This window comes from Emydura macquarii, unplaced genomic scaffold (assembly GCF_026122565.2).
Source record: "Emydura macquarii macquarii isolate MOO-44397 ecotype Brisbane River unplaced genomic scaffold, CSIRO-AGI_Emac_v2 contig_18, whole genome shotgun sequence".
Lineage (NCBI taxonomy): Eukaryota > Metazoa > Chordata > Testudines > Chelidae > Emydura > Emydura macquarii.
In genome coordinates, this window is record NW_027130155.1 from 270,202 (window position 1) to 783,121 (window position 512,920).

General features: G+C 40.9%; 7 protein-coding genes, 1 long non-coding RNA gene and 1 other non-coding gene across 16 annotated transcripts; 6 read left to right on the forward strand and 3 right to left on the reverse strand.

The window, feature by feature from the left end:
- Nucleotides 1-27,887: 27,887 nt before the first annotated feature.
- KPNA4 (karyopherin subunit alpha 4) lies at nt 27,888-80,716 on the forward strand. The gene is made up of 17 exons (XM_067544037.1): nt 27,888-28,228; nt 35,846-35,890; nt 37,989-38,078; nt 38,163-38,192; nt 38,280-38,332; nt 41,052-41,147; nt 41,329-41,414; nt 45,932-46,018; nt 47,554-47,723; nt 47,828-47,872; nt 52,846-52,977; nt 53,265-53,393; nt 56,563-56,667; nt 58,536-58,607; nt 69,107-69,269; nt 76,997-77,091; nt 78,797-80,716. Exons 1-17 carry the CDS (start codon nt 28,160-28,162, stop codon nt 78,893-78,895), a joined length of 1,566 nt encoding a protein of 521 aa, XP_067400138.1. The 5' UTR covers nt 27,888-28,159; the 3' UTR covers nt 78,896-80,716.
- Nucleotides 54,585-54,900, forward strand: LOC137163236 (small Cajal body-specific RNA 7). Its single transcript, XR_010922678.1, has one exon. It is a non-coding gene; the product is annotated as a small Cajal body-specific RNA 7 (non-coding RNA).
- An 18,148-nt stretch (nt 80,717-98,864) lies between the features above and the next one.
- TRIM59 (tripartite motif containing 59) lies at nt 98,865-133,174 on the forward strand. Of its 2 annotated transcripts, none has more exons than XM_067544728.1 (2): nt 98,865-98,946; nt 130,181-133,174. In XM_067544728.1, exon 2 carries the CDS (start codon nt 130,184-130,186, stop codon nt 131,411-131,413), a length of 1,230 nt encoding a protein of 409 aa, XP_067400829.1. In that variant the 5' UTR covers nt 98,865-98,946; nt 130,181-130,183; the 3' UTR covers nt 131,414-133,174. The 2 variants fall into 2 exon arrangements, with proteins under 2 accessions (XP_067400829.1, XP_067400915.1); XM_067544814.1 differs by lacking the exon at nt 98,865-98,946 and adding an exon at nt 99,510-99,561.
- Nucleotides 133,175-137,382: 4,208 nt separating this feature from the next.
- Nucleotides 137,383-152,965, forward strand: LOC137150835 (uncharacterized). The gene is made up of 4 exons (XR_010919104.1): nt 137,383-137,869; nt 144,435-144,487; nt 147,782-147,876; nt 152,562-152,965. It is a non-coding gene; the product is annotated as an uncharacterized lncRNA (long non-coding RNA).
- SMC4 (structural maintenance of chromosomes 4) lies at nt 143,395-237,453 on the reverse strand. Of its 2 annotated transcripts, none has more exons than XM_067544161.1 (24): nt 237,326-237,453; nt 234,963-235,161; nt 233,554-233,732; nt 232,753-232,944; nt 230,504-230,680; nt 204,421-204,585; nt 198,085-198,212; nt 194,196-194,336; nt 187,188-187,338; nt 181,209-181,373; nt 179,860-180,093; nt 170,881-171,066; nt 168,760-168,921; nt 168,250-168,475; nt 168,072-168,151; nt 162,909-163,061; nt 162,624-162,750; nt 158,935-159,124; nt 157,618-157,762; nt 155,014-155,187; nt 152,855-153,037; nt 147,120-147,352; nt 146,200-146,383; nt 143,395-143,972 (listed from the first exon to the last, which is right to left on the reverse strand). In XM_067544161.1, exons 2-24 carry the CDS (start codon nt 235,093-235,095, stop codon nt 143,796-143,798), a joined length of 3,885 nt encoding a protein of 1,294 aa, XP_067400262.1. In that variant the 5' UTR covers nt 235,096-235,161; nt 237,326-237,453; the 3' UTR covers nt 143,395-143,795. The 2 variants fall into 2 exon arrangements, with proteins under 2 accessions (XP_067400262.1, XP_067400341.1); XM_067544240.1 differs by having other exon boundaries at nt 234,963-235,156; nt 237,326-237,408.
- On the forward strand, nt 236,934-354,338 carry IFT80 (intraflagellar transport 80). Of its 5 annotated transcripts, none has more exons than XM_067544430.1 (21): nt 236,934-237,059; nt 247,459-247,571; nt 248,093-248,316; nt 269,688-269,798; nt 272,189-272,257; nt 287,471-287,580; nt 291,231-291,320; nt 303,603-303,740; nt 317,479-317,658; nt 328,335-328,453; nt 330,144-330,218; nt 331,901-332,064; nt 337,792-337,856; nt 338,807-338,942; nt 339,709-339,856; nt 342,228-342,399; nt 342,805-342,822; nt 345,327-345,416; nt 345,524-345,696; nt 348,483-348,606; nt 353,331-354,338. In XM_067544430.1, the coding sequence occupies exons 2-21, from the start codon at nt 247,537-247,539 to the stop codon at nt 353,445-353,447; spliced, it is 2,358 nt and encodes a 785-aa protein (XP_067400531.1). In that variant the 5' UTR covers nt 236,934-237,059; nt 247,459-247,536; the 3' UTR covers nt 353,448-354,338. The 5 variants fall into 5 exon arrangements, with proteins under 5 accessions (XP_067400531.1, XP_067400467.1, XP_067400735.1 ...); XM_067544366.1 differs by lacking the exon at nt 236,934-237,059 and adding an exon at nt 237,903-238,034; XM_067544634.1 differs by lacking the exon at nt 236,934-237,059 and adding an exon at nt 237,903-238,034 and having other exon boundaries at nt 337,810-337,856.
- A 19,792-nt stretch (nt 354,339-374,130) lies between these two features.
- Nucleotides 374,131-374,739, reverse strand: CUNH3orf80 (chromosome unknown C3orf80 homolog). The gene has a single exon (XM_067529424.1). It carries the CDS (start codon nt 374,737-374,739, stop codon nt 374,131-374,133), a length of 609 nt encoding a protein of 202 aa, XP_067385525.1.
- A 75,292-nt stretch (nt 374,740-450,031) lies between these two features.
- On the forward strand, nt 450,032-470,726 carry LOC137150893 (uncharacterized). The gene is made up of 16 exons (XM_067544980.1): nt 450,032-450,046; nt 452,336-452,364; nt 455,272-455,319; nt 456,132-456,182; nt 456,695-456,724; nt 460,186-460,230; nt 460,325-460,368; nt 460,469-460,518; nt 461,629-461,849; nt 461,937-462,187; nt 463,622-463,756; nt 464,114-464,252; nt 465,572-465,625; nt 466,793-466,873; nt 468,564-468,836; nt 469,505-470,726. The coding sequence occupies exons 10-16, from the start codon at nt 461,951-461,953 to the stop codon at nt 469,522-469,524; spliced, it is 939 nt and encodes a 312-aa protein (XP_067401081.1). The 5' UTR covers nt 450,032-450,046; nt 452,336-452,364; nt 455,272-455,319; nt 456,132-456,182; nt 456,695-456,724; nt 460,186-460,230; nt 460,325-460,368; nt 460,469-460,518; nt 461,629-461,849; nt 461,937-461,950; the 3' UTR covers nt 469,525-470,726.
- Nucleotides 470,727-474,888: 4,162 nt separating this feature from the next.
- IL12A (interleukin 12A) lies at nt 474,889-479,439 on the reverse strand. 2 transcript variants are annotated; one of them, XM_067531252.1, is made up of 6 exons: nt 479,365-479,408; nt 478,996-479,147; nt 476,541-476,648; nt 476,392-476,433; nt 476,185-476,289; nt 474,889-475,403 (listed from the first exon to the last, which is right to left on the reverse strand). In XM_067531252.1, exons 1-6 carry the CDS (start codon nt 479,384-479,386, stop codon nt 475,236-475,238), a joined length of 597 nt encoding a protein of 198 aa, XP_067387353.1. In that variant the 5' UTR covers nt 479,387-479,408; the 3' UTR covers nt 474,889-475,235. The 2 variants fall into 2 exon arrangements, with proteins under 2 accessions (XP_067387353.1, XP_067386602.1); XM_067530501.1 differs by having other exon boundaries at nt 478,996-479,439.
- Nucleotides 479,440-512,920: the final 33,481 nt, after the last annotated feature.

The window sequence follows — 512,920 nt, forward strand, 5'->3', positions numbered from 1 at the left end:
GCAATAACATCTTGGCTCATTAAAAAACATTGGTGCCAAGTCACCAAGGTAAATAAAGGAGGGTTTCTTAACAGAACTTTCTATTAAAACTTATAGTAATGATAGTGAACCAGATCCTGAGTCATATTGAACATCTGCATTTCTACAGACAGAGACTTCAGACCCTTTCAGAGTTTGGCCAAATGCTTTTAAATGCCACTGCAAAAGCTGAATGTCAGGTTTTGACCCAATCATGCAGAGAAATGAGAAACAGAAGCACTCTTTTTTCTGTTATCCTTGGTCATTCAATAAATGTTAAATAAAGAATGTAACATTCTAGATGGAGAGCTTTATGTATTTGTAAGTACATTTGACAAACATTTAATTCTCCCATTGTATAAAGTATTACTATTTACCTTAATCTAATTACACGTTGATTTTATAAATCTTAATCTAGTTCATTAGCCTGAGGACCCTCCCGGGGACATTTGTTCCTTGTTCCTTGCTTTTAATAAGTGAACTGATGTCTCTAATTAGACTAAATGACACACTGAAACTGATTTGAGGAAAATGTCTTGCTTAAAGATTTAGTCAAAGAAAAAGAAATTTTCATGTCATTTGATAGTCTGCAAAGTGAGTAATTCTTTTATGGTTTTTCTATGCTGTACAATACGTAAAGTAATATAGGGAGGGCCAAGTCAGAAAATGCTGCCAACCCAGAAACTTCAGGGTACCCCACTCCACCATGGATAGACTGTAATGCCAGAGTGATACTTACTGCTTGTGCTCCTGTGCCATGTGACTTGGAGCTTGAACGGCATCAAACTAAGATCACTGTGAAGATAATAAATTAATTCTTATGGAGTTTAAGGCTTTGTCTACACTACAAAGATAAGTCGACCTATGTTAGGTCGACTTACAGCCACTGCATTAATTACTGCAGTGGCTGATGTTCACACTAGCCTCCTTAGGTCGGTGGTGTGCGTCCACACAGGAGCACTTCCACTGACCTAAGAGGGGTAGTGTGGGGAGCTGAGTGCTCAGTCTCTCAACTCCATTGGCAGCTCCCGACTGGGAGCCTGCCTGTCCCACAGACTGCCAGGCTTCCAGCAGGCTCCCCCACTCCCTGTTCCCCACCAAGAGCCAGGGGAAGACACCTGGGACTTCTCACCCCTGGGGAGCGGGGTCCAACTCCCCCAACTTCTCTCCCGCTCCCCACCAGGAGCCAGGCAGCCTTGACTTCAGTCATGAAATGATTGTAGAGCAAGGTAGGAAGAGAATTCTGTCTTCCCTTACCCTCCCCTTTCACACCACACCCATTTACTCAAGCTAAGAGTAGGGGAGAGGTTTGAATTCCTAACCTTCTATTGACCAATCGTTAGAGAACTTCCTGGACCTTGAGCACAAAGTCTGTGGTATGAAATTAGGGGATGAAAAATAAGATACCAATGAAAAAATATGAATTATGTTTGTTGGTGTAACAAAGACCACAACACAGCTAAGTAAAATTAATTGTGGGGCTGATTCTGCTATCATTTTCATTATTGTAAATTAGGATTAGCTCCACAGAAGACAATGAAGTTACATCAGTGTAAACACTGTATGAGGCTCTGTCTGCATGGGAAAGTTGCATTAATTTAACTTAAATTTGTTTTTTAAATCAATTCAATTAAAACAGTGCTAAGCCCTGTGTGGTCATTTTATTTTTGTTCGGAGTGGCTTATTTTGGACTAGTTTAAACCTTTTCTCAATTGACTTAAACTAAATTCAGAAAAGCCACTCTTAAATTAAAATAAAAGTGTGCATGCAGAGGGTTACACTGATTTAACTAAATTGGTTTAAATTCACATATTATTTTAAACAAGTGCCACTTTCTCATACACACAAGACCTAAGAGCAGAATCAAGCTCCTTGTCTTTATTTTGATTTATAATGCTTAAATAATACTGATATTTCCTCCATCGTTTCCCCATACTTTCTTTGCATTTCCTGAGACTGATTATCCTCTTACACAGTGTAAATAAGGAGTGACATCATTGGAGTCAGTGGAATTCAGGAGTACAAAACTGGTATACTTAAGAGCAGATTCAGTCACAATCAGGTTCATCAGCTACCTAGTTAGAAATACACACCGGCGGTGACTTTCACCTTAGACCATTATCCCGTAGCCATAAGCTTTTTGCATTACAATCTAATCAAGCTATGATGTTAGAATTCAGTGAGAATTCTGAGGAATGGAATTAGAACTATTCCTGAACTGCAGATATGTCGTACTATTTGCCCACTGTGGTACAGCATAACCTTAACTAGTAAGCTGTCACCTGCAGTTTCCCTATAGATAGCTGTGTTTATTAAGCCATGCAGACAACAACGACCCAAAGAACCAAGAAGAAGAGTGTGTGATTTCTCCCACCACCTACTGAATCACCAGACTCCTCTGTGATTTCCAGAGACAAGGACAACTGAGACTATTCTTGCCAGTAGGCTAGAGTAGCTGCACCAAAACAGTTCTACTGTGACTCCATGGCTTGAGGGAGGATTCCTTTGTCTTTCAATGCTGCTCAGGCTGGCAGACCAACCACTCTCTGTGCAGCACCTTTTTTCATAGTTTTAAATCTCTAAGCAATATTTTCCTTTGGTTTATTTTATTCTGGTTCAGATGAGGTCCTCCTCCCCCGGTTCAATATCTGTAGAAGAGTCTGAATCAGAAAAAAAACTACCTTCTAACTTCCTGTTAACAGCATCTTCATTTATTAAATTGTAAGCAGGGTCTGAGTGAACTCTCCCCCGCTGAGCTAGCTGCAGGGGGAAGGAGCAAAAGGCTTTAGGACCAGACTGTATTTGCATGAGCACACCCACACTGCCTAGGTGCTTAGCATGATGGGACTGCTTTGCCCAAATGGTCATTTTGGCTGATGGTGGGCTACAAATCACTTTAGTGTTAATTGCAGGGGTAATGAAATGTCCCCTTTACTGTATGAACAAATGGCAGCAGAACTGTGCGTAGGCTGCCCTGATGTAAGGGCCTCTCTCATCTGAACAGAAATGGTTAAACAACGGGCTTGGATGCCAGAGCCCTGTGAAAACTGATAGGGAGTGGGGACAGGTATTCCTGCCTGGAAGTGTGGGCTCTGTCTACGAGCCCCAGGCATGGTTTAACCTCCCTCTCCCACTGTTCAAAGTTATTGTTAATTAAGATTCTATTAGGAGTCTTTTGTTTTGTTAAGTGCTTGCTAGAGTTGACATCCTCTACTGTTGGGACAGTGCTCCTGCCTGCTTCAGCACTGAGGTTTCTCCACAACAAACTGACCATTACTGAGCGCTGAAATCACTGAGAGCCAGGTAGAAAGCTCAAGAAACTGACCTGCAGAGGTCAAAGTAGAAGCAGGCAGTAGCAGAAGATGTGCAACAGAGTGGCTAGTGGAGTGACTGACAATGTGGCCAGCATGGTGGCTGGCGGAGTGGCAAACAGTGCAGCAGTGACATCCAACAGGGCAAGCAAGGTGCCTTCTTCCCCCCAGCACCGTGGGAGGTGAACTCCCTCAGATGCATCTCTGAGCTCTAGGTCATCACTGACCAAGGACAGCCACTGTGAGTGGGGGTGTGGGGAAGGAAGAGGCAAAGTACACTACCCAGTGTACTCTGGAGTGGGGGTTTTGCTCAGGGTATTTTGTGTTTATGACTCCTGCTTATGCTGTTTTCCCAAACTAGTGCTGAGTTACTTCCTTCCTTTTATTAAAAGATCTTTCTACACACAGACTCTGTGCTTGCGAGAGGGGGAGTATTGCCTTTTGGAAGTGCCCAAGGGATGGTGTGTAATTTCCCAGGTGACTGGGTGGGGATTCAAGCTGGTTCTATTGTATTGTGGGAAAGGAACCCCTAGATATTGAACCAGACCCTGATTGCTGCCAACTCCACCTGGCAGAAGGGTTACAAAATAAAAAAGGTTAACATTGTCCCTACAGTTGACATCAAGTAAAACACAATGCCACAATTCTGATTTTGATGTAACTCCGTAAATCTGCATGGAAATGTTTGCTCTCCTTATGCACCAATAAGTAACCTTGACAATAGGGAGTGTCAAATATCCGTTGGGGGGGAAAGAAAGCTAGAGAGAGATGAATGAAAATTGTGCTAAGTACAACAAATGTTATACACTGCCTTGCATTTTATTTCCCATTTTTAATTGACTCTAAGTTCAGTGCTTAATTTGTAATGAAGAAGATGCTGGGGCTCAAGCAATTTTTTGTATATTCATAACTGACTCAGCAAGCCCAGAGGTGAAGGGGCTATGAACCGCCAAGCCTAGAGGTGCCAGGGATCAGCCCTGGCAAGCCCTGGCACAAATTAAGGACTGTCTAAGTTGTATAAACAGTTTATGATTTCACCTCTTTTTCCCTTTCCTAACCACCAGAAATACCCTGTCCGACTCTATTATGATGCAGAGATGATGTCAAGGGACTGATTATGCATTATAACATGTATTACAGCATTCAACAGCACAAGCAAGCAGCTCTTTGAAAAGCCCTACCTCACCACACCTTGGGTATCTGTTGATTTGAATGTTGGGCTGATGAACATTCTGGGCTGAGAACCTTGTCAGGTGAGAGAGACTATGGTAAGGAAACAGACAGAAGATGGGAGTATGGAGGGGGCATGGGGAAAGAATATATAGGAGGAGTCTCGTAAGAAAAGGGAAAGTTAAAATTTCAAGATACAGAAGGAATGAGAAGTGAGAGGATAATGAAAGGACTTATATAGAATAAGGTACATGGATTAGAATTGCTGGAGGAAAAAACCCAAGGCTGAGGAAAGAAGTAGAAGGAACCTCCAGGAGTTCCACTCCTGCATATGGCACTAATCCATATATAGTAGTAGAAAATGGGGCCCTGAATTTCTTTCTTTCTTAATTAGTTCACAGGAGCAGAGTGCATAGTTGTTTGTTTCCAGGTTGTTGACATGACATCCTTTCTAGTTTTTTATTAATTATTTAATAAGGACTTGGTCAAATTTCTATTTTAGAAAACTTTCCCTTATATTGAACAATAAGAGCCTGCTGGTGCAAACACTCACGTTGGAACGACATACGTACATGAAGAAAATTACTCATGTACACGTTAGCAGGATTGGATCTAAAATAGCAAAATGCAACATTAGTGGACAGACTGTACAAAATAATAGGAACAGAGTAAATTCATGCAGTAACTTTAAACAATTCTTTATGTTTACAAATAGACTTCATATTATTCAGTGAATGCAGTAAGTTGTATGTAAATAAAAATGATGTTACTGAAAGAAAAACAGTGCAGTAAAAATCACTGATGTTCCATGGAGAGCAGTTTGGAAGCCATTCATGTTTTTAAAATATAACATATAGCACTACTGAACTAGATATGTAAGGATAGCTAAGCACTGGAACAAGCTTCCATGGGAGGTTGTGCAATCCCCATCATTAGAGGTTTTTAAGAAAAGGGCTTAGATGATTTAATGAGTTTCCTTCCAACCCTACATTTCTATAATTATGATTCTGTATTATGCTATGTAGTGCGAGCCATTAGAGTTTGGAAGTTATGATCTTTTCCCTGGATAGAAAGGGCCGAGGGTGGGCTCATCTATCTGCATGTTACAAATAGCCCAAAATAATGATTGTCTGAATAAATGGCAGATTATATGTCCACTTCCCTCTCTCATCTGATACAAAAGAAATTGCAAGGAAATTCCTTAATAAAATGGTGGGAATCCTAGTATAAATGTAATCATATCATAAGAAATATCTATAGGCGAATGTAGCATTTCAGAACAGAGACATCTGGTGGCTGATTAGATGTATTGCAATTAATAGCAATTTCAAAGGGTAAAACAATATAGTATCATTATTTATTTTACTGTAGCACTTAGGAGACCTAGTCATGGACCAGAGACTCATTGTGGTATGGTCTTTGTTTTTAAAATGTTGAAAAAAATTTTAGCCATGAATCTTTCACTAATGCACATGGCTAAAATCTTGCACAGCACTGAGATATTAGGTTTATGCTATCAGGCAATTGTATTAATTTTCATTTAGACATCTGTGAGATTAAGGGAGATCTGCTTTCATATTTGAAATATCTATAATCCTGCTAGTACAGTGAGAAAAATTCTGAATTTCTGTTCCATGGGAAATTCCAACATTTCAACATTTATTTTCATACCTAATGAGAATGAAAAGTTGAAACTTAAGATTTGTTTGTATAATGGGAATTTTGAAAAATGTCAGTTCAGAAGTCAAAATGTTTCATTTCAACATTTTTGATTGAAATGAAATGTTTTGACATTCCAAAATAGAAATGTTTAATTTCAGTTCAATATTAAAACTGAATTTTCCCACAGTGGTGCATTGTCTTAAGGGAGTTGTAGTTTGGACCGTCATTCTCTCCTTTTAGCCAGTCTTCCAAGATGGACTACATCTCTCACAGTGCACCCGGAATGATGTGATTCCCATGAAGCATCTTGCAGCTCAGTCAGAGAGAAATCCACATTGCATAATAGGAGAGGTGGTTGTCAAGGGAGATTGGCCCATATAGAGGATGTTGGCCCAAACTACAAGTCCCATAAGGTGATGTATCATAATAGAGAAATACAGTTTAATGTTTTATTGAATTGATTCAAAACTAAAGGTTTGAAATGAAATATTCTGATTCAGGTCAAACTGATCTAAAATGGAATATTTTGATTTTCCTGACAGAAAATCCAAAATTATGGCACTGTAGAAATTGTATTTTCCATTGGAATGATTTTGCAATGGAAAATTCCCAACCTCTTTTACCTGCTAATGCTTTAGTCAGTTATCAAAACAGAGGGAGGTAGAAGGACGGGTGTTTTTTTTTCTGGTGGATCCATAGATTTGAGAGTTCTGGGTTCTGTGTTCTATTCCTGGCTCTGTGAGAAGCTTCCTATATGACCTTTAAACCTAAATTTTCAAAAAGCGTACCCTTGTGTCTCAATTTTTGAATGACTTGAGATACCTTAACCAAAAGTTGTTCTCTAAAATTAGCCTGTTTATAAAATCTAAACTAATTGTGCTGGTTAGACAATTGATTTAAAGTGTGGATAAGCCTATAAACATGAGGTCTTTGTTATCTCACTTTACCTTACTGATGACATTTGCGGAGCTCAAGAGATACTTTTATTATTACCATTTACCATTATTTTAAACATTTACAGCTGAGATGTTCTCTCTCTAAACATAGAAATGCCACATTTGAATCTGACAAATGAGCAGCTTTGAGAGGAATGTTGCCACCAACAACAAGGAATATAAAACTTATTATTTCTAATGTAGAAAACATGCACAAAATCAAAAACTCTTTGGCTTCACTATGCAGGGCACTTTGTTTTGTTTTTTTTTGCTTTGCAGTTTACCTTTAATCTTTCCTTTGTATATGCATGTTCTGACAAGTACACTCAAGTGAAAACAAAAAATAGATTTTGGTTTTTTTCAGATCTGTGTTTATTTTATTGTAATAGTCATTTTATGTTGTAATGTGACGATTGACTGTGCTTTGTGTGTTTTGTTTAATTATATGTTGAATCTGATTCAGTCACTGGTTTTGTTGGTTCATATTATTATTCTCTTTAGAAAGACAGGTTTGTACTGTAATTGGATGCAGTGTATCTGTGACGACCTGAGAAAATAACATTTTTTAAAGTTCTTGTGAAAAGTATTGTGAAATTATTTGTGCACAAACGAGTATTTTCTCCCTTCCAAATTTTTTCTTCCTCAGCTTGATGCTGCTGTGAAATCGTAATCTGATGTGTATGACAATGTAGTTTGTTGCCAGAGAAGTAACTGCTATTATGTGTGACACATTCAATACTCTAGCTTCAGTGCAGAATCAACAAGCAGGAGGGAAAAACTATTGTTTAATTTAGAGATGGGCTCAAGTGTTGCCAGATTTCTACTGCATTAATAAGCCAAAGTCACTTAAAAAGGTACCCAAAAGTAGCTCAATCAATTTATTGAAACAAAGTTTTATTTATTAACACATTTATCTATAGTACATCAAATAACAAATGAAAGGTTTCATTAGATACCTAGTACAGATTTTATTTTTAAAAAAGGGAATATAATTTTTTAAAGGTTTCTTTACAGACTTTAATCCTGCTACTATAGGAAAGAGTAGAGATTTTAGTAAGCTAAAGCAGTGCACTTAAGATGGAGATGGAAGCTGCAGATTGATATCCATCAAAACAAAGAATATCATGTTGTGATCAAACATTTGGGGATTAAAAATAAAGACAGGGATTTACCAGCTTCAAAAATATTAAAAAGAGGAGAAAAAGGACTAAATATGTTTAAATCACTGCACTTTTAAAAAATTGTCGTATTTGGTTATTTGACTTGACTTAAAACACAAACCTTTCTCTTAGGCTATGTCTACACTGCAGAGTGAAGTTGACTTATTTAAAATCGACTTTCACGCGCTGATTTTTAGAAGTTGTTACAGCGTGTCCACACCACGCTCCCTGCGCCAGGCTCGTGTGTGTCGACATTCAAAGCAGTGCACTGTGGGATGCTATCCCACTGTGCAACTACCTGCGGTGGCTGTTGGGATGAGTTTCATTGTCCCATGATGCAACGCTCCTTCCCCCTCCTTTCTTGCCCCCAAAGAAACAGGAAACTGGTTTTCGTGTCTTTTTTTTTTACTCCGCGCACTCGCCATTACTGCAGAGACATGGAGCCAGCTCAACAGTGTACTATTATTGTGAGCATCACAAATACACAATCACAAATACATCGCGGCTTATCCTTGAGTATTTTCAAAGGAGAGCGACAATGCGAAGCACAGACAACAGCAATGCCACCGAGGCTGCCCTGCTAGAAGCCATCGAGCGGAATTCCTGATTGCTGCAGGCCGTAATGCATCATCTGCAGTTCGTGGAGCGCTGGTTCTGGTCCTGCAAAACAAGCACAGACTGGTGGGACCGCATTGGAGATGATGACCAGTGGCTGCAGAACTTTTGTATGCAAAAGGCCACTTTCCTCAAACTTTGCACGGAGCTGTACTCCTCCCTGAAGCACGTTAATACTCGCTTGAGACAAGCTCTGACGGTGGAGAAATGAATGGCCATCACTCTGTGGAAGCTGGCAACCCCCGATTGTTACCACTTGGTTGGGACTGCGCTCATGCTTCTGCATTACTCTATGATTCTCCCTGTCCATGTCCATGTTCTGGGACAAGGTCAGCCGCCACGCTCGGAGCTCTGTCTCAGCAGCTGCGGAAGCATTCATGAGCTCACCAAACATGTTGTCCCTTGATTTTTTTTTCCTTTTTCTGATCTGCGATAGTCTTTCCACAGCAGTTCTAGAGGGGAGTGCCAAGGCCGAGATGTCTACAGAACGAAAAGAAATGCACAACGTTACCATTGTTAGCCAACACAGAAAACTGAAGCAAATGCAACAATGTATAAAATACTCCCCTTAGCTAAGCCAGACCCGCATTCCATTACGAGCATCTCAGAAGGGTTGGCTCACTGTGCCGTTACAGAGATGGTAAACCAGGGGCACTTTACTCTTCTAGAGAGAGGATTAATTATCTCTAAAAAGCTCATTTCAAATGTGCTGTATGAGAGGGCTGACCAGGCGCCACAGTTTAATTAAGATGACCGTTTTGGGACGAGGTGGCCACAGTGTCGCTGAGGACAGCGAGGGCAGGTTAATAGTCTCATCAGATACCGTGGCAAAATTATTTAAGTGACTCAGCAGCCCAATAAAAAGGGGACTTGAGAGGTACAGGATATCGGCTGTGTAGCTCGGGTACTTTAAACTTGCACCATCTTCCCAAGGTGACCATGAATGATATCAGTTTCCTGAGGGGAAAGGGAAGATTTGCTGCATGCAGCGGGGTACCAGCCTGGGCCTTATGCTGCTATGCTGTGTTCTGCCATGATTCCATCTCACTTGACTGCAGCGTGGCACGGCAAAGTATCCTACCGTGGAGGAGGAAACAAGGCAGTCCTTCCCCGAAACCTTGTGCAAAGGATAACAGATTACCTACATAAAAGTTTCCTTGAAATATCAACAGATGATTCTCGGAGCATATCTCTGCACATAAATAATCTGTTGCAGGAGTATCCCCCCAGTAAAGTTCACTAAACCCCTGAAATCCTCTTTCCCCCCAATTTAAAAGGCCATAACTGCTAAGAAAAAAACCTCACCAGATGTGCCTTCCTCGAGATCATTATTGCTATCCTGAGTGTTGCTGGACTGCTCTGGGGTCAGGAATAGGTCCTGACTGTCTCAGAGAAAGGATACCCCACTCTCCTGCACCCTGCTCTCCTTCTCCTCCTCGTCCACAGAGTCCTCATCATTCTCCCTGGACTGGGATGCAACAGAGGTATCGATGCTGCGTGGCGGGACTGTGGTGGGGTCCCCGCCGAGAATTGCATGCAGCTCCTCGTAGAAGCGGCATGTTGTGGGTGAGGAGCCAGAACGGCTGTTAGCTTCCCTGGCTTTTTGATATGACTGCCGTAGCTCCTTGATTTTCACGCAGCACTGCTGCGCGTCCCTGTTGTGCCCCTTCTCCAACATGCCCTGGGATATCTTCCCATAAATGTCCAAATTTCTTTTGCTGGCTCTGAGCTGAGCCATAACAGACTCCTCACCCCACAGACCGATGAGATCTACGACCTCTGGTTGACTCCATGCTGGAGCGCATTTGGGCTTTGCAGTAGCCATGAGGGGTACAGCGACAAAGCTCTCTCCACGCTGACTGCACAGGAAATGAAAATTCAAATTTTCCCGGGGCATGAAGGGAGGGACCATTTCCGGTTTCTGTGGCCACGTAACAGCAGAGCACAAAGTCCAGAGCGGTCACAATGGGGCATTATGAGATATCTCCTGGAGGCCATTAACGTCGAATAATGTTACACTATGTCTACACTGACGCAAAATCGACCCATGAAATTTGCATTACGTGCTACGCCACTTGCATAGGTGGTTTTATTACGTTGACTTTTGCTGCACTTTAAGGTTTTAAGTTGATGGAACTACCGTGCCAGTGTAGACGCAGGCTTTAGGAGATTGACATAAGTGACGTTATGTCGACCTCTGTCACCAGTGTAGACCAGGCCTAAGGGGCAAAAAAGGAAAATAAAAATGGGTCAGACTGAACTTCTTCCATCCTACTTAAGTATGTATTCCTTTGTATTCTGCTCCCCATATCAGAGTCTGGCTGCACCAATAATGAAGTTGCTCCAGCTTTAGAGAAATGTGTGTTCTTGGTTAGAAAAGGTATGGATGTTCTATTCAGCATGCATAATTGAGGCCTAACTTAATTTAGTCATTTGTCTAACAGCTAGTCATTCTCCTGGTGACACCAATACTTGCTTCCAAAGAACTATCCAAAAATCAGAAGTCTACATTGGCATGTCATTCTATATAAACATACCCTTTGGCAATAAGAATAACATTGGGACTCAATATCACAGACAGTGACCTTTACCACTTCTGCTTTCTCTTTCCTTTATGGCCTAATCTCCATCTTTGATTCCAAAACAAGAAGTGTGTTTGCAGCAGGTTGAGGCCTGGCAGGAACAGGAATTCCACACACCATAAACTAGAACTATCTCACCGAACCAACCAGAGCCTGAAGCTTTTTTGACCACCACCACCACAAAGAAGCAAAATCTCTCTTATTTTCTACTTCTTGGTTACGCGCCCCTTGCTTCTATTATTGAATGAAACAAGCAACTTCTACTTCCCCACTGCATTAATAATGGGCAGTAAAGTAGCCTTAATGAAGGAAACAGGAAAGTAATAAAAACATTAATGTTGCACTTTTGGGAGCCTTACTGTGAACACATCACCATGTTAGTTGTGTCCCTTAAAGGGCTCTGTCATCACATAGTTCTTAAATTAGCTAGGTCTGTTTTAAATGCTCAGCAGACTGGTGAGGACTGGAAGAGAGGGTTTAAAGTGAGCTCAAGGGTAGGAAACTAAAGGCAAGAAGGAGCAGGCCAAGAGGGAACAGGATGGGGTCCAGCACTTTGCTGTACACCGGCAGCCTACTGAACCGCTACAGAGCCCGGCAGATTGTATGGGGGGGGCGGCTGCACACAGGTGCAGGATCTGAGTTTTGATGTGCCCTCTGCCCAGGCTGCCCACGAAACCTTAGTAAGAGTCCTGCTGCTCCGTGCTCTGCCCGGGCTGTCTGGGTAAAGCAGCTTCAGCTAAGGCTTCAGTGAGAGACTGAGCCCATTACCCTCCTGCAAATCCACTGAGCAGCTGTGCTGGAAAGAGCCCTTCAAGCAAGGCAGCAATCCCGACCCTGGGGCAGGGCGGGGGGCAGTGGCCTGCCACCCCCCAGCTCAGCCACAGCTGCTGTGGGCTCACAGCAGCCTCGGCAGTGGGCAACCTGCAGTGAAGCAATGGCCAAGCGAGCCCGCTCTTTTGGTTTCCCTCATATATGTGGTGGGGGAGGGAGCAAAGCCCTCGGGGGGGCTTTCCCTTCTGCCACCTACTGCCACAGGGAGATTCGGTCCTGGAGCAACCAGCAGGGGAACGGGCTCCCTGCAGCATCCTCCTCCCATCGCACATGGGGCAGGATGTGGCCAGGGGGCTGCTCTCCTCAGGGTATGTCTACAGTGCAGAGTGAAGTTGATTTATTTTAAATCAACTTTCACCTGCCAAATTATAGAAGTCGGAGGAGCATGATCACATCATGCTCATTGCGTCGGGGAATTGCGTCCCCACTAGCCATGCTTGGGTCGACAGTCAAAGCAGTGCACCATGAGTAGCTATCCCACAGTGCAACTAGTCGCAGAGGCTTTTGGGAAGGTTGTCATCCTCTCATGATGCAACATACTTCCCCCTACCCCCTTCTAGTCCCAGCTCAAAACAAACAGATGATCTCCTTTTCATGTCATTTCTTCAAACCCTTCAGTCTCTGCCACGCGCATGCCATTGCCTGAGAAGAATGGAGCCCGCTCAGCCCTGCACTATTATTGTGAGCATCACAAACACCTCATGACTTATTCTTCAGTATTTTCAGGAGTGAGTCAGGAGCCACAGCACTGAAAATTGCAAGGTTACAGAGGCCGCCTTGCTATGAGCCATAGAACAAAACAATTCCCGTTTGCTGCAGACTATTACACCCTATCTGCAGTCAGTGGAGTGCCGCTTCCGGTCCCAGGAAACAAACACTGACTGGTGGGATCACATAGTTATGAAGGTGTGGGACGATGAGCAGTGGCTGCAGAACTTTCGAATGCGAAAGGCCACTTTCTTTTAACTTTGCGGAGAGCTCTCTTCAGCCCTGAAATGCATGAATACTTGCTTGAGACCAGCTCTGACAGTGGAGAGAGAGTGGCCATCACCCTGTGGAAGCTAGCGACGTCAGACTGCTGCTGGTCAGATGGGAATCAATTTGGAATTGGTAAATCCACCATGGGAGCAGCTGTGATTCAAGTGTCCAGGCCATTAATAGACTTCTGCTAAGAAGGTAGTGACTTTGGAAAACGTGGAGGACATAGTGGAAGGCTTTTCTGCAATAGAGTTCCCAAACTGTGGCAGGACGATAGATGGCACACACATCGCTATCTTAGCACCGGACCATCTTGCCATCGAGTACATAAACCGAAAGGGATACTTCTCAATAGTGTTGCAGGCCCTAGTGGATCACAGAGAACGCTTCACCAACATCAATGTGAGGTGGCCTGGAAAGGTGCATGACATGCAACTCTTTAGGAACTCAGGTCTGTTCAAAAAGATGCAAGCAGGCACTTTCTTCTCTGACCAAAAATAAATATTGGTGATGTTGAAATGCCAATAGTGATCCTGGGTGATCTTGCCTACACCTTGCTCCCCTGGCTAATGAAGCCCTACATCGGGCACCTGGACAGCGAGAAAGAACATTTAAATAATAGGCTTAGCAAGTGCAGAATGGCAGTAGAATGTGCATTTGGACGTTTAAAAGCGCGCTGGCAAAGTCTGCTTTCTAGGTTAGACCTCAGTGAAAAAAACATCCCAGCAGTTATCTCTGCCTGTTGTGTGCTCCATAATGTCTCTGAGATAAAGGGGGAGAAATTCCCATTGTGGTGGGTTGTGGCAGCAGATAGGCTGGCCGCCAAATTTGAGCAGCCAGATGCCACTGCACCACTGAGAGCCAATCACGGAGCAAGGCACCTCAGGGAAGCATTGAAAAACCGCTTTTGCAATGAGAAACAACAATAATGTGTGTTGTTTATCTGCACTGTGCTTTTACTTTGCATCCTCTACCCATCCTCCACCAAGCCAGTTTTCCCCCTTCCCTTTCATCCACCTTCCAGTCCCTTCTCCGTCCCCCTCCCTTTATTCCCTTCTTATCAATAAACAAACGGTAACGAAATGTGAAGCAGTATGTTCCCCCCAAAGCTTCTCCATCCCCCTCCCATCCATTCTCCCCCACTTCCTCCTCCCTTTATTCCCTTTTTATCAATAAATAAAGATTAATGAATTGGAAAGCAGTACTTTCTTTCTTGGTGATCCTTCACAGAGGGGGGAAATGGAAGAAAATGGAATGTTCTGCATGCATTGTGTGGGGCCAGGGATACAGAGCCCATTTTGGCTGTGCACACATGAAAGAATCACATATTTCCACTCCTTAAAGGCGCTGCCACCTCTTTCTGCTTGCCTCAATCGGCGAGGAGTGCAGCACGTACTGCACCCTGCTCAACCTCCTCCTAGACTGCTTTGGGGTGGAGGCTAGGAAAGAATGTGTTTTGCAGGGGCTGCAGAGGGAGTCTGTCTTGCTGCTGAACTTCTTGAACTCAGCCAGATGCCTCAACATGTCTGACTGATCATGCATTATACGCAGCGTCTCTTCTTGTGTTGAACACTCATACTCCTGGGCTGTCTTCCTGTTGTCTATGTCCATGTTCAGTTTGTCAGATAATGATATTCTCCACTCTCTTAGCTCTGTGTCAGGAGCCACAGAGAAATTCATTAGCTCATTAAACATGTCATCCTGGGTTTTTTTTCCCTGCTTTATCTGAAACAGGCACTCTGCAGGAGTATGAGACAGTGGTTTGTTGAAGGCCACGTTGTCCACTGTGCGGGAGGCAAAGCACAAGGTACCCATTAACTCATCCCATGGACGAAAAGCAATGTAACAATGTAGAAATAAGTCCACTGAACATTCCCAAGGGAAGGCTACAACCGCATACCATTTTCTGACTATCACTGGGATCGGAGTGCTGTTTCAGCCATGGTAAGTAAGGAGCGAGTGCATCTATGTTAGGGAAATCACTGAGGCTCATGCTGCATAAGTCCATGCTCCCTAAAGCAGCATGGATGTTGGACTCCCAATTGATCAGGTTTTTAACAGGAGGTAGAAAGGGTGAGGGGTGGGTACAAGTTAACGTCTCTGGAGTAAAAAAAATAAAATGGGAACCCATTTGCAGATACCCAAGGGCCATAGCAACAACATCCTGCTTAGGGACTTGCAGTGTGCTAAACCAAGGAACATCCCCAGCTGTGCAATAACACGCACTTTAAAAATCTTTCTTGGTTGGCTACTGTAAATGCGCGCCATCTTCTCTAGGTAACCATGAGTGATATCAGCCTGCTGAGAGTCACAGAGGTAGAAAGGGAGGATTTGCTGCAAGCATCTGGCTACAGGCCTGGCCCTTACTGTGCTGTGCTGCTGCGTTCTGCGATGATGACTGCAAAATTAATAACAGAGTGGCAGGGGAAAGTGTCCAATTGCAGTGGAAGAAATAAGGCTGCCCTCCCAAGAAACCTTCTCCAAAGGATTGCAGAGTACCTGCATGAAAGCTTCCTGGAGATATGCATGGAGGATTCTCAGAGCATCTCTGTGCAAATAAATAATCTTTTCCAGGGTGAACCCAATGCTTAAACACACCAAATACAAGGAAACACAGCCCCACCACCACCACCACCACTTTTTCCCGCTGGTACAGGATTCTGGACGGGATATAACCAAAGACATGCAATTTGCAGTACATACTCACTAGATGTGCCTTCCCTAGCATACTGGTCAGTCATGGTTTCCTGCATCTGGGTAGGCTGCTCCTGTGTTGCAAACAGCTCCTGGCTTTCAGGGAGAAGGGATACCATATTCGCCTGCCCCATTTTCCTCATCATCATCCTCTTCCTCGTCCATGGACTCGTCCTCATTCAACCGAGACTCGGATTCCCCTGAGGTATCAGCGCTGCATGATGGCATAGTGGTGGGGTCTCCGCTGGGAATGGCATGCAGCTTCTTGTAAAAGCAGCATGTTTTGGGCAAGGAGCCAGAACATCTGTTAGCTTCCCTAGTTTTCTGATAAGCCTGCCTCAGCTCTTTGATATTAACCCGGCACTGCTGCGCATCCCCATTGTGCCCCTTCTCCAACATGCTGCAAGATATCTTCTCGTAGATATCCAAATTTCTTTTGCTTGCTCAGAGCTGAGCCAGAACAGACTCTTTGCCCCACAGACTGATGAGATCCAAGACCTCAGGTCGACTCCAGGCTGGAGTGCATTTGGGTTGTGCAATCGCCGATCAGCTGTGCTGGCAAATGATCAATTGTGCTGGCAAACTCTCTCCACACTGACGAAACAGGAAACGGGAATTCAAAATTTCCCGGGGCTTGTGGGAAGGAGCTATTTCCTGTTTATGTCGCTGCAGTGCAGCAGACTGTGAATGTGCAGAGTGGTCAGAACAGAGCATTTTGGGATACCTCCCAGAGGCCAATGACATCAATTTATGTTGCGCTCTGCCTACACTGATGCTCATTCAACCCACAGAATTCGACTTCAGCATTATGCCACTTGCAAAAATTAAGTCAAATTTTACTGCGATTTAGGTCGGCAGAACTGACATGCCAGTGGAGATGCATACTTTAGGTATTCAACGTGAGCTGCGTTACATCAACCTCCATGGTCAGTGTAGACCAGGCCCTAGTCTCTCTAGGTGTGTTGAGCATCTTCAGCAGCGGCCACTGAGCTCCCGGGCTCTGCAGCTCCTAGGCAGCTGGGGGATGCAGCTGGGGCAGCCCAAAATGTAGCAGATTACAAGCAAACTAGCCCAAAATACCGCATTCTGTGACTGCTCAAAAATTTTTGCAACTGGCATTGGCAAGTAGCCCAATTCTGTGGCCACAGGAGCAGGTGAGCATCTTCAGATCTTTTTAAAGTCAGTGGGAGTTATGGGACTCAGCACCTGTCAGGATCAGCCTGAAGGTGGGATCTGCATCTAGCCCAAAAGTTAGATCCAGATCCAAATCTGAACATCCATCAATTTGGAGTGTTTGGCTCTGGCTCAGACCTATCTTTAGTTTACAAAGAATTATCTTTGATGAGTAACAAACTGGCAATGAAAATGATGGAAAACACTAGAAAAACTATTTTTAAATCTACATTCAAATGTCATGAACTTTAATGCAGTTATACCTGCTTATGCCAGTAAATATCTGAATTTGGCCTATACTATTCTAAAGATTTCCCTTCTAGGATCTGCTTTATAAAGATAGTAAACATTTTAAACATATATTGAACATAAACTCACCAAAGTCTTTATGAAATTTAAGGTTAACCCAAAAGCCTACATTTTTTTGCTCATAGTGTGACAGAACTAAGTATAGGTAGCATATTTCAAATCTCTAATCAGTCTTTCATCCCTTTACAGCCCTCTACTGAGTTCTATATTTTAGTTCCTTTGGCAAAAATAGACTGTCACCTGAGAGATGCCAGGTCATTGATCCACATCAGGGGATTTAAATTTTTGTTGCATGTAAATTATGAATTTTGGATTTAATCCTGTTTTATGTGTTAAACCCTCTTCAGGGATACAAAAAATAGAGAAATCTTGGGGGGATACAAAATCCTTAGGAACTCAATAGGAAGGAGGAAGCCTGGTGATAGCAATAAAACTAAACTGGTAGTGATAGCAACAGATCAATATCTTGGGTATGTATTGAAACTATGTTCAAGAACATCTTTTAGTGATTTCAGTGTCCTATATAACATAATACAACACTATAAATGGAAAGGCATTGAATCCCACGAGGTTTGGATATTTTAAGATGTTTATTCAATAATTTTTCAGTTTCATGTAATTTATTACTTTGCATGAGCTGCTGGAAGGTGATTTTTGAGCACTCTTCTGACTGACAAAAGGCTGTTTTAAAAAGAAAAAAAATTCTCCCTACTGCTCCTGCCATTAAGCGGTAACCAAGATCCCTGCCCTACCCAAATGGTGGTAGCAGTAGCAGAGATGTGTAAGGTTAGAAAATAAGGTCAGGAAAATGACCTAAAAGGAGAATCTGGCTCAAGCTGTTCAATCAGTATAAGAGAAAAACAAAAACGATGGTGAGGTGGGATTTGTTTTGGTTTGGGTTTTTACCTCCTTCCTGCATCACTGCTGGCACACAGCCCAAAAAGTAGTCTCTTCCATTCTTCTCTATCACTTGGTGTTGCTTCCATCTGCTGTATGGTGTTGAGATCAAGGGTTCTTTCCTCCCTACTAAGGGTTCTTCTTAAAGTTTCTTTTGGGTGCTCTCGTTTCCACACACCAGTTAGTTTCAACTTGATGGCGTCATGTGAGAATCTGCCTTGGCATCCAGAATACATGCCAGAAATACAGCAGAACCCGTTTATCTGGTCTAACTGGGACAGAGGCAAGATAATCAAAACTCCGAATAAACTGGAGAATGGGAAAATGCGATGATGCAGCGCCATCTGGTGGCCACGAGACATCGCCCGCTTCTGGCCCTGGAGTCTTTGTTCGGTAAACGTGGAGAGCTGATTAAGGGAGGGTCAGATAAATGGGGTTCAACTGTATGTCTAGTTCTTCCTTTTGATTCTAGTGGAAACAAGCTGCTGGTTGGTGATTTCTCGGATCTCTTTGTTGGTAATGAAGTCTTTCCGTCCAATGCTCAGGATCTTTCATAGGCACTTATTTTAGAAGGTATCTAGTTTACTAAGTTCTTGGTAGATGGCTTGTTCTCACAACCGCATGTTAGCACTAGCATGAAACTGGGCTGGATTTTATCTATGCTGGTGTCTGTGTCTGCCATAGCTTGGATAATGAAGATGTGTATCAGCAATACAAAAACAGTATAGCATGATGAAACACTACGGGATTCATCCAGGCTAGTAAGGGCTTCGGTCACCTTCTGGCAGGGCGGGCAGGGCAGCCACCCAGCGTGCAAAGCCAGTGGAAGTGGAAAAATGGAGTGAAGCAGGATCAGGGCCAGTGGCATCAACTGGAGCAGAGGGTGCTCAATGCCTCTCCCCCCACAGGATTGGGCCCAGTGATCCCAGCCAGAGCAGGTTCTCTCCGCTGCATGAGGATCATGGTAGGCAGGCAGAGCGCTGAGTGCTGTCAACTGCCTGCCTGAGCAGAGGTATGTGTCAGATGTGTCCCCTGCTTCCTCCCGCTCCTGGCAGCCCACCTGCTGCATAGGGGGTCACTCCGTTCTCACAGCCTCGGTTCCCAGAGCTGGCAGGAGCAAGTCCTCCCCCTGCCAACAGCCACCTGCCCCCAGCGCCTGGGCTGGACTCCAGGCTCACGTGGCTGAGCTCAGACTTTGGGCTGTGTGGCCATGAGCCTGGCAGCTACAGGGCTGGGGCAGGACAGCCATGGAGAGCAAGGCCAGTTTCACTCTGCACGCAGAGAGCATGGAGAGAATGACCCGGTTCCAGTGGCAGATCCCTGGATGGCGAGCGCAGTGTGACTGGATTGCTGAGGGGTAGGTGCCCCAGGGGGATGAGTACTCCAGGGAGCACCTTGGGGAGCATCTCATGGCATCTCATTCCAGGGGGCATCGCCAGCCAGCACTGGCCTCCTTTAGGAGGCAAGAGTGCATCAGGGGCGCAGCACCTGCCCTGCCTGGGGAGTGCCCAGCTGTGCAGAGGCAGGGAGGGAAGCAGGGCAGGGAGGGCGGCCAGGCAGACAGACAGCACCCTGGCTCCCGCAGTGTGGAGAACCAGGGGCCCAAGAGGGCCAGGCAGCTCCTACCAGCTTCCGAACTACCAGCTCCTGGTAGGAGATGACAGTTTGAAAACCTCTGTGCTAAACAGAAGGCAGAAATCAGGGGGGGGACACTTAACTCATGCGCCTCCACCCACCCCCCACATCTCTAGGGGGCATAAATATGCTGCTTACCCTGGGTGCTAAAATGCTTAGTTACAGCTCAGCAACTGATGATGCTGTGTTTGGCTGCTGACAGACCCTCAACATTAAGCTATAAAATTGAAAGCACCAGTCCAATGGTTTGAAAGTTGAGTATGGCAACACATTGGGGTTGCAGTCAGATGGCATGTGACCAGGATTTGTTGCCGAACTTGGTTCATGGGTTGGATCATTATCTTCCTCAGCCCTGGCCAGGTACTGACAAGAAGCATGACATGAACACTGATCCATTGCCCCCAGTTAATTAGATGGCTATTCACAACTAGTGAGCCATATAGTACATGATAACTTTCCTCATAGCCAACATAGACCATCACTTATGCACATCGGGGTCCAGCTACCCATCATTCGAAGCTCAGTCAGGCATCGGTGGAATTTCCGCAAAGCAGATTGGGAAAAATTCTGCGATGCACTGGAACATAGTGTGGTTACCATTCCGGCACATTGTATCCCAGTCAATGAAGCCTATCACCGCTTCCAAGGAACCATTTATAAAGCCGCAGACCCAGCTATACCAGGGGGCTGTCATCCAGTTTTTTACCATCCAACCCTTCTGTTATCAAAGGAAATAAACTAGGAGGAGAGAGAGTCAAGAAAGTAAGAGGATAGGGATGGCAGTTCCCCTATCTTAGGTGTGAGGCAGTGGTAGGGTGGAGTCTCCATCTGAGCAGACATGGAGAGGCATGCTTTTTTGTATATATTAAAGGTTGATATTTTTCAGCCTGAAATTCTTTCACACACAATGTGAGAAGAGCAGAGGATAGCTAAAAAGTCAAATGACAGACTAAAAAACAGGATTTGACTTTAAAAGAAATCTCATGATTTTTGGGGCCAATCACATTTGATTTTTGATTTCTTGAGGTTGGCAATACAGCAATAGGGTCTGTGAGCTGCAGATGCTCCACTGGAAGAAACCCTGAATATTAGTTCTGCTCATACACTGTAGTAGCAGCTACTGCTGGTTACTTGGGCTATGCTCTCTTTTAAATAAAGGTTATTTACCAGAATCCACCCACGACATATCTGGTACCCACCATGGACCAGCAGAGACATCTGTGCTTGGGGCAGTTAGGGGAAAGAAGACAGGCATGTGATGAAAGACACTTGACAAAGGTAATTTACTTTGAAACTATTTTAATTAATATTAGAGACTATGTGTCAAATCCATCCCTGTTGTAATGCCATCATCATCAGCTAAATTACACAAAGGATTAATTTGGTTCAGTAATTTTACATAAGAATATGGAATTCAAATTTTAAAAAATCAATTTAAATAACTATTAATTTTTGTTCTAGAAGATTAAATTCTTATTTATATTTTTAGAATTAAATTTGGAGGGACCAGAGGGTTTGGGTTTAATTTAAAAGCAGATAATTTCTCTAAGAAGCTAAAAAATTAAAATGCATTTCTAGCTCAAATGGTATGACATGCATCATCGGTTGCATCTTCAATTCATATTCCGTCATGTTGCTTCCTTCATGAGTATCCGGACCACAGTAAGAATGGATGGGGGCTAGATTAGCAATGGCAGGAGCTCAAGTGGAAACTCTGTTGCTGTGGTGGGAGCAGATGCTCAGGGTGTACAGCCTTTTCTTTGCAAGCTAGCTGACAACTAGCAGAGAAAATTTGAGCCACTGGTTTAGAATTGGGCAGTGGGGCAACATCAACAGCAAATAACCCAGGAAAGATGACCAACTGCTTTTTGGGAACATTGTTTTTTTTAAATGACCAAAAGCGAGAATCTGGCTCAAATGGTACAGGGGAAAATAAGAAAACAGCAGAAGAGAATGAAGAGGTTTGGTTGAAAGCAAACCCCACCTATAAGGGTGAAATCCTGGAAGCTGTAGCAGCTCAATAATACAGCAGAACCATGATAGTTCCAACAAATGGACATTGGAGGGCAGGTGTGGTACAAAGGGACACCCTGGTATTCAGTGAGTAGAAATCAAGTGGCTTTTTTGTTTTTGTGATTTCTCTAGGTTTAACCCTACAAATTGTGATCATCACATGCATGTGAATCCAGATTAACGCCACTGAAGCTAATCCTCAGTTATAATTATTACACCACTGGGGAAATGTTAGTGTGACACTTTTTGTTCATGATCTATTTCTGCATGGTATGGAATTTGAGCTACACTGTGTTGAGAGTTCTGTTCTGACTTGCCTTGGGAATCATATCTCCACTGGTTCATCAGTCCTGACTTGAGTACATGGCAGACTCCTCTATCCTTCTATTTAATAGGAAACCTTCACCTCCACTTCACTAATGCTTTCTAGAAATACATCACTGATGTTTCCAAACTCACCTGCTTGCTATGGCAGAGCAGATGGGGGGTGAGAGTGCGAATGATAAGGTTGCACACTGTATTTTAGGTCTGATGATGGGGCCAGGGCAAATCAAGTTGCTCTGCAGGAGGCCTGTATTTTACTTGAATTGGCCCTGTTAGTTCTTTTTAGTAGTGCTTCTGGCCTGTTGTGGGGCTGTCCTAGTAAATACATTTTCTTCTTAGAAAACAGTGATCATGGGAATCTTTTTAATATTGTGCCTTGTTATACTATACATAGCTCAATTTGATATATTTACTGTTGTTTTTTGTTATTGGCTGATACCAGCTTTAATTTAGATGTTATTTGATATGGCCTGCTTCAGTAAGACTACTTGGGTTCCAAGACTCAGGGACACTCAGTGTAAAATTAAAACGAATATCTGTGTATATATACCAGATGAAAGATCATAAAACATCCTGCACACAGTCCACTTTTTTTATTCTAGCTATTCCATTTCAAGTCTGAAATGGCATATACAAAATTCTCATTAATCCTGGTGTTTAGCTGCAAAAAACAATCGTCTCAGCTTAAATGTAATATTATGTTTCTTTTATAAAATGAGGGCTAGGATTACTGGATCTGAAAATCCATTTTCAGTAAATCATTTTACATCAATGCACATTTGGAAAAAAAACAATAAACTTGAGCACCTGCTGAAAGTTAGAGGGAGTTAGATCACTCTATGATCTTATCTGAAGGAGGTTTTTAAGACATCGACAACTTGATAATCAACCATTCAGTAATTGCCTACTCAAGTCACAGTGCAAAATCTATAAAATGAACAAGAACTAAACCTACCCATTTGCAAACTTAAAATATCATATTGCCTCTAGAATTAAAAAGTCCACATTTTTATAACTTGACTTTATCAGCTAAAGAAAGTATTTGCATATAATCTAACCTTTTTAAAAAATTGGGCCCTGATTCTCTGATACACTAAGATCCCTTTACACTATTCTTGTGGTGTAAAGGTACCTTAAAGTGGACAGAAACAGTTTTCTGAGAATATCTCCTGTGTAGGAGCACGCCTTTTTAGGCAGTGTATGTGCTGATTTAAGGCTCTACATTGGCACCACTCCTACCCTCAGGGATGGAGATGTGTTGGGGTGTGGCTAGAACATAGTGAACTGTATTGCACTACACTACAGCTATCTGATGTTTTCCAGGACCCATGGCGGGGAGGTGGAATATGGGAAGCAGGGCATAAGCCTGAGTAGCCTTGAGGGTGTTTTACTTACAGGCAGGCTGCTTCATGAGTGAGTAGTGTAGAGCCAGCTGCACTGACCTTTATGCTACGTGAAAGTTGTTTGTCAGCTCATCATCCCCTTTTTTGCTGCTTAAGTAATGCAACCACAGATGATATATGGACTAGGATCTAGTCCTATGTTTCTTTGGGCATTGGCATTTAGAACTCCACTCTTAGGGATAAGTACAAATATATTAAAGCAATAGAGTTTTGTGTTGTCCACACATCACATGAGGCTGGACTATATCATACCTAGTAAACTTGTGTAATATACATATTTTATGTTACACTGTAAACACTTACTTTTAGCCAACTACACCCCTTTGTAGAGAAACTATAATGATATAGTCAGTGCTTGAGCATCTGAGTCTCTGCACTTTTTTGGAAGATGGAACAATGCCAAGAAGCCAACAATTTAAAAGGGAGTCTGCTGTCAATCCTTCAAATCCATAATTTCTTCCAAGTGTTTGGAGAGCTGCAGTGAGGGTAAAATGAAGCCAATGGTGAGGAAGAGTGAGAAACTGCTTGAAGTAATCACTGACTGTGAACTTTTAAGTTTCTTGCTTAGTTACAGTTATTATAGAAGAAGCAGCTGATTGGGCTACTCTTTAACACTATTGCAAACACTATCCATAGTGTCCTCATGAAGAAATACCATAGTAATTGTATCTCTGAGAGCTAGATAAATTAGACTGCAGTTAAATATAATAGACCTGCTTCATCCCTGATGTCTCAATTGAAGTCAGTGGAGTTACAACAGTTGTGACTGTCCTCTGTGAAATATACTCCAAATGATAATGACCAGAAAGACTGATCAAAGACTACTGAAGGACAATCTCCTTTCTAGGCACACACACAATTTAATGGGAGCTAAAATTGTGATTCATGAGAAAATACACTCATAAGAACGTTATGTTAGATCTGATAATTTTAGAAGCTTTGAAAGTTCAGGTCAGGTCTGGATTTGAATGGGAATCCTCCAGGGAACATTAGATTTGTGTTTCTCAATTTTCAAACTGCAACCCACAAAATGAAGCACTGTCTTCCATATCTCACAGTTCTTTGCAAAGTACTGGGGGATTAGGGTCATAGGAAACAACATTGGGTGCTGCAGGGCAATGGAGTGGGAGGACTTTGTGCATGGCTGTTATAGGTTGTTGGTAGTGGTTGAGGGGTGGATGTAGGGCTAATGCTGGATTCAGGGACAGTTCTAGGTGCTGGCTTTTTTCTTCCCACTTTCTCACACTTACAGGTTATTTAGTTCTAGGTCAGAACTGCGTGACGGTGTTGGTGGAAATGTAAAAGAGAGGGGTTGAGCTCTAATGTGTTTGAATGAGAAATGAGAAGGGCAGGACAGCAGCAGGACAAAGGGGGAAGGGAGCAAGCGGTTCTTTCCTCAGACTCTCATTTGTTGTTATAGACCATATAATTTTGCTTTTCCCCCTCCATCAAGGGCCTGACCACTTGTGATCATTAAAATCTCAGGATGTTATCTGTAAGGTATGTGTTAAACCCCAGTACTTTGGCCAGATTTCAACACAGATGATTGCATTCTGCCAAGTAGGGGTCTCAATTGTGCCTTTAAGACACTGACCCACATTGAAGGCTTTTTGGAGCCACACAGCTCCAAGAAATATTCTGCATAGGGCTTCCCAGATCTCCCAGATGCACAAGGGGAGTGACTGGAAGCACTAAAAAGCACATTACCATACAGAATTACTTGTATGTACTTTCTCTTTAAATGATGATGAGACTAATGCCTCGCTGCTATGTTATAGTGGTAACTCTTCTATATTTTGTACAGAAATGGTTAAGATTGCAAAGCTACTTTAATAAACTTCTCTCTTCACTCACTAAAATTCACAGATGTTGGCCTTTTCAATGCACAAATAACTCAGAAACAGCAGAACTTTAAATATACTAACTACATTATCAAGACAGCATGATTGATGTTTTCAGTCTTTTGTTATTCAGTCACACTTTCCATCATATGTTTAGATAACTTTTTCTGTGTTCTGCCCTCCTGGCACACGGTGGGCAATACGAAGCTCAGAAGTGCAGTAAGTCCCTGAATATAGTTGCCAGTGCCATCTTCTCCTCTTCATCATGTCAATGTGTTTGATTACAATAGACATGTTAAGCTAGGACAATTTGAAAGACGGAAGAGACTGAGGGATTTTAAGTGTCACATTGAAACACACCACAAAATCTGTAATCACACTAAGAAGAGGCTTTAAAATCTGCCTGAAAATTTAAACACGAATGAGGGAGTCTTCCTTCAAGGACTTACATAGAACAGGTTATGTGAAAACAGGGAATCATACAAGAAACTCAGCAGCAGAAGCTGCAGCAAAAACAAGGGAGGGACTTTTCAAACTGGCAAAGAAAGAAAAGGCATTTTTACCCATTGACCTTTTCCTATTGCAATGATGCAGCAGCCACATTCTGCTGAAGATGATCATTTAGAAACTTGGTAAAAATAAGTTAGAAGTGAAAACACTGATTCAGGCTTCAGCAAGAAACAGTAACCAGAATACATACCCAGGAATTGTACTCTTTTTGCTAGCCTGTGCAAGACCATGCCACTGTGTCTACACTGCTATTGTTATCTGTGCTAGCTAGATTAAAACTAGCATGGATATGCCCATGTTTAGCCACACCTTTCACCTGCAGTGTCAACATGCCCATGCTATAGAATTAACTCGAATGATCTACCTTCAAGTTACTTCCCTTATGTCAGTCTATCCTGAGAGGCCACATTAGGGAATAACACTGTATGTCTGCACTACAACCTGGGGGTCTGATTCCCAGTCTGGTTAGACATACTTGCACTAGCTCTCATCAGAGCTACCAGTCTAGAACTAGTTGCATAGCTGGGGCAGTGGCAGCACAAGCTAGCCACTCTGAGTATACATCCATGGGGCTCACGGATTTGTATTCAGGATGACTAGCTTATGCTGCCAACTGCCACTCCACTTTGGCTTCACTACTATTTTTAGCCTGCTAGCTCACACAAAAGTGTGCAAGTGTGTGTACGCAAGCTGGGAATCCCCTTCCTGATTTGCAGCATAGGCTTAGCCTTACAAGCTTCAAGCCAGGTGCTGTTCTAAAGTGAAGGAATCAGGTGTTTTCTAGACTGAAGGATTCAAGTCTGCTCCATTTACACCAAAGATTTAATTAACTTTTCATATTACATTATAAAGGTTGCCCGCATACAAAACCTGGTAAGAGATTGAACATTCTTTCCTGGCCCTAGTCACCCAACATGGCTCGGGATATCCACTGACACTACTGTTCCATTTCACACTCATCCCCCTGCAACTGGAGGTAGAGTAGGAGGTCCACATTTGATGGGGCATCTTGGAGATAAAGAGGAGGTGGATTGGGGATCAGGAAGTGACTCGGTGTTGGGGAAAAATAAGAGAGTGAAAGCTGGGGGAGCCCTACCCTGTCATCCCCGAGCGCTGCTGAGTGCAGAGCTGGCAGGGCTAGAATAAGCAGAACCTGCAGCTTTGTTCTGTAACTAAAGACAGTGACAAGTTTTGTAACAGTTAAAAGTAATAGCCCAGCAGCTGCTCACAGCTTGAGCGCCTCCTCCTCCTCCCCAGCGGCGGGCGCAGCGCAGGCTATTGCCTTGCAGGCTGGAGAGGGGGATGCCTTAGCAGCCGCTAGGGTCAGTACAGGGGCCTCAGCCGTGTGGGGCCGGGCCGGGCCGGGGTGATAACGCTGTTGACAACTTTTCGCTGAGTCATCAACGGAAGCAGCTGCTGCTGGGTGGGGGGAGGAGGAGGCACCCCGCGCTCTGAAAACCCGGGGCCAAAATGGCTGCCCGGCTTAAGGGAGAATCCCCGCTGGCTGCTGTGAAAGAAGAACGTGCTACATCTCCCTTCTCGCCCCCCGCACCGCGGCCGCGGCCGATGCCTTCCCCTCCTCCTCCTCCGCCGCCGCCGCCTCGGTCCCCACATCATGCGCCCCGCCACCGGCTCTCAACCGCGCCGCGACACTCCCCTCCGTCCCCACCCCCACTTCAACTTCCTCCCTCCATGCTCTCCTTTCCCATTCGCTGCCGGAGTGTGTCTCCGAGGCCAATCAGCGGGCGCGGCCGGCGGGGCTGGGCGTAGCCTCGGCCGGCTAGATCGAGGCTACCCCCTCTTTTCCCCTCCCCCTCCCGGCTCTCTCCCCTTGCTTGTTACCGGCACATTCCGCCGCCCAGACAGCCCAAGCGAGCTCGCGGCCGGAAGGAAGCCAGGAAGCGCGGAGGCAGCAGGCGCAGCATTAACAGTAGCAGCGGCGGCGCCAGCGGCCTGGTGGCGCAGGCCGCAGAGCGCGGACGGGAAGGAGGGAGTGTGAGCGAGTGAGTGAGTGAGCGAGCGAGCGAGGCAGCGGCGGCGGCGCCGGGCAGGGGATCCCGGCGGGCCCGGGAGGAGGCCGCGCTCCTTCCCTCCTGCCATGGCCGACAACGAGAAACTGGATAACCAACGGCTGAAGAACTTCAAGAACAAAGGCCGCGACCTGGAGGTAGCTCTCAGTGCACCCCGCGGGAAGGGCCCGGCATGGCAGCGGCAGTGGGCCGCCGCGCTCTGGCGTCTCTCCTAATCCCTCGCCCGCCCCCACCGCCTCCCTGCTGGTCCTGCGGCCGCTGAGGGCCTGCTCCGGTGCTGAGGCCTGGGCTGCCGGCCGGGGAGGGAGAGAGAGAGGGAGTGTCTTCCCCTTTCTCCTCACGAGGGAAGGGAAGCTATTGAGATGGGTGGGAAACGGGTTGGGGCCTGCGCTTCCTCAGCCGTGGGCGGGTTGCCTTCCCCTCCCGAGTCCTCACCGCGAACAGCTTTGGTGGCTGCCCGAGTGGGAGTGTCTGCCCCGATAGGACAGTTGACGCCTTTCGCTGTTTCCCTTCCCTGGGTGTCTCCTTTTCCTGTACACCAGGGAGAGGAATTGGGAGGCCGCTGGTGGGTGTGTGTATATGGGGGGGAGAGTAGCGTGCGCTGGCCCGGGAGGGAGGGACCTTTTTCGTCCTTTTCTCTGAAAGAAGCTGATAGTTGGCAACTGGCATGGAGGGACCTTCACTGACTCTCTTAGCCCTTCCTAGGTGTGCGTGTTATGTCTTTGCTTCAGATTTCATGTACTTTATTTTCCTGCTCCTTGTCAACGTGCAATACTTCAGGGAAGACTTCAGCCAGCACGGCAGCCGAGTTGTTCCAATATTTAATGTATTTGTATAGCATCTGCAAGGCAATGTATAGTTAAAATTCAAAATATTATTTATAAACAGCTTGTTGCCCCAACACAGGTGCAGCTACAGCACTAGGGAAACAGTTAAAGTACAGTAAAATATATTTTGTGCAACCTCACATTGGTTTGGCATTGTGTTTTGATTTGTGTCAAGTAGCATTGGACATTACCCATCAATCCATCCCCTTTCCAGATAGCAGTGAAAGTAGTTCTGATTTACAGTGTGGATAACACATTCAGGCTGTAGATTTTCCCAGTTTGAGTAGTGAAGGCCAAAGAAAATCCTACTTGGAAAGTGTCCTGCCATTGATCCTCCTTGTTTAAGCTATGGGAGCTGCTGCATCAATTTCATATGGGTTAGAGACAATTAGTCAAGTAACCCAGTCCTAAGCAAATCAGGGTTTTTTCTTAAAGTAGTCTATATTAAAATCAGCACCTTGAACTCCACCCAGAAACTGCCAGCCAGTTGGCAGCCAGTTAAGATCCCAGAATGCTAGCATAAAACATTATCTGCATAAAATACCACTTAAGTGGGCATCTGTGCTTTGCTGTAACTTCAGTTTCTGAATGGGCTCAACCGGCCCCATTTAAAGCATAATATAATCTAAAATTGAGATGACACAAAGGCATGTGTAAACCTGTATAAAGTCAGCTTTTGAAAGGATGCATTTGCCTCCTTCACTGATTTGGGGGGGACGGGACTCTGCTACCTGGGCATGTAAGAGTAACCCAGGATCCAGTAACATCTAGGTTTTGACCTCAATCAAACATGCCAATATACATTTTTTTAATAATTTTTTGTTTACCTGAAATGTTTGGGAATGTCAGACAGTGAAATAATTGAGTGTAAAGCATGCAGAGAATAAATGATTAGTTTAATATTAAAGGATTCAGATAAATGGGATTCTGTTGCTTTTGTGTAGAAAGTACCTTCCCCATTCACTGGGTGCTCTCCTAATGCTATTTTTTTAAAAAAAGAAGCTAGGTAACACTTCTGGAATTATAATGCGGTTATTGTGAAGGTTTTTATTTCAAACAAACCACACAGAAAAATAATATACAGAAGAGAATGAAATGTATAATTCAGAGTTCCCATACATACTACTACTTCTGATACCTAAACTCTGCATCTTAATGTAGGGTCTCGAAAGTCGTAGTGTACATATGTTAATCCTGAATCCTTGCCACAGAAATTGTAGGCCTTTGGAATTTGGATCACACACACAGATGGAATGTGATAGCCTATTTAGTTTTAGTATATGATGAAATATTAAAGAGACACATCAGTTTAAAGATCACACTCTTGTTGTAAAACTTTTTACCTGTATTTGTTTTAGGTAACCAGTAAGATTACTATGAAAGGAAATAGAGGAAATATTTCTTAGTTTGTTTATTTTAGGCACTTTATAGTCATGTACACTGTTTTTCTTGCATGAGAAAGAAACATTTTAAAATAAGAAAATGTGATCGTAAAACCACATAAGTGGCAGGGAGACTTAGTGATATGTGTTTAATCCTGTACAAAGTTTAAAATGTCTTTTAAAATCACTAGATTTCAGATAGGCTATAAGCCATTAGTGTGGGGTTTTTTATTATTTGCTGTTATTAAAGTAGCCTTGTGCAAAATGAAATCATTGTTAAGCTGTTAAATCTTGTTAAATTTTAGAGAGTGACATCTCTCTAACAAATCTTGGAACATATGCTCAGTACTTAAAATAACTACTGTGGATGATCATTTTTCATACAATAGCTCAGGCTTGTGACTACCATTCGTATTTATTAACTGCTTTATACATCACATTTTTTTCATTATAGCATGAAATGTTGGTAATGTCTGCATTTAGTCAAGTATTTTACTTCAGCAACAGTTGATAATGTGAATGTGTTTTTTGACCCAGTTCATAATGCAAATTTAATATTGCAGTGTTTTTGGCAGAAAAACATTCACTTCACATAGGAAACCAATATTTGATTATTTCCAAGAGTACTCCTGCTAAAGTTAGCTGTTTATCCATTTGTTTCTTTATTGCAGAATTTCACTGTCTTCTTTCTCATAGTAGTACATCCAAAAAAGAGCTCCAAAAGTTTTGTGCAAATTGTACAACTACCTTTGCATTTGTTTCAGTAAATGCCAGATTAATAGGTAATTTTAGAGACCACTAAAGAGTAGCTTTCAGGATATAATAGTTGAAAGAGTAAAGGATAAAAATTATTTGTGATTCAATTTCAAAAGTTTGTGCTTCTGTTGTTCAAAGTCACACATTGGTACAGCTGTTCATCCTCTGTAACCTTAGACTGTGTTTGTTTAATTGGAGAGTTTTAAGTTAGAGGCTGTTCCTACATCTTATGTATAGCATTTTTGTCTTTTAGAAAGACAATAAAGGAAAAGGTATTTTATCATATGGCTTTTAACATGCTGCACTTGAAAATGAAACTTTAAAACGTCTAATTCACATGCTTGCATGTGTGTGTGTATATATATATATGTACACAGCCATGTGCTTATCATACCTATTAACTTCTACAAGTACTACATAAAAATAGTTGGCACTACATCTTTATTTATATTTTGTAAAGTTTTTTAAAGTCCTTCATACATAAGCATGTATATATGGACATGTTGAATTCAAAACATGCAGCTTACATGTTCAGCTGAAGTACTGGTGACTGTAAGGAGTAATGTATGACACTATTATTGTTCAGAGAGCATCTAAAATGCATCTTTGCCCAAATTTTTCCTTATGTGTCTCTTTGTTTCCTCCAGTTATTCTGCTGTCAATGTCATCCTGATCTGTCTTTTCAAAATCAGTACATTGAAAGAGGTCATAATATATATTAGCTCTCATATGTGCATACTGTCTTAGCATTAGCCATATATAATACTAGAATACCATACAAAGTGTAATAAATAGATAATTCCTAAATCTTGAAAAAGCTTATTAAATGTAAAATTGGATCTGTGCAGACAATATTTAAAGTTACAGGAAGAAGTCAGCATTTACAGAAAACTCAAAATTATCACATAGTCTTATTAACAAAACTAAATATACATAGTAAATGTAAAAGCAGCTCACCTCTCTGACTCAAAGCATTTAAAAAACAATAGGCATGTGACCCATGCATCTAGTACAAAAGGCAGGATGACAAGACTGAGGAAGGGGTTATGTACTGGTCTTACCTGGGTGTTTATTTCATTCCTGGTAGATGTGAAGGCAAACACACACAATTTTATATTTAGTTTTGTTAACAAGGCTATGAGTGTGGATGAGATACCATCCTATTCTGTTTCTGGCACTTCCTCTGGATGTAGCTGTATGAGCCTGGAAACCAAACATTAGGTCTTGCCTCACTAATACCACTTTGAGGCTGTCTCTTCCCTAAAAGACTAAACCAATGATACAGAACAAGTTAAACACAAACAGGTCGATGTCTCCATGCTAGTTTTGTTGATTCATGTTTTGAACCCCTGCAGTTTTGTCTCACTATACACTAGCAAAGTTGCATTGCCCTCTAAGTACCTATCCTATGGCAGTTTCCAGAATTGATGGTTTATGGGAAATTTTGAAAAGTCAATAGTTTACTGATGGACAATAATAAAGTAGGTAGAAAAATTTCAACCATTTGTGCTGTTATCACAGAATCCACTGTCCACAATAAACATTAAACTGTTTCAGACTGACTGTAGACAAGACCTGAGAGTCTTTCAATAAGTAACTGGTTAGATCCAAACAGAACTTTAACTTTCTATCTCCTGATGGTGGGAGTGGATGAGCTATTGGACCCTTTGTAATTCTTCCTTTCTTTCCTCCTACAGTGTACAGCACTGTATTTCTTGAATTGGAGGGAATTGTATCTTATTAACTCTCCTAATGAGATCATAGGAAGACTTTGTTGTCCTGAAACCACTAGTTTAAAGCAAGGATGGACAGTTCCTTGGTCTCTTGTCAAGCAGGCTCCAAAATGGCATATTCACCTTGTCAGGCATCAGGTTTTTTTTTCTTCCAAATTGTTTTATACATCTGCCTGTCCAAAAATTCTGTAGCAATGCCAGGTGATATATCTCATGTCATGTATCTTACCCAACTCTTAGGAAAAAGTTTTAGGTTATAGTGAAACATATATTGCTTTTACAGGAATACAAACCATAATCACCTGTATCTGTGTTACATTCATACTTCAAGTCCTTGTCTTCAAAGCTTTGGTAGTTCCTCTTACAGTTAGATCTTTATCTGCTCTTCCTCCTAGCCGTTTCCTTCTCCTTTAACCTTTTTCCATGCTGTTCCTTATGATTGGAAGACTTCAGCTTCTTACGAATAAGTCAACCATCCTATCTTAGTCAATTCTCTCATTTCAAACAGTTCTCAATTCTCCTTTTCTAATTCACTGTAGCAACAAATTGTTAAAGAAACAGCTTGAGATTTCATTATGGGGGGAAAAAACAAAAAACTTGTGTTGTCATTTTTGCTAGATCTTATAAAAATGGTATGTAATAGCTATAGTTAGTGACAGTCAACCTGAAATGAAGTCAAAATTCAGAGCTAAAAGAATCTTCAGGTACTTCATCACACCTAGGTCATCCTGTCAATGTCTGTCTGTAGTTTTACAATCACATTTTCTATTTTTGAGTGTTTCCTCTGTGTCTGTGTGAAAGATCCAAACAAACAGGAAACTAATCACGAAATGTGGTGAAACTGACTGTACAGAAAGTACTGTTAAATGCATACTTTAAACAAACTGAAAATAATTTTTCTCTAATCATTCTATTATAGTAATCTTGGGTGTATTTGTAATATAGCAGTTAGTAAACCATTTTCAGAATGTTTTTTCTAAATTGAATGATTGTTGGTGCTGTTTATTTTAAATTGTTCTTCATGTGTGTGTGTAGTACCTTAACCAAACTTCTTAATAATCTCCTATTCTAATATCTATTTATGCACAAGTATGTGGAGTCTTGAATTTTACTTCAAATATCTGGAAAAATCTGACACAATACACGAATGTGTATTGAACGATATAGACTCCTGTCAAGCCTTTGTGTGTGCTCAGGCTATATCTGTTCTCCTGGAGCCCAGGCCTCAGCTGAGTGCGTATTGTGTAGGTTAAAACATTCCCTGTCTAATAGATGTTGTTACAGAATTTGTTTTTCTTTTTAAAAAAATCTCTATTTTTAGTTTACTAAAATCTTGATAAATCATTAAGGTTGCGTAGTGAAGCATTCAAGTCAGAAAAAGCTAATGCTGCGGTTGCCTGCACAACCTTAACTTTTGCCTCCGGGTGTGCTAGTATTTTAATTACATGATCATTTGCCAGCTGGGTATTAGACAAGGCAAACGTTCTACAGATATAGTAGTATCTGTATGGAAAGGTGTACGTAATAAACAACCCAGAACAGTCCTTTTGATTGCTAAGTTTGGATAAAATATTATTTGCTATTTCCACAATGTGAACTAGAAATAGATCCATTGAATTGATGGATTTGTACTGCTGTAGAATCAGTAACAGTAGGTTTAGGCCATGTGCACAGGCTGGACAATGTACAATGAGTGAAGCATGGATCAATAGAAAGTCGAGTAGTATTTTTGTCTCATTCACTGTGTATCATCCAAGGTGTGTGCGAGGTATTAGTTTCAATGCTATAACTCATCATTAAAACTGCATCATAATGCATATGCACAAGAGGATAGTTAAAGCTGTCCCAACACCTCAACATTTGCATTTCCTGACATTTCAGTGATTCAGTTTGCAACTTAAACTTTCAAAAGTCTGTTATTTAATACAGTTAGTAAATAACAGAAGTACCAAGCACACCAGTTTATAACTATATAAATAATTGTATAAGTATTGTTCTCGGGTGCTGTATTCGCAGCACAACCAAAGCAATTAAGCCTTCTCAGGCCTGGTCTACACCTGAAGCTTAGGTCAATCTAGCTACATCACTCAGGTGTATGAAAAGTTCACAGCCCTGAGAGATGTAATTAAGCTGATCTAAGCCCCAGCATAAACACTAGTCGGAGGATGGAAGAATTCTTCTGTTGACCCAGCTATCTCCTTTCAAGGGGGTGGATTTACTACAGCAATGGAAAAATCTCTTCCCTCACTGAAACAAATGTCTGCAGTACAGCACGCAGTGGTGTAGTTGCAGCACCGTATTGTGCCTCTGTTGTGCTTGTAGTGTAGATATAGCCTCTGATTGTAAATAGAGCTACTTCTTACATCAGTCTTTTTGTCTCAAGAACTGCTGTTCATCTTTACCTGACTCTCTGAGTACAGGTGAATAATTTCAAGTGGTACACACCAGTTTTCACTACTTTAACTTGACGTTAGACTAGCTCTATTAAGATATTCTAGTTTCTCTGAAATAAATGTATTTTGAAAAGCCAAACCTAGAAAGGGCTATACGAATTCTATCTGGAAAATTGTGAAATAAATTGAAAGCATCTGTACAAAATTACCATACTCTTCATTGGTATGTAATGATATTTAGAATAGGTTTTTATTGTTATCATGTTTTCTGGTATAAACAATTCATTCACCTCACTTCCCCCACTATATAATTTATTCCCTTGTTTCCATCTTGTACTTTCCCTGTTGTTGGATAGTCTCTTTATTAGTTTGCATTTGGACCAGTAAGGCTGAAGAAATTTATGCAAGTGTTGTGTATATTATATAATAACAATTTAGTTATTGTATTAAGTAATAGAAACAGAGGTATAGCTATTTATATTTCAAAATAAAATCCCATATTCATGACCCCAAAGTAGTTACTTGGTCTCTATTTACATTTTAAAAAAATTAAAAATGTCTTCTAAAAATAAAATATTTAGAAAGCTGCTGTTGCTCGTTAAGTCACAATGGCTTGGTTCAGATTGGGAGTATGCTGTAATTATTTTATCTTAAACTTTTCAGACTATGAGAAGACAACGAAATGAAGTTGTCGTGGAGTTAAGAAAGGTAAAATGGATTAGTGTTTCTACTAAATATAACTTCTATATATCTCTGGTATTTGAGTAGAATTTACAGAAGTTTTTTTTAGTGTTTGAGGCAGAAACAATCAAAGTGCGTATTTTTTTTTATAGACCATTTCAAAGGAGGTTGTCAAAGGAGGTTATCTCTTTTCAGAGTCTGTGTAGAGACTCTTACTTACATTTTTGGTGTGGAGGGAAGCTTCAAAGTAGATGCTACCAAGTCAGGAACTAAAAATGCACAGTTTTCTATGGATAAATGAATGACTGCAACTTAATTTAAACTAGTTACAAAAGATCTTTAACTCTGAACATTCCCGTTGATGTTGCCTCACTGATAACCAGTCCCTGTATTACCCTTTATTTGCTTCCTGTCCCTAATAACCTTAATCACTGCACTGTTCTCATTAGCCCCATCCCGTCTACTGGGTTTCAGCCAGATAGGTAAAGTAAAGAATTTTGGCTTCTTCCTCGCATGAAGAATTTGGGCTTTAAGGAATACTTCAATCTGTGTTGCTGAAACTGTCCTCTACCAATACTCACTGTGAATCCTGTCCTCACTCCTTGTCTTGTACTTAGGACTTGGATAAGCTTTGGTCCTAATAATGCCCAAGAATTACAATGGACTTTTTTTACTTGTAACTTAGCAAGGATGTTAGCTTTTCATTATCATTTGCAAATTGATAATCAAGCCAAGTCTACTACATGCTTGGGAGAGGACAAAAAAAATACTCAGATGTCCATACTTACCTATAGTGAGGAAGGATCTTCCTGACATTAAATTAACAGTCAGCTATAGCCCTAAGAATACTGAGAAGCAAGGGTTAATCGCTGTAATCCTTCAACATATATTGTTGCCAGTTTAGCAAAATAAAGTCGCCATGGGAGAGATGGTTGGGGCTTATAAATATCACTATCTATAACCTTTTAGTGATAGAAATTGTGTACACTATTTTGTCTTCCCACTTGCCTCGAGTGTTGGGGAAAGGACCAGTGGACCGAACTGGCAAGCGTCACACCCATCTATCAGAGCTGTTAGGGAACCTAGAACTTGGATATGGGGAGGAAGGAAGGATGGCAACAAAATTGGCCTGTTGTTGAGGTGGACAGGTATTAAAAATAAAACTAGTATGAGTATCCCTACAATAAGCTAGTATATGATGGAGAAAAATTAGGAAAGGAATCAGGTTTATTAAATATTTTCAGTGGGTGATAACAGTAAGATTTGAAACCATGAAAAATGCATTAAATTTATTTTAAGTAGCTGCTGTGAAAATAAAGAATGGTTACACAGCCCTGGGATAGTGGAATATGTTTGAAAAGTATGTCACTGAAACCACTAAACTCACTGCATTTAATTTTCTATTAATCTTAAGAGTAGTACATTTTGACTTAAGATTTTTCTCTTCAGAACTCTAAAGATTTATACTCCCTCACTGTCAACATACAGAGTTTTACCTTCTACACCCAGCTTTTGCTTTGTTTAAAATTATTCTAAAATGAACACTATTTTTGTTTTGTTCCAAACTTTACACATTTTGCTCTCACACAGAAAGAGAACACGAAGACTTCCCTCCCAGCATCAAAATCTTTGTGGAAATGCTGCTCAGATTTCTGAGCAAACAGATCAGTAGTCTGGTATCGCAAAATATGCCATGAGTAGACTATGGAACATCATGGGGCTCAAGAGCCTGAAAATACTGATTCAACTGCTGAAAAAACAAAGCTTGGCAAATTAGTATTCCACTTGAAAAGACGTATGCATGGAAATGAATTTAAAATGTCTAAGTGAAAGTTATGGACAAATGAGTTGTATGTAGGTATATACTGGGTCATCATGTCACATAGTAAAATCTTTATTGCTACAGCTGTATATAAAGAGATGGCCATCCTATTCCTCAAAAAGGTGTAAATGGTGAGCACTCTTCTTGGTCACATACTTCCATGCCTGGCTCGAATGTCTGAGCATTAATAGTACCAATAAGAAAACTTTCTTTTAAGATGTGGGTAAAATTAAATGATCTCAGCTTCTGCACAAAAAACCCAAATCAAGCTGCAAAACACAGCAAATTTATTTTTCTTTAAAGAACAAGAGAGATGAACACCTCTTAAAGAGAAGAAATGTACCCCATGAAGATATCTGTGAAGATTCAGATATAGATGGCGACTTCAGAGTGGTAAGAATTAACATGACATAAAGTTTAAAAAATAAACTTTTTAAAAAAAAAAAGCATATCTAACAGTTTTCTCCCCTCCCTCAGCAAAACACCTCATTGGAGGCAATAGTTCAGGTAAAAGTATTTATTTTTCTCTGAACTTTTTTGGCTTCATGACAAATGTAAAATGGCTGTATTCTAAATTATTGATTTTTATTATAGAATGCTTCAAGTGACAACCAGGGTATCCAGTTAAGTGCAGTGCAGGCTGCAAGGTAAGAGCACAGTTTTTTCAGCTTTACTGTTTCTACCCATGCAGTTTAGTGATTTTGAATTAAGGCAGTCATAAATTCTTGCTCTAGAAGAGGGGTGGCCTAAGTGTGACTTGAGGAGCCCTTCACGCTCCCCTTCCCCCCATTCATTGCCTACCAGACTGGTGCGGGGAGCTTGGGGCTTCTACTCTGTAGTGGGGCGAGGAGCTTCTGCCCACTGGGGAGGGGGTTCTCAAAACTTCAGCCTTGCGGGGCATGCCTGCCTAGGCTTTGGGCTTCATCAGAAGTGTGGCTGGAGCCCCAAGCCCTGGCAGGACCTCTTGCAAGGCTAAAGCCCCCAGACCTCCCTCCCCACAGGGCTGAAACCCTTAGCCCTAATGCTTCCCGGCTCTCGAACTTCTGAAGATTGTTGGGTTGCTTGGAGGGTCAGTGAGTTTGACCACCCTTGCTCTAGTACAGTGTTTCTCAACCAGGGATACGCAAAGGTCTTCCAGGGGGTACATCAACTTGTCTAGATGTTTGCCTAATTTTACAATAGGCTACATAAAAAACTTTACTGAAGTCAATACAAACTAAAATTTTATAAACAATAACTTGTTCATACTGTTCTATATGATACACTGAAATGTAAGTACAATATTTATATTCCAATCAATTTATTTTATAATTATATGGTAAAAATGCAAAGTAAAGAATTTTTCGGTGAGTGTGCTGTGACATTTTTGTATTTTTTTTGTCTGATTTTTGTAAGCAAATAGTTTAAGTGAGGTGAAACTTGAGGTACACAAGACAAATCAGATTCCTGAAAGGGGTACAACAGTCTGGAAAGGTTGAGGACCACTGCTCTAGTAGAGAGAATGATGATGTCCTCTTTAAACAAGTTCACCAAATATTAGCGCTACAATAAAACATCCTGTGTATAAACTTTGTGTATAAAACCAAACTAACATAATGTAGATATTATGGTTGAATTCTCTTAAATATTCATGTGAACTCTAGGATTTTAGTAAATGCAGTACTCCTGACTTTCAGAATAAGTTGTGTAAAGATTCTAATTATTGATTACGTCTGTATAAATAGTCATTGGACATAGTTTCCCTTTAATTTAAGTAAGTTGTCTAAGGTGGAAAGGAAGTTCACTCATAAGGAATGTAAATCATTACAAAAGACTGTACCAGATTTCTGACAAGTTAGGCTAATTGACAAATATTTGAAAATACTTTAATGATTTAATAAGTTAATGATATCTTTGAACCTGTTAACAGGTTACTTCTAAGGGCTTGTCTACATGAGAAAGTTGCACCGGTTTAACTCTAGTGTGATTTTTTAAAACCTGTTTAGTTAAACTAGTACAAGCTGTATGGACACGCTTATTTCAGTTTAAACCAAATTAGGAATTTATTTAAAGTGAACTGAAACACGACTGGTTTAAACAGAAATAAGAAAGTTCACATGGTCTTTTGCACTGATTAAATTGGCTTAGAAACCATTTTAATTTAATATAGCGCAACTTTTGCATGTAGACAAGGCCTACAAGCAGAGGTCCCGTTACCGTTAAAATAAAGTGTGGAAGCTATCTAGTTGTTTCTCTTACACTGCTCTGCCACCTTACACAGCATATGAAACTTGGGGGGGGGGGAGGAAGGACGTGATCCACTTGTAATTTCCCAAAACACATGACTAGAGCACATGGTGAGGACAGAGTGTTTGACCAAAAGCGGCTACAAATAACTGGAGTTGACTGATTTTTGGAGCCAGGGCCATTCATTGCCTGAGAGGACAGCAAACAAATTGGTTGCAGTTTTTAAGTAAACCTATACTGTGCTGTATTTTACCATTGAATAGAGTGAATATTGGGGAGGAGGGGTAGGAACTGGGGGTATGTATTGTAATTCATCCTAACATTTATTAATACCTTTTCTGACCGTTTACAAGCTTTTCTGCTCATTTGGCAATGTAAATTTTTACATCTGCAGTAACGTCACACAGATAGATTTAACCATCTTAAAGATTGTTTAATCTTTAAATATTCAAAGCCCCTAACCAGGTTCATATTAAGATATTTTCACTGTGCACTCTGCTTTACTTGCCAATTTAAGGCAGTGGCCACTGGTAGTGGAAGCACCAGCAGTCGGTCACAGCTACTTTCTTGTCAATTATGTCCCTCTCTAATGAGACAGTTTGGTGTAGGCTGGGGCTTGAGGAAAGGAGTGTGCTCCTGATCTTCCCCCAACTTTGTTCTTCTGAAACAGTCCCACTTGGGCTCCCTAGAGGCCTTCACTCAACTCATGGATGTTGAAAAAAGTGGTTGAAGGAGTTAAAGTTCAAGTGGATTTGTACTCCCTCCTTCCTAGCAGCACATGTATTTTGTATCCCCCCACACTGACTCCTTAGTGAGGAAGACAGAGGAAAGCCTGACAGTCCTAGCAAAGCACCTTGCCTACTATCTTCTGCTCCAGCTGGGAAGATAATGCGGGAGAGGGATATATGGATGACTGTCTTACCCCTGTCATGGGTTTACCATGAGAACTGTTGAGTTGAACAACAACTATTTTGTCATACTCTTTAGAGTAGTAATAGAAGAGGCAATGGGATTGGCTAAAGTAGTAGCTAAGTACACAACTTTTTGGTTATGTTAAATTCACTCAGATTTTAAAAAGCCCTATTTGACTTTAGGGGATTTGTCTGCAAATTTCATATTTTCTCCTTTGTTCCTAAACAGGAAGCTTCTTTCCAGTGATCGCAATCCACCAATTGATGACTTAATAAAATCTGGAATATTACCTATTTTAGTGCACTGTCTTGAAAGAGATGACAAGTGAGTGTGTTACTTCTTTAAAAGAAAGTACTGATAGGAAAAAGTTAATTGTTTTGGGAAGACTTCATAAAAATCCTTTAACAAACAATATGTGCAAGTGTCTGTGTTAAGATACTGTATTAGATTCAGGTAGTTTTACTGTATTACAAAACATTTTCTAACTTTACATTTTTATTTGTAGTCCTTCTTTACAGTTTGAAGCTGCATGGGCTTTGACAAACATTGCATCTGGAACCTCTGAACAAACACAGGCTGTAGTTCAATCCAGTAAGTTGATCATTTTTTTAATCATTTCACTTGCACACTGTAATTTCTACAAAAATATGAGGATCAATTGATGAATGAAAGAGCATCTACAACCCTATTTCCCTTTCTCAAGTGTTCACCAATCCACACTACATAGGGCTGGTCCTTTCATGTGATAGCCAGGATGGTTGAAACTGAACTGTCAATCACAGGCACATCGCTGAAGGACCTGCCCAGGAAGTCTCCTGCCAGAAGTTCTACCTCTTCTCTGGCAAGCAGCATCAGTTGAAGCACACATCTGCTTTTGTTCTTCATTTTCTCAGGTTTTAAATTCATTTGGGTTTTCTGATGGTGAGTAATCTCTTGTGGGAACTCATATTATTTTAGCAGAGTTAATTGCTGGTTTTCCAGATTTCAAAATACTATTTTTTAACTACCCCCAAGGGGTTCCCTACCTAATTGTGAAGAGGAAGGGAAAAGGTGAAGTCCAACTCCAGAGGGTGCCTCCTAAGGAATTTACTTCCAAGACCACGATGAAGATAAAATGGTGTCCATGTGTTCAGGAATCTGAAGTTAGGAAGTAATTTTCATACTTAGATTAGAACCCATGCTGCCAAATGAAGCAGAAAATTGTTTTATGGTTCTGTGCCCTACATATTTATTTTAAATCAACTTGAACATCAACTTGTGAGAGCAGGGCTTAGTAGAACTTCTGTAGTGTTGAATTTGGCCAGTAAAATAGTTGTGCTTCTTGAGATTTGAATAATAGAATCACACTCATGTTCAAGCAAGTTTTATAATTGAATCAAATTCACTTCCTGTTCCTCTTAGATCCTCTATATAAATCTTTTCCTTATTTACAATATAAACAGACAAGAAAAAAAACAGTCCCCACAATTAAAACACACAACAGGAAGTATCTAAATATTAAAATCCAGAGATAATGTGATCAAATTTCCACATACTGCAGTATAAATTATCAGTGCTGAACATACTGTATTGTCAGTGGTGTGAAAAGGCATGGGAATCTTTTCCACTTAAGAAATGTAATGTGTGAAAACCCCACATTTAAAAAAAATATTCTTTAAACCCCACATTTAAAAAAAAAAAAAAAAAAATCTTATATATTTAATCAAAATGTAGAATTGAGTCAATAGAGCAGTGACTTCAAACTGGGGTATGCATACCCCTAGGGGTATGTGAGCTCTCTTCAGGGGTACGCGAGGAAAATCCTGTGATTGTGGACAATGCATCGTGTTATCCCTTACAGATTTTTTTTCTGTTTTCATAGGTATATTATGACCCATCTTAGATGGGGATATGCGGTAGACTACATAAGTTGGAAAGGGGTACGCAGCCTAAAAAGTTTGAAAACCACTGCAGTGGGGAAAGTTCTGTGCTTAAAATCTACATTCTGGTTTGAGTGATAAAATTGACATATTAGTTTGATGACTAGGTTGACACAGGCAGGGATAATTCTAATTTAATCTTTAATTTGCTTTATCTTTGATATGAGAAAAAAATGCCTCTTGTTTATTGTGATATGTCTGTGAGCATTTGACATTACCATAATCTGTTCACTGTTGTATTGGTTTTTAAAATACATGGTTAAAATGGATTTTTATTTAAACTTTTTTTAAATACGAATTTTGGAGCAAAATTTAGAGCCACCTTCTTGATCTGGGAAGCTAAGAGATAAGAAAAAGCAAAGAAAATGCTGGAGGGCAATAAAAGCTCTGTCCATAGAAATAATAGAATCATCCTGAATATCGAACTTTAAAGTACTACTTAAGCAAATCCAAGGCAAATATTTCATAGAATTAACCGATGTAAAGATCACAAATCTTAATACGCTTTTTTTACTTTAAGTCTTCAGTTCTTCATCTGAGAGAGTTTGTGTCTGATCAGAGAATGAGTCTGTGCTGTGAAATTGCAGTTGGTTACAAAATTCATTATCCTTCTCTCTTGGGGGCATTGTCAAAGTCCACTGAAATCAGTATAGGACCCTATTGAGTTCAAAGGAGTTGGATTGGGCCTTCAAAGAGCAGGTGTTTTACTCTAATATTTGTACTCTCCCCTCCCGATATACTTACAGCAATCTAGTACAGCAGTAGTATCTAGCTTCTGCTTTTTATGTTACGTAATGATACATTAGAATAATATTATATGAGCTGTATTAAAGCTAACCTTTCAATGGACCGAAAGCCAGGATTGACTCTGGCAGGTCTGATTTTTCTACTGATGGATTTAGATGTGTTTACATTGTTTCTAATTTAGTTTCACTAGAGTATTCCATACCCAAAACGTATGGAAGTATGGCTACTCTCTTGTTTGAATGAAGAAAACAGCCTATTAGCATCTCTCCAAAACTTCTAGTCATTGTAACTGATGAGAGTATTTTTTTTCTCTTATTACACCTTAACATTGCAAATCCTGTTGTTTAATATTGCATAAAGTAGGTCAGGGACTAATAAACATGTTTTAAGAACTAAATTGATATTTGACCCCTTATTATGCATCAGGAAGTACAGTGGTGTGGTGTCTGCTTAGAAAACTAACAATTTGACTCTAAAATCAAATGATAAATTAAACCTTCTCCTATCCCCCCAAAACTAATGTAAATTCATTAAAATCCTACACCCAGTGAATTGGGGACCAAGTAATTAAAGTAAACAAATCCTTCAAAGTTAAGACTAATGCTTCCTCCCAATCAGTCTCTTCTGGGAGCTGGAGGAAGCCATGTCAATTTCAGGCTCAGCTGTGTAATTGACAAGACTGCCCCAGCTGGGAGTCAGTGAAAAAGCTCCTGGAATTCTGGCCCTGACACCCAACAGAGAGCAGAGACCAGCAGCCTTGGCTTCTCCCCACTCCCAGATTGGGAGCAGGGCAAGAAGCCAGGGCTGCTGCAAGCAAGGGTGGTGAGTTACTGGTCCCTGCTGGGAGCAGGGTGAGATGCCTGGACTGCTGGTCTCCACTCTTGGGGCTGGAAGTCAGAGAGCCTCTCCACTTGCTCCCAGCAGGGGCAGCCTTGTCAATTACATGGCTGAGCATGAAATTGACATGGCTGTCCATTCTAGCTCTAACTCAGAACCAATTGTGCAGACTTACAGCAGCCTGGATTTCTCAGCCCGCTCCCAGCTGGGACCAGGAACCAGCGGCCTGGGCTTCGGTTTCTTGTCAGTTTCTCCAGAATGACAGCCCCAGCACTTATGTAAGGGGATGCAGTGTCTACATTAACACTGTGTTGCCCTAACTAAACTAACAAAAGCCCTTTGCCTCTTGTCGAGTGGTTTTGTTTTATCGAAAAAACAGGGCACTTTTGTCAGCAGGGAGATGATTGCAGTGTTTACACTAGGGATATAAAAGCCTAAACGTTTAAACGGCAATCAGCTGTTTAAACATTTTAAACTGGGGTGAAAGGGGAGCGGCAGCTGTGCTTGGCTCAGTTCCCCCCATGAGTGAAGGCAGCTGGGCTCGGCTCGGCTCTCCCCGCTAGTGAGAGCTGGCCCAGCTATGGCTTTGCACGCACAGTGGGTGGGGAGCCACAGCTAGGCAGCTCTTGCTTGTCAGTGAGAAGCTGAGGCCAGCACGGCTCTCCCCCTGCATTTAACTGTTTAAATGTTCTATTTTTAAAACATTTAAACGGATTCTCAATTAAACGAATTTTTACATCCCTAGTGTACTGACAAAACTGTCAAAGCTGACTTTTTTCAGCAAAACACTCTAGTGTAAGCGAGACCTTATTCTTGATGAGCAATTTTTGTTTAAACAGATCAGTCTTCTCTTTTTGCAAGTCATTAATTGACAGTATTTGAAACATCAGAATTTCTTTTGTGGTAATCAGTTGGATAGCCCCTTTTTATCTAAAACTTTCAAGAGGCAGGAAGAGAAGACAGGATATATAGGAGACAGCTTCTGTTGCTATATAAATACTTCTGATAAGAATTTTCAAGATATTGCTCATTAAAGATGCTGAATAAAACTTCTGTTAATAACCAGTGATGGAAAACATATAACTACTTAACGATGTTTAGTGACTTTTTTCAAATTAACTAAATGTGCGTGTTGGGTTGATCTCAAACTGTTGAAATTCCATTTTGGAATGCTTTAGAGATAACTACATAGATAAAATAGTTCAACTTTAATATTGAAATTCAATTATCATTAATATAACTAAATATGGAATTTTAACATGAACCATTTATTAAGATAATTAATTACAATTTAAACTTGTCATACAAAGTTATATAAAAATAACTACCTTAAATCTTTTGCTCTTATTATATTGGTCTGAAGTCCAGACCCTTCTGTGAAAGAATGGTATGAAAGGAAAAGTTGTATTATGATCTATGTTTATACTTGAACATCATCTGGAAAAAGAGTGAAGTCTCATTAACCAGAATAAACACACAGCTGGAGAAAATCTTCACATCATGGGGTAATGGAATGCCAGTTTTTAACTTAAGCGGTAACTATAATAATGAGCACATCATTTTGGAACTAAGACTTTTGAAGTAATGGAATGCTTTATTTTTCAGATGCTGTGCCACTTTTTCTGAGGCTGCTACATTCACCCCATCAAAATGTGTGTGAGCAAGCAGTATGGGCTTTAGGCAATATCATAGGTTTGTGTTACTGTTAATATAAAAATTCAAAAGCTCCTTTTGAAATCAAATTAATAAACTAGTTTGGATTCTGTTATTTCTTAAAAAATTAGAAGTATGCTCAACTACAAGGGCAGTGGGACTGGCTCAAATACATGGTGTTCATTCCCTCAAAATGCCCTGTACTTAACTTCTTTCTGCTTTCTCTATTGCCATTCCTCTAACAAATACATCTTTCAGTCCAGGTACAAGAAAAAGAAAGAATGTCTGGGAAACAAATCACATGCATAATGTTATAATGAAAACTCTCTAAGTTGCCTTTCATTATAAATGCTCTGGAACTCCATCAGAGTTTACATTTCAGTCACCAAAGCTTTCATAGTACAAGTTTAATCTTTCTGGCCAAGCTTTTGGATAACCTAAAACTTTTGTTTAAGTGATCTATCACTGAGATACTCAAATACCATAGTAGAGAGTATAATCTAAAAACTGTCAGCCCCACCATGTCTTAAATTACTGAAATGTAGTGGGTTTGGCTATTGCTTAGTTCGTGACAATAAGCAAAGTTTTAAAAAAAAACTTTTATTCTAGTTTTGCTAAAAACATGATATTTGGACCTGGGAGTGACCTTATTTCCCTGTTAACAATACAGCTGGAATATTACAATGCTGAGGACCATATAAGTATCTATGTAGGTGCAGTACAAATCAAACTGTGGGGATATTATAGTAAACTGAAAATGTTCTATTCAGATTCAAGCAATATGGATCTTGCTCATAAAGCATTTTGTATGGATCAGTAACCTGTTCTGATTAATGGGTCTTCATTATACCTTGAGCTATCAACTGTTCTCATGGTCATTAATTGCTATCTTTTTCATGTGTTTTTAATAATTGTTTATTACCTCTTCAGAATTCAGCAAATCACTTTTTGCTAGCAGAAAGTTTATTTAATGTGATGTGAATCAGAAAGGAGAGCAGTTATTTACTGCATGTTGAATGAGGTTTCTTTTCCAGTCAGTTGTTGGCAACGTCACATTTTGACTAATGGTGTCTGTTGTATATACATCCAAAGACTTAGACAGTTTTACATAGACTTTAATAGTGAAGGGTTTAAACTTACAAAAATGAAGATATGCTGAAAAGCTGACTTTGTCACTTGCCAGGATATTGAACATTGGATGTACTATTCTTTAATAATACATACTGATTTTAGCAATGCAGAGAAGTTACTCATAGTTTCTTGAATACCTTCTACTGAAATTGCTGAACAATTTAGTAATGCCAAACAGTGGGTATTGGGGAAACGGTCTGTTCTGAGATGTTCTCCTTTTGGAGGTGTGTAGAAACCAATGGTATACCCCTGGGACCAGATTTACAGCTGAGCTGAGGCCCAACCTCAGTGCATGCACAAATTGTGCTTGGATATTGGAAGACTAGCCCTTGGGTCATCTAACAACTAGGCGCCCATGCTTATTTAACATTGAAATGTGGTTCTGCAACACCATCCCTTGTAAATAGTTTTTACCTTCATAAAACAACTTAATTTTTACACAGGTGATGGACCCCAGTGTCGAGATTATGTTATTAGTCTTGGAGTGGTGAAACCCCTGCTGTCCTTCATCAGTCCATCTATTCCCATAACGTTCTTAAGGAATGTTACTTGGGTCATGGTCAACTTATGCCGTCACAAAGACCCACCTCCGCCAATGGAAACTATTCAGGAGGTGAAATGAATTATTCATTTATAAATTGAATTAAATTGAACTTGAGTTGATTTGTTGAATGTCTTGAATATTGCTGTTTAATATTAACACTCTCTCCCCCCCAGATCCTTCCGGCCCTCTGTGTTTTAATTCACCACACAGATGTAAATGTGAGTAAAAACATTTTCCACCAATTATTTTGTGACTAGGTATAACTGTATGTTACTTCTAGTAATCTATTACTTAAATATCATTTAGTCATGTCCGTGTACCTGACAACATCTGTGTTTTTTAATATATTTCTGCAAACATTCATAAATAGATATAACGGGCTGAGTGAATATATTACAATCATTGCTTATGGGCACTAGTCATTAGTAATTACAAAAGGTAACTCAAGAGAATAAAAGATGTATCCAGAGTCTGCTCATGCAAACTAATTTGTTTTAGGGTCTAATATTTGGTGCATGCATGCAGATCTCATTAACAAGAGTTACACATGTCTTGTGGGTAGGTCAGTCTTAAGGACTCTATATTGAAGATTTACTTTAATTGTCCATAAGTACAGATGAGTGAATAATTGGCTACCAAACTGAAAAATCATAAGAAAAAAAATTAGTTTGGATTGAACCAGAACTGAAATGTTTAATTTTCTCTCCAAAACAAGAAACCCGAAACAAAATATTTCAGATCTACCACTGCATGGTGTTCCTAGAATTGATTCCCATGACTGGAGCACTCAGCATCTGCTGGGGCTGTCAAGGTCTATGGCTCTGGGGTCAGGGACGCCAGGGTTTCCCAGACTCCTGGGACACTCCATATACAGCTCTGCCCTGGAGCCCCAGATTTTGAGATCCCATCCCATCTTAGGACCTCCTGGCTCTGCAGCAGTGAGCTAGCTCTAGTCAGGTGTCCCAGAGTTTCCACACTCCTTGTTCTATAGAAGGGAGCCTGGAAGTCTTGGCATGGAGAGGCTGCCCTGGAGCTGTGGACTCTGGAAGTGCTGGATCTGGCCCTGGGGCAGTGTGGTTGGTGAGTCTGCTGTAGAGCAGAGAGAATCCTAGCTTCAGCTGGGGCCATGGGAGCTGACACGCTATTCTCTGCAGAGTAGGAAACTTAGCAGCCCCAGCTTTCAGCCGGGCTCTTGGCCTTGCAGGCTCTCTGATGTGGAACTGTATACCCTGGAACACCAACAAGCTTCCAGTGAAAAGCTGTCTGGGTTTGGGCAAAAGAGCAAATGAAGAGGAGTAGTAATTTCTACTATTTCCAGCTACAGACAAATTACTCTTTAAAAGTATTAGAATAAGACTTGTTAAATGTATTGAAATGTCTTACAATATGAGTGCATCGAAACTTGGCTTCATGCTTAAAATAGGCTCTATCGAGTGAAATGTATGCATATTGCTGATTATTAAAATACATATTGGGCCAACCTGATCAATGACGTTCACTACAATTAGAAGTCTAGTGGGCTTATTTAGTAATGTTGAATTGTTTTTCTTGTGAAATTATATTACTAATCAGTTATTTTTTTCATTCTTTATTCAGCTTAATCCTGTTTTGTTTGAATACTTGTACTATAGCTTTCACTGGCATCAAGTGTTTGGTATTAAAGGATGTCCAAAAGTGTATTGAGTAGTATTCTAAATATTTAATGTTTGTATTTATATACCTTGACAAAAGTCAGCATAGCTCTGGTGTTAGGATCTGTTCTATGATACCACTAACATTGAAGCAAGGATCCTTTTGGCTCAGAATCTAAATTGTGAACTACAGTATGAGGGAGAAAGGAATCCAAGAAAGCTGGCTGTATTTTAAAGAAACCTTATTGAGGGCACAGGAACAAACCATCCTGATGTGCAGAAAGAATAGCAAATATGGTAGGCATCCAGCTTGGCTTAACAAAGAAGTCTTTGGTGAACTTAAACACAAAAAAGAAGCTTACAAGAAGTGGAAGCTTGGTCAGATGACTAGGGAGGAGTATAAAAATACTGCTCGAATGTGCAGGAATGAAATGAGGAAGGCCAAAGCACAATTGGAGTTGCAGCTAGCAAGGGACGTGAAGGGGAACAAGAAGGTACAGGTATGTTACCAACAAGAGGAAGATTAGGGAAAGTGTGGGCCCCTTGCAGAATGGGGGAGGCAACCTAGTGACAGAGGATGTGGAGAAAGCTGAGGTACTCAATGCCTTTTTTTGCCTCTGTCTTCACAGACAAGGTCAGCTCCCAGACTGCTGCACTGGGCGGCACAGAATGGGAAGGAAGTGAACATCCCACAGTGCTAAAGGAACAGGTCCAAGACTATTTAGAAAGATTGGACATACACAAGTCCATGGGGCCGGATGCAATGCATCCGAGGGTGCTGAGGGAGTTGACTGATGTGATTTCAGAACTATTGGCTATTATCTTTGAAAGCTCGTGGCAATTGGGGGAGGTCCCTGATGACTGGAAAAAAGCAAATATAGTGCCCATTTTCAAGAAAGGGAGGAAAGAGGAACCGGGGAACTACAGACCGGTCAGCCTCACCTCAATCCCTGGAAAAATCATGGAGCAGGTCCTCAAGGAATCCATTTTAAGGCACTTGGAAGAGAGGAAGGTGATCAGGAACAGTCAACACGGATTCATCAAGGGAAAGTCATGCCTGACCACCCTGGTTGCTTTCTATGAAGAGGTGACTGGCTCTGTGGATGTGGGGAAAGCGGTGGACGTGATATACCTTGACTTTAGCAAAGCTTTTGATACGGTCTCTCACAGTATTCTTATCAGCAAGTTAAGGAAGTATGGGTTGGATGAATGGACTATAAAATGGATAGAGAACTGACTAGAGCATAGGGCTCAACGAGTAGTGATCAATGGCTCCATGTCTAGCTGACAGCCGGTCACAAGCGGAGTGCTCCAGGGGTCGGTCTTGGGGCCGGTTTTGTTCAACATCTTCATTAATGATCTGGAGGATGGGGTAGATTGCACCCTCAGCAAGTTTGCGGATGACACTAAGCTGGGGGGAGTGGTAGATACCCTGGAAGGTAGGGATAGAATACAGAAGGACCTAAACAAAATGGAGGACTGGGCCAAAAGAAATCTAATGAGGTTCAACAAAGAAAAGTGCAGAGTCCTCCACTTAGGAAGGAAGAATCCCATGCACAGCTACAGACTGGGGACCGACGAGCTAGGCAGCAGTTCTGCAGTAAAGGACCTGGGGGTAACAGTGGATAAGAAGCTGGATATGAGTCAGCAGTGTGCCCTGGTTGCCAAGAAGGCTAGTAGCATATTGGGCTGCATTAGGAGGAGCATTGCCAGCAGATCGCGGGAAGTGATCATTCCCCTCTATTCGGCATTGGTGAGGCCGCATTTGGAGTATTGTGTCCAGATTTGGGCCCTCCACTACAACAAAGATGTGGAGAAGTTAGAGAGAGTCCAGCGGAGGGCAATAAAAATGATTAGGGGGCTGGAGCACCGGACTTATGAGGAGAGGCTGAGGGAGCTAGGCTTGTTCAGTCTACAGAAGAGAAGAATGAGGGGGGATTTGATAGCAGCCTTCAACTACCTGAAAGGGGGTTCCAGGGAGGATGGAGCTAGGCTGTTCTCAGTGGTGGCAGATGACAGAACAAGGAGCAACGGTCTCAAGTTGATGTGAGGGAGGTCTAGGTTGGACATTAGGAAAAAGTTTTTCACTAGGAAGGTGGTGAAGCACTGGAATGGGTTACCTAGGGAGGTGGTGGAATCTCCATCTTTAGAGGTTTTTAAGCTGCGGCTTGACAAAACCCTCGCTGGGATTATTTAGCTGAGGTTAGCCATGCTCTGGGCAGGGGGTTGGACTAGATGACCTCCTGAGGTCCCCTCCAACTATGATTCTATGATTATTCTTGGTTAAATGACTGTAACAGTCAGAGAATTGCAATTATAATTTTTTAATGAAGATCTTTTTATATATTTCACCTGTGTTTACTTTTGGTAGACTTAAAGGAAGGTTTGAATGACTCTGATTCTTGTTTACCTTTTGTGTGAATACAAAGGGGTTATTCTAGTGACTTCCCCATATTCTGTTAAATGATATACTGTAGTGACCTATTCCATTGGGTGTCTTATGAGGCTTTGTCTATACAGGAAGATTTTACTGGAAAATACCAGTATGTATATTAGCATAACCCCTTCTGTGAACATTTTTATTCTGGTATATATCCTTTTTTTCTGGTTTAGCTTATGTTGCTTGGGAAGGGGGTCTAAGGCAAACTGAAAAAAAGACAAACTTTTATGTTGGAGTATATCCACTTGATGTTCATTATAACTGTGTCCTTTGTAACTATACCAGTTTAAATTCACACCTTAACTTATTCTGATACAACTGTCCTATGTAGACAAGGCCTCTTCTGTGACTCAAAACTCGTGGAGTTTTCTGAAACTTCTCTACCAACAGATCAGTTCATTTACACTTGTAGCAGCTGAAATGATGCTGAACTTCTTAATTCTCTGAGAATTGCTTAGATTTCTGTAATCATGCATCTGAACTTCTAAAGTCGGCTCTTTTCAGATAAACTGCTTCCAGTGTAAGTTTATATATGCCAGGAAATGCAAGATGTGTTAATATTTTTTATGCAGTTCAGATGTACTACTGAATATGCAAGTGTTATTTTAGCTGGCAATGCAATTGCATCTAGTTTCCACTTAGTTCCTCAAACCCTTAAAATTCTGTGGAGAACCTCTGCTTTGTGAATGAGAGTAGTTAGTTGCCTGTGAAATGTGAGCCATGATTGAATTCCTCATAGATTTTGACCATTATATCCTTAATTAGGGTTATAAATGATATTTTGTCCTATGTTCTAGCTACCAGGAAGGCAGCAGACAAGGGCGGAAGGAACAAATTACAAAGTGGCTGCATTTTAGACTTTTTCAAGTGAATATGTCAAACAGCAGACTACTTTTTCTTCTATTTATAAGATGTGAAAAGACAAAATTCTCTCAATGCAAAAACTCTTACCTTGAGAGAATTACAAAACTAGAAACATTTAAATGAGCTTTAACAATAAGTAAGTCTTGAACAAAAAACTTAACTTTAAATATAATAGCCTTATAACATACGTCTTGGCATGTCTTATTTAGACCTTCTCATCTGATGGGTTTGACACACTGTATTTTTTTAATGTTAGATATTGGTAGATACAGTCTGGGCCCTCTCCTACCTAACGGATGCTGGCAATGAACAGATCCAGATGGTGATAGACTCTGGAATAGTCCCTCATTTGGTTCCCCTTCTCAGCCACCAAGAAGTTAAAGTGCAAGTAAGTTTGGATAGCAGTATCTTAATTTATTTCAAAATATAATACTTTATAACATGAAGTGACTTGCTTTTTTAATTGTTTAGTTATCACTTTGATGATTGACTAAAGGTTTAGCAGCAAACCTTTACTTGTAAAATATTTAGGTTATCAAAATGTCAGTTATCTACTCTGTGGTAACATTTGAATGAGACTATTTTGCTTTCTGGACTATTTTCATGCTTAACTTACGGATAAAAATATAGTTTTTTCTAAATGTTCGAGTCTTTAAATACAGTGTGTTGTTTCAGACTGCTGCACTCAGAGCTGTAGGCAACATTGTTACTGGTACTGATGAACAGACACAAGTAGTTCTGAATTGTGAAGCTCTTTCACACTTCCCAGCACTTCTGACACATCCCAAAGAAAAAATTAATAAGGTATGTAAATTGGTTTTGGGTTTGAAATTTACCCATAGGAATAGATAATTATTTGTTCTGTATTGTAAATATCATTGACCAAATGTCAATATAACTCTGTTTCCCCAAATTCCATAACCTGATGTCTTTGTTGCAATACCAGTTTCTTGCTTAGCAAGCCTTAATTTGGCTATATTTTCCTTTGCTTCTTTAAATAAAGCAGTTTAGTATCCTAAAAGAATCTGAGGAATGATCTACATATCCTTTCCAAATATAGTAATTCTTTGTAATAACTTTATCAATATCAGGGCATTCCAGAATATCATATCAACCAGTATTTATCAATCTATAATCCTAGCAGTGGATTCTTGAGCTTGTATGACATTTGAGCTGTATTTTGTGTGGCAGAGTTGGCTGTTTCCCAGGAAAAATTAGTTTCAGACATGGCACTGGTAAATACTGGTTTAAAGTGGGAAAAAATAATTGCATCAGTGCCCAGCAAGCATAGAATAAATCTTTTAAAACTTTGGATACATTGTTCAAAACTGAGGAATAGGGCTGGTCTGTCCACTGCATCAAAGTTGGTCTTCTGCTACAGAATGTTGCATCGCCAAATGGACCTGGACTGGCAGTTTGCAACTCTGAATGCTTCTGACTGCTTAATGCTTCAATCCTACAGCTCTGTATTATTGTCATTTTCACATAATCAATTTTTTTTTACTTTTGTTTATACAATATTGTAAACTGAAATGAGTTATGACATGTATAACTTCCTTGAGAAAATACCAAAACAAAATGTATACAGATATTCCAGTGTTCAGTATTATAATGGCATTTTAGCATTACTCCCACTGCAATTTAATTTATTTGTAAAACCCTAAATTAATCTACCGTCTTATGTAAGCACAAATTGAATATATAACTAAAACTAATTGTAGTGTTGTGTACATTAATGAACCAATTTTTAAAATAGAAAATGCCTTAAACAGGGACTAACTGTTTTTTCCAGGAGTGGTAAAAATCATGATTTTACCTCGTAAAAACCACTCCGGTAAATACCACGTTATCCCTGTCTGTTAGTGTTATGCTTGTTTACCTATTAAATGAATGATCTTCTGTGCTTACATTAAAAACGAAAAACACTTTAATGCTGTTTTGTGTGTTAATACAAATAACATGCAGACGTGAAATACAGTTGATTAAACTGACACTTGAAAATGATGAAATAGAGGTAAAATTCTGTTTGAATGGTGTGTGTAACTGGAAACATTCTAATTTAACACTTAATTTATACTTTTGAATTAGAAGTTGTTTGAGAGAGAGAATGTACAAGGGCTACAACATGGGGGCACTGATAGATAGTGCTGATTTTGGAGTGCATCTGAGGCATGTTCAAATTTTGGGGAAGGTTTTTGTTTTTGGCAACATTGTCTGTGATTAGAGCCCAAAATAAGCTCACCAGGTGAATTGAGATCCTAAAAATCTCTAGCAGATTCATTGACATAAATGATCCTGTGATCTGATCCAAGAGTTCAGCAGAATGTTAGGTCTGTAAATGTGACTTGCAGATTCTCTGTTCCATGCACTTAAATTGAATAAGCAGCTTCCAGTGACATTGTAGTACTAAGACATGAGTGGAAATGAAGGGTTTAAATAACGTAATCGATGGGTAGACCAGTTACCTAATTAACCATAATAATGATGGCAGCCCTCAGTTTAATGATTTACCTACAAAATTATTGCTTTTGCTCAGCTAATAATAGATTATCTTGAATAAACTTGGCAAAGCATTCTAACCTTTCGTGTCTTAAAGTGGCTTAAATCTTAAAGCTTTGTATGCATTTGTGTCCCAACTTAGGTACATGATGGTTGAGGGTTTGATATTGAAAACTGTATGTGCACTCTTGAACATTTGAGCGTATATTGTATTTCTTGTGACTGTAATCTGGAATCTTCTTTCTTATGGGAGGGGTCTGTAGGGCAGTGTGCAACATAACTGTAACTAATCACATTAGGCACTAAGGTTCATGATCAGTACCTCAGTTGGCTTGGGTGTTGGCATTCTTGAATTTTCTAGCTTTCTTGTAAACATGTTTATACTGTACATACTTAAAGTAAAATCACTGTTTATGAACTAAAATGTCTTCATCTGTATGTGGGCCTGTTCTTGCTCATGTTAAAGACAACAACAAACTCCTGCTGACTTCAGTGGAAGTAGAAGCATAATCACCTTTCCACCGGGTGCATTTTGGACCCAAGTTTGCAACTTGCCTAACAATAGTTGAAACATCTTGTAAAATCAATTAGAATCTTGTAGTACTTTTTAATTAATGTTGGCCTGCCTGTGTTAAATTTTATCCAAGTTTGCAGTTGTGGATTCTACAAGCATTCCACTTTGATTTTTCAGTTGTCAGTTTGTAATGGTTAATCATGCACTGAGGTCTATTATAGATCTTGAGTAACTCTTAGTATTGATATCAGCCTTGGGAAAACTTCACCCAAGCTGAGTATTTTCTTTTTTTTTTTCCTTTGAGCAAAGAAAATATTTGGTTTTATCTTCCTGGTAGTGGTATGTAAATACTAGAGGGCCTTAATCTTAAAAATGTGTGTTTAAATCAGTGAATACACATTTTATGGTTACTTCAGAACAAGGACAAAGAGGAACAGATCTTGCAGGGGGTAAGGAGAAAAGAGTGCCTTTGTCACTGTCGACAAATGAATGCCTTTGTCACTGTTGAACAATGTTGATGTATAGCCTTCTTTGGAGCCTTCCACTGAAAATAATGCTTTTATGAATGGATTTACAGGATATGGAATGAACTGTGAGGGTTCTCTGGGGTTGTGCTATATTTCTAGAGGGGGAAGTGCCAGTTGATCAACAGGTTTAGAGAAGATGGCAATAATCCTGTTTTGGTCTTCCACTGTAAAAATTACCTGAAGTTGATCCAATAACAGATGTTACCTCACCCACCTGGGGTCTCTAGTTGGATTATTGAGATACTTAATGCAACTATATACAGAACTACACTATTTTAAGTCTTTAATTGTATTGATGATTGGGGTCTATGTTTTCAACTTCAGAATTAATGCATTTATTAGATTTGTAAATGCATGAAATCTTTCTGAAATGGAAATAGATAATTCAAATATTTCTCTGTTTTTTAAAGCTTATCTTTTATTCTTCCTGCAGGAAGCCGTATGGTTCCTATCTAACATCACTGCAGGAAACCAGCAGCAAGTTCAGGCGGTGATAGATGCTAACCTTGTTCCAATGATAATACACCTTTTAGATAAGGTTGGATAATACAGACTTAATTCTGTACTGTTGGGTAGAGGAAAAAGGAGGCCTATTATTGAATTTCTGATTATAATTACCTGTAGACTTTATCGTAAATATGTTCCATGTTTTAATTGGATTTAGCTCGGAGTAAAAGCAAATTTGCATATATCACTAGTTAAAGCATAATACTTTAATTAATGCAGGTCTAAATTTCCTTTCATATGTTGTTAAAATGTCTAATCCCTAGGGGAAAGATAGTTTAGAGAAATGACCTTTTGAGAAATATCTTCTTACTACTGTAAATCTCACTGAATTATTTTTTAATAAAGTAATTACAGCCATTCAGAAGTCATTGTGACAAAGTTCTACACTTCCTTGTAGAAGGAAGAGGTGGGAATGAGCCTATACTCAAATGTCTGAGGATTTCAGCAGACTTCATGAGAGTCAAGAATTATTTTAATATTTTTAGTTGAATACTTTCAGGCATTCTATTTAATCTTGATTTTCTTTTGCCTTTTTTCCTTTACTTGGAAGCATTATAAGGAATTCTTCAGTGAAGGCATTTGCAAATCTAATTGTCTCCAGTTGCTTAGGTTGTCATATGTATGTACTCCCAGCAGAGTAATCCCAAATGAATCATGTTCTGGAGTCCTAGACCACAGAACAATTGAGGTCCCATTTAAATCTTTACTGCTGTAATTTAACAAAAGTGTGTATATCTATAATAGAAATAACGATGTGTTTGTGGTAGTTGTCTGCTAGCAGCTCTCCTGGCTGTAGGTATGGAACTCCACATATATGTGCTTTCCCCTGTCTGTGGTGGGGGAAAATCATAGCAGCTGTTAGCAAGCATTCCAGGATACTTTCAGGTCCCATCACCATATCAATCTCTAGTTGCTGGAGGAAAGAGTACTGTAGTGCTGTAGTACGAAGGGTTAAAAATGATAGTTGGGTATGAGTGTGGAATGCCAAGTGCAGGGTCAGTTCTTGTCTTGCCTAGCCTGTTTTTGTTTTTATTTTTCCTAATTTATTTCTAGTCTCCCAATGGCAGGCGGCTAAGGGGATTAATCTCCTGGTGAATGGAGGCCAGGAGAGAATAGGAGGTTACAACACAGGAGGACAAAGTCACAAGTAGGAGGAATAAGGAGTGAGAAGCTCATCATGAGTCTCTTCTAGTAGCATGTAGACTTACGAGCACAGATTTGTAACTTATAGTTGCTACCAATACATTGTACATCCTGAGAACAGAATTCCATTAAGGAAGCATAATTTTCTATTAAATCCAGTATTTTTTGGTGAACTTAATAAACTGACTGAGTATGCTTAAAAGCTCACTGAGACCAAACACTGAATTATAGCTTCTAAAACAATATGGCATATCAAAATTAACAGTGCAATGTCTCTTCATTGCTATATCTGTTACAGGCTGCTGGTATAGGGTGGGAGGGGATAGTGGTACAATTATTTCTTCTCCCCATCCCTTCTACAGCTCTCTGCTCTGGGTCTAAACTGTTTCCCTCTGTCTTGTAACTGAAGGCTGTGCAAATAGGGCAGTGGGCACATAACTATGGTGGGTGAGTAGGAGGTAGAAGAGCAGAAACCAACTCCCCCCTCTCTCTCTCTCACTAGGTCTTAGCACTTTATAAGATTTTTCTGCCTTTTTTTTAACCTCAACCTAAACTAGTGGTTGCACAATCTGGAAGGTACACCCTATTTTTGGAGGTTTTTAAGAACAAGTTAAACAGATGTCAGTAATGGTTTAGGTAAACCTGGGGTCCTGCCTCATTGTAGGGGGGATGGACTAGATGATTTCTCCAGGTCCCTTTCAGTCCCCCTTTTCTGTGATTCTAAATGATGTACAGCCAATTATTATTGTATTTTAGGGTGACTTTGGTACTCAGAAAGAAGCTGCTTGGGCTATAAGCAACTTAACAATCAGTGGAAGAAAAGATCAAGTAAGTAAATCTTTTTCCAAAATTAGTTTACTTCTTACCTTTTCCTTCCTTTAGCATATTTGACGTGTTAAAAGTGGGGGATTGAGTAATTTAAATTATCTGTCAAAATAAGAAACTCTTCAGACTCCTTCTTTAATTGATTTATGGGTGATTAAGGGAAACTGAGATGTAAGAGCATACTCTGGTTTCCATTTTTGGCGTGACCTAAGAATAGAGGTATCAGTGGTGACTAATTTTGAGGGATTAGAATAAAAATTACATTGCACTAAGTGCACGCTAATATCTATCTGAATTGCATTCAGTCTTCGCTAATATTCTTGGGCTGTAAGTACCTGTACTCGTGCTATGAACAAAGAGTACAAAAATAAGTGTGAAAAGCATGCAAGGATGTTTTATTTGCTGTTTTGTTGATGGTCCAAGTTCTGTCATTTCAAGTCATTTGAAATTAATGCGTCAACAGGGTATGCAGATAAATTGGGCAGCAGCTCCAAATTGCAATAAAATCTGGATGCAAAATGTAGATGTTTATGCCCTGCTTCAAAGAGATGAGGCTAAATCTTTTTTTTAACTTTTTTTGGGAGGTTAGAATGTATCAAAATACAACTGTCAGTGGCTTTCATTGTTTAATCAAAATTTAAAACATTACTTTATGCAGCATACTGCATAAATTTAATTTTTATGAATTTTTTTAAACTGAACCTCTATAAGCACTAGTTTCTAGAATATTTTCTTCTTTGAATGCTTGCCACTATCTGTATTCCACTGTGGGTAAGCAAGCACTTGAGCTGGAAAATTTTGAAAGAATTTTGTCCGTTGGTCCCCACGTGTGCCTTGGCTCACCTCATGTTTCTGACCAGGGAGATAAGCAGGTAGCAGACCAGCCATCTCCAGTTCCTTCTCACTGCCACATAGTCCAGGTCAGAACCTCCAGTGTCCAAAGTTTCTGCTTTCTTTATCTGTGAATATATTTAGATTCTGTAAATAGTTTTTATAGTTCTAGACTTATAAAGCTTTTATCAGATAATTTTAGCATTAGTCGCCCTGACCTGGGGACCACCTCCCTCGTACCCTATTTGGGTACTGGACTATGCACAAGACTCCGGGTTTCAACATTTATTTTCCTGCTCGTGATCCTTCTCGGCAATGACCGCCATTGCTGCTTGCACTGCCTCATGGAAGCCCACATCATGGCAAGCCCACTATTTAGCGTTCATTCTCCAGATGTACCCAGGAAGGGTGGGAACTTGACCTTAAGCACCTAATAGAAGAGGCCACAATTGAACCTAGACTAGGGGGCGCACACCCTGTTGGTGTGACTGAGCAAGGAGTGCACTTCCTGCCACAAGATCTGACTCAGGAGTGAAAGAGTCTACTCCCACAGATTCTTTAGCAGGGTCTTATCGGAAGAGCATGGAGCGTTCTCATAAGCATGAGATTATCATCCTCCAAATACACGTTGAACAAGTTCGATTCAGAACTGCCTAAACTATGCAAGTCTGTAAGATCAGCCCAAGAGAATTTCAGACTTCCTAAGTCTGAGATATGACCAGAAAGCCCATGAGTCTAGGGCTCCATTGGCACTGGCCTGTGATCCGGCAGCACCGGTGCCTCCGGTACCCCCAAACACAAACTCTGGGATCTGCCAGCACTGACAAAAATGATTACTGAGAGCATCTGTTATCTGCGGTACCTTTTTTGTCTTCAACAGCTATGGCACAGACTCTCTCTACTGCAGCTCATGCAGACAGGACCCGCTCACTCCAGGAATTGCTCTCCTCCTGAGGACATATTTGCTGTCCCAGATCTGGAGTCTCCCTGTATATTGGGTCCCTCCCTCTTGAGAGAGGTTATAACTTTTGGGAGGAGTCTGTCTCCCATTCCATCTTCATGCTATGATTTCCCTCAAATGGTTCTGTTGATACCACCTTTTGAATGGGAATCAGCTTTCTCCTCATTGGGAGAGTCTGACCAGCTTGATGAACCTTTATTCCTTCCTCCAGGACACAGTTCCCCAGTCACAAGACCTGGAACAGCTTGGGACCAACCTCCATCTTATCACGTGCCTCAGAGCCATTGGTACCCCATGTTATGGGGACCTCCACTGCCCCCCATTTGACCCATTGTGTTGGCCATACTGAGGGCTGTGGGACTAGTACCATCCCACAGAGTCACTTCAGTATGGTAAGGAATCACCCCTTCCCCGCCTTCTGAGAGGACAACCAAACCTGCCTCAGATCCTACTGAGGAGTACACGCCAGATGCAGCGGTTCCACCAAAACTGATGAGATTGTCATCTTTGTCTCCAAATGAGGCAGACAATAGCTTTCCAATCCTCACAGCCCTCTTTTGGGTCAGAAGCCCCATTCTTATAACACCATGAAATTTCAGTTGTAAATATCTAAGACCATGAAACTAATTATTTTTACAATCCTATGACCATGAAATTGACCAAAATGGACTGAATTTGGTAGGGTCCTACTTATGAACAACCCCACAAGAGGCAGATGGTTCAAAAGACCAACTTCTTCACACCTCTGCAACAGATGCCTCATCTCCGTCCCGGCCCTCAGCTGAACATTATTTTTGATAGCAGCTCTCAAGCTCCTATCACTAAGTCCAAAACCTCCTGGCTTCCACACACCATTTGGGGGTCATCTGGCACTCTTTTTCAACACCTGGAGTGGAATAACAGACAAATGAATGCTGAACGTCATTTATTCCGGCTATACGATAGTTTGTCCCTGCCTCTTCTAAAACCCCATTCCCTTTGGGAGGGCCACTCATGAGAATATTCTCAGACAAGAAGTAGAATCTCTCATACAGCAAGAAGCAATAGAATGGGTTCCTCTTCAGTACCGTGAATGGTTTTTACTTGACATAGTTCATAGAACCTAAAAAGAAGGGTGGTTTTGGAGACCTATTGTTGACCTCCATAATCTCATTCGCTTTATTCGCAAATTCCAGTTTTGCATGGTGATGTTGGCATTTATGATTCCATCCCTGGAAAAGAACACTTGGTTTACAGCTCTTGACGTGAAGGACTCTTCTTCGAGTGCTTGCTCATGTCGATTCCAGTTAGGGGTGTGTGTGCCTCATGATTGCCGGAAGGTTTTCCCCCCAGTGGTACCCATAGGGTTGGCTCTGGAGTCCCCTGGAGTCGTGCCTCCATGGCACCCTATATTGGGCTCTGCTGACCCTTCGCCGCCTCTGTTTCTTCTTACAGTCTGTGGTGGTTGACTGGAATCCATTGCCTTTCGCTTTGCAAGGGTCCTCTTCTCCCAGTGTTTCTGTTCCGTCGTCCTGTAAATAGTTAAAGTATTTGGTTAGAATAGTTATAGGCAGATCCCCTTAAGGGATCAGTCATTCTTTCCAGGGGCTGGGGCATGCCTCAGTCCCCTAGATTCAAACCGTGCAAGGCGTGTAAAAAGCCCATGCCAAGGAGTGACCTGTACTCCACATGTCGTAAGTGTCTCGAAGAGGCACACCAGAAAGACTACTGCAAAACTTGCAGTTTTCATCCCCAGACTCTGAAGGACAGGAGCCAGAGGTTAAAGTTCCTTCTCATGGAGGCAGCTCTTCATCCATCTCTGAGCCCATTGGAACCAGGGCCCAGCATGTCTACCTTGATCAGAAGCGCTCTGGCGTTCGTTTGTGACTTTGTGCCGAGAAAGGACTCTGGTTCACGAGACCCTCGGCACCATAAGGCATCACCGGTGCCAAAGATTGCAAGCACTTGGCACTGCTGTCACTCACCTGTTCCCAGAAGGAAGCACAAGAAGACAAATGGGTTGTTCACCTATACCAAAACCATCGGGGTGTAAGAGGTGATAGTGCAGTGTGACCTGTGTCAGGCCACTCATGGCCATAGCACTGTCGATTCCAGCCCTGGAGAGCAGTGTGTTGAGTCCAGCACTGACGAGCCCCCTTTTCCAGGGAGGAGGAGTACATACAGCTACCGTCTATCCCAGAGACCTTTGAAGCAGCCAGGGAGCTCATTGAAAGCATGGTGCTGCAGCTGCTGCAGTCTCACAGAAGGCCACCAGAAACAGCAGCCCTGGTAAAAGGTCGGTACCATCAAAAGGAAAGCCGGCAATGATGTCCCAACAATCATCGCCCTAGCACTGATTTCCAGCACTGAGGGGCCCCACACCACCATGGTCTCCTTGAAGTGAGTCTGGATCTGACTCCAAGGCGGAGTTCTACACTTCGCAGCGGAGCCAGCACTGGGACAGAGGGCAATGCTGGAGCCAGGAGATGGCCTACCCCTTTGCATTGTCATGGCTTCTATAATGGCAGGCCCCATCTCAGTGGTCCTTCTGGATCCATGGGCCTTTCATCAAGCCCAAGGGGCCCACTCTGGATGGTCTCTGTCCTTGTCATCAGGAAGCAGGTATCATCAGGCCAGGTCAAGACTTTTTCTCGACCCAGCATCGATACCATCACCAAGCAGGACCTCGAGCCCAGGCACGGCAACAGCTACGGCATTGGCATCAGTATCGAGCCTGAGATCACAAGCACTGTCGCGAAATGGATCTCGCGGTGCCGGGTGATCCCCTGGGATTGGGAAACAGTCCTGATAAGGGAATCATCATCCTCATCACCGGACGAAGTGGTCACTGGTGCCTCTCCGGTACCAGCAGTGGAGGATAGCAGGGCCCACCACGACCTCCTCCATCGAGTTGACCAAAACCTGGGAATCCAGATTGAGGAAGTCTCTAAGAAGGGGGTGGACGCAATCACGGATGTCCTATCCCCCTCAGGTCTAGCTAGGGAAGCCTTGCCCTTAATAAATATCTATAAGAATATGAAAACATTGTGGTAAATCCCTGCTTCGATAACCCCAACTACCAAGAAAGTCGAGCGGAAGTAGTACTTTGTCCCCTCTAAAGGATATGAGTATCTCTATACTCATCCTGCTCCCAGCTCCCTGGCATTTGTGGGTGCAAACAAAAGGGAGAGACAAGGGAATCAGGGCCCTACACCTAAAGCCAAGGAGGCCAAGAAAATGAACCTCTTTGGCATGGCAGTGATGGCTGCGTTCCTCAGGAAGAGGAGGATTCAGGTCTACCCATACTTGGAAGATAGGTTGATTAAGGGCAACTCCAGACAAGAAGTGGAATCGGACATAGAGTTCATAAAGATGACGTTTGTCAGACTAGGCCTTCTGATCAACAAACAAAAATCAGTCCTGACGCTCGTGCAAAGGATAGAATTTATTGGGGCAGTCATAGACTCAAACCAAGCCAGGACTTTCTTTCCAGAGTCATGATTCCGGAACATTCTGTCCATCAGAGGAGTGGACTCGGCACTCCATGATCGCAGTCAGAAACTGCTTGAGACTGTTGGGTCACTTGGCAGCCTGTACTCAGGTGGTTCAGCATGCCAGACTATGCCTCAGACCTTTTGCAGGCATGCTTGGCATCAGTTTACTGACCATCCCGGGATTGTATAGAGAAGATAATGTCGATCCTGGCACCAGTATTGGACACTCTCCATTGGTGGCTAGACCAGAGCGTGGTATGTGCAGGATTCCCTTTTTCAGGGCCAGCTCCCTCCCTGCACCTCGGACTTGGGCTGGGTGAAGGCGGGGGTCATCTGGGTCAACTAAGGACTCAGTGACTGTGGTCACAGGAAGACCTGTCCACCCACATCAACATGAGGGAATTGAGAATGGTGCAATTTGCCTGTCAAGCCTTCAGGGCCCATTTGGAAGGTAAATACATCGCAGTAAAAACAGACATGACAGCGATATTCTACATAGACAGGTTCGCTCCTCTCTCCTGTGTCAGGAAGCCCTTGACTTCTCACACTTTTGTATAGCCCATGCAATTCACATAGAAGCTTTGTACCTACCGTGGTCCCAGAATGCACTTGCGGACTACCTTTCTTAACTGGTCGGTATCTACCCACGAATGGTCTCTCTGCCCAGATGTGGTGAATGATATCTTCTGAAGGTGGGGAACTCCCCAGATAGACCTGTTTGCGATGATGTGCAACAGAAAATGCTTGCAGTTCTGCTCTTTCCAGAGAGAGGAAGTATACAGCGGTAATACAGTCTGGAGTCAATTTCAGATGCTTTCCTCATTCCCTGGTCAGGATTTCTGTTCTACGCCTTCCCCCTTATGTTTCTAGTGCACAAGGACCTTCTGAAGGTCAAGAAGGACAAGTAGGCAATGATCTTGGTAGCCCTGGCATGACCACACCAGCATTGGTTCACCACACTTCTTGAGCTCTCATTGGAGGCTCCCATCAGTCTTCTGTTTAGTGCTAGACCTGACCACGCAAGATCAGGTCTGCCTTCGTCATCCGAACATGCAATCCCTACACCTCAGAACGTGGAACTTCTGTGGCTGAACAAACAGGAGATGGAGTGTTCAGAGCAGGTCAGAGAGATCCTCCTCGGGAGGAGGAAACCTTTTACTAGGGCTGTCTACCTAGCAAAATGGAAGAGATTCTCCCTTTGGTCCATACAGAAGGGCATTTCTCTGGAGATGTCACCAATACCACTCATCCTGGACTATTTGTTACATCTTAAACATCAGGGGTTATCAATATCTTCAATTAAGATCCACCTAGTTGCGATTTCAGCTTTTCATCCATGGGGTAGCTGACAGTTCAGTTTTCTCAAACCACACAGTAAGGCGCTTCCTCAAAGGTCTCAAGTTGTTTCCTCAACCACACCAGCTGGTTCCCCAATGGGACCTTAACTTGGTGTTGTCTGCATTGATGAAATCACCATTTGAACCATTGGCAACATGCTCTCTTTTGTACCTGTCATGGAAGGTAGCCTTCCTAGTGGGCATTACATCAGCCAAGAGAGTTTCGGAAGTCAAGCATTGACGTCAGAGTCTCCTTATACAGTCGTCTTTTAAGAACAGGGTTTGCCTGCGACTGCATCCAGCCTTCCTCCCGAAGATAGTATTGCAATTTCACTCCAACCAGGACATGTTTCTTCCGGTTCTGTACCCCAAACCACATGCTGGCAGACGTGAACAGACACTTCACTCTCTAGATGTTAGGAGGGCGTTAGCTTTCTATCTCGAAAGAATAAAATAATTCAGGAAGACACTTCAACATTTTGTAGCAGTGATAGATAGAATGAAGGGCCTCCCGGACTTCTCCCAGGGGATCTCATCATGCATCAGGGCCTGCTACAACCTCACAAATGTGTCTGTTCTGGCATTGACAGTCCACTCTACAAAGGCCCAGGTGACCTCAACAGCCTTCCAAACCCAACTCCTGATGCAGGACATTTGTAGGGCAGCAATGTGGTCTTCAGTCCATACTTTTGTGGCACACTATGCCATCACTCACAAGGTCAGAGATGATGCAGCAGTTGGCAGAGCAATTCTGCAATCAGTATCCCATTGAGCTCCAACCCCACCACCTACTGGGCTGTTTGCAAGTCACCTAATTGGAATCGACATGAGCAAGCACTCAAAAAAGAAAAGACGATTACTAATCTTCTGTAACTATTGTTCTTCGAGATGTGTTGCTCATGTGCATTTCAAGACCCATCCATTTACCCTTCTGTCGGAGTCTGCCGACAAGAAAGAACTGAAGAGATGGAGGGTTGGCAGAGCCCTGTATAAGGCGCTCTGCAGGCATGACTCCAGAGGACTACAGAGCCAACCCTACAAGTACTACTGGAGGAAAAGACTTCTGGCAACTGTGAATGGAGGCGCGCACACACACCTAATGGGAATGGACATGAACAACACATCTTGAACAACAAAAGTTACATATGGTTAGTAACCGTCTTTTTCACATGGACATCCACTGCACTCCCAGATGTTTTCTCAGATTCATGGTGGGCTTCAACCCCTTTCAGCAGAGTATTCTCTTTGAGCATTGCAGCCACCCCTAATGTCTTTACCAAGGTGTTCTGTCATAGCAGCCTATATTAGATGTCATGGTTTCACTGTCTTCCCTTACCTCAGTGACTGTTTCCTTGTCACCAGGTCATGTCAAGAGGCCTATGTTATCGACTTTGGTAATGCTGCAACTCCTCTCCTTTTTTCAGTGTAAAACTGAAAAATTCATCCTCACTCCCACAGAGACTTCATCAGTGCGTCCTTAAATTCAATCATAGCAAGGGCTTATCTGCCCTTCCTTACAGGTGTGGCTCCAAACTGGCAGTCTATGAGCACCATAGTGACTGTTCCCACCAAAGTGATAGTCCATGTTAAAGGAAAGAATTCCCACCCCAGGTATGCATCAATGCTCCCTTCCTTGCCTCTGCACTGGACAGGATGATTATTACCAGTGCAACCCTGTTGGGTTGGACAGCCCACATGGACAACCATACAGCACAAGACACCGGGACATCTCAAGGGTCCAGAATGCACATCAATGTTCTAGTACTGCGAGCAGTTCAAACAGCTTGTGATGCTTTTGTCCTGTTCATTAAAGGTCACCATGTCTTCATAATGTAGAAGACAGTTGTGATGTCCAACATCAACAAATAGGGAGAAGTGAGAAGCATCCTCCTATGTGCAGAAGCAGTCAGTCTGTGGAACTGGTGCCTCAATAATCATCTTGCCCTGTCAGCAATCTGCCTTTCAGGAAACCAGAATGTGCTCATGGACTCGCTCTCAGCAGACACTTTGCTGTTCATCACAAGTGGAAGCTACACAACTCTGGTGAACAATTTTTTTTTTCCTTTTTTGGAGGACCACCACCAGGGGCCCATTAGCCTCCCAAACAAACAGGAAATGCAATATATACAGTTCCAGAGGAGTCTTAGCACGATGTTTTACTCCTTCTATGGTCAGACCACCTAAACTATGCCTACCCTCCACAACCACTCCTGCCTCGGGTTTTATGCAGGATTTGGCAGGACGGCATGAGTTATTCTCATTTGCCCCCAACTAGCCAGACAGCTTTAGTTTCCTAACCTCTGACACGTCATGGGTACCAATTGATATTGTACATTTCCTGATTTCCTGATTCAAGGGAATGGCGAGATCAATCATACCAACCCATGTCTGCTTAATCTAAGAGCCCTGTTTTTTGGAGCAATCATGTTCTGAAGCTATAAAGAATATCTTTTCTAATAGTAGGGAGGATTCCACTAGAAAATATTACCTAGCTAAGTGGAATCATTTTTCTGTCTGAGTACATCAGACACATACCACCCCCAGAGACTGCATATATTCCTCTCATTCTGGACTATACTCTTTCCTTAAACACAGCAGGTTTGTTCATCAGCTCCTTATGGATCCAATTGACAGCAATCGGTGCATACAATCCACCTTCACAGGGCTACTCGATCTTCACGTCCCCAGTGACTAGCAGATTCTGGAAAGGCCTAATCAGAACCTTTCAGCTTTTTTTTTTTTTAAAGAAGAAAGAAAAAACAAAAACCCTCTCAATGGGACTTGAGCCTTGTTCTCTCCATACTAAACCTCCTTTTGAACAATTAAATTCTTGCTCTGTATCTCTGATCCATGAAAGTCACGTTCCTAGTAGCCATCACCACAGCCTGCAGAGTTGGCTGAGCTTGGAGCTCTCATGGCAGATTATCCTTACTCTATATTCCATAAGGACACGCATTCTCAGAAGAAAGGCTCCATTCCCTCAGCGTTTGCCTAGCCTTAGTCTTTCACCTACAGAGAACAAAATCAATCAGGAAGTCTCCTGTACTTTGTTACCATAATGGAAACAGTCAGGGGTTAGATTGTATCCTCTCAAAGAATCTCAAAATGGATCTCAGGCAGTATTTTGCTTTGCTATCAGTTATCTAATCTTCCCCCTCCTCTTGAGTTAAGAGCTCATTCTACAAGAGCATAAGCAATGTCTATGGCATCACTTCAAGACATTGCCTCTACCTGACATCTGCAAGACTGCTACATGGAGTTCTGTCTACATGTTTGTGAGACCGTTTCTTGGTACTAGCAGTCCTTCATTCAGCTCTGCTGTCTACAACCTCGAATCCTCCTCCTATTTGAGTACTGCTTGTCAATCACCCACAGTGGAATACACTTAGGACCAGCACTCGAAGAAGAGAAAGTTGCTTACCTTATAGTAATGGAGAGGTTATTTGAGATGTACAGTCCCTCTCTGTATTCCACTACCCACCCTCCTCCTCCTGTGCTTAAGATCTCTGATTCATGGTAGAGAAGGAGCTGGAGAGGCAGTGGGTCCACCCTGCCCTTTATCTCCTGGGTCAGAAGCACAAGGTGAGCCAGGGCACACATGCAGACCAACAGCCACTGCTTTCAAAATGCATCTGCTTCGAGCACATGGAGCATATTTGTACCCACAGTGGAATACAGATAGGGACCACTCATCTTGAAGAGTCTCCAGTTCTATAGTACCTTACAGTATAGTACTATAAGGTAAGCAACTTTTTTATTTAGTGTAGTCTTTCCCTCTTGTCTCTTCTGTCTATTAAAAACAGTTTTTTGTTGCCAGTAGCTCCCCTTTTTCTTGCATCTTTTTACCTCTCACTCATTATTTATCTTTAAATTTTAACTTACGTATATTGTCTTTTCTAGGTGGCATATCTAATTCAACAAAATGTAATTCCTCCCTTTTGCAACTTGTTAACAGTAAAAGATGCTCAAGTTGTACAAGTAGTGCTGGATGGACTAAGTAATATATTAAAAATGGCTGAAGATGAAGCAGAGACCATAGCCAATCTTATAGAAGAGTGTGGAGGTATGATTTTTTTAATAACTAGTTGGTATTACCGTTATTATAACTAATGGTTTGGACACTAACCACAAATATATTCATGGACTTTGCCATTTATTACATCTTTGTCTTACTTTTTGTTTAGCTGTTTGTATCAAATCTCTCATCAAGTTCACTTGCTTAGTGATTTGAGATATTTTGATATGAACTTTTCTATTTGAAGAAACCTTAATTTCAATATACATATGGTGTAAATGACCTAACTATAAAATGTAGTAATAATTTGGGTTATGGATTTGAAGTTTTCCAAAATTGTTTTGCTCTATTTCACAAATTAGTACATAGAGGGTGTCTTTACCTCATGGGCTGTAAATTTAATCAGACTTGATCAAATTATGCCGAAATAAATTTTAAAACAAAATATTAAGTGGTAACTTGCTAACAGCTTAATTGTTTTCAGTATTTAACAGCTGCCATCCTGTCGGAGCTTTCTTTCAGGAAAAGAAACCATGTTAATAATAAATGTTTAATTTAGTTTCCACTGCAAGTTCTATGGAAAACTCCTACCTTGCAGGTAACTTCATTGAGATAAGAGTGTGGTGCTCCTTGAAATAAGAAATGCAAAATCCATGGATGTATAATATGAATAGATGAAGTTCAGGAGGGAACATACTAAAGTGAGAGGTATTTGAGTAACCATATATTATATGTTTAAATAAAATAAACTCTCTGAACTTCTTGATATATTTATATACTTTGTTATGCCTCTATATGCTGGATAGATAGGTATATATTGGATATATTCTACACAGCTGCAGTACAGTATAACTGTCTAGGTCTCACCATAAAATCTGAGTACCTCAAACTTTAATCAGTTTATTTTCCCCAAATCCCTGGGAAGCTTTTACAGTTGGAGAACTGAGGCACACTGAATGAGTTGCCCAAGGCAAGAGTTGCCCACACAAGAAGGCTGTGACAGAGCTGGTAATTTAAACCAGATTCTCAGTCTCAATCGAGTGATTTAACTACAATTCTTTCCTTTCCTAAGACAGCATAAAACCCTCTGCTACTTTTATCTTCATTTACTACTTGTTTGACAAGTATGATTAGTGGAACCCATCGCAGGCTTTTTCTTTCTGTCTGACGTAATTCTGCTGTTAAGGGCCTGTCTACGTGTGTTAAAGTGGATTAAGCTAAACAGGAACAAATGCATTCCAGAATAAGTGTACACACCTGCAGCTAATCAGGAACAATTCCAAGGGTTGACAAGCCCATATATATTGAATTCCATGGGGATATGGTAGTCACAAGGGGGAGAAACTGCCTTTTGCCACTTAATAGATAAAATGGCAAAAAACTCTGCAACTGGCTAATGCAAAGTTAAGGTGCCCAGTGGGAGCTAATGTCCTTCTAAAACATCAAGTTCAGCAAAATTCAAACTTCAGAAAACCAGTAAATATAGAGTTAGGATACATGCTCATGTAACCTTGATTTTGGTCCCCTGGAGCTGGGAATAACCACTGGGATTTATCCACATGCATTGCAGCTGCATTCAATTTGTGAGTTGTAACTGTGCTGAATGGTTTGAAAGGTAGAGACAGTAGATGGGACAATTGGTAAATGTGTGTGAGCTGAGGAGATGGGGATTAGTTTGAGAAGCCTCACTGAGCTGTGGTTGTCACATGAGATCAAGGTTTGCACTTACCCTGTGCATGAGTAAAGGAAAGGGGAGCATATGAACTGTGAGGAGCTCACTGCATCATTTTATTTCAAAATTGTGTAGCTTGTCTTAGGGTACGTGTACACTGGAATAAAGACCCAAGGCATGGCCGCAGCTGGCCTGGGTCAGCTGACTTGGGCTTGGGATGCGGACCCTACCCACTCCTAGAGTCCCAGGCTCCAGCCGAAACATGTATGCACAAATTTTACAGCTCTGCAAGCCTGAGTCAGTGACTGAGACCAGCTGTGGGTGTTTAATTGCTCTGTAGATATACCTCTAGTAGCAAAGGACTGATGGGGCAAGAAGAATCTTGACACAGGAATTTTCAGTAGTCAGGTGGGCTATGAGAGCAGTCTGTGGGTTTATTGATGGGTAAGGAAAAGTATAGATTTAGCTGATATAGTGGTTGTTAAATTTCACAAGTGTGGTACTCTGTCAGGAGTGTAGGCTAAGTATTTGATTGTAGGGCAGGTGCTGGTAGCTGTTTACCTGTAGAGTGAAAAGAGAGAGTGCAAATGTGTTATGGGTATTTTGGGGCATCACGTTAAGGGGGCAGAGTTAAGGTACGCTCCCACATAACCTTAACTCTGTATTTCCTGACTTTCTGAAGTTTGGGTTCTTCAAGTAATTGCATGTCATTTCCATTGTAGGTGTGTATGCACCATGTGCACAGATGTCAGATTTTTTTTCCCCTCAATAGACTTTGCTGGGGGTAGCTTGAGCGCCCTCTGTTGCTGCATGCTGGTATAAGAGATCAGAGCTGCCACCATCCCCATCCAGTTCCATCTTACCAGCAGTGCAAATGCAAATTTGTGCAAATGCAGACTTGATTAATTCAAGTACTTCCCTCATTCTCTGTATATAATTAATTAAGTATAGTTAGTGGTTAGTCAATTTTGGTGGTTTTAGGGCTAGGTTTCCATTTTTGGTCTCTCTTGACCCATTTTCCTCTTTTCAGTATTGGTATCTGAATGATTCCTCAGCACTGGGGCTTAAGTCCTATAGGACTTGAGCAAAGCCTGTTCTAGTCAGTGACTTGCATCTGTCCTGTGTGAAATGCTTAGGAGAATCCCACATCAGTGACAAATGTCTCATCTGTAAAAGTTGCAAGTCCCGCTCAAAAAGAGAAAGAGAGGCATGGCTTAAGTGCTTGCTTATGGAAGCAACACTTCAATCCACATCAGAGGGGTCAGCGCCCCAAGTACACCCTTTTCAGTACGGTGCACCCCAACAGATATCTGCAGTTCCTCGGTCCCATTCCCCTGCATAAAAAAAGAATGACTCAGACTTTTCTCGAGTTCCGCTTCTGTTGCTCTTCTGCGTCAGTAGTAAAGCAAGACAGAGGCAGACACTCCACAAAGTGAGAGGCCATCCCTGGAAGCTTGTCACCTCCAGATCTGTCAAGGCCATTCCCTGAAGGATGTTTGCAGACCCAGCAGCCTGTGCCAATTCCAATCACCCTGGCAGTGCATGCAGCCACAAAAGACTTGCTTAGCTTCTTGGTACTGGCATCACCAACAACAGAAGTTCCCACAGCTGGTGCCAATGCCTGCAGCTTACATCTCATCGCATCTAGATTCTGCAGCACTGTTACCCAAACCTTTGCTGAAGCCTGTCTTGTTGAGAGGAGAGCCTTCTATGATTTCCGCAGTACTACCATCACCAGGCTCAGGCTGTCTCTTCACAGTCCTATCTGCATCAGCCACTCTGTTAGAGGCATCTGACTCTTCCTCAGACTCGGAGGTGAGATCCTCTCTGTCCTGTCCAGGACACAGCACATCTCCCCATCAGAATCGTTGGGACCATGGGCTATCCAGCAACCCCAGCATTGGGCCCTTTCTAAAGGTCAATGGCCCAGACAAGTATGGATCCCAGGCCCATATCACTGGCTATTCTGGTCACTGGGGACCATTGCCCCTCCTGCCAGGTCCTCCCCTCAACTTTCATTGGCGCAGTCATGGCAGGGTGCACCAAAGACACTGGCACAGAGAGCACAAGGCCCTGGTCCCAAGACTAGTACCGAGCAGCCAGAACTCACGCAGGCAGTCTCTCCACCACAGCCATCACTTCAGATGCCAGTTGCATCCTTGTCATCTTTACCAGATGAGGGCATTGAGCTATCAAATTACTCAACATTGCTAGAGGACTATGGAGTTCAGAAAGAGCTTTTAAAAAGAATGGCCTTTATACTTGACATTGCAAATAGGTGGACATCCTGGTGTTGGTGACCCTGGCAAGGGTGGCTTGCCGATTCATTGAAGCCATCCTGGAGCCAGTCAAGGCTCTTCGGGGGAGACAATCTTCCTTGCCGCCGCGTCAGTAATGTCCGTGTCCTTGTCCATAATGTCAGTGTGTGTTCTCATCCCCCCCTTCACGGTGCTGGAGTTTCTGATAGAGATCAAACATGCCTGTTCTCAGCTCTTCACACTAGTGGCAGCACAGTGTTCTTCATGTATGCTTCAAACATATGTATTCTAAACTCTCAACCCAGAGGGGTAAATATTGGCTCAGTTGTGGGATGGTAAGGAGTGGGGCTCAGATCCCACCCCAGAATGACAAGCTTACTCCAGAACCTCGGGCACATGGTGGTCAGACTTCCATGGATGGGCAGCGATCTCCCAGATCCTTGTGCACATAAAGAGGAGGAGGGAGCAGGGCTCATGCATCCCCAGAGAGGCATTGAGTCCCATAGCCAAGCTCATGTGGGGGGAGAAGAGGACCTAGATCAGTGGTTCCCAACTTTTTTGGCTTGAGGATCACAAATACCATTTTTATAACCCTGAAGGGCCACCAGTCTATCAATTCATAAAAAATGTGTTGATGGACCCAGGTGGACTGCTTTGCCATGATCCCTGGTACAATCAGGGGGAGGCGAGAGCTGATCTCCTGTCCCCTTGAGTGCAGCAAGGAGCCTGCATCGGTCTTGTAGCCCCGCAGCAACGCACTCCGCCTGGGTCCTTAGGCAGTGATTCCCTTCTGCAGCCAGTGGGAGGGGAGCAGCGGGCCACTTTGAAAGACCCCGCGGGCCATGGGTTGGGAACCACTACCCTAGATCATGGCACACATGGGTAGGAGAAGGGCTCAGACCCCCCCCCCAGATCCTTATGTATGCATACCAAATTTACCCAAATAAAAAATATCACAGGATCTTTTTAGGGGATAAGGCAACAAGCCCCATTTATTGTGAACACAGAAACTTGGTAAATCAATATTGTGCTTTACTTAGTGAAATAGCATTAATAATGTAAACACTAGGAAAACAGTATTAACATTATATCAATACTACAATTACAGAGACACGTTTCAATTGATGCTTTCATTCACACTCTCACACACTGACAGGCACACACGGACAGGAAGACAGACAAACATATATAGGGATCTTCCAGATGTTATAGTTACCAGCCTCCTGGTGCTCGTGATAGTCACTGGCCAGGTGACCATAGCACGAGGATGAGGAGCAAGGTTCTGCCAATGTGCATCAGTACTCTTAGCTGATGTGGTGATGTTGTAGACCCGAACCTCCAGCCTTCATCTTCTTGTCCCATTTTATAGGGAAAGGACCCCATGTAAGTCTATGGGCTTTTTCATTGTCATGCTGCAACTGCATTCTTGGTGTGATTCTCAATCACCCACATTCTTGCAAGCCTGATCAGATTTTGTCCTTTGAAATGGGCTGGCTCCAAAGTCATCAGGGTGGGTTCCTCTTCGGTCATTTGATCATCTTTGCTTCTTTCTTCTTCCCTCAAGCGTTTTAGGTGAGGCTGGTGTTTTCTTCCTGTCTGTTTCAATATCCTTTACTGAGACCAGTTGTTCAATCACTCTTTCTGTCTACACCCAACTCAATTGCTCAGCCATTCACACTTCAATCACTCAGGGCCAACTCCTAGCTGAAGAACTTGCATATTATTTTTAAAGCAAACATTATTTCATTTTTGCCAGTATCTTTTACAGTTAGGTAGGTATATTGAAAGTGGGTAAATAGTAAAATTAACAGATAAAATGGTCTTAAAACAGATAGATAGACTTATAGAAAGTAAGTGAATATTTAAAAGGGTAAAACAATAAGAGTCAGTTGAGGTTTTAACTTTTGATTAAAGTTACAGTGTGTCAGGCTGAAGTGCCTTTTGGTAGGAACGGGGTGGGGTGTTTGTGGCTCTGTTCTTTCATGTCTTTTTCAAAAACAAGATTTTGGCCAACAGGGTGAATGTGGAGCTGACAGGTGCCCCTGCTCACCCCCAACTCCCTGTCACTTAGCTTCATGTGTCCCTCATCTGATCCACTTACCCCTCTAATTTTTCACTCATCCACATTTATCCATAGCTCCTTGATGCTGTCCCAGAATCCTCACTCCAGTTCCATTCCCCACTGCACCATCCCCTAAAATGCCTCTTCTGTGTGAGCAAGCATTTACATGTCTAATTTTTAATAAGAATACTTTAATTACATTCCTCCAAAATAAACAAGATTTGAATGATTTTTAGCAGTATGCCATCCAACCTTTTTGAAATTTCTTCACAAAGTGGGACTTGAACTGACACTCGCTCAGTTAGTGAGTGTCAAAGAACTACTATTTATCCCCTTAAACTATCCAGCTGGTGTAAAATTTTGAGAGCTAACAGTCATGTTAACTGCACATGCTCAATTATAATCCATTAGATACATGAATAGGTTGTAAAGAAGAGCTCTGTGGAGCTCAGAAGCTTCTCTTTCACCAACAAAGTTGGGCCAATAAAAGGTATTACTTCACTCACCATGTGTGTCTATCATACTTAACGTTGGAATTTGGTTTTGTTATTGGTTTACTGACTTTAGTGCTTTGAAATATTTATGATTAAAGAGTAAGCTTAAACTATCCACCAAAAGCATTAAAAGAAACCTCATTAATTGTATCTTTATACCAAAGACAACCCTTTTGAATGTTTCCTATGACTTTTCTGTAGTTATACTATAAAGCCAATTGTCCCTGCAGGATTTCCAATGAAGCATGATGCACACTACAGATCTGTTTATCTTCCATATAGATTAATTTTATGAAATCCTAATTGGAAAATATTTGTGTCCAGTTCATCCCAGTGGTCTACAACTTAGTATAAATTGCATCAGCAAAATTTAATGACTCATTTTAAAAGATTTCTTTATTTGCACAGATATTTGAGGTGCCTTTGTAGCTAAGATGAACAAAGTGAAGTTTGAGTATGATCTATTGAACTTAATCATTTTGCAGATTTTTCCCTTGATTTTTTTAAATCAAAAAAACATTTTATTTGATAATTCACAGTATAGCATATAGAAACCATTAACTTAGAACTTGTATTATCAGAACTTTTGGATGCAGTCATCTGGATAACAAAACTCTTGTCTTGAGTGTAGTGTCCAGATAAGTTTTAATGAAAAGTAGCAGATTATTCCCATTGTCTTGACCAACATTCTTCTATTTTTACAGAGCCTAGCACACTGTGGGCAATAATAGAAATAGTTCTTTCAGCTGGAAGGGAATTTCTCAGCCTTTACAGTGGTGTAATGAGAGCAAAAATTGTCTATAGGGCACTACAATTCACATTAATTATGTGACTTAATGAGGTCACAAATACTGCTACTGCAGTGACACTGAAAGCTCAGAGAGTAAAATTTGGTTTCTTTGCTTCATGAAGTGAACTGAGATACCTTAAGTACAAAAGGTTTTAATTTTATTGTCCCTCCCAGAATTTTTTAAATATACATATCTTGACTGAGGTTTCATGACCTGTATGGAGTACGGGTAGGTTGTGCTTGACTGTCAAATATAATATAGCATCACCCTATTTATCCAATCTAATTGGGACCAGGGGCCTGATTTGGATAAGCAAAAATCCAGATAATCCAGAGAATGGGAACATGCAATGCTGCAGTGTCATCTAGTGGCCACAAGAGAAATTGCCCACTTTTACCGTTGAGTCCTGGTTATTCAGTTAATTCTGAAAGCCTGATAATGGGGTTCTACTGTATTTTAATACTTCATCCAATTCCATCTCTTGAATATTTCTTAAAGGGCTGGAGAAAATTGAACAGCTACAAAATCATGAAAATGAAGACATCTACAAACTGGCTTATGAGATCATTGATCAGTTCTTCTCTTCAGATGATGTAAGTGTATAGCGGCAGTGAAATCTATTCTTTCAGTCATTTAATCTTTGCTTATAAACATGGCTAAGGAGATCATTACAATAGTTCTTAGATCTGTGAAAGCATTTTAGCATTATTTTTGATTGTCTCTGAGTAACATGGTGTCAGGTTGTGCAGTTTTATTATTCTACTATCAAAGAACATACATCCAAAGCTGCAATATTATCTCTGGTGATACAAATAAATGATTCATGCTCTAAAACAAAACATCTCACTGAAATTACAGTAGAACCTCAAAAATACAAACACCAGAATCACTAACTGACCAGTCAACCAAACACCATGTGAAACCAGAAGTAAGCAATCAGGCAGCAGTGGAAGGAGGGGGGGGGAAAAAAAGCAAATACCTGTACTATACTGTGCTTGTATTGCATCTTAGGCATGCAGAACAGAAGCAGCCTGAGGCCTGCGCTGTTTCCTGTAAGCCCCCTGTCACCCCATCCCACTGGGAGGGGGAATCTGTTTTCACCACCACTCCTTGTTGGATGGTCAGTTCGGAGCCCAAGAAATAAGTTGCCACAGGGAGCTGCTGTGTTGTTGCTGTTGCAGCCAAAATCTGGCCTGGAGCTGGAGTGGAGGAGCTGCTCTCTGGAAGAGTTTTAAGGGGCCATAGCCTCTGCACCAATGCAGTCCAAGCTTTGCCCATGGCTGCACTCCTTGATTCTGAGAGCTCCTCTGGGAGTGCAAGGGGCAGAGGAGGAAGGGGTGCTGGCAGCGGGCTGGCACCAACCCCCTGCCACATGCTGCCTCTGGAATCTGGCGAGCAGTGCACAGAGGAGAGTGAGCCCTGGGAAGAGGTGGCTAAGGGCAGGGGCTTGTTGTGCCATGGGTGTGCCACGGGTGCGGGGTAGGCCCCCCCCCCCCCCCCAATTCAGCTCAAAGGCAAGAAATAGGAATAGGGCAGGGAACTGCTTGCAAACCAGGCAGTGCTGCCAGGTGCCACCTTTCCAGAGATCTCTCCCAGTCTCAGCTGGAAGACACTGACTGCAGGGTACCATAATGTTTTGTTCAGAGTTGCAAACAACTTCCATTCCCGACATGTTTGTATCTTCGAGGTTCTACTGTATAATATTTTCAGTCTTTATCAATAAAATAAAGTAAAAAGACATTAATGTTGACAGCAAGAAAAACAAAATTGGAAGCACCAAATTAGCAGGCTCCATAATTTCAATAATCTCTATTTAACTTTATGCAGCAGCCATTCTAAACAGTGAAATCGCAGGCTAGAATTAGAGTTTAGAGTTTATGAAACATCTAATACCCTTTAATGTCCCCATTACTATTTTTAGTGCGCTAATTGAAGCGGAACTAGCACAGGTCTGTCTACCCAAGCTGCCTCATTAGTTTCAACTTGACTTTTCTAGTCCGAGTAATGTTGCTACATTCTGTTAGACAACTGCCACATTTCACCCTACCCGTCACAGTTTAATTCATATTTTAATTCATTAAGTGCTTTGGGGGTGAAAAGGTATGTAAATGTAGTATGCTGTTGTGGAATATATCTACTACACATAGGCTAAATCAACATCTCTGTATTTTTACATAATTGAGATTTTTAAAGAAAGCTAATCTAGTCTGATAAACAAGCATTAGAATCATCCTATGATGTAAGTTTCAGTTAGTTTGTCTTATCTGTACCCATTCTAAGAGTGTTTTGTTTTTATAGATTGATGAAGATCCTAGCCTTGTTCCAGAGGCAATACAAGGTGGAACATTTGGTTTCAATTCATCTGCCAATGTACCAGCAGAAGGGTTCCAGTTTTAGAGTGATATTTTGGCGGTTAGGTACAATGCAGCACTGAATAAAAAATGGTTTGACCCATCAATCTTGGCTCATGGGATCCGCTGCTGCATTAAATCGGGAAAGAAAATGTGAAGATTTCATTTGGAATCACAGAAAAGCCCAAATGAAGTCAAGATGGCGAGTGGGTGCGAGTGAGAATGAGTGGCAAAATGTAATGAAAAACTTCACACTGAATGCTTATTTAGATTGTTCAAAGAATAAGGGCTACAGGTCAAAGATCTTCAGTGCCTGAGAAGGAACAATGACTTACTAGAGCAACTGGGGGGGGAATGCAGTACTATTATCATCAAGCTTTGTAAGCATAAAAGAGAATAGGATGCCCATATAAGTCCAAGGTAAATGAGCCCAGGCCTTGCTATGAAGCACTGTGTGAATGGACAACATTGAATGAATGTCTGGACTCAGCTGTGGAGCCAGGCTCATGTTTCAAATCTGGGGCTCTTCACTCATGAAGCAGACTCCTAGTCCTGGAGTGGCGTGTGTACGAGAGTATGGTTGTGATGCTGTATGTGAACGCATGCAAGCTTGATTTGCCTTCAGGGGGCTGATAATAAACCTAGTAAATTATCAAAATGAGTTCATAAGTGTTAACTTACACTGGACACACAAATAAAGACCGGTTTAGCAGCAGACTCTGGTTTACTCCTGCAGCCTGTTTTTTTTGTTTTTTTTTTTTTTCTTTTTTCCCTTTTTCTTTTAGTTATTTTTAATTTCTTTCCTGTATGGCTTATTATTAGTTGCTTGTAAAGTCAGAATTTTCAGAAAGGCTTCCCTGTGCATTTGCACCAGATGAATGTTTGATGTTATGAAAAGCTTTCCATATCATCAAAACTAATTTGTGTAGATTTTTGCATGAAAAAAAATCACATTTCCCTCCAAATACTGTGTTGCAGTACACAAGTTGCCATAATAGTAGAAAACAGTAAAATGTAGTAATAAAATCATCATCCTTTTCATTTTCAAAGATAACATAATGATCTCTTTGCATGTGGTAAAATACAGCATAGCTCATTTTTAGATTTTGTTGAGTCCTGTAACCAACTGTTTCCTTTGTGGTAGAATACCGTGCTGTTCAATGTTTCTTGTTTTCAAACTTTGTTTTCTATGAAAATGATATGGAAACTTCTAAAAATGAAATTTGGTGCATATGTACTGCTGAATAAAGACTGAAGAGGTGTGAATAGATGTATAAATCAAGTCCTGGTTTGAACACCTTTAATAATATGCCTAATCTGTCCAATTGTTTTAGACTCTTTTTATCTTAGATGTAGGCAGCCATGAACAATCTATTTTGAGCCACTTTAGAGAGAAAACTTTGTATTTTTAAAACTTGCATAAAAAGCATGCAAGTGTTTTTATAATTGGAATAATGCCTCAGTTTTGAGGTTCTTCACACTAAATTAAAGGTGACATTACAAATTTATACAAAAGGGAACTCTTTATAAGGTGGCTCATTGTAGGAAATGCTGTGCCTTCCCCTTTGAGCACAAGTGTTGCATGAACAACAGTTTGCTATAATAAAACGTACCAGATTAGTCACCATTAGCATCGATATCTACCTTGTGTTTTAAAATCAACTGGCAATTCTGAAACACTGTAGAATGGATAAAGATTATTTTGTGATCATAACTCTTTGGACTAGAGTATTTTTACAGCATTCCTTGTCATCAGAAACATGGTTAAAATTTAAAACTAGAAGCAGCAGAAAACTAGCTTGTGAAATTTATCTAAGTAGAGTGCAGGCTAGGCTGTCTTGGGGAAATAAACGTTAAAACTTTAAAACGTATTATTTGGTGTCTTTTGTATAAACTCAAATTATAGTGAAGAAGTTAAAACATTTGTGTACAAAAGCAGACAAAAATGGTTGGTTTGACAATGTTCATATTATCTGTTACTTCTATACCTTTTTAACCCTTTAATCTGTTTCAGACATACCTCTCAAACTGCCAAAGGCCCAAATGTGGGATGCAATATGGGACACAGACCCAAAGAGAAAAATACGAACACTTATTCATGTAGGGAACTTAAGAATGTGAATAGCTTTCTACAACTTCACTTCCCTGTTTCTTTATTTCCAATAAAAATAATATTCAATAATAGAAGTGAGAAGACACAATTTGTGTAGAACATAAATAGCTTTGGGACTAAAATGAGTGATGCTTGAAATGAACATTTCAGAGGAAGTTTTGGCTTCAGAATTGATCTAAGAAAGTGAGTATAGGAGGGTGTAACTCTTCCATGTATTATATAAATCATACAGTATATTAAGTATGTAATTCCATCGGGTGTTCTGCTAACATTGAGCAGAATTGCATCTTAAATAATAATTCCATCTATTTTATCTTTTTACTTTCAATTGCATACCTAAGTCTTCCCCACAATACACAATTGCCTTTTCAGTTTTCATACAGCCCTTTTCATGGGTAGCTCTAAAATGCTTTACAAAGTAAGGGAATGCAAGCATCTTTATAGTTTTACAGATGGAGAAACTGAGGTATAGAATGACTTGCCTAAGCTCACACTATGGGGGTAGCAGAACTGAAAATAGAACCTGGGTTTCCTGATTCAAAAGCTAGTCCCCTGTTCATTTGGACAATGATGCCTTTCTTGTTTAGTGTTGCAGATTCAGCATGGTAGCCATATCTTTACCTGTAGAGGTATCTGCATTTACTGCCTCTATACCATTGCAGTGGGATTTTTCAAAAGCACCTAAGTGAGTTCAGATCTTTACAGTGGGACTTGGGTACCTTATTTACTTAAGCACTTTTGAAAATTCCACTGTCAGACTTCAAAACATTTGCTGTTTGTGAAATAAAAAGGTTCTATACAAATAAAGGTTTTTTCATAAAACTTCAGTCTGTAAATTATGATTCAGTGACACAGAAATGACTTTTGGAATTAAAATATTAAATTTGTATTTCAAATCAAGTGTACAGAAACTTCTATTAAATTTCTTCACCCTTTTAATGTAGCTTTTTGTTAGAAGACTTTTGTGTTCCTAATACATGGTTTAGTTTACACAGTGTAACTACTTTGGTAAAGAAAGTAAAAACTAAATTATATAGAAAGGCTGTTGGATTACAAAGGACTACATTTTCAAAAGTGAGTTGTATTTATTTTGTGCCCAACATGGGACACTTGGGAGGAAGGAGGACGCTAACTTTCAGAAGAAATTACTGGCTTTTCATAGCATTAATCTTTTTGTACATCTTCCATGCAATATTTTTTAATTAAATCTGAAGTTATCAGCCTATTAGAACGTGCATGTGGTTTAATAGATTTAGTTAATGTACAATTGATTTTTGTAAATCAGTTGTTCTTACAAGCTTTTTTGTAAAAGGTTTAAATTTGTATCAATTACTTCTAGACTGCTGAAAACATCAGCCATGAACTGATTAAGTGGTTAAACTCCAGGAAAATGTACTTTTAAGTTACTTTGCTCCAGGAGCACAAAGGTGACTATTGTATGTTCTAAGTAATACATTAGAGAATAATGGTCAAGATGTTATAAAAGTGGATGCCTAAATTTAGGCTCCTTAGGCTACATAAATAAATGGCTAATACTCAGCACTTTTGGAAGTGAAGTCTATCAGCAGCTCTCACTTATGTTAATCGGAGCTACTGGGACCTCAGCAATTTAAAATCAGGCCACTTAGTAGATGTCTAGATACTAACTTAGGATTTTGCCCGATATCTTTGTACTTGTGTTCTTTCAATGTTAACTTCACATTAGAATTGGGTTTCTTCTATGTCATTCCTCTTCCAGTGTGATACAGAATTATACACTGGATGCTACTATGAAGTTTCTTTACCCCAATTTACTATACTACTTAAGGAAGTTAGGGAGAGGCAGATAAATATCTGACTACATGTTGACTCTTAACAGTAACCAGGGTATTCAAATAGTAATTTTAAATATTAAATATAGCTGGATTGCACCTAACTTACTGAATATATTTGCTTTGGCTGAGGCATTATTAATAGCAACGAATGAGCCTGTCGCTTGAAATGGAGCGACTGTGTCTCCTATTCTCAGTTTTCTGCCTTTCTTAATGCATTCTGTGTTTTCTTTTATTGTATTTAATTTTATTTCTTTTTAGTTTCAACAACCTTCAAGGCTCTAGCCCTATTTCTAGCCTTTGCATCAATCTGAGGAAATTTACATTGAACCAAGTCCAAAGAATAGACTTAGTCATAGTCACTCAACTCCGTAACTGCCAGTGTATCTCCCCAAAGAAAGATTCTCTACTCTGTCCACTCTAATCTCAATGATACAACAAAGCCCACAAATAACTGCAAGGACCTACCTAAAACTCTTGGGGCCCATGTTGGCCTCCACATTCATCATACTTCAAGCAAGGTTGCATCTCAGTTGCCTTCAGATAAGGCTAAGGACTGTGCAAACCCCAAGCAGGCAGTCTTTCCAAATGCATCATAGTACCTCAGAAAGTTCTGGATCTCAGGTGGTGGAAGGACCTACTGAAAGTCTATGTGGGAACCCCATTCTCACATCCCTCACTTTCACAGATCCTCACAGCAGATGCTTCTCTTTTCAGATGGGGGACTCACCACCAAGAGGCCACAGCACGAGATCCTGATCCACATCAACAACATAGAGCTGGTATGCTTGCCAACACTTCCTTCACACCCTGCAGGGCCACATTAATGCTGCCAATTGAGAAGCAATGTATTATATCCACTGTCAGGGCAGAGCAAGATCCCATCCTTATGCATAGATTTGCTTAAACTTTAGAACTAGAATATTCTCAAGAGTTTGCTCAACCTTCACTCTTTCCTGAAGTAGTTTATCTTCAGAGCACCATCCTGGCTGAGACCTGGTTTCTAGATGGTTCTTGAGCATGAAGCTATCCTGTTCAGATAAGGTCCTGTCAATTCTATCTAACGGGAAACCTTGTACTCAAAAAAAAATCTTACCTTTGAAAGTGTAAACACTTCCATTCCTGGTATTCTCTTTACTTTTGTCAAGCATCAAAAGTTCTGCTCTCCATCTCTTTTATTTAAAGATACAAGCTCTATCAGTAAGCTCAGTCAGTATATTTGACCACTATCCTAATCTTCCATTCACACATCAAGGGCTTCTCAGTTTTTGCCCACCTCACTACAGCCAGATTCCTCAAGGGCTAACACAACTTTTTCTTTAAGTGCTTGCTCATATCCATTCCACTATAGGTTTGTGCACGCCTCTGTGCATGGCTACCGGAACATTTTTCCTCCTTAGCAGATCCTGTAGGGCTGGCTCCAGCGCCCCCTGGAGTCCCAGACACATGCTCGGTGTATGAGGTGCTGCCGGCCCTATGCCGCCTCTGTTCCTTCTTTCTGCCTGTGACGGTTACTGGAACTGCCTGTGCTTGCATTGCAGATGCTTAATTCTCCATGTTTTAAACTTTAAACAAGGATTTTTTGTGTTAACTAGTTAGATTAATAACTGTTGTGGTAGTTAGAGACTTTGAGATAGTCTAGCTGAGACTTTACAGGGAGCAGGTATGCTCTGGTGTCGTGGCTTCAAGCCGTGTGCTTTTGTCTGGAAGGCTTTCCCGCTAAGTGACTCCCACTGCCTGTAGCATGGGGGGGAAGCCCTTCATGAGAAGGGAATGGATCGATAAGACTTTCAGACCCCTGGAAAATCCACCTGAAAGCCTGGCTCATGGAGCCCCGAGCCAACCCGCTTCACTGCGGTATCCAGCGTGCCATCAGATACCAACCTGACTTGACACTGTGGAATCACTCGGAGCATGGATACTCCCTCGCACCGTCGGAGCAGGCAGAGTGGAGCACCGATCTGCACCGAGGTCGGATAACGGCGACCCGCTGCCTGCTCCAGCGTCTCCCATACCTCCACAAGAGAGAAGTGGCTGGCATTACGGGGAAGCCCGTGTTGGGACTCCCTGAATGACTCAGGAGATCCCCGGTATGGGGTGGAAGATCTCCTGCAGACCGGTTTCCTAGGGTAGAGTAGGAATGCTCCCCTAGAAGTCATCCCAGGTCACGGTTGCCAGACCGACCTGCATCGAGGCAGAAAGTGAAGTCGCCTGCCTGACACCGGTCTCAACCTCCTGGCACTGGGTGAGGTCTATCCCACTGCTCCGGCAACAAAGAGTTTGCCCGCAAGGACGCGGTGCTTGTCTCTGGTGACCAGGATTGTCTCGGTACTGAGAAATTCACCAGGCGGTGCAGAATCTGGTAGCTGGACGTAGGCTCGGCACCGAAGAGTTGCCACGAACAGTGCTGGTGAGTAGAGGTGCGCTCCAAGGAGTTCGAGTTACCAGAGCATCATCTTGGCACTGAGGACTTACGGTACTGCTTACCCTTTGGTGACTGAGATTGACGCCAATCCGAACTCCGCGATGCCAAGCCTGATTCCGGCGACCGGGTTCCGCATTAGGGACTGCGTGGTGCGGGGTCTTCGTATGGCGACCGGGTTCTGCGCCGCTTCGGTGCGGGCGAACTCCTCGGTGCTGGGGATGTGGAGCAGGAGCTGTCTGAGCATCATCTGGCGGACCTTGACCCGTGCCGCCTCTTGGCCTGCTCCGCCTCCAGCTCCGGGGACTGATGTCGGCACTGAGAGGGAGACTCGAAGCAGGCGAGCTCCACGATGCTGACCTGGAGCGACTGCTGGGGGAGCGTCCTTGCTCTACCCCCGGTGGCCGTCCGGCGGGAGATCTTCCTCCCCATACCGGGGATCTCCACCACCCTTCGGGGGGACTCAAAGCAGGTTTGTCCTGGGACACTGGCTCCTTCTTCCTTGGCGGGGGTGGGGGAGCGGAGGTGGCGTGGCAAGGCCAACAAGGCTTTTGCTGCCTGAAAAGCTTCCGGTGTCAACGGCGTCAGCAGGGGCACTCTCCCACTCCCAGGAGTCGGGGGAGGCTCCCTGCTTGGAGATGCAGGCACTGGAGAGTGCTTCACGGGCCGTGGCCAGTGCATCTCCACACTCGACCCTGCCCATACCGATGGCACAGGAGTGTCTGCGCTCTGCGCGCTGTCTCCTCTTCTTCGGCACCGGGGATGTTGCTTGGTGCTGAGTCGAGTCCGGTGCCGGTGGTGCACTTCGCACCGAGGTGACGATCAGTGCCGTGGAGTGGGATGGCTCAGATGCCGGGCGGAGCATTAGCTCCATGAGCAGGGCTTTTAACTGGATTTCTGTCCTTCTGAGCCCGCGGTTTAAAAGCCCTGCAGATCTTACATTTATCTTTCCTGTGCTCTTCCCCCAGGCACTTAAAGCACCAATCGTGGGGGTTGCTGAGTGGGAAGGCCTTCCCGCAGGAGGCACACAGCTTAAATCCGGGCAACCGGGGCATGGCCCGGCCGCTCAAGTCCCTCAGAGACTTCTTATCTAACTTAACGCTACTTAACAACTACTTAAAACTGATCGAGGGCACAAGCACATCTTATAGTTGAGCAACCACAGGGACAAAATAACTTGAACTCAACTTACAGCAAAGTACATGACCTCTCCCTTTGATTGTGTTAGAGGCATTTGGCAGAAAAAAGGGTTACCTACCTGTACTGTAAATGTTGTTTTCTGAGTTGTGGGTGCTTATGTATGTTCCATTGAGATGTGCACATGCCCAGTTCACTGAAACCAGAGAACTTTGCTTAATAGCACCTGGTTCCTCATAGCCCTTCCATGGCTATTTAAAGGCAGTGCTGTCCTGACCCTTCTCAGTTCCTTCACATCTAATGTCAAGAGTTGAGAATCTGAGACACAGGGGATGGCAGATGGGTCATGAAAAACATAGCCACACCCTTGGAGAACAACATTTATAGTACAGGCAGGTAACTTTTTTCTTCAAATGGTTGCAGATGTGTATTCCACTTAAGCAACTCATAAGTAGTACTGGAAGGAGATGGGGCTCAATGTCTACTTAAACAGCAACTGCAGGACTGCCTTTCCAAAGTTTGTATCTGACCAAGGTTCAGTGGTAATAGTGTCTCGTAAAAGTACGTATAGAAGACCAGGTAGCAGCCCTGCAAATGTCCAGTATAAAAATGTTACTGAGAAATGCAATAGAAACCCCTTGGGCTCTTGCCAAATGAACCACCAGTCTTCATGGAGGGGTGATCTGAACTACCCCATGTCATAGTAATGCAGGAAGTATTCCATCTAGAAATTGTGCAGAGACAGACTGGCTCTTCATCTGATCCACATAAGAGACCGAAAGCTGATGCAATAAATGAAATAATTTTCAGGTAAAATGCCAAAGCATTGTCTCATATTCAATGTACAAAGGTGCTATTCATCTATATTTAATGCAGCTTAGGAAAGAATACAAGTAAATGTATGTTTGATTTAGGTGAAATTGTGAAACTATCTTAGAGAAAGATCTTGGATGTGGCCTTAATGCCTTATTCTTTGAAAAATTGCATATACAGAAGGTGTGGTGTTAAGGTCTGCAGTTCACTTGCTCTCCTTGTGGATGTTATAGCAATAAGAAAGGCTGCCTTTTGTCAAAGGAGGGACAAAGAAGAGGTTGCAAGGGACTCAAATGGGGGTCCCAAGAGGGCAGCCAAAATTGTACTACGCTCTCTCAAAAGCCTCTATCAGAGGTGAAAAGAGACGGACAACTCTTTGTAGAAATCTCACTATCATGGAGTTTGAGGAAAATTTACATCTTTTGGATCAAAGGGCAGAACACCAAGATCAATGCAAAGTGGACCCTCTGTGAGCTGAGAAACAGACCAGAGGATTGAAGATGTAACAGGTAATCCAAAGTGTCCTGAATGCAGGGTAGTCTCACCTGAATTCCCCAGACCAAACTGAAAAATGTTCCCTTGGCCAAATAGGTAGCCTTAGTGGAGAGTTTTCTACTATTAAGCAGAACTCACTAAACTGTTTCTGAACACGGTCCATCCTCCTCATCTAACCAAGCAGCATCTGTGTCACAAGGTGCAGACTGCTAAATGCTGGATGCCAAATTTGACGATGGTGATAAATTAGAAGGTCTGGATAAAGGGGAAGAGATTTGGGTGGTTGAATAGATAGATTAGATTAAGACGGTGAAAGAGTGGTGTTTTAAAAAAATGTACTTGTGGCCGCTGTTTTTAATTTTCATTGTTTTCTGGTGTGTGTTTTTTAAAAAGGAAAGTCTGTCAGCACAAACATTATTTTATAGATCAAAGTGTTTTAATTCCATTCAGAGTTCAAAAAATTTGTTCTACCTGTGTAGAAAAGTGTGTGGCAGCATAGCTTTTATTTTAAGAATTTTAAAATGATAGCTTAGTTTTTGTTTTAAAAATGAAAATTGTAGTTGGTTCTAGTGTGATTTAGCCTGTTTCCACATTTATCTTTTGTATTAAGACTTCTGATGCAAGAGAAAAACAGAGAATTAAATTAACCTCTCTGTAAACCATTCTCAATCTCAGATTATTGCTTGTCTGAATCATTGATCTCATGGGATTCTTTCATAAAGACATAACAAAAATGTGCATGTTAGTTGTGTCCCCTTGGAAAATCTTAAATTACCTACTCTGGCAGAGAAAGCAATTATTATATTATACCATTGTTTTTATACTTTCTCAAGTGTCAGGCAATAAAAGTATTTTAAAATAAAATGGAATATTTAACCTTAGGTGATTATACATTACCACTTTTTATCTTGCATTCCATGTTGCATAAAACCAGCATCTCTAATGGTTTGTTTTCTAATAACAGAAGACTACTTCCTTTCCACTGTCCTCAACAGAGGAAAATACAATCAATCTTCTTTGCTTTTGAGTCTTTTTTTTAAAACAACACCAATGTTAAGAATTCTGACAGTTTGGCAATTTATCTTGCTGCTAGCCCGTATGGAGAAGATTTTTCACTATCAGAAATCAAAACAGAGCAAAAGAACTGTAGTTATAATAGTCTGCATGTGTACTGCATTAAATCATTTAGGCTTTGATTCTGCAAACACTTCTGCAGAAGTATAATTTTACTGACATGAATTGACTTCAGTGGGATTACTCACATGAGCAAAGTAACACCTATGGAAAAGTATTTGCAGAATTGGTCTTTAATCACTAGAATTAGGGTTTTATTTTTGCAAGCACCCAAACGACTGTGTTCCAAAGATTTTCTGGACAATACTTATTGCAACAACGTGGGCCAGATTCATTAAAATGTTAGAATGTTCAAATTTGGTTATTATATTGGGAAGCTCCCAAATAGTTTCCTGATGAACACAAGCAAAAGAAGGGAAATGCCAGTGTTTAATAGTGTGTGTAGCCTACCCAAACCTGAGGAGAATGTAGTAGGACAAGTGAAAGGCATGTCTCTAGTCTCAGGGTTTTGCCTCTGCAGTATTTCAAAGGTAAAGTGGATGTGTCAGAGCTTCTCAAAAAAAGGTCACAAGAACCATTTACAATGGAAAGTGTTAAGCAGCTTAATTATAGGAATTGTTACCAACTCCCCCAATAATAAATATACTACAGTTATACAAAGTATTAGATAAAGAAAGAAAAAAGGATATATACTAGAAAGAAAAACATCTTCCTATCCGTACTTGACAATGGCAGAGTGCCCATAAGCTATATAAACTATAGACACATTTCTCTATACTGCATGTCACCAAATTACTGGCAATAAGGCTGGTCGCAAGACTGCAAATGATTATTTTTTAAAATCATGCATCTGGCTCAAATAGACTTTATGAAAGAAATTTAGTAGCAGAAAATGTGTAAAGTTTACAAACTCCTGCTGGTAGCCAATAAGGTGTGGCTGGTGCCAAAGTAATCTCAGAAGAAGCGCAAAAAATCTAAAAGAATTAACATCACTCCAATAACCACAGTAAGAATTGCTGAAAATTCAGCCTACGTAAAGGTAATTAAATTTCAAGTTTTCTCCCAATCTTCTATATCAATGATTTCCAAGTTTCTATGGCATACTGAATAAGCACAAGACCAGGCTTACTTTTTCCTCAAGATGATAATGTTGCCATACATATTCAATATGAAATCTTTAATTATACATTATCATTTTGTTAACTCTAATGAGCTCTTGGTTTTCATTTCTAAGTTTATAGAAAAGAGCATTGAACAGTTGTTAGATAGTTATATTAGAGTGGTCTAAAAAAATCAACTTTGCCTATCTACACATGCATATCGCTTTATTACTCCACACACAAATGGAGCTTTCTAGTTATCAGTGACTTGTTATATCCACATCACCAATGCCAAATCACAGCATGGGACTGCAGCACAACACTCTAAGTGTAGCTGTTTTTCACACACTTATGACAGTTTAGTAAGATGCTTAGTGCTGGCTGTGCATGGATACACATGGTGTTATGTTAATTTCCTTTCTGTTATTCCAATAGTAAGCAAAATGTTTAAGATTATATCTCTATAACAGAAAGAATATTCAAATCAGCATGTTCCAAGGCAGGGCATTTGGAAATAACATTTGTGGATAGCTGGGCTAGGCTGAGCTGAAGAGAAGTTCTGAAGGTTGATAGGAAAGAGAGAGATTAAAAAGAAAAGAAGTACTTAGAAAGAAGCTAGATGGGACAGACAGAGAAAGGAGGACTAGTTAGAGAAAAATAAAATAGGAAATAAGGAAAAGCAATTGTAGTGAATTTGGACAGGGTAAATAGTTTTACAGTTCTTAGCAGTTACATAGCTATTTATATTATCAAAGTACTGCAGAATATGATTCTAAGTATTATCCCCATTTTACAGAGGAAGGGACAGACAGAGCGATTGTGACATGCCCAAGACCACAAACAAGTCAGTGACAACGGTTTTTTTAGAATTCAGGAGTGCCTGACTTTTGACTTCTATAGGACCAGGATTTAGCACTTGTCTAAGCATTAAAGTTATTCCAAAATAAGAGAGTCCACACATGGAGTGATTTCAGAATAGTTATTCTGCTTTAAATTCATACTCTGTCTTACTTTGGAATAAGAGTGCCGCCTTCTTCTTTAGCTTAATCTACTTCCTGATTGGATTAAACTAATTTGGAAAAAATCACTCTTATTCCAGAATAAGTGTGTCTACACATGGAATTATTTAGGATTAGCTATTCTGGAATAACTCAATATGTATCTGATGAAGGATTTTGACTGAGAATCAGGTCCTCTGGGGTTAATGTGGATCACATTATAGGTCCAAACCTGAACTCTGAATCAGACAAACTTCCCCTTAAAGACTATTGCGTTGCAAGTGTCTGAACTCATGCCAGAATTTGCAACATTAATTAGTAAACACAAGATTTTAATTTCTCCTTCTGTAGTTAAGTTGTAGTATCTGAGGTAGCATCTGAGTCTCCATCTTTTTTACCTTCTACAGTTTCTGATTATGGACCTGTTCCTGCTGAAATCAATTACAAAACTCCCAATGACTTCAAAGAGCTATGAGGTGCTACATTCCCATTGACATCAAAGTTAACAGTTACAAAGTTCCTTGGCTTGAGAGGTTCTATTTTTATGGTTTTAGCAAGAACAGAATTACTGGATGCTACTTTTACAAATGCATACGGGCAATTTTGTATTGTCAATAGTCCAAAACTGAAAATTTTCTGTCTGATTCCAAAAAATGTGAACTTTTTCAACCATTTTCACTTTCATCTAAAAGACATTTTCTGTGAAAAGTTTTGCTGTAAAATTTTCTATCAGCTCTACTATTAAATCAATACATAATGAAAAAACATTAGTAATTTTCATGTTCTCATGTATTAGCTCAATATTGCACTTACTGGATTTCAGACAATGCAGGATAATATTGATACTAAATTCCAAGCAAATTATTTTAACTTCTTAGAAATATTTTCAGTATTTAAAAAATATCAGATTTTGTAATTTTTTAAAATGAAACTACCTATGTCTATTTAGTGCTAGAGGGAAAGTCAGAAATATCTGTTTTATTATTATCAATACCCTTTTATTTAGTCAGTTATTGTGATTGACCTTCCAAAACAACTATGCAAATAGAGGGTCACACTGACTTCAATGAGACCAGAATTTAAGCCCACAGTCCATAAGGGGACTTTTTGTTACAAAATGTTTTGGAAAGAAACTATTCTGTTGTTTAAACTTCAGCTTTAGGTACAGTTTGAATCATCGATTGCTGTATAAAAAAAAGCTTACTGATGTATCTATCCCTCTCAGTTAAGGTTTTATTCATTCTAGGTAGTATGGTATATTTTAAGATATCTTAAAGCTGGGATATGTTTAAGACTATAAAAGAGAGAAAATAATCTTTATTAAATAAAGTGTACACATATATATTTCAAGGCAAATTGATAAAATACTCTTTTAATACTGTTAACATTCAACAAGATGCAGACCTGCCCCTGCTCAATAGCTGGCCCACAGTGCCTGTAGAAGCCCAATCCTCATTAACCACTTGTCGACTTGAAAACCATTACTAACCTAAACCTAAATGAAATTGGGAAGCATCACTCCCATTAAGGACCATTCCCCTATTTTTAGGAGTAGTTTTAAGGCAGTTTTTAAAGATGCCATTTATGGCTATGCTGCATCATTCTTGGAAAGCTGTAATCCTTTTGAGGATCAGTTTTAAGGCACGTTGGTTGAAGTCTTGCTCTCTGGTGAAAAAGGATTCTGATTTTTCAGTTATCCTAATCCCTCCATTCTGGGGGATTACTTTAAGGATGCTTTGTTTGCAGTCTCTTCTTTTGACAAGATGGATTTTCCTGAGTCAGGAGATACTTTATCATGTGGGAGGTTATTTGCTAGATGGTGAGGCAAGGTTTTGCTGTATCAATCTCTTACTGTAGTGTGGAAGGGAGAATGGTATCCCTCCTCCCTGGGCTAAGTAGTAGCTACTTCAGGGGGGAGGGTGATCAGTCTCTTGCAGCAATGAAATAGGAATGTGCCTGGACTGGCAGTCACTCACTGGCTGTATGAAGGGGAGACTCTCTACCATGCGGGGTTCAATGTTGCCCTGTATGAAGGGCAGACCTGCCTCCAGTGGGGATTCAGTTTCTCCCCTTACGAAGAGGAGGCTCCCTGCCATGCGGGGTTCAGTGTCACTATGTCTGAAGGGGAGATCTTCCAGTTGGGGTTCAGTCTCTCCCTGGCTGAAGGGGAGACTCCCTGTGATTCCCGGTTCAGTCTCCCTCTGTATGGTGGGGACACTCCCTGCCGTTCGGGGTTCGGTCTCTCCATATATGAAGCGGAGACTTCCTGACATCCCAGGTTCAGTCTCTCCCTGTATCAAAGCCAGTACCCTTTCCTTTCGGGAGTCAGTCTCTCCCTGCCACTCGGCCCGGCTGTGCTGTGTGTTGTTATCCCCTTCTCCCTCCCGCTTGAAGCTCGGTCTTCCCCTCCTCCGAGCCGTCCCAGGAGCGGGGAGGCCTGCAGCAGATCCCACGCGGGCTGAGGCGCTGCAGCTGAGGCCGGTCGCAGTGGTCGCTAAGGCGCAGGCCAGGATGGAGAGGAAGAAACTCGAGCCCAGGGTCGAGGCGAGGCCGAGGGGCTGTAGTTCCTTCTCAGTTCGGAGTCTGCTTCGTACTAACTGGAAGAGGCAGGAGCACAGCGCCGCCGCGCCAGCAGCGAGCAGGGCGGCCAAACCATGCAGGAGGGGAGCGGCCACTCTGCCCCGCCGCAGCCCCAGGAAGTCTAGCACCAAGGCCCCGCAGCCGCTCAGGATGGCCAGGACGCAGCAGACAGCTATAGAAACCATGAGGATGCCTCCGGCTCGGCCCAGTAGCGGGGAGTGGGGAGCGGGCTCTTTCGGGTGCACGGCCCAGGCCACTCCTAGCACGAACTGGATCCCCCCGCCGCTCACTAAGACCCAGCTGGGGTAGGCCGCGGCCGTGCACATCACCCCGAGGGACAAGCATTGGGCCACGGCTGCTGCCAAACTGCCCTGTCGGCTGCTGCCTGCTACCGGGATCAGTCGACGCCGATCTTTAGAGATCGCCTCGCAATATGCCGCCTCTTCCGCTTCCATGGCGTCCGGGAGCGGGACGATCGAGTGGAATCAATTTCGCAATCCGCAGTGCTGCGCTGCTCCCACAGCCTTTGAAATAACGGGACACCGGCGCAGCGCAATCCGCTCCATTAACCCCAGGAGGAGCTGTGGAGCTTGTGGCCAGGACACAAAGGGCTGTGGCAGTGGGTCACACTCCCCCATGCTCCTCACCGAGACCCACAGCAATCAATCTAGGCAAGGGTTTTCTGGAAATATGAAGTGAGAAAACATTGTTTAACACACACACACACACACACACACACACACACAAAAAAAAAAAAAAAAAGAAGTAGGGATTGGTCCTCCTAAACTGGACGCTGAGGTTCTAAACACCTGAGACAAAAAGAAAAATACATTACAGTTAAAAGTACAATCCTGAAGGCAGATTCTCTTCTTACTTACATCAGTGCAAATCAGAAGTGAATTTAGTTCCCGAATCAGACATACACAGAAGAAAGTTATATCAGGCATTAGAGCTAACACAAGTCAGTCAAGTGGTATATGTTACTGTCACAAATTGTTAAATTCCCTACAAGCTGATAAGATCACTAAAAGTTGCATGGCTGTGGGGTTTATTTTGTTTTTTGTCTTTGGAAATATAAATAAATATAATTTTATCCAATCTGTTTTTTACAAGGAAATATGTTTGTTAATTAGCATACACAACTGCAAACCCATAAGCATCAGATTCTAGGAACTGTAATTGTGGAAACAACAGCAAAAGTAGTCAGTGGTCAACACAGTTGTAACAAAAAATTGGGAACTAATAATATAACAATGAAAATATTTGCCATTTGTATGGTATAATATAATGATGTGGTATAGTTACAGCATCTCTACTGCTACAAACCGGAGCACACACAGGGAGCACTTTCATACATCAAGAGAGTGAAAAAAAAAAGATTTAATTTAAAAACTGCTAGGTGTGCAACACATATGTGTAGTATAAATGTAACTAGATTTAAAAAAAAAAAAAGTATAAATACTGCTAAAAGGAAAATAAATCTTTGCATTTACCGTAGAAGATCTTTCCCATGTATAAGGCATTTTGTTCAGTCCTGTCAGATTTGCTTTTTTGAGAGGTACATAGGCGGAAGCTCCATTATAACCTGAGTTAGCAGGTTAATCAGCAGGCTTTTTTCAGTCACATTTTAAAATTTCTCTGATTGAATCCAATAGTTTGGTGGCTTTTTTAATTAAAAGTATATCAAATACTGGATGGTTCACAGACCATTGATTACATCTAGTTCACAACTGTAATCCAGGCAAAATTGGTAGTGATAAAAAAATTTACGTCAAATCCAGCTCAGATTGGTAGTACCCCAAAATCACTACTACCTGATGATGGAGCAGTAGACTATGTAAAATGAGTTTGGTCATCTCATTAGACAAATGTCTGTATATTACAAAAAAAAAAAAAAAATCTCCATAATTGGCACTATTGGAAGTTTGAGCAGAGACCAAAAATTGAATGGGCCTGAAGAACGACCTAATTGTTCACTAGGTGATCCTAGTCAGAGTTTGGGGTAGTGAGGGGACCTTGTTGTATCAGTTGTGTAGCGGGAAAAAAAGAGGATTTCAGTATGATAACTTTTATAAGCATTATTTCACGTAAGGATAAAAAAGAAAAATAATTCAGTGATTTTGGTTGTCTAATTTTATAACTTCTTTGTGAAATACATAGTCTTGTAGCAGCAGAACTATTGTAGTTAATCTGATGCAGCAAAAGAGGATTTTATCTTTCCAGACATAATTCCAGACATTTCCCAGATGTTTATTTGAGGCCCTTCAAAATACCAGTTTTATGGTATCAGGACAGATATTTAGGTATTTTGAATGATGGGACTATTGTTATTTACAGTGAATATCATGATTTGGTTACTTTTTCAAGGTTACTGTAATAGTAATCTCTGAGAGTATGTATACATTTTTACTCTGACTCAAAAAATTATAAATAAATACAAAATAATCCATTTCATCTGGAAAATGTTCACAACGTTTGGCACTTTGACCTATAAAGTCTTGATGATTATCAGTATAACAGATGGTAGATCACAATGTCAATCAATTAATTCTTTATAATTCATCCACTTTCTGTTATTCTCAGCCTCTGTTTTCCTCACTGGTAGCCAGAAGAGGAGGTGCTCTGTATCCTCTATTTTAATCCCACCACCTTCAAGGGCTTGTCTGGCAGTCACAACCCTTAGGGTTCTGGACTGGGCTCTATTCAAAGCCTTAAAAGACCTCCATAGCCTAATGAACAAGATAATAAAATGAGGTTGAAATCTTGACATTGCTAATACTTGATTTTTATCTTCTGAGTTCCTAAAGACTAGTAAATGATATTATGTCTGATCTTTATCATGTGGAAGCACATGACAAAACTCTTTACTTCCTTGTGTTGAATAAAGATTCACTTATTCAGCAGATAGATCTAACTACTATTTATTAAGGCAAGACAATCAGAGTAGTGATCAAATACTCACAAGTGGGAAGCTCATCAGGACGATCTCATCACACTCACCTCCAGCGTCAACCTCCCTTTGTTACAGAAACTTATAACTTTTTGTTATCTTTTCTTAAACATGTGTATGTCGCTCAGTTCCATGTTAACTCTCCTGCCCTGTCAGTAAGGTTTAATGTTAGTTCAAACCAGTCTTTTCTAGCTTTTTAGTTACTTTGCTTGTTCTCACAAACATGATTGCTCTGCAATTCCTTACACATACAGTTCTACTTATGCTTATACTATAAAACATTATGTAAAACATCTACTTATGCTTATAATGTAAAACATTATCAGAACAGACTTAAAATCCACAGCAGGCTTTTGTCAGGCCTAAATATGCCTTCGCTTTCCAACACCTTGTACTGGTCCTCTGTACAGGAATGCAGTTTATGTAAATTAAAAGCCATCTGGGAAAGGAAAATACTGAATATAAGGCAATAACCCAAAAGGAAATAGAAAGTCCTTTATGTATATGGACTCTATATTATTTTCATTTTTGTTTGCCTTGCATGTCATGACAGATAGTGATTACAGCAAATGTCATTATTAGCTAGTCTAAATTATCTCACTGAATGTAGCTTCAGCAAATTTGTTCACCAGTTTCCAATATCTTACCATAATTGCTTTTCCCCCAATTATGAAAAGTCAGTACAGTGCATAAGTGTACAAGCCCTATAGTAATTTCTCAAACTTCAAGAAGAATTCTAATTGTTGTAAATATAGCTGGTGGCTATACTGATTTTTTTTTCAGTGGACCAATAAGTTTGCGTGATAAATATGAAGAGTTGCACTGTCTGTGGATCTGCAAGAACTGAAGGGCCGTTTCCTATTTTATAAAGGCTCTGGAATGTGATGATCAGGATTCTAGTAATCTCCCATACAATTTTATTTAATTTTATTCCACTAAGTTAAACATTTGTATAGAACATGTAATAGAAGACTGCACAATTACTACTAGTATGAAATGTATATATGTTACATTTATGAGCATACAAAGAACTCCTAAAATACATATCTACTATTCCTATAAGAAATATAGGAATATAGGAACATATGCATCCACTTTGATGCATATGTTCTCTACACTGACAGGTACCAGGACATCATTGCATTCCAGTTCCACAACAGGTTCAGGAAGCAGCAACCCTTTTGCATATACAAAGAGAGTAACGGTATCTTCAAACAACTCAGTTAATGTTGGGATTCAGTTAAAAAACACCATTGTTTTTCAAATCTTCCATTTGCTTGACTCAGCCTTGCTGGCAAATAATGTCTCCCTCCACACCCTCCTCACTCCATTCATCTAAGAATAGCCTTCTCTTAGTTTTCTTTGAAACAATCTCACCATTGTCCGTACAATAGTCTTCTTCTTTGCAGTTCTTGTTGTCTCGAAGAGCCTTCCTGTATATATCTGTCTGACTAGCTCCATTTATACCAAGAATGTTAAGCAATCCATTAATGTTAGCAATGAAAGGAGCACTAGGATAGACTGGCTGCAAACATTTTTATATAAATTTAGGCAATTCTCTCACTGTTAGTCTCACACTAGTGTGTGTGTATATATATATATATATATATATAGACAAGGCTATTGACTTATTATCCCACGCATCTCGAAGCCCACACAGTGGCCAGGGAATCTGTGCCTGATGGGCATCTCCTATCACTCACAGCAAGTCAGGGAGGCTGTCTGGTGGGTATCTCCTACCACTCATGGCAGCCAGGGAAATTCTGCCTGATAGACACTCCTGAGTCAAATCTGGAGTTCCAGGAAAAGACTGAAGCTGAAGGGCAGAAATGTAAATCTTGGATGAAAACCTGACCCCACGGAAGTAAATAGCAGATTTGCCATTGTCCTCAACAGAGCCAGGATTTCACCCCCTGGATCCAAGCAAGAACATAGGTGTGAGCTGTGAATATGTGTAGAACTACACTTAAAATGCCACAGCAGCACAGCTATAACTTCAGTACAGATTACAGACACCACCACCCTCCCATGGGTGTAGGTCATTCATCTCCCCAAGAGGCAGTACCTAGCTAGGTCCGTGGAAGAATTCTTTCATCAGTGTAGGGTTGTCTACACAGGGATTTAAGTCCGCTTCACAATGCCACTTACTGGTGTGGATTTTTCACACCCCTGACAGACATAGTTAAACCCACCGAATTTTCTAGTGTAGACCAGAACTAAATGTGTTGACTTTGTGGACAGACAGCCCTCTGCAGCTATTGCCCTGGCCAGCGCAACTTAAGCTGAAGCTAATAGCCCTTAAAGACTGTCTGCCTGCGATGCTGTTAGTTTAAAAGTAGCAACCGTTCAAACCCATCCACTCCCGCCTCGCCTTTACTTTTGAACTGAACGTTAATCTGCGGCGGTTGGTTGGCTGCCGGGGGTCTCAGCGGCGCATGCGCGGCCCGGGGTTCCGTAGCGCCTCTGCCTGCCTGCTTTCTTCTCGTCTCCTGCCCCGCGGGAGCTTCTGATAGGAAGGGGACGGGGGCGGGGCTTAGTGGCTAGCTGAGGGAGACTGATCGCCTAGAGGGAGGCAGTGGCTGCCCGACGGGATCCTAGGGCGCGGTGAGTTCCTCTCTTACGGCTAACTGGGGGTGGGGAGGCTGGTGGGGGAGGCTGTGTGGCATGTGGCGTTTGTAAAGGATTAACAGGAGGGAAGGACTAAGGTATTGGGGGTTGTGGGGCCCTTAAAGGGGAAGGCACGGATCAGACCGGGGGCTGTAGCCCCTGCCCCCATTGCTCTACCAAGGGCTGGCTATGGACGGGCGTTAGACAGGGTGTTTGTGCCCTGGCAGCGTGGTGTAACTATCTGCTGAGAGTCGGCTGTAGCTTCTTCCTCGTCTCCGGGTGCTGCTAGCAGGACTCCAGCTATCTGGTCTCCAGGGGCTGCCGCTGACTCACTATGTGGGCCACTATGTGGGCGATGTGGGGCACGTCGTTTGCCCTCTCCCTGTCCGTGGGGATAGTGGCTCCCTCACAGGGGCTGCTGTAAACTGTCTGAAGGAAAGTAACTTGTCCTAATAAACGTGCTGAATGTTTGTGAAGGTGTCTTGAGAGTTTTGGCTAAAGGGTGCTGGTACAATGAAGGTATTTTTTTTGCTCACGTTACAATTCAGCTGGGACAGGAAACCACAAGCCTTGCTGATAAGGGATACTTTTGGTGCCTCTGCCTCACAGTGGGTATGTCCTGCTTCTTCTCCCCCTGCTTAATTACAAAAGGACTCCGTGATACCTTATATTCCTGTAGTACTTTTTTAATAATGAAGTGCTTCACAAACTGGACCTCATGGCACTGCCCTGATATGAGTAGTTCATTTGATGTTGCTGTGACAGCTCCTATTGAGTGGGCTGCCAGGCTTTACAGTAGCCCTGCTAAAATGCAGCCAGTTCTGAGGAGGATTGAGAAGGGTTGATGCTTCCTAGTCAGCATGTTTGGGTCCTTTGCACCACTGCAAGATTAGCCTTTTCTTGGAGTTGGAGTAGGGAATAGAGAGAACACCATTCCATTATAGCCAATAGCCCAGTGGTTAAGTCACTCACCTGGGAGTGGGGAGACTTGTCTTCAAATCCCCACTCTGTCTGATTTGGAGTGGGAACTTGAACCCAGGTCTCCCATCTCCCAGTAGAGTGGCCTCATCACTAGGCTATTAGGTGGTCTCTGAATCTGTCTTGTTGAAGCTGTTCCATTTTGTATAATTACTCATTGGGTGAGAGAGATGAAAAATGGCAAGAAATTGACTCTAAAGCTTAGTGGTTAGTGCCCTCACCTGGGATGTGGGCATTTGGCTATTGGGTGTAATGGGATGTACAGGGGAGGGTATGCCTAGTCTGAGAATCCTGCTGGAGCTTAAGAATGAGATAGAGCACTAAGCAGCTTGGCATCAAGATGTAGGCAGTTTTGTGCATGCCCACCAGTAGAAACTTACATGCCTATAGGGTTAGGCAGCAGTTGAGTGGTGGTTTTGTGAATGTCAATGGTACCTAAATGTTGGATTTATGCACATAAGGAGGCAGTTAAAGTCCCTTGTGAACCTAGCCCCTGTCTTACCAGTACACTGATTGCTGGAGTACCCACTAGTGCATCTTGGTTTCAGTATGTGTATTAGAAGATGCTATCTTTTGCTTCACAGTTAGCAAGTTTCCTTAACAATATTTGATGAAGTACTCTTATCAAAAGATCTTAGAGAAAGTCTAAATAAAACTATATCCACCAATTCTTCTTTGTTACTATTCTGTTAGTCCTTGCAAGTTGCAGCAATTTTAAAGAAAAGTTCCACCCTCTTTTGTTAGCCCAGGTATCTAAATTCAAATGCTTATTTATTCCTGGTTGCACCCATTATGTACAAAGTGCATTTCAAATACTGAAGAAAGATTGTGGCTGCTCTGCACTGCAGAACTCACAATTTAAGGACACCCATGTAGATTGAGGAAAGGAGACTGAACGGTTTATATATATGTTTATATAGGTAGTTTATATACCAGTTAATTTGATTCACTGTAAGCAATGTGAAATCGTGGTGCCTGGCATCTTGCTGAAGAGTGGTATCACAAGTGATACCAGCACTGTGGGAAACTTCTTTGAGGCAAAGCTCCAATAGTTTTAGTGAAGGTGAAATAGGGAACAAATTAAGAGATGAAACTGAGTCAGGCTTTTTGAGAATATGCTTAGTTACTTTTTTGCTTAAAAGTGACCTGCAAATGAAGACCACCTTCTGTCTCTCTCTTTATCCCTTTGTGTTTTACAACAGAAATTCAGGTCTTCCCTAGCCTGGAAGATTGTATGGCCTTATCTACACTAGGTATACTTTTGAAAACTTTCTTACCATGACTAACATTAATTCAAAGAATCATAAAAATGTATGGCTGGAAGGGATCTCAAGAAGTCACGAAGTCCACCACCCTACACTGAGACAGGAACAAGTAAACCTAGGCCTTCCCTGACAGGTGTTTATCTAACTTGTTCTTAAAAACCTGCAATGATGGGTGTTCCACAACCTCCCTTGGAAGCCTATTCGAGAGTTTAACTACCCTGGTAGTTTGAACATTTTTCCTAACATCTAACCTAAATCTCCTTTGCTGCAAATTAAGCCCATTGCTTCTTGCCCTACTTTCAGTGGACATGGAGAACAATTGGTCACAGACCTTTTTATATAAGCCCTCAACTTATTGGAAGTCTGTTATCAGGTCCCCCCTCATTTGTCTTTTCACAAGACTATACATGTCCAGTTTTTGTAATCTTTTCTCATAGGTCAGGTTTTCTAAACCTTTTATCATTGTTGTTGTTCTCCTCTGGTCTCTCTCCAATTTATTCACATCTTTCCTAAAGTGTGGCATTCAGATTTGGACACAGTACTCCAAAACATAAGACCTGGTAGTAATGGGGATTTTTAACTGGAAAAGTATTATGGGAAAACACAAAATTTCAAATAAGTTCTTGGAATGTATTGGGAGACAACTTTTTGTTTTAGAAAGTGGAGGAAGAAATGGGCACAGCCATTTTAGACTTGATTAGACCCAAAAGAGGAATCCTTAACAAATCTCAAGATGGAAGACAATTTGGGTGAAAGTGATCATGAAATGACAGATTTCATGATTCTAAGGCAAGGAAGGAGTCAGAGCAGCAGAATCAACATGATGGACTTCAAAAATGCAGACTTTAACACACACAGAACTGGTAGGTAAGGTCCCATTGGAAGAATATCTAAGGAAATATGGAGGTCAGGAGAGCTAACTGTTTCTCAAGGAGATAATATTAAAAGTACAACTGCAAACTATCCCAGTGCTAAGGAAAGATAGAAAGGATAGTAAGAGGCTAATATGGCTAGATCAGGACATCTCTAATGACCTGAAAATCAAAAAGGAATCCTACAAAATGCAGAAATATGGACAAATTGTTAAGGAGGAGTACAAAAGAAAAGCACGAGCATGTGGGGTAAAATCAGAAAGGCTGAGGTACAAAATGAGTTACACCTAGCAAGGGACATAAAAGGCAACAGGAAGAGGTTCTTTAAATGCATTTGGAGGAAGATAAAGATGAAGGAAAGTGTAAGTCCTCTATTTACCAGGGAAGGAGAGCTAATAACTGATGACATCAAGAAGACTGAGGTATTTAATACCTGTTTTGATTCAGTCTGCACTAAAAAGGTTAATGGTACCAGATAACGACACAATTAATATTAACAAGGGGGAAGGAACACAAGTCGAAATAGGGTAAGAATAGGCTAAAGAATATTTAGATAATTTAAATGTATTCAAGTCATCAGGGCCTATTGCAATTCATCTTAGGGCACTTAAGGAATTAGCTGAAGTATCTCAGAACTGTTGGCAATTATCTTTGTGACCTCACCTGTCCTCCATGGGTTCTCAGAAGGCTGGAGAAGGGCAAATATAGTACCTGTCTTTAAAAAAGGGAACAAAGAGGACTTGGGCAATTATAGACCAGTCAGCCTAACTGCAATACCTGAAAGATACAGGAATCAAATTATTAATCAGTCAGTTTGTAAGCACCTAGAGGACAATAGGGTTACAAGGAAGAGCCAGAATGGATTTTATCAAGAATAAATTGTGCCAAACCCAACCTCTTTTCCTTCTTTGCTAGGGTTACTGGCTTGGTGGATAGAGGGGAAGCAGCAGACATGATGTATCTAGATTTTAGTAAGGCTTTTGACACCATCCCATATAACATCCTCAGAAGCAAAGTAGGGAAATGCCATCTAGATGAAATTACTATAAAATGAGGGCATAACGGTTTGAGACTTTACTTAATGAGTAGTTATTGGTAGTTTGCTGTCAAACTGGAGGGAGGTGTCTAGTGAAGTCCTGCAGGGGTCAGTCCTGGGTCCAGTACTATTCAATATTTATCATTAATTATTTGGATAATGGAATGCATTGGAATATGCTGATAAAATTTGCAGATGACACCAAGATGGGAGGGATTGCAAGCACTTTGAAGGACAGGATTAGAATTAAAAATTGACAAATTGTTAATTCAATTAAATTGAAGAATAGGTCTAAGTTCAACAAGATGAAATTCAATAAAGTGTATAGTATTTCTTACTAGGAGAAATAAAATGCACAACTATAAAATGGGGAATAACTGGCAGGGTGGCAGTACTGATGACAAGCGGGGGCGGGGGTGGTTATGAGTCAATATTGTGATCCTGTTGCATCTACTCGGCACTGGTGACCCTGCCATTCAGGTGAATTGCTGTTAGCAACATTGGATCCCTTAATTTAGAGAGACTGCTGGTAACCTTTGTTACTGACACCAGTTCAGCTGAACTGGTGTCAGCCATTGAAAAACTTTTGATTATAGTCCTAATGTGTATGCAAGAGAGACAAGGTGGGTGAGGTAATATCTTTTATTGGACTAACTTGTGTTGGTGAGAGAGAGAAGCTTTTAAGCTACACAGAACTCTTCCTTAGGTCTGGGAAAGGTACTCAGAATGTTACAGCTAAATACAACGTCAAACAGATAGTTTAGCATAAGTAGTTAGCACATATTCTAAAGGACCATTCAAGGTGAAATGACCCGTTTGCACCCCTGTAGTCCTAGGACAAAAACAGGGCTTAGTGGATTACAAATTGTTGTAATAAACAATAAATCCAGTATCTTTACTAAAGCCCTTTGTCCACCCCACCACCAATTCCAGGGAGCAGCAAAGTTCCTTGTCACCTGATGGTCACAACTACGCCTGAGGTGTTCCAGGCAATGAAGAACCTCCTGGTGATCCCAGTGCTGCCCACACCTAGGGAAGGGAGGCCTGCACACCATGAGACAGCTACGCCCTCAGGGAATGCATTAAGACCTCTGCAGCATTCCCCATCACCAAGATGCCTCTCGCCAGTTCGCTAGCAATCACCGGATCTAAGGGGCCAGTCCCCAGAACCGCACTATGAGAGGTCAGGATCCTATTGCCGGTTTCCAGATGCTGTGCGCTACTCCCTATATCAACGGCACCAATCCCCAGAATATCACCGTTACACAAGAGCTCGGTGCTAATCCATGGACTCTAGAAGTAGAGCCCTGGCACCAGATACAACACAATCACAGGGCACCTGACACTCAGGCTGCCGACACTGGAACACTAGCATACAAGAGACACGGCGGAGGGACATTTGGCATCAGCGCCTCTATGGTTGCTTGGGAGTGCCTCCAGATTCGGAGGGACAGGACATAGCCCTTCCAAAAGGACAGCCTTAGAGCTAGATGGCTGGATTCCCTATGTTGCCACCAATGGGTATATGGCCTCAGGGACAGTGGCTCAGTCCATGGCATTTTTAGAACCCATGGAAGTTCCTCCAGACTGCAGTCCCACAGGCTGGCTCGCTCACAGGAACCTTGGTAAGCGAGAGCCTCGCTAGCTCCTGCACAGCACCAAACCTGAGTATGGAGTCTAACTAAGAACGGACTCTCTTGGACAGCCCAACAGGAGCTATCCAAATCAGGGAAGAGGATGCGGCCTCCCCACAATTGCCAGCATCTTCTGCCTCTGCCCAACGAAGTGGTAGAAGGCCCCTCAATGTTGCCCCATTAGATGACTTCAGAGCCCACCAGCAGCTGCTAAAGCACATGGCAACCAGCTTGGGTCTCAAGGTGGAGGAGCTTAAGGAGCTGGTAGATTAACTCTTTGGCATCCTGGCAACAGCAGCCCCATCCAGGATGGCTCTCCTAGTATAGGAGGAGGTAGTGAAGTTGGCAAAGACACTATGACAAACTGCTGCCTGCCCCCCATGTCAAAACAGGCAGAAAAGAAATATGACATGCTGGCCAAGGGGTTCGAGTACCTCTACACCCACGTCTCCCTGGGATCTTTGGTGGTTGCAGCTGCCAGTGAATGCTACAGGCAAAGCCAGATGAGCTCCACTCCAAAAAGTAAAGAGGCCAAGAAGCTAGATTTATTTGATCGCAAAGTTTATTAGACTGCAAGTTTCCAACTAAGGGTGGCTAACCAGCAAGCACCTTTGGGGAGATACCATTTTAACACCTGGCAATCACTGCAAAAATTCTCTGACTTACTATTGCAGGCCTCCAGATAATAGTTCAAGGTGATTCCCTTTGTAGGGAGGCCCTAGCCACCGTTGTCCCTTCCTCCGGAATCAGACGCAGCTGATTTCACGGCCAAGTCTATGGCTTCAACAATATCATGAGGAAAGTGTCTTGTCCAGTCATCTGGTCTCTCGGCAGAGGTCCAACAATCCACTGAGGACCTTCTCTTTGGCAGACAGCCCCGTTTGGTGACCAAACATACTCTAGGCTGCATTAGCTGAAAGATTCGGGGCTTACACTGCACTCCCTGGGACTATATATCCCGTTCTCCACAAGAAGGCACTTTAGGACCCCTTATGAGCCAGTCATCTAGGTAAGGGAAGATCTGTACACCTCAACACCTGAGGTGGGCTGCCATGCACTTGGTGAACATGCGTGGCACTGTAAACAGGCCCGCGAGAAGCACCATGAACTGGTACTCTCGTGCCATTACGAATCGGAGGAATTTTCTGGGGCCCGGGAAGATGGAAATAGGCATTTTTAAAATCGAGGGTGGCATACCAGTCTCCTGGATTCAGAGAAGGCGTTTTCCCCAAGATGTGCCCTACTGGCACATGTGACACCCCCTGACTAGGGTGACCAGATGTTCGTTTTTATAGGGACAATCCCAATGTTTAGGGCTATTTCTTATATAGGGACCTATTACCTACCTATTATTCCCTCTCCCAATTTTTCACATTTGTTATCTGGTCACCCTAATCCCAACTGAGGCGTCTGACAAAAGCATAACAGAGAAACAGGAATTGGGTTGTCTTAGGGGATTCTTTAACTTTCTACTCGTGGGGGAATCTTTTTGTTGTCTGTCTTGTTACAGACATACTTGCTGATATTTATTTTGAAATAAATCATCAAAGTAATTGAAACTGGCATGATTATATTGTGCAATTTTGACAAAAAAATGCAGAATTTTAAAATGTGTGCATAATTTTTTACTACTGATCAAATCTGACCTCCTTTCCTCTGACTTATAATCACTTAAAATCTTTTTGTACTTAATAAATTTGTTTGTTTTACCTAAAACAGTGCATGTGGTTTAAGGTGTGTGGACACTCCATTTGAAGTAACAAGTCAGGTGCATATCTATTTCTTTGCTAAATTGATGAACTGATTATGAGCTTGCATTGTCTAGTGGGCAGCACTGAACATTGTAATTTGGAATTTCCTCGGGTTGCATCTGGGACTGGGATGTTTGCTGGGTCATTCTATTGCAGGAGTGGCCAAACTGTGGCTCGCGAGCCACATGCGGCTCTTTTACATTTAAGGTGTGGCTCACGAAGCCCCTCTTTTCCCCCCATTCACTGCCTACCAGACTGGGTGAGAGGGGAGCTTGGGGCTTCTGACCTGTCTTGGATTAGTGGGCTGGGGGCTTCAGCTCCCTGGGAGGTATGGGTGGCACCTTCCCTGGGACTGAAGCCCTGAGCCTCGATAGGTGCGCCTGGCTCTTGAACATCTAAAGATTATCATATGCAGCTCGGAGGGTCACTAAATTTGGCCACCCCTGTTCTATTGCATAATCCTGTGAGGGAGTGCCAGCCACTCACTGAGTTAGAAGCAGCTTGCTTGCAGGAGGCTGTGTGTGGGCTGACCCAGGAGTGGGGGTTCACACAGCACAGCAAGTGCAAGATGGGTTCCAAGAGTGAGGGATTAGGGTAACATAGCAATACACCAGTCCAGCTTGCAGAAGGGAATGTCACAGGTAGGAGGGGGTTTTATTTCTGTATTGAAGCAGTTTCTCCCAGGGTATTTGGGTGGCCCATTCCATGATGTGATATGCTTCTCTGGTGGAGTGTCCTTATTTAGTGAAGGTGATTTTGAGTGGCTTAAGGTGTATATCTTGGACTTTCTCCTGAGAGCATATTCTGTGGTATCTGAGTGCCTGGTTATAGATAACAGATTTCTTGGTGTGTTTAGGGTGATTACTGGATCTATGAAGGTAGGTGTGGTGATCCATGTGTTTCTTGTATATAGTTGTCTATAGGGTTCCATTGTTGCAGGTGATTGTGGTGTCCAGGACATTGATACTAGTGTGGAAGTGTTCCAGAAAGAGTTTAATGGACAGGTGGTGGTTGTTGAAGTTGTGGTGGAAATCTGTAAGGCAGTTTAAGTCATCTGTCCAGAGGATAATGTGGAGGTAGGTATAGATCTTGCTGGGCATGACTAAACTGTAAATAAAGGTGTGATAGGACAGGTTGTGTGCTGGAGACAGTGTTTTTGGGCTAGTTGAGGTAAATGGGAACACATGAACTGATAAGATTTAAGTGTAGGATCAAGCAGTTGATCCTCACATGATCCGTCCAATGTCCAAAGCAATTAGATTGAAGTATAGATGGTAGTAGCTAGGAAAAAAAATATAAACTGTGTAATGTGTGATGATTTGAATTGTGTTCTGGATAAGCTGATTGGAAAAGGTCTCAGAGGGAATCCCAGCAGTAGACAAAGCCAGGGTGTCTTCAGGATAGACCAGACCTGAATTTCTAGTGTGAAAAATCAAACAGAGGAGTGCCTTAAAAAAGTAAACCGACCATTAAAGCAACATTCAGGTCTCTTTTTATCCTTAACAAAGCAAAAAGATCACAAATCCACCTTTTAAATGCCTACAAATGTTTAAGTTAAAGATTGACCTTCAGACTAATGTTTTCAATAGGAATTATTACATGGCGAGAATCTTTATAAGCATGTTGTAGTTTAAAACAAAGTTTTGGGTTTTTTGTTTTGGGTAAGTATCTAAACTGTAGAGTTAAGATAACTACACTATTAACATTGTGAATGATATGTAATCTTGGCAAAGATTATACGTTTTGAAAACATTAACATGTTGCTTTGGAAGTACAAATTGCAGCAGGCTAATGTTTATATTATCCTAACCTTGTTAAATTTTGAAAATTAACAGTTTAATTTAGCAATATAATATTATGGTGATAGTAGCCCTGTTACTGCTGGCTTCTGTTATAAAGCTGAATGGTATTTAGATCACATCCATCTGCAACTTGGCATGCAAGTTGTTACCCAGATATAATTTTTTTTCTATACAATGGCTTGAGTCATGAATTAGTTAAGTAGTTGATGGACCTTTAGTTGCAAAATGCAGCTTATTTAAAAAAAAAACAAACCTGTTAGACAATCTTTATCTAATTAAACTAAAAGACTTGTTTTAAAAAATAAGTTCTGTGAATTAAACCAGGCTGGCAATCTTGAAACATAGCTATGGGATCTATACAATAACTACTCTTAATTTTTATCTAGGCTGCAATCTTACTACTACAAGATAAAATTATGACCATTTCCTTTATTATGGCCTTCCTGCCAAAGGTGGTGTTACAATTCCATAACAATCAAGTCATTTTCCTGCCAGTCTTCTTCCCAAAACCTCACAAGAACTGCGGAATGACAGCTTCACTTGTTGGATGTTAGGTGTGCCCTTGCCTTTTCTATTAAGAGGACTAAACTCTTCTGCAAATCCACACAACTTTTCATAGTGATAGTGGAAAGGAAGAGACAGCGACATGTGTCAATCCAGAAGGTCTTGTCCTGGATAACCACCTGTATCTGGGCTTGCTACAAGTAAGTGAATGTCCCGCCTCCAGCCATCTTAACTGCTGACTCCAGAAGAGCTTCGGCATCGTTAGCAACATTCTTTGCACAGGTCCAATCCAGGATATCTGCAGAGCCACTACCTGGTCATCCGTGCATATCTTCAGCCTGTCATCCAACAGGTCTGTGGTGACGCCAGTTTCAGAAGAGCAGTGTTACAGTCAGCATGTCCATGAACTCTGAGCTCACCTCTTGGGGTACTGCTTGTGAATCACCTAGCAGGCAACGGACATGAGCAAGCACTTGAAGAAGAAAAAACAGTTACTAACTTCATAATTGTTGTTCTTTGTGAGGTGTTGCTCATGTCCATTCTATGACCTATCCTCCTCCCCCTCTATCAGGGTTAATCAGCAAGGAGGAACTGAGAGGTTGCGGGGCTGATGGTGCCCCTAATACTGGCACATAAGCACGCTGCTCCAGAGGGTGCTAGACCCAACCCCACAGATACTATTGAGGAAAAGAATCTCAAGCAACTGTGCATGTGGCGCATCGTACACCTAGCATGTAATGGAAATAAACAACACATCTTGAAGAACAACAGTTACAAAAGGTTAGGTGTTTGTTTTGTTTTGTTTTTTGTAATATATATATATTTGCCTGGGAAACATTCCAGGGTGTTTCTGTGGTAAAGGGAATTTGGCTCCCTCTGGCTCGTAGGTGTATGACTCTTCAGTTATGAAATAGTTTTGTCATGAACTGAACACAGCCTTACAGGTTGATCTCACTTTTTACTGCTTTAGTTTGTAGCTGTGAACAAACTAGGCAGATTCTTCCCTCAGCTCTGCCAAGGGACCTTAATTTTGACCTGCAACATTATTGATGTTGAAACAAAAATAACATTTAGTACACATTGAATCAAAAATATTTCACAAACACAAGTGCCTGCTACAGCTTCAAATCAGCAAGACTACAAAATAACATAGGCTGTCTTTCTCCAATACAAAAAAGTATTCCTCAGTCTTTAAATAATATTGTATTAAGTTAATTCTGATTATTTATCACCAAAATGCAATGGTGAATATTCTGACTCACTATATCTTCGGAACAAAAAAAAAAAAAAGAAAAGAAAAGAAAAACAACCCCCCACCACATAAAGAAACACCTTCTCTATTGAAAAGCTTTAAGTCATGAACATCAAATAATCCACCACATGTCAACCATCACAGATGTCAAATGATCAGTTACACTGGTCATGCCAATATAGTAATTACCAATACAAAACCAACTACAAATCATGATATTATAAAAAGACTAGAAACACTACATTTGACCAATACATAATTTAATTAACACAATTCCTGATCAGTTTTCCTAATTAAACAAATAGCCATGGAAAAAAGAAAGTCAATGTAGATTTGTGCAGGTGCAGCAGTCCACCAGCATGCTATCAATTGCAGAATTGGAGCCTAAGATGGAGCCCTAATTCAGACTAAAGGTTAGGATAGGTGCTTTTTATAATGCAGCAAAATCTAAATAATTGAACTATGGGAGGAGGTAAATGTGCCACAGTGATTTTCAGTGTTAACATTTTCCTAATTAAGTGTTAATTTTCCTAATAAAACAGTCACAAAGAAGCAGAATAACTTGTTAGAAAAGTTAGTGTTAATGCTATCTTTTGTTATTTAAGTGTATTTTCATTAAATTGGCTGAATGGAAAAAAACAAAACATGTAAATAGTTTGAAATGGAATTTAGAGTAAGCCTAAATTTGTGGTGTAAGTAACATAAGGAAACAAAAAGCAAACAAAAGAAAACTGATCTTATGTTGTTACCCTTTAAACACAGTACTTGTAAATTAGAATCTGTTGTATGCAACAGAACATTTTAATACATTTAATTAATTCAGTAATTTTATAGGAGAATAGTGTGATGTAATAAATAAAATCTGGGTTTATATAAAGTATTATAATTCAGAAGAGCCCTAAATATTTTACAACAATAATCTAAATAAAGGTAATGCAATTACTGGGAAGAGCAGCTCTTAAACAATGTGCTTGGAAATAACTCTCAGCCATGGACATTACAATTATGTTTTATTAGCACCCTGGGATTATATCCTATTTGTAGAAGTACTTATTTTCAAAGCATTGACCCACCTCCCTTCTTTTCACAATTGTGCAAATTTCCCTGTGCTAACTACGATTGTTTACATTAGAAAAGTATGTTTATAACAATATTTTAATGTAATTAGTGTTCTGTCTTTTTTAAAAGCGTTAATCACAGCCAGGGAAATTTTCCAAAACACCTAAGGGTTAGAAGCGCAGATCATAATTAATTTCTTTCCCAGTTGGTTGCTGGTGATGCCAGTCCCTCCTGTTTCCTCTTCTCCTTTTACGTTCTAGTAATCTTTAGTAAAGGCAGGGAGGCTGGCTGCTCATTTTCAGCTTTGCATACAGAACAAGTTGGAAAAGAGAGGTTATTTGGAGTTCTTCAAGATGTGTGGTCCCTTGGGGTACTCACTGAGGATGTGTACGCACCTAAAACTGGAAGATTCTTCAATTGCAGTGTCCGTTAGTCTGTGCTGTGGCTCCTCATGCTCTGAATTGAGAGTATAAGGGGCAGTGCATACCAACCAGTGCTCCAGGTCCACTCTAGAAAAGATCCTAAGCGGAGGGAAAGGAGGGACAGTAATGGGATACCCATTGGGACCACACATCTTAAAGAACTCCAGTTATGGTAAGGTAAGTAACCTTTCTTTTTTATTTGAGTTGTGGTCCCTATGAGTATTCATTATGAATGACTCAAAGGAGAAAGGTAGGAGGAGCTATGTTTCACCTCAGACACTGCAGAGCTGCGGTGCTCAAGAATGCATCTTCAGAAGAAGCCTGCACCAAGGCATAATGTCTGTAAAGGTGTGTACAGAACACTGTTGATATTCTGCAGATTTTTATGAGTGGTATGCCCTGGAGAGAAGTGACAGAAGTAGCTTGTACTCTGATTGAATGAGTCTTCATGCCTTGATGTGGGGAGAAGAGTTTCCACTTGTTCACAACAAAGCAGAATGCAGCCTGAAATCAATTTTTGAGTCTTTGCAGTGAGATTGCTTTCCCCTTTCATCTTTTCAGCTATGGAAACAAATAATCTTGGGGATTTCTCTTGCAGGTAGAAAGCCATGACTCTATGGACATCTAGAGAATGGAGCGTCTTGTTCTTTCTGGTGATATGAGGTTTTGAATGGAAGACAGACGTATGGATAGATTCAGATGGAATTTGGAGAGAACCTTTGGGATGAACATGGGGAATAATTTCAGACACCTTATCCTTATGGAACAATGTGAAGGGAGGGTCTGCCATAAATGCCCCAAACTCACCTTATCTCTTTTGGTAGTGGTGATAGCCATCAGGAAGGCCACTTTCGTAGGCAGGTGGAGAGGAGAGAGAGAAACCAGCCTCTAGCATGCGCAGGAGTCCCATTTTCGGGACCGTCTCCCACCCTGACCCTAGTGACTGATGCTTCGGAAACAGGCTGGGAGGCCTATCTAGGCTACCTCAGGACCGAAGGGGTGTGGTTGCAGGAAGATTTGTCCTCCCACATGAACTTGAGAGAACTAAGAGTGGTATGTCTCACTTGTCAAGCCTTCAAGACTCATTTGAAAGGCAAATGTGTCGTAATAGAGACAGGCAACAAGACAGCTATGTTCTATATAAACAGACAGGGTAGTGTTCGCTCCTCTCTCCTGTGTCAGGAAGCCCTTGACCTCTGGTGCTTTTGCATAAACTACACGATACACGTAAAAGCCTCTTACCTGCCTGGGTCACAGATAGTGCTCGCAGACTACCTCATCAGGTCGATAGCTGCCCATGAGTGGTCTTTTCGCCCAGATGTGCCGAATGACATCTTCCGAAGGTGGAGGATTCACCAGATAGAGCGGTTCATTATGAAGTCCAGCAGAAAGTGCACAATGTTCTGCTCTTTCCAGAACCACAGTCTAGGGTCAATCGCAGATGCTTTCCTCATCCCATGGGTCAGGCACATGTTTTAAGCCTTTCGCCCCCGATACCTCTGGTGCACAAAGTCCTTCTAAAGGTCAGAAAGGACAGGTCGACAATAATCTTGGTATCCCCAGCGTGGCCGTGCTAACATTGGTACACCACGCTTCTTGAGTTGTCAGTGGAGGCCCCTATCAGTCTCTCATTAGTACCAGACCTGATTACTCAGGATCACGGCCACCTTTGTCATCCAAACTTGTAATCCCTACACCTAACAACATGGAAGCTCTGTGGCTGAACCTGCAAGAGGTGGAATGCTTGGAGCAGGTCAGGGAGATCCTTCTGGGAAGTAGAAAGCCCTCCACTAGGGCTATGTACCTAGCAAAATGGAAGAGATTCTCTCTCTGGTCCATGCAAAAAGGTACTCCTCCGGAAATATCACCTATACCTCTTATCCTGGACTACCTGTTACATCTTAAACATCAGGATCTTTCGGTATTATCCATTAAGGTCTACTTAGTGGCAATCTCAGCTTTTCATCCATGGGTGGCTGGCCGGTTGATCTTTGCAAACCATACAGAAAGTCGCTTCCTCAAGGCCCTTGACAGGTTGTTTCCTTAAACACGTCAGACAGTTCCCCAATGAGACCTTAACTTGGTGCTGTCAGCACTGATGAAACCTCCGTTCGAGCCATTGGGAACATGCTCCCTCCTGTATCTGTCGTGGATAGTAGCCTTCTTAGTGGCCATTTTTCGGCCAGAAGGGTTTTGGAGCTCAAAGCCCTGACATCGGAGCCCCATTATATAGTCTTCTTCAAAGATGAGATTCATCTGTGACCACACCCAGTTTTCCTCCTAAAGGTTGTTTCACAGTTCCATTCAAACCAGGACATTTTTCTACCTCAAACCACATGCTAACAGTTGGGAACAGAAACTTCGCTCCCTGGACATTAGGAGGGCATTTTCTTTCTATATTGAAAGAACAAAACCATTCAGGAAGACATCTCAGCTTTTTCTAGCAGTGGCAGATAGAATGAAGGGCCTCTTGGTCTCCTCCCAAAGAATTTTGTCACGGATCATGTCTTGCATCATGGCCTGTTATTATCTGGCAAATGTGCTTGCTCCAGCGCTGACAACCCACTCCAAAAGGGCCCAGGTAACCTCAACAGCTTTCTTAGTTCAAGTCCCAATTCAGGACATTTGTAGGGAAGCAATGTGGTCATCCATCCACCCTTCGCAGCGCACTGTGCCATTACTCACCAAGCCAGAGATGATGCGGCAGTTGGTAGAGCAGTTCTGCAATCAATATCTAGTTGAACTTCGACCCCACTGTCCATGGGGTTGCTTGCGAGTCACCTAATTGGAATCAACATGAGCAAGCACTTGAAGAAGAAAAGACTATTACTAACCTTCTGTAACTGTTGTTCTTCGACATGTGTTGCTCATGTCCATTCCAAGACCCACCTGCCTACTCCTCTGTCAGTCTACCGGCAAGAAGGCACTGAATGGGCAGAGGGTCAGCTGAGCCCTTTATAGGGCACCATGAAGGCATGACTCCAGGAGCTCCAAAGCCGACCATATGGGTACCACTGGGGGAGAATTCTTTCAGCAACTGCACGAGGTGCGCGCACACACACCTAATTGGAATGGACATGAGCAACACATCTAGAGAAACAACAGTTAAAAAAGGTTATTAATGGTCTTTTCTGTTTGTCATAAGCTCTTCCTGCTTAATGACCCTCATGACAGTTATTTAAAGTGTTTAGGGGAAACACGTATGAGGGATAAGTGCAAGATTTGCAAAGGCTTCAGGCCGCAGACTAAGAAAGACAGGGACATTTGCCTGAAAGCCTTGTTAATGGAGGCAGCACTCAGAGAGGCTTCAGAACTCCTCTGCTTGTACTCGGCGCTGAGAACTTCAGTGTCAGTGCAGAGCACCCTGTTGGCACTGAGCCCTTTTCAATGCTGTGCGCCTTCACCAAAGAAGTGGCAAAAGCAGCAAACCGATTAAGGCCAAAGAGAGATAAGAAGGTGGGGTCAGGCAAAGGACGTGTCAGGCCAATCACCTGCTCTAGAGTGGCTAGAGCCAACCTCTCCTCCCAGGGCTACAAGCCCTTTGAGGGAGCCACCCATGGTTCCTGGGAGCAGAAGGGGGCCCCTTCACCTAATGGTGCCCTTGACACTGGAGGCCTTTCAAGTGGCCAGAGACTTGATGGCCCTCCCAGTGCCTCCCACTCTGCTGGCCTTAGCCTTGGCACTGGAGCCAATAAAGGCACCCATCTCCAGGGGTAAACCCACTATGGGGCCTCTGCTGTGGTCAGTTGACAGGCACTGGTCCACAACACCTTGGCCAAGATCTCTGGTGCCATGAAGGTCTCTGCCATTTTGACCCCAGTCTCTAGTACCATGCTCTTGGTTTCCGACCTGGAAGAGGGACTCATTGGCTACGTATCGCCAATCTCATTCTCCCTGGTACTGGTTATTGCCCTTGCGGCTCTGGTCCCCGGTAGTATAGCGATGGTTGCTAGATCCCAGCACCAGTCCTCGGCCCCCTGCGGCCCGACTCCTCATTGCATGCCACTGTCTCGTCACCACTTCCCTCCAACATGGCACTGCTCAGGGCAATCCCATCACTGATCACCATCTCCCAGCACTGCTCCCTGATTCCACACTTCAGCCAACACGAGGAACCATTGTCAACTCCACTATGGTCCCTGAGGGCATAACTGTCCTCCTCGGTGACTGAGGGAGAGTCCAGTCACCAGCCTCAAAAATGCAGGTCAGCAGGCGTACCATTTTTGGTGTTGGCCCAACAGTGGGTGCCTGGCCTCAAGGACAATGGGGGATCCCAGTGGCACCAGGACCCTACTTGCTTCATTCTTCTGCAGCTGTGTGTGGAAAATGATCTGCAGCATTGATCGGCCCGGTGCAGGACCTGGACTCGGGATCTGATACCGACACCAAACCATGGGACCCAGAAGTAGAGACAGCTCTCCTTGAAGAGGAGGAGGTACCACTCCCTCTCTCGGGGTTAACTTTGTCCTCCTCATCTATAGATGAAGTGGTGGCTGGCCTGGATCCCCCAATATTGCCAGATAATTTTTGGGCCCACCAAGAACTTAAAAGAATCGTGTCCAATTTGGGCTTGGAGGCTGAGGTGCTCACAGAGCCTATGGACAGCCTCTTTGACATCCTGGCGGCTGCAGCACCAGCTAAAGTTGCACTGCTGGTGCATGAAGGGGTTCTGAAGGTTGTCAAAGCCCTTTGGCGCAGACCCCATCCTCCATGCTGCCAATATCCAAAAGGACCAAGAAGAAACGTTATATTCTGGCCAAGGGATATGAATACCTGTGCTCCCACCCACCTCCAGATACCTGGTGGTAGCTGTAGCAAATGAGTGGGACAAGCAGGCACAGGTAAGTTTGACACCTAAGAAGAAGGACGCGGAGAAGCTGGACTTGTTTGGAAGAAAGATTTATTCCATATCCGGTCTTCAACTCAGAATCTCCAACCAGTAGGCATTGCTGGGGAGATACAATTATAACATTTGGGACTTTGTAGCCAAATTCAAGGACTCTGCCACAGGACACCAGGCAGCAGTTTGTGTCCATCTTAGAGGAGCACAAGATGGTAGCTAGACCCTCTCTCCAAATAGTGCTGGACGTTACTGATTCTGCAGCCAGGTCAATGATCTAGGCAGTATTCATGTGGCAGTGTTCATGGCTGCAGTCCTTGGGATTATCTCAGAAGGTGCTGCAATCTATACAGGACCTTCCATTGAAGGCAAATGCCCTATTTTCAGAGCAGATTGATAACCAAGCATCATGGCTGAAAGATTCCAGGGACACTTTACAATCCCTTGGCCTGTATATGCTGCAGGAGTCTAGAATATAGTTCTGGTATCCGCAGTCACTGCTTAGATATTTGGGTTAGCTGTGGCAAGGAACTTATAAAAGAAGACAGAGAGAAGGGGTATAAGCACCGCTGTCCCATTTCTTCCTCCTCTGTCGCCTAGTTGGGCCCTGTGCACCAGAGGCACCTGTTCTGAGGGTGCCTCTGAGGACAGTGAGTCAATGTGGCTTCAGGATCCATCCCCTTTCCCCCCCATTTATTTTTTAACTGACCCGTTCCCTTTCCTTGCTGCATGGGCCCAGGTTACATCAGACCGTAGGGTCCTCAACACCATATCAGATGTTTACACTCTGCAGTTGTCTTCAGTACCCCCTCCCATCCCATCTCTCTTCAGGGACCCTTCTCACGAGCAACTTCTTGTTCAGGAGGTGGAAATCCTGCTACAGGTAAGGGCTATGGAGGAAGTTTCTCAAGACATGACAGGGAAAGGGTTTTATTCCTGCTACTTTCTTACATTGAAGGCCAAAGGAGGCCTCAGACCCATGCTGGACCTGTGTCGCCTAAATGGCTAGTTACCTGAGGCATTGAGGGGTGCAAATTTACCCATACGTCGACAACTGGCTCATCAAGGGCAAGTTGCAACCTCAGGTGTAGCATAGCCTCAGTCTCATGAGAGCCACCTGTCAAAATCTGGGCCTGCTCGTGAACAAGCAAAAATCAACTCTGTCCCCTGTTCAGCGGATAGAGTTTATAGGGTTTATCTCTTGACTCCACACAGGCCCAGTTCCTTCTTTTGGAGTCCCAGTCCCAAGTCATGTCAGGTCTCATTGCAGACCTACAATCCCACCCAATCATGACTGCTTGGTCATGCCTCAGACTGCTGGGACACGTGGCAGGTGTGCGCATACGTGGCCCAGCATGCTTGTTTACGTCTCCAACCCCTACAGTCGTGGCTAGCGTTAGTCTATACTCCCAGCCGGCATGGTCTGGACCTTGTAATCACAGTTCCACTGTACGTCCGGTCATCCCTAACTTGGAGGGCAAACCTTTGCTCGGTGTTGCATGGAGTTCCCTTCGAAGGGCTTCCCCCTTGGTAACACTGGTCTCCGATGCTTTGGATCTAGGGTGGGGAGCCCACTTCAACAACCTTAGCACACAGGACTTTGGGCACAGGAGGATCGCTCCCTCCACGTAAATGTCAGGAAGCTCAAGGTGGTACACCTGTCTTGTCAGACATTCCTTCTCTACCTGGCTGACAAAAGAGTCCAGATTCTGATGGACAATACTGCTGCGATGTTTTACATCAACAAGCAAGGCAGGGCTCGGTCATCACCCTTCTGCCAACAGGCTATCTGCTTATGGGATTTCTGCATACAAAATGCTACCCACATTGTAGCTTCACATCTTCTGGGCACCGGGAATGCGCTCATGAACCTTCTCAGCAGGTCCTTTTTGTCTTGTTATGAGTGGTCACTCCACCCAAAGGTCAGCATGATTTTCCAAAGGTAGAGAACTCCCTAAGTGGAGCTGTTCGCGTCCAGACAGAATAGAAAGTGCCACCAGTTCTGCTCCATCTGCGGGCTTGCCAGAGGTTCTCTGTCTGATGCCTTCCTTCTCTCCTGAGCAGGGATGCTGCTGTATGCTTTCCCACTGGTACCACTGGTCCACAGGGTCCTGTTTGAAGATCAAGCGGGACAGGGTGAATGTGATGCTAATAGCCCTGGCGTGGCCGCGACAGCACTGGTTCGGCATCCTGCTGGAACTCTCAACAGCAACCCTGATGGAACTGCCACTTTGGCCAGACCTGTCTGGACCTACTATCTCTGCATCTGACAGCATGGTTGCTGCATGGCTGAATGCAGAGGAGCAGGCTTGCTCAGTGCAAGTTTAGCAGGTTCTCATGGGCAGCAGAAAGCATTCTACCAGACCAAATGGAAGAGGTTTTTCTGTTTGGGCATCAGACCGGAACTTTTTTCCTCACCAAACTTCAATACAGTTTATGTTGGACTACCTGTTACATCTCAAGCATCAAGGCCTAGCCCTTTAATCACTTAAGATTCACCTGGCAGCTATTTCGGCCTTCTATCCTCTGGGGTGAGGTAGATCAGTTTTATCCCAGTATGTGATGATCAGGATCTTTAAAAGGCCGGGAAAGACTTTATTCACAAGTCAGAGTCCTATTCCTCCCTGGAACCTGAATCTAGTCTTTTCAAGGCTCATGCCCTGCCCTGTCGAGCCATTAGCATCCTGCTTTTTGCTGCTCCTCTCTTGAAAGGTTTCCTTCCTGGTGGTGGTCACCTCCGCACGAAGGGTTTCCTAAATCAGAGCTCTCACCTTGAAGCCACCTTTCACATTCTTTTATAAAGACAAAGTCCAGTTGTAACCCCACCGAACCTTCTTACCAAAGGTGGTGTCACAGATCCACAAAATCTAGGATATATTCCTGCCTGTGTTCTTCCTGAAACTGCACAGATCCAGTGAGGAGCATAGGTTGCACACCCTAGATTTAGACGGGCCTTGGCCTTCTACAGCGAAAGGACTAATCCTTCTGAAGGTTGATGCAGCTCTTCGTCGTGGTGGCAGAAAGGAAGAAAGGTCTCCCATATCCTCCCAGAGGATCTCCTCATGGCTAACTGCCTGCGTCCAGTTCTGTTATGAACAAGCAAAAGTGCCTCTGCCAGCAATCACTTGGGAGGGAATGCCCAAGACACGGTGGTGGATTCAGGGTCTTTGTACCCTGATACTCAGCCTGTGGCTAAGATTTTGAGAGAGAGTTGTGTGGCTGGCTTTCCAGAAGGGAGTAGACACACGATTGTCCCCTCGGGTATAAAGTAGGAGGTGACAGAGAGCCCCAAACTCCTGTCCCAGGTTTTCAGGATGCTCATCCTGTGTGCTGGTGGAAATTAACACTGCCTCTTTAAGATGGGAGGATCTAGTTTCCACTGCAGAAGAACATGTCTGTGAGCATTCGAATCAGCTTGCTGGCAGGGGCGAGGGGACATTTCCCCAGGCAGGTAACACAAAGGAATCACCTGGGTTGCTACATCTACAAGCTGCAGACATTCCCAGCCCAAAAAAGAACAAATAACCCTTTAGGAAAAGGGGGTGGGAAAGAATGCACTGCTGGGGGTGAAGACCACCGAGCGACCCCAAGGAAGGAGAGGAACTTTCTACAGGTGTAGTGCTGCAGCTGAGGATGAGATCCACCACCAAGCACCCCAATGAAGGAGAAGGACTTTCTACACATGTATAGTCCTGGAGCTGGGGGACAGAGCCACAAAAGGCCAACTAGCATGCAGGATTCCCCCCCAAACTCTTATCTCACCAGACCCTAAGGCACCAAAATCCCAAAGGTCCAGGCAGGGGAAACACTGGCTGGAAAGAAAGTCTGGGACTAACCACAAGCAAGGGTTCATAAGGGCAAGAAGGGTTAAACCAACCAACTCTGAAACCGGACTGCCTGAACAAAGAGTGTGGTATAATGAACATGCTTGTAAGTGTCCATCTATAACAAATTTGGTACTGATGCTAAACCAGTGGTTCTTGTAACAATTCTTTTGGTGGCCTCAGAGTGTGACCACCAACTATGGCTGGTGGCCGCATTGACAATTTTTCCTAATATACTCTGTTAATGTTAGGAAAATCAAATAAACATGCACATACACATGTTCAAATAATAAGTTCTAGGTTTTGATGCATCAATTGTGTGGCTCAGAATATTAGCAAAAGTTGAGGAGCTCTTTAAATGGAAAGGCTGCCTCACTTGCCCCACTCACCTTTCAAGCCCTTTCAGGTGAGAGGTGAGTGGGGTGCATGAAGAACTGCAGCTCCTGCCAGGTGGCTGGAGGGAGTTACTTGTTCTTCCCTGCAGAGCAGCCAATCTGGCTACAGGTGCAGCAACTGCTCTGAGCCACCTGGCAGGAGGCAGGGAGGGGTCTGCTTTGGGGGGGAAGAACTGCAGCTTAGGGAGGGGGCTCTGGGGGTCACTTGCATGGTTGCAGGGAGGGGAGGATGAGTGGATGAATGCAAGGACCCTGGGGGCAATCGAGTGGCTGGCAGGGAGGGAGGGAGGAAAAGACGGTGGGTGCCAGAAAGGCAGGGAAGGAAGTGGGTGGAAGTCGGGACCCAGAGGCATTGGCGTGGCTGGCAGGGAGAGCGGGGATGGGGGGAGAGGGAGGTGAATGGGAGGAGTCAGACCCGCATGCGGAGGCAATTGAGCGGCTGGCAGGGAAGAAAGGGGAGTGAGTACCGGAAAGGCAGGGAGGGAAGGGGTGGGAGTCGGGACCCCAGGCACTGGCGGACAGCTAGTGACTGGCAGTGAGGGGTGCGGACCCTGAGGCGCACACACGGGGAGGGAAGGCCGCTTACCTTGGCACTACAGTCCAGCGGCGGAAGGTGCTTCTGGGAACTAGGGGCTGGGGGTTATTCACCCTGCGGGGCTGCTCCCAACAAGTCCCGGCTTGTGGTCAAGTGAAACCTGGGTGAGCCGGGTGGATTCTTGTCCCTCCCCAGCTGCTCATGGCTGCACAGAAACCCTCTGGTGGCTGCATTCGGCCACGGTGACCGCATTTGAGAACCATTGTGCTAAACTTTGTCATGGAAATCGGAATACTCATGTTGACCCTTCTAGTTATATGTATTATGCATAGATTTATGGAAAAAGCCTGTGATCCTGCTAAGAATGGCAATCGGGGAAACTGAGGCAAGCTGCCTCATCGCTTTGATGGCTAAATACCAAGAGAACCCCGATATTCTGCCTCTGAATTAGCCAGTGGCTAACCCTCCTGCAGTTCTGTAAGAGGGGAGATGTGACACATTGTACATCCTTATGAGGTGATTTGTTTATCATTCATGTTCACCCTTACAGTGTTACTGTGTATTGTCTGATGCAAAGTATGCCATGTAAGGTGTTTTTAGAATGCTCATGACACACTGAACATTATTGTAGCATGTTTCCTGCAATGTCATACATATGTACAGATATGAAACTGCTGTGTCATATCCCCAAATATGTCTCCCATAGCTTGAATAGATGCCGATGAACACAAAGGTGTGTTTCCACGCCCAGCAGAGGCATGCATAGAGGAACAATGGACTGGCCTAAGCACCTGTGAGCACTTTGGCTCAAGTGGAAGAAATCATGACCATTGCCGGACAGGGCTGATCACCTGACCCCAGGGGTGTTGGGGAAACTGGTTAAAAGCTGAGGCATCTTTGTCACCGGTGGTCTCCCCTGGAATCCTAAACAACACCAAAGACTGAGAATCTACTCACAGTGGGGGAGGGGCGGGAGGTCTGGTTGCAAGAGGCATCGCAACGCCTGTCTGGTAAGCTGAATACAGACTGAACTATTAATCTTAGTTTAGGATGCGAGTTATCTTTTAGTTGATTGTGACTAACTCCTTGACTTAGTAGTAATCTGACTTAGATTCACTTAAAATCTTGCTGTAGTCAATAAACTTATTTGTTTTATCTAAAACAGTGCATGTGAATTGAGTGTTTGCAGAGACTTCACTTAGAGTGACAGAGCTGGTGCATATCAATTTTTTTGATAAATTGATGGACAAATGTAAATGAGCTTGCAGGGTGCAGTGTGTACTACTGAACCCTGTAAGACAGCAATTCCCAGGGTTGCAGCTGGGACTGGGGATGTTTGCTGGGGGTTAATCTCATGAGCGGCTTGCTAGAAGCACTCCTTCATTGGGTCAGGCACTAATTACTCACAGGAGGCTGGGTGTGGGCTGACTCAGGAGTGAGTGGTTTACACAGCAAAGTGGGGTAAATCAGGGCCCAGGAGTGAGGAATTGGGGTGACACAGCTTCACACCAGCCCAGATTGCAGAGGGGGAACATCACACAAGCCTCATCAGCAGCCTTCCTTGCGCAGATGCTGATCCAGGACATTTGCAGAGCTGCTACATGGTCTTCAGTTCATATGTTCATGTCTCATTAGGCTATTACCCAGCAGGCCTGGGACAATGCCAACTTTGGTAGAGCAGTATTGCAAATGGCTCATCCATGAACTCTGAGCTCACATCCAGTGATACTGCTTGTGAGTCACCTACCATGGATTCAACAGGAGCAAGCACTTGAAAAAGAAAAAAATGGTTACTAACTTTTCGTAACTATAGTTCTTTGAGATGTGTTGCTCATGTTCATTCCATGAGCCACCCTCCGTCCCTGCCATCAGAGCTGACAGTGAGAAGGAGCCAAGGGGGTGCAGGGCCGGCGGCCTCCTATATCACTGCATGAGTGCAGGGCTCCACATCTATCACGAAGGCAACAAATCTTCCACAGCCATGCATGAGGGCATGCACACACCTAACATGGAATGGATATGAGCAACACATCTCAAAGAACAACAGTTATGAAAGGTTAGTAACTGTTATTTTCCCACTAGGTGAATGATGTCAGGAGGCTCTGGGGAATCAAGACTCGTTTATCTAGGAGGTCTCTGTTCAAAGTGTAAAACATCTATAATCATGCCTAAAGGCACCAAATGTGGAGCCTTGTGAAGGGTGTCATGTAAGTACAGGCATCCATGTGGCCTCAAAGGACCAGGCAGGATTGAGCTGCTCTCTGTGGGCTCAGTTGAAGTTGGGTGATGAGGTCCCTCATTACAAGGAATCTGTCCTAAGCTTTGGCCCAAGTCAAGTTCAGAGTTGTTCCAATAAAAACTGTAATCTGCAAAGTATTCTTCTCTAAATTTACCTGGTGTTCTGAGAGGCTGAGGATGGAGAGGACTTTCAATTGAACTTCCCAAGATGACCTACCCATGAACAGCAGTCATTGAGATAAGGAAATACTGGACAGCTCTGGTGACACAGGTATGCCGCTACCATGGAGACTACCTTTGTGAAAACTTTTGGGGCTGTCATGAGACCAAAAAACTCTGTAATATGTCTACTGTAAAGTGAAGGAACTTCCTGTGCGCTGCATGAATGTCTACATGAAAATAGGCATCCAGTAAACTCAAATCTGCAAACTGTTTAGGGAGAGGATTAGCTGCCACAGTGGTCATCCTGAATCTCGAATGACATATGAAGACATTCAGTTATCTAAGATCCAGGACGGGGTTTCCAGCCTCTCTCTTCTTCTTGGGAACGAGGAAGCATCTTGAATAGAAACCCTTCCCTTGTCCTATTTGGGTTCTGGAATGTGGGGCCTCTCCCCTAGCCTCAGGGAAGGAGCTACTAAGCCTGGAACTCAACTAAATTAGGGGGATGACAAATGAGAAAACAGGAACAGGCATGAAGATCAAAGAGTTAAACAGAGGGAACTTGAAGGGGACACCAAGTAGAGAACCCCAGACACCTCCCACTGCTCCTCAAAGGTGTCTAAGGAGCTAGTTGATAAGGCCCAGAGAAAAGCAAATATAGTGCCCATCTTCAAAAAAGGGAGGAAAGAGGATCCAGGGAACTACAGACCGGTCAGCCTCACTTCAATCACTGGAAAAATCATGGAGCAGGTCCTTAAGGAATCCATTTTAAGGCACTTGGAAGAGAGGAAGGTGATCAGGAACAGTCAACATGGATTCACCAAGGGAAAGTCATGCCTGACCAGCCTGATTGCTTTCTATGATGAGGTGACTGGCTCTGTGGATGTAGGGAAGGCGGTAGATGTGATATACCTTTACTTTAGCAAAGCTTTTGATACTGACTCTTACAGTATTCTTATTAGCAAGTTAAAGAAGTATGGGTTGGATGAATGGACTATAAAATGGATAGAGAACTGGCTAGAGCATAGGGCTCAACGAGTAGTGATCAATGGCTCCATGTCTAGATGGCAACCGATCACAAGCGGAGTGCCCCAGAGGTCGGTCCTGGGGCCGTTTTTGTTCAACATCTTCATTAATGATCTGGAAGATGGGGTAGATTGCACCCTCAGCAAGTTTGCGGATGACACTAAGCTGGGGGGAATGGTAGATACCCTGGAAGGTAGGGATAGGATACAGAAGGACCTAAACAAACTGGAGGACTGGGCCAAAAGAAATCTAATGAGGTTCAACAAAGAAAAGTGCAGAGTCCTCCACTTAGGAAGGAAAAATCCCATGCACAGCTATAGACTGGGGACCGACGAGCTAGGCAGGAGTTCTGCAGAAAAGGACCTGGGGGTAACAGTGGATAAAAAGCTGGATATGAGTCAGCAGTGTGCCAGGGTTGTCAAGAAGGCTAATAGCACATTGGGCTGCATTAGGGGGAGCATTGCCAGCAGGTCGCGGGAAGTGATTATTCCCCTCTATTTGGCATTGGTAAGGCCGCATTTAGAGTATTGTGTCCAGTTTTGGGCCCCCCAACTACAAAAAGGATGTAGACAAGTTGGAGAGAGTACAGCGGAGGGCAACAAAAATGATTAGGGGCTGGAGCACAGGACTTATGAGGAGAGGCTGAGGGAACTGGGCTTGTTTAGTCTGCAAAAGAGAAGAATGAGGGGGATTTGATAGCGGCCTTTAACTACCTGAAAGGGGGTTCCAGGGAGGATGGGGCTAGGTTGTTCTCGGTGGTGGCAGATGACAGAACAAGGAGCAACGGTCTCAAGTTGCAGTTGTGGAGGTCTAGGTTGGACATTAGGAAAAAGTTTTTCACTAGGAGGGTGGTGAAGTACTGGAATGGGCTTACCTAGGGAGGTGGTGGAATCTCCATATTTAGAGGTTTTTAAGCTGAGGCTTCACAAAGCCCTGGCTGGGATGATATAGCTGAGGTTAGTCCTGCTTTGAGCAGGGGGTTGGACTAGATGACCTCCTGAGGTCCCTTCCAACTCTAATATTCTGATTCTATGATTAACTCTGCCCAGTTGCATGATCAGACAGGAACGGAAATAGGCCTTATAGTCACAGAGCACCACCTCAGCCAACATCCTCTCCCTGGTGGTATAAATGGCCACTTTGGCCAGTGCTAGGAGGAGGTTGATGAGGAGGTCCCATGACTTTGTGGGGCCACCGATGGGGTGTGCATACAAGAACAGGTGTGAGGAGAACTGCAGCCAGAACCTCAGGAAGAGGTTCTGGAGGAACAGGAATAGGGGCAGCAGCCTGGCGCACACCAGGTAACCATGTGCCAGGGTCGCCCTCATGCCACAAAAAGGACAGGTATCGGGACGGGCCTTCCCTTGCATTGAGCAGGCATGGACTCTATAGCTCCAAGCTGGAGAAGGAAGTCTACCGCCTGTCGGAGAAGTCCCTGAAGAGGAATAGAGAAGGTGGTGATGCAGGAATGGAAAGGGATTCTATAGAGTATCCTGGTGGAGATGATCTCTAAGACCCATATATCTGATGTGATGTTGCTACATTGTGAAGAAATGGGCCAGGAAGCCACTGAAAGGGGTGAGGCTATCTGGCTGTGTGAAGACGGGTTGGCAGCTCTCAAAGGTCCCATCAAAATGATTTTTTGGCAGGAGGATGGGAATGATGGGGAAACAACTGCAGGGCATTCCTTCTGCTGCAGTATACCCTCTGGTGTTTCCTCGAAGTTTCATAGGCGCTATGAGGTGAAAGGGCTGAAGAAAAGGATGTTGTCTATATAAAGGTGATTTGGAGTACTTATTCGAAGATGCTGGGGGTGTGTCCCCGAAGGAGCAGAGGGTTGCTCAGGAGTCTTTGGGGGTGTGTAACAACTCATCAATTTTGGCACTGAACAGATTCTTGCACTCAAAGGAGAAGTCATCCACATTAGCTTCAACATCCTTGGAGAAACCCAGATGAGTGAAGCCACATGAACCACCTTATAATAACCAAAATTGTCATGGAGTGGGAAGCCATGTCAGCTGCATCAATGCTGCCTGGAACGACAATCTGGTTATCAGCTTCCCTTCAACAAGAATAGCCTTAAATTGAGGCCTGAGCTTCTATGGGAGCTTGTTAGCAAACTCAGACAATTTATTAAAATGAATAAAGTATTATTTAGACATCAGTGCCTGATAATTCATTACTGGTGGCGGCGGAAGATATCGAGTCGAGGAAGATATCTGTCAGACTTGGTGGGTCTTCAGATGACTGAGGAGCCCAATTCTGGATGCACACATTCTTAGGCAGTGGGGGCATGTTGTTGCGTGAGGGAGTGGGATTCGCAACCACAGGTTGATCTCCTTCTCCTTCCTCCACCGCTGCCATTCTTCCTCAGTGTCGAGTCGTTGGGCCTTGAAGTGGTGCACATCTTGATGGACCTGGTGGGACACACCGAGTGGTCAGCAGCTTGCTCCTCCTAGTCATTGATGTTGATACCTACCTGCTTAAGGGCAACCTTGAGTGTGGCCTTGTACGGTTTCCGTTGGCCACCCTTTGAGTGTGGGCCAATGGCAAGCTGGGAGAAGAGAACCTGGCAAGGGAGGCGATTCTCGGACATCTGGACACAGTGGCCGTCCATCGGAGTTGATTTCTCAAGAGCAAGGCTTCAATGCTGGTGGACGCAGCTTCATGGAGGATGCTCACGCTGATCCGGCGATGCTCCCATTTGACCCCCAGGATTCGATGCATGCACTGCTGCTGGAAGCTCTCAACGGACTTAATGTGGCATTGGTAGACAGTCCAGGTTTCAGTGCAGTAGAGGAGGGTGGTCAGCATGACAGCCTTATAAACCAGGACCTTCGTCAACTTCCGAAGATCTCTGTTTTCGATAATTCATTATATGAAATTATAGGCTGGCAGAAGAAAACTGTCTTCCAAGGCGGTCCAATTTTCTGGCATCCTTGTTGGAAGGAGTGGATCTAGGCTGATGCAATCTGTTGAATTCACTGACTGCCTGGAACACTAAGGAATTTGGGGTGGGATTGGAAAACAAATACTCTGCCCTTTAGATGGAACAAGGTATCTTTTCTGTGTCCTTTTCAGGGTAAAGGTATAGAAGGCTGGAGTGTGCCAAATTATCTTGGCTGTTCCAATACGGTTTAGTTGACTGAAAGTGCCTACTTCCTATGTCCTATTTGTTCAGGAGGATGTCCAGAAGCTTATAGACAGGATCCTGAACCTCCTCCAGGGGACTCTGGAAGAGCCCATGGTCCTCCTCAGGCGGTTCTGAAATTTTTTGTGGTCATCAGATGGCAATGGTGAAGTCAGTTCAACTGCCTCATTAGGAGATGAGGATGAGATAGCTGCAGGTATATTGAATAGGTATGGTTGCTTGGGGCTGTTCTTTCTCCTCATAGCATTCCTCAGGGGGCTGAGGTGCCTTGGAAGGTGATCTCTCACTGAACTCTGCTCAGATCCCTTAAAGTCAGGAGGTCTAAAGTAAGAGTTCCAAGCACCCCTACAAGGGCAGTATATTGGTTCTTATGGTTAGAGGTGGTGCCCTCTGTAGCCATACAAGGTGGGTATCTTTAGTCCTAAACCACATAGTTTATTTTGTGAGTGAGAGGGTGCTCAGGAGACTCTTAAACTCCTGTTGGGGGCAATCTCACGATGCTTGGAGGACCCACTGCATGGGCCTCAAGGCTGCTGGAGGAGCACAAGTGCTTGGATTCTAGGGGTGGAGCTGTTGGTACCAAATCTTATGATACCATGACTGGTAGATGAGACTGGTAAATAGCGCACCAACTGTGTAAGCAACTCTGGGAATTATTGGTTCAGAGAGAGAGTATCGTCAACTCTGGGTCAGTATAAACTGTTAGGTCATAGAGGATGGTATAACCAGGTTAGCAGATGGAGAGTGAGGGGGACTTCAGTCTCTAGGCAAAACTGACAGTGCAGACATGTGTTGAAGCATTGATACCACCTGCTGTGTGTTGGAACCACCAAGTCCTCCTCCTTGTGGTGTGGTACCACTGGTAAACTCAGTGTTTGCTCATTTTTTCTCCCTTGGGGCTGCTATGATTGGGAATCCCCCCCCTTGAGCAGGTGGTGATTTTGTAGTATGCGTGACTTAGTGCCCCCATTACAGCCCATTGTTCCCTGTGACCTTTAGACATGCTCATACTGGGTGTGGAATCTCACCAGACTGAGGGGAGGGTGGGATTTCTCCTGCTTCTGAGGAGGGTGTTCCTTTACCTTCCTCTCATCTCTGCCTGCTAGAGTCCTTAGGCCTGGGATCTAATGATCTAGGGCTAGAAATGGCTAGGTCTGGAGGAACACTACCTGGTGGCTCTGGTCTATGTACAGAGGGCTTAGAAAGTTTAGGGTCAGACTGGGGCCTTATGGGAATACTCCATCAGATGTCTTCGGAGTTGGAATGTGCATGTTTGAGGTGAAAAAGAACAAATCTCACACATGGAGGGAAAGTGATTATATATGCCAGGATCACTAACTGGGAAGACCCAGGGGCAGGCAGTGCAGGACTTGAAGCTCAGGGATCTTGGGCATACTAGGTGTCCCCAAACTGTGAGGGTAATGGAGTGGGGCATTACCTGGAGTTCTGCCACCCCAAAGCTCTTGGTAACTTTACTCTGTGCAAGGGTGTTAGGAAATAAATCAAATGGAGGCACAGCTGTTCAGCCAATAGCTGGGTTGGTAGAAATAGTATAACACGAGTGTTCTTACTTTAAAGCTATACTTTACTTAGGCTCAAGTATTTACACACGTCTGCAACAGGCCCCCAACCCTCAATAAGTACCAAAGTTTGGGGTGGCTTTCAACTGGAAACTGCGATGGCTTTCCGACTGGCCTGATGTTCCAGCTGTCAATGGAATATGCCGAAGCTGTGTCCAAGAACAGATCCCAGAGAGTCCAAACCTATCCCCCCATTTATCCTTGTTAGTAGACAATAATATATCATGAAAAAAACTTGTTGGGCAAGCAGTTTCAAAAGCTAAGCAAGAGGCTGCCTCACAGTACTAATGAGTTCCTGCTGAATCTGCATTTCTTGAGGTCTTGAGAAACATCTCTTAGAGGGCATACATAGATAAGCTTGTTGCTTTTCTCCTAAAACACAGATCAGCACATTCAACAGAGACTTTATCAGGGAAGCGTGCAGGATCAGGCAAAGGTTGAGCAAGAGGCTCCCCTCCTCTCCAGCCTTAATCATGCCAAGACTGCAGAGACCTGTAGAAAGGCCTACTGATTTTGGCTGCTGTTAGCAACAAATACAATAATTAATATTACACTATCAAGTGTTCCCTGGCCCTTTTACTTGGTTATCAAAATCTCCCTGTACAGGAGGAATCTCTTATCCCAAAATTGCCATCTAACTAACTCTATGCTAAAACGAATTACCCAGCTATAAAGTTATTTACCATAATCCTCCTCTCTCTCCTCTCCCCCCGTACAAGGAAAGCAGGAACACTAGGAAAGCTGCAGACACTGAGGAGTAACAGCTAAAGTAACAGTTTAGATCTAGGACATTGGTTGATACATTCCATGTTATTATAGACTGGTCATTACAATTGTAGTGTATCTTAAACCAGTTCATTATAACCTAAGTTGTATAAACGGCTCTTTTTTTTTTTTTTTAATAGGAAATGCATCATTTTGAAGAAGAATTAACTTGTTCCATTTGCTATAGTATATTTGAAGACCCACGTGTACTACCGTGTTCTCACACATTTTGTAGAAATTGTCTGGAAAGTGTTCTTCAGCTGTCAAGCAACTTTTCCATATGGAGACCACTAAGACTTCCACTGAAGTGTCCTAATTGTAGAAGTATTGTTGAAATTCCTCCATCTGGTACTGAATCATTACCTATCAACTTTGCATTAAAGGCTATAATTGAAAAATATCAGCAAGAAGACCACCCAGATGTTGCAATGTGTAGTGAACATTATAGGCAGCCATTAAATGTTTATTGTCTTTTGGACAGAAAATTAGTGTGTGGCCATTGTCTTACAATAGGTAAACATCATGGTCATCCCATAGATGACCTTCAGAGTGCCTACATGAAAGAAAAGGAGACTCCTGGGAAACTCCTTCAGCAATTAACTGATAAACACTGGACTAATGTATGTTTGCTCATTGAAAAGTTGGAAGAACAGAAATCTCACTGTGAAAATAGTGTTCAAGACGATAAGAAAGCTGTATTGCAGTATTTTAAGAAACTTAATGACACACTGGAGCATAAAAAGCAAGCTTTGCTCGCTGCTTTGGATGAAGTTAATGCTCATATTTCTGAGGAATATGCACCCCTTATTGAAAACATGAAAAGAATACGAGAAGAACAGCTTGATTTAATGTCATTGAACACATCTGTTCAAGAAGAGGAGTCTCCACTTATTTTCCTTGAAAAGATAGATGATGTGCGCCAACGTGTAAACACCTTGAAACAAAAGCAACTACCAGATATGAAACCTGTTGAAGTTTATCCACGCATAGGACAGCTGTTGAAGGATGTGTGGTCCAAAAGTGAAATTGGTCAGATTAACAAGATCCTTACTCCAAAAATTAAACTGATTTCAAAAGGGAAGGTATATAACAAAGGCAGTGAGAAGGAAAGAGGACAGTCTAAGGAATTGCTCCAGTCTATAAACCCTCTAACAGTGATGCTAATTTCTATGATGATAGTGATAATTATGATTTCATTTAGCAAACCTGTATTGTCAGTGGTAACTGAAGTAACTTTGATCCATATTTCAGACATCTTGCAGTTTGTTTATCAAGATCTGTGCAACAACTTGCAAGCAGCAATGGAAATGCTATGCCATACATCTAATTTACTGATGGAATTCATGCAGAGAAGTGTTTCTTTTTTTTTCTGAGGGCTTGTCTACACTCACACTTATGCTGGCAAAACTTTTGTCACTCAAGGATGTGAAAAAAACACCGTGCTGAGTGACTTAAGTTTTGCTGGCATAAGTGCAAGTGTAGACAGCGTTCTGTTGGCAGGAGAGCTCTCCTGCTGACATAGTTACCGCCGCTCTTTTAGGTAATTTTATTATGTCGGTGGGAGATCTTTCCCCTGCTGACATAATGTGGCTACGTTTGCTCTTGCTGGCAAAATATATGTCGTTCAGTGTATATGTCGTTCAATATATGTCGTTTTAATCACACCCCTGAGCGACAAAAGTTTTGCCAGCATAGACATGAGTGTAGCCAAGCCCTGAGTATCTGAAATACTGAGATTAGCAGATAGGATAATTATAGAAATCTTCATTATGTTTCAACTATTGTACAAGGCTCCCCCCCCCCCCACCCCCCCAAATGCTATTGAAACAGATCCTTTACAAAACATTTAAAGTGGTTCTCTGAATTTAATACCAGAATCAGTTTACCAGCTCACTCACATCTGCAGAAATATGTGGAGGAGACTGAAAGGATGTATGGGGCAGGGTTATCTTTTAATGCCCCAATTTTTCCATTATCTTTGCCTGTCTTTTGCCTCTACTACCCTGGCCGTTTCTTAATCTTTGCTTTTACTGATCATTATTTAGTTCAATGAGGGCTGGATGATAATTCCTCCTTAAGTAGTATGTACCACTCTTCAGTTGCATTTAAGGGGTCACAGTCCAATACATTGTTCCTTCATCAGTTGCACATGCTGATTTGTAATTTAGATCTTAAAGATACTAAATATAAATCTCTAGGAAAAAATCAAGAGCCAGTCAGAATTGATGCATATTATCTCTAAATAAGCCATATGTTCACAAATACCAACCTGGGAAGGGCAGTTTCACAGACCTTAGCTTCTCAAGTATCTACTACCCAGTCCCTTCTTTAAACTATCTTTGTAGCTAGGGTGTGGATAAACGTACCAGAATTAATAATGGGTGGGGGAGACAAATCCCAGAGTTTGACATGAAAACTGAAATGGGTAAATGGAAGTGTCAAGTCAATCACTGGCTCCAGTGTACAAAAAGTGTATATTAGTGGTTTCACTATAGTGTAGTGGACCTATTATTTTGGTAATTAAATCACGTATGAAAAGACTGGGGTTCATCCTGTTGGTTCCAGGCTATTAGTGGATTGTATTGCTTCAGGTTTCCTTATGTACATCATGTATTTATGTATTAGTGATTTTTGTATCTTTCAAGTAGATGTACTACTCTAAAACTTTTGTGATGATATTCCTTGGTAAAATGAAAGAATAGTCCCAAAAAGTGCTGAATGTGTTCTGCCTTACTAAATACCCTATATGTGCGAGCAAGAAATTCTTAACATGTGAGGTGAAATCCTGCACCAACAGTTGGTAGAACGCCCATTGACTTCAGTGGCGCCAGGACTTCACCAGATTTTTATCTTTTAAAGAAAAAGCTGTAAAAAAAACCCCTTCAAATACAATGTAAATTTATTCTTAAATATTACTGCACATACTTTTAGTTTGAGATCTAGTCTATTTTACTCTGAAACAAAAATGTTGACACCCCTCCTATATAATCAAATTAAGCACAGTATGTTTCATTAGTTAAAATACAGGGGACTGATTGCCCCCACTGATGATTTTTAATAGGTTGATTAATGTACACGTAATAGGGATGATTTCCTAGTAGCACAAGTCTTTAGATTGATATTATGGGAATAACTCAGCACATGCTCCAAAGCATAGGTTAATTCTGATGCCTGTTCTTTAAAAAAAAAAAAAAAAAAATACTGTTTATACTATATTAACATGCAAGACTTTCTGGCAAATGTGTTTTTAGGTGAAAAAAATTCATTTATACTATAATACAGCAACAGTCCTGAGCTGTTGTATATTTTTAAATATTTTAGTGCTGCTTAAACTAAGAGATTAGCATTCATACAGCACTTGACATTTTAAAAGCCCTGTTTTAAAAACTCACAGACAACAGCTGATCCTGTAAAATGACAAGAATCTTCAACGCCCATTGACTTCAGTGGGAGTTGAGGATGGTCAGCATCTCACAGTATTAAGCCCAGAGTTAAATCATTATTAGACTATCACAGTTTTAGGGCTCAAAGCATTTTCAATACCAACCAGGATTGGGCCCTCATTCAATAATGGCTACAATAAAAACAGGTTACTGTAAAATGACACTTTAAAGTGGCAATTCTTGTTCCATACAAGCCAGGGTCAACATACCAACAATTTGTGCACTCACTCTTAAAAGCTCAGGCCTAAAATATAAGGTTTACCACCTTCCCTCTAACCCCCCAAGTGTGTTGTTGCTTTATAACAATTCTAATAGTAGATCTTTGTTTAGAGCTAGAAATGCCTGTGTTGTAGAGTTTACAATCTGAACAAAGCAGCAATATGTTAGGCCAGGAAAAAAGTTTTTTCATTGTCCAGTCAGAAAGTAATGGAAATAACTAACCAGCATAAAGAGGAATCCAATCAATTATATGCAGAAGTTTGGTTCTAAAAAGTTACATTTGAAGTAAAGATAGCAGTAGGTAGAGACTTCTGTTCTGGATGGGAGGTGTTTTTTTTTGTTTTTGTTTTTTTGGACCACTGCGTATGAAGCACAGTTCTGTATTAAAGTATAAAAATTCCTCTAGTCTCAATATGTGGATGATTTTCTTAATTCCTATTAATACTAAGGGGCAGATTCTTAAAGGTATTTAGGCACCTAATGATACAGATAGTCACCTAGTGAGATTTTCAAAAGTACCTCGGGTCATTGAAGATTGGTGCCTAAGTGTCTGTTGTCCACTGAGGCTTCAGTTGGGATCTCTTTCCTCAGAATATCTTGAATTAGTTTCCTGATGTTTTAAATATTTTACAAAAATGTTTATAATGCAGTTTTACTTTTCTAGATGACATGGATTATTTAGAAGATGTCTTTAACGTTTGACTTTCAAAAAATTCAGAATTTGTATTTATTCATGTACTGGATATTTTAATAAATCTATCTTAACAACATATTATGTTGGGGTAGTGGGCACTCCTTATCTCACCACATATAACCAACTTTAACAACACCAGGCTGGAATGGTAGGTTGAACTGATGTCATGAGAGGCGGAAGAATGGTTACTTGCCTCGTAACTGTTGTTCTTTGAGATGTGTTGCTCATGTCCATTCTGAATTAGATGTATGTGCACCACATGCACCGGTGCTGGAAAGTTTTCCCCTAGTGGTATCCAGTGCCCTCTGCAGCAGTGTACATATGTGCCTGTGTATAGGATGCTGCCAGCCTCCCTCCCTCTCTGTTCCTTCTTACTAGAACTCTGACTGAGGGGAAGGACGGTGGGTTGTGGAATGGACATGAGCAACACATCTCAAAGAACAGTTACAAAGTAAATAACCATTCTTCTTTGAGTGCTTGCTCATGTCCATTCTGAATTAGCTGACTTACCAGCAGTACCTCCGGAGGCAGGTAGTCAGTTCATGGATGTGACAATTGTAACACCACTCTGCCAAAGCCAGTGTTGTCTCAAGCTTGCTGCATGATGGCATAGTGGGACATGAAGGTATGTACTAAAGACCGTGTAGTGGCTCTGCAGACGTCCTGTATTGGTACCATGTGCCAGGATAGCCGCTGAAGATGCCTGAGCCCTCGTGGAGTGGACTTACAAGGATGTTGGGGGCATGGCCCCCACCTGCTTATAACAGGCTTGAATGCAGGCTGTGATCCACGACAAGATTTCCTGAGATGACACTGGATGTCCCTTCATTCGGTCAGCAATTGTGACAGAGTTGTGTGGAGCAACAGAAGGCCTGGTCCTGTTCATGTAAAAAGCCAGGGCTCTCCTTACAGTGAGAGAATGGAGACACCTCTCCTCACTGGAGCTGAGACTTTCGACAGAAGACCAATAGAAAGATGTCCTAGTTGACATGGAAGTGGGATACTACCTTTGGCAGGAATGTGGGGTGAGGTCATAGCTGGACCTTGTCTTTGTAAAAGACCATGTATGAAGGCTCTGAGATCAGGGCTTTAATCTCTGAGACTCAGCTCGCTGAGGTAATTGCCACTAGGAACACAGCCTTCCATGACAGGTGCCTGAGGGGGCAGGAAGCCAATGGCTCAAATGGTGGTCCAGTGAGCTGGGAGTGAACGAGGTTCAGATCCCATTGGGGAACTAGGTCTTGAAGTGGAGGGAAAAGCCTCTCTCGGCCTTTGAAGAATCTAGCTGCAATTTTGTGTGAAAAAACTGCCTTGAATTGGAGGATGAAAAGCCGATATTGCCGCTAGGTGCACGAGAAAGCCAAACCTTGTTTCAGGTGGAGCAAATAGTTCATGATCACCTGGATAGGTGATTTTGTTGGCGAGACATTTTGGGGAGCTGCTCAGCAAAGCGCTTCCACTTGGCCAAGTAGGACGCCCTGGTGGAAGGTTTTCTGCTTTCCAACAATCTTCTGAACCTGAGCTAAGCTCTTCCTTGCTTAGCCATGAAGCAGCCACTCTGTCTGGTACAGAGGCCAGGCCTGGGTGGAGCAGCTGACCCTGGTTCTGATAAAGAAGGTCCGGCTGTGAAGGGAGTGTCCAAGAGCTGGCCACTGACAGTCGAGCAGCATCCCAAACCAATGCTGACGCAGCCATGCTGATGCCATCAGGATAACCTGTATTCTGTTTCTCTTGACTATCAGAGATATCGGGGAAAAGCATATATGAGACTGTCCAACTATGACAGGAGAAAGGCATAGGTCAGAGAATCATCGAGTCCCTGGAGGGAGCAAAATTGACTGCATGTCCTGTACTCTTTGGTTGCAAAGAGGTCCACGCAGGAAGTGCCCCACCTTTGGAAGATGAGGTCGGTCACCTCCGGATGGAGTGTCCACTCATGGTGACAGCAAATGGACCTGCTTAGGTGAGACGCTAATGCATTTTTGATCCCAGAAAGGTGTACTGTCTCCAGCTGAATTGTGGCTCAAGGAAAGATCCCATACGCGTAAGGACCTGGTCCTCCCTTACCTGTTGATGTAACACATCGTAGCTGTGTTGTCCGTGAGAACCTGCACAACCTTGTTGGAGAGGTGGAGTAAGAACACCTCGCCGGCTAGTCAGACTGCTCTAAAATCTCTGACATTGATGTGCAGAGCCAGTTTGTCCCTAGTCCAAAGGTGTTGGGTCCTGAGTACACCGAGGTGGGCTCCCCATCCTAGTTCCGAGGCAGCTGAGCCCAATGATATTATTAGCCACAAGGCTGTGAACGTCACTCCTATCAGCACATGATATGGTTTCGTCCACCATGACAGAGAGGTAAGTACGTGGCCCAGTGCTTGACAGGTGGCTCATATGAGCTGGATACTGTGTTGGACTTGCATTCTCGATGGACCCCTTATGAGCCAGTCATCTAGGTAAGGGAAGATCTGTACACCTCGACACCTGAGGTGGGCTGCCATGCACTTGGTGAACATGCGTGGCACTGTAAACAGGCCCACGAGAAGCACCATGAACTGGTACTGTCACATGCCCATTACAAATTGGAAGGATTTTCTGGGGCCTGGGAAGATGGAAATAGGCATTTTTAAAATCGAGAGTGGCATACCAGTCTCCTGGATCCAGAGAAGGGATGATGGCTGCCAGAAAGACCATACAAAACAAACTTCTTGAGATATCTGTTAAGGCATTGTAGGTCCAAGATGGGTTTTAACCTCCCTTTTGCTTTTGGGATCAGAAAGTATTGGGAATAGAAGCCTCTCCCACTGCTCCCACCTGTAAATGGGCCTGTACCTCTTGTATGAGGAGTTGCTCATGAAAAGGGGTGGGAGGGTAGAAGTGAAATGAACTGAAGGGTGTAACCAGTAGCTACCACACTTAGTACCCAGTGGTCCAATGTTATTGTAGCCCAGGCTGGGAGGAAAGGAGCAAGTCAGGAGGAAAATAACAGGGAGTCTGGATCTGGGAGTAGTGGCTGGTAGGTCTCCTTCAGTCATGCCTTCAAAAGTTTCATTTTCCCCCTGGGAGGTGATGGCTGGTGAGTGGCCCTGGCAATGGTTATAACCTCTATTCTTTTTCTTGTAGGGATCCCTCTGATGCTCCCTTCACCCTGCTGTGGCTTAAAGTGCCTTCTTGTGGAGAACGGGATATATAGTCCCAGGGAGTGCAGTGTAAGCGCCAAATCTTTCAGCTAATGCAGCCTAGAGTATGTTTGGTCACCAAACGGGGCTGTCTGCCAAAGGGAAGGTCCTCAGTGGATTGTTGGACCTCTGCCGAGAGACCAGATGACTGGACAAGACACTTTCCTCATGATATTGTGGAAGCCATAGACTTGGCCGTGGAATCAGCTGTGTCTGATTCCCCTTGTAGGGAGGCCCTAGCCACCATTGTCCCTTCCTCCGGAATCACCTTGAACTGTTATCCGGAGGCCTGCAATAGTAAGTCAGAGAATTTTTGCAGTGATTGCTAGATATTAAAATGGTATCTCCCCAAAGGTGCTTACTGGTTAGCCACCCTTAGTTGGAAACTTGCAGTCTAATAAACTTTGCAATCAAATAAATCTAGCTTCTTGGCCTCTTTACTTTTTGGAGTGGAGCTCATCTGGCTTTGCCTGTAGCGTTCACTGGCAGCTGCAACCACCAAAGATCCCAGGGAGACGTGGGTGTAGAGGTACTCGAACGCCTTGGCCAGCATGTCATATTTCTTTTCTGCCTGTTTTAACATGGGGGGCAGGCAGCAGTTTGCCATAGTGTCTTTGCCAACTTCACTACCTCCTCCTATACTAGGAGAGCCACCCTGGATGGGGCTGCTGTTGCCAGGATGCCAACGAGTTAATCTACCAGCTCCTTAAGCTCCTCCACCTTGAGACCCAAGCTGGTTGCCATGTGCTTTAGCAGCTGTTGGTGGGCTCTGAAGTCATCTAATGGGGCAACATTGAGGGGCCTGCTACCACTTCGTTGGGCAGAGGCAGAAGATGCTGGCAATTGTGGGGAGGCCGCATCCTCTTCCCTGATCTGGGTAGCTCCTGTCGGGCTGTACGAGAGAGTCCGTTCTTAGTTAGACTCCATACTCAGGTTTGGTGCTGTGCAGGAGCTAGCGAGGCTCTCGCTTACCAAGGTTCCTGTGAGCGAGCCAGCCTGTGGGACTGCAGTCTGGAGGAACTTCCATGGGTTCTAAAAATGCTATGGACTGAGCCACTGTCCCTGAGGCCATACACCCATTGATGGCAACATAGGGAATCCAGCCATCTAGCTCTAAGGCTGACCTTTTGGAAGGGCTATGTCCTGTCCCTCCGAATCTGGAGGCACTCCCAAGCAACCATAGAGCTGCTGATACCAAATGTCCCTCCGCCGTGTCTCTTGTATGCTAGTGTTCCAGTGTCAGGTGCCTTGTGATTGTGTTGTGTCTGGTGCCAAGGCTTCACTTCTAGAGTCCATGGACTGGCACCGAGGTCTTGGGTAACGGTGATATTCTGGGGATTGGTGCCGTTGATATAGGGAGCAGCACATAGCATCTGGAAACCGGCAATAGGATCCTAACCTCTCACAGTGTGGTTCTGGGGACTGGCCCCTTAGATCCGGTGATTGCTAGTGGGCTGGCGAGTGGCAGCTTGGTGATGGGGAACGCTGCAGAGGTCTTAATGCGTCCCCTGAGGGCGTAGCTGTCTCATGGTGTGCAGGCCTCCCTTCCCTAGGTGTGGGTGACACCGGGATCGCCAAGAGGTTCTTCATCGCCTGGAACACCTCAGGCGTAGTTGTGAGCGTTAGGTAGCAAGGAACGTTGCCACTCCCTGGAATTGGTGGCAGGGCTTGACGCTGGGTTGGTGGATATCCCCTCAGGGCAGTAGTGATACGTGGTCTGACACGGGTCTCACTGATGCCCCTGTACTTTTCTTGGCAAGTTTTGGTGCCAGAGAGTGTCCGCATCCAGCATGGACCTTCCTCTGCCATTTCTTTGGCACCGGAGATGCTAAATGGTGCCAGGAAGGTGATCTGCACCAACGCTGAAGTGCTCGACGCCAGTCTAAGCACCGATTCCATCAGGCTGGCCCTGAGCCTGATGTCCTAATCGTTTTTGGTTTGTTGGTGTAAACTTTTACACTTTTCCTGCAAGTGAACTTCCCCTAAGCACTTCAGGCAGCTCTGATGTGGGTCACTCAATGGCACTGGTTTCTTACATGAGGTGCAGGGTTTAAACCCTGCAGATTGGGGCATAACCTGACTCCGGGTCAATCCCAACTCAAAACTAACACTTACCAACAAGACTAACAATATACACTGCAGACTAAGCAAACCACTGAATTGACGAAGAATTTTCAGGAGAAAGAACGTCCCAGCATCATCACAGGCGGTAAGAAGGAACTGAGAGGAAAGAGGGCTGGGTGGTGCCCTATATACAGCTTCATATGCATGCCGCGGCAGAGGGTGCTAGAGTCAGCCCTCGGATAGTACTAGGAGAAAAACTGCCAGCACTGATGCATTTGGTGCACACATGCCTAATTCAGAATGGACATGATCAAGCACTCTAGGAAGAGCTAATCTTTACTGAAGCAAGTACTTTAACAGTGAGGTTTGCCGATTCCAGTTAGCTTTCCTAAATTCCCCATTCTTCTCTATAGAGTGAATTGGAGGAAGATGCTCTCACTCCTTTGTTTAGAAAATGTTAAAGTACCTGTACTTGATAAAGAGATTAAAGATTCTCTCTGGAGAGGCATAGAATATCTTAATTAGGCCTATTAGCATTAGAGATCCTGAGAATAAAAACATCTGTCTGTTTTGGGCACCAGTTTTATGTCAGACTTTCCAACTCCAGTGGCTCTGAGCTGAAATAACTGCTAGTGAAAGTTCCACGAGAAACCTTGTTTCTACAAATAATTTCTCAGTCAGTGAAGGTACTTTGTAGCCCTCTTTCCGCTGCCAAACTTAGCATGCCTTCAGCTAAGGTCTTTGGTGAAGAAATAATTACATTTGTACCCCTACAAGGCTTTTTCTTGTATAGGAAGCTGTATTGGATTGTACAAGAGCTGTGCTTTGCAGGGAGCCAGGCGAGTCCTATATTTTTGATATTTGATATAGGGGCTACCATTTAATTCCTATACCATTATGAACAGCTCTATAGAGCTGTCTTTTTAAATCTGTTTTTTGCCTTTTCTCTCTTGAAAAGAGCATTACTTAGATATCCCTTTCCCCCTCTTTGAAGATGATTTTTACAGGAGGAAAATGGATGCCAATAGTTGCAGACGAACAAAAAGCCCAACACTTCTCTTTGATTGTGCTTGCCATATAAATGTTCAGCAACACTTCAGGATTTGCTTAAACCTAAAACCTAATGAGTTTATCACTGATTAGAGTGCACTTTATGGTAACCTGCAACTCATCATTTATAGTTTTGAGTGGTTGCATGTGTCTATTCCATGTTAGGTGTGCACAATTGACAGAGGTTTTTTCCCTCAGTTAGCAGTCAAGTCATCTCTAGCGCCCTCTGGGGCTGAGCGCCCATGTGCCAGTATAAGAGGCCTGGCCACTCCTGAACCCTCTCTGTTCCTTCTTGTTGTTTGTAACAGCAAGGCAATTGTCACTGGGTCTGCTGTTTTTTCCTCCATCCCTCTTTTCTTTCGTGGTCTTTAGTTTGTCTTCTTTGTAGTCAAACATGCCCTAGACTCCAGGCTTCAAACCCTGTGCCTCCTGCAGCAAGATCATGCCAGTGAACGACCCACACTCCAGCTGTCTGAAGTGTCTGAAGGAAACTCACATACAAGCATGTCCTTAGTTCTGCCTCCAGTTCAAGCCTCATATGAAGGAGGACAGGGAGGGCTAGGTTAAAGACCATCCTAATTGAAGCTGCATTCCAAAATTGAAGCTAATGATTCCAAAATTGCTTCAACTAGTTCCTTAACAATCCTTAACCATGACTGCTGACTTGAATGCATCCAACTTATCTAAATATTCTTTAACCCATTCTTTCACTATTTCAGCTTGCATTTCTATCCCTCTTCTTGTTAATATTATTTTGCTCCTCAAATTTTGGGGCACCAAAGAAATCCTTGCTGACTTATGCATTGTCACCATTTTCAAAAAGGGAAATAGTTGGCACAGTCAGCCCTATTGAGGTATCGCTTTCCTCTCCATTGCTGGGAAGATTCTTTCTAGAATCTTACTGAATTGTCTGCTCCCTCTCTATTCCGAGTGTGGCTTCAGACCTTCACAAGGCACCACTGACATGATTTTCACAGCCAGGCAGATCCAGGAAAAGTGTCAAGAACACCAGGAGCTGTATGGGATCTTCATTGATCTGATCAAAGCCTTCGACTCTCAACCGTGAGGCTTTGTGCAAAATCATGTCAAAGTCCAAGCAAATTTACCATCATTGTAAGACTCCTCTATGACCAGATGACTATCTCTATCCTGTGCAGTGGCTCTAACTCTGAGTCCTTTGTCATCCGAACTGGTGTAAAGCAAGGTTGTGTACTAGCACCTACTCTTTTCTCCATTTTCCTAGCAGCTATGAAAATGCTAATCCAAAACAGTCTGCCACAGGGCATTGACATCCAGTATCGGACTGATGCCAACCTTTTCTACCTCTCTTGCCTCCATGCCAAAACTAAAGTAACGTCGATAACAATAACTGAATTTCAGTACGCAGGTGATTGTGCTGTAGTTGCATACTCAAAGGAGGATCTACAAACAGCCAGTAACTGCTTCTCAGAAGCTTACAAAAGCCTAGGGCTAACCCTATACATCGGCAAAACAAAAGTTCTCCACCAGCCTGCTCCCAGTCATTCAAAATTGCCTTGCCCTGGTTGCAGAAAAATGACAGAAAAGAAAAGATAGACAATTGTCCTGCAGCAATCGTGGCCCTACCCTGCCTTCAAACACCACTGCAACATCTGCCAGTGAGTCTGCAGATCAAGGATCAGGCTCCTCAGTCACCGAAGGACCCATATAAAATAAAACCTGAGAAAGAGATCATCCTAAACTTGAGGGATTGCTGCTGCTGCTGAATTGTGTTGATTATCTGGTCACCATTATCCTTTAGTGAAGAATGAAGCAAAATCAGTGTTAAACAGTATAGTCTTCTTGACGTCATCAGTTATTAGCCCTCTTTACTTTCTAAATAGAGCACCTACACTTTCCTTCACCTTCCTCTTCCTCCTTATGTATTTAAAGAACCTCTTCTTATTGCCTTTTACGTCTCTTGCTAGGTGTAAATCATTTTGTGACTTACCCTTTCAGCTTTTATCCCTACACAAGCTATTCTTTTGTATTTAAAGAAATGCTGTTACTAAAATAATCATTCTGGCTTGTCACTCCTCCTGCCCCAAGAACCTCCACTGCCAACTTCTGAACATTACCTTAAAGGTACTTAAACTCAGCTCTCCCATTCTTATCTGCCCCCTTCTCTTCAATGGTAGTAGCCTCTATCTCCTGCTTCTCCGGAAAGTATTTTCCTGGCATATTCCCTGCTGCTCCATATTCATGAACCATCCTCCCCAAATCAAACTGCATAGCTGAGTACCCTGTTCCTTTCTTAACACCTGTCTGTGCCACAGTGCCTAAAGTGCATTGTCTAATTATAATGGATAGTTAGTGATTCATTAACCACACTTATCTAATTTTAAAAACTGAAGCCTCTAAATTGTACAACAGCAAATATAATGAAAGCTTGTGTGCTATAACGTCACTACTTTTTTCCTCACCACTTTTCCCCCAAAAAACATATCCCCCTCAGTGTTCTACTTGCACCTGTCATATCTTGTCCATATTTATATTGTAAGGTCTTAGCTGTCTTATTTTAAGTTTATATGGCAGCTATTACAACGGAGCACCAAATCCTTCCTATAATATAAACATAGTGTTTAAATATGCACATTCTTTTCTTAATCACCTAGCTGTGGGAACTGTGAACATCAATCTATCAGTAAGATCTACAGACATCGCTGAATATGATAACTGACAAGTTCTCGTTGAATAAAGCTAACTTTTATTTAAATAAAATACACAGTAAAAAGCTGTTAAAAAATCTACAGGTAGAACCCAAACATTGGTATAAGGGCTACCGAATGGGACTTTAAAATGCAACTTTATATATACTTTTGGAAACAGTTCTGTTATGCTCAAAATAATATAAATTAAGATATCTATAAAAATTAAGTGTAACCAATCAACAAAAAATATTAGCTTTTCTGAAAATCTTGCCTTACTAAACAACTGAAATAATGAAAGTTAAGATATTTACAAAATTTTATGGAAATATAATGAATCACAAAACAAAATCAAGCTAATACAATATAGGTGATCAGCAGAAATACAGTGAAAACGCACATTAGTAATAAGATTTCACTTTCTTCAGAACAGAATTCCATATTCAGCAGCATCCAACAGAGCCAAGTTCAACAAGTCCTTTAGATGCAATAACTTTTGGGTTTGTTGCAACACTCTTTGTTGTATTGTGAGTCTTATAAATTCCAATTAATCTATCTGCAATTTCAAACATGTTATTTCGCAGCGAGATGATGATAAACTGTGCATTTTTTGTTTGCTCCTGTGAAAGAAATAAGTCATTTTATATTAGTTCACAATATTAAAAAACAAAACAAAACTATACTTTGTGAAGTTTGTAGTCATTAAAAAAAGTACAGATAATTTGAAACTCTTATATTTACTACAGCTGTACATTAGAAAAGGACTTCCTTTTAATGTGTGTTACTGTTCAGCAAAAATGTTGATTCTCAGGTACTGACTGTCCAGAAAATCTGTGGATTCAGTAGTTTGGTGCTTGCAATAACATAATCCTATTTCTAGTTATTAAGGGCCAATCCTGCAAATAAATACTTTTGCATATGTGTTACTTCATTCATATGAGTAATTCCACTGAGGTCAACTAATGAGTAAAATTATATTCCTGCATAAACCATTTGGCAGGATCAAAGCCTAAATTATCTAATGCAGTACAGATGCAGACTACTATATCTACAGTTATTTTGCTATTTTTTTATTTCTACAGGGCTTACTTATCAATGATAGTGAAAAGACTTCTCCGGACTGGTTAGCAGCAAGGTAAACTGCCAAACTGTCAGAATTCTTACTGCTTTAAAACTTACAATAAATCTTCTCTGCTTTTGTGTATTTTCCTCTATTGAGGACAGTGGGAAAGAAGTAGTCTTCTGTTATTAGAAGGCAAACTATTTAGAGATGCTGGTTTTGTGCAACATGGAATGGAAGATAAAAAGTGGTACTGTATAATCACCTAAGATAAGATGTTATTTTTATTTTAAAATACTTTACTGCCTGACACTTGAGGAAGCATAAAAACAAAGTAATGGTATAATATAATAGTTTCTTTCTCTTCCTCCAGAGTAGCCAATCTAAGATTTTCTAATGAGACACAATGTGTTAGCCTACACATTTTTGTTATGTCTTTATGAAAAATCCCATGGGATCAAATGTTTCAGACAAGCAATAATCTGAGATCGAGAATGGCTTGCAGAGAGGTCAATTTTATTCTCTCTCAATTTGTTTTCTCTTGTATAAAAAGTCGTAATACAAAAGGAGGTAATGTGCAAGCTTGTCAGGCTAAATCACACTAGAACCAACTACAATTTTAATTTTTAAAAGAAAAACCTAGCTCTAATTTTAAAAATTCTTCTTAAAATAAAAGCTATGCTGCCATACAGAATTTTGTATGCAGGATACAACAAAATTTTCCAACTGTGAATGGAATTAAACACTTTGGTCTATAAAATAATGTTTGTGCTGACAAACTTTCCTTTTTTTAAAGACACACTAGAAACAATCAAAATTAAAAACAATGGACACAAGTAAATTTCTTGAAAGCAGCACTCTGAAGTTAATTAGCTGACCATGAAATGATTACAAAAAGTAATATAAGCAGAGGTGAGTTTTCCATCTCTTTTGCCTACACCATTATCTTAGTCTTAAGGAACGCAGCAAAAGCATTCTAAATCCAAGAGACCCAAATTTTATTTATGAATTAGAGGACAATGATATTTAGAGGTTACAACTCAAAAGACAAATGTAATTAAACCCATAATTTTAGTACTATAAAGTAGAAATAAGTTGCTCAGTTGTCTTAAACACTGGTAATAAGAAAGAGAAGCCTAAGAAAGTCAGACCACAGAGAATGCTGAGTTTAATTTATCCTTTGAAGTGCAACAAAGGGAAAAAGCTCAAATTAATGCAAAAGAAATGGAAACATGAAAACCCTCTTCCCCTATGAAAATAGTGAACTCCACCATGCCATACACCTCATAATTGTCAGACTCTATGGAAGTATCCCAGTAATCCCAGATGCTGAGACTAAATGGAAGTAGTGCACCCCTTATCTTTGGTAAGTAAATTGCAACATTATATACATCCACATTGAAACTGAAAATCTTAACACCCCCCCACCCTCCAAAAAACCCCCAAACAAACCACTAACAAGCCTTAACCCCTTAAAAGTTAGAGACCTGATTTTCAGAAGAGCTCAGCACCCAGGATTGAGAACAATGGGAGTTGCTATATGCTGGCACCATGTCTGAAAATCTGTCCACTTAAATAAGTGTCTAAAAGGTAGCTGTTGGGTGCTCACCTCTTGAAGACCTAACCATAAATATAGGTGGTGTCTATAGTCAAGATCATTATTTCACAATAGTCAAAATTTGGCATTATGTACAGAATTGCTACAAAAGAGCACTGATAAGTTCTAGTAGGGAAGAAACAATTCTAATAAATACTGTAAACTAATTTTTCTATAGAGAAGTACTTACATATATATAAAATGCTACAATTGATACATTTTTAAAATCAAGGGCTGCATCAATCTCATCCATGAAGTAGAGGGGAGTTGGCTTGTAATGATGAAGTGCAAAAACCAAAGCTAGTGAACTAAGAGTCTTCTCTCCTCCTGATAGGTTAAATATCTTTTTCCAGCTTTTTTTTGGTGGCCGTACACTGAAACAATTAAGAGTTGATAAATTAATTCCATTAATATTTATTAGTGTAGAAATTACAATTTTATATGATATAAAAAAATCTTCATGCCTCAATAAGTAATACTCATATTGTCTTAAGCTTCAAATATCCTTTGTAGCAATCATAATATTTCAAAGCATATGAGTAAGTCACCTTTCAGAAGTGCTCTTTGCAATTAATATGGAATGGATCTACAATCAGACTCAATTTATGACACATGGAGCAGAACCCATAATATTACACTTATGTTCTTCAAAACCAGCTAGACACAATCTTATGTGTAGACTGTTACTAAAATGGACAGATTTTCCCAGAAAACCAAATCATTTCACTTCATCTATGTTGGAAATTATGAATTCCTTACAGATTAATGTTCCCTGTCGAAGCTCCAGATCAGCTGGTGTCACTTTACAATTATTTTTTCTTGACAGAGGGAGTGACTTCTCCATACAAGCTACATTACATTGTTCTCTCCTCCAGAAGTTCAACTATTTCGTTTAACTCTGAAACAGGGTAATAAAATACGTCTCTCCTTCCTATCCTCCTCCTAACAGCCATAAAGAAAAGATCACCTTGGTTGGTTCAAAATAACTTTTCCTCCTCTTTAATTCATGTTTTAAAGCTATTCAATGAATAATTAAACCATAAAAATCAGGTTAAAAAGTAAACAATGATTAAAAACATTTTCAGTATTATGACCAAATGTTTGACAAACCTAAACATGATTCCTTCAGAGAAAGGATCCAGACTGTCTACAAGCTCTAATTCAGCATCTCCTCCCAAAGTAAGCATTTGGTAATTTTCCTTTAGTTTACTTGTTATTACATTAAATCCTGCCATAAACTCATTAAGCCTTTGTTTTCTAAGGTCTTCATAAGCCCTTCTAAAGTTGTCTCTCTTATTGGTAATTTCATCCAACTCTGCCACACGCTTCAAATACAGTTCTTCCTGCAGAGGAAAAAAATGGAAACAAATGAAGTTGTTCCTCTACTTAAATGTAATTTAAGACTAAATTACTTCCATTTTTTGAAAGGAAACTATTTACTATTAGTAGTTGATAACCACTTACATTATCACCTTAAAAAATTGCTGTTCTCTATTAATTGTACATTCAGTAACTGAATACTAGATTGTTTAGATACTTTTCTCAAAACCTTTATGAGCAAGGTATTATTAAAAAGAATGGTTACTTACCATACAGTAACTGGTTATTTGAGCTATGTTGTACATATGAATTCCATGCTTAATGCAAATCCACATCTATGTGGAGAGATCAAATTTTTTTCGGCCACCAGTGTCTGTTGGGGTTGTATCTACACCCTTTTGTCTCCCCTACCCCACGAGTATGTAACAGTTTCCATTCTTTTGCCAGTACAGAACTCCACAGGAGGAGGATACATTGGCAGCAGTGAAGGAAGGAAGGATCATATGGAATCAACGTGGACAACACATTTTTATGAACCACAGTTATTGTAAGGAAATAAGTGGTTTTTTGAGTGAATACCCACATGGATTCCACATGGAGTGAATGCCCACATGGAATTCTTGGTGGAAAACAAGTAGTCGTCTTTTTACTTGGAGTTCGGTACTTTAAGCAATGACTACAGGATGATCCTACCAAAATGAGCATCCAATCTGGGAATCTAAATCTAGTAGTGATATGTTGTAACGATATGGATCAAGTTCCATGTAGCTGTCCTATAGATCAGTAAAAAGTTCCAGAGGGCTAGCCTTGTTAGTCTGTATACAGCAAAATCAATGAGAGTTCTGTAGCACCTTAAAGACTAACAAATTTCTGCGGGCATAAGCTTTCGTGGGCTGCAACCTACATGCATCTGATGAAGTGGGTTGCAGCCCACGAAAGCTTATGCCCGCAGAAATTTGTTAGTCTGGAAAGGTTGAGAACCACTGATTTATAGCAAAAACAATGAGAGTCCTACCCCTTTCAGGAGTCTGATTTGTCTTGTGTACCTCAAGTTTCACCTCACTTAAAAACTATTTACTTACAAAAGTATTTATTTACAAAAGTGTCACAGCACACTTACTGAAAAATTGCTTACTTTTCATTTTTACCGTATAATTATAAAATAAATTGATTGGAATATAAATATTGTACTTACATTTCAGTGTATCATATAGAACAGTATGAACAAGTTATTGTTTATAAAATTTTAGTTTGTACTGATTTCAGTTGTGTTTTTTATGTAGCCTATTGTAAAACTAGGCAAATATCTATATGAGTTGATATACCCCCTGGAAGACCTTTGCATACCTCTAGGGGTACGCGTACCCTTGGTTGAGAAACACTGCTATAGATTTAAAAAATAAGTAAATTTTTCAAATGGGCAGCAGCAGCGTTCTGAACTCTTAGGAGTGGAATAAATTCTTAGGGGCCAGGTCAATCTGACCTGGCTAACTCATAACATGTCCTTATACAGTTGGAGACCTATTTAATCTGAGGGAATACTGCCCTACCTGTAACTCTCTCTGGAAAACGCAACAAAGGTTTCTGAATGGCTTTTCTTGTCAATTTAAAAAGATAGTATAAGTTTAGCTTTCCCTGGCATGGAAAGTGAGGCTTGGGAAAGAAAACTAGGAGGTGAATGAATTGGTTGGTATGGAACCCACATCTTTGGGCAGGGCCTCAGAGTGACACTGTCCTTAAGAAACATTGTATAAGAAGGATCCGCCCTGAGGGCCTGAATCTCTCCTACCCTCAGAGCTGATGCACTGGCTACCAACAGGTGGTGAAAGGAACAGATTGGAATAAACGGCTAAACTGGGGCAAGTGGGAAAAGAGATGACAAAGCAACTCTGTTAATATTATACTGAGGTCCCAAGAGGGAGAAGGCTTTTGAGCTGGGAAGGAACTTCAGGAATCTAGCTACAGTAGGGTTAGAAAACAGTGTGGCCTTGGATAGGAAGGTGATTTGCAGATATTGATGCATATCAGTCTAATTGAGACTTTCATGCTTTGAGACAATGTTCTGAACTTCAGCTGAACAGCTTCTTTCAGTGGAAACCATCAAGCCAGCATTCAAGCTGTTGCATGTAAGGAAGCTGTGTCCCAGTGTAGGATCTAAGGCTACAGCTACACTGACAGCGGCAAAGTTGCTGCTGTCAGATCGAGTGCTCTGGATCAACTGAGCGGTCAGTGAAGACCTGCTCAGTCGATCCAGAAATTGACATACTAAGACCACCTTCGCAAGTGGCGTAGTGCTGCGTTGACGGGAACACGGTTTCCGTTGGCACAGTGCAGTAAAGATGGCGCGCAGAAGAGGAGCCCAGAAATCGATGGGAGTTATGCAAGTTTTTTGCGTAGCTTGCGTAACTCCCGTCAACTGCCGCTGAATCCCGGAGGTAAGTGTAGACAGGGTCTGACAATTGTTCTGAGAGACTGCTGGGCAGGGCCAATAAGTTGATTATGCTGGAGAAGATGGGGGCGGTACTGAGAGGTTCATCACACCCAAATACCCATGCTGTGGGTATCATAATAAATCATTCCTGTGTCATGCCCACCTACATCAACCCATCTCCAAAGAATAAGAGAGGTGGCTATGTTAGGGAACCTTGCATTGCACCACCTCTGGAACAAAATCTCTTTTGTTGTTATGGTCAATGGCAAACTTCATTTTGCAAGCTGGAGTTTCCACTGCTGGGAAACTCCACCTTGCAAAAGATGTTCTGTAGAACTGTGACTTTAACAGACCACTTGTGGTTGTTTGAGAAGTACCTGCTGAGTTGATCTGCCAAGATGTTCTCAAGGCTGGGAAGGTACAAAGCCACTGGTGGGATATGATTCAAAATGCACAAATTCCAGAGCTGAATGGCCTCCTGACAAGAGTGGAGACAATTTGTCTTCTGATTATGAAATCTTAAATAATACACAGCTGTAGTATTTTCTGGAGCAGTTGGATTGTGGGTCCATGTTGAGGTATGCTAGCCAAATAGCTTTGAGCTCTAGAAGGTTTATGTGGGAATGAACTTCCAGAGGGGACTGAGGCCCCAAGTTTGAAGATGATCTAGATGAGCTCCCCATCTCTGAGTGGCATTCTGGCAGCAAGACACTGGTGAAGAGAGGATGTTCTGTTCTACATCTGAAGCGGATCTTTCAACTAGTGTGAGAGGGAGAAGACTTCTTGAAGGACTGTGAGCATTGTGTCCATGTTGTACCTGCTGGGTTAATACGCTGATTTCTGCCACCCTTGCATGGAACACAGGTGAAGTCTGGTGAACTGTGTCAAGTAGAGGCATGGGACAGTGCATCCCAAAAGTCTGAGGCATGTTCTTAGTGGTATTTTTAGGTAAGCTTTAAGTTGAATGATGTTAATTATAGTTTGGAAGATCTCAATGACCTGGAATCTAACAGTACTCTTATAAACTCTATGCTTTGAGTTGGAAGAAATGTGGATTTCTCTCTTTTAGACTTTAAGGCCAAAATGGCAAACAGCTCTAAGGTTATTTGAGTTGAATTTGTCACTGTTGATCTTCCTTGAATCAGCTAGTCATTGAGGTATGAGTAGAACTGGATCCTTTGTCTTCTCAGATGATCTGCCACCACTGCCAAGATCAAAGGACAAACTCTGTACCAGCAGTCAGGTCTTCCTACTAGAAAGAAGTTATTCACTTTGTGCAATAACAATAGTTCTTCAAGATGTGTGTCCCTATGGGTGCTCCACTGTAGATGTGTCTATGTCCCTGAGCCGCTGATTCAGTAGCAATGTCAGTTGAGCCCACACATGCACTCTCTCTCCTTGTGCTGTGCCATGAGGTAATCAGTATGTGTGGGCAACTATCTTCAGTTCCCTCTCTATAGCAGAGTCACAATGAGAAGTCCGAAGTACAGGGGAAGAGGGCAGGTAGTGGAACATCCATAGGGACACATCTTGAAAAATCATCGTTACTGCACAAGGTGAGTAACTACTTCTTCTAGTAGTGTCCCTATGGATTCTCCACTGTAAGTGACTGCCAAGCCCTTGGAGGGCTGGGACTTTGGAGTTGGGTTAGTCACAGATGATAATACTGTGAAGCCAAAGATAGCATCAGACTCAGCGTCCCCAGTGATCACATAATGTTCTGCAAAGGTGTGGACTGATGCCCGCATTGCTGCTCTGGAGATCTGAGATGGGAACATTCTTAAAGAAAGTGACAGATGAGGAGATTTATCTTGTGGAATGTGTATGGATCACATCTGGAGGGGTCATGTTATAAATTTGGTAGCGCTGCCTGAAGGAAGATTGTTGTCTTGTTTCCTTCTTTCATGGGGTTGGAACATATAAACCTTATGAGTTGCCCTAGTGTCCTGTAACAAGTGGAGGGTCTCATCCCTTTTGAATTAAAAAGTTCACTGCCCTCAAGTGAAAGTCCTCAGTTGTAAGTCTGGACATTCCTGGAGATTCTAGAGGACTGGAGTCAAACAGACCCTCTCATAGTTACTGATGAGGCTATAGTCTGTGTCATGGTTATAGATATGTTCAGTGCAGCCTGTTGTGAAGTGTAGACTATCAACTATCCCATGGAGAGTATGGTTTTCAGTTCCTCTCAATGTTTCTCTGGAAGTTTGTCCACAAACAGACAGTTTATTCCACTTCAAGTAAACATAATGGGAGAGGATGGCTTGATAATTAGTCACACACATCTGGAGGCTGTTTGGTAAATAAACCTTGTGCCTGAAAAAGTCTAGTTTCTTTCGGTACTTCTTCCTGGGTGTGGATTTGAGAGATCTTTGTTAATTTGACCTTTCATATACAGAGTCCACTACAAACAAACTTGTACTAGGTAGGAATAAGAATATTTAAATACTTTGGAAAGGACCCTGTACCTTTTGTCCACTTGCCTGGATGGGGCCAGTTTTGATGCTAACATATCCTATAGGTTATTTGAAGGCTCCAACAGAGCTTCATTGCATGGTAAGTCTGCCGAACAAGAAAGGGATGCAAGATATCTAGGAGCTTGTGGGACTTCTTCTGCAGCACTTTCCATGGTATGTCCAATGTCTCTACCATGCATTTGAAGTCCTGGTATGCCTTAACGTTATCCACTGAGGCAGGTGTAGATGGGGTTAACTGTCTCATCGGGGAAGATGAGGACAGCGGAGGGCCACTAGTTCTTCTCGTTGTGGCTGTTGTTCCTCATCACTTTTCTTCTGTCTTTTTAGGACCCGAGGCTTACATTAATTCATCTGGATGTGATGGGCTATACTCATACTATCTTTTTGGGGAGAGGAATCCTGCAAGAACATGTAGAAAATTACTCCAAGAAAAATGCCTGATTAGTAGGGTGATGAAGCAGTCCAACAGCAGTGATCAGAGTACTACATGTTGACTGATTCAAGAAATGCCAAATGAAGTAAAGCTATACAAAAAGTTATCCATCTGCTGGAGATAGTGTTAAAGCAATGTAAAGAGATTAAACCTAATGTTATATTAATGATAAATAATAAAGCCTTACCTTTTTATTATATTCTGCAATGGCGCCAAGGTTTGGTTTCATTTCATGACACTGGGCTTCTAAAAGAGCTATTTGATTAGTTAGAATGTCTGGATCCTTAATTGCCTCTAGTTCCTCTTGATTAAGCACTGGAAGCTCTTCAACTAGTTTATCTTTTATGGGATGCAGTGATATTTTTGATATCTAGAATTCAGTTTAGACAGTTAATGAACATCATGTTTATGCTTGATAGTACTAGTTGTCAAAAAAACCTTGAAAATAGCTTTTACTACTAAATAGTACTGATTAAAAACAAAATCAGGTTAAATACACTGGCTCAATACCCCCATAGACCTCCAAAACTAACAATTAAGTATCTCCTGCTTCCACTCACTTTTGGTCACTCTTCAGAGTTTGGGAAAACAGACTCTTTACAATATGCATCAATGGTAAAAAATGCAGTCTTCTACCTTATGATTTTGCTTCTCAAAACATTCATGCAGATTTTCACACGTGTCTTAAGGTTTTTGGGTCTCTAAGGACTGCAGTACTGGGTAAATGTGCAAGCCACCTTGATTACTAGTGGATGTACACTACTCAGAACATTCCAATCAGTTCCTGGATGAGTGACAAGCAGCTAGTCCTAATTGGGGAATGAAGCCTTAGTAAAATATTGATCTTTGTAAGGGGAAAGAAAAATGATTTTTGCATTGTGGTATCTCCAAAAGTAACTTTAAAAGGTCGGGTGTAAATAAGGCTTGTCTAAACACAAAAGTTGCACTGATTTATCTAGTTGTCTTTTAAGTAGGTGTCTTAATCAAATGAAATATTGGAACCAGAGAAATCCCCTATTTGGACACACTTAAAATTAGTTACAGCTATCTTACATTGATTAAACTTCACTTGGTAATTGACCAAGTTCAGCGACATCAATATAAGAGTTTTAAACAGTATAATCACACAGGGATTTGTTCTGGTTTCACTAAATTTATTTAAAATAATTTTACTTCAATCGGTGCAACTTTTGTGTTCAGACAGGCCTTAGGTTTGAATGCCATTTAATTGCTTGAAGAGATGGAGACATGTATCAATCGGGGAAGAAGTCAGGATCTGGAAAGGAAGTGTTTGAGTTGAGATTTGTCTAACAGCATTTCTATATATCCCAACTCTATGCTAAAGAACAAATTTGGACTTTGGTGTTATTAAAATTCATCGTAAACTATCCAACAGACCTGTGACAAGACACTGATCTTTAATGCCCTCCAGAATGATGTTTTTATTCAGCCTATTATTCATATAAGGGAATAAGTGCATGTTCAGCCTATATAGGTAAACTAAGACTACCACTAAATATTTCATGAAAATGCGGAGCAGACTATCAGCCCAAGAAGGCAAGACATAGAATTGGTAGTTTTATTCCCATACAATGAATAATCAGAGTTACTTTCAGTGTTCGGGAAGCATCCCAAAATGCTCATAAGCATCCACCAGTCTAGCATGTTGCCTGCCTCTGGAAGAGACATAAGGATCAAAGAAAAAACTCAAGATGATCACCTTGTGAGCTATGTATTGATTCAGGTCCCTGAGTTCAAGGATGAGCAGGAACCCTTAACTTTTTGCCCTATGAGGAAGTATATGGAATATAAATTCTTCCCCTTCTTTTGTCCATTGCATGGGCTCCATGGATCCAAGTGACATGAGCCGCACCTTCATCAACTTGCACCAAAGTTGGGTGCCTGGGCATAAAACTGGACTGGAATACTTAGTCCAGGTATCTTTTCATCTTAACTCTTGATAGTTTCTGGACAGATGCTAAGTCAATTATAGCTGACAGCATTTTTTCATAAATAAAAGAAAGTGGGGAAGTCAGAGGTAAAGATGCTATGCTGCCCCGTGCATGGTTGTGCTTCTAAAAGAAACAAAGTTAAAAATGAACCCAAGGAAGGAGCAAGCTGATTGAAAAGAATGGTGCCATTTTTATACTTGCTTTTCAGAGCCATTACATTTCAAGGAAATATACAGCTGTACCAACGGTCTTTAAATGTCATTTAAAAAAACCCCAAAACTGTTGGTTACATTCACCCATTTATCAGGAGACAAAGTTGTCATCACACTGAGATTAATCTTTCATGGTTTACAGTTCAAAATATGAAACCAAAATAAAATATTAAATATCTTACCTCTCTTTGCCAATATTTAATTTTTGATTGATGCTCACCAATATGACTGTCTATTTGTTCAATTTTAAGTCTAATATTAAGAGCCTCTTTTTGAAGAGCATGTTCATCATCTTGAATTGCTTTAATCTCTTGAAGTAAATTGCGATGCTCTTCCTGAACCTCTGGTAATGACTCCTAAAGAGACATAACAAAAAATTTGAAGGTGAAGTTAAGTTAGTTGTTTGGGAAGCGTTTGCATTTCCAGTGCTGTAATTTTAAGAAGTTTCTACTATAGTGTGACGCTGGCTGGATTAAGTATATTCAGGAGCTCTGATTACTCCCTTCTACACCAATCTTCCATTGGGAGTGTCATGCTGGCTGGATTGGGGGGGGCATTTATTATGTTGTTTAACATCAATATGTCAAAATCATAGTAATTCATGTGAGATACTGAGCCATGTCAGATACTGTTAGAAAGGCTATAATGTGCTAAGTAAGATGATTATGTTTATGTTCATGTGTTATATACGTAATGGAAGTTATGGATATGTTTGATATATCTTTATTTCAAATTGTGCTATGTCTGGGCGACACCCCAGACAGGATGGCTGCAGCACTAGCCTGCTTAATGGCCCATTAAGGAAACTTACAGGTACAATGGGCCAGGTGGAGAAGCCAGGGATATAGCTGATGAGTCACCAAGACTTATTCATGTGACTCTGGATTCCATCGTATTCCTGTAAATTTCCACAAGCAGCATGGCAAAGGCAAAAAGACATAAAAGGCAGCTGCACCACATCCATTTTGTCTTTAGTCTCCAGCCTACCTCTGGATCAACTCATCCACAACTGAACTGAAGCTGTGAAACAAAGGACTGAGACCCATCCAGGTACTGGATGTATACCAGAGGGACTATACAAGCCTGCAAACTCCACAATCCTACTAGAAACCTGATATATATGGACTTTAAAATCATTTGTATGTATCTGATTGCTTTAATCCTTTAACATTTCTCTTATAGTTTGTTTCTTTCTTTTTATAATAAACCTTTAGTTTTAGTTATTAAAGGATTGGCTGGCAGTGTGGTATTTTGGGTAAGAACTTATATTGATCTGGTACTGTGGCTGACCCTTTGGGGTCAGGAGAAACCTTTTTGGTAAAGAGCATAGAGTTTTAAATAACTGGTCTCTTTACTGGACCTAGTGGCTGACTGGGAGCTGGAGACTGAAATGCAGTAAAAGGGGGCTGTGTATATTTTTATTTTGGCTTCTTGATAACCAGTGTGGGGAATCAGAAGCACTGTCTGTGGCTGGTTGGGAAGTCTGACTTCAGTGTCACCCACCAGTGCTGGGAGAATCAGCTCTCCTTTTACAGCCTGCCCTGACCTTGGCATTTTCAGGTGGCTACCCTAGACACGGATAGGTCACACATAGTCCCCCACAGTTTTAAATAACCACCAGTTAAAGGTCTGAATATACACTGAAGAAACATCTTTGTTAGGGTTTGTTTTAACCTAGCTTCTGAATCTGAATACCACTCTGTGAAAGTATGTCTTAAAATCTGTGTTTGCATTTGAAAGCTGCATTATATGAATTCTGATAAGAGTATGCTTTGGAAGACAGACAACCCCTGTAGCTAGGGATGCTCTCATAGAAGCTGCATTATCCCAGGAACATCAGCCACTCAGGCTGCCTGGCACTTGCTCTCCCACAAACTATGGATGATCAGATAAGGTAGGTGACTGCACTGCAACACTCCCCAACTTCTGACACTGAATGCCTCCCTCCTCTCTCAGGAAAGAGTAGAAAAGACAACACAGCATCTTTTTTGCCAATTTATGCAGCAACTTGAAAGAGGAGAATTATGCTGCTATTTGCACAGCCATGTTATTGTATAATTTACAAGCCTTGGCTTCTAGGTTACCCTTAAACAAACCAAGAGCACTGTTTTCTACATTTTGATTTATTGTTGGCGTTTGTTTTCTCCCATTAAGGCAACCTGTGCTCTATTTAGGTGAATTTTGAAACTAAGAATTCTGCTTTAAGCACCTCAGATCAGAATTCTTGTAAGTTTTGTTGGTTACCTTGATCCATTCTTCTGAGGTGAACATAAAAAGGTAAAAAATTCTACATTTAAATACCTGCCTGAAAACTGGGTCAATAGGACAAAGTTTTGGCTTCCCATCTTTTACAATGGCCATATTTAACATCTGCTTTTGTGTTGGCTCTACAGTAAAGAACACCAGGAACTATAGGCCTCACAAAAGACCCTACCCTTTATTTTACTCAACTATATTTTTGGAGGGTAGGAAGAAGAGTGGAAGATTTTTTATAAGATGAGACATTTCCCAAATATTTTTAAAATGACCAAATTTGAGGCTTAGATATCCTTTTTATGGATATACTTCTTGCTAACTTACAAACCCTTTTTGGTATTACTATGCCTAGACCTTAGATGCCAATGGCTAACAAAATACACTAGCTCCTAGTGAAAAAGTCTGCTCACCAGAAGAATCGGATAAGATTGCAAGCTTCCTTAATTCATAATCTCTACCTGTAGAAAGTTATTGCTCCTGTGAACTACAACCTTTCGGAAGAGGCACAAAGATGGCAATATTATACCTACTTCAGCTTGTTTGCAGTTATTCATAACCTCAGTAGCTTTCTCTTCCAGTGTTGTTAACTCTGCTGTTAGGTCTTTCATTTCCTTTTCATTATCTCCAATTTCCTTCTCAGTGCGAAGAACAGATTCTTCTGATTTTTTCAGGTTTCTGAATAAAGTAGGTATTTAAGATGTACTTATGTAAGTATGCAAATAATTATGGTAAACACTTAAAGATCTGGAGAGCACAATTACTCTTGATTACAAAGAAAAAATGCGCTATATGTAGTCATGAACAGGTAAGGATCACTTTGTTCATTATTTACACTCCAATTCTTACCCCAGGGAAATACTACAATAATAGGGTCTTCTTTCCTGAATCCATACCTACACAAGATGCTTGTAATAGGCTTACTTAATTTGTGTTCTCACTGGGTTAGTGTCTTGACATTTGGTGTATGCATTTGTTATGGATTGCTGAGTATAAAACATATACCCAATTTTAATTTTGTGGGAGAAGTCACTAAAAGATCAGCCTTTTCAGATGTCAGTTGTTCAAGTGTCATTTTGAACTTGCATCTTCAAGTTTTGAATATTCAATCATTATGGACAAATAATTACAGAAAAAACAACCGAGGTTGCTATTTGTATCAGGTAATGAAAAGATGATTGGCTTAACAATTTACAAAAGTGATTTTTCTTTTTTTCTGTGAGGCAGCCATATTTGGTATGAGGACTACCATTGGGAGACATTAATATCTTGAATTCAATCAGATTTTAGCCAAAAAACTGTTGAAAATTAGTGAGTGTGCTGCAGGCCACATCTATTCAAATGGTGAATTATCATCAATTAATATAGATTAAAAAAACTGGTGAAGAGTTTATACAACTCAGCTCCAGTTGGAAGGATGTTTTTATATTCCCATTGAAGGCATTAAAATATTGGCCATAAACTAAACAGTAGACTGGGAATCCGAGAATTTGATTGTAATTGACACTAAAAATGACTCACTTTTGGGGCTATGACACAGGCAGTTCACTTAACCCCTATACTTCAGTTTTTCTTTCTATAATGTGAGTATACTACTAACTGATTTGTTAGGACAGTGGTACTCAATCTTTTGTGTATAACAATCAACCCCATGTTAGAAGAGAGAAATGTTGTGTCCCTCCCAAATCCCTTCCACCTAGCCATAAAGAAAGAGAAGGTGGTCATGACCCCTAAGATGACAAACCTCAGGAATAAGTGATTCATGTTTGTGATGTGATCAAGATAGAAGCATATCATCACTACAGCCTCAGTGTTGATGTGTTTTAACTTGAGCACGTAAGAGTGTTTACCTGTCTGCAGTCTTGATTGCCACCTGGGCTTTCGTAATAGCAGAAGTACATTCATCTATTTCCTTGTTTATCTTATCAAGTTTGTCTTGCTGAGCTTTAAGTTTATGATTATTAATCTCAATTATGAGATTATGTAATCTTTTAACTTCACTTTCCACTTTACTGGCCTTTTCAGCAACACTCTCATAATCTGTCAATACAAAAGTTTGTGAATGAGATGGTCAAACAAAAATGATAATTTTTAATAGCTAGCAGTTTAATATCTTTAACAGGAAAATTTAATTTAAGTTTCAATTAGGTCACAGGTCTATTATTTTCAGTACTAAAACAAACCCACTAAATAAGAGATTTGCCAATATACCTATACCAGCAAGCCTTCCTTGGGTAGACACAGGTTATAATGGCAAAATAGTGCTTTTGCCAGTATGGTTTATATCAGTTCCCTGAACAAAATATACCAGTCAAAATACTTATGCCACTGCAGAAATGTTACAAAAGATCACACCCTTAGCAGACATTACTATACTGGCAAAAGTTTCTAGTGTAGACCTGGCCACAATCCATTACGGCAGTGGTCCTCAAACTTTTGACCCCCTTATCCCTTGGGGTCATGGTTCAGCCAGCACTGCGGCTGGGAGCTGGGCGACAGTTGGGGGGCTGTGGCTGGGGGGTTGTGATTGGGTTTAAGGCTGTTTCTAGGGACTGTGGGGGGGCTCTGTCGGTCAGGAGCCATGTGCTGGGGCTTGGGTGCCACATCTGAGCACTGAGTCCCAGAAATGGTAGGCCAAGGCCGGGCACCATGGCTGAACTCTGCGGCAGGGGCCGGGCCTGAGGCCAGGTGGGCCAAAGCCAGGTGCTGTGGCTAGCGGAGGTGGTGGTGGTGTGAGGCCAGGCACCATGGCAAGGGTTGGGTGCCACAGCTGGGAGTGGGAGCCCAGGGTGGGGACCAAGGCCACAGTCAGGTGCCAATGTCATGGAGGCACCAGCTGGGTGCTGAGGCCAGGCCCAGAGCAGAACGCAGGGCACAGTGGGGCTGGGTGACGCTCCCTCCCTGCCCCCACGTGGGCATGGAACTGGGCCTGGCTGCACCTCCCCCCTCCCAAAGTTCCTTCGGGGTGTACCCCACAGATTGAAGACCTCTGCATTATGTACTTGAATGAATGATGTGGCTCCACAAAACCCTTGTCAAGAAGCTTCCATATAATACCATAAGTATTATCTTCTGCATTCATTTGGCTGTCAAAGTTTGGAAGAGGCTAGCATTGAAAGGGCTAATAATTAACCCTTGTTCAGTAGTTTTTCATATATTTAAACTTTTTTGAACATCAGAAGTACATATCTGGATGCCATAGAATTCTGTGTTGAATAAAAAGCAATTAATTTATGTCCAAAAATTAGGAAGAGTTTTAATAGAACTACGACCCCTACCAAAAAGGAGTTGAACTCAGGTGAAAGAAATGGTACATCTCCCAGAGTCCTTCCACTTTTTCCATCTGCTCTCCCAACCCCTGTGGCCAGAGTCCATAGCCAGCTTTAGAGCTGTCTTCAGTCAACCAACCTAATTTTCAGACAAAAAAGCTCTCCAGCTCCTTCTGATATCTATAATTTCTATATAGAACTCCACCCTAGACGTCCATTCTGATTTTCAGCAACTATATCACTGACCCTCCTTCGCCTAACTTCTCTGATTATGCAACATATCATGGCCCAATTCCCAGCTTCTGTAGTTCTGCTTGCAAGGATAGCTAACCAGTTTTCCAAATCAACTGGCTTTTCTAGCAGGATTAAATACAAAGCCTCACCCAGTCACACATCCTTTGGCCAAACTGGCTGCCCCATAATTTTCTCCAGAGGTCACAACTAATCTGTTAAGAGTTTGAAGAAATCTAAGCAGTCAAAAGCTCTCTCAACATCCAGGTGTATAACTTCACTTTTCCCAAGATGATTGTGGCTTTGTAAAAGTATTGAAGACAGTGATTGAAATGAAAATCAGAAACTATCTTTGTTACAAATGTGGGACCAGGCCCACATGCTGCTTTGGTCTTATGAAAAATCTGCCAATAGTACATCCAACTCCAAGACTCCACTGTCCAAAGTAATGGCTAATAAAGAGACCCTGTGGGAAGTGATAAGAGAACAAGATCCGACAGACTGAAAAAGCTGTTTTGTAAGCCTAGTCAAAAACAAATTCAGATGTTGAGGACCAGTCAGTTCATGAACAGAAGGATATAGATGTGTAAGACCTTTAAAGAACTCTTTACAAGAGGATGGACAAATAAATATCAAGCCTCTTTCAAAACAGTGTGGTATGCTGAGATAGCATAAAAAAAAACCCTTAGCTGTTGCTAATAACAATTTTGTAGTTTTAAAGAGGTCCAACATCACCAGAAACTGGTTCAAGGCCTCTGACCTGAGAGAATCTCCAGAACAGTTTTCACTTAGGTATCAACAGGAGCTCCAGGGCACTAAACCCTTTTGAAAAATCAGGCCCCTTATTTAAGTGCCTACTTAGGAGCCCAATTTTAAGGTATCAATTTTTGGAAATTTTAGCCTAATTTTATAACCAACTTTTCTGGCTACTTAGAAGAAAAACATCCTAGTCACTCTCTGCAAAGGAGTAGAGGCAAATTTTCATGTCTGCAGCAGTTGGCAGATGAAAAAGAACTGAGGGATGGACAGAGGTGGGTATTTATATCCTCAGTCAGTGGAACATATGGATACAAAAATGTGTGCATGCTCCCTTGCTGCCAGTACCACTCAAAAAAATAGAACTGTGGCCATCCGAACAGGAATGTCTCCTATAATGTGGTTCTGTGAAGGCAGTGTCATGAAAGAAAAAGGATTAAAAGAAGAACTGCCCATTTGTTAACATATACTCCTTATTTTATATGAAACAAAAAAGTACATGAAAATGATCATGCTTACTTTGTTTTGTTTCTTCACTTAGAAAAATGATGATGATGAAAGATTCCTATATTTTAATCTATACATTTCTCCATAAATAGCAAAACTGTATAATTTGTATGTATTTTACAGTGAATAGGTCTATACAAAAACAAAAAATAAAATCCAATGATTGAGATTAAGGCAATTCTTTATAAAGTTCTGTATTAAACCACAATTTTTCTAATTCAACTTTGAGTCACTACTGTCCAGGGTTTAAGCATAGTTTGCTAGCTGAAACCTATGATCTGAATTGCTTGTGATGTGCACAGCATCAATTGTATAAAGTGTCATGCATCTGAATTAAAGTAAAAACAACAAAAACATCAAAACAAACATATCTGATTTTTTTATATTAACTTTTGGATTAACAAATTTCAACATTAAGAAATATCAGTAAATATACAAAACAAATTTTGTTTCAACCATTTAAATAAAGTTACCTACAACTAGATTGTGGTGGTAAAGATAATAAAATTTAACCTCTACAAAACCCAATTAATTGTTAATATTTAAAAAGTATGTTTTAATCTAAATGCGATGTGAAAATGAACAACTGAAAATGACAATAAAAAAAGGACTTTACTTAAAAGTGTTCCAGTAAAACACCATTGGAAGAAGTGAAGGTGCCTCAAAGATTTTTTATATCATTGGTCAATCTGAACAAAAGCTATAAAATTCACCCCAATCCTGATAGGTAAGTGGACTTTACTATAGTTTGCACCTAGAATTTAAATAAAACATACCTTTTTTGAAAGTATTAAGGGTTTTTTCTAGCTGTTTCTGTTGTTGTTTGTCAGGAGCAGCAGCAATTACATTAGTCTCAAGTTCTTTAACCTGGACTTTCAAGTGGACTTCTTGTTCTGATAAACTCTACAAAATAAAAGACTTCATTAGAATATTGCACCAAGGAGGAAAGACTTTTCACGTTAGCAAGGGGTATAGGAGCTGTCAAAGGTAATAGAATGGAAATCTACTTTCAGCCTTAACTATGGAGATACTTAGCACTTCTCGGTAATAAACACATTTACCTGGATACTTGCTGTATACTTTTCTAAAGTGTTTCTCATTTCCCGGACACTTAGACGCAATCTTGCTATGGTTTCTTCAAGTTGCACTTTCTCCTCTTGGTACTGCATTGCTTTTATGGTATCCTTTTGCAGCTGAGATTCCATTTTATTGGCCTATAAATATAAATGTTATATAAAAATTATTAATTACAAAATTAATTTATATAGCATCTCTCTTTGAGATTTACAACACAGCAAAACCCATACCCCATAATCTTCTTAAAAAAAAAAAAAAAAAAAAAAAGAAACTGAACACAAGACCTGAGACAACAATTCAGGGAAGAATGAACAAGAAAGGTTTTTGGTGAGGAGATGGAGACTCAGACACTGAAGGCAGCCAAACTAGTGAGAGAAGAGAAAACTGAACAGTTCTTGGCAGGATGTTTGAGAGCACAGAATAGAATTACAAACAGGTGATATTAGAGAAGGTTTGACATGGCCTGGTGCTAGAAGGGTGATGAGAAAATAGTAAAACTATTTAGAAAAGAAGATAGCTCTGAAAGGGAAAAGAATGAAGGCTTGTCTGCACACAGCATTGCACTGATTTGTAATAAAGATGTTATTTTAAGCAGATTAAGTTGAATTGGGACAAGTGACTGTGTGGACATTTATGTCAGTTTAAACCAGGCTTATTTTGGTTTGTCTTAGAGTTAATTAGGAACAGGTTTAAGATAAATCAGAACAAGCATCCCACAAGAGGTTTTGAACAACTATAACTGAACTTGTGGGCAGCACAGGATCTGAGGTAGAAAATGTGCAATAAAGCCAAAGATTAGGATTTAAGCAGCAATCATCTTGGTGTGAGTGTAATAGTGACAGCAGAATAAAACAGATAATATAGAAATTTAAATCCTCTAGATTAAGGGAGCACAAGAGAGGAATTACAGTGAGGGAAAAAGAAAGGGAACCAGAGAATGGCAAATAATGTCTATTTAAGGGCAAACTGAAAAAAACTGCATAGTAATTGTGGCTTTTCAATTGGTTGTCCATATGGATCCCACTCTAGGTGCATGTGCCATGTGTACATGGGGTTCTTGGGCTATGAATGTCCCCACATTCCCTCCATCCAAGGGCAAAAAAGGGAGGAGCGGCTGCAACTGTCCCCATGCTAATTCAGAATCCTACACAGGAGTCCGAAAAAAGTGGGTATGGAAGCCAGGTCATGGGAATCACGCAGATGACATCTGAAACAACCAGTTACTATAAAGATAAGTACAATTTTTTTCTTTAAGTATCTATCTGTGTGGATTCCACTCTAAGTGACTGATCTGTAGTGTCCATATGGATGGTGGAACTGAAGAATCCTGATCACTACTGACTAAACACCACCACCTTACCAAATTTGACATCTGATCTTGTGGACAAGTCAAGGGGATAAGTGTTTAAAAGTAAAGGGCTTACTCCACATAGCTGCCTCGCAGGTTTCAGATATGGGGATGTTCCTGAAGCATGGAGAAGATGTAAATTGCGCTCTAGTAGAGTGATTTATATTTGGAGATGTATATCAGCCATATGACAGATGGGTTATGCAATGTATATCAATTTTGATATTTGCTGGGAGGAGACAATATAACCCTTAGAAGAACCAGAGATAGCAAGAGAAAGACAAGGAGACGGACTGAAATACTTGATCAATGTAATACAACAAAGAACTTGAAATGTCCAAGATGTCGAATTTATCTCCTGGGAAGTAATGGGGTTTTGAAAAAGAAACCCGTGAATAAATAAATTTGATTCCAATGAAAATCTGACACAATTTTGGGAATAAACTCAGGGTGATGGCAATACCACCTCATTTCTGTGGAATGTTGAGTAAGATCAGTCCTGAGAGTTTACAGTTTTCTGACCATTCTGGCTGATGTAATGGCAACTAAAAAGTCTGTCTTGACAGTAAGACAGTATAAAGAACATTTAGAAAGAAGATCAAAAGGGGGGCTTGTAAGGACAATACTGAGGTTCCCCTCTCACTAGTGGGTGAATGCGTAGCAACCCCTCTAGAAATCTAGATATAGAGATGATAAACTGAACCTGGGTACATGAGAGGGTGGCATGTTGATAATGTTGCACGGTGGACTGTGATATAACAGAATGGGAATCCAAACTGTAGTCAAGAATTTTGGGTGTAGGGATCTTCAAGAGGTCCAGGTTGTGCTGGGCAGCCTAAATTGAAATATTTTCCATTTAGAGGACTAACTATTTCTTGTGTAGAATTTGCTACTGTGTAGAAGAACCTCTAATACTTATATATTTTGTTTCTGTTCGGAGGGCTCAACCAGCCAACATCCAGGCTGTTATCCATATTGACCTAACATCTTGATGAAATATCTGACCTCAGTTCTGAAATCATGTTTAGACCATCTGAAAGTGATATGGGAGGCTGAATAGGCATTTTGAGATCTGTCAGTCAGAACTGTTTTGACCAATACAGAGCTATCAGGATCAAAGTAGCTGTATTCTGTCTGACTTTACATTTAACTGTCAGAATATAGGGAATCTGTGGAAATGCATACATGAGATCTTAATCCCATGGTTATGAGGAAGTAGTCCTGTAATGATTCCAGGCTTGTGTCTACCCTGGGATGAGAGGTTGGACTTTTGCATTCTTTTTGGTGGCAAACAAGTCCACTGGTGAAATATAGACTTGATGGAGGTCTTCAGCGATCACTCGTGGTTGGATTGTGCACTCAGGAAGTCTGCTAGGTTATTGCTGACTACTGGAAGATGGAGAACAACATGGGCATTATCCCATCTTGTTGACATCATGCTCACAAGTAGATTGCCTTTTGACACACATGTGATGAGTAGGAACCTCCTTGGTTATATAGTAAATTACAGATATGTCATCTGTGAGAATCTGCACCATGGATTTCTTAGAACAGGTTGGAATGTTACGCAAGCCCATTTGATTGCTTGTAGTTGTAGTATGTTTATGTGAAGAGTCAAGTAGATCCTTTTGAAACCAAGTTCTTTGTATTGTGGTAAAGTCAGGCCAGATGGCTACAAAAAGGTATACCAAGGCCGGTATGTGAGCCCTAGACTGCTAAAGGCCCTTTTCCCTGCAGGCAGAGGAGAGGTTACAGTAGGTCAATTAGAGACACCTGGACCCAATTAAGGACTACTCCAGGTCTACTTAAACCCTGCCTCCCCTAAAGGGCTGGGGGGAAGAGAGAAGGAGAGAAAGAAGCTGTCAGAAGGCTGGTGGTAACAGGAGGAGAGACTCCCCCAGACTAGGAGAAAGCATCTCTCTGCAGCCAGAGAAGGAAAAACCCCGGCCCTGGCCTGCAGGGAAGGCTGGTGCGGCTCTGATCCCCCAGGGCTTTACCACCACGTCTACAGCCCCGTGCAGGAGCCACAGAAAGGTACCTCCCAGGGCCCTGGGATATACACTGCCTGGAGCTACCTGCCCTCCCGTGAGGTTGAAGAGCACCTCTCAGGCCTGAATTCACCTTTGTCGAGGTTTCCCTTTAGTCTCTGCTCATGTCTTTGAAGGATGAGTACAACAGGACTGCTGTCTCAGGTGAGGATTTAGAAGGCAGGTACTTGCCTTTAGGCTTGTCCCCTAGTGCCTGCTCAGGTTGGATTTGGATTGTTGATGCAACCTTTTTGCACATGGTTTCAAACATTTCAGGGAGGAAAAAAAACAACCCTTTGTTGCATTTTTTCCATGTCCTGCCCAAAGCCTGAATTTGGGAGCTCCTCTTCCTCAGTACAGAAGATGGTATCTGAGTCAGAGGACTAATACCTTAGGTATTTTTAATATATCTTTTCCTTTTTGATTCACTTTGCAGGATGTGGTCTTTTGCAGCTTGCTTCATACAGTGTCTTGAGTTCTCTGGATGTCTCAGGGTCCTCCCCCTTGGGGTCCCAATGCATTGCCAGAGTTCTGTGATTCAAAGGTGGGAAAAAGGGGAGATGAGTATGTGCCCTGGTTCTGTCTCCAAGGAACTTAGGATCCATTTTAGGACGTATTTTGGGAGTGAAGGGGTCCTGTTCTGCCCCCTGGGTGGCTGGCTGAAATCTTCCTCATCCACGGAGTCTCTCCCTGTTCTTCTCTGTGTTTCCAGATCATACTTTTCTGTATTGGAGTTGTAGCTTCCTTCAAGGGATCCAGACCCAACATGACTGTCCAACTCAGAGTCCCAAACCCTAATAATGCAAGGGTTGTATAGCTGAGAACATGCAAACTATAGTTTCCCCTCCAAAGATCCTGGAAAAACTGCTTAACAACTGGAACACTATTTAGATTAGCTTGGTATTTGCATGACAGCTCTGCCAAACCTGAGGGTGGATGGTGGGGGTAAGAGGAACCTGGTGCAGAGGTGCTGCAGTTTGGCTCTGGGTGGCTGAGACCAACCCATTGCTAAATAACCAATCCAGGAGAGAAAGGAGTAGAGAGCAGACTTTCTTGCCTGTAAAGAACAGATAAAATAATAAGCTGTAAAAGAAAAGCTGGCAGCAAAGCAAACTGCTACTTGGCTGCTGCTGTGGAGGCAGATCTGGCAGTGGCCCAGAGAAAGTGGCATGGCTAGCATGAGCTGTGCTACTGCTTTTACCTGTATCTGGAAACTGCAGAGTGGCCATACATATCACAATTGTGGGATGCTGAATTGCAAAATTAGAATGTAAATCCAAAAAACTTAAACTTCTGTCTTGGCCTCCCAAGCTTATATTGACTGTTCTCATGCACAGTAGTTCCTTATTTTCAGTCCTTTCCCAGCACTAGTTTCTTCCTTCAATCAATTTCCTAACTATTAAAGATGGGGACTAATAATCTACCAATAAGTAGGCATAAGGTGTCACATATACACATGCACATAAAATCAGCGTAACGTCTACAAACAGTATAACAGTAGAGTAAAAGATAACAAAATTCTTTAAAAGCTAAACTACATTATGCAACTATTAATATGGTTTGAAATATTTTTATATAAATCTCATTAACAGTATCAAGTTTATTCAGTCTTTTCCAGAAAGTTATAGCATAGATTGATAAGTAACATTTAAACAATGTTGATTTCCATCTGCACATTATTTGTATATAAACGGCCTAAAAAAATCAGGACATGTAAATATAGGAGAGGAATTTTGAAGAAACATCTTTTCTATGTGTAATTATGAACTAACCTCTTCTTCTGAAATTTCAACAACAACGGAGGATCCCATTCTCCCCTTCATTATTTTACCTCCACCACCAGTCATTGTTCCTAAAGTAGGATGGGGAAAGAAGTTAGCAAGCTAATTTCAATTTGCTATCCAACAATAAACCCTGAAGATATAAATTTAATTTTGTATTTTTAAATACCTGACTGTTCTATGATCTGCCCTTGCAAAGTTACAACTCTCCATCTTGTGTCTTTTTGGAATGCTACTCTGATAGCCTGATCCAAATTGTTGGCTACTAGAGTATCTCGTAATGCAAAGTAAAAGGCTTGGCGAATCTTCTCATCTTTTACTTTCACCATGTCAAAGAGACGAGGAGTGTTTTCTGGCGTCTGAATTTTATTCATACTTTTTTCCCATGCTCTCATCTACATGGAAGAAAAGAAAACTCAGAATAAGTTAGAACAACATTTTAACACTCTTAAGGTGAACTCTGATGCCCGAGTGTATACCTAACACTATGCTGTTGTCACATTCCTTATAAGAATGCCAGTGGACATTTTAAATGTTACCAAAGAGATCTCTGCTCACTTGCAAGATAAAAAAATCCAAGAGATTGGTTATTACATTAGCATATACAATAAGATATTTGTTCAATACAATGTACAACATAAGGGGAGCCAACAGTATGACTTATTTCCAGAAAACTTACCTTGTCCAAGCCTATAAATGTGGCAATTCCAATTCCTTGACTCTTCAAGAAATTCACACATTCCTGGGCTGTATCAATTGTATCTACAACAATGTAGTCTAAGGCACCGCAAGATGACGAGATAGCAACATCATACTTTTCATCTATAGCTCCCAAGTCTCCCTAGTAATTGACAAATAAAGAGAGAGAAAGAGAGTGTTATGCTGATCAGTATGGTTATTAGCAGTGATGCCCATCTTTTCTAGGTACTAGTGGATAGAAAACAAAAAATATATTAACACAGCCTGAAATGTATGAATTTTATGTATACTTGACATTTTTTCATGTTGTTTTCAGAGTTCAGAATGTTTGTGAAATGTAGAAAGTTAACCTTTATTTAGAACTCACAATGTCATCTGTGCTACAGATCCCTATTTACGTATTTCTAATGTTCCCATTACTAAGATATGGCAGGGGAAATACTTAGTACTTATATAGTAGTACTTATAGTACTTATATACTTTTGTGTTAAATACAATGTACAAATAAAATGTACAGACATCTGATTAATTAAGGAGTATTGATTTATGCTCTAGACTAGTGTTTCTCAATTTCATTCCCACCCCAGAACCTTTGCGCGCCCCTGCCATACCCAAGGAACCCTTGCGCCCCCATGCCATGCCCTCCGCTGAAAAGTCAAGAAAATCTTGCTCTTTTCGGCAGCGCAGTGTAGCCTTGATTCAGCGGCGCAGCCCCATCAGCTGTTCGGAGGCACGCGAGCAGCTGATAGGCGGCCCCATCAGCCGTTCGGCGGAACACCATTTGAGAAACACTTGAGAAACACTGCTCTAGACAGTAAGATAATTAAACACAGAGCATCAGACTCAAGTTTTAGTGAATCAGTGTGGGCTAGTGGATAGACCACTGGTCTGGGACTTGGGTGATCTGGGTTCCATTCCTAGTTCTGCCACGGGTCTGCTGGGTGATCTTTGGCAAATCAGTTCATCTTGGTGCGTTGGTTTCCCATCTGTAAATTGGGGATAATGATATGGTTCAAAGAGCTTTGAGATCGCCGCTAAAAGCACTATAACAAGCTAGATGTTTGTATTTAATCACTGCTCCATCACTTTGGTTCCCTCAAGGTCACAGAGATTTAACCTGCCTCAGTTTCACTACTTCTCAAAAAGAGAGAGAAGCATCCTTTATGAGAGGCTGTATGTCTTATATTATCTTTACAGTGGTTTGAATATATGTACTAATGGAAAATTTATTATCTGACATTTCCCCCCTTGGTATTGACATCTTGCCAACACATTATGAGGGGTGGTGTCTTATTAGAGTTATCAGATGTGTTTTTAATGTCAATCCTACGTGTTAGAAATATTTCTACCATTATTTTAAAATGGCTACACTGATATTCCTGCCCATTATTTGCTGCTGGGAGGAAGCTCTTTTGAAATTGCCAAGTGCTTTAAGACATCTGTTCCATCAAATTGTTTTGTAATTGCGAACAAAATGAATTACAATGTACTCTTTGAACACGTTCCCACCCATTTCCTACCCCACTGCAACCCCCAAAGTAGGGGGCTACTGTGGTGAGTAGAGAGAGGGCATGGTCAGACCACCGTGGGTTCTAGCATAGGCAAGTGGCTTTGGTTATAGCAGACCATAGGCTGCCCTTATGCTAGGTCAGTTGTTAATTGGACCAGACAATCAAGGCCTTGTAACTGGTTTCCTGAAAATCCTCAGTCTTCTGTACTGAGTGGATTTTGATACAAGAATGAATCTAAAACATAATTAAACAAATAAAATACTACATGTTTATAGGATTCCTGACTTTGTTGCACTGAGTTTTGTTTAATAGTTGACAGAACAAGGAGACTGGAATTCTGCTATTGGCTTTTTCACTTCTTCAGTGAGAGATTTTTGTCACAGTCTTTGAGGCTGGCTCCCTGTCTGTTAAATGGGACAAGCTTACATATGTGTGTAAAAAATGCTTTGAGATTCTTGGATATAAGCCCATATAGAGGTGCCAAATATTATATTGCAGAGTTTGTTTACTTATGATAATTCCAATAAGAGCAGTGACACGTGAAGTTAAAAAGCCTGTTTGTTAATGATACATTAATTCTTCAACTTTACCAGTCTTCCATATATTCCAGGAATTTTTCCAGATTTCTTCTGCTGAATTAGAGCATCGAGAACCCTTCCTCGACTGCGATTTATTGCCAAAGAACTTTTTGCTTCTTCTACCTTCTGACGTAGCTCTCGAACATGGTTTTTAATGTCCATTTCCTCTCTTCCAAGTTTCTCAAGCTCATTCTCTTTCTAATGACATTTTAAAAAATTAATATTTGTTTACATGAGGATTATTTCTTTGCAGCTGTAACAAATGTCAGTTAGTGAAATTTCTAAAACTTGCAGACTATTGTACAATACAGTAGTCTATTAGAAACATCTATTATTTTTCTTCTTCCCATAGTTAAAAATTTTTTGTGAAGCATTTTGCTGCGCACATTTCAACATTTAATAAAAACATCCTTTATGGAAGCTATTCTAGCACCATTTGAGAGCACCACTCTCCCCTGCCAATCCCCTTTTCTGGATCAACAATTATTCTCATGTCTGACAGCTGAGCAAGGAGAAAGATGGTACGATTTCATTCTTTGCTGAATTCTGAGCAGATGACACCAGGCATGTTCAGACATGATTTTTTAGTCACTTAATTCCTACCTCCCCACTGACCAAAATATGGTAGTAGTCCTTACTGCGGACCACATCTATATTAAGGTTCAAGTTTAGCCCCTTACAAACAAAAAATAAATGGTAACTTTTAGACAAACTGAAGAATTTTATTCAAAAACTTCCAGGCCTGGGAGAAGTTTAACTTTTGAAAGAGATCATGTTTAGAAAATGTCATCCGAAGACACAAATGTTTCAGGAAGCTGTGTACAGTCAGATTAATATAGTGAATACCATTTTGCAAGCTTAGCTACAGTAGGAACTGTTAGGTGATTGGAATAATTTATGTTATTCCAGTTTTTTTCCCCCAGGACCTTCATTTTCACAAATTATTCTCTCAAAATTTAAGAAGAGAATAAAGTTCAAAACATAGTTTTAAAATTTTGTCCCATTATATGTCCAAGGGGCAATACTATAGCAACTGTTTGGGAGGCAATGACTAAAACAAATGAACAGTATTTTAAAAATGACAAGGTGGGTGAGGTAGTGTCTTTTATTTGATCAACTTCTGTTGGTGAGAGAGAAACTTTTGAGCTTACACAGAGCTCTTTTTTAGGTCTGGGAAACGTACTCAGAGCATCAGAGCTAAATACAAGGTGCAACAAGTTGTTTAGCACAAGTAATTAACACATTTCAAGGGACCATTCAAGATGAAGTTAACAGGCCACTTCACCTTGAATGATTCCTTGAAATATGTATTCACAACTTATATTAAACAACCTCTTCCACCATTTATTTAGCTATGACACTCTGGGTATTGTCAACATTGCAGAAGTTGGTCTAAAAAAAGATATTACTTCACACATCTTGTCTCTAATATCCTGAGACAAACACAGCTACAACAACACTGCATACAACAATAGTGTTTTAATAAACTTTATGAATTCACACATTTAGGCCAAAAATAAAGGATAAATTATCTAGAAGCTTTTTTTTTTTTTTGTCAAGTTACCCTTTGGGCTAAACATCTTCATTTTTGTTTAGGACCCAATAGTAAGTTGTTTTGCAAGCTTTGATAAATTTCTGTTCGGCGCTTTGAGAAAAGTTTTATGCTTCAACTAGTTTCTCAGGTTAAAAAAAGAAAACAAGATGTTTCACAATTCTAACATTTTGTATTGACTTACTGCTTAATGAGATCAAGTATGTGACATGTTTGAAAAATTGTATTTAGAAATAATAAAATTGTGTTAGATACATGTGACTAAATGCATATGAATGTGAGATCATGCTTTTTTCTTCCATTTTACTTTTAAGATAAAGACACACTGCAAAAAGCTGCTACAACAAACTTGAGAATTTAAATGCACAAGTCAGTACCTTCAAAGTTTTAATTCATAGCAATTGTAATACTACTCCATTTATGCATTTTCTATTACTGTATCCTTTGAACAGTACATTTTACATTTTGACCCTGTTTTTAATAAGTTTTAAGATTAGAAATGTTTCCCTAATTTTTAACTCCTTTGAGAAGTTTTAAATGAACAGATCCCTATAATGTATGAAACCCTAACAGTGCATTATAAAGAATCTGAAAATACACCAAAACTAGTAAGAACTGTTGATTTTCATTGTCCAAAGAAGAAAAATGTGAAGAGCAGAATCAGAAATTTGATTAAAATTTTCACGTAGTCTAAGATATTAACAGACTAGGTAGAGAAATTTGTTCACCACATGATTTTAAATTGACACTGTTCCTTATAATATATATGCTTTAAAATACATTTCTAGCCTGAAAAGTGACTGTAAAAGTAGCTTAATAGAGTTTTGTATTTAGAGTATCTGACTTGCAGATACTATTTGCTGAATTTAGAAGCACAATTTGCCATTCCTGAAAACTCACTGAATATGAAACGTCAAACATGTTTGTTCAGATTCAATCACCACCACCACCAATATAAAACATATTTCAGGCTATATTCTTCCTTTAGCAACACTTAATGCATAGCCCATGGGAGACTCCAGATCATTTCCCCATAGCTGTATTGGCTCTTCAGTTTTAATAGGATTTAAAGAAAGGGGAGGTTACTTACTGTAACTGATGGTTTTTCGAGGTGTGGTCCCTATCTAATTTCCATTGTGAGTGTGCACACGCGCCATGCACCAGAGCCGAAATTGATGAGAGCAGTGCTTGTTGATCTGTGTGCATGTGCGTGCCTCCTGAGGTCCACGTGGTCTATTTGAGGCTTCCTGCAGCTGCGCAAGTTTATGCCCCCTGTGACAGGACCAGACCTGATAGTTACAGGAGAGTAGTGGAGGGTATCTATATTAGCCCCAGGATTAACAAATCCTTGTTCTCTGGGTGATTCAGCTGGGGCTACTCCAGGGCAATTAGGCCAGCTGAGGCCAATCAGGGAGCTGGCCCCAGCTGTTAAAAGCCTCCCGGTCAGACAGATGGGGGGCAGGTGAAAGGGAGTTAGGAGGAGGAGAGCGGAGCGGAGCAGAGCTGCTACAGGGCTTGGTAGCAATCGCTGTTGCTATCACAACCCAAAGGTACTGGAGGCAAGGGGGAGCCTGTCCAGGCACGGCCAGGGATCCTAGGCACAGAGGCCTGAGGGAGGACCCCCCCGGTTCCAGGAAGTGGACCATGAGCAGTGGGGCCAAGGACAGGTGACCCAGGGACAGCAGTAGCTCACGGACTAAGCAGTTGAGATTACTCCTCACAGGATCCCTGGGTTGGGGCCCGGGGCAGGCCCGGCCACCTCCCGCTCCCACCCAGCCACATCGCTGCATAGCCGAAAAGGGCACAGGACCCACGGAAGGGCAGGGCAGGCTGCCCTCGCGACACCCCTCAGTTTCCTCTTACTAACAGGCATCGAGCCCTAAGCAGAGGGGCAAAGGGGCGTGACTGGAATCCAGATAGGGATCACACATCTTGAAGAACCATCAGTTACAGTAAGTAACCTCCCTTTCTTCTTTGAGTGATGGTCTATATGTGGATTCCATCATGGGAAGCGTAGCGAGCAGTAATCAATATGGTAGCAGGCCTAGGGCTCCATGCATGCCAGAGTTTGTAGGACTGCATTGCCTACAGGTGCATCTATGGAGGTAGCGTTAGCCAAGGCACAATGAGCCGTGAACGTATGTATGGAGGTCCAATTGCAACTTTGCAGATGTCCTGCCATGGTACGTTGTCAAGAAAGGCTGTTGTGGTCGCCTGCGCCCTTGTAGAGTATGCTCTGACATTTGGTGGAAGTTGGACCTGGCAGAGGGAGCAGCACTCTGAAATGCTGCGAACGATCCAGTGAGATATGCTGGGAAGATAGCACAGGCCCTTTGAAGTGGTCCGCTATTGTAACAGAGTTTTGACAAGGTCCGGAAGGGGCGGGTGTGTTGGAGATAGAAGGCCAGTGCACGTCTGACATGGAGGGAGTGTAGAGTTCTTTCCCCGTTGGAAGAGTGAGGTTTAGGATAGAAGAAAGGGAAGTGAATGACCTGGTTGAGGTGGAATTGGGAGGCTAACTTAGGAAGGAATTTGGGGTGAAGTTGTAGGACGACTTTGTCTTTGTGGAAGATAGTAAAGGGGGAGGTCTGCCATCGTTGCCGGCAGTTTGCTAGACCTCTGAGGAATCTAGTGGAGGTTAGATGACTAAAGATGGAGGCGCCATCCACCGGTGGAAGGAAGGCACTAATGGCCGCTAAATGAACCTTTATAGAGGAGTGGGCTAGGCCTGACCATCTAAGGTGAAGGAGGTAGTCCAGGACAGTTGGTAAACACATGGCTGATGGTTGTCTGAAGTCCATTGAGTAAAGTGTCCCCATTTGGTTTGGTAACAAGCTCTGGTCACAGGACATTGACTGTGTGTGAGTACTTATCATACTGGGGAGGAGCAACCATTATCTACTTGCAAGCTCCATCCAAATACCATGCTGTGAGGTGGAGTGCTGCTGGATTGGGGTGTTGGATGTGGCCTTGTTGTTGAGTGAGTAGGTTTGGTATGTGAGGGAGAAGGACTGGAGGGCAGGTTGACAAGTGCAGGAGATCAGAGTATCTGTCTGGGCCAGGACAAGGCTATGAGTATAACTTGTGCCTGGTCCTGTTTCAGTTTGCAGAGTACCTTGGGAATGAGCAGAATAGGTAGAAAGGCATACTGGATGTCTGGAGTCCATGGGATGAGGAAGGCATCACCTTGTAATCCCTGTCCTAATGCCCCCCTGGAGCAGAAGAGGGGAAGTTTGTTGTTTGTGACTGAGACAAAAAGGTCCCATCAGGAGTACCCCATTGTTGGAAAATGTTCCAGAGAGTGAGGTCGTGAAGTTTCCACTCGTAATTCTAATGGAAGGAGCGGCTCAGCACATCCGCCAGGACGTTGTCTGTACCAGGTAAGTGTGTTGCCTATAGTGTGATGTTGTGCTGCAGGCACCAGTTCCACAGTCAAACTGCTTCTTGGCAAAGGGAGCGGGATCTGGCTCCCTCTTGTTTGTTCACATAGAACACTGTTGACATGTCCATAAGGAGTTGAACATGCTTGCCCTGGAGCAGGGAAAGAAGCTCATGACAGGCACATAGGACCATTCTCATTTTTAGGATATCAATATTCATTTGAACCTCTATGGGGGACCACAACCCTTGAGCTGTGTGGCCCTGCACATGGGCATCCCAACCTGCAAGCGAAGCATCCATCATAAGAATAGTGTCTGGTTTAGATTGGTGGAAGGGGATGCCCACCAAAACTCTGGATGGCTTGTGCCACCATGCCAGGGAGGCTAGGACTTGTGGAGGGAGGGAGACCCATTTGTTCAAGTGGTCCTTCTGCGGGTCGTACACTGTGTGTAGCCAATGTTGGAGGCATCGCATGTAGAGTTGGGCATATGGGGTGACTGAAGTGGACGCTGACATGTGTCCAAAGAGTGAGACACAAAAGACAAACGTGTTCGTGGATGGTGTTGCAACCATGTAATGATGGTTGTGAGGGCAAGGTAATAGTCTCTGGGGAGGAATACTCCCGCTACTTGAGCGTCCAACATAGCTGTGATGAATGGGAGCTTTCTGGTGGAGACGAAGGTAGGTAGATTTGTCCTCGTTGATGCATATGCCGAGGTCAGTGAAGAGGTCTCGTAGAGTCTGGACAGTCACGAGCGGGCAGTCAGATGACCACCAATAACCAGTTGTCTAGGTACGGAAACAGGGAGTGGCCCATGAGGTGCATGTGTGCCACCACAACTATGAAGACCTTCATGAATACCTGTGGTGCAGTGGCTATCCCAAAAGGGAGAACGCAGAACTAGTAATGGCACTGCCCAATTTTGAAGCAGAGAAATTTGCGGTGGGCTGAGTGGATGTCCACATGAAAATAGACATCTTTCATGTCGAGAACTGCGAATCAGGCCCCATGTTTGAGGGAAAGGGTGATTTGAGGTATCATTACCATTTGGAAGCAGAACTTGTGAATAAACTTGTTGAGAGCTCGCAGGTCCAAGATTGGTTGGAGGTCTCCTTTTTCTTCAGTATGAGGAAATAGGGGGAGAAAAGTCACAGTTCTGATAGTTGGGAGGAACTCGTTCTATGGCACCTTTCTGGAGCAATGTATGTCTCCTTGCACAGGAGATGGATCTGAGTTGTGTCCGCATTGGTGGCTCGTGACAGAGAGGAAAGGTGTGGAATTCTATCAAGTAACCTCTTCATACGATGTCTAGGACCCATCAGTCAGTGGTGATCTGGCTCCAATAGTTAAAAAAGGGAGCAAGACGGCCTCTGAATCAAATGGGGAGGCGGGGAACTGATGTAGGGATAGAGAGGGTTTCACAGTTCTCTAGCTGAAAGTCAAGGGTTGTCACGGACATTGGTGAGGGGTAGAGGTAGCAGGTTTCATGGCAGAGGAGTGTTGGGGACATTGTGATAGCTGCCGGCAGCGGTGCTGCGCTCCTGCAGACGTGGAGGATGAGGCTGATAGGCTTGGTAAGTAGGTTGGGATTGGTACTGAGGTCGATACGCTTGCTGATGTTGGAATCTTCTGGGGACTGGGGTATAAAGGCCCAATGACCACAGTGTGGCCCTGGAGTACTTCAAGGAGTGGAGGCTCTTGTCTGTTTTGTTGCTGAACAACTTTTAGTTGTCAAATGGCAGATCTTTAGGGTTGTCTGGATTTCTTTGGGAAACCCAGAGGTTTGTAAACATGAGTCCCGTCTCAGTAAAATCCGGACACTAAGGAGTGAGCTGCTGTATCTGCTGCATCCACTGCCGTGTGAAGGGAGATTTTAGAGACCAATTTGCTTTCCTCGATTAAGCTCTGGAACTCTGCTTGTTTTTCCTCTGGTAGGAAGGGTTGGAATTCTGCTCGCTTGGAATAAGACTGAAAGTCATATTTCGCTAGTATAGCCTGATAGCTGGCTATGCGGAATTGGAGGCCAGCTGATGAATATACCTTGTGGTTGACAAGATCTAACTTTTTTGCGGCCTGTTTTGGGGAAGGTGACTCTGGGGTGCTGCTGCCTCACTCGTTGCACAGTGGCCTGCACCACTAGTGAGTTGGAGGTTGGTGCATGAATAAAAAGTCAGTGTTCTTTGCTGGGACAAAGTACCTTTGTTCCGCGTGTTTGGGTGTTGGAGCGCAGGATGTTGGGGTGTGCCAGATTATTTGTGCTGGCTGTAGGATGGCCCTGTGGATTGGCAACATGACCTTGGATGGCCCCATTGGCTGGAGAATGTCCATGAATTCATCTTGAAATACCATGACTTCTGTCAGCAATTTCAGGGTTGCTGCCATGTGTCTCAGGTGATCCTGGTACTGGCCATGATAATCTGGCAGGGATGTGGATGGCGAGATGATGGCCTTATCTGTCAGTGAGGATGCTCTCGTAGGAGGCCATAGATCCATCAGTCCCGTTGGTTCCATTGGTGCTCTAGTACACCGCTGGTCCTTGGATACAGATACACTGGATACACTTGGATGCAGTATACACTGATAGGGGATGAGAGATTGTTGCCAGGTCGTAGTATGGGTCACATCCCTGCCAGTAAGGCCTCTGGTCCGATCTTATTGCTGGGCCTTTTCGGTATCTGAACCACTATTGTTGTGGTGGCATTTGTAGGGGCGCATAAGAGTATTGGGGTAGGCTGCATGCACATTCCAGGGAGAAATGCAGTTCCGGTTTGGAGGATCAGTCGGAGTCCAACAGCTCTGGTAGTGGCAAGTGGGACCGACTGAGGGTGGTGATACCGGCAGAGCACTGAAATATTGTGGTACTGGTGGGTGGCAAAGCAACAGCGGTTTGTCGGAGAGGGAGCCCATTTAGAACTATGTCTCTCACTGTTTGAGGGGCCTTCCATCGGCCGGAGGAGTTCTGCCATGGGGGTAAGCAGCGATATGCAGCCCAGCATGCGTGGTACTGGGTCCAGTGGGGTTGGCGAACGTCTGTATTCCGCAGGGACTCCAATAGTGGTCAGAGTAGCAGGTTTGTCAATATGTTTTGACTTCTTATCCGCTTTTACCCTTTTGGGCGCCGGAGTCGCCAGGTCCGCACCCAACATCTCACCCAACTGGTCTTGGCTTTGGGAGGGGACATTGCATTTAGAGATGGTCTCTCCCGGGGATCCATCCATGTATCCGTGGCCATGTTTCTTATAGTGCATTTTGGGTCATTGCAGCAGGTGGCATGGGAGTTGCTGGTGCTGTTGGATGCTCCGGCATGTCCAGTGGTGCCACCACCTAGTGTGCATGCAGAACAATTGCTGGAATTATCTTGGGTTCTCGAAGGGAAAGAGAGGCAGATGAAGCACCATGAGACTATGTGGGTCTCATCCAAACGGTATAAACAACTTTGGTGCTCATCACACACCAAGAATGACTGAGGGCATGTGGCGCAGTTCTTAAAACCAGCTTGTCTTGGCATACTCCCCATGAAGAAGGGAGGGACTTTGGATAATTCACTTTTTTTTTAAATAAACTACAACTACAGTCTAACTATATCCAAACTACTAACAAAAAATGTTTCTTTTCTTTTTCTTGCTACACAGGTTTGAAGGAAGAGAAGAGAGATGTCCGACTCTTGCCACACAGAGATAAGAGGAAACTGAGGGGGCGTCAACACGCGCAGCCGCAGGTTGCCTCGTGTGGATCACATGGACCTCAGGAGGTGCGCACGCCCATGTGGGTCAATGAGCACTGCTCTTAACAGTTCTGGCTCTGGCGCATGGCGTGTATATACACTCACAATGGAATCCACATAGGGACCATCATTCGAAGAACTTTTGCTACTACATTAAACAAATATGACTCAGTGTACTTAGGGAGTACAAAGATCTATCATGATGATGGGGTCCATTTTCATGTTTTTCAGAGTGCAACTAAAATTAATCTTTATATAGAGAGACGACAACATAAGAATGAAACAGCTCCTGAATGAGTGATTCTTAAATGAAATATGAATCTCAAGTCTAACCTGCTTTAGTTCCTCTTCAACTTGAGGTAATTTTGTATCTAGCTCTTTGATACCAGCTATCCTTTCCTTAAGGGTTCCTGAAGCAGTCTTTAGAGCCTCTTTTGCTTTATTTAACTGAGAGACAGCTGTATTATGGTGACTGAGGTAGATATCAAGTTCCGATTGGGCTACATCCATCTTAGAACGTGCTTCATTCACTATTTTGCTGATCTCCATAAGTTCTTTTTCTTTGCCCTGTAGAAATGGACAGTACATTAGAAATATTTACAATAAGGAAACGGAAAACTGGTGGGATGACTGAGCTGTGTAAGACAATATATTCTATGCATAGCTGAGAGAGATAAGCAGCAGATGAGAGATAGCATGCTCTTAATCTCTTGAACAGTAAGACGTGGTGAATTTGGCATAAATGGACTCAGTTAAATAAAAACTGGTCCCCTACTCTCATAGTAGAAATCTGAATTGTGAATTTTGATGATAATAAGGAAGAACAAATAAACCATGATCACTGCTAGATATCCATTGCCATCATAACCTGGATTTAGGATCAAGTATTGATCCAAAGAGAAGTAAAACACTGTGCTCTAATTAAAACAGGCTATTTGAGTATGTGATTTGGGCTGTTGTTTTTCCAGCCCAGCTTTATATCAATTATTCAACTGGAAGGAAAAAAAAAACCCAACAAACCTCTAAGGAGATAGATGCTCTTCCTGAATTAAACAGAGAAACTGCATGCAGGTTTTCAAATACAAAGAAGAGTACAAAGATTATATAACATAAAAACAACTATACACCCAGACAAGTTTTAAACAAAAATTACAAAATACTAGATAATTATTGTAGTATCAATTAGGCGTTAAAGTATTTGAAGAGAGATGGTAAAAAAAATTTTGATGGAAGACTTTTCCATTAGAAAATATAGTTTAGCTGAAATCCACACATCATAGGAACATATTTATTTCAACTAAATTTAACAGCAGAAAGTTAAAATGATTAATTTTGGTATGGTAAAAAGTTTCATTTTGACTACAGTAATTTTAATATATATTTATCTTATATGATCACATTTCAACATTATTGAAATAAAGTGAGTCAATGGTTCCAAATTGACAATTTTGGGCATTTCCTTTTTGTTCCAATTCAAAACAAAAACAAATGTTGAAATGCGACAATTTCCCACAGAATGAAAATTCCATTTTCTAACTCGCTCTATATTTGAAGCTAGTGTCAGAGAGAGCAATATTCCTGCACAAAATAGCTCCCTTGAAATATCTTTGAACCATCTAACTCATATTAATGTAAAGTTAACAAAATTAGTCTAAGCTTCGGGACATCAGAATGTTTCAAACCTCTTTCTCTTCCTGAAGCCCTTGTGTTTCCTGTTTAAGGCTATCCATAACTTGTTTCAGTTTTTTTTCTTCTCTCTCTTTTTCCTTTTCAAGAACTTCTTTTTTAGATGTTGCTTCACTGATAGTTGTCTCACTGTTGCCAGGTACACTTTTAAATTGTTCAACCTGGTAAAGAAGAAATTTTTAACTAGTACAAAAATTTTTAACTGGTACAAGAAGGAAAGTTTCTTTTATCTTTAAGTTTTATCTTATACTATGTGGGCAGTGAGGGAAATCTGAGGAAATGTAAACATCTTTGAGCCCTGACATCATGTTAAGACTATCTACTACATCCAGCTTTAGGACTGCAAATACCTTGGTGCTTCAGCAAAGAAATACATGTATAAAGTATCCCTAAGGGGCAGTTTTATTCACTAACATTGCTTTATGTAAGCGAGCAAGAACAACATTTTTTTTAGTTTCACCCTGAAAATTGCTTTTTTGCAGAAGAGACCACTACTCTAGAATTTGAACTGAGGCTCCCTGTCATCTCTTTGGACCTTCAGCTGATTGTCAAGCATTTAATAAGTATCTGCTACCAACAGCCTCACTCAGTTCCAGTCATAGTGGTCTTCTCATTCAAAGAAAGGAAGTGTACATGATATAGTTCCTTTTCCACAAGATCTGATCTGGAATTTGGGCTATACAGAACTGTACTCACCCTATAGTAACTGTCGTTCTTCAGAATGTTATAGTCAGTGTGGATTCCACTATAGGTATGCATGAGCCTCATGCATACAAGATCAGAAAATTCTGTATAGCAATGTCCGTCGGTGCCACCTATGAGCCCTGTGCCTCCTTGTGCTTATGTACAAGGGCATAAAGGATGGAGCAACTGCAGCCCTCTCTCAATTTCCTCACAGTTCAAAGTTCATGTTGCTGAGGGCAATAAAAAATAGGGACAGACAGCAGTTGTGGGACACTTACTACATCTCAAAGTAACATTTCCTTCAAGGGTCAGTGTGGCTCCCACTGCAGGTGATTGACAATATCCTCTCTGGATGGGTGGAATAAGGAGCATTAGTCAAATGACAGAAGAATTGAACATGACATCTGGCCGGGGTGTCTTGTCAAGAGCTTTACATTTAACAAAGGTCAGTGGATTGTTCCATGTTGCTGCTTTGCAGATCTCAGATATTTGCATATTTTTAAGCAAGCTGAAGATACTGCCTGTGCCCTAGTGGAACATGAGTTGACATTCAGAGGGAGAGGTTCACCTGCTATTTGATAGCAGGTGGAAATACACTGTGTAATCCACTTAGAGTCTCTGTGACAAGATGGCTTTGCCTTTTGATATGCTAGACATAGCCACAAAGACAGGGAGACAGCTTAAAAGGCTCTTAAGATAATAGAGGAGGATTCTTGCAATGTCCTATATATGTAGCTTCTTTTTTCCTCCGGCCTCAAGTGTGATTTTCTGAAGTAGACTAGCGGGTTAATTTATTGATTCTGGTGAAAGTGTGAGACTATCTGAGGGATGAACATAGGGTGTAGTCTCAACAGCACTATGTCTCTATGAAAAGAATGTATATGGAGGTCTGTACTGGAGCATGATACACAGATACTGCTGCAAGGTGGACCTAGAGAGAAAAAGATGCCACTCCACTATGCTTTGAGTGCAGCATGCAGTAGACTATCTTTTGGTTTGGGGGCCTCTATGGGGTCTAAGATTATGGTAAGGTATCCAAATGGAGAACCTTTCCATTTGGAGAAGTAGGGCTTCCTAGTAATGGCTTTCTGGTCTGTATGATAATTTCTTGAACCTGTCAGGAGCAGAATCTGTCAGAAGTACACTGAACCAGCCAACATCCAAACCATGAGGTGCAATGACTGGATCTGGGTGCAGTATCTGACCTGGGGTTTGAAATATTCTGTCTGCACAGACTGGGGCATGGATGGGAGGCTGAACTGGACATTTGCAATAGATTTGACAGACAAAATTGCTTTGGTCAGAAAGAGGGATCATGATCAATGTGGCCTTATCCCATCTGATCTAGGATATTAACGAGTTGATCAGGGGAATTGGTGGAACATTTCAGTAGGCATGCATCTGACAAGAAACCCATACTCAACTTTTCTGGAGCAGAAGTTTGGGGATTTGATGTTGAAGAGTGGGAATATTGATTCTAACCATTCTAGGTCAGTTTCTGCACATCTGTTTAAAAAGTCTGCCACGTTGCTGGTGACTCCTGGAAGGTGCGGAGCCAAAGCTTGTGCTGATGATACCATGTCCATAGCATGATGGCTTCTTGGCAGAGAAGGAATAATGAATGAACATCACTTTGCTTGTTTACTCAGTGCACTGCAGATGTGTTGTCCATCAAGATCTGCACTGTGGCTTTCTGCAAAACAAGTGAGAATGCTATGCAGGCTAATCTGATGTCCCCGAGCTCCATGATGTTCACAAGGAGTTTCAAGTTATCCCCCAAATCTGCAGATGGCTCCCCAATCAGTCCCTAATGAGTGTCATTGACTGGGAAGGAAAAGAAAATGGAACCCCCTTTTGCAAGTTCTCGGAGTCTAGCAACCAATTCAGTTCTTACATGACTTGCAGCAGGATTGTGAGTCTCCTTCTCATCTAGTGTTTGGATGGGCAGTACACAGACTTTAGTCATAGTTGTAGAATCTGCAGGAGAAGCCTGGTACATGCTGAAACGTGTCCTACTATTCCCAAACAGGTATGCATCACTGTCATTTGATTTTTTGCCATCAAATGGAAAGACTGGAATTTGGTATGCTTTTGCTGATTGAGACTTGATCACAGCTTCTGTGAACTCGATTGTCTGTGACAGGATGAGTTTCTCATAATTCACAAGAAATCCTAGTTGGGAGAACAGGGAAAGGACAAACTCTATGGCTGTTGCAGTCTCCTGCTGGTACCTTCCTCTGATCACTCAGTCACCTAGTATAGTACAGGTAGATTTACTAGAGGAAGACAGGAGAAATCCCAGAGGACTGGAAAAGGGCAAATATAGTACTTATCTATAAAAAAGGGGAAAAAGGACAATCCAAGGAATTATAGACCAATCACCTTAACTTTAGCACTAGGAAAGATGACAAAAACAAACAATCACATTTAGAAGCACCAAGAAGATAAGGTGATAACTAACTGTCAACATGGATTTGTCAAGAACAAATCATGTCAAAGAAGGATATTAGCTTGATTTGACAAGGTAATAATGATTGTAGATAGGGGAAAGCAGTAGATGTGCTATATCACAACTTCAGTAAAGCTTTTGATACTGTCTCACATGACCTTCTCATAAACAAATTAGGAACTATAGCCTAGACGAACCTAATATAAGGTGAGTGCACAACTAGTTGAAAAAACGCACTTAAAGAGTAGTTATTGATGATTCACAGTCAAGCTGGAAGGACAGATTGAGTGGGGTCCTGCAGGGATATGTCCTGGATCCAGTTCTATTCAATATTGTCATGAATGATTTGGATAATGGTATACAGAGTATACTTATAAAGTTTGCAGATGATACTAAGCTGGGAGGCACTTCAAGTGCTTTGGAGGACATACTAGAATTCAAGATTATCTTGGCAAACTGGAGAAATGGTGTGATATAAATAGGACGAAATTCAATTAGGACAAATACAAAGTACTACACTTAGGAAGGAATAATCAATTGTACAAATACAAAATGGGAAATTACTACCTAGGAAGGAGTACTGCAGACAAGGATCTGGGGATTATAGTCTATCACAAACCAAATATGAGTCTACAATGTAATACTGTTGGAAAAAAGTGAACATCATTCTGGGATGTATTAAGCAGAAGTGTTATAAGAAAGACACAATTAGTAATTCTTCCACTCCACTCAGCACGGGTTAGGGCCCATCTGGAGTACTGTGTTCAGTTCTGGGCACCACCCTTAGGGAAATAAGTGGACAAATTGGAGAAAGTCCAGAGGAGATAAAAAAATGATTAAAGGTCTAGAAAATATGGCCTGTGAGGAAAGATTGAAAAAACTGGGTTTGTTTAGTCTGGAGAGGAGTAGACTGGGGTGGGCGATAAGACATGATTAACAGTCTTCAAGTATGTAAAATATTAGAGAGAAGGGTTATAACTTGTTCTCTTTATTCAATGAGGACAGGACAAGAAGTAATGGGCTTAAATTGCAGCAAGGGATAATCACATTAGATATTAGGAAAAGCTTCCTATCTGTAAAGGTACTTGAGCACTAGAACAAATTACTTATGGAAATTGCAGAATCTCTGTCATTGGAGGTTTCTAAAAACAGGTTAGACAAACACACCTAATCCTGCCTCAGTGCAGGGGATTGGACTAGATGACCTATAAAAGATCCTTCAAATCCTACATTTCTATTAATGTCCTATCTAATTAAAATGAGTTGCTACCACTGCTAGGCATTTTGTGAACACACATTGTCTGAAAGGCAGTACCTTGAATTGTAGTGATTGAGCTTCACTGTGAATCTTAGTGCATCCTGTGGGCTGACTGGATAGCTATATGGAACTAAACATTCTGCAAGCAGAAAGCCAGAAACTAGTCTTGAGCTTGAGATATGTATGTATTTGAGTCTTCTCAGATCTCCTCAAAGACAACTAGCATACTAAGCATCTGTCCTAAATGTAACTCTCACCCAAGCAGAAGAGGCACTATGAGTCCATTATGTTGAAATATCCTGTACAGGGGGATCCAACCATCAGAAGCCAGCCCAGGTCAGTCATGCTACCATAGATGGCAAGAGGGATATGAGGGAAGCTGCAGCCACACCACTCTTTATACCCTTGTATGGGATCATAAAGAGGCACAGGAAACTTGTGCACTACAGTAGGATCCACAGTGACACACACTCGAGGAAGATTTAGCATTTCCCTAGATAACCCTGTGAAAGAACAGCAGTCCACATGCTAAACTGGTGGTCTCCATCAGAGAACAGTAGTCTTGATCCTTTAGAAATATATTTTTAATGTTAATTTTGGCCATGTATGGACTTCAACCAACACACTCTTTTTTCTTCTTTTTCACAGATATCACTGCCATATTTGGGTAATTTTGTATATTAGTCATGGAGGGGATAGTATGTGTTGCAGAATAACTGCCTGAAGAGGTTGTTACTTCTTCAAGAATAGCAGCATGATTTTTTTAAAAATTACTCTTATTAATATTATTATATAGAATAAGCAGCCTCATTAAATCCACACTCAGTTCTGCTACATTCTGAATACATGTGAAACCAGGGAGTTCTGCTCTTATCAGATATAAACTAGCAAACCTCTAGTGAATGGTGGCAGCGTTAAACCCTTCTGTACTCTCTTTGCTGTGTGTGGATCTATTGGCAACTTCCACCAATAACTGAGATCAGGAGTCTGTTTCTCTTTAATAAGTCAATGATATCATAGGTACCTAACTTACAAAGAAGTGCAACTTCCTGCACTTAGTTACTGGAGTTAAAATTCACAGCGGGAGGAGAAACACAAAATTTGTATTGCCTGAAGTGATCCACCTGGTGACCAGGACAGGGAAACATATTTTTAAACATGGATAGATATTTGAGCAGGAAAGGGAAAAAGGAAGTTAAACTACTACACTTGGTACAACAGAAAGGATGTTTAGTTTTCTTTAACTGTGACTTGATTGTTGCCAAACAGTTTGGCAATCAACCTGGTAGTTGGGTCCACTTGAGAGGCAGGCATGAGGCTCAAGAAAATGACCTAATTCCTCAAAAGCTGACTTGCAAAACAAAAAAGATTTGATATTATGAGCTTCATTCTCCACTTGCTTTAAATGCTAGACAAGATTTCAATTTCTAGTGTAAAACAAATTTTAAAACATTTCAGGCCTTCTTTGTATTATAAAGCAGCAAAAATGTCTTTTGTAGATTATCTTAAAAATATTCCAATCAAGAACAGATAAACAATTACATATTTTGACGATAGTAACAGTTGCAAGTTTCATAAATATACCTTTTCTTTATCCTTTTCAAGCTGCTTCTGAAGTTTTTTAGCTTTGCTTTTGGCATGTTTTAGTTTCTCCCTTACTTTAACATCCTGCAAATCCAGCTGAGTAAATTTCTCTTTGTTTTCATCTATGAACTTTATAATTTTATTGAGTTTTCTAAAAAGAGAAAAAGTCAGTCAGTCACTTTCTTATTAAAATCATTTTCAGCAAAAATTGGTTTAGCTAATGTGAACTTCTCTGAGGCCTTGAATTGAATTGAGGTGCTGTTCACTTTTTATAAAAACATCCAGCAAAAGCAGTGCGCAGCTGTGGAAAGCAACAATTTTCTCCAATATAATACTCATATGGCTAGCAATGCTCACTGATGAGTTCTCACGATCTCATGAGATAGAACGGAGCAAGATGCTGTAAACAGAATATAGACTAAGTACCGGTAGCCTCATACACCCATTATGTAGCCTAATCAATTCTTCCACTGTTCCAAAATTGGATATAGAAAAATCATAATGAAAGTAAAAAAACAGATGTTGAACTGCTATGTACATGTAACAATTCCCAGTCTGAATAGAAAAAGCAAATGCAAAAATAAGTATGCTAGCTACACTGGACACATGGACCACAGTCCCTATAAAAAAACCCCACTCAGTTCAAAGACCATTTTCAGAAGACTGGGAGGGGATCTGATTGCTAACTATGCATATCACCACCTACTGATTAAAATGTGTATTTTAAAAATACATCCAGTCTTGATTTAAAGACTCACAAGTGATTTGAGAATTTACCAGATCTCTCATAAAGATATTCCACTGGTGCATTACCCTTCCTGTTAACATTTTTGCATCTTATTCGCAGTTTGAGTGTCTGATTTCAAGTTCCAGCCACTAGATCTTATTATGGCTTTTTCTGCTAGACAAAAGAGCCCACTTAAAGGATATCTGAATGACATTACTGTCTGGAAAACCGCTGCATTTAGATCCCATTCTCCTGAATTGAGCACTTCTGCAAATCAACCAGCTTAAAGTCCCTTTAAGGGAGTCTTACTAATTCATGATTGAGTGAATGAATGAAGGTCCTCACCATCTCTTGACTGCTGAAGTGCACAAAGGTAGAATTATTATCCCACATCCCAGAAGGCAGGAATCTCTAGGTGGTGTATTTGCTCAGGCAAAACTCCATAAACTCTTACTCCCGTGAATTGGCCTATTGTCTCCAACGGGACTAGGGGGGAAGTGTGTTTATGGGATTGGGCCCTGCAAAAAGTCTTACTTATTTAAACCCAGACTTCATCTGGACAATGAAACTAACGTGCACATGCAGCTGTACATGCAAAAATACACATGCAGTTGTCTGAGTTGCACAGGGTTGCGTATACATGCTGGGTAATTGTGCAAATACATGGAGCCTCCACAAAGTTCGTTGCAATTTAGAATTTGAGATAAAAACTTGTTATGCACTTGTTCCGCAACTACTGTTCTTTGAGATGTGTTGCACATGTCAATTTCATCTTGGTAACAGAGTGCATGGGCCCGCGCATGGTTGTCAAAAATGTTCCCCCCTCTTCGGTAGCTGTCGCTGCCACACATCCTTACAAGTAGGTACAAAGGGCAGAGCCACACCTGACACCCCTCAGTTCCTTCGTGCTGGAAACTCCGATGCAAAGGGGTAGGAAGGTGAGTCATTGAGTGGACATGTGCTACACACTTCAAAGCACAACAGGTACGGAACAGGTTGGTAAGAAATGGTTACTCATCCCAGGCAGTAACTGGTTCTTCAAGATCTGTCCCTTTCCGGGTGCTCCAAGATAGGTGCACTTGCGCATACTATACCTTTGATCGGAGACCTCTCAGAGCTGTGTCTGTTTGGCCCACATAAGTGTTATTCTGTTTTGTACTCCATGCTGTTATATAGCACTGTGTAGGTGAACCACTTTCAGTTCCCTCTCTCCACAGCAGACAACTACAAAGCAGTGAGGAAGGAGGGTGGATAGTAGAGCACCCATAAGGACACACATCTTGAAGAACCACAGGTTGAGTAACCATTTCTTCTTCTTCGAATAGTGTTCCTATGGGTGCTCCACTTTAGATGACTACCGAGCAGTTCCTTTTAAGTAGGAGGGAGTTTTGGAGTACAGTCCAGTATTGAAGAAAGTATAGCCGAGCCAAATGCTGTACCACAGGCTGAGTCATGAGTTATTGCATAGCGCTCAGCAAAGGTATGTACAGAGGTCCAAGTCGCAGTTTTACATATTCCAAAGATAGGAACATATTTGAGAGAGGTTATAGAAGGGGAAATAGATCTTGTAGAGTGAGTGTGTGTCTCCAAAGGTGCTTGGAGATTACAAAATTCGTAGCAACTGCTAACTGCAGACTCTTGTGATCTGTCTGCAATCAAGACAAATAATTTGGGGGTCTTTCTGAAAAGTTATATTGACAATCCCTTGGAGATTGAGGATGATTGCCTTCAATAAAATAGCTAATTATCACTGATGGAGCCACAGGTGGCTAATGAAACCGATCTGGGATCCACAGATCTTGTCACAGTTGGGGCAGACATTTCCTGGTGGATGGGGCAGATCTGGACTGTGGAGTCAGGCTGCGGCACATTCTTTCCTCCTTTCCCATTTCCTGTTGTCTTGTTGGACCTTGAAATACTGGGATCCTTGCCACAAGATCCTTTTCCATTTTAGGTGGTCAATGGCTTGGGTTTCCCATGAGTTTGTCAATATTGCACTTCTTCATGTTGGCTTTGAGGGTGTTTTTTAAGCACTTTTTTTGCCCACCGCTTGTACACTGGCCATGGCTCAGTTGTGAGAGCATGACCTGCCTCAGGAGTCAATTATCTGGCATACAAAGTATGTGACCAGCCCAACAAAGTTGGTGGCAGATAATCATAGCTTCAATGCTAGAGGTTTTGGCTTGGGACAGAACACTGATGATGTTGCACCAGTCACTCACTTGATTCAGAAGAACTTGCAGAGGTTTCTTTGTTGATCTGAATTAGAGAAGCAGAACCCTGATGATTTGGAGCCTTTTGGTGGAGTACTTTAGGGTTTTTTTTGGTGTTGAGTGTGAGGCCAAGTTGGTTGTAGGCCTCAGAAAAAACATTGAATATTTTTTGAAGATCTTCTTCCAAGTAGGCACATAGAGCACAGTCATCCGCATACTGGAGTTCAATGACTGATAAGTGATAGACTATCTTGGACGGGAGGCATTTGAGGTAGAGTAGCTTGCCGTTAATTCTGTCAATTTGGATGTCAAATCCAGAAGGAAGCTTGTCAGCAATTAGGATGATGACAACAAGGAAAACGAAGAAATGGGCTGGAGCAATAACACAGCCTTGCTTGTCTCCTGTCATGACTAGGAAGGGGTCCATTTCAGATCCACTGCTAACAACTGTCACAGACATGTTGTGGAGGAGTTAGAGGATGGCAACAAATATTGGCGAACATCTAAATCTCCACATAGCCTCACAATTGATGGAGTTGAATGCTTTCGTGAGGTCGATGAACGCCATGTACCGAGGTGATTGCTGTTCATGGCACCTTTCCTAAAGTTGGAGGGCAGTGAAGATCGTGTCAGTGATACCTCGAGATGGATCTGAATCTACATTGCAATTCTGGGAGGATTTCCTTGGCAAGCGGGAGCAGGTGGTTGTGAACTCTGGCGAGAATCTTTCCAGAGGTGGATAAGAGAGTGATTCCTGTCATGACAGAAGGCCAGGGCTCTCCTGACATTATGTGGGGGTAACAATGCCGCCTCTTTGCCTAGATGAGGTTTAGGATGGAAGGAAGATTAGGAGATGAATGGGTTGATTAATATGGAATTCTGAAGGTATTTATGATAAAAAGTTAGGGTGTGGTTGTACTGTGACCCTGTCTTTGAAAGATATTGTGAAAAGGGAGATATGCCATAAGGGGCCTTATTTCCCCAACTCATCGAGGAATCAGGGGGAACACATACAGCAGACCTGACAACCAGGGAAGGTGAAGGACATCCCCCAAGGATCTGGAGCACAGCTGGGCACATTTCTTGTATTCCGCGATGGTGACCAGGTCTATTGGAGGGATGCCCCATTGTTGAAATATGTGGTGAAGTATGATGTAAACTATCTCCCACTTGCGATTTTCAGAGAAGTGCCCATTGAGTGTGTCCCACAGTCACATTCTGAACTCCTGGGATGTAAGTTGCAATCAGATCGTCATCACAGCATGTGCACCTATTCCAAACCTTGACAGCTTCAGCGCAGAGGGAGGGGGATCTTGCCCCTCCTTGCTGGTTGATATAGAACATGCATAATATGTTGTCTGTCATGAACTTTATATGTTTGCCCCAATTAGTGGTAGAAACTGGAGACAAACGTATCTGACTGAGTTCCAGGAGGTTGATATGCAGAGTGGTCCACCTGAAATGTCCACCTGCCCTAGGACATATGGGTGTCTAGATGGGCTCCACGGCCCCAATAGGGATGCACGCGTCGTTATGATAACTGCTAAGGGAAGACACGTGAAAGGGATTCCTGAACAAACATTCTGAGGGTATTACCACCAACTGAGAGATTCCTTTATGAAGGAGTGTAGTTATGGCTGTTTATTTACTGAACAGACACAGTCTGAGCTACCCCTGAAGGCATCGCATTCAGCCGTGTGTGGTTTTTAATAGAAGTACCATCTGTCATATGCCCCAACAGCTGAAGACCGTTCTTGTCTGGAGTTTGAGGGCTTATTTGGATTGTATTGATTATATTGGATAGGGCCACAGATCTGTGCATTGGGAGGTAGGCTCTTGCCACTACTGAACAGAGATGAGCACCTATGAATTCTAACTTTTGCACAGGGGTTAAGGTGGACTTTTGAATATTCTATAACAAACCCAATTTGATAAAGAAGTCTATGGCTTCACAAATTGCTCATGAAGTTACGTCCAGGGAGCAACTTTTCAGAAGCCAATCATCCAGAATTCCTTTTCTGCAGTGGTATGTTGCTAGTACTGACATGACCTTTGAAAAGACCTTTGGGTAGATGATAGGCCAAAAGGGAGCACCCTGTACTGAAAATGGTCCTGCCCAATAGTAAAACATAGGAATCTTTTGTGGGATGGATTGATTACTATATATAAAAATATGTATCTGGAAGGTTGAGAACAAAATTTCCTTGGTTCAGTGATGGAATTATTGATGTCTAAGTGTGTCTTTACAAAGGTGTTGAGTAGCCTTAAATCTAAGATGGGTCTTCAGCTGCTGTTCTTTTTTGGAACCAGGAAATACCAGGCAAGATCTCTGCACTGTCTGGGACCCATTAAACTTTCTCTTTCAGGTAGGTGTATATAGCTACAGAGAATGTAAAGTGACTCTGGAGTCCTTCAGTGTGTGCAGCGATTCATTTTGTACTGTCAGTGAACAGTTTAAATGCTATCAAAAGGAAAAAGTCTTCCACTGTATTCTGGACCTCCATTGGAAGGTGAAGACAAGAGGCCATTCTTGTAAGTACCACCCTAGAAATCAAATAAGCGGCAATATCAGCAGCATCAAAAGAGGCCTGCAAAGATGTTCTGGCAAGTAGTTGGCCTTCTGCAATAACTGATTGGAAATGCTCTCTGTGGTTTGCTGGTAGATGTTGTTCAATAAAGGAGTTCAGCTTGGTATAATTTGTATAGTTGTACTTCACCATTAATACCTGGTAGTTGGAAATTCTAAATTGTAAAGCGTCTGATGAATATGATTTTCTATACTGAACAGGCTGAAGAGTTCATGATCTTTATCATAGGGCATGGTGATTCCTTCCATGTTCGTTAACTGCCTAAACCACTAAGGAGTTAGGAGAGGGATGAGAAAATAAAAATTCTGAGTTCTTAGAGGGGACATAATATTTTTTATCCGCTTTCTTGCACATAGACAGAATTGATGCTAGGATGTGCCAGATGACCTTTGTATGTCCAGGAGGATCTCGTTAACAGGCAGGGCGATGTGGACAGATGAAGCTGTATGAAGGATGTCAAGCAACATATGATGTGGTTCTTTAACTTCTACAAGAGGGATCTGCAAAGAATCTGTGACCTTCTTAATAAGGTCCTGGAATTATTTAAAATCATCAGCCAGGGAGGGTGGAGGTCGCATGATTACTTCATCTGGAGGTAAAAAAGAGATGTTGGAGGGTGGAGAGATTTCTTCATTAGCCCTAGCTTCCTTTTCCTCAAAGTTTTCTTCCTGAGTTCCCAATCTCCTGGAGAGGGAGGGTGATGAAAGCTGTCTATCTCTGTGTTTGGTGGTGGATGAGGCCCTAGAAAATTGGTGGCGATAGGACACCCAAAGATCACAGTATGATCATGGAGGTGGTACATATGGCATGGGTAGAGTCATCCATGAGTGCTCGTACCAGTGAGATGGTGGTTGTAGATGTCTCTCATGAGTGAGATCAACTTTCTGGATCAACTGGAAAAGAGCCTCAATAGGGATGGAGTAGAGAACCTTGGACAGATATGTGAGAGACCAATGCAAGATCATTATCAGAATCCTCCTCTTCCAAGGGTATGTCTACACTGTGGGCTCTGCAGCGATCGATGCAGCGGGATAGATTGAGCGGGTTGTGTAGACCCGCTCAACCAATGGGAAATGAGCTCTCTGGTCGATGCCATTAGTCCACCTCCCCGAAAGGAGTAAGACTCTGTTGACGGGAGGGCAGATCCTGTCGACGCAGCACCATGTAGACGCTATTTTATATAGCTTGTGTATCTCCCATCGACTGCCGGTGGCAGTATGGACCAGCTCCAAGTCACTCTGTGGCTGGTCATTCAACTCCCACCAACCCTAATTGGAAGTATGAAAGTGCAGCATGAGGACTTAAGAACTTACTGACCTCTCAGATGACCACTAATTCAGACTGAGTACAAAAGACCACTTGGTATGGAAGAGTCAAAACAGAAGAAGTGACAAAACAGTTTGTTTTCTGAACACAAAGTTTTATGTGCACAAAATACGAAAGGTGTTATTATAGTTTGGGAGCTAATAGAAGTACTTACTTTTCTATATCTTTCAAAGATTTATTCTTAACTTTCATTTCATCAGCAAGTTTACTACTCTTCTCATTAACATCTTTAGTGTCTTCGTGAATTTTTGTCTTTTGTGTTTCCATTTCAGTTATCCGCTTCTGCATCTCATAACTAGAGGAAATACATATATTTGACATGCTTGAGGATTACAAAAAAGACACTGGGATCAAATTTATTAGAACTTAAAAAAAAAATTGATTTGGTAGTTTTGGAATCCCACAATTACAACAAATCGTAAATGTAAAAAGATTCAGTCTTCCTGCTAATCATTGCTAGATAAATGCAATTTAAATGCCTTTAACAAATCCAAAGATAAACAAATCCAAAGATTTTAGTTAAGAAAATGTAAATAATTTCAGGCTTGTCTATATGGTGGAGTAATGCGCCCTACAGAGGCGTAATTTCTAAAATGCACTAATGTATTGCTCATTAATTGGTCCATGTAGACCCTACTGGTGCGTACTAAAATTTTGCTAGTGCACTTTAACATAATGCAGTACTATGTTAAAGCATGCTAGGGAACCTTGAGTGCACACCAGTAGGGCCTACATGAACCAATTAATGTGCAACATGTTAGTGTGCTTTAGTAATCATACCTCCTGTAAGGCACGTTGCTGCTTGACGTAGACAATCTTAGTATCCATTTAAAATATTTAGTTTCTCTTTAAAGTAGGAGGTTGGCCATAGGAAGTCTGTCAGCCAAACTACTTTACTTTGGGTGGGGAAAAAACGGATGAGAGAAAAAAAAGTTGAGTAAAAGCAAGCTAGTAACCAAGTTTTTTTGGTGTCAACACGAACCATTGCCATTTGAAAGTATTGTATAATAATTTTTAACTTAATACTTAGCATAAATGGGAACAAGGCACTCATTTTACTTAGCATGCTTTTAAATTTGAACTATACAGTTGAAATTTTGAGTGTTCATGGAGATTCATACAGACAAAAATATTTACAACTGTAAATATGGAGATAGGGAGGCTAAAAAACGGTTACCTACCTTTTTCATAATTGTTGTTCTTTGAGATGTGTTCCTTATGTCCATTCCAAGTAGGTATGTTCACACCGCATACATAGTCATCAGAAGATTTTTCACCCACCAGTACCTGTCAGGTCAGTGCAGGTAGCCCCTGTAGTGGCACTTCCATGGCATTGCATTTAGGGCCCTACTGACCTGCTGCCTCCTCAGTTCTTTCTTGCCAGAAGGCTCCAACAGACGGGAAGGTGGGTGGGTGGGTCTTTGAATTAACATGAGCAACACATCTCAAAGAACAACAGTTAAGAAAAGATAGGCAGGTTTTTTTCTTCGAGTGCTTGCTGATGTCAATTCGAAATAGGTGACTCCCAAGCTGACTCAAGGTGGTGGTGGGGTTGGAGCTCATGGAATCGCTGACTGAAGCATGGCTCTCCTGGACTGCTGAGTGATGGCTTAATGTGCTGTGAATGTGTAGACTGATAACCAGGTTGTGGCCCTGCAGATTTCCTGTATGGGGAGCTACGCCAGGCAAGCTGACAAGGAAGCCTGTGCCCTAGTAGAGTGCATTGTGAGTGCTGGGGCTGGCACCTTAACCAGGTCATAGCATGTCCAGATACAGGAGATGATCCATGATAAAATCCTCTGGGATGACACTGGGAGACCTTTCATCCTATCTAAGTGATGAAGAGTTAGTTTGATTTATTAAAGGGCCTGGTCCTCTGTATACAGAAGGCTAGCACCCTCATAATATCTAGGGAATAGAGGCTTCTCTGCCTGTTATTGGTATGTGGTTTTGGGAAGAATAGTGGGAGGAAGATATCGTGGATCGTGTGGAACTGGGATACCACCTTAGGGAGGAAGGCAGGGTGGGGTTGCACCTGGACATTGTCCTTGTAAAACACTGTATATGGGGGGTCTGAATATCTGACCCTTCTGAATGAGGTAATCACGACCAGGAATGCCACCTTCCACGAGAGATAAAGAAGTGAACATGACGCTAAGGGCTCAAAGGTGGGATGGGCCCATTGGTGACTACCAAATTTAAATCCCATGCTGGCACTGAACGGAGAGCATGAGGATTGCACCTATCCAGACCCTTGTGAAACCACGTCATCAGTGGATCAACGAAGACTGAACCCCCGTTCGTACCCGGGTGAAATGCAGGGATCACTGCCAGGTGCACCTTTATAGATGATATTGCCAGCCCTAGTTGTTTTAAGTGTAGCAGAGTCCAAGATGAAAGGCAGCAGTGCTTGCAATATGTCGTCTAAATGAAGTTCCTGCTACCGCCTTAACAGGAAATGACGATGATGCCCTGGGTGGGACCAGATCTTCCTTTCCTAGAGGGACATGAGACTCCCTTGTGGCATCCAGCTCGGTTCAGGGATCCCCGCTGGTACCAGTCTCCTCACCATCTTTGGTGCCGCGGTCATCTCTTTCGGTTCCATGGGGGGATAGTCAGGACACAGATGGTTGTGGGGCCCTTTCTTGAGAAGCGACTGAGTAGGATCACCTGGAAGAGGACCCTTGGGCCTGATAGTACATCCATGGGGTCCAGAAGGGCCATTGCACAGGCATCTGGCACTGTGCTGGCCAAGGTCACATGAAGGAGTTCTGCCCCTTATTCTGTCTACAGCTGTGCCTGTGTGAACAGTGCCAGCTGTGCCTGAAGATGTAGGATTCTTCCTGTGAGCCAGATGACTGTGACTCTTGAGTGCGGGGACCATGGTGGTGCTGATTGTGACAGGATCAGGGAGCAGTACTAGGGAGAGGGTGAGTGGTGCCTCATTATGGCTGTTTGCCTCTAGACAGCACAGCACTCTGCTGTGGTGCCGGAGCACTTATCTCCTGCTTCTCCATTCTGGCAGGGGACTGCTGTGCCATCATGACTGTCAGGTCCCTGGCTGCCTCAAATATGTCTGGAGTGGAGGAGTGCAATTCTCCCACATGTCTCGCCCTGTCGGGTGAGTCCATCGGCACCAGACTCAACAGTACTCCTTGTGGGGCCAAAGTCAATGGTGCTGGCCCCAGTGGGGAAGGTGCCAAGTGCCCCGTCACAGGACAAATATGGTTATTGTCTTTCCCTGCAGCCCTCACAGTAGGTGAGTGCCCTCTCTCTGGTCTTTTCTGCCTTTTGTGTGGAACTGGGGAGTGGGAACAGTGATGGGTCTTCTGTATCAGGGAGTGCCAAGGGTCCTTTGGTGTTGGATCCTTCTTGTGCACCATAGCCTCCTTTAAAGAGGCTGATGCACTCTGAACTGAGGTTCTAGGTGCAGCATCTGAATGGCTCGGCTGAGGGTGGAGAGCTGCCTCCATGAGAAAGTACTCAAGTCTGACACTCCTGTCTTTTTTGGTCCTTGGATGGAAACCCCTGCAAATCTTACACCAGTCAGCCTGATGGGTTTCCCCTAGACACTTCAGTCAGGATTCATGGGGCTCACCCATGGGTATAGGTTGTGGCAGGTCCCACACAGTTTGAAACCTTGGGAACAAGGCATGCCCTGGTTCCAAGGAGTAATGGGGGGGAGGTTCCTTCAAATAGTCTTATCTAACTAAAAACTCTACTATAATTATTTACAGGTTGATGAGTTTCTAAAACTAAAGGAAAACTTGTCGATGGGAGAAGGTCCAATAACCATCGGTGTAGGTGGTAAGAAAGAACTGAGGAGGCAGTGGGTCAGCAGGGCCCTAAATACAGCGCCATGGAGGTGCCACTCCAGGGGGCACCTGCACTGATCCAAGGGGTATTGCTAGAGGAAAAACCTTCTGAAGACTGTGCATGTGGCATGCACACACCTACTTGGAATCGACATGAGCAAGCACTCGAAGAACAACTAGTAACTGCAACACCAACATCAAAAGTTCAGAAAGGAAAGTGTTACTTACATGTAATACTGGCAAATACGATTCTTTTCCTTAAACATTTTGTTTTCCAAAGAAAGAAATTCAATGGCTTTGTTTCTCTCTCCTTCTAAAGCATCCTTTTCTTTCTCCACCATTTTAACTCTGTTCAACTAGAAAAGTTAAATACAACATCTAAGTCAACTCAAATTCTAACAGCACATCAGAGAAAGAATAATGAACAGTGAGAAAACTGATCACACTATATATGGTGGCCAATTTAGATCATACACTGGAAAAAAATCTCTTCCGAAATTAACTTTACAACACAATTTAAGATTGTGAGCTTTTGAAGAAAGGATTTACTATATAGCACAATGGCACACAAACCTATTTGGGGATTCTAGGTAATAATGTAAGACAAACAGCAACATGTCTGTCTAACCCAGGGAATTTTACAAAAAAGTCCCACCAGGATATAGAAGGCTTTATAAGAAAGACATGGAACCAGACTTTTTTTTAAAACAAGGGCTCCCACTTGTGCTAACATCAGTTCAGTCAAACCAAAAGGTAGTGCAGGTGGGAATTTTATTTTTTATTTTTAATTCCTAATGTAGACAGCTAAAGTGTGTTATCTTTGCTATATCTATTGCTCTTGAAGAACAATTTTTTAAGTAGTCCCTTTTCAATGTAGGATCTTATATGCCATCATTGTTTTAATATAGACAACTTCCTAACTATTTAAGTAAACTTTCTTTCTTCTTAGTCTGCAATGAGTGTAATTACTTAATTAGTTTGGTATCAAGAATTTGCGAGGGAAAGCCAAGTCAAATACTCTAACTTAACATTGTCTATAGTTATGAAAGTGGTTAAATTCTGTAGTTATACTGTTGAGGAAGCAAGTTCCACAGTATGTCCAGCTCCCATGAATGTTTCATCTTCTACACTTGCAAACCTTCATTGTTTCAATGGAATACTTCTCAACCTTTTTCACTCCATAACTGCTGTGGAGTTTCCTGCTTCTCTCCTAACAATACAGGAAATGTGGGACAGTGAAGACTCCTTGATAACATAAGAGCTGCAAACAGATGAGAATCAATCCTGTACTTGAAAGAAACTGCTACTTACCTCTATTCTGCTGTACTCCAAGACGTGTTTTGCCCTTGCATATTCCACTCCAGGTGTGTGTGCATCCAGTGCACTTGAGCTACAGATTCTCATCAGCAGTATTGTCAGAGCTTGTCTTCCAACCAACGCATACAGGGTGGGGCCATCTCTATCCCCTCTTAATTTCTTTGCACTGGAGTCTTGATGACATTAGACTCCGAGTAGTGGGGGATGATGGGATGTGGACCAAGTATATGTGCACTACGTATCTCACAGAACCACAGTTACTGTACAGATAAGTAGCCATTTCTTCTTCCTTCTGCACATATATATTCTATGTTAGCCAATTTCCAAGCAGCAGTCCAACGGTAACAGGAACTCAGAAAATATTTAATTTTTCCAAAGTTGGTGTCTCTGCTGGACACTTTGCCAATCTCATAATGCTGTCTGAATGTGTGACTAGAGGATCACTTTACTGCTCTGCAGATATCCATAACAGGGACATTACTGAGGAAGGCTGCTGAAGTGGCTTGGGCCCTTGTAGAATAAGCAGTAATTCTTTGGTGGTGTGATGTTTGCAAGCTCCTAACAGGTTCATGTACAGAAAGAAATCTTATTAGGTAACCTCTGGGCAGTGAACACTTGTCCTCTGATTCTTTCAGCGTAAGACACGAAGACTGGGGGAGGATCTAAAAAACACAGTCCTGTCAATGTAGAATGAGAGTGCCCTGTGCACATCCAAAGCTTGCAACATCTCCTTATACTTATGGATGTCCAGTTTAGAAAAGATCAGTAGATCTACCACCTGATTTAGAGGGAATTCTGACACCCTTTTTGATATGTGGTGGTGGTAGCTGTGTTGATCCCAGCATATTAGTGTTTGATAGGAATTTCAGATGAGGTTGTAAGGATGCTTTATCTTTAAATTATACATGGTAGACCTGCCATCAAAGCCTGCAACTCTCCCATTCTCCTAGCAGATGTGAACACTAAGAATGCTGTTTAAGCAGACAAATGAAAAAGGGAGCAGGTGGAGAAGGCTCAAAGAGTGGTCCCATAAGCAGTGATAAGACCAGGTTAAAGTCCCAAGGTGAAAGTAGAAGTCACTAACTGTAACTGGAGGTTCTTCGAGATCTGTGGTCCCTATCTGTATTCCACACGTGGGGTATGCATGACATGTGGCCAAGTCTGGAAATTCTTCAAAGCAGTTTCCATTGACTTACATGCACACAGTAGCTCTCCTTGTGCTTACGACCCAGGGAACAAGAGGCAGTGTAAGTCGATGCCTCTCCAGTTCCTCTTTTTTACCGCAAATATAACAGGATCCAAAACAGAGGGAATGAGGGCAGGTAGTGGAATACAGATAGGAACCACACATCTTGAAGATCCTCCAGTTACAGTAAGTAACCATTACTTCTCTGAGTGATGATCTATGTGTATTCCACACATGGGTGATGGCAAGCAGTATTCAGACTGGAGGTGGATGCAAGAAATCTGGTAGCAAAGATGCTTGCAATACTGCTGATTCCACCACAGGCAAGGCATGAACTAGAGCAGCGGTTCTCAACCGGTGGTACGCGTACCACTGGTGGTACTTACCAGAGGGCTGGGTGGTACGCGCGGCGCTGAATCCGCCACCGCCAGATGGGCCCTCCCACCCACCCTTGCGAAACTCTGTCGCCGAAAATGGGGAAACGGCAGAAGGGTTTTGGCGGCGGGTATTGTTTCCGCCGCGAAACCCCGCCGCCCGTCTCTCCCCGCCGCCGCGAAACCCCGCTGGAAATCCCTCCCGCCGCCACCGCGAAACCCCGCCGCAAGTCCCCTCCCTTTTTTTTCCCTGAGTGGTACTCGGGTCGGGTACAGTCGGGTCAAGTGGTACTTGACCGGACTGTACCTGGCCCGAGTGGTACTCAGGAAAAAAAGGTTGAGAACCGTTGAACTAGAGCATAGTGTGTTGCAAACATGTGAATCGAACTCTAGGTGGCCTTTTTGCAGATGTTGCGCAATGGGAATGTCTAGTAAGGATGCTGTGGAAGCTTGTGCTTGTGTGGAGTGAGCTGTGACATGCCCAGGGAGAGGAATATTTGCTATCTTACAGCACTCTAAGATGCATTGCAAGACCCACTTGGAAATCCTCTGGGAGGATATGGCTTGCCCAAGCAATCTCTCTGCTAAGGTGATAAAGAGTCTCGGTGATTTCCTAGTGGGGTTGGTTCTTCGCAGGTAGAACGCCACATGACGGCAGACATCAAAGGAGTTAAGTCTCTTGTCTTCAGAAGAAGTGAGAGGTTTCAGGAAAAATAGAGATAAGTGTTGTTTGATTGATATGGAACTCAATCTCGGAGACAAACTTGAGGTCAAAGAGAAACCTTTTCTTTGTGAAACATTGTATAGAGGGTGCACCCTGATGGCTCCGAGCTCGCTTTACCTCGTAGCTGAGATGATAGCTACTAAGAACGTCATCTTTGTAGACTGGTGGACCATGATACAAGTCACCCTGGGTTTGAAAGGCAGATTAGCAAACTTGGACAGGACGAATTTACAGTCCTCTTGAGGGATAGGTTTTAGCACTGGTTAGATGGTCCTGATCAGGCCCGTCATGAATCGTCCTGTAGCTGGTTGAGTAAACACAGTGCGTCCTTCCACCAGAAGGAAGAAAGCACTAATTGTTGCTAGGTGTACTCTTAGCAAACTAATAAAGAGACCTGAAGTCTTCAGGGACAAGAAATAGTCTAGAATAACCAGGATCATTATAATTAAGGATACGATTTAATCATGGAGGTCCAGGAAGTCACAGATTCCATGACTTTACTGGACCACCGTGACTTCTCTTCAGCAGCTTTGGCTGGAGCCATACGCCCCAGATCTATGGCTGAAGCTAGGCTGTGTTTCCTCCCCTTCCCCAGGGCTGGAGCTATGCCCCCCCGTAGCGGTAGGGCTGGAGATAGGACTGTACCCCCATAGCACAGTGGGGCTGGAGCTATCAGTCCCCCCTATCGGGCTCCAGATGTCATTCCTCTCACCCCCCTTATTATTAGTAAAAGTCTCAGACAGGTCATGGCTTGTGAATTTTTATTTATTGCCATGACTTTTGCTAAAAGTAACCATGCCAAGTTCTACTTATAATACCTGGAGAATGTTGGTGTAGTCATGCCTAGGCTGGAAAACATCTCCACTTGGCCAGAGAGCAGTAGTAGTAGACACTTTTCTATTCTGGTTAAGGATTATTTGAACAGGGGTCGAACATGAGTGTTCTATTTCTGACACCCAGCCAATAGCCAGGCCATGAAGTAGAGTCAATCCAGAATGGGAAGACTGGTCTTCCCCCTGTCCTGATTTAGGAGATCCAGAAACTGGAGGATCCTGATTGGTGGGCAATCAGAGATTGTTAGACGTTCCGTGAACCAGAATGATCTGAACAATAGGGTGGTAGGAGAATGATGTTGGCTTTGTCCCAGCATATCTTCCCTATGACATGCAGAAGCCAGGGAATGGGAGACAAGGCACATCTGAAGCTGTTTATCCAGGATATCAGCAGAGCATCACCTTAGGAGTCACAACCCACGGCTCCCTTGGAGTAATACAGGGGAAGCATTCTGTTGGCTTGGGATGCAAAAAGGTCTAATAGTGGAGTACCTCACTATGTAAATTACTCACTTAGTTCTGTGTCGTGAGCTTCCCACTTGTTTATTGGGAAGCTTCTGCTTAATTTGTCTGCCAGGGAGATATGAATACCGGGAATATGAATGCCTGTATACTGATGTGATTTCTGATGCATCAGTTCCAAAGTCTGATGGCTTCTTGGCAGAAGGGATAGGATCTTATTCCTTCCTGTTTGTTTATATAAACCACCATGGTGATATTGTCCAACATTATCTGTATATGGAGTGAGCTTATAATAGGAAGAAAGGCCTTGCATGCACAGCAGCCTGTCCCAAGTTCCAGTAAGTTTATATGTAGTCTGGTCTCTTTTGGGAAACCAAGTGCCCTAAGCAGTGTGGCTGTCCAGGTGAGACCACCACTGCAGCAGGGAGGCATCCCATCACAATGGCTGCCCTAGGGATGGGAGGGGTGAAGGGAACTCCTATCATGATCTTTTCCAGGTTCAACCACCAAGTTAGGGAGGTGACAAATCTGGCATGAACAGCCACCCTGGAGTTGATGTGGTCCTTGTGTGGTCAATAACTCAAGTGGAACCCAGCGTGTAAGTGGAATTTGGCTAAAGGAGTCACAGTGAGAGGCACTCATACATGGTCCATGGGTGATGTGCGGAATCAGGTTGCCCATTGCATGAAACCTTTGAGGGGAGGAATGCTCTCGCAGAAACCGAGTCCACCCTTGCCTTTGTAAAGCTTATTGACCTTGTGGGTAATGAAGCAGACTCTTCTTAATTTATGTGAATTCCCGGGGCTGTTAAAAGTTGTATGAGATATCATCACCAACTTGACCTCCTGATGAGCCAATCGTTCAAGAATGGGAAGGACTCGAAAGTGGAAGTGTTCCTAGCCTTCCATACAATGCAGGAACATCCTGTGTGACGGGTGAATGTTTATAGATGTTAGCCGTTGAGCATCCATACTATGAGGCAGAGACTGCATGGAGTGGGGTGCAGCACCTGACAGTAATGCTGTGATATATAATGGAGGACTAGTAACAGAATGGAGGTTGGATCAAAGGGTCTGCAGGTCCAAGTACTAATACTATCTCTACCAAGCTGGGGCTATGAGATATCATCATGGTGTGTTCTTGTTTTAGCTTTCTGATTATTTTGGGAATCTGTTGATTGGAGGGTTTTCTTACTGGAGCTCCAATCCCTAGTTGAGTAGAAATGAATCTTTCACATAGCTTGGCTATGACCAGCAATAGAACAGAAGCAGCTGCATTTGTCATCATCTCTGGTTTCAAACCAGTTTGTATTGGGAAATCCTCATCTCTGGAAGACTGACCACACTACCTTATTCTCCAGAGACCGATCATGATTTCCAATGAACTTCCTGCTGAGATGATTTTTTTAAAATTGGTGTATAAGACAGAATAGGTGTGACCTCTGTAGCATAAACAAGTAATCAAACAATTTCAGTTTCCCTACACTGTTCTAGGAAATCAATCTTAAAATAAAAATTAAAGATTCTCCACCGAACAAAAACCCTTACATAGTCATGAGGAAAAAATTACCTTTATGCTTTCACAATTGCTTTTCTGAAATAAAGTTCCAGAAGTTAAGGATTTTTTTTCTATATTTGACTTTGAGTGTGAACACTCATGAGGACTTACCTTCTCTCCTCTCTGCTCATTTAACATCTCAACTCTGCGACACAGAACTTGAATGGGATCTTTTAACCGTTCTGATCCTATTATGTCTTCTAAGTATTCAAGCATACCTTCATCATGTTCATTCTGGCCTTTTGGTTTCATCATTGCAATCTGTTCGACTTCCCCCTTTAAAAAAAAATTCATCTAGATTCTATAACTCTTAGGGGTTTGGGGGTTGGTTTTTTTTTACTAAGATTTCTCTCAAAGAGAAAAAAGGTACTGGGATGCAGAGAACAAGAAGATCTTTACTATTCTAAGTCACTTAATGTGACAAATCAGATGTTCTAAATTACAACATTGTAAGGCAGTAGTCAGAACTAGCTAGTCACAATACCCATATGTCTAGTGGGGCAATTATGAACATAGTGAAATATTTTCTCCCTCCAAAGATACTATGGTGATGGTGTGAGAAAAAAAATCTGTCCTCCATAGCCCACTATCCAAATTAAACTTCATCTCTTCATAAAGCTTCAAATGTACTTTTCCCCAGCCTAAGAGAGAGGGGGGAAAAAAACAAACCAAAAAACCCACAACCCCATATACTTCAAGACAATTTTATTTAAATAAAAAAAGTATTTAAGGTTGTTTGACCAGGAGTTGGAGCCCTAATTAAGAGTAGTATTTTGGGCAAAATGTCTCCAAAGCAGTGTTCTGGCTGAACCTTTGGATTGGGTCACTTGAACCTTTTTGGTGTCCAATTGAACTTCATCATTGAAAAGTAACAACAAAAAGCCCTGTTAAATATTTGTTAACTTTCCCTACCATATTTACTTCTTCCAGCACAGAATTATCTTTGAATGTATATACAACAGAAAATTCTACTACTAAATTATACTAAAACAGCAGTTGATCTAATTTTTTTTAATATTAAAAGGTAGAATAGGAAATGAGTTGTAACAGAAATGTAAAAATTTGATGTGGTGACAAAACTATATTTTGCTGTTGCTGGGGTAAACTGGAGCAAATTTTATTTTTTTAAAACCAACTACATGTTTCACTATATGCCTGGAACAAAGTGGTGTTACATCTTCCAATTCCATTCATATTATAGCATAATATCCAGTCTTAATTTATACACCGTAAAGTAACAAAACTTAGATATGGAGTAGTAGGTTTATATTGAATACATTTATTATTTATATTGCAGCAGTGCCAAAAGCCCTACTCATGGATAAGGACCCCATTGTCCTAGGCATTGCACAAACAAACCAAAAAGAGATCTTTGCCCCAGACAGTATACAATCAAAGACAAGAAACAGATAAATATAGACGGATGGTAGAATGCAAGAAAACAGTAAGATGATATTTGTCTGCACAAAAAATTGGCTGAGGTGATTTCAGAGCCATTGGCTATTATCTTTGAAAGCTCGCAGCAACAGGGGGAGGTCCCTGAGGACTGGAAAGAAGCAAATATAGTGCCTATCTTCAAAAAAGGGAGGAAAGAGGATCCAGGGAACTACAGACCAATCAGCCTCACTTCCATCCCTGGAAAAATCATGGAACAGGTCCTTAAGGAATCCATTTTAAAGCACTTGGAAGAAAGGAAGGATCCAGGGAACTACAGACCAATCAGCCTCACTTCCATCCCTGGAAAAATCATGGAACAGGTCCTTAAGGAATCCATTTTAAAGCACTTGGAAGAAAGGAAGGTGATCAGGAACAGTCAACACGGATTCACCAAGGGAAAGTCATGCCTGACCAACCTGATTGCTTTCTATGGCTCTGTGGATATAGGGAAGGCGGTGGATGTGATATACCTTGACTTTAGCAAAGCTTTTGATACTGTCTCTCACAGTATTCTTATCAGCAAGTTAAAGAAGTATGGGTTGGATGAATGGACTATAAAATGGATAGAGAACTGGCTAGAGCATAGGGCTCAACGAGTAGTGATCAATGGCTCCATGTCTAGCTGGCAACCGGTTACAAGCGGAGTGCCCCAGGGGTCGGTCCTGGGGCTGGTTTTATTCAACATCTTCATTAATGATCTGGAGGATGGGGTAGATTGTACCCTCAGCAAGTTTGCGGACGACACTAAGCTGGGGGGAGTGGTAGATACCCTGGAAGATAGGGATAGGATACAGAAGGACCTAAACAAACTGGAGGACTGGGCCAAAAGAAATCTAATGAGGTTCAACAAAGAAAAGTGCAGAGTCCTCCACTTAGGAAGGAAGAATCCCATGCACAGCTATAGACTGGGGACCGACGAGCTAGGCAGCAGCTCTGCAGAAAAGGACCTGGGGGTAACAGTGGATAAAAAGCTGGATATGAGTCAGCAGTGTGCCCTGGTTGTCAAGAAGGCTAATGGCATATTGGGCTGCATTAGGAGGGGCATTGCCAGCAGATCATGTGAAGTGATTATTCCCCTCTATTCGGCATTGGTGAGGCGCATTTAGAATATTGTGTCCAGTTTTGGGTCCCCCACTACAAAAAGGATGTGGACAAGTTGGAGAGAGTACAGCGGAGGGCAACAAAAATGATTAGGGGGCTGGAGCACAGGACTTATGAGGAGAGGCTGAGGGAACTGGGCTTGTTTAGTCTGCAAAAGAGAAGAATGAGGGGGGATTTGATAGCGGCCTTTAACTACCTGAAAGGGGGTTCCAGGGAGGATGGGGCTAGGTTGTTCTCGGTGGTGGCAGATGACAGAACAAGGAGCAACGGCCTCAAGTTGCAGTTGTGGAGGTCTAGGTTGGACATTAGGAAAAAGTTTTTCACTAGGAGGGTGGTGAAGCACTGGAATGGGTTACCTAGAAAGGTGGTGGAATCTCCACCTTTAAAGGTTTTTAAGCTGAGGCTTGACAAAGCCCTCGCTGGGATGATATAGCTGAGGTTAGTCCTGCTTTAAGTAGGGGGTTGGACTAGATGACCTCCTGAGGTCCTTTCCAACTCTAACATTCTATGATTCTATTCTATAAGCAATAGTCTCAGTGCACCAGCAACCTAACAGTTCTCACAAGTTTTCTGTAGGCATCACAGCAGTTTGAAGGATGATGAGATTACTTTGTGGAGGTTTATGGGGAGCTCCTTTCCATGCATGAAGGGCAGCATAGGAGAAAACACAAAAGTACTTTTTGAAAAATGTAACAAGAAGGTGATGGAGGCTAGCATCACAGACCAAACAGAGGTGGGAGTTGACATTTTGATTCTGAATGAGAGAAAATGGGTATGATGAAGATAAGCCATGAATAGCCTTGATAGTAAAGAAAGGTAAGATTATGTTTGATGTGATAGAGAAAGGGGAAAGGGGAGGGATGTAAAGAGAAGGGTACCAGTTCAGATCAACGGGTAGAAGAATGATCCTTTTAGCAGCATGCTGACTGGGTGTGAGCAGGGCAAAACTGTATGTCAAGACCAGAGAAAAGGATGTAGCAGTAATCAAAACATGAGATAATGAGAGCCTGGACAAGAGTTTTAGCTATGTGGAAGGATAGGAAAGGCCATATCTTAGAGATTGTTATACAGCAAAAGTCTGCAATATTTCGACACACCTTGGACGTGAGGATCAAGAGGGAGTCAAAGTATACTTAGATTAAGGGCCTGATTAACAGGCAGGATTGAAGTGTTGTCCACATGGATCGAAAAAGGATGTAGGATGATTAAGCCTGTTTTAGCCATGTTTGAGCTTAAACTGATGGCTAGATATCCACAATGAGATGTCAGAGAAGCAGGTCAAGATTTTAGTTCGGCTAGAATGGAAAAAATTTCTTACTGATAATTTCCTTTCTGCTAGAACTGTCTCCCAAATTTCTGGACATCTGGGCTGCTCACCTCTACAGCTCATGGGAGTGGATCAAAGATTTGGCTCTATGTGCTCTTTCTATAACTTCCTTGCTTCTGTCTGCTGACAGATGAGTTATTCCAAAGCAGTGAAAAAACATGTATAATGAATATTCCAGAAGTAACAAAGTAACTATGTCCAGTAGACAAAACAGTCAAGAAAGCATCAGGTTAAATATAAGCGGTGCTCCATTTGTGAGACAGCATTCTCAGGCTCAGCAGATGGTGAGTTGTGCTCAGCCAGTAGACCGTAAATGCATTAGATCTTGGGGCATAAATTGGACAGGAATATGGGACTACCTACCCATCAGGGCAGGTGTGATTCCAACATGGAAAAATGGACAGGAAGAGCAGAGTAGGGAAAGCCTCTAAAGACTAGGAAGGCTACATCCAGCCTGGGAAATCTGTCGCACAAATAGAGCACTGCTTGGATTTCACACAAGCTTTCTTGGCTGCTCTATCATGCCTATATAGGGGCAGAATAACTGGCAGGGAGACTGCAGCAGAAGTTCAGGGTGAATTAAAACATCAGACTGCTTAAGACTGCTTTCCTCCATAAAGGAGGAAAGAAGCCTGAAATAGAGAAACTGCTTGCTGCTGCCCCCTAAAAAAAAGAGCGTGTGTGTGTGTATGGCAGAAATAAAAGGAGCAGCATAACTGCCAACTAACCGCTGCCACAGAGGCAGAGAATCTGGTGGCAAGGAGGAGCAAAGGGTACATTGCCAGGCCGTGTGGTGCCAGATCTTTGATCCAACTCCGTGAACTGCAGCATGGAAGGGAGCAGCCCAGACCTCCAGAATTGTGTGAGATACTGTGCTGCAGAAAGAGACAGGTCTAAATCAGACATAGATCTGAGAGTCATTAGCCTAGAGATGGTGGTTGAATTTGTATTTGCAGATGAGGGTATTCAGAGATAAGATGCAGAGGGAGAAGAAAAGGGGACCAAGGAGAGAGTCCACTGGAACTCTGTCAAAGTTGAAGGGAGGATGACAAGGATCCTCTGAAGGACTGCTTATAGAGGTAGGAGAACCAGGAGAAAGCCATGGTAGGACAAGATTTTAATGGCCAACTGTGTAGAAGGTGTTCAACACATCAAAGAGGATGAAGATGGAGTACTTGTTCTGAACATTGGCTAGGAAGAGGTCAGAGACTTTGGGGAGAGCGGTTTCATTTACTTATTTGGTATATGATGCCACCTAGTGGCCTCACTTCTCTCACTAGAAAATATGCAAGCCCTGTGCAGTTGAGCAGAAGAGAAACAACATTCTAGAGCCACATCTTATTAATTTTATGTCCTGTATACTTATTCTTCCTGCACAAAAAGCTCTACATTAAATTTTGAGTTGAATGTAGGAGGCTTTTTATTTTTTTTACTTTAAAGCTATAAAAAAAGTGAATACATACAAACTTCATGGCTGTTTTTGGACTTTAATTAGACCAACTATTAAAACCTATTGACATTAGTATTTATTAAAGTTATACAAAATAAATCAGTCCCATTTCTATAAGCTGTCACAGTACATAACCTTATTACTAGAGCATATGTATACTAAAATGCAAATATTTTCTAATTAGCACAGTTGAACTGGGCTATAGTTCTCATTGCCCACTAAATTAATAGAATGATTGGTCTGTTTACACATTAAGATAAAAAAGACATTTCTGTTACTACTTTAATTCAAGTGTTTAGTGCTTTCATTCAACAGATTTTTCCAGCAGCTTTACTAAAGGCACTTTAAAAGTTAAGTATGCGTTGTATAATTTCAAGATAGCTGTTACACAGTTTGACCATGTATCCCTGCCCCATGCTCAAGTCTGTCTAGAGGGAAAGCACATAACTAGGTCTGTTTTTTCAACAGGTTGCTTCATCTTAGGAAAACATTTCAAGGTATTACTTCCTAAATTTACATCTGCAGTTAGATTTCACTCTCCATATTAGGATGGATCTGTTCATATCATGGATGTACAAGAGACCAAAACAAACCTATTACAACTAGAACACTTTTGTGGTGTTTTGGTAAGATATTTTTCTTGATCCTATGCCAGGTCATTACCATGTATTAGAACAGGAAAGCATATTGTGAAGTTACGTACTCTGTCCCTATCTATAAAAAGATATGGACGGGCCATAGGGAAACCTCATTACTGTTAAATCAATTTCCCCCTTCCCCAAATAGTCTTACATTTGAAAAAGCCAACAAATATTTAGCTGGACTATTAACACTCAACCCAGTTATCAACAAGTCTAGCTCATTTCAGGAGCAAATGTGCCAACATGCAAAAGATGGCAGCCACACCTTTGAAAAAAAATCTACTCTTTTTAGTGAAAGTAACACCTAAAATGACTAACAGAATAGAGAAAGATGTGCTTGTAGCTTACTGTTAGCATTTGATAATACTTAGAATAGTGAATTTAACTATTTTCTTGATTTCCAACTGCACTTCTTGTCTCATGCTCTAGCATGACACCACCAATCATGCTGTTCTGAGGGAGCTATCACATGCTTGTCCATATCTTGAAAGAATAATTTACAAGAAACAATACCAGCAAAAGTGAAACCAAAGAGACAACAGGCACACATATTTAGAGAGGAAGAGGAGAACCATAAGCTTAAGCATATCTGGTGTAGCTTTTGTGCCTGGAGAAGTAGAAAAACACCCTTAATTTAATTTTAAAATACTAGGATATACTATTTAAAGGAGTGCCCAATCACTAATGTAAAATAGGGGGCAGGGTAGCATCTGGGTCAGGAAATTATATATAAGGAGGTTTGGGAGGCAGGGTGAGGCCTGGGTGGGAAGACTCCAGAACCAGAAGGCCTGTCGGCGTGCTCCTATTGCCACTGTCCTGTATAAGGGGCAGAAAACTGGGAGAGAACCCAGGAGAGATGTGGTACTTTCAATAAGTTCAGTGTGGTCAGACATAGTGTTGGTCATTTGTTTGGACCATTTGAACTCTAGTAAGTGACTCGGGGGGTAAGCCTCAGAGCCTTCCATTCTGAAGGAAAACAGACTGATGAATAGCCTGAGGCAGTGGAGCCAGAACCTTTTAAGTCATGGTATCAAACTTTATTTTGTGATTAGAGGTCTCCATGTTAATAAGTTACCCTGTGACATGGGTGTTATTTGCCTAAGTGTTAGAGAAGAATTTTTGAGTCACCCAGAGAAGGGAAAGCTGAGGGTGGGGCATCTGCAGGGGTCATACCAAGTGGGGCACTCAGAGGCTGAGCCCAAATGTCTACGCTGCAATCAAACAGCCCATTAGCCTGAGTCAGCTGGCACAGGCCTGCTGCAGGTATCTAAATGTAGTGTAGACATACCCTCGGTATTAGGGAATCAAGTCCAGTCTTCAAAAAAGACGGTTACTCACTTTGTAACTGTTGTTCTTTGAGATGTGTTGCTCATGTCCATTTCATTCTAAGTGTGTGCATGCCTCCTTGCACGGTAATTGGAATTTTTTTCCCTTCACCAGTACCCAGTACCAGAAGCAGCCTGAGCCCTAGGTGTGTGAGCCTTACTACATATGTACAAGCCCCCATATGGCCCAGCAGCTGTAGACACCATCTGGCAGCCATGATGGTGGAGACGAACAATAATGTGACACGGCTTCAAAGCGAGTCTGGGGCTGGAACACCATGGTCCGCATGGAGTCCAGAATGGCTCCAATTAATTCTATGTTGATTTTTGTTCATTTATTAACAGACCCAGACAGTGGCAGGTGGTACATACAAGTTCCAGAGTATTTTGGACCTGAGACTGAGACCTGCCTTTGATCAGCCAGTTGTCTAGGTACAGATAAATCTGCACGCCTTGGCATCTTAGGTGTGTGAACATTACCACTTTGTAAACACACTAGGGGCAGACAAGAGGCCAAAGAGTAACGCTGTAAATTGGTAATGGGAGTGGGCCACGACAAAGTGGAGAAAACGCCTGTGGCCGGTAAAAATTGCGATGTGGAAATATGCGTCCTGTAGGTCGAGGGTGGCATACTGGTCTCCTGGATCCAGAGAGGGAACGATGGAGGCTAGTGAGACCATACTGAACTTCAGTCTCAGATATTTGTTGAGACGACGCAGGTCTAGAATGGGCCTACAACCCCCTTTCACCTTGGGAATAAGGAAGTACTGGGAATAAAATCCTTTCCCCTTCACGTCCAGCGGGACCTCCTCTATAGCCCCTAAACTGCTCGTGAGAGGGATCCCTCAAGTGGAATGGGGAGAGAGGGTTGTGAGGTGGGGGGAATGAAAACTGCAGGGCACATCCCGCTGAGATTATGCCAAGAACTTAACGGTCCGATGTAATCATGGCCCACTTGGACAGGAAGGGAGCAAATCAGTTGAGGAATGGACGGGAGGGGGAGGATCCTGTCCCCAGTGGGCCCGGAGGGTGCACACGAGTCGGCTTCGGAGGAGTACTCGGACCCCCAGGAGGGGACATCGTCAGCAGGGAGATTCTGTGCCAGTTCAGTCCTTGTCGTCTTCCCCAGACAAGGCAGTTGCAACATCATCGTCTGCATCCCTGGACGATTTTCAGGCCTCTCAGGAGCTCCTTAAAACGGTGGCCTCGAATTTAGGTTTGGAGACAAAGGAGCTCAAGGAGACCTCAGATAGACTCTGATGTGCTGGCAGTGGTGGCCCAGGTTGCCCTGCCTGTGCACAAAGGGGTACTCAAGGTGGTGAAAGTCCTTTGGCAGACACCACTGTCTGTGGCCCGAACATCAAAGAGGGCAGAGAAAAAGTACTATGTTCCTGCTAAGGGATTTGAATCTCTCTTCACCCACCGCTCCCCGGGTTCCCTGGTGGTGGTGGTCGCCAATGAGCGCAATAGGCAGGGCCAGCCTAGCTCAACTCCCAAAGACAAGGACAACAAAAAACTGGACCTTTTTGGGAGAAAAATGTATTGGACAGCAAGACTGCATTTTGCATTGATAATCAGCAGGCACTTGTGGGCAGGTACTACTACAATCTTTGGGACTCCCTCAGACTTTGCCACCATCCTTGAGGAGGGTAGCACGGTGGCTAGGGTGGCCCTAGAGGCAGCTTCTGATGTGGTGGACTCAGCCGGGAGGGCCAATGGCCTTGACTACTTGCATGCGTCACTACACGTGGCTGCAGTCTTCCAGGTTGTTGCAGGAGGTGCAGCAATCCATTCAGTACCTCCCTTTTGACGGATCTGCCCTTTTCTCAGACCAGACTGACACCAAGCTACACAGTCAGAAGGATTCGAGGACCTCACTGCGTTCCTTGGGCCTTTATGTGCTCCAGATCTCGAGGCGTCAGTTCCGCTCTCAACAGCAGCAGCAGAGATATCAGCCTCCTTGTTTTGCCCCCTATAGGCTAAAGGACAGAGATGGGGGGTCTAGGAGGCGCGGGTGACTGCGGAGCCCGCCCCAGCCGGGGCCAGCTAAGCGCTCCCACAGTCAGCACCAATTCTTTTGAAGGTGCACCTGACGACAGCATTCCAGTCCCTAATATGGCCACTGCGCCAGCCACTGGCCCTGGGACCAAGCAGGAGCTGCAGAGCAGGAAGCTTGCTCCTGAGTCCTTGGGGGTTAGCGGTGCCCCAATCGGGTAGCAGGGTGCCTGTCCTCCCTTGAGGAAACGAACTCACTGCTGGACGACCATGGGGGGGCAGCAGCTGCCTCACTTGCAGTGCGGTGCCGCGGGGTGGAGGAGCAGCTCCCCGACCTCCTAATATCATGGCGCTCCCATGAATGCCCCCTCGGTGTGGGAGAGCACAAGGACGATAACCGGCAGTGCCGCTTGCCCGACCAATGCTGGGCTGCTGCATGCTCCGAGGATGAGTGGGACTGGTGCCATGTCAAAGATCAGCGCCTGGGGACTGACTTGCTGCATCCTTTGCCTTTAGGCGATGGATCCCTTTCCGGCAACTAGGTTCTGTGCCGTGCTGGTATGGGAGAACTCTTCAGTGCCGGGGAACGGGAACGGTGCTGACTCCCCTCCGGAGAACGGCTGCGTGAGCATGAGCGGGATCAGTGACATCGTCCAGAGCGTGAGGCCCTCGGTGCCGGAGACTGCAACTGGTGCCACAAGGAAGTCGGCGACCGTTTCTGGTGGTGATATTCCACCACCAAGGAATGCCCCAGAGATGGGGATTGGGAGCACCTACTCGGGGATCGGTGCCGTGACATTGACTCCCTGTGCAGTGACCTGGTCTTTGGGGACGGGCGCCTCTGTTTATGGGAGCGGTGCAGCCATTGCAGGGAACTCATTGCGGGCTTCCCCCTGGAGACTGGAGCCTTCTCCTTCAACGGCACTGGTGGCCGAGGAGAAGGTGGTAAAGGCAGGGCCATCAAGTTCCTCATGGCCTGGAACACCTCTGGCATTGATAGCACCATAAGCTGAAGGGGTCCCCCTTCTGCTCCCAGGAGATAGAGGTGGCTCTCTTATTGGGATCGCACTTCCCTGATAGGTCCCCCTATAGGTGCTCTACTGTAGGTGTGTCTCACCATCATGTTGTATATTCCCAGTAGGCAGGTTGCTGATATTAGGATATTATGGGAGATGCACCAGTTCCATAGTTTTAGTGTGTCTCTGCACAGGGAATGAGACCTGGTACCTCTCTGTTGGTCTATGCAATATATGCAGACCATGTTGTCTGTCATGACCCTTGTGTGCATCTTTAATCAGCGGGAGGAAGTGAGCACATACGCTCGACTGCTCTGAACTCGAGCAAATTGATGCGAAGCATGCCTCTCTGTTGGGGGCCATCTGCATGCACATCTCAGTGGTCGCACAACACAGGGCAGATGGTCCCAGTTTACAGAGGAGAGGCTGAGATGGCTGCCAAGTGAACTTTAATAGATGAGCGCACCAGACTTAATGCTTGAGGTTGAGCAGGTAGTTCAATATGGACTGCAGAGAAGATCAGGATGGGGAGAGATTCCATGCAGAGGTCCAAACTGTGAAGCGTTTCCGCTTAGCCAGGTAGGTAGCCCTGGTGGAAGACTTTCTACTGTCTAGCAAGACCTGTTGAACATGTTACAAGCAGGCCTGCTCTTTGAGGTTCAGCCACACAGCAAGCAAACAGCCAGGTGCAGGGAGGCAAGATTCAGGTGAAGCAATCTACCATGGTCATGTGAGATTAGGTCTGGGTGGAGTGGGAGTGAGTGGTGCTGCCACCAAGAGGTCCAGGAGAGTGCCGAAATGATGCTGGTGTGGCCATGCCGGTGCTATTAGGATGACTTTTGTCTTGTCCTGTTTGAACTTTAAGAGAACTCTGTGAACCCAGGGAATCGGAGGGAAGGCATACAATAGATGATCTGCCTACAAGATCAGGAAGGCATCAGAAAGGGAGTCCTTAATATACCCACACAGCAAACAGAACTGATGGCATTTCCTGTTCTATCTGGTGGCAAACAGGTTCACCTGGGGAGGCCCCCACCTCTGGAAGATAACACTGATGACCTCCGGGTACAGAGACCTCTTGTGGTGAGAGGAGATGGCTCTGCTGAGGTGATTCGCCAGCATGTTGCAGGCTCCTGAGAGATGCGCCACTTCAAGGTGAAGGGCACGTTCCACGCAGAAGTTGTATGGTCCTAAGACCACCTGGCAGAGGGCCAAAGATTGAACCCTTCGCTGCCTGCTGATGTAAAACATGGATGTGGTGGTGTCTGTTAGACCTGCATCACCAAGCCCAATATCCAGGAAAGGAACCCCTTGCAGGCTAAGTGTATTACCTTGAGCTCCCTGACAGTTATATGTAGGGAGAGTTCCTCTTGGGACCAGAGGCCCTGGGTCCTGAAGTTGTCAAGGTGGGCTCTCCTCCCTAGGTCTGATGCGTCCGCGACTAAGGCTACCAGTGGTTGAGGGGCAGCAAAGGTTACCCCTTCATTAATGATCCTGGGTCTTTCCACCAGGTCAGTGAAACAAGGAACGGAGGCAGGACTGTGAGCACTGAGTCTATGCTGTATCTGCTTGAGGAGTAGACTGATGCCAGCCACCTCTGGAAAGGCCACCTGAGGCACAGCCTTGCATACCGTACTATGTAAGTACATGCCGCCATGGGTCCCAATAGTTGATGCAGACCCGAGCTGTCATTATTGGGTAAGCCTTGACCTTGGATATCAGATCCAACATAGTCCAGAGACGAGCCTCCAGCAGAAAGGCACTGGCTTGGATCAAGTCAAGCACTGCCCCGATGAATTCTATTCTCTGAACCAGGATCAGATTTGACTTTTGCTCATTTAATCAGCAGGCCCAAAGCCTGGAAGATGGTGCCATACTGAGCATGGGCAAGTCCAGCATGTCGGACACCGAGAGATCTGTCATGCACCGGAAATCCGGCAGGGCAGATGAAGTCAGTACTGGTAGTGAACGTCGGTACCGAGAGGCTTGCACCGATGGAGTTGTAGATGCGGACCTAGCCCGTTAGTGCCATACGCACCAGCCTCAGTGTGACATCCGTGCCGAGGTAGCCGTCCCTGGGCTAGATCATCTCTGGCTTTCATGCTCCTATGGTACCAGTACTTCTTTGCCCGTGCCCACCAAGTCTTTGGGCACATTGACTAGCTCAGTACTGCACGTGTCCTGAGTACCAGCATTAGGCGGCTTAGGCACCATTAGTACTGATGAAGCCAGAGATTGTTTCCAGCTTAAATCAGGGCTCACAGCCGGGACTTAGACATTTTCTTAGCAGCCTTAATTGAGTGGCTCATCTTTTTGGGATCACCTGTCTTCAAAGTAGAAGATTGCAGTGAGAGTTCTCACCAGGGTCGACTCCATGAGCAGGAGTTTCAGCCTTAACTCTGTATTTCCTGGAACTGGGTTTTAGTGCGGACACCAACCACACCCTTTGTGGATTTGTACTTTTCTCCCAGGCAGAGAGCACACTGCGAGTGCCCATCAATCACTGGGATAGATTCCTTGCTACTAAGGCACTTTTTGGAGAGCCATGCATACGCTTGTCCAGGGGGTCCCTCACCCAGGGTTGGCAGAAGGCAAACCCTTTCTCCTCTTTTTTTTTTTTTATTTAGCATGGGTCAACAAAAAAACAAACAAGGTAACAAAGGAAAAAAGCTTCAAGGGAAGCTAAAATTAACAAAACTAAAGGGAGTTAATGATCCGTGAACTAACAGCTCTGAGCTCTAGGCAGGGGTAGTTGAGAAAGAACTGAGGAGGGAATGCCCACACAGGATGAGTAGCTCTTGGCAGGCAGGAACCAGTGCATGCGAGGACAAGGACGAACTGCTATCAAAGATCTCTAATCAGCCACATGGGTGTGTAGATGCGCCTACAGTGGAGCATCCATAGGGACATTACTAGGGACTTTCCCAGCCTAAGATACTTTCCCAGCCTCAAACAGCTTGCAATAAAAGGCCTGGTCCACACCAGAGTTTTGATGACAAAAGCTAATTTTTGTGGACAGAACAGTGCTAGTGTATACACTGCACTCATCCCCCTACAGATAAAACTGCCCTGTTTTTCGACAAAATAAAACCATCTCGACAAGAGGTGTAGGGCTTTTGTCAGCATAGCTAGGGTGACACAGTGTCAATGTAGACACTGCGTCATCTTACATTGGTGATGGGGCTGTTATTCTTGTCAATTCCACCACTCCACTGGAGTAGTGAAATTGACAAGAAAGCCCAAACCCTAAGTGGCTGGTTCCACTCCTGGCTGGGAGTGGGGGGAGAAGTCTGGGCTGCTGCAAGCCTGGATTGGGGAAGCTGCAGTAGCTTCTCTGCCTGCCTCCCAGCTGGGCAGCCTTGTCAATTTCACAGCTGAGCCATGAAATTGAAAAGGCTGCCTGGGTGGAGAAGAAGGGGCAAGAAGCCCCAGGCTGCTTTCCCCTGAGAATAGAGAGGAGGGAAGCCCATGGTGGCTTTCCCTGGCTCCTGATGGGGAATGGGGATGCGAGAAGCCCGGGGCTGGCTCCTGGTGGGAATGGGGAGAACAGCCACCCTGGGAGCCAGCTTGTAGGGCTCCTAGCAGGGAGCTGAAAACCCAATCTCACAGCTGACACTGCCTCTCTTAGGTCAGTAGAAGTGCTCCTGGTGAGGATGCACTCTATCGACCTAAGGAGGGTAGCATGGACATCAGCAACTGCAGTGTTTTGTCAACTTAGCTTTTGCGTGTAGACAAGGCCTATGATGGACAAGACAAACCAAAGAGAGAGACACTAAACTATACTTTTGATAAGTGAGGTTGAGGAAAATTAACAGTGAGAAGAATCTAGGAAGGTGTCCAGAGAGAAACAGGTTTAAAGGAAGAAAGCTGTCAAACTAGTTCACATGTAGGGAGAGAAAAGCATGACAGAAGGCCCAAAGCCAATAGTGGGAGAAAGTGGAAGAAAGGAAGCAGCAGGACAACAGGATTAGGAGAAAGAGGAGAAACAAAATTGGGTGTGGGGAAACTAGAAGGAAGTGAGAACAGTGATGTAGGTGGGGACAAAATTATACGCAAAGCCTCAGAATCAAGGATGAGGAGATAGAGTTTGATCTAGAAAGAGCCAGGAAGCCAGTTTCTTCAGATTATAAGGCAAGTGGTGAGTAAAGGTCTAGGTTGATGTTGCTGAAAAAGATTACTTTAGCTATGGCATTGTGGAAAGAGAGAAGTTATAACAATCAAGGCAAATGATAATCAAAATATGGAAAAAATATTTTAAGTAGTGAGGGTACTGACAATGGCAACTGATCTGGACTTTGCCAATATATACATATGGCCATTTACCCCCAAATTGGATTACTGCAATATGAAGCACAAAGCACTGCCCCCCAAAAAATAGCAGCTGTGTGTTGTGTGGAACATAGAATCATAGAATATTCGAGTTGGAAGGGACCTCAGGAAGTCATCTAGTCCAACCCCTTCTCAAAGGATCCAAAGCCTGCAATAGCTCTCCATTCAATTCAGGGTGCAATTAAAAAAAGATATAACTATTGCTATTTAAAATCCTAAATTGGTCTGTGTTCTAGCTAGTCAAGAAACTACCCCAGTGAACCTTAAAATCAGTTTGTGACTTTGTTTATAGTTCTAAGATTTAAGCTAGAGACAGGCCATTGGCTCAAATTTGCTTTCCCTTTTCTTCTAACAGAGCCCAATTTGTAGGCTTTCCAGACAGTATAAAAAAATCTGTCCACACAGTGTTTTGCTTAATGGGATGGATTATGTATCCTCTTATAGTAGACTGAGTTTGATGTCAGTCATCTAATTTTGTCTTTTTAAAATGTATGCACATGTACCCAGATTTGATGGTTTAAGATGAGGGAGTGGTATTTTTTCCAAAGAAATACTGGCACTATTAAAAAGACTATGGTGGCTACAAAAATCTTTGAAAAACTTATACATGTTGGTGGTTAAAGGGAAACACTCATGCAGTGTACACCCTGAGTTTAGTTTTAATAAAGAAATAAATTAAGACAAAAATACAAAGTGTTTTTTTTAAAAACAGAAGCATGAAGAGCTACTAATAACGTAACATGGCTACATAGAGATAGGCAGACACTATTGCTCTATTGAAGAGTCTTTCTCCATGAGTTTTCCAGGTATGATTATAAGAAATCACATTTGCTATAAACTGGATGTATGAGTACTTGTGTATTCTTTTGAAGCGAATTTCTCCATGGGTCCATAAAAGTGCTGTTCATACAGCAGGATGGTAGGAGTTCTTGTTTCAATGGAGACAGTTACAACTGTCATGGAGGGGAGGTCATGTGGAAACAGTACTACAAAGGTATCTTCCATCCTGTTATACCAGGCAAAAAAAGCTAAATTAAATATAAGCTATCAGTGATTTAAAAAGAGGGATGAAAAGAGAATTACAAAATTATGCCTAAAGGTAAGTATTACAAACCCAGGAAGTTCAGAGTTTAGGTTAAACTTAGTGTTTGGATTTATTTATTTTTTAAAACGCATGGAAGTGTACAGTTAAGGCCCCAAAAGAACCATAACTGCCCTGGAGTGCTGACATGAAGGAACAAATGAAAACCGACCCTAAAAAACAGTTTTATTTAATCGAGAACCACAATCACTAAATGCCATGAAACTGTAGTCACGTAGTTATTGCATATTACAGGGGTTGCCAAACTGTGGCTTGTGAGCCGCATGCACCTCTTTTATAGTTAAAGTGCGGCTCGCAGAGATGCCTATGCCCCCCCATTCTCTGCCTACCAAACTGGGGTGGTGGTCTCAAGGGGGATCAGTTAGTTTGGGGACCCTAGCATATTACTACTAATGGGGCAAAGTTAAGGCTGTATGAGTGCCTTAACCGCATATTCCTGTGAAATTAATAGCTTATATATAGGTTTGGCAGAATTATATTTTTTAAAATATAATTTTAATGAATACTGATGTTTAGTTTTAAACATTATTATTTTCACAGTTGCTCAAAATTATGGGATTTAAGCATTTTTCAATTTTTATCTATTTAAATTTTCACAGTTCTGGGAAATTATGGTGGTCAGACAATTTAACAACTGACATTGAGATTCAAGAAATTAAAGCTTTGTAACCATTAAAACACAAATTACACATGTCAAAATATACAATGTGATTTTCCTTCACTAAGTTCTAAAGCAGCATCTTACTTTGCATATCTGTAAATTTTGATCAATGGAAAAATATTTTTGTCAGCTGTGTGAGAATGGTGAAATACCTTTGGTGACATTTACCAATAAAAATCTAATTCTCCAAGTCCACTTACATGGCAATATAGACCTTACATAAAACTTAAATTTATATTTTAAGCAGATCTCATCTTCATAGGCTATAAAACAACTTTTCTTCATTAAGATGAAGATTCCAGAAGATAAGTTCTTTGACCATAAGAGTTCCAAAATAAAAAGTTGGCAATAATTTGGCTAGTTCTATAAAGACACTGGAGGTGAAGAAACTGAATGTAAGTTTGAACTTATTTTTAATTTTACTGATGGATGATTGTTGAGTGATTTGTCATTGCTAGGGTTTGTTTTTTTAGTCAACTATTTTTATTTTGAAACTTTATAAAGTGATTACGTCAAAGACCTCTTCACCTGGCAAAGACCTTGCCAGATTTCTCAAAAGTGGTTTAATGTATCTGGATTTTTTTTTAATTTTTTGTGTCAGTCACAGGCTCAGTCATTGTAATAACTAAGACACTGAATATTTTAAAAATTGCTGATTCAAGTGGAACTTTTCCAAGTTGATGCTTGCTAAAAGATCATCTAATTCAAACCAGATTTGCAGAATAAGCAAAGTTTTCAAGACATAAGAATTGAAGCGAAGGCACAGAGGCCTCACCCTTCAGGTCAGCAAGCTATCTGATGAACGACGGATATTCCAGAATCTTCAAAGACTCATCATTTTGGGGAGAAGGCATGACATCAACATACCTCCAGTCTCTGAAGCACTGTACTAGCAGAATACCACAGTCTGATTCCTTGACTGCAGTTCAAGCTTCTACTCAGAGTCCAAAATACTGCAAAAACTGAAGAGCTTGTAAACCCTTGTTATCGTAAGTACCTTTTTTTTTTTCCCCTTATTTTGATTTTGTTTGTTTAACTTGTTGATGTTTCAACCTATTTATTTTTAGGATGTGGAAGTGTGGCTGTGTGCACACGTTTAGTATGAGCATCCTCAAAGTTCACATGGGGAAGGCACCTGTAAGAAATATACCCATTTAAACTGCCCTAAATATTATCTCTAAGTTATTTTAGAGCATGTTTTGTGTTTAAAAGTCTTGAGAGACAAAGTAGTCATCTGTAACTTCTGGCAAACAAATATTGTCAAATTTCTGCTCTTAATTTATACTTTTTTTTTCCTGGGGGCTGGAGGAGAGTGGGAAGAAACAGTTAGTACCACTACATAATGGAATTCTGAGGAAGCTTTATAGCTGGCTCTGAGGTTGTGGCCCAGATATTAGATAATTTGGTTTTAGTATTAAGCAATTTACACATTCAAATTATATATTAAGATTGACTTTGATTAGAAATCACACAAAGAATATGACCAAACAGCTACCTTAAAATTGGTATAAGGATTGATTACTTTAGGTATTCATTTTATTAAAATTCAATCCAAAATTAATCCAATTTGTTTGCTCCAATTTGATAGTTGTGATGCTTTATTGTTTATTTTAATATTCATAGATAAGCTCTAAGTGTTTAAACAATTTTGTTAAAAGATACCATGTCACATTTCTCTCAGTAGGCAGGGTGGGTCCAGGATTGAGTGGATACCAACTGGACAACCTAAGAGCCTGACCAACTCCACATAGTCAGTCTTTGGTTCTCACATTCCCACGGATCACTATATTTCAATTTTTTTTAAGTTTACCCTTACTGCTCAATTTCCTGAGTTTGTAATACCTGGTTTTGGTGTACTTACACTGCCCTGAATTTATTTTTAACCCTTAATATTGGGGATATGTATTCTCATCTTAGCTTCAACAGGTAGTTTTCTACTTGGCAATTACTCAGTTTTATTAAAGTTATATAAAATTTACTGCCGCATATAAATTAGATTAGAAGAAAGATAATTGATAAAATAACCTCTATTACAGTGATTGCATTTAATGAGTTGAGCTATTGGCCTAGCTCCATCTACTAGTATACAATCATGATAAATTTATCTTAATTACACCTAATTTCTTCAGTATAGTCTTTGCACAACACTTTAATGCATTAACTACATGAAAAGGTGAAGAGTGTGTTTGCACTAAGACAATTCAGAACAAAAACGATCTGAAAATTAGCACTACAGTTCTTATAAGGACCTATTTATAATGAATTGTAACTCAAACTAAGATGTATTTGTAAAAGTCTGAATTCACTCTGTACTCATGTTTTTCTTCATGTGTAAGATATAGTAGACTGACATTCTCCTTAAAGTTCAATACTCTATGGCATTGTAACCAGTATCTCCATAATGGCCAGTAACCATGCTAATCCACTGACTGTGAGTGAACTAAATAATTATTTTCTTGCTAGCAAGACATTTATATAGTGGGTTTGCATCATCACATGCTAGGTGTATTGATTTTTCAAAAAAATTTAAATTCCTTTAAAAAGGTCTGCTTAATATAAAAAAAAATGAGAACTGTTCAATGCAGGGACTACGGTGTGGGACTCCAGTTGCCCTGTGAAGGAAAAGTGACTTTTTAATTTGATTGATCAAAAGAGTGGCCTCCCCTTTTCAGTTCTTGTATGAGAATGTTAGGGCTTGTCTACACTACCACTTTTGCCAGTGTAAATTATGTTGTCTCAGGGGTGTGAAAAAAAACCCAAACCCTGGGCAACATAACTTACATTGATAGAAGTGTCAGTGTGGACAGCGCTATGTCAGCGGTAGAACATTGCTCATAGAGGTGGTTTTATTATGGCAACAGGAGAGCTCTCTCCATCAGCATAGAGTGGCTACACGAGCGATCTTACAGCGATGCAGCTGCATTGGTACAGCTGTGTCACTGTAAGCTCTGTAGTGTAGACATGGCCTTAATATGGCGGGTTAGACAAGCTGCCTATTTACAGCAGAGTTTCTAGTGGTGCATCTCCCTTGGAGTATCAAGCACAGTAGAGCTAAGATAAGGATGAGGGATATTAAACCTCAGTTTGTGGGATAAATTTATATGCAGCTGAGTCATGACATTTCACCCACAGCAAGAGGAGATATTGATTGAAGCTGACATTTTGAGATACACTAGAGCTAGAAGACATGTTGCCTACCTAAAGGCTTTAAATTTGTAGACAAATTGAAATAAAGCCTTAGATGATGCAATTACTAGTCTTGGCTGTAGTTTTTTGCAATAGCCAGTACAAGTTATGTTAGGACTGAGGTGAAATAGGCAAGAAGGTGAGAATTGGCAGGCCACAACATAGCATTCATATTATCTGATGCAGCTATCTTAAAAATGATAAGATCTGGCCCTTTGGCTTTCACTGGTCCAGGCAAAGTCTCAAGCCAGTGTAATTTTCAATTCCTGAATCCAACGCTGGCCACTGTTACAGAGATGTCATACCAGATTGTTCATCTAATTCCATTTTGTATGTTCCTACAAATGGACTGAGACCACAGCTTCATCTGATAAAAGGTCCCCAAGGAGCTGCAAAACATTAATGCCTATCAAATGATAGCTTGCACACTCCCGGTGTTGTTTCATATCCACTCCTGTTTGTAGTTCTTCTTCCACTATGATGTTTATTGAGCTAGAAAGAAATGCCTTCATATCTAGTTTTCTTTATTTCTTCATGGTAACTGACTTTTAAATGGGGATGGGGAATGAAGAGGTGAGGTGAAGGAAGGAAGAAAGAAAAGGTATTAATGCTAAAAATGTAAATACTGGATATGTTTTTCAAAATGGAGTTTTATAATGGCAGCCACATTTGACCTTTACTGTTCAGCACACATCATATTCAACTGAGATGCTTTTTTCAAGCAAAAAAGCTCTAACCAAGAAACTGAATTCCACAGAATTTTCAGGTCACACATTATGCACCTGATAAGCAATGCTATCTTATTCTCCCCTATATTATTGCAAAGTAGTCTATCACACTTCTCTCATTGCTCTAAGTTTATACCCTTACAAATCTATTATTTTTCCAGTCCCATCCCTATTGGTGCCTCTGCTCAGCTCTCTTGCAGTTATATCCCATTTTCTAGCCTGCAATTTCTCCACATGTGCCAAAATAGGAAAAATTCACTTGGTGAAACCATCCTTATAATTTCTGTCTGTACATCCCCAGAAAAATAAAAGCATCACTAAGTGTGCGTTGAGAAAGATAATCAATAATATAACACAGTGGATAATTTAACTACATACTGCAGTCCTATAACTATCTTAGATGCATATTTTGAGAATTTTAGTCCAAATGTTTGGTAGATGCACATATATAGGAAACTTTCAATGACACCCTAATTGTCCAAAGCTGAGAAATTCCAAATTAACCTACTACACTACTAGCTGAACTTTGTTTAGGATAATTATGTGTCCATAAAGCAGTAGTGCTCCAATTTAAGAGTTATCTTTGTAAGCTGTTATTTACACATATTTTGACTGTAATTTTGGAAGCTCTCTCAAGAACATCCTGTTCAGCTCTGTGCTAAATATGATTCCTTAAGTCAGAGTCTTTAGTTTTTAAATTCAAATCAGAGATTGACAAATCTCAAGAAAATGCAACATTTGATTGTATAATTTATTTTTAAAAAATCAGTCTAAGATAAAACAATTACAAATACTAATCCTTCTCCATTAGTTCCTAATAAATAGTTAGATGAGATTCAAAATGTACAGTCTGTCTACACCCGTGGTTAATCAGACACACTTAATACAAACTCACAAAACAAACCCACCACTTTTCCCAAGAGTATTCAATAAATTTACTAATTACAAAGAGTAACACTGTAAGCAAATGAAGATTTTATGATTTGCAAAGTCAGATTCTGAACAAATTCAATAAAAAGTATCAGATGACACTCCCTAAATATAACTGAGAATTCTCTTTGCACCTTAGACTTTAAATCAGACAATATACAATAGGCATGTGTGTTAAACTTCAGAAAGTCAGATTTCTCAAACCACAAAACATTTGGGGTTTTGGGTTTTTGTTTGTTTGTTTGGGGTTTTTTTTTTGAGAAATGTTTATCTGATTTGGAAGTCTACTGAAAGATTCAGTGACCTCTAAATAACAACATTAGGTTTTAGAATACTTGGAAGAAAGAAAAGAGGCACCACAATCATCATATCACACTACACTGGGTTCACTTCAGCATGAAGCATAACACTAACACAGCAGCAGCAAAAACTACTTTTAGTACTTACGTGAATAAAGCTGTGTATTGCTTCTGAGCATTTTACATATAGGAATTGAATTTTAATATGGATTAAAACAAATGCAATAAAGAAATTATGTAAAATTAATCCTACCCGCTGCTCAGAAACTTGTCCTAAAAGTGAAAAAAAGACTCCAACAACCCTGTTTCCTTATTGGAAATAAAACTGCTCCCCCAACCACTGACCACTGCTTCTCCCAACCCACTAAAAAGAATTATTCCTAAATATTTCCATAGGCCAACAGGTAAAAGGAAATTCTAATGTATTAAACTTTTGCTGGCAGCACACTGTCTTGACTATCCATAAGACAAAAATATCTTGCCATTGGCTAAAATACTTATTAGTACATTGCAAAATGTTGTTCCAATCGGTTATAATAGAACGATAGGGACTGTACTTTTTCTTTAAAATTACTTAAAGGTTACCAGAAAATGTTAGAATTAAAACCCTACCAAGATTAGAATTGTATATTTTAAATAATCAGCATAAAAGGATATATTCAGCACATAAGGCTTTTTTCTTTAAGGTAGGTTGAAAGTTAAGGATAGCTGGTTCCTACTCTGACTTCTCAAGAAATCCTACTTTCTACTAAAATCAGAATTTTAGAACATATTGGAAGTCTCACAGTATTTTACTTTTAATACTTCTTCATTTTAGTAGAAATTAAGATTATTCTGGAAAGTAACTGAATAGGAGTCAACTATCTATTGTAGGGCTGGATTTTTCCACTATTCTTTAGAGGAGAGTAAAGTTAATGATATACCTCTTATCTTGAAGACATTTAGCAGAATTGTAATCATAATAGGATTCGCCCTCCCCCTCACTTGCTGATCACATTCAAGAGTCTTTGCCAATCCCTGGGAAGTCTCTGATCTTGACAGATCTCTAGATGTCCTTCCATTTAGTTAGTATTCCTTTTAGTCACATCTATCATCATTCCATCAAAAAATAAACAAACAAGCTGGCCCCCTGAACTCAATACTTATCCCTGTCTGGAGGAGCCACTGTTGAGCAACAAAAAGCATAACCACCTCCTCCATGAGTTTGGCCTGTTGTAGCCAGAGCATCAAAGACAAATTAACTCAATTCTTGTTCTATGTATACATTCATAGCATTGCCATTGTAAACAAGATTTTAAAAAAATAACCTTAGTTTATTTGGTGCCATTTACAGATTGTAACCATTTTACACCACAATTGCAGTAACATTTTAACATGTGATCTTAAACCCAGCTGCAAGATGCTAGACATTTCTACAATATGATATGCTTTTATTATAAGCATTACAATGACAAATTTCATTTTTATTGTAGTTTTAGATAGCCTCTGGCATATTTGAAAGGTATACCTGGACAATTTTAAGTGCTTACCTCCAAAATGCTAATATTTTATAGCAGTTAATTTTATTAAAAATCTAAAATATGTGGTGCTGACGTTTAGGTAACATTTTCCTCTATTTAAATGTTGCTAATTTTCCATTTTAACTGAAGCCAGTCTTTAAACAGTTTTCAAAGGTTTAAAACCAAAATATATTTGTCAAGTCCAGTTTTAGAGGGAGAATAATTTTACAACAAAGCTTTTAGATCCTGTTAGAGGGTGTAATACCTAAGTAACATTTTTTATCAGGGCTCTTTATTGTAAATGGCACTGCTTCTGTTCCCCCTCCCCCAAAAAATCACAGGATAATGTGCAGAATGTAAAAAGGGTTCTGTGAAGACTGTAGACAGAGCTGCTATTTTAGAAATTGTGCTTCAAGTGTGTTCAGAATAGCAAACAACAGTAAGTGGACTTGATCGAGAGAACCATCCTAATTCACTTATAGTTTGACAAAAATTTTCAAATTTAGGTGCCAAAAGTCAGGCAGCTAAATCCATTAGTAAAGAGAGAGAGAGAAGAAAATGAAGTAGAAATAGTGGTAGTCCAAAAGGTAAGTATTTTTTCCACCGAGGAATACTGAATGCAGTAATTAAGTACTGAATAATTAAAACTCTAATTACTAGATGTTTATACAAACTTCTCAGTCCACAGCTTAACTTTCACCTTTATCAATGAGGACAGTAGTATATATCCTAAATTTACACACTGGCCCACACCCCATAATTAAAAATGGAATTGGGCCTTCTCCTCAGAATGAGCACAACATTCTTGATATACACTATTTATTTTGTCAGGGTTTGAGATATTCACCACTTAAAATTGGACTTGGAAAAAAACCTTTTAATTTAAACCTTTGCAAAAAACAAGGATATATTAAGTCTGGGTTCAGTTATATAACAGAAAAGTAGCAACACTTAAGTGGTAATGTTATTTATTGATTCTTAAATTACAGCATCACACACATGAAGTGCTTAATCATGTGGAGAGCCATATTTAAAAAAGTCCTTGCAACAAAGTAGTTATGCTAATCCTCTTTATATTTACACAAATATTTTAGCTATAATCCCCAGCACTCAAATATTCAAGACTGCCACATTACCCCATTGACAGTTATCAGTTCACATGCCCTTTGAGTCAGCTAATCATCAGCATCCACTTGAAGAGCTCTACAGACATTTGCACAGAGACATGGACTTGCTTCTTCAGAAAGACTATTTGTATAGAAATCTGGTACATCTTCCTCTGCACAGTTAACAATAGTACTTCACCCACACATGGCCAAAGGAGGAGTAGGAGAGAAGAAAGGGCAGAAGGCAGCAGTGATGGGCCTAATGTGGGTTATACAACATTCACTCTCTTTCCCATCATCAGATACATAGTGGGACTCACATGCGGAGACTCCCTTCTAAAAAATTAATTTTGGTAGTCCCATAATACGTGAGTTTTCACTACTTCTGAAAATCCTTCTTTTTGGGGGGTGGGGGGTGGAGGGTTTGCTTGGTTTTTTTTTTTTTTGTTTGTTTTTTTTGCGGGGTGTGGGGGTTGACAGGGGAAGGAGGGAGAGGGGAAGGGAAGCCACCTACATTAAAAAGAAGTATGCTTGGCAGCAGGATTCTTTCCCTGATATTTTCCTGCCCTCATCCTAGTAGTGGAGAAAACATCTTATTTTTTCTTCTAAAACTGAGCTGATTTTTTTGTTGTTTTTGAAGAGAAAATATTTTGTACTTCTATTGTACTATTCTATTCTACTTAGAAACTTCAACAGAAGCAATATTAAAAATAATACAGTTCTTGTCAGTTAATTTTCACCTCTGCTGAGGGCACATCTTTACTTATCTATCTACAAGGCTAGGAAGAGCCAAAGCTAATTAATATGGAGATTCAAAAAATATACCTGTCTTTTGGGAGGTGGTGATTATAGGAAAGACTGAGAGAATAAGGAAAGTTGAACAAACGAAATGACTTAGTTAGTTTGTTTTTTGGTGGATGGGTAAAACTGGAAGCTCCTTTGACAAAAGTGATAGACCTGATGAAAAGTATGTAGTCAACTATAAAAGCCTCAAGTTGCTCCCTGAAATTCAATTACATACTAACTAAGCCATGAAGTCTCAGAACAGATTCCTGACCCACTATAATTCAATAAAAGTCAATCATTTTATATTAGATCATTTCTAAACTTGTGTAAGTCTGCAAAATAACTTGCCAATTTTTTTTTTAAAAACTAGAGTATATTGTTTACTTTTTCTTACATATATAACTCAACCTACATTTTAAATATTGTTGTTTACATATTCTAAACACCCAATTATTAAGTTGGGAACACCTGGATGCTTTCCTGCAACTTTTGTCTCAAATGGTGAATGTAGGATACCAGCCATTTCATCTTTGAACCAGGCAGTGAAAACAAGAGAGTTACAGGAATGGCAAATTCTCTATAAAAAATGTTTTTAAAAAGATCGAATGAGGTTTGCTGTGAGCTTTAATTATTTAATTGTGCAAGGCTGATTTATGTACCCAAATACTTCATTCAAGAAGTGTATTTTTTAAAACTCCATCTTCTCAGTTGTCAAACAAGTGTAAATAATAGTGTGCTTAAAGTGACAATAGGATTGTGCTGCTTTCAGTCTGTATATACTAGCTAATTTCAATACGTATGTACTATTGAAGTAAAAGCATTTCAATGTCATAAAACACTATGTAGACAAACCTAATAATTTCACGTTTGAGTTAACTCAGAATTGACGCATCTTATCTAAAGGATAAACAAGTTGCTGAATCTCTGCCACGCTTAAGCAGCACAATAATATTGGGGTTTAAGATTTACTTTACTACACCAATATTTATGTGCTGCTAGGGCGGAACAAGTATAGCAATTCTTCTATTCATCCAAATTTCAGGAACACACTCAGCAGTACAAACCTTTATACTAGAAGTATCTTCAACCGTTTCTCTTCCTTAAATTTCTAAAGCAGCAAATAATGATTCGCATTTTTGCTAGAGCATGCAAACCATGATGTGCTGCTAGAGTACTTTAAGGCCTCAAATACAAGACTCAGAGAACCTTGACAGATTTACTTTGTTAGGAGTCTAAGAAAAGTTAAATTTTCAGACTCACAACTAATCAGACTTACCTGTAAAATTAAGAATCTGTTATGATCCAGGTCAATTCCGTGGCTTCGAAGCAGAATACCAACATCTTTGAATGTTTTCTTCTTCCCACTGATGTGGTAGACAGAAGAATTATCTCTGTAGGCAGTTCTAGATACATAGAAATTGCTGTTGGGAATGACTTCGTAATCATCCCCTTCCTGTTTTGAGGAAAAAACAAAACCAGAAAAACAATTGTTAGTATTAACTCACAGACTTACTTCAGATTTCACCATTAAGTGCAATTTTACCCTCATGCTCACGCTTTTACAAGGCAACTGTACCCTAGTTCCCAGTTCTATTGAAGCATATAATAAATCTGAGAGCACATACACCTCACTAAACAGGCAGTGTTTTTGCTTCCAAAAACAGTCTGGAAAACAGCATAGAAGCACTCTATATAGTTTAAACTGAGTGGGCCTTAATTTTATGCTTCTCCCACCTCTTACCCCAGCTACTGCTTTAAAAGACCATACTCTCTGCTTAGCATCTAATATAGATTTTTTTTCTTGCTACACTCTCCACCATATCAAAAAGAAAAATCCTACTTCAGATTCAAAAGAGCTGCTACATTTTTTAATCTCTGTACTAGGAAGCCCTGGCTGTTTTAACATAATTGCTGTCTTATTTTTTAATAATTTAGTGTCTTTTTTTTTTTTTTTTTTTGCAAGGCTAGGGAAGAGTTGTTACTTCAGCTAAGTGACTCTGAAACCATTATACAAATAAAAGATACAAAAAAAAAAGGGACAATAAAAACAGACATTTTTTTATATATGTAATGTTTTTTTAGCTGGTCAAGAGATCTTTGCTTTACCTGAAAGCAATAGCTGCAATCAACGAACATCACATTTTATTTTTAAAAAGGAAGTTTTAAAGAAACATGCATCAGTTCTGAAATTTAAGAAATTGATCTACCACTTTTCTTGAATAACCCCCAAAAGCAAAAATCAACTTTATCATATCCATTCAGAAGTTGTTTCACTTCATGAAATTAGCTTTTAAGTATTACACAGATACAAATAAAAGCCACAATAAATTTAATTATTGGAACAGGCTAGTATAATACAAATACCAGTCAAAATGTTATTTGTATTTAAATATAATTTAATGCAGACAAACAGTGCTTCAACTAAAATGCATGAAGAGTCTGTTTTTACTATACCCTGGGCTAGAATTATATATTCTGGTAATCTATTAACTAAAGCTTGACTTTCAAGAAGATTTTTATGATTTACATCAGAAAAAAACTTACATTTTACCTTATTTCTTCAATTGCATGCACACAAAGATCCCAAACAACATTTATTGGGCAATTAAGTTAGTATTTGAGCAATGTTGAACAATTTATTGAAAAATAAATTTCCTTCAAGCTGTAAGTAACAATAAATCAACAATACTATGCAAAAATTTGCTCTAAGTAAAGTGGAAAGCAAAATAGATGTTTTGAATTCTACTTCCCCTCCCACCCTCCCCAAACATACACCCAATTCAGCCAAAATGAAGGTCACATCGAAATCTTATCCCTAAATATATACTTAGGCTTTTAGGTGAAAGTCCTGTGATTGTTTAAATTGATAATGTATGTACTGTAAAGTAAATAGTGTGTATATACTATTAAAACTTGAACTTTAAGCTATTGTAAGTTGATATTGAAGTAGAAAATATGTAAGGCTGATGGGTGTAAAAAATTCAGTTTTTATCCTCATATCTTTTAAAAAAAAATCCATAGTGCATGTTACAATTTAGAACACATTGTATCTGTTCTTAGGCCTATAAAAAAACCCAGTATCAATTAAATCAGTAGCATGAAACCCTAAAAAAGTATCTAAAAGGAACATTTCTAATATAACGTGACACTAGAATAAGAAGATTTAGTATTTCTAAACAACTCTAAAAATAATGTAATACCAAACACTAGTCATCCAGAAGTTCTAATGAAAATTATCTACTCAAAATAGAAATTAAGCACTATAAAGAAACAGATCTCCTTGAAGTTATGTACTTTTTCAGCCAGTTAGTTTGAACTGGTATCGTACTTCATAAAGGTAAACCGATCACATGGGCAAGATTTCCATCCTAAGATAGTTCCATATTAAGAAAGACAGTAAAATGTTAAATTTCCAAATCCTTAAAAAAAAAAAAAAAAAAAGAAAAAAAAAAAGCCCACAAAAAGCAAAAACCAGCCTGATCATTTAAAACCAAAAAAACCACAAAAAACCAGAAGAATACGTACCTTGTCAATGATCTTTTGAAAGTGAACTTCCACTGTACAACTCTGGATATTCTTGTGTTCATCAGAATTATGGATCAGCACAGAAAGCTTTTTAGATCTGATTTTTTGTGCCCGATACCCAAATACAAAAAGCATTGAATCAATGACATTGGATTTTCCACTGCCATTTGGTCCAATAATACAAGAAAAACGCTGTATAACAGAAAGAAACAACATTCAAATTTACAATAGACACTTGCCAATTCGCTTAATCTACTTCATTTGTGGACAGCTGAAAATACTGTTATTTCTAGTGCAGGAAATTGCAGACTATTGGGACGCTTAGTTTTTACTGCTAAGGGTGGGGTGGGGTGGAGGAATACAACCTATTCAAAACACACCTCGGGTTAGCTCAGATTTCTAAGTTTTATCCTGTAGACTCAAAGCTATATTGTACCCAGTAAGAATGGCTTACAAAGAAACAAGTTCATAATTAACCACATAATTGTTTTCTTGTATTTGTGATTTAACTCCTAAACAGTTGTTCAGTAAATCAAATAAAGCAAATATATATGCTTAAGTTGTGGTTTACTTCTAATTCAAGCATGGCACAGTATCAAAAACTTACACTCTGTCTATAAGTAACCTATTGTCCTTTAAATAAAATAGAGTATCATCATTAAAGTAATTCTCACTCTTCCACTTTAAATATTTAAAATAAGAAGTTATTTGTGGATAAATTGTGTTCACAGTACTGTAAAGAGTACTAGAGACACAACAAATCTTACTTCAGTTTAGAAGTTATTTAAAATAGAAAAATACCTTATGAAAAGGTCCCAGAATTTGCTCCCCTGCGTAGGATTTGAAGTTTTGGTTTACAATATGAGTTATCATGAGGCGAGGAGCTCCAGCTTCATTGGTCATTGCTGGAGGTGGGGGAGGAGAGATGCTACTCAAAATCTCTTCTAAACTTCGATTATCAAGTAATCCATTTGAGGCTGCTAAAAACATCCAAAATAAGAAGAAAGAAAACTATATAATCTCTCAATGACTAGAGACCTTCTAAATGCCTAATTCAAGTAGAAAAAGTAGGAAAATTTGCTTCTACACAGACAAGGAATCTATACTTTCTCTTTAAATTACTAAAACTGAACGTAACTGGAGTTAAAGCACCTTTCTTCCGAGGAGCTAAATTTTTAGAACGTAGACACTTAAGATGCCCGATCCGTTCACTAGTGGGTTTACTCTTTCATTACATAATTCTTAGTCTAACACTTTACAAGACAGTGTGGAATTACAATAGCCACAACCGTTACATTAAAAAGCCTACAAATCCCAACAAATGGGCAAAGTCTTCCTAATTAATAACTGGACAGCCACATTTCAGGCGTGCTCACACACACTGTAAGGAGGAGGAGATTGGGGATTGCTGAACAATGCCCTGAAAACTGTAATGACAGCACAACTTACTCTTGAAAGGCAGGAAGTTTGTTACGAAAACAAACTGGCCCTGTGGATTTCAATTATAGTTTTAAGTAAAACAGCTTTTCAACTGTTAAAAGCAACTTTTTATTCAAGTAGACAACTCTGACATCACTTTCCACATATTAACTGTTTATCAAACATCTTAGTTTAACAACAACACATACATGGCTACCTAAAAGGACAGTCACAAGCCTTTCTACAGATATTTCCAGCAAAAAATCAACTCTAGTACAAGTTTAATACATAACGAGTAATTCCCTAAAAGTAATTTGTTTAAAGAAGAATTTAAATATCACATACTGCCACTTATTTCAGCCCCAGAAATACTATGTTGCTGGATGCATCTGTAGCTAAAGTAATCCAGCTATTCTATCACAATCGGAAGTACTAGACAACGTAGCAAGAATATGAAATCTAGGCTTAGTTGGAAGAAAAATCACCTACCAACAGCATTTTTACCTAAACTAAAACACTGATGCAAATCCTTTAACTCTTTCAAAGCCATATTTGCAGTTCTAAAATCAGATTTAAATTCAATTTGTCAGAATAAAAAGTTACAGTATCCCTTCTTAGAAAGAAAGAAAGAAAGAAAGAAAGAAAGAAAGAAAGAAAGAAAGAAAGAAAGAAAGAAAGAAAGAAGCTGAATTTGCACTGGAGTAGCCTTAAGTTCAGCAAGATACTATCACCAAGATATACCTTCACTAAATTGACATGCATAGTACATCAGAATCATAATAAACACATACCTTGCTGAGATGCTTCACTGATGCATGTATCAGCTTCTTTTTCCACTTCCATATCAGTGGTGGATGCCTCCAATGAAGGCTCTTTGCCTTTATGACAGGCTGCAGTGGAGGTTTTGGTGCTCTTGCTTGGCATGATTTCTGTTGGCTGTTCCCCTCCGATTCCAAGCAATCAAACTACCCAAGGGATATGTCTCCTTTGCTAACACAAACAAGAAAAACCCCATGACCCAAGTGCTGGGCGTATCACCCGTTAAGGGCTTAGAACTGTGCATGTGTGTCCAAATGACTAATAATAAAGTGAAATCCACATGAATTTTGAAGATAGGATCAGGATTTCAAACAGAAACTAAAATATAGCCTTTAGTCACCATATTTTAAAGTCCCTTAAAATGGTAGCTTTATCTCCGTAGCTTTTAGATATTAGTAGGACAGATCCATCCATTGAAACCTATCATTCAGACACATTCTGATATGGCAGCCTTAAAACATAACAGCTATATTCAGATAAAGAATAATTATGATGTTGCTGAAAAGTGTCACTTTAGTAATAAACAAACTGAATGAACATCCCAAGCAGATATGTACTTGAAGGAGCACTTTTATATACACACCTAAGATTTTCTAACAACTATTTTCAGTAACCCAATTTAGTAATACTCAAATACTATTTCCAATGTCTAGAAAGTCTCTTGTCCAAAGGATATTAAACTAAACTGTATGTCTTCCAAAAATATAGCTAAATGCTCACTATTGTTCTTCAGATCATGTTCAACACTTAAAGACAGCACCAAACAAAGCAAATTAAGTTTCAGAAGTAGATTTGATGTTAAATCAAGAAAAAACAGTACAAAAGGCCATCACTTAGCATGTACAGCAGTTGCCAAAAAAGCAAGAATAGAAAGCAACTCAGGAGAAAGATGGAAAGCAAGAAGCCTGAAGTAGTAAAATGTTCTCCCTGAAGAGTCTAAGACTCTAAATTATTCCATTACAGTAAATGGTGAATTTAACTTGGAGAAGAAAAAAAGACACGAGAAAGTTTACTTCTCACAAGATAAAAAACTGACATGGTTAGAAAGTCATCTTACAATGGGTGCCAATCATTTGAGGAGTCCTTCACTTGGGAAAATGGGGGTGACAGGGAGAGAGAACGGGAGAATTCGTTTTAAGGCAATTTGAATATATACCCGTTATGAAGGGTTCCACAATAGCTGTTTAAAAAAAAAAAAGACTACGTTCACAGGATTTTTTTTTTAACGGTAACTCATCTTGAACAGGGTAGTCAACCATAAAAAAATAGATTGAAAATAGATTTAAGAGAGTCATTAACAATGTAACTATTTATCACCAGCTTTTAAATCTTAGTCTCCCTCACACCTAGGTCACCTCGCCAAGCGTGAATCACGTACCAGTTACTCCCGGACCATCTAATAAATGTTTATGTCCAAACCCACCGCCCAGAAAAAGTAAAATCAAAGGTGTTTGTTTCTTAAAAGCAACACTTACAGACCTGCTGCCAAGTGTCAGTCTCATTGCAACAGGGGAGAAATTGTTTGTTTTAAAGACTCCCTCATTGGAAGAGATTCAATTTGAGGAAAATAACTGATGTCAGCGACGAGAGATTGTGTTGCGCCTTTCTCAGATTTTTTTTTTTGAATAACTAGTCATCCTAAAGCTCCCCACAGCCTCTTGGTCTGGGTCTTTAGGGGTTTCCCTGGGGTATAACTGTCAGAAGTACTTAAAAATGCTATTACAAAACCGTCCCTAGGCTGTAGACAGATTAAAATCGGGCCTCTGAAATTCTCAACTTGTTACTGTGCCTCCCCTCCAGTGATTGGTGTCTGATGAATGGGTCCCCATAGGTCCATAAGGATACAACGGGGAATCCGCTCTCTCCCATAGGTTGCAATGGACCCCCACCCATGATTCACTAGATATAATGCTGGTGGTGATGGTAGGATCGCCGCCCGAAGAGACAGAATCACACCACCCGCGTCTACGGGTGAGGAGGGAGTGCCGCTCCCTCCTCGGGATTCGGGAAGGTTACAATGGTGTGATGGTACGGCAGTTGGACAGTCGCCCCACCCCGCGGAATTGCAGGTTAGAGAAGTGGGGGAGGGGAGAAAAGGAGGGGGGAAAGAAAATCCACCGCCCCCTGCTCCCCACCCGCCTGGGCAGCTTACGTAGGGAAATTAGCAGCTACCCCCCTGGCAGGCTCCATGGGGAGGTCCCCCAGCTCCGGTTACAGGGAAAGGGAGCCCCCCAGCTCCACCTGTCCCCAGACAAATTACTAGCCACTTTACTCGAAGCGCTGCTTGCCGAGCTGTCCCAGGCTTCGCAATCATGTCAGCAGGCAGAGCTGGTACCTTGGCCGCGGACTAGGCGGCGGGCTGTCCCGGCAAGACTCCGGGTGAGGCTGGCTCTGGAGAATCCGGCTCCTGCCTGCTGCAGCTTGGCGGCTTCTACACTCGAAAATGGCGCCCAAACTCCAAACTCGAACCGAAATTCGTTAGAAACGCGCGGAGCATGCTGGGTAAGGAGGGGGATGGCCTCCCACAGGTTTGAAAGGAGGAAAAAAAATTCTCCGTCGCCATATTGTTTTCCGTTACTGCGCGGACCGGGGCTAAAAAAAATAAATAAATGATGTAAATTGTTTTGGTAATTGTTAACGTATAGCAAAAGAAAAGAAGGTTACTTAAAGGTTCCTACGCGGGGAAAAAAAATCCCTATTAATTTAATTGAGACCGTGGGTCAGTGGGAGGGGCTCGGTTGCTTGGTAACGGATTCAGGGGTGATGGCGGACGAAACTACAAAACGAATAAATATTTTTTTAAATTTTAAAATATAAAATGACAGTAAATATATTTTTAAAAGATTAACAGGCCGGTCAGATGACGTCAGTGATTTATGTCACCTGGCTTGGGGGGAAGGCGGGGTTGGTTAGGTGGAGTGGGGAGTAAGGAGGAAGTCTCGCGCGGAGATAAGTGTAGGAAATCTCGCGGGAAGTAGCTATAGAGACGGTGCAGCTTCCCTCTGAGTTGGTTTACTGACAGGGCGGAGAGGACTGAGAGATTAGTAAGTGGTTTCGATGTTCTCCCTCTCCCCGAATCAGGGGTCCTAGGGGTACCCTTAACTGGGGAGGAGGAAGCTTGTGTTAAATCTGTGAGGGGCTGGGGAGCTGCCTGCAGCCGGGAGCTATCACACCCCGAGCGGCAGCGACAGGGTCCTGCCTGGAAAGGGGTCTCGGCGCCCATCTGCTCTTAGAGTGAGACTTGTACCCCTAGACCGACCAGCTGCCTTGGACAGGTAAACTGCCAAAGGGGGAACTGGAGGGGCTTCCCCCTGTAACCTGTTCTGGGGGAGTGGGAGGATGAGGGGGTAGCCCTTTACTATTGTAATGCAAGTGAAGTCTGGCAACCTAGAATTTCCCTGGGGAAACCAGGAGGTGGAGAGCCTGGTCAAGGAATTGCTGATGGAAACTCTAGCCCAAGTCTGTGTTGGGGCTCCCCCACTATAATCTTCCTTGAGGGAAGGGAAGGGCAGGGTTGTTGGTCCCGCTAACTTTTCTGGAGGGAGTGTGATGAAAGGTATTCCCTACTGTAATCTTTTCTGGGGATGGGTCCCATGGTAACTTGCCCAAGGGAAAATTGAGATATGTGACTGGAGGGAGGGGCATGAATGGAAGAGACTTTGAATGTGGGGAGGTGAGTGGGTGAGCAGAAGTGGGTGGTGGGATTCAGAGAAGTATAGGAGTTGATTGAAGATATTGGAGACTGTCACAGGGCTCTGGGGGTGGCGAGACTAGGGATTGTGCAGGAAATGGGGATGCATTGGGGAGAGCCACGTTCTGTGCTACAGCATTGGTGCATCAGTCCCCGCAGCACTGCTTTGTCAAAATAGAAGGGAACTAAGACAGCAGCATTATGCAGAGGGACTGGTCTCTCACCCTACAGATCCTTCATATGCATCCCTGTTTCCCTTGCCATAAACCTTCCAATGGTCCTATTCAAGTCCCCTGTAACTTACGGTACTCGTTTTCTTGCCCTTCCTCCTGCCTGTCTCACAATCATTCTTGCTCATGCTTAATTCCCCAGTGCACTCTGCAACTGCTTCATAGGCAACCAGGTGATAGGAGGGGAGTTGGGGTACTTAACAAGGATAATGAGGGACATAAGAAGATGAGTTGGCTTGGGGAAGCAGAGAATTTTGGGGAGTCAATGTAAGAGAAATGGAATGTGTTGAAGAGTGGAACTAAAGGGATATGTGAGGGGATGCAGGTGAGATATTATAGGTACAGAACTGCCTGTGGTGTAATGAAGGAGTGAAGTTGTGCATTGGGGCAGGAGTGTGGGGAGGAAGTATGTGACCCACTGAGGTCTGTAGTGGGGACTAGGGTGGGTAATACAGATCAGTGCTGGTAGCTATCTCTGTGAATAATGGTATTAATACATGCCTCTTTCTAAAAAACCAAAACAAAAATATGGTTAATTTAGAGTTCAGGTTGCTCAAACGCAAATCCCACAAATATCAAGGAAAGTACTGGTTAAGGCAATATTCATTCATCTTTATTAATGCCTACGATGATATTATTCAAATGCAGTCAGACTTATCACTTCCACTACAAAAACTCCCTTGCTTGATTATTTAGAGAGAGATAATGCAATATGGCTGTCTTAAAAAATCAAAGGCTTTCATAAATCCATGGAGGCTCTTTATTTAGAGCGCTGTCACATATTTTGACCTAATATACAGGGATGCACAAAGCTGGCACAATTTAAGGACCCTATTCTGAGAGGCACTCCTACTTTGTCCTCTCCCCTTCAAGTACCTCATGGGATTAGGCCCTGAACTAGTGAGATTTTGCAATATCGTGACCCAGATTTTAAACATCTGATTGACACTAATCCTTTATCACAAAGGGGAGAGGCTGTAAAACTATCCAACTAATAGCTTAGGCCGGAGCCCTTGAATCATGCTCATGTTCCAAACTTTGACACCAGCTAGTGATTCTCTGTAAACATAAGTGCATAAAGTGTTATTTGAACATGGAAAAGCATAAGGCTGGAGACTTTAGATTTTTTTATTATAAAGATTACATTTTGAATGAGAAATAATGTGAACTAATGAAGTGCTGCCTTCCTGGTTCTGCAAATAAGCAGCCTAAAATAGTTCACAGGTGTGAACTCCCCTATTCATCTTTAGCAGACACCTTTAGCTAATGTGGAGGTCCATCGTTGAATGCAGAGGGGGATATTGAGATGGACAGCAGTAGTGTTGCTGGTGAGGAAAGAAGAGTTCAAGCCCACCTCTCCCCTCCATTAAAATCTTCTTCATCCTTGTCTACAGTGTTGGAGGAAAGATAAGATGTGTTCCCCCTTCTCTGTTCCAAAAGCAAAAGCTCTAAGCCTTTTAAGATATTCTTTATTGTTTATATACTTCAACATTTGCATACGTGTGGGCCAAATTCAAAGTTGTAGTGACTAACAGTGACATTTGAATGTTGTTCACTGCCCTTTGTGAAAGGATTTGGTGGTCTCAGCTCAGTTCCTAATGAATAGAGAGGTGTCCATAGTACTATTTGCAATGGTGGGTATTATGATAACTGACATCTATTTTTTTTTAAGAGAGACAAGTTAGGTGAGATCTTTTATTGGACCAACTTTTGTTGATAAGAGAGACCACCAGCTTTTGATCTTACACAGAGCTCTTTTTCAGGTCTGAGAAATTGAGGTTAGGTCTACACTACCACTTATATCGGTATAATTTATGTCATTCGGGGGTGTGAAGAAGTCATCTTCCTGAGCGACATAAATTACATTGACCTAAGCATCACTGGACAGCGCTATGTTGGCAGGAGCGTTTCTCCTGCAGACATAGCTACCACCTCTCATTGGGATGGATTAATTAAGCGGCTTAGATTAGCTACACTAGAGAGTTTACAGCAGTGCAGCTGCACTGCTGCAGCGTTAGTGAAGACACACCTAGCTGACAGGAAAGCTTCTCCCATTGGTGCAGTTAATCCACCTCCCCAAGAGGCAGTAGCTATGTTGGCAGGAGAAGCTCTCCGGTTGACATAGCACTGCCTACTTGCAGGGTTGGGTGGTAAAACTACATTACTCAGGGTGTGGATTTGTGGTGTGGAATCCACACCCCTGAGCGACATAGTTATACCAATGAAAGTGCAATATAGACCTGGCCTTACTCAGGTCTACACTACGATCTTAAATCGACCTATGTTAGAGTATAGCTACTGCAGTAATTACATCCTCACCAGGAGCACTTCCACAGACTGAAGAGGGTGCTGTGAGGGGGGTTGAGAGCCAGGATTCAGCTCTGTACAGCTCCCCACTAGGAGCCCAGCTGCCCCCTGGTTCTCACCTCCCCACAGCTGCCCAGCAATTCTTGCTGCCTGCAGGGAGATCCATGACTAGATCAGTTGGTTGCCATGCTCCCAGCAGGGAGCTGGGACCTTGGGGAGCAGCAGGGCACCCAGTGGGGAGCTGGGAGCCCAAGCTAGAAGCTGGGCTAGCAGCCTGGCTTGGAGCTGGGCTGTGGAGCTGTGAAATTGACAAAACAGCCAACAGCCTATGTAAAGAACAGTGTCTACAAAAACACTGTGTTGCCCGAAGTACTGCCTCTCATGGAAGGGGAGTTATGTCAGTGTAGTAGGACACGTACATCAGTGGGACAAGGCTGTAATATGTACACTGACATAATTAGGTCAATGCAAGCTGCTTTGAGTGGGTCTAACTGTATAGTGTAGATCAGGTCTCAGAGAGTCACAGCTAAATACAAGATGGAACAGTTTGACAAATCTAGTTAACACCTAATTCAAGGGACCATTCAAGGTGAAGTTAAAACCCCTCCAGTCATAGGATGGAAGGGAGAGTAGAGGGAAAAAAACAGGGAGCGGGGAGAGGTTGTTAGTGGGTTTGTAATAATCCATAAATCCAGTGTCTGTGTTCAGTCCATGATATTTAGCATCTAGCAGAGTTATGAATTTAAGCTCCCAGGCTAGTCTCTTGACACCATTACGCAGGTTTTTTTTTGAGGATTGATAGATTAGATATAGAGCGATTGCTTTGTGTGAAGATTTCAAGAGGTGATTAATTGTCTTTTATCATTTTCTTGAGTTTATTTGAACGTTTAGTGATTGTCTGGTTTCTTTCCTCAACCCCATCCTCTGACCTTCAAACAATCCCCCAACCTCTCCAAACTCTTCATCATCAGAAGCAAGCTGCCTGCAGACTAGGACACATCAACTCAAAGTGGCACTAGACCCTGCCAGAACAACAGTCTGCAGACATGTCTGCACTACTGTAATGATCAGCACCCCAATAGCAACTATGTGGATGTCTCTAATATCCTGGGACTGACATGGCTACAACGACACTGCATACAATCTTCTTTTTTTGGTCAGTCTGAACAGCAAGTGGAAAGATTGAATGGACTATGTATGAGCTGCTCTTTGAGCCATTGACTACTATGAAAATTTACCCATTGCTGACAACAGGTGCAACTGGATCAGAGCTGAGCACTGTTTAACCGTACTTGTAGATAAGGACAATCCATGTTTAGAACAGTTTAAGACAGTTCAGCACCAGTTCAGCTGCATGCAGTGCTTTCACCTGTTGTCAATGGTGGGTCATTTTGTAACATAGACAGAATTCTTATGTCCAGATTAAATTCAATGGCAGAATGAGGCATTTGTCCTGCAGCAACTATGCTTTGAAATATTCTTAGAACAGGTAGTCTTGAGAGTTGCCAATCAAGCACTGTTATGATTATTTTAAAGCCAGTTTAGAACTACATATTTAAAAATCTATTTGAAATATTAATTGTCTTAAAAATTAAAACAATACAAAACCATTATGAAGAGGATATTTTTCTGTTTAATACCAGAGCAGGGGGACGAAATGAAAGAAAAAGTGACTAATTAAATGTCCATTCAAAACTTTAATAAAAAATTAACAATTAAAAAACCCCAAAACAAACAGCAACTGAGGTATAGGTCCAGAAAGGTAAAATGTAAGGAGCAGAGAACCAGACACTAGCTGTGTATCCAAATAAATGTAAGGTATTCTATTAAGGCTGGGAGATTTTTTTTTTTTTATTAAATTAAATGTGGCATAAGCATACCAAGTCTTCCTTTTTTAAAGTTATTCCATAAATAGTTAACATTTTGTCAATGAAAAAACAAAAACCGCAGTCCTGTTAAATGTAAACATTATTTGGATTTTGCTGTTGCATTCTGTTTTGGAATTGATGGCCCAGATACATGCGTTGTATTTGTCCAGTGGATAATTAATTCTTGGGGATATGTATCCCATAATAGCAGTACCTTTGTTCAGCAACTTATAATACCATCCTTTAAAAATCCTGTATTGATTCAGAGATCCAGTTCAAAGTTCAGCACAAGCTTAGGCCTTTTTAAACACTTCTTAGCAGCATCCCTCCAAGTTGTTAGGATGGGGGTGTGGAAACTATTCATATGCTCCCAAGTGTGGCTGAATTTGGACATTTAAAAATAAAATACTTTACTATGTTTATTTTGGAATAGTATTGAACTAAATTTAAGGTAAGGATGAGGAATTTCAAGGAACAGGGTTCTTGAGGTGTAGAAAATGAATGAATGCATGGTGGGACTATATCTCTTTAGAGCCTTGGAGGAAACACTGCATAATAATTCTTTGGCATATTGTAGTTTCTATGTTGGAGGAATCGCTGAAGGTTAGAGGCTGTGAATATTCTCACCTCAGGGGGCACATGTCCATTAATTAATGGGAATTATGCATATTGAGGAACTTTTCTGATGTAGTCTTTTGTAAATACTTTCTACTTCATTGTGATATCATATGTTTTGTATTTGCCATTTTCTATTTCATTGCAAAATAATCCACAAATGTAAACTGTTCCAAACTGTGTACTTAAACTTTATGTGGAGGAGTTAGTATTACTATTTTGGCTTTGATTGAGGCACAACTGTAATACTGTAGTTGCATGTAAAGAAGATTAACATTGTCCATTGGGAATAACTAGGGTGTTTAATAAGAAATATATTTATTTAAATTGTCTTAAAAAAACTGCATTAAAAGAACATGAAGGTTACAAAGCCATGTACTCAAAAGTTAGAAAATGTTAGAAGAATTAACGTTTCCCAGGCAGTCTTTAATTACATTATTACGTACCATTTTTTTTTTCACAAGACATCAATGAGATGTTTGTTTGTAGGACTCCTACCTCATTTGTTGCAGCAGGTGGAAGTTGTATAGCAGGGTTCTCAAGCTTTTTTTTTTTTTTTTTTTTTCCTGGGACTTCCTTTGAAAATATTTCAGGCTGTGATGAATCCCCCTGCCCTCCCCCAAAGTGACAAACCCCGCTGGTCATCCCATCCTTACTTCTGCGCTGCTGCTGGGGCCGATGTTGCCTTCAGAGCAGCCAGCCAGCAGCCAATGCTCTCTAGCCACCCAGCTCTGAAGGTCTCCGGCTATCATGCACAGGGCTGAAAGCCATAGCTATGGCTTGTGTGGGGACTGACAGCTCATGACCCCCTCGCAACGCCCTGAGGGGTCCCGACCCCCAGTTTGGGAACCCCTGGTGAATAGTGAATGAAGCAGGAGATCAAGAGGAAAAGAAAAGATGATCTCATGGTTGAAGCTGTTGAATGTCCTCTTGGAGAACGATTCTATCCATGCCTCTGCCACAGAGTTCCTGTGTGGTGCTGGCCTTATCCACTTAAACCAAACTTCTCACAAGCAGTGATTGTGTGCTGCTGTGTTCTTTTCATTTTTGGGGTCTCAAAATGAAAGCTGAGGCCAGATTTGCAGAAGTGCTGAGCACTTCAGCTACAATTGAGGTTGATTGGAGCTGTGCTTTAAACATATAAAATACTATAATAATTCTAGGAAACCTGAAAAATCAGTTTATAGGTGTCTCTAGTTGGGTACCCAAAGTGAGTGGACAGTTTTGGCCTTAATCTTTGTGCTTCAGTTCTCCAGCTGCAAAATAGGGATAATACCACCAAATTTCACAGGAACGTTGTGAAAATAAATTCAGTAATATTTGTGAAGCATAAGGATACTAGGTGAAAGCACCATGGAAACACCCATGAGAAAATTAATTTGTGTTCTGTGTAAGGTTTGCATGGTGTATGTTAATTAAAGCCTGGGGCCAGACACTGAATGAGGCGGATAAAAAGAAATATTGAATAACTACCCATTTGCTGAATGAGGTAAGTACATATTCATGTAGTTAGACTATTTCATAGGCCCAAGGGGGCTGAATTAAGGTTGCATGAGCAGTGTTTGTTCTGGCATTTCCTAACTTTTGAGTACCTGGTTTTGCCATCTTGTTTTTGTTGTGTGTGGGTTTTTTTTTTTTTTTTTGTAATTTGTTTTATAAAAAAGAAACACACAAATTCTATCATGTGCAATCATATTAACCCCAAGTTAGGTTATCTGTAGGGTTTGAACCTTTAGATCCACAAAACCAATTTCTTCCATTTTGAGCTCACTGAGTAACATAGCAAGCTGTCATCCTCTGTGGAACAGCCTCTAGATGGTCAGGAGACACTTGGTCAGTGGGTTTTACAGCTTGCTTATGGCAGAAGAATGTAGAGACTCAGGTTCCTAGAATCAATTGCTTATTCTGAAAGGTAGTATTCTTTAGTGGTTATAGATCCTTATACTGTCAACAGAGGGGGACAGTGACAGACTGTCACCTTGCCCTGGCTCATGTCCCTGTCCCCTTCCCTTCCTATCATTCCTGTCCACCATTATCCTGCTCCAGCTCCTGTCCCTTTTCCCTCTGCTCCTATCCACCCCCTCACATCAGTTCCTGTCCATCTCTGCTTCCTCTCTCCATCCTCTGGGTCCTACAACCCCTTGTCCTGGCACCCCACTCCTCTCCTATTCCTCACCCATCTGCATTTCAGCCAGGCTGGTTCTTCCTACTCCCCAGTGCCTGGGCACCAGCTGGGTGAGCATTGAGTTGATCTCCCTGCTCTCATATCTAGTGCATGTTGCCACAGCGGCCTCGGAATCCAGGAAGAGCAATTGCAGGGAAACCTCTGTTCAGTCTCTGTAGCCCTGTGATAGAACATGTTCAGTTGCTCTGTGGGGATGGTGTGTGCTCAGAGCAGATAGAGTCTGGCACCTATACTCTGAAGATTCCAACAAGAGTCTGCTGAGTTTGTGCAAATTGAGATTTTTTTTGAGGTTCATAACTTTATCAAATTTGGATGAACTTTCATGGAGATGGCAAAAGGAACATCTGACACCAGGGTGGTACCCCATCAACCCCCCGGCCAAATGTCAAGCCCTTGCTCCAAAGAATGGTGGTGGTAAAGCTTCTGGACAAAATGTTTGTAGTATTTTTTTAAACATGGACAAAATAATGTATTTTTCTCCAAATTTCATTCTTGGAAATGGTTGAACAGTTCTAGCTGAAACTTCCTTTTAAAAAAAAAAAATTAGTCTGAAGCAGAAACCTAGCATGGGAAATTTCAGCTAAAATGATTAAAGTTTGGCAAAGTTATAAGCAACTGAAAACAAGGGTCTTACAATGCGAAGCTTCAGGATGCATTACCAGCTTCATCTATAATTATCTTTATACTGTAATGGCAGGGCATGAATATCTTTATACTCTGACTGATTTCTCTCTCTTATTTTTCTTTTGATACTGCATTTAGGGATGATATTTTCTAAGATGGTCTATGATTTAAACTGTTCATAAAGGGTACCCGGCTAACCCATTGTCAGTATACTCTAGAGGTCTGCAGAATTTCAACATCAACTATTACAGCTAAGCAGTTTTAGCATCACTTGTTCTTGAAATAGTTTAGTGTCCACATTAATCGTCCCAGTTTGCTCATTGTAGATGCACACAGCACTTCCTCCTACGAGCATTGCCCCTGCACATAGTGGTATCTATGACATAATTCTGAACATAGCTCTCTTGAGCACGTGAATAGCATGGAAGAAAACTTGTACTTGGTAGTATATTATATGTTACACATGCAATACGTGCATATTTTGATCATCAATTAGTATAAATTAACATAGCCCACTTGAAGTCAATAGAGCTATGTTAATTTAAACCAACGGGACCTCTGGTCCAAAATATGTAATATATAATAATTATATCAGAGAGAGTCTTAAACCATTTTCTTCAGCAGTCTTAGTTTGTTCCAATTATTGATTTTTAGTTATTCTGTCCTGCCCTTGGAAAGATGCAGATGCCACAGCTAGTCATGAACTACCAGCAAAACTGCTGCCTGTAGATGCCAGCCATGTCCTTCTTTGACTTCCTGTTCTTCTTTGGTCAGTAACGTCATATACATTGGTTCCCTATGCCTAGTTAAAGACTTGTTGTGAATTATATTACTCGTCTTCATTAGAGAACATGTACAATATTAATTGCTTTTAAACATTTTATTTTAGGTATTGGTATTTTGCTTTTTAATGGTGGTTACTCATGACACTTTTTAAACTCTTTACAGCTGTAACCTATCCAGTGAAAAAACATCTTTTAGTCTTTTTAATGCGTCATCTGGACTAGCAAAACCAAGAAATTTGGAATGAGGCTGAAGACGTCACTCCTAAAGGAACCAAAACATATCCTTTGTCAATTTGTCTGCAATAAGATTAACAAACAATAGCACCAAAAAAGCTGTATGCTTCCCTAATACCACCCTGTTCCTCTTAAATGAGTTTCTTCATAGCTCATATTATAGTGCTATAATGAAAACCAAAATCTGACCAAATGTGTTTTGACTTCTGTATTTTGACACCGAGGCCCTCCTCTAGATGGAGCCTAAGCTTTTATCTGTGTTTAATAGATGTGCAATTTAAGTGATCTGATACTGTATGTACTCTTAAAGCCACATACTCTCTAATTCCTTTTTTGCTCTTTATTTTCTTTCTGCTGCCTCTTGACACAAAGAAAAGTAATACAATGTAAAGATATTGCATAAAGAAAAATAACTTATGCATATAGATCTTAAATAGCGAAAATTAAAGATTTTTTTAAAAAATTTTTTCTTTATCACTTTATTTTTACAATACTTAGAGAAGAGGTATATTCTAAGCTTACTGTAAGTAACCAAAAATTCAAGACTTCCTTAATTCAATTTCACATAAAGAATTAGTTAGCTGTGTGGGTTGGACGACAGCTGATGAGCTATATTCATGCAGTGATGATCACCACATCATGAAATGGAACTTGTTAACTAGTGAGACAACTCAAGTAGTGAAGCTTCCTGATGATATCTACCCCATAGATCTTCATTGGTTTCCCAAAGCTATAGGTGGAAAGAAGCAACCCCAAGCTGAGAGTTTTGTACTCACAAGTTCTGATGGTAAGTGTTCCTTAAAATACGTAATCTTTATAAAATCCCAGTAATAAATGCTTATGCAACTCTCAAATTCCAAATTGTTTGCTATCATAATGTGTAATAAAACCAAATTAAAATATAGCAAAACTGTACTGATTTTAAAACTAATTATTTTTACAAAATAACTACTTTTATAATTTTTCCAAGATTACATTATGCCTAATGTGATTGAAAAATACTAGTTACATCCCTTTTTGTATAGGATCAAATTCTGTGATCCTTAATTGAGCAAAATGTTTTCTTTCTGTAGTTCATAAATTCATTGCTTTGTATTTGTGCATATCTATATGGATGTAGAATGTTGGGTTATAACTAATTATTACAATTTTTTGGAAGGAGTATTAAACTTCAGGATTTAAACCAATTTATAACCTGCGCCCTGAATTGGTTTCTAATAGTTATCTCACAACTGTCTGCTGCAGGGTTCTTAACCTTTCTCTAAAGCATTTGGTTCTGGCCACTGTCAGATCCAGGATAGTGGACTGGATGGATCTTGGGTCTGATCCAATATGACAACTCCTATGTGTGGGGTTTGTAATTTTGTTTCCTCTTATTCCTTAAAGAGATTTGATCTTAACCCTGCAATACATTAGCCAGTCCTTGTACCTGTATGAAGCTCTACGCAGCTGCAGGGGCCTGCCCACATACACTGCAGAATCATGGCATTAAGGGGGAAATATGATGATCTTACTAGAAATTTTTTTCCTTGTTTTTTCCCTCACTGTATTCCAGTGAGTGATCAAAGGAAAAGTTTTGGTGCAGAAACCTAATTCTTTAACTTTCCTCAGTAATGAAAATCTGCTGTGAGGTAGCCCATCCAGGAAGGACTGTGTTCATCTCTTTGTTGCTGCTCATACCTGTTATCCAATGTGCTGGCAGAAGCAGCAATCAAGTGAAACTGAAGGAATTCAAAGGAGACTACACTGTGATTGCAAACTGGCAGAGGAAAATATTTTTAAGTAATCAGTATAACCTCCATTTTGCTCAGATTCAGCGGTTCTTCATCCATGAGCTGATCTCATCCAAATGTGGGCCATCTTGGTGGTAGTTATAGAAAGTATAGGTAGACTTGTGTGTCATTTGCATATTGTTGGCACTTAAATCTATGCCATCTTATCACCTCTCCTAGTGGTGACGTAGATATTGAACAAGACCAGAGAAATAAACTGATCCTTGTGTGGGCCTCCACAAATGAGTAGTCTGGTGTCAGAGTTGCAGTTTCTCATCATTGCCTTTTGGGTATGTCCTTCCAGGAAGGATTCATACCATTTTAGTATTTTTCTCTGGACCCCTGCCCAGTCTTTCAAGCAGTACAGCAGTATCTTATGGTCAACAGTGTCAAATGCTTCGGAGAAGTTTCAGGAGGATGAGCAAGGAGGTCTGCCCCACCATCTATTACCAACAGGAAATCCTCCATCACTCCCACTAAAGCTATTTCTGTCCTTTATTCTAGCCTGAATCCACAATGTCAGGAGTAGTATCCAAGCTCCAATTAGATGAGCTTGTGAGTCTTTGGCTAGTTTCTTGTGAACTTACTCAGGAATAGTTGTTTTGATACTAGGCAGTAACTGGCTTGATCTGCCGTATCCAGCGTGAGTTTCTTCAGTGGTGGTTGAACTTAATGCATGTTTGAAGAAGGAAGGGAAAGTTGCTTCCTTGGATGAGACAGTGGCTGCTTGAGTCAGAAGTGGAACCAATTAGCCATGATCCCTTTGCTGACCCTCTAATTTATTAAAATTTTAATAAGTATCCCAACACTCAATTTTCCACTCTGAGAAATACAATCTTTTTCCCCTTTACCGCTGGACAACTGTATTTCTCATAAAGCAAAATAGTTTTGAGTTCTGCAGTGCTGTGTGGCTGTGGCAGATCACAAAACCCCCTGCTGTTTCTCCTCTTCTTCCTTCTCACCTTCCTCCATATAGGAGCAAAGGTCAACGCCAGCCAATCATTATTGCCTAATGGTGGTGTCACCTGGTGATCTCCTCATACAGGCAGGAACTTGTGAGGTCTGAGCAGGCTCAAGTGGCCCAGAGCGGATAGCAGTGCTCCCTTTGGCCTCCCTAGGGGGGTGCAGGCCTGGAGCAAATCACACTGTGTAGGCCCCTCTTAACATTTTTATACTGGTAAAATCTGGGGCTGTCATAGTTGTCAATTTCACTGCTCAACTAGAACAGTGAAATTGACAAGTAAGTCTGCAGGTAGAGCCCAGCCCCAGGACTGAGCAAGCTGCTGGGCTCTCCGCTTGGCTTTCTGGGCACCAGGCTTTGAGCTGGGGAGGAGGGCTGCCACCTGGGCAAGTTGCAGGTGGCTGCCGCCTGCCTGCCAACCCTGGAGGTGGGCGACTACCACCTCCTCTGAGCTGGAGGAGGCTTCCGCACAGGCTGGGACCCAGGGATGTGGGCAGGCAGTGGGCAGCTGCTGTCTATCTTCAAGCCAAGGCGTGGGAGGCTGTCTCAGCTCAGAGCTGGGGTGTGGGTAGCATCCACCCAGCTGCATACCCAGCTTGCAGGGTGCAGGAGTTTGCTGCTGGGCTCCTACCTGGGAGCTGAGACCGGGCAGGACATGGGTGGCTGCCGCCCAGCTTCCCAAAAAGCCAGTGGCTTCTGCCCGGCGTCCCAAAAAGCCGGCAGCTGCTGCCCAGTTTCCCAGGACCGGGTGGCTGCTGTCCACCTCTCAGCTAGGACGTGGGACTGGGCGGGAAGTGGGCGCTGCCGCCTGGTTTCCCCAGAAGTCGGCGGCTGCCACACACCTTCCGTTCACTGGGTTTTTCGCCGTGTACCCCCAGGGGTACACATACCACAGGTTGAGAAACTATCGACTAGATGACCTCCTGAGGTCCCTTCCATCCCTAGTCCTCTATAATTCTAAGACCTATTGAGGAGTGAATGGACTGAATTTAGGGAAAGAAAGCAGTCTGTTTGTTGGGTGGTATATGAGGATTGGAGTCATGTAACTTGAAGTCTTCCCAAATGCGCATATTCTTTTCAACCAAGTGGGATGACAGTTCTTTATAGTGTGTGGTGCCAGGCTTTGCTGTGGACTGTATGCAATCGTGGTTAATGAAGAGTTTTGCTATGTGTGGAAGAGTGCACTCCCCACAGGTGCACCCCCTCCACCCTGATTGCTGAGCATAGGATAACAGTTCATTTGTTGCTTAGTACCTCCTACCAAAAGTTGCACTGACCCTCCTATAATCTCTCTTCTTGTGTCTTGGCCCTCTAAAGTCTGACTTTAAAGTCTGACTTTCTGGGGTATCAACAATCCCACACAGACAGTCCCATTTGATACTGGTTATCAGTATGAAGTCTTCTGCCCTTCCAATGTTTCTCTTCCATTCCACTCTTCTGTCAGATTACTGGCCCCAGAGTTTCTCCCTGGAGTATTTTACCTAAACTCAAAAGCGAGGAGGAAAATATTAAAAGTGACTTTCCCTTTCCCTGGTCTTGAATTTTTAATCCATCCTGGGTCTTCACCCAGCTCTCTGTTCTGAAGAAGACTGTCTACCTGGAGTCTTTCTCCTAGTCTGGATCCTCACTCCAGTATGCCTCCAAGGCCATCTGCCTGTGCATTGATCTTTCAGGCTCTCTTCAGGAATCTGCAACCCTGATATCCTGTCCCATCAGATCCAGGGTGTAAACACCCTCCTGAAACACCTCTGCTCTCTCTTACTCAGTGGAGGACTACTGGTTTCTGTGTCTCTGTCTAAGCTGCTTTCTACTATAAGCTTTTACTCTTTATATAAACAGACCAACTTATCTTCAGTTGGGTCTGGCCCATGCTCCAGGTGCAATCAGATGTGTTAATTGGCCTCTCATGCACACATTAACCCTTCCACTGCCTGTGTGGGGTAAACACCCCATCACACTACCCTGCATAGCTTCTATAGAGGTTGCAAAGAAAGTTCTCTTGGTATAGGCTCAAACACAAAAAACATTTCTCCCGAGTCTATCTGTTTCAACCATTTATTTTCTGTTATTTGCTGTTGAGTTACTATCTCCCTCTGTTCATCTGGTGCAGTGGTCAGAAAATCAAGGAGTTTTTTGTGGACAGTAGGGAGACTCTAGCCTCCACAGTCAATCTGCTGGCCATTTGAAGGCCAGTGTGTCGATTGTTGAGACTAGAGTAATTTTATGAAGATGCACCAGATCCTCAAATCCTTGACGTGTAGAGAGTGCGCCTGTCCTTTAACATATTTTCAAATTTGATGGTATCCAGGAGTTACCCTCAACTTCTTGTATTGGAGAACTTGAGGTTCTTTCTACTATGTTATACTGAACTTGTAGAGACCATTGATGAAATGGTCTGAAATAATGTGGAGCCTTTAAAATTTGCCTTAGTATCATTTGTTACAGAGGCTAGAGCCATTGAGCTTTTGTGGTATGTTCTTGACACTGAGCTTGCTTGTATCCTCTTTGTTTTAGTAGTTTCATATACCCTACATCCAGTCCCAACCAAGTCAGGATTAATATGATGACCCCACACCCTTTCAGGTTATTGCATCCTCCTTTAACTTTACACTTCCAGTTTGAGGTACAGTGATGCATGGAAACTTTTGAAGCATCTGTAGTATTTAGGACAATCTGAAGGTTTGAATGAGATCCAGATGCTCTAAACATCTTGGGGATGGGGAGGGAGGGAGATGATATCCCCGCCCCCATGCCCACAGGCTGCTATTAGATCATAGTGTCTCATAATTTGCTAGGAGTGTGGCTTGAGCCTGCCCTTTTAGTTTAGAGAACAGCAACAACTCTAGGGCAGAAACAGTCCTTCTTGTAGCTAAGATAATGTGTCTGCCCCAGTCCCTAAAACCATTTTATCTGCAGTGAAGGAAATATGGTTACATCCAAATTGCATCCTACCTTCTTGTAAGAAGATGGAGACAAATGTTTTGTACAAGGGGTTGCTTTGTTTTTTATCCCACCCTTCACATGATACTCTCTGGTGCTTGATAAGAAAAATAAGCAGCACTCTCCCTTTCAACCACCACCTCCCCATCACACCTGTCAACTTCTTAAATTTTTGTGTGGCATTATTATTAATGTGTATTATTAATTGTGTGGCATTATTATTAATAATTCACTTGTTAAGCACCATTGCTATATACAATACAATATGGACAGTCCCAGTCACAAGGAGCTTATAATCTAAAATACAGAGGTCAGATAAGAGAGATCCAGAGGATGGTGATAACTTGCAACATTTGTTGTGGGCTTTTATTTTCTTCTAAATTCAGATGGAAATAGAGATGGTTTAGCATTTGTTAGCTTTGCCTAAGAGAGAGCGGTTATGCTTCTGGTTTTATATTTGACTTAACTGACTTCAGATTTTGTCAGTGCCGGTCCTAAGCTGGTTACAGGGTTTCTTTGTTGAGCAAAGTAAGATACTCTCAGAGAGAGACTGTTCTGTTGTACTGCTCTGGTTTGGGAGGTAAGGGACTTGACAATAGAATCCAGGATGCCTGCATGGCAGTGAAGAGCATAAACACTTGGGTACTAGACTAACCAGGATAGAAATTGCTAAAATGCAACTGATATTTCAATTATACATCAGTGAATTAGTGAATCTGTCTTTGATGAGAACTTTTATGTGGTCAGTACAGAATATAGTTTATAGAAATGCAGCATCTTAGAATGAGAACCAAGTCCAGGGTAGTATATTGGATGTAAACAGTTAAATTTACAAGAGTAACTGGTATTATTCCTACCAACGTATTTAAACTGAATGCATGATTATGGGAATCAGGATTCTTCCTGACCATCTTGCATTTTCTACAGTCTCCCAAACAGAGACATTCTTCAGAATCCTCATAAACTGGGCTGGAATTCTATACTTGAACTTTAGCACTTTTTCTTTCACTGTGGGTGTATGAGATCTGAGGGGTAGTTTGTCTGGATTTTTTTAGCCTGCTGATCATTCCATCTCCCTCTCTTTTCCTTTCCTCTCCCTATGGTTTCAGAACTTTGTGCAGAAATGAGGTACTTAAAATCTGAAATTTATTAAGCATGTAAAGAATGAAATTTCTCTCTAGTGGCCCTTATAGTCACTTAGCTATTTTGCAAGTTTGGTAGTACTTGCAAGATCTACTAGGGCTCAGTACAAAATTTTTGTTATGAGCATTTATTTCTTAAAATTGCTTGATGTGTCAAACCAAAATGTACAGTTCTGAGTATATAGCAAAGCATGAAGGTCCCAGTCCTGCAGACTTATGCATGTGCTTAACTTTGTACACTGGTGAGAATCACACTGTCAATGGGATGACTGCAGTGTGTAAAATTAAGCAAGCACATAAGCCTAAAAATTCAGTAATATGAAGATATATACTGTTCCCTATTTGTTGCTGTCAGTGTGTTTCAAAAAAATTGATGATTATTAAATCAGATTGATTACTAAAAATAAAAACAAAAAACTAAACCCCCAAACATTCTGTTTTGGGCATTGTACATATAGAAAGGCCACTGTTATATTTTAATCTCTTCCTAATATATTTATTGGGGCATCCCACGTATTAACATAGTTACTTAACAAGTCATGCTAAGTCATGCCTCATGGTACAAGGTGGGAAACAATTTTTCTTTCTATTTCCTCTCTTCTTCTGATTCACTTAATTTTGAAAACATCTTTCAGAACAAAGTTTAATTTTTAGTCTGGGGAGGGGAAAACAATACAAAGGAACCATTAGATTTTTCTGTGAAATTTTTAGAATAATAAACTTGGTGCTTGAAATGCCAGTCTTTGAGCAAATGTTTTATTTCTTAATTGTTCCATCTTTATAGAAATCAATATAATCTAGCATGGAGTATCACTGGTTATCCTTCACACCAAAGATGACATAAGACTGTAATGTACTTTTTTAAATCTCTTACCAAATACTTTCATATCACTAAAATGTGGTAATCCAGAGAACTTCATGCTTGGAGTAGATCTCTTTAGAGAACCAAGTGGTCAAAATGCCCAGCTATATAGACCAGCTATATGGATGAATCCAAAAACATCAGTTACTGGTTTGATTGATGATTTGATGTCTCAGGTTTTCATATAACAATAGAAAACTCCAAGAAAAAAACATTGTCAGATGATCAGATATAGTTGAGGCTATATGCAGAACACTAGAGGCAAGTACACATCATGAAAGAACAAAGTAAAATGTGACCATGATTACACATATACCTATAAATGTTTGGCTGAAGTTCCAAGTTTATTCTAATAACTTCGGAAAATGGAGTCCCAGAAACACTTTACCCAAGGTATTCATTTTGAATAATGAGCATTTTCCAAGGTACTGACTATTCTGAATTATCAGAAGCTGGGTCAGATTGGGTCCTTTGTCAGGTGTCTTTAATATATACAGATTGATATGTAACAGTCATTTTAAAAAAATTTGGTAGTGTGCACACTGAAAACAGCACAATGGAATTCCTATGTAGCGTTAGGCATTTAGATGGATACTAATGCGTTTTTCAGGGCACCACTAGATCATCAATCAAACTTTTAAATATTCACCCTCTGTGTACGTAAACCAAAGGAATGCCTCTTACATGATAGTAAACCAATATTAATTTTATTTATGGCATTAATATTGCAACCAGAAACCCCATGGGTACAAAAAAGATTTATGAATGCATCCTGCACTCTTTACAGCAAGGGAGAAAGTAAAATGTTCTCTTGATAGCTCTCCTGACCACATATATAATAAATGGACCTTAGGCCCCTTGAGAATATTTAAACATCATAGTGGCTACTATAAGTCAACAGTTAATCAAATTAATAGTAATAACAAATTTCTTGTAAACTAAAACAGTACTATAGTATTTTACTGAGTTAACAGCTACTACTGATACATTTAAAATCGGTCACTTTGGCAGTCAGCTTACACACAATACAGTGTTTATTTTATTTATTGTTTTTTGTTTGGTTGGTTTTTTGGTGCTCATCACCATACTGTCTGAACACCTCACAAATGTGAATGAATTTATTCTCTCATCCCCTTCCTGAGATAGGGAAGAATTATCCACATTTTACACATTGGGAATTGAAGTAGAGAAAGAGAGAGAGCGCCTAATTTTTCAGAAATGCTCTGAATCCAAAATTCAGAGGAAACTGCCTATGCTCAGCTCCCCTGAAACTTTTTTAAAATGTCTGATCCAGAGGCAGAGATGCTTTCCATTGTGTACAACTGGAAAGTGATGTGCATAAGGTGTTGTATGAGGTCCATATAAATGGAGGAATAAATCCAGGATTTCCTGATTCCCAGTGTTATGGAAGACTATTTTTCCACTCTACATTTAACTGAAATGTAACACAGATAAATTATAGGCAGAGTTGTTATGATTGCTCAACATTTCCCATTATAATATCCTGTTTTCGTTTGTTATAACTTTGCTGAACTTTAACTATCCAACCTGAAATTACTCATTCCAGGTGTCTGCCTCACCTAAATTTTTGGGAGAAATTTTCCAGCTACAATGGTCAATCAGAACGGAGAATAAAATTGGGGAAAACACATCATTTACCCATGTGAAATATATATAATGTATAGAAATAAATAATCTTGCTCACTAAATGAGGTGGGTCCTGAGGATAAACTAGCACATGGGATCATATAATTGGTCTGTATCGTAATGCATATACACAAAAGAGCTCAACTAAGGTTTCATGGTCAATCTTAATTCTAGCATTTCCCAATTTTTGAGCACTTGACTCTGAAACATTGATGTTCTTTTAACTTAGTTCTTTTCTTTTTTGTAGACTAATTGGCTGAGCTTGTGAAGGCCTTAAACACAGAAATGCCATCAACTTGAGTGTCTGTCTGTATGTAATGTGATAACTTTTAAATGCTGCATCTGATCAATTTCAAAACTTCAGGGAATGTTTAAGGTATCAGTGGCCAGAACTCTGTCTTACTTTCCCCAAAAAACAATAAATAAAAGGGGGAAATTGGGGGACAAGTGAACCCTCTGCCAGCTCTTTAGCACAGCCATAGCCTCAAACTCCTCTGCAATTGTCTATAGATCAAACTATTTGGTTGCATCCATTAATATCTTCCAGCATAAAAATACTTGTCTCACCTCTGCCTGTCCTTCCAGTAGAGTTTAACACGTTGGCATCCTGAATGTCTTATCCCCCAGACAAGAATAATGTGTGAAGGAGTAAGATGGGGACCATAGTATAGGAAAGGGGCACACAATGCCTGGTGGTGATATGGAGACCGTAGAACCCTGATATGGAGGCAAAGGGTTGAGGCAGAGCCCCTGGTATGGGAGGGACTGAAGGACTCTGCTATGGGGTCACATAGAACCTTTATCTTGCGGGTGGGGGAAATGGGAGACCCTGAAGTAGGGGGCACACAGAACCTCTGGTATGAGGTTGAAGGAGGGGATGGAGTGCAGGTGGGAAGTGGGAATGGTGGTGCACATACAGCAGCCACTATAGGAGGGGAATGGAGGCACCAGTATGGAAAGAGGGGAAAATGGGGGAGAGGAGGGTGAGACACAGAACTCTGTCAGATTGTTTTGTGGGGAGTTTCAGAGAGTACCTGCAGAAAAGGTGGTTAGGAAGGTATCATTTGGGGGTGGGGGGTGAGGAGAAGGGAAATGAAGGGATACAAGAAGCTCCTGATGCGTGCAATAGGCTTGGACTGCAGAAGCTGTAGGGTGTACCCATAGTTTAGCCATTCCAGCTTTTTTTTTAGCTTTGTTGTAATAGTTTTTTGTGTTCGTTTTTTTTGTTTTGTTTTTGTTTTTTGTTTTTTTTGTTTTGTTTTGTTTGTTTTTGTTTTTTTATTCTGTAGATCGGGGTTGGCCAAACTTATTGACCCTCTGAGCCGCATACGATGATCTTCAGACGTTCAGGAGCTGGGGCCCGCCTGCTGGGGCTCAGAGCTTCAGCCCCACTCCTTCTGAAACCCTGAGCCCTGAAAGGTGCGCCTCATGGGGCTGAAGCCCCAAGACCCCTACCCCTCTGGCAGAAGCCCCTAACCCCACCATCCTGCCACAGGACATGATGCAATCCTGCAATTTTTCTGAATATCCTCAACACCCAATTGATTTAATTGGTTGATAACTCTTGGCAATTTACCAAGTCCAGTGGAAGCTGAATATCATGTTTTTACTGGGTCAGATTAATTTCTGGTGGAATTACACTAGAAGTAAACTATAACCTTTTGGTTTTAATTCCGAGTTACATGTCTGTCTCTTGCGATATAACTCTAAGTTTATTTTTTACTTAAGTGGATGTTCTTGTCATCATGTTGCTTTCCAAAATTAAAGAAAACATAAATTTAAAAAATTGATCATAAGGCAGTAATTCACAAAGCTCATAAGGACAGCTGTTTTTTCACCTAATTTATGTTATACCGGTGATGATGATATCATTTAACAATAAGTCAACGTTTAAGAGTGGCTTATGATAGCTAATGAACAAAACAGACAGTGTTCATGTTCAATATTTGAATAGGCTGTTAATCTCCAATTCGAAAACCCTCCAGCAATGCAAAGCACCATTAAGTTTAAGGATATTTCTAGCTTCATTACATAATAAAACCAAAAAAAGGACCAGTATTTTACATATCTGAAGACTTAATGTAAGGCTGCAGTTGAGTCACTTCCATCTACTCCAGTGCTGCGCAAACTTTTCCAGTCACCCCCCCTTACCATTAACAGAATCTGTCCGCACCCCCAATTACTGCACAGCCAAGGCTTCCTCAGCAGTAGTTGTTTTCATCTGCATTAGGAACATATAGAAAAATGAAAGACAAAAGACATTGTTCATTGAAATTTGCCTTTTTATATATATTACACACACAACTATGTTAAAAGAACACTATTAAGGTTGAAAAGTCAAGCACTCAGAATTTAGGAAATGCCAGTGTTAGGCTGTCTGTGTGATCTTAATTTGGTCTCCTCCTGCATATGCAGTATGATAGTCTTTAATTACATGATTACATGCTATTTAATTTTTTCCACAGGACCTCTGCCTCATTCAGGGCCTGCTCTCATGATGAATTAGGATTGTATAGTGAAGGAAACTGTTGTCTGTAGGACCTCTGCTTTATTAGTTGCAGAAGTTAGAAGGTATGTAGTGAAAGAGGTAGGAGACTACAGGAAGAGAAAGGATGGTCTCATGATGAAGGCGATTCAATGCTTCTTTGTAAAATTGGATTCTATCCCTGCAACAGAGTTCCTATGTGATTGACTAAGTCACTGAAACCAAGTGTTTCACAGGTGGTCACTAATTGTGTTCCTTATATTTTGGGGGGGATACCTGATTTGAGACCTTGGGGTCTGATTTGCAGATATTCTGAGCACTCATAGATACAACAGAAATCAATAGGAGCTGTGCTTTGAATATATTAGGGACTATATAATTCTAAGTACTGTAAAAATCAGGTCCTAGGTGTCTCAACCGGGGCACCCACAATTAGTTAATACTTTTGACCTTAATCTTTCTGTTTCAGCTCCCCAAATGTAAAATGGGGATAATGATACATAGCGATTTCATACGGGTGTTAAAATAAACTGATTAATATTTGTGAAGCACTCAGGTACTATAGTGATGATGAGCAGCACCATAGAAAAGTGTGTGAAGAAGTTGATGATTCAATTTTCAGAACAGGGTTGGAATAGTGTGTAGTAAATAAGGTATGGGACTACTTTGTTGTATGTGGGGGGGGGGGGAAACAAAATATTGAACAGTTGCATCTTAATGGAGCATCCATTCTGTGTACTAAATGAGGCAGGGGTTCTGTGGAAAAAATAAAAGCCAGAAGGGACCATTGTGATAATCTGCTCTGACATCTTTCACAACATAGGCCACAGGGCTTCGCTCAATTCCTATTTGAACTAGAGCATGTCTTTCAGAAAAATGTAGCTGAGGTCTTGCCTGACGTGTAATTAATACATGGATGGAGGCTTCATTTCTTGGAGGATAGAATTAGGGAGCTAAACAGATCATTAGGCTGAAAACAGAATGTTTTTGCTAAATAAGATAAGTAAATAGGTCAGTAGGCTAAAAAGACTATGTCTGAACTAGCTAAGAAAAGTGGGAGAACATCCAAGGAACAAAGGACAAAATAAGTTAAAGAATAGGATCAGGGCAATGAGTAGGTCAAGCATAGATAATGCATGGACAGAGCATGCACTGAATGGATTGGTTCCTGCAAAGTAACCATGCCAATCCAAAAAGGTGTGATCCAAATGTAATGAGATGTGTAATGTATATAAAGGGAGAGGGTTTTTGTGTAACTTTGGAGTTGTGATGTACCCTGCATCCTCCCTCCCCTACTTTTGAGTCTGATCAACTGAGCGTAGTGATGCTGTAAGCCAAATAAAGGTACCTGAGTGACTAAGTCTGGAGTCAAACTGAGTTTTTTTTCGGAAGCCAAATGAAAAAAGTCTTGGAGGGAATCCCAACAAACATCCAAACTTGATTTAAAATTTGTAATGGAGGATCCACCGTAGCTCTTAGTAGGTTGTTCCACTACTTAATTACCTTGTTGGTTGTTTGTTTTTAAAATTGTGCCATATTTCTACTCTAAATTTGTCTAGCTTCAATCTTCTAGCCATTGATTCTTTTTATACCTTTTGTCTACTAGAATGAAGAGCCCTCTATTATCAAACATTTTGTTCTTCATGTAGTTATTTATAGATTGCGATTAAATCACCCTTTGACCTTCTCTTTGTTAAACCTAAATAAAGTGAACTCCTTGAGTCTCTCATTATACAAGACGTTTTCCAATCCTTAATCATTCTTCAATCAGAACTGGACATGGTATTTCAGTTGTGGTTGCACTAGTGCCAAATACAGAGCCAAATATAAGCTCTCTAATCCTACTCAATATCCTGTCTTCACACATTCAAGGATTATATTACCCTTCTAAAAAAAGCATTGTACTGGGAGCTTATGATCAGCTGATTATTCACCATGACCTCAATGTTGGGGTTTTTTGGTTTGTTTGGTTTTTTTCCCCCCTCCCCAGAGTTACTGCTTTCCAGGGTAGAGTTCCCCTTCTTGTAAATATGGCCTTGGTTCCCAAATGTATGACTTTACAACTATGTTGGCGTGCATAATGTTTGATGGTGTCCAGCTTGCCAAGTGATCCAGATCATTTTGTGTCAGTGACCCGTTCTTTTCATTATTTACCAGTTTTTTCATTAGCACATTTTATCAGTAATTTTTTTCCGTGTAGTTGATAAATAGCATAGAGCCAAAAACAGATTCCTGTAGGACTCTCAGAAACACACCCACTTGATGATGACACCCCATTTACAAATTACATTTGAGACCTATCTGTAAGCCAATTTTTTCATCTGTTTAATGTGTGCCATGTTAATTGTGTATTGTTCCTTACTCCCTCCCGCACGAAGCTTTCAGTAGTTTGCCTCCCTCCTGGCTCCTTGTCCAATTTGTTCCCCTCTCCCACTCGCCTTCAGTCATCCCCCACACCCACCTTCTCCAGCCCCACTGACTCCTGGTCCCTGACTTCCCAGCTTCCTGTCCCAGTCTACTCCCACCATATCCCCATGTCTGATTTTTATCCCCTCTGCATTTGAATCGGACAGTTTCTACTGCTGCAGTTTGGGCCCCATGGGGGATCATTGAAAGTCCAGGAGAGACAAACTCCCTGCTCTTAATTCCTGTGCCTGGCCTGCAACAGCCCAGAACTGCAGTTACAGGGAGAGTACTGTTCAAATCTGGGCTTAAGCATTCTCAGTAGAGATGGAATCTTAGGGAATTTAGCTGCAAAGTCTATTGGGCATGTGTGAATTGTGAGTTCTCAAAGGTTTATAACTTGGTTAGATTTGGGTGGATTTTCACAGGAACAACAAAAGGTACATTACTGACAAAAAGTCCACCCCACTGTCAGATTTCTTGTCCCTGCTCCAAAGCATGGGGGCGCTAGACTTCTTCAAAGAAAAGGTATCTGGAATTTAACATGAGCAAAATCCTTTTTCCTAGCTTCATTCTCGGAAACAGCTGAACCATTTGTTAAAGAATTAAAAAATCAACCTGAGGTAGACACTTAACACGAAAATTTTAATCCAAATGGTTAAAGTTTGGCAAAGTTTTATAAGCAACTCAGAACATGGTCTGATAGTGGGAAGTGTCGGGGTGATCCTAATAATAGGTGGTACTACCGGCCTCACTTAATATAAACTTTTTTTTTTCCCTGGGCTAAATCACATCAACTTCTGTATCACTATCTTAACCCTAAAAATATAGCCTGTGGCTGTACCCTTAGAAAAATGTCAAGCTCTGTCTTAAAGTGATTTATAGTATTTCTGCAGCTCCTTTGGCAATCATTTCTAAAGTAAATCCAACCTTTATCTAAAGAATTCTGAGTTTCTTAGGGGTAGTACCCTAGTTAACTTCAATTTTACGGTCTTTGGTCATCAGTTGATGATCTTAAATAGGTTGGGATCCATAAAGGAAATGGAAAAAAAATAGATTTTATATACCTCTATAAGATGTTGCCTTTCATCCTCAGTCCTCCAACCAAATTTACTTAGACATGACAAAGCATTCATTATAACCAAACCCTACAAATCCTGATTTCTTTGATTTAATTTTTTTCAATGTCTCTTGTGTACCATCATGATGAGAACTGCAACTTACATTGCAAATGAAGCATTAATTATAAAGGAATCTGTGAAATAGGTCAGGGTCAAAATTGAACATATCTAGGAATTGCTGATCTCCAAACAGTAAGTATCTCTTTATTTTGAAAGTTGGCAATTATATCAGTGAGATAATAAAGATAATCCATCCTATTTATAGGATCCATTAAAAAATGTAGAAATGTCACTTGTTTTTGCAGCATTTTATTTGGCATGATTTCTGGCATGATTATTGTGGATCCTACAAATATAATAGTTTTCCTTTAGCATCTCAGTGATATAGTAATGGATTTTTAAAATATATGTACAAGGGTAAGGTTTTGCAGCATTTTAAAAAGTCAGTTCTCTCATGTATACCACAGAAACCCCATTCACATGAAAGAAGACAAGAGTTTGGCCCTCTGTTTCTAGAGAAAGAAAACTTATATTAATACTACATAATTTCTGCCAAATCACTCAGCTGTACTCAGTGGTTCGGATTTAAAAAGTCAGCTTTTACCAATAGTTAATTTTGCTCTCTCAGATATCACACGTTATCTTCTTTTTGTATATCTCCTTCCATAACTATGTGATTAGAAATCAGTATCCACATTCACACACAACAAGGGTACAACTTTAGCGCTGTTTCTATTCTAGAATGTAATGGTGTGTTACTGAGCTAGTTGGATAGAAGCAGTATAAGCAAAATCGGCTGTTAGTCAACACCCGCCATATTGATTCAATTTAAAAACTCTTGCACTTGCCTGGCACCATGCTAGGGCCATTTAAATTTTTTGCAATACCTTCTGGGTGCCTATCCCACAGTTCTTGGAACAGCTCCTTGAAGCACTGGATTCTGAGAGATTGAGATTTAAGGGAACCCAGGGAATTGTGTAAATTGAAGTGAAACTCCTGTAATCCCACAGGAAAAATCCCTGATTTCCCTAGAGTCACTGGTGTGAATGTAAAAACACATTTACAATGGCAGAAGAACTGTTGTACAGATGTAAACTGCACCATGTGTTTAAAATCAGTTACAAAAATTGTAGTTGTAGTATACACAGGCCCTTTGGGCTAAATCTTCCTTTTAGATGTTTAGGGGCCACTCCCATAATTCAATGAGAGCTGTGTACATATGATGTCAAACTTTGTTTATTGGATTGATCACTGGATTTACTGTGAATCTGTGTTGATTGGCTCATGGATTTTATTCTTCGATTTCTTAACTAATGAATTTCCTTAAGCCGCTGTCTAAGTCATTGAGTTTGTTGTGGTTATGTTCCCCCATTTATGCTGTTCTTCTCTATCCTCAGTCACAGGCACACTATACTCCTTTTAGATAAACAAAGGTATTTTTATATAGTCCACGGCAGCACACCACTTGGTACCTTTCTCTAAAATTAACTCTAATTAACCCCATTGCTTTCTAGATTTTAATAGGGGAAAAATTATATTGGTGAAGTGTTTCAAATTTTACAAATATGAAATAATTTTGATCTAGTTAACAAGTGAGGAATAGATGCACAAAAATTCACCTTCAGTAGGCTAATAGTCAAGTATTAGCATATGAATGTTTGCAAAAGGAAAGACTGGAATTCAAAGTGGAAACAAAATTGTTTGAAAGATTTAATCTTTACTCACCAAGATCTGTGTCCATGCTGCTTTAATGAGTTTATGGTGTGCAAACAACCAAGCTTTCTTCCACAATGGGAAAATGTTGGAGCAGCACATTCCATCTTTGGCTTTGCTGGATAAAGCACAACATAAGACAGCCCCAGTATCTGGAGCCTCTGCTTCGCATCAGAGAATGCCCTTTTTTTTCTTTCCCCCTCTCCCTCCTGCGAAAGCACAGGCACATAACTGGGAGAAAAGCCAGCTTCAGAGTCTTTAAAAGTAATTTTCATACAATCCTGGGAATTACCACCTCAGCTACTTTCTTCAGTGGTGACTTTATACACAGAGGTAAAGTGATTGATATAAGATGGTGCATTTAGGAAATATATTAATCTCTAGGAGATTTATTAGTCATTTCTTTGAGAACTGTTTTTTTAATTCTCCTGTCATCTAACTGTTGCCGAGCAGTTAGTTTCTAATTGAATTAACAATCTTTGTTTCAAACTGCATTGCTGGAATAGACTATATTTCACTAAGTACAATTGTGCCCATCTACGTCTATCTCCAAATTTTTTTGATTTATGATTTAGGCATTAGCTTTCCTTTAAATGTAGAGAATGACTTAAAAGGTAACATTTTATAGTTGACAGTTGTGGTTATTGTATAAGATACTAGACTATTATAAAAAACTGTATATTCCATTGTTAAAGTCTGTATATTTATCTTGGTATTTTGATTACAAAAATATAAAATTTGGTCCCATTAGAATCCTTTTATAAAAAGAAATCCAGATATGAAGTATTCTATGTCAAATTAAATGTGCACAATCCCACTTTGAGCTAGCAGAAAACCAAAAGTAATATTTCATAGCTAGAATTCCAATAAAGAACTATATTTCACAATACCACTACCCAACAATGAATTTAACTGCCCTGAAATTAAGTTGCAAGTTTAAAAAAACCTCTCAAATGTTTTTACTATAACACAAAATCTTTAATACTGGCTGAAAACCTGCAAACTCAGGGCATTGGTAATAGAATATATATCCTTTAACTTCTACTGCATGTTGCCCATGTAGCTGTCTGGAATGTGAGCGTAGATTGGCATCATGTCCTCATCACTAACTCTATTCCCCACAATATCTACAATTCCAGAAGACAGAATGTATGTTTCATCCACTCTGTGTTTTGAAACATTTTTCATACAGAATGGATAGAAAAGGGTAAGTAGGTGACTATCTTTCTTGTAGGGTATGAAATGTGGCTAGCAATTTAGCTTCATTTTTCAGATTTGTTTGTCGTTCAGGGCACAACAAACCTGGGTGCAGCCAGTTTGCTTTCTTGCAAGTTTGATACTGCTCCCATTCAGGTCAATTGGAAAAAGTCCCATTGACCTGAATGGTGCTAGATCAAGTCCTACATCAAAATTGGGTATCTTTTATGCTTTCACTTGATTACATGGTTCAGATTTCACGGAAAGGGCAAATTTTCAATTCTGTACATGATTTCTCCAGTACACAATTAAGTTTATTTATCTTCATAAAATAATTTCCCTTGACAATTAGTGTTAAATTGTCCATCCTCAAAATCTCTCTAACCAGTTGATCTTGCAGTGTAACTGGGATTTTTTGTGGATTATGTACTATAGGATCTGTAGTGGTATTCACTTTAATGTGTTAGGGAGTTACATGAGGAATGCAAGATTAAATACATCCTTGTATTTTTATTTTAGGCCATCTGGATTACCAGATGTTAAATAGTACAGTACTAGATCTGGAAGCTTTCCACTGTCATTACCAAGTTAATCAAATCACTATAGTATTGCTGTATTTATGGTGAGGCATTGTAAATATTTTGTATTCTTGTTGTGATTATGTAATTTGCTGTATGTATCTTGCACAGCCAGTGCTTTACCATGACCAAATAATTTCTGGGTGGTGTGTTTGCAGGGGTTTCAAGTCTTGTTTTGTGGGTATTCTAGTAACTTTACATTCAGCCTGCTGATGCTTACATATGAACATATGGTGTAGTTCCTGCTGCAACTCTTGCTACTGTTGGTCATACTGGAGTGATTGTCTCCATGAAAATGCTATCTGTGCTGTATTGTAAGGCTGGTCTTCCAGTCTATATATTCTTTTGGATTTGCACATTTCTGCATAACTTCCTTTAATATTTGTGAAAAATCTGTCCTTTTGCTGTCAATTCATCTGACTTGTAGGGAAAGTGGATTTTTAACATTGGATTGGAAGAATCACTTGAGAATAAACAGCAAGAAATAGTCTCGCAGGAAGTATGCTTGTTGGCTTTATATAGGTCCTTTTCTTTTCTAATGTCCATGATTTTAAGAAAAAAGTGAACACACAAAAGGCCTGATAGATGTTTTATATGTGATTTTTGTCATCTTCTAACAGTGTTTAATGCCTAAAATCAAATAGAGACTTTCCATAATATTGTGGAAATCAACAGCACTTGATTCCTGTTGTTTGCTCACTAAAAAACCAGGGTTTTCTGATAGACCTTTCAAAGTGGTTTTTTTATTTTATTTTATTTATTTATTTTTTGGTCTTTGTTACTGACTTTTATTTAAAGACTGAAAAATGTTTGTCCAGTCCAATATGTAAAATAAAGCATGGGAAAGCTGTGACTGTGATTAAACACATTTCAGGCTTGTTATAACACAAACAACTTAAACTTTGTTGTTGTGGTTACCATGATGTTATCAGCTGCGTTCATGTGTGTATTGCCTTCTAGGCAGTTCACAGTTAACTGTGCAAACACTTGTACGTGTGAGATTGTATGTACATATTCATGTGGTCATGATATCCATAGAATAAATTCCTTTTTTTTATGCAAGCATGCAATGAACTGCATTTATTTTCCACCTTTTGACCACCTCATTTGAACTCTGCCCACAAATCCATCTCTGCTGGAACTACATGCAACATTCCAAACCTCTGAGAAGCTGTCCAACAGCTTCTACTGGTATTTACTTTATGGGGGGGAAATCCCACAAAAAATTACACTTGCTGTATTCAGTCCTTGACCAGGGACAGTCTTAAAGTCTGGTGTCTCATTACTTCCTAATGATAGAAATATATGCTATGCTATACTGCTGCAATTTGTGATAGATACAGTATTGTTATCTAGCTCAGGTGGCTTGTGGCATTCAAAATTATAACACCCTGTTACCCCCATGTAAAGATCTTTAACAATCTGATAAACTTGTCACGTTGAGATCTGGACATAGAAACTCAGGCAGCCCTCTTGTTGCAAGCAGGGGTAAATACAAAATAGTGCCAGGACATGAAAAAATACACAAAAAATGGCTAAAATAACTTTCCCACCTAGAGAAATTGCTTCTGCTGGTCCTGTTCTTGGGGGGGGGAAAGTGCAATAAGACCTAGACTTATGTAGAAAACAGTGATCGTTGAGGTCATGTTTATGCCCTCTTACAATATAAATGATTAGTTTAAGGTTATTATTTAAGAGATTGGAACCTCAGCCTCCTTCAGTTGTTCCTATTGCCCCAGACAGCAGGTCTCAAAATGTAGCTAAATAGAGCAAACATTTCAGGATAGTTTGTTCCTGCTCTTATTTTTTTTTCTTTTCTTTTTATTTGTATTAGCTGTAGTACTATATAGATATTTTTAAAATATAGTTTAGTGTTAGTTTAATGTTAAGGTACTTAGCTCTGGATCATTGTGTAGTTCTAAGTCTGTTATTGTTCAAGCTGTTGCATGACTCCAAGTCCTCCTTTGTCTGATCTTTGATCTAGTTTGAAGTTGATCTTCCTCATGGCATGCCTGGGTAAAAATTCTGGATTAAACAGCATGTATCATTTGGAAAGAAATGATTTTTTGTGAAAATGTTTGCGCTTTTGTTGAAGCCAGGAGTAGTGTTGCTACTGCCTTCAGTGGAAGTGAGCCAAAAATGTCCAGAACAGACCAACATTTTTTAAAACTTTAATTCCTCAGAGGAAGGCACTCTCCAGCACGACGGTCAGTTTGTACTAGCTTTTACCCTTTGGTGCTGTGTGGACTTTCAAATGTATAAGAGGGGGATCAGAAGTAGGAATTCCTTGGCTTGAGGCTTTTTTGACTTTGTGTTAATTCCATATGTATTATAGTTTTTGGGCAGTGAAATGGCACAAATTTATTCAGGTTATTCAAGTCCAGAGAAAACTGATAGAAACTTCAGAGGGACCTAACCAACCTAGGTGAATGTGAAGCACGGTGGCATATGCAGTTCAATGTTAATAAATGCAAAGTAATGCACATTGGAGAAAAAAATGTAAACTACTCATACATCGTACAGGGTGCTAAATTAATTGCATCAAGAGAGGAAAAGGCTTGGGCTTCAGTATGGGCAGCTAAATGAAGACCTTGGCTTAGTGTACAGTAGTGATAGGGGGGAAAAACAACAAGCTGTTGGAATCTGTAAGAAATGGGATGGAGAATAATTTGGGTAATATTATAATGCCATTATATAAATTAGTTGTGCAGCCTCAACTAGAATACCACATGTAGTCCTGGTCACCCTATTTCAAAAAAAGATATTATAGAATTAGAAAAGGCTGACTGAAGTGAACAGGGATGTATGAAGAGTGAAAGTGAAAAGACGGATCGTTTACCTTAAAAAGGAGGAAATAAAAGGGGACAAGATAAAATAATGAATGCTCTAGAGAAGATAGGGAGATTAGAAACTCCCACTCTTTCTCAATTCAAGAACAAAGGGGCATTCAATTAAATTTAAAAGTGGCAATTTAAAAACTGATTAAAGGAAATACTTTTTCAAAAAAGGTAGCAAGATTCAAAAAGGGATTAGACGTGTGGATATCAAGAATATTCAGTGTTATAGTAAATGCTCCCCTAAATTTTTAAGAGTTAGTAAATCTCATGCTTCTGTTTTTAAACCAGTTTAGCAATTAGGGAGTAGGAGGTGTCTTGTGCTTTTCATCCAGTGCTGGACACATGGAGACAGGATACTAGACTACATGGCAGTTCCTATGAAATATTGGGGTTTAACCAACATATGTGAATAATTTTTAAAACTGTGGAGGACAAGATGCTATGGTAATGGGCACCATACATAAATAAGATATCTAATTTTCTAACTTAACTTTGTTTAGGCAAATTCCATTTGATTTCAAAGATTGGAAGAGTGGAAAAAAGTATAGAGGCTCACTGTGGAGCTGTACTTGCAGGAAGATGGAATTATGAAGGAACAGCATTGGTTACAGGTAAGAGTTTTTCCTTAAAGAACTAAAGATAGAAATTAAAACGATAAAAAGGCCTTTGCAAGAGAGAACATAATTTAAAGATAACACGTTGATATGCTAAATAGCTTCACTGAAGGGCACCATGCACATACACCACTTACGTTTTAGGACTTTTGTACAGGGCCACTTAGTACGTGTCAAGCCAGGATGTAAATCTACAGCATACTAGTCTGCCACATACTAAGTGGCTCTGTGGACCCTTCTGCAGTGCACAAAAAGTACTATAGTTCACTTTGACTTGCTCCTATTTCTGTGGTAACGGGATCCATATATCCACTTAGTGCACGGGAGGCTAGTGTACTGTAAATTCACACCTGAGCTTGCTGTGCACTAAATTGTCTTATGGACAAGAACTTAAGTTATTAAACAATATAATATATGGAATGTAAATAACTATTTCCTCTGGGGGATTAATCCAATAGAATTTGTGAAGGGGCAACTTTGAGGTGAATCCTTGATATTTATTTAGAAGCTGCAGATTGAAATTTCATAACCTTTATTGCAGGCACACCAAATTTGGATAGATATAACTGAATCTCTGAGTCTGCAGACAAGAGTCCTAGCATTAAATTTTTAAGTGGCAAAAAAAGAGTAGTGATCCAAGAATGGGGCCACTATATTGTTGATTTTAATAAATTTAACTGAATGAATCAATTAATAAATTCAAAAATCAGAACAATGATTTACAGTTAAGGTACTGTTCTCTTGGTTAATGGATACTTATGCAGTGATAGCTAATCAATACCACTGAAAAGAATTAATTCTGATTGTATTTTTATGCATCAGGCAATCAAATAATTATTGAAAATGTAAAATATGTTTTAATATACAAATGTTAAAATTTGTATTTTTACTTACACTTTTTTGTTTAATTTTTTTACGTATGAAATTAGATAAACAGCACTTTCGTTGGCTGGTTTACATTCTAGCTAGTTACTGTAATATATATTAAACGTATAATGTGTGTGCACACATACATATATTAGTGACTAATCTAGTAAACATTGCCTAAGTGTTTCTGCTTTAAACCCATTTTGAGTTGCTCAGCTTCCTGAGACTTTTCACTTTTTGAGACTGAAATTGTTCAGATGTTGGACTCTGCTCACATTGAATCTCTCTGATTTTTGGAAATGTAAGCAAAAAAGAGTTCAGCTGTTTTGAGTAGAAAGAAAGTTTAAAATAAAAGCTCTTTCCCCTCTACCCTTCTCACCCCCACACGCAACCCCCCCCCCCCCAAAAAAAACAACAGTCCTCAAGTGCTCAAACAAAAAGAAAGAAGAAAGTTCTTTAACTGTTTTTTTGCATAGTTCAAAAGCCAAATCTATTGTAAGCAGAAAACTGAAATTTGGCAGATAAATAGTCCTCATGAGGGAGAAGTGACTTTGAGTGTTCTGGTGATAATTAAAAATGTACAGCACAGTTCTATTTTCAAAGTCTCCTAACTAAGCTAGTTGAAAATAAATGATTTACCACTTTAACACTTCAAATGAAGGTAGACTGAACTGTGTGTGTACAAACTTTGCTGCATAGTGAATATGTCCATAATGAAGGTGCACATTGAACGAGGAAATGCTCCAAAAGATTCCAACTTCCTACTTTAAGATTTTTGAGTGTGTGCAATTTAATCATGAAAATTAAGCTTTCAGAGTTGAAAGTTTCTATTATCTTCATTCTCAAATTTCACCATTCACCAAGTATAAATCACTAGTTTAACTTCTAAGGCCTGGTCCTACTCTCTTTCAATCTACAACTTAAGGTCATCAGGTTTGGGTTATTGAACTGTAAATGAGCAGTAGTACTAGCAATAGTACTAGGGCAGGGGTGGCCAACCAGTCAGAGACGAAGAGCCAAGAAAAAACTATAGATACCGCAGAGCCACATTTACCTTACCCTCCGCGGAAAATTCACGCTGATCCGTCAATTTCAGCGGCAGCTTGTCAATTTCACTTTGGCGCCCCATACAATGCGCAGGGCAAAGAGCCGCAAAGAGCCACATGCAAAGAGCCGCGTGTGGCTCGCGAGTCGCATTTGTATGAGCAAAGAGCCGCGTGCGGCTCGCAGGCTGCGGGTTGGCCACCCCTGTACTAGGGGATGTGGAGCTAGGGGAGAATTGGGTGATTATTGGCCCTCCCTTCCCATAAGCGGTGTCAGGCAAAAAGACCATAGGATTCTGGGTGGAGGAGACGCTGTGATGACAGCAACAGAAAGCAGTTTAAATATATTTTCCATAAGACATTTTCTGTCTAAGTAGCAACTAAATAAATAACCCTAAATGTACTTAAGTTTAAAATTGTCATGTAGTTTAAACTTTTTGAGATTTGAAAGAAACGTGATGACTTTGTTATTTACAGTTGGTGAAGATGGACAAATAAAAATCTGGTCTAAAAGTGGAATGCTGAGATCCACTTTAGCACAGCAAGGTAAGTTATTTCCTTAAAGCTCTTTTACACGTTTAATTTCTGCTGTATATAATATATTCTAGTGCATTCCCCGAAGTCTGGTGGTAGTTGCTTGAATCAGGATATTCGGGCCTGACTCAATTTCCATTAAAATCAAAAGGAACTTTTCTGTTGATTTCACTAGAAGTTAGGTCAGGTTAGTATTCTTTGAGAGGCAAGCCTTCTTTGAAAGCCTCTCCCATCTGAAAATTGTTGGCTTTGGGTTGGCAAGTACAGATTCTAGGTTTGCATATGGATCCTGTTCCAAAACATACTTCAGGAAATGTATCGGCTACAAAAGTTGTCAATTCAAATTATGACAGGAGGCTAATGAATGAAGTTTGAAAAGTTTTATCTTTAAGAATAGGTCATTACAAAAATCAAAATATTTGTAACAAGTCAGAAAATATTAAATCTACTTTAAGTGAATTGCAAACTTATAACTTGAATAGTATTTGCATGTCCTAAAATGTAAAATATTAATTTTCTGTCTCCCTAATTTGTATGTTGCTGACAGAAAGTTTAGGTCAGGGGTAGTCAATTATTTTTTGTCAAGGTCCAAATTTCTTTGTCAAGGTATAGTTAAGGACCAGACTCCAGAAAATATAATAAAAAAGAACAGTGATAATAATAAGTAAATAAAAAGATTTTGGAGACCGATCAAAAGTGTCTGGTGGTCCAGATTTGGCCTGCAGTTCTCCTATTGACTACCCTGGTATAGATAATAGTAAAGGTATATAACAGGTACTGTAAAGCTCAAAGATAGTCTAAAATCACCTTACTCTCAGGACCCTGCTTTTAATGAAATTATGCAGCTGCCCAAATGACCAAATAATTTATCTTTTTGTCGGGTTGCTCTATTCCTTGCCACACAAGTCTAAAAAAAAAGTTGAGATTTTTTTCCCTGCTCTCAAGCATAATTAATTAACATTTTGCCCGTGTGATGTATACCTCTCCTCCATGACTGTATTTAGTGTTTATCCCAGACTAGCAAGTGATATTTTTGTATGAGAACCTGTTTTATGCCAAAATATTGGTAGCAAATGACTGACTTTTAAAAACATAATTATATTTATTGTCTATTAAAATAAGCTATTAAACTTTTAAATTCAGGACTTGTGTGATGTTTTACATCTTCAAAGTGCTGTACACATGTTAACAAATCAAACTTCAAGCAACATTGGCCAAAATTCATTATTCTAGAAATTTTCTACATCATTATAGATGCACAGCAACATATTGGAGGGAAATGAATGGTATTAACAGCCAAGCAGAAAAAACAGACTCCACAGTTCTTTCACCACTCTGGGGAGCACACTAACTCCTGCTGAAAACACTTTATTTAATGAAGCAAATAAAATACTTTTATTAGAAAAATAAAACAGCATTCAAAGAAGAATAATACATTCAAATAATTATTTGTTCAATTTTAAACTGAATCATCTAAAAGTTGTAGAGTAGTGAGCAAGATAAAGCCACTGAAAATGGCATTTAATTGCTACATATAACTTTTACTAAGGAGATAAATGAAAATTTGTACTTGTCTCTTCACTTTCTAGTGCTCTTGGTTTGGCAACTTCCAGGAGCACAGACTTTATTTTTATATAGGCATTCAAATAATACTTCGCATTTTTATGTTGTAATTTTTATCCATGGATCTCAAAGTGCTTTTCGGACATTAATTATTTAAGCCTTATAAAACTCTTACAAAGTAACCAAGTATAGTTGTCTCCATTTATCAGATCAGTGACATGAGGCACAGTGAGGTTATACTATGAACCAACTGTAGGTCTGAGAATAGAATCCAGAAGTGGTATCTAGTTCTCTGTGCTAAACACTGAATTATGTGACCAAATTATTCAAACCCAGGCTCAAATAAAGAGGCCTCTGTCGAGTACTACTTGATTACTAGAGAGCTCAATTATATTTCAGAAACAGTAGAAAAATAGGACTAAATTCAGCCCTAACATAAGCAGGCACAACTCTCATCACATTCCCATTCGCCTATTGTGCAGTATATTGTATATTCTAAGAAGTTTTTGAGTTACCTAATCTGCAATTTGGAATGTTCGTATGTCTATTTTATCATTTTTATAGTTACAGAACAAGTATAGCTATCACAAAAAAATTAGTGTTATGCCTATCTTGAAATTAGACACTTGACTATAAATAACACAGTTCAACGTCATTTGCTCTTGCTAATAAATAAGTTGATAAATTAACATTTTAAGTTATTTTTCAAAGAGCCTTTTTTTAATAAAGAAACAAAGCTGGTAAGTCAGTTCCGTCCATTCATAAGTGCTATATCTATTTTGCACAAATGAAATTTGTCAGGAGGAATCACTGTTGTCTTAAACACAGCTCACAGAGAAAAGACATCAGCATGCTTAAAGTTACCTCAGTTCACGTATTAATGTATCTATTTTCAGCATGATGTCTTGCCTGTTAGATGGATCAACTCTAATTTCAGGTCCATCAGATACTCAAAGTAAAAATAAATGAGGAAAAAATATGAAGAAGCAACTATGATATTTAGATTCACCATATATTCTGACCAAATCTTTCTGACAAAATATAAAGAAATGTTCATCCTTTTTCTCTTTTGAATTAAAAACTGTATCAGGTACACTTATTGGTCAGGCTAGTTCTCTATCTTATGCTGCATTAGATGGATTAAAACTCTCTGTATTTGTCCTGATGCTTTGAGACACTTGTTTTCACTTTGGATCTGCTATATGAATTTCCCATGCAGGAACAAAAGTTATTTTGGAGCAAAGGGAAAGGAAGGTATGGACCTCCAAACATACTGATGTTCATTATAGAGGTGCTTAGTTTATCTTTTAAATACTTGTCTTAGGACATGCTTGTGTATGCTTTGTTAGGTGTGCATGATTCTGAAAATTTGAAAATCTGAAATATTTTCAAAGGGCTGTTTGCTTCATCCACTGCAGCATGAAAAGAGATCTATTTACAAATTCTCTCCAGTTTTGGTAATGAACCATAATAGATTTCAGTGACTGAAAACTAAAATTAGAGCATATTTACTGAGTAGATGAATCTCCAGGATTTCAACAACTGGCTGAGAGATGACATTTCATGCATGTAGGTATCACATGTTGGTCCAGAATACTTTGCCAGCGCATTTTTATATTCTTGGCTTATCACACACTACCTTTGTGTATGCTGAAGAAAATACTTTTGTTTATGTATCTTGTCTGCTGATTTCATAATGGAAACATGAGTACTCAGTCATTATTTTGAGATTACTTATTTCCCCAAAGCTATGGAAGGTTTGCCTTTCCATCACAGTTGTGGAGTGGTTAGAAACTGGATTACTGACTGGATGTGTTATAACCTAGTGTTGTGGTATAGAATAATACATCTGGATACATGTTCCTATGCTTTTAAAGGCCCAGACGTGAGATACTGGCTTTTAAAATATAGGACAAATTACCAAATGAATATAGAAGAGGAAGCTTGAAATGTGGGATTAATTTCTTTAATCTGTCTAATTTCTGTAATTTTAGACTAACTTTAAAAAAAAAAAAAAAATCCTTTAAAGACTCTCAATTTCTGATCTCAATAAAATGAGAAGAAAACAGGTTTAAAAATATATTTGAATCTAAAATGAATATTGTACAGCTGAGCAGTAGTTTGGGACACAGAAAGCTGGCATTTCTGTTTGAATTTCCCAACAAATTAGATTGCTCAGAACTCCCTCAGAAGGGAAAAGAAGTCTCATCTTAAAGAGAAATAATTAAAACATACAAACCTTTGCCCTACCTTGTTCACTAGCTGCTTGACGTAGAACAAAGAGTTATTCTTCAAGTGGTTGCAGACATGTATTCCATTAATTTGTGGATGTGCCCAGAACATCAAAGTTGGAGAATTTTGCCAAGCACTACCCATAGGGGCACCATTCATTCTCCTCCCCTTGTAGCTTCTCCCATGACTATATAAGGGTAGTGCTCTTCAACCCGCGTCTATTGCTTTTCACTGCCTGTAGCTAGATGCAGAGTGCTTAGTATGATCTTTCCTGACATTTGTCTTCACAGTTTTTTGTGACATTCTTTGTATATAGTTAATACCCTTAGTTGGTTAGTTAGTATTATCTAATAGTTAGGTAGTTTCTCACTGTGGGATGTCCTCACTGGGATTTAAACATTGCTCTTTATATGGGGCAGCTATTATTATCCCCAATAATGATCCCCACACTAGATGTTTGTTGTGTCTTGGAGAAGGACACGTTAGAGGAAGGTGCTCCATTTGAAAGTCCTTGAAAAAGATGATACAAGTGGCTAGCGACCTAAGATTAAAGCAACAACTTCTTGAGCAGGCAATGAGCCCTGCCTTGGCACCAGAGACCTCTGTGGAGAGTCAGGCAGGCCCTTCAAAGAACACCTGAGCCTGTACGGACCGAGCTTGAAGTAGTAACCCAGAAGGAAGAGGGACTGCTCCTCTTCATCAGGCCACCCAAGAAAAAGAAGACGCAAAGGAGACTGGGACTGTTCCAGAGGTTGAGAAGAATCTTCTTCCCCATCTAAAAAAAGTACCAACTGTCACCAGGAGTCTTTTGGTACATGGGATAGAGTGGGGCCATCAACCAACCCTCCAGGACCAAGGCCTGATCAGTGGGAACCAGTGCCATTGCCTCTGGTACTGGTGCCCACTGACAGTGTCAGTTTGTACTCTGACTGCAGCAGCAGATTTGCTGTGCTTGTCTGTTCCTGACTCATCACTCATTCAGGGCCATCCATCTACAGTGGCATCATCCTCTGCTCCCCCAGATTTGGTGGCAAATTTATTGTCATTACTGACACAGTAATCAACACTGTAGTTTACCCTTTGTGCAGGGGTGTTGTTAACTTCCTGCTCGGCACTGAGGGCGCGTTGACACGCATAGAATCTTCAGCACTGATGCTCACTGTGACAATGTTTGTATCTGCTGGCCCTTGACCAGCTTCATTTTCAGTACTAGTGCCTCTTTTAGGACCCAGGATAAGGTCAAGGCAGGCACCAGTATTCAAGGAATAGTCAACCGTTTCTTTGGTACCGATGGTATCATTGGGTTGAGCCATGGATGACGCTGGACCCTTAGTAGTCACATCAGGAGTGGCCTCACCACTACCACCAAGCTATTTGAAAAGATTCTCATAGTTGAGCTCAGAGGCATCTCACTCCCCTTGCCCATCTTGCTCTTGATCTTGAAGGTCATCAAGACACAGCAGGGCTCATAGTCTGTACTGGGATTGGTACCATTCCCACAGTAGAAATGAGGGTTCCTAGCCTAGTTCTTTTTGGCAGTTGATGCCATATCCTTGTCTGCAGTGCCCTCTGTGGAATCCCTGGGACATGCCTCGTTTAGCAAGTCTCTGTCATCTGCTCACTCTAGATCAAGGTTGCTTGTACCTCTGGTAAGCTTACCCTTTGGAATCACCAGTCCTACAGCCACCAGCATAGGGGGCTCCCTCTGCAATAGGGTATCTTGAATCTTTGGGTCAGCTAGAGTCCACAAGATTATCATGAGATTCCATTGGTCCTAACTACATTTTCCTCCTCCTCATCAGATGATGCAGCAATACCCCAGTCCTCGTATCCAGTATCAGAAGATTTCAGATCATATCAGGATCTGCTCAGACAGAGGGTGTCGGCCTTAAGTGTTCAGCCCAATTTATATAGTAAAACATTCATAAATTGTAGAATATCTTCTAGCCATCTTCTTTGGAGAGTTCCTCTGCCTATAAATGAAGCAAGACTAGAGCCTGCTAAATTTCTATAGAATACGCTGGCTTAATTGATGCCCACAGCTAAGCACACTGGCAAAAGATACTATCACAGAATTGTAGGACTAGAAGGGACCTTGAGAGGATTTCCCATCTAGTGCCCTGCGCTCAAGGCAGGATTAATTATTTACACCATCTCTGACAGGTGTTTGTCTAACCTGCTCTTAAAGTTCTCAAATGATAGAGATTCCAAAGCCTCCCTGGGCAATTTATTCCAGTGCTTAACTACCATGACAGTTATGAAATTTTTCCTAATATCCAATCTAAATCACCCTTGCTGCAATTAAAGCCCATTGCTGCTTCTCTTGTCTTCAGAGGTTAATGAGAACAATTTTTCTCCTTCCTCCTCGTAACGATGTTTTTGGACGTGAAAACTGTTATGTCTCCCCTCAGTCTTCTCTTCTCCAGACTAAACAAACCCATTTTTTTCAGTCTTTCCCATTTTGTATGCATGCAACTGATTTGTTTTTCTTTGAGTAGTATCCCTGTGGGTGCTCCACTCTAGCTGTCGGCGCATCCTCACATCCTTCATCGGAGATTTCTGACAGCGATGCTCGCTCGGGTTGCGTGTGTGCTGTCCCCATCTTGCAGCGCCGTTGTCGCCCTTTTCGGCACGCGCAACCTGACCTGCTCAGTTCCTTCTCAACCTTTCACAGTCCAAGTCTAAGCCCGTGACAGTTCTTACTTAGCTCGTCAAATAGTTAAATAGTAGTTAGTTATAGTGTTAGTCTAAGTAATTAGTGTACTTACCTTCTCCGTCTACCTAATATTTAAAAAAAGAAACTTTTTTTGTTTTTGCCCTCATAGAGTAAGATAGTTTTCTTCTTTTCTCCTCAGGGAACTTTACATTATGCCTGGTTCACCAGGTTTTAAAAGATGCATGTCTTGCAGAGACGTGACCCCAGCATCTAATTGACATTCCCAATGTGTCCGATGCTTGGGTGAAGGGGACACAACCCAGAAATGTGCCCACTGTAAGAATTTCAAAACCAAAAGAGACAGGGACCGCTGACTGAAGCTCATCCTTATGGAAAAGTCGCTGAGACCCTCCTCTGACCCAGGTCAGGAAAATCCCTCTTCAGAGGGAAAATCATCCAGAAAAGACCTCGCCTAGGACTGAGTCGGCTAAGAGAAAGAGCTCGCCAGCCAAAGCAGGTACAAGACTTAGTACCGATGAGGCCATAGATTCCTTGGGTACACTTTGTGCCACGGCACCGAAGGACTCCCAACATCCTGGTGCAGAGTCAAGAGGCAAAAGTAAACAGCCCTTCTCCACCCTGGTACTGACAAAACATACAGCTCACAGACCTACCTCCTCTAATTAAAACATCAGCCTCCCCAATGACAGCAACGGCACGAACAATGCTCATGGCACCAACTGCAGCACTGATACATGGCACGATGCTGACATCAAACAAGGCACTGACAACACGACCGATAACAACCGTGATGTCATTGACACTGTTGGTACGGACAAGAGTGTAGGAACCGATCTGTACCTCGACATCAGCCTCAAGTGTGGCACCAACACAGACAATGGCACCAACAATGGCACCATCATCATCATTACCACGAAAATGTACTGAGAAATGACACCACTGCCAACAGGGGGAGGTGATATTGACATCCTCACCTCAGTCACAGTTGTATGGCACAGATACATCTCCAATGTGCTTTGCTTATGAGGAGTCCCTCTCCCAAATTCCACATTCATGTGGGGATGAGGAGGAAGGAAAAGAAGTGGTATTTTCCTCCCAATACTCTTCTTCTGCTAGACCTGCCATTCAGACAGCTAGATACAGGTCTCGCTCTAGACATCACACACAATGGTATGGACCACCATGGTTTGGGCCACCCATCCTGTATCACATGCAATGGCCAAGTTGGGATAATTGGTCTAACTACACCAGGGCTTATAGCAAACCTCCAGTAACCCATGGGGACAGACTGACATTATCCACAAGGTCTGCTCCATCAATTTCTGGACCACCAGGAACCACAAAAGAGGGAGGAAAGCATACAGCAGAATACATCACCACTTGCACACAACTAGTATTCCTCTCCAGATGAGGTGATAATCCCTTCACCACCTAGTACTGCAGATGATTTTATGCAGTTCCAGGAGTGGTTTAAAAGAGTGGCTGAAAATTTGGAAATCCTACTCCAGGAAGTCACTGAAACCCACCGCAAATTACTGCGAATCCAACAGACTTCAGCCTCGTCTAAAATCAACGATGCATTAATGGAATGAGCCAATATTATCTGGCAAACACTGGCCACTATATTGGAAATATAAAAATGCACCAGCTATGGCATCCTGGATGTATGAATATTAGAAATAGAGCTTACAAATAAACCAGTGACAAAATTATGGACTTTTCTACCCTTCACCCTGTTACCAAGAATGAACTGTTGCTAACCCCTCCCCATCCCAAAACCTCCTTGTAATTTCCCTTACCTTCTCCTTTCTCAAAAGGCAGGGAGAATAGTTGAGCCTTCCAGTGTGCCCAGAACGTCAAAACATTCAAACTCTGTCAGACCAAGTTCTAGGTATTAGTGAGTTACAGCCATAAAATAATTGTTGTTTAAAGTGAGGTTAGGCTAGTTTTAATCCCAAGTACGGTGTAATTTATAGTTAGTTTCTTGGGGGGAAATAGTAAAATATTTGTACCAGTTTATCCCTTTCCCCCTAGGCTTATTTCCTAGCTCCAACCCATGATTGATCATTTTGCCACACGGTGGGAGCTGACAGTTCTGGAGAGGCTGCTCTGAGATAGATACTGTCCCCTTCTCCAAACCCTGAGTGATAGCATGGAAGAGGAGCTACTTGGTGGAGAAATAAAAGGCCATAGGGACTGCTCTCAAAGGCAGAGGTGCTATTCTTTGTTTGCAGGGAGGTGGAGGAGATGAGAGAGATCGCTAGGGTTGGAGATTAGCTCCTAACCAGGATTTCAGCTGGGATGTGAAGCTGGACCACTTAGATGAGAAAAAAATAAAAATATATTTTGTATTTTTTTCCTCAAGGAAATACCAAAATTATTATATTACTGCCCAGGAACTTCATAACTTTTCAAAATGTAGTTGGAGAGCAGTACCCCTTAAGGGCTGATTAGAGATAGCTTTGTGTTATACATCAATCTTTTTCACTGTTTCAGAGAAGAGAATTCAGATATCCAGCTCTTCCTCACTTTTGAAAGAACTTTTGAATGTTCTTCATCCCTGTTCTAAGATAGGCATTCCTCCTGAAATTGGGATGTTTCTACAGATTAACCTTACACCATGTTTGTATATACTTCCTTTCTAGAGTATCTTAATGACAGCCATATTTTGCCATTAATTTCATGCAAGTTAATCATACATAAAGAAGACAAAGGTTTAATATGTAACTACAGTGATAAAATGTTTTTAACATATGTTTTACTATATTCTTTTATATATACTGATCAGCTGATTTGCACTGTTAAACTTTTAACAGGCCTGGTTCAACAAGGTACTTAACCACATACCTAGGTTAACCCAAGCAGGCATGCCTAGTGAAATCAGGCTACTCATGTGCTTAAATACTTTGCTGAATTGGGGCCAGACGGACAGACCTAGTTGTTAGCATGGCTTTGTCAACTAAACTTTGATCTATGATACAGGCATCTGGATATTTTTTAACTTACTTTAAAACAATATAGTTTAGAAGTGCGAGTGTGACAAGCTGCAAAATATTTATTTTTATAAATATTTCTTAAAATAGTTCCCTTTATAATGACTATAAAATATTGTTGATTTTGTATTTGGAATTTCTTGCATTTGTAGTCTATTTCAGTTAAGACACCCAACTAAGTTTTGTTTTTCAGTCTTTGTATACTGAGATCATGTGACCGTTTGACATTTTTTAAGAAACCACATGCACCTGGGGTTGGGTTAAATGTCAGACCCTTATCTCTCTCTAAAACAAATTATCTAAATCCTTTCAACCTGTCGAAGACATTTTTAACCACAGGAGTAAAGGCAAAAAATGTGTTTCAATTGTTTTAAGGAAGTTCATAGCTCAAATATAATGTTTTTTTCATATTTACAGTGCAAAAAGTAAGATAAGCTAACAAACCTTTGACATCTATTTTTATAAATTATTTTGCAATACACACATTTTCATATTTCTCAATTGATACCATGTAAAAATGCCAGATGTCACTTTTTCATGTTTGTTTGTTTATACATTTTCAAGTCTAGTAACTTTCAGTGTTCTAAAGCTTGCAAAGCAAGAGCCAAATTCTGTTCTGAAATATGCATGTTTAACTTCATTGACTTTGTTGAGAGTTGCATGTATGTCTGAGGGTAGAACTGGGCCCCACTGAATGACTATCTTACCTTTCTTTTACTTCTGCTTTCAGGAGTGCATTTGATTTAGGGCTAGCTCCTGCAAGGCATGGCATCCCCTTCAGCATCCACCTTATAGGATCAGGAGCCTATAGAATATTCTAAATTGACTGAAAGCTGATTCTGTTCCCTCAGATTTGATTGGGAACTTGTTAGGACGCTATGTTAATTAAAATATTAACTAAGTAATTATATTATGTTTGTTGTGTTAAATTTTACCTTTTAGGTTATCATAAGAACTGCCATAGTGGTTCAGACCAATGGTCCACCTAGCTCAGTATTTTGACTCCAAAAATGGCCAGTAGATCTTATGGGAGAGTGTACAGAACAGGGCAGTTGGAGTGATTCCACCTCTGTCTTCTTTTCCCAGCTTCTGGCAGTCAGAGGTTTAAGGTTGCCCTGAGCATGGGAGTTACATCCCTGACCATCTTGGCTAATAGCCGTTAATGGCCCTATCCTTCATGAGCTTTTCTAGCTTTTTTTTAGTCCAGTTATACATTTGTCCATCACAACATCCCATGAGTTCCATAGGTAAATTGTATATTGTGTGGAAAAAGTACTTCCTCTTGTTTGTATTAAACCCTGCTGCCTATGAATTTCATCCAGTGACCCCTGGTTTTTGTACGAGTGCTATTTATCCTTTACAACATTTTCCCACACTATTCATGATTTTATAGACCTCTGTCATATCCCCCCTTAATTGTCTCTTTTCTGAGATGACAGCGATAATCTTTTAGTCTCTCCTCATACCATTGATCATCTTTGTCGCCATTCTCTGAACCTTTTGCAGTTTCACTATGCTTTTTGAGATGGGGTGACCAGAACTGGACACAAGATTGAAGATGTGGGTGCACCATCGATTTTACAGTGGCACTATATTTTCTGTCTTTTTCCTAATAGTTCCTAACATTCTGATAGCCTTTCTGATTGCTGCTGCACACTGAACTGAAGTTTTCAGAGAATTATCCATGAGATTCCAAGATATTTTTTATTTTTTGAGTAGTAACCTATTACATATGTGTAGTTGGGATTATTTTTTCCAATGTGCATTACTTTGCATTTACCAATATTGAATTTCATCTTCCATTTTGTTGCTCATCACCTAGTTTTGTGAGATCCCCCTTTAACTCTTCACCGTCAGCTTTGGACTTAACTATTTTGAATAATTTTGTCATCTTCTATCATCTCATTAAAAGATGGTAGAATTATCATTGCTTAAAAATTGTCCCCATTTCCTTCACTTGTTATTGCCCTTGATCACGATACTCTCCCCCCAGAAACAAAAACCCTTACTAAGGAATTTCCATTATTCCACTTCATGTTTCTGACCCAGAATCTGAGAAATTAACTTTTACCTTAGGATTGTATCTGAATTTCAATTTACAGATAAGTATCAAATAGATAAAGTGAGATATAATGTGAGCAGATTGAGACAACATGATGGTTAAAATGTAAGTCAACTCTTGTGGTGGAACGATAGAATATTCTTTTTATTTTAAGCAAAGTTGGTTGTGACACCTGTTGTTAAGGCTGCCTGACTCTTTCCATTGCTCATTTTCTTGCATGTCGTCCATTCTAGCATCTGTGCTCCTACCGTGTTCCATTCACATTCTTGCATTCCACTGAAATCACCGAGAAACAGATTGATGTACCTGGTATTTCAGGCAGTATTAAGATGCATTTTTGCTGACATTTCTTGCAGTGTAAAGTACAGTCGTACTCTGGGGCAAATCTTCACTGCAGTTAGCCTGGGCTTGCCTAGCATGGGTTGAGCATCCCAGCTGCAAAGTCTACCCCCCACGCCCCCCAGACCCATGTTACTGAATCTATAGTGGTGATGTAATAGTCCATGTGCTGGGATGGATTACTAGTGGGATGTCCTATAATTCTTAGCAATGCATTAAATGGGCCTGCTCTATTAATTCATTTGCAGGCTGTGCGCTCTCTCTCTGTTGACTAGCATGTGATGCTGTATGTGGCAGTGACATGAGAACAATATTTCATGTAAATAACTTGCAAGTGGAATCACTCATTATTAATTCAGACAGTTCTGAAGGCAGAACAAACAGATTTGGTGGCAAGAACTTTTAATGAGAATGTCATTAAGGAATTCAGTCCGCAAACCACAAAGTGATTTGTAGAACACTTGACTGACTTCTTTGCCTCTCCATTTCTTTCCTGTTCACTAAATATAAAAATGTCTTACTGATATCACTCTACAGCTTTAATAGAAGACTGCTGTCTGTTTCTGGCCAGCTGTTAGCACAGGAGAAGGATTACTTGGACAGCATTTTTGTTCGAGAACTGAGAGAGTGCAGCAGAAATGGAGCAGGCAAATGCAGGGGTAAAAGCATTTCCTTGTAGAGAGAAAAAATCTACATACAAGGGCTGCTTGATGTTAGGATGAAAGAGGACCCCAGATATTATGGGTAAAATTTTCAAAAGCCACTTAAAACTCTCTAAATCACTCAGCGCCTAAGTCACTTTTAAATATGGGACTCTTAAGTCAGTTAGGTACTTTTGAAAATTTAACTCAGTAAGTATGCTAACGTTTTTCTTCACTTTCACATTTTGCACTTTTACCCATGGTGAAAATGGTGGGAGTGCTATTAAGAACAGGTGACTTACATTTTAACCATCATGTTGTCTCAATCTGCTCACATTTTACCTCACTTTATCTGTTTATTTACTTAGCTGTAAATTGAAATTCAGGTACAATCCTGAGGTGAATATGATTCTCTGAGATTCTGGATCAGAAACATGAAGTGAAATAATGGCACTTCCTTCAAAATGTAGGTGAAAAAATCAATAGTTGTTAATGAATCTGTCAGAATTGGTCTTTTTTCTGAGTTTCCTGACCCCGTTTTGCCAATGCAGCTTTCAAAGGGAAGGCCTCATCTCTATCAGTAAAATCATTAGGATTGGTAGCTGAAAGCAAACCCTTGCAGTAAACATTGTATTCCCCTTTGAAAGATTATAAGAAGGGAGTTCCCATGACAGATAACCAGAGCGCCTTGATGTGTATTTATTACAGAGTTGACATCCTTGCACTCCATGTATTCACTTTCTTGTTGTATTGATGCTATGCTGAAACTTGGTGTCCATTTCTGCAAAGTTTTATATGAGAGGAACCAAACAGAGGAATGCTTTGATTCTGCCTTTTCAGAGAAGATGAATCCTATCTAGATTTATAGCAGTTCCACTTTCGATACATATTTTTGGATTTTTCTGCAAAAAAATTTCTCCTCCCCACTAGAGGGGAGATATCTGTGGCGCTTGAAGAAAATAAAATGCTTTCACCAGTGAGTCCACACTTACTCATTTTGTAGATTCCTCTTCAATTGTAAGTTAGTATGGTGTTTTCATTTTCTGAGTTAGTAGTCTGATCAGAACAGAGTTAGTTTGATACACTATAGCTGACTGCAGTATCAATAATATGTTTAAACACTTGATAAAGAATAATGCAGGGGTACCAGGATATTATCAATAATGGAATACAAAGTTTTTCATGTCTGTCTGTGGTTCAACTTCACCAGGTTAGTAACTGAAAGTGGTTGTCATCTGATGGTTGTACATTGGCTTATGAGGAATGAATTGTTAGTTCAACCTCTGATAGGTGTCCATGTCACTTTTAGCTCTAAATGGCACCCTTGAAGTCAGCCTTATCAAAGGCCAAAGATTAAATGGATATGAAAATTGAACTGTTTTAATCACTTTTGTATACATAATACATATGGATAAATGCAGTCCCTGCTTCTTTTCTGAGTTTAAACATGACATGACAAGTACTGACAAATAATGAGGTTTGAGAAGGAGGGCACAGGATACAATAATAAGATTAAGTTGTTGCTTTGGTTAGCCATGTTCCCATGTGACAGTTCTGCATTTTATAAAATGTTTTTTGTTGGTTTTAAACTATAGTATCTGTTTTGGACTGTAGAGTCTATTTTATATTATTTATTGACTACCTAAAGGAAGTTGTGGTGGGAGGATACTTCTCATCTGCCAGATATGATCCACACTGATCAGATCCAGATCACTGGTTGGGGTGATTATAGGAGAGCTTACAGTGCCACTATCCAACCTATACCTATTCTGTGGAAATACATTGAAGTTTCAATCTTCAGGGTCATGAGTCTGGTGTCTTTCACCAGCAGTGAATTCACTTAATTTTTAAAAAAATAACCCTGATGCAGTGCCATATAGGTTGTTAAATATTTTAAAATCAAGATCTATGTCCTTGCGAGGTCAATGATTAACATAATTCATTTAAAATGAAATCCTGGTCCCGTTGATTTCAATGGACATCTTGCCACTAATTTCAGTCTTGCCAGATTTTCACCATCAATGTTTATATTTCTATATATAGTGGGACTTGTAGCCTCCTCAGGATCTAGAACGATTTCCTTATATGTCGATAGCACCACTGCTTCTGTGTGTTTTTTGCCGTGTATTGGAAGCCACTAAAGATGGCCAGAGCTGCTGTTAAGTTAGTGGTGGGAATAAAGCATGGTCTTCTCCCACTCCTTTTACCTGGGGGACAGTTTTCTCTCTCCCACATCAACCAGGTAGCAGTCATCTATAATCTCTTCCCATGGCTGCAGTTAGCCCAGCTGATGGGAGCACAGAGAGAATTCTCTGAAGAGCTGCTGGCTGGAAAGAAAAAAGTGGAGAGGTGTAATTATTTTATAAGGTCCCTGCTTTCATCTTTTAAAGACTTTTAAGAGTCAGCTTACTGGATTCATCTTCACTCCTGTAGCCACCTAGTAGAATTGCCAACAGGAGCAGGTAGGTTTGCCTTGTTAAATTGTGCTATTTAGCACCACAGCTGTTCTTAAATATCAGTAAACTGTTTAGTAAATATATTGGAATTATTTCTGCTAGCAGTATGAAAACAGCTGTTTTTGTCTCTCCAATATATAAAAATTCCAAATGTTTGAATAGCATTTTGTTTTACTAATCGGTTTTAAGTGCCTTTAACAGTTTCTGCATGTGTTTTTCAAATAATCTTTATAAGATACAATTTTTCTCTACCTTTCTATAGGAACACCAGTCTACTCAATAGCATGGGGCCCTGATTCAGAAAAGGTTCTCTATTCATCAGGAAAGCAGCTGATTATTAAACCTCTTCAGCCAAATGCTAAAGTTTTACAGGTATCATTGATATAAAATTTACATATCAGGCTTCAGGGATATTTTACTAATAAAATAGTTTAATATAATTTATACAACTAAAGCACCACACAATTTAGTTTGGGCAGCATTTTAAAACTAGAATTAAGTAAAAACTAGAAATAATAAAGACTAGGGCTCTGATCCTGCAAGGAAGTCAGTGGGATTACTCACAGTTCCTAAAGTAATGCTTGCATATAAATCTGCAGGATTGAGGCCTGGAATTACAAATGTGCTGCAAAACAAGACTGAAATTTACTGGTGAAGATATGTTGTGAAGTTTTCATACCATACTTTCCTTGGGCCATTGATATATGTCCTTTATTTAGTCAAAATTCAAAATGCATCTTAAAAGTAATATTATCATAGGTTGAACTGGTGCACTGCCTGTTATTAAGGTTGAATGCTGCTTTCCATTATAAGATTGTTTTCAGTTGCTTATAGATTTGCCAAACTTTAATCATTTGGGCTAAAATTTTTGGAAATTTTCAGCCAAAACTGTTCGGCCATTTCTGGCTAGGGAAAATGTTGTTTTTGTCCATATTGAAAAATATTGGTAACCTTTTCTTTGAGATACTTCAGTATCCACTTGTTTTGGAGCAAGGACTTGAAATTTGGCTAGCAGTGGCCTTTTTGTCAGGCATATGCCTTTTGCTATCCTTGTGAAGATCTGTCCAAATATGGCTGAGTTATAAGCATTTGAAAAATAGCATTTTGCACATACTCACTCAAGACCTGCTTAAACTTCATAGGTAAATTCCCTGAAACTTCTGTCTGCACCCAGCATGTCCTGTCTGACCAGGACTCTCCCTACAATTGTGCGCAAAGCCAGGCATGGTAACTGAAAGCCGGGAGCTCATTGTCCTCCTTCTGGACGCAGGCACTATAGAGCAGCGGTTCTCAAATTGGAGACAGGGCATGAGATGGGTCAGGGATGTAGGTGCAAAATGTTTTTTGCGAAAAATAATAATACATATAGTAATTGTATTTATACTGATTGCACTAGTGACTAAGGCCTATAGATGGTGCTGTGTACTGTATTTGACAGATTTATCATGTTTGCTGCATGGAGGGGCTATGCATGTGGGGGGGTGAATGTGGACAGGGTGTTACAGGGAGGGATGATGGGGAAGGGCTGGGACTCGTGCATGTGCAGGGATCCAAGGGAGAACCCTGGCAGCTCAGAGGTTTGGCAATGGTGCAAGCTGAGCAGACAGCAGAGGTAGCTGCTGAGGTGCGCCCGGGTGAAGGGTCTGGAGCAGTGGTTCCCAACCTGTGGCCCAGGGGCCAAAAGTGGCCTGTAGGGTCTTTCAAAATGGCCTGCTGCTTCTCTCCCACTGGCTGCAAAAGGGATCTGCTGCCTAAGGACCTAGGTGTAGAGCACGTTACCACAGGGCTTCAAGACCAGTGCAGATTCCTTGCTGCAGCCAAGGGGATGGGAGATCAGCGCTCCCTTCCCCCTGCCTGTACCACTTTGTCGTGCTCCACCTGGGTTCCTAGGCGCTGGGGGCACTGCTGGAGCCAGAGGGAGGGGAGCACTGATCTCCCGTCCCCCTAGCTGCAGAAGGGAGCCATGGCCTAGGGACCCAGATAGAGCACATGGGGCTACAGGATATGTATGGTTCACTACTGCAGCCGGGGGTGGGCAGTCAGCGAGGACTTCTTGCGTCTGGCTACATAGGGAGAAAAGAAGACTGCTGGCGAAGTCTAGTGGCTCTTCATGGTTGTAAAAATAACTGTGGTCCTTGAGCCAAAAAGGTTGGGAACCACTGGTCTGGAGGGTCAGGCAGGCACGGGAAGTGTCCCCGGTCCTGGGGCTGGTTCAGGGGTGTGGCTGGGGGCAGATGGGCTCAGGGGAGGGGGCAGGGCATGTAGATGCTTTATTTTATTACCACTTCCTGCAGGCTGGGGGGCTGCGGGCCCTGCGCACCTGGGGTGAAGACTGGGAAGGGAAGCCAGGGCAGAGATACCTCTTTGGGTGCAGCCGAGGCCCTGCCCCCCTGTCTCCAGCACCTACCTTGCCAGAAAAAGCCCACCCTAGCTGCTAGAGCATGGCCCAGGCAGGGCAGACACCACCACCCCTCATGTGTGTCTTGCAGCGCTGGCCAAACAGCCCCCCCATTCCTCAGCACAGCCAGCTCCCCACTAGGGGAGCGCTCCATGGCAGAGAAGTAGTAGTTGCAGCCACACACCCTGGGGAGTCCCGCAACTTCCCCACTTGCCCGGGTTGTGCAACTGCTGCTGTTGATGTCAGCTGTTATGGATATATATGTAGGCCCTAGTTTTTTTTCTGAAAGAAGAAAGAGGGTTCTGGGGAATGGGGGTGGGGGCACAACTGTTATATAAAAGTTCACGGGGGGGGGGGGATACCTCCATTTAAAAAGTTTGAGAACTGCTGATGTAGAGGAGGAAACTGCTTAATTCAAATGCAGAAGAGAGAAGATCCAGTCTTGTGGGGGAGGGAATAGATAGCAACCAGGAGCCAAGAGGAGAAACTGGGACTAGAGGCTGACTGGAAGGGGGGAGAGGGGGGGGGAAGAACTGGAAGTGGCAGGAGAAATGAGACTGGCTGAGCAAGGAGACTAGTTTACTGTTTAATGTACAGTTATATTTGCTGTAAAAACAGGGTATGGAGAGTGGAGACTGTAGTTATTTTGTCATTAGAGTTATGGAAACACCAAAAAGTCCCAGTCAGCATCAAGGCCCCATTATGAACTTGCATTATGTATTATGTTCAGCAGATTTCTCCAATAATTGACTGCCATCACTTCCTCTGCAGGGAGAAAAAGCTAGCATAGCTACTGAATAGTTTTCTCCAAATATAGGGAGCAGATATTTTAATACTAATTTATTATTGCTTGTCACAACTTTTGAGCATCATGTTAAAAGCTATTTCGCTAGTAAGATCAGTAATTTAGCCAGTTTTAGGACTCAAGAATCTATAGGGTATAAACAGTTATGTAGCATTTACCTCATATATGAATATATTTCATGTTAATATTCTCTATAAAGCTGTGTACTGATAGAAGGAAGCAGTAAAAATGAGTGAAAATGATATCTTTTTTTTAAGTGTGGGGACACAAATGGCTATTTAAAGAGAGTTTTAAAAATAGAAATAGATCCAGATTTAAAAAGATGAAAGAATAGATGTAAGCAGCCGTTGAAAAAATAGAATTAGGGAGAGCCTGTTTAGAATAATAGTAACAAGCAGAGGTTTAAAATAACCCCTCCATCCCCCCAGGAATTTCAAATAAAAAACAGGCTCCTTTTTTATTATTATGATTTAAAAAAAGAAGGAAGGAAGGAAGATGCAAAGGCTTTAAAATTAAATTTTAAAAAAAAAATCCTATTGTAGTTTTGGAACATTCAAATTGTGGAGATTCTTAGACATGCTATAAGTGTATAATCTCATTAGTTACCCTTGTCCTCACTCCCCCTTATTATGTGTTACCTTAAATTAAATTGTAAATCTCTGCAGAGGAGACCATGTCTTCCCTGTTCGTACAGTGCTAAGGCACAATTGGAACCTGATCCTGACTGGGACCTATAAATGCTACCAGAATAAAAAATAATAAAAATAATAGTAAAAGCAATTGCTAGATTTAAACTTAATTTATTTCTTTTCATGTCAGTGGAAAGCCCATGATGGAGTTATTTTAAAACTTGATTGGAATTCAGTCAATGACCTTATTCTGTCTGCTGGTGAAGACTGTAAATATAAGGTGTGTATTGTTTAATTTTAATTACAGTGGATTAAATTATTTTAACTAGCAACTGAGTATACTAGGCACTACTGACTTTCTCCAACCTTCATAAGACCTTTCAAACTCAGTCAATTATGTAGAAAAATTACAGTGCAATTAGAAGTCTTTCCATTTTCAAGAAATGGCAACTACACTGAACTACATTCCTAGCACATATTAACATAGTACTATTTCAAATGGCATTATATCAGTGCTCTCTAGGTACCTTTTAGACTGCAACAGCGGGGTTTACATGGAGCAGTTAAAGCACAAAACTTCAGAAGCACCATACAATTTACACCCCTCTAATGTGCATTTCTGCACCAAGTAGACAAGCCCTAGCTGCTGAAGGAATATTAAGACTTAAATATGAACTGAGAAAAGTAAAGAAATTAGTTAAGGGGGAAACATAGTTTGTCCTCTTACCTAAATTCAGGTGGGTTCCTTAGGAAAATTGTATAGATGGCACACTGTTGTGTATCACTAATAGAGGGCACATTTTATGTTCCCCTCCCTTAGTTACTTTAATTAGTTGATATCTGAATTCTAACATTCTCTTATGTGTTGTGATTTAAAAAAAAATATTTAAATTATATACTCTTTATGTTTAAATCTGTCAAAGTATTGCATACTATGAATGGACTCCGTACTAATCTATTAATTACAATGTCCATTCTCATCCCCTCGGTGGAATAAGGGAATTTACTGTGATCCCTCTGCATCATGCTGTTGCAGGGCAAGGTGTGCCACCTGCAAATAATCTGCCCAGACCAGGCAAATAGCCTGGAATTAATAAGAGGCCAAGGATAATCTTTAACAGAGACCCTCTGCCCCTGCTGTTGCTGTGACCTCATAAGCCTTCAAAAGCCACTAACCCTTCCTCATTCAGGTTTCCTGCCAGCATAGCTCCAGTAGAGATACTTTCCCAGGAAAGACATGCTCTATGACATGGTTTGCTCCAGATCCCTGGGAGGAGGAATATGTGGCCTTAGGATTCCTATGAGGGTGATTGATGTTCATTTTATCCCCGTTCCAGTCATGTTCCAAGCCAACTCACACCTTCCCAGTTTCTCTCAAGTTCTCCTCTACCTTCTGCACAGACCTGGGGGTCCTGTAGTGAATCTACTGCAGGGTCTGTAGACTGGGGAACTGTGAGCAGATGAAGGGTATGGTAGCAGAGACAGGGGAAGAGGAGATCTGCATGTTGGTGACCCCTCCATGTGAACCTTAGAGAGTATGGACTGGGCCAGTAGATTTTAATTACTCTGGTTTTATTTTTTAAATGTTCTACATTTTTTTTCATAAACCTACTGTACAGCAAAATAAAAACTCTTTGAGAGCTTGCTCATGTTGATTCCATTCTAGGTGTGTGAGTGCCCACATACAGTTACCAGAATTTTTTTCCTTTAGCAGTATCTCTAGGGCCGGGTATGGTACCCTGTGGAGCCCCGTACTCATGCTACAGTATATGAGGTGCCACCAGCCCAGCACCCTCTTAGTTCCTTCTTTTCGCCCATGACGGTTGCTGGAACCCATCTTTCTCTCTTGCAATTGCTAAAGGTAAACTAACCACTTGCAGTTAGTTCGGTTTTCAAGTTTTGTAGAATAGTTGTAGTGCTTAGTTTGTAGTTAGTGTTTGTGGTCCGGTTAAGGACTTTACCCCATAGTGGGACATGCCCTGTTCCCTGGGGTTCAAACATTGCACGACCTGCAACAAGCTCCTCCCACTCAGTGACCTCCATGACAATTGTCTGAAGTGTCTGGGGGAAGAGCACAGAAAGGACAAGTGTAAAATTTGTAAGGGCTTCAGACCCAGGATGAAGAAAGACAGGAAGATCCGACTGAAGGCCCTGCTTATGGAGGCAGCACTGAGACCGGTCTCTGAACCCTCCCATGCTGACTCGGTACCGAGCATGTCAGCCTCAGTGCAGAGTGCCTCCACTGGCACCAAGCTCTTTGCGGCGCCACGCCTCTTCTCCATTCCCAGAGAAGAGACAGAAGAAGCAACACGCAGAGAGAGGCCGTTCTATGGCACCAAAGAGGTTGAAAATGGGGTACTAGGCGCAGGACTCTTGTTGGGCCAGCTGCCCGAGTCGGGACACCAAACTCAAGGGTCTCCGACTAGAACACCTACCCCCTTGAAGGAGTCACGTCCGATTCTGATGAATGTAAGAGGGCCCCTCCCGTTAACCATCCCATCAACACCAGAGGCATTTTAGGCTGCAAGGGACCTGATGGCCCTACCACTGCCTCTGACCCTGAAGCTCCCTCCAGAGCCAGATAGCGGGAAGGCCCTGTTGTCACAGGGGAAACCGGCAATGGGCCCCCTCTGATATTCAAACCATTTGGCATCACCAGGACCACAGTCAGCACCGTAAAGGAGGTCTCCATCCTCACAGCATCAGTTGCCAAGATTGCTTTCGCCATCTCGCATTGAGACGCTCACCCTGATCTGAGCAGCAGTGATTTCGCTCTCTGCAGCACCGGTCCTTGACACCGTGGCACCAGACTAGGAAATCCTAGCACCAGTCCTCAGTGTCCTTATCCCCAGCACCGCATCAGCACCTGTCAAGGCACTGCCATTTCCGGGGCTCAAGACACTGGTCTTCCTCCCAATGATGCCGCTCCCTGGTGCCATATTGCAGCCGCATGGAGGCACTTATAGCTCCTCCGTGATCCCCACAGGAGGAGTCCTATTCTTTGGATTCAGGGGGGACTACCCCCATATTAGCCCCTATCAGCAACAGGAGGCACAATGGGCTGGGGCAAGCCTCCCACCCATAGGCTGGCCTCAGGGACAGTGGCTGGTGCAATGGCCTTTGGAGCCTGTGGGAATTCCTGATGGTACCAGGTCCCCAATTGTACCATTCCTCAGGGAAGTTCTCTGTGATACCAGTGGCCCAGGAGGAGGCTCAGGACTTGGCATTGGACCATGGCACCAAGCCCTGAGAGCCCGTGTCAGCCCAGGTGCAGAAGGAAGTTTTGCCCCCTCTCGCCCCCCCCTATTTCTGCCATCCTCCTCCTCATCCCCGGACAAGGCATTCACCAGCACAGAGCCCTCAGTCCTGTTAGATGACTTCAGGGGTCACCAGGAGCTTCTGAAGAGGGTGGCTTCCAACTTGGGCCTAGAGGCATAGGAGATCAAGGACTCATCAGACACCCTTTGATGTATTGGCAGCTGCAGCGCTGACCTGGGTTGCTTTGTCCATAGACGAGGAGGTGGTCAGGGTCCTGTGGCAGACACCATCTTTGCTGTCACGAACATCTAAACGGGCCAAAAAGAAGTACTATGTCCCAGCTAAGGGATTTGAGTACCCCTTTACACACCCGCCCTCAGGATCTCTAGTTGTGGTAGCAGCCAATGAGAGGGATAGGTATGGTCAGCCGAGTTGCACTCTGAAAAATAAAGATTCAAAGAAGCTGGACTTGTTTGGCTGCAAAATTTATTCCATGGCCAGCCTCCAGTTTCTAATTGCCAACCAGCAGGCTCAGCTAGGTAGTTACAATTTCAACCTTAGGAACTTACTATCAAGGTTTGCTGAGGTGCTGTTGCAGGAAGAACAAGAAATGTAGTCTTTTCTGTTCGCTTCCTGGAGCCGGTGAAGGGTCGTTGTCCAATGCTTTTCTCCTCTCATGGACAGGAAACGTTTGTGTATGCCTCCCCACCATGGCTCCCATGTGGCCGAAACAACATTGGTTCAGCACTTTGCTGGAACTCTCAACTGCCCGCCCTGCTGGAACTGCCTCATTGGCAAAATCTGTTGTCACAGAATACTGGACAACTCCTATAACCGGACCTGGTATCCCTACACCTGACAGTGTAGAGGCTGAATGGTTGAATACAGATGAGCGGGCGCATTCGTCTCAGGTCCAGCAGGTTCTAATGGGCAGCAGAAAACCCACTACCAGAGCATCTTGTCTGGCAAAGTGGAAGAGATTTTCCTGCTGGGCATGGAGTCAGAATATCCCATCTCTTCAGACCTTAATACAGTCTATGCTGGACTGTGACCTGGCCGTGCCTAGGGTAGACCACCTGAAAATGCCAAGGTCAGGGCAGCCTGCAAAAAGAGAGCAGATTCTCCCAGCACTGGTAGGTAACACTTTAGTTAGACTTCCCAACCAACCACAAACAGTGCTTCTGATTCCCCAAACTGATTATCAAGAAGCTAAAACAGAAAGTACACAGCCCCCTTATTGCATTTCAGTCTCAGGCTCCCAATCTTCCAGTAGGTCAGTAAAGAGATAAGTTATTTAAAACTCTATGGTCTTTACCAAAAAGGTTCTCCTGATCCCCAAAGGATCAGCCACATTACCAGATCAATATAAGTTTGGATTTTATCCAAAATTGCCAGCCAATCATTTAGTAACTAAAGCTAGAAGATTATTATATAAAACTAGAAGATTATTATAACAGGAAAGAAACAAACAAGTTGAGGAGTGTTACAATGATTAAAGCAATTAGATACATACAAATGATTTAAAAGTCCATATATATCAGATTTTCAGTAGAACTGTGGAGTCTGCAGGCTTGTATAGTCTCTCTGATCTACATCCGGTATCTGGATGGGTTTCAGTCCATTGTTTCACAGCTTTGATTGTGTAGATGAGTTGATTCAGAGATAGGAAGCAGGATTGAAGACAGACGAAAGACAATCTGGATGTGATGCAGCTGCCTTTTATGTCGCTTTGCCATGCTGCTTGTAGAAATTTACAGAAATAACATGGAGTCACATGGTCACATGAGTAAGTCCCCTAGTGACTCATAAGGTGTAGCCCCTGGGTTCTTTCCCTGGGCTTATTGTATCTTTGAGTTCCCTTAATGGGTAATTAAGCAGTTTATTGCTGTTGCCATCCTGTCTGGGGTGTCGCCTAGAACATAGCACAATTTGAAATACAGATATGCCTTACATATTTATAATCCATATTACAAATATGATACATACACACAAAAAATATCATCGTTAGCAAATGTAACCTTTCTAATGGTACCTGACATGGCATATCTCATATGAATTGATGTAATTTTTACATATTGATGTTAAATAATATCATAAATTGTCCCCCTAATCCAGCCAGTATCACATGGACTACTTATTATATCTCAAGGGACAGGGCCTAGCAATTTCATCAATAAAGGTTCACCTGGCAGCCATTTCCACCTTTCACCTCCCAGTCCAAGGGAAATCAGTGTTTCTTCTTCGAGTGCTTGCTCATGTCCATTCCACTATAGGTGAGTGCATGCCTCTGTGCACGGTTTCCAGAACTTTTTTCCCCTTAGCAGATCCCGTAGGGCAGGCTCCAGCGCCTCTTGGAGCCCCACGCACATGCCGCAGTATATGAGGCACTGCCGGCCCTATGCCCCCTCAGTTCCTTCCTTCCGCCCATGACGGTTGCTGGAACTAGCCTTGCTCTCAGCAAGTACTATTCCCCTTCTTTGAACTTGTTTGTTATTCTAAGTAGTTTAGTTAGTTAAGTAGTTGTTAAGTGTTGTTAAAAGGAGTAGTTAGAGATAAGGCAAGTCCCTGTGGGGACTTAGAGCGGCCAGGTTATGCCCCGGTTGCCAGGATTCAAGTTGTTTGCCTCCTGCGGGAAGGCCTTCCTGCTCAGCGACCCCCCCCCCCCCCTCACCACCCCGCAACTGCTGCCTTAAGTGCTTGGGGGAGGCAAACATAAAAGAAAAGTGCAAGATCTGCAAGGCTTTTAAACCGAGGACTCAGAAATACTGAGAGATCCAGTTAAAAGCCCTGCTGATGGAGGCAGCGCTCCGCCCAGCGTCCGAGCTGGCCCACTCCACCTCGGCACCGGCCTCGGCTTGGCACCTGGGCAAAGCTCACTTCAAACCGTTGGGTCCTTGGGATAGTCTCGGGGGGCTATGCCCAACAGTTTACATCTACTGGAGGCTAGGGAGACCATGCGAAACCTGATCGTTTGACATATTTGTTCAGACGACACAAGTCTCATATGGATCTCAGACCCTCCTTTGCCTTGAGGATGAGAAAGTACCTCAAATAGAGCCTCTTCCCCCTTGAGGGACCATTTCCACCACTCCTATGTTGAGGAGGGTGTCCACTTCCTGCAAAAGGAGTTGGGAGTGAGGAACGATGAGGCAGATCACCTCAGCAGGTCGTTTCTACCTCGCCGTGACTGGTCATTGCACCCAGAGATGGTGGTTATGATCTTCCAGAAGTGGGGTGTTCCCCAACTAGATCTATTTGCGTCGGCCTGGAACGCAAAGTTCCCACGGTTCTGCTCGCTCCAGGGTCGCGAGACTGGGTCCATTTCCAATGCGTTCCTTATCGACTGGACGGGGACCCTCATGTACGCGTTCCCACCCATTCCGCTCCTGCCCAAGGTCCTGCTGAAAATAAAGAGGGACAGGACAGATGTTATACTCATCATTCCAGCCTCGCCGAGACAGCACTGGTTCAGCATGCTGCTGGACCTTTTGATCGCCCCATCCCTGGAGCTCCCGAGGCTGCTCGACCTTCTGTCCCAGGACCACGGTCACCTACTGCACCCGGACCTGGACTCCCTGCACCTCACGGCCTGGAGGCTCTGTGGCTGATGGAGGAGGAGAGAGCCTACTCGGTGCAAGTCCAACAAGTCCTGCTTGGCAGCAGGAAACCTTCCACACAGGTCGTGTACCGGGCTAAGTGGAAATTGTTTACCTCTTCGGCGGAGTCTTAGGGCATCCCGCCCAGCTTTTCTCCTGTACAGGCTATCCTGGAGTACCTGTTCCAGCTAAAGCTCCAGGGTCTGGCGCTAGCCTCTCTGAAGGTTCACCGGTGGCCATTTTGGCCTTCCATCAGCTGCTAGAGGGGAGATCCCTGTTCTCCCATCCCATATCGGTCAGGTTCCTCAAGGGGGTGGAGAGGATTTATCCGCAGGTCCGTGACCCGGTGTCTCCCTGGGATCTCAACCTGGTTCTCTCGAGACTCACAGGGCCCCCCTTTGAACCCATGGCTTCATGCCCTCTGCTCATGCTTTCATGGAAGGTAGCCTTCCTGGTGGCCATTGTTACACTTATGAAATAAACAGCAGGATCTTATTCAGGGGACAAGGCAGTATGCCGCATTTATTATGAATACAGAAAATATTTTAAAAGAGCCATTGCCTAAAAAACACCCCCTTCCTCCCCACACACACACAGAGTTCTGCAGGAGGGATATAATTACCAGCCTCTGTGTTGCTTGAGCTGAATCACTGGCCAGGTGACTCAGACACGAGGATGGAGCCAGGCTCTGTCGGTCGTGACACAATGTTCCTTTGGGCTCATTATGCAAACCCCAAGTCCAGGTTTCTTCTCCCCATTTTTATTTTTATCCATCCCCATTCAGGTCTATGGATTTTGTCATGTCAGATAGTCTCCTTGTTTGATGTAATCATCAATTACGTTTGATATTGCAAGTGTGACAGCTTTCCCATTCTTCTTTCATTCCTGTTTCACACTTTGTCTTGTTCCTATCCTTGGGTGTTAACTCCCTTGTTTTCCGAGGTTATCTTGATCTTCGGCCATCTGGGTTGTAAAAGTTCTTTAAACAAAAGCATCTTCTCTCCCTCCTGACCTTGGAGGCTGAGAATCATTATCTCAGCAATTACTTTCTCACCGTTTTAGCTCAGTAGACTCAGACTTCATTCACTCCTCATTCATACTTACTAAAAATCATTACGTTCTTATCCCATTACATTGGTACATTATCTTATACTTACTTACTAACATAATAACATCCTTATACCTACACCAATTTCATTAATACCAATTTTACTAAAAGGAAATAAAAGAAATCTTATCTGCCCTCTCATTGCCCCATGATTTACACATCTACCACATTCCTAATACGCATTGGGCACTTTACTTCACTTGTAAATTATCACAATTAGATTTCAGGATGTTCCCAAACATTCATATGTAGATCTTCACAAACAGGGCCCCAATGTGTCATAAATGTTAAATCACAAAATGTTTAGGCAGGATGTTCCCACTCATATGTTCAAGCAGTCAATTATCATAGTGGAGCGAGGGGTGGCATGAACAAACAATCAATGTGTCTGGAACATCCCTATCTATAATGTCTAGTTTTGCTCTTTTTCACTGTGAGGATTAACCCTTAAGCTTCAAATACATATCCATGCTCTGGGCCTTCTCTGGTTCAGGTCTATGTCACAGTTCTGGGGCCTACACCATTACCTCAGCTAGGAGGGCCTCCAAGATTAGGGCCTTGACCTCAGAGCCCCCTTATACAGTATTGTATAAGGATATGGTGCAGTTGAGGCCACATCCAGCTTTCCCGCCCAAGGTGGTTTCCCAATTTCATTGTAATCAAGATATTTTTCTCCCCGTGTTTTTTCCCAAACCGCACGGACCGGAGGAGGAGAGGAGATGGCATTTGCTGGACGTGAGACGAGCCCTGGCCTTCTACATCGAGTGTACAAAGCCGTTCTGGAAATCAACGCAGCTCTTCGTCACAGTGGCCGACCAGATGACAGGCTCACCTGTTTCCACCCAGCGCATCTCCTTGTGGTTTACGTCTTGCATCAAGTTCTGCTACAAGCAGGCAAGGGTGCTGCTTCCGGGACCCATCACAGCGCACTCAACCAGAGCTCAAGCCTCATCTGCGGCCTTCTTGGAGAGAGTACCCCTGCAGGACATCTGCAAAGCTGCAACCTGGTCGTCGGTGCATACCTTCATGTCCCACTACTCCATCGTTCAGCAGGCGAGAGAGGACGCAGGATTCGTCAGAGCGGTGCAGAGGGCAGCTCACTGGTAACTCCTACCCACCTCCAAGGTATTGCTTGTTTGTTAGTCACCTATAGTGGAATGGACATGAGCAAGCACTCGAAGAAGAAAACAAGGGTACGTACCAGTAACTGATGTTCTTCGAGATGTGTTGCTCATGTCCATTCCACAACCACCCCCCTGCCCGCTACCCCCCTGTCCCTGCTGCCGGAGTTGGCAGAAATAGGGGACTGAGGGGGCGTAGGGCTGGCAGTGCCTCATATATCGCGGCATGTGTGCAGGGCTCCAGGGGGCACTGGAACCGGCCCTACAGCATCTGCTAAGGGGAAAAAAGTTCTGGGAACCATGCATGGAGGCATGCACTCACCTATAGTGGAATGGACATGAACAACACATCTCGAAGAATACCAGTTACTGGTACGTAACCTTGTTTTTCCCACCACATGATGGCCAGATTCCTTAAAGGCCTGGAGAGACTTTACCCCCAGATCCAAGACCCGCTATCTTCCTGGGATCTAAACTCGGTTCTGTCGAAGCTATCCAACCTTCAAATCTCTAGCAACTTGCCCCTTATTGCTTCTTTTCTGGAAAGTGGCTCTCCTGATGGCTATCACTTTGGTACACAGAGTTTCTGAGATAAGAGCGCTCACCTCAGGACTGCTGTACACAATTTTCTGTAAGGATACAGTCCAGCTGCAGCCTCATCCAGCTTTCCTGCCCAAGATAGTATGCCACTTTCACAACAACCAAGACATATTCCTGCTGGTGTTCTATCCTAAACTGCATTATTCTAGTGAGAAGTGTAAATGGCATATCCTCGATGTTAGACAGGCATTAGCTTCTATATTGAAAGGACTAAACCCTTTCATAGGACCACACAACTTTTCATTGCAGTGGTGGAAAGGATGAAGGGATTACCTGTTTCCTCTCAGAGGATCTCCTCATGGATATCTTCCTGCATTAGGCTCTGCTATGAGCAGGTGAACTTACTTCCACCGAAGATAGTCACGGCCCATTCCACCAGAGCCCAAGCCTCCTCAGCAGCCTTCTTGGTGCAGGTCCTGAAACAAAACATTTGTAGAGCTGCTAGCAGGGCCTCGGTACATAGCTTTGCATCCCACTACGCCATTGTCCAGCAGGCTTGGGATGACACCAGCTTCAGAAGGGCAGTGCTGCAGATGGCACATTCATCTCCACCATTGGAGTTGACGGCAAGTAGGAACTGAGAGGACACAGGTCCAGAAGCGCCTCGTATACTATGGCATGAGTGTGGGGGTCCAGAGCTGGCCCTACGGATAGACTCATGGACTGTAAGATCAGAAGGGACTAATATGATCATCTAGTCTGACCTCCTGCACAATGCAGGCCACAGAACCTAACCCACCCACTCCTGTAATAAACCTTTAACCTATGACTGCATTAGTAAAGTCCTCAAATCATGGTTTAAAGACTTCAAGGTACACAGAGTCCACCTGCAAGTGAGCCATGCCCATGCTACAGAGGAAGGCAAAAAAAACCCCAGAGCCTTTGCCAATCTGCCCTGGGGGAACATTCCTTCCCGACCCCAAATATGGTGATCAATTAAACCCTGAGCATGTGGGCAAGACTCACCAGCCAGACACCCAAGAAAGAATTCTCTGTAATAACTCCGAACCCACCCCCATCAAATGTCCCTTTACAGGCCACTGGTATATCTATCACCAGTAGTCAAAGATCAGTCCATTGCCAAACTAGGCTATCCCATCATACCATTCCCTCCATAAATATATCAAGCTAAGTTTTGAAGCCAGCTGGGTTTTTTTGCCCCCACTGCTCCCCTTGGAAGGCTATTCCAAAACCTCACTCCTGTGATGTTTAGAAACCTATGTCTAATTTCAACTTTAAGCTTCCTGATGGCCAGTTTATATTCATTAGTTCTTGTGTCCACATTGGCACTGAACTTAAATAATTCCTCTCCCTCCCTGGTATTTATCCCTTTGACGTATTTATAGAGAGCAGTCATATCTTCCTTCAACCTCCTTTTGGGGACCTGCGGTGTCTGCGGTGTCTGCCACTGCGGTGTCTGCCCCTGGTACTCCTGCTCCCCACCACCCCCCCAGAGGGGGTAGTGGGGGAGAGCGGGAAACTGGCCTGCAGACCACCCCCCCACACATGGGGCGCTGCTGCCAACAGTCGGGGGAGGGGCAAATACAAGTATTGGCCCCCGGGCACTGGAGACCCATGGTACGCAACTGCATGTCAGTCTAAGATCTGTTTTGGAAATCGCTTTAAACCTGTGTAAAGTGTTATTTTTATCACTTAACTAGTTATGTATAATAACTTAATTTGTACTTACTTTGATTATTTAATAGAAAAAACTCATCAAGATGACAACTTTTATAAACTTTTAAGTTGCTTTATTCATTAATAATGTGTTCTTGTTGGTATTCTACTGGCACTAGCATTGGAGGATTTCCAAATTACAAATAATCTTGAGAACCTCATTATTATTTTTCTTCATAAAAAAGTTGATAATGTTTCAGCAGTAAGAGTCTTATACTTACTTCACATTCACATGAACAGCTTGGGAAACAAGATAGAAATATATACCTTTCACATGTCCCTCATTTCAAAAGACATCACTCATTTTAGTCCCAAAGTAACCTATGTTCCACACAAATTTGGCATCCCCTCAGTTGTTTTGATGGAAAATGTTTACATCAAAAATAAAGACTCATGAAACTGAGGTAACAGTTACTTTGCATAACAGGAGTTAATTCCATAGCATTTGAAGTTTTTTTCATGAATAATTTCTTCTATACCTCAGTTTGGGTCATTGTCTCATACACACACTCTCCCCTTTGAACCTTGGCAAGAGAATATAAAGCCATAAAGATTCTGTTCAGTGTCCTCTGACTTGACTTGCTGACTGGCTGTTGATAGTTGATGTGCATGCCATTTTATATTTGATATTACTATACAAATAGAATGATCGAAAGTATTAAGGAAACATACAGGTCTAGGAAAAAACATACAATAATGCACCAAGAAACAGCTAGTTAATAGTGCAGAATACAGATATCAATATATTATTTCCCATATTTTTAGCAAAACAAATCCAACTTCAGATAAAAATTATTTTTGTGCTGGTTTTCCAAGTAGATGGAGGAGAATGCATTAGAATAACTTAGAAATAGGAATCTGATTCTACAAAGCATTTGTTGTACAATCCTGAGAGACGATACACAAAAGAAGAGCCCAACCTTGCATTCCAAACTTGACTTCAGTGGGAGACTTGGGCATATAAAGTATGCAGGATTGGGCCCAGCTATTATGTTGTGTGTGTATAAATAGACTGTAAAAACACAAACACACACAAAAACCCAACTGTTAAATGCATTAGATACCTTTTTTTTTAAAGTAGCAATTTGTTTAAAAATAAACATATTTCTACAACTTAACGTGTTCAGCTGGGGAAATACCTCTAAAATAAGAAGGCTATGTCCAAAATAAATTCAAACCATAATTTATTTTTTCTTTCGGAGGTGTGGGATAGTTATGGTCGTCTACTGTACAGCTCTCAGCCTCATGATTATCCTATAACTTCTGTTGCCTGGGCTCCGGATGGAGAATTATTTGCTGTGGGGTCTTTTCATACTTTACGCCTATGTGATAAAACTGGGGTAAGTAACCGCTAGGACAAAGAACAGATATAGTGTTGTGCAAATTTATGAAAATATAGTAAATATTCCAGAGAACATATATGTATAAACATATATTTTCATTTGTAGAGAATAGTCCTGGCTTTTTAGTATCTTTGCTGTGGGTGCTTCTGGCTGAGTGATTGTCTACTTTGTCTGTTTGATGTATTTGTTTCTTTGTTTAATGGTGCCTTATGAACAATTTACAGTTTTGTGGAGGGTCAACCTGTTCTATAGTATTTTATCCTTCAGAATACCATTCTTTCCTGACACCTTTGGTTATTGCATCTTCATTATTTTATGCTTCATAATTATATTTTGCAGATTCTTTACCAGATCAGTGTGTAATTCTTATTATTCATCCTTTAAAGATATCATCTACACTGGAGTTTCACTATGGTTTCTCATTCTTCCATAGCTAGACAGAGCAGAAGTCTAGCTAAAAGTGTTTTGCCTCACAGAATCCGTGATTGTAGTAATAGTCAGCATGTGGAAGTTCTCCCTCACCCCAAACACTTGTGTATCCATCAGCTACCACTGCTTCAGCCTCTAGAACCTTCTAACCATTACCTTTCAATTGTGGTCAGAGACTGAGATCTCTGAAGGTTCTGTCCCCAGACTTTTATCAGACACCGTTGTCCGATTTTTTTACTTTGTTTTTCTCTCCAGGTATTTTGTTCTTGTTGTTAGTCTCCTGTTAAAACTTAATTTAATTCAGTTTCATGTTGCTGCTTTGGAATTTTAGACTATGTAGCTCCAGAGCACTGACGAACAAGATTGTCTCTGTGGATCTGCAACTTTTTGTTCAGACTTCTTGTCAGCCCATCGTATTGCATCAAACCTCAATGTGTTGGGATTCTTATTGTCTTACTCCCTCTCTCTTTTCTTGGTGATGCTTTATCATTTCACTTAGTTTGACTCTTCAATGATTGTAGTATTTTGTGTCATTTTCATCAGAATACATTTTGATTTTCTTCACAGTGCACTCTACAGTTGCTTTGGTACACTCTTCCAACACATGAGCACATTCTGCCAGTGCTTTGAGTTTTTGGCAAACTGATTTGGAAGTTTAGACACTTATTTGGCACTTCAGACACTTTTCACGCATTTCTTTATTTCAGCAAGCCAAATCCTAGAGGAGGGAAGAAGCTTAAAGAAATGTCAATTGGGCCAAAGGATGTCAATCATAAATGCGCATGACTTCTGCATCTTCTGCCTTTCAGTTGAATACAATATGTATAAATGTGCGGTGTGCCTTGAAATGTTACCTAGAGTCATCAAGTTTCCTGAGGAAGACACACAATCCCTCCTGTAGGCACCCTTGAGAGACTCCCTTTTGCCTGTTCTGCAGTTAGCTCCAGAGGCTTGCTCCTTCAAGCCGAGCATTCGGAGTCTTTGTTGATCCCGTTCTTATCAACACAGACACACCTTTCCCATAACTACAGCAGATCCACTTCACCAGTTGTCTTGAAGTGAATTGCGCTATCTGCATTGAAGCAGAGTTCTCTGAAATATACTAATGATTTGCTCTTAGTATATTGATGCACCAAGATGCTAGTGCTGAAATTAAATTGTTTTGTTGAGGCATTTCCTCTACAAAAGTATTTGAGCATAGGTAGTACAAAGAGAGGGACATTAACCCTTTGATAGATCTCTGCTATAGTCCTTGATGCCAAGCAAATCTGAATCAAAATCACCATATTCACCTCTCTGTTCTGTGCTGCATTTTTAGAATCTGGATAGAAGCAGTATGTGATGACTAAATTACTCTGATCCTTCAGATTTGAAGCTGAGGATGGCTTGCCTTTTCTTGCTGCTTGTTTGTATTTTATTATCTATCTTGTTTTAAGAAATCCCTTGAGCTATTTTCTCTTCATGAACAAGAATCTGGTGGTGATTATCTTTAAAGAAAGGAAAATTGATCACCTGTAATTCTGCCTCATTGAAGATATTATCTGACAATATTCTTTCTCTCTCTCACATACCACCCCCCTGCCTCCTCTCAGATTCTGGTGTATTTTTTTTAGAAGAGTTTTTTTTTTATTTTTGTTTTGTTAAATTGTGGGTGTTTTTGTCATTGTATTGATACCATTTTTTTTTCTAACTTGGTTTATTTTGGGAAGCTCTTGTTTCCCATGCAATTTAGGAACTCACTGGAAGGTTCTGGAGGCTGAGTTAGTGTGTGGGGTTGGTCAACGTGTGGAGTGGAGATGAACTAGTATGCAGGCCTCCAGTACCACTGCTGTAGGGGTAAAAAATTTGTTAAGCTCAGGAAGTTCTGCCCTGTTTGTTGCTGGGAGCAAGACCCAAGAGTGAGACTCCTATAAGATGATTTCTTAAAAGAAGCCGAATTCCAGGTAAGAAATATTCTGTCCTCTCTAAAAATATTGTCACCATTCTCAGATTTCATCCAGATTGCATACTTGCCCCAAAGAATCCATAGTAGACTAAAGTTTCAGTAATTTTTAAAAAATGTAGGTTTGCAAATTATGTATTTTAATGGTTTTCCCAATACAACTTGTTCTTTTTAAGGAATGTAGATCCTGGTATGCAGCTTTCCTGTTTACCTATAGGCTCTTGCTTGGTCAAAAATACTTTAATTATATTTGAATAAAATATTCTTAGGAGTAGGTATAATACATAAGATTAAGAAACTTGTTATAATTGTACAATGTTATTTATATTAAGCCTTAACACAACTTGTTTTTTTCTATTTCTAATTTTGAACAGAACATTTATTTTATCTATCATTAGAACAAGTAATTGAAAGGTATGTTGTACAAGCACAAATATGGGATTAAGAATGCTAAGGGGTAGGCATGTTGAATCAAGCAATGAATAGGACAAGTGGCTTTTTTCTTATTCTAAAAATGTATCGTAATCTAAGGCATATAGAAAGCAACACTGCTAAGACGTTCTGATGTTTTATTTTCTTTAACTGCTTTGACCCATACTATATGATAGCCTGGAGGATGAATCAGTTAGAGGATTTCTTCAGAACTCAGTAGGGTTGAATATACTCACTGGCAACTGCAAAGACTTCATGGCCAAATTTTGTTGGTTTGGTTTGATATTGAAAAAATGTATCAGTTTATTTCATTTCCTTCCTCAGAAAATACTGCGTTTTACTGTTTATAATAATTTTTAAAATCTGTGACCATGACACAATACAATATTCTACAAGCCTAGCTTTAGAAACAGACTGGTTTATTATTGTTTAAAAAATGGTGTCACTTAATATCAGTACCAATTTGAGAATGATCAGTTAGATGTGGCAAGAAGCTAAATTCATTTAATAAACACAGACCATCTTTGCTAGTGGCAGACATGTATTTGACCTGACCAGAAGCTTTCTTAATGGTTGCTGCTAAATGAAAAATAATGTTTAGTATTAAAAATTAAACTTGCTGATTAATAAATATTTATATGAATCAAGCAGCAGAATTTTTCATCTGTTAAATTCTTCCATGTTTCTACCAGTGATTTAGTGTTAACATTTTACTTTATGGTATTTATGCTATATAAATGCTCTTTGAATTTAAAATATAAAAATACTATACAAACTGAAAAATTTGTATGCATACACACTAAAAGATCAAACCTGGTCCCTCCTAAACACACTGGATTACTTGAAAGTGGACATCGTGTACCATGTTTTCAGCGAACGGCCTCCATTTTTATCTTGTACATATCAGGTATAAATAAATCTGATTAAGATCAATCTACACATTATAATCTTTATTATTAATTATTAATATATACACAAATGGTTACGGCTAGGCAGGAAATTTGATCCAATGATAATTGACTTATTCTATTTAATATACAGGAGCTAATAGATTCTCTGAGGAATATAAATAAGATGCTAAGATTTAAATTCTCAGATCAGATGAGTTACGTCTTACTTTTTATTTTAAGCTAGGGCCTTGTCTACACTTAAATGTTGCTGTTTTAACTGTTTCATCATAATTGAAGCAAACAAACTCCGCTAATTTGGACATAGTCATACAGTAAAAGTACTTAGACCTTGTCTACACTAGAAAGAGTTCTTGTGTTGATATAGTTTATACCAGTTCCCTGAACAAAATAAGCTGTACTAGCAAAAGCTCTTTTTTGCTCATCTATCTGCATCTAAACTAGGGCTTTTGGTGAGATTCCCCCACTTACCTCACCCCAATCCTAACAGTCATAGCTATGCCAACAAAACTTTTTAAGTATCATTTGTCCACACGTGAAAATTAATCTGGAATAAGGTACAGTGTGAATTTTAAATGGGTTAACTGTTCCTAATTAACTCCATGTGTTTACACTCTTTTTCTGCAATAAGAGTGCCATATTGTGAATTAGCTTAATTCACTGTGATTAAGTTAATTTGGAATAAGGCACACTTATTCCAGAATTAGAGCCTCCACACATGGAGTTGATCAGGAATAGTTATTCCAGAATAATTCCCTGTGTAGACAAGACCTAAGTCCAAGATCCTCAAATGTATTTAGGCACCTAACTCCTATTGATTTCAGTGGAAGTTAGGAGCTTAAATACTTTTGAAAATTTGGGCCTAAGTGTCAGCTTCTGTTACCTGGACGAAATATTAGGTGATAACATGACTTCCCAAACGTTGAGAGGGCTTTCCAGTCATGTTAAGTTAATTCCATTGAACTAACTTCATTGAGAAAATATGACTTATTTTTTCTGAGAGAGGGTGAGATATGTTAGCCTGCATTTTAACAGGGCTTTTTTGTTGGGTTAAGATAACTTGTTTGAGCAAGCACAATTTAAAAACCTCTTTTGTTTGTCAAGACTTAGGAAGAGGTTCAAACAGAATAATAGTAACCAACGGGTTCAAAATTAAAAAAAAAAAAAAAAAAAGGCAGAAATAAGTGGAGATTTTATTTATTTAAAAAAAAAAAAAGAGAGAGAGAGAGAGAGAGAGAGAGGAAGAAAAGAAAATGCCAAAAGCTTTAAAATTAAATAAACCAAAAAAAAAAAAAATCCTGTTATTGGGAATATCCTTTGTATCATGAGAAGAGCTTGTTCTCTTACTGGCAAGGTGGATTGATTTTGTAAATTAAGCTGATTTTAAATCATTGATTTAAATTACCAAGAGAAAATCATTGATTTAAATCAAGTTTCCTACTGATACTTCACATATTTCTTAAACAATGGTGCAAATCTGATCACTAAACATGTTAATTTACAACTCAGTACAGCATTTTACAACATCTAGGGAGGATATACTTTGTAATTTTTTTAGATAACTTGATTTTTATTAATTTAGAAAATAGTACATAATACTCATTACCTGTCAAACTGTAGATGCAGCAGCAGTACATTAGGAATGGTAAGAACTAAATCACACACACAAACATAATAGCACTTATATTTTATTAAACTAAATCTTAAATGTTTCACGTTTGCAATAGCAGCAGTCTGCTGGCTGACAGCTGTCCTTAAACTTTTTTTTTTTTTTAATGCTCAAATTTCATTAACAGACAAGTCATCACAACAATAAACGTACACTGTCCTTAAAACTTCTACAACTAGCTCTTATCCTCCCCACTCCCACTGTCAATTTTATTCATAGACAAACAGAAATACGAGTTTTCCTACTTTTTCAACTCCCAGTAGATTTCTTAGCTTTGAGTGAATAATACCAAACTATGAAAATATTTTCTCTGTGCCTACATTTTATTTTATTCCTGGAGGAGATGTACTTAAGTCTTTGGCTAAAAGATGCATTAAATGGGCACTGCAGCCATATGTTATTAAGGAGCATCCTTCCGTTTCTTCTTCTAAGTATCTTCTTATCTTTTCCACGTTTGCAGCATTGTCTGTGAAAAAACTGCGCACATGACAGTTGAATTTTTGTTCACAGTTTATTACAGCTTTTATTGCCACTTCTTTTAAATATTCTGTTGTGTGGGCATTTCCCAATGTATCTATTGTTTCTGAAAGATATGCAACCCCATCTTCTATTGTCACATAGGCACATATTACTGGATCATTGTGTACATTGCTCCACCTATCGAGGCTTAAACTGGCAAATTCGCCCCCCCCCCCCCCCCCAAGTATTTCTTGCACACTGTTCAAGTTCCTTCTCATACACTGTATTTAGTAACCTTTCACCAATGTCTGCTCTACTGGGTGCAGTGTAGCCTGGTCATAAAGACTCAACATATCAATGAAGTGTTTATTGTTAACAATGCGAAAAGGAGAATTTGTGGCATAAATGAACCGAGCAATCTTTTCATCTATGGTGTCTTGTTGTATTTGCTGGTTCTTACTACAAACCCATCCATGGTGGTGGTTTTACTGGATGATTGAAATCTTTTGCTTGCTACTGATACTTTGTTGTCTGAAATACATTTAGTTGCAGCACTGCTGCTAAAAGTACCAACGGATGACTCTGAAGTTGTTGCAGAGAAACAGTCACAGTCAAAGTCTCTTATGCCTAAATGGAATCCTGAAATAAAATTCAAAAAAGATTTTGAATAGTCATTCTTCTCACTCTATTATTCAGTTAATCATTTACATTTTTTTTCAGCAAGCATGCAAATCTGTTTCCAAATTACCAAAAAAGTTAAGACTGACTGCACTTAGAGTGCACTTAATTTTGGAGTAAGCCCCATGGAACTCACTGGCACTTCTGTTTTTTGAGAAAACAAGTATAGAATGGGGTTTCCTTTGGAAAGCTGAGTTATGCTGAAGTAAAATAGAGAATAGACTTATGGCATCACCATTATGGTCTGTGGCCATGATGTTCCAAAATAAGGGGACATGTATTATGTAATATAAAATAAGAAAACGACACTCAGTGGCAACTAGCAATTCTAGATTTCTCTTACTGCAGCTTTCTGTACCATATACTTGGGTGATCGATTCTAAACCTAGTTAACTAATTAAACAAACCATAAGGATTAGCTAAGATAAACGTTTTTTTCCCTAGTAACATCCAACATAGCAAACAGCTTGGGAATTTACTTGTTAAATCACACTTATACTAAAAGGCATAGAGTCTTGAAGAGGGGCCATGCAGAGCAGTTTGTTTACATACAAAGTGATGTCCCATGAATCCTCCTGAGAGATCTTGACAAAACTTCCAAGGAGATACCCTGCAATCCTCTCCCAAAGGTTTCTCAGGATGGCAGTCTTATTTCTTCCTCTGCTTAGGATACTTTCCATGCCAGTCAGAAGTAACTTCGGCAGGCTCCATTGCAGTACACAGGCTAACAGCATATGGGCCCGGGCAGCTTTAGGACGCCAGCAGAAGCTGTGCTCTCTGTGCCTTTGTTACCTTCAGGAGTGAGAGATCCACTAAAATCACAACCAGCTGTGGAAAATGGTGCCACAGCCCTATATTCATAGTTTCATGCAACCAAACAATTCCCTCCATTTCTCTGGCTCCTGGTGAGCTATACTCATTTCCTCAAGCTGTGCACCTTGCCTGATCAGGCTGCGCTGGAAGAACCAGTGTTCATGGTTTTTCATCTGAGAATCTTTGTCCTGGACAAAGCCCTTGACTGAAAGAATTGTAGCTATGACATAGAATCTAAAGGAAAGAGTTGGAGTAAGAGAAAAGTGGAACTCAGGATTTTGTCTCACAGAGATCTGAATTTGGTAATATTAAAACACATCTATATGTATCAGCAAGGATTGGAATCAATTTCCAGTATAACACTATAGAAAACCGATTTCTTAGGGTTTCTACTTTGATGTAATTGACAGTAAGCTTTGGCACTATTAAAATGTTGTTAGAAAGTTTTAACTGTGTACACACAGTAGCCACTTCTTAACGTCTCCATTACATTACCTTTTTAAAATGTGTGGACGGTCATGTTGAATAAAGTGAAATCAAATTCACAAAAGGAAGACAAGTGGGAAGATTCAGCAACAGCTATCTATTAGGAATCAGCCAGCTATCCATTAGGAAAATCTGCCTGAGCCACAAGTCACAAACAATACATATACAGAAAAAGGTACCATCAGCCAAAAAGATATTCAACAAGTAATAAAATAAACTTTATTTACAGTAGAGTGTGTGTATGCACGTGCATGCAGCTAAAATCCTCTGAATAAACAGTAAGTAAACAATATCAAAATATCTAAAATGAAATATAGCCCAATCCCCAATAAGGGTAAATTAATCACTAGTGAAAAAAACTGAATAACTAAAGGACATTTCCCAAAACAAACACATAGATACTTTCAAAATTATTAAAAAGGAAATCTGTCCATCATAGCTAGCCCTTGCTTATATTCATAAAAATACATAGGAACAGACCGATGCAGTTTATTTGATCTCGGTGCTTCATTTTCAAGTCTTGCACAAATGGTTGTATTCGCCTCTTTCATTCTCTGAAGCACTGAACAAGAATCCTCTCTTTGGATCATATGGATGTAATCAATTTCTAGTAATTAGGGTGGTGGGGAACCCACTAGTGGATCTTGGTTTTTCCTGCTTTCTATTTCTATATTACTGTGAGTAGTGTGACATGATTGGTATTGTCTAGGAAGTGTGTAAAGCCACAGAAAGTCACCCACCAGGCAGGAATGAACATTTTAAGCATTGTTCTCTGTTTAAGGGATCAGATTCTTAAAAGTCCAGCAAAACAGAAGAAACAAGTTATTTCTATTCAACTCATTACTGCAGATATGTTTACTTTTGAATATTACTGTTTAGCATCAATGATCTTAGAGCATGCATAGGAGCAGAGGCAGACAGTGTATACAGCTTCAATATAGAATAGTAGGCAAAATCTCTTTTATATGTCAGCCACATTACTTTCCTTCAGTTATGAATGCACAACAGCTTCCCCAGAAGTTTTCTTAAAGTGACGAAATTAATCTACTTTGCCACTTATTGTTTGTAACTTACTTTTTATACATAAAACTGATGAAGCATAGAAGCAGGTAATAAGGAAGAGAAAAGAAAGCAAAGAATATATATGAAAGTATTTAATTAAATTATGTCACATAACTAAATGCATATGCTAGAGAAGGGTTAATGATATGTATATCTCCTGATGGTTCCCTGAGGAGCAATTTGCTGATACAGCTCCATTACATCAGACACAATAAAAATGTCTGTGTTGACCAGTAAAGCTAGGTCTGGTTCTCTTCAAACACTATCACTCTGGTGGTATGTGACTCATTCTCCCTTCTCCCCCAGTGCTAGTGTGGCTAATTCTTTAGCAACTATTTACATTTAAATGTCAGGGAAAAAACTTGCATAAAGAAGCAAGACTTTTGGAGGCTAACCTAATAAATTATTGTTATTGGCTGCTGGACAGTAGATAGCATCTGGCTTTAGCTACTGTAAATGTCTTTAAGAAACAAAGAGTTGTGTAGTAAACCAGGTATAAAGTCAGTCTTCTGTAAAACAAAACTGGCTACATTAAAATGTCAACATAACCCATTAGCATGGTATCTCCTGACCAAGAATACAATTGTCCATTTTTCTCCTATCAAAATTAGTTCAATCTTATTTAAAATACATTCTAATAAAGAATCAGACTGTTGTCTAACAAGAAAAATCTAGGAGGAACTGAATGTCAAAAACATTTTTAAAAAATCTACAGCAATAAAGTTGCATGTCTCAGCAAAATAAAAAATAAAGTAAAAATCCAATGTTTTAAAATCTCCTCTTTCATATTAATAAATTCATCTTTTTAAAATGAAACTACCTGTATTAGTTCTGTTAAGTTGGAAGAATTAACTCATGAAGTTTTTCGATTTGGTGTCCCTGCTCTTTCTCTGAATTTATTAGTAATCATGGGATGGGATTCTCAGCTATTGCATCCAGATTTCCCAGTGAGTTATATTGCTAGCCAATCCCTTTCAGAGTGGCACAATTTGATTTACTAGAACTGAGTGGATGGGGCCCCAGTGTAACTTTTGGAAGAAAGCTAATGCATTTGAATCAGCTACAGAAGTGATACTCATTGTGAAGAGCCACATTGTCTCATACTCTAAATTTAATAATGAATATGGGAAAGTTAGTCTTGGTTGTACTCAGGTTCTAATGCTTATGCGGATTTCTCTGGATGCTAGGAGATCATTAGCTTGCCTCCTCCAAGAAAAGTTGTAGACTTTTAGTAAGTAACCTAAAACCAGATCATAAGAACTGGCATCAATTGTTGGGGCTGAGGTCTGTCCAATATTTGGGAAGGCAGTGAAGACCCTCTTTAGTTTACTCTTCCTTTGACTATCCTGTGTCATGGAATACCTTCCTCCCCCTTTGGTTAAAAAGGTATTGAATCCACCTGAAGAATTTCCTTACCCCAAAATCTATGCATGCTGCCTATTCAGTTCATTGATACTTTCAGACTGGATTGAGAAACCAAAAAAGGAACCAGATGTAGATTCATGTGTAGCTGTATTATAAACTTCATTTTCATGTAGTCATATTTTTACACTTACATTTTAAAAAAACATTCCTATGGGGGTGATGGATAGAAGTGTGTATTAAAAGGTGTTTCACACATACCTTAGGCACCAATTTGTTTTGGTCAGTCCAAATAAACTGATTTATAATCCTTGTAGCCTGGAAGTTATAGTTAATTAGATAAGTAGTGAGAGGATTGTTTTACTCCTCTTTACCTTCAAAGAGACTTATTTTTTTTACTGGCAGAGCATGCCTGGCTCATGAGATGTCAAATGTTCTTTCCTGCTGAGAGGCTGTACCTATAAGGATCAACCAGTCTAAGTATATCTGTTGCTAGGGGGAATCTTGTGTCTCCCAGAAGTGCAACTTCGGCCTGGCCCTCAAGTCCATGGCAAGGAAAAACTGGGAGATTAAACTCAGACTGCTAATAATGGAAGGCTCCCCAAAGCCAGCTTCTGAGTCAGGTTAGAAGATCCCCCTCCCCTGACCCCTGTACATATGTTTCTGGACAGAACCAGCACCCCTTCTACCTCAGCTCAGGCTTGCCGACTTTGGAGGCTTCAGGGAAAGCTTCCAGAAAGAGAAGCACAGTCTCTCCCCCTAAGGAGCAAACTCTGAAAAAATCCCATTTTCTCAGTGATTTTTATAGAACTGTCTTGAACACTGTGGACTTGGCCCCAAATTATAGAAAACAAATTAATTCATTCTTTTAAATGGTTCAGTCACCAAATAAATACTCCTTAAAGGTGAACAAGACTTTGGTGTCTGTGCCACCCCCTTTATTTGCACTAGCAAAGGAGATACTAGTCAGAAAAATTAGAGCTAATACAAATATACCTGTCAAATAATATCAAAATTGTGGTGAAAAGAACAAGGGAAATGATAGAAGCATGCTTTAGGGGGAAAAAACCCTCTCTATATCTTCTACATATATAATTTGGCTACAGTGAAGGGCTAAATCCTGTCCCTGCATCCCCCATTACACTGAAAATACTGCATTCCCACTAGGCAAGCTAGGCAGGATTTGGAGAATACAGCAATGTGCAGGAAGCAAGTCAGGGAATGAAATGGTGAGCCAAAAGATTGTCACTTATAGATCCTCCAGCTTTACATTCTGCCCCAGGGCTGTATAAGGCACATTCAGGGTTTCTTGAACCCTTCATATGCAGTATTCTCTTTGAAGCTGCTCCATAGCCTATGAGGAGAGATTCCTCCTCCTCTGATCCCCTAGGATATTTGCATAACACTTGAACCAGCTATTTGGGTAGTACAAATGATTATTTGATCCTAAATAGATTTTTTTGTGCATTGTAAGCAAACAACAAAGCAAATCAAAGAATGTTAAGAGCTGACTGCTGTTCCAGTGTTTGCTGGGTCCATATTACAAAACCTAATTAATAAACTTTAAATAAATATAGACAGCATAAAGCAGCAGTATGAGATGGAAGAAAATATGTTAGGCCATAAAATCTTTGGAGATTTTGCAGTCACTTTTCATAGAAACATATTCTTCTAGAAGTCAGCCAAATGGGCATTCGCTTCTGATGAAACTTCTATTAACAAGGTGTGTAAGCAAAAATATGGCATTTTACTTGCTGTTTGAATTTCTAGTGCCTTAGGAAAATGATTTCATTGCTTTTTTCTAATGGAAAACTAAATCCTGAAGTATGTTGTTTGGCATGTGGCCATGCCACATCAGGCTGTGATCTCATTAGATCACTTAAAATAAGCCAAGTCAAGCATGGTCACTTCTTGGATTGGGAAACCTCTGAGGTGCCCTGGGAAGTTAGTGGCTCAGTAATGAACCAGTGCTGTACTATGCCATTATAATGATAGAAAGAACTGTGCAGCTGGATGTTTTGTCTTTGAAAGGAGCTGTAAAACTGCCTGTCCTTACCACTTGTGTTGGCTGTATTTTAGTGAAGAGTGACGTGATCTCTGAATATGTAGCTTGTTTTTTAAAATCAGTTTTCAAAGTTGGAGCACTTTGGGATCTTCGGATAAAAAGTGTTATACAAATGTCAGCTATTTCTGAAGTTTTAACTTTTTTATAATTTAATAAAAACTAAATTTAAAAAAAATTAAATTGTATATAAGAATTATTGAGAAACATCTTATTTTCATGAGAACATAGGAATTGCCGGAACTGATCGAACCAGTGGTCCATCTACTCCAGTATTACGCTTTTTGATAGTGGCCAGTACCAGCTGTGTCAGAAGAAGGTGTAAGAAACATCATAGATGACAATTTATGAAATAACCTAACCTTAGGGGAAAAATAATTCCTAACTGCTGTCAGTAAGAGGCTGCTTTGTGCTTTAAGGCATCATTTCCCAAACTTTTGAAAGTTGATGCCCCTATCAAGGAAAATGAAACCAATTACATTCCCCTTCATCCTGGACATGTGTTATTTAAGGCTTACCTAAAATGACTAGTCACTCAGTAGACTGGGTAGATCTTCATAATGATATTTCCTTTCTTTCATTGCATGCTTTGAGCAGTAAGATATTTCACAAAGTTGATATTAAAGTATCATCCTTGGCATCTGAGCTAATACCCATTGAAATGAACAGGGCAGTTGACACCTCAAGAGCTATTGTTTCAGGCACTGTGTAAATTTAGGCAGATATCACTACATCAGTTTCACTCAGGTCATGTTTTCAAGGTTTACTTTACAACCATAGCTGTTTCAGACTGACTTAAAAGCTGAGATTTTAGAGAAAAATAGAGAGGCTTGAACATGCCTTTTGTGGTACTTCAGATCCTCTGCCTTACAGGGGTCATGCTCCACATTTTAAAAAAAATACTGCCGAAAAGCATGGGTCATTATATTCCTTCTAAAATGGTTTTAATCCTATCTAATTTAACAGTGGATGTTCTCATTATTCCTTTTTGGAATCCTACTAAGCTCTTGGTCTCAGTTATATTTTGTAGTAGTGAATTCCACAAGTTAAAAGTTATAGATCTTGGATCCTATATTCATGAGTCAGTCATGCATCTGTTTTCCTTTTTATGCATTGGGTCAGCTCTTGGTGTATAGTCCATTTCCATACAATGCCAAAATATATTTAGGCTGCATAATATTCTGTTTAATATACTTGAAATGTTGTGGGCCTTTTACCTGTATTTGGTTCTTTTGTCTCTATACCTCCTGTCTTCATCATCTTACTAATAAACAGACCTCTTTATGATACCTGCAAAAATAAGAAACTCATTTAATTGATTAGTCTATTAGTACAATTTAAATACGTGCATTCATTTGTTTAGTGCAATATTTGTGCATAAAAAGTTCAAAGAAAGTATTAAGATTGCTTTTTTTTTTTTTTTTTTTTATTAGTGGTCATATGCTTTAGAGAAACCAAATACTGGCAGTATATTTAATATTGCTTGGTCTGTTGATGGCACTCAAATAGCTGGAGCTTGTGGAAATGGACACGTGATTTTTGCCCATGTTGTGGAGCAACGCTGGGAGTGGAAGAACTTTGAAATAACATTAACTAAAAGAAGAACTATGGAGGTATGGGTTACAAATTCAGCAAAGTTGAATTTCAGGAATGTTTATGTAAGGCTCATACTTTTAACTCATTAGAGACAAATAATAGTGACTGGACAATTTTTGCAGAGTATAAACAACAGGATTGAATATCTCTGAGTTATGAAATGGCAAGAATGATCAAGTGGTATCTGAGTATGTTTGAGTATACAATCACATGATCCAGAACTACATCAGCCTCTTGGTTCACTTAAGTATCACAGATCAGTGCTCCCCAGCAGCTTGTTTTTAGGTGAGGTGGGGGCACGGATAATGGATCTGTTTCATAGTCATAGGTCTTGTTTACATCAGAAATAATATTACAGTAATTACCAATAAAGGTGCAGCTGCACTGGTAGTAGTACTGGTATAAGTAATAATGTAGATAGGACTGAGTAGCATGTCTACACTAGTGTGTTGCCATGGTTACAGCTGCACCATTGCTGGCTGTTGCTATAGTATGTGTACTAATTTTTCTATTGTAAATGTACCTGTAATGAATGGAACTGTCGTCTTGGATTTCCAGATCAAGAGGCAACTGACAGCTGATCACAATCATAAAGAGTTTTAGTGTTCTTTGCTGCACTGCTCCACCATATTACAGTCCCAAGTTCAAATATTCCAAAGCTAGGAAAATTTGTCAAATATCTTTTAAGGGGCTTGTTTCTACTATGTCCTAGTGAGGACTTAAGGAAGGAAAGTATGGAAAATTGAGACTAGGAATCCAGATTTGAAAATTTCAAAGTTAGGTTGTTAATACCAAGACCTAAAAAAAAGCCCTAAATCCACATTTTAGGCACCTATCTGATTTTCAAAAGTTCTGAGCACTCAGCAGTTCCCACTGACATCCGTGAGAGCTGCTGGATGATCAGTACTGTTAGAAATGAAACAGGTCCCTAACTGTGGTTTATAGAGTTCAAATTTAGGCTCCTGTTTTTTAAAATCTTGGCCTGAATCTACAATTAGGCACCTAAATATCTCTTGAGTGAATACAGAAATTTGAATTTTTACTTGCTAATTTGTCTTTTGTGTTCCCAGACATTGACTCATAACATCCTACCCAGTCAACACTGGAGTAATACAGACTTTTTGTTGTTACAGGTTTTTCCAATTACACATTTGGTATTAAGAGTTCAGGCCATCATTTTCAAACTTGGGTGCCTCTAATTAGGCTCCTAAATTCACAATTAATCACCTAAATATCTTTTAATCTGCATTTTTTAATGTTGAATATGTAATTGGGAAAACTTGTAACAACAGAAAGTCTTTATTACCCCTCTGTCCACTGGATGGGACATCAGGAATTAATGTCTGGGAACTCAAAAGACAAATTAACAGGACAAAATTCATATTTCTGCATTCATTCCCAGACACTTACTTGTAACAGATGGATTCCGTCTAGCAACCTCTAGGGATTTTGTATATATAAACACTTGGTAAATATAGCAAACCCTGATCCAGGATGTGTATTTATTTTATTTTACATAGTTGTTAAAAGTTGCCTATACAAGAGGTCTAGGCAACCTTAACTATTGCTACATGCTATGACAACAAATGACATGGATTGAGACAGCATTTGTGAGCATGTCATTATAGATCTTTTTAGGAGCTATGTGAGTGGCCACTGGATCTTGGTGGTAACTGTATTAAGCCTTTGTTTTATAGTAGGCTGTAGATCTGAAGAAGTCCAAGACCACCTGCCCCTATCAGTAGGACAGTATCTATAATACCATGGTTTGAAGATATCACCCTTCTGGGTGAATTATTTGCATAGTGATCTTTTTTCTGTTATGTTTCATTCTCTCAATTTCTTAATGGGCCTATGATTTTTTGATCAGGACTACTAATTATGAATTATCAATCCTAACTAGCATTTACTTCTCTAACAGGAAAGATCTGAATCTGATTGGAACTCTCCTGACAGCCCTCACTTCCAAGATGTTAGGATTCTCAGCATAACATCCTAAGTGCTAAATGAGACACACACACACACCCCCCCCCGCAATGGGTTCTCTGTCCTGACAGGCTAGAATCCATAATTTAAATAAATCTATTCCACGACTGAGAAGTCAACCCTCTTTCCTTCCACCATGTCAAAGAATTCAATACTGTAGAAGTTGGGGAGACCAGTTGCTCTACATTTCCCAGAAACTGTGCCTTGTTGAAGAACGTTATCTGTTTCTGGCATGTATCTTGGCCTAGAGGGCCATTTCTATGCATGATTTCAGGAGACTCATTAAGAATAATCACTCTCTCAGAGAGTATATTTTCCTAGCTTTGACTCTAATGATGTTTGGCAATTCTTAGGTTTCTATAAAAGTATACTGGATCAGCTAGTGGGCCATCTAGTCTGGTATACTGTCTCTGACTGATCCATACAAGATGCTTTAGGTTAGGAGATGGTTCAAGAAACCCCATAGTGGAAAATAATGGAATAACCTGCCCATAGGGAAGTTTGTTTCTAACTCCCATCACGTAATAGTTGAGTTATGCTCCTGAAGAATGAGGATTTATATGTCTCATTTAAAATATACATATAATATCTTGTCTAATTTAATTGTGGATTTTCTTATTATGCATATAAATATCCGATCGTTTGTCAAGCCCTAACAAATTTTTGTCCTCAATGGTATTGTGTGGCAGTGAGCTTCACAAGTTAATTGTGTGCTGTATTAAAAAAAAATCCTTTTTATCAGTTTTAAATGTGCTACCTTTCAGTTTCAATGTATATCACCTTGTTCTTATAAGTGGTGTGGTGTTGGAGAACCATCTGTTATTAAAGTTGTCCAACACGTCCCATTATAAGACTCTTTTCATTTGCTTAATTTGAACCATTTGTGCTGAAGTATTCCACACTAGGTGTCTACCTCAGGCTGAAATTTTTTGGAATATTTCCACTAAAATGGTTCATCCATTTCCAAGAAGGATGTTAGGAAGAAATACATTCTTTTGCCCGTATTAAAAAAAAAATGCTTGTGACATTTTTTTAACAGCTTTCACATACCCTTGCTTTGGAGAAGAGACTCACAGCTCCTACATGTAACAAGTCATCTCCATTGAGCAAAAAACTTACTGTCACCAAGTGGCTGTCCCCTGTAAATGAAGTAGTTCTAGTTCTTTTTCAAGTGCTTGCTCATGTCGATTCCATTGTAGTTGCATGCACACCCCCATGCATGGTTACGGGAATTTTTTTCCCCTTAGCAGTACCCGTAGGGTTGGCTACAGCATCCTCTGGAGTCCCACGCACATGCCACGGTATATTAGGCACCACCTAATTAGGCCCCCTCAGTTCCTTCTTTCCACCATTGATGGTTACTGGAACCACGTTCATTGCTTGCTTCTGCAAGTGCCTTTTAGCGTTTTAGCCTCTTAGTCAAGTATTCTTAAGTAGTTGTTAAGTAGAAGTAGTTAGTGAATTATAGTAAATAGTTGTTAATAGTTTAGTAGTTAAGATTTAGTCCCCTTAGGGACCTCTGCCTGATAACGGGGCATGCCCTGTAAGTCTTGCAGCAAGCCCTTCCTGCTTAGCGATCCCCACGATGGTTGTTTAAAGTGCCTGGGGGAGTCACACAGGAGGGACAAGTGCCGCATTTGTAAGGTGTTCAGACCAAGGATGCAGAAGGAGAGAGATATTCGTCAGAAGGCCTTATTGATGAATGCCGCTTTAAGACCTGCCTCGGCGCCGTCTCGCTCTTTGTCGGTGCCAAGCACCGTGCCGGTGCTGAGCACCCCTCCGGCACCGGAACCTCCATGGCACCGATCTTCTGCTTCACCTTTGAAGAAGAAGCAACGTTCAGAGAGGGGCTGCTCCTCCGCACCTAAGAAATCCAGGGATGCAGGGTCAAGCACCGGACCATCTCAGGGCCAACAGGCCAAGCAGACTCTGCAGAAGCAAGGTTGGCTGCCTGGGGCCCTAGGTCCTCCAAGTGAGCCTCCTCCAACTCCAGGGAGTGGAAGAGGGCCTCCACAGATTGTGGTGCTGTCGACGCAGGACCAGGGACCTAATGGCACTGCCCTTGTCCCCGACGCCTATGTCCCAGATAGAGCAAGGGAAAGGAAAGACTCCAGTGTCGAAAGGAAAGCCCCCAATGGCACTCCCCCGATAGCTGCACTCCTCTCTGGAGTCCTGGCATGCCTCCTTGCATCCCAGGTCATCAGGGAGAATATCTTCTCCATCCCTGCACTGGTCCCTGAGGGTGCGCTCACAGTCTCCGGGCAGACCGTCAGGGAGAAAGAGCCAATGGCGCAGGCCCTTAGTGGATTCGACTTGGCACTGGTCTTGGTCGATGACCACTAAAATGTCGGGCACCATTCTAGATCGAGGTCTGGTAGACGTTCACCATCGGGGAGTCAGCACCAATCACTTTCCCCAGCACCGTAAAGTTTGCCCGTGTGTTCACAGTGCAGAACCCGGTAGCTGGCACCAGGACATTGCCATAAGGAGGAGTGGCGATTGCATCGATCCCCGGCACCGGGGCACTCACCTGCGGCGCATCGATGTTCCTGATCTTTCTCCCACTGGAGGGCTTCTCTGACTTGGCACCATAAAGAACTTTATCACCAGTCACCGGCCTCACGCTCCCCATCACCGAGGCATTGGTCATCAGAGCACCAGAGGTCTTGGGAGACCAGATACCACTCCCACTCCCCCACAGCACCGCTCCACAGGATGTGTCAGGCTCTGGCCGGCGTTGGTCGCCAGGAAGTGAGTCTGGCTCCCCATGGGAGCACAAGCCTTGGCTCCTCCTCCCAGCCAGCCCCGTCAACAGAGGGGGCAAGATCAAGGCTCCTCCTCAACTGCACCAGGATGGCCTCAGGGACAGTGACCAACCCAATGGCCCCTTTGGAATTCCTGGGGGTTCCCTGTGGCCACAGGGCCCTTCTCCCTCCAGTCATCAGGGAAACAGTCTGCAGCCCCAGCACCCCCAGCCAAGAGTCACTGCCCGATCTTGGAGGCAGAGTCAGACCCGTTGGAGGAGACATCTATGGCAGTTCCACAGCAGCCGGGGGAAATGCCAGCACCTCCTGTGCAGGGCCAGACTTCCTCCTCCCCAGTTGAGGCGGTCACCACGGGATCATCAGTCCCCCTGGATGACTTCCGTGCCCACCGAGAGCTCGTCAAGAGGGTCGCCTTGAACTTGGGCCTAGAGACAGAGGAGCTCGAAGAAACATCAGACAACCTCTTTGATGTGCTGGCAGCTGCAGTGCCAGCCCAGGTCGCCCTGCCAGTCCACGAAGGGGTTCTCAAGATGGTTAAGACCTTGTGGCAAACGTCATCTTCTTTGCCACCAATGTCTAAAATGGTGGAGCAGAAGTACTACGTCCCTGCTAAAGGGTTCAAGTACTTGTTCACACACCCTTCTGTGAGCTCCCTGGTAGTGGTGGCTGCCAATGAGAGAGAGAGACAGGGGCAACCTGGCACAACTCCCAAAAACAAAGACCGCAAGAAACTTGATCTGTTTGGGAGAAAATCTTATTCTATGGTGAGCCTGCAATTCCGGCTCGCTAACCAGCAGGCGCTGTTAGGGAGGTATAATTATAATCTCTGGAACTCCCTGAAGCGCTTCAGTGAGGCCCTGCTCCAGGAGCAGGCACCATACTTTTGCCCTCCTCCAGGAGGGTGGTAGACAATGGCTAGGGCTGCCTTACAGGTGGTGTCGGATGCAACTGACTCGGCTGCCAGTTTGATGGCCTCTGCGATTTCCATACACCGGTGCTCGTGGTTACAGTCATCTGGTCTCTCTCAGGAGGTGCAGTAATTGATCCAGGATCTGCCGTTCAAAGGACTCAAAGGCCATGTTTCACTCATTGGGTCTTTATATGCAGCAGTCCTCAAGGAGGCAGTCCCGCCCGCAGCAGCAGCCAAGGTACCAAGCCCAGTGCTTTGGGACCTATCAGAGAAGGGACAGAGGCAGAAGTTTTAGGCAGCGCAGATTGGGCCTGCCTTCCTCCGCGGCCAATCAGCCGACCCACTCCTGGTGCTCTAGTGGCCAGCACCAATCGTTTTGATGGTGTGCCCAAAGATGACCTTCCAGACTCACATCAGGATCCTGCTTCCCTGCCATTTTGGAACCGGCTTGCCCCTTTCCTCCCCGTATCATGAACCCGTATAACTTCGGACCATTGGGTTTTAGGGACCATTGCAGGGGGCTATACTCTGCAGTTTTCTTCCCCACTCCATGAACCACCCCCCATCCCCGTCCCTCTTCAGGGACCCCTCTCATGAGCAACTCTTTATGCAAGAGGTAGAGAACCTTCTCAGACTGGGAACTGTGGAGGAGCTTCTGGCAGACAGGAGAGGAAGAGGTTTTTATTCCCGCTACTTCCTTATTCCCAAGGCAAAGGGGGGTCTCAGGCCTATCTTGGACCTCTGGGGGTTAAAGAGGTACATCAAAAAATTGAAGTGCCGCATGGTCTCCCTACCCTCTGTCATCCCCTCCTTGGATCCAGAAGACCGGTATGCCACCCTCGACCTGAAGGACGCATATTTTCATATCTCGATAGTCCCCAGACACGGGCACTTCCTCCGGTTTGTGGTAGGAGGTTTCTATTACCAGTTTATGGCCCTACCCTTTGGCCTGTCCTCTGTCCCAAGGGTCTTTACAAAGGGCATGGCAGTGGTGGCTGCATATCTCAGGTGCCGAGGAGTTCAGATTTACCCCATCTAGATGACTGGCTCATCAGAGGCAGGGCACAGGCACAGGTCCAAGTCAGTTTGGATGTAGTTCGGATTCCATTTGCTGACCTAGCCCCCTCGGTGACTCTTGTATTGGATGCATCAAACTTGGGGTGGGGGGTGCACATCCTCTTGGGTCACAGCATGCAGGAGACCTGGTCAAGGAAGGACATGGGGCTGCACATAAATATGAGGGAGCTCAGGGCAATCCGCCTGGCATGCAAAGTATTCCTTTCTTTCCTGAGAGGCAAGGTGGTCCAGATTCTGATGGACAACACTGCTGCGATGTATTATATCAACAGGCAGGGCGGGGCCCGCTCCCCAGCCCTCTGTCAGGAGGCGGTGAGCCTGTGGAACCTAGTCATAGGGCACAATATTTCCCTGGTGGGGCTTCACACCTTCCTGGTATCAGGAACACCACAGCAGACTGCCTCAGCAGGACATTCATACCTTGCCATGAGTGGTCTCTCCATCCATCGGTAGCCGATATGATTTTCCAGAGATGGGGCTTTCCCCAAGTGGATCTCTTCACTTTCAGGATCAACAGGAAATACAGTCAGTTTTGCTTCATTTGAGGACTAGATGACGGAGCACTGTCAGACACCGTTCTGCTACCATGGTCGGGGAGGCTTCTGTACGCTTTTTCTCCCATTCTGTTGATTCATAGGGTCCTGTTAAAAATCAAATGAGAAAAGGTGACTGTCCTTCTTCTAGCACCCGCGTGGCCCAAGCAGCACTGGTTCACGACGCTTCTGGAGCTGTCAGTTGCTCCCCCCCTCCCCCGGAGCTGCCGCGTTGGCACAACCTGCTTTCCCAGGATGGGGGCGCCTTCTGCACTCAGACCTGGAGTCCATGCACCTGATTGTGTGGAGGCTGAGCGGCTGAGCCTAGAGGAATGGCTTGCTCGTCTCAGGTGCAGGATATACTAATAGGTAGCGGGAAACATTGCACCAGGGTGTCTCATTTAGCCAAGTGGAAGAGATTTGCTTGCTTGGCCGCAGCCCAGTCGGTCATGCCCCACAAGGAATCAATCCAGACAGTGTTGGATTACCTTTTGCACCTTAAGCTCCAGGGCCTAGCCACTGCTTCGTTGAAGGTGCATCTGGCTGACATATCAGCCTTCCATCCACCCATTCAAGGGAGGTCAGTCTTCTCTCACGTCATGGCGGTTAGGTTCTTGAAGGGTATAGAGAGACTTTACCCCCGGGCTAGGGATCTGTTACCCCTCCTGGGACATGAACTTAGTTCTCTCCAGGCTCACGGGGACACCGTTCGAGCCTTTAGCTACCTGCTCCCTATTTTCACTCTCGTGGAAGGTGGCCTTCCTAGTGGCCATCACTTCGGCTAGGAGGGTATTGGCAATTAGGACACTTACCTCGGAGATGGCTTACACGGTCTTCTATAAGGACAAGAACCAGCTGAGGCTCCACCTGGCCTTTCTCCCCAAGGTGGTGTCACAATTCCATGCCAGTCAGGACATTTTCCTGCCTATATTCTTTCCGAAGCCACATGCCTCAGAGAAAGAAAGGAGATGGCACACGCTGGATGTGTACAGAGTCCTGGCTTTTTACATCGAGAGGACGAAACCGTTTTTTAAGTCAACGCAGCTGTTCATGGTGGTGGATGACAGGATGAAGGGCTTACCTGTCTCTTCTCAGCGGATCTCTTCTTGGATAACCACCCGCATTAGGTTCTGCTACAAGCAGGTGAAGGTTCTCCTTCCGGGTAGAGTTACAGCTCACTCTACTAGAGCGCAGGTCTCATCCGTGGCATTCTTGGTGCAAGTGCCTATTCAGGACATATTCAAAGCTGCTACATGGTCGTCAGTGCACACCTTTACGTCCCACTATGCCATTGTTCAGCAGGCAAGGGACGATGCCAGCTTCGGCAGAGTGGTGCTCATCTCTGAACTCCGAACCCGCCTCCAAGGTACTGCTTGTGAGTCACCTATGATGGAATCAACATGAGCAAGCACTCAAAGAAGAAAAAACGGTTATTCACCTTATAACTGTTGTTTATCAAGATGTGTTGCTCATGTCCATTCTATGATGCACCCCCTGTCCCCGCTGTCGGAGTTGATGGCAAGAAGGAACTGAGGAGGCATAGGGGCAGTGGCGCCTAATATACCATGGCATGTGTGCAGGACTCCAGGGGGTGCCAAAGCCAGCCCTATGGGTACTTCTAAGGGGAAAAAAATTCCAGTAACCGTGCACGGGGATGCACATGCACCTATGATGGAATGGACATAAGCAACATATCTCAAAGACCAACAGTTACAAGGTGAGTAACTGTCTTTTCTTCTATGCCAGGTCAGGTGCTCCCATTTGACCATTCAATAGGGCAGGGCAGTGTATGGGGGCTATAAAGGATTAGGGAGAGATCTAATGAGTTAGGGAGTCCCAGTGAGTCAGAGCAGACTGATACAGCCAGAGGCAGATGAGAGCTGCCAGAGACTAGGGGTACTGAAAGAGGTCCTAGAAGGAAGCAGAACATGTTCCTGGGGAAGACTGAAAGCAAGGAAAGCATCAAGAGGAATTTGCTGGCTCTAAACTGGAGAGCTAGAGCCAAGGGCTGGAGAGGGCTGAAGGCAGGGGAGCAACTAAATCGCCAAGACCAGGGAGCTAGACCATGAGAAGGCCAGGTAGAGTGACAGATGCTCCCTTGGCAAGGATGCTCTGCAGCAGAGAGGCCACTCTGAACAGCAGAGTTTCTGTCGAGTTGGAAGGACTAGGGTGGCTATCATGGTACAAGGACAGGAGAAAGCTGACAGTGTGCCCGGGCATGGTCAAAGGCGTTGATGAATGGGGCATCAAGGGACAAGATGTGTTGAGTTTTATTGACTATTCACATTGGGGTGAAAAATGGACTATGTTTGTAACTTTTGCTTAGAGACTGAATAAACTCTGTTTGGTAATAAACTGGCCCTAAAGAAGAGAAGTATTTAAGCAAGAAGGTCTGAAGTAGATTTACTGGGGACTCTGAAAGGGTAAACTGAGGAAGGCATGCTTGTCATGTCTCAACCTGCTGCAGGAGGGTTTTCTAGGCAGGACTCCCTTATGACACCTATATTAAAAGAACATTATTAAGATTGCAAAGTCAAACACTCAAAAGTTGGGGAAATGCCAGAATTAAGGTTGCCTGTGCAATTAAAATTTGGCTGTCTTGTGCATATGCATGATAAAAATAGTATGTGATCAGGTAATTCAACTGTGGGTATATTTACACATAAACTAGCAGCCCAAGTATAGTCTAGGTTCCCATGTACTTGAGTGGCTAGTCCATGTTGAAGCCTGTGCCACCATATTTACGCTATTATAGTTAGACTGAGGCTAGCATGGGTATGCCTACCCTTCTACAATCACCCCTTTACTTGCAGTATGTTTAAAGTTTGGCGAATTTATAAACTGAAAATGGGATCATATAATGGGAAGTGTGAGGCAACCTTAATAATAGAGGGTACTATCAACCCTGTCTATAATAATGTGTTTATAGCTAGCATATTAAAACTAAACAATACCAACATTTTCAGTTTTTCCTTGTAAGGAAGTTTATCCAAGTCTCTTAATTTTTGTTTCTCCACACTGAATCTTTTGTATCACTGCTATAATTTTTTTGAGATAGGGTGACCAAAACTAATCACAGGATTCTAGGTGAGGATGTACCATTGATTTAAGTGATGGCATTGGGAAGACAGATCCATTTTTTACAAGTCAGGTTTTTGAACATGAAAACAAATTAGCAGGTAAAAACCTCATACTTAATGCGATTCTTTTAATTTCAAATGTAAGTTAATAGGAGCTTTTATTGATTTATTCGTTATTGTTTTTCTTTAAAACTTCCTGTTCATACATATATAGTTACATTGTACTGTAAATGCATAATACCAGCCCTCTGTTTATGAAAATTAAGAATGAGTATAATTTTACCCTTTGTTTTCTGATCCATAATTTTCATTTTTTTTTAACCATAAACCCTTTTTAATTAGGTCCGTAATGTTATTAATGATGCAGTGGATTTACTTGAATTCCGTGACAGAGTCATTAAGGCCTCTTTGAACTATGGGCATTTAGTTGTTTCAACTTCTCTTCAGTGTTATGTGTTCTCGTAAGTAATTTGAATAAATGTATTTGATCCATTCAATCATTGTGAGAATTCAGAAGGAGCTTGATTTAAAGTACAGTAGGTTATACATGGTTTGATTTTGAAAACATCAAATCTTTTTATAGAAATGTCATGGAACCCACCTATATATACACTAATGTATATTTTCATAGTTGCATAAGGAATTACCATAATGCATTCCAGTGGTGGAGCCAGGTTTTATAACCAGGAGGGCAGTGGATCATTGGTTGAAGACCAAACCCACCCTGCATTCACCTGGCAGTGGAAGTTCCTGTTCTGCGGGGTTGGGCTCAGCTCCCCACTCTTGGCATTGTGACCTGGAACACAGGGTCGCAATACCTTTCAGGTTTGGTCTGGCCATTACTCCAACATGGTGGAAGGGTGTCTGGGCCAAATTTGAGTGAGTGACTTTGTGATGTAGTGCACAAGGTCACATCACCACGTGGCTCCATGCACTATGTTGCAATGCCCAGAGCAGGGAGGTAAGTCCAGGCCTGGTGAGACAGGAGCTGCTGCTGCTGCCAGGTGAGTGAGTACTGGGCTTGCTTCACAACCCTCTGTAAAAGTCATGTCATACACATCCTTCAGTCAATTGCATAATATGCTTGAAAAGATGCCACACGTATACCTCACGGCTGCCACAGGTTACACTCCCTTTTTTCCCCATTAGCTCTACCACTGCTGAGTTCTACTAACATGAATGAAAGTTGCACAAATAAATCCTATCTTATTATTTGAAAATGTACCCCATGTGCCAGATCCTCAGCTGGTATAAATTGTCAGTGCTCTGTTGATTTCAGTTGAACTATGGCAATTCACACAAGTTGATGATCTGGCAAGTGGAGTTTAAAAAAAAAAAAGTTGATAAATACGTTTTATGGGAAATTATTCTTACTCTTCAAATATCTAAATATGGGCAGGCAATTGCTCACCTCTGGAGCTGCCAGTTTGACCCATTTGCGCTGGTTACTGCTTTGGTCATGTTGATTTTTGCTCAGAGCCCAGGACGACATACAAGCTGTTTCTTGGATGCCATTACTTTTGCTCTGCATATTGGCCAGCAGGGTCTTTAAAACTAGGTTTGATTGTTTATAAGGGATGACAAAGAACTCAATCATGTCATGTCCATAACATAGTTCACCAGTCATAGTTGCTGAAATCTAAAGCTAATACCTAAATGTTGTTTCCCTGCTCAGCAATATGATTATTGTTGAACCACAGTCCAAGCATAAATTCATGTAGGAGTAAAGCCTGTGACCAGTGTGACAGCTGTGGAAGACTCTGAACAAATTAAACTGATGTGGCTCAACAGTGTGTAGGAGGGCAGGAGTAGAGTGAGGTGGTGTATGCCTTACAAGCCATGAAGCACAGTACTCTAAGGGCTCTGTGCACCCTGTGCATTAGATGTTTAGGAAGCAGGAGGGAAGATGTGCAGGGTCAGTGGTCATAGCTGCATGATCCAGTTACCAAACTCCTAAGATGAGATTTTCAAAGGTAAGAAATGGTGATTAGATATCCATGACTTTCAATGGGAATTGTATAACTATCATTCATACCTTTGAAAATCTTCCCCTATAGCAATAAGAGGAGATTTTCGAAGATAAAAATTTATTTTCATTACTTTGTGCATTTTAGAAAAGTTAATTAATTCTAATCTTAATACTATTTTTAGTACAAAGAACTGGAACACACCACTTATCTTTGACCTCAAGGAAGGAACAGTTAGTTTAATTCTACAAGCAGAAAGGTATTTATTTTTATAATGAACAAGACTAGTTTGTCTGGGTTTTTTTGCTAAAATGTACATCTGTAAAACTGTTGTGGGGGTGTAAAATATATAGTATTGCTAAGTAGTGGATGAAGTCACATTGTGTAACTAAAAGATCCTGTTGCTATATAGTATCTATGATATAATCCCAGAACTGAATCTCTTCATACATTACATGTGTACTGTATCATTATACTTCTCTTTTATTTACAATGGAAAGTAAATAATCTTCAGCTGTTACACTAACACATTTGGTTTTGATCTATTTGTTTGTTGAAGTGGAACATATTATGTAGAAATAATCTTTACTACAAGCTGGTCCTCTAGTTATTTTTATAAAATGGTCAACTGTGCTGAATAAAAGTAAAATGCACGTATAGTATTTATATGTAATATTTATATATGCATGAAATGGCTGTATTTCCCCCATTTTAAATGTTTATGTGGTTACCTACCTTAAAATCATTTACCAAAGAGACCTTTTGCATGTAGCTCTGCAGAGAACCAGCATTGTTTTGAAGAATAAGACTGGGAATCGGGAATACCTGAGTTCTAATTTTAGCCTTGCCTCTAATTTGCTGTATGGCCTTGGACAGATAACTTAAGCCCAAATTTTGAAAAGCATACATTATTTTTGAGTGCCCAAGTTTAAACACTTGGGATCTGATTTTCAGAGGTATTGTACTCTTACTACTCCAAATATAGTAAATGCAGGCATTTCTGAAGATCAGGCCCCAGATCCGAAGTTAGGCACCTAAATTTGGAAGGCACTTTTGAAAATTTGAGGGCAGATCCTCGGTTGGTGTGAATAGTCATAGCTCTGGAAGTCAATACAAAATTTTTGGGAAATAACTCTTCCCTTGCAAATATCTATATGAGCAGGCAATGGCTCCCATTGACGTCAGTAGAGCTATCACCATTTACATCAGCTGAGGATTTGCCTTTTGGCCTTTAGCCTTTCTATTTGAATTTTCTGCATCTGTAAAATATGGATAATACCAACTTCTGTCAGTAATTGTTATTCATTATTATTTAAATGCTACATAAATACTAGTTCAGGAACATAAACATTGAAAGAGGCCACTTCTTTATAGGGAAAGGAAGCTTAATAAATTGAGGTTGGGATTAATTAAAGAAAATGTCTTCTAAGTACAGTATCTACAGTTCATCTGCCTTCCATGAGAGTTTAGTCATGGTGACAAAACATACAGGAAGATTTTTAAAATGGCAAATTTTACCCATTACTCTAAACCCATTTCTAAATATTATACACACAGTGAGCACCCCTTGCAGCTCCCAAACTTCTGTGAGCACTTTTGTGTAGGGGGCTCAAAATCATAGTGTTTTCAAACTTCCTATAGAGAGGTGCTTTATCATCAAGATATGTATATATATATAAGAGTGTAAATCTATAGAAGATACTATTTTAAATAAATTATAGTAGATTTCCCATAGCTAATTAAAATCCTTATATTTGAAAGACAATGTTGACATTAAAAATGAGTGCAGAACTTTCAGAAAATAGAGTACCAATTTAAGGTTTATAAATTGTGTAGTGTACCCAGAAAATACTTGCAGTATTTTAGACAGTTATCTTAAAATTGCTGAATCTTTCTACCACCCTCCACTACAACTAGTCAAATGATTTACATTGTCTGCAGGCATTTTCTTCTTATAGATGGTGGAGGGATCTATTTATATTCCTATGAAGGACGATTCATTTCATCTCCAAAATTTCCAGGAATGAGAACAGATATATTAAATGCCCAAACTGTATCTCTGAGTAATGATACTCTAGCAATAAAAGACAAAACTGATGAAAAAGGTATGTTTACAGTTTGACTTTTCCACTTTGGCTAGCGAGTTACTTGCAGAAGTGTTAAAAAGCTGATAATTACATGTGCATTTGATATCTTTCATTCATACGTAGCACATTCATGTGTTGAAAATTAAGCATGAAACAGAAATAATGATTTTCCATATTAATTTTGAAATTTGTTTGGTTTTTGAAGTACAACTGATTTTGCATTAGTTCCTAGAGGACAGTATTTTTGTATGGGGGAAAAGCATGTTTCTTCCACATCCTTCCACTCTCCAGGAGTCATTTGCAATGAAAACCATTTCTCATTCTCAGGCATGGTTCACTATAGAAAAACCTATGTTATTGTTTTCCCTATTGCCTACTGAACTCAAGAGCCAGCGGTATATAATAATTTTGATGGATTGTAGCATTCAGTTATTCTTTGTTTTTGTTAACTTTTTTCAGCATTGTTAGTTTTATGTGCAGCTTTTATGGGGTTAGTTGTGACTCAGCGGTGTTCTCCTTCAGTGAAATATTTATTTATAATTGTTTGCAATCTTTTACAGAATGTGTTTTAATTCCTAACACTCTGTCACAAACTCTTTCATTCTCTTCAGATGAGCAAACATAAATTTCAGACATCTCTTTTGTGTTAACAAAGATTTTGAGGAGATCTGCCTGCTTCATTCATCTTTCTTTTAACCACAGAAGGGACTATATGGTTGTCTCCTCCTCTGTTGAATTTATTAGTCTACTTGATAAGGAATAAAGAATACTGATTCAGAGGCAGAGTACTTTTTCTATAGTTATTCATCAGTCATTGACAGCAATTATGTGCTGTAATCAATGTGTTTTGTGGCAAAAAATGCTACTAAGATGCGTGGGGGGGAGGGGTGCTCTAGCTTGCTATTACTATTTTGATTAACCATTTTGAGCTCCATTTGCTGCACTGGCGAGTCACCAGTTTGATTCTGGCCCAGTCCTATACTTATCCACACTTATCTAGTGAGCTCGGCCTTTTATGATGTTGGGGGCTGGCATGATCACTAAACTTTGTTTGGGGTCCAGAAGGAATTTGTCCCATGTGACAAAGTTCACAAAGTATTGTGTGGGTTTTTTACCTTCTATCCAACACCTCTGAGGTCTTGTTTTGGAGTTTTAAATTACATTGTTGTGACTTTGGCAGGTTCCAGTGCAGTTGGTGGGTTTAAAAGTGTCTGATATGAGGTCCCTCTAACCTAATGTGCTGTTTAGCCATGGGTTCTGAGCACGATATTGCATGATAACAGGATACCCCTCCTTGTCTCATGTAGCTCCCTTCATCTCATTTCTCCTACCTTTTGTGTGGAGGAGGGGAGTGGGTTGGGGCTCTGGCTTTCAACCAGAGTCCCTGAGTAGGTCTAAAAGTGGAGGGGGGGCTTTGCCTCATACCTGCCCTCAGGTCTGTATAACCCAGAGCTGTTGGTGCCCAGCTGAAGTCCACATGAGAAGAGCCTTGCCAGGAAGCTGGGGAGAATGCTCCCCCTTGGTCATGGGTTTTAATAAAGTTGCAGCCTCCACATTTAACCATATTTGGGCATACATGTCTAATTGTTTCTGTCTTCACATCAACATAACATTTAAACATTTTAAAAGGAACTGCAAGTTGATGTGGCATGAGTGTATGGCTCTCAAAATGCAAAATCTGACCATTCCATGGCATATTTAAAGGGACAGCATTGTATATGTCACTCACTGGTTGCTAAAGATTTTGTTCAGTAATGTCCTTTTCAAGCTTATTCATTTGTATCAGAAAGTTGTAGCAATTATCACTTATTCAAAAAGTGAAATCTGCACTGCTTTTATTTCAGAGTCTGACAGTTATTAGGGTAGATTTGGGTAAGAGAAGAATATCAGCCTTCCTTCCTATAGCCTATTTTATACACATTGCAAACATGGTCCATCTCTTTCATCCCAATCGATCAGTCCCATTATATTGACTGTACGCTTCAGATTGGCAGCTTTGATGTCTGCATGTCTTCATTATTTTCTCTGCTCTGTGATCTTGCTGACAAATGCTTCATTGATAGCTTGTCATCACAGAGTTATGGCTTTTGGACTTAGCAGGTGTTTCATTTACAGGGCATATAAATGTTCTGGTACTCTAAGGATGATTTATCTAGTTGCAGACACAGTAGTGTCTTGTCATTACTTCAGGGTGAAGTTGTGCTAGACTATACCTACAATTTCACAAGAGTGTATTTTCTATAACAAGAGGGTGGTCACATATGCATGAAAGACATTGAATTGTTAAAATGGACAGTCAAGAAAGTGTTCTTGCTTTTTAATTAGTATGGTTAGGGAATTCCCTGCCAGCAATCTCAACTGCCATTAGATTAACCTGCACAAGCAGTCCCTTTTCCCAGACATGATGAATTTGGTTTTCAACAGCGAGTTCAGCTTTAGACTTCCTTATCTTGCAGATAAGCAGCAAATTTACCTTCTTTTGCTGTAAGGGAAGTAACTCAGAGTGAAGTACTAGTGCAAAGGACAAGAAAAGGTCCTGACAATGCTCAGCAGTGAGTTAAACTCCATAATAATGATTGCACAGTGAATTACTCAGAATAAAAGCTGCAACTTCAATTACATGAAGATTAAAGTGTCTATGAACATTTAAAGCAGCACTCCCCCAAGACAGAGAAAAGTGGGGGGACTCTCCCTCTACTTTTAGGTGAGGGGGAGTTGTGCTCCTTCACATTGCTTAGTTTAACCTCCAATTGTAGATCTTTATCTTTTGTGTGGCAATAAACAATTTATTCCATTGCAAACCATTATTTACTGTGTATCAATATAATTTTATTACCTATTTTATTTCTTTTATGAAAGTATGCTTTGGGAGAAAGTAACCTTTAGAAGCAGGATATTAAAGATGTAACTTTTTTTATGTAAAAATTAAAATGGATTTTCATTAGTAAATCTCACATTTCACTATAAATTATTCAGAGAGAAGCACTGACTGACAATAAATTATACATATATAGAGGAAAGATACATTTTACTTCTGAGATAACATTTTCTTCATTTTATTATACCGTACATATAAAGAAACTTCATTTTATTGCTGTACTAATATCTTTGGTACAGGAGGGATAAATTATGACTTCTGTTATGAGTATTTTTAAATATACAGGTTTTGTATAAATAATGTATCCATAAATATCATATGTTATCTCTTCACACACACATACACGTGCTTTTGAGGGCACTCTCACAAGTTCCTCTTCTGTTGCTCCTTTCACCCTATCCATCTCCACTGAGAAAAGAGGAAGAACCAGGAGTACAGATGTCTCCAAACCAATGCTGCAGGCCCATTTTGCAAGTCTTGCCAGACAGTTCTGAGCTGGAGCTTCTCTTAGCATACGTACAACATGCCTTAGGTGGCAAATGACCAGGATTCATCACCGAATTTGGTCCTCTGGTTGGATCATTAGCTTCCATGGCCTGGGCTGTGTATTGACTGAGAGTGCAACATAAACGCTGATCTATGTCACTTTCAGTGCATCAGAGGAGGAGTCTGTAGATCCTGTGCTGCTGGCTGATCTCAATCAGGAACAGTCAGTTCTAAAGAGGATTAGCCCAGTGGTGGTTCCAGTAAGTGCAGTGGAAAAGGATGCCCTCTTTAGGGGAAAACCCCATTAGAGGTGTGTAATAGTCTTACAGAAGGCCAGCACAGGGAAAGCCAGAAACCCTGGGCCCAGAGATTGTTGCTTTTCTCAAAGAGGCCTTTCCTCTTAAGCCCACTATAGAGGGGATCCCCTTTCCTCTCCCATATAAGAAGGTGAAATGTGTAGCTTCAGATGGTACAGCTTGCTTAGTCAGATCCTTTTCTGTTTTCTAGGAGCCCTTTGTCAGTGGCTCAAAAAGAGGGTCCTGGCCCATTGCAGTGATAACCCTTCCTCCTGCTCAAACAGACTTGGAGGAGGATGAAGAACCTGTTCTCAGAACCAGATGCAGACCTTTCTGGCTCCTCCAAGTGGTTTCTTCACAAGAATGGAATATCTTCATTAAATATATAGACTGTTATGGAAAAGGAGGACATAGCCATCCTCTTTTTCTGGATGTTTTCAAGTGAGAGAAAACCTTTCAGTTAAAAAAATAGGCTTTAAATGCTTGTAAAGAATTGTAGGGATTTTCCAGAAATTAATGTGGATTTTCCTAAAACACAAAGCATTACAGATTGGGGCATGGTATTCATGATGAATAGGTAAACATTTTGGTCCTCAGTCTGGGTATAGTAGTTTGTACAAAGCTCTCTTAATTTCATTTTCTACAGCCATTATGATAGCAACAGTATTGGTTTGTATAACAAGATCAAGAATTAAGGTCATGTAGACAACCATGCACAGAAATGACAGCAAAACACCTCCTAAGTAATAACTCATTTTTGTTTGCATGTTTAACCAGCTGTGGAGAATAACAACTGTACACAACCCTTTCTTTCTCCTCTGCAAGTGCAACCAATGACCTCAGGAGAACACCTGTTCTCATAACCTTTTTCCTCTACTAGTGTAACCAACAACCTCAAACCAACATCCTGTATCCTGAAAGAAACCCACAATAACATATTATTCATACATTAACAGCGCCATCCTTTGGAATAAAAATATTCATACATCACAGGGTTCAGACATCAACATACAAGTTACAAGGGCAGTGGAATGTGATGTAATCAAACCTCTGAGATGTCTCTGACATTATTAACAATCTTCCTGTGTTGAATTTTTGCTGAATCATGTACAATTTTACAGAAAATGTTCATAACAGACAGATACTATTTCCTCACTAGCTTTGAGTAGCCCAGACCACATCTGTCAGAATATTTGTAAGCTTGTTCTTCTTTTCTCCCTCTTTGGGAGCCATTTGGCCAAACCAGAAGTACAGGTTATACACAAGCAAAGTATCTAGAAATTTAGATAGAATACAAAAGTATAAAACCCAAACCCATATCATGTAGCATTTATGCCAATTTATGATAATGCAAGGTTGTGGCAGGTAGGAGGTTTCCAGACCACAAAGCAGCTGTAACGTCCCTTCATCAGAGTGGTTGCACCAATGAGCAGCTTCTTTAAAAAAAAAAAAAAAAAAAAAAAAGTCTAGTCCATTTTCTTGCAAAAAGACCCTGGAAAACATAAATGGATGGATTTCTGGCAGGGGTAGGAGTGTGTGGAAATGATGGATTTTTTTGGGGAGGAGAGGCATGAATGTTTTACAAAGTTGCATGTAGCTCTAAGGCACAAGTCAGATCCAAAACATTAATTTCTCCATGCACCTGTATCATCTAGTAATTAATATAATTGTTAGAGTAATGTCAATTAGTTAATATAATTATTAGATTAATGATGGGTGAACTATGACAGAAATGTCAAAATTGAAAATCTCCCTGAATGAGTATGCTATATTTCAACATAGTGGCTAAAATAAGCATTCTGATAAGAAATATAGGTCAAACTGAGATTTTTCCTGTATTCAGCAGCACATAATGAATAAGTGTACCAGCTTTTAAGATTTTAGTTCACTTGACAATATAGAAAATAGATGTTCAGATCAGTCAATTGCCCTGTAATAAGCAGCCGTATTATATTAGATAGTACAACAGAGAGCTTAGAAAATCAATGGAAAGTTTCACAAGGAGATAGCTAATGCACAGAAATGTTGAAATCTAACAAATATGGTATATTACATTATTTAACACTACATGTTTTATTTTTTGAGTTATCTACCTGTTTGAAGCTTTGTCTGGGAAGCCATTAGGTGATGGGAAGCCTCTTACCCACAAGGTAATGTAAATACTATAATTTCACCTTTCAAAGTGTATATTTATATTAATAATCTAGAAGAACAGAGTAACTGTGGTTTAATATGATACTTAATAGAAAACATTCTGACAAATCTAATTATTTTATAGTACAGCACAAATTAGACTGATGTATATACTGTGTTGACATCCATAATTGTAGAATACAGATTGGAAACCTTGACTTTATATAATTGTTATATTTCTCACACCCCAAGAGATCAAAGTGAGCTTCAGGAGAATCTTGGAGGAATACTGCTAAGGGAGAACTGTGTTCTGTCATCTGTTGCAGTGAAACTGACCACTTTAATTCCCTCTATTCTCACTACAAAGCCACTTACTTAGCACCTGCCTATCTCAACACTGAAGTCATTTGCACTATTTTTTCTGCTGTCTGGAGAGAGGAAAGAAGAAATGGTGCTGTTGGTCTCCATGCTCAATATTTGTCTTCTCTTGAAGATTGGTTAAAGAGAAGACCTAATCTTGGAGACATAACCTTGTTTCTTCTTTCTTCCTGGCGGTACAAGAAAGGGCTTGTTGGCAATGGAGTAATTTTCATGCACCGCTGTAGTGGGAGGATTTTTGAGCAAGAGGCAAAAGTGCTCATTCTCGTTCTTTATGCTGCCTTATATTTATTTTTCCTTCAGACTTTCAAGAGACTCACCAAGCCTTAGTTCTCCTGCAATGTAACAGATTATGCTGGCTATGGATTATTATATAAACCTCGTAAGAAATTAACTTCTGTAATGCTTTATACTTACATAAAATAGCTCTAGAACTATGACATACATAACAGGAATTTTAAAAAATCCAGTTGTTGAACAGTAAAAATGTGTCACATTTTTTAGTGGATCATCAGTTTCTTTTAACATGATTCCTCCTATGTGGATCTATCTGGCATAAAGAATCAAGTGTTTTATGTTTGTATTTTAGACAGAGATCACCGAAATTGCCCTAGATCAGAAGGGACTTACAAATGAAAGAAAAATTGCTTTTATTGATAAAAACAGAGATCTTTATATTACTTCCGTGAAGAGATTTGGGAAAGAACAGAAAGTTATCAAAATTGGTAAGAACCAAGACAAAATTACATTAATCTACATTCTAGTAGCACAGGTATTTTATCTACAACAGGAGTATTGGAAGCTTTATCTGATTAATGTAAAACTTGACTTGAAAGAATACAGGGAAATATGTTGTAGGGTACAATCCTGCTGTGGCTCCTTGGGATGGATAAAATGAACTAATATAATTTCCATCTCTAACTTCTGTGGTATCCAGCCACACTGAATAAACACATTACCTGGGAATTTTTTTATTATGCTCAGCAGTCAAATAGGTAAATGGTGACATTTAAACTAAAATTGAAATTCTGGAGAAAGTGATGTAGTCATCCAATAATTGCCCAAACTGTATTCTGGCCACTCTTATTCATTTTGAACTTTGCTCTCAAAAATACAATATGTGAACTGCTTCTATAGTTTGTGCAGAAACAGTTAAAGAATAGACAGTGCGCTCAGACTTGTGCATGGTTCTGATAATAACAGTTGACAGATAAAGCAGTAAACAAAACTGAGTTATTTTGCTTCACATATGTTAGAAACGGGGAAATAAATGTTAGAAAAAGACAGAATAGGGAAAATTACTTACTATGATTAAAGTGTTTAAGAATAAATTGCAACTCATGCAGAAATAAATATAAAACCTTGCTTTTTTAAGTAGTTGACGACCCTTAAGGATCACACTTATTGGTAGCAAAATTCCAAGAATGTTTACATTTTTGGTGTATATTGTGCATGTGCAAATACATAATATTTGTTTATCTTTAAATTAAGGAACAATGGCACACACTTTGGCTTGGAATGACACATCCAACATACTTTGTGGACTCCAAGATACTCGTTTTTCAGTCTGGTACTATCCTAATACAGTTTATGTAGATAAAGACCTTCTGCCAAAAACACTATATGAAAAAGATGCAAGGTAATGTATATTTTCACTCAGAATAATATTACTGAATATTTTTAAATACTGTATTGAATTTTGAACTCAAATAATTCTTTACACAGAAGAGTGTTAATTTACCCATTTGAAATAGATGACACAATTGCTACCAGAAATGTAACCATAGGTGTTAGCCATTATGTACTAGAAAGCTTTTTAAAAAAAGAATAAATTATAACTGACTGAGGCAGAACACTTAAGCACCTGAAAAGGCATGGACTTAAACATGTGCTTTAAAGTGCATAAGTGCATTGGGGTCATAGTGCATATTATTGTGGGATTCACATTGCCTTCATTTGGACTATTCACAATAGTCAGTGTTTGCAGAATCAGGCCCTTAGATCACAAATCAGTAACCAAATACATGTGGGAAAGATCTTTTTAAAAAATGTATCTATACGTATAGTTCTTTTAACATTCATGGTTTTCCACAACAGTGCTAGACTTCAGCATCAGCATGGTAAACAAGGCCCTAAATGCAATACATCACTTAATAAAACAGGGCATATGAAGGGTTCTGGAGCATGTAGCCTGCCTTAGATTTTCCCAGACCTCCTGTAAGAAGTATTTTAAATTTTCCAGCTTTGTGACTTATTCATCAAAAATTGCTTTGTACTGGTGGTTTCTAATAAATAATCCTTTGCGCTTCTATAGAAGCTTCTGTTCAAGATTTAAAAATGCATCACCCTAATAATTCTCCCATCTCAAGAGAAAAGTAGCACATATCTTCATTTTACAAATGGGAGAATTGAGACAGTGACATTAAGTGATTTGTCCAAAGTCATAATGGCAAAGCCAGATATAGTACCCAAGTCTCTTGATTCCAGGTGCTATGCTCTTACCATTATATAATGTTCCTCCTTTTTTAATAAATAATTCAGTTAGGTTAAAAGATTTGGTTTTTTTAAATTACTTCAATATTTTGATCCAAGTTCATTCTGGATAACAACTGAAAATATTGTAACTATCCCCACTGCAGGATGTCACAACGAATAGTGTGATACACCAGTCCACTCTAGATGTTTTGGTACTATGAGCTCAGAAGCAAGCACTGTAGCAACCACTAGCCTATAGAAACCCTAGCCCTAAGTTGGTTCCCATCAAACACTCATATATGTTAGGTAATGGTGGTTCCTTTATTAGGGCTGCGAGGATCTAAGAGGTGCACATACGCTAAGCACAGTTGCTTTGACAATTATATGAAGGATAAACCAACAGTTCCTAATTTAGCCCCCAGCACAGTGTAATGAGATAAAAAGTCTTGCTGGGACCACTGCACACTGTTGTCCTGACTTCAGACTGAGGCCTTGTGACCTCCTGTAGTTATTGCTAGCCCCTTTCAGGAGGCTATAGCTCTGCCCAGCTCTCAGCCTTCCTGTACAAGCTACCAGGTTGCTTGCTTCCCAGCTTCTCTCCTCAGTCAGCTACCAGATTGTTGTCTCTGGCATGTTGCTCTTGCTTTCACTCAGCCTCCAGATCTCTTGATTCTAGTTCCCTCTGAGCTCTGGTTATATTTCTTTCTTGTGCTGGAAGGATTATTGAGCCCTTTACAGGATGAATTTTTAATTGGGTAACACATTAATGAGCCCGCGGACTCATTGCAATATATTTTGCCCAGAACTAATGTAAAAGACAAAAATACTTTTTTTCTAGGGTACGATCACATAAGTACAAAAGCTCAAATCTTAATCAGATTTTTCTCTAAGAACCTTTTTCCTTTATTGTTTTGAAAAACATAGTTTGATATGTTTCAACATTTCTGTATTGTCAGTGAAAAATATCAAACTATTTTTATTTTTCCACGAAACATTCATAATCACCTAAGTATAACATTGGGGGGTTTTCAAATCACTTTCTGCAGTCTTTGGGGGTAGCTCTGCAAAATATTAAAAAACCAGAATCCACTGAGAAGCACAGTTCACTGTTTTCCTCGTCTTACAATAATCCTTGATATACAATCACTCTTACGCTCCCCAAAGTACTTTTTTTTGCTATATTTGTACATGCAATTTCAACAGTTAAATGTGCAAATCAGGTATTTTTGCAAATACCCAAATTGTATTTCCACGGTAGTTGCACATGACCGTGTACACGTGCCATTTTGCATCTAGCCACTAAATTTTGCCTTTTAAAAGTCTGACCAAAAGTTCTTTTAAATTTAAATTCAAATTCCATTGTACATATCTGTTTAGTTGAATTTGGATGTTTCTGTTGTTTGAAAGTAAAATTAAGAAAAATGTACCAATAACTTATCTAATTTGAAAATTTGAAAGCTAATTGTTTTAAACTCTAACCATTATTTTCAATGAGAAAAAAATGTAACGTGCTTTATCTGACTGTCTTTCAACAGTGAATTTAGCAAAAATCCCCAGATAGTTCGTTTTGTGGGAAATCAAGTAACAATAAGAAGAGCAGATGGCTCACTTATTCATCTCAATATATCACCTTATCCAGCTATTCTTCATGAGTATGTTAGCAGTTCAAAATGGGAAGATGCAGTCAGATTGTGTCGCTTTGTTAAGGTAATTTTTAATACTCTACAGTGTACTCATAAATAACATTTGTTGCGTTTTTATTTATATTTTCAAGTATTATTTGGTAATGATAATTATATATGTAAATGTTCTAAAGTATTCTCTTTCTTCAAGCTGTTTCTTTACCTTTATAGTTTTTTCTTATTATTTTAGGGCTGATCCTGAAAACACTTACACATGTGATTAACTGTACTCGTGCAAATAGTCAAAATGACTTGAATGGGACTATTCACAAAAGTAGAGTTAGTAATGAACATAAATGTCTGGCGTAGACCTTTACGTAGCCAATTTTGTTAAAATGTTCTGTTCCCCATATAGTTATCTACAATCCTTTTTTAAAAAAATTTCTTCCCTTTCATTTTCTTTTTCCTCACTTCCTTTCTGATAATTTAGACAACATCAGCAAATGAGGTAAGTGTGGTAGTAGTAGTAGATTTTTTATAAAGGCATTTTTCCTCCCCCCATTAAAACTTATAAAGGAATTTTATCTTCTTATAATTTTATCTTCTTATATATGACTATCATGATTTATAAGCAGAATTGTATCTCAAAACTGTTTTCTCTATTTTCTGGATTATTTGGATTGAGCGGTCAATATACATATTGAGCTAATTTGGGATATAGTGTAATGTTTACACTGAGTTGTTTCCCTTACCTGAAGGTGGATAAAAAATTTATTTTCCAGTATTTGGCGGTTGGGAATTGGCATTTATAATTTCAAATGTAGTACTAATTGAAATTACATTGAGTAATTTCAGTGATATGCTTCTTAAGAGACTGGGACTACTATTTGCACCTTGCTCGTAACTTTTTTTAAAAAAATAACTGGAAAGCACACACATACATATGACATCTATATTTAGTGGTAATATTTATAATATCATTTCCACATAATTACAGTTATAGCTTAATTGTCAGAGTTTTTTTTGGCATTCATAATTTTTCATGAATTTTACTATCTTCAGGGCTGGATTGCATTCAATTACTTTAGGGATACTTAAAAAATAAATTGATTAAAAGTTGCAAAGTTCTTTCATTCCTGCTTCCTCTGGCTATCACCCCTTCTCACCTTCCTTCTCCCTTTCATCAGTCTTTCCTCAGCTGCCCTAATCTGCCTACAGGTGAGCAAGACAAGGTGGATGAAGTGATATCGTTTATTGGTGAAAGAGACGAGCTTTGGAGCTTACACAGCTTGAGAAGAGTTCTCTGTAAACTCAGAAGCTTTTCTCTTTCACCAACAGAACTGGGTCCAAAATTACCTCATGCACCTTATCTCTCTAATATTCTGGGACCAACAATACTACCACAAAACTGCTTACCAGAGATGAGCAAACTTTTTCTACCAATAATAGCTTAAATATAGTTTATTTATTTACATTGTGTTTCCAAACTTGAATTGAGGGGGGATTTGGAATTGTCTTGACAAACAATGTGATCAAAAATACCTCTCAGTTATTCTGAGGACAAGTACTCTGTTGATTTTTAAGGTGGTGTGATGGGATGTCTGGTTGTATAACTGTGCATAGTGATGCAGAGCTATTTTGTGGACTCTGACTCACCCTGGTAACCAGATCAGATGGATAAAATTAGTATCAGCCCAATAGTACAAAAGTTTCAGAGCCCTTCTGAGGGAAGAAAGAACTAGGGTAGACACGGAAGAGTCCTATCGGGAAACATCCTAGAAACAAACCATCTCAGACAGAAACTCAGGCCAAGGTTTATGTTTGTTGTTTTTAAGTTAATAAAGGAAAAGTGTAAGAAGGATGTAAGGCCCTGATCATGCAAACACTTAGGATAACATTACACACTTTACTGAACTCAGTGGGACTACTCAGGTTTGTAAAGTTACGTGTAGAAGTATTTGCACAAAAGGGCTGAGCATTAAGTTTGGGCAATATCTAATGTATGTGCACTCTGTGTTTTAAGTAGTTTGCACTCTGACTGCTTCTAAGGGCCCGTCTACACTAGTGTAAAAGGTATTTTTAAAAGGTATTAGAGAATATGTTTTAATTAACATGTTAAACTCAATTTCTTCCTAGGCTTTACCTGGACCAGCTAATGTATTTAAAATTATATCTGTCCTCTCTAGACTAGGATGTCAAAATGTGTTAATTAACATGTTAGCTAACATGTTTTAATAATATACCTTTTTATACTACTAGTGTGATCAGGCTCTAAGAGTGAAGTGAAAGGAAAGGATAAGAAGGATAAAAACCAGTGAGAATGTTTAGGATTTTCCTCAACATTTTTTATGACTATATTTCTACTGACTCTTCAATAAAACTACAGTCATAAAATTGAAATAAAGAAAAACAAAAGTGTTATAAAATTCTCATAATTACAAATAGCTTTTTAAAAATGAGCAGCCTTTTCTGGAAATCTACTCCAATACCATAGGTGCAAAGAGAAAAGAGAACTTTTTAAAACTATTTTCTTCTCATTGATTTGTTAGCCTATTTGTTTTGCTATCTGGTTTTTTTCTTTCTCCTTCATTCACATATGTGATTATATATTCAGATACTGTTATATTGAGAAATAACAGTACAGTGATTACACATATCCTTGAAGTCCAGCTCAAAGTCATTGTTAGCAGGTCAGAGTACAGGAATTTTCATATTGCATAGTTATTGAGAAGTAACCATACAGAGATTATGATAGAGAGTGAGAGGGAGGCGGGGCTGCATAACTGAGATAAATTATATAGTTATGGATCAGTATATCATTTTCAGTGGCTGAACCTCATTCTTGCACCTTGGCTGAGAAAAACTGCATTTTCCATATAAAATAAAATTATAATATAATTTTATAATATAAATATAATATAAAATTATAAATTTTATAATTATAAGTAAAATATAATTGTATAATATAAAATTTAAAGATGTTTTAGAATGTTTCTTTTGTCTTATTTTTAGGATCAAACAATGTGGGCATGCTTAGCTGCTATGGCAGTTGCTAATAAGGATATGACAACAGCAGAAATAGCCTACGCATCGATCGGTGATGTAAGTAGATGAGATTTAACTATTTTTTAACCAAATGACTGCAACACTCATTTTATTAGTTTATTTCTCTAGTTAAACCTCATACTTTTTTTTTTTTTTTTTAACAGATTGACAAAGTTCAGTACATCAACTCTATCAAAGAACTTCCATCAAAAGAATCAAGAATGGCTCATATGCTGCTGTTCAGTGGAAATATACAAGATGCTGAAATGCTGCTTCTTCAAGCAGGCCTGACTTACCAAGCTATTCAAATCAATATTCACCTTTTTAATTGGGATAGGTAGTATTTCTTTCAACATACTGTAGCTGTTACCATTAATAATCTTACTGAGATTAAGTTGTAAATGTTTAGAGAATTAGCCACTTACTGATCTATTAACCGTAGTTGCCTGGACCCTGAGAAACACTGAGTTAAATCATATCATGACAATATATAAAAGAAATAAAATCACTGAAATGTTAGAACATATGTATCTGCTATATTGAAGGTGATATGTCAGTGTTTCCATGTACTGCCCTATGATAATGGTCTCCAGCACACCCAGAGATACTTCTGAAAGGTATTTTAACTTTTTCATGACTCTGGACACACACAGTTAATGTGCACTCAACAAATTAAAACTTTTGAAATATCTTCTTGCTTAAAGTAGTTGCACGACAATGCTGTTGTCATTACATCACTGGAAGAAAATCTGAGTTTTATGAATTTTTGTTTTTAAATAAAGAATTTAACTTTTCATCATGAGTATGCCCAGGGAAGTAAATCTCACTCCAGAATTGTTTGGGATCTACATGTCCAAGAGATCCTGCAGGAGCTGCTGCTGCTACAAGGAGAAAAGAGTCTGGCTCCAAAGGATGCTTCGCTTCCCTCTCTAATTGATGGATGGGGAGAGCAGAGAGTCTGCAAGGGTGGGGAAAGCTGCCAAGTCCTCATCTTATTGCAGAAAGTTCCTGCTGCTAGCAGGGAGTAAGGGAAATGGCAGATAGCTTCTTTTAAATCTACTTGCCTGCCTCCCTTGCTGATTAGAGAGACAATGTGAGTGAGGTGATATCTTTTATTGGACCAACTTCTGTTGGTGAGAGAGACACGCTTTCAAGCCACACAGAGCTCTTCTTCAGGTCTGGGAAAAGGTACTTCTAGCATCATAGCAAAATGCAAGGTGGAACAGATTGTTTAGCATAAGTAGTTAGCACACATTGAAAGGGACCAATTAAGGTAGAACTACCTTGCATTTTGCAGTGACACTAGGAGTACCTTTCCCAGACCAGAAGAAGAGCTCTATGTGATTCCATAGCTTGTCTCTACCAACAACAGAAGGTGATCCAATAAAAGATACTACCTCACCCATCTTGTCTCTCTAATATCCTGGGACGAACATGACTACAACTATACTCCCTTACTGATTGTCTGCGGCCTCCTACATCCTCAACTTTCTCAATTCTGAAAGTTCTTCCCCAGCTGTCTGAGTGTTTCAGAATAAGCAAAAGAATGGGGCTCTAAAAATGTTCTCTTCCCACAACTGGAATTGGGGAATAGTTTAGAAAGAACTCCCCCACCAGCATGGAAACCATCTTCCCTGATCATGACAACTATATGTTTAGACCCCTTACTATTAATTGGGCAGAACCCCCAATCTGTCCTTACCTGGACTGGCTGTGAGTACAAAATCAGAGGGCCTTTTAAAAATGTGATACTTAATGTCCCTATAGAGAGGAGACTGGATCTCTCTGTATGCCAACTTCTTAACAAATTTAGAAAAAATGCTTATTTAGTTCTAAGTTCAAACTCTCATGCCACATTTGTTCAGCATCCAAATAATCATTTGAAAGTTAAAGATAAATAGAGTTTGGCTACCCTCAAATAAAGTGGAAGTAGTATCTCCTAAATGTAATGGGAAAAATTTGCCTTCCTTACAGCTTTAGATTTGGGTAGCATTTTAACTTGTAAAAGACTCATGGTCTAAATAGTGCTTCAAACATGTACTCTTGGTTGTGGTTGCTTAAAGTAATTAATATAGTTTGGGTACATCTGTCTATGAAAATAATATGTAAATGCAGCATTAGCAAAATTCCTATAATTTCCTTTCTGTGTCATCATTTAACACTGTTATTTTTAACAGGGATGGGAGTTCAAATATTATGAACTGTTTGATTCCCAATGCAAAGCCTTATTTGATGTTGACTTTAATTTCAGTTTAATGTTGTGCATTTTGAGTACTTAAATGAAGGTAGAATGAGAAACTAGCAAACCACCTTTCAAACTGAATTATGTTTTCTTTTGGAAATGTACTTTATGGGGAACCACTTTATGGGAAAAACAATTAAAGTATGTTACCCACTGGGCTTCATTAATGCTAAGAATTACATGTAGATTAATTTATAAACTATTGGTGCTTGAAGTATAATCTATGCTATGTATTCATAAGTCATTCTGTCCCATCCAAATTATCTTGTTTTTTCTGACAAGCAAATATCGATCTGTGTTTTGGTGGTGTTGTCAAGAATGTCTCACCTGAAAAACAATGCATAAAACATTTCTAAGATATTTAAATTTAATTTTGTATCACTCCAAGGAAAACAAACATAAACATAGACGTATCATAATCATGATGACACTTCCCATTTTAGGGTGTTCTAAAAGTGTTTACGTGTTCTCTCCAAGAGCTACAAGGTTCTTTTTTAATTCAGAGCTATAATAATTTCACTAAAAGTTAATTTTTTTACCCTTTCCTACTGAAAGTTATATAGTCAAAGGTAAAAGAGTGTGTTTTTTCAATTTCTTACAAAAAATTCTTGTTGTCACATTTCTATAATGTGATTAGGTTGCCAACAGAAAAATGTTAATTATTTCTCATATGTACATCACAAAGTGCTGTCTGTGAGGAAAAATTGGTTACTCTCATCCTCTTATGGTTAACACTAATGCAAAATTGCTTGACACCTTTCATCAGGAAGATCAGCCTCTAGCATGATCACTGTATAGGTATCTTTTTGTAAAACCAAAGTGATTGTAATTGTGTTAGTATTTTTTTCAGCCATGACAAGCCCATTTTTGTTTTGTTCCAGGGCACTGGAACTAGCAGTGAAGCACAAGACACATGTTGACACGGTTCTGGGTTATCGACAAAAGTTCCTGGAGGACTTTGGTAAAAAAGAAACCAATAAGCGATTTTTGCAGTATGCAGGAGGTGTAAGTATTCTGTGGAAACTTAGATCTACATTTTCAGAAGCTCAGTTTACATTTTGTGGGCACAATTTGTGCAAAAAATATTGCTCCCACATTTTTGCTTCAATGCAGTTGTGGATGTAAATCTTGATTGTTACACACCTGTTTATCTGACAGTAAGTACAAATTAATAGCTTGATATATAACTAACAACATTTGTGAATGCTATGTATTTGGGGGCACAAAGTAAGTCTGCATAAATTTTGCATTCTGAAAACACATGGGGGCTTTTATTTTCGGGCACAAATTTTATCCACAAATTGACTTGGGTTGAAAATGTACCTTTTAATGTCTTCAATAACACACTATGAATATTAATGGTAACAGTCAGTAAGGTTATCCAATCATGAACTGCTATGTTGTAAAAATATTAACTTGAGTTGATTGTGTAATATTTCATATATTTTTAAGTCCAGGAAGAGGGACTATTATAATCAAAAACTTGCTGGGAGTGTAAAGTGGGAAACAGTCACAAATCCACACAATTTAGACTTAATCAATTTTTTGCCTTTATTTATAAACTTTCAAACAGAATTATTGTCATCTATAGTGTCTGAACATATATTTATGCCTGATAATAAGATAAGACAGGACAGATAGGGGCCCAAGTTACTGAGTTTCAGGGTACGGGAAGCCCTTCTCTACTTCATGATAGTCATCTCAGCCTCTGATCTCTGGTCTGGGCCTTCAGTCTCAGTCCTTCAGTTTCTGGTCCAGTATTTCTCCGATTTGGGTCTTGTTCACTTGGATTCCTATACATTTCCACATTGCAGATTTATTAGCTTTTCTCCAATCAGCATTAAGCATTGTCTAACATAATCTGTACAATATGCATACACAAGCTTCAGTTTATACAAATTCTGCTGTTTGTACTATTTTTGTCATTATGCTTTCATGTCACCTCACTTTTATTTTTCCCGGTAAAGAGACTTTTAGCATTACATTTGTGTATTTATGATACTAATTAACTTTCTTTTATTCCACCATAATAACAAAACATTACCTTTGTCCTGTGAACAGTAAACATTATCTAAGCAAGTCTTGTAAGTGGAAAAATTGGCAAAACACCACAAGTATTACCTCAGCCAAAATTATTCACTATCCATAGTTATAAACTATTAAATGGGAAAAATAATGGTTTGGCTATTTTAGCAATTCTTCATCCTTATATTTCAATATCATAATTCAGGATATATGTATTATCATAACCTCTAGATTTTATTTGAACTGGGAAGTTATGGTGACATTTAATGTCAACATTTTTTATCTTCTCCAAACATGGATTTTCAGGGGACTTTCTACTCAAAATCCAGCATCATGTTTGTAAATTATTAAAAGGCCATGTCCGTAATTTTGTTCATTGTATTGTCAAGGTGCTTTTCATTTTAAGTTAGTTCAGGATTTTTTTGTATTTAATTGTTTCCCAACAAGCTAAAAGGTTATACTTCAAGTGTCCTCTACATAATTCCAGTGAATGGGATGCAGTGACAGTGGAACTCAGACAGTGGAATCTTTTGTTAGCAGTGCCTGCTGCTGGTGCACTGTCATGCCCCTTCCTGGCCCTCTCCTCACTGTTCCTGAATGATCTGAGACCCAGGCTATAGAAGGAGTCACAGCTCAGTTGCTTCTAGCTCAGGGGTGGCCAACCCACAGCTCGTGAGCCGCATGTGGCTCTTTGCTCCTCTGAATGTGGCTCTTTGCAGCTCTTGGCTCTGAAATTGACAAGCAGTGGAAGAGGGGAAAGTGAAATTGACAAGCAGCTGTGGAGGGGAAAGTGAAATTGACTTGTTGGGGGAGGGTAAGAGAGGAGGGTAGCTTGTCAATGGAGAAGTGAAATTGACAAGCTGCCACCGAAAAAGAGGGATCAGCGCAAATTGTCGGTGGAGGGTAAGGAAAATGTGGCTCTTAGCATTATCAATAGCTATTTTTTCGGCTCCTAGTCTCTGACTGGTTGGCCACTCCTGTTCTAGCTGCTGCAGCTGACAGATCAGGAACTCCATCTGAGTTCTTGGCCCAAATTCTTTGCTTGGGTAGTGCCTACTGTGCTTTTAGCATAGATTTATCTTAGTTTCCTGGTGTAAAGAATTAGCTTTTAGCATTTCAGTGGTTAGGTTTTATTTCTTTAACAAACAAATCAAATTTTTGGGTAGTTGTTCGTACAACTTTGGTTCCCCTATGAGAATCCAGTGGCAGATCCAAACATCAAGAAACTGAGTTTTAAGGAGTGGGCCTCTTGCCCTGCAATCTTTCTCACATCAGATGCTCACATAAGATGCCAGCTTGCCTTGGAAAGGAATATTCTCCTTCAAGATGCTCATTCTGCAGTACTTTCACTCTAAAGACTTAGAAAGAGAGGCAGAACAGACTATAGGCACTGCCATGCAGGAGGTTTTGGCAGCCAAGCCCTCTGGATCCAGAACATCTCTTGGATCCATGAGTGAAGATGGACCAGATTTGGCCTGTGATGCTTATGGGGAGAACTGGCAGCAGAGACCTCTGCAGAAGATACTGTCTTCAGTTCCAAGCTCCAAGAAGCTTATGGTACTTAAAAGGATTCTAACCCATCGGATCTGAAACAAGCAGAGAAAGACCTTGTCAGTGACGGCCTCAGAGCCAGTCCAGGAAAGCAACCCCCTCGGATTCGGGAACTTTGGTGCTGGAAAAAGACTCTCTGCTCAAAAAGGCCTCTTTTAGGAGAGCCAAAGTGCACTTGAGGGATGTTCCAGGTCAGTCTTCTACAGATCCTAGAATGGCAGATCCTAAATCAAAACCAAAAGAATCTGGCTGTCTAACAAAGCAGATGGCTGTCATTTCAGATGCATCAGATCTACTTCTCTATTTTCAAGTCTCCTTGGCAGCTGACCATGACAGTGGTAGCTCAAAGCAACCAGGTGAATCTGCAACTTCAACGTAAGGAAGATACTGGAGTACCAGCAAGAAGCATATTGCACTAATTTCAGCTAGAGATTACCATAGTGCAGTTTAGGAGTATTGAGAATGAAATCCACTGGGGCCATCATGAAGTCTACTAGGAGCTTTGCTGTTGCTATCAATTTCATGTGAAAGGGACTTTGACATTATAGAGATGGTCATAAGAATGAAACCCTAAGATAGATAGATAGATAGATTAGATAAACCATTGTCAAATGGAGTTGAAGTAAAATGGCCTTGGGAGGATGGAGAAAGGAGAATAAGTAGACTGCTTACCTTTTTGGCTGTGTAACTGAATACAATTTATGTAAAATTGCTGTACACATTTTAATAGCTCATTCTGAAATGCATTCTAAAAATACCCAGCTTTTGGACATCTGCGTCATTCCCACTTCCACATGGGACTGGAAGAGATGCAAAAGGGCAAGAAGAGTGGCTTGAATTGGCTGCTTAGCCTGAGGATCTCTGAAAAGGCTTTACTAAAACACAACAGATCTGAGCCCTCTTCAGTGTCATCATGCTCCACTGCGGTGCCAGATCTATTGGCTTCCAAGTCACCGTTGTACTTTTTGATACCTGTGTTGAGAGTGGAGAGGGCTATATGACCTGAAGAGAGAGTTAAGATTCCTTCTAGTAGCATTAGTTAATACACATTTTAATAGAATTACGGCAACCAAAGTATAGAGAATATTTCTCTGAGATCAGCTGCCTTGTGACACCTACAGTATTGCCAATTGCCCTTTTTCCATATAGTCTGTCTGGTGCGAAGCCTCCTGTGAAATGCACACAGTCAACAATGTAGGTTAGTTCAGAGATTTGTTAATGCAAATCAAGATGCTGTAGCTCAGTCTGAAATAGAGAATTGATGTCCTGATTGATAGATGGGCATAAATATATAAAAAAGAGTAATTAAAAATGAACAGTTCCTGAAGAGACAAAATAATACCAGAAGGACAGTCCTCAAGTTCATACAAGTGCTTGAAAAACCTAGAGAACAGAATAGCATGATAGTTCTGACAATGCAGGCAAAATCAGTTGAGCTGCATTACAGGCAAATATGAACAGAGTGCCAATTTTGACGGAGGATAAGAAATTACTTACCCATCCAAGAGCCACCATGAAACTTGTTCCTCTATTCAGTATTCATAGTTTCACTGAAATAGGACACTGCCACAGGATGATGTTTTTCTGCCGCTAGAGAAATGCCAATAGAAAACTTGAAACATTTATCATCAAAGCAGAATTGAAATATCTACAATGTTATTTCTGTTATATCAAATGACAATGTAGATGCCATCAATTTGCTTGATGGACTTTGGTGTAGTAGAGAGAAGTTGCTCAATGTACCATGAGTAAGTGGCTTCATTCTGACTGATATGACAAATAGATTTAATTCATTTTTAAACTGGATGAAGTCCAGTAGGCTCATCTAAGTTTATTTCCATTGTTGAATATTTTCTCACCAGATATGAGATTTTACTATTTGTTGAAAAGTATCAAATTTGTTTCATTTCAAAGGCAGGAATCTCTGATAGTATCCTGTTCATTAGATCTTGACTGTGGCAGAGAGCCTCCAATTGGTACACACATGTAACTTCCATTAGCATTAATGGTAGTTATATGTTTGCATCAAGAGGAGACCTATATAATGACAGAGCAGATCACTTTGTGACTTGTACCTTCATACTGTTGTTCGTTAATACGTATTTAATATAATGTTAGTTAACACCTACCTACTATCTTTCCTGTCCTTACAGCTGGAAGTTGATTGGGACAAAATCAAGGCCAAAATAGAGATGGAAATTGCTAAAGAGAGAGAACGAGCAGCAGCAGCCACTCCAACAGTCAGAGCCAGTGTAACCATACAGCACTAAATACAATGCTGGGCATATTAAATAGCTGTTTCAGTAGACAATTGCTATATCCGTATACTGATAAATCTGAGGATTAACGTTTTCCAGGGTGTGGGTTATGGAAACCAGATTTCTGAAATTAGTACAGTTCTTGCTAATGCCTTAAATTGTATTTAGGTATGTATTTAGGTACCTACTTTAGGCACCTAATGTGAAAAATGTGAGCCTAAGTTGATAAATGGCAAAGGAATATTTTACTTGCAGTTACGTAGGTTAATGCATGACAGCCCAGTCCCAGTGCTGAAATATTTTCAGATAACTTCAGCACCTGAGAAACATTGTGTTTTTATCAATAACAAAAAAAGTGTAGCTGTTGGATAAAAACTTTTAAATGTTAAATGAATTATTTCATAATAATCTAAAATACTATGTAACATACTTTGAATTTTGTTTGAATTAGCAGAAAAGTCAATTTTCTGAAAATGATTGGCAACAGTGTAATCTGAGTTTCCTTAATGGTTAGAATGTCCCATCCATTTAAAAGAAAAACTTTTCATGTTTGCACTAGGTCCAGTTCACTTGATTGTGTATTGGAGTTAGACATATGCCATTTCACCAAAATATTCTTTTCTCTCTTTCCTGTTGAAATAATAGAGGATGCATGCATACTGATCTGCATGATCTCTTTGCAATATCGGGACATTAATATATTACTGGTTATTAAAGGACGTTAATGTTCTGTGTAACATTTCTTTCACATATGAACACTAAAAATTGTGTGTGTTCTGTGAGAATCTTTACCTGGTTTAATATTTGTTTTGTAAATCATTATGTGGCAAATACCAATTTTCTGCATATTCTATAACTTTCTTAATAAAAAATTAAAATAAAGTTCTTTTTATATCAATTAGATGATGTATCTCATTGATTTTACCATCCCTTTAAATAAAAAAGGCAATTCAATCTGAGTACCTACAATCCATATAAAAGTTCCAATCCTCCAATGTGCTGGGCATCTCCTGCAGAATGAACCACCTTAACTTGGGTGTGACTCGCAAGTGGCACTTAGCACTTGCAGGAATGAGCCCAAAATATCAGTCATAGCAAATGTTTAATGTTAAATTTATTGCTTTATAAAAAGTGTTCACCCACAGGTGACAGGTGTTTATCATTTTCCTGTGTGAGTTCATTCAAGAGCATAGTGATTATCCAATGGACTAAATGCCTGAATAAAACTATGTGGGTGACACCAAACAATCACTATGCTCTCAAGTGAACTCACACAGGAAAATAAGACAAAACACCCTGTGGGTGAACATTCTATATCTATATCACTCTATATCTAACCTATCAGTCCTCATCCTCAAAGGAACACAACTTTCAAAAGACAAGCCTGGGATCTTAAATTCATGGACTGAATGGAGACAGTGGATTTATGACTTATTACAACAATTTATAACCCACTAACAAGCCCCATCAGCTGCTTCCACCCGTTTTTTATTCCCGCAGTGACTGGAGGGGTGTTAATGGACCACTTCACCTCAAATGGTTCCTTTAGCATAGGTAGTTAACATGTACTTAAACACTCTGTTCCACCTTGTATTGAGCTGTGACACTCTGAGTATGTTTTCCAGATTTGAACTTTCACAGAGCTCTTCCTCAGAAGTGTGTCTCTCTCTCAAATAGAAGGTGGTCCAATAAAAGATATTACATCACTCACCTTGTCTCTCTAGTATCCTGAAATCAACATAGCTACAACACTGCATATGTTTCTGTTCACTTACCGTATTAGTGTTATTCTTAGAATCATGTTTCCAAAATGCATATTGATGTTTATGAATCCAGAATTTACTTTCTGGGAATATTCTCCAATATTTATTTGTTTTGTTGAATATGCCTGTCATCAAACTCATGCACAGCACGAATATTACAGTAAATATACAAGAGCACAAATACAATCAAAGCAAATTAATTTAAAAACTTACAAATATGAATGGACTGTTTCTGCAGTATTTACTCAGCTCTACCCACATGCTAGTAACTGGACTAAGACCACAAACTCATTTTGCATTGGCAATTGGACAGCTGGTATCAGCTTTTGGTAACTTAGAGGTGAAAGCTTCTGTATTCTATTACCAATCCACAGAGCCATCCAGTCCTCTACTGCAAACATTTAGCAGTATCAATTTATGGGACTGCCAAACTCTCAGAAGGGCTTTAGATATTCCAGGAGGCAATGTGAACACATTCCTTTGTTTTACTGACCTGGTAAATCATTTATTAAGTCTTGGTGTATAGCAAACTGTGATTCTTGGCCAGAATCCATTCCTTGATGCTGCTTATCTAAAAGGTTTTTTGTTTTTTGGGTTTTTTTCACACATTGCAGCTGCAATTCTAAGAGCTCTGCCTTCTATCCAGTGCAAGATGCTTTTGTACTGAAACTGTGCACAGTATCTTTTGACTTGTATTTCTGAGGTTTTTAAAGGCTGTATATTGCCCTTGTCCTTATCTATTTTTAGGCACAACACCAGTGCATTTAACCATATCTTGTATACTGAATAGCAAAGAAACCATAGTTAAGTACAGAAGCTGAAAAAAAAAATCTTTAAAGCAAACTACAGAAAGCTTGCCTACAACAGAACCTCACTAATCTGCACTAATGAAGGATTCTCAGGGTGGATTAGTGAGATTTGCATATTACCAAGTGCCAGGATAGACCCAAGAAAACTTTTGTCCCACTTCCTGTTGGGTGTGTCATATTACTTTTTGCCCCAACCTTGATATCATGTAATTTCCAGAATCAGAATGAAGGTAATTTATAATAGATTACTGATGGGTTACTGTCCTAAACTGAATAGCCTAAAAATACCCATTCCAAAAATAAATATCTGCCTGTTAGGAAATTATTTCACATTTTGCTGACATCTTTGAGAAGCAGAGGTGGATACAACTGATGTATAACTGTTTTATTCAGCGTTGTGATTGATTAGCTTTTCAGACGTAACCACAATTTTGCCTTAGCAGTATAAGCACTGTAGTGATCCTTAAGTACTTTGTGATATTGATCTCAGCAAGTCAATATTTGTTTACATACACAAAGTGATTAAAATTAATAAATGTGAGGTATATAATATATCTTTGAAAGGGAAAAGTTGTCTAATGCTGATGTTTAAAAGCCACAGGTCAGTTATGAAAGTAATTTACCAAGAAGGTTAAGTGTCTTATAGCAGTGGTGGCATTATTTCTTAGTTTCAAATGTCATAAAAATTGTATTTAGCTATTATTGCACATGTGCTTGAAAATTTTGCATGAAAATGACCCAGAATTGGTATTTGTTTGGTTTTTTATTCCTGCAGTGTAAAAATGGAGAAACCAGAATGGTCTGCCTGTGTAATGTTAGTATTCTGCACTGCAAGATCCCTTTATAAGTCCGAATCTTGGTATATGATCCCCTGGCTAGAACAGGCTGGAAGAGACAGAGAAAGCACAGTCAGTCCTTTGGGGAAGGAATGTCTGTTGATGCTAAACAGCAGCCACTGTGGCCAGCTAAGGAAAGCTGTTGATAGACTCCAAAGGGCTTTAAGAATGGTGATTGTGAGGTGCAGTTTGGAAATATAAATGGATTGTTCCTAAGAACTTGCATCAGGGATTCGGAGGTAATGTTTTAAACGTGGTTTACATCAGAGATCTGATCTGCCAGATTTAACGTAGGAGTAAATTTGTGGCTCTAGATGACATGATTTTGGTAATTGCAGGTAATGCAAAAGGCTAAAGAAATACCCTTTATTTTTTCTCCTAGCTTAACTCTTTTCATAGTTCATTTAATACTCAGTGATTACAGTTTATTTGAAGAATTTATATAGCTATGTTAAACTGTATGACTTACCTTTCAGTCTTTTGATGATATTGATATTATGTTGGGAAATAGATCATTTTAAAAATAGGAATACCCTGTGGTACACATCCTCTCTGTTTTTAAGCATAAACATGATTAATCATATTAATTAAATTAATACACTCATGTATGTGAAGGAGAGTTATCAGTGACAGTGGTTTGAAAGAAGCCATCCTTCCAGGAGAGGAAAAACAAGGAAATAATTTCATTTCCTATTACCAAAGTTATTAGAAGTCTAAGATCTATCCTGAAGTATAAGGAACTTAAGGCTTGATCCTGCTCCTATTCAAGTCAATGTAAAAACTCCAGTTGATTTGAATACTGCAGACTAAAGCCCTTAATAATTTGGCATGAAAACTATATTTGAGATATCCTATGTAAGGCCATCCTTCATTACTGTAATATGATAGAACTAATGTACTTGTAAGAGGCCCCATGCACCAGGGATGTACAAGTAAATGACATTTGTAATAGGAACATAGCACTTCCATTCTAGAATGCTGCTTGCAGTAGTTAACAGATAATGCTAGAGGGAGATCACAAGTATAGCATGTGGGAAGAGGAATAGTCGGAGCACAGGTCCAGGAGCCAGAAACCCCAGGCTTTGGTAGAGATTTCATCTGTGTCCTTGCATAAATCACCTAGCCTTTCTGCCTCAGTTTCCTCTTCTGCAAATGAGAATATTAATAGTATTTATCTATCTCGCAGAGTAATTCTGAGGATTACATTATTATCTAATGTTCATATTGATATTCATATTGAACTTTGATGGGGAAAAGTGTGGTAAATACTAATTATTATTGATTATAATTATAAGCAAATCCAAAATTTAACACCTAGCTCTTGTATAGCACTTTTCACCCATAGAGCTCAAAGTCCTTTACAATGGAGTTCAGTATCATCCTCATTTTACAGATGAGGAAACTGAGACCTACAGAGGAGAAATGACTTATTTGAGGTTACCCAACAGACCAGTGCCAAGGTCAGGAATAGAGTCCCAGTCCAGTGCTCTATTCACTAGACTACATATAGCTCTGATGGGCTCATTTTAGTCCCTAGTGGAAACCAATATATGTCACAAAAGCACTGAAATGCTTAGGGATTAGATTTTCAAAGCAGGACACAGGATTTTAGCGGCTTATAGAATCATAGAATATTAGAGTTGGAAGGGACCACAGGAGGTCATCTAGTCCAACCCCCTGCTCAAAGCAGGACTAACCTCAGCTATATCATCCCAACCAGGGCTTTGTCAACCCTCAGCTTAAAAACCTCTAAGGATGGAGATTCCACCACCTCCCTAGGTAACCCATTCCAGTGCTTCACCACCCTCCTAGTAAAAAACTTTTTCCTCCCGCCCTGCAACTTGAGACCGTTGCTCCTCACACTGAGTTTAATAAAAATGGTGCAGCTATAACTTGGGCAATGGTTTGATAACTAACGATGAGTATTTCATTTCAGTATATGGGTACACTAGGACAGCTGTGGGGGAAACATCACATGATCTGCTTGAACAGTTCCAGGGTTTCATCCAAACTGATCAACTTCCATTTTTAATACAGCTAAAATTCACCTTCCTTTGTACATAACAAAAAGTATTCTGGAATTTCCTGAGACTTTTAGTCTTCGCTGTTTCTTCAGAAAAGTATGTGGATTCTAATGAATAGTGAAGGGAAATATTGATGATAGGTTCTCTCTTACCAGTTTTCCCTTCTATCTGGATATAAAATTATAACAAGTATTTCTGATTCCAAAAGAAGCAAAATGAGAACCAAAATGTTGTGTTCCACTGACAGATTCTCAAGAATTTCAGGCCCTACAAAAGTTGTTATATATACTGGATTGTTTTTAAATAAGTAAAACAATTCAAGACATGTGTCATATTGGAATAATGCCAGCCTTTTGTGTCCTTTGAAGCATAAAGAAAATCTGCCTGAAAAGTAATATAATCCTGGTATATTTACTTTGGACAGCTCCAGTGAAACGATAAACTCTCTCGCTATATAATGTTTAATACAAAAATAAGTTGAGCATTTTCCTCATTTATATTTAATAAATGTATCACTCTTTCAAAATATAAAATAATCAGTAACAGCATTGTTCCCCTCCTTCAGCTAGAGCTGGAGGGTTGGGATTTGCTGGGCAGCCACAGTGCTCAGCCAATCCCAATGGTCCCACATGGTCCTTGACTCTGATGAGTTTGATTGGCAGGGTCAAGATTTGCAAGTCCCAGTTAAGTGTTCACATTGTGACCCTGCCATAAAAGGGGCCTCCAGTTCCTTCATACCTGTTGCTGTTCTTTTGCTTTTGTTCACCTAATATACCACATGGTCAAGATGCACTAGACCACAGTGCAGTATTTTGCCGCAGCTTTACGGTTGTGTAATTCCTTTAGATACCAAAATGGATAAGGGCCTTAAAAATTGGTATTTATAGTCACATTTCACCTGACTTCCATTTGTGTAAATAAGATCAGAATTGAGCCCTATACCTTCCACCCTTCCAAGTCTAACGTGCAAACACAGGTTCTAAAATACATGTCATGAAACCAAAATGATGGATGGACACAATAAAAATAAATAGCAGAGAAGGAATATCAAAATGGTGTATGGCAAATTTTTGTCATGTAGTTTTTTGTAACCTCAGTTCCATAATTTATTGTTTAATAATAATATCTAGCTCTTATATAGTGCTTTTCATCAGGAGGTCTCACAAAGGAGGTGAGTTATCATTATGCTAGTTTTAATAGATGGAAAATTGAGGCATAGAGACGTGAAGAGACTTGCCTATGGTCATCCAACAGTCCAATGGCATAGCTGGAAATAGAACCCAGGACTCCTGAGTCTTTGTCCAGTGCTTTAACCACTAATAAGCTGCAGTAATATTAAAACAAGGTTGTAGAAGCTCTCTGTTAGTTGCCGATGAAATTGGGTATACAATGCCCATGCTTATCAGCAGATACAGCAAGAGTTGCTGGAGGTAGAGGTGTTGAAATAATTTTAATCTCTTCCACCCGCCTCCATTTCAAAGACCCCTCATTTGACTTCTGCTGGCTGTAGGATTGCTCTGAGTTCCCACTAGAACTTCTGATGGAGATATCAAATAGGGTAAAATTAACCCCTGTGCAGAGGACATGCACAGAGCCTGTGCACTGGTTAAGGGCGGTTTTTGGGGGAGGGAAGTGGGGCTGAAGTAGTACTTGGGCCTTGAGCAGAACCCTGCAAAGGTGTGAATTTCACCCATATCACTAATGAATGCTGAGAACTAGATTATGAAACTGAAACAGGAGAAGAAAAACAACAAAACATCTGGACACCACTATCCTGGGAAAGAAAGTAAACAAACAGGAGATACTTTGTACACTTATACATAACATTGTAACCCAGAGAATTTAAAGGAAAATCAAGGAAATTGCAGCAGTAAATTTCACTCTGCATATGTACCAAGGGGTGGCTGAACAGTTCCATGAGCTTCTGTGAGGAGCTTTGGGATCTGCATATGAATAGTAAACTCTTTTGGTTGATGAAGTAGAATAGGTGAATAGAGCAGAGCATGGTGGGGCTAGTGTGATTACCAGAGAGCAGGCCCCGTAGAGTATAACATAGATACAATCTGATATAACAAAGGCCGAAAAGTTGCACTCTCACAAAATCAGATCTCCCAAACTTGTAATCAGTACAACAGACTCTCCAAATCCTTACAAAATTAGTTCTAGGTATTAACTTTAGTGATGCATTACATATGTTGTTATAGATTACAATTAATTGTTGGACTTGACAGGAAAGCAAACACTGGATGACAATGTAAGCAATAATCTGAATTTCTAGTTTGTGTTTTATATTAGAATCGCTATTATTTGTATTTACATTAGAATCTCTATTTACATTAGAATCTCTATTATTCGTATTTTAACTAGATATTCCACATAAATCAAGAGAAGAGTAGAATTGGGACTATCCTGAAGTACTAGAAATGCTTTTAATCTCATAGGGTCAGATTCTTGTGCCCTCCTGTTTAGTGGTACCATGCTCCATGAGTCATTCCACTGAAGCCACTACTACTAAACTGAAGCGGAGTATTCTAATTTGTCTCAAAGGAAGAGAGGTAACAATCTCGCCCATATATGGACCTGCAACTGTGCTATATACTGTTAATTAGTACGTCAGTTTGTTGCATGTGTGTCCACTAACGTAATGCCCACAGTGGGTTAAAACAAATTCATGTGTTAAAACAAATTATTGGGTGGATGCTGCCAGACTACTCCTGGTAACAAGGGCCTCTACAGGGGATATAATGGGATATAAATATATCCCTTCCCCTTCCCCTCCTCCTTCTGGTCAGGAGGAAGGGCAATGCAATGACCTCCTGATCCAGCTCCAACTGCTTCCTGTCTGTCCCTGTAAACTTTTTCCCTTCTCCCAGCTGCTGTAAGGGAGCCCTTAAAGGACCAATGCCACTTTTCTTCCAACCAGCTGACCAAAGATTCACTTCACATGAAGGTTGCAGTGGGCACATTTTATCTTCCTAATGGATTTATCCAATAGTCCTGCTTTTTGAGAGGATGAATTAACTTCAACGCTTTGATTTAAAGTTTGTTTAATAATACAGTTGTAAAAGTTGAGTGGCTTTTCACACACCCAGACAATCTGCCTTTCTAAATACCGCTTGCCTGTCAAAATGAACATTAAATAAGAATTGAAATGCATTTATTTATAAAGCCAATCATTTCATTGACTGGTCTATTCTTCCTGCACTATACACACGGCATATTAGTTTTAGGGGCCCAATTCCATATCTTTTATGCATTTGATCCCACTTAGTGAGAATTTTGCTTGTGCAGGGAGTTTAAGATTAGGTCCAAACAGGAATAATGTACATCTGTCAAAAGCAATAATGGGTCATTAAGTTACTAATGAAAAGAAATCAGATATAATAAAAAAAGACCTGAATTTCTTAAGACTCAGTTTCCAAAGGTGGCTGCATATAAAAGTACTGTAGGTCTGAGTTGCCTTTCTTCATGAAGCAGTATAGACCATTTTCTAGGGTGACTCTAAGTATGTTAGAGTTTCATTGAGGAATATCTGGCAAGAATTAGAAGACGGGTCTCATATAGCTATTTACCAGATTGGGTTCCTGAGATATGGACAGAATTCTCAAACCAGCTGAGAGATGACGTGACATATGAGGGCTGAACTTTTTTTTTAATTTGGAACTCTGAGATGTAACAATAATGAATGCTTTGCTTACCTAAGACCTTCCATTTCAGGATCTTAAAAAGTGTTATCAACTCTAATTAATAATGCTCACAACAATTTTATAAGGTTGATTTTTCAGATTGAAGAAGTTTAAGAGACTTGCTCTAATTCACATAACTAAGTCTAATGGCAGGAACTTGGATTACTGAAAAGGTCTTCTGTGTTGTGTGCAAAGTGGATTTTATTCACATACAGTATTCTAGAGCAAAAGAGAAAAATTGCCTGTGATTCAGACCTAATGACCAGTCTGAAATATGGTGCACAAACACTGATGGATTTAATAAATCATATGTACCTGTATCTGTAAGTAAACCATACTGACCACCTTTATAGCTTGTCAACATTGTTGAAAGAGGCGTTTATGCCTGTTAAATATCTCAGTGATGCCTGAGAAACTAAGAAACACAGATTTTGCTTTATATCATTAATAATAATAATTTGGATTAATATAGTATATTTCAGTTTTAGGATCTCAACTAACCTGTCTACTTGTCTGTCTCTGTCCTTAGACTGAGCTGCTAGGAGCAATAACTGTTCTTGAATGTCTGGAAAATGCTAATTTATTATGAGCGCTACCATCAATAAATCATGATATCAAGGTACTTTACACACTAATTAAGCCTCAGAACACACCTCAGGGTATGATTCCTATTTTTACATATAGATAAACTGAGGCGCTGAGCAGATAAGCAACAGACACAATAGGTCAGTAGCAGAGCCCAGTGCAGAACACAAAAGTCCTGATTCCCAGGTCTCTGTCCTAACCACTGCCACTCTTATTTCTGTACTAGTATTAAGAAAGATGAATATGTTTTTGCTAAGGGATGTGACTTCTTATTTGGACCCTGGTTTGCTGTATTTATTTATTTAATTTAATTGTTGAGCACTACCATCTTTTCATGGTATCATATGGCAGATAACAGAACAACAGCTCCTGCCCTGAAGAGCTAGAGACACACAGATAGAAAAACCCAGAGGATGGCAGTAATTTGGTTTTTGTGTTTTTAAATAAACTGGCTCCTGGAGATGGTATTAGAGTGAGGGTGGGTCATGTTTGTTGGCCTCTTCATAAATTTACTCTCTTAATTTTAAATAACTAAAGACCATAAATGGGGTGGCCAAAGTTATGGGATTGGAAGAAAATACTCAGCCCCATGCAGGAGCCTTAAGTGTCTGCACAGCATTGAGAACCACTCAGCCAATTATTTTTACTCTAGCTATGGGTTTTCAAAGACAATCTGCATGACACTGTTCCAGTTCTTCCCTACTATCACTGCTTCACTAGGGCATAGACCCAATACCTCAATTTCACTGTTACATTATGTCTGAATTTTTGGAAAGCAGGTTGCCACAAGGATGAACAGCTGGAGAATAGGGCAATACTGCACCATGTCAGGATGGTGCTGCAATGCAGATGTGGAGATGAGGATGTTGAAGACAGTGGCACTACTCATATAGGCCACTATTGAATATAGGCTGCAGGACTCATCTCTCCAAAACCTGACTGATCTGGTGTAAGAAGCAGGAATCAGGAAAAATTCCCCAAATCAGGGCCTGTTGGACCAGTCAATTATTTTTGTGCTGAAGCTTTTAAACTAAAGGAGAACAAAACGTAGTTCTATATTTCCTTTTGTTTTGGTGGGGGGGTTTTCTGGTTAGGTGGGGTTTTTTTTTTTTGTTTTTTTTTGCCTCTTCTGGTTTCTAGAACAACTGTAGTAGGAACAGGAAGGATGCACACTACAATGCTGAAGTAATTAGCTCTACTGTCAGTTTGTTTTAATGACAGGAAACTGGTTTCTGAAACAATTATGGAGGCCATTTCAGATTTTAGCTGTGTATTATTTCTCTCAGGATATTGATACTGTTTCAGGTGTGCAGGTCATCTAAGATTCTGGCTGTGCTGGCTCTTTAAAAAAGCATACATCTCCTCTAAATGGTCTTATATAATAGATACATTAATTATCTCCTCTAAATGGTCTTATATAATAGATACATTAATTAACATAAGGAGAGCGGGGGGAGGGGAGTTGATCCTTGATGTAGTGTGATGTAGCGCTGTTTGTAGCTTCTAACCACAAACCATAAACAATAGGAGGTACCTGGGAAGGTTAAATTAGAAAAGCTATCGAGTGAGAGTGATATCAGAAAGCAATTTTTACCTAAAGTTCTCATAAATAATTAAATAGATTCACTCTTTTAAAGCTTTACTGGATGGACAAGAAATCTTCTAGACAGAAGTCTAAGGCCCAGTCCTATAGTCCTCATACCCCTAATACCATTAGTGTGTAAACAAGAAGTCAGATCCAATCTTCATGGACCTGCTCCCAGTAGCAAAACTCCCAATTACTTCGATCCTTTGTCCAGCGGTAGTCCCACTGAAGTCCATGGGATTACTCTCCTGTGCAATGGCTGAAGTAATGAGCCCTATAAAAGTTATTCAGTGTCAGGCTATGTCTACACTGGAGACCTTACAGTGGCACAGTTGTACCGCTGCAGGTGCACCAGTGTAAGATCTCCTGTGTATCCGTGCTATGCTGATGGGAGAGAGCTCTCCTGCTGGCATGATTAAACCAACCCCAACGAGCGGTGGCGGCATAGCTCTGTCCACACTGGCACTTTGGTCGGTGAAACATGGGTGTTTTTTTCACACTCTTGACCGACAAAAGTTTTGCCAACAAAAATGCTAGTGTAGACAAAGCCTTAGTCTTAGAAAGGAAAGGGGCAATGCATTCTGGATTGAGATCGGGAGATCTGGGCTGGGAGTCAAATAGTCCTGAATTCTAAACTCAGCTCTGCCATTATCTTGCTGCATGGCCTTGGGCAAGTTACTTCACCTCTCTATTCCCTCATCTGTAAAATCAGGCTAACAGCTCTTAACGACTTATCTCACAGGAGTCTTGTGAAAATTAGTTAATCATACAGCTCTGCAAACATGTAGAGTGCTATTTAAATACTAAATATTAGTGGATTTACTAATCTTACTTTTACTCCCACTGGTGTCAGTGGATGTTTTGCATTGATTTCATTGGTGGCAGGATGCTTCCCCTGGAGCCTCGATCCAGCTCGTTGTTAGATGTATACATCTGTAATGTATAAATTCTGAAGTAAACTGTCAGTTTAACAAAGAGGAAAACTCAAATTGCATCTTTTTAAAAAAGCAGAAAATGCAAGTGTTAGTTGCAAACAAAACAGAAAAAGTCTAGGGTTAAATGCAATAACATATATAGAAATAAAGGCAAAGTTTAAAATAATTTGGGAAGAGTTAAAAATAAAAATAAAACAAAGTTTAAAAAAAAAAAAAAAGCTGAAAAACTGGAACTAAAAAGACATGTGTCTAACCCTCTGATGACCATGATCCTGATCCGGCAAAGACTTTTACACATGCTTCACTTTATGCACTGTGAGTAATCCCACTGAAGTCAGTAGTCACAGTACATTGGCATGTGCTTTACAGAATCAGACATTTGTATGTATGTCCTATTCCATTCTTCTCCTTTCTGCCTGATCTTTGTCTCTTTGGTTTGTAAGCTATTTAGGATAAAAACTTGTAATAGTAAAAGTAGCCACTGGAGTCATTCTCTTCCTATGTGTTTGTTCATCACCTAGTATAATGTGACCCACAATGTGACTGGAGTGTTTGAGCACTGCCACAATTTTATAGATTTGTGGATTTTACCTGAAGTCCAATAAATGACATATTGAGATATGTCTCAAAAAGACTAAGGCCCTGATCCTGCAGTTGACTGCGGACAGGTGCAGGGGTGCATACACACATACAATCATCTGCAGGATCAACCCCAAAACAGTTTGCTATGGAATACACACAAAGAGATGATACAGAATGTTCATGAAGCAATTAATGAGGCAAATTCTGCTCTGGTCAGCACAACAAAGCTTATGCACCCCTTAAGTCCTGCTTAAGCAGTGGGTAGGCCTTGCTGTGCTGACCCTCTACATAAGGGCGAATTTCACCCAGTTACACTAATACATAACATAATGGGAAGCAAATTTGGCCCACTAAGTTGTGTTGATTTCATTTGCCTTATTACGCTTTGGAATATTCAATACAAGCAAGATAAAATGCTGACATCTCTTCAAAACAAATGGTGTTCCTGACAAATGCTGATGACAAATCCTGGAAATAGGAAAAAAGCATTACAATGAAATAAAGACAGTTCCTTATAACCTTTGTATTTCATAATGGATATTTCAGCAAGTAAACTTTGAGAGGTTCAATTATTTATTTTGTGAAATTAAAGATACCACTGGTAATATTTAATAATTACTGTAAAATGAACTGATACTTCCTGTCTCCATAAAGTACCATTTGTGTTGAGTAGGTATAATTAAAGATGACATTGCAATTAGTGGAACCTGAAATGTGCATTTGATTCGTATCTAAATTTAAAGATAACTCAGTAACTTATTTATTCAGCAATTACCAAAATAAACTGGTTAACCACTTTTCTGATGATGTGCTCTTAATTCTGTCAGAAAATTAAGTGTACCAAAACATTCTCCACATTAAAAAATATTTTACTTTGTAAGTCCTAAAGAAATGTTTGCTTGGAACTAGCTGTATATAAAATCATACATTTCCAATGTATATTTTTGGTGCTTCACTTCTATCAAGAGTTGACTGATGCAACAAAGCTTAAAACAATGAAATAGAAATTAGCTGTTTTTTAACTTAAGGGCATTAACCCACTTATGAATTTTTTGTAAATTGTACTAATTGCTTCATATAATTGATGAAAGTATAAAGGCTGGATAGCATGGTTGAAATAACAAACTAACGTCTTTCTTTGCACAGAACTAGACAACGTGTCTGGAATGATTAGACAATGTGGAAGTATAAACAATATTTATTATATTTGATCATTTGCATATATTTTATAAAGGATTCTGCAAGAAAGCTTTTACTTCATATAGTGAAACAGATGCAGCAATTGGGATTTTGCAGTAAAAGTCAACTGTTCAGAAATATTCTGATCTTTTCCAAAAGAACTTTTTTCTTTCAGATTAATCAGATATTCATATTAAGAGACAGCACTCCAAACATAAAGGATTCTGTTAACTGTAATCTTCTCCACACACTGTAAATGTACTTTTGGAACTACTCCAAGTACTAGCTTCAAGATGAAAATGAAAAGATGCTTTTTGCATTTGTTTTCCTAGGCATTTTGAGCCTGATCCTGCCAGGTGCTGAGCCCCCTCAACTCTGATTGACTTCTGTAGCAATTGAGAACACAGAACCAGCCCTATAGCAGTTGCATAATAAGCAGTAGTTGATCACCAATTTAAGATCAAATTAGACATGCTAGGCCAAATTCAACACTGGTGTCACTTAGGCTAGTTGTGCGTGTGGCTTTTTTAGAGAGAGAGAGAGAGAGAGAGAGAGAGAGTGTGTGTGTGTGTGTGAGAGAGAGAGATCACTGCTCACTTTGACCATTAAAGCTGCAAATTAAGTGGGTTACTGTATTTTACAGTAAATCAGGGGATATATTTTAGAGGGGAAAGTTGCTCATTTTTTTCCCCAGCAAATTTAGGTCTGGTGAAAAGCATCGGAATAGCAGCTCTGAAAACTGAAGTCCTCTGTGCACAGAACAGGTACAGTGCAGACAAAGCTGATTAAGTTTCAGGCTTGCTCTTGAGTGACCACATGAAAGGGTGAGATGTTAGGTCAGTCTTCTATGTCTATTCAGTCCTTGACATCTCTACAGAGACTGTCATCAAAAGTGCCAATTAGTGTCAACTGTGATAGTGATTTATTGTATTTGATTTTTTTACTGAAGACATCTGTTCACTAGGAAGTGGAGTAAAACTATCATTTCATTTCATGGAGACCACACTGATCATCATTTGGTAACAACCACTCAGTCTAGACTACAACCTAGAGGTGGATGGTTAATTTTTAAATATATTTTTTTCTTTTACCATCCATCTCACATGAGCTAAGTATTTAGGTCAAGGCAACTGAGGGAAAGATAATCTTCTATGCAAACACTGGAGTGTATGGTTAAGTCCTACAGTTCTTTCTCTTGGCTACCACCTAGTAAAATCTGTATGAGGCACGATCTACATATAGATGCCACCACTGAAAAAATGGTCTTTCGTGTAAGACTTCTCTTTTTGACGAACAAACTTTTAAACCACCATGGGGTGGAGGGAGGAGGATTGTGCCCCACAGAGCCACATGGCAATCTCCCACGTACAAAGGAGGATTGCTCCTTTCACAAACCCTGCAATAGATTCCCAAAGCTGGCCCATGGATCTACACCAGGAAAGGGACAGAATTGGGTAGACCAACAGAACCGAGAGCATGCTGGGGGAGGAGAGGAGCACACACTCTAGAGCAGTGGTTCTTAACCTTTCCAAACTACTGTACCCCTGAAGCCTGAGTCCCACCCCCACGGGGCTGAGGCATGTAACTTAGTTTCATGGCGCCCCTGTGGCTCCAGGCAATTACCTTCCTTGCCACCCCCAATACCAGCTCTGCACTTGCGACCCCTCTAAAACTCCAGGTTAAGAAACACTGCTGTAGAGATTAGGCAGAAGGAGTAATAGGAGCCCCTCTGGGGCAGGCATAGGCATCCTGCTTTCAGATAGTAGGGTGGTGGCATGGGGCCTCCACATGGATGGCCTTAGCCTTCCATGGATCCCAAGGAATTCACAGGGCTTGGAAGTATGCTCTGTGGCCTGTTCTCCAGTAAGCCAATCCCATCAGGTTTGTCTGATCAAGCCCTATACATTTGCTATCACATACATTTTCAAGAAGAAGGTTCAAATTCTGCTTGCCTTACTCTCACGAGTAGTCCTTTAGAAAGAAGTCCCATAGACTCCAATGGGATTACCTAAGTAGGGAAAGCAAACAAGATTTGGTTTCAGATTTCCCAGTAACTGGCTGTGATTAATAAGAAAATCCAAGAAAAATCATCAAGCAAGTTACATGCAAACAAAAATCTGAAAGCAAAAAATACATCTCTATTTAAACTTGGGCATATTTTAGAAATTGAGGATAAAAAGTTGCATTATGTGATTTTTAGAGCCTAAATAGTGGGACTTGTTTAATATCTTTATCTGGACAAAAAGAGGGGAGGGAGTCATATTTATCTTTAAAAAATTATTGGGACCAGCTTTTACATCATGTAAAATTTTGTATTGAGATTTAAAGTTCTGCTGTTTTAAATGAGTCCATCCTTATAATTTTCTAAAACTTCAGTTGTATATTCCTGACAGGCACTTCTAACAGAATGTCTTTTAATTCTGGTGCATTAGCCAAGTTGGATTGAAATAGCAAAAGCTTTTTGGTGAGAACCTGAACTGCAGATCAAACATATGTGAGTACATACCCTAACTGCGCCTCCATAGAGTAAAGGTTCAGTTCTGTTCCTATTGAAAAGAATGGGAGTTTGGCTGCTGACTTTAATGGGATCAGAATTGAGTCTAGTCATTTCTTTTCTACACACACAGACATCAGGCTGCCCTGTACGCTTTACTCAGGATAACTCTCCCACTGACTTCTATTAAGCTATACAGAATGAATCTTTGAAAAATAGTATTAATGACCAAATCATTATATTCCTTGAGAATGCAAAAGTAACGCTGACTGTGCCCCAAATATTTAAATCTTTTCTAATAAATGGGAATTTTGCTTCAGTGATGACCAAAATATCGTGCTTTAAGGTTTTCAGTAGTTTAGCTGGAAAAAACATAGTGCAAATCTCAGAGGTTAATATTTCATCTGAAACACTGGGCTTGCTTTAATTTTATATGAAAACTTAAAGATCATAGTAGAATTTAATATTTTTTATTAATATTTTAATCTTCTGAATATTTTCTGCTTTTGAAAACTACCCCTGGATATAAAACATAAAATACAATGGAAATTTTCTGATTCCCTTCAAGATGGAAAACAGGGATAAATTTTTCCAGATTTTGCATATTTTTAAAAAATGGATGACTAAACAATGCTGCATTTCTTGCGTTCCTTCCACATATAGGTATTCCCATTCATATCACACAAGTAACTTGATGTGAGAGGGGATTGCAGAATTTGGCCCAGCCTTGTAAATTGTAATCATGTCGATATTTTCCTTGTTTGTCTTTCTCATAACTGTTAAACTACTAACAAAGGCACTTTAACGTAAGGACTAATCCTAACAGTGCTGCAGCCTTTAATAATTCTTACTAAGAAACTGACCCTACCCCTATCGAAGTCAGTAAGATTCCTGCCATTGACCAGTATGAACAGGACTGAGCCCTTACTGAAGATTTTTTTTCATTTATTTTATATTCTTTGCAATCCTTATTTCTTTTTAGGATCTTCTCTACCTCCATGTCATGGAAAAGGTTGACTTCAATGGGAATAGAACTGGGCTCTGAACACAGGTATCATGATCTTATTGTTAATTGTAGTATCTTGGGACATCTTCCTTTGCTTAGCATTATCAAACAGGAGCGAAGAAATGATTAAAAGCCTTTGCAAATATTTCTAGTAAATATTTGAAAGAGAAATGCAATTTTAAATATAAATATTCAAAACAAGTTCTTACCCTATCTAGAAAGCCTTTCTTGCATTTGTGCTCAGTTAAAATGTAAAATAAGGCAACATGTGGCAAGGTTCTAGGCAGCCAGTTCTGCATTGGTGTAAGAGCTGACTCTGCAAGCACCTGATCAGATGAGAGAATTAAGGGCAGCACATTCCTACAGCTGTGGTTGGAAGTGACAGAAGCTTCTTTCCAGATATTAATAATACTAATAATAATACATGCTTCTTATATAGTGCTTTTCATCAATAGCTGTGAGAGCACTTTATGAAGGAGGCCAGTATCATTATCCTCATTTTATAGCTGGGGAAACTGAGGCACAGAGACATAGTGACTTGCCCAAGGTCACCCAGAAGGCCAGTAGCAGTGCCAGGAATAGAAACCAGAATTCCTCTGTGCACTAGGCCACAGTTATTAACATGTATGTGGATAATATACAAATATATGATGGAGATATTTCCATTGCTGCTGTTTCTTTGTTTTATACACCATTATTCTGTTGATGACATAACTCATGAGTTCATAAAAGCTGAGCAGTTTTTTCAGAGTATTCTTCTCCAGCATATTTCAACTTTATTTTGCTTCACAACTTTTTTCTAAAGCAGTTTGTCTTGAAACCAGTGGCAGAAAAATGTGTTATACAGTGACTAACCTTTCATGGAATTTATCTTCACTCATGAGGGATGCTTCATTTGTGGAGTTATTCCTCCTTTCTCTGCTCATGGGGATAAATGTCATAAATAACATTACATCTGGTATAGATCTTAATATATCACCTCCATGCTCATTTGAAAGATGCTCTGCAGAAGGAAACAATTTATATTCTATGTACTTGGGGTTTTGGTTTTCTTTCCTTTTTTTTTTTTTTTTTTTAAAATAGGATGACTATATCATTAACTAGTGACTGAGCCACAAATCCACAGAAGTCTGATCCAGCTCTAATTGGAGCCCAAGGAATTTTACCACTGACTTAAATGAGAGCAAGATAGAGCCCAAGATCTTAGTGAGGACAAAAAAATAATTTTGTGTATAACGTAGAGAGAAGAAGTATTTTGTAAAATGTTTTGCAGGGCATTTTTCAAGTAGGCAGAATATGTGTGACTCTGTGTGACTGCTGCAGGATGAATGAATAGGCCAAGTCCTGCATTCCTTTTGCTCTCAGAACTATCATTGCCATCAGTGGGACTTTTGGGGCGATCAAGAAGGCAAGATCAGTCCCAATTCGTATTATTATTAGTTTTCACATATCCTGTGAATTACATTCTGCTAGCTATACAGATTTTGCAAAATGTAATGACATTTCTATAACGAATATGCACGTGTTGTAAACATGTCTCAAATTATAGCACATGCATATGGATGCTGCAAAGGTTAGGATCTAGTGCTACAACCAACCAAAACCCAGTATTTTCCTCATTAACATGTGAAATTAACATGTTATCAAAACACTCATGATATCACAAACTTTCTTTTCACTTTCTTACTTTCCAACTTATTTCATTATTTTCTCTTTCTATTTCTTTTTGCTATAAACCTGTTCTGTCCTTCCCTCAGGATCAACCAGGAAGAAGAACTGAATTGAAAATTCAGATCCAAACATATACACACAATCTCTTCCCTATATTAAAGGGAAAGGGAATTATGCTGACGGCTCAACTTAATATTTTATTGACAAACGCAAGAAAATAAGTGACTAGCAGCAGTAGATGAGGCCTAGTCAGTCCTTAACAGGAAGTGCACTCACCACTGGAATTATTGCTTAATTATAAACTCTACAAATAAAAGAAAACAAATGGAGAACGTAATTACTTTTTATGGGCTTGGAGTGGTATTGCACCTTATCAGGGATAAGGTGTTCTCTTTACAATATTGAGCTTTTTCTTGCAGATAAAGACCTGTACAGTAACCAAATGGACTTCATTTTCACTGCTGTGTGAGGTTTATAATGAAATGGAACATGCACCAGGTAGAGATCATGTCTTTCTCCCTGTTGATATACACTTAGTACAAGGGGAACCCGATCCTGATTGGGGCTAAGGGTGCTATTGCAATACCAAGATTAAATAGTAACAGCAATCACTGGGATTGTGAAGTTATCGTTTGCACTCACTTCTTTGGGATGCCCGGTCAGCAGGCTGCTTTGTTCTACTACTTATAAATTGCACATCCCAAGCTTCTGAATCGAAATAATATTACTTTATGGTGCATGTGTTTACCCTCACCCCCTAAGCCTACTCTTTCCTTAGGGCAGAGTAACTGATCTTGCAGGATTTGCAGAAATGACAGGGGAGGCTGTTAAAAAGCTCTTGCCCCCCCAGCCCTGGAGCAGAAACGCTGAGTTTGCGACAGAGTAAATCACATTTTATCCCTTTCAAGGTTTTAATCTGCCTGAAGAAGGGAGCAACAAACAAGTTATTCATGTGAGAAACCAAAACCGATTTTTAGCATCAGGTTTGTCTAACCCAGGGGTTCTCAACCCCCCAGCAGCTGCAGCATACGTGACCTCCTCAGGGCCATACAGGTAGCATATATATTGTGTGGCCTTGTGACCCATATAACACACAGAGAGCTGCATATGCAGCCCACAATGGTAAACAGGTGAGAACCCCTGGTCTAATGTAATGCCTAATACCCAGGAAACAGGACCGATGCCCTAGTAACCAGGCACTTACGATATATCAGTTAATAAAGGACAGGAAGGCCGGGGTGGGGGGAGAGAGGGCTGCGGCTGCTGCACGTTGCTTCCTTGAGCGAACTGAACCCGTATAAGAAGTTGGGGAGGAGAAGGGAAGTTTCCTGGGTCTCCTGCCCCACAGCTCTCAGCAGCCGCCAGGCTGTCTGCTTTGCAAGGGGAAGGGAAGGTACAAAGCGTGGAAGTCCTTGCTGCCATGCTGCAGTGTGTGTCTGTGCCTCTGAGCGGCACTGGGCCAATGCCTCCCCGCTGGGCACCTTGGCTCCCCTGTGTCCCCCCGTGGGGACCTGCAGCTCCGGGAGGGGGGTGGGGGGGCTCAGCTCCAGGGGGCTCTGCCTCCCGCCCTCTCTGGCTCTCTGCTGGCGGCAGTGGCCAGGCTGGAGACAGGCAGGACGATCTCTTTGGGGCTCTCCTGCTGCAGCCGCATGGACTCTTCGTAGGTGGGTAAATACTTCACCTCCTCGTAGCTGGGCAGCTGCAGGAAGACCGGGGAGCTCAGCGGCAGCAGCGGCGGCTCCTGCTCGCCCGGGCAGCGGCTGCTGCTGCCGCTGCTGCTGTCCAGCAGCGAGTCCTGCGAGGTGGCCGCCGTGGCGTTGAGCAGGGAGCCGGGGGAGTCCTGGCGCTGCGGCCGGTTGTAGCGGCGGGGGCTGGGGCAGATGATGCGCTGCAGGAAGTAGCCGATGGCGAAGAGCACCAGCAGGATGAGCAGCCCCGAGAGCTTCCGCACGAACCAGCCCACGTTGTCCAGGAAGGTGTGGAAGGGCAGCTTGCAGCACTTGATCTCCGCGTGGGTGACATTGCCGTAGTCGCAGCAGCTCTCCCGCTCGCCGCAGGTCAGCGCCCCGCAGCGCCAGGTGCCCTGGCAGGGCTGCCAGAGCAGAGCAGCCCCCAGCAGCAGCAGCTCCTCGGAGAGACGCTGCAACATCCTCCCCGCCCCGCAGGAGCCCGGCTCGCTCGCTCCCAGGCAGACAGAGGGGGGAGCGGGGGGGGCTCACTTGGGGGCCACCGGCCACCTCCCATCTCCAGGGCTGGGCAGCAGCTGGCCAAGAAGCCCTCCGGCCTGACCCCCTAGCCCAGCCCGCGCGGCGGCTGCTGCTGCTGCTGCTGCTGGTGCTGGAGGTCTGTGCGCGTCCGGAGTGCAAAGGCAGCTGGCAGCGCTCCGGGCTGGACGAGAGAGGGGAGCAGAGCCGGCCCCGCGCGCTGCAGAGTCCCGCCAGCCGCTGCCGACGCGGGAAGGGTTAATGGACCAGGCCGCGCTGCACGTTGACTGTGCAGCACTTTAATCTTTATTAATATAGCTGTCGTCCCGTTCCTCTGTCAAACAGACAGCGCTTGCTTTGTAGGTTTCTCTGCTTAAGTGATTGGATTTCCCTGGGACCGTTATTTAAATTTACTTGCTGCTGGGATTCGCTTACCATATTTCTGGTTTTATTTCTGATTAAAAATTCATGATAACCATTTAGCTGATGTTAATGGGCTTAATGCAGCTCCTCTTCCATTAGGGACTTTGGAGGCAGTGATTTATTGGCTGGGTTCCTGCACAGTGCAGCCAGGCTGGTGTCTTCTTTGGAGGGAGATAAATACCAGGGTCACCGTTTCTTTCTGGACCACAAGAGAAGCATATGATCCAGTCAACTATTTCTCAGCCATCCCTTAGATTGCCAAGTCCAGTTCTGTCAAAGGGGGTTGGTTTCACATAGGCAGTAACCTTGGATAACAGAGACCGCGTAGGCAGACATCAATTCACTTTGCCAGTAACATGTCAGATCACAAACATTTCTATGACAGTAAATTGTAATGGGCACAAGAGTCTGATTGTGCCAAAAGATCAAACAGTCAGAAGAGCTTGGCTGTTAAGGGTGAGAATTCATATTCAAACACAAAACCCAATCTACTGGCAAAGAGAACACCGTAAATTAACACCGGAAACAGTGGGGGGTGATTCAGGTGACTCACTTAGGTTGTAAAACTGGCAGAGAGGTACTACCCCTCTGGGGAGGCTTAGGTATACTGGTTCAAACTTGGTTTTCAGAAACCAACAGAAAAGAAAGGGCTTTTGGCATTAAAAGTTGTTTAGTAGGACACTGCAGGTGGAGGTGGGAAGATTTCTTTCTTTCTTTCTCATCTCAGTTGGGACTCAGTTTATCCCTTGGAGCATGAGACTCGAAAATCCTTGTAATGTTTCTTTTGGCTACTGTAATTGTAGATGCTGTGAAAGAAGTGACACTGATCTGTAATAATTTGTAAATACTGTATGTAACTGGGTTAGTGCGATAAGTGCTGTATGGCTATCCTGGGTTATGCATATATTGGTTTAGTTTAATAGTAGTGCTGTGGAGAAGCCAGCAGAAAGCCAACACAGTGGCTCCAGGTAAGCAACCTTCCAGTAACAGATCGGGGCTCATTAAGAGACAGTGCCTGAGCTGTTAAGTTGTGAGGATAGCAGGTGCCAGCTGAGTTACAAGGCTTGTTTTGCCCTGCTGGAAGCCCATAAATCAAAAGGACTGTAAACAGCTAAAAAAACCTATGGAGAGTGGGGGGAACAGTTCTCAGGGAGCTGTTCAGGGGGAAACAGACTTGCCCAGAAACGGACCCAGCTGGAGCGTTTGAACTGTTTAGGCCATCCTATGCTTACAGGCAGATGGTAAGCCTTTATGTAAGACAGATGTGGGTGCAGCCTGTTTATTGTTTTAAAATCCTTTTTCTCGTATGTTATGCTATGTTCCTACTGTTAAGGTTGAACAATACTGTGCTTCAAGAAGTCTGTTTGGGGTCACTGTGTTCACCGGGAAGAACCACAGATGGTGAACCCAGTTAGGTCTGCTGGATGAGTACAGTTGAACCACAAACTGCTGCAGCTCAGGACCAGGTCTAAGAGTGAGAGAACCATTGGTTTCTACTCCAGAAAAGGTAAGAGCATGAGGCCTATCATTTGTGGGGGGTGCACTCAGAGAGACCAGGAAAGGGTCAAAGGTGCAACTAGGCCTGTAACTGTAATGGATACTAACTTTATTCATAAGCATCTAATCCTAAAAACAACCAATTCTTGCTAAACTATTAGTCTGAATGTCAACTGGTGGCAGTGAGTTCCAGCCCCAGGGGATGCTGCAAAAGGACTAGGCCCTTGACAGTCCTTGTGTAGAAGCTCCTCCCTTCCCATAGCTCTGATCATTTTTATTGCTGATCTTAGCTAATATAGTTCCATTAACCTTTATTTTGCTAGCTTGAGGAGACATTCCTGTGAGGGACATGTTATAACTGGTAAAGGTACAGCAGTTCTCATAGTATTTTCAAGGAAATGGAGTATTGCAATCCATGTTTGTAGTGATGGCTGTTGAAAGATAGGTACTTTCCAGGCAGTATATACTCTACAACTCCTTATCTTATTTTACAGAAGTCCTAAATACAGCCAGCAATGTAAACTATGCATGTGTTGCAGGGAATTTAGGATTTGTAGGCTACTTCTTTGCCCTCCGTGGAGTAACTTCTTCCTCTGCTGTTGGGGATACAGAGTCCCTTCTACTGGGGAAAAGGTGCTAGACATTTGCACACAACTTAAAGAGATGCCAGGTTTATATCTATCTCCTATTACTGTGCCAATAATGTGATATGTCTCTCTGGAGTGCATTGGTATAACAGATGCATATTCTAGCTAGCTTGAAGTTATAGGAATCATCCTGTGAGTCTCTCTTCGATAGCTTTGGTGTGATGCCAAAAGAATTATATAGCTGTGGGCTGCATACCAGACATATGGGCCAAATTCATCCCAGATGTAATTCCACAGAAATCACTAGTTACACCAGAGATGCCCTTGGCACATAAAATTAATGTAAACTCTTTGCAGCATCAGATATTGACTGGTGTGATCTGATGCCCCAAAGATTATATGCAATGAAGAGTAATCAAAAGACCTACGCCGGTGGTGTAATGGGATGATTGGTACTTTTAAACCGCGGTGGTGGTTTTTGCACCTATTGTTCAGCTTTTTTTAAAACAAGTGAGACAAAGCAGACTGATCCTAGGCTCGCCTCTGCAAATTCGGATCCTGTCTCTGCAAACCTGTGGATGAAAAGTTGAGCCCACGCGGCGCCCCATAGAAAGAAGTTGGGCTCTATGCAGGCACGGCAGTTTTGTCATGCATTATAAACTGCAGGATGGAAACCTACTGTATCTATTGCTTTATTTGGATATACTATCCAGCAATAAAAGCTCACCCTTCTCTCTCTTGTTTACTGGTTGTTACCAGCTGAACTGCAAAATTCCTCCTTCAGCTGACTCGGTTAAATGTAGGCTCTTCTGGGTGATGGAAAAACGTACCAATATGAAACATGGCAAAAAATGACCAATACTTTTCAGTTTGGCTTCCTTCTTTCTAATTGTCAAATTTTATACACAAGCAGCTAACCAACAATCTACATTACTGTCATTTGTACTCCACTGGTTTCCTCTGTTTGTCCTGGTTACTTGTACTCTACTGGTTACTTTCTTTGTCCTAGTTACTGATTTCACTGTTGATTTTCTGTAACAGATACTCCTGTCTTCATCTCTGTGTTTGAGTGCTCATATGTCAGTCATATCTATTTAGCTTTCTGAGACTCTCAGGAACAAAAATAGTAAGCAAAGAGTCTCAACAGCAATACTTCGTGGTAGAGGATGTGTATAAAATACAAATGGAAGGCTCGCTCCGGGCAAGGAATGATTGGAAGAGATGAAAAATGTTGCCTGATTCTGACTGAGCTAATCATCATGGTATGTGCTGCTACAGTAACTTTGTGTTCCCCTTCACTACTTCCAGTTATTTGAATGATATTTATTTTAAGTATTTGAAGAGCATTTATTGCTGCTGAAAGGTGCTAGATCAAGAACTCTGTAGAATAATGGGCGTTATTCACAAACCAGAAAGAGCATGGACTATGGTAGCGAGGTTCTCCACACTGCTCTATTTACAAGCCTCAGTCCTGTTCTGAAGGAACTGCTTTTATAAGGAGAGGTTAGATCATTCTCCATATCACCCAAGCTTTGGCCTCTCCGTTAGAACAGAATGGCAGTTGTGATAGACATTTGTTCACTGGTAACCAGACTACGATCACCAACTCATTTCACATAGACTGTTGAACAGCCTTCAAATGGCAGTGACTTTGGCCCACAACTGACCATGGCCAAGTTTGAGCTGGTAAATGAGAGCTGGAAGGCTCTCTCCCCCATTAAGAAACCCCTGAGCCTTCCAATCCTAATGAACAGAAGTATTTTTATTGTGGATATGAATATCATATATGGCGGATTACTCTGTTCCTGTTTCATTTTATTGAGTTGAAGTTACCATCATGTATCTCACACTTGTGCCTTGAGTTTCACTCATGCATTCCTTCTTCATCAACCATGTCTAGCCATTTGGAATCCCAGTGAATACTGAGGTATATCCCACATGTCTGCATTTAGAATATCTGAGTGAATGATTAATACTGAGCATAACAACATTGTCTGCATTATCACTAACATTTTATTAATTGATAAACTAATGCCATTCAAATCTGTCACATTGGCTATTGTGGGATGTGCCAGATTCCTCTAGCGCAGCCATGATTGGCCTCCCATTGTCAGGTGTGCATTGTTGATCATACGGATTGAAATTAATGCAGACAACATGTTACTGTTTATTTTGTTTAACTTGTGCATTCAATGTTGGGTGGACAGACTGGGAGGGTTTGGTCACATTTATGTGTCTTTCACACGTGTATACATAGTCATCTACATCCCAGCCATATCTGTACTGTACTGGTGCAAATTAATTTCTTCTCTGAATAATGTGTACAGTGTGCACTATGACTCAGACTGTGGATAAAAGCTTTGGCAAAAACATCATAACACCCATGCTGACATTTATAGTTAATGTTTGTATTTAATTCTGGCTCAGACTCCTTTGAACTAAGTCAATTAATGCTGGAAAATATTACTGAACCTGTCCATTTAAAGTCAGAAATCTCAAGGAAGTAGAAAGAAAATACCATGAAATTGTCTGGTAATAAGGAATTTGTTTACACTCCATTACTGGAAATTAAAAATAAGCATTTATCATCAGCAATACTTTTTTGAGACAACAAAAGAGGCCTATCTCTGCCTGTATATGAAGGCTGAAAGCAGTGAAGTGAAAAGCTAATTGTTTTTCAGAGATGCCACTGTTCCATTCGATTTATAATTTATCTTACAGTGCACTGGCACAGAGATCAGTAAGAGTGAAGTTCTGAAGGTTTTCTGTTGCATTGTGCTGGAAGTGTTCCTTAAATGTGGTATCCTAGAGCAGAAGTGCCCAAACTGTGATCCATGCAGCATATATTGATGGGCTGCAGGTAGCTGGCTGCTTGCGTGGTGCTCTTTCCTCTGTTGCTAAATCTCATTCAAAGAAGCTAATAAGACAGGTATACTTTTCTGATATTATCCTTCCATGTAAGCAATAGCTGTGGTTGCTGTAGGGATGTTTGATTGCCAGCGGGAAAGGAGCTCTGTTCAAACATGAGTGGGAGGGGAAATGTCCAGGAGACTCTCTCTGCTAAGATGTTTAAAATCCCCTATTCTACAGCATAACAAAACACTTGGGGTTAGATTGTGCCCTGAGTGGCTGAGCAATAGGAGACAGAGAGAGGGCACAAGAAGCCATCTCTTGCCTACAGCTCAGTGCAGGAGCCAGGCACAATCTCAGTCCACGTGCTCCCAGCATACATGGACTGAGGACATGCAGCACAGACATTGGCACTAGAAACCCAACAAGGAGTAGGGATAGGCAAAGTTAGGATCATGGCTTCATCCCCTTCCTTCAGTGATCAGCAGAGCTGGGCTTGCATGCGGAGGGGAACATGATGTGCCCTATCAAAGGCTGTTGCCTCGCAGCCGTCTCTGCAGTACCCACCCTAGTACTTCTGGAGGCATTATGTCGGCCTCAGGCACAAAGCCTCCAGGAGCTGCTTCCAGTGCACAGTCATCACCTCACCAGCTCAGACAGGAGCTTCAAGCCACAAGCCAAGTCCTAAAGTATAAAGGAACCATGAGTAATTTATAAGGGCCAGATCTTACCCGACAAATGTGATGCTTTTCTTGATACAACTCCATTAGTGGCTAAAGAGAATGAGGTTAAGGGCCCAATCCTGCAAAGCCTTACCTCGTGGAAATTGTGCCTGCGTATGATAGGGCTGAATATTGTGAATTTATTCAAGGGCATTAAAGAAATTGTATTAATTTCCATTGCACTAGCACCAGATTTTTCACCAGAACCAAAGACTTCAAACAACATTGGGTCCCATTTTGCTAGGCGCCACACAAACACTTCTACAGCTAACGACAAGCTGCTGTTCAGATCATTTATTTATATTTTATATTATGGGAAATTACTTTTTACTTTATTTACTAGGAGATCAATCCTGTTCCCATTGAAATCAAAAAGATTTTTGCTGTTGAAATCAATGGAAGCAGCTTGGTCTCAACTGTATACATATACATCTTTATAATAATAGTGTATTATCTGGATGGAAATCAGTTTTCATGTTATTGAAGTGAAGTTTAAGAATTTCAGTATCATATATGTGGTTCAGTGCTAACAGAGCAAAAATTAGAAAGCAAGCCATATATGGGACCAGGAGAAGAGAATGGTACATTTATAACTGAAGATGGAAGAAAAGGCTCAGCACTTTTCTAGGAGCACATACTTGGAATATGAAACATCATATTATTAAGAGAGAGTGAGATTCATTTATTATTACATTTCAAAGATACAGCTAGCAAATTACATATATTTATTCATTTACAACTGTGCTTATTATGTTAAATATAATACTTAGCAATTAAAATGATCAATTTTCTTTGTAAACAATGACTATTTAATCCTTTCAACATCATTGTGTGGTATAGCAGGTAAGTAAATATACCCATTTTATAAGGAAGAAATGAATGATGCAAGACAGAGAGCAAGATGGGATTAGAGCTCAGCAGGGTCTGGCGCTCAGCCCTTAGCCCAATCAACTAGACCACACTAACCTCATCAGATACGCATCTTGTTTATATGAGAGTTCCAAGGAGAAAGCATTTGCCACAGACTTCTGGGGTAACTCATGTAATATTTTATATAAAATACAATGGAAATTCAACATCAATGAGCAATGCTAAACCTACCTATCTATCCGGTAATACAATATAATATTTAAACAACATTTCTGATAAACTACATCTCCATAATCATAGTATTATAAAATATTGAAGCCTGTTAATAGGCCATTAAAACTAACATTTTGGCAAGCTCTCTAGAGTGTGCCAAATGTACGGTGTTTACAATTACAAGATTTTTGGATCAACACTAAGCCCTGATACTTAAAAGGAGGAATAAATGGGTTGGAATAAACAGAAAAATGTGATAAGAATGGCAAATCTGAATCAGGCACATAGAGAGAATTTTAAACCAGCTGCTCTTAATTCTGTTTTATTTAAACAGTAAAAGGCTTCCACAGTGGTCTTCCTCAGTCCCATAATCACTGGTAGAGCTCCCTAAAAATAAGACTCAAAACCAGCCACATTTAATAAAGGCAACAAGTTAATACTAAACTGAAGGGCTAAGCTAGCAATCCTTATTAGTCCAATCATCTAGATAATTAATTATCCTTATTGCACTGATAAGGGTAACTGTATCTGCCTAATAGCTCTTATAAGCCTTGAGCGAAATTCTGTAATCACACTCATGCAGTTAATGCACTTACTTCACATTTACACTAGTGTTAATGTGAACAGAATTTGTCCCTGTTTTTACTGAGTGTTAAAATTGCAATGAGCATTGCATCTTTGAAAACTTTACTTTTAAGTTGCTGTGCCACTCAATGAACTAAGGACTGTGAGTCAGCCCCTTCACAGCAATAAGTGGCAGGAGGCTTATTATTTTCAAACCAATCTTTTTTCGTCAAAAAATGCTGATTTGGTGACAGCAAAATGCTTCATGAATTTTTGTCAATTTCACCCAATTGTTTGTGGGTTTTTTTAAAAAATAAAAGCCCCCCAAACTCAAAATAAGTAAAAATGTTTCATTTTGATATTTTTTAAATTAAACATTATTTTTGGGTCAAAATGACTTTTCAATAGAAATTGCTTCAAATTTTATTTTATTTTTAATGGAAAAAATATTAAAATAGTGTAAAATCGAAATAAGATGTTTTGCTTTGGGTTGAAGCTTTATGTTTGAACTAAATGATTTTTGTTTCTTTTTTTTAAATGTTTTATCTGCCAAAAATTGAAATATAAAAATGTTTTAGGGTTGATCTAAAAGTACTTTTTCCAGAACTGCCAGCAAACTGAAAGACCTATTATTTGCACAGGTCTAATTTTCAATCTTTTCATTTCTAAGAAAAAGTATTGTTAAAATAAGATTACACTTTTTCCTATTAGTTAAAAGAATTTTCATACACATTGATAATTGTGCTGTGACCTCACAGCAATCTGTGAAAGTAGTGCAAACATATGGAAGGTCACTGCTTAAATAATGATGTAACAGGCTGGCGGTATTTGTCTGAATACCTCACCCTGCTCACGGGTGATGATCCTGGGGGAAAATGTTGTCAGTTTTGCTGACTCACTGTTTCAGATATCTTGATACCTCCACGTGGGGATATGATGGAAGTGGCAGTGGATTCCCAAAGGAGACATAAGGTGTGGGCTGACCAGTACTTGGAGAGGAATATTGTGAACAGACAAATCTGGAGAGAAGGTTTGGTCTGGAATTTATGTTCCTTTTATGAATAAAACCAAACCCCAGTATCCACAGCAACTTGAGTGGACTATATTTAGTGGGGGAGAGAAAGGGGTGAAGATACCTCTTTGCAAACAAAAATAACACAAGTTTGAGAATTGAGCTTTGACTTGGTGTGCACATACATCAAAACCAACCGGGAAAACATTGGGTTTAAACCTTGCAATTTACTATGCAGAGATATGTTAAACAGGCCAGACTAAAACCAGTTAGTTACATCTATATTAAAGCCCAAAATCAACTGTTTTAAACCTTCATAAATAATGATCCATAACACTGAAAGCTTTTACAAATCAATAAAAGTGGCTATCAAAGTATGACAAGCATCCTCAATAAATATCAGTACATTCTGAAAGCTGTATTCTGTTCAGATCAAAACACAATTGTCTTGTTTCAGGAGACCATGACTGTTTAAATATTGGAGTATTTATATATATCGATCACTCTTGCAAGTATTTTTGACAGGTAAGATAATGAAACAATAGAGCAAACAGTTATATGAGTAGCAATAGAGGGGCAGTCCAAGAAACTTTCCACATAGTAATTACTTTTCACGTTGATCAAGAAAGATTAATGAGATCATAAATGGGCTGGGACATAATTATAGACATTAGGGATTGTAACTAGTTATTCTGATTGTCAGGATACCTTATATTACAGCCATTTAATTTTGGTTATATATCCACACATCTAAATTAAATAATAATTAATTGCCTGCAAGACTTCACACTTTGTCCTGTGGCTCTCTTAGATCTCGAAGCTAAGCAAGGTTGGTCCTGGTCAATGGCAAAAAGGAAGCTAGCCAAGCAAAGTCTACAGATAGCTGCTGCCGGATCTGATGCTTCCAATTGGGTAGGCATCATACCCTATTACATCAGTATTGAACTAATGGTGTTAGATGGCACTCTACTGCTGGAAGTGCTGTCTCACAGCTACAGTGTAGCGCTCAGAGTTTCACCAAAGGACCATTGAATATCCCATTATGCTTTTTTGCAAGAATTAAAGTGTTAAACCCCAGCATCTTGATTACATTCTGCCTACTTACTCCGTCTCCCCTGCACAATTGTAATTTGAGTCGTCTATGATATTCCTCTGCACTTCCTGACCTAAACTGTTGTTTGCTGTTAAACAGCAACTGTTTCCCCCCCCCTCCCCAAGCAATTTCTAACAAACCAGGGAAGCCCCTTAAATGTAGATGATCCTTCTATTAAAAATGTACAAAAGGACCAGAAGGATTCAAGTATTAAAGTAATTGTATAGTCAGTGACTCAAAATGGCAATCAATGTGGAGTTTTGTCTATACTAGGACTCCCCTTGGTGCCACCCAGCACAGCATCCTTGGAAATAGAAAATTTTAGAAAAACTAGTGTAAACATGGGTTAGTGATGACTGGGATGGTATAACAGCAGCTAGGTTGTTCTGCTGACCCATCTTATTAGCTAACTTAGAGGGTTCAATCTGAGCTGTGCTGATTTGCTGTCAGTGGTACTCCCAGAGTTACAGTATGGCTTCAGACCACCACAAGGCACCACTGACATGATTTTCGCATCTAGGCAGATCCAAGAAAAATACCAAGAACATCAGGAGCTGTATATGGCCTTTATTGATCTGATCAAAGCCTTCGATTCTGTCAACCATGAAGCTCTGTAGAAAATCATGTCAAAGTTTGGTTGTCCAAGTAAATTTATCACCACTGTAAGACTCCTCCATGACCATATGACAGCCTCCATCCTGTGCAGTGGCTCTACCTTTGAGCCTTTTGTCATCCAAACTGATGTAAAGCAAGATTTTGTACTTGCATCCACTCTGTTCTCCATTTTCCCAGCAGCTATGAAAATGCTAATCCAAGACCATCTGCCATGGGGCATTGGTATCCAATATTGGACAGACAACAACCTCTTTAACCTCTCTCACTTTCGTGCCAGAACTAAAGTAACATCGGCAATAATAACCGAACTCCAGTATGCAGAAGAATGTGCTGTAGCTGCACAAACAGCCCTTAATTACTTCTCTGAATCTTACAAAAGCTAAGGGCTAACTCTGAACATCAGCAAAACGAAAGTCCTCCACCAGCCTGCTCCTGGTCAATCATCAGACCAAGCAAGGAAGATCTACATTGACAGAAAGGAACTGAAAAATGTAGAACACTTTGCCTAGCTTGGTAGCCATCTCTCACAGAGGGCAAATATAGATGTTGAAATTCAGCACAGAATCTGCTGTGCCAGCCTTGTCTTTGGTAGATTGTCTTGCCTGGTGTTCAATAACCATGTTATTAGAACACACACTAGACTCTTAGTTTACAAAGTGGTGGTAATTCTGAGGGAGATACTGGGTGATGTCTGATGCGCACCTACCAAAACAAGTGTTGTGGCCCAACTCACCAAAGGAGAAAGGAAACAGGAAGGCCAAAAAAAAAAAACACAACTCTCCTCTGTGGCTGCGAGCAATTGCATAGCAATTGTGGCCCAGCCCTGCCTTCCAACACCACCTGTAACATCTGCCAATGAGTCTGCAATTCAAGGATCGGAATTCTCAGTCACCAAAGGACCCACATAAAACAAAACCTGTGAAAGAGATCATCCTTGACCACAAGGGATCGCCGCTGCTGATGGTACATTTTATTAATCCAGCCTGAATACAAAGGAAGATGGCGTGCTGTCTGAGAAGAGAAATCTAGAGCTGAATACTCCTGAGGGAAGAGTTCTAGGAATAGCCACGCCTGGGGGCAAGGTTTGAGTAAGAGGCTGTTTGTTTTGTGTTCACTTGTGAATAAAATCAAATCTTAGGAAAAGGAGAGTTTTGGACCTATACAGCATGCACTGGCTGTTTTAAAGTAACGTGAGAATGTCACCACCTCACAAACGGGAATGCATCACTTTGTCTGCACATAGCTATTCTATGCTAAAACATCCTACTGTTTTGTTTCCCTGCCCTGCTTCCCCTGCTTGTTTGTTTCATCCACCTGTTATCTCTTGTTCTTGAGACTGCAATCTCCTTGGGGAAAAGACTTATTTGCTATGTATGTACAGTGCTAGCACAGCCGATTCCTCACCTGGCAGACTCCCTTAGGTGCTGCTGCAAGTAAATGATAAAAACTGGGCGTAGTCTGTCCTTTACTTATCAAAGACTAGGTCAGTGGGTTACGTCTAAACGATCTAGGGATCTGAAAATCAAATAAAAATGAGTATTTGCCACATGCAATGGGGAGAGGTTATACTCTCCTCCTCCTTCAGGTATGTCTGCACAAGAACTGGCTAATTTCCAGCTCAGAGAGATGTAGGCATACAAGCTTCAATCAAGCTAGCATGCTAAAATACCAGTGTGGCCACAGTGGCACAGATGGCATGATAGGCTACCTGCCCTGACTACAGTCTTGTCTGAGACCCTAGGTATGTACTCAGGTGGTTAGATCTAGCACTGCCACAGCTACACTGATACTTTTAGCACACTAGTTGGATTGAAGCTAGTGCATGTACATCTACCCAAGCTGCAAACTATCCTGGCAGCTCCAGTGCAGACAATACCCCATATGGGAGTGCAATTCCCTACAAGAACCAGCCTGCCCCTAATCTGACAAGCCAAATTATACTGGGGCAAGTACCAATTCCCCAGCAAGAGGCAAAACTAATGTAAGATTTGGCTTTTGCACAATGCATTTGTATTCATTTTGGATTTTTTTATCTGAAATTGGGATCAGTATAAATGAATAATGTCCCTCCCCCACAACAGCCAGCCAAAAGCTAGGTGAAGGTCTGACTAGGTGCCTAGTAGGTCTTGCAGGACTGAGACAATCCTCCTACTCAGTAAACCTGCTTTCTTTCCCATCCAAAAAGTTCACAAGGAACTTTGCACAATCCCCAAATTCTGCCTGGTGGTAGGAGACTTCTCCAAACCATTTGTGTTTCTTAGTGATTGTGGCTTTGACAGACTCAAAACTAAGAAAAAAAACCAAATACCTTATGGAGAGACATCTTCTGGCATCCTCATCAGTGCATAAATCCCACATCAGTGCTTCAGTCTATCATCTTCCCTTCTTATGTTACAGCCTGCAATCTCACCTTCTCCAGCATTTGGATGATCAAGTAGAGGATTAGCATAATTCCTGGTGACCACTGGGCTGACTAAATTGTTGGTTGGGGTCATTTACATGACTATTGCAAGCAAGATTTAGTCCAATGCCACTAGATATTTGTCATGACATGATGAACTGTCATCACTGAAGAAACTTCAGCCTCCATTTAATTTGCGCTTCAGGTTGGTTGCAGAGCACATAGCCTTGAAATACTGTAGATTTCCCTCCAGTGTAAGAATTGATTTCAGACCTGAAACCTAATGTGGAACAACTGAATAATTCAAATGGATGTTTAATCCAGGGTCTCTCTTGAGTAAACGAGAAGCTGTATAATTGCTTTGGGATATGAATAGTGACACCTGACCCTGCCTAGAATGTATATAACAACACTTTTTATGGACTCTTAGAAATACAGTGCATTCAAGCAGGAATGTTCCTGGTGGAGAGCTATTATAATAAGTTGGTGCACCAAAGATTCTCAGAGTAGCTCAGTCTGAATGAATGATTATTAGCCACTGCATTTTAGCCTCCCCAATATGAAATCTACTATTTTTAGAATTTGTGAGGAACAAACTTTGTGGCTGCCAAAAGTCTCTCATAAATTCTGAGGCCTTGGTGAGTGCTTTACGGGAATGTACTTTAGAAGTTCAGTTTCTTTAGTTCTATAGGTGATGCACAATTATTGATCCTGAAAATGAACACTAAAGAAACAGATTGATTCTTTTGAAGTAAGCAAATCATTAAATATTTGACTTTCAGATCTTTAGAATAGTTTCAAAGGAGTTGACTTGGCAAAAAACAGTATGTTTTATGTTGCTCTTAATCCCTCCCACCATTAGAATTAGTGTAACACTGATCTCATTCTCACAGGAGAATATTACTAAATATTTTTCTAGTATTATGATGCTTCATGTCTGGCTTTTCTTTGATACATTTTCCCAAAAATGTCTAACTTAAAAAAATATTAACCAGGAGTTTTCCTTTCTTTGGGTCCGATACTGATCTCCTCACTCAGAGTGAGTAGCACCCTCCATTAGTAGTGTCATACTTCACATGAGATTTCATGTAGAGTAAGGCACAATTCTGTATGAATAAGAGTACGATAATCTGGCTCTCTGTGATGTCTGAAACAGCCTTGGCCATATCCGCTTTAATGGCATTCTGTTTAATGGCAGAAATACACTCTGCAGTGTTTGAGCTGCTTCATAGTAATTAAGGAACAAATTATTTAGCTGCTGAAATCTATTTCAGAAGCATATCTAAGCACTTAACTTTATAATGCAGCATTTGATATTGCATGACATTTAAGTACAATTCTGTTATGGGATTGCTAAGAGAATGAGCACGCAGCCATATGGGCTGTATCACTGGGGTTTTATGTAGAGTGTGACTGAACGCATCTTTGTAAATCATCATGCATGCTTATGATATTAATATGCAAGTCTGAAATAATAATTAATAGCACACAAGCTAATTGCCTTTGGGTTTGTTAATATTCCAGTGTAATATCCCCAAGACTGTTTTGCAGTGTACTCGTTTAATGTCCATTTACAGGATCAATCGTGTATCCCTTATAGACAAAAACGGTTTCTTTCCCATCAGCTGATACCTTCCAATGGTCCTGGGGTAAGCTACAAGAAGAAGAAAAAGGAAGGGGGCCCAGATCCTCAAAGGTATTTAGAGGCTTAACTCCAGTTGATTTCAGTGGGAGTTAGATGCCTAAATACCTTTGAACATCTGGGCCCGAGTGATTTGTCCAAGGTCACATAATGGATCAATGAAAAAGCTGGAAACAGAACTGAACTCAGGAGTCCTGACTCCAAATCTACTGTGCTTTCCTTTCGTGTGCTTAAATATATAGTGGTCCTGTAATCAAAACTATATTTTTCTTAACAGGCATGACACAGCAGCTGATCCAGCACTCTGATCACTGCAGCTTCAATTAGTCACCCCACCCACACCTGAAAATGGGAACTGTGCCAAATTGATAGATTGAGGATAGGCTGAAGCAAGTTAAAAGCTACTTACCTCTTTAACTCAGAAGGTATGAGATCACAGGAAGAGCATGCAAATGGGAGAGAGAGAAAGTGAAAGAGCTGTAGGCTGGTAGAGCCAAGGCTACAGAAATTCTCTCTCCTGCTGGGTTCAGGAGCCTTGGAGGCCCAGGTCACTGTTAAAGCTGATGCACAATCTGTAAAGATGGTAGAAATGAACTTTGTAAATATAGCACTGGATGTTTTACCTGAAGAAAGTCTTCAAATTTCTTGTCTGGAAAGAGGTTTTGTGGGGATCTGGCATGAGGGTTTGGCAGCCTGGACAGTGGAGGAGACCCTGCAGTGGCTGGTAAAACAGCCAGAGGAGCTTCAGAAGACCCTGCAAAGCTTCCAATAGGCTCATCACCTGGAGAGGCAGATGGTGCAGCAAAATGGTCTGCAGGACTTCATCAGAAAACAAGTTCTTGTGCAGCAGCAGCTATTGCAGAAAGTGGTGAGTCCTATGGCAGGGAATGGTGATGGCGCACAGCCCCAGGGCTCTGTAAAATGGGTTCAGTGGAGGACTCCAATGCATTCCTGGACACCTTTGAGGTGCAGGCTGGGACAGGGAAACCTAGGCCCTAAGGCTGGCTCCATAGCTGTCCAGAAAAGCTGATGTAGCCTGTATGCCCAGGAATGATGAGCAGGCCATAGACTATGAGGGGGTCAAGGTGGCCATCCTAGATAGAGTTGGCCTATCCACTGAGATGTACCACAAAAAATTCTGAGGCACAAGGTGGGAGGGATGGTACAGTGCTGGGCTTTTGACTTTTGGGTGAAAGTGGCTGAAATTGGATACCCAAATGGTGCGGGAGATCATGGACATTCTGATTTTGGATCAGTTCCTCCAAAGCCTCAACAAGAATATATGGGTGTGGGTTAGACTGCATTAACCCGTCACTCTGGATGCTGTGGTAAAATTGATAGAGGAGTTCACAGAGGCAGACCTCCCCATGAGAGACGGCTGGCTCCAGAGAGGACTGGAACTAGGGAGGAAGTTTGGGGTGGGAGGGGGACACAGCTGCCAAGGGCATGGAGAGGAAGAAGGACGAGCCCAGAGGAGCCCTGGCTGGGCCTTGACCCATGACATGTTTCCAGTGTGGGTGTCAAGGACACATGAAAACAGACTGTCTGTAGATGGATTATGGTTTTTCTGACTTTTGTGGCTGGGCTCGCACTGGAGGAAAGGACAAAGGAAATAAATTATCCACCATTTCCATAATGGTGGAGAAGAAACACCAGAGTGACTTGTTAGACATGGCTTCCACTTGCTCCCTGATCTAGAGGGAGTTGGTGAAACCCCGCTGGCTGGCTCCAGAGGCAAATGGAAGGATAGTGTCCAGGGGGATAAAGTGCTGGCCTATGGCAGAGGTACCTTTGGAAGTCTGGGGGAGGTTTACATGGAAACAATTTGGGGTAGTGGACAGCCTGCCCTACCCTGTTGTGATGGGCATTGATTGGAGCCCCTTCCCATTAGAGAAACCAGGTGGTCTCCAAGCAGTTTGTCTAGAAAAGAGACTGGAATGGGCTGATGCCCTGTCACAACAGGAATCCAAACATTTTGTCAAAATAAAAAAAACCATGGTCATTTGAAGGTTTTTTTGCTTTCATAATTGAAGACACTTTTTCCTTTGCTTGAAGCTATTATAAAACAAGAAAATCCATAATTAGATTTTTTTCACATTGCTCAGTGTGAAAAATACTAAATTATTTGAATTAAATCACAAATTTGAAAGCCGTTACTTTATACTTTGCAAGCACATCTCAGATTCAGCTGCAACTCAAAACCTTAAGAAATGAGAAGATGACTCTGCATATGTAAAAAAGAGCCATTACCTCACAGTGCAAAAATCTCCAGTGCCAGCAAATATTTTCTTGTAGACTGTTTAAAAAGAGAGACTCAAATACTCATGCATGATTGTGATTCTTTCCCGGAGTAGGTCATTTCTTCTGCTTAACGAGTTTGAATGTTGTCCAGAAGCAAAATGTATTTGATTCAAATAAATTAAAAGTGGAAATATTGCAATAAAATTATACCAATAGTAAGTGTGTTGTCAGAGTTCCCAGATTTCAATCAATTGCTATACTGTAGTTAACATATTCAATCTTCCTCCTGCTGAGTATAATTGTTAGAAAGATTTGATCATTGTTCCCCCCCACCCTTGTTATAACTACAACTCTGTTAGGGCATGATGTAAAGCCCACTGAAGTCAAAGGGAAGACTCCTGTTGATTTTCATTTTGGATCAGACAGTTAATGTTAAAAATAATAGACATAGCTGTAGTTTCTTGTCATGTAATAATGAAGATTTACTTTTCTGAGCCTAAATTACATCAATTCCTAAAAATGATTTTGGGGATTATAACCTTGACTCACTGAAGCATTCATGCACGTGCTTAACTTCAAACTTCGTAGCTTCAATGAGACCTATTTCAGATTTGCTGAACTGAGGTTTGAGGATCTCTAAAAAATTATTGCTTTTGTGGATTAGCAATTAAAAAATATATAAATGCTTAAAAATCAAAATTCACTAGCAACTAAAAGTTAATAAAAAAAACCGTCCCAGTTGGAAAGATCGCTGCAGTAGTCTGGAGTAATCAAAAAACTATTTTTTTTTTTTACAGGGGGCAAAATTTTTCTAAACCGCAGTCTGAGTTAGTCATGCACTTTCTCAAGAGGCAGTAATGACATAGTCATGACTTTCTAAGAGATGATTTAATTTCACTGTTATTTACAACTTAACCCAAAAGCCCAGCCTTTTCCTATTATTTGTGGTTAAATATAGAAACAGCTTCTTTCCCATTCCTTTTTCTTTTTGCCACCCACACAAAGTGCATGAGTCAGAAGCCATAAGAATGAGTAGTTCCCATCTGGCTAGGCCACTGGTTGGCAGTCGTGTTGACTCTGCTGATTACATTCACACTTCTCAAGGTCACCTCAAACATTAGGAGGTGAAATAATGTCTGTCTGGGGGAAAAAAAGGGGGGGGGGATGCGGAGGGGGTTTATGTCCAAATCTCTGAAAGTGAGAGTAGGAAATAAAAAAAATAGGGGTGTACAGAGGGCTGTGCCCAACATAATAAGGTATTTTGGACACACATATGCAAATAAATACATGCTAGGTACACTTCTTCCACTGTTCATTTTCCAAATCTTAAATTAATTCACTTTGCTGAAATTAATTCACTTTACTCCTCTTTGTGTTTGTGTGTTTGCTTGCCTCCAGTGTTCTAGCAAATGACCTTTGCCATTCTGACTTTCAACAAATTAATTATATACCTAACCCTTTCACCAGCTCCTTGCTTTTCTAAAGGGATATGAATTTCACCCCACATATGAAGACATCAGTAGGAGTTCTGTGCAAAGAGGGCAAAGAATCACAGGCCCCCAACTCTGCAAAGGAAGGGCAACTGGATGTGTACATTTATCCTTCTAATCTGCTCTTTGAGATTAAAAATGGCTTCTTTTTTTTAGTGATTAATTTAACTGTGGAATGATGGGTTTCTGGTTTGAAAGTAATGGTTACTGAACATCTCTGGTGGAAATCCCATAACTAGACTGACTTTCTTAGCTACAAATTCATTCTCTCCTTCATTTCTGCTATCTTTTCCACTTTTCTGTAAGGATTCCATAGGGCTCTGTCCTTGATCCTTTTCTCTTTTTCTGCTTACACCTTATCTCTGGGTAATCTTGTCCACAAATGCAAATTCAACTACCATCTTTCTGCTGATGACTCAGATCTATCTCTGTACTGTACACCTGGCTTCTTCTGACCAAACAAAAATCTCATCCTGTCTCTGACATCTCCTCATGGTTGTCTAGCTATCAGCTCAAGCTCTACATGACTAAAATAGAGTTCTTATTCTGCCTGTCCCCACTACCACCTTTCTCAATAGTTGTGGACAACATCACCCCTCCTGCCTGTCATTCAGTCCCCTAACCTGGGTGACATCTTCAGCTCAGACTTCTCTCTAGGTTCTCACATCCATGCCGTCTAAATATTGCAAATTATTTCTGCATATTATCTCTAAAATATGGTCTTTCCTATCTCACAGCTAAAACTCTCATCAACTCAAACATCCTTTTCTCTGGACTTGACAAATGCAATCTTGGCCCACTTGTAGCCATTCAGAATGCTCCTGCAAAGATCAATCTCCTGGTCCATTGCTTTGAACATGTCATCCCTCTCTTTGCATCCCCTTCTCTATCATATCAGATAAAGCTGATTCTTTTCATTGTCAGGGCCCTTCATAGTCAATCTCCACCCCATCCCTATAATCTCTTATTCTCTATCAAGATGTTGACTACTGCCTCTGATCAGCCTATACTGCCAACTTCCATCTCCCACTTGTTAAATTTTCAAATAAGCACCTTTCTGCGTTCTCCCATGCTGCCCCCCATGCTCGAGAAGAGCTTCCCATAAACATCCACAAAACTATCTCGTTATCCACCTTAAAATTCTCATTTGCAGTGATGCCTACAGAACAAAACTCAGGTGTTTGGCTGTTGGGGTGATATCACTGTCTGTGATGCTGACCAATATTGTCTTATTGTTTCCTTGTAAATGCCCCATCTATCTATCTGTATCCATTTCTCTCATATGTTATACTTAGCTTGTAAACTTTTTGAGGCAGGGACCATCTTTTTGTTCTGTGTTTGTACACTACCTAGCACAATGGTGCCCTGGTCCATGGCTAGGGCTCTGAGGCATTATGGATAGGAATCACAAAGGCACTTGGGTGCCTACACCCCGGACTTAGGCACCAGACTAAGGACTTGTTCACACTTACCCGGAAATTCGGCGGCAGTTGACGGGAGTTACGCAAACCATGCGGAGTAGTTTGCATAACTCCCGTCGACGGCTTCTGCGTGCTCTTCTTATTGCGCTGAGCAGCTCAGCACTATGCTAGTTGAGGGGGTGGACTTATTCAGTCAACTCCCTCATCGATTGAGCAGGTCTCACCGACCGCTCAATTGATCATGAAAGATCGATCTGGGGTGGCGAATTTGCCGCCGCCTGTGTAAACATAGCCTAAGTCCCAGAGCAATTTATGAACCAGGGGAAAATAGGCATTTGCCCACTAATCTTATATGTGGGACCTGATCCAGGTCCATGCCTCCAGGCATGTTGCTGGAGTGTATCCCATCCAAAATCTATGTCTTTTTTTTTTTAGCCCAGTTGTCACCTCAGATGTGGGAGATCTAGTTTTAATTTTCCCACTCTGTATGATGGGGAGAGGGGAGAAACCCTGCTTAAATCCTATCTCACAGGAGGCTTCGCTAACCCCTCACCTATGGGATATTCTGATATGAGGCTCCATCAGTCTCTTCTTTTGAAGCCATTGCACTGTGAATTAAATACTAAGTCATTGGGCCAGAGAGAGATAACAAGTGAGAAGACTCTAAGGCTGATGATTAGGGCACACACCTGTGTTGGGGGGACACCCAAGATCCAGTCCCTCTGCTCCAATGACTCTTTAGTTTAAGTCCCCTTTGTGAGTCTAGCCCTACGGTAATATGTGTAATGCTACTGATTTTAGCTTACATGGTAGCTCTGTATGTCCAGTTGAAAAGGTGGCATGTACAAGTCTCACAACAGCATGTGGGCTTGTCCTCTGTGCCAAGGTCAGGGCCTGTTGTGGAAGTAAATTATCCCTTGGCATTTTTTTTGGAAAGGATAGGGAATGACATGAATATTCTGGCCAATCTCCCCATATCTATAAATGACCTATCCTAATGTCCCACCCTGTACATGTGAGTTTCCTTTGCATGCAAGCTCCTTCTAGTCCTTGTGCAAAACAATTTACAAAACCAAAAACAATGCAAATCTCACAAATGCACGCATATTTAACCTGTATTTTCTATCACATCTTCATAACACCATAACCATGACCAAGATTTTGTAGTTATTTCTCAGTAACTGCACTGTGTGATTGCTTATACTCAGTTCGGCTCATGATGCTTGTGAACCAGTTGGAGTGCAGGGATTTGTACTCATTGTACAGCTATTTCTCAATTGAAGGGCTGAGCACATTTCTTTACACTGTTGCTAACCTATGTGATCTGACTGGCACCTGCACTCAGAGGATCTGATTGGGAGAGAGGCTGAATACCCTGCCCATCAATTGCTTTCAGTGGTAACTGTGAGTGCTTAGCACTACTCAGGACCAACTCCTTAGTTCTCAAGCTGTTTTACAGCAACAAAAATGCTGTTTTAGGCTTTGATCCAGCAAAGCATTTAAGCCTGTGCTCAACTTTAAGCACATAAATAGTCCCATGGAAGTCAATGGTATCACTCTCCTGTTTAAATATATGCATGTGCTTAAGTGCTTTGGTGAATCAGGGCCTTGGCCTCTCATTCTCTTCCTTTCTATGTAGCAGAAAAACTCCAAAATGTGCCTTAAAATACGAGGGAAAGTTTGTTTTGAAGGGCTTTTGACTCATTTCCCTGCTTCTCTCTCCATTCTTATCCCTCATTTCCTTCTCTCCAGAACAGGGAGCGTTGAGCTTTGCAGCAGCTGTCCCTCACAATTCTGCCTCAAAAAATCATGTAAACACAGTTAGATTGCTGTTATTTTGGAATGGGGCAGGGGGGAAGAGGGGGCAGGGGCAGAGGCAGAGGCAGAGGCAGAGGCAGAGGGAGGGAAGAGAAGAGGATGAGGTGGGGAGAAGCTGAAAGGAAGAGACAAAAAGTTTTTGAAATGTCTATTTTAAGCATTGAGTTTATTTGCCTTAAATAACACTGGCCTTCAGACTTGCAGTCTATTCAGCTCAGGACACAATTATTACCTTGTAAACAGGAAGCCCTCTCTAGTTATCCTTACAATAACAAACATCTTGTTTTGCTTTATTGCTTAATTGCTTCAACTGGTCAAAACAAATTGCAAGACATTGTCTGGGTTTAATTAAGTACTTGCAGGATTAGTCACACCTGTGCAAATATATGTACCTAGACCAAACAAATATCACATCATAAGCAGCCTCCTTCCTTCCTTCAGTTCAGTTCCAGCAACTGTAAGATAAAAACACTAGGGCTAACATTGTTGTGGTTAGCTATTTTTGCCATTTTTCCACCAGACCCTGATGTACAGCCACATGAGTGATCGTTGTTGGATTTATTTTAAGCAAACCTTTAAGTGCTGTGCATAGGCGTAAAAGGGCAAATAATCGGCAGGGTGCCTGGGGAATTGGCTACATAGTTCCTATTCACCAAAAATAAACTCTAAATTAACACAATTTGTGTCTAAATTGCTACAGTTTACATTGCAAATGTATCCCTTTTTATAGTGAGCAAAGGTACTCAGCAATGCTGCAAACCTCTGTCAATCCTACTTTCAGCCGCCATATATCAGCCACCCATCTAATTGTATTTCATTATTGCAGTAACATCAGAATGAGCTGGCACATAACTGTAAGGTTCCTGAATCAAGGCAGGTCAATAAAAGGCATAGACATTTATCAACCTTTTGCCTGACATTCTAACGGCTGATGGAACAAAATATTGAAACAATAATTAACTGTTCATAAAGATTTCCTTCAGAGAGCAGAATTGCTATTTCTATTTTACCTTCTTTCTTGACATCTGTGCAATAGCCATCTGAGCAATTTAGGAAAGGGAAGTGCAGATCAGATCTCAGAATATATAGCTTCAAATACACATTGTTGCACAGTTACACTATTCTCTAAGGAACGCAAAAACATGTAAATACTTTAAAAATCTGGCCCTTTGTTTTCATCTTTTTGTGAAATGTCTCAAGACCATGAATCTTCAATGCCTGCTGTACCACCCTGCCATTGTTTTAAATGCACAGCCATGCACAAGGGTGCAAAGAGCATTTCCACGTTTGCTTTGCCACCAATCGCATGGATGAAGCAAAATAATCAGTCACCATGATAATCTCTTCTGCAGTCACTTGTTGCAATTTGCTTTACACTTTCCCCTGGGTTTAAGGTCATCATTTTCCAATCCATTTTTGTCAATTTCTGATTTATCTTAAATGCCACATGTGCATCTCACAAAATACTTTTTTGATATAAAATTTCTACTTCTGTGTATAGTGGCCCTTATCCTGGTCCCATTGAATTCAGTGGCTACATTCCTGTTGGTTTAGGTTTGGGCCCAGAATTAGGAAACAGAGGTAAAGAATTTTTATTGTTACCTACAATATTATTATTTATTTGTGTATTACAATAGTGCCTAAGAGCCCTTGTCATGGACTAGGATCCCATTGTGCTAGATACTGTACAAAAATATGACCGGTATTATTATATTTGTCAGTTATCATAAAACCAGTATTTCTTTAATATAATAATACATTTTGTTGTATTATGTGTACTGCTCACTATCTTATTGGGCTGCTGCTAAATTCACTGGCCATGTTATTGTTGCTGGCTTTTCTGCAGCTCATGGAGATCTCATCTATACTGCAATATTTTGACAAACTAAATAGCATTATTAGCCCCAGCAAGCATAGTGTCTACACACACACACACACACACACAATTGCTACAAATATTCCAAAGCATTAGGGCCCCCCCTTTTTTTAAGCCCTGCTGTTAGCAGGTTTAAATACATTGTACTTGGCCCTTGTTAGCTCCATAACTGTCAGTGGTTCTAGTGTCTCTAAAGACTTTTCAACACTGTTTTTTGTTGTGTTTTTGTTTTGTTTTTTTGGTGGTTTTTGCAGTAATGTAGCTAGGTTTTAAAACGGGGGCAAACTGCATGAGTGCAAGTCACTTCTTACACCGGTGCAGCGTGTTTACACCATAGCAGTGTTTTACATGGGTACTGCTACATTGGAGAAGCTAGCACACTGGAACCTAGCTGGAGGGGGAGACAAGCTCCACAGCAAAAGGTGCAGCCTAATTTTTCTCTCCAACCTTGCTCAGGGTGGATCATCAGGTTACAAGTCAGCCCTTAGTATGTGTGAGCTGCCATTTTACTGATTATTTCCTAGGATGAAATGAAATCAATTTGTGACAAATTGCTACTAAGTATTTATATACAATATACCCTATGGTCTTTCTGTGCTATTTGTGGTGAGCTTTATTACTTACTAAAATGTGTTTATATTGTATGTACATATATCTCTCAAATAAATTATAGTTCATGGTACCTAATTAAGAACAATATTTTAATGAGTAATAGAATTTACGATTGAAACATCGGTGATGATCTCAAGCTGTTCCAATAATCTGAAATGTAGATTGGTGCTTTGTATGTCTTCATTTATTGACCTGATCCTGTAACATGTTACTTATGTAAGTAGGCTTGACTCAAGGAGGCTATTCACACAAGTAAGGCTGTCTCCCATGGAGAAAGTTTTGCAGTATTGGGGTCCTGTATTGGAAGAATGTTAAGATAGTGGCAGTTTCTATTGTAACTGAAATTAAAATGATGATAGCATTTTAAAATATGTGGAATATTGCTAGAAGCTATGAGTTACTAGGCAAGCTGATCAACATCATAAGGAATTTATATGATGGAAGTAGATGCACAGTAAGATTGGCTGCAGGCCTGGGTGAATGGTTTGGTATTTTGACTGGAGTTAGACAAGGATGGATGTTTATCACCAATGCTCTTTGCATTAGCAATAGACTGGGTGATTCAGTGAGCAACAAAGCAGAAATGAGTTGTACAACTGGACTTTGCTGACCACATTGCTTTACTACTATGTATGATGTGGAACAGTGATTGTCCTTACATCAGAGGAAGCTGCAAAAATTAGATTGAAAAAAGATGAAATTGAAAAAGAAGATGAAAATTGAAAGAAGATGTAGATGAAACCTTCACAATTTTAGTTAGGAGACAGCAGATATGAAGGTGTACATGGATGGGAAAGAAATCAAACTAGCAATGTTCTGCTAGCAGGGGACTGTGGTGACATTTGAAGATGGCTGCAATAAAGATCTTCATATGAGACTAGAAAAAGCAAACACCACTTTTGGAAGGATAAATGACATCTGGCCAAAGAGAGATTTCCATACCAAGCTAAAGACAAGGTTATACCATGTGATTGTACTGAGCATGCTACTGTACAGAGCAAAGACTCAATGACAGTGGCTAACAAAAATAAATTGGAGGCTGCTCATCACAGGTGGCTGAGGAAGATATTACACACTTCTTGGAAAGACAAAATAACAAATGTGAGAGTAAGATTGCTGACAGAGCAGGACATGTTAGTAAATATCAAAGAAAGTAAGTTCAGGTAGTTGGGACATGTTCATTGTATGAACGATGGAAGGCATGGTAAGCAAGCATTGAATTGGGTACCTGAGGGAAGAAAGAGAAAGCAGGGAAGGCCAAAGAATAACCGGCAGACAGTGACAGAGGATACTGAATGTGCTGCCTTCACCTGGGAAGAAATACTACCACTAGTGAGCAACTGTAATCAACAGAGGAACTGGATTGCCCAAGGGTGGAAGTAAGGTACAAGGTGAGTTGATTTTAACACATTTTTGACAATTATATGAAGTTTATTTTAATTTTTTTAAAATAAACTAGTTTAATATTGGTTACTTGTCTTCCATCAAAATCTTTTATTGGACCAACTTCTGCTGGTGAGAGAGAGAAGCTTTGAGCTTACAAAGAGCCCTTGAAAGCTTGTCTCTCTCATCAACAGAAATTGGTCCAATGAAAGATATTACTTCACCCACCTTGTCTCTCTAATATCCTGGGACCGACACAGCTACAACACTGCAGACAAGTAACCAGTGTAGGAGTGGAAGATATGATGGTTCCCAAATGGAAATCTCTGTGGTTTTTAAAATTTGCTTTTCATTTGAATTTGGTGCTTCATAAGTTGAGACTTCAATTATTGAAATCCTACTCTCTGAAAAGGGGGCAATTAAACTTTTCCAACACTCTTAGTGCAGTGCTGTTAAAAGATTCAATATACACCTTAAGTTATACAAATGAATGGATTCTGTAGGAGGTATGATTAATGCTCTACTCAGTCAGAAGACATTACACCTAGACAAACCTTGGCTTGCATTTATATATGTGGGAGATTTCTGGAATCTAAGAAAACAAAAATCACAAACTCATCATCCACTAATAAACGTTTCTTCCGCCAGAGAAACCTCAGGAATTTGAAACAGTCTTCTGTAAGGGGAAAATTTTAAAAGCCAACTGTTAACTTTTTCTTTCCCGTGAAGTCCCCATGACATGTAATTTTTCTATTGTCCTTCCCAGGGTCTTCAGGATTCTTTACAGTGAACTCAGATATTCTGCCAAAAATCAAGAGACTGATTTTATAACAACTGAATTACACAGAGCTTTAGAACACTGTTTGCTTGACATTGTAGTGTTGTTTGCATTAGCACCCAAAGCACTCGTCCTGGGAAAGTGGAAAGTTCAGAGTGGAGCTTCAAAGGACACGATACTAGTCGGTGTTGTTATGAGCTGGGTGAAGCCTTGTTATAGATTGAGTGGAAACCTTACTGGGTGATGAACACACCCATCAATTAATCAGAAGTCCCTCACCTAAGACCAAGGGTCTTGTGAACTATCGAGGAGTTTGGAGTGGGTGAGCAGAAGGCTTTTGCTGAGTATTGTTTGTGTGCATGTACAGGGCATTTGTGTGGGAGGAGAGAAAAGAGACTGGGAGGTAAAAAGCAAGAAACTCAAGCACAGTGTGATCCTGGAAAAAAGATAGAGATTGATCTTTTGCATCTGTTGGCTAAAGAGGTGTGGGGCTGTAAGCTAAGAAACTGGTCCTTTTGTTCTGGGTTCCTCCTGCATTTGGAGAAGCAGGACTTTACAAGGAATGTACCAAATAAACAAGATTGTGAGAAAGAAATACCTGACTGTCACTAATTTCTACTCCCAACTGGAACATCCCCAAGGCCCCAAACTTCAACAAACCGCTTGGGATGACTGTAGCCTTTTTTTTTTTTTTTTTTTTTGCACTACTACAACAAATGAAGAGATTTGAAATATTACCTGGCTAATGGCTAGACTCTAACCATGCCAGGTTTCCATGTGCTTTTCTTTTGAAGTATATTAATGAGAAGTCCTGTGGTGTCTAAATCTCATGCCAGGTCATACATGAGACTCCTGTAATTTATATGTCTAAATGTTTTCAGGACAACATCCTTTTCCTTGAATCCAAGATGAGGATGTTCAATGTTTTGCAGACCAGCAGGGAGTGTAGAGAAAATGTGTATTAACAACAGGGTGTGTAATTGTTAGATATAGGCACTTAAGAATTTCAGGGTATCAGAAAAAACAGCAACATATAACTACTGTGCTAACCTTGTTCTCTCTCACCCACTGGAAGAGGATGGCTGTTTCTTATGGTTCCTTTATATATGAGAATATCAGAAGTTTGCAGAAATAAAGAATGTAAATTCACTTATGCTATATTGTATAAAGTACATTGATATTCACCATAAGCATCTGGTCTGAGAGGAGGGATTGGGCAGTGGTGAGGGTACTAACCTGAGACTCAAACAGCCCAGGTTCAATTAACTGTTTCACCACTGCATGTCTGGGTGAACTTGGGCATGTCACCTAGTTTCTGTGTCTCAGGTCCACATCTCTAAAATGGGGATAAAAGCACATCCTTCCTTCACGTGGGTGTTGGGAGGATAAATATATTAACGACTGGGAGATGCTCAGATACTATGGTGATGGGAGCAACATAAGTACCTGAGGCCTATAGTTTCTGATTTAAGGAAGTGGTCAGTCTGGCAATGTCTGTTCTGATCGAGTAGACTTGAAAGTAAGTGGCAAATGAAAGGGCAAAATTCAAGGCCAAATTTAGTATGTAGGAAGGTGCTAGGCCACCCAAAGTTCTTTACCTAGCCCCAAACCATGTACAGGATCAGCGTGTAAGCTTCCCCCAGCGTGCCCTGCTAATGAGCCTTTATCCTCCTAAAGGAACGGTTTTGAGGGGTGAAAGGGCAGCTCAGTGGCCAGGCCCAAGTCTTTAGCCTCTCCTGACACTTAGCATAGGTGCCAGTGGTCCTTATGATGTTGACACCATTCCACAAGAAATGACAGTGAGGCCACCAAATAGCTGTCAGAGGGTAACAACTACATTCACTATGCAGTGTTCAGTGATCAATCAGTACTTAAGGGATGTGCAAGAGATCTGCTTTACTCTGTGTCCATTTCCAAGTGGCTACGAATGACTACAGCTTCACAGCACTCCATGCAGGCTCTGCACAATTCCTAGTACCACAACTTCTGGCACTTAAATCAGTGACCTGTAGGGAAAAGGCTGGTTGTCCCCTTAGCAATTCCTTAAATCAGCCAGTGTCCTCTTCTAACTGGTGTACTGTATTTTTTTTTAAAACCTCCTCTGACCAGAGATTGTCCATAAGATCTATATGTACCCTTCAAACACAGATGACAACCTCAGAAGTGCACAGCCCATGTCATGAATACTTTAAATGGAAACACAGCAGGAGGTGGGGGGAGGAGAAGCATAGAAGTGGAAATGGGCTGTTTATAGTTCAGGGGGAAAACGTCTGTCCATGTTGTCTCAAAAATAAACAAAAGAGAGGATGTAGAAATGTAGAGGGGATGAAGCTGAATTTCCTTAGTGGTTTAAAATCCAAATCTGGAGGGAGTGTCAGAAAAAACACATACAATTTAGGAACATATTTAATGGGGTGGGGAGTCACCCTCCTCCCCACCCCCTGCCATCTCCTCCTCCTTTTTGCCTTTCATTTTCAGGTTTCCTACTTTGTCAGGTGTCTTGGGCCTCTGCTATCGCTCCTGCCATTTCCTGGTGCCTGCATTGGCTGGTCTTAAGGCAGCACTTCCTGTTTGGCTACAGTTGCTGTTTCTGGTAGGGCAGATTTTTTTTCCCTTTCTTGTCTCCTGTATCTACCAATCCCCTTCTGTTTTCTTCTTGTTTTTCTCTCTTCTGTTTTCAACGTCTTCTCTCTGGTTATTGCTTTACTCTATTGTGTTTCCCATCTCTTAGCTCTGTGACAAATAGCAAGCACGCAGTAGAGTGAAGGGCTAACTTTTATTTAAAACAAACAAGTATAAGACCTTTATTGCACCTGATTTTATTTCTTCATGAAAAGTGACCGTTAAACACTTTATCTGCTGAGGGAAACACCACTGAGTACAATAAGATGGGTTGTTTACATTTTAAATGGCATTTTCATTCTGTATCTGGAGTGACTCAGCATATCCTGGATTTCAGAGCCAATTTGCAGGGAATTAAGTTTTAACTCTACATTTCTTTTATTTAAGAAATTAACTAAAAGCATAAAGTATGTATGCATGTGAGGGAACTTATTGTAAGAGAAAAAGTCAATTAATAGAAACCCAAATAAAATAAATATATTTACTTATTATTTCTCTCTTTGAAGGTAGAGTATTAAATTTGTTCAGATAAGAAAGATATGTGTTTATAACATTCTTCAGAATAGTCACTTTTTAAAAGTAAACCCTTTGGGCTTTTCTACTTGTAGATGAAAGAGATCCATTAATAAAAGAAAATGGAACATTGATTTTTAGCCCTGATTATATCAGCTACCACTACAAAATGCTTTTTTTTTTTTTTTTTTTTTTTAAGGAAATAAAAATCCACCTTACTTAAATCTTTTTATATTTCCTCACAAATGAACTTAATTTGTAAATAATTGATAACATCCACAAAGTGGTGTTTTGCTTTGCTGATGTAGTTCAGCACCAGCCACTTGGCAAAAATCTAAGCAAAAACTAAGTGCGGATTTTTTAAAGTCCTTAAATAGAAAACTATGCCTTGTTGTATGATTATATGACTTCCCAATATCCGGATCTCTGACGTAATGTCCTGCATAAGAAGCCAGTGACCCTGATGCCACTTTGGATGCAAGTTAAAGGAACAGTGGATAGTGATGCTGTTTGTTATGTGAAGTTAGAAGAATATTACTGAGTAGAAAAATGTGTGGAAGCCACATGTAACTTCTGAATAGTAATGAATTATTGCCCTCTACTGGGCATGATTAGAAATTAAATCATCGCTGCCCAGCTGCGTTATTTGCTATGACAGCATCATGGGGGCCCAACCAAGATCAACGACACATTGTTCTAGGCATGGTATAAAAACACAATGAGAGACAGTCCCTGCCTTGAGGAGCTTGCAATTGAAATTGACAAGAGAAGTAAAGGGTGGGAGGGAAACAACTTAACTTACATCTTACTTTACCTTTTACCTCTGTTGGCATCTTAGCTAAAAACACTGTCTGATCATTCTGAATACTCCTAAGATGAGATTTTTTTTTAAATCAGGAAGTATAAGCAATCTTTAAAGGTTTTGAATTGTGAAAGAGATAGTAGATAAGTATATAGAGGCAAATGGTAATTGGGATCAAATACAACAAGGTAGATTGTGCCAGACGAACCTGATCTCCTTCTTTGAGAAGATAACTGATTTTGTTAGACAAAGGAAATGCAGAAGATCTAATCTACCTGGATTTCAGTAAGGTATTTGATACAGTTCCATGTGGGACATTAGTTAAATTGGAGAAGATGGAGATTAATATGAGAATTGAAAGGTGGATAAGGAACTGATTAAAGGGAAAACTACAACAGCGCATACTGAAAGGTGAACGGTCAGGCTGGAGGGAGGTTACTAGTGTAGTTACTCAGGGATCGGTCTTGGGACCAATGTTATTTAATGTTTTATTACTTGGCACAAAAAGTGAGTGTGCGCTAATAAAATTTGTGATTGACACAAAGTTGGGAGGTATTACCAATATGGAGAAGGACCAGAATATTATACAAGAAGATCTGGATGACCTTATGAACTGTAGTAATAGAAATGGGATGAAATTTAATAGTGAAAAGTGCAAGGTCATGCATTGAGGGACTAACAACAAGAATTTTTGCTATAAGCACACTTATAAAAGAGACAGAGGAGGAGAAAAGACCTGGTTGATTGACGACTCTGTCATCCCATGATTAACCAATGTGATGCAGCCATGAAAAAAGCTAATGCAGTCCTAGGGTGCATCAGGAAAGGTATTTCCAGTAGATACTGGGAGGTGTTAGTACCATTATACAAGATGCCAGAGACACCTCATCTGAAATACTGTTTGCAATTCTGGTCTGCCATGTTTAAGAAAGATGAATTCAAACAGGAACAGATACAGAGAAGGGCTACTAGGATGAACCAAGAAATGGAAAACCTACCTCATGAGAGGATACTCAGAGCTTGGCTTGTTTAGCCCAAATGAAGGCTGAGGGGAGATATGATGCTCTTTATAAATACAGCAATAGCAGGGAGGGAGAGGAATTATTTAAGTTAAGTGCCAACGTGGACACAGGACCTAATGGATAGAAACTGGCCATGAATAAGTTTAGGCTTGAAATTAGGTGGAGGTTTCTAACCATCAGAGGAGTGAAGTTCTAGAACAGCCTTCCAAGGGGAGCAGTGCAGGCAGAAAACCTAGCTAGCTTCAAGACTGAGCTTGATAAGTTTATGGAGTGGGTGGTATGATAGGATAGCCTACAATGGCATATGGCCCATTGGCAACGGCCAGTAGCAAAAATCCCCAATGGCCAAAGACAGGACACTAGAAGGGGAGGGCTCTGAATTACTACAGAGAATTCTTTCCCAGGTATCCGCCTGGTGCGTCTTTCCCACATGCTCAGGGTCTAACTAAATGCCATATTTGGGGTCAGGAAGGAATTTTCCCCCAGCTCAGATTGGCAGACACCCTGGGATATTTTTTTTTTTTGCCCTCCTCTGTAGCATGGGGTACAGGTCACTTGCAGGTTTAAACTAGTGTAAATGGTGAATTCTCTGTGACTTTAAACCATGATTTGAGGACTTCATAACTCAGTCAGAAGTTAGATGTCTATTACAGGAGTGGGTGGGTGAGGTTCTGTGACCTGCAATGCGCAGGAGGTCAGACCATATGATCACTATGGTCCCTTCTGCTCTTAAAGTCTGAGTTTGGTTTCCTTTGGAAGTACAGTAAACATTGGCTCTCTGGTATTTGGGTGCTTTTCACTTCCAATTAATAGAATTTAAGGTCAGAATGGACCCTTATGATAGTCTAGTCTGACCACCTTCAAAACACAGGCCATAGAAATTCACCCAGTAATTCCTGCATCCAGCCCACAACTTCTAATTGAGTGACAGAATATTTTTTAAAAAAAGCCATCCAGTCTTGATTTAAAGATTTAATTTGATGAAAAGATACACCACATCCTTAGATAAGTTGTTACAATGATTAATTTGCCACCACTGTTAAGTGCTCACTTTATTTCCAGTCTAAATTTTTCTAGCTTCAACTTCCAGTTACCATTGTTGTGTGTCAGCAAAATTAAAGGCTCTTCTATTTTAAAAAATCCACCTCTGCATTTCACATAGCCACAGAAAGTGCAGAATTCACAAAAATTTTGTCTCTATGTGGTGATAGTTGTTTTTATACTTTCCATAGGAATCTGTTCTTGGCTCACTGTTATTGAATATCTTTGTAAGTAATTTGAAAAAGTATATTATAATTGCTGGTAAAGTTTGCAGATATTGGATAGCAGTTGGCTAAGTATAAATTCCTGTGGAACCCCACTAGAAATACCCCCATTTGATGATGACTGTCCACTAACAATTACTTTGAGATCTATAAGTTTACATTTTTAAAAACTGGCTATGTACTACATTGATGTGTATAGAGCAGTCTCAGCTTGTCTTAATTTTCACTGAAACAATGGCTTTCCCCATTTGTGTTTTAGTAAACACATTAATAGCCAAATTTAGATTTGTTAAAACAAGGTTTTATAAAATCAAAGATTAATAGACAATTTCAGTGCATTTTTCAAAGATTCCAAAATTCAAAGATTTTTTTTTTTAAAACCAGCTTTAAGAATGGAGACCATCTAGAAGCGCCTGTTCCTTCATCCACTGAGGTCATTGGGAGCATCAGACGTTTAGTACTCAAACCATTTATATAGGTGCCCAAATATGGATATAGGTGCCTAATTTTAAGTATGCCAGTTTGAAAACATTGGCCCTATAGTCCATAAATCTCAGAAATAAGTATTTCCACTCTTCAGACTGCCATTTTTCTGCTGATTTATTTTGTCTTTAACTTCTTTACATAGGCCAAATCCTAGGAAGAGCTGAGTGTCTCAATTTCCATTGAAGCCAGCAGCAAAACTCCCATTGACTTCAAGGGGAGTGTAGCGGATTGCTGGGTGGTCTTCCCCTGCCGCAACAGGACTCACAGGCTTCACCCGGTGAAATCACCTGTACATGTTTATTTACAGTGTATCGGTACAGACTCCATTCACGAACCAGGCCCACTTGGCCCTGAGGCTTTGGGCTGCTCAGCCTCTCTTGGCCAGGAAGCGAACTAAAGTGCAAGTGTTCTACCCTCCTCCCTGGCCACGCCTCTCTCTGGTTTCTCCCTGACTGGGTTATAAGCACCCTGCAGCTAGGGGGACAGCTGTTTCCCCCTTGCCTCATTAGGCACATTCTTGGCTTCTTCTCATCAACCCCTTCAGCTATGGGTTTCTTCCCTGCCAGCTGAGGTGCTGCTGGCCCACTTTACCCCAGCACCAGCAGCTGGGTTCAAGGGTGGGGAGGGGCAGAAGCACAGAGGGGACCTAACCCCTTCCACTCTGCCACACACCTCCCCCCTTTAATGAACCGCCAGGTTCAACCAACCCCTCCCTCTCTTTGGCCTAACATACTGGCCAGCCCAAGAAGGTTCCCTTTTTCCTTCCTGGTGTTGCACAGGGTCTTCTGTAGGGTGTTGGTCCCTCTTCTAGTGGCACTTCCTCTGGGGTGGGTTTCCTCACCACTCACCCGGTATAGGCATGCTTCCCCTAAATACTCCTTGTCCCCACAGATCCAGCATCCTGCCCCCCCTCTGGGATGCTCCTTTCCCTGACTCCCCAAGTTCCCCTGCTGGGGCTCTGGAGTGTCCAGGCACTCTATCATCTTGGATACTACCGGCTCTAGGGGAGTCACCTCTGCGGGACTCAGCTGGTCCAGGCACGGTTTCCACCGGTGCCCCTTTTTCCCCCCCAGAGGCCCAGCATTCCCCGACCTTGGCAGATTGCACAGGGTCTGGGTTACTTGTCCTCTCCTCCTGGCTCCTTCCCCTCTCCCTCAGGTTCCATGGGGCATCTTTCCTTTCCCTCTTCCTGCTTGTGTCTACGGTTTTTCTTCTTGTTTGGTGAGGTCCTGTGCCTCTGTCTTCCCACTTCCTCTTTGAGGGGTCTCCTATCTGCCCTCCTGACCACCTGGGAGGCGGTTCCCAATCCTTTCCAATCAAGACTGGGTAGGGCAACTTGGCGACTTCTCCACCAGTTGCCACGTAAAGTGCCCTTCGGCTTCCAGAAGCACTTGCACCAATGGATATCTTTTGGTATCCCCATGGACACACCTGAGGTGTACCTCAGCCCTTGGGACCATCCAGTGTCTCTTTACCAGCCCCCTCCGAACCAGCGTCTGGGTGGAGGCGGGGTCCACTAACCCCTACTGGGGTCTTTTCCCCACCCAAATGGGTATGGTGTCCAACGGCCATACCTTTGGCCTCCCCCTGCCCTTCAGTCCACCCACAAAAGGCTGCCAGTCCACACTCCATCTTGGGGCAGTCCTACTTCTTATGACCAGGGCGGCCACACTGCCAGCAAGTTAACTCCCGGCTTCTGCCGCCCCACGGGTTTGGGCCCCTTCTTGGGTGCAGGTTCTGGGAGCCTCCCCCCTGGTCCTGCTCCTTTGGTGAGCTTTCCTGCTCTCCTGGGCGCCTCAGCCTCCACATACTCCTCCGTCAGCCTAAGCGCATTGGCTGTTCAGCTCGGCTGATGCTGCTGGACCCAGACCCATACGGTTTCTGGTAAGCTTAGAAGGAATTGTTCCAGAACCACTGCATCCAGCATTTCCTCCACTGTCTGGGTGGCTGGCCTCAACCACCAGGTGGCCCAGTTCGTTAACCACTGGGCAAACACCTGGGGCCACAGGCTTTCAGTCCACTTGGCCACCCGAAACTTCTGGCGGTACTGCTTCACTGAGAGTCCAACTCGATCCAGGATGGCAGCTTTTACTACGTCGTAATCCCTGGCTTGGGCCTCATCTCCCAAATAGGGGCGAGGTGCAGGGCCCAGGTTGCCCTCTCCCAGCCTGCCGCTGTAGCCACTCTCTCAAAAGTCCCACAAAATGCATCAGAGTCATCCATGGGGCCCATTTTGCACAGTCCCCAGCCTCCTGCCCTGGCGCCGTCTCCATTCATGGGACTCACCACTCACTGTAGCAGCTGTTCCTGGATGACTGCTTGTTCCTTGAGGAACTCCTGGAGGCTTTACTGCTGGTTGGCCTGCCAGGTCATCTGGGTCTGTCGTTCCGCCTGTTGGGTCTGCTGCATTTCCTGCAGGTTTGTTAGCAGCCACTTCAGGGTCTCCTCCATTGTAATGGCCACTCTCTGCAATGGCTCTGAAAGAAGGTCCTGGACAAGCCCCCACTTGTAGTAGATTGCCAAGGGCCCTGGGCCTCTCCAGATCCTCTGGGTGGTCTTATCCCTCTGCAATAACAGGACTTGCAGGCTTCACCCAGTGCAATCACCCATGCTTGTTTATTTACAGTGTAGAAGTACAGACTCTACTCCCGAACCAGTCCCAGTTGGCCCTGAGGTTATGGACTGCTCACCCTCTCTTGGCCAGGAGGCAAACTAAAGTGCATGGCTTCTACCCTCCTCTTGGGCCATACCTCTCTCTAGTTTCTCCCTGGCTGTGTTATATGCACCCTGCAGCTAGGGGGACAGCTGTTCCCCCTTGCCTCATTAGGCACATTCCTGGCTTCTTCTCATCAGCCACTGCAACTGTGTGGGTTTCCTCCGTGCCATCCGGGTCTCTGCCAGTCCACTTTACCCCAGCCCTAGCAGCTGGGTTTGGGGGGCACAGGCACGGGGGGGACCTAACTCCCCCCACTCTGCTACAGGGAGAAACATCAGGATTCTGTTTTTTCTATTTATTTTCTCTTCCACTCCTCCTTTCACTCTTTCCTGCTTGATACTCTCTTCCTTCCTCCTTTCCCCCTTTAGATACCAACTTAAGGAAGCCTATAAACTGGAATAATGAACCCATGGGGTCAGAACTATGGTATGTAATCACTTTGCTTATTATACTAATATAAGTTAGATTTAGTTCATGAACATAAAGTTTTGATATTATAATATGGTAATAGAATATTTTTCTTGTATCTTCTCATTTTCTATTCCTAAAATAATAGCCTGGGGGAGAGGGGAATTAATAGTTTTCTGTTTGGATTTTATCATTCTCTTGAAGTACTAGCAACCCAAATATTATAGCATTGTGCTAGGGCTTTAGAATCATAAAGTGAAATTGACTAGTTTATTTTTATTCTGAATACTGAGATAAATGAATTTTATAGCTAGCAAATGTCATTACTTGTGGAAAAACAAATTAGATGTTTTTAAATTCTCACAGAATTTTTATATCTCCTCAGATTATTAATAATATGGGAGGGAAACTTTATTTGTTAAATCTGACTTTTAAAATAGCAATGACCCTGTCGTTTGCACCTAGTACAAGGGTAGCACTAGTACAAGTTGGGAGCTGATAAAGAGTCCTTGGAAACTATTGGTTCCAGCATGAAGTGTCCCATCTTTTTTCCAGAGGAAAGCCATTTGGATCAGAATGGAGCATTGCATGCTGGGGTATTTTGGTGCCAATTCTGTAAATGGTTTAACACCATTGACTGTAGTGGGACTGCTTACTTGGTTAAAATGAAGCACACATACAATTGTTTGTAGGATCAGGGGCACTGTCTGAATGGGCTACTTCTTTATTAAACAGAAGGTGGCTGCAATGTGCTTCATTTCATGCAAATAAATGCTCTTCTCCTATATGGAGCTGAGAGTCTTCAAAGCTTATTGAAGATAGTTGAGGGAGCCCTCACCTCATAGGATAAGATGTTAAATGCAGCCCTTAGGTTCCTGACAAGTTGCCAATGTGCGCCTCCGTCCCCCTCCCCCAGTTGGGCTAAGTCTGGGCACTCCAGATTTAGGAAATCCACAAAGTGCAGATTACTGGTAAGATATTTCACAAAGAAACCTCAGGCGTTTTTAGGATATATTGAATCAATACCAAGTCACGGATTGTGTGAAGGAACTCTCTGTACTAAACAACCTTGTGAAATTTTTGATGACAAATTAATACTGTGTACTTTATATGCAGAAGTGTTTTTTCTAAGTTATTCTGACCATGAATTTTCTTTAATTCCCACACCATAGGATAGCATCCTGCAAAAATTAATGTAAAAGAACAGTTTTATTTAAAAGCAGAGGAGTGCATCTGAAACTAGAAATCTTCACATTGTTTTTCCTCTTATAATTTCAAAATAGCTAAAACGATTAGAGTAAAATATGTAAAAAAATAAAAACATTGCTACTCGGTTGAGACAAGCATTTTTCTTTTTGAGTCTAGCTCAGATTTGTGCATCAGAGCTATAAAACTATCAGCCAAAGGCTGCAGTATGGAGATGCTGACAGACCACTTACTATAGCAATACAAATAATGTGTGTATTCTAATCCTATGTCTTTAAAAGAAACATTCTTAATAGAAAGCCCTTTTTCTCAATTCATTATGATTCCTAGGCATCCAGTGTAGCAAACTCCACTCCCATTAATACAGTGTGATGACCTTTTGAAGCCATCCAGGCTGAATTTCACTAGATGTAAGAATAGAGACAGTTCTTCTTTGGAACTACAACACAAAGAGCTAAGTCATTTCACAATACTGAGCCCTGTGCAGTACTGACTGATGAGAACTTGTTTAAAACTAGCCTCCAAGGGCCAGATTTTTGAAGGTCTTTTGACAGCTACAGATGCATATAGCTGTCTAGTGGAACTTCCAGAAGTGCCAACGTGCCTGACTTCCACTGATTTCAATGGACCACACTTTGATCCATATAATGTCTGGTCTTTATGAGTGGCCTGCTTAAAACCAAACATAATTACAGTCTCTGAGGTCTGGGGAATGCTGGGGCTGTTCCCCGGGGACCTGGAATGTGCAATCCAGCCCACAGGTGGCAGGGAAAAGAAAGGTCCATGTCCCTCTCCAGTCCATGCCAGCTTATGAAGGGGTGTAACTGCTTGGTGGGGGCAACTTTGGAAGGAATTCTCCCTTAGCTCCTCCACAGGTGATGTGGCTCCAAACTGCTCCTTTACCCTGGGCTGTGTTAGTCTCCTAAGAACTGCTGAGCATCACAACTCCCACTGAAGCCTTGACTCAGTGTTGTGCATGCTTGGCACCTCTCTGGATTTGGCCCTCTTTAAAGAAATGTCCCACTCAATGAAAAGCGAGAACAAAAGAGATACCTACTGAAAAGCAAGAGACGTGAAATTGCAAAAATGGAGCTGAACCAACCAAATGAAGGAAGAAAGAAAGATGTTGAAATGTCTGTAACTTGTGTAATGTGTATGCTGCTGGTCTCTGAGAAAACCATTCTTTATGTGATGAAAGTATCTGGGTCCCAAGAGGACAACAATACTGTTTCATCTGAACCATTGAGCACAGGGAAGCTTGATCCTGCATGGAGCCTGATGTGGAGAACAGCCGTTGGCTATACCAGGTAGTCTTTATGCAGAGTGCTTTGCAGCAACCATCCCATTATATGAGTGGGCCATAACATGACAAGTGAAGCATGAGTGACCCCCCATGGCAGTGCACAGTAGCACAGGGAGTCCCCCCTCTTTCTCATTGTCAGGTCTCTAGTTTTCAGGCATTGCTCCCTGTTTTTTTTTTCAGATAGGTGTGCACCGAAAAGCCATACTATCTATATAAACAAGTCTTGTCAGCTTTGCTCTGTTTGACCTTCTCACTACCTACAGAGCTTTCCTTACTAATGCATTCAGCAGTTTTTGCTGTTCTTTGATATTCTCAAAGGGAGAGTAGATTAGAGCTTTCCTGAAAATTTGCATTGCTCTGCAAGAAGGACCAAGAAACACTAGAAGAGAGGTGGAAAAAAGACAAAAGGATCAAAGCAAAGTTGGGATGAAAGGGAAGGAGAAATGGAAGGGAAGTGAGAAGAAAGTGAGGCTAGTGGACAGGAAATAACAGGCGGAAGAAGATATTATGTAGATTAAGGATTATTTTCTCCTATCGCTTCCATCTCGGGAGGCAAAATTTCAAGCATGAGGCTACATAATGATATGCAAGAAAGAATGAAAAAATATGGGATTTTAAACTAAGCTTGTGTTTTGCTATACAGATTGTAATTCTAATTAAAATCTGAAAGCCAGCCACAGTATCAAATCCTGTAAAATGACAGTCAGAAAAACTTGTATTGTGAGTTGTCGGTAACTAAATGCTATGGTGATGAGCTCACTATATGTAAGTATATATTGGTGGTCTTCTGTAAAGTAGTAACAGATGTTGGGGTCTTGTGAGTCTGTTTGCCACTGGAAGAGAAATCAATGACATGGACTTTGGTTATATTCTTAGTGTAACTTGTTTTATTTAAACATCCACCAGTTCTGGGACAGAGGTGGTCACAAATGGTATGCAAGCAATTTCCTATTTCAGGGATATCAGCCCAAACACCAGCAACTTGGTTCCCAAGTTGTAACTCTGTCTCAAGAGTTCACTTTAGTTAATGAGATTAACAAGAGAGCAAACTCCCTTACTGCTTTCCACAGCAGTCCTAAAGAAACTGCAACAGAAAACCAGTAACAACACAGCATTTTTTCTAAGACTTAAAAACGTGCTCACATTCTAAGCGTATGTCTACACAGCAAAAGTGGTGCATGGACTAGCCTATCTGAGTTAGCTTGAATCCAGTTAGCATGGGTAACAATAGCAACGCAGATAGCACAGTGTGGGTTTCCGCATTAGTAGTAGAAGTCCAGCACAGACCATGGGTATGTACTCTGCTCTCTAGCTTTGTCAAAAACCCATGCTGTGCTATCTTAACTGTTACCGGTAACTGCGCTAAAGCTAGCTCAGGTAGGCTAACCTGTGCACAGCTTTTGCTATGTAGATGTACCCTAAGAAAAATAACTTGAAGACTGTGTAACAGCTCCATCTTGTGACTCCTACGATAACAGTATAGACACATACATGAACAGACACCCCAAGAGAAATAATCTTCTGTTACTTGTTTGGTCACATTTTATATTAAGGATATATTTATAATCCTCTTATAAGAGGTTGTAACAGCTAAACAGCTGTTATAAGATGTTACAGATAGGAATAATATGTGTTATATGGTTATAAGCACATTATCCTTACACCTTAGCAATTATAAACTGTAGTTATAAGAACCTATTGATCTGTTGGATTCTATAACAATCTAGAACCATTGATATACCATTTATTAAAACATTTATTAATCATTTTAACCCTCTATAAACTATTTATAATGGAACCTTAACATAAAGTATGACCACTTCTTTACTGTGTGAATCTAATCATGCAGGATGGCATCTCGTCAGCCTGACTGTGTAAAGATTTCCCTCTCACTTTGGGGATAAGTACTGATTTCCCTGCAGTCCTCTTCCTGAAGCCCTTCTATCATGGAAAGGGTCCCATTCATGAATAAGAGATTCTACCCAGTTCTTGTAACTATTCATGACCCCCTAATATTCTATGGGACATTAGGATGTTCTGCTTCTTGTGAAGCTTAGGATGTGGTGCATGGATTGTCTAAGGGGGAGCTAATCAGTACTCTCAGTTGAAAGCCTACTTATGACACCTTATGACACAGGCTGTTCATCACAGGTAAGTAAGAATTAAGATTTTGTGCCATGGAGGAACTGATTCCCTGTGTATTCCTTGATTGTTAGGGCTGCATCCCTAGACTCTGCAAGATTTCCAGCTCTCTCTTCTGAAAACATCCAAAAACTCCTTATCTTTGTAACCTTCCTCCAAGGGGAAACTCCATAAGCAAAAACCTTGCAGAGATTCCAGTGCTTATTCTTCTTCAGGATAGTCTGTTAGGAGGGTGGGGGACAATCAGGCTCACTCTAATACCTTCAGAGGCTTTCATTAGTTACATTTTATTTATTTATTTCAACCGCTGTGGAATAGTTAACTTATGCACACCCATCAGTATTGGCATCAATACTCATGTAAGCATGCTGTGCATCAACTCCCCAACTGAAAATAGCTTAGCATGCTCATTTCCCAATACAGAAAGTGAATGCATTGACTAGAAAAGTTGTCCTAGAAGGATGTATGCTGGCACATTTAATTAAGCATATACAGATTTCTGAGTGAAACTTTTGGGACTATTTTATCTAAATCTTTTTTTTTTTTTTCCCTGTCTCCTATATGAGGAAGCCAGGCCAGGTTACAGTTGTACTAAAGGTGTGGCACGTAGCAGGGTTGCTAAGAGACTAGCTAGTCTTTTATATTTGTCCTGTATCCCAGTTTTCTGAGTCTAATTCCTTCTCAAAAGAACACCTCTTTGTCTGTAGCATCTGAAAGAATAGAAAACATGGGGGACTGATTCTTTTCTTGTAGTGGTGTAAATCAGGAGTAACATCATTAAATCAATGGAGTTACACTGGTGTAAAGTAGATGTGTGATCAGAATCAGGACTACAGTCTCTGCCTTGGGGAGCTTGCCATTTAAAGGGCCCAATCCTGCAAAGGGACAGCATGCAGAGGCCCATTTAAACCATTTTATGGGTTAACAAACAAAACCAACGGGACTTTGCATGAGAATAAAGCCCTTGGGTGGATTGATTTGTGGGAGGTGGAGCAGAATTAATTTTGAAGGGGAATGGTTTTACTGGATCAATTTTTTAGGGTATTTCTACATTTCGAGGGCAGGTGCAAGTGGAGCACAAGTACGCATGCCCTTGATACTTTTAATCTATACAACGATAGTGGAAACATGGCAGCACAGCACCATCCTTCCCTGTCCCTCTTCAGGGACCCCTCTCACAAGCACCTTCTCGTGCAGGAGGTGCAAGCACTCTTACAAGTGGGTGTGGTGGAAGAGGTCCCACAAGATCTAAGGGGAAAAGGATTTTACTCCTGTTATTTCTTAATTCCAAAAGTAAAAGGAGGAGTGAAGCCAATCCTAGATCTAAGAGGCCTCAACAGGTATCTCAGGAAGTTGAAGTTTCAGATGGTTTCCCTTGCTACCATTATCCCCTCACTGGATCCAGGTGACTGGTACGCCGCCCTTGACCTAAAGGACGCCTACTTTCGTATCTCAATCTTCCCACAACGCAGGAGGCTCCTGCAGTTCATGGTAGGAACTCACCACTATCAATTCACTGTACTTCCCTTCGGCCTCTCAACTGCACCAAGGGTCTTCACCAAATGCGTGGCGTCCCACCTCCAGCAAAGAGGGAGGTGCAGATTTTCCTTTACCTGGATGATTGGCTCATTAAGGGCAGGTCAAGATCTCAAATCTAGGACAGCATCACTATCATCCAGGGCACTTGTCAAGAACTGGGCCTGCTGATAAACGAGCAGAAAGCAATGTTCGTCCCCAGTCCAAAGGATAGAATTTATTGGGGTTGTTCTGGATTTACCAGGGCCAGGGCACTCCTACTGGAGGGAAGGTTACTGACAATGTTGGAGATTATAGCCCGCTTCTCAACCCACCCTCTCACCACGGCGAGCGTATGCCTCAGCCTGCTGGGCTACATGGCAGCCTGCACTTATGTGGTGCAGCACGCCAGACTGCACTTCCGACCTCTCCAGATGTGGATGGCATCAGTGTATTCCCCAGCCAGACATCACCTAGATAAGGTATTCACGGTCCCTCCACAGATACTTACCTCTCTGGAGTGATGGACAAGACCGCATCAAGTGCTCTCAGGAATACCCTTCAAGATCCCTCAACCAATGGTATCGCTGATCTCAGATGCCTCGGACTTAGGTTGGGGAGCTCCCCTGGGGCTCCTCAGAACCCAGGACACCTGGACTGCAAAGGAGTTGGTGTTGCATCTCAATGTCAGGGAACTCAGGGCAATTCGTCTAGCCTGCATGGTTTTCCTGCCGCAGTTCTCAGGCAAGATGGTGCAAGTACTCATGGACAACACAGCCTTGGTGTACTATATCAATAGGTAAGGCGGGGCCCAGTCCCCAGCCCTGTGCCAAGAGGCCATACGTTTATGGGACTTTTGTGTCTCTCACAACATTCATTTGGAGGTGGTGAATCTCCCGGGGGTCAGCAACACTTTAGCGGACTACCTTGGCAGGTGTTTTTGCTCTCACCTGAGTGGGCAGCTGAACAGGGGGCCTCCCCAATGGAGACCTCAGTCCCAATGATCCTGGACTACTTGCTCCACTTGAAGCAGGAAGGATTGGCTTTCTTATCCATTAAGGTTCACCTAGTAGTCATATTGGCGTTTTACCCTCCTGTGAATCGTAGAACAATTTTCTTGCATGAGATGATGTCCAGATTCCTTAAGGGACTGGAGAGGCTCTTCCCACTGATGGGGGACCCGACTCCCCAATGAGATCTGAATCTGGTCCTCTCCAGGCATACTGGGCCTCCATTTGAGTTCCTAGCCTTGTGTTCCCTTATGCACCTATCCTGGAAGGTTGTATTCCTGGTGGCTGTTACATCAAAGCATGGTGAGTTTCAGAGATTAGGGCATTGAGCCCAGAGCCTCCCTATACTACGTTTTATAAAGACAAGGTTCAACTATGCTCACACCTGGCCTTTTTGCCAAAGGTGGTCTCTCACTTTCACCTCAACCAGGATATATTCCTGCCAGTCTTCTGTCCCAAGTCTCACAACTCCAGTGAGGAGAGGCACCTGCATACCATCAATGTTAGAAGAGCCGTAGCATTTTATATTGAGAGGACCAAACCCTTCCATCGCGCTACACAACTCTTTATTGTGATTGCGGACCAGATGAAGGGGCTGCTGGTGTCTTCACAGCAGATTTCTAAATGGATCATGACTTGTATCCGGACTTGTTACGAGCAAGCGGGAGTGTCACCTCCAACGTCTTTGACGGCCCACTTGACAAGGGCCCAGGCATCAGCAGCAGCCTTTCCAGGAGCATGTGCCAATTCAGAACATCTGCAGGTACATACCTTCGTGTCCCACTATTCCATAATGCAGCAAGCTCAAGATGATGCTGGCTTTGGCAGAGCGGTGCTTCAATCATCATGTCTATGAATTCCTGCCTGCCTCCAGGGACACTGCTGGTGAGTCACCTAATTGGGAATGGACATAAGGAAGCACTCAAAGAAGAGAGAACGGTTACTTACCTTGTAATTGTTGTTGTTCGAGATGTGTTGCTCATGTCCATTCCACACCCTCCTTCCTTCCCCTCTATCGGAGTTCCGGCAAGAAGGAACTGAGAGGGAGGGGGGGCTGGCAGCGCCTATATGTGGGTACATGTGTGCGTCACTTCAGGAGGTGCTAGAACCGGTCCTATGGATATCACTAGGGGAAAAATTTACGGCACCGGTGCACGTGGCGCACACACACCCTTAACTGGGAATGGACATGAGCAACACATCTCGAAGAACAACAGTTATAATGTAAGTAACTGTTCTATGTCCCACCTCAGACTTCTCTTCTACAGACTAAATAAACCCACTTTTTCAATCTTTCTTCATAGGTCATGTTTTCTAGACCTTTAATCATTTTTGTTGCTCTCCTCTGGACTTTCTCCAATTTTTCCACATCTTTCCTGAAATGTGGTGCCCAGAACTGAACAGCATACTCCAACTGAGGCCTAATCAGCGCAGAGTAGAGTGGAAGAATTACATCTCATGTTTTGCTTATAACACTCCTTCTAATACATCCTAGAATTATGTTTGCATTTTTTTGCAACAGTGTTACACTGGTAACTCATATTTAGCTTGTGGTCGATTATGATCCCCAGATCCATTTCTGCAGTACTTTTTCCTAGGCAGTCATTTTTCATTTTGTATGTGTGCAACTGATTGTTCCTTCCCAAGTGAGTACTTTGCATTTGTCCTTATTGAATTTCATCCTATTTTCTTCAGACCATTTCTCCAGTTTGTCCTGATCATTTTGAATTTTAATCCTATCCTCCAAAGCACTTGCAATGCCTCCCAGCTTGGTATCATCCACAAATTTTAAGTGTACTCTATGCTGTTATCTAAGTCATTGATGAAAATATTGAACAGAATCAGACCCAGAACTGATCCCTTCAGGACCCCACTCAATAAGCCCCTCCAACATGACTGTGATAACTGTCTCTGATAACTACTCTCTGGGAATGGTTTTCCAACCAGTCATGCACACACCTTATAGTAGCTCCATCTAGGTTGTATATCCCTAGTTTGCTTAAGAGAAGATCATGCAAGACAGTATCAAAAGCCTTACTAAATCAAGATATATTACATCTGTCCCTTTTCCCCCATCCACAAGGCTTGTCACCCTGTCAAAGAAAGATATTAGGTTGGTTTGATGCTATTTGTTCTTGACAAATCCATGCTGACAGTTACTTATCACCTTATTATCTTCTAGGTGTTTGCAAATTGGTTGCTTAATTATTTGCTCCATTATCTTTACAGGTACTGAAGTTAAACTGACTGGTCTGTAATTCCCTGGGTTGTCCTTATTCGCCTTTTTATAGATTGGCACTATATTTGTTCTTTTCCAGTCCTCTGGAATATCTCCCGTCTTCCATGACTATTCAAAGATAATCGCTTTGGATCAGATATCTCCTTAGTCAGCTCTTTGAGTATTCTAGGATATATCTCATTAGGCCCTGGTGACTTAAAGACCTATAACTTGTCTAAGTAATTTATAACTTGTTTTCTTTTGTCCTCCTGACCCCAAATGGGGAGTGTGTGAAATTCCTGCTAAAGATACTAAAGGGGGGAACTGGCCTACAGCTCCTCCCTGAAGATGCCAGGGATGGATATTTTTGGGAACTACAGGTCACTGGTCTTCCCTGCAAGAAGAGAATGGCAGGTAAGGAGACCACCTGTTGGGAGAAGGGAGGTCATCTGAGGAGAGCCAAGGCTAAGGTTCTGGCTATTTACCTGATCGGGAAACTGAGAGATTCACTTTAAAATTGCCTCAAACTCCTCAAGATGTGCACCTAATACCTCCCTCCTCCCTGGGGGCAGCCATGGGTGTGACTTGTCAACATGGGTTACAGGTCCCAATATTATTAGCTTAAGTGTTGCCTGTTCCAAACAAAGTCGTGATCTCTCCTTTGTGTTTGTGGAGCTTTGTCTTGAGCACCAAGGGGGTTAGCTATTTAAAAGTTGACACGCTGGTGTGCACCTGAAAATTGACTCAAGTATGTAAAATGCCTTTTTAATGTTCCTGCACAGATTGAGGTGATCAATGGCTTTCATAAGGAGAGGCAAAACTGGGCATACAGCATCCTGTGACTATATCAGCAACATCATACAAAACTGGGTGGAGCATAGGCAGAACTACAAATCAATCATACAGTTTCCAGTGGCTAGTGATGAGCTTTTTGGATTGAAGGATAGCAATTTATTTTTACAACAAAACCACCTAGGTTCCTTATGCACCCTCTCTCTGGAACGAGACACATGCACTTCCCCTATAGCATCATTTATTGATCAAAGCAATTTAATGTGGCAGAGACACAATGAAAGAGAGGCACAATAAAATGGAATCAGTCTCAAAAGCAGGATACCTGGTAAGACGATAGAGGGCAGAATGGACCATAATAAGCTGAAAGCTGGTATCAAATAACTCTAAAAAGAATGTAAACAAAAGTCTTTGTAAGAAACCATTTTGGTCATAGCTCACCTTGAATTAATATGCACAAATATGTTGTGTAACAATACGAATAAGAAAGCTATAGAATTGGAAATTTACTGTACTACAGTTGCTCACTAGTTCCTTTCAGGTGAAGGGATTATGTACAGTACTATAAATAAAGTACTTTTTAGCTGCATTAAGATCTTGCCTAATTCAAGAAACAAGAACTCTAGGAGAGCCTAATTTTGTAGTATAGTAAGGATGACAGGGCTAGCACTTCAGGAATTTATCAAAATAGTTTAAAGATATGCTGATTAACAGGGATTTTTAAATGTACGATATATTAGGAAGTAAAACAAATATCAGCCCTAGGAAGATTAGCTACATTCTACTTTCTATAATATGTTGAGTATAGTTAATTCAGATTTGTATTTAATTGCAAATGAGTCACATTTAAAGTACAATGACTTACTTGTTGTTCAAATGAAAGGATAATAGCTTTCTGTACAAAAAGATTTGACAGGACGTTGTAACATACTGTACCAAACAGATAGTTTAAGCCCAAATCTTAAATTTGGTAAAGAAGGGTTTTACAAACTCCCTTATGAACGCAAATATTCATATTTTTGAAAGTATTTGAATAAGTGTTCTTTTAATAAATTCAAAGACATTGTGGTTTTTTTCTTTTCTTTATTTGAATTTAAATAATCCGCATACAGTTCTGGAAATGCATATGCTGTAGCATTCTGATAGTGTATGGAAAACGGACATACTTTCTGCTTATTGCCTAATTGACCACTCTAGTTTATCTGTTCAAATAATCAATGGGCAAAATGTAAACAAACATCTTAAATGTTGAAAAGTGAAATATTACAGTTCTAATAATCTAAGGTGTTTTTAGTAACTGAATCTTGGAGAGTGCTATAGAAATTTTTCAGTGAATGTACATTTGATTAACACACACTGGCATTAGTTTTTTGTTCCCATTGATAGCTTTCAAATACGTTTATTGACAGACGCTACTATTAATAATCTAACGCTTTATTTGGAGAAGGGAGAAAGGATTAGTGTATTCTAGGTGTGATTAAATGTGGGTTTTCCTTAGGCTACTTCCAGGAACCAAGCATTCTTGTACAACTATCATGCATGCGTCTTTACTTCAAGAACTAGCACCCATAATGAGCAAATGCCATTAAATTTGCCCATAAAACATCTTTAGTTTTGAGTGCTGCCTTTTGAAAAAAGATGTTAATGCGTCAGGGTATTTACTAAGGAATTTTACTATAGATTCTGGTCCTGATTCACCTCTGCTTTATTCCAGTTTAACAGTTGTGTAAGTCTATTGAAACAAGTAATTTCATTGGTGTAAAACTGGAATAATGCAGTGGCAGAATCAGGCCTTCTAAGTTAAAAGACTTAAGCATCCAGGTTTTGGACTTAGTGTTGGCATTTTTAGGAAAATACTATAGCTGTATGGTACCTTTAAAAACAATTATTTGGAGCTGCCCTGGGATAATTAATTCTGTATGTTGGCCTGGCTATTGAGATGTTTATTGTATGAATATATTGGTTTAGCTTGATAGGGGGCTATGTGGAAAAACAGGCAAGAAAGAATAGAATGACTCAAGATAGCCAGCTTTCAGCAAACACTCAAGTTATTAAGGGACAAAGCCAGAACTATTAGCATTGATAATTTTACCTTCATAATTCAGCTAATTTACAGAACTGGTTTTGACCAGGGAAGGAAAAGACTTGCAAAGATTGAGGAACAAATAACTGCATCAAGGGCTTTAAAGAGGGACATTCTCTCAGAGAGCATTTGTTGGGCACCAGGTTGACAAACAAGAGTTCACTGCTGGTGTCTGGAGAAGCTAGGCCTGCCGGAGTCACCATCCAAGGCCCCTGTTTGAGGAGCTTCTATACCTTGTCAGAGGTGATCTGATTACACAGAGCTCTATGGTACTGTATACTGGTTTTGATGGACTACAGAGCCCATGATACAGTGGTGGGCACCCTCTGAGTCTGAAATGGGCTTCCTGAGGAGAGGCTGCTGCAGTGCTGGTGATGGCTCCATTTTGGGCTGGGAGCTAGAACTGAGGGGAACTGCTCCCTGTGAGCCGAGGAAAAGTTATGATGGAGCCCTGTGGTGATTGCCAGGATTGAATACACCTGCCTGGGGTTAAGACTCCACTGCAGTTGGCTACTTGTTAGAGAGGAGCCCTAGCTCACGAACTCCCTCTCCACAGCTAGGCATTGAGAATGGAAGTCAGAGACGGTCGGTTGTGCAGATTTGAATTTGGCTCAGATGACTGAGGAGCAAGTGAGTTACTCAGGGCTCTGGGTTGAAGAGGCACTATTAAGATTTGGTGTGGCTGCATAAAGTTGAAGAAGAAAAATGTCAGAATCGGGGCTATAGCTCTCTGAGGGCTTGTCTTCATGTACAGCAGTAGAGCTGCGCTGTTGTATCACTTTAGTGAAGGCGCTCCTATGCCAACAGGAAAGCTTCTTCTGTCGGTGTAGCTAAGCCACCTCCTTGAGAGACAATAGCTACATAGGTCCTGGAACTAGGGGTGCTGCTGCACTCTCTGGCTTGAAGTGGTTTCCATCATAAACAGGGTTTACAATTTGGTTCAATGGCTCTCAGCAACCCCCCTATACAAATTGTTCCAGCAACACTGAGTAGCAATGTCAAAGGGAAAAGTTCTCCCATTGACATAGCGCTGTCTACTCAGGGGGTTAGGTCGGTATAACCCTGAGCGACGTAATTATACTGATATGGGTCCGTACTGTAGAGCTGGCCTAAGACAACATTTCCAGCTAGGACTGTGCAATCGAAAATGGTCACAATACAAAATTGCTTCACCCTCTTTGTTTCATCTGGACTGCCTTTGGCAGATTTAGAGTGCTGGCTTAAGCTCCTGCTCAGCAATAAGCCAATGCAACAGAGGGCCTAGGACTATAAACTTAAGGGAGAGTGCACACTCAGGGATGTGGTGGATCTTTTTATAATGCTATGAGTGTTGGGTAGGTGCAAGTTGCTGTTGAAAGCTCCAGCTATTTAACTGAAACCATTGCAGTGCCACCTCCTGACCTGGTACAGTTATAACAACTTAACCTATAGGAATCTCTGCTGGGTAACTTTTAAGTAGAGTTGTGTTGTTTCTATTTTGGGTGTTTGTTGCCGGTGTAAGATCCATTATTTAGATTTTTGTTCCTGGAGGCAACTGAGGTGTACACACAAGTGTATACAGTGTCTGTCCAGGTGGAGTCACTGTCAACTATAAATATTCGTATGAGTAAGAGGACTACTGCAGAGAGGTGACTAGAGGATTCCCACCTAATTCCCCATCTGAGCTAGGACTCCCCGCCCCAGGATCTACATTATCCTTAATGATGTAAGGTGCCAGGCTATAGTGAAGAGTTGCCTGCTCCAGAGTAATCTAGGAAGGAAAAGGTAAAATAGACATATATGTAGACTACTATCTAAAAATCCTTTCCTCCCTCCCCCGCAAAATGTTATGTTCCTACTGCTAAGGTAAACCATACTTTTATGCTAAGAAGGCTGTCTGATCCCTGTATATCACTGGTCAAACTCCTGAAGGGAAGAACTGCAGATGCCCAAATTCAGTAGGATCTGCTGGGTAAGAATTGTTGATAAACAGGATACTGTAGCCCTGGGCCCAGTCTTTGAGTAGAAGAATTGTAAAATTTTGCTCTAGGGTAGGTAAAGGCATGAGGGCCTGAGGTGTGCTCAGAGAGACCAAAAAGGGGACAAAGTAGAGTTGCCAACCCTCCAGGATTGTCCCAGTTTTCAGGAATTAAAGATTAAACTTTAATGAAAGATTGTCATGTGATGAATACGTCCAGCCAAAACTGGAATCCTAGGACAAAGGAGCAACTAGTCCTGGAACCGTGACACTTTGTAAAACAACTAACATTTCCTTAATTTGGAGTCATAATTTTCCATTTATTCATGATAACAAGCTTCTTATCTGTAGACTTTTCAAATGGTTGGCTGAGTGAAATGGTTGCAGTTTTTTTCCTTTCACTTTGTTAAAACATTATGAGAGAAACTGTTTTCCTTTAACTTTGAATGTTTTATGCAAATATTAAGGATCCAGATTCTCCGGTGGTGTAAATTGGCATAGCTCCATTGACTTCAGTGGAGCTACCATGGTTAATTATACCAATCTGGTCCAAGATTCCTACAGAGCTGCTAACTCCAGTCATATTTTACATCCTGAATATTTTGTGATATATATATATATATATATATACACACACTTAAAAACATATAGCCCAAGCAGAGAGCTTGTAGGATCAGGCTGCTAAGTAACACTGAATCAAGCTACACATAGAATAAGAAATACAGGAACAGAAAATACTACGTAGGTGGAAATAGGAAGCTTAAGTTCTGCACTTGCTAACTTATTAAGACATTAGCAGCGCAAGGTAAAACAATTGAGTGTTATTGTTTTTAAAATGTAGTTTTAAAGTGCCAGATTGTGCCTGACCTACGATGGGTTCACAGTGCAGAGGAGGGTGCAAGGAAATATCCTCTTTGCCCTCATGCACAGCTCACATAAGGGCCAGACAAAATTGCAGTCTCTTCTCGTCCTTAAGGTCCATCTACATGTCAAGTTTCAGTTTCAGACCTCAGATGTTCTTGACATAGTGTTGACCAAAAGAAATATGCTTAGAATATTTTCAGATCAGGAAAGTGTATTTATTTATTTATTATCCCTTCCTGACTCAGAACCAGCTGAAGGGATAGAGCTCACCTTTAAATAGTCATCCCTGAATAGATACCAAGCATGCAAAGCTTCAGACAAATCACTGATTTGAATAGGTGATAACAGGGGCTAACATTGTGCAGCTCTAGTCTACAATCATTTAGGCTGCTCCATGCAGAGCCCTGGAGAAAAATACATAAAATATTATAATGAAATCACTTTATAAAAATCAGCAATGCAGCCTCATCTGGAATACTGTGCATGCAGTGCTGGACACCCCATCTCAGAAAGGATATTGCTGAATTAGAGAGGATTTAGAAAAGGGTGACAAGAATGATCAAAGATGACAGAAAACTCATATGAAAGGAGAGGAGACATTAGCATCTAAAATAATGCATGGTCTAGAGAAGGGGATTTTCAATGTAAATAAAGGTGGCAAATTCAAAGCTCATAAGAGAAAATACTTTCTCATACAATGCGTAATTAGACTGTAGAACTTGTTGCCACAATAAGTCATTAAAGCCAAGTATTTAGCAAGATTCAAAAAGAGATTAGACATTTATATGAATATTAAGAATATCCAAAATTATTATAATTAACTATAACAAACTTTTTTGGAAGGGATGTTAAGTCTCATGCTTCAGGACTTAAGCCAGTCTCTATTAGAGACAAGACCAATGGGAGGGGATATATTATCCACCCCTCTCCCCCATCTGTCTAATGTGGGATTCTTACTTTGTGCTCTGAAGCATTTGGAATCAGGCCACTGTTAGAGACAGCTTTCCAGATTAGATGTATATTGGTTCTGATCCAGTATGGCAATTTCTGTGTTTCACTGAAATCAGTGGGGCTCTGTGTGGGTGCCAGGGACTGCCCACATGAAGCTTGATGCTGGATTGGGGCCTTAGACTTGACAATTGAGACTATGTGCCAGGCCAGTACAACATTTCAATGGTACTACTCATGTGTTTAAAGGTAAGCACGTAGCATCATAGAACTGTAGGACTAGAAGGGTCCTCAAGAGGTCTTCAGGTCCAGTCCCCTACACTCAAGGCACGACTAGTATTAGCTAGACCATCCATGACAGGTGTTTGTCTAACCTGATCTTAAAAATCTTCAATAATGGAAATTCCACCACCTTCCTAGGCAATTTATTCCATTGCTTAACTACCCTGACAGTTAGGAAGTTTTCCCTAATGTCCAACCTAAACTCCCTTGTTGCAGTTTAAGCCTGTTGGTTCTTGTCCTATCCTCAGAATAATTGATGAAGATATTGAACAGAATCGGACCCAGGACAGATTGTTGTGGGACCCCACTCAATATGCCCTTCTAGCTTCACTGTGAACCGCTAATAACTACTCTCTGGGAAGTTATTATAGTAGCTTATATAGCTCCATTTAAGTTTTATTTCCTTAGTTTGTTTATGAGATGGTTGTGCAACACAATATCAAAAGCCATACTAAAGTCAAGATATACCACATCTACCGCTTTCCCCACATCCACAAAACTTGTTACTCTGTCAAAGAATAATTAACTGCTTTGCTGAATCAGGGTCTTTAATAGAAGTAACTGGATACTTTTGTCTTTCAAAGTACAGAGGAAACATATCACTCAAAGTAACATTAGTGTTGGTTATGTTACTTTAAATGGCGTGTTTCAGCCTGGAAGAAAGCATTTTGAAAACACTACAATATTGTATTGCAGTTGCCCCAAACATTGTGGTAACACTTGTGAACTGTAGTGTTTCAGACCATTACTGAACAATGCTTAATAAGGGAGTTCTCTCTTTTCCAGTTGTGAATCCATGAAAATAGGAAATGCTATAAGATAAATCTTCTATGATTCTTCAAAGGCTGATTTAAAATAAATGTTTTTTTAATCTAGCCTGAGGTCTTTCTGTGAGAAACAAAACCACTGAAATCCACTGCATTCCTTTTTGTTTCTCACTTCCCTTTCTTTCCTACTGTTTTGTTCTTGCTTTTTAAAAACATTTACTTCCTACAGTAGGCTGGTAACATTTATTTTCACTTGCAGGAAATTGACATACAAACTAGTATCTGTGTTTATCTCTTTGAGGTGGGCAGTCCTGAATTCTTTTTGTTTTAAACTAAACTCATTAGTACAAATTATTGTGGGTAGAGTGGCTTGTTCCTTGGGATTCCCTTGGCAATTTAGTAGTGTTTTTAATTTCTTGCGGAACCAAATCTTTGTGTATCACTTTGATAATGTTTTTCTCATTAAAATACATTTTTATTTTTGATGGGATCCATGCATGTTTTTCCTCATCCATGGAGATTTTGTAAATATTAGTGGTAGCCCAGTCATTGTGTTGGGTTTCAGAGGACTTTGTCTTTTTATTGAGAGGAGATATGGATTTTCAGGTTTTATAGGTTATTTATTGATTGATTGATTGATTGTGCCTGGATGTTTTACTCAAGTATCAGGGTCCCATTGCACTAGGTACTGGACAAATAATAAAAAGTTGCCTCCAAGAGAGAGCTCACAATCCAGGTTTCTGACATAATACCATGACCAAATGGAGGTGAAAGGACAAGGTAGCAATAAAAGGAGCAACATTTTGCATAAATTCCTCCCATCTCAGTCAACAGGACAGAAATTTGGTGGGTGTGAACTGATCACTTTGCAAAACGTTAGGAGCAAGTTCACTTACACCCAGCTCGTCTTTTTATTTGTCTTTGTGTTCTGGCCAGACTTCTAAACAGTAAGAAGTAGAGACTGGCATTGAAAGAAACAGCAAAACAGTTACCTAGCTTTGACCGAAGAACATGTAGGGTGTCATAACCAGACTCTTGATTGTAGGCTGTACGCATGCCAGCGTTTTCTGGGGCAAATTATGGATTAATGTAAAGCAGGAGGGGATGATCTTGCAATTCAGGCACAAGCCAGGGAGTTAAACTATTCCCAGCTCTGGTGCACACTTACAGTGTGTGACTTTGGCAAGCCTCAGTTTCTCAGCTTGTATAACAGAAATAAATAATACTCTCCTTGTAGGAGTTTTATGAGGGCATGTTAATTAGTGAATATGTGTAAAGTGTATCGAAAGCCTTAGTTTTAAAGTGCTATATGACTATGATAATATTATATCTCTACTCACTCTAGCAACCAATTCTTCTTAGAATGTAGGTGTTTTTGCAAATTTCCATCATAATGGAATGTGTCTGGGGGTGGCAGTGAGTGAGATTGGTGCTTAGGAATATATTTATTGTCATCAGTACTTATGTGATGGGTGACCAGTGGGGTGTGTGGTGAACCTGCTGGGGGTGAATCTGCTGCACATCTTTTCTGCCTGCTCAAGAGAGTGAGAGGTCATCAGCTGGGAAGATTCAGTGCCAACTGGGGGGACAGTTAGGATGCATGGGTGAAACATAGACAAAGCTCCTGGGAGGAGTGTGCTGTTGGAATCCACTGAATATTAGGCCCCATAGACTCGTAGAGTGCATCTACATGGCAATAAAATACCTGCAACTGACTTGGGCTGTGGGGCTATAAAATTTCAGTGTAAACATTGAGGCTCAGACTTGAAGCCCAGGTTCAGGGACCTTCCAGCCTAAGTCTAATGTCTCTGATGCAATGTTATAGCCTTGTAGCCTGGTCCAGCCACAGGTATTTCATTGTAGTGCAGTCATACCCTTAGAAGCTGCAGTGCTTGCAGTGCTTTCTGGAGCATCTGGCATGCTACCAGGGTCTATTTGGAGACAAAAACTAGTACTACAGCACTGTAGAGACCCATGAAAGACTGTACACCTATATTTGATTGGATTCCTTATTATTCTGTGGGCGGAATGCAGATGAGATAGTCAAAGGTGCATAAATGCAGTTTATCACATGACTCTGCAATTGATCAAATTTCTGGGGGGTGTGAGATGTATTTACACACACACTACAATATAGAATACATGCCCAGTTATTATAAACAGAGGGCTCTATAAATATATGGGAGTTACAGTAGATTTCTTACAATTTTATTATTTATCATAAAATTGTATTGGTTTTCTCAAAGCAATGAAAATAAAATAACTGATAGGTCTCAAAAATATAACTGTAAAAAGGGGAATCAAGCAGGTCTGTTTTCAGTAGTCCCACAGTGATCAGTTCTTGGCCCTACACTATTTAACATCTTTCTTAATGACAGGGAAGAAAACATAAAATCATCATTGATAAAGTTTGCAGATGACACAAAAATTGGAGGCATGGTAAACAGTGAAGAGGACAGGTCACTGATTCAAAGCAGTCTAGATTGTTTGCTTGCACCCAGTTTACCAATGTGTTTTTAATACATCTAAATGTAAATGTGTACACCTGGGAACAAAGAATCTGGGAACAAAGAACATAGGCCATACTTCCAGGAGGGGGGACTCTACCTCGGGAAGCAGTGACTCGAGTGATTTGGGGTTTGTGGTCAGTTGAACATGAGCTCTCAGTGTGATGCTGTGGCCAAAAGATCTAATGTGATCTATAAACAGGAGAATCTTGAGTAAGAATAGAGAGATTATTTTACCTCTGTATTTGGTACTGGTGCAACCCCTGCTGGAATATTGTGTCTAGTTCTGATGCCCACAATTCAAGAAGGATGTTGATAAATTGGAGAGGGTTCAGAGAAGAGCTACAAGAACGATTAAATGATTAGAAAACAGGCCTTATAGTGATAGACTGAAGGAGCTCCATCTATTGATCTTACTAAAGAGAAAGTTAAGGGGTGACTTGATTACAGTCTATATGTACATACATGGAGAACAAATATTTAATAATAGGCTTATCAACCTAGCAGAGATAGCTAGAACATGAACCAATGGCTGGAAGCTGAAACTAGACAAATTCAGCCTGGAAATAAGGTGTAAATTTTTAATGGTGAGATTAATTAACCATTGGAACAATTTGTAAAAGGTTGTTGTAAATTTTTCCATCACTGACCATTATTAAATCAAGATTGGATGTTTTTCTAAAAGACCAGGCAAATTGGCTGAAACTATAGTAAAGAACAGAATTATCAGACTCATAAATGAACACAGTTTGTTGGGTAAGAGTCAATATGGCTTTTGTAAAGGGAAATCATGCCTCACCAATCTAATGGAATTCTTTGAGAGGGTCAACAACCATGTGGATAAAGGTGATCCAGTGGATATAGCGTTCTTAGATTTTCAGAAAGCCTTTGACAAGGTCCCTCACCAAAGGCTCTTAAACAAAGTAAACTGTCATGGGATAACAGGGAAGGTCCTGGATCAGTAACTGATTAAAAGATAGGAAACAAAGAGCAGGAATAAATGGTCAGTTTTCAGAATGGAGAGAGGTAAATAGTGGTGTCCCCTAGGGATCTGTACTGGGACCAGGAGTGCTCAACATATTCATAAATGATCTGGAAAAAGTGTTAAAACAGACAGGTGGCAAAATTTGCAGATGATACAAAACTACTCAAGATAGGTAAGTCCAAAGCAGACTGCAAAGAGTTACAAGGGGATCTCTCAGAACTGGGTGACTGGGCAACAAAATGGCAGATGAAAATTCAGTGTTGATAACTACAAAGCAGGGCCGTTTTAAGACCTTCGTAGGCCCGAGGCACACTTGCCTTTGTAGGCACCCCGACCAAAATAACTAATTTGATTTTAATCTATTAATATAGTTTTTAAAATAAAAATAAAAAATTATATATAAAATTTTTTTTCCGTAGGCCCTGAAAGTTTTGTAGGCCCTAGGCAATGTGCCTATTGTGCCTAATGGATAATATGGCCCTGCTACAAAGTAATGCACATTGGAAAACATAATCCCAACTATACATATAAAATGATGGGATCTAAATTAGCTGTTACCACTCAAGAAAGATCTTGGAGTCATTGTGAATAGTTCTCTGAAAACATCCACTCAACGTGCAGTGGCAGTCAAAAAAGCGAACAGAATGTTGGGAATCATTAGGAAAGGGATAGATAATAAGAAAGAAAATATCATATTGATATTTTATAAATCCATGGTATACCCACATCTTGAATACTGCGAGCAGATATGGTTGCCCCATCTCAAAAAAGATATATTGAAATTGGAAAAGATACAAAAAGGGGCAACAAAAATTATTAGGGGTATGGAACAGCTTCCATATGAAGAAGATTAAAAAGACTGGGACTTCTCAGCTTGGAAAAGAGACAACTAAGGGGGGATATGGTAGAGATCTATAAAATCATGACTGTTGTGGAGAAAGTAAATAAGGAAGTGTTATTTACTCCTTCTTCTAACACAAGAAGGCAGGGTCACCAAATAAAATTAATAGGCTGCAGGTTTAAAATTAACAAAAGGAAGTATTTCTTCACCCGATGCACAGTCAACCAGTGGAACTCCTTGCAAGAGGATGTTGTGAAGGCCAAGACTATAACAGGGTTAAAAAAAAGAACAAGATAAGTTCATGGAGGATAGGCTCATCAATGGGTATTAGCCAGGATAGACATGGATGCAAAACCATGCTCTGAAATGTCTCCAGCCTCTTTTGCCAGAAGCTGGGAATGGGCGACAGGATGGATCACTTGATTACCTGTTCTGTTCATTCCCTCTGAAACACCTGGCATTGGCCACTGTTAGAAGACATGATACTGGGCTAGAGGAACCATGAGTCTGACTCAGTATATTCTTATAGGATACACTCTAGGAATTATTTTGGGGAAGTTCTATGGCCTGTGCTATGCAGGAGTTCAGATGAGATGATCACAATGGTCTCTTCTGGCATTAGAATCTATGAATGCATTTATAGCACCTTGGTAAGGTTTCATTTGAATACATTATCAGAGCTTTGCTGGATACAGAATAAAAATAGTTGATCTTGTCAGCTATAACAGCCTCATTTATACTACTCAGTTCTTTCCTCTGATGCTTACTTATTGAGCTCAGTCTATAAAATTACAAAGAACTTGTGAACCTCCACTCCTGTCTCTTTGTTTAAGCTACTTGTAATAGTATTTCCCTGTCAAACATCTGTTAATGTGGCAACACTATAAATCCCTAATGAGGTGAATTCATATTTCCTTTTAGCATTATTATTTATTCTGACTTTTTGACATTAATTAGTAAACTAATATGAAAAGAAAGTTTTAGGGACAAGTTCTGATACCTTTTCTCATGTTGTATAGAATCTTGCTTTGCAAGCAGTTTCGTTGACTTCAGTGGTACTATCTGTGGAGTAAGGTGTGACAGTTTGGAAAATCTCTCTGTATAGCATGTGAATTCTGGTTGATGTGATGAAGTTGTTATAGAATTGCTGTCTCAGTGTATGCCTCTATATGAATGTGGAACCCACCAAATGCTGACATGGGCTGAAGCATGTACCTATCATCTGAGGTACAGTGGAGAGTCATTAATCTTAATGACTGTACACTGACTGAGCCATTGGAGATTTGCTGGAGCTGGGAGAAGCTACTTCTCCAACTTGTCTGCAGTGGGTGGTAAATGGAGGGTGAAAAAATGCCAGCAGCAGAACAAAGGAACCAGGTGCTGGTAGGGGAACATATAAACTCAAGAGACTACCTGAGACAGGAATAAGAAGCTTTGAGTAGGAAGGTGAAGAGACTGGCAGGCTTCCGTAGGCTTTCCTGTTTAACTGCAGACCAGCCAAGGTCAGAGAAAGCTAGCTGGCCTAAAGAGAGGCTCCATGTTTCCAAAGGGAAGTCGTAAACTGGAGAGGAGGATCCTGGACACCCTGGAGTACTCTGCTCAAGTCCAGAGAACTTTTCAGAGTGATGAGGAGTCAGAGGCAGGGAAATGTGTACAAGTGTGTTTATTTTGTCTAGATCTGTGCATCTCATGTGCTGTTAAGTGAAGAACAATGGTACTTTAAAACCATGTGCCAAATCTGTCTGTGTCTCTGTTGGCTTATATTATCATGTACCTCTGAAGAGGAGAGCTGTAAACACAGAGTGCCCATGCAGCTGGAGTTCTGGGAGATGGTGTGTTTAAGCCGAGAGGGACAGCTGAGTGGTCAGCACTGGTCCCAGGGGTACGCAGTTGGACTGTGGGGTCTCCACGCTCAGGAGGAAGTGCTAGACAGAGGATGTGCACCTAGTGTTCCTAGAGACCACAAAGCAACAGCAGTGCCTGGATCTGTTCAGACTATGGAGGCTTAAAGGGGCCCAGTGAGGTCAATCCCCTCATGGCATTCTGGTAAGTGTTCAACAGGAGGCGCTCAACTAGATCTGTGACACTATGTATTTCCTTCCCTTTAGCGTCTTTCCTTCAATCTCGTTTGTCTTCCCTCCTGTTTCCATATTTTAACTTTGGTTTTGTTCAATATCTGCTTTCCTTTTCCCCTTTCTCCATCGTCCTTGTTCCCTTTCTTCCCTTACATTCTTTCATTATTTCTCATCTTGCTGATCATTCTACCCCTCTTCTTCTCCAGTCCCAGTCTGTTGAGTTCTCCTTTCTTTCTCACATCCTTAATCTCTCTGTCACTATTTTATTTCCTCACATTTCCCTACTTCCTTCTGCTCTGCCCAACAATTATTATTCACTCACTGCTTCCCCCACATCTCACCTACCTGTCACTAGCTGAATTAATCCTACACTCTCTTATTGCCCATTCCCGTCATCCACACCACATGCTCCGGGATTCCCTCCTTCAGGCCAGAATTCAGCTAATATTGTAACAAGATGGCTTCTTCACTGATAACCCACTAGTATCTTTTAAGCAGTTTATTGTCCAGACTTAAGTCAAATCAACACAAACACAGTTCCCCAACTCTCCCCATCTATAGCAACCATGGTTTATTCCCCCTTTAGTTCTCCAGTTTCTGCTGCCTCCCCTCTCAGGGAATTCAGGCAGTCCTCGTGCTTTGGGGCTCCCTGTTCCCAGGCAGCGAGAGCCCCATGTCTACTCTCTCTGCACTTTTCCTGACTGGCTCTCAGTCCCACCCTTTAAGTCCAGGTGCCCTCTTTTAAAGCTCCAGGGGGGTCAGCTGACCAGTCAAAGGACACTGGTTCTGCTTCCTTTTAAAGGGCCAGTGTCACCCTGTGACTAATAAAGTATTCAAATTCCTCTCTTTAGGGTTACTATGCCAATCTGTTTAATAGATGTTCTGCCACTTTGCATGAAAGCCTGTGCTTTAGTGCCCTGGGGAAGGAAAGGAAATAAGATCTCAGCAGGCCTGCTGATGCGGGGGCGGGGCGGGGCAATGGTCCAGGGGCTCAGCAATTCTTAAGAGGGCCTGGTGATTTTAAAAGGGATGTGGGCCATGGGTGGTGGGGTGAAAGCTTCCCCCAGGGGAGGCTAATTCCCTTCCCACCTCTTCTGACCATGGCCCCTGCCCTCAGTCCACCCCTGCTCTGTTCCAGGCCCCACCCCACTCGCTACTGCATCTCTCCCCACCAGCCCACTTCTAGCTTGGCCCCCCTCCTCCCTTCCACACCCCTCTTTCTCTGCTTGGCCCTCCCTGCAGCCGAATCCCCCTCCCTGCTTAGCCCCCCCGCTGCGTGTGTGTCTCCTCTCCTTCCCCACTTGCCCCCCCCCGCCCCTGCTTGCTGCGTCCCTCTTTCTCCCCCCCACCTCCCCGCTCATGCCCTCCAGCTATTGCTCACCACCTGGGGGAAGGGGGAGTGTGGAAGAGAGGAGCAGTTCCAACCAATGAGGGGGGGAGCAACGTGACTGGGGGGGGGGGGGTGGACTGTGGGCAGGGTTGCGTATGAAAGGGGTGGGCGGGACTGCTGTCGGTGGAATTGCCCAGAATTGCTGTCGGTGGGCCTGGATCTCAGTATCAGCATACATTATTCAAATATTAACTTGTAGTAATCTCTGTGTACCAAGCAGTACAAATACCATACCTGGAGAGAAAGAAGGAACAAATTACCCTGACAACAAGAGAATTAGAATATTCAGCAGCAGAGACTGACATCCAATAAATATAGGTTGATATGAACAAAAACTAGACTTCTGCTGGTGTGTAGCCAGATCAGTGGCCATCTCTCCAATGAAAGCTGATACTACATTTCCCTGGGGAGTGGCAGAACACCAAGCCTTTCATTTATATTCTCCCTCATACAGGGTTAAACTCAGAGCTCAAGGAACTATATATATGTAGCCCAAGTATAAAATACACTTGCCCGTGCATGTATTACTTTGCCTGGAGCAACATGTTTCTCATACAAATGAAAAAGATCAGTACAATATGTTTTAAATTCAGATCAAATGTTATTACAAACATAATGCTTCTTTGTAACAAACTACATACCCGTTTTGCTTAAGCCTAGTATTTGGATGAATTGTGGGGGGCACGGAGTGATGCTGATAATCAAAGTTGCCCAATACTTTCTATTTTAAGATGCTGTTTTCAGTTGTTTGTAACTTTGCCAGACTTTAACCATCTGGGATGAAGATTACAGCCTTCTACTCTCATCAACCACTCGGTTAGCTCAAGTGGTTTGAGGACTATGCTGTGGATCTTAAGTGCCTAACACCGCTGATTATCCAGAGTGAGATGGCAATAGGACATGATGACATTTTTATCTTAAGTTTTTTAAAAAACAGAAAATTACATTTAAAAACCTGTGTTAAAAGAACATTCAGGTTGCAAAGTCAAATGCTCTAAAATTAGGAAAATTCCCATGCATCAGCAAGTGCAGTGTGGAAAAAATTGTATGGGATCATGTAATTCAAAACTGTATCATACTACAGACGCATGATAGGGGCAACCTTAATTCTGCCATTACCTATCTTTTGAGTGGTTGACTTTGCAACCTTAATATTCTTTTAATGTATGGTGGGTCTTTTTGTTTGTTTTGATATTTTGGGTGTCTTTCTATAGTACACACAGTTGCAGAAGTTGCACGTTCTCAACATGTGTTTTGGCCTCTGTTTTTATACTTCTCTTTTGGTAGCAGGTTTTCTGCTACTACATATAATAAATTATCAGGGGCTTGAAGTCAACAGAAATTTTTACCTCCTTTTGGTCCTATCATGTAATCTTGGAACACCTAAAAATTGTATTGATATAGCAGAGCAGAATTTTGGCCCTCTGCATGCAAGAAATAGTGGAATACTTTAAGACAGAAGTCAGTTACATCAAGGTAAGTCCAGAGGAACTCCATTGGCTTCAGTATAGTTTATTAGCATATTTTTAATTTTTAAAAAAGTTTTCTATATCGAGGGGAAAAAAGCAATTCCTGTGGAAGTGATTTCAGGGTGCCTGTCTCATGACTTCTGAATGAATAGGGTTGAAAATACTGAGAATTATGTGGCCTTTTAAATAAAATGTTAGGTGAGAAGTTGAGCTCGCAAATCTTTATGGGATCCCAGTGAAAATATAGCAAATATGAAAACTGTATGTAGTTTATTAAACATATACTAGTGTTTTCAAAATAGTTTATAATAGCGCTCCAAATGCTTCCAACCCTCTCTACCCACTTGTGTGGAGTGGGGAATACTAAATGAATGATACCAGCTAAAAGCCTAGACCCAAGCTTTTAGGATGCTGCTCAAAATTGTAAGGGGAAGTTTTACTCCTATGCATGGGCATGTAGGCCAGGCTATAATCTAGCCCTTAGTAAAGACAGTGGGAGTATAACTAGAAATAATTGTATTAAATAGATAAAGAGAAAATTTAGGCTGAATACCTGAAATATCTTTCTGACAGTAAGACCCTTTACATTGTTCAGTCCTAAGAGATATTGAAAACTAGACTGGGAAAAAATTAGAAAATGTTCTGTAGAGAACTGTCCTACAGTGGCTGGGAGAGAGCTGGATTAGACATTTTAAGGAGACTTTTCCTTCTCTAATTTCTATAAGCAAAGAGGTAATTAACTTTTCCTGTATGTAACAAATATACGTGCCATGGCTCCAGAAACATGTTGGAACCGCCATAGTTAATTCATTTGAACTCTCCTCCATTCCAGACTTCTCCAATGTATGCAGTAGGTGCAGCTTTTAATCAGTTTTAGCACTTTCACAACCATTAAAACATCCAAGCATCTAAACTGTGGCGGTGACAAAATCAATAATAAAAGTGACAAAGTTTGTGGCAGGAAACTAGTGGTGCTTTGATAATGCAAAACTCTTTCAGAGGATAATGCTGGCTTTAAACAGAAAATGTTGACTCGGTCCTGGCTCTCAATATTTCCGGCATGGCAGCTTTCTCAAAACTACTGTTCTTCTCGTCAATTGGCCTCAGTTGGATAATTTTTCCCAGACTGTAGTCTGGTAGTATCCATAATGTGCTAGGCCAGGGCACTTAGTAGATCCGGCTTCTGTTTTCTGCTTTCTACGTCAGCCTGAGCAAGTCGCTTAGTCTCTGTGCCTTCGTTCCCCATCAGTAAAACAGCATGTCTCTGCCTCAGGAGTGTTGTGAGAATAAATACAGTAAGATTATGAAGTGCTCAGATCAATGGTACTGAAATGCTCTGGAAGGTTGTTCTGGTGCTTTTGTTGAGAGGCAGAACAGCAGTCTTTTTTTTTTTTTTTGGTAGCACTGGAGCACTGGCTCAGGTACTAAAGGAACAGGGCCATATACGTACCTATAATAATACCTAATTCTTATATAAGGCTTTGCATCAGTAGCTGCACTTTACGAAGGAGGTTGGTCTCATTATCCCCAGTCTAGATGTGGGGAAACTGAGGCACACAGCAGCAACTTGCCTGCGGTCTCCCAGCAGGTAGAGCCAAGACTAGAACCTGGAGCTCCTGAGTTCTAGCTCAGCAGGTGCTCTCCTACGGTGTTGGGAGTGCTCCCAGCCAGGCGGCAGGGGAGTGATGCAGAGCCAACTGTGACACTGGGATCTGCCCCGGACTTGGAGGTAAAACCGCTTCTGCCCAGCGGGAGGGTGGCGGGCGCTAGGCCCACCTCCCTGAGCGGCTCGTGCCGGGTCTCTGCATTGCTGCTGCCAGCTCCCGTCCGGGGATTCCCCCGCGTCTCTGGGGCTCAGTCCTGCCTCCGACTGCAGCATTTCCCCCTCCCACCCTCCCTTCTCCCGCGTGGCTAGGGCCGGGGCGCCTGGTCCCCGCCGCAGGAGTGGCCGGGCGGGGGATGCGCGTTCTCTCCGAGGCTCCCGTTCTGTCTCCCATCCCCCACCCCGCGCGCTGAGCCGCGCATCCGCTCGTTTGCAGCTGCAGCAGCGACCGCCTCGGCGAGCCGTGGGCACCCCACGTACGGCAAAGCGAAGCGGCCCGGCCGGCCACGATGACCAGCGACCAGGCGTGTCCGCAGGTGCAGGGCAGGTGAGCGGGCGGCGGCACCCTGGGGCTGAGCGTGCGGAGGGGGGGGGGGGTCGGGGGCGCGGCGTGCAGCTGGATGCCGGGGGACGGGCAGCCCTGGCGCTCCTGGCCGCGGGAGCTGGGGGCAGCAGCCTGGGCACCAGGGACAAAGAGCGCCGACCGCGGGCGCCGCGTTGTCGCCCCGCTAGCTGCCGGGCGGCCTCTGCTGCAGGGAGGGCGGCCGACTCGAGCCAGCGCGCGGGAACTGGAAGCCCGGGCGGTCCCCGGGGGGCGGGGGAGGGGGAGGAAGAGGTCGCCGCACAGCAACAACAAAAGGCGCCATTGCTGGGCACGGCACGGGCAGCGGAGGCTGCGCCGGGCACAGGTGCTGGGCGTGCAGGAGCAGGGGGCCGCGCTCCCACGGGCAGTGGCAGTGTCGCTGTGTGCTGCTGCGGGCCGTCACGGGCCCCGTCCTCCACTGAAGCCCCGGGAAGCTGTGGGAGTAGCCGCGAGACAGACAGATGCAGCGTTGCCTCCGCCCCCCCCCCCCCCCCAGGTGTCAGCCTGAGTGCAGCGGCATGGGGGACAGATGGGCAAGCGCTGCCCCAGGCCGCCGCGCGTAGAGGAAGGGGCTGATAGCACGTACTGCGTCGGGTCTCCTCCTGCTGCCCGCCCAGAGCCGCTGCTGGCATCTCAAGGCAGAGCACAGCTCTCAAACACAGCACAAGAGACTTCCCGTGTGACCTTGGGCATGTCACTTAACCTCCCCTTTGCCTCAGTTCCCCATCTGTAAAGTGGGGATAATAGCACTTCCCTATGGGGGGAGGCAGATAGATGCTCAGATCCTAAAGTGCTGGGCATTATATAAGAACACAGTTAAATAGAAGATGGATATGGATTTTGGCAGGGAAGGCAGAAATACAGGCGCTTCTATATCACTTTGCCAAAGTTAATTTTTCAGAAATTCAGATCTATTTCTTCTGAGATGAAGGACACAAACTAAATGCAGAACCAGATGAAGTTTCTGATCCAAACATTTATTTTTCATTATCTGATTTTTAAAAAAATTAACAGAAAAATTTGGGGAAAAACCATCAAAATGTGTGTGTGCATGGAGGTTGCTTGTGATCCAGATTTTTGACTAGCCCCAAAATTATGTAAGGTTTATACATTGCCAAAGAAAGTTACAAATTTTCCCTCTAAAACAGTTTCAGCCATTGTAGTTGTTCAGTAATATATATAATTCTCAAATGTATTTATTTTTCAGCATATAAAAATGCACTTATCTAATGGCTCCTAAATGCACATACAAAAATGAAAACTATAAACAACTATAACAAAGGCAAACAAAATAACCCTCCCCCACCACCCCAAGTTCTATATTCTCTCTAAGAATATTCTTCTCCCTAGGCATAGTAAGTATGAATACACAGATCAGCCTTGCAAATATTACGATTTGGGGTTTCTTTCTGTGCTCTTCTATACTAACTTTTTTCTTATATTAATAAAAATGTTTCTCAAAAAAAAAGAATGCCCTGTTTCCTGACGTTTATGTCTAGGGACTGCTAATGAAAGGATCTCAGCTGCCATTGAAGGACTTTAGTGATGTCTAGTTTGTTTTGGAAAACATAAGAATGAGTGTTTGCAGTAGTATTAACTTAAACAATTTAGAGGCATAAATGTTTAGCTTTGCCTGCAATTTTGTAACCACTGTTTAAACTGTCTGCAAAACTGTTTCAGTCTGTTCCAGTAGCAGCCAGAGGATCAGAATAATAATCCTTTGGCTCATTTTTTGAGCACACTGAGATACATGAGGTTGCCCCTGTAGAATTATTTCTGAAACCCCTTTCCTCAAAATAGTAAATGGCTGGTTTTGGGTAACAATCCAATATCTTAAGTTGCATCTCATTTTTCTGTTTGTTTAATTTTTTCCTGCCACATTTTTCACTGGAGCATATTTCAACTGAAAGGAGGTGGAGAGAAAATAAAAAGCAAAAAATGGAAACTTTCCAACGAAGTTCCAGTGCTCAGAATCCCAAAATGTATGTTAGTAGTTGATGGGTAGTGGAATGTGAAAACCCCATTGACCATCTTTAAGGTCTTAGGAAGAAACAATTTTACCTTGTAATAAAGAATCAAGGCTAGGTAAAGGTGCTGCGGGGGACTACTAATGATTGTAGCTAAATGCCTTGTATTTATTGCCCCGGTTAATTGTACCCATTGCACCAGGTAAGCAAAAGTAGTAGCAAGCAGTCCTGATCTGCTGAATTCCAAACACAGGCCTGGCTGAGAGAGGAGAGGAAGGAAGGGAATGAAAGTAGTTGGTCCTGTGGCATCTTGAGTTGAAAAAGGCCACCACTGCCTATAGCCTCTCTCCTGGTTCCCAGGATATATCTAACAGCAACTTCTTTGCTAATAAAAGCACAAGCAGAAGGGATTTTTCTGCTTAGTGTGAAGATAAAATTAAAGTCAATTATACAGTCTCATTTACCTATTTATCATTCCACCCAAAAACTAACACACAGAAATAACTTAGAGTTTAAAGTTTGAAAGCTGCTTATTACATTCAAATGTTTACTTGTACTTGTAGAACGTTTTTACTCAACTATATCTGCTTTGAGAAAAGAACGGAGACCAATCTAAATGCCTTGGGACAAAATGCCTAGGACACATTTTCAATAAAATACTGATGTATAACATTTTAGATTGATCCTGCCCTTTATTTTTCTGATTATATAGTACACCTATCAGAATTCTTTAGGGCGTGTTGTGATGGAAAGTTTAATAATGTTTAGCCACTAAGTGACGGGGTGTGAAGAATACTGCAGCACATCTGTACTGAGTGCTGGAGATAGTCTAGATGCTTTTTTTACAGTAAAGTTATCGTTACTAATGTCCATTTTGCCTCTGCGTGACTAATCTGACATGGTGTCAGAAGACAAACAATAGACACTGCAGAATTTTGTCAAAATGCCAAAGTTCCATGCACCAGAGAGCTTCAGCTTTAATAGATCATCGGATTGGCCTGATTGGAAGGAGCACTTTGCATGTTTCCGCATCACAACTAAACTCCACGAGGAGAATGGGGAGGTGCAATGTAGTTCCGTCATCTATGCCATGGGCAAGGAAGCTGAACATATCTTTAAATCCTGTGCCTTTGTAGAAGAGAACCCGAAGAACAATTATGCTGTGCTGGTGGTTGTTTATGAACATTTTATACCTCACTGTAATGTTGTTTATGAGTGAGCATGTTTCTACCAGCATGTCCAAAAATGTGGGGAGTCTGGATTAATTTATAAAAGACTTGTATGGCATGGCAGAAAACTGTGACTTTGGACACAAAAAAGGAAGAGCACATTAGAGACTGAGTAGTGATTGGCATTTTAGATAAGGGACTTTCAGAGAAACTGCAAGTGAAGAGATATTTAACCCTTCACACAGCAATAGAAATGGCAAGGCCACTGGAAATAATTAAAAATCAAAACAGAGACCAGTGGCCACCAGAAAGAAACCTAGAGGAAGTGACTTACAAACAGAATCATAATAGGAGATATAACACAGCTGCAAAAAACAATTGTAATAAATCCTCAAAGCAACGTGGGTTAAGCCCCAGGCAAAATCGAACACTTTTCAGACTAGATGCACAAAATGTGGGAAAGATCACAGTCCAAAATGAGATTGCCCCACTAAAGCAACCAAATGCTGTAAATCCACAAAAATTGGACGTTTTGCCACTGTCTGCCACATAAAGGCAATATGGAAAGTGACTGCTAAGGGTACATGTATATAGCAAGTGTCATTGAGTCTCAGAGCCCAGGTTGACAGATTTGGGTTTACAAGGCTCGGGCTATGGCACTAAAAATAGCTGTGTGCCATTTGGACTTGGGCTGAAGCCTAGAAAGGGTGGTGGGCTTCAGAGCCCAAGCTTCAGCCTGAGCCCGAATGTCTACTGGTGCCCCCCATCCCCAGTACGTTATGAAGGGACGACCTGGCGTCCCCCTAGGCCGCGGGCTGAGGCCACCTGGTCTGAGCCAGCGCCGGGCTGCGGGGCTGGAGCGTCAGGAGTGACAAGTGCGGGGGGGGCGGTGCCAGATCGACCCTTTGCGATGGGCAGGGGGCGCCAGCCCCTCCAGTGCCCCCTGCCCCCTCTGCATCATGAAGGGCTGGCCCAGCACACTGCCCACCACACCCTAGGCCAGGGGGTGTGGCTGCCTCCTCCGAGGTGGCATCGGGCTGCGGGCCTGGAGTGGCGAGTAAGTGCGGGGCACCAGTCTGGGCCTTCACAATGGGCGGGGGGCTCAGGAGGCTGTGGGGCAGCTGCTCCTGTGCCCCCCACCTATGCGTCGTGAAGGGCAGGCCTGGGCCCCACCCCCCAGGCCAGAAGGTGAGGCTGCCCCTGTCCAAGCCAGCACCGGGCTGCGGGACTGGAGCGGGAGAGGCGGGTGCCACATGGCAGGTAAGTGCGGGGAGGGAGGATGGCGGAGCCAAGCCTGCATTTGCGACCCCCCCACCCAAGCCTCATGCCCCCACTCCCCCGCAGGTACAGATCCCTCCCTCCCCGGGGCAGCTGGGGGGTGGCAATGGGACCCCTCCTGCCCTGTGTCAGGGAAGAGGAGAGGAGGCAGCGCAAATGCAGGCTTGGCTCCCGGGTGCCGGAGACCCACGGTATGGCACTGTTGGACAATTTTCCTCAGCAACAACAGACAGACAAAAGCTTTAATTTTAATGTGTATATGATTAGAGAATTGGTGGCTGACAATCTCCATTTACTTAGTGTAGTTGCCATGATAGGTCTAGTGAGAAAGGTGGAAGAAACTGATGGAATATTTGGTGACACTAAACTTTTAAAGGCAATCCAGTAGAAATAACCTTAAGAGACAGTGCTGAACCATATGGCATACATATGCCCTGCAGAATTCCTATCCCATTACTTCATAAAGTAGAAACTGAGTTAAAGAGTATGGAATAGAATGGCATAATTGAGAAACTCTCTGAATCCTCTACATGGTACACACAGATGATATGTATTATGTGGAAAAATGGGAATATACAAATCTATGTGGATTGTAAGAGACTTAATGAAGCAGTAGTGAGAGAAAAATATATCCTTGCAATACTAGAAGAATTCCACCCTAAAGGGGCAGGAGATACTCTATTTTCCAAGCTAGATGCCTCAAGTGGTTTCTGGCAAATTCCTTTAGTCAAAGAGAGTGCTAAATAGACTACATTCATTACACTGTTTGGGAGATTTTGCTTTCAAAGATTACCTTGTGGGATTACCAGCGCTCCTGAAATTTTCCAAAGAAAGATGGCAGAGCTGCTTAAAAACATAAATGGGGTTGTTGTTTTTATGGATGACGTTTTAGTATATAGGTCTTCAATGGACCAACATGACAAAATCCGCAATAAAGTTCTGAGCTTTATCAGTGAACTCAACTGTTCTAATTTTAATGTTCTATGATGTAAACAAACGCTCAGTGGTCTGTGCTGATCAGTAGCTATGGGCTTGGTGATGTATTATTGCAGCTACATGATTCTGAGTGGAAGCTGGTTGCCTTCTTCTCTTGTACACTTATAGAAGCAGAAAAACAAAATGAGCAGATTGAAAAGTGCCTGGCCAATGTATGGGCATAAGAGAATGTCTACAGCTATCTATGTGGGTTGAGTTCCTTTGAAGTTATAATTGACCATAAACCCTTTTCGATGGAAAAGTATCAAGCACCGCTGAGATGCCAGTGTCTTTTGATTAGGTTAATGTGATTTAACTCAATCGATGAATATGTTTCTGGTAAAAATCTGGTAATAGCAGACATGCTGTCACTGAAGCTTAGCAGTTCACTCAAACACCTGTGAACTAGAGGAAGATATAAAGCCTTATTTAGATGCTGTAGAAGCTTGCAGACCAGCATAAGGTGGGAGACTATAGCTGCTACAAAAATGAACCTTGATAAATAAACAGCTTCAAGGAGTTTTTAGTTACATTCTGGCAGGATGGCCCAAGTATTTAAAGAACACTATGGCTGTGGCAAGAGTCTGTTTTGATCTATGTGCACAGTTAAGTGAGTCCAGTGGATTAATGATTAAAGGCAATATCATTGTCATCCCAAAAACTTTGAGTGAAGAAATTGCAGACCTTATCCATAAAGGACAAAAAGCACTAACTAAATGTTGGGAACAGACCAATCACTCAGTGTGGTGGCCTGGAATCATAAGAACATGAATAATAAAGTATCTTCATGCAGACATTGCAGAAATAACAATCCAACACAATATAAAGAGCCTCTAATAACAATATCTCTACCAGACAGACCCTGGAAGAGCCTAGCAGATTTATGCTAATTCAAAGGATAACATTACCTAGTTGTAGTGGGTTTATTCTTCTAAATATATTGGAAATAATACATTGGAAAAATACGTTTTGGAAAAGATGTTACAGTGTTATTGAGAAATTAAAGAGCACATTTGCCCATTTTGGTATTCCAGAACAACAGCTGGCAGACTACAGACCACAATTCACCACATCTGAATGTTAGTCATTTTAAACAAAATATGATTTTGAACACATCACTAAGCGCCTGCATTACCCATAAGCAAATGAAGAGGCTGCTTGGATGTACAGACAGCCAAGAAAATATTGAAACAGGAAGATCCATTCCTTACTCTTCTGAGATACTGATCAACACTGTTAGTAGCTACTGGCTACAGCCCAGTCCAACTTCTAACAAAAAGGCATCTCAGGACTACTGTTCCAACCCTGGAAAAAAATCTAGTCCCAAAGTAACCAGACCCGAGAAGAGTACCAAAATGGATCAAAAGGCAAAGAAAGCTTATCAACACTTTTCTAACCAACATAACTCAGTTGGAGAATTGCCTGATCTAGAACTTGGTGACCAGGTGTATGTTGAAAAGGATGGAGAACTCCAGCTGTTGTAAAAAAGAGAATGCATAGCCCAGTGTCACGCTGTCTGGATTGGCTCACGACTGTGAGTGCCAACCCTCAGGGCAGACTGTCAAAAAAGCAGGCAGAAACTCCAAACTGACTGTATGTTCTATAATTAGGTTTCACCATCCCACTAACAAGAGTGAACTCCTTAAACACTAAAATAGTCTTACCATAGAGTCACAGACAGACCACTTAGGCATTCCAGTCTATCTTGCCACCCAAGCAAGCTAGACTATGTGATAGATGGTCACTTTACAGTAAAAATCAGAGTAATATTCAAGTTACTCCCGTTCTCAAAAGACCAGTCACTTACCGCAGATGTGGTTTTTAATAAGTTCACCACAAATCAGAAGTATGTTTACTTGTAGCTACCTTAAAAATAGTTGGTCCATCGTTTTATTTTCTTAGTTTCTTGCATGCTGAGTATAACACAAAATATTGCACACATTTGTATTACAGAGGTGTATATATACATATATGTATCAGACATGCTTTGAGTAATAAGCTTTCTACTGAAAGAAACCTTCTAAAGACTCTACGGGAGTTTTCTTCCCTCAGCACCAAAAATTTTTATTTTTTTAAAACTAAATGTTACATTTTACAATTAAATTTTATATTTTGATGCAATTTTCCAAAAATCCCAATGACAGGAAGAAACCGGAATGTGTTTTAATGAGAAAATAGGTTATAATTGGGAAGGAACAGCTAACAATTGTATATATACAGCTATGCACTGTTTATGATGCCTACCTATAACTATAAACAGTAACTGGCATATACCAAAATTGGCAGTAAATAGAAAGTGGCATAAAGGCATATTGAGCTATCTGGTTGTATATTAACAGACTTGGTTAATTTTAATCTTATCTCTACGAAATTAAGGGACATATGTAACTTAATTACAAGGGCCTGATCTTTCAAGACTTACTTAGACAAAAAACTGTTGAAGAATTTGTCTGATTCAATATATATTTTGATTTGTATTTTCATCAGCTTTAAATCTGTCACTTTCTCTAGCATGTGAAGAGGGTGGAAGGAACATAGAAATAATCTAAACACATTTGTATAAGTAATAAAAAAAAAATAGATCCTGCAAGTAATCAGCACCCACTTGCCTGGTGAGGCCTGGCTGAGGCCTTCGCACTACTCCCTCTATCCCCCTACTGGCTGAGAATGGCCCTGCCTCTACACTGGTCCCAGATGGCTCAGTCCTGGAGAGGTGGGTGGGGCCTTGCAGGTGGTGGGCAGCAGAGACTGCTCAGAGCCAGAACAGACCTCTGGGATGTGACTCCCAAGAGCCTGCCCGGCCTGGCCGCACTCATCACCCAGCAGCCCTATCCAGCCCACATGGTGGATCCTGGTTGCAGGGTGGTGAGCCCCCTACAGGTGAGTGGGAACTGCTGGATGGGACCTACTCACACAGCCAGGCCTAGGTGCTGCACTGCCCTGGGCGAGGGGCCAGACCTGGCCATGTGGATGTGTTAGATGGGTCCATAATGGGCCTTTTCCGAGTGTGGGCCCGGTGTGACAGCGCCATTGGTGCCATAATAAACCTGTTTCCATGTACACTCATATCTAGAGCTCCATGTTTTTTGCAAAATCTAAATAACACAAAATAAAACTAAAAACAATGTATAAAAGGAAATAAAACGAAAAAGTAATCTTGCAGCAAGGTGAGCTCCTGCCTGTATAAAAATGTGTAAAATGCAAGAACAAAAAATTCCCCAAAAATAAAACAAAAAATTATAAAAAATAAAAACAGTTTCAGAGGCTCTACCTATGTCACTAGATCAGCTGAGCAAGACTGCCTAGTCTGTTGTCTTAGGGAAGCCTGTGCCAAGGTCCATCAAGTATATTTGGCAGTTAGACAAATTGGTATTAAAGCTACAGAGGGATCCTAAGGCCAGTGCCAGCTGTTAAGACAACCGTCCAAAGCCATAAGATTGATGATTCTGTAGCTGTAAAAATGTGTAGAACAACTGCAGGTGATGGATATACTCTTCTCCAAGGTCCCCTATAACTGAAGATTTGCTTTATCTCAACTAGTAGTGGAGGATGATGCAGGAGTTTTAGACTTCCCTGCATCAGGGCAAGTACTCTTGGTCTTGAGAAGAAGAAACTGATGTGTGACACATAATTTTTGGGTATCCCATAAATGGAGTCTCTCTGCTTGGATCTTGACAATCCCTATCACACTCACAGCACGATAGCCCTGTGCAAGCACTTGTTCATTGGTTTGCTGCTTGTGCTTTATAACATGGAATCAGGCCCATACGTGAGTTTGGAGTTTCTTAACAGTTGTTGATAATATTTATCATTTGGTGCAATGACAAAAGCAACACAGTTGTTCTATCAAAATATCTTAGTGAGGCAAGCATAAAAATCAGCACCTGTAAGGGATTGGTTAGCAGAATGCAGAAAGCTTAATGAACACATTGGGACAGGGAAATCACTGCATTCCGTACTTCAATTTGAATACTGACTCTCAGAATTAAGGGAATAGTATTTAGGTTGTTGAGTCTTAAATTTGCATAATCAGAGAGTTGTTTCATTTTGTAGCACTATCTATAAGGGAGCCAGTGTGACTGTATGTTTCTGTGATACTTGAACCCGAAATTCACTGTGAGGCACACTGTGAACAAATCATAAAATCATAGGACTGAATAGGACCTCACGAAGTCATCTAGTCCAGTCCCCTGTACTTATGGCAGGACCAAGCATTATTTAGATCATCTCTGACAGGTGTTTGTCTAATCTGTCTTAAAAATCTTCAATGATGGAAATTCCACAACCTCCCTGGGCAATTTATTCCTTTGCTTAACTAGCCTGAGAGTTAGGAAGTTTTTCCTAATGTCCAACCTAAACCTCCCTTGTTACAATTTAAGCCCATTGATTCTTGTCCTATCCTCAGAGGTTAATGAGAAAAATTTTTCTCCCCCCCTCCTTATAACAACCTTTTATGTACTTGAAAACTGTTATCATGTCCCCCCTTCAGTCTTCTCCAGATAAAACAAACCCAATTTTTTCAATCTTTCCTCATATTTTCTAAACCTTTAATCATTATTGTTGCTCTCCTCTGGACTTTCTCCAGTTTGTCAACGTCTTTCCTGAAATGCGGCACCCAGAACTGGACACAGTACTCCAGTTGAGGCCTAATCAGTGTGGAGAAGAGCAGAAGAATTACTTCTCATGTCTTGCTTACAACACTCCTGCTAATACATCCCAGAATGATGTTTGCTTTTTTGCAACAGTGTTACGCTGTTGACTCATTTAGCTTGTGATCCATTATGACCCCCAGATCCCTTTCTGCAGTACTCTTTCTTAGGGAGTCATTTCTCATTTTGTATGTGTGCAGCTGATTGTTCCTTCCTAAGTGGAGTACTTTGCATTTATCCTTATTGGATTTCAGTGTACATACAGTATTGTTTTCATAGTGTTAATACATCAATTTGTTTTTGTGTGTCTTACTCTTTTTCATATATACCGTTGGTAAAAAATATTAATTGTTTTTTGCAATTTAAAAAAAAATCCTTTGTTTTGATATTTTCTCTGAAAAATTTTGGGGTTTGGTTTCTTGTCTCCCCCAACCTATTTCTCTCTTTCTTCTTCCTCCTTTTTCTTCTGTTCCCCATTGTTTATTTATAGTGACAAAAGAGAATAAGGGAGGCAAAAAAGAAGAGAAAGGATGCAGAAAGTAAATGAAAAATTAAAAGCTAAAAAATTTCAAACAAAATGGAATTTTTTCATGAAAATTTTCATTTAAAAAAAAGGCCATTCTTTAAAACTGTTTTCAAATGGGAAAATTGACCAATTCTGTTACTGAGCTGTACTGCAAGCAGTGATTGTAAAAAGACAAAAACAAAATGGCACCACATTACAAAATTTAGGTAAGTGCTATCAAAAGAAACAAGAAGTTGAAGACACTGAGCCTCCCTCTCTATTGCCTTCCCTTCCTTTATTTCCTCACCACACCAGAAACTGGGGAAGAAATACTAAAGTAGCTTGGGCTGAAGTGATACAAGGCATTAGTGAGAAGAAATTATACAGTACAGAAGGTGAATGACCAAGGTATTAAATAGTGTTAATGATAATTCATGTTATAGATGAATGGTATAAGAAAACAGTAGGAAAAAGGCAGATGGTCAAGTTAAGTAGACGTGAACATAGAAATTAAAACACCTGTTGTTGTGTAATTACTAAAGAAGATCTAATAAGTGGTTGAAATTAAAGGAAAGAAAATGTGGTAAGTATAAAGAAAAAGAGAATAAAAATGAACTTCAGACCATAAATTTGACTGATTACAATGAGGATTTAGTTTATGCCAGAATGTTATGCCAGATTCAAGGTTTTTCTCACACTGATACTGCTGAAATCAGTGGGGTTGTACTGGTGTTACTGAGAGGAAAATTTAATGCTGATTACACATTAGTTCAGCAGTGGGTTGCCATATATTAGTGGTATTGTATTGCCTGGCATTTTCTTGTGTTTTCAAGGGGTGTGGTGGCACAATAGATTAATGCATTAGCCTTTCACCCTCAAAGACCTTGTCCAATTCACCTTGAGATACCATAAATGGTCCTGGTTTTCAGAAAGTGCAAAATCAGGCATCTTGGATTGAGCATACAAAAGTTCAGACACTTTACATCACTAGTCGCTTTTAAAATTTTTTGCCTTGATTTCTTAGATTACACACAAAATTGAGTTTGTATCCTCATCTAGTCTTTATTGGATTTTGGTCCATATTACATATTTTCATATAGTTGGACATCTGAACAAAAGAAAGTCCTTGTGGGAGTTTTGCAACTAATTTCAGTGAGACCAGAATTTCACCCCAGGTTTTTTTATAGGATACACATTGAAAGTCAGAACTATTGTGTGTGAAGTGCTGCTTGTTCTTCTCTTTTAGGAGCTTGAAACAAATACTTTAAAAATACTTGTTTGTACTTTGAAACAGTCTTCATCATTTCATTACATTTCATGTGATTTTGATGTATTTTTAACTTATTGGGATATAGAAGTATGGATACCAAGTAAAGCATTGAAAAAGTAACATAGCTTTAGACTCTGACACTGCAAACATTCATGCGTATGAATAACTTTATATGTTGTTTGCAGTGTTGTTTTAGCCGTGTTGGTTCCAGAATATTAATGAGACAAGGTGAGTGAGATAATATCTCTATGTAAGCTCGAAAGCTTGTCTCTTTCACCAAGAGAAGTTGGTAGAATAAAAGATATTACCTCACCCACATTGTCTCTCTAATTTTATACATGTGAGTACTCAGATTGAGTTCAATGGGTTGACTCATATGCATGGACTGGCAAACTCTTGTGCTCATGTTTAAGTAGTTTCTTTGAAGGTAAGTGAGTAGTTCTGTTGAAGTTAATGGGGCTACTCATGGTTAAGCATGTCTTTGAGTGTTTGCAGGATTAGGGTCTTAGCTTATAATACATTTGCTGTCCTTTGGATGCCCCAACAAATAATTACATTGTGTTCTGAGTTGGCTTTTCCCAATATATTAGATGGCTACATTCTGCCATTTTGTATGCCAATTCATAATAGCTCAGTAAAAATATTTTTTTAAAGAAATTATTTTATACTATGAAAGTTATTATTAAAGGACAGTAAGTATTTTTGACCTGGATTGGGTTACCTCATAATCCTTTACACTTTTTTCCTTCATAATAATCATCACCCACAGCTAGTTGTTCCTTTTACTGTCTTAATGTCTGATCCTGCAAATCCTTACTCACAAGAATAGACCTTACTTATGCGGCATTCCCCCAGTGAGACTACTCACACAGAGTCATTAAGTTTAAGGCCAGAAGGGACCACAAGATCATCAGATTTGACCTCCTATATATCACAGGCCACTAAACACTACCCAGCCACCCTGACATCAAACTAACAACCAGAGTTAGAACAAAGTATTATAGTCCATAGCAGGCTAAATTATTGTGTAAGGGTTTGTAAGATCAAGTCCAACATCAGAATTACTCTTCAGATTTTGTGGGTACTTATCTAGTTATTTTTCATTTTGATTTTTGGGTTTACATTTAATACTTAAATACTATGTAGTGCTCATGTTGTAGGCCAGTCACTTGTTGGTTGTAGTAATAATATGGCAAAATGTGAACATACAGTTTATTACTGACATACTTGTCATTTTGTCTTACAGTGGTGATGTTTCCTCTTTAGAAGCAAAAGGTACAGTAACTTTTCAAAATATACAATAGTTTCAAATGGATTTATCATCTGATTAACCAGACTACATTAATTTTGTAACTCATTAGTCTCATGAATAAGAATTCGTGGGAATTTGTTTGTTTTCTATTATGATGATATTTTTCTCAGATCTGTCATGTATTCCTTTCATGTTACTTATACAAAGTATAAAAATATCAAGTTAAGAGGAAAGGTAATTATGTATTTAAATTCAGTATAGTGGCTTTTGTCTAACTTCTATGTATCACATTTAAAGCACAGATTATTCATATAGTGCCAAACACTGTAGTTACTGAGTGTTTTTGTGTGAGATAAGGTACCCTGAATTTGACTTACAGCGCGCTTACAATTTCAATTATAGTAAATGTGTAAAAAGGGACTATGGCAGAAAAAGCCTAAAATTATGGTAGCTACAGTAAAGGCAGGATGATTGGTGCAGATGCCCTTATACATCTAACTTCTTGTATGCTCTTAATGACCCAGTGTGAACTGAGTTCCTTTGTTTAATGCACACCTTCATTTTATTCCCATATTGCCCAGTTCTGTGTTATACAGGAAGTCAGATTAGATGATCACAGTGGTCCCTTCTGGGCTTGGAATCTCCGAATAGCTTCCTCCCTTTGTTAGATGTCTATGGTAAGGAGTAGGGGAATCTGTAATTCTGCTGTTATGGCACAGGTCTGGCTATGAAATAAGAGTGAGTGACCTCCCCCAGAATGATTCTAGGTGATTATGCATCACCTTCTCTGTACACTAGCTGGCAGGCATGCTGATGGAGGGGATGATCACCACCTTTCCTTCCTCCTGGAGCTGTAATATGCCACTTCTCACTGGTCTTCAGCATCTAGAATTGAGAGCCCCAAATTTTCTACTAGTAACAAACCTTGCTTTTTCTGATGGCATAATGTTGTGCTTTTCTTGAGCCACTGGATTGGCAGAATTTCAAAGGGTATATTCAGTAGCAAATAAATCTTTAAAAGGAGAGTCAAGTTAGCACTATAGGTATCAATTTACAGGGTAAATTATAGGCAGTAGCCCAAATTCTCTGCTACTTTGAGACTAAGAGAAAGTCTCCAAATAACTAAAGTCACAACTGCAAGTTTTTCACTTCCTGATTGTTTTTAGTTGTCCCTTGAGGCAAATTATCTTTATGAGAGGAAAAAGGAATGGGTAGAGTTAGAATAGCAAGGACAGCAGCATAAATTACTAAACTATGGAGTCTGGGAGAGAAGGAAATAGGAATTTACTGTAATTCTTTCAATAATTCTCTCAGTAATTCATCCATAGATTTACTCTCTCCAAATATCATGAGCCATCTGATCCGGTTATGGCCAGATGTTGTGCCAAAAGAGGCATAATGTATGCCTATATTCCCTCCTTTAAACACACACCATGCCATAGGATGAAAAGTGCCATACTTTCAAAATAAAAAACTGAGACACTGACAACATTTTTTAGGATTACAAAATTTCTACAAAAGAGCACTCTTTTTCTAATGTGTGCTGATGTTGCTACTGCCAGCTTCTAATTCAGCAGCAACAGGTGTGTATTTCTCAAGTGGGAGGATGCTTTTCAGTAATCTGGTGTTCTGAATAAGTTTATCATGAAACACTGGACAAGTGTCATTAATAACCATTTTGAGCAAAAGATTGATTTTCATAAAGTCATTTAACATTTTTCTGAACTCCAAACTCTATTCATCACAGTGAATACTGTTTCTGGTAAAACAGAGCATATTTTTGAAGAGAAACATTTTGTAGTTATTAAAAAAACAAAGCATTTTGACTGATGAAATGAAAAGTGAAGACATTTTGGGTGTCCCAAAAGAAATTCTTGGGACATAAGGACATCATTTTAAAAACCAGGACTGTCCTGGTAAAATAGAACATGTGGCCCCTTTATGTAAGATTACGCTATCATGTATTCCCATCTCCAGATAAGTCATATGTAGATGATACACGATCAGAGTTAAAGCTGTTTGTGGAACTTTAACTTAGCATTTTCTGGCTTTCAGACATTATTTTTATAACTATAACATTCTGATTAAGCTTTCTTCTCACAATATATTTACAATCTTAGCTCTATCTTGCCAAAGTTGTGGTGTTCTTTGTTTTGTTTTGTTTCTATCTAGGTTAATCAGAAAATCAGAAAATTATGTGGAGTCACAATAATTTTCTAAATAAAGAAATCACTACTTTTACACTTCCATTCACATTTAGAAATGGACAAATACTATAAATATAGTAGTCTTTGAAGGAAAACAATTGATATTTGGACAAAAGTATCTTAATATAAATTTGTGTGGGTTTAATTTTGCACTCAGCTGTCCATGGTCCTGGTCCATGACTGGTATTCCTAGGTGCTACTACAATACAAATAATAAATAATAATAGTGATAATAACCAAGTAATTTAGTGCTATTTTATAATCAAGTTGACAGAAACATTCATGAGTTTTAAGTTTTTGCCAGATAATGGCAAACAAGAAATCTGCAAAAAATAAGCAATATAATTGCCCAAGCAAAGCAAGTCCTACACTCAACTTGGTGATCCTGGCATGAGGGAGGAGGGAATGGGGAGCACACAGTCTCTGGCATGGTGGGGAAGGAGGAATGGGAGACACAAAATCCTTGGCATGAGGGAGGAGGATGGTAGGGAGTCCCTGAAATAGAGAGGGATGGGATGGTGCAAGTACAGGGAGGAGCCCCTGGTGTGTGCAGTGAGCTTGGCCTGCAGGAGCTATGAAGTATGCAGCCCCTAGTGGTAATATTTTGTAGGTCTAGGCCCATGGACTACTGTTTGTGTATATTTGAAAACGTTATCCATTCTTTCATTTTTCTTGTGAAACATACCTGTTTAATCCCCAGTTCTATTTCTTTTTCCAAAGTAGAAAATTACAGCACTAAAGAAGATGACTCTGATCAAGAATGTAAATCAGGTAAGCAGTGAAGTATTATTCTTATCAAAGCTGAAAGTCTTATTGAAGAATCCATTGAAAACTGCAACCAGATAATCCAAATAATACTGTCTCCCTTTGAGTGTGGGAAATTTTACATTTTGTTTGACACCTAACTTCACATGACAGGCCTGACCATTCCGGTCCTTTTTAAAAGCATCTAAATAAAGTCTATCATGTCACTGAAGTGTTAGGTAGATAAAGGGAGGAATTTCTCATGATGTTTTGATAGAGTAAGCCTACGATATTATCATTTTTATGCTCACTCTTTAAATTGTGTTTGTTTCTTAGCAATGTTTTCTCATCAGCTTGCACTTTTAAAAGTAAGGTAATGAAACCTTTTGAAACACATTCACTGTCTATGGATCAAATCATGGCTGGTCTGTGCAGATATGCTAGATAGGGGAGAGAGTGCATGGAATTCTTCCCCGAGTATGCCTGCTGTGGGCCAGATATAGTTTAGATGTATGAACTGGGGGCTTTATGTTATGGGGCTAGAGGTGGTCTCTCAGGTAGGCAGGTCCCAGACTGTTCAGGGCTTTATATGTCATATCCAAGACCTTAAACTCTATTCATAAACCGATAGGAAGTCAGTGCAGATTCTGGAGCATCGGTGTCATATACTTCCAACAAGAAAGCCTCCTCAATAAGGGCTGCTGCATTTCTCTCACTCTCTCTCTTACGTATATAACTTGTTGCCCCATCTGATCTACTTAAATATCTACATTTATGTTTTGCTTATCTGTGAAGCTATTTAATTATTACCATTGCTAATGGGATGTAATTTTATTAAGGACATGACAGTTCTGAAAATAACTCTGAAAGTAGCTCGGAAAGTGAGTCAGGTGAGTATTATGTTGCACTATATGTATTTTCTCTCACTCTTTTAAGCTTTTAGATTGATCTTAAATTATTAAAACATGGCTGTTTATGTAAATAATTTCAACCCAGTTGCTTACCAGTTGCATGAACAGTTAGTGATTAGATGTTGAGAAGCTGAATAGTATCTTATGTGCCCAAGTTATTCTCATGGTCATTCATCAGTGAGGATTTAAGCAGAAAAGTAAATAAAAAAAAAGCTGAAGTTGTTTTATTCTAGACACAATACATGTTGAAATCATTTTTTGTATCACAATAGTAGTCCTAAGCAACAAAAGGTCATAAATACACTTAAAAATTGGCAGTGCAAGTGGCAAAACAGGATGGACAGAACAAGAATTACAGGAAGTGATTGCTATTGGTGAAAGACATGCTTGTGTTGATGTATGTGTATTATATTACCAGCAGTGTATTTATATCTCATAGAAGTTGATAATACCATTTGTATTTAAATAATTAGAAGGCTTTTTGTCTGCAGATACTGAGGATCCAGATATAAAAAATTCAGGTGAGTGTATATATTTTTGTCCTTATATCTGTTGCCATAAAAGAATAAGATCTAAAAGGGATTCTTACAATAATTTACAGGGGGCAATGGAATAAAAGAGCAAGCAAATGACTGAGTGCTGATACAATGTGTAACATAGCCTAATTTTAAGCATTTCTTCCTATTAACTCCCTTCCCCCAAATTAATAAAGAGCCCAGTTAAGAATTTATATTGTGTGCTTGTGCACTCACACCATGTTTATTTATACATAAATAAATACATAATTTCAAATTACTTTGTAAATGCAATGTTAAAAGTGCACAGTTAGGAACCAAAATTCAGGAAATGCCAAAGTTACTGTACTCCCTTGCATGTAATCATTGCAAATAGCTATGGGACAAATTAATCTCAGGTGTAACATTTTTGAGTAAAAGAGAGTTTGCTCAAAAATGGATTCAGCTCACAGTCTTTAATTATATGTTCACATACTGGTTTTCAGATAACACAGTATAACAGCATGTTTTCCAAACCAAATATATACACACACACCTAAGACAGTGTGATCATGTAATTAAAAACTCTCACAGCCTGATTCTGCAATCCTTCCTCCTGGTGAGTTATCTTAATGGCACTACTAATGTGAGTATCCGCAACTCAACATGATTAAAGGTTGCAGAATCAGGTCAGAGATGCATATTATAGGCAGAACTGGTAGTGCCACCTATAGTTAAGGTAGCCTTACACTTCCCATTATGAGACCCTGTTTTTAAAAAATTGCCAAATTTTAATGATTCAGACTGATATTTTCCATGCTGAGTGTCTGCCTCAGGCTGAAGCATTTTGCAAAGTTCCAGCAAAAATGGTCCAGCTGTTTCCAAAAACAATATTAGGGAAAAAGACATTGTTTTACCCATGTTTAAAGAGAAAAATTCTTACAACCATTTCATTGAGAAGCTCTAGTGCATCTATGGTTTGGAGCTGGGACTAGAAATTTGGCATGGAAAATCACCCTTTTGCCATCCAAATGAAAAAGTGCCTCAATTTAGCCAAGTTATAAGCCTTTAAAAATCTCACTTCACACATACTCAGTAGAGATTTGTTAGAATTTGGCAGTTCAATTCTCTGAAGATTCTGTTTACACTGATCATGCTGCAACACCTCACAGCCCTTACCTGTGACTAAATGGGGCATGCGCCATCCCCACACAGCAACTCAGTATTCTCCAGCCTTGGATGCAGAGGCTGAGCAGGATTTTTCTTGCCATTCCTGCTCCCAGATGACACGGGCTGCTGTAACACTGGGCACCAGAAATGAGAGCGGAGAGAGTCTCTTCTGTGCTGTCATGGTTTCCCTGCTGGAAACCAGGGAGCGAGGAGGGGGAAGCAACTTGAGTGAAAAGCAGAAGGGACAAGAGCTGGACCAGGGTGGGGCAGAAGGAGTAAATAGGGACAAGGAGCTTGGGGGTAGCGTGAGGGAGAAAGATTGGGACTCACTAGGGAAGGAGATGGGGGACTGAGGTCAGACAAAGTGCCAGTGGTAGAATAGCTGGGCAAAGATAGTGGGACAAAAAGCCCAGGGTTGGAAGATTGGGACTGGCTGGACAAGGAGACTGGAACTGGGATGAGGAGTCTTGAGGGGTGGAGACTGGGACTGGCCAAGTAATGAGAATGGGACTGGGTCGGGTCAAGAGGCTGGGTGGGATAAGGAGGAAACTGAGATGGGGCGCTGAGGAGAGAGGCAGAACTGGCACAGGGACAGGAGGGGACATGGGCAAAAGGAGTCAGGTTTTGGGGGAACAGGAGCAAAAGGGTCTATCACTGCATCACTCCGCTCAGCATTTCTCTGCTGTCAGCCAATATCTAGGAAACCCACTGGCAAAGTGTGTGTCTGATCCCCATCTGCTGCTGAGCCTCTTAGATGACAACCTATTACAGCTATCTGTCAGGCCTGACCTTAGCAATAGGCAAGGTAGGCAATTGCCTAAGGTGTCAAAATGTAAAGCCACCCTCCTCCTGCCCGATCCCAGCACGGAGCTGTCACCCTGGTGGCAGCCGCCCGCCTCCCACCCGGTCCCAGTGCACAGCTGGCACCCTGGTGGCAGCCGCCCTTCTCCCGTCTGGTCCCAGGGTGCAGCTGGCACCCTGGTGGCAGCCGCCCGCCTCCCACCCGGTCCCGGTGCACAACTAGCACCCTGGTGGCAGCCGCCCTTCTCCTGGCTGGTCTTTGCCTCCAGCCAGGAGGTGGGCTGCAGCCACCCACCTCCTGTCTGTCCTGGCGCACAGCCAGGAGCCCAGCAGCAGCCCCAGCATTCCAGGAAATGGGCGGCAGCCATCCCTGTCCCCACTAGCAGTGGGCCGCAGCTGCGTCCCCTGCAAGAGCCAGGCTCAAGGTGACCCTGGCTTTCTTGTTAATTTAATTGATGAATGATAGTCCTAAACTGCTGCAAATACTCACATTTTTCTACTTGGGGGTGAGGTGGGGGGGTTATTTTGGCTAGGGAAACAGCATATGTAAAGCCAGCACTGCTATCTGTTACTCTGTTAACTCAATGGCAAGGTCTGTGCTGTAGATCTAAAAGTTCCTATCCTACTGATGAACATGTAGGTGTCAGTATGATTCCACATGCTGATTCCAATTTCTGTTTTTAAAGACTAAAATATTACACACACGCACAAAAACTGCGTGAAAATAATGTTAAGATTGTAAAGTCAAACACTGAAACGTTAGGAGATACCAGAATTAAGGTGGCCTGGGCTTTCTTGTGCATACGCATTGTGATAGAGTCTCTGTGCCCACTTGCATAGGACCCTGAAATCTGTTCATTACTGGAGTGGGGACTTTTTTACATTCTTAGATATTAAGGCCATAAGGGACCATTGCGATTACCTAATCTCGCCTCATGAATGACATAGGCCATAGATTTAACCCAATGATTTCTGCATCTAAGCCAGCAGCTTGTGGTTGAACCACAAAATTCAACAGAAAGGCAACACTTAAATGTAGGTGACCATGTGCCTTGGACAGTTAAGACAGAAATACAGTATAGATTAAAGAGTTTTTTATTATTATTTACATTTAAATCAGACTTTGTGAATCTCATGGGGCTGCTTCTATGATCTTAACTGAAATAAAGGAAATGAGTTAGCTGGTGAAGAAAGGGAATAATAGCTTAATTTTTTTTTTTTAGGCAGTTGAAGTCAGTGAGGTTGTGCCAGTGCACATGTGAGCAAAAATTTGCCCAAGGGGCTGATGGATTTGATAAATTGTGTATTTCTGCAAAATATCACTGGATTAAGCAATGGAAAAAACTAGAATCAAAGGGAGGTTAGATGTTTAGAGCTGATGGAAGGGTATTAAAAAGATCATCCTCACCTTTATTTTATGCAAAAGCTTTGAATAGGGCCCATTTAAGGTTAAGCATAGTTCACTATACATAATTGTATATGAAATCTGTATTTTATAAAAGTAATCTTTTTAATAGATGAAGAATTGGAAAAGAACCAATTGCTGCTACCTGTTGAATCAGGTATGAATGGATCTTGTTGAAATTGTTCATCTGATAATTTTTAATAATTTTTCTTTTTAAAGAGTTGATTTTGTGCCTCTCTTTTTTCATTTAGAGGTTAATAGCCAATTGTGCTGTGAACGTGGCAAGACTGAACATGTACGTTTTTAAAATCCACATTAGAATTTGTGTTAGAATTTTGCAAATTGTAATATTGCAAAATTTGTGTTTCACCAAATTTATTCATTTATACGTACAGAATCAAAAAGAACAAGTGACCCCCAGAAGACTTTCCAGAGGACAATTTTGGTAGGTATTGTATAATGTAATTGGAGTATGCTTACATTGTCCAGAACAAAATGTTTCTCTCTTCAGACGAATTACATAGGAGATTGATTTGCCTTGTGTGTCCTGCTCAGTAACATGTTCATAATTGTAAGTGAAGATGCCTCAAAATCCATTAATAATAAACAGTTCATTACTGTCATCAGTACTGGCTTCTGGGCCCAATCCAGCAAAGCTTAACTTTAAATATGTGGGCAGTCCCATTGAAGAAATTAAAGTTAAAAATGTGCTTAAATCCTTTGCTAGACTAAGGTTTCTGTAAGGTGTCTTGTTCTATAATTCCCTTTTTTCACCTGAACTTGGCTAGAGGGTTATGTCCTTTCCATTTGGATGTCTACCTTGCCACAATTATTCATGTATTTCTCACCTCTGGATTGGATTACTGTAGTGTGCTCTATTTGGGATTAGTTCTGAATATCACTTGGAGTATATCTACACAGCAGCCGGGAGGGTGATTCCCAGCATGAGCAGACAGATGTGCTAGCACTGCTTGAACTAGTGTGCTAAAAATACTGTGGCCACGGTGGCATGAGTGGCAACTCAGGCGAGCTGTCTGTGCCACTGAGTCCACACTTCCGTTTTAAGCACACTACCTCGAGCAGACCTAGTGTGTGTGTGTGTCTTCGTGCATGGGGAATCACCCTCCTAGTTGCTGTGTAGACATAGCCTCAGAAACTTCAGCTAATGTCTGGTCCAACTTCTATTGACGTCAATAGGAGTTGATTTCAGCTCATAGTGTGGGAAGCAGCTCTCTGCTTTATCTGTGTTTCATGATCTGCACTGGCTTGGACTTCCTCCAACTGCATTCATTTAGCAGACATGCTACAAAAAAACAACCCAAACCTAGGTTTAATCTAAAAAAAAAGTAAAAAAATAAAAATATTTTTATGTGCTATTTTCCATACTTTTTGTTTGTTAGTAGGGTTCTGTTCTTGGTGGGGAGAAAAACCTCAAACGAAAGAGTCCTTTTTAGAATAAATTATCTCATATGAATCATTTTTAAACAAATAACATTACTTGATAATTAATATGTAATGAAAGCTAAGCTTGATTTGTTACATTTGTCCAATACAGGTTGAAGCTGGAGGCAGAGGGAACTTACCAATGTACTGTTACAGGCTTGATTTTTGATGTAACCAAGGCTGTTGTAATCAAATATACTGTTTTGTCTTGGAGCAAATATGCTGATTATGTTAAAAAACCATGGATTGTTGGTGGCCCTATATTTGATGTCAGTTGTGACTCAGCCTCTGTTCTTACTTCCATTCAATTCCCACATTCCCTCAGCTTAAATGGTAAGTACTATATGTTGAGTTTAACAAATGTAGCTATCTATTGCTATTTGTTATAAGAAATGTTAATGTTTTGGTATCTTTTTGCAGATCATGAATCTGACATGACATTCAAAGTTTTACATATTAAAAGTACTGGTCCAGCATTTGAGCCTTCTGCTGATTATTCAGTGACACATGTCAAATGGCATGTGAGTTCTCTCTCTCCAGTAGGACCGGTCATTCAAACACAAGAGTCAGTACATTACGATGGGGCTGTAATTTTATACAAAGTTGTCGATAATCACCCTTCCTTATCATTTCGTGTGTATGTAGCGACAAATAATGATTCATTTATAAAGGTAAGGTCTGTTTTTTTAATGTACAGCATCAAATCCAATATAAATATGCCTAAATGTTGATCATTAAAATGTTTACATTGTCATGTAGTTTGGGCCTCAGATCTGACGTACATCAAAGTTATAAAGTGGTCATGGAGTTGTAGTCATAGAGAGTCTGCTCTTCCAGTAGAGTGTCTCGCATGCAAAGGTCTAGAAGTCATTGGGAATTCCATGCATGGCGTGCTTGCAGGATCACGATGAGGACCAGAATAGTTCAACTCCCAGACTAGCTCATTCTCTGTCACTCACTCTCATTGTTTGTGACAGAATTGATCTTTGAACTGCCCCATGTAACATAATAGGCGAGAGAATATTTGAAGGTTACTGAAGAGTAGACACCTGGCAGGACTGACTCTGATCAACATTCAGCATTGTGATGCTGTTTGGAAGGGACTGACAATAGGCCTGCTCCTTGTTTTATTCAATATTTTACCATGTAATCCCAGAGGATAAATATGAAGTCAACATGTCAGCAATTAGAACCTAGTCCTGCAAAGTATTGGGCATCCTCATTTCCCAGGGAAGTTTTCTCAGTGACAGTGGAAAGTGATCAGCACCTCAGAGGATAGGGTCCAATGAAACTGGAGAAGATAGAAGAATGTTTTTCTGGTGGTTCCTTGCTAATGAATGCTTTTGTGAATATGTATATTGCTTTTTTGTAAGTCTTGATGTGTGGAAAGGTGCATATGTGTTAAAAAGGATATTAGTAATGAGTAAAAATGAAAGTTGTGGGTAACACTTTAAAAAACCCTTATAGACAATCACATTACAGTAGAACCTCAGAGTTACAAACACCAGAGTTACGAACTGACCAATCAACTACACACTTCATTTGGAGCCGGAAGTATACAATCAAGCACCACACAGACAGAGGGCGGAAAAAAAGTCAAATACAGTATAGTACTATGTTAAATGTAAACTCTTAAAAAAATAAAGGAAAAGCTGCATTTTTCTTCTGCATAGTAAAATATCAAAGCTATATTAAATCAATATTCAGTCGCAAACTTATGAAAGAACAACCATAATGTTTTGTTCAGTGTTGTTCAGAGGTGTTTGTAACTCTGAGGTTCTACTGTAATTATTTGCATAATGGGATGTCATCCAAATGCAGTGGCCTGCTGATATGCACAGGATGAAGGTTCCATCAGTATATGATGGGGATGGGTCTGGGTGCATTGGGCACATAAACCTGTCCAGCTGTGAGTGAGAATACATCCCGTGCTCTGCAAATGTTGGATTTGACCATTTACTTTCCAAGAAAAAGTATCGCCATCCATTAAAAATACTGGGGATAGAGAAAACCACAAGGAAGTTTAGAAGCACATCATCGTTTGTGAAATTCTTTAATTTGTTGACCAGGATGAGTATCAAGTAAAATGTATTTTTAAATTTTAGGATATCTCTAAAGCAGTAAAACATTCTGGTAAGAAATTCATCAAAATTGACAAGCCCCCTGTTTGTCAAAAACGATTACAAGATGGAAAGATATACAGATTAATTAGTGAACCAGAAGCTGAAATAACTCCTGAGGTATGTTCTTTATGAATACATAAATTGGACTGTCAATGTGTATTTGGCAGCTCAGCTGCAAACATTTTTCAAAAAATGCATATTTAATCATTTATACTCCTCATAAGTTAAGGGCAGGCCAGACAGGTCAGTGTAAATGAATTCCAACACATTTGTTTATTATCATTACAGGAAGGCTAAACCCTTAGAAACTCTAAAACTATAGGGTTGAATCCAGGCCCCCATGAAGTCACTGGCAAAACCTCACTCCAGATCTATGCAACAACTTTTCCAAAAGCTGCCTTTTTATGCTTAAGCTGTTTTAATGCTTAGAGTAAATGCTTTAGCTTTTTAAAAAACTTGATTTACATTTTTTAGGAAATTGAATTTGTTGATGGCTCTCTCTTAAAATTAAAAAGTTATATTGAAGTCTACTTGGAGCAACCTGTGGAGTTTACATTATCTTTGATTGAACAGGAATCTGATAAAATTGTCTGGAAAGCAAAACTAAGAGAATGTGAGTATTGTGTGTGTTTGACTGAGCTATAATTTGTTTCTGCTGGAAACTTGTGTAAGTTTGGATCAAATTCTGCTTCCATTGAGGTCACGATATCTGGAGCTGAAAGTGCCAAAACACCAGGAAAAGACACCATAGCTGTAATCCTTGTGGCTAGGACAGAGGCAGGGACTATTGGAAAATATTATAATGTAATTATTTATTATTATATACATAATAAAATATTATATAATATAAAATCTCAACATTTTATAACTTTTATTTTTTGGGTTTACACATGTGCTTCTGCAGAAGTGCAGTTATGAGGGAATAAGATCATTACAATCTCAGAAATTAGAATGGCAAAATATATTTTCAATTTGGTTAATAATAGACATCTGAAAAAGAGCAAAGGCCTGAATATATATTTACATGAGTGTAGTATAAATATGAATTTACCTAAATCCTCAGTAGAAGTAGAGCATTGAGTCCTGTGATTTAGTGTTATGGTAAATGGTGGAACTTTACCATGCAAAATATTTATTTATTTGTATAGTTGATATTACCCAAAGTTCCAGATAATTAAGACTGAAAAATGCCTAACAATCAATTTAAAATAAATATTAATACAATACAGAGTTTTGTGACTTTAGATCTAGTGATATAATAAGAGTAATATTGTACTTTGTCATTTTCCAAAATGTTTCTTCTCTGCTTTACCCAAGGAGATAGATCTTCTAACAAGTTGCTATTCATTATGAAAATCTGTAGGGATGTGCATGGATCTTGGTAATGAAATAAATACATGATAGCATAGATATTAGGATATTTGGGAACTGTGTTTCAAAAAAGATTTAGTTCATGAATGTTATGTAAATATCACGTTATGCTGAATTAGAATAACACTATAGCAGAACCTTGCTTATTCACACTACTGACTGAGAATCTGTTACAGATGGTCAGATTTAGGCAAGAGTCTGATACAAAGCCTATACAAACTTCTATGGGTTTGGATCAGGCTGTTTATCAATTGACCAAACAGTAAAAATTGAAATAATTCACATTGCAGAGTAGAAAGTTAATTTATTTTGGCAAGGGAGGTTGAATTCTAATTATTAAAGATAATAAATTGTATTATACAGGCTGTGAATTATTTGATAAAAGTAACAAAATCATAGCAAAATGAGATCTTATTACAGTACCCTACTGTTAAATTTTTGTTCATCTCTGGAAGCAGCTAATAATTTTTCTGTGTGTGAGAATTATTGGATTTGTGGATTAGCAGTGAGAATTATTACAGTACTTTTCATTTATTCCAGAAAACATTTATATTTTACTAGGTGACTGGATACTACATGAACAGAACAAGAATGAGCAGAAAAGAAACACAATCAGTAAGTTATTTAAAAGAACAGTGTACTACATTATTTATTTTCTTTACAACACAGTTGTGTGTGTAGGGTTCTTCCCTCTTGGGGTTAGGGCACCCCCTTCCAGCGGTGGCAGGGAGTCGGTAAGTCGGCCAGATGTTTGTCAGGGCAGCTTGACTTGCAGCCATGTAACTGCCCAATTAGCACTTCCCATCTCTACCAGAGGCCCAGCACACCGCCCATCAGCAGGGATCCTGGACCTTGGTTCGGGTGCACACCAACAGTCTGTGACTCTGACCTCTCAGGGTGTGGGGGTTGATCAATGAAACAGTCTGTGGCCTGCAGCCTCCTGGCTAGAGCAAGCAATCATTAAATAGTCTCTGGGGCTCCAGCCCCTCTAGGTGGGGTGGAGTAAGCAAACAGTCTATGGTCCACAGCCTCCTGGCTGGAGCAGGCAACCACTAAACAGTCTTGACTTGCTCCGGCCTAAGGTTTCATGTCTGGCCAGCCCCCAAGTGTGGGGTGGAGAAGGGGGCCCTGGGCCCACCCAGCTCCATTGGGTCCCAGTCCAGGGCCCTAGCTGTGGCAGGTGATCCCACCACAGGATCAACAGGGAAGAAGGCAGTTGGTGCCTCGCAGCCCAGCAGCACAACTGGACCAATGTCTGGTTTCACTGGGCTAATTCCTACCAGTTCCTGTGGGTTTTGTGCCATCGCAGCCTGGCTCTGGCTCGCAGGCTTGTGGTCGGGCGGCCCTTCCTCCAGTCTCTCCCAGATGTCTTCTGTCTCCTGGAGCAGTAGATTGTTGGTCTTTTCTGCAGTTGGTCCTGAACCTCACTGAGGGCTTGGCTCTCTGGGATAGCTGTCTCCCTCCTTCTGTGGTCCAGCTGCAACTGAGTTGCACGGCCCTACTCTTATACTTCCTGCAGGGGATGGGGGTGGGACGAAGTTAGCTATGAATTATGTTGCCAACCCTCCAGGATTGTCCTGGAGTCTCCAGGAATTATGATTGTCATGTGATGAAACCTCCAGAAATACCTCCAACCAAAATTGGCAGCCCTACCTGTGCCTCCCAAGGAAAGTTAACCCCCTCTGCACTGGAGAGAGGCCACTCGGCCTCACTACATGCTGATAAAGCACAAGAGAAGAATGTATGATACAAAAGAAGTAAAATCAGTTATCTGCTCTTTAGGTAACAGAAGACGGAAATCAAGCAACAGTCTTTCTGAAGAAGAATTTTCTAATAAAAGGCTAAAGGGCAGAGATATTTCAGGTAAAAAATTTCTGTGTGATTTAAAAACGTTTTGTTTATGGTTAATTTTTATCCTATTTATTTATTTCTTAGAGCTAAATGTTAAATTGGCCTCCACAAATCTGACCACAGAATTTATGGGGACAGAAACCTGCATTTGTGAGTGCAGAAGGCATCACTATTCCTGATTTATAGGAGTAAATGTTTGCTTGTATATCCATAGGTTGATGCTGTAAATTAGATGAGTGCATACATAAAGACAAAAGAGCTGCTTTTGAAGAATTTTTGCTATAGTGCTGCATTTTTTTCCCCAGAAGAACTTCCAACCCACAATTCCAAAAGTTCAGCTCCCATTCAGTCACTTAAAATTAGTAGCCTGATTTTTCTGAAGGCCTCAGCTCCCAGTAGCTTCCATTGAGAAGTCAATGGGACTCAAGCACATGCTTATATAATTTGTGAATTAGGACCTTAAGTCAATTGCCTTCAATATCAGATGCACCTGCTGCTGCTGGATATGCTTACAGATAACAGGTTGCATGAGTAATACTAGATGTCTCTAAGAATCTTAGCTTTATTTTTCTTCCAAACATGTTGCTAAAATTCAGCCTTACTGGCTTTCCTAATGGCTACTCTGATCTGAAATTATAGACACGATGGGGTTTATTACCAAAATGTCATACAGAGGAATATCATATTACAGTAGACACTATTCAAAATTGTACATTTGGATCCTAGTTTGTGTTTACAATTTCATATATGCAAAGTTTTATCTCAGAACTTTACATTACAATTTTAACCCCTGCCTTACAGTGTTTGAATTCTGTCCAGGAAAGGAATACACTTTTTGCTTCCAGTACCTATTTTGCATGGTCATCTCATCCAAAGAAAATAATTATAATGTTTGAATAAGGTGATATTCAGGAGGTGCAGAAAGAATCAGGTTTCATTTGCATGTAAACAATGATAGGTTCTATACATATTTCTGTGTGGTGGCTTTTAGCCACTAGAGAGAGCTATTTAATCATTTTAAAACCTCATTTATTTTATAAAATGATCCCATTGAAAGAGAAATCTGATTAGACCATTGAGGTTCTGACTAGACAGATATAAACATGCAGGTTGTGACTTCCTACTAAAGTAATTATTATAAAGGTATAATAATGATCATTCTCTGTAATCAGTAGCACATTTTAAGATAGACTGTTATATTAGGTACCTACACTTTTCAGGTGATTGAAGGAAATTGGCTTGCAGTTTAATGCTGCACATGGATCTGAAGTGTCTGGGTATTTTGTATAACAGCATATCTAGATGTTTCAGGCTTGTGCAGTTTTGCTACTCGACAAGTAGCCTTTTATGATTAGAAAAGCTATTCAAGTCCTGCACACAAAAACTAAATTTAAGATATTTTTGTGAGCTAGGACATCTTGCACTTTTTCTTCAGGTGACTTTTCATCACTCCTGACTCTTACTTTGTCTTGTCAGTTCCAATATTGCCTGGTAAGCCAGTAACTCAGTACAATTTTCATTAGTCGGCATTATAGCAGCATCAATAAATGAAGTGAAAATGCAGCTTTAGTTCACTAACTAATATAATCACCTTCATTGTATGTCTCCATGTTGCGATGTATGAAAATAATAGGATTATTTCATTAGAAACCTAATGAAAATAGTAATGTTGGAGCTGATTTGTATCCCATATGTTTTTTAGATGGAACTAAAGCTAAAACTACATTAACTGATCAGCAGCTGATGACTCTTGCAAAGAAGATGGGTAAAGATTGGAAAGAAATTGCCATTGAATGTCTTAAGTTAGAAATGAAAGATATTCATCAGATTCAGGCAAAGGAAGAAGAGGTTAATGTTTATAAATTCATGATGTTGCACAAGTGGAGGGAAGGTGAACAGAATAACGGAACTGCACAAAATTTGTATGACAGTCTTAAGGATCATGTGTCATATGAAATAATACAAATACTGGAAGGTAAACATCACCTTTTCTTTATACTTGATTATGTAATTGTGTTTCAGACATGCTTCTGGTCTCAGCATCAGAGAATTCACTAGATATCCTAATATATAATTGTATTGTGTAAATAAAATATGAGGTTTTCCCTCTTAATGTTTATTTATATGTTTTTCATTCTACTTTATAATATTTTATACTTGCTTTTCGAATCTGATATAAATAAAAAATATTTTGGAGTGACTAATACTTAGAACAGTTGATATAGCTCCATGTCAGTCAAAATCAACAACCCTTATAAACCCAAGCAAAATCTTGTTTTTATTATGGAGCTCAGTGCAGAAATATCTGTACCTAGATACTTTAGTCACGTTGAAGGTGCATCTTTACACAAGCTTATTGTGGCCTTGATCGTGCAAACACTTCTGTACGTACTTAAGTTTACACACATTGATTTCAGTGGGATTACTCTTATTTATAAATTCAAGCATGTGCAGGACTGTTGGAGACCTGGGGCCTACATTAATCTAGAGAAAGTCTTTCTGAATGGGAAAATTAGCTTAAAATTATATTTGTACAGTGTCATAAGATTTTTATATGCATTTATTATTATTACTTAACAATTCTATTGCCGTAGCACCTAGAGACTAATTAATATATATGTGTGTGTATATTCATTTCCTCAGGGTTTTTAGAGCAGACGTAAGTTCATGAAGAAACAACTAAAAGGAGAACTCTCAGGAACATTCAGCTGCATAATGGTTTAAACTTTTCATACTGTTTAAATGTGATTTAATTGTGGACTCTACAGTTTGGAGCTCAGGAGACCAGTTATGAAGATACAAGCCATAAGTAATCTTTGGAAAAATTAAGACACATAACTTTGGGAAAGAAATGTGAATTGAATTTTGCACCAATATAAATGAATTTAACATTTTCAGGAGTAATTTTTCAAATGTTTGGATACCAGTCATATTAACAGTGTAGTTAACACTGAAGAAGCTATCCTAATGCAATTTGAATCTCCCACTGACTTCATGTCTCCTTTGAACCATTCTTGCTAGGTTGCTGAGCACCCTCATGTGAAGTGCAGAGCAATCTCAACCCCCTTGAAAACACCTCACCCTTTCCACCTATTTGACAGTCATGTTTAAGCATTTTTATCCAGTTCTATGGGTGATTTCCACAGAGATTAGAAATGGTTTGGGGGCCTCATTACAGTACCTTTCATCATCACCTATAAAATAATACTGCTAATTTCACTGGGTACAAAACATTTCTCTGTACATACATTCAGAAGCCCAGGATGGGTTGCCATGTACATGGTACATAAACCCTACATGATATTGCAGTTACATGATCATTGTGTGTGTTTGTGTATACTGCCTCTTTGCTAGGCTGGGCTTGTGTTTATTCAAAAGTGAAACACTAGTTTCAATGTAGCATCAATACGAACTAAAGGCAGCTTTAGTTTTTCTCTGGCAAGGCCATGTTGGCTCCATGTATCTATAGCTGATCACACATTTCTTATAAGATGAGTCTGTATGTTATACAGATTTTTGTTATATTATAATCAGTGTAGAATTAAATGTATTTTTAGTGTTGGGGTTTTTTTTTACTGTTTTTAACTTAAATTGAACATTAAAATGTGGGCTAGAAATAGAAAATTTACTGAAGGAAACAGAAAAGTAAAGACCAATAGATAATTCAGCAGACAGAAAACACATTTATAAGTTTTTAAGCTTTTAAAATACTGGTATCTATTAAACAGAACAGCTTCCTTGCAGGCAAGATTGTTGTCTAGTTTTAAGGGCTTCTGTGGATGTTTCTGTATCCTCTGCCTTTGAATGTGTACTGGTTATGTGTGCTTTTTAAAATAGGAATAAAAATTGAGAAAACCTAAACCTATCTGCTTTGGAATTTTGAGTTTTTAATCTTTATTCCACAGATAAAATATAATTTAATGATATCACATGCTGATTTTATATCAGCATTCATCTTTTACAACCCTCTACCAGTTCACTGTTGGATGAAATACTATTTACTCTTATGCATATTCTTTTGTTTAGGGGTCTTTGTATTCATGGTGATCTCATAAATTCTGTTTCATGCTTCTGAAAATGTGTATCTCTATAGTGCTATGTCCACCAAATAGGGTAATGGATCCTTTTAGTAATGGATCTTACCCATAGCCTTTTTGTGTGTGTTAGGTCTGTTAGTTTACTGTATGTCTTGGTCAAGTCTCTGCAGAACTTTCTGTAAAGTCCTGGAATATCTCCTCCACATTATAGACCATGACTTTGAAACCACCAATGGTGTGGAGCCAGCCCACATTTTATAACTAACCCAGTGAATTCCAGGACAAAGCAGTGGGAGTCTAGTCAGGATGCACTGAATATTCACATTGAATAGACATGATGAATAGAGGTTATGCCCCCAATAACCATAGAGCTAACTATGCCATGCATGAATGGAATTCTGCTACTCTGTGGCAGCGGTCACCCTCCCCATGACCTCCGAAGGCTCTCCACTAGCCCAAGGATTTCCTTGAAGAAGGAGTAGGTAGAGAATGACTGAGCCCAGGAGCTGTGGGCTGATTGGAGCAGAGGGGCATTTATTATCTGGCTCCCTGACCCCTAGACCTAGTGGAACTTGGGGCAGGAATGTCATAACACTGGAATACTATGTTTCTGCTGCTGCCATTCTGTGATTTGGAATCCCTTCTGAGGGGAGTTCCAGGAGTTTCTACTAACTGCAGAATCCCTGATTGTGCTGCCAGAGAGTGAGAAGCAGTGTTGGTAGCCCCTAACACCATGCTCTGGTCTCCTGCTGATCTCTTAGGACCTGTTCTGAGCCACAGAAATACATGGGGCTCAAAGGCTAGTCCTGTAGCCTCTTCGATGTGTGTGTGTCTGTGTGTGTGTGTGTGAAACCCTGTTCCCTCCAGTGGAATGAGTGAGGAGAGATCTCCTACAGGGGAACTTCAAGCCCTCTCACATTTAGGCCCTCCCACAGGCTTTACTGCAGCAGGGACAGTCACTTTGTAGCTATGTTCCTCAGTATTGAGTGTCAGTGCCTTGCTGTCTCCCTGGTCAATGGGAGTTCTTTAAATCATGTACATTACTTTTGGTTCCCTTCTTTGAGCTTTTTTGGTTGGTGGCAGATTTCTCTGTTTTCTTGGTGGGAGATCATGTCAGTGGCTGAACACGGATGCGCCCATGTGAAGGAGAGTCATTATGATCGGATTTTAACCTGACAATGCTTGTCCTGATTGTTGCTTAAACTGCAGTTTATATGTTCCAAAGTTGCTTTATAAGGGCTTATCTCCATTTGGCAATACAGTGATAAAACGTCCTTGACTCTGTGACTACACATATATGAGACCAATCAGACAATGCACTTCAGGAAATTCTGCAGCCACTGATACTAAAATCACATCTAATATATTTGATTTTTGGAGCATGTTAAATTACTGCTCATAATCTGTTTTTCTGTAATTGTGTAACGCCATTGAGCTCATAACATTTTGGAAAATGATTCCCTAATTTATCTCTGTTAATATTGATTTATGTTCAAATAAGACTGAATGCAATGAACGTGGTGAATTACAAAACAAGGCACTTTAGAAAATTGTTTTATTTGGAGAATATTTATACTTTATTTTCTTGTGTCATTGCTTCCTAGCTTCTTCATGAATGTAACAAACCCTCCTGTTTAAAGGTAAACTGCTGTGTATAGAATGTAAACAATATGAACCTACTCCATCTAATTGCAAAGAAGGTTAAGGTCCCAATACTACAGTGGAGTTCAGCATGGGTACAGGGGAATGACTGTTAATTGAAATGATCTTTAACCTTCAAATGTTACCACACTGGATTATTTAAGATGGCTCCAGTGAGGCTACCTGTTTGGCCAAGTGCTACCTAATGAGAATGAGAAAGGAGACTGCCTTATTTATATGAAAGACTGTGACAGTATCAGACATTTTTGTGAATTTTTTATAAAAATATTATTTAATGTTTATTGAATACTAAGATTTTACAAAAAAAACAGCTGATTTCCTTCATGAGATGACATTACATATGGGTACTGAATTTCCGATTATACATAAATTGGAGCTGCTTTTCAATTATGTTAAATATTAAGCTCTCAGGGAGCCTATAAAGGTACACAACCCTGACTTCCTCCCATCTTTATTCCATACCAGGCCATACCACGATCATGTCTCCAGGAGCTTTATACCAAAAATATGCAGTGTCACCAGCCACAGTACTGAATGCACTGCAACTTCAGAGACTATAATAGTGGCAGCAGTGAGGCACTGGTCGTAATGTATCAAGTAATTTCCTTCACACTGTACCATGAAGCAAAGTCTGTTCCTGAATGATGAAAGTCCGAGGAAGCTATTTGTAATTTATCCTGTCCATCTCTGGTATTAGGGGGATCTTTTTCAATGGTTAAAAGAAGGGTATTGTCTGTCTCCACATTTAAAATCAAGACCACAGCAGGCTACATCCCACTCAGAGGGGATAAGCTGGTATCAGCTTTTAGTTAGTCGGGTAGTTAAATAATTAGTTTAATAACATACTTTATAGAATTGAATTATTATAGTATTAAATATGTACTTAAATATTAAATACACAGTGTGAAATCCTGGCCCCCATTGAAGACAACGAGCTTTTTTCCCCCTAGCATAGCATGTGTAATCCCATTTTAAGTAGGAATGACATACTTTTGAGTGTAATATGAAGAAAAACACTGGAAATGCAATATGATGTATTTTCTCTAATCAATATTCATGTGATACTAAAAGGAATATATAAAACGATTAGTAAATAAACACTATGTACTAGTGAGTCCACGGAAAGGACCTTCATTTCCATCATAGTAGCATGACAATAACAAATATGGTACCCGTTGAACTAATGCCGAACAGTTGGGCTAATTCTAAAATTTACAACAGTATGAATGTCTGTTCTGTGGTGTCGATGCATTTCCTCTCCTGCCCTCCCCCAGGCAGGAAGGAGTTGTAAATGGCTACACTCAAATATGGAGGGAACAAGAATTCGACCTCTGCGGAAGGAGAGGTAAATCCTTGGTTACATTTCTGTAATGAAACATTGTCCAGTGAAATTTGACTCAAGCTTTAGGTTTGGTTAAAAAACAAAAACTAGCTGATACCATAACTAAATTCAACAGAAATGCTTCTATTACTAATATTTTTATTGCTTTTTTTCCTAAAAATGAATTTAAATTCTTCAGTGGCCTTTGCAACCCAAACATTGGGGCATTGTACTAGGGCCTGAAAACTTGACAATTTCTTTTACTAGAGGGCTCTTTAATTCAACAGGCAAAGGCATAGCAGTGACCAAAGTTCACATAGGAAATCAATTGTATATTTTTAACAGTGAATGTTAAGAACCGTTGGAAGAGATTATCCAAAGATATGGTAAATTCTCCATCGCTTAGTGTGTCTAAATCAAAACTGAAGCCTTTTTAAAAAATATGCTTTAGTTCCATTGGTAAATTACCTGGATTACTAGTTAAATTCTATGACCTGTTGTATTATGCAGGAGGTTAAACTAGATCATAATGATCTCTTCTGGCCTTAAATATTTATTGTATAGTATTAATTATAGAATGTTTTTGCCATTGACTTCAGTGGGACCAGGATTTCATTCTATGAATCTATTACATTGACTGGAAAACTATAAACCATGCAACTGAGTAGTCTACTTCCATTGTCTTGTCTGAAAGTATACATCCAATATAAATAATGAAAACAAAATTAGATTTTTTTTCCAGTATTAATCTTGGATGCTCCCAGTGATATACAGTTTACAAGCAAATATTTAAATATATTTTAAAAACACAATTGCAAATGTGACAGTGTCCCTTTTAGATGGATTTAATTCATAAATGAGACCAAAGTTGATTATACAAATTATAAATTTATTAAACAATAAATAAGTTAGGAATATTATAAATAGGTTTCAATTTATATAATAATTTTATAAAAACTTACAACTGTATAAATAAATAATTCAAGATAAGTTATACTTCAGTGTTTGGTATGTTGAGAACATGTTGGTACAATATAGCTTATTTTTTCTAGAAATGTTAAGAATTAACATCTTAGCTTAAAAGACACGGATAGTAATTTGCTCAAGACAACTTGGATCATAACAAATTTTGTAAAATATTATTCTGCTTAATCCTTGAAAAGTTTTTGTAGAAATATTACCATATTCTTAAATTCAGGTCCCAATCCTGGAAGCCCTCTGTGTGTACAAGTTCCACTGACTTCAGTGAGCGTTCTGCACACAGAAGTCTTTCAGAAAGAAGAACCTAGTATATGTTTTCCTCAGATACAAAAATAGTTTTGATTCAATGTTTTATAGAAAGAGGTTTCAGTGATTATGATGAACTTCCAGGCGAATTCAAGTAGTTCATCATCCTGTTTATGGTCACAGTGCGAATTCTGAAAGCATGGAGAACACTACATAATCTCATTCTGTCTTTGAAAGAGGCTGATCCTGTGTTTGTAGATGGTGGCTCCACATTCTCACTGTTAATTTGCATAGCCTAAAAAAAAAAAAAAAGTGGGTTGGTCAGACAGTTTAACCATGTTTAGAGTAGAAATATACATCAGTCTTTGAATATGCATAAAATGTTTAGCTTAAATTTTTAATTTAAACTATTAAAAATAAAACGTTTTATGTAAAGGTAAACTATGATAGTAATAATGACAATTTATATAGTTAAGGCCCAAACCTGTACTACTTATGCAGGCAAACATGCCTAATGATGTAATAGTTTTTTCCCTACTGAGGAATGGAGGTTTGGGCCTTTAAAGGATTATCAGGGAGAGCTGATTTGACAGCTGTTAGCATCTCCAATGTATCTGGATATATATGTTATTAAAAAGGCAATTATTTTCCAGTAGGAATATGATTGCCACCAACTATTAGAATTTGTTAATAATAAGCATGTTACATGTGTTCCCTATTTCTTATTAATATATATTAATTATTTACCCAAATCCAGTCTTATCTCACACAGACAAAGACATCTCATGGTACAGATGGGAGACGTAAAGTAAGATACCAGTTAAAAAAACAAAATTTCACTACTGGTATGTTTACTGTATTTTAATACAGTAATATGCAGTATCAAAGTAAGAACTCATTTATACAGAGATGAGAAACTTTCTTCAGTCTTATAAAAAAAATCACAGTCAATTTTGTAAATGGTCAGATTCCACAGTAGCTTATTATTTGGGAAACTACAGAAAGAATCACATAGACCAGAGCTCCATTTAATAATATAAAATAAATCTTTTAGGCAATTTAAAGGAAAAACATACCTCTATCATTTTGTCAATAGTAGCCAGCATCTTCTGGTTATTGAAATTCTTGAACTCTGCCCTGTAAGCCTTCAGATCTTCACTGATACGTTGCAGGCACTCAATCTGCAGAAGGTACACGGATTAAGAAATATTGGAGAGTGCTCTTATGCTTTAAAGACAAACAAAAAGCAAATGATTTTCTCTTTTGAGAGACTGGCAATTTACCTTATCAAAATCAGCTCTTCCCAGTGCTGGACAATTTCCAGTCTGAAAATCAAAGACACCATGAATATGACCATTCTGTATCACTGTGATGAATTACATGATGGTTCCATATAAACATGATGAAACTTGATTTTTATTTATTGCAATACCTTTGGCTCTTCTGGCATACAAGCCTTAATTGTGTTGATTTTATTCTTAGTGATATCTTCAAGATCAACCTCTTCAAGGGTACATTCAAATCCTAGCGTGCCAAGCTCCTATGTAAACAAAAGGGACATTGATTGAATCATGGCACAGAATGCTGCAGGGCATTGTTTATAAGCAAAAATATACTGGATAGTAAGTGATTTGTGGCAACTGAAGGTGCTTCAGCAACCTCCTTGTATATCCTCACACCTATAAATTCTGGTTAACCAAAGGAGATAGCAAATATACATGCTCTAAAACCAAAGTCAAAGGAAACGTTGCCATCATTTTCTCTGGGAGCAAGATCAGGTTGTAAATAGTTTTATATTTTGTCTGTGTTGCAGTGGATTACATTGCCTCCATTATGCTAAAGTTCTAAATCATTCTAAGAGGATGAATCTGCACTCAGAACATTATATACCAAAGCTTACAATTTAAAAATTACTTAAAAAAAAAAAAAAAGAGAAAGACAAATAACAGTTACATGGACAAGTGGCATTGCCCAATGGCCAACCATGAATGACCCTTTGACTCGCTGAGGTGATGGAACTATTTAGTTTCTTCGCCTCTCTACCTTAAGCCTGTGCTTATGCCAGAGAATTTTAGAAACAAATTCCTCTTAGTACTACAACCAGTTCAACTGTGCCAGGGAGATGGTAAAAAAAGGAGAGCAACATATACAGCTAAAAGGACATGGGACAGGAAAAGATGCCTCCTCCAACCCACAGTGTTCTTAGATAATGCAAGAGGATTATCAGACTGGGGTGTTTGAACTCTAACCAGCTGCTATCACACTACCTGTTTGTCCAGTGGACTGCATGTTTGTGGCAAATTTTACAGGAGATAGTGACTACATATGAATTAACCAAATTGAACAGGGGTTGGAAAAAATCTCTCACACAGGACAGATAAGGAAAAAATAAAAGCAAACACTAGAAAGACACAGATCAGAGGGAGGCAGTGTGTGTGACCAACAGACAGAGATATGTGTCTGTCAGGCTGAAAGACGGGAAGAAGTTGTCTTGAGAAAATGTAAGGTATTTTCTTTATTAATTGTAATTAAGCCTAAAGTGCCTATTTAGGTTAACTTTTACTGAGTAGAATACTGGATATGTGATGCAGACCATCTCTTTTGCCTTAATCTGATTTTCTCTCTGCTTTAAAAAAAAACTTAGGCTGTTATGTGAAATTCCCAAATAAATTGTCATAGAAAGGAAAAAAAGAACTTTAAACCACCAAGAAATAATGAAGGGAGGACAGCTGGCGTCAACCCCTGTACTGGGTTCAGCAATACACATGCTTACCAACAAGCAATTCATACTAACATATCTATCACCTCTGAATTTGTCCCAGTTGATTTAAACCCTGCACCACTGGAATATGATCAGTCAAGTTTATTTTCAGGCAAGGATTAATTGACAGTATATATAACACATATGAAAGGACAAAACAAACTATAAAATAAAATAATAAAATAAAATCATAAAAAAAGGATTGGAAGCACAAATGAAAATTAAGTATGAAACAACAAACAAGAAAAAAATGGTAAGGAAATTAAGGACAAACTATTACAGTTCTCTGGAAATACCAAAAAAATGAATATGGTTAAAAACAGGCATAGAAATTTGACTAGTTGAAGCAAACAAAAAATAAAACCAAATAGGCACACAATTCTGAAGAGACAAATGTAGGGCTATACACAGGTTGGGAAATAAAACCTCTTACAGCCCCTTCCATTTGAGTACTCAAACACTCTTTTGGAAACATATAAAATCAACACCCCTAGGAGGCAGGTATGTATTATTTTCCCTATTTTAAAAATTGAAAAAACATGAAGATGAGTCTGTGCACTATGCATCAAAAACTCCCAACTCACGGTCAGGGTCACGAACCATGATCAATGTCCTACCATGCTTTTTATTTGTTGTGTAGATGGGACTTCTTAACCTAGCCACATCTAACAAAGGTGCAGGGAACTGTTAGATTTGTAATATAAATGGGGCCAAGCAATTTGCCTAAAATTATAGCGCACATCCAGGGCATAACCACCATAGAATTACTCCTATCCCTTCTACCCAGCTTTTCATAGTGCACCAGTCACCGGGGGTATCTGACCCTTTCACCACAAGTCCATTCTTACTCCCCTGCACAATACCGTGAATCTGGCCAAACACATTCAGGTACAGACACAAAGCTACATTTGCCTCCCCTTTGGTGCCTTTAGTTTGCATATTTGACAGCACTCCCACTTTTTCCTCAGTAGTTAGTCCCAGCAGCTCTGATTTAACCCTGGCGACAGGTACTGTTTTACTTGGGTTTACTTCGGTAGACTGAGGACGAGCAGGTTCGCTTAAAAAGTAACCATGTGTTTTCAAACGGCCCCAGGACGGATGGGAAGACTTGGCAAGAAAGACAAACCTTCAGCCGGTGCAGCGCCTCGTTCGCCACGGCGACCAAGGATTTAGAAACATTCAGGCAGTCGTTCAGATTGGGCCTCGGGGAAGGCAGCGGCGAGGTCGCTGCCCAGCCCGGCAGGCTGAGGCAGAGGAGCGTCACGACGAGGCAGGCACCTGAAACGAAGAACGGCCGCGCGTTAACCTGGGAGGGAGCGAAATGGCCAGGGCCAGGGCCCAGGAACAACACGGCCGCACGTGCTCCCTCTGCTCCCCGCTCCCTGCCCGGAGCCTTTCGCAACTCAGAGCGCACGGGGCCGCGGCGTGCGCCCCTGCTGGCGCGGTCCATGCGCTGCCAGGCTGGGCCGCTGCGGGGCACTGGTCGGTCACTCACTGGGACTGCTGCGCTTCGCCATGCCGACTAGTGGCGGTGCTGGTCTGCTGGTGCCGGAGCGCTGTTTGAGGCGGCTGGCGGCAGCGGCGTTTTATAGCCGAAGGTTCACCCGGGCTAGGCTAGGACTTTCCCTCCTCCCTCTTTCTCTACATCAGCTGCTCGGTCAAAGCTGAAACCCTGGGACGCGGCCGGTTCTCGGGTTTCCTCCGGGAGGCAGCGACCCCGGGCCAGTCATCCCGAGAGAGCGCACGGGCCTGGCCGCTGGCCCCTCGCCGGCACGCAGGGAATCCCGAGAGGCGCGGGGACTCCGGCGCCACGCCTGGGGCGGGTTGGGGCCCTGGGCACCAGGAGAGAGGCCGAGGGGACTTTGCCATTGCCACGGGCCCCGGCCCGGCCTTCTTTGCCTGAGTGGTCCCTTGTCCCTAGAAAGATTGCCCTGCTGCACTTGCGTGCGGGGCCCACTGGCCAGGGAGTAGCATGGCCTTAGAAACAAGCTGGGGGCCGAGTGAAGCATGGGCAGGCTGTAGTGAGCAAATCCCAGGGCTGGGAGTCAGCAATTCAATGCCCAGCTCTGCCAGGACTCGCTGGGTAACCATTGGTGAGTCACGTCACTCTTCCCTGCCTCAGTTTCCCCATGTGAAAACGTGATAATAATAGTTCCCCCACCTCACACTAGGAGACTCAGTGCATCTACCTTTATGATGTGCTTTGAGATCCTTTGGTTAGAGGTGCTGTAGAAATCTAAAGTATTATAATAGGATGTCACTTTGATGAAACATGATAATCCGATACAGCTTCATCACGATTGTGATGTGATGTGCAGACACAGCATCATACACAAGGAGTTTATCCTGCCAGTCTGCAAGAGAATTAATGTGACAGTGTTGCAATATGTCAAAGAATAAAGTGTGGGGGGGAGGGATCAGCATTCAAGTCACACTCCCCATCAGTACCTGGCCCAAGCCGGAAAAGCTAATGATCCAAGCAGCGGACCAAATTCAGTGATGAATCCTGGTCATGGTGATGAATCCTGGTCATCCTGAGGCATGTTGCGCATATGCTAAGAGGAAGAAGTGAATAAAGTGTCGGGCCAACATAGATACAGGTTAGTGTAGTTTTCCAAAATACGTCTTGCAGTTAAATCAGGATGTTAATGAAGAAATGGAATCATCAAGAAATATGCTAGGCCTTCCTTTTCTTTTTTGCACTCCACAAGCAGCAAAGCAAAAATATTAGCTGAAGCAGAACATAATTTAACTCCCTGTAATGCACTAAATACATAAATCTCCCTCCCTAGGTCTAAATAGTCTCTGCTTTTATGATATGACCACTTTGTAAAAGGTAAGCAATGGTGAAGCACTTCTGTTGTTTTCTTTTGCTGGCTACTACTCAGCCTGGAACCCTTCATCCACATGTTGGAGCATTTCGTAGTGATAGATACATTTTTTAAAACATTCAAATCTATTTTAGCATTTGGACCAGTGCCAGACACTGTAATATCTGGAAAAAGGTCTGGGGACAAAACTGCTTGTATTATTGCATCATAATGTTGTGTCATGAATTGGTTCAAATGTCATTATGCGTGCAGGATGATATTAGCATGTAAGGAGAGACAAACAAATATGATAAGCAAACTTCCTTTTGTTGTAGATAGAAGGCATATTCTAGTAGTTAATGTACAGTATTGGAAGTCAGGAGATCTAGTTGCTATAGACTGTCATTTTTTCTTGCTGTGTGGTGTTGGGAAGTCACTTAACATTTTTGTGATTCAATTTGCTCATCTTTGAAATGGAGATAATGCTTCTCTACATCCTATGGGTGCTTTGACACTTAAATCATTAAATCTTTGCAAAGCACTTTGAAATCCTAGCATTGGATCCTTTGTTTATAATCTCATTGCATTGTCTCATATAATGTCCTTCAATAACGGCTATCATATTAAAGGGGAAATATAAACAAATTAGGAACTGGTAAGGGCCCCATTCTTCTCCTATTGACTGCAGTTGGAACATTGGTCCCTAAATATGTAATGTACTATATGCAAAGGACGAACATTACTAATATTTTTTCTAAAGTGTGAATGCATAAGAAATAGCAGCAACCTGCACTTTCTGGTATAAAAGGCAAAAAACAAATTTGTTTAGTATAAAATAGTTACAGAAATCTTGGGGAGCGGGGATGACAGTCATTTATAATATATGTAGAATAATCTTTTAAAAGACATTTTGCTCATTGCACTCTTGGATTATCTACTACAAACGGAATAGTAATGATTAATTGCCATATATAATGTGTAGCGCTAAAAATATGAAGCAAATTTATTCTCAAAAAGTAATCTAAAATTATTTATTTTATATGTAAATCGAGCAAAAACAATTATATGCAATAGTTGGAGGGCACTGGTCTAACAACAGATCATGCAATTGGATCATATTAGGTATGGGATCATCTTTTGGTTTAAAAAGTTCTAGGGGCAAGCAAATAAAATTCTTAGAGCTTCTTACAGTATTATAACAGGCTCTGCAGCGTCACTTAAAGAGATTTTTCTCAATTAAATTGCTTTGGGGCATGAAATCAGAAAAGCTCTTACAGCTAGGCTTTAGATGTTAGGCCTTAGAGCATCTTTGCCTGGAAAGTTCCTGGTTGATGTCCTGAAATCCTGTGGTGTAATGCCCTGGTAAACTGTTTATTCTTCGTCTCATGTTTTATGGTCCTAAAATCTCAAGCCGCAGGGTGTTAGCCAATCACCTGTAAGGACATAGTTTCTCAACTTGTGGTATGCGTACCCCTGGGGTTATGCAAGACACAGGCAGGGGGTACTGGGGGAAAAACACAGTGAAGGAGAGGTGGGCAGCAGCTGCCAACTTCTGGGGAAGCCGGGGGGCAGCAGCCCACTTCCCATCCGGTCCCAGCTGGGAGGTGGGCAGCAGCTGCCGGCTTTTGGGGAAGGCGTGCAGCACCCGCCCGCTTCTCATCCAGTCCGAGCTCCCAGCTGGGAAGTGAGTGGCAGCCGCCGGCTCTTGGGGGAGGTGGGTGGCAGCCGCCCGCTTCCTGCCAGGTCCCAGCTCTGAGCTGGGAGGCAGGCGGCAGCCGCTAGCTTCTGGGGAAGGTGAGCAGCAGCCCCCTGCTTCCCACCAGGTCCCAGCTCCCAGGTGGGAGCTCAGTGGCAGCCTCCTGCACCTTATGAGCTGGGCTCGCAGCTGAGTGGCAGCACCGTGCCCTGGCTCCAAGCCAAGGGACAGCCTCCAGTGCCCTGGCTTGAAGATGGGCAGCAGCCGCCTGCCCACATCCCTGGGTCCCAGCCAATGCGGAAGCCTTCTCTGCCCCAGCTCGGATTGGGTGGCAGTCGCCCACCTCCCGGGCTAGCAGCCAGGCGGCAGCCACCTGCAACTTGCCCAGGTGGCAGCCCCAGTCCCTGGCTCAAAGCCCAGTGCCCAGAAAACTTGTCAATTTCACTGCTCTGTGACAGCCCCAGATTTTAGCAGTTATCCTCTTTTCCTGCCTCTCTCTCTCTCACACGCTCCTTCCCTGTCTCTCTCTCACCCCTTCCTCCTCTCAAATCTATGGCAAAACATTTGGCATGGCACTTTATATTCCCCAACATTGGCATGCCGTTCAAAGCCTCCTAGCTTTGTCCAACATCACCTCTAGCCCAGGTACATTCTTGAGTTGTGCACCTCTAGTGTAAAGGTGGTAACCCTACCCACACTAGATCTGACAGCTGTCATATCATGGCCTTATATACTCAGCCCTTCTTCCAATATATGGTTCACATTAGTCTGTTTAATATAAAATCCTGTGGAAAATTGAGTGTTGGGGTACTTATTAAAATTTTCAGAAGTTAGGGGGTACTTGCTTCTTAAAAGGTTGAGAAACACTGCTGTAGGGGATCAAGAAGGGATTTCCCCCCACTTCCTATATATTCTTTTTTTATTTTCTTTCCTCTGAAGGAAATCTGGAAATCTGTCCAGAAGGAAATCTGGACAGGACAGAAGTCTGTGCTATTCTGTATTGCCTTTGCATAGTCATTTACCTGTGTAAAGTGAGGGTGTAAAATGATATCAAACCAAAATGTGTGTTTTACACCTACTTTACACAGGTGCAAGTGGGTTCACAAGTTGCTAGGCAATGGAGAATGAGGCCCCAAATTTCCATAGATCCCTGCGTAGTGATTTTGTGTGTGTGGAGGGAGTTATAGCCCCTATCACATAACCCAGATGTTAGAATACATCAGTGTAAAGATTGCAGAGATGTTTTGTGCTCTGCCTTCAGATTGGGGAATGTATTACAATCCCTGCCAGCCCCAAAGTAGTTTTCTTCACAAAACCCATTTACTTGGGTTTATGTAGAAGGAACTGGGGTTGTAATGAGTTGCACCCCAGCCAGTGGAGATATGAGGAATAGCCAAGAACTAGTGGCTGCTTTTTGAACGAAACAAAAACAACCCTCCCTTCCCCCCAACAAATTGTTAAATGATAAGCCAAAAGCAGGCACCACAGTAGGCAGATACTATGGAAATCTGCAGCTTGACCATCATCTGCAGTTTCAGCACTAGCATATTGTGCTTCCTTTGCACTTTCCCACAATTCATGGCTGTAGCTTGGTATAATTTTTATTTAAAAAATGTAATGGAGGAGGAATAAAAATACCCAAATAAAATGTGCAAATAATAATCTTTTTCAGTTTTGTTTCTGATTATCAAAAGCTCAGGAAACTTACAGTGATACAGTGTCATGGACTATGAAAAAGCACAGCTGTATAGCTTGTATGATCACATAATGTTTTAATATTAGATTATATTATATATGTGTCACTCTCTCGATATGTATAGCTTTGTCATCTCTTGGCTTTGAGAATTTTTGGTCCAATCCTGTCTTCAGTGATGTCAATGGGAGTTTTGTTATTGACTTCAATGGGAGCAGAATGAATCAAGAGTTTTAACAAGTTTTATATTGAATTTCCAGATCCATATTATTATTTTAATTGACATCTTATTTCCCATAATGTGCCTGTGGTATGTGTAGAGACTAGCTTTGCTAGAATACAAATACTGTATAATTTTCCAGTTTTACTGTGTATTTTCCACTTTTTGGCAAGTCATTAAGGTTGTGGGCTGTGGTTTTAATTTAGTTAGGAAACTTTTTCTTGCATAGAAGTGAAACAGGTTTTGGAAATCTGCATGAGTGTGTGTTCTTGAAAAGGCATTTATTAGGCTCTCCAGGTTTCTCTGCATGATGAAAGTAAGATATAATGTTGTCTTCAGTAATAATGCATGAGATTTCTCATTAGATGGAGCTGTGCCAGTTCACCCTGGCAAATAATGTGGACAATGACTGATTGCTTAGGCATTCCTTTGCCACACTTCTTGTATGTGTAACTCCTCAACAAAAAATACGTTTCACTTGACTAAAAAGAACAGTATTTTGCCCAATTACATGTAGAGGTCTGGTCTTCTCAGGTTTTAGGTCTTGATCATACCACAGAGATCTGTGCATGGAAGGGACACTTTGTGTGTGATCCTCCCCCTCCCATATGGAGAGAAGGCTCAGCTTCTTCCTTGTCAGCCCCATGTCCCACAGGGATTTCCCCGCCAGGACAATCAGGCCCTTAGCCATTCTTATATGAAGGAAAGCAGTACCAAATAAGAATACACACACACACCAGTTGATCTTTTGTGGTAATTGATTCTAAACAATCATTTGCTCTATTTTTCACTTCTAGCTATGTGCAGTTAGCTACAGCATCATATGCAGTAGAGAACAGTGCAAGGCTGACTTTGAAGGGAGTATCTTGAGAATTCATGGATCTGGCAGCAAAGGGTACTGAAGAGCAGTGCTGTGCACACTCTGCTCTGGCAATGCATTTTTGCCTCATGCTTAGTTCATTTTTTGTATAAGCAATTGTCTCTTTTAGCAGAAGGTCTGTATTATCTGGTTTATGTTAAGTGTGGTCTAATAGCTAGAGCAGGGGAGTCAGAGGTAGGACTTCTGGGTTCCATTCCTAACTCTGCCAGCAGTTTGTAGTGTGATCTTGGCAAAATCACGTAGCCTTTTAATGCCTCGGTTTAGCCATATGTAAAATGGAAATAATTATACTTCCCTTGGGTGTACTGTGAGTTTGCTTAATGAGTGGCTAAAACAGTTTACAATCCTCATATTATTAATGTTTTATATTTTATTTTGATTTTAATACTTTATTTTTATTATAGTGGCATCCAAAAAGGGAAAAACACAGTCCCAGTTTCAAGAGCTTACAATCTAAAATCACATATATTGAATATATCATATCATATATGTCTTGCCAATTGGTCATTTCATCAGGCAAAAGAAAGGCTATGAAGCCAGAATGATGATCAGAAACATTCTCATGAGTCAAGGCCCGAAATGTAGATAGATACCCGTATTACAGAGGGTTGAATATATTTTTAAAGAAAGATACAATTTTAATAGGATGTGAGATGTGATCATTCTGTGGTCAGCAGATAGATATCAAGCTATAACAATCCAGTGATCAAAGAAGAGAGGTCTTGCTCTTGATTACACTGGTGTCAATAAAGCAATACTTTCAAACATTGAAAAAGAAACAAAAAATAATAATAAAAAAGAAAGCCAAATAGAAGAGACCAAAGAATAAGTTTAGTTTTGAAGACTGGATTTGTAAATGATGAGAAAAAGGATCTTCTCTACCCACACTCTTCTAAAAAGTTAGGCAGTTCCTGGAAATATACTATGACATAACACAAATTTGGTGCTTAGGAGTGTGGTTATTGCTGGTCATCTTATGAATAGGAAACTAATTTCTTGCTCTTTAATTCTCTGGTTTAGATCAGGTGTTTCTCAAATAGGGCAACTGTGGCCGCATGCAGCCACCAGCTGATTTTTTTGCCTCCAAAGCATGAGCAAAGATTGGGGAGGAGGGGGAGGCAAAGCAGAGGCCCTTTCCCGCAGTCCCCAGCTGTTGCTCCTGAATAACTGTTACCATCGGCAGTGAGATGTACCGCTTTGGTGTTTGCACTGATGGTGTCAGCAGGGATTGGCGCCCTGCACCATGTAACCTCCGCGGAGCCTCCGGGCAGCACCTCTGGAGACACATACGGCTGGTGAGTGCGGTGCGCAAGGTCTTGACAGTGGAGGCAGCTGCAGCGTTTGCTCTACAGGGCGCTCCCCTTGTTAGCTCACCTGCTCCCGCCAGGCTGGGATATGGAGAGCCTGGGATGCCGCAGGCAGCCAGTGAGTTACCGACCCCCTTCCCTGGGGCAGGAGTCAGGGACAGAGAGACAGGTTTGTCAGAGCAGCCACCAGCAAGAGTGGGTGGCCGAACTTTGAGGCCACCAAAAAATTTGTTGTGAGAATCTTGTTTTTGAAGTTTTACCACAACCAGGGTGACACAATTTTCTTTCTTCCATTTCTCAGGAGAGGTGCACACTTCTCTTATTTGAGTTCCCCAGGGCTAAATGGATCACATGAAAAGTAACATGGCTGAGTCTTCCAACCAAGCTTTTGTATCTAGTACTGTAGGAATAAAGTTCTTTTTTCTCTAGAATGAAACAGAAAAAACTAAACACAGAACTCTGTTGAAACTGTGTCAGGATCCAGCTCGTAATGTTTCCTAATGTGATTTAAATTGGATAGCAAACAGTTCTAAAAGGGACATGCACAGTTTGATTAATTTGGGACGAGACTGTCATTTATAAGTTTTCCTCACATCTGAAATTTTAATTGAGAAGAAAAGACATAAAAGAGCTAGACTGGGGCCCAGATCTTTAGAGGTATTTAGGTGGTATTGATTTCAATAGGAGCTAGGTGCCTAAATACCATTAAAGATCTGGGCTTGGATGTCTCAGTGGATGCGGAATAGGATATGGAGCCAGATTCTCAGCTGGTGTATAACTGTATCATTTCATTGACTTCAATGGCACTGCAACAATTTACATCAGTTAAGGATCTGGCCCATGGAGTCTTTCACTTCTGGGTTGCTGGTATGACTCCAGCCCAGATTGCAATTGGCCTACAGTTGGTACTATCCTGTGGTCCTTTCATATGAAATATGTTGTTGATCTCAGCCTAACCTGTAGAGGACAGGCGGTCTGCACCACAAAAGCTACTACTATATTTGGCGACCTCAGCCAAGAGGTCAAGGTTTAAGTGGACATGAAGACTGAACTACACCCTAAGATCTAGAGATGAGTCCTCCAGCTCAAGGATGAGCTACACTTGTGAGCAGCATAGCAAAGCTTCTACCATCTCTGCTTGGCTAGGAAACTCTGTCTCAACCTGGCGGATGGAGACCTGGCGCCAGTTAATTCATGCCTTTGTCACCTCTCAAATGGATTACAGGAATTCAGTACACGTGGGCATGAAGCCTTCAGCATTTAGGAAACTCCAGCTAACTGAGAATGTTGCACCGCATCTCTTCAGCGACAGAGGCTACCACAAACTATCAAATCTGTACTCCACTCACTGCACTGGCTTCCCAAAGTATTTCAAATTAAGTTCAAGGATTCAGTACTTATCTTCAAAGTGGTTGAGGGCCCGTGCCCAGGATATCTAACAGAGCATCTGAAGCTCTGAGATCAAGACCATAATTGACAACTGCGTTCTCTGGCACAGTAGAACCCTCAATTGTTAGAGTAAAACTCATCTCTGTGGAAGACAGAACTTTCTCGGAGGGGCGTGGGGGTCTAAGACTATAGAATGAACTCCTCCAGGAACTAAGGACCATCCAGTGGTGTACCCAGGGCGGGGGCTATCCCCCCGGACTCCAGCCTGGGAGGGGCGCTGGCCGAGCCCTCCTTGGAGAAGCCACCCCCCCCCCCCCCCGCTGTCGCAGGTGGCCAGGGGCCTCTGGGCTTTGACATCCCCACCTGGCTGCCGAGGGCTCCCGCTGCGGAGGGAGCAAGTGTCCTCCTGGCCCTTCTGGCCCCACGCTGGGCATAGGGGCACCACTGAGGTAGGGTAGGGGGAGGAGGTTTTTGCCCCACCCTGATTTTCCTAACAGTTGGAAGCGACCTTGCTTGCTTGGCTCCTCTTCCCTCCTCCCCTTCCCTCACCAGCCAGGGCTGGGAGCAATGAGGTTGCTTGCTCCTCTTCCCCCCTCCTCTCGCTGTCCTAGTCTTTGCTCAGCCAATAAGAATGCAGAGGTGTGGCAGAGCCAATAGCAGGGCTGGAGCACTTTTTCAATCTTGAAAGGATCGCTCAGCTGGTGGGAGGAAGCTCTCAGCAAGCTCTGTGCTTAGTCTGAAGGTGCTGCAGATTTCATCATGATCTGCCCCTCACCTTCACATGCTGATGTGTTAAAAAGGCAGGAGCATCAGTGACATCAGTAGACACAGAGCTGCTCAGATGAGGGAGGGGGCTGCTGCCCCAGGCACATTCAGGGGATGATTATACTCACAGAAAGCCCAGCTCTGGAAGTTTAATGACACCAGGGAGCCATGGGGACCCCAGCCACGCAGGGGCCAGGCAGCCAACCCAATGGCAGGGCTCTGGGGCAGAACCTGTCATGCCCCCCCTCTCGCTGCCAGGTGGCCCAGGGGCATCCGCCCCTGTCAGTCCTGCTCCCAGCCACACCCGCCTCCCCCACAGCGGGGAGGAGTGGGGGAGAGCGGGAAATGGGTCCGCAGATCCCCTCCCATGGGGCACTGCTGCTGCCATTGACAGGGAGGACGGGGGGTGCAAATGCAAGCATTGGCCCCCGGCACTGGAGACCCACAGTGCGCCACTGGGACCATCACAAACATCACCTCCATTTCTTTGACCTTGCCTTCTTTAACACAAATACATAGCAACAGGTATATTTATATTAAGAAAAAAGATACACTACTAAAACAAGACATTCTGCTGCGCAAGCTTCTCCCTCTTGGGAGAGGATGAAACAACAAATAGCACGTGGCAGATGATAGTCACGTTACCTAATGCATTACAGGAAAGCACTCAGATACTACTGTGATGAACACAGTATAAAAATCTATATAGAAGAGAAAGCTTGCACTGACTCTGGTCTATGGATAAACATAGAAATTCAGTCTCCAGTGCTGTTGATCAGCATTAAATTTACCCAAAATTTTAATGTTATTCAGATAATGAACAGAGCACAAAGAATGGAATATTGAGTATACTTAAAGTTTTGTATAATCTCTGCTGTTGTACTGTGGTGATATGTAGGCTCAGAACATTTCATTGAGCAGCTACTCACAATATAATAATGTTATCTTCTCCTGTCTCATTTACATGAGTTTCTCCAGTTATGTAGGGCCAGATTCTGCTCTGTGGGGCCGAACCACATATCACCTTAATTCATAAGTATTTCTGTTGAAATGAATGGGACTGCTTTTGGAGGATGGTGATGTTCTTTGTGAGCAAATGTGTCAAAACTGGGCTGTAAGTAGTTGTAGATAGTTCTGCATACCACAGTGTTGCAAATTAAGGTGGCCAATAAAATTGCAGATGTAGGGTTCGATTGTAATTGCTTTGATTATTTGTGCACAATTTTTTTTTTTTTGCAGCTTCTAGAAATACTGAAGATTTTATCATTTTTGTGCATTGAGTGTCCCTGAGGGGAAAAGAGACAATACTTTACCACCAACAGTATCAATTTGAAAGCTGTATAGGCCTTGGTTCTGTTCTCATAACGTTAGAACACCACTGACTTCAGTGGAGTTACTTGTAATTTACAGTAGTGTAAATGAGACCAGTATCAGGCTCATGCTGGGTATATCTGATGGCATCATGCCTTGGGAAACCTAAGGGAATCTACGTAAGTCTGAATAGCATTTTTGCCTGCTGCTACTGGTTTAGGCACCAATTCAGAAGGCACTTAAGAATATTCTTAACTTTAAACATATGCTTGTTCTGAAGTCCTACTATTTCAAAATTAAGCACATGCTTAAGTAACATTTTTGAATAGGGATGTTTTCCTTCACTGGGTCCTTAATTAGCTGTAGTAACATTAGAAGTATGTATGTTAATCACCTTTATCCTTCTGTACTTCATACTTTATAGTTCTCTGTCTATTACTAGTGCTCCTTTCTAGAGATGCTTCTGAAGGTTCAGTGAATCTAGTTTCTTCAGTGCTGCACTGCAATGTAATACCCACGTCTAGGATATTAACTATAGATTAGGCCTTTAACTTCACTTTCTTGGCTGACAATTTGATATCTTTATTTTGTGACTCTAATGCAGACAGCCACATTGGAAAGGAAATAAAAATAATCAGAGAACGTCAGATGCAGGCCACTGACCTGAGGATCAGGTTTAACTTTGTTATGAAACTGTCAGACTTGATCACAGCCACAGGATTTGTGGCATACTGTCCCCTGGAAAGGAGATTTCCCTTGAACAACGATATTATGGATCAGTAACTTTATCAGAATTGGAGGATTCTCTAATAGGAATCTGGAAAATGGGAGAAAGTTGCGTTCTGAACAAATCTGCTGTACAAGTTCTCAGTTTTTTCATCTGTATTGTTGGCAGAACACAAAAAAAATCTGTATTAATGACAAACCTTGAATGACAATAATGGAAAATAAACTACGGTCAGGGATTACAGAACCCGCGATAAGATATAGACATGTCATTTTTCAACAATGGTCTCCACTCCTATCTGTCTACAGCAGCTTCTTTAATTAAGTTTATTTTTTATATTCCCCAGTGGAAAGCAACTATTTTCCAGAGACATGTTTTCTTCCCACCATGTGGACAGCTTTTTCCCTCCATAATCAGATAAGTGTATTTTTATTTATTGGAAACATTTGACACTAACTTTCCATTATAAATAATTATATAATTAACATGAATATTATTTACTATTTATATGTCACCATTATCTGTGCATGGTGATTTACAGAAAATAAAAAGACATGGGGCCTGATTCTGCAACCTTTATTCATGTAAGAATTTATTATACAAGTAAAGGAGGCAGGATCAAGTTCATGGTTCTTACTCCAAAACGTTTATAGTCTAAATAATAATATAATCCTGTAAAGCAACTTCAGTTGGAATTGAGGCTGCACAAGAGGATCAACCTTGTATTCCTTCCACTGAAGTCAGTGGCATAAATCTTTTTGGTCCCAATCCTGAAAACATGCATTTAAGTAACTCGACTCATGTGACTAGTCCCGTTGGTGTCAGTGAGAAACTGCTGGCAAGAGAAAATTTACTCTGATTAGTAGCAATGTCAGGCCCTTAGTCTTTGATGAGAGTAGGACCACTGGATTGAATGACTGTGCCTGAGGGAATGCTTGGGAATTTTGCCCCAAATTAGATGAACAGAGCAAACAACAAAGATAACCAAGAAAATGGAAGAAGGTACAAAAAAGAAAGTGCAAAACAAATGTGATGTATGATAGAACAGAATGAATTATTTTCAGGTGACTGATCTTTCACTGTTCCCTTTGCTCCAGTTTCTTCTTCTACCTCTCTCTATCTTTTTTTTTCTGTCTTTTTCAGTTTCTACTCAGTCTAACTTTTCTTTGATTCTCAGTATCTTTTCCATCCTGTCTTTCCCTTCATGTGTGTTCTCTCTTGGCTGTTTACTTGATGTAACATGCAGCAGAAATGCAACTAGTAGGTCTCAGGAAAAGAACGAGTTTGTTTTGATACATTTTTCTTGACAATTTTCTGTAATTCTGTTTCATTTTTCAGTGTTGCTGCATCAAGCTTCACACATTTTAGTTGCATATGTATCTTTGCTTGAAAATGATCTTCATTTCAATTGAAATTCTACTCATTTTCGAGTGAAACAGTCCTTTTAGAAAGACAGCAAGTTCAGAAAAAAATAAAAAAAACACTAAACAAATATGGCTTTTATAAATATAAAACAGGCAGGTGCTTAGTGTTGGGCAGCAATAGAGGGAGCCTATCCTGCGAGCTGTTCCATGTAGGTGGACCACTGAGCCTGTGCAAAGCATTGTTGACTTCACTGGGGTTCTACATAAGTGGAGGACTCTGCCCGTGCAGAGCAGCTTGCAGGATCAGGGCATAGATTTCTAAATGAGATATGCTTTATAAAGGAGGAAAAAGCCACACAGAAGAAAATAAAAGTCAATACATAATTGATTATTTAATCTGAAATGATTGTTGTTGATACAGATGCACATGCTGTATCTTTGCAGTCTAGTGTTTCTCCTTTCCCAGGTGGAAGCTTTTGCTTTTGTCAGTGTCACATTTATTCAGAAAAATAAATTTAACATTCTGCCCTTCATCCCTTTCGCCCAACAAACAAACAAAACTGAAACATAGGGGTGGGATCTGCTAAGTTCCTGTGATTTCAGCATTGAACTATTTGGAGGTGTGGAAGCTGCAAAGCAGTAGGGGTCAGATTTTTAATGGCTCAGCACACAACAGCTACTATTTAGGCTATGTCTTCGCTGCCGTCAGATCGACTTCTCTGGATCGACTGAGCGGTCAGTGAAGACCCGCTCAGTTGATCCAGAAATCAACATATTAAGAGCACCTCCTCAAGTAGCGTAGCGCTGCGTTGACAGGAACGCTGTTCCCGTCGGCGCAGTGCAGTGAAGACGGCACGCAGAAGAGAAGCAGAGAAGTCGACGGGATTCACGCAAGTTTTTTGTGTAGCTTGCGTAACTCTGGTCGACTGCCACCGAATCTCGGAGGTAAGTGAAGACAAGCCCTTAGACACCTATGTGAAATGGCCAGACTTGTAAGTGCTCAAGACCAGCCATAAGGCACAGATATATTTGGTGATTTTTTTTTCAGTGTCATGGAGGAAATCTCTAGTAAAGCCAAGAGTTGAACTCACATTACTTCAGTCCAATGCTTTAAACACAAAACCATCCTTCCTGTTGAATGAAAAACAGTATGTAATTTAATTTTCAGACACAAGTTGTTGTTGGGTTGTCTTTGTCAACTTGTTTCCTAAGTAAGTCAGAAGAAAAATTCTGCTCTGAGGAAAGTGAAAAAAAAGAAAAAAGAAAGCTTTGAAAAGCCAGGAAAGTCCCAGAAACTGAAGTGTGATAGTTTTAATGTACATGCTATGTGAAGAGTGCAACTATTTTTGCTATTAGCTGCATGGCTTTAACTAGTTACAAAATACATGACATTCTTTTAGATTTACTTTTGGTTGTTGGTGAACTCTAAGAAAAATTATATTATGTAGCAGTGCGTAGCAGATCCATTTCAAGATACTATTGTGACAGACTGACAGTATCTTACTCCTGAATGAACCTTATGGAATTAAGAGAAAATTTACTGATTAAGTTAAACATTATTGAGTGAGGTTTAATACCTTTGGGGTACATTGTATTAAAAATGCAATTGTTTATGTGTTGTGTAATTGTATGAAACGCCTATAGGAGGAGGGGGATGCTAATGTAATTCCTCTGGTTGTAAGTCCTTTGAAGCCACCATGGTAAGGGTTGTATGTATTAGCTCAGACTTGTTTCTCCACGGACCAACAGACAAAGGAAGGATTTTTGGTAAAAAGCCTGGTTTTAAACAGGCTTAGGGTCTTCTTCCTGATCCAGTAAATGAACAGAACCCCTTTCCCTTAAACCCCAGGACAGCACCCCATAGGACCAGTTTGGAAGGGATGCGCTTACTGAGGCCCCATGAGACTGTTTGCTTGTTCTGTGCTGAAACTGTGATGAACTTGAAACCCTGTGGGTAGGGTTTGGAAGGACTGCTCCAGCCAGAGTCCAAGTTAGGGTTGGGATGATCTCTGATAATCTTAGTAGCATGCATGCAGGTTCTATTATTGTTTTAAATATGTGTTTTCTGAAATGCTTTTTACCTTAAAAATAAAATAGGCTTGCATAAAAAGAACTGTGTAGTAACTATAACTGTGAACAGATTTAACTGTCTCTAAAAGCAAGCCTGTTTGCTTGGGTAGCCTGTCTCTGCTGGGAATAACACAGTGAAGGCATGGAACTGTTCAGCCTGCAGATATCCTGGTAAGAAGGGAAAGAGAAGCATGTTTCCACTCAAGAGAAGTGATAGCCAAGGAAGCAGAAAGCCTAAGAATGAACCACTGAGGGAAAATGCAGGTGCAATTGCCCTGAATTGTGACAGCTCTGCCCAAATGATCTAGTAAATACCTTACAATGAAGTCTAGTTATTCTAATGGATGCTACTGACTTCATAGGAATCCATCATTAAACTAGGTCTGGCCAGGGATTTACAACCTTCATGTTCTTTTTATTCATTGCTGCACTGCTTTCCTTTGAAAATTTTATGCCTGTGTCAGCATGAATGTCATATGCCTGCTTTAGAATAAAGATTTGGGTGGGCCACAGCTGTCCTGTTTGCCTGCCTCATGGTAGAAGTTCCATTGTTTCCAGGGAGACAAGCAGGATTTGGCCTATGGTTAGTTTGGGAATTACAAGTGTCAGTCAAAGTGATTTTAGTACACTTTAAAACACAATGTGGCTAGACTGATTTTAGGACTAAGTGAGGGTGGGCTGAGGCTAAACGGGACCCAGGTGTGCCAACATTTCATGGTTACGCTGTATTCATTTCACCTTCTCCTGAGGGAACCCAGTCTTTCTCCAAATCATGAGTGCTTGATTTTTCTATCCAAGTAAAGAAGTTTATTCAACTACGTAGACTATGTCTACTCTATAGATGTTACAGCAGCATAGCTTGTGCCAACTGCAGCTGCACTGCTCTAAGGTCTGCCAAGTAGCCCCTCTATGCCAACAGGAGAGAGCTCTCCCACCACATATTAAACCACCCCTAACGAGCGGCAGTAAGTATGAATGTGGGAGAGTGTCTCACGCCAACAGTGCTGTCCATATCGGCGCTTTTGTTGGTGAAACATGATGGTCAGGGGTGTGGTTTTTTTCACACTCCTGACCGACAGAAGTTTTACCAACAAAAGTGGTAGTGTAGACAAAGCCGTAGACAAACAGGCTTCTCATTATTTCTGTTCAGCCAGTAGTTCTACACTGGCCTAGGGTTTTTTCCCAAAGACATACTTCAATAGATGATGATGATAATAATAATACATTCATAATAATATCACTGATCTACACAGACTTTTAGATTCTGAGTCAGTCTTTAACTAATACAGGACCCAACTCCTCCGCCAATGATATCATAACACAGAATACTACAAATGGAGATTAAAGAAGTATTTATAAATTTGAAAGCAGAGTAACAATAAGGATTGTTGATTGCATGGTTATGTTAATTGTAATTCAGAACATTATACAATTAAAAGTAGTCCCTTGAGAGAGAAAATGAATAGTTAATGCCAGGAAACAGAATTCATTTTGTTTTTTTTTTAAATAGAGATTGATATAGGGAAAACATCTATTTTGTTATTATATGAATTTATAGGGTCCAAAACAAGTGTAATAGTAAGGGCAACAGCATTAAATTAACAGTATAGAAAGGAATTGGGAATCAGAGCTAGATTGTGCTCTCACCTTAGTCAAAGAGAGACTTTATGATCATGGGCAGATCATTTAATTTCTCTTTGTCTGTTTTCTCACCTGTTTAACAGGGCTAATAATGTCCTTGCAGGAATGTTCTGAAGCGTAATTCATTGGTTTGTAAAGTGCTTTGTGAACTTTGGTTGAAAAAGTATGTTGTTATAATATGTTGTTATATTTTAAGAATAATATATAAAATAATTCACTTTTATCGAGTCTAATCTTCCCAATATATCTATCTTTCATTTCATTGCCAGTGCACAATGACAAATATTTAATTGCTAAAGATTGCTGACCCCTTTATTATGTGGCTCCACATGTAGTATTTAGGGACTTCCATGGCTGTGGAGACATACAGTAAACCCCATGCAGCTTTGAAGTACTTTAAAAACATGTAATGTTTGTCTCAATATCATTTTCACCCACTCATCCAGTGTTGGGCAGCAGGGGAAGAGCCTTTCACAGTCTGATTTGAGTAGTTGCTCTCATGTGTTTTTTGTAAAGAGAACAGGATGTGATGCACCTGCTGATTTGCATTTCTGATGTCCCGCAGCCTAGAAATTTAGGAAGTATCATTTTGTAGACACAGGGTATCTGAATAATTCTGTTTGAGAGATCCAAAGTTTCTTTTTATGTTTACTATTATTGCATATTATTTATGTGTTTTATTGACTTCCCTTGCCATATTTATCTTGGTGTTCCTTTGTATCTGGTGATTTCCTTTGGTTTTTTTTCTACTTATTCAGCATAGAATACTGTAGTATTGCATTAAAAATCCAGGACTGCAGACAGTGGAGGCACCTCAGGACAAACAGTCCACTCTGTTTTGAATCAAGTATTTGATCATGTTTATTCAGAAATATGAATTGGTTGAGTGCACCTTTATGTTTCGGTGTCACTCATTTTTCAATGCCTTTGGCTTTCATTGATTTCAGATAATAATGTTCTTCTCTAGGAGAGACTGGCAGCAGCACAAAGAATGACATAAAAGCTGTTTCTCTTGAGTTCTTTAGATGAGAAGAATATTGTTGCAATCCCGATTCAAGTACTGGGCATGTAAAATAAACCTCTGAGCTTGAGTGCACGCGCACACACAGACACAGGATGGTAGAGACAAGGACTGTCTTTTTGTTCTGTATTTATACAGCACTTATCACAGTGTAATTGAGGCCCTAGGTACTAGTGCAATATAAATTAATAATAAGTCATATTATGCTACCTGGAAAAACATAAGTTTGGAATGGTCCAGTCTGGTAAAATAACTTTGTGGCATACCAAACCATAGCAACTAGAAAGCTGCTCGCAAACCTGGATGCCCAGAAATGTAATTTCCAGGCTCATATTTAATAGTTTGGCTCAGCCTGAAGTTTAGTTTAGAGACAGAAGAAGTAATATGGCTCATTCAGAAATATTTGATTTACATTGTTCCTGCTAAAACAGTTCAAGTACTTGTCCTTGTGGATCCCATTCTAAGTGCACATGCCATTGGGCATGATCCCACACTTTCTCATCCTGAGGGCATAAAGGGTAGCGTGGCCACATCTGTCCCTCAGTTTCCTCTTACCATCTGTGGCAGCAAGATAGAATTGGGCTGTATCTGCCTGCTATCCCTTCATGCATTTTCTGTAGATTTAGCTAGTTAGGGTTAATTTCCTATAAATTCCTCCCCATTATTCCCTTCAAAAAAAACCTTTATTTTCCCCCTTGATGCTTTGTGCCATTTCAGCTTCAGTGGCACATTCAAAGCCTGTGACTTCAAACACTGCTCATCTTGAGAGAGCAGGTTTTTAGACGATGTGAAACTCGTATATGCTCACAAAAGACAGGAGAGACAGACAGAACAGGAAGCGGTAGAAAGTGGAACTGTTGCTTGTATTCTCTGGGTTCATAGTGGCAGAAAATACCAGTGCCTTGATTTTGTTGTTGTTTTGGGGAGAAGGGAAGGGGAGAAGGGGTTGTGTGGTCCCCTGCTTGTGTAACTGTGGATTAAGGATTATATAAACCTTTTGTTTTGAGATGAATGTAATTCAGGAATCTGGAAGGCAGCATAAGGATGAATATTCCATAAAAAACTTGGCAAAATTTGGGGCATGTCAACCTTGACAATGTCTTTTCAAATGGGTACAGCAGAAGGAAATGTACTTTATACACATCAGTGCCTCTGTGAAACAGTTTCTGAGGAAATCCTTCACCTCTATAAATGCTGTTATGAGAAGATAGTAATGTATCTCAGAACTGCAGAACTTCATATATATCTTGTCAACATAACATTTACCTAGCCCAATCAAACATACTTATTATCATGATAGCATAAAATGATTAATGTTAATGAATAACCCAGTAATATTTATCATGCATTGATAAATCATGACATTTCTAATATCTGTTCTTTTCTTTCTCTCTAGATCCAAAGCTCTCTTCTAGGCCTTCTTCCTCTCCTATCTTGATTTCTTCAGTCTCCTTTTCTCTGGCCTTCCCAACACTGCACACACATACACACTACCTCCAGCTAGTCCATTCAAAATATAGCTGCTAAGATCATTTTCCTTGCCTGTTGTTCTGACCACATCACCCTTACTCTTTGAATGGATTCTTTTCCACTGCATCAAACTTAAAATTGTGTGATCTCACTTTTGAGACTCGCCACAATGTAGTCCTCCCTATTTATCTCTTGTTTATCTCCTTCATCATTTCATTCCATTGCCAGCCTTTAAGGCCTGTTTGTCTGCACTTCTCAATAACCAGCTCAGGATGTTCTTCCATGCTACCTTTTATGTCTTCCCTGAACTCATTGAGAAGGCCACTACCATCTTCTTCAAATTCCTCCTCCAGATTCACTTCTGCAATGACTCCTATAAGAAATTAGGCAGGTTGAAGGGCAGTTGGATATTTATATCTGTATACTTACAAAAACTAAATAAGCAAATGTATATAAAAACGTGTTTATCTGTTGACTGTATCTCTCACATTAAATGTATGTCACTTGTCCTCTTAAGCTTTTCATGACAGGGTCAGTGTTTTCCTATGTGTTTTTATAGGACTTACAATGGTGGGACCTCTGCTATGTCAATATTAAATAATATTCATTGATAATAAATTAGGGCCAGACTCTGATACGCTTACTCAAGGTGGAACATGCTACCCAAGGTATCAGAATCTGGCCCATTAAAAGCAAATTGATTTAATTTCTTAGGTTTAGGATTAAATCCAAATAGATCATCATCTTTTTTATGTAGTTGTTAAAGAAAAAAGGAACATCCAGCATACATTTTTAATTATTAATCAGTAATTCCTGAAAAAATCTGTCATTATTAAAATGCATTGACTAATTTGTTTGCAGAAACTCCTGGGCTAATAGCGAAAGCAATTAACTTTCAGGCAGAACAGCTGTTAAGATCTTTAAATCATTAAAAATAAAAAACAAAGGCATTTTCAGCAGATCTTTCGCTTTCAAGTGAGAGACCACAATGTCCTCAGAAGTGAAACAGGAAGGAAAGTTGCAGAGATTAAGGAAAGCGAGTGCGTAAAGGTTTCAAGAAGCCTGAACTATATTGCACTGACAAAAAGGACAGTGGAAAACCCTCTTTATTGTACATGGTAGGTGCAACGGTATGGTTATGCACATGACAAAGTACGCTACTGATTTCACTGTCTTTCCATTAACCTGCCAAAAATCAGCACGAAATAGTATTCAGGCAAGGTTCTGACATGTTTGTGATGTGCACATATGGTAACACTGGAAAGCATTAAAAAGGATTGAATTTCTAACAAATGTCACGTGAAACCATTCACACAAAAAGCTTTTATGTCTGTGTCAATTATTTAATCTCTGCTAGTTCAGATGTACCTCTTTCCTGGCACAATTTTAATCCACTCTGACATCTGACGTATACCAAGCTGTCTCACTGTCTTTTAGAAATGAAAGTGGAGGTACAGGGCTAAAGCACTAAATACAAAGTTAACGTTAGTAATGGATGAGCTTCAGGGAAATCGAGTTTTTGCAAGGCTCCTGAGCTTTTATACTGTGTTGCAGTTCAAGTTTATGAATTTTTTTCATGGTTATTCTTATTTTTGTAGTATTGTCTACTCTTGTGATTTTATCATGAGTTATGATATTTGGTGTGTTTCTTAAAGCCCCAGGTCCTGGAGGCATGTGAGTACGTGAGAATTTCAGTTTTTGTTTATTTAAAAAGTAAGTTTCTAGTCCTCATGGCTGCAGAGAAAAGTTTGAAAATCTGACTCAAGTGCACCCTAAAGGCTCAGAACCAAGAAGACAAAGAAAAAGAATGCCACATGTATTAGTTTTTTTGGAATCTCATTATTTTTGGGGCCTGACTCATGATTTTTAAATGCTTAGGGTTGGCAGTACTGCCATAGATTTGGATTTCTAACTTTAATCATTAAATTTGAAAATTTTGGCCATAATTCTATGAATGATGTGAGCTTCTAGTGTGTTATCACTTGGGGCTTGCTCCACAGCTCACTGAAGTCAATGGGAGTCAAGTGTTCATATCACAAAAGCCAGTAGTAACAACTGGCATTCTCTTTGGCAGCCCCATCAGAGGTAACGGATTAAATGGGCATAGAGCTTGAATAAAGTTTCAGCATTATGAATGGCTCCTCCAGGTCCGAGCTGAGACTCATTCATAGGCCTGGTGGAGGACAGAAGCTTGCATTATCTGTGCTGTACCTGTTCTAAAAATAAACAGAGGATTTCAGCCAACATAGCTGTCAACTAGCACCTTCCACAAGAACTAAATTCATATGAAAAATATAACATTAAAATTAGATCCTGTTCTACATAAGGCTGCAGCTGTCATGGTGGGCAGCACTCACTTTAGGGACTAGCACATTACAAAATATATCCATGTAAAAGCATGGTAAATGGCCAGAGACACTAACTTTATGTTTTATGTATGTATTACTCATCTCAAGACATGCATCCAAAATGTGCATTAAAAACACAACTAAGACTTTTAAATAAAAATAGTGCTATAGATTGTTAGCTGAGAGAAAACCATATTACAGTTTCTGTATGAGGCTGGATTTATTGTTTTGAAATAAATTATATAAAAGGAAAATTCTCACAGAGAAATGCCATTCATGTGTAAACAGAGAAGCCACAGTATTGCACAATGGTGCTGGCAGTACATGACATCTTCTTAAAGAAACAGTCAGAAATGTATTAGATCCAATTCTGAGCACACAAACTGATGTAATTCCACTGACTAAAGTTACTCCGATTTCACATGGGAGGGGAGATCAGAATTAGGACCATTCAGATGAGAAAGCTGAGGTGCTGGATCCTACTAAAGCATGGAAGGAGTTAAGAATGAGGAAAGGTGTTGCCCGAATATTTCCAGTGAAAGGTCCTTAAGACTGAATTTGATTCCCCACTATGGAATCCCAAATCTATTGACTTGCTGAATGTCCTGTTGATTTTCCTCCAGTCTTCACTAGCATTGTAGTTTGAATGCATGGAGAACAGCACCTTTTACTTCCTGATCCTGCTAATATTGGTTAAAGTGAATGTTTGCGATTTGTATTAATTGTATATCAGTCCAGAACAGTGGATGGGCCCCAACTGAACAAATCAAAATAAATCAAAATAAAAACAGAGGTAGTATATACCTTTGCTATATTTAACAATTTAATATTTATGATGACAAATAGCATGTGACACTTAGAGATTGCTTTTTATCTCCAGAACACTTTAAAATAATTTATTATTTAGTGGCAGGATGCTTTGAAGGAAAAATTACATAAATTAATTAATCTTTTCATGTGAATTCAGTGCTTGTGTTTGATTCCAGACTGAAGTTCTCTGTCTAGTCTCCTAGCAGCTAATGCCCAAACAGCAGCAGTGCATGCTGTTGTACCAGTGTGCCTTAACCCTGAACCAAAGGGTCTGCCCCTGAGGAGAAGAAGGTAGTGAATTATTTACACTCATTCAGATAATTAGCCTCTTTTCTGATACTGCCAGCAGGGTGCCAGTTATTGAGTTAGTTATGGATGGAAGTTGTTCTGTCAACACCCATCCACAGGGAACTAGACTGAGATCACCAAATTTATTTCACATAGTCCCCCTGAACAGGCATCAGAGATGGAGGTCTGTGAAAACAGGCCCCTCTCCCTCCATAGCCCTGATTCGAACGGTGTATTGTTACAACATTTGCACCACCTAGGATGTACACTTTATTTTTGTCTTAATAAGCACCTGTGAATGAGGAACCCCTTTGAAATATGCTTTCTGAAATCTGGCTCAAGGAAAGTGTGAGTATGTTCTCTCTGGGGTCCTGCAGGGATCGGGTCTTGGCCCTATACTATTTAACATTTTTATCAGTGACCTGGAAGAAAACATAAAATCATCACTGATAAAATTTGCAGATGAGACAAATTGGGGGAGTGGTAAATAGTGGAGAGGACAGGTCACTGATTCAGAATGATCTAGATCACTTGGTAAACTGAGCCCAAGCAAACTATATGGATTTTAATATGGCTAAATGTAAATGTATACATCTGGGAACGAAGAATTTAGGCCATACTTACAGGACTGGGGACTCTAATAGTCACTCTGAAAAAGATTTGGGGGTTGTGATGGATAATCAGCTGAACATGAGCTCCTATTGTGATGCTGTGGCCAAAAGAGCTAATGTGATTCTGGGATGCATAAACGGGAATCTGGAGTAGAGAGGTTATTTTACCTTTGCATTTGGCACTGGTGCATCCGCTGCTGAAATACTGTGTCCAGTTCTGGTGTTCACAATTCAAGAAGTATGTTGATAAATTGGAGAGGGTTCAGAGAAGAGACATGAGTAAGATTAAAGAATTAGAAAACCAGCCTTACAGTGATGGACTCATGGAGCTCAATCTATTGAATTTAACAAAGAGAAGGTAAAAGGTGACTTGATTACAGTCTATAAGTACATATATGGGAAACATATATTTAATAATAGGCTCTTCAATCTGGCAGAGAAAGTTAGAACAGTCTAATGGCTGGAAGTTGAAGCTAGAGAAATTCAGACTGGAAATAAGGTATACTTTTTTAATGGTGAGAGTAATTAACCATTGGAACACTCTTCCAAAAGTTGTGGTGGATTTTCTATCACTGACAATTTTTAAATCAAGATTGGATGTTTTGCTAAAAGACATGCTGGAGGAATTATTTTGGAGAAGTTTATGACCTCTGCTACACTGAAAGTCAGACTAGATGATCACAATAGTCCCTTCTGGCCTTAGAATCAATGAATCTTTAATGTTAGCCTAAAGGGACTGCCTGGGTTGCTGCTAATACTTCCATCATAATATGCAGCTATTTCGTTATGTCCCCAAAGGCAACCTACATCCATAACAATCCCCCTTTTTAAAATACTGAATGAGGTGTGAAACACACTATTGTCCTTGGAAAATATATAACATTCAGTTACAATAAGCTGCTTAAACCTTTTTTGTGGCAAAGACTCCAGGCATTTACATTTGAGCTCTTCTCTACTCAGTGTTCTGATCTGGGGCAAAACCCAAGGGGCATCACACTTTTTCCAGCGTAATCAGAACATGAGACCAATCTAAGGATATTTATGGAGATTTAACTTCTTCCTCTACTTATATAATCCCAACCTCCTCTGTTATCACCTACTGAACCAAGGACTGAGTGTCCTAACTCAGCATCTTTCTTTATATATTCAAAGCACTGTAGACATGAACTACTTTTTCCTCATAATACTCCTGGGACATAGGTGGGTGAGCATTAATAGCCACATTTTACAAATAGGGGAAAGTGAGAAAAAAGGATGAAGTGACTTGCCCACGGCTGCCCAATGGATCAGTGACAGAGCGAGGTCTAGCATGCAAGAACTCCAAACTTCAAACTCTGTGTATATTCTTCCAGACCACATTAAAAATAGAATTATTATACAACCCAAAGTCTGAGTTTGAAATTAGAGAGGTACTTTTAGTTAGTTTGAATGCCATAAATGTAGGTTATTTCTCAATGATTGTGGCACCTACCATGTTCAAGACTGCTTATTGCCTCTAGAAGGTAGATCATCTGTCTATCTAGATTTTATACCAGGCCTATTACCATAATATTTTAAATAAATCCATTAAGATACATCCATTAAGTCTAGGCTCCTACATAGGCGTTATGCCAAATGATGAGAATCACTGAGTGGGTACTGAGCTAATTTCTTTCTAGCCTGGGGCAATACCATATGAAAAATGTTCTCCACAAAATATCTCTATTATTCTTGTGTAATTCTGATTGGTTTTTCACAAGAAAACTCATAGCAGTAATAAGGTAAGACTTCAAGAAACACCTTGTTAGTTCTGAAACTTGCTATTCCGCACCCTCTTTAAGGGAATACTAAAGAGTCCTAGTGATTTGTGTGGTGGATGACTGGAGGGCATAACAGGCCTTTAGGCTGTGAAAATTATTTTTATTTAGCCAGTCTCCAAAAAATGCATGAGTACGAATTAAGACTAAGGAAATGATTCAAAAAATTGATCTCAAAGCTGGTATCCTGCTCCAGCACTGTACAGTGCCTGAAGTGTCAGAGCAAGGCAAAGATAACTCATAGTGCACCTGGTTAATTGTACAATAAATAAAGCACATAGGAGAAAATTTCTTTCCAGACCTGCTGGCAGGTTATGATTTGAAGTATGAGATTTAATTACTCTTATCATAATATAGAATACATAACTACAAATTATTATTGGTCATAAAATTTTCCAGCCCTTTTAAAAAATCTAGCTGTAGTTTGCTTTTGTGAGAAGGAGTCAAAAATACTTTTAAGATAGATTTAAAATAAAAATAATAAAATGTACTGCAGTTTCACTCTTTCTAAATGTATTTGATTGTTCATAGAGCAAAACTCTATTGTCGGTTACACAGAAAAGATCAGGACTGCGATACTCTGTTCCTGAGTGGAATTTCCATTGACTTCAGTGGCAAACTTGCACATGTAGGAGAATATTTGGCGTTCCGATCTGCTAGTGGCTCTCAAAACAGAATTTTGTACTCAGACTGGAAGAAAGAAAAGAGATGCAGAAAGCCCATAGGACAGAGCTGTTTAGGCTATTGCCATATGCAGTGCCATTTTTCTGTTCCTGTGGCACAGAGTTATTCAATGAAAAGTCATAGCATCCCATTTGCAACAGTTAGGAAACAGATTATAATGATCTCATAATTTATGGTTAAGGCTTTTTAAAATATGTAGTCCTTTATTGTACTGTACTGTTATACTATATACTGCAGTCCCATAGAAAATACATTGTGTGGCAGAGATATAAACCATCACTTTGTTAGGGGTCTGATCCAAAGCCCACTGGTGTCAATGGGAGTCTTTCCATTGACTTGAGTGGGCTTTGGATCCGGTCCTATGGACAGGTTCTGATTTCAGTCATTCCTCTGTAAATCTCAAGTAGCTACATTGAAGACAACAGAATTTCTATAGATTTACTGCAACGTAATGAGATCAGAGTCTGGCTTTAATATGAAGACAGCACACAATTTTACAAGAGCTGGTGGTTTTCCCTGTGGTTAACTTCTGTTTTCAACTAGGAAGGACCAGGAAGCAGCTGTGGGTAGTTGTGGGAAGGAGAGAGGGAAGAAGGGCATAGTAACATTTCATGACCTGCGATCACTTCACTGTGAAGTGGTTATGCAGCCTATCCAGACAGCCTCTGCATGGCTCACAAGTTAGGGCCTACTATTAGTTTACCAGTAATAATTAAATATGCACTACAAAAGGAAGAGAAGTCAACATGTCGCTCATGCAACAGCAACAGTAGAGATTCTGCAATCAGAATGCAGTTAATAACTCTGATGATGTTGCATGACGTGGAATAGAATTCAGTTCCTTCTCCCATAGCTGTGTAGTTAACACACACAAGGAACCAGATCTCTGGGAAAAACAAGGGCCATTGACAGTTAATTTTCAAAGTAGAACTGTACCAATGGACTGAATTTTTTCCTCAGATGTGTAATTATTATCCTTTCAAGATCATGTCAGGAGCTCTTTAGCAGTTAGAACCTTACTTATTTCTACAACCTATCCATCAGATAAAGTGATTTTATAGTATATTATGCAAACAAAGGGTAACTTTCTGTGCTATTGGGTGTGCATTTGCACACACTGCACAGATAGGCATAGATAAATAATTTAGGCTGCCATCCAAAGTACTATGTATGTGAAATATGGCTAATTTAAATGTTTAATCTAGCAGAGAAAGCATAACAAGAACCAATGGCTGTAAACTGAAGCCAGACGTTCAAATTAGAAATTAGGCAATAATTTTTGATGGTGAGGGTGATTAACCATTGGAACAAATTACCAAGGCAAGTGGTGGATTCTCCATCTCCTGATGTCTTCAAATCAAGACTTGATGCCTTTTTGGAAGCTATGCTTTATGCTCAGTACAGAGGTAGCTAGGTGAAATTTAATGGCCTTTGATATACAAGAGGTCAGACTACAAGGTGTAATGGTCCCTTTTGGCCTTAAAATCTATAAATCTGCCAATGCAACTGCAGGATATTAATCTCTGGCTTTCCTGATTTTTGTGCACGTCTCATTTCTCAGCCTTAACGTAACGTTTACATGTCTTCCTGCGTTCATGTAATTTTAGTAGCCATAGCTGCTGAGTAAAGGTCTGATAAAGGCCCATCACACATATAGCCACACCGAGGAGCAGCGGAAGCAGCAAAGAGGAAGTGAGAGTATTCAGCTATGAGAATTTCTCATCTCTTTTACTCATCCTTTCTCGGCATTGACTAGAAACTGTAATGTGTGTTGCATTTCTTTCGGAGACTGCTGACGGGGTTTGGATTGGTTTCATCTAATTCCTAAGCAGCAATTTCTCTCCTAGTTACAGCATATGAAGTGTGAACTAAAAAAAAAAAAAAATCATGTCTGAAATGATTCCTACAAGTTCTTAGGCTTTTGAACTGTTATCATCTCACAAGCAGCAGCAGTTCCACAGGCCATGTCATTTCGCTGCAGCTGTTGTTTTAATTTAAAGCAGTAGCAGCTTGTGCTTGCTACTAGTAACACAGCTGTGTATATTAGTAGCATTCCAGAAATCATATGCTGACACCAGATTTGGAAAATTCTACTCATTCACGCACCCTGGGCAAGGCTTTTATTATATGTGTGAATATCATATTGTTTGATTATATTTATTGTTATTTATATTTAAATAGCACTCAAAATGTGCTAGGCACTGTACAAATATATGGGACAATACAGTCTGTGCCCCAAAGCACCCACAGTCTTTGGCTATCACACATAATAGCTGATTGTCACTTTAAAGGATGAGTCAGTTTTGTGCTTAGGGCGGTACATTTTCAGGATCATTTTGCGAAACTGTGTGTTTTTCTCATAAAAGACAGGGCACAATCCCAGTGCCTTTACACCAGCTATGGCACAATCATGGCCAGAATGATTTGAACCAGAGATTAAAAAAGAATTTTCACAGTAAATCCTTATTTAAAAAAAAGACTAACGGGGCGTTGTGCAAGAATCTGATGTAATGCAAATTAGTCGCAAGATGAGATGCAAAACAATGTTTGTTTCCTTACATTTGTTTGGTATGATTGTCTAACCTTCTGACTGCTTACCTTACCTCAGGGTCTCTGTAAGATGTAATAAAAAATGTAAGAAAGGCCACACTGTGTCAGATCAGTGATCCATCTAGTACAATATCCTGTCTTCTGACCGTGGTCTTTGCCATATGCTTCAGAGGGAGTGAACAGAACAGGGCAATTTGAGTGATCATTCCCTGACATCCAGTCCCAGATTCTAGCAGTCAGAGATGTAGGGGCACTCAGAGCATGGAGTGATCATCTTGGCTAATAGCTATTGATGAACGTGTCCTCTATGAACTTGTCTAATTCTTTTTTGAACCCCATTATACTTTCCTTCACAACATCACCTGGCAACAAGTTCCGCAGGTTGACTGCATTATGTGAAGAGTTACTATCTTACGTTTGTTTTAAACCTGCTGCCTATTAATTTCATTGGGTGACCCCTGGTTTATGTGTTATATGAAGGGGTAAATAACACTTCCTTATTCATTTTCTCCACACCATTGATGGTTTTATAGACCTGTATCACATCCCCCCCTCAGTTGTCTCTTTTCCAAGTTTAACAGTCCCAGTCTTTTTAATCTCTCCTTATATGGAAACTGTACCATACCCCCAATTAATTTTGTTGCCCTTCTCTATACTTTTTCTAGTTCTAATGTTTCTGTTTTGAGATGAAGTTACCAGAACTGTGTAAAGTATTCAAGGTGTGGGTGTACCATGGATTTATATAGTGGCATTATGACATCTTCTGTCTTATTATCTATCCCTTTCCTAATGATTCCTAACATTCTGTTAGCTTTTTTAACTGCTGCTGCACATTGAGCAGGTGTTTTCAGAGAACTAGCCATAATAACTCCAAGATCTCTTTCTTGAATGGCAACAGCAATTTAGACCCCATCGTTTTGTATGTATAATTAGAATTCTGTTTTCCAGTGTGCATTACTTTGCATTTATCAATATTGTCAATCTGTCATTTTGTTGCCCAGTGATCCAGTTTTGTGAGTTCCCTTTGTCACTCTTCGCAGTCTGCTTTGGACTTAACTATCTTGAGTAATTTTGTGTCGTCTGCAAACTTTGCCACCTCACTGATTACTCCTTTTTCCAGATCATATGTTGAATAGCATTGACTGGTACAGATCCTGGGGGACCCCTGCAATTTACCTTTCTCCATTAGGAAAACTGACCATTTATTCCTACTGTTTGTTTCCTGTCTTTCAATCAGTTACTGATCCGTGAGGACCTTCCCTCTTATCCCTTCACTGCTTACTTTGCTTAAGAGCCTTTGATGAAGGATCTTATCTAAGCTTTTCTGAAAGTCCAAGTACGCTATGCCCACTGGATCACCCTTGAGGTGGATGACACTCTCAAAAAATTCTTGGTAGATAGATAGATTGGTGAGACATGACCTCCCTTTACAAAAACTGTGTGGCCTCTTCCTCAACATATTGTGTTCTTCTATGTATATGATAATTCTCTTCTTGACCATAGTTTCAAATAATTTGCCTGGTACTGAAGTTAGTCTGTCTGGCCTATAATTGCTGGGATCCCCTCTGGAGCCTTTTAAAAAAAATTGGTGTCACAGTATCTGCCAGTCATCTGGTACAGAGTCTGACTAAAGAGATAGGTTACACACCACACTTAGTAGTTCTGCAATTTCATATGAGTTTCTTCAGAACTCTTGGGTGAATACCATCTGGTCCAGGTGATTTATTACTGTTTAATTTATCATTTTGTTCCAAAACTTCTATTGACATCTCTCTCTGGGACAGTACTTCAGATTTGTCATCTAAAAAGAATGGCTCAGGTGTGGGAATCTCTCTCACATCCTCTGCAGTGTAGACCAATGAAAATAATTAATTTATTAATTTATTAATTTATTAATTAATTTATCTTCTCTCCAAATTCTGATTCGATGCTTCCTGAGTTCTGCAGCAAGCTGAAATTGCTGTAGCATCAGGAGCCAAAGGGAATGAGGCAGCTTTTGTAACTAAATTAATTATTGAAATGGATGACACAGTCAGGACAGTCTAAATTGCTGTCTTTATTCTCTAATCTCCTTCAGTGAAACCCTCCCATTTGTAGACGTTTTCCAGTTTATTTCGTGCTGTCACAGATATGTTAATTTGCTGGATGACTTAGAGCAGACAGCATGATACTGCAATGTAGCGGCTGTCAGGGAGGAAAGTGGAGAATTTGGCATCATCTGGAGGTGGGGGGATTTATTACTAAAGGGGAGGAGGTTTGGGACTTTTAGCAGCCATGTGAGATTTTTTGGAGGATTCTAGTAGCAGGGAGTATGGGGTAGATTTCTCTTTCTCCATCATCCTTCAGGAGGTTTTCTTATTATCTTCTCTCTTTCCCTTTTTTGGGGAGGGATGACCCAACTTCTTGTTCTGTCATCACTGGGGAAGGAGGGTGAATGTGTCTCCCCATGCAAGGTGTATTTGATCTTATTACAGAGATTAGGGAACTCCACATATGCTACTCTCTACTGTGGGTCTGAGTTGACTGGGCATGAGTTTCATTCCTCTGCATTCATTCCTCAAGTAAAACTCCCTTTAAAGTTAATGTAAGTTTTTCCTAAGTAATGACTGCAGGATTGGGTCCAGATGTATGTCATTAAACATCCAGTGCAGCCTAAGACTAACATCTGGGAAAATTTCTCCACCCACATTTCCTAAATGGCTTCCATTTGTCAAACAAGCCATCAGAGAAATGATGTAAGGTCTAACTGGAAATGCTTATTTGCGATTTAGTTCACTATTTGAAATAATCTAAGTGAAACGCTGCAATTCCCTTTTTCACAACTTTATGTATTTCACTTTTATTTTGAAGGCATCTTTTTTCCCCAGATGATCTGTGATCATGAAGGACAGAGCTATATTTAGACTTTTCATGCCATGCTTTCTGGTTCCAGGGCTTTGGTAGCATGAAATCTTGTTTGTTTTTTGTAAAAACTTTGTGCTTATTCTATTTTTGCATTTTTTCCCACTGGATGTTGAAGATTATGGACCAGAAACTCCATGAAGTTAGTGGAGTGATGGTAATTTACACCAGCTAAGGATCTAGTCTTTGATTTTATTCTGATCAAAGACCTGAAAATGTGTGTTAATTTTGCACCACCATTTTCAAACAGCTGGAAGCATACAACAGAAAATGGCCTTGTGATATGAAAATAATACAATTAGATGTGAATTAAATCATGTTTTAATAAAAAAAGACAGTAATGGTTAAAAATGAACAGAGAGGGCCTGGTTCAATGGGGTTACACTGGGATAAAACTGCTACAACAAATTGAAAAATCAAGCCCCAAATAGTTTGTGGAAGATACAGATAACTCCATATCCTGAAATTACATATGAGCTAAATGTACATACAGGTGGTCAATTACTACTCTCATTAATGCTGGTGCAAATCCAGATCAAGGCCATTAACTTCAGTGGAGTTACTCCATATTTACACTCATGCATCTGAGAGTAGTATTTGGTCCAGACAGTATATGTTACTTAACTATATGGGTAACCAAGGTTTTCCAACAATTGCTCAGTTAACAACCACAGAACTATCCCTCTATTAATAAGGAAGAAAAAAGGAAAAAAAGTTACGAGTTTATTTCCTATTTGCTGAGATCACTGATGAGTAAGGGAGTTTAGGTCAAATAAGAAAGAAGAACTTTTACCTTAACGTTCAACTAGACTTCAGTTATTTTCAGTGTTCAAATAGATTACCTTCTTTTGTTTCCATGTTCATGTTCCTTAGCACTACCAAGCTATGGCTGGCACTGGAAGCAAAACTGCCGAATGCCATGGTACTTCCTGACAGGTTCTTAGAGAAATCTGATGTTGCAAGGTATTCCAGCTCAGAGCAGTTTGGATAAACTTTGGCTCAACACCTGAACTTGGTGATGCTTATCTGACCCAAGTCTGAAAAACATTCTGGTTAGCCATCATTATGTCAATGCGCCCGTTCAGACTTCCATTGGCATCAAGGAAAAATTTTACAATTTCCATAGAAACAGGGCAGAACTCATACAAGAATTGGAGAAATTCAGCATGTGGAAATCTGAGCTACGTAAGAGGCCGTTGAGACGAATACTGTATCTGGATTTTAAAAGGATTGGGTAATTGTAGGAATTTAACTAGCAATGCTAGGTGAGATGATGGAATAATAATGCTACATGTTACATGGCTGTGAGCCTTCAGAGGTCAGGAGGAAACCTTCAAGCCCATGTACTGAGTTGTGTATTTTGTGCTTTATGAAATTTTAAATCGTGCTTTCTACTGAAGCATCAGGTATTGTTCATTGCAAAAGCTGGGAAGCTGCCAGATATACCCCAATATTTTCATCTGGTCTGACAATTTGTACATCTATTTCATAACTGTTTTGGGGGCTTCTACTATACTACACCTCCTCGCACCAAAAACCCTTCAATTCTCACAGCCTCATGTCAAATAATTCACTACATGGTATTTTAATTTGTGTCAGTGTATTTAAAGAAGTAAATATAGGTAAAAATCTAATCATCATGTTGTATAAATACACTAAACATTGGTAAGTAAGTTTAAAGAAAGGGTTAATATAAAAGATACTGTTTTTAATTTCAGAGAGCTGTAACATTCATTATTTGAACTGGAAAGTGCAATGCCTTGAGTCTCTTATCTTGAGTTTAGGGCCTGATCCTGAACACAGTTATTCCTGGGTTTAACTTTATTTGATGTCGACTTGACGTAGTCATGTGCATGAAGTTCAGCCCATGCATAAGCACGCGCAGGATCGGGGCAGTAGTGCGGAGCATACTTCGAAGGGATGACTCATGACAGTTAGCACTATGCACAGCACTAAGGGTTTGCAGGATCTGGCCCTTTGTGAATAAAGGTTTCATTTTGTTTTACAATAACAAGGAAGAGAAACTGCATTAAAGAGCGTAGGCTTATATAGGAATCTGAACTTCCCAGATGTTAAACCACCCCCGTTGAATTTTCTTGGGGATGCCCTCTGCTAGGGCCTCAGCAAATACCAATTCGGAGCTGAAACCACACCAATAGACTGAAGGCTATAGGACATTTTTTATGCTTGCTATAATTTTTATTCAAGACAAAGCCATATAAAAAGATATTGGTGAGGCTCCAACCAGCAAATTTAGGGCTGAATCCTGCAAATGCTTATGACTTGTGAAGAGGTTAGATTGTAAGTCCTTTGGGGGCAGGAACTGTCTTTTTGTTCTGTTTTTGTAGACCACCTAGCACAATGGGGTCCTGGTCCATGGCTGAGACTTCTTGGTGCTACTGCATTACAAATAGTAATAGAGTTTACTGTTAAAAAGAGACTACTCAAAGAACCAAGCTCTTTCAGGATAAGGCTAATGAAGACTGATAGCTGTGGTTCAGAACTACAATCAGCTAATCTGTTGGTTCCTAAATCCCATCTGTGTTATATATTTATGTGCTTATTGTCACAGGAATGACATGAGAAGAAAGTTAAAGAGTTCTGTGAATGTGCAGATCTATAAAGCTTCTGTTTTCCACTTCTCAACAGTGACAAGTAGAGCTGATCACAAATGTATTTATTTTCTTGCAAGAAAATTC

Bases quoted from the DNA above. Each gene is read 5' to 3' on its own strand.
- KPNA4 (XM_067544037.1), top strand. From the start codon at position 28,160: ATGGCCGACAACGAGAAACTGGATAACCAACGGCTGAAGAACTTCAAG. The intron at 47,724-47,827 runs GTGAAATGAATT...TCTCCCCCCCAG, and splicing joins CAATGGAAACTATTCAGGAG to ATCCTTCCGGCCCTCTGTGT. The intron at 77,092-78,796 runs GTAAGTGTATAG...TTGTTTTTATAG, and splicing joins AGTTCTTCTCTTCAGATGAT to ATTGATGAAGATCCTAGCCT.
- TRIM59 (XM_067544728.1), top strand. From the start codon at position 130,184: ATGCATCATTTTGAAGAAGAATTAACTTGTTCCATTTGCTATAGTATA.
- SMC4 (XM_067544161.1), bottom strand. From the start codon at position 235,095: ATGCCAAGCAAGAGCACCAAAACCTCCACTGCAGCCTGTCATAAAGGC. The intron at 168,476-168,759 runs GTAAGTTTTCTG...TCTTCCATGTAG, and splicing joins CATTTATAGGCTTGGACAAG to ATGAGAGCATGGGAAAAAAG. The intron at 155,188-157,617 runs GTAGGTATAATA...ATGTCTCTTTAG, and splicing joins ATAACTGCAAACAAGCTGAA to GAGTCATTACCAGAGGTTCA.
- IFT80 (XM_067544430.1), top strand. From the start codon at position 247,537: ATGAGGCTGAAGACGTCACTCCTAAAGGAACCAAA. The intron at 291,321-303,602 runs GTGTGTATTGTT...TTTCTTTCGGAG, and splicing joins GTGAAGACTGTAAATATAAG to GTGTGGGATAGTTATGGTCG. The intron at 345,417-345,523 runs GTAAGTAGATGA...TTTTTTTAACAG, and splicing joins CCTACGCATCGATCGGTGAT to ATTGACAAAGTTCAGTACAT.
- CUNH3orf80 (XM_067529424.1), bottom strand. From the start codon at position 374,739: ATGTTGCAGCGTCTCTCCGAGGAGCTGCTGCTGCTGGGGGCTGCTCTG.
- LOC137150893 (XM_067544980.1), top strand. From the start codon at position 461,951: ATGACATTCAAAGTTTTACATATTAAAAGTACTGGTCCAGCATTTGAG. The intron at 464,253-465,571 runs GTGAGTATTGTG...ATATTTTACTAG, and splicing joins GAAAGCAAAACTAAGAGAAT to GTGACTGGATACTACATGAA. The intron at 468,837-469,504 runs GTAAACATCACC...TCATTTCCTCAG, and splicing joins AATAATACAAATACTGGAAG to GGTTTTTAGAGCAGACGTAA.
- IL12A (XM_067530501.1), bottom strand. From the start codon at position 479,319: ATGGACCGCGCCAGCAGGGGCGCACGCCGCGGCCCCGTGCGCTCTGAG. The intron at 476,290-476,391 runs GTAAATTGCCAG...TACCTTCTGCAG, and splicing joins GAAGAGCTGATTTTGATAAG to ATTGAGTGCCTGCAACGTAT. The intron at 475,404-476,184 runs GTATGTTTTTCC...TTTTTTTTTTAG, and splicing joins CTATTGACAAAATGATAGAG to GCTATGCAAATTAACAGTGA.